This window comes from Tachyglossus aculeatus, chromosome 23 (assembly GCF_015852505.1).
Source record: "Tachyglossus aculeatus isolate mTacAcu1 chromosome 23, mTacAcu1.pri, whole genome shotgun sequence".
NCBI classification, from domain to species: Eukaryota; Metazoa; Chordata; class Mammalia; order Monotremata; family Tachyglossidae; genus Tachyglossus; species Tachyglossus aculeatus.
This window is the reverse complement of record NC_052088.1, coordinates 36,716,870-37,293,585: the sequence shown is the minus strand read 5'-3', so window position 1 is coordinate 37,293,585 and position 576,716 is coordinate 36,716,870. Positions and strand designations below refer to the sequence as shown.

At 48.1% G+C, this 576,716-nt stretch overlaps 3 protein-coding genes and 1 non-coding gene across 17 annotated transcripts; 3 read left to right on the top strand and 1 right to left on the bottom strand.

Moving 5' to 3' along the window:
- Nucleotides 1-90,694: 90,694 nt before the first annotated feature.
- On the bottom strand, nucleotides 90,695-302,046 carry BRF1 (BRF1 RNA polymerase III transcription initiation factor subunit). Of its 2 annotated transcripts, XR_005455932.1 has the most exons (19): nucleotides 301,710-302,046; nucleotides 267,515-267,595; nucleotides 260,315-260,488; nucleotides 237,082-237,113; nucleotides 226,429-226,501; nucleotides 197,746-197,895; nucleotides 193,946-194,039; nucleotides 175,846-175,972; nucleotides 173,492-173,540; nucleotides 173,306-173,398; nucleotides 169,856-170,128; nucleotides 154,708-154,769; nucleotides 151,795-151,876; nucleotides 151,629-151,684; nucleotides 146,867-147,126; nucleotides 97,587-97,638; nucleotides 93,254-93,422; nucleotides 91,620-91,707; nucleotides 90,695-91,304 (listed from the first exon to the last, which is right to left on the bottom strand). XR_005455932.1 is itself a non-coding variant. In XM_038765692.1 (18 exons), exons 1-18 carry the CDS (start codon nucleotides 301,921-301,923, stop codon nucleotides 91,673-91,675), a joined length of 2,076 nt encoding a protein of 691 aa, XP_038621620.1. In that variant the 5' UTR covers nucleotides 301,924-302,046; the 3' UTR covers nucleotides 90,695-91,672. The 2 variants fall into 2 exon arrangements, 1 of the variants encoding a protein (XP_038621620.1); XM_038765692.1 differs by having other exon boundaries at nucleotides 90,695-91,707.
- BTBD6 (BTB domain containing 6) lies at nucleotides 214,304-220,716 on the top strand. Its single transcript, XM_038765693.1, has 4 exons — nucleotides 214,304-214,512; nucleotides 218,125-218,215; nucleotides 218,932-219,050; nucleotides 219,461-220,716. The coding sequence occupies exons 1-4, from the start codon at nucleotides 214,304-214,306 to the stop codon at nucleotides 220,491-220,493; spliced, it is 1,452 nt and encodes a 483-aa protein (XP_038621621.1). The 3' UTR covers nucleotides 220,494-220,716.
- Nucleotides 302,047-325,129: 23,083 nt separating the features above from the next.
- On the top strand, nucleotides 325,130-563,228 carry PACS2 (phosphofurin acidic cluster sorting protein 2). 13 transcript variants are annotated; one of them, XM_038765667.1, is made up of 26 exons: nucleotides 325,130-325,263; nucleotides 422,441-422,528; nucleotides 443,464-443,553; nucleotides 453,342-453,467; nucleotides 463,259-463,421; nucleotides 467,651-467,724; nucleotides 470,954-471,010; nucleotides 483,560-483,619; nucleotides 491,070-491,227; nucleotides 493,178-493,268; nucleotides 495,750-495,824; nucleotides 495,919-496,040; nucleotides 501,906-502,041; nucleotides 502,151-502,333; nucleotides 502,592-502,696; nucleotides 505,751-505,857; nucleotides 511,061-511,215; nucleotides 514,861-514,971; nucleotides 516,816-516,924; nucleotides 518,961-518,993; nucleotides 533,755-533,797; nucleotides 537,050-537,092; nucleotides 543,175-543,310; nucleotides 549,884-550,110; nucleotides 558,578-558,691; nucleotides 559,788-563,228. In XM_038765667.1, exons 1-26 carry the CDS (start codon nucleotides 325,142-325,144, stop codon nucleotides 559,904-559,906), a joined length of 2,847 nt encoding a protein of 948 aa, XP_038621595.1. In that variant the 5' UTR covers nucleotides 325,130-325,141; the 3' UTR covers nucleotides 559,907-563,228. The 13 variants fall into 13 exon arrangements, with proteins under 13 accessions (XP_038621595.1, XP_038621594.1, XP_038621601.1 ...); XM_038765666.1 differs by having other exon boundaries at nucleotides 495,747-495,824; XM_038765673.1 differs by having other exon boundaries at nucleotides 470,954-471,034; nucleotides 501,909-502,041.
- On the top strand, nucleotides 544,133-544,205 carry TRNAT-UGU. The gene has a single exon. It is a non-coding gene; the product is annotated as a tRNA-Thr (tRNA).
- Nucleotides 563,229-576,716: the final 13,488 nt, after the last annotated feature.

The following is a 576,716-nucleotide window of genomic DNA, read 5'->3' as shown; positions in this document are numbered from 1 at the left end:
CAGAGCGCGCACGATTAGGCAGGATTGTATGAGGAGCACACATCCCTCCGCCGCCATGGCTGCGTCTGGGAAGAGAGGAGGGCTGAGGGCACAGGAGGGAGGGCCAGAGGTTAGGAGAGGAGCCGGTCAGCCACGGCCCGGCAGAGCTGGGTCTGGCTGGGGTTTGAAAGGGCAGTAGAGAGCGGGGCCAAGGGACAGGACCAGACATCTTCTCCCTGCTCTGCAGCCCTTGACTGTCCCCATCCCCCTGCTCAGAAATCAGAGGTGCAGGGAGGGAAGAGGTTCTTGGGTTCCTCATCCGATGGGAGGGGAGTGAATAATATTAATAGTAATAATGCTAATAATAATAATGATGGTATTTGTTAAGGGTTTACTATGTGCCAGACTCTGTGTTAAACGCTGGAGTAGATTACAAGCAAATCAGGTTGGACTTCTCTGTGCCTCAGTTACCTCACTGGTAAAATAAGAATTGAGAATGTGAACCCCAGTGAGACAGGGACTGTGTTGCCAACTTGTACTTCCCAAGCGCTTAGTACAGTGCTCTGCACGCAGTAAGCACTAAATAAATACGACTGACTGACTGAATGAATGAACATGATTTGCTTGTATTTATTCATTAATTCGTTCAATCGTATTTACTGAGCGCTTACTGTGTACAGAGCACCGTACTAAGCACTTGGGAAGTACAAGTTGGCAACATATAGAGACGGTCCCTACCCAACAACGGTATCCACCCCAATGCTTAGTACATTGCGTGGCACATAGTAAACCCCTAACCAATACCATTATTATTATTATTATTATTATTATTATTAGTTATTATTTTATAGGACAGGGGCTGTGTCCAACCTGATTAGCATGCATCTATCACGGTGCCAAGTACAGTGCCTGTCATATAGTAAGTGTCTAACAAATGCCATAAAAAAATAGAAAAGCGAGCCTGACATAATAATAATAATAGTTGCTATTATAATTACGGTACTTGTTAAGCATTTACCATGTGCCAAGCACAGTTCTAAGCATTGGCATAGATACACGTTAATCAGGTTGGACACAGTCCCTGTCCCACATAGGGCTCACACTCATCCCCATTTTACAGGTGTGGTAACTGAGGCACAGAGCAGTGAAGTGGCTTGCCCAAGAGTCCCACAGCAGACAAGTGGTGGAGCCAGGATTAGAACCCAGGTCCTTCTGACTCCCAGGCTCTATCCACTAAGCCACGCTGCTTCTTCAAAGGAACAGTTGGTTTCCCGTGACTAATAATGTGACATACCTAACTGGAGTAGTAGGGGGAATATTAAGCTACCCCGATGTGGAAGCATGGAGAGCACCTTCCTCTCCCCCTCCTTCCCCTCCCCATCCCCTCCGCCTTACCTCCTTCCCCTCCCCACAACACCTGTATATATGTTTGTACGTATTTATTACTCTATTTATTTACTTTATTTATACATATTTATTCTATTTCTTTTATTTTGTTAATATGTTTTGTTTTGTTCTCTGTCTCCCCCTTCTAGACTGTGAGCCCGCTGTTGGTTAGGGACCGTCTCTATATGTTGCCAACTTGTACTTCCCAAGTGCTTAGTCCAGTGCTCTGCACACAGTAAGCGCTCAATAAATACGATTGAATGAATGAATGAATGAATGAATGAATGAATGAATGAAAGTGACCCAGAAGTGATGGCCAGTAGCCTCCAGGGAAGGACTGTTTATTTTATTTTGTTAATATGTTTTGTTTTGTCATCTGTCTCCCCCTTCTAGACTGTGAGCCCACTGTTGGGTAGGGACCGTCTCTATGTGTCGCCGACTTGTACTTCCCAAGTGCTTAGTACAGTGTTCTGCACACAGTAAGTGCTCAATAAATACGACTGAAAGAATGAATGACTCTACAACTGCCCAGACCTGGAGAGACAGCCCCCCACTTGTTTTGCCCTGCGAGAGTTGGGATGCCGAGTATCATTCCCCACTTGCACTCTGCTCAGGACACCAAACAATTCCCCTTCCCTTCTTTTCTCTGCCCACTCTGTCAGCGGCTAAAGGAAGGTTTCTAAAGCCCCTCAAAACCTATTGGGTAAAGCTGTCCAAGAGAAGCGGTGTGATCCGATGGAAAGAGCACAGGCTTGGGAGTCAGAAGAACCTGGGTTTTAATCCCTGCTCTGCCCCCTTTCATTCATTTCATTCATTCATTCATCCATTCAATCGTATTTATTGAGCACTTACTGTGTGCAGAGCACTGTACTAAGCGCGGGGCTTGGGAGTCAGAGGTCATGGGTTCTAATCCCGGCTCCGCCACTTGTCAGTTGGGTGACTTGGGGCAAGTTGCTTAAATTCTCTGTGCTCCAGTTCCCTCAAGAATGACAGGCAAATTCGTGAAGCGTTCCATATTTTCACCTCCTCCATGAGGCCTTCCCAGACTGAGCCCCCTCCTTCCTCTCCCCCTCCTCCCCTTCCCCATCCCCCCTGCCTTACCTCCTTCCCCTCCCCACAGCACCTGTATATATGTATATATATTTGTACATATTTATTACTCTATTTATTTTACTTGTACATATTTATTCTATTTATTTTATCTTCTTAATATGTTTTGTTTTGTTGTCTGTCTCCCCCTTCTAGACTGTGAGCCCACTGTTGGGTAGGGACCGTCTCTATATGTTGCCTACTTGTACTTCCCAAGCGCTTAGTACAGTGCTCTGCACACAGTAAGCACTCAATAACTACGATTGAATGAATGAATGAAATACAAGTTGGCAACATATAGAGACGGTCTCTACCCAACAATGGGCTCAAAGTCTAGAAGGAGGAGACAGACAACAAAACAAAACATGTGGACAGGTGTCAAGTCATCAGAACAAATAGAATTAAAGCTAAATGCACATCATTAACAAAATAAATAGAAAAGTAAATATGTACAAGTAAAATACTTGTACTTGCCTGCTGTATGACCCTGGGCAAGTCACTTCACTTCTCTGTGTCTCAGTTACCTCATCTGTAAAGTGGGGATGAAGATTCTAAGCCCCATGTGGGAAATAAAAATAATAATAATAATAATGCCAAGCACTGTTCTAAGCTCTGGGGTGGATACAGGATAATCAGGTTGTCCCACGTGGGGGTCACTCTTTTAATCCCCATTTTCCAGATGAGGTAACTGAGACACAGAGAAGTAAAGCGGCTTGCCCAAGGTCACACAGCAGACAAGTGACAGAGCCAGGATTAGAACCCACATCCTCTGACTCCCAGCCTGGGCTCTTGCCACTAAGCCACGCTGCTTCTCTAAGCATGTAAAGCCACTGTATCTAATCTGACAAGCTTGTATCTACTCAGCTCTTATTATTATAGTACCTGGCATATTGTAAGCGCTTTAATACGGCGTTCTGTACACAGTAAGTGCTCAATAAATACGATTGAATGAAAATACCACACAAAAAAAGAAGCAGTGTGGCTTAATGGAAAGAGCGTGGGCTTAGAACAGTGCTTTGCACATAGTAAGCACTTAACAAATGCCATTATTATTATTATTATTATTATTATCATTATTATTGGGAGTAAGAGGACATGGGTCCTCTAATCCCGACTCCGGCACTTGTTCATTCATTTATTCATTCAATCGTATTTATTGAGCGCCTACCGTGTGCAGAGCACTGTTCTAAGCACTTGGAAAGTACAATTCAGCAACAGAGACGATCCCTACCCAACAACGGGCTCAGAGTCTAGAAGGGAGGAGACAGACAACAAAACAAAACAAGTAAACAGGCATCAGTAACATCAATATAAATAAATAGAATTATAGATATATACATATCATTAATAAAATAGACTAATAAATATGTACATATATATACACAATTACTGTGGGGCGGGGAGGGAGGTAGAGCAGAGGGAGAGAATCGGGGTGATGGGGAGGAGTAGTGTGACCTTGGGCAAGCCACTTAACTTCTCTGTGCCTCAGTTACCTTATCAGTAAAATGGGGGTTAAAATTGTGAGCCCCACATGGGACAACCTGATTACCTTGCATTTACCCCAGCACTTAACAAGTAATAATAATAATAATAAAAAGATTTGATCCTAGCTTCCAGCAGGCTGTCAGGAGAGCTCACTCTTGTCTATTCCTTCTCCTAAGGCTTCTCCTAAGGCAACTGCAGTGGAAATCCACCACCTAGTTCCAGGGGTTGGAGAGAGACCTCCTGGGGGGGTGGGGGGAGAGTGGATTTGCTGAGATGGACAGGAATCTGGCTCAATGCTGCACTGTTTTCCTAGATCCAGCCTACACCAGGAAAACACTGAGAGGAACAACAATAAGCAAGATATTTTCCCCTCTGGAGGAAAGAATAGTCTTTATTATTGTGGCCATTTCCTGCATTTGTGATCTTCGGTTGGGGGAGACCCGGCCCCCGGGGGACGGCCCGGCTCGGTTGGCCTGCAAGTTCTCCCCGGTGACCGGAGGGAATGTTGTTCTTCACGACACGCTGAGCAGTGCCGTGGTCTGCTGGGCAGAGCCCAGTCCTGGGAATCACAGGGCCTGGGTTCTCATCTCCGCTCCCCCACTTGCCTGCTGTGTGACTTTGAGCAAGTGACTTCATTTCTCTGGAACTCCACGATGCCACAAGTATGATAATAATAATAATAATGGTATTTGTTAAGCGCTTACTATGTGCAGAGCACTGTACTAAGCGCTTGGGAAGTACAAGTTGGTAACATATAGAGACGGTCCCTACCCAATAGCGGGCTCACAGTCTAGAAGGGGGAGACAGACAACAAAACAACACATATTAACAAAATAAAATAAATAGAATAGTAAATATGTACAACTTACTGTGTGCAGAGCACTGGACTAAGTGCTTGTGAAGTCCAAGTTGGCAACATATTCATTCATTCATTCATTCATTCAATGGTATTTATTGAGTGCTTGCTGTGTGCAGAGCACTGTACTAAGTGCTTGGGAAGTACAAGTTGGCAACATCTAGAGACGGTCCCTACCCAACAGCAGGCTCACAGTCTAGAAGGGGGAGACAGACAACAAAACAAAACATATTAACAAAATAAAATAAGTAGAATAAATATGTACAAGTTAAATAGAGTAATAAATACGTACAAACATATATACATATACACAGGTTAAGATTGTGAGCCCCACGTGGGGCAACCTGATTGCCTTGTATCCCCCCAGCGCTTAGAACAGTGCTTTGCACATAGTAAGCGCTTAACAGAGAAGCAGCATGGCTCAGTGGAAAGAGCCCGGGCTTTGGAGTCAGAGGTCACGGGTTCAAATCCCAGCTCCGCCAATTGTCAGCTGTGTGACTTTGGGCAAGTCACTTCACTTCTCTGGGCCTCAGTTCCCTCGTCTGTAAAATGGGGATGAAGACTGTTAGCCCCACATGGGACAACCTGATCGCCTTGTATCCCCACCAGCGCTTAGAACAGTGCTTTGCACATAGTAAGCGCTTAACAAATACCATTATTATTATTATTAACAGATACCAGACAAGGGTCTAGGGCAGTATTGGAAGCCAGGCCGTGGGGCTCCAGGACCTGCCTCACTTGGGTGTCAAAACTGACCTTCCATCCATCCATGGTATTTATTGAACACTTGCTGTTTGCTGAGCATCATCAATCGTCATCATCAATCGTATTTATTGAACGCTTACTGTGTGCAGAGCACTGTACTAAGTGCTTGGGAAGTACAAGTTGGCAACATATAGAGACAGTCCCTACCCAACAGTGGGCTCACAGTCTAAAAGGGGGAGACAGAGAACAAAACCAAACATACTAACAAAATAAAATAAATAGAATAGGTATGGACAAGTAAAAGAAATAAATAAATAGATAAATAGAGTAACGAATATGTACAAACATATATACATATACACAGGTGCAATGGGAAAAGGAAGGAGGTAAGATGTGGGGAATGGAGAGGGGGGCGAGGGGGAGAGGAAGGAAGGGGCTCAGTCTGGGAAGGCCTCCTGGAGTAGGTGAGCTCTCAGTAGGGCCTTGAAGGGAGGAAGAGAGCTAGCTTGGCGGATGGGCAGAGGGAGGGCATTCCAGGCCCGGGGGATGACGTGGGCCGGGGGTCGATGGCGGGACAGGCGAGAACGAGGCCTAACGGTGAGGAGATTAGTGGAGGAGGAGCAGAGGGTGCAGAGTGGGCTGGAGAAGGAGAGAAGGGAGGTGAGGTAGGAGGGGGTGAGGGGATGGACAGCCTTGAAGCCCAGGGTGAGGAGTTTCTGCCTGATGCGCAGATTGATTGGTAGCCACTGGAGATTTTTGAGCACCATACTAAGCGCTTGGGAGAGCACAATCCACTGGAGTTGGCAGACAAATCCCTGCCCACAAGGAGCTACCAGTCTCGAGGGGCACAGGAGAAAAGAATCAGGGCATCCAAAAGAGAGGGTGTTTCTGGGGCATCTCAGTTCTCCACCACATTCAGTCTTCTCAGGGTTATTTGCCAAGGTGGGCAACTGTCAATCAGCCCCTCTTAGAGTCCAAGGACCACTGTCAGAGACACACTTGTCTGCCATGCGACCTAGGGCAAGTCACTTAACTTCTCTGTGCCTCAGTTACATCATCTGTAAAATGGGGAGTAAGACTGTGAACCCCATGTGGGACAGGGACTGTGTCCAACCTGATAACTTTGTATGCCCCCCATTCATTCATTCATTGTCGCATTATTGACGGCTTACTGTATGCAGAGCACTGTACTAAGCACTTGGAAAGTACAGTCCACCAATAAAGAGCAACAGCAGTATTTAGAGCAGGGCTTGGCACACAGTAAGCGCTTAACAAATACCATAATTATCATTATTACAGGGTTGAGCCAGCAATGACAATGCACGGTTTTTCTGCCCTTCTGTTATTAAGGTTGGGATTTGTTCCTTGCTGGGTGACGGGAGGAAGAGTCGGAGATGGAGGGAGAGAGTTGGGGTGTTGGGTGATCCCTGCTGGGTCACTGGAGGGAGAGCTTGGGGTGGAGCTTCTCCTCTCCCTCCTCCTCCCCCTCTCCATCCCCCCCACCTTACCTCCTTCCCTTCTCCACAGCACCTGTATATATGTATATATGTTTGTACATGTTTATTATTCTATTTATTTATTTATTTTACTCGTACATATTTATTCTATTTATTTTATTCTGTTAATATGTTTTGTTGTGTTCTCTGTCTCCCCCTTCTAGACTGTGAGCCCACTGTTGGGTAGGGACTGTCTCTATATGTTGCCAACTTGTACTTCCCAAGCACTTAGTACAGTGCTCTGCACACAGTAAGCGTTCAATAAATATGAATGAATGAATGAATGAATGAATGAATGAATGAATGAAAGGGGTCAAATGGTCCATGCTGGGTCCCTGGAGAGGAGAGACAGGAATGCAGAGGGGAAAGTCACGGGTGTTGGGTGGTCCATCCCTAACTGTGAGGGTGGGTACTCTCAGATAGTTCCTCTGAGCACCTTTTTGCCACCCTTTGAGACAGAGTCCTGGGCAGGATGGGCTGTAGGATGGCACTGATGATGTCATATTCTTAGAATAAATAAGTAAAGGGTCTACTGGGGAGTCAACCCTTGTGGATGTTCAGAAGCCTTGTGGCCTAGTGGGAAGAGCCCAGGCCCAGCAGTCATACAAGACTGCTCTGTGACCTTGAGCAAGTCACTTACCTCCTCTGTGCCTCAGTTTCCTCCTCTGTAAAATGGAAATTAAAAACCTGTTCTCCCTCCTACTGTAATCCCCATGTGGGACAGGGGACTATATCTGGCCTGATTATCTTGAATCTGCCCAAACACTTGGTACAGTGCCCGGCACATAGTAAGTGCTTAACAGATATAACTATTATCATTATTATTATGCAGTGTGCCCTTTCACACCCCATCTGACCTTGAAAATGAGGACTACAGAGAGTTACCAGGAATAATTTACTTAGACTGTGAGCCCCGCGTGGGATGGGGACAAGGACTGTATCCAGCCTGATTAACTTGTATCCATTCCAGCTCTAGGAACAGTGCCTGACATACAGTAAGCTCTTAACTAATCCACAAAATTAAAAAAAGTCCATTTTCCCAACTACCTGCAGTGCTGACTGCCTCACCCCCACCTCCCAGCCAAGTCACTGGGAAAACTCCCAGGGAAATTGCCCTTGGGAAGAAAGAGATTCCCTTGAGCAATGGGCTGCCCCTATCTCTAATTCCCCCAGATCAATCAATCAATCAATGATATTTATTGAACACTTACCACGTGCAGAGCACTGAACTAAGGGTTTGGGAGAGTACAGTAAAACAGAGTTGGTAAATAGGGCAGCGCACAAGGAGCTTACAGATTAAATGGGGAGAAAGATGTTAGAGTAAATTACAGCTCAATAGGTACATAAGTCCCTCCCCATCACCCCGACTTGCTCCCTTTGCTCTACCCTTATCCCCCCCACAGCACTTGTGTGTACATGTACACATTTGTAATTCTATTTATTCATATTGATAATGTATATATATATATATATATATATATATATATATATATATATACTGTGAGCCCGTTGTTGGGTAACAATAATAATAATAATAATGGCATTTGTTAAGTGCTTACCATGTGCAAAGCACGGCTCTAAGTGCTGGGGAGGTTACAAAGTGATCATGTTGTCCCATGGGGTTCTCACAGTCTTAATCCCCATTTTACAGATGAGGTAACTGTGGCACAGAGAAGTTAAGTGACTTGCCCAAAGTCAAACAGCTGACAATTGGAGGAGCAGGGATTTGAACCCATGACCTCTGACTCCAAAGCCCATGCTCTTTCCATTGAGCCACTTCCAGGTAGGAATTGTCTATCTGTTGCAGAAATGTACTTTCCAAGCACTTAGACAGTGCTCTGCACACAGTAAGTGCTCAATAAATACAATTGAATGAATTAATAATAATAATGATGGTATTTGTTAAGCACTTACTACATGTGAAGCACTGTTCTAAGCTCTGGGGGGGATACAAGGTGATCAGGTTGTCCCATGTGAAGCTCACAATCCTAACCCCCATTTTACAGATGAGGTAACTGAGGCAAAGAGAAGTTAAGTGACTTGCCCAAGGTCACACAACTGACAAGTGGTAGAGTTGGGATTAGAACCCATGATCTCTGACTCCCAAGCCCGTGCTCTTTCCACTGAGCCACATATTTATTGAGGCTTACTGTGTGCAGAGCACTGTACTAAGCTCTTGGGAGAGCACAATAGAACAACAAATGGACACATTCCCTGCCCACAGCGAGCTCACTGTCTAGAGGAGGAGACAGACATCAATGTAAATAAATGAATAAGAAATAAATAAATTAAGAAATAAGTAAATTACAGATATATACAAATATATACCCCTCTCAGGGTCACATCTGGAGAGTTCCCAGTACTTTACCAGTCACGACTACAATGTAAATAAATGAATAAGAAATAAATAAATTAAGAAATAAATAAATTACAGATATATACGAATATATACCCCTCTCAGGGTCACATCTGGAGAGTTTCCAGTACTTTACCAGTCACGACTACAGGAGAGAGAGTCAAGCAGAGGCAGACCCATTCCATCCTAGCTTGGGCAGTGGCTAGTGAGAGGAAGGACATCTGTTACAAGTCAAAACTCACCTGTACTGGACAGCAGCAGCATGGGAGAGTCTGAGGGCAGAGACTCAGTTATTGTGCGGAAGGAGGCAATAATAATAATAATAATAATAATAGCATTTATTAAGCACTTACTATGTGAAAGGCACTATTCTAAGCGCTAGGGAGGTTACAAGGTGATCAGGTTGTCCCACGGGGGGGCTCACAGTCTTCATCCCCATTTTACAGTTGGGGCAATGGTAAACCACCTCCATATTTTTACCAAGAAAGCTCTATAATAATAATGTTGGTATTTGTTAAGTGCTTACTATATGCCAAGCACTGTTCTAAGAGCTGGACGCAGGGATACAAGGTAATCAAGGTTGTCCCACCTGGGGCTCACAGTCTTCATCCCCATTTTCCAGATGAGGGAACTGAGGCCCAGAGAAGTTAAGTGACTTGCCCAAAGTCACACAGCTGACAAGTGGCAGAGCCAGGATTAGAACCCACAACCTCTGACTCCCAAACCCGGGCTCTTTCCACTGAGCCACGCTGCTTCGCTATGGATCCACTACCAGAACGATTGCAGATGGAAGTGGGACATTCTGGGAGAGCTGTGTCTATGGTGTCGCTATGGGTTGGACGCGACTCAACAGCATAAGACAACAACAAACAGCGCTGGGGTAGAGAAAAGTTAATCAGGTTGGACACAGTTCCTGTCCCACATGGGGCTCACACACTGAATCCCCATTTTTACAGCTGCGGGAATTGAACCCCAGAGAAGGAAATGACTTGCCCAAGGTCACACAGCAGGCATGTGGGGGAGCGGGAATTAGAACCTGGGTCCTTTAGAGAAGCAGCATGGCTCAATGTAAAGAGCACGGGCTTTGGAGTCAGAGGTCATGGGTTCAAATCCCGGCTCCACCAACTGTCAGCTGTGTGACTTTGGGCAAGTCACTTAACTTCTCTGGGCCTCAGTTACCTCATCTGTAAAATGGGGATTAAGACTGTGAGCCCCCTTGGGACAATCTGTTCACCTTGGAACCTCCCCAGTGCTTAGAACAGTGCTTTGCACATAGTAAGCGCTTAATAAATGCCATTATTATTATTATTTTGACTCCCAGGTCTGAGGCAGCAGAAGAGGCTTTTTGTGACTGTGAGCCAGCGGGAGATTCCCAGTCAACAGGGTGGCAGACACCTCTAGACGCCGCCAAGCTCTTCTTGGAAACTGAGGAAAGCCATGCCGGGTGACCTCATCCAGAGGCACGGCCCCTTCCCCAGGGGTGGGAATTGCCTTCCCTGGGGTCCACCTCTGCTCGTTTGCCATGTCCAGCCGGAAAGCCGTTAACTTCCGAGGGAGGGGGGATCCCTCCTGCTGCCATTTTCTGCAGGCCACCTCCCAAGTGCCCCCGTGTATCAGGAATGGGAAATTTCCCCCTCTCCTAATCGTAGCAGAGGAAGCATTGAACCCTCCCAGGTGCTTAATACAGTGCTCTGCCCACCAAAAGTGCTTAGTAAATACCACTGATTGATCTAGGGACTGGAATCAGCTGGTGGAAGGGCAGAGCTGAGGAGCCATTAGAATCCGTCAGACCGTCGTCCCTGGCAAAGTTTCCCTTCAGCCAGGCCTCATGGCATATCCCACCCAGGAGTCCGTCTCCAACAGCGGCACCAGGAAGCCTGGAAGGACTGAGCGTTTGATTGCCTTCCCGGATGTTCACCCTTATATGCTTAACTATTCCCTCCAAGAATTCGGCTCCAGGCCCATAATCTTGAGAAGAAAAACACAGCTCCTGGAGCCGCCTCATCTATTGAAAGAGTAGTGCTGAGAGCCAAGTGGATGGCGCACTTAGGGAATAAATGCACGCCAACCTGATTTCGGCCTCTGTTTAGATTGGGAGGGTGGAGGCTGAGGTGTGAGCAGACTGGATCCAGAAATCCCTCTCCCTTCTGCGTCCCCCTTGCCCTTGAATTCTCACCTTTTATTCATCCCATCCTCAGTCCCACGGCACTTATGTCCATATGCTTAATTTATTTTAATGTTTAATGGGGCTCACAGTCTTAATCCCTATTTTACAGATGAGGTAACTGAGTCCCAGAGAATAATAATAGCAATTATAATAATCATGGCATTTGATAAATAAATAATAAATAATGATGGCATTTATTAAGTGCTTACTATGTGCAAAGCACTGGGGAGGTTACAGGGTGATCAGTTTGTCCCACGGAGGGCTCACAGTCTTAATAATCCCCATTTTACAGATGAGGGATCTGAGGTCCAGAGAAGTGAAGTGACTTGCCCAAAGTCACACAGCTGACAAGTGGCGGAGTCGGAATTTGAACCCATGACCTCTGACTCCGAAGCCCGGGCTCTTTTCCACTGAACCATGCTGCTTCTCTCAGCCATGCTGCTTCTCTCTATTTATTATGCTTCTCTATTTATTACTCTATTTATTTATTTATTTTACTTGTACATATCTATTCTATTTATTTTATTTTGTTAGTGTGTTTGGTTTTGTTCTCTGTCTCCCCCTTTCAGACTGTGAGCCCACTGTTGGGTAGGGACTGTCTCTATATGTTGCCAACTTGTACTTCCCAAGCACTTAGTACAGTGTTCTGCACACAGTAAGTGCTCAATAAATACAATTGATTGATTGACTGATTCTCTCAAGCACTAAGCACTAAACGCTTACTATATGTCAGGCACTGTACTAAGCGCTGGGGTGGTTACAAGCAAATTGGGTTGGACACAGTCCCCGTCCCACGTGGGGCTCACAGTCTCAATCCCCATTTTACAGACTAGGGAACTGAGGCACAGGGAAGTGAAGTGACTTGCCCAAGGTCACAGAGCAGACAAGCGGCAGAGCCGGGATTAGAACCCATGACCTTCTGCCCCCAGGCCCGTGATCACGCAGTAGACAAGGGACACTGTGAGCCCACTGTTGGGCAGGGACTGTCTCTATATGTTGCCAACCTGTACGTCCCAAGCACTTAGTACAGTGCTCTGCACACAGTAAGCGCTCAATAAATATGATTGATTGATTGATTGACAGAGCCAGGACTAGAACCTAGGTCCTTCTGACTCCAAAGCCCGTGCTCTATCCACTAGGCTATGCTACTTCTCCCTGTTGTGCAGTGCTCTGCGCAGAGTAAATACTCAATAAATACCACTGATTGATTGAGTGATTGGTTGAGGGCCAAGACTTTCCTGAAGGAGTCGGTCGAAACCGGGCCACGAGAGGAATGCATCTGTGAGGGGAAGGCCGCTTAGCCCCACTGTGACTGAAGGGGCCGGGCGGACAGCTAGCTCTCTTCCTCCCTTCAAGGCCCTACTGAGAGCTCACCTCCTCCAGGAGGCCTTCCCAGACTGAGCCCCTTCCTTCCTCTCCCCCTCGTCCCCCTCTCCACCCACCCATCGTACCCTTCCCCACAGCACCTGTATATATGTATATATGTTTGTACATATTTGTTACTCTATTTATTTATTTATTTATTTTACTTGTACATATCTATTCTATTTATTTTATTTTGTTACTATGCTTGGTTTTGTTCTCTGTCTCCCCCTTTTAGACTGTGAGCCCACTGTTGGGTACAGACTGTCTCTACATGTTGCCAACTTGTACTTCCCAAGCGCTTAGTGCAGTGCTCTGCACACAGTAAGCACTCAATAAATACGATTGATGACAGTGGAGTGAGCCAGGCAGGGATTTAGTCGCAGGCGAGAAAGGATAAACATCAGAAGCTGTGGCCTCTCAGTAGAGGCGTCGTGCCCTCCAAACGGCCTCCACTGAGCTGAGAGGAAGGGGAAGGGCAGGGAGGGGAGAGCCGGAGAGGAAAGGGGAAGGGTGGGCTCGGAGAGGTGCCCACTACGCTTTGGCTACCCTTGGAGGGGGCACAGGGAAGTTTGTGTCGCCATCCTAGTGCCTCATGAGTCGGGGGCCCCCCGTCACCCAGGGCCAGGGGGAAGAGCGCCCGGCCAGAGCCTATCTCCGCGCTTCAGTCTAGTCCAGGCGACTTCCTGTCAGCGTCCACCATTATGTATCGGCAGGAAATTACACTTTTATGAGTGATTTACTTCTAAATAAACACCCCTACACAAACAATATGTTATTGAATTTGGTGGTTAGCTTTTTAAGGATTTCAGTGAAAGATTGTAACAGCTGCCTAGGCTGATAACTGCCCCGGGCTAAGGATGTTGATGGAGTTATTAGCCAATTGTTCCACAGACTCAAACAGCATCTTTTCAATTTTCGTTCTTTCTTCCTTTTTCCTTCTTTTTTTTTAAATGGTATTTGTCAAGCACTTTCTGTTGGCCCAGCACTGTACTAAGCCTTGGGATAAATGTAAGCTGATCAGGTTGGATGCAGTCCTTGTCCCACATGGGGCCTCACAGTCTTAATTGCCATTTTACAGTCTTCTAGACTGTGAGCCCACTGTTGGGTAGGGACCGTCTCTATATGTTGCCAACTTGTACTTCCCAAGCACTTAGTACAGTGCTCTGCACACAGTAAGCACTCAATAAATACGATCGAATGAATGAATGAATACAGATGAGGTAACTGAGGCACAGAGAAGTTAAATCACTCGCCCAAGGTAACACAGCAAACAAATGGTGAAGTCCTTCGGACTCCCAGCCCCATGCTTTAACCACTAGGCCCTGCTGTTTCCCTTTCGCCAGGACCAGAATCATCATCATTATTATTATTATTATTATATTTGTTTGCTTATTACTGTATATCAAGCACTGTTCTAAGCTCTGGGGTAGACACAAGTTAATCAGGTCAGACGCAGTCTCTGTCCCACATGTGACTCACAGTCTAAGAGGTAGTGGGATTCAGTCCCCATTTTACAGATGAGAAAATGGGAGCACAGAGAAGTTAAGTGACTTGCCCAAAGTCACACAGTAGGTAAATGGTGGAGGCAGGATTAGAACTCAAGTCCTTTGCCTGCCAGACCCAATCTTTTTCTATTAATAATAATAATAATAATGGCATTTATTAAGCGCTTACTACTTGCAAAGCACTGTTCTAAGCACTGAGGAGGTTACAAGGTGAGCAGGTTGTCCCACGGGGGGCTCACAGTCTTAACCCCCATTTTACACATGAGGGAACTGAGGCACAGAGAAGTTAAATGACCTGCCCAAAGTCACACAGCTGACAAGTGGCGGAGCCAGGATTTGAACCCATGACCTCTGACTCCAAAGCCCATGCTCTTTGCACTGAGCCATGCTGCTTCTCTGGGCCACGCTGCTCCTCAGAATCCCTCACCAGCCCTCCTGGAGGTTCACCTGCTAGGCCTGAGAGCCTCCAATTCATTCATTCATTCAATCATATTTATTGAGCGCTTACTGTGTGCAGAGCACTGTACTAAGCGCTCAGGAAGTACAAGTTGGCAACATATAGAGACGGTCCCTACCCAGCAGCGGGCTCACAGTCTAGAATCTGCCCCAGAATCTGCAAACCTGCTCCCAAAGCTCCGGCCTGAAAGTCAGAAGACCTATGTTCTAACCCTGGCTCCACCACTTACCTGCTGTGTGACCTTGGGCAAGCCACTTCACTTTTCTGGGCCTCAGTCCCCTCATCTGCAAAGTGGGGATTTAATACCTGTCCTCCCTTCTTCTTAGACTGTGAACCACATGTGGGACCTGAATACCTAGTTACTATCCCAGTGCTAAGTATAGTACTGCGCAAATGATAAATGCCTAACAAATATTATTATTATTTTTATTATTAATTTGTACCTCCCACCAGCTGCGTCTGCCAGAGCCAGGGCTTGAGGGTCTTGTCCCAACTGGCAGGATGGAGCACGGGACTCCTCTGGATGAAAGAAGCCTCCAGAGGAGCTGCTCTTTGGCAGCGTTAGAAAAAATTAAATCACCACTGGCAGCAGCTGCCGACGTGATTTTTAGGAGCCCCAGTTCTGAGCATTCCTCCGCCCCCTCTTTTTCTCCTGCTCCCCACCTCCCCACCCACCCTTGGAATTTGGATTTTCTTGAGCCTGTGCTCGGAGGAGGCCCGACTGGTTGGGACCGGGCCCGCCTGGTACCTTCGGTGCCCTCCGCGGGCTTCTGGGAGCCATCCGTTGGCACCTCGCATGTCTCAAGAGGCAGAACGGTGTGTACATCTATTGTCTGGGCTCTTACATCTCGGTTTCGTTCTACGCCTCTGTCATTTGTCACAGTCGGCGTCCGGCCCAGCCTGTATCAAGCACCTACTGTTGGGTGAGACGGGACAGACACAGATGCACAACCAAATGGTTCAAGCAGAAGGGTGCAGCGTGGCTCAGTAGAAAGAGCCCGGGCTTTGGAGTCAGAGGTCATGGGTTCAAATCCCGGCTCTGCCTATTGTCAGCTGTGCGACTTTGGGCAAGTCACTTAACTTCTCTGTGCCTCAGTTACCTCATCTGTAAAATGGAGATTAAGACTGTGAGCTCCCCGTGGGACAACCTGATCACCTTGGAACCTACCCAGTGCTTAGAACAGTGCTTTGCACATAGTAAGCGCTTAATAAATGCCATCATTATTATTATTAAGGGTGAGCGGGGGGCAGACCTCAGGGCTAAACGTCGCCTTCCCCTTGGACATCGTCTTCGCCACTTGGCTAACTTTCCTGGGTGCATAGGGCTGAGTTTGGCGGGGGGTCTCCCAGCAGCAGGAAAACGATACCTTTAGATTCTCTTATTCAAAACCTTCCTGAATTTCAGGATTTTTGGGGGTCTGGGGCCATGGAGGGGTTGGAGGAGAGCTATTTAATAATAATAATAATAATTAGGGTATTTGTTAAGTACTTACTATGTGCCAAGCACTGTTCTAAGCACTGGGGAGGATACAAGGTGATCAGGTTGTCCCAGGTAAGGCTCACGGTCTTAATCCTCATTTTAAAGATGAGGTAACTGAGGCACAGAGAAGTTAAGTGGCCGCCCAAGGTCACAAAGCAGAAAGGTAGCAAGTATTTAGTCTCCCCCAACTCCTTGCCCTTGGCCACTTGGGTGACTGTCCTTTGCCAGCCGGGGGACTGTCAGGATTAGGGGCCCAGGGTCAGAGTCACACCACCCTTGATCTTGCTAGGGATCTGTTGCCATTTCCTTCTCCTCCCAGGAGAGTGGTGGGAGGGAGTGGAAGCTGGGAGGAAAGGTTCTCCCCGCTTGCCCCTCCCTGCAGACCAGAACCTCCAATCAACCAGAGGAAGGGACATTGAGGGCTGGGGGGGCGGGGGGAAGGACCCCGCCAGATCCTCGACCGGTCGAGGAAGCCGGGCTCAGAGGAGCCTGACTCTTCCCGCCTCACGCCCCGCTGTACAGTCAGAGCTGGAGCCGTGCCCCGCTGGCACAACTTCAAAACGCGTTGAATTCCAGGCGTTTTCCCCAGCAGCAAGACAGAAATTTCAAGTGGGTCAGCTGGGGGTAAATAGGTCACCTATTTGGTAACCCAAACCAGCCCCCAGAATTTTGGGGGACAACCTAGGGCTGGGAAGAGTCACACACACACCTCCCCAACACACACACACACCTTGGATCCTGGGAGTAAATCAGGCGAGGACTGTGGAAGGCAGGATAGAATTCCTGGAACTGCAACTCTTCAGGACCGACCCAGGTTAATCGGAACACGCAGTCACTGGGGAGCATAATAGCTCCTTCTGGGCCTCGGTTTCCCCTTCCTCTTCTGTGTCTCCATTGGTCTCCTGGCTTTTCCTTCAAAGAACTAGTCCCAGGCTCCATTTCTGAGGTTCCAAAAAAAAAAGGGGGTTGGTTGGCTTTTCTCATTATTCCAACAATCTGGGGGTGTTTTGCAAAATATTCAACGCAAACCTATAATTAAGTCACTCTGACAGGATCCAATTAAATCTCTTTTGACTCCCGATGAGCTGCTCGGCCATGAGAAGTCCCCGTGGATAAAGGCGCTTCAGGAAGAGGGTACCCGCAGCTCCAAGAAGCCCTGCTGGCTGAGCATGTAGCTGGAAAAGCAACAGGAAAACAGGACTCTTGAGGGCGGCTGGGGGCCCAGGGCTGGTGCCTTTTTCCGTTTGACTGTTCACAAATCTCTCCCTCTCCTCCTCTCCCCCTCCTGCCATTTTGTTCACGCATATAATCATTGGTACTGTGCCGGAACAGGAATTTGGTAAGGTGAACAGGGAGGGTTGTGGATGAGAAATTCCCAATCAGAAATTTAACAGTAATACTGCACCATCAAATCTCTATTTGCTTTGTTATGATAGGTGTTCTTCGGGCCTACTAGTCTCATGTCAAGCTGGCCAAGTACACAGTGCCTTTCCAATACTTCCAGTGTGATCAATCAACCAATCAGTGGTATTTATCGAGCGCTGTGGGCAGAGCACTGTATTAACCGCTTGGGAGAGTAGAGTATAGTCATAGAGAGTTGGTAGATATGTTCCCTGGCCTCAAGGAGCTGAGAGTCTAGAGGTATGGCTCCTTTGTTCACTTTGTGAGGGTTCATTCCCACCGTTTGACTCCTGGGTGCAGCAGCCTGGGGGTGAAGTGGGGTTTTGGCCCCTCAGACCCTCTGAGCATAAACAACTGTACAACAGCCCCAGGGAGGTCTTTTTTTTCGTGGTATTTGTCAAGTGCTTACCATGTGCCAGGCACTGTACTAAGCACTGGCGTAGATACAAGCTAATCAGGTTGGACACAGTCCCTGGCCCACATGGTGCTCACAATCTTAATCCCCATTATACAGATGAGGTAACTGAGGCATAGAGAAGTTAAGTGACTTGCCCAAGGCCACATAGCAGGCTGGGATGGTTCCTCTGGCTCCCATGCCCATGCTCTATCCACTAGGCCATATGGCTTCTCTCGTTTCGGAACTAAGGCCGGGGGCCAGAAGGGGTCGGAGAAGAAGATCTGCCAAGCTCTTCAGACTTCCTCCTGCCCCAGTGTGTTGCTGAATATTCATTCATTCATTCGTTCATTCAGTCGTATTTATTGAGCGCTTACCGTGTGCAAAGCACTGTACCAAGCGCTTGGGAGAGTACAACAGACACATTTCCTGCCCACAACCAGCTCACAGTCTGGAGGAGGAGACGGAAACGAATGTACGTACATAAATGAATAATGAACACATTGTCGAAGGGACAGTGAGAAGCACTTAGTACAGTGCTCTGCGCACAGAAAGCACTCAGTAAATACGACTGAATGAATGGACAGAGATCGGCCTCACTTTCTATCGCTCGCTCTTCCTCCTCCTCCCTTTCTCTCCCTCCCTCTCTCACTCCCCCTGTTTCACTCACTGCACTCAGAATATCTCTAAGGCTTTGGACAGGGAAAATGAGTTTTCTCTTCCCATCCCAGTTGCTGTGAAATGACTGGCGCCGTTAAGCTAAGAGTTAATTATTGATTGGCTTAATGACAATAGACAAAACCATTCCTGTTATAAAGCAACTGGCATTTTCTTCTTTTTTCTTTTTCAACCCCCCTCTCCGGCCCTCCTTCACTTGTTGTGTTTGTCTGCAATTCCACTTCATGCAAAGGGGAGTTGCTAACAACATCGCATTTCACGTTCTAACGCACCACAACCGTCGGGCGATCTCATTATCCGTGAAGCACGGGCCTGCTAATTCCATCTCCGAAGTGGGGTTTTTTTCTCCTTTGTTTCATTAAAATGCTTCGGCCATCCCTGCATTGTCACAGCCGGCACTAGCCGTGTTCTCCACCCTGGGCTGTCTGTCTTGATACGAGGTTGATGATTATCTAAAATGCGCTGAGCATGAAACGCCGTTTTATGGCTGATGAAAGTCTCCAAGTTCATTCTCCAGAGCCTCTCCCCTCCCCAGGGGTAGGAGCTCCTGAGCATCGACATGCGGATGGTGGCTTTGGAGGATCAAGTTAGTTTCACCTTGGAGTCTCCGGGCAATGAGAGCCAGAGGCCAAAGGATTCTTTGTGGCCAGATCTGCTGGAACATTCCCAGAAAGAACTGGGGTCTGAGCGGGGGTCAGAACATCCATAGGCAGGGATCCGTCCCTCTAGCCCAGAAGACCCTGGAGGGTGGAAAAGACAAGGCCAGGGTGAAAGGATGCTTTGGAGAATGATTTGCACGTAGGAAAGGGCCCTGTGTGCTTTGGAGGGTCAACATTTGGACGAGGCAACATTTATTAAGTGCATACCAAGCGCTTTGCACACAGTAAGCGCTCAGTAAGTACAACTGAATGAATGAATGAAAAGTGTCAAACCCTGGAGTGGATACAATAATAATAATAATAATGGTATTTGTTAAGCGCTTACTACGTGCAAAGCGCTGTTCTAAGTGCTGGAGAGGTTGCAAGGTGATCAGGTTGTCCCACGGGGGGCTCAGTTTTAATCCTCATTTTACAGATGAGGCAACTGAGGCCCAGAGAAGTGAAGTGACTTGCCCAAAGTCACACAGCTGACAGTTGGCAGAGCTGGGATACAAGCCGTTCAGGTTGGACAGAAACCATGATCCCTATGTGGGACAGAGAGAGGGGAATAGGAATTTCACCCCCAGTTAACAGATGAGGAAACAGAAGCACAGAGAAGTGAAGTGACTTGTCCAAGTTTCCCATAGCAGGCCAGGGATGGAACTGGGGTTGGAATCCAGGTCTCCTGACTCCCCAGGCCTGGGCTTTCTGTTTCCCTTTCTAGCTCCTGGGTTTTCTACTCTCCAACTAAAGAGAGAGGGAGGGAGAGAGAGAGAGAGAGAGAGAGAGCACCAGCAAGACAGAGTGAAGGAAGAAGAAAGACATGAAGGTAGAAGGACTAGATTGTAGCCAAGGTCATCCAGACTTGGTGCAGAGATAGGAAATTCTGATTCATTTGATCCTCATCCTCATCACCACTGTCTTCATTTCCATCATCCCTCTCCTCTCCTTCCTCCCCATTACTCAGTTTATGGACATGGTCTAAATTGAGCAACTGTATCACCCAGAAACATCCAGAGGAAAAATGCAGGACAGAGTGTCCCTCCTCTCACGGAGTTCCAATACAAGGGGGAAGATAAACATCAAAACCGTGAGGCCTTCGATATGATTGTAAATTCATATTTCAGCCCCTAAACAAATAGAAGCAGCAGGTGTGCCCGCACGCAAGGGTTTATGGCCTTCTCCCATTTCCTTCAGCCTTTGCTCCCGCCCAGCCTGGTCCTGGCAGAGGGGAAGCAGGAGGAAGCGAGGTCGAGGTATCAGAGCCCTCCGGGCATCTCTGTCCCCCGTAGCAGCTCAGACCGGACCCCCAACAGTCCCCTCGCTCCTCTCCCTTCTGATGCCAGTGGGCGATGCCCACCCAGATCCTGGGTTCTTTCCCACCACGGCTCATTTTCTGAGAGCAAACTTCACCTCGGTGAAAAAACGTCTCCCTCATTCATAAAGACATGCCTCTTCCCGCTGAATCACTGTTGACACGTGCAATCACTGGATTGCACCAAGATGGAAGGAAGAGCTCAGAGGCGGGCACCGCCTGGACCCGAATTCCAGGCCAGAGGGGTGCCCAGGGTGGGGAGCTTCGTTCTCAGTGAGTCTCTGCCACCGGGCGGAGAAGGCGTCCAGGGCCCAGAGAACGGGACCGAAGGGCTGGATGGGAGAATGGGTGTTTTTCAAGAACATGGGTGGATCAAATATTTGTTTCTCTGGCACGGCACGGGCGCTTCACCTCACTGGGGGTGACATCATTCCGGGAAGGACTTTCCGTGCCTGAAGGCAGCATTTCCGTGCGGCATCTTGTCGGCCTGGCTCACTCCTGGAGTGGTATTTTCCCGGCAGGGATTCGATTGGGGAGAGTGACCCGTACCAGACAACCTCAGGGGAATCGGATCCCACAACAGTGAATGAAACTATCCTGAGAACACGGAGAGGGAGACAGAACCCGGTTGGAGAATGAGGGAGGCTCCCAACTCTCCCCCATCCCCATCCCGAGTCCATCGCCCCGAGGAAAGAATAAGCCCCAAACCGACAGGAGCTGATACACTCTGGATACCCAAGACTTCACCATCCATGGAATCCGCCCCCACAAAATGTCACGGAGCAGGAAACACCAGCAGACCTTGGGGGGGTTTGGATGGATCCATGGATATGACGCCCAACCTGGATCACAGGAGGGAAAGTTAGGTTGGAGAGGGGAGCATCACAGGTGTGGCATGGGCCATCCCCCAGGTGCGCTTAGTACAGTGCTATTCAATCAGTTGTATTTATTGGGAGCTTACTATGTGCAGAGCACTGTAGAGAGTGCTTGGGAAGTACAATTCAGCAACAGAGACAATCCCTGCCCACAACAGGCTCACAGTCTTGTACACAGTAAGTGCTCAGTAAATACGACTGAATAATAATAATGACTATGCTATACGTTAAGCACTTATTATGTGCCAAGTGCAACTCTAGCATTGGAGTAGATACAAGTCAATTAGGTTGAACACAGCCCCTCTCCCACATGGGGCTCACAGTCTTAATCCCCATTTTACCGATGAGATAACTGAGGCACAGAGAAGTGGAGTGACTTGCCCAAGGTCACACAGTGGACATGTGGCAGAGCCGGGATTAGAATTCAGGTCCTCTAATTCCCAGGCCTGTGCTCTTTCCACTTGGCCATGCAAATGAATGAATTAATTAATGAATGAATTAATGAATCCCTAACCATGAGGCCAGTTGTCCAGGAGGACAAAGGGCACGCCATCACTCCAAGCATCCTGGCTCCTCATCATGGCAAAGTCCTGTGCTGGAGGGACTCTGAGTCCAGTGCCACATCCCCCTCCCACCGACCGCCCATTCACGCTCCCCGGAGTCCCCACTCCGAATCAGCAGAGACCTCTTCCCTTGATCAGTCGCCCGGACCTCTCCTGCCCCAGGCTTGTTTCTCTGCTCTCCCAGCCAACATGAAAGGAGTTCTCTGGTTTTCTCCCAAGGTGTCTGGGGGCTGGAGGTCCCGGGGTACCCAGGGTGGGCGACGGCGGGCATTACCTCCCCCGGAGCTGTGTTTCACCTCATTCCTTGAAATCAGGATGACCTAGCAGCTTAGCATTCACGTTCAGAGAGTAAACAACCACGGCAGCAGGATTTTACATGCTGACATTATGCAAGAAAAATCCCTGAAGAAAAAATTCCCCTGGACCAGCCTCCCCTATGAGCCCAGGGCCCACACCAGTGTTGTCTGTCCTATGCGGCAGCAACACCTGCTGGAGGCGTGGGCTAGTGGACTTTCCCTCCTCCTCCTCCTTCTCCTCCTGTCCTTCCTCCTCCTCCTCCTCCTCCTCTGTGACTTTATCAGGGGCCACTCTCGCCACCGCCGGGCCAAGCAGGCTCTTGACCCGCTTGCTTTCCCACTGATACTTTTGAAAGGTGAATTATCACCAGGTTTCTGGCCCTGTTGCTCTCTAACCTGCCTGCATGCAAGATGCCTGTGAGCCCCCTGGGGCCCCGGGACTGAATCCAAATCGATTTTCGGGGATTCTCCCCTGAACACAGGATAGGCCTATGCACATACGGTAACCATCAACATCATCGTCATCGAAGATATGTACTGAGCGCTTACTATGTGCAGAGCACTGTACTAAGCCCTTGGGAGAGTAAAATACCACAGAGTCGGCAGACAAGTTCCCTGTCCATTCACGCTTACCGCTTTGCAAAGGCTAGTAACGATAAGGACAATAACAGGGTAATGGAGCTGGATGGAGAGGACACCGAACAAACATTTATGGGCCGATGGGTTTATTTTTATATTCAATTTTTGTTTATGCTACCATTTCTATCTATGCCTGTCCTCTTTTTCCTATTGGATGTATATGATTCAGGTCTCCCCATCTCCTCTTGTCAACTGCAGGCTTTTTAAGGCTCAACAAATAGCACAGCTATTCAGGTCAGGGATCATAAATTTTACTGTTTTTGTGCGGTTCTAGGCACCTAGCACAATGTTCTGTTATAATTTTCATTCATTCATTCATTCAATCGTATTTATTGAGTGCTTACTGTGTGCAGAACACTGTACTAAGCGCTTGGGAAGTACAGGTTGGCAACATATGGAGACGATCCCTACCCAACAGTGGGCTCAGTAGTAGTGATAGTTCTAGTCGCCATAATAGTTAGTAGCAGCAGCTGCTGCAGTAGCAGTAGTAGCAGTAATAATAACGATGACATTTGTTAAGCGCTTACTATGTGCAAAACACTGTTCTAAGCACTGGGGAGGATACAAGGTTATCAGGTTGTCCCATGTGGGGTTCACAATCCTAATCCCCATTTTACAGATGAGGTAACTGAAACACAGAGAAGTTAAGTGACTTGCCCAAAGTCACACAGCTGACAAGCGACGGAGCCGGGATTTGAAGATTTGAACCCGTGACCTCTGACTCCCAAGTCCTTGCCCTTTCCGCTAAGCCACACTGCTTCTCAAGAAGTGGAAGCAGAGTGTCATAGTGGCTAGCGCACAGGCCTGGAACTCAGATGGATTCTAATCCCAGCTCCACCACTTGTCTGTTGCGTGACCTCGGGTAAGTCACTTCACTTCTCTGGGCCTCAGCCACCTCATCTGTAAAATGGGGATTGAAATTGTGAGCCCCACAGGCGACAGGGACTGTGTCCAACTCGATTTGCTTGTATCCACCCCAGCGCTTAGGACAGTGCCTGGCACTTAATAAGCACTTATCAAATACCATCATTATTAGTAGTCGTAATAGCAGTGGTAGTACTGTTCAGTAGTAGCAGTAACAGCAGTTCATTCATTCATTCAATGGTATTTATTGAGCACTTACTGTGTGCAGAGCACTGTACTAAGCACTTGGGGAGTACAATTCAGCAACAAATACAATCCCTTCCCACTATGGGCTCACAGTTATACCATCATCATCATCAATCGTATTTATTGAGCGCTTACTGTGTGCAGAGCACTGTACTAAGCGCTTGGGAAGTACAAGTTGGCAACGTATAGAGACAGTCCCTACCCAATAGTGGGCTCACAGTCTAAAAGGGATATTAGTTAGTTACTACTATTATAGTAGTAATAGTAGCAGCGGTAGAAGCAACATTTATTGAGCTCTCACTTGAAGAGGTGCACTGTACTAGATGCTTGGAGAGTATAGAATAAAGAAGCGATCCATTCCCTACCTACAAGGAGCTGGTACTCTAATGGGGGAGACAGACATAAAAATATTTACAACTCAAGTGGTTGAAAGAAATGATTGAGTCCACGTCTATACATGAGTGGTAAGGAGGGTGTTGATAAGTTCCCAGGCTGGCTGAAGGGATGGTAGGGCTCAGGGAGCTGAGGAAGTAATTGGGAAAAGCTTGTTGGAGGAGGTGGGATATTAGGAGGTCTTTGAATGTGGAGTGAGCTGGAGTCTGATGAGGGGAGGGAGGCAGTAAGCGCCCATTAGAGTGCCTTGCATACAGTGGGGGCCCAGGACAGTGCTCTGCAAACAGTAAGCACTCAATACAGTGTTCTGTACAGAGTAGGTGCTCAACTGATGACTCCTCCCCAGGAGGAGATGGTTCACTGGGGATCCAGGTTCTTCCTTTGAGGCCTGGGAGTGGGGGGAGGCAACTCAGAGAGCCCCTCCAACCCCGCCTCTCCCCTCCCCGGCTTGAGGACCCGCCTGCCCTGGCGCCCAAGAACCCGACAGCAGGAAGCAGGCCGCGGCAGGGGGCTGCCCCGGCACGTTTTTCCAGCCAGGTTGCAAATAAGCCAGAAATTCCCCGGGAGGCAGGGGCGTGGATCAGGCCCCAGAGGAGCACTTGGAGGTCACCCCGGTGGGTGGACTGGTTGGAGAAGGTTCCTTCGCATCTATAGCACAGGGCAACGTGCCCACGGGGGACCTCGCCTGAACACTCTCTGCTTGTCCTGCAGAGCTGGCGGCAGCCGTGCCCGCTTCTCTCTAGGAGGAAGTGCACCTCATCAGCCCCTGAGGGATGCCATCTTAGCTCACCCCTATGGCCCACCCAGTCCCATACTCTGCTGCCAACAGTCACAACAGGACGCTTGAAGGAACTATGTGTTGACTGCCCTCCTGGATGCCCATCTGTATGGTTAGGGGTGGACCATCCAACACCCCGTCTCTTCCTTTTCCATCCTTGACTCTCCTGCAGTGACCCAGCAAGGACCAGCCAACACCCTTAACTCTCCCCTCTTCCCCTCTTATCATCAGTGGAATTTACTGAGCTCTTAGTAACTGAGGAGACTTCTAGACTGTGAGCCCACTGTTGGGTAGGGACCGCCTCTACATGTTGCCAGCTTGTACTTCCCAAGCGCTTAGTACAGTGCTCTGCACACAGTAAGTGCTCAATAAATACGATTGATTGATTGACTGATTGATGTACAGAGCACTGTACCAAGTGCTTTGGAGGATACAATACAACAGAGCCGGTAGGCATGTTCCCTGTCCACAACGAGCTCACAGTCTCCATCCCTAACTCTCCCCCAGTGACCCAGCACAGACCATCCAATACCCCTGACTCTCCCCTCTCCATCCTTGACCCTCCTCCAGTCACCTAGCTTGGACCATACATCTCTCCTATTCTTCCCCATAAAACAGCCCTTGGTCTCAAACATTTAACCAAGCTGACCGCACAGGCAGCGAAAGTATTTTCCCCTTTGCTCCGGATCCCGAACCCGTTTTAGTATTTACATTCTTAATGGGCAGGGATGAAACACCCTGACTGAGCCGGCCAGAGGGGCCACCGATCCCACCCTTCCAGTGGCCCCACGAGGCCCGGGGCCCAGCTGCCTGGGAATAATGGATTCTCAGGGATGTGTCGATGTTTCCCATGAATTATTAACTGACCCATATCAAGTTCCCAAGTTACTCCTTGTGCCTGTTCCAGGCTGCGTGGGCCTTCTGACCGGCTGGGAGAACATCCCTGGGAAAGCTGTAGGCCAGTCCCGGCTAAAGGTTGGGGAACGGGGAGCGACGAGATGGTGTCGCTGAGAAGCACGGAGTTGCTTGCTCCTGGCTGCTGCTGCTCGCACACCTCCTTTACTGGCTTCAGTTGGCAGGCAGGGAGATGAGCACCCCCAAATTAACGTTCGTCGGCACTATGAGTCCCAGGACATTGACCATGGCCAGAATGAGCACTCTCCAGCCTGGGCCCAGACAAGCTCATTGTGGACAACTCTTGTATCGTGCTCTCCCAAGTGCTTAGTACAGTGCTTTATAAGCACTCAATAAATACCACTGATGAATTACAGTGAGTGAACGAGCAACCGGGGCATGGGGCAGGATAGGCTGAGCAGTCTAGCAGGGACCGTCCCAATTCTGGAATGGATTGTCAATCTGGAACGGATTATCGATCCTTCCAACACGGCCCAGGGTGGCCGAGAGACACCTGTTGGGATATAAGTAGCAACTCGGAATCTCAGGGACTTCGAGGTCACTTGATCCAGCCACTGCCTCCAGGCAGGCCAGCATGGTTCAGTGGAAAGAGCCCGGGTTTTGGAGTCAGAGTTCGTGGGTTCAAATCCTGTCTCCGCCAATTGTCAGCTGTGTGACTTTGGGCAAGTCACTTAACTTCTCTGGGCCTCAGTTACCTCATCTGGAAAATGGGGATTAAGACTGTGAGCCCCCCGTGAGACAACCTGATCACCTTGTAACCTCCCGAGCTCTTAGAACAGTACCTTGCACTTATTAAGCGATTAATAAATGCCATTATTATCATTATTAATAGTCACATCCTAAAAGTTACAGGAGTGCTTTTTTTCCCTTAAGCATGTTCACTTACTTCCCTGACTGTAAACTCCTTACTAACGGTACTCATTAAGGCACTTACTATGTGTCAGGCACTGTGCTGAGCGCTGGGTTAGATACAAGGTAATCAGGTTGAAGAGAGTCTGTGTCTCACATGGGGCTCGCAATCTGAGTAGGAGGGAGTACGATTCCATTCCCACTTTACAGATAAGGAAACTGAGGCAAAGAGAAGTTAAGTGACTTTCTCAAGGTCACCTAGCAGGCCAACTCTGGAGATGGGATTAAGTCCCACATCCTCCCAGGCCTGGTATCTTTCCCCTAGGCCAAGCAATTACCTTGTATCTACTCCAGTGCTTAGAACAGTGCTTGGCCCATGGTAAGCACTTACCAAATACCATCATTATTACTCCTTGGGCACAGGGAATGTGTCTACTAATTCTGTTGTATCGCACTCCCTCAAGTGCTTATTACAATGCTCTACACCCGGTAAGCGCTCAATCAGTACCACTGATTGGATTTGGTTTTACCTCAACCTTCTGATGAAGAGAGAGGCAGGGATCATCCTTCTCATTGTACAAGATAAAGAAACTGAGGCCCAGAGAACTTAAGTGACTAGGCCAAGGTCACCCAGTGGAACCGTGGCACAGCAGAGCCTTGAATCTATGACCCTTGACCCCCTCACTCATCATTCTTTCCACCAGACCTGGATTTCGCTGCCCTAGAAAAGACACTGAAATCCCAGGTATAGGAGGGGCCTCGTGAGGTCAGCTGCTCCAGCCCCCTGCCTCCGAGCAGATGAAAGGGTGACAGTTTGGGTGGAGACACAGGGCCCGGTGGGTGTGAGAGCAGGAAATCCTCAGAAAGCACCAGCTGCTTTCTGAATTTGAATTGGGAGCAGTATAAGCCAATCTCCATCCCTGTGGCACTGGAAATAATAATAATAATAATAACAATAATAATAATAATAATAATAATAATAATAATAATAATAATAATTGGCATTTGTTAAGGGCTTACTATGTGCAAAACACAGTTCTAAGTGCTGGGGAGGATACAGGCTGATCAGGTTGTCCCACGTGGGGCTCACAGTCTTAACCCCCATTTTACAGATGAGGTAACTGAGGCCCAGAGAAGTTCAGTGACTTGCCCAAGATCACACAGCAGACATGTGGCGGAGCCGGGATTCGAACCCATGACCTCTGACTCCAAAGCCCGGGCTCTTTCCACTGAGCCACGCTGCTTCTTAATCGGACGTGCGCTGCCCTGGCAAGTACGGCTCAGCCCCAGTGGTCCAGATATTCTCCGCCCCGTTGTCCTGACCGGTCAGGGTGGTTCCACCCCCAGGGACAGAATCCACGGCCTCTTCCACACTGCTGCTGTAGCACGGTAAAAAAAGGAAAACTCCGGTGGAGGCCTTGAAGCCCACTCTCCCTCAAGTGACCACAGAGGCCGAGGAGAGGCAAGAAGCCCAGCGTGGCCTAGTGGATAGAGCACGGTCCTGGGAGCCAGAAGGACCTGGGTTCTAATCCCGGCTCTACCGCTTGTCTGCTATGTGACCTTGGGCAAGCCACTTCAATTCTCTGGACCCCAGTAACCTCATCTATAAAAATGGGGCTTAAGATTGTGAACCCCTTGTGGGACAAGGACTCTGTCCAGCCTGATTTACTCATATCTAGAGAAGCAGCACGGCTCAGTGAAAAGAGCACGGGCTTGAGAATCAGAGGTCATGGGTTCAAATCCCGACTCTTCCAATTGTCAGCTGTGTGACTTTGGGCAAGTCACTTAACTTCCTCTGTGTCTCAGTTACCTCATCTGCAAAATGAGGATGAGGACTGTGAGCCCCGCATGGGACAATCTGATCACTTTGTATCCTCCCCAGAGCTTAGAACAGTGTTTTGCACATAGTAAGCGCTTGACAAATGCCATCATCATCATATCTACCCCAGAGCTTAGAACAGTGCCTGGCACAGAGGAAGCACTAAATAAATACCATAAAAAAAAGCCCCCAGGAAAACGAGAATGGAAATCCTTCATCTGTAAAATGGGGATTGAAACTGTGAGCCCTGCATGGGGCAGGGACTGTGTCCAACCTGATTACCTTGTATCTACCTCAGCTCTTAGAACAGTGCCTGGCACATAGTAAGCACTTAACAAATACCACTATTGTTATTATTATTATTATTATTATTATTATTATTATTATTATTATTATTATTAAATGGGGTTGTCCTGAGAACAGTGAGGAAATTTTTTGCTGATTTAACTTTTTCCTAAATAGAGGAAAACTCAGGGACTTGCTACCTGGGAATTTGAAAAAGCAAGTAGGCTGCGGGCAGAAAGATAAGCCCATCCAAGAGTCTTCTGCCTAGCAGCCTCTCCTTCAGAGTCCTGCAGCATTAGAAATGGCCCATTTTTCTTGCCCACTAGGAATTGGGACATACCAGAATACTCCCCCACATAAGCTCCCCACAAGACTGTAAGCTTGTTATGGGCATGGAACGTAACCGTTTATTCTGTTGCATGAACTCTCCCGAGCGCTTAGTACAGTGCTCTGCACATAGTAAGCGCTCAATGGCTCAGTGGAAAGATCCTGGGCTTTGGAGTCAGAGGTCATGGGTTCAAGTCCTGGCTCCGCCGCTTGTCAGCTGTGTGACTTTGGGCAAGTCACTTAACTTCTCTGTGCCTCAGTCACCTCATCTGTAAAATGGGGATTAAGATTGTGAGCCCCACGTGGGACAACCTGATCAACTTGTATCCTCCCCAGCGCTTAGAACAGTGCTTTGCACATAATAAGCACTTAGAACAGTGCTTTGCACATAATAAGCACTTAGAACAGTGCTTTGCACATAGTAAGCACTTAACAAATACCAAAATTATTAATAAATACCATCGATTGATTACTTTACCATGGGGGCCTCATGCAAGCAGAAATTATCATCAGGTTTTGCAGGGGTTTGGGTCGATCTATGCATGAATAGCTTATGCTGAGGCACTGAAGAGGAGTCAGAGATGGAGAGCAGGGGATGGAAGGGAGGTCTTCTGCGCTGGGACACTTTGGGGAGAGTCTGGGGGAGAGTGGAGTCACTGGGGGAGAGGCAGAGACAGAGAGGGGAGGGTCTGTTGGGTGGTCCACCCGTAACCATGAGGGCAGGTGTCCAGGAGGGCACCAGAACCCGGTTCCTGCAACCACTCGGATGCCCCTGTCGGATTCAGAGTCTGTCGGATTCAGAGTCCTGGAATGGCTGAGCGTGAAGTTCACCCAGGTGGACTGAAGTGTCCCTCAAGGTCTCGTGACCAGAGAATATGTCTGCTAATTCTGTGGTATCGTGCTCTCCCAAGAGCTTAGTACAGTGTTCTGCACATGGTAAGCACTCAATACATACGATTGAATGAATCTGTTCTAGACTATGCTCTTAGTGGGCTGGGAAAATGTCCACTAACTATTATATTGAACTCTCCCAAGTGCTTTGTACAGGAAGTACTCACCAAATAGCATTGATTTATTGACTTATCGATGGGTAGATGTGTATTTGTTTGATGGGTGTTTGGGTATGTTTGAGAGTGTCAGTGGGAATGGGTGAGTCTGACTGAATGTGTACTGTGTTTGAAGAGTGTGAGTGGGTGTTTGTGTGTATTCTGTACTGTGGAATACAGGAAGTATTCACCAAATAGAATTGATTTATTGACTTATCGATGGGTAGATGTGTATTTGTTTGATGGGTGTTTGGGTCTGTTTGAGAATGTCAGTGGGAATGGGCGAGGTTGACTGAATGTGTACTGTGTTTGAAGAGTGTGAGTGGGTGTTTGTGTGTATTCTGTACTGTGGCCTTGGGCAAGCCACTTCACTTCTCTGTGCCTCAGTTACCTCATCTGTAAAATGCGGATTAAGACCATGAGCCCCGTGTGGGACAGGGACTACATTCAACCTGATTAGCTTATATCTACCCCAGCATTTAGAACAGTGCTAGACACATAGTAATAATAATAATAATAATAATGGCATTTATTAAGTGCTTACTATGTGCAAAGCACTGTTCTCAGTGCTGGGGGGGATACAAGGTGATCAGGTTGTCCCACGTGGGGCTCACAGTCTTCATTCCCATTTTACAGCTGAGGGAACTGAGACACAGAGAAGTGAAGTGATTAAGTGCTTAACAAATACCACCATTATTATTATTCGTCCCAGTGGCAAGAGCCCGAGCTTGGGAGTCAGAGGATGTGGGTTCTAATCCTGGCTCTGCCACGTGTCTGCTGTGTGACCTTGGGCAAGTCACTTAACTTCTCTGTGCCTCAGTTACCTCATCTGTAAAATGGGGATTAAGACTGTGAGCCCCACCTGGGACAGCCTGATGACCTTGTATCTACCCCAGTGCTTAGAACAGAGCTTGACACATAGTAAGAGCTTAACAAATACCATAATTATAATAATAATTAATAATGATAATGAAAGAACGAAGAGAAGGTGAAAAAAACCAGGCTAAATTTTCTTCCTGATTCACCTCAGCAGAGAGCTGTTCAGAAACCCAGGATCCCAATGTCACTAACTGTTATATTGAACTCTTCCAAGTTCTTAATACAGAAAGTACTCACCAAATAGTATTGATTTATTGATTTATTGATGGGTAGACATATATGTGTTTGATGGGTGTTTGGATATGTTTAAGAGTGTCAGTGGGAATGGGTGAGTTTGACTGAATGCCACTATAGAGAATCTGCATGGCTCAGTGAAAAGAACACGGGATTTGGAGTCAGAGGTCATGGGCTCAAATCCCGGCTCTGCCAATCGTCAGCTGTGTGACTTTGGGCAAGTCACTTCACTTCTCTGTGCCTCAGTTCCCTCATCTGTAAAATGGAGATGAAGACTGTGAGCCCCCCCTCATGGGACAACCTGATCACCTTGAGACCTCCCCAGTTCTTAGAACAGTGCTTTGCACATAGTAAGTGTTTAATAAATGCCATCATTATTAAATGCCGGGAAGGGGAGCTCACGTGACCTGGGGGCTGCAGGCAGGAGATCCTGATGGGAATCTTGCCGGGAAGTGCATTTTTTCCCTGCTTTTAATGAAAGATATGTGAGGAATTGTATCCCGCCCAGAGGGGCGGGGGGGGGAGAGGTGGGGAGATTCTTCCTCGCCAAGGTGAGTCAGGGCAGAAGGATGGTTAATGCAGCCTTAGGCCAGGCCCGGGCACGTCCACACACCTGCGTGGGCCGTTCCCAGAGAGATGCCACCTCCCGTCACCCCCCCATCCCCTCCATCCCCCAACCAACCCAACCCTGGCCCCAGCAGCTGAGCCCTTGCCAAACTGGCAAGGGGAGGTCATGGCCCCTCTGTGCAGATGCTGTCTCCTGCCAGGTAACTGGAAAAAGACCACCGGGAGGATGTGTTCTTCTCAGAGATGCCCAGGGGGCTGAACTTCATCTTCCTCATGGAGGGCGGCACCAAAAACAACCCAAGCCAGTCTGATCCCTTTCATTTTTCCATGATCTCCCCCGCAGAAACCGTCCTCACCCTCTCCAGTGGGGGCCACTTATGCATTCCAGAGAAAAGTGACCAAAAGGAGAAGAGGGATGGGAAACGGGTTGAATGGGAGAAGGAAAGGTCTTCCTGGAGAAGAGGAGGCTGCGGGTGGTGACTGAATCACCGTCTTCGGGTCCAGGATGGTTGCTAAGGGGACAGTGCTGCTTGGGTCTGCCATGAGCTCAACAGGAGCAAATGGGTGGGCATAGAGCAGGAAAAAGAAGGGTGGTTGGACTTGAGAAGGAACTTCCTGACTATCAGGGGGACAAGAGCAAGAATGGGCTACTCAGATTGTGGAGTGTCTTACAGACTTAGCTCGTTCTCTGTGAGGAAGTCCCAGAGATGAGAGTAGCTGGCCAAAATGACTTCTCTACACCTCTCCCAACCTAGGAGAAGAAGGATGGCATACTGGATAAAGCATGAACCTGGGAGTCAGAAGGCCCTGGGTTCTAATCCCAGCTCCACCACTTGTCTGTTGTGTGACCTTAGGCAAGTTACTTAGCTTCTCTGCACCTTAGTTATCTCATCTGTCAAAACAGGGATTGAAACTGTGGGCCCCACATGGGACAAGGACTGTGTTCAACCCGATTTGCTTGTACCTATCCCAATGCTTAGTCCAGTGCCTGGCACATAACATGTGCTTAACAAATACCACAAATATTAATTATTATTATCATTAACCTAGGCTTTAAGCCAGTGAGAAATCACCTCTTTGGGGCCATCTTCAATCCCTCCTCTGCCCGCAACTCCTGCCTCAAGATGAGGAATTGTCGGGAGCAAAAAGGGCCTTCTTCCCCTCCCAACAACAGCCCTACAACTGACTTCAGATCATCATCAAAACAATCAGCCACCCCAGGGCACCATGAAGCAGGGGGTTACCATGAAAGCCCTTCTTAAAGATGACACCATCATGGCCAAGTTGGCCCCCACGTGGCTCTTCTCAAAGATGGTCATCAAACGGCTCCTCTAAAAGGAGGCAGCATCGTTGCCCTTCTTCAACATGGCTGTCGCATGGCTCCTCTCAAAGATGGTAGTGGGATGGATGCAACCCATTAGTGGAGTGTAGGTTGAGATCTCAGAGGCGGGTACTCATTCAAAGAGGAACAACATAGGCAATGCAGCCATGGGGAAGGCAAAGGGGAAGCATTCTCCTTCCACAGTAATAAATGTGTCAAATGGAGTTGGACGTAGCGTGGCTCAGAGGCATCATGTGGAGTGTGCCCTATCTCTCGGGCAGACCTTCTGAAGCTGGGCCCGCTAAGACCCCAGCTCCTTGGAGAGCTAAACAGTCAACAAGCCCCCAGTGATATTTATTGAGTGCTTACGGTGAGCAGAGGACTGTATTAAGCACTTGGAGAGTACGATACCACAGAGTTGATAGACACGCTCCCTGCCCACCAGGAACCTATAGTCAAGGTGGGGAGACAGACGTTAAAATAATTACGCATATGTATATAAGTGCTGTGGTGTGAAGGTGTGGTGAAAATCAAGCGCTTAAAGGGGACAGATCCAAGTGCTCAGGCTGTGTAGAAGAGAGAGGGAGAAATGGAAAAGAGAGCTTAGTTAGGGAAGATCTCCTGGAGGAAATGTAATTTTTCTAAGGTAAGGATGAGAAGAGTGGTGGTCTGTTGGATATGAAGTAGGGAGGAGTTCCAAGCCAGAGTAGGATGTGGGAGAGAGGTCGATGGTGACATAGATGAAATGAAGTAAGTAAGTGGGCATTAGAGGAGCAAAGTGTATGGACGGGATTGTGGTGGGAGTTGAGTGAGGTAAGATAGGAGGAAGCAAGCTGGTTGAATGTCTTAAAGCTGATGGTGAGGGGTTTCTATTTGATATGGAGGTGGAGGGCCAACCGCTGGAGGTTCTTGAGTTGGGAGATGTGGACTGAATGTTTTTTTAGAAAAACAATCTGGGCAGCAGAGTGAACTATGAACTGGAGTAACTAGTTACGCGACCCCCCGAGCTCTTCCTCCCTTCAAGGCCCTGCTGAGAGCTCACCTCCTCCAGGAGGCCTTCCCAGACTGAGCCCCTTCCTTCCTCTCCCCCTCGCCCCCCTCTCCATCCCCCCATCTTACCTCCTTCCCTTCCCCACAACACCTGTATATATGTATATATGTTTGTACATATTTATTACTCTATTTATTTATTTATTTATTTTGCTTGTACATATCTATTCTATTTATTTTATTTTGTTAGTATGTTTGGTTTTGTTCTCTGTCTCCCCCTTTTAGACTGTGAGCCCACTGTTGGGTAGGGACTGTCTCTATATGTTGCCAATTTGTACTTCCCAAGCACTTAGTACAGTGCTCTGCACATAGTAAGCGCTCAATAAATACGATTGATGATGATGATGATGATGATGGAGTGGGGAGAGGTAAGAAGCAGGGAGGTCAACGAGGAGGCTGATGTGATAATCGAGATTGGACAGAAGAAGTGCTTGGATCAGTAGGGTGGAGAGAAAGTGCAGATTTTAGTGATGTCGGGAAGGTAGAACCAGCGGGTTTTGGTGACACTGAATATGTGGGTTGAATGAGAGAGATGAGTCAAGGCTAATGCCAGGGTTACAGTCCTATAGACTGTAAGCTCATTCATTCATTCAATCATATTTATTGAGCGCTTACTGTGTGCAGAGCACTGTACTAAGTGCTTGGGAAGTACTAGTTGGCAATATATAGAGACGGTCCCTACCCAACAGTGGGCTCACAGTCTAGATTTGTGAGCAGGGAACGTGTCTGCTCATTATATTGTACTGTATTCTCCCAAGCACTTAGTTCAGTGCTCTGCACCTAGTAAGTGCCCAGTAAATACAATTGATTGATTGGTTGTGGGCTTATGAGACAAGAAAGATAAAGGTGTTGTCTACTGTGATGGGAAAGTCGGCAAAGAACAGGGATTCGATGGGAAGATCAAATGTTCTATTTTGGATGTGTTTGGTTTCAGGTATCGGTGGGACATCCAAGTAGACATGTCCAGATGTCCCTCTAGATCTAGATCTAGCCTAGCAGGCCCACAAATAATAATAATAATAATAATTGTTATGATAACTATGGCATTTGTTAAGCACTATGCGCCAGGCAATGTACTAGGCATTGGGGTGGATTCCAGCAAATCAGGTTAGACATAGTCCTTGTCCCACGTGGGGCTCACAGTCTCAATCTCCATTTTACAGATAACTGAAGCCCAGAGAAGTGAAGTGATTTGCCCAAGGTCGCCCAGCAGACAAGTAGCAGAGATAGGATTAGAACTCATGACCTTTGGCTCCCAGGACCATGTTCTGTCCACTAAACCATGCTGTTTCTCAGTAAGTAGAATTAGTAGTAACTGTCAGCTCACTAGACAGTAAGCTCAAGGAAGATAGAGAACGTGTCTACCAACTCTGTTGTACTGTACTCTCCCAAGTGTGTAATACAGACCTCTGCTCACAGAAAGCACTCGATAAATACCATTAGTTGGTTGATTGATTAATTGCTTAGTACAGTGCTCTGCACACAGTAAGTGCTCAGTAAATGCCATTCCCTGATAGACATGTCCTGAAGGCAGGAGGAAATGCAAAACTACAGAGATGGACAGAGGTCAAAGATTGAGAGGTAGACTTGGGAATCATCTTCATAAAGCCGGTAGTTGAAGCAGTGAGAGACAATAAGGTCTCTAAGGGAGTGGGTGGAGATGGAGAATAGAAGGGGATCCAGAACTGAGCCTTGAAGGACTCTCACGGTTAAGGGGTGGGAGGCAGAGGAAGAGGAGACTGAGAAGGAGCGGCCAGAGACACAGGAGGAGAACCAGGACGGGACGGTGTCAGTAAAGTGGAGGGTGGATAATGTTTCCAGGAGAAGAGGGTGGTCCGCAGTGTCAAAAGCAGATGAGAGGTCGAGGAGGATTAGGATGGAGTAGAGGCCGTTGGATTTGTCAAAAGAGAGATCATTTAGAGACTTTAGAGAGGTGACTTTAGATGACTTTAGAGATTTAGGTGATATTAGAGAGGGCAGTTTCTGTGACATGATGGGGACCGAAGTCATACTGAAGGGGGTCGAGGAGAGAGTTGGAGGAGAAGCAGTGGAGAAGGGCTTAGGTTCTAGTACTTGGTCCTCTCTTCAGCTACAAGATCCTCTCCCAAATTTCCCCACTGGCCTGGAGCGGAGCTCCAAGGAGGGGTCCAGGTTCCCGAAGGGTGTTGGTCCATTCATTCAATTCTATCATATTTATTGAGTGCTTACTGCGTGCAGAGCACTGTACTAAGAGCTTGGGAGAGTACAAGCTCAGAGAAGCAGCGTGGCTCAGTGGAAAGAGCACAGGCTTTGGAGTCAAGGGTCATGGGTTCAAATCCCGGCTCTGCCAGTTGTCAGCTGGGTGACTTTGGGCAAGTCACTTCACTTCTCTGTGCCTCAGTTCCCTCATCTGTAAAATGGGGATAAAGACTGTGAGCCTCATGTGGGACAACCTGATCACCTTGTAACCTCCCCAGCGCTTAGAACAGCGTTTTGCACATAGTAAGCGCTTAATAAATGCCATTATTAATTAATTAATTACAATACAACAATAAACAGTCACGTCCTAAACATCCCTCCTTCCGAGACCATTTGGATGGGCACTGCTTCTTGGGCTGGAGGAATGGGGAACCAAACGATGCAGAAATGTCTACTGGAAAGGGTGCGAGTTTGGGTATCAAGAGACCCTGGTTCTAGTCCCAGCTCTCCCACTGGCCTGCTCTGTGACCTCGGGTGAGCCGACGAACATCTCTGAGCCTCAGTTTCCTCAGCTGTCAAATGGGGAGACTGCCGCCAGCCTTTCCCTCACTCCCAGGGACAGTGTGGGAAGAAAAGTTTGAAGGTGGAGGACTCCAGTCCCTGTGGAAGATAAGAAGCACCAGACAAAGCAGCGTGACTCAATGGAAAGGGCTTGGGAGTCAGAGGTCATGGGTTCAAATCCCGGCTCTGCCACTTGTCAGCTGTGTGACATTGGGCAAGTCACTTAACTTCTCTGTGCCTCAGTTACCTCATCTGTAAAATGGGGATGAAGACTGTGAGCCCCACGTGGGACAACCTGATCACCTTGTATCCTCCCCAGCGCTTCAAACAGTGTTTTGCACATAGTAAGCGCTTAACAAATGCCATCATTATTATTAGTATTATTACAAAGTCCAGGCACCAGGGCCACCAGGCCGATGCCCGTCTCTCCTTGTAAGCCCAGGGACCCCAACACAGGTCCGAGAGGGGAGGCAGCCAGCCCCACGCCCCGGAGAGCGGCTTCAGGCCGCGCACGCCACAGGTTTAACTTGAAGGTCAAAGGAAAATGAGTAATGGCGAGAAGGCTTGTGAACAATGCTGACCGCCGGGGCCGAGGAGAGTTCCTGGGCTGGAATGCGCAGCGGTGACCCCGCTGGTGCCAGCAGAGTTCATCCGTACAATGTAAAGGAAACGTTCTTTCATCTAATATTAACAATCAGAATGGGGGGCGCGGAGGGGGGGACCGGGGGGGGATGGGCCGCTGACCCCAACCGGCACATAATTCCAGTGAGTAATAATTTCCTCCTATTTTGAAACGGCTTTCAATAAATTTATTGTTTGTAGCCTCTGCGGGGCTTGGCTGCTGGCCTGGGAAAATCGGTGTTGGCTTATCACGCTTGCATCGTGGATGCCGTGAGTCTGGGGAAGGCACGGGAGCCGGGGGTTGCCAGTACGGAGGCTGAGCTGACCCTACGTGCCGGGGTGGCTGGACTTTTGGCCCCGCTGCCTGTAGCAGGCTCTGGGGGGGACTGTCAGAGCGACACAGGTGAGGAACAGTCGAATGAGGAGCTGGCGAGGGTCAAGGAAGGGGAAGAGGAGTGTTGGTTGCAACAGGGCTGAGCCCTCTGGGCAGCCAGGTCTCAGACAACAGATCTGGGATACTTTAAGGAATCCTGGACACCCACCTTTCACGGTTGGGGGTAGACCATCCAACACCCCAGACTCTCCCCTCTCCATCCCTAACTCTCCCCCAGTGACCCAACACAGATCATCCAACACCCTTGACTCTCCCCAGTGACCCAGCACAGACCAACCAACACCCCTGACTCTCCATTCACCACTTCTGACTACCCCAGTGACTCAAAACAGACCTTCTGACACCCCTGAAACTCCAGACCATCCAGTACCCCGTCTCTCCCCTCTTCAACCCTGACTTCCCCCCCACCATGACCCAGTATAGACCACCCAGCCCTGTTGACTCTCCTCTTTTCATCCCTGACTCTCCCACAATGACTCTAAATTCATTCATTCAATCGTATTTATTGAGCACTTACTGTGTGCGGAGCACTGTAGTAAGCGCTTGGGAAGTACAAGTCGGCAACATATAGAGACGGTCCCTACCCAACAATGGGCTCACAGTCTAGAAGTGGATAGATAAATCCATGGATCTATCTGAACCCCTCTGGATCCTGCCAGAGTCTCTGGCTGCCCGGTGGAGACAGATTCTATGCACTCACCCTCATCCCTCTCACTGCTGTTGCCTTGACGTGATCTGAACTTGTCCCCTTCCAGCTCCAGTGGGTGCAGATTTGGAGAACACTACCAGCCCACCCCTCTCTCACCTACGTCTATCCAGAGACACAGTGTGGCTTCATGAATAGATCCCAGGCCTGGGAGTCCGAAGGACCTGGGTTCTAATCCCAGCTCTTCCACATGTCTGCTGTGTGACCTTGGGCAAATCGCTTCACTTCTCTGTACTTCAGTGACCTCATCTGTAAAATGGGGATTAAGACTGTGGGCCCCGTGTGGGACAGAGACTGTGTCCAACCTGTTTAACTTGTTTCCACCCCAGCGCTTAGAGCAGTGCTTGGCACATAGTAGGAGCTTCACAAGTACCATAATTATTATTATTATTAGACTGAGAGTGTGAAAACTCACAGAGGAGAAGGACATAGTGCCCAGAGGACACCCAGGGGAATACTGAGGGGCAGGAGGATGGACATTTTCAGGGCTCCAGTAGTTTGGGGGGGTCTCCCCTGGGTCTCTTCTCCTGTCCACTCTACTAAGCGCCTCTGAAGACCCCATTTGTATCAAAGAGGCTTTAAGGAAGGAGCATAGAGGAGACTGTCACCGGGCTGGAGTAGATGATGGGTCAGCCAGAGAGCATTATTAATCAATCAATCAATCCATGGTATTTATTGAGTGCTTATTTTTTTATGGTGTTTGTTAAGCGCTTACTACATGTCAACCAATGCTCTAACCACTGGCTTAGATACAAGTTACGTAGATTGGACACAGTCCCTGTCCCACATGGGGCTAACATGGGGCTCACATGGGGCTCACATGGGGCTCTAGTAAGAGGTTTTTGACCCCCATTTTGCAGTTGAGGAAACTGAGGCACTGAGAACTTAAATGACTTGCCCAGGGTCACACAGCAAGAATTGGCAGAGTCAGGATTAGAACCCAGGTCCTCTGACCCTCAGGCCCGTGTTCCTTCCGCTAGGCCACGCTGCGTCTGGTACCGTGAAGGGTGCAGAGCTTGGGAGGGTAGAATATAACAGAGCCGGTAGACCGATTCCGTGCCCACAACGAGCTGGCGTGATCCTCGGCTCCGGCTCCAATAGGCGGGCTCCATGGGAAATTCTCCCACCACCTTCCGGAGCCGGAGCCGATCCCCACGGGGCCTCCAGCTACAAAGAACAAAGAAACTGGAAGAATTGCCCTCTTCACCTCTCCTCCCATCTGCACGCCAAACACCCAGGACAACACTCTGCACACAGTGGACGCTCTAAGCGCTTAATACGGTGCTCTGCACACAGTAAGCGCTCAATAAATACGATTGAATGAATGAATGAATAGTGCCCTGCACACAGTAGGCATCCAGTCCAGTGCTCTACACACAGTAGGTGCTCAGTCAGTGCCCTATATCTAATGGGTACCCATTAATAATCAATCAATCAATCGTATTTATTGAGCGCTTACTGTGTACAGAGCACTGGACTAAGCACTTGGGAAGTACAAGTTGGCAACATATACAGACGGTCCCTACCCAACAGTGGGCTCACAGTCTAGAAGGGGGAGACAGAGAACAAAACAAAACATATTAACAAAATAAAATAAATAGAATAGGTATGTACAAGTAAAATAAATAGAGTAATAAATATGTACAAACATATATCCATATATACAGGTGCTGTGGGGAAGGGAAGGAGGTAAGATGGGGGGATGGAGTAATAATAATAATAATGATGGCATTTACTAAGCGCTTACTATGTGCAAAGCACTGTTCTAAGCGCTGGAGAGGTTACAAGGTGATCAAGTTGTCCCACGTGGGGCTCACAGTCTTCATCCCCATTTTACAGATGAGGTAACTGAGGTACAGAGAAGTTAAGTGACTTGCCCAAAGTCACACAGCTGACAAGTGGCGGAGGCAGGTTTTGAACCCGTGACCTCTGACTCCAAAGCCTGGGCTCTTTCCACTGAGCCACGCTGCCCTGCATGCAGTAGGCACCCAAAACAGTACTCCGCATGCAGAAGGCATCCAGTCCAGTGCTCTACACACAGTAGGTGCTCAGTCAGTGCCCTATATCTAATGGGTACCCAGTAATAATCAATCAATCAATCGTATTTATTGAGCGCTTACTGTGTGCAGAGCACTGGACTAAGCGCTTGGGAAGTACAAGTTAGCAACATATAGAGACAGTCCCTACCCAACTGTGGGCTCACAGTCTAAAAGGGGGAGACAGAGAACAAAACCAAACATACTAACAAAATAAAATAAATAGAATAGATATGTACAAGTAATATAAATAAATAGAGTAATAAATATGTACAAACATATATACATATATACGGGTGCTGTGGGGAAGGGAAGGAGGTAAGATAGGGGGATGGAGTAATAATAATAATGATGATGGCAATTACTCAGCGCTTACTACGTGCAAAGCACTGTTCTAAGCACTGGAGAGGTTACAAGGTGATCAAGTTGTCCCACGTGGGGCTCACAGTCTTCATCCCCATTTTACAGATGAGGTAACTGAGGCACAGAGAAGTGAAGTGACTTGCCCAAAGTCACACAGCTGACAAGTGGCGGAGGCAGGTTTTGAACCCGTGACCTCTGACTCCAAAGCCCGGGCTCTTTCCACTGAGCCACGCTGCCCTGCACACAGTAGGCACCCAAAACAGTACTCCGCATGCAGAAGGCATCCAGTCCAGTGCTCTACACACAGTAGATGCTCAGTCAGTGCCCTATATCTAATGGGTACCCAGTAAAGTGGTCTGCACAGAGTTAGTACTCAGTAGAGTGCTCTGCACACAGTAGACATCCAGTATAAGTCAATCAATCAATCATCAGTATTTATTGAGCACTTACTGCGTGCAGAGCACTCTGCTAAGCACTTGGAAGAGTACAATAAAATTGGTAGATTTGATTTCTGCCCTCTAGGAGCTAGAGGGAGAGACAGTGTTGGCCTAGTAGATAATATAATAATAATATAGCGCTTAGTACAGTGCTTTGCACACAGTAAGCGCTCAATAAATACAATTGATTGATTGATTGATTGAATAATAATTAGTATTTATTAAGCTCTCACTATGTACCAAGCACTGTTCAAAGAACTAGGGTAGATACAAGGTAATCAGGTTGGAAACAGTCTCTGTCCCATATGGAGTTCGCCGTCTTAATCCCCATTTTACTGCTGAGGGAACTGAGACACAGAGAAGTTAAGTGACTTGTCCAACGTCACACAGCAGACACTTGGCAGAGCCGAAATTAGAACTCATGTCCTCTGATTCCCAGGCCCGCGCTGTTTCCACCAGACTTGGTCTGGGAGCCAGAGGACCTGGGTTCTAATCCCAGCTCCGCCACTTGCCTGCTGTGAGACCTTGGGGAAATCACTTAACTTCTCTTTTTAGACTGTGAGCCCACTGTTGGGTAGGGACTGTCTCTATGTGATGCCAATTTGTACTTCCCAAGCGCTTAGTACAGTGCTCTGCACATAGTAAGCGCTCAATAAATACGATTGATTGATTGATTGATTCTCTGTGCCTCAGTTTCCTCAACTACAAAATGGAGATTCGACACCTGTTCTCTTCCTGCTTAGACTATGAGCCCCGTGTGGGACAGAGACCGTCTCCAGCCTGATTAACTTGGATCTACTCCAGTGCTTAGAACAGTGCTTCTCACCTAGTAAATACTTCACAAATACCATAAAAATGAGTGCCCAGCACATAGTAAGCAGTCAAATCAGGCTGTGCACACAGTAGGCACAGGTACACCCTGAGGACACTGCCCAGGGTGGAGACAGAAAAGAGAACATCTCCTCTCTCCACTGGCTGTCATTTCTCCTGGAATAATAATAAATAATTATAGTATTTGTTAAGCGCTTACAATGTGCCAAGCACTGTTCTGAGCACTGGGGCAATAATAATAATAATAATAATAACAGCATTTATTAAGCGCTTACTATGTGCAAAGCACTGTACTAAACCCTGGGGAGGTTACAAGGTGATCAGGTTGTCCCATGAGGGGCTCACAGTTTTCATCCCCATTTTACAGATGAGGTCACTGAGGCACAGAGAAGTTAAGTGACTGGCCCAAAGTCACACAGCTGACAACTGGCGGAGCCGGGATTTGAACCCATGACCTCTGACTCCAAAGCCCGGGCTCTTTCCATTAAGCCACACTGCTTCTCAGTGTAGATATAAGGTAATCAGGTTGTCCCACATGGGGCCTACAGTCTTATGGAGACATTTTACAGATCATCACCATCATCATCATCAATCGTATTTATTGAGTGCTTACTGTGTGCAGAGCACTGTACTAAGCGCTTGGGAAGTACAAGTTGGCAACATAGAGAGACAGTCCCTACCCAACAGTGGGCTCACAGTCTAAAAGGGGGAGACAGAGAACAAAACCAAACATACTAACAAAATAAAATAAATAGAATAGATATGTACAAGTAAAATAAATAAATAAATAAATAGAGTAAAAAATATGTACAAACATATATACCTATATACAGGTGCTGTGGGGAAGGGAAGGAGGTAAGATGGGGGGGATGGAGAGGGGGACGAGGGGGAGAGGAAGGAAGGGGCTCAGTCTGGGAAGGCCTCCTGGAGGAGGTGAGCTCTCATCATCATCATCATCATCAATCGTATTTATTGAGCGCTTACTGTGTGCAGAGCACTGTACTAAGCGCTTGGGAAGTACAAGTTGGCAACATAGAGAGACAGTCCCTACCCAGCAGTGGGCTCACAGTCTAAAAGGGGGGTGAGATCAATACAGATGAGGGAGCTGAGGCACTGAGAAGTGAAGAGGCTTGCCTCAGGTCACGCAGCAGACAAGTGGTGGAGCAGAATTAGAACCCACGTCCTCTGACTCCCAAGCCCATGTTCTTGCTGCTAGGCCATCCGGGTGAGAACCCAATTACCCGTGCCCAGATGAGAGCTCATGGCCAGAGGAGCCAGTCTAGGGGGGATGCCCGGATTCTTCAGCTGATTGGGAAGATAAAAGCTTCTCCTTTCAGAGGGTTACGGACAGTGCCGAGCAAAGTGGCTGCTCAGAGGAGCAGAGAGGCAGCACGGCCCAGTGGTTAGAACACAGGCCTGGGGGTCTGGAGGACCTGGGTTCTAACCCCGGCTCAGCCAGTTACATGCTGTGTGACCTTGGGCAAGTTACTTCACTTCTCAGTGCCTCAGTTACTTCATCTGTAAAATGGGGATTCAGACTGTGAGCCCATGTGGGCTAGGGACTGTGCCCAACCTGATTAGCTTGTATCGACCCGCAGCGCTCAGTACAGTGCCTGGCATACTAGTAAAGGCTTAAAAATGTCTTGCCTTATGCCGTCGATTCATCTCCGACCCATAGCGACGCCATGGACAAATCTCTCCCAGAACGCCCCACCTCCACCTGTAATCGTTCTGGTAGTGGATCCATCATCATCATCATCAATCGTATTTATTGAGCACTTACTGTGTGCAGAGCCCTGTACTAAGTGCTTGGGAAGTACAAGTTGGCAACATATAGAGACAGTCCCTACCCAGCAGTGGGCTCACAGTCTAAAAGGGGGAGACAGAGAACGAAACCAAACATACTAACAAAATAAAATAAATAGAATAGATATGGACAAGAAAAATAAATAAATAAATAAATAGAGTGATAAATATGTACAAACATATATACATATATACAGGTGCTGTGGGGAAGGGAAGGAGGTAAAATGGGGGGGATGGAGGGGGGCGAGGGGGAGAGGAAGGAAGGGGCTCAGTCTGGGAAGGCCTCCTGGAGGAGGTGAGGATCCACAGAGTTTTCTTGGTAAAATCCAGAAGTGGTTGACCATCACTGCTTTCCGTGCAGTGAACTGAAGCCTCCGCCCTCAATTCCCTCCCGGGCCACTGCTGCCCAGCACAGGTGTGTTTAAACTTTTATCAGATGGCCTTCCACTCACTAGCCACCGGCCAAGCTGGGGATAGAAAGGGTAGGTCTCTGCTTGACTCTCCCTCCCGTAGTCGTGACTGGTAGAGGACTGGAAACTCTCCAGGTGCGACCCTGAGAGGATCTTAAAAATGCCATAAAAAAATTAAAACACCCCATTCTCCATCCCTCACAGATAGTGAGCCCCAGGTGGACAAGGTCTGTGCCCAATCTGATTATCCTGTGAGCCCTCCGTGGGACAACCTGATCACCTTGTAACCTCCCCAGCGCTTAGAACAGTGCTTTGCACATAGTAAGCGCTTAATAAATGCCATTATCATTATTATTATTATTACTCCAGTACTCAGCACAAAGTAAGGACTTAACATTATCATTATGATTATTGTCCAACAGGGCTGCACTGAGCAGACCCTCGTATCATCATCATCATCATCATCAGTATTTATGACTCCCCCTGCCCCTGGCCCTGACCCTCCTGTTCAGATTTGTTTCTGAAATGAAGCAGAGTTGGGCACTGAGTTTATCTCTGGGAGAGAAACCATCCAACTTGTCATCGATGTCGTCATGATCAGTGTCACCTGAAGGTAGAGAAAAGCTCATGAGGGATTTGGATAGATCTGTGGATAAAGACAATGGAGGAGACTCAGGGGTGCAAGGGAAAGAGTCAGGGGTGTTGGGTGGTCCGGGCTGGATCAACGGATGGAGAGTCAGGAATGGAGAAAGGAGTAAGGGGTCTTGGGTGGCCCTTGTTCATTCATCCATTCATTCAATCATTTATTGTTGCAAACTTGTACTTCCCAAGAGCTTAGTACAGTGCTCTGCACACAGTAAGCGCTCAATAAATACGATTGAATGAATGAATGAATGAATTTATTTGGTGCTTACTGTGTACTAAGTGCTTGGAAAGTACAATTCAGCCACAAATAGAGGTAATCCCTGTCCAACAACGGGTTCACGTTGGATCACTGCGGGAGAGTCAGGGATCATCATCAATTGTATTTATTGAGCGCTTACTGTGTGCAGAGCACTGTACTAAGCGCTTGGGAAGTACAAGTTGTCAACACATAGAGACAGTCCCTACCCAACAGTGGGCTCACAGTCTAAAAGGGATGGAGAGTCAGTTGTATTTATTGAGCACTTACTGTGTGCAGACCACTGTACTAACTACTGGGGAGAGTACAATATAACGATGTAACTGACACATTCCCTGTCCACAAGGAGCTTACAGTCTAGAGGGGGAGGTAGGCGGTAGTATAAATAAGTAAAATTACAAATATGTACATAAGTACTGTGGGATTGGGTGGGGGGATGAATAAAGAAAGCAAATGAGGGTGACGCAGAAGGGGATGGGAGAAGCGGAAATGATGGTGTAATCAGGGAAGGACTCCTGGAGGAGATGTGTCTTCAATAAGGCTTTGAAGGTAAGGAGAGTAATTGTCTTTAGGATATCAATCAATCAATCGTATTTATTGAGCGCTTACTGTGTGCAGAGCACTGTACTAAGTGCTTGGGAAGTCCAAGTTGGCAACATATAGAGACGGTCCCTACCCAACAGTGGGCTCACAGTCTAGAAGGGGGAGACAGAGAACAAAACAAAACATATTGACAATTAAAATAAATTGAATAGATATGTACAAGTAAAATAAATAAATAAATAGAGTAATAAATCCATACAAACATATATACATATATACAGGTGCTGTGGGGAAGGGAAGGAGGTAAGATGAGGGGGGGATGGAGGGGGGAAGGGGGAGAGGAAGGAGGGGGCTCAGTCTGGGAAGGCCCCAGGATATGAGGAGGGAGGGCGTTCCTTGGCCAGAGACAGAATGTGAACAAGTCAGGGACAAGATAGAGAAGACTGAGGTACAGCGAGAAGGGTGGCATTAGAGGAGTGAAGTGTGTGGTAGGAGGTGAGGTGAGGTAAGAAGGGGCAAGGTGACTGAACACTTTAAAACCCATGCTAAGGAGTTTCTGTTTGATTCAGTACTGGACGGCAACCACTGGAGGTTATTGAGGAGTGGGGAAACATGAACTGAACATGGCCTGGGGAGGGAAGAGTCGGGGGTGTTGGGTGATCAATGCTGGGTCACTGGGGGAAGAGTCAGAGATGGAGAGGGGAGAGTCAGGAGTGTTCAGTGGTCCATTTGTAACCTCAAAGGTGGGTGGACATCCAGGAGGGCAACCAGCACGATTCCTCCTCGTGTGTCAGTACTGTCGTTGAAGACGCAGTCCTGGGCTGGGGGAACCACCAAACTGAGCCCCCTTTTTCCTCTCCTCCTCCCCATCCCCCCGGCCATACCTCGTTCCCCTCCCCACAGCACCTGTGTATATGTTTGTACAGATTTATTACTCTATTTATTTTACTTGTACATATTTACTATTCTATTTATTTTGTTGATGATGTGCATCTAGCTTTATTTCTATTTATTCTGATGATTTGACCCCTGTCCACGTGCTTTGTTTTGGTGTCTGTCTCCCCCTTCTAGACTGTGAGCCCGTTGTTAGGTAGAGACCATCTCTAGATTCATTCATTCATTCATTCAATCGTATTTATTGAGCACTTACTGTGTGCAGAGCACTGTATTAAGCGCTTGGGAAGTACAAGTTGGCAACATATAGAGATGGTCCCTACCCAACAGCGGGCTCACAGTCTAGGAGGGGGAGACAGAGAACAAAACATATCAACAAAATAAAATAAATAGAATAAATATGTACAAATAAAATAAATAGAGTAACAAATACATACAAACATACATACTATATACAGGTGCTGCGGGGAGGGGAAGGAGGCAAGGCGAGAGGGATGGAGAGGGAGAGGAGGGGGAGAGGAAGGAAGGGGCTCAGTCTGTTATGTCTAGATGTCAGCCTAGATGTCTCCCACTTGTACTTCCCAAGCGCTTAGTACAGTGCTCTGCACACAGTAATCGCTCAATAAATACGATTGAATGAATGAATGAATCTGACCCAGGGGCGTGGAGTGCGGCTGCCATCCAAGGGAGTCGGACAGTTTATGAGGATTCCCAGCTGGGGAGGCAATCAGGGAACGGGGCTGTTTCCAGGAAGATCAGAAGGGCCAAGGAGACGGCAAAAGTTGGAAGTGAAGTGGGAATCCCAGAATTGGGGGTTCTGTCTTCCCTTCATCCCCTCCTGGACGGTGGTGTGCCAAGCCATACTATCTCCCAGCTCCCAGCTGAGATGCAGGACCCCCATTCTTGTGTCTTGAAAGCATTTCCTCCCTCCCCCTGGTTTTAACTCACCATAAAGTGCAGTTTGTCCACCATACTGCTGTCGTCCATCCTCCTCCCGTGCCCGCCCGGTGGAGCTGGGTTAAAGTGAGAAGCAGTGTGGCCTAGCGGATAGAGCACGGCCCTGGGAGTCAGAAGGACCTGGAGTCTAATCCCGCCTCCTCCACCTGTTGGCTGTGTGACCTTGAGCAAGTCGCTTCATTTCTCTGTGCCTCAGTTCTGTCATCTGTAAAATGGGGATTGAGATTGTGAGCCCCTTGTGGGACAGGGAAGGTGCCCAACCTGATTAGCTTGAATTCATTCATTCAATCGTATTTACTGAGCGCTTACTGTGAGCAGAGCACTGTACTAAGCGCTTGGGAAGTACAAGTCAGCAACATATAGAGATGGTCCCTGGGACAGAGAAGGTGCCCAACCTGATTAGCTTGAATTCATTCATTCAATTGCATTTATTGAGCGCTTATTATGAGCAGAGCACTGTACTAAGCGCTTGGGAAGTACAAGTCGGCAACATATAGAGATGATCCCTGGGACGGAGAAGGTGCCCAACCTGATTAGCTTGAATTCATTCATTCAATCGTATTTATTGAGCACTTACTGTGAGCAGAGCACTGTACTAAGTGCTTGGGAAGTACAAGTCGACAACATATAGAAATGGTCCCTGGGACAGAGAAGGTGCCCAACCTGATTAGCTTGAATTCATTCATTCAATCGTATTTATTGAGCGCCTACTGTGAGCAGAGCACTGTACTAAGCGCTTGGGAAGTACAAGTCGGCAACATATAGAGATGGTTCCTACCCAACAATGGGCTCACCGTCTAGGAGGGGGAGACAGACAACAAAACAAAACATGTAAACAGGTGAATCTACCCTGGCACATAGAACCCAGAGTAAGTGCTTAATAAATGCCATCACCATCAGTGCGGTGGCTTCAGTGCCAGGAGGCTGTCCGCTGGACACCACTGTCTGCCGTCCTGCCTTGCCCCTGGGCCTTAAGGCCTGCTCAGGGAACCAGATGGTGGAGGTGAGGGAGGTGGGGTGGGGGTCAGATCTCAGGGGGCAGGGCTGGCTCTGGCCAGAGGGGATGCCCTCTCTGAGCCCACTATTAGACTGTGAGCCCACTATTGGGTAGGGACTGTCTCTATATGTTGCCAACTTGTACTTCCCAAGCGCTTAGTACAGTGCTCTGCACACAGTAAGCGCTCAATAAATACGATTGATGATGATGGTGATGATGCCCCTCTGCCAGTGGGGTCTCCTGGCAGGGAGGATGTGGCAGTGGAATGGTCCAGTAGAGCAGATCCATTCCCAAGATGACCCAAGTGCCCTGAGACCCAGGCAACATCCCCGGGACAGAGACGCAGCATGGCCTAGTGGAAAGGGCATGGACCTGGGACTCAGAAGACGTGGGTTCTAATCCCAGCTCTGCCACCTGTCTGCTGTGTGACCTTGAGCAAGTCACTTTACTTCTCTGGACCTCAGTTCCCTCATCTATAAAATGGGGATTGAGACTGTGAGCCCCCCGTGAGACAATCTGATCACCTTGCAACCTCCCCAGTGCCTAGAACACTGCTTTGCACATAGTAAGCGTTTAATAAATGCCATCCTCATCATCAACACGATTTACTTATATCTACCCCAGCGCTTAGTACAATTAACTGCACATAGTAAGCACTTAACAAATGCCATAATAATTATTATTATTGTTATGTAACTTCCCTATGCCTCAGTCACCTCATCTGTAAAACTGGGATTAAGACTGTGTGAGCCCCATTTGGGACAAGGACTGTGCCCAATCTGATAATCTTGTATCTACCCCAGCGCTTAGAACAGTGCTTGGCACAAAGTGAGCGCTTCACAAATACAATTATTATTGTTATTATCATTATTATTAATGATTATTAGGTTTCCGGGGGGACGTCCTCTGTGTACTCCTACAGCGCCACCTAGTGCCCCCCCGTGGCCAGCACACGCTCTGCTTCCGCAGGGAAGCTAGTAGGAATTGGGCAATCAATCAATCGATAGTATTGAACATTTATTGTGTGCAGAGCACTGTACTAATTGCTTGGGAGAGTACAATAGAACAATACAGCGTACATACTCCCTGCCCACCACAGGCTTACAGTCTAGAGGGCGAGACAGACATGAATTGAGTGCCTACTGTGTGCAATGCAAGGTGGTGGGAAATGTTGTTATCATCAATCGTATTTATTGAGCGCTTACTATGTGCAGAGCACTGTACTAAGCGCTTGGGAAGTACAAATTGGCAACATATAGAGACAGTCCCTACCCAACAGTGGGCTCACAGTCTAAAAGGGGGAGACAGAGAACAAAACCAAACAAACAAAATAAAATAAATAGAATAGATATGTACAAGTAAAATAAATAAATAGAATAATAAATACGTACAAACATATATACATATATACAGGTGCTGTGGGGAAGGGAAGGAGGTAAGATGGGGGGATGGAGAGGGGGACGAGGGGGAGAGGAAGGAAGGGGCTCAGTCTGGGAAGGCCTCCTGGAGGAGGGGGAAGGCCTCTTTGATGAATAGATAATTTGTATGTAAAAGAATAGATTTAGGAGGGCTGTAATGGCTAGAATAGTTGCTATTATGATGTTATTGTGTATAATTAATTCTTGAACTACTAGTCATTTTGGGACAAAGCCGGTAAGTGGAGGGAGGCCTCCGAGGGATAGGAGTACAAGAATAATAGCCTGGGCTTGGGAGTCAGAGGTCATGGGTTCTAATCCCAGCTCCACCACTTAGCTATGTGACTCTGGGCAAGTCCCTTAACTTCTCTGTGCCTCAGTTACCTCATCATTTTATTTTGTTGGTATGTTTGGTTCTGTTCTCTGTCTCCCCCTTTTAGACTGTGAGCCCACTGTTGGGTAGGGACTGTCTCTATGTGTTGCCAATTTGTACTTCCCAAGCGCTTAGTACAGTGCTCTGCACATAGTAAGCGCTCAATAAATACGATTGATTGATTGATTGATTGATCTGTAAAATGGAGATTAAGACTGTGAGCCCCCCGTGGGACAACCTGATCACCTTGTATCTCCCCAAGTGCTTAGAACAGTGCTTTGCACATAGTAAGTGCTTAACAAATACCACTATTATTATTATTATTACAGTAGAGTACGGTTGAGTTGGGAGACATAACCCCTGCCTTCGAGGAGCTTACCTCCCCAGCCCACAGCAGTGCTCACTCAAAACCCTGGTGCCCCTGAATTTCTCAAACTTCACCCCCTCAAGCTCTGCACCCACTGGGCTGGTAAACGTGGAAGAGAACCGCGTTCTCCTGGGCAGGGGAAGGATCCAGGGCATTTTAACAGAGGGCAGGGCCATGGCCCGGACCTGCCCCACTCCTCCCAGACACCCAGAGCATTTCCACGGAGCCCCCTCAGCGCCGCTAGCCTGAGTCAATCCATCAATCATATTTATTGAGTGCTTACTGTGTGCAGAGCACTGCACTAAGTGCTTGGGAATGTACAGTGTAAGAGGGTCGGTAGACATGTTCCTTGTCCACAGCGATCTGACAGTCTAGAGGGGGAAACATTAATACGAATAGATAAATTCCAGCTATGTACCCAATTATAATAATACTAATACTAATACTAATAATAATAATAATAATAATAATGGTGGTATTTGTTTAGCACTTACTATGTGCAAAGCACTGTTCTAAGTGCTGGGGGATACAAGGTGATCAGAAGCAGCGTGGCTCAGTAGGAAAGAGCACGGGCTTTGGAGTCAGAGGCCATGGGTTCAAATTCCGGCTCCTCCAATTGTCAGCTGTGTGACTTTGGGCAAGTCGTTTAACTTCTCTATGCCTCAGTTACCCCATCTGTAAAATGGGGATGAAGACTGTGAGCCCCACGAGGGGCAACCTGATCACCTTGTAACCTCCCCAGCACTTAGAACAGTGCTTTGCACATCGTAAGTGCTTAATAAATGCCATCATTATTATCAGGTTGTCCCACTTAGGCCTCACAGTCTTAATCCCCATTTTATAGATGAGGGAACTGAGGCACAGAGAAGTGAAGTGGCTTGCCCAAGGTCACACAGCTGACAAGTGGTGGAGCTGGGATCCGAACCCATGACCAAAGTGCTGTGGGGCTGAGGGAGGGGTGAATAAAGGGTGCAAATCCAAGGGTAAGGGTGACACGGAAGGGAGAGGGAGAAGAGGAAAGGAGGGCCTCGTCAGGGAAGACCTTGAGATATACCTTCAATAAGGTTTTGAAGGTGGGGAGAGTGATAGTCGGTCAAATATGAAGAGGGAGGATGTTCCTGGCCAGAGGCAGGACGTGGGTTATGGGGTCGGCAGCAACCAGATAGATGAGATCGAGGAACAATGAGAAAGTTGGCATTAGAGGAATAAAGTATGCAGCCCGAGTTATAATAGGAGAGCCACAGGGTGGGGCAGGAGGGGGCAAGATGATTGAGGGCTTTAAAGCCGATGGAGGAGTTTCTGTTTGATGCAACAGTGGATGTGCAATCGCTAGAGGTTCTTGAGGAGCGGGGGAAACATAGAGCAAGTGTTTTTGTAGAAAAATGATCCGGGCAGTAAAGTGAAGTATGGACTGGTGTGGGGAGAAACAGGAAACTGGGAGGTCAGTAAGGAAGCTGATGCAATAATCAAGGTGGGACAGGATGAGCGGTTGGATTCAACCACTCACTCTCCAACGGCTTCTACCCCACTGCCTTCAAACATGCCCACGTCTCTCCCATCCTAAAAAAAAACCTGCCTTGACCCCACTGCTCCCTCCAGTTATGGCCCCATCTCCCTCCTACCCTTCCTCTCCAAAATCCATGAGTCGTTTCCACTTGCTGCCTCCAATTCCTCTCCTCCAACTCTCTCCTGGACCTCCCGCAATCTGGCTTTGGTCCCCTCCACTCCACTGAAGCCACCCTCTCAGAGGTCACTGATGATCTCCTTCTTGCCAAATCCGACAACTCCTACTCCATCCTAATCCTCCTCGACCTCTCAGCTGCCTTTGAAACTGTAGGCCATCCCCTTCTCCTTGACACATTACCCAACCTTGGCTTCAGTGACTCTGTCCTCTCCTGGTTCACCTCTCATTTCTCTGGACACTCATTCTCCTCCTCCTCCTTCCATCCCCTAACTGTGGGGGTCCCTCAAGGTTCAGTTCTGGGTCCCTTTCTATTCTCCATCTACATTCACTCCCTTGGAGAACTCAATCGCTCCCACAGCTTCAACTATCATCTCTATGCAGATGACACCCAAATCTATATCTTCTCCCATATTCTCTCTCCCTCCCTCCAGGCTCGCATTTCCTCCTGCCTTCAGGACATCTCTATTTGGCTGTCCTCCCACCACCTCAAACTCAACATGTCCAAGACAGAGCTCCTTATCTTCCCTCCCAAATCCTGCCCTCTCCCGGACTTTCCCATCACTGTAGATGGCACAACCATCCTTCAATCAATCAATCAATCAATCAATCAATCAATCAATTGTATTTATTGAGCGCTTACTGTGTGCAGAGCACTGTACTAAGCGCTTGGGAAGTACAAGTTGGCAACATATAGAAACAGTCCCTATCCAACAGTGGGCACACAGTCTAAAAGAAGTGACTTGCCCGAGGTCACACAGCAGACAAGTGGCGGAGCACGGGATTAGAACCCATGGCCTCAAATTATGTTTCCAAGTGTTTTCTTGGTGTCAAATTATTGGGCTGGAGGCACTGGCCTGACTCTTTTCGAACAGAATTTAAGGTGTAAAAAAATTGAAGGTGGCCAGAGTACAGTATTTGAAAGCACGAACTAGAGAATCCAAAACTAAAAGCCTCTAGGAACACGTGCTAATAGATACATTGGATATTTTTTAAGTGGACATGCACTAGACCAGTCGGGAAAGCTTTTCATTTCACGCCACTGCCTTGTTGGGCAAAAGACATCGCAGGTCAAATCCCTGAAGCAAAGTAATAAAAAAATATATATTATCCTTCCCGTCTCACAAGCCTGTAACTTTGGTGTCATCCTTGACTCCGCTCCCTCATTCACCCCAAACATCCAAATCCTGGCAGTCTCACCTTCACAACATCGCCAAGGTCTGCCCTTTCCTCTCCATCCAAACCGCTACCAAGTCAGTACAATCTGTCTCCCCCTTCTAGACTGTCTCTATATGTTGCCAACTTGGACTTCCCAAGCGCTTAATACAGTGCTCTGCACACAGTAAGCGCTTAATAACTATGATTGAATGAATGAATTTATTTATTTTATTTGTACATATTTATTCTATTTTATTTTGTTAATATGTTTTGCTTTGTTATCCGTCTCCCCCTTCTATACTGTCTCTATATGTTGCCAACTTGTACTTCCCAAGCGCTTAGTACAGTGCTCTGCACACAGTAAGTGCTCAATAAATAAGATTGAATGAATGAATGAATGAATCTCTCATTCTATCCTGACTGGATTACTGCATCGGCCTTTCTGACCTCCCACCCTCCTGCTTCTCCCCACTCCAGTCCATACTTCACTTCGCTGCCCGGATTATCTTTCTACAGAAACGTTCTGGGGATGTCACCCCCCTCCTCAAAAATCTCCAGTGATTTCCTATCCACCTCCGTATCATCCCCCCCTAGACTGTGAGCTCGCGATGAGCAGGGAATGTGGACTAACTCTGTTGTATTATACTCTACCAAGTGCTTAGTACAATGCTCTGCACATAGTAAGTGCTCAATATATATAATAATAATAATAATAATAATAATAATAACAGCATTTGTTAAGCGCTTACAATGTGCAAAGCACTGTTCTAAGCGCTGGGGGGATACAAGGTGATCAGGTTGTCCCACGGGGGGCTCACAGTCTTAATCCCCATTTTGCAGATGAGGGAACTGAGGCCCAGAGAAGTGAAGTGACTTGCCCAAGGTCACACAGAAGACATGTGGAGGATGCGGGATTTGAACCCATGACCTCTGACTCCAAAGCCCAGGCTCTTTCCACTAAGCCATGCTGCTTCTCTCTATATATGATTGATCGTGAGATATGATATGATATGATATGATATATGACATGATATGATATGATATATGATATGATATGATATACATTATATGATATGATATGATATGATATATATGATTGATTATCTTCTGTGTGACCTTGGGCAAGTTACTTCACTTCTCTGGGCCTCAGTTACCTCATCTGTAAAATGGGTGTTGAGACGGGGAGCCCCAAGTGGGACAGAGACTGCGTGCAACCTGATTTGCTCATACCCACTCCAGTGCTTAGTAAAGTGCCTGGCACATAGTAAGCGCTTAACGAATACCATAATTATTATTATTGATTGATTGCCTCATCCATCCGGCTTTCGGAAGTTTCCTCTGCCCTGGGACAGACCACCCACATCCGGGCGACCGTGCAGGGGGCGGCCTGGCCCCAGTCTCTCCCGCGGCTTCCAAACCCTGGGCCCCGCTTCCTGGTCCGGGCACTGGCCCTGGGGGCAAAGAGGCTGCACCCCACGGCTGGGGACGGGGACCCAGCCCCCCAAAAGCCCCAGTGGGAGTGGGGAGAGAGGTGTAGCTCTCCAGGCTCGTGCATTCGGAAGCTGAGAGCGATGCACCTGCGAGGAGAGACCTGGTCTGTGCAACCCCTACAGTGCATGTGTGCTTTGACGTCTGCCTCCCCCCCGCCACGCTAGACTGTAAGCCCACTGAAGGCACGGATTGTCTCTCTTTATTGCTGTACTGTACTTTCCAAGCACCTAGTACAGTGCGCTGCACATAGTAAGTGCTCAATAAATACGACTGAAAGGGCAGGGATTGTCTCTCCTTATTGCTGTGTTGTACTTTCCAAGCACCTAGTATAGTGCGCTGCACATAGTAAGCGCTCAATAAATACGACTGAATGCATCTGTGGAGGAGGGAGCTGATTTTATCGCCGCCTTGCTCTCAGTCCAATCCATGGCCGGGGGCCGGCAGGGCAGAAGAAGAAAGCCAAACCCTGTGGGCCTGCTGCCTGACTTTCTCTCCCCTCCCCTGACCTCTCCTCCCATGATCTTGCACCCCGTGGTCATTCATTCATTCACTCAATCATATTTTTTGAGTGCTTACCTTGTGCAGAGCACAAAGCGCTTGGGAGAGTACAATAAGCAATCAATCCATCGTATTTATTGAGCGCTTACTGTGTGCAGAGCACTGTACTAAGCGCTTGGGAAGTCCAAGTTGGCAACGTATAGAGACGGTCCCAACCCAACAGTGGGCTCACAGCCGGCCCCAGGGCAGAAGAAACTTCCGAAAGCCGGATGGATGAGGCAATCAATAATAATAATGATGGCATTTATTAAGCACTTACTATACAATAAAGCAATAAGTGTGGCTTAGTGGAAAGAGTACGGGATTGGGAGTCAAAGGACGTGGGTTCTAATTCCAGCTCTGCCACTTGTCTGCTGTGGGACTTTGGGCAAGCAGCATAATAATAATAATAATAATAATGGCATTTGTTAAGCGCTTACTATGTGCAAAGCACTGTTCTAAGCGCTGGGGGGGATACAGTGTGATCAAGTTGTCCCATGTGGGGCTCACAGTCTTAATCCCCATTTTTACAGATGAGGTAACTGAGGCTCAGAGAAGTTAAGTGACTTGCCCAAGGTCACACAGCAGACTTGTGGTGGAGCCGGGATTCGAACCCATGACCTCTGACTCCAAAGCCCGGGCTCTTTCCACTGAGCCACGCTGCTTCTCTAACTTCTCTGTGCCTCAGTTACCTCATCTGTAAAATGGGGATTAAAACTGTGAGCCCCGCGTGGGACAACCTGATTACCTTGCATCTACCCCGGTGATCAGAACAGTGCTCAGAACATAGTAAGCGCTTAACAAATACCATATAATAATAATAAACAGTCACATTCCCTGCTCACAACGGGTTTGCAGTCTAGAAGGGGGGGAGGCAGACATCAATATAAATATATAAAATAACAGCTACGTCCATAAAGCGCTATGGGGCTGGGAGGGGGGAAGAGCAAAGGGAGAAAGTTTGAGGGGACGCTGAAGGGAGAGGTCAGCAGCTAGGAGGTGTAAAGAATCAGGAAATAATAGCTGTATCTGCAGGTTGGACACCCACTGGATGACTGTAACTCTAGTATGCTTGTACGTAGCCTCCTTCATGATTAAAAGATAGCATTACTGATTCTGAGTGTTAGAGTGCAAAGGACAAGACAGTGTGGAACAGACATTAATAATAATAATGATAATGGCATTTATTAAGCACTTACTATGTGCAAAGCACCGTTCTAAGTGCTGGGGAGGTTACAAGGTGACCAGGTTGTCCCACGGGGGGCTCACAGTCTTCATCCCCATTTTCCAGACGAGGTAACTGAGGCCCAGAGAAGTCAAGTGACTTGCCCAAAGTCACACAGCTGACAAGGGGCGGAGCCGGGATTTGAACCCATGACCTCCGACTCCAAAGCCCGGGCTCTTTTCCACCGAGCCACGTAGCCATACATCTATCTCATTCTGGTGTCTCTGACCATTCCTTGTTCACACTGTTGCTTTCATCATCATCATCATCATTATCAATCGTATTTATTGAGCGCTTACTATGTGCAGAGCACTGTACTAAGTGCTTGGGAAGTACAAATTGGAAACATATAGAGACAGTCCCTACCCAACAGTGGGCTCACAGTCTAAAAGGGGGAGACAGAGAACAAAACCAAACATACTAACAAAATAAAATAAATAGAATAGATATGTACAAATAAAATAAATAGAGTAATAAATATGTACAAACAAATATACATATATACAGGTGCTGTGGGGAAGGGAAGGAGGTAAGATGGGGGGATGGAGAGGGGGACGAGGGGGAGAGGAATGAAGGGGCTCAGTGTGGGAAGGCCTCCTGGAGGAGGTGAGCTCTCAGCAGGGCCTTTCTTATTGTTTTGGTTAGCTTATGCCTTCTAGTCTGTGAGCCCACTGTTGGGTAGGGACTGTCTCTAGATGTTGCCAACTTGTACTTCCCAAGCGCTTAGTACAGTGCTCTGCGTGCAGTAAGCGCTCAATAAATACGATTGATTGATTATGCAGTTATCAGGCCTGACCTCCTGACCTGACCTCTCCTGACCTCCTGACTTAGCTCCTCTTCCTAGCCTGAGGGGTTGAGAAGCAGTGTGGCCTAGTGGCTACAGCTCGGGCTTGGGAGTCCGAAGGTCACGGGTTCTAATTCCGCTCCACCACGTGTGACCTTGGCCAAACCCCTTCACTTCTTCGTTTCTCAGCCCCCTCATCTGTTAAATGGGGATTGAGACTGTGAGCCCCCCGTGGGACAGGGACTGCGTCCAACCCGATTTGCTTGTGTCCACCCCAGCGCTTAGTACAGTGCCTGGCACATATTCATTCGTTCATTCACTCAATCGTATTTATTGAGTGCTTACTGTGTGCAGAGCACTGTACTAAGCACTTGGGAAGTCCAAGTTGCAACATATAGAGACGGTCCCTACCCAACAGTGGGCTCACAGTCTAGAAGAGGGAGACTAGATTAGAAGGGGGCACTGGTAAGCGCTTAACGATTACCGTAATTATTATTATATCATATATGATGATAATAACGATGGCATTTATTAAGCACTTACTATGTGTAAAGCACTGTTCTAAGCACTGGGAAGGTTACAAGGTGATCAGGTTGTCCCACGTGGGGCTCACAATCTTAATCCCCATTTTACAGATGAGGTAACTGAGGCACAGAGAAGTGAAGTGATTTGCCCAAAGTCACACAGCTGACAATTGGAGGAGCCAGTATTTGAACCCATGACCTCTGACTCCAAAGCCCGGGCTCTTAATAATAATAAATAAATAATAAATGCCATTATTATTATTGGTAGTAGTAGTAGTAGTAGCGTGGTTCAGTGGAAAGAGTCTGGGCTTTGGAGTCAGAGGTCATGGGTTCAAATCCCTACTCGGCCAATTGTCAGCTGTGTGACTTTGGGCAAGTTACTTCACTTCTCTGGGCCTCAGTTCCCTCATCTGTAAAATGGGGATTAAGACTGTGAGCCCCCCGTGGGACAACCTGATCACCTTGTATGCCCCCCCAGCGCTTAGAACAGTGCTTTGCACATAGTAAGTGCTTAATAAATGCCATTATTATTATTGGTGGTAGTAGTAGTAGTAGTAGTAGTAGTAGTAGTAGTAGTAGTAGTAGTAGCGTGGCCCAGTGGAAAGAGTCCGGGCTTTGGAGTCAGAGGTCATGGGTTCAAATCCCTGCTCCGCCAATTGTCAGCTGTGTGACTTTGGGCAAGTTACTTCACTTCTCTGTGCCTCAGTTCCCTCATCTGTAAAAGGGGGATTAAGTCTGTGAGCCCCCCGTGGGACAACCTGATCACCTTGTATCCCCCCCCAGCGTTTAGAACAGTGCTTTGCACATAGTAAGCGCTTAACAAATACCATCATTAGTAGTAGTAGTAGTAGTAGTAGTAGTAGTAGTAGTAGTAGTGGCTCTTAGTACAAAGCGCTTAGTACAGTGCTCTGCACACAGTAAGCGCTCAATAAATACGATTGATTGATAGTATATAATAAATATTGTGGGGGTGGGCCTGGAGGCCCGCGGAGAGTTGGCCAGCAGGGGGCGCGCTGGGCTCGCGGTTGGGGGCGGCCCCCGGCGGCCACGCGGGGGCGCTCCGGAGCCAGGCGGGGCAGAGCGGGTCGCGCATTCATTCATTCAATCGTATTTATTGAGCGCTTACTGTGTGCAGAGCACTGTACTAAGCGCTTGGGAAGTACAAATTGGCAACACATAGAGACGGCCCCTACCCAACAGTGGGTTCACAGTCTAGAAGGGGGAGACAGACAACAAAACAAAACATATTAACAAAATAAAATAAATAGAATAAATATGCACAAATAAAATAGAGTAATAAATTCATACAAACATATATACATATATACAGGTGCTGTGGGGAGGGGAAGGAGGTAAGGCGGAGGGGATGGGGCGGGGGAAGAGGGGGAAAGGAAGGAGGGGGCTGAGTGTGGGAAGGCCTCCTGGAGGAGGTGAGCTCTCAGTAGGGCCTTGAAGGGAGGAAGAGAGCTAGCTTGGAGCAGCACACTTTCAGCCGCCTTAATTGCATGTTTTGCAGGTTCAGGTATTTTTACAAGAGAACACGCCTGTGCGGGAGCGCCGGCGGATTAATGCTCCCTGTGGCTGCTGGCTGGTGAACGAGAGAGCTCCCTCTCATTCCACATGTTATTATTACTGTTATTATTATTAATAATGGCATTTGTTAAGCGCTTACTATGTGCAAAGCACTGTTCTAAGAGCTGGGGAGGTTACCAGGTGATCTGGTTGTCCCACGGGGGGCTCACAGTTTTAATCCCCATTTTACAGATGAGGGAACTGAGGCACAGAGACGTTAAGTGACTTTGTTATCATCATTCATTCATTCATTCAATCGTATTTATTGAGTGCTTACTGTTTGCAGAGTACTGTACTGAGCGCTTGGGAAGTACAAGTTGGCAATATGTAGAGACGGTCCCTACCCAACAGTGGGCTCACAGTCTAGAAGGGGGAGACAGAGAACAAAACAAAACATATTAACAAAATAAAATAAATATGTACAAATAAAATAAATAAATAAATAGAGTAATAAATGCGTACAAATATATATACATATATACAGGTGCTGTGGGGAGGGAAAGGAGGTAAGGCGGGGGGTGGAGGGGGGAAGGGGGAGAGGAAGGAGGGGGCTCAGTCTGGGAAGGCCTCCAATGATATCATCATTATCATTGTTATTATTATTAATAATGACCATCATCATCACCATAAAGGTGTTTGTTGAGCGCTTACTATGTGCCAGGCACTGTACTAAGCACTGGAATGGAATGGATACAAGCAAATTGGGTTGGACACATTCCCTGATGAGAAGCAGCGTGGCTTAGTGGCAAGACCCCGGGCTTGGGAGTCAGAGGACGGGGGTTCTAATCCCGGCTCCGCCACATGTCTGCTGTGTGACCTTGGGAAAGTCACTTCACTTCTCTGGGCCTCCCAAGCGCTTAGTACAGTGCTCTGCACACAGTAAGCACTCAATAAATACGATTGATTGATTGATTGATTGAACTCACCTGGAAAATGGGGATTAAAACTGTGAGCCCCACACGGGACAACCTGATTACCTTGTATCTACCCCAGCGCTTGGAACAGTGTTCAGCACATAGTAAGTGCTTAACAAATGCCGTCATCATCATCATTATTATTATTATTATTAGCTCACAATCTCAATCCCCATTTTACAGATGAGGGAACTGAGGCCCAGAGAAGTGAAGTGACTTTCTCCAGGTCACACAGCGGACAAGTGGAGGAGCCGGGATTTGAACCCATGACCTTCTGACTCCCAGGCACGGGCTCTATCCACTATGTCATGTTGCTCATATTTATTGAGTGCTCACTGTGTGCGAATAATAATAATAATAATGGCATTTGTTAAGTGCTTACTATGTGCAAAGCACTGTTCTAAGAGCTGGGGAGGATACAAGGTAAGCGGGTTGTCCCACATGGGGCTCACAGTCTTCATCTCCCCCTCATCCCCCTCTCCATCCCCCCCGCCTTACCTCCTTCCCTTCCCCACAGCACCTGTATATATGTATATACGTTTGCACGCACTTATTACTCTATTTATTTATTTATTTTACTTGTACATATCTATTCTATTTATTTTATTTTGTTAATATGTTTGGCTTTGTTCTCTGTCTCCCCCTTCAAGACTGTGCGCCCGCTGTTGGGTAGGGACCATCTCTATATGTTGCCAACTTGGACTTCCCAAGCGCTTAGTCCAGTGCTCTGCACACAGTAAGCGCTCGATAAATACGATTGATTGATTGATTCATCCCCATCTTACAGATGAGGTAACTGAGGCCCAGAGGAGTGAAGTGACTTGCCCAAGGTCACCCAGCTGACAAGTGGCGAAGCCGGGATTAGAACCCATGCCCTCTGACTCCCAAGACCGTACTCTTTCCACTGAGCCACGCTACTGTACTAACACCTGGGAGAATACAGTAGAACATCGGAGAAGCAGCGTGGCTCAGTGGAAAGAGCCCGGGCTTTGGAGTCAGAGGGCATGGGTTCAAATCCCGGCTCCGCCAGTTGTCAGCTGTGTGACTTTGGGCAAGTCACTTCACTTCTCTGGGCCTCAGTTCCCTCATCTGCAAAATGGGGATTAATACTGTGAGCCCCACGTGGGACAACCTGATCACCTTGTAACCTCCCCAGTTCTTTGAATGGGGATTAAAACTGTGAGCCCCCGGTGGGACAACCTGATCACCTTGTAGCCTCCCCAGCGCTTAGAACAGTGCTTTGCACATAGTAAGCGCTTAACAAATGCCATCATCATCATCATCATCAGACTTATTCCTGGCCCACAGGTGGGCCCACAGGCCGGATGAGGGAGAGACGACATATGGGGGGGCCTGCCAGGGGCGACCCTCCAAGCGGGGCGGAGTGTGGGATCCTGAACCCCAAGGCCGCAACGATCTCTGTGGGTCTGTCAAGAGCTGTGACCTCCCCTCCCTTCCCGCCCCCCAACAGCACACAGACACACATTTTATTTATTTATGTATTTATGTATGTATGTATGTATTTATTTATTTATTTTACTTCTACATATTTATTCTATTTATTTTATTTTGTTGATATGTTTTGTTCTGTTCTCTGTCTCCCCCTTCTAGACTGTGAGCCCACTGTTGGGTAGGGGCCGTCTCTATATAATAATAATAATGATGGCATTTGTTAAGCGCTTACTATGTGCAAAGCACTGTTCTAAGCGCTGGGGAGGTTACAAGGTGATCAGGTTGTCCCACGGGGGGCTCACAGTCTTAACCCCCGATTTTACAGATGAGGGAAATGAGGCCCAGAGAAGTGAAGTGACTCGCCCAAAGTCACACGGCTGACAGTTGGCAGAGCCGGGATTTGAACCCATGAACTCTGACTCCAAAGCCTGGGCTCTTTCCATTGAGCCATATGTTGCCAACTTGGACTTCCCAAGCACTTAGTACAGTGCTCTGCATATAGTAAGCGCTCAGTAAATTCGATTGAATGAATGAATGAATGAACAGACACAACATTTTATTTATTTATTTATTTTCCTTGTACCTATTTATTCTATTTATTTTATTTTGTTGATATGTTTGGTTCTGTTCTCCGTCTCCCCCTTCTAGACTGTGAGCCCACTGTTGGGTAGGGGCCGTCTCTAGATGTTGCCAACTTGGACTTCCCAAGCACTTAGCGCAGTGCTCTGCATATAGTAAGCACTCAGTAAATACGATTGAATGAATGAATGAATGAACAGACACAACATTTTATTTATTTATTTATTTATTTATTTTTTATTTTTCTTGTACCTATTTATTCTAATTATTTTATTTTGTTAATATGTTTGGTTTTGTTCTCTGTCTCCCCCTTCTAGACTGTGAGCCCGCTGTTGGGTAGGGGCCGTCTCTAGATGTTGCCAACTTGGACTTCCCAAGCACTTAGTACAGTGCTCTGCATATAGTAAGTGCTCAGTAAATACGATTGAAGGAATGAATGAATGAACAGACACAACATTTTATTTATTTATTTATTTATTTATTTATTTATTTATTTATTTATTTATTTATTTATTTATTTTTCTTGTACCTATTTATTCTATTTATTTTATTTTGTTGATATGTTTGGTTCTGTTCTCCGTCTCCCCCTTCTAGACTGTGACCCCACTGTTGGGTAGGGGCCATCTCTAGATGTTGCCAACTTGGACTTCCCAAGCACTTAGTACAGTGCTCTGCATATAGTAAGTGCTCACTAAATACGATTGAATGAATGAATGAATGAACAGACACAACATTTTATTTATTTATTTATTTATTTATTTATTTATTTTACTTGTACCTATTTATTCTAATTATTTTATTTTGTTGATATGTTTGGTTTTGTTCTCTGTCTCCCCCTTCTAGACTGTGAGCCCGCTGTTGGGTAGGGGCCGTCTCTCTATGTTGCCAACTTGGACTTCCCCAAGCGCATAGTACAGTGCTCGGCACACAGTAAGCGCTGAGTAAATAGGATTGAATGAATGAATGAATGAACACAGACACACACAGACACAGACACACACACACACATACTCTCTCTGCCTCTCTCTGTCTCTCTCTGTCTCTCTGTCTCTGTCTCTCTCTCTCTCTCTCTCTCTCTCTCCCCTTCACCCCTTCAGGTCATGCAGTAGAATAAGGGCAGAGGGACTCAGACTGAATATTTATTTTCCTTCAGTCCAGGAAATGGTCAAGAGCCACGACATTTTTGGCTCGTTCCTTCATTCAGTCGTGTTTATTGAGCACTTACTGTGTGCCAGTCGCTGTACTAAGCGCTTGGGAGAGGACAATATAACAACAGACACAGTCAATCAATCAATCGTATTTATTGAGCGCTTACTGTGTGCAGAGCACTGTACTAAGCGCTTGGGAAGTACAAGTTGGCACCATATAGAGACAGTCCCTACCCAACAGTGGGCTCACAGTCTCACAGTCCTGACCACAGCAAGCTCACAGTCTTATTTATGTATGTATAAATAAAGAGATCAATCAATCAATCAATCAATCTTATTTATTGAGCGCTTACTGTGTGCAGAGCACTGTACTAAGCGCTTGGGAAGTCCAAGTTGGCAACATATAGAGACAGTCCCTACCCAACAGTGGGCTCACAGTCTAAAAGGGGGAGAAAGAGATGAATAAATAAATGACAGATTCATTCATTCATTCAATCAATCGTATTTATTGAGCACTTACTGTGTGCAGAGCACTGTACTGAGCGCTTGGGAAGTACAAATCGGCAACATAATTGAGACGGTCCCTACCCAACGACTGGCCCACAGTCTAGAAGATATATACATACGTGCCGTGGGGCTGGGAGGGAGGATGAATGAAAGGAGCAAGTCAGGGCGATGCAGAAGGGAGTGGGAGAAGAGGAGAGGAGGGCTTAGCAGGGAAGGCTTCCTGGAGGAGACGGGCCTTCAGTAAGGCTTTGAAGTGGGGGAGAGCAGTTAGCCTTTTAGACTGTGAGCCCACTGTTGGGCAGGGACTGTCTCTATATGTTGCCAATTTGTACTTCCCAAGCGCTTAGTACAGTGCTCTGCACACAGTAAGCGCTCAATAAATACGATTGATGATGATTGATGATGATGATATGAGGAGGGAGGGTGTTACAGGCCAGAGGTAGGATGTAGGGGAGAGGTGGACAGGGATCGAAGTACAGTGAGAAGGTTGGCATTTCCCCCCTGCCTTACCTCCTTCCCCTCCCCACAGAGCCTGTTTATATGTATATATGTTTGTACGTATTTATTACTCTATTTATTTATTTTATTTGTACATATTTATTTTACTTATTTTATTTTGTTAATATGTTTTGTTGTCTGTCTCCCCCTTCTAGACTGTGAGCCCGCTGTTGGGTAGGGACCGCTTCTATATGTTGCCAACTTGGACTTCCCAAGCGCTTAGTACAGTGCTCTGCACACAGTAAGTGCTCAATAAATACGATTGAATGAATGATGATGATGATGATGGCATTTATTAATCAATCAATCAATCAATCAATCAATCGTATTTATTGAGCGCTTACTATGTGCAGAGCACTGTACTAAGCGCTTGGGAAGTACAAATTGGCATCACATAGAGACAGTCCCTACCCAACAGTGGGCTCACAGTCTAAAAGGGGGAGACAGAGAACAGAACCAAACATACCAACAAAATAAAATAAGTAGGATAGAAATGTATAAGTAAAATAAATAAATAAATAAATAGAGTAATAAATATGTACAACCATATATACATATATACAGGTGCTGTGGGGAAGGGAAGGAGGTAAGACGGGGGGATGGAGAGGGGGACGAGGGGTTAAGGGCTTACTATGTGCAAAGCACTGTTCTAAACGCTGGGGAGGTTACAAGGTGATCAGGTTGTCCCACGGGGGGCTCCCAGTCTTCATCCCCAGAAGCAGAAGCAGCATGGCTCAGTGGAAAGAGCGCGGGCTTGGGAGTCAGAGGTCATGGGTTCGAATCCCGCCTCCCCCACATGTCTGCTGTGTGACTTTGGGCAAGTCACTACACTTCTCTGTGCCTGAGTTCCCTCATCTGTAAAATGGGGATTAGGACTGTGAGCCCCACATGGGACAACCTCATCTCCTTGTGTTCTCCCCAGCGCTTAAAACAGTGCTTTGCACATAGTAAGCGCTTAACAAATACTAACATTATTATTATTATTAAATACGATTGAATGAATGAATGAATTGAATTAGAGGAACTAAGTGGGCGGGTTGGGTTGTAGTCGGAGAGTCGCAAGGTGAGGTAGGAGGGGGCGAGGGGATTACATGCTTTAAAACCAACCGTGAGGAGTTTTTCTTTGATGTGGAGGTGGAAGGGCAACCACTGGAGTGTCTTGAGGAGTGGGGAAACATGGTCTGAACGTTTTTGAAGGAAAATGATTCGGGCAGCAGAATGGAGTAGGGACTGGAGTGGGGAGAGACGGGAGGCAGGGAGGTCAGCGAGGAGGCTGATACCGTAATCAAGGCAGGAGAGGAGAAGCGCTTGCTCCACCTGTGGGGACAGCAAAGGGGGTGGGGGGTGAGAAGGGGAATGGGGAGGACCCCGTGCCCCTCACCTCCAACACTGAGGTTGTCCCAGGGCATCCACGGAGAAGGAGCGTGGCCCAGTGGAAAGAGCACGGGCTCGGGAGTCAGAGGTCATGGGTTCTAATCCCAGCTCTGCCAATTGTCAGCTGTGTGACTTTGGGCAAGTCACTTCACTTCTCTGGGCCTCAGTTCCCTCATCTATAAAATGGGGGTGAAGACTGTGAGCCCCACGTGGGACAACCTGATCACCTTGTAAGCTCCCCAGGGCTTAGAACAGTGCTTTGCGCATAGTAAGTGCTTAATAAATGCCATCATCATCATCATCATCATCATCATCATCATCCACCAGGCCCGGCCCGGCCCACCCACACCAGCCTGATGGTACTGAGAGCTCACCTCCTCCAGGAGGCCTTCCCAGACTGAGCCCCCTTTTTCCTCTCCTCGTCCCCATCCCTCCCACCCTACCTCCTTCCCCTCCACACAGCACCTGTATATGTGTTTGTACAGATTTATTACTCTACTTATTTTACTTGGACATATTTCCTATTCTATTTATTTTGTTAACGATGTTCATCAAGCTTTATTTCTATTTATTCTGATGACTTGACACCTGTCCACATGTTTTGTTTTGTTGTCTATCTCCCCCTTCTAGACTGTGAGCCCATTGTTGGGTAGGGACCGTCCCTATGTGTTGCCGACTTGTACTTCCCAAGCGCTTAGTACAGTGCTCTGCACACAGTAAGTGCTCAATAAATACGACTGATTGAATGAATGAATGAATGGTGGGCGATCACTGAAGTACCAGTGGCTGGGTGGGAGGAAAGGGATTTCAGGCTGGACACGGTGGATGACACCTGGAAGCCACTGCAGGACCACGGTCCTCTAAGCTGGGGGAAAAATAATTCAGTGCTTACTTTTGTGCCAAAGCGGGAAGCAGCATGGCCTAGTGCACCTGGGAGTCGGAAGGATCTGGGTTCTAATCCCAGCTCCATCTCTTGTCTGCTGTGACACCTACGGCAAGTCACTTCGCTTCTCTGGGCTTCAGTTACCTCATCCGTAAAATGGGGATTAATCATCATCATCATCATCATCATCATCAATCGTATTTATTGAGCGCTTACTATGTGCAGAGCACTGTACTAAGCGCTTGGGAAGTACAAATTGGCAACATGTGGAGACAGTCCCTACCCAACAGTGGGCTCACAGTCTTAAAGGGGGAGACAGAGAACAAAACCAAACATACTAACAAAATAAAATAAATAGAATAGATATGTACAAGTAAAATAAATAAACAAATAGAGTAATAAATATGTACAAACATATATCCATATATACAGGTGCTGTGGGGAAGGGAAGGAGGTAAGATGGGGGGGGTGGAGAGGGGGACGAGGGGGAGAGGAAGGAAGGGGCTCAGTCTGGGAAGGCCTCCTGGAGGAGGCGAGCTCTCAGCAGGGCCTTGAAGGGAAGCAGGGCCTTGAAGGGATTAAGACTGGGAGTTCCAGGTGGGACAGGGACTGCATCCAACCTGATTAGTTTGTATCTACCCCCGCGCTTAGTACAGTGCCTGACATGTAGCAAGTGCTTTGGCTTAGTGGAAAGAGCACGGGCTTGGGAGTCGGAGGTCGCGGGTTCTAACCCCGGCTCTGCCGCTTGCCAACTGTATGACCTTGGGTGAGTCACTTAACTTCTCTGTGCCTCAGTTACCTCATCTGTAAAATGGGGATGAAGACTGTGAGCCCCACTTGGGACAAACCTGATTACCTTATATCTACCCCAGCGCTTAGAACAGTGCCTGACACATAGTAAGCGCTTACCAAATACCAACATTATTATTATTATTAATAAATACCATTAAAACAAAACAGTGGGGTAGATAATAATAGAATTGGAGTGGACATAGTCCCTGACTCTCCAGGATCCCAGAGGGTAAGAGGGGGACATTGAGGCCTAGAGAAAAGAGGCTTTCCTGGACTCACCCTCCTGGCCCTGCCCTAATATACCACCGGCTCTTGAGCCGCTGAGCCTAAGATAAATGCATAGGCGCGGGGCGAGGCGAGGGCGAGGGCCTGCTGCCCCCTCCTCCAGGCTGACATCACTGCTGCCTCGCCGTCTGCAGCACTAAGTTGATGCGCCTGGTCTCAGCCTAATTGCTTTTAAAAGACTTCCAGAGCCCCGGGCCCCTGGAGATGGCATTTTCCGCCACAGCCGAGCTCCTAATAGCATCATCTTCTCCCGACCTGTTCAATAATGCAGAGTCCCAGCGCCATTAGGGCCCCGCCGCTCACTTACGCCCTGAAATCTGCCGACTCCTCCGTCAGGCCTCTGGAGGCCCATGCCATCTCGCGAAGGAGCGCGGGGCCAAGCCTCTTCCAGGAGATGGACCCTATTGGGCGGGGAGGGGGCTGTCCAGGAGGCTCCCGCACATAGTCCATCCGTCAGGAGGAAGGGGTCCGGCCCACTTTCCCACCTTGGGCCAGACGCTTGATGCAACAAGAAGCAGAATAAATCAATACATCAATCGTATTCATTGAACGCTTACTGTGTGCACAGCACTGAGTGCTTGGGGAAGCAGCATGGCATAGTGGACACAGCCTGGGATGATGATGATCATGGTATTTGTTAAGCGCTTACTGTGTGCCAAGCACTGTTCAAACACTGGGGGGGATACAAGGTAATCAGGTGGTCCCACTTGGGGCTCACAGTCTTAATCCCCATTTTACAGATGAGGGAACTGAGACACAGAGAAGTGAAGTGACTTGCCCAAAGTCACACAGCTGACAAGTGGCGGAGCCGGGATTAGAGCCCATGACCTCTAGCTCCCAAGCCCATGCTCTTTCCACTGAGCCACTTTGAGCTAGCTTAACAAATACCATCATTGTTATTATTAAAATAATATTATTCCTCAATTATTATTATTATTTTGAGGAATTATATTATTCCTCAAAAACCTCCAGTGGCTGCCTGTCAACCTACAAATCAAGCAAAAACTCCGCATTCTAGGCTTCAAGGCTGTCCATCCATCACCTCACCCCCTCCTACCTCACCTCCCTTCTCTCCTTCTCCCGCCCAGCCCGCACCCTCCGCTCCTCTGCCACTGTTCACCTTCTCACTGGGCCTCATTCTCGCCTGTCCCGCCATCATCCCCCTTCCCACGTCCTCCCCCTGGCCCGGAATGCCCTCCCTCCGCACCTCCGCCAAGCTCGCTCTCTTCCTCCCTTCAATGCCCTACTGAGAGCTCACCTCCTCCAGGAGGCCTTCCCACACTGAGCCCCCTCCACCCTCTCCTCCTCCCCATCCCCCCTACCCTACCTCCTTCCCCTCCCCACAGTACTTGCATATATATTTGTTCAGATTTATTACTCTATTTATTTTACTTGTACATATTTACTATTCCATTTATTTCACTAATGATGTGCATATAGCTATAATTCTATTTGTTCTGACAATTTTGACACCTGTCTACATGTTTTGTTTTGTTGACTGTCTCCACCTTCTAATAACAATAATAATAATAATGGCATTTATTAAGCACTTACTATGTGCAAAGCACTGTTCTAAGTGCTGGGAAGGCTACAAGGTGATCAGATTGTGCCACGGTGGGGGGGGGGGGGGGGGCTCACAGTCTTAATCCCCATTTTGCAGATGAGGTAACTGAGGCCCAGAGAAGTGAAGTGACTTGCCCAAAGTCACACAGCTGACAATTGGCAGGGCTGGGATTTGAACCCATGACCTCTGACTCCAAAGCCCGGCCTCTTTCCAGTGAGCCACGCTGCTTCTCATAGAAGCAGAATTAGAACCCATGACCTCTGGCTCCCAAGCCCGTGATCTTGGCATCTTCCCAAAGTCCTAGCCCGGTCGCTTCGAGGGACATGTTACTCCCCTCCTCAAAAATCTCCAGTGGCTACCAATCAATCTGCGCATCAGGCAGAAACTCCTCACCCTGGGCTTCCAGGCTGTCCATCCATCCCCTCGCCCCCTCCTACCTCACCTCCCTTCTCTCCTTCTCCAGCCCAGCCCGCACCCTCCGCTCCTCCACCGCTAATCTCCTCACCGTTAGGCCTCGTTCTCGCCTGTCCCGCCATCGACCCCTGGGCCTGGAATGCCCTCCCTCTGCCCATCCGCCAAGCTAGCTCTCTTCCTCCCTTCAAGCCCCTACTGAGAGCTCACCTCCTCCAGGAGGCCTTCCCACACTGAGACCCTTCCTTCCTCTCCCCCTCGTCTCCCTCTCCATCCCCCCCCATCTTACCTCCTTCCCTTCCACACAGCACCTGTATATATGTATATATGTTTGTACATATTTGTTACTCTATTTATTTATTTTACTTGTACATATCTATTCTATTTATTTTATTTTGTTAGTATGTTTGGTTTTGTTCTCTGTCTCCCCCTTTTAGACTGTGAGCCCACTGTTGGGTAGGAACTGTCTCTATATGTTGCCAACTTGTACTTCCCAAGCGCTTAGTACAGTGCTCTGCACACAGTAAGCACTCAATAAATATGATTGATGATGATTGATGAAGACATGAAGAGCCAGTTCTCAGCCAAGCCCTTTCCCCTCAGGCCCTGGGCTGTTCCAGTGTTCTCGCTGGGGTCCATCAGGATGGACCAACCCTGGTTCCGGGACCCCACCAGGCCCGGCTGGCGATACCCGGCTACAGCGGGGGCCGGAGATGGGTCCGGGCGAGGAGAGGGGGAACGGTGCCTTCTGGACTCCCGGCCTCTCCTCCGGCAAACGCTTGCCCCCTCCCACAGAGAAAAATGCCACCCAAAAAGATTACATCAGGACTTTCTAGACTGTGAGCCCACTGTTGGATAGGGACCGTCTCTATATGTTGCCAACTTGGACTTCCCAAGTGCTTAGTACAGTGCTCTGTACACAGTAAGCGCTCAATAAATACGATTGATTAATTGATTGATTGACTTTGGACAAGCCAGCAGCAATTGGATCTGCTGCTCGGTTCCTGTGGCTGCGGTCCATTTGGCCTGGAAGCTGGAGGCTGGTCATGGGCATAGCCGGGGGCACCCCGAGGTCTCACCGACCTGAGCTGTACTGGTGGTCGAGCCTCTGTGCCGCCCAATGCCAGCATCCCAGGAGATTAGCTCCCGGCTCCACTGAATCCCACCTCTCCTGGGATGGGGGGTTCTCGTGGTTGTCAGGCCGGGCTCCCCAAGGAGGCCCAACCGGGTGTCAGGATGCAGTCTGGACCAGTGTCTGAGGCGAGGGGGGTTTCAGTCCTCCGGTGGGAGGAGGAGCAGGTGGAGAATAATAATAATAATGGTCTTTGTTAAGCGCTTACAATGTGCAAAGCACTGTTCTAAGCGCTGGGGAGGTTACAAGGTGATCAGGTTGTCCCACAGGGGGGCTCACAGTTTTAATCCCCATTTTACAGATGAGGTAACTGAGGCACAGATACGTGTCTTGCCCAAAGTCACACAGCTGACAGTTGGCAGAGCCGGGATTTGAACCCATGACCTCTGACTCCAAAGCCCGGGCTCTTTCCACGGAGCCACGCTGCTTCTCAAGAAGATTACCGCCCCCTCCTCAGCCATTTCCCTTCTCCCCCATGGCAGAGTCAAACTGGGGGTGGGAGGGCCGCCCCCCGCAGAGGTTAGTCTGTGGTTTGAGGGCCGCTACCCGTGATCCTCTCCTCTCTGGTTAAACCATTCCAGATTAAGCCGCTCTAACAGGATGGGGGAGGGGGGGGGGGCCCGGGCCGCCCCCCCTTCTCCTCTCACTCCAGGAATATCCTTGTCTATGGGGTAATAGTAATAATAATAATAATAATTGTGGCATTTGTTAATCACTTACTATGTGTCAAGCACTGTACTAAGCGCAGGGGAAGATATAAGTTATTGGGTTGGACACTGTCCCTGCCCCACTTGGGACTCACAGTCTCAATCCTCATTTTACAGATGAGGTAACTGTAATAATTGTGGCATTTGTTAATCACTTACTATGTGTCAAGCACTGAACTAAGCGCAGGGGTAGATATAAGTTATTGGGTTGGACACTGTCCCTGCCCCACTTGGGACTCACAGTCTCAATCCTCATTTTACAGATGTGGTAACTGAGGCACAGCGAAGTGAACTGACTTGCCCAAGGTCACACTCCATCCCCCAGGGTCAGGGCTCGTTGAGATGGAGCAGTAATAATAATAATGATGATGATGGCATTTATTAAGCGCTTATTATGTGCAAAGCACTGCTCTAAGCGCTGGGGAAGTTGCAAGGTGATCAGGTTGTCCCACGGGGGGGCTCACAGTCTTCATCCCCATTTTACAGATGAGGTAACTGAGGCACAGAGAAGTTAAGTGACTTACCCAAAGTCACACAGCTGACAATTGGAGGAGCCGGGATTTGAACCCATGACCTCTGACTCCAAAGCTCATGCTCTTTCCACTGAGCCACGCTGCTTCTCACATGCTCAATCAATCAATCAATCAATCGTATTTATTGAGCGCTTACTATGTGCAGAGCACTGTACTAAGCGCTTGGGAAGTACAAATTGGCATCACATAGAGACAGTCCCTACCCGATAGTGGGCTCACAGTCTAAAAGGGGGAGACAGAGAACAGAACCAAACATACCAACAAAATAAAATAAGTAGGATAGAAATGTACAAGTAAAATAAATAAATAAATAAATAAACAGAGTAATAAATATGTACAACCATATATACATATATACAGGTGCTGTGGGGAGGGGAAGGCGGTAAGGCGGGGGGATGGAGAGGGGGACGAGGGGGAGAGGAAAGAAGGGGCTCAATCTGGGAAGGCCTCCTGGAGGAGGTGAGCTCTCAGGAGGGCCTTGAAGGGAGGAAGAGAGCTAGCTTGGCGGATGGGCAGAGGGAGGGCATTCCAGGCCCGGGGGATGACGTGGGCCGGGGGTCGATGGCGGGACAGGCGAGAGCGAGGTACAGTGAGGAGATTAGTGGTGGAGGAGCGGAGGGTGCGGGCTGGGCAGTAGAAGGAGAGAAGGGAGGTGAGGTAGGAGGGGGCGAGGTGATGGAGAGCCTTGAAGCCCAGGGTGAGGAGTTTCTGCCTGATGCGCAGATTGATCGGTAGCCATTGGAGGTTTTTGAGGAGGGGAGTGATATGTCCAGAGCGTTTCTGGACAAAGATAATCCGGGCAGCAGCATGAAGTATGGATTGAAGTGGAGAGAGACACGAGGATGGGAGATCAGAGAGAAGGCTCACACTCACGCTGTGTGTGGCATCCACAGCCACACAGTCACGCACACACATACACAGTGTCACATACAAAGCCACAGCCACGTGTGCATACACACGCAAACTCACCGCCACACACAAACCCACAACCCCACGTGACTCAGTACAGTAGTACTGTGCTAAGCGCTTAATACAGTGCTCTGCACACATAGAGTTCTCAATAAGCTCGTCTCTAGTCTGTAAGTTCATTGTGGACAGGGAATGTCACAGTTTGTTGATGCATCGTACTTGTGTGGCTCAGTGGAAAGAGCCCGGGCTTTGGAGCTAGAGGTCACGGGTTCAAATTCCGGCTCCGCCAACTGTCAGCTGTGTGACTTTGGGCAAGTCACTTCACTTCTCTGGGCCTCAGTTACCTCACCCGTAAAATGGGGATTAAAACTGTGAGCCCCCCGTGGGACAACCAGATCACCTTGCAACATCCCCAGCGCTTAGAACAGTGCTTTGCACATAGTAAGCGCTTAACAAATACCATCATTATTATTATTATTATTATTTCCCAAGCGTTTAATATAGTGCTCTGTACACGGTCAGCCCTCAGTAAATGCAGCCAAATGAATAAATGCAATTGAATGAATGAATCACACACACACACACACACACACACACACACACACACACACACACAAACACACAGCCACACAGCACGTACACAAGTGCACTTTTCCCCCCCCCTCCCCTGCAATGCCTGCCCAGTCTCATTCCCAGGAACAAGGGGATGCGAAGCAGAATAGCACAGCGGATAGAGCCTGGGACAAGTCGCTTCACTTCTCTGTGCCTCAGTTCCCCCATCTGTAAAATGGGGATTGAGACTGTGAGCCCCACGCGGGACAGGGACTGTGTCCAACCCGATTTGCTTGAATCCACCCCAGCGGTTAGTACGGTGCCTGGCACATAGTAAGAGCTTAACTAACGCCGTAATTATTATCATCATCATCATCATCATCAATCATATTTATTGAGTGCTTACTGTGTGCAGAGCACTGTACTAAGCACTTGGGAAGTACAAATTGGAATTTGTACTTATTATGATCATTAATAATTATCTATTATATTATATTATCATAATTATATTATACATTTATATATAAATATATATTCATATATTATATAAATATATTATATTATTATGTAATATATAACATAGAATATATTATATTAAATGTTATATTAATATTATATTATTAATAATTATAATTATATTATAGTTATAATTAATAATTAATAATATGATTAATCATCCATTATTATTATTGAGAAGCAGCGTGGCTCAATGGAAAGAGCACGGGCTTTGGAGTCGGAGGTCATGGGTTCGAACCCCGGCTCCACCACGTGTCTGCTGCGTGACCTTGGGCAAGTCACTTAACTTCTCGGAGCCTCAGTTACCTCATCTGTAAAATGGGGATGAAGCCTGAGAGCCCCATGCGGGACAACCTGATCAGCTTGTATCTATCCCCCCCCAGTGCTTAGAACAGTGCTTTGCACATAGTAAGCACTTAACAAATACCATCATCATTATTATTATTATTATTAAAGATGGCTCTGGGCATCCCAAGTAGGGGATTGAAGAAGATGCCCAGGCCCAGCAGGACCCCTGCAGCACCGGGCAGGACCTGCTTGAGGTGGGGATGGGGTCTGGGCTGGGAGCAGTGGCAGTTTAGGGGACCGGGACGGGGAGACTGGGGGCTGGGGTGGCAGGGTTGATCTCAGCAGCCTGAGGGTCTGAAGTGCGGGGAAATCCACCTCTGCCTGGCAATGGGCCCAGAACAGTTCCCAACTCACCACATGTCCAACTCAGGATGTTCTCCAAATAGAATCTGGGTGGGGCGACTTCGGCCTTGGGTTTTGTTTGTTTTTTTTTTTCTGAAGAGCATAAACAGAGCCTGGATTCTCCCATTTGCGGTGAGAGGCTCCTCGCCTTCAACGGATCCGGACTTAAATCTGAGGCAGAGGGAGGGATGGGTGATGTGTGAGGGGGGAAAGAAACAGACACACCCACACATACACACAGAGAAGCAGACACAAAGATACAGAGACACAGAGAGAGCACTTTCACAGCCTCCCACCACCACCTTCATTGCCATCCACAGCACCGCACTCAGTCAATCAATCAATCGATCGTATTTATTGAGTGCTTACTGTGTGCAGAGCACTGTACTAAGCGCTTGGGAAGTACAAGTTGGCAACATATAGAGACAGTCCCTACCCAACAGTGCGCTCACGGTCTAGAAGGGGGAGACAGAGAACAAAACAAAACATATTAACAAAATAAAATAAATAGAACAGATATAGCCCCTTCCTTCCTCTCCCCCTCGTCCCCCTCTCCATCCCCCCCATCTTACCTCCTTCCCTTCCCCACAGCACCTGTATATATGTATATATGTTTGTACATATTTATTACTCTATTTATTTATTTATTTATTTTATTTGTACATATCTATTCTATTTATTTTATTTTGTTAGTATGTTTGGTTTTGTTCTCTGTCTCCCCCTTTTAGACTGTGAGCCCACTGTTGGGTAGGGACTGTCTCTATATGTTGCCAATTTGCACTTCCCAAGTGCTTAGTAAAGTGCTCTGCACATAGTAAGCGCTCAATAAATACGATTGATGATGATGATGATGATATGTACAAGTAAAATAAATAGAGTAATAAATATGTACAAACATATATACATATATACAGGTGCTGTGGGGAGGGGAAGGAGGTAAGGTCGGTGGGATGGAGAGCGGGAGAAGGGGGAGTCCTCAAATTAGATTTCAAGCTCTTTAGCTGATCCGAACCACGGGGTTGTAATTTGCAAACGAGGCTGGTTCATTCATTCATTCATTCAATCGTATTTATTGAACTCTTCCCATGTGCAGAGCACTGTACTAAGCGCTTGGAAAGTACAGTATAGCAATAAAGAGAGACAATCCCTGCCCACAGCAAGCTCCCAGTCTAGAGAGGGGGAGACAGACATCAATACAAGCGAACAGGCATCAATATAAACAAATGAAATTATAGATAGATACACCAGTGCCGTGGGGTGGGGAGGGGTGGGGAGAGCAGACCGAGCAAGTCAGGGTGATGTGGAAGGGAGTGGGAGATGAGGAAAAGTGGGGCGTAGTCTGGGAGGAGTGCGTCTTTAGTCGGGATTTGAAGGTGGGGAGAGTCATTGTCTGGCAGATTTGAGGAGGGAGGGAGTTCCAGGGAAGAGGTAGGATGGGGGCCAGGGGTCAGTGGCGAGACAAGGGAAATGGAGGCCCAGTGAGAAGGTTGGCACCAGCGGAGCAAAGTGTGTGGGCTGGAGACAAGCGAGGTGAGGTAGAAGTGGGAAAGGGGATGGATTACTTTAAAGCGAATGGTGTGGAGTTTTTGTTTGATACAGAGGTGGAATTGGGGGGCGGGGGTAGACCTCAGGACCAGATCCCTACCACTCCATGCGGCAACCACTCCAGAGTGGGAACAGACCGGGCTTGGGAGTCAGAGGACGTGGGTTCTAATCCTAACTTCGCCACTTGTCTGCTCTGTGACCTTGGGCAAGTCACTTCACTTCTCTGTGCCTCAGTTACCTCATTTGTAAAATGGGGATTAAGAACTGTGAGCCCCATGTGGGACAATCTGATTACCTTGTATCTACCCCAGCATTTTAGAACAGTGCTTGGCACATTCTTATCATTATTATTCCCAAATTTCTACTGCAGCCTGAGACCCAGGGATTGGGCTTTCAGTGCACAAGGAGAGGAAATGGGGGGCACCGGGTGAGATCTAGAATCTTGTCCTTCTCCTGGCTTTCTTTTTTTTTTTTTTGATGGCATTTGTTAAGCGCTTACTATGTGCAGAGCACTGTTCTAAGTGCTGGGCGGATACATGGTGATCATATTGTCCCATGTGGGGCTCACAGTCTTAATCCCCATTTTACAGATGAGGTAACTGAGGCTCGGAGAAGTTAAGTGACTTGCCCAAGGCCACCCAGCAGACATGTGGCAGAGTCGAAATTCGAACCCATGACCTCTGACTCCAAAGCCCGTGCTCCTTCCATGGAGCCACGCTGCTTGGAGTCTTCTGCACATAGAAACCTGCCGATGAAGACAACCATAGCCCCCCTCCCTCCCCTGAGTTGCAAAGATCCTCCTAACTAGCCATCTGGCTGGCCCCATCACCTCTGAGAAGATGCCAATATCCCCGAGGATTCTGAGAAATGTAGTTTTTAGGAGAGGTTTGCAGAAATACGTTTCTTCCTCACCTCCCTCCATTATAGTTCCATTTCCAATAGAGCCCCGCATGTTTCTATAGCAACAGAACCAGGCTTTGCAATAACCTCCCCATTGGTGCACAGCATTGGCAGGTGATCAGCTGCTGTGGGCAGAGCCAGTTTTCCCAGAATGAAGCCGGTCACTTTTCCAGGCCTTGGCAATATCCCCTTTTCCACTTTCAGTCCCTTTTTTTGATATTTTTCAAGAGCTTAGACACTGTACTAAGCACTGGGATAGATACAAGCTAGTCAGGCTGCACAGAGTCCCTGCCCACATAGGGCTCATAGTCTTAATTCCCATTTAAGAGATGAGGAAACTGAGACACAGCGAAGTTAAGTGATTTGCCCAAGGTCATAAAGCAGACAAGTGGCAGAGCTGGGATTAGAACCCAGATCCTTCCGATTCCCAGGCCGGACTGCTTCCCCATCAGTCCTTCTGTTCCCGCTCTGGCTTCAGAGGTCCTCAGTCTTCGGAGTGAGCCATGCCTTGACCCCGCTTCCACCCCCCTCCAGCCGCAGGAGACACCAAGAGTTTGGCCTGTTCAGTATGTTACTGTAATCCCCAAATCAGGGAGGGAGATGGTCCCCAGACACCAATCAATCAATCAATCATATTTATTGAGCGCTTACTGTGTGCAGAACACTGTACTAAGCGCTTGGGAAGTACAAGTCGGCAGCATATAGAGAGACGGTCCCTACCCAACAGTGGGCTCACAGTCTAGAATGGACAGTTCTATCCACGTGTCTGCTACGTGACCTTGGACAAGCCACTTCACTTCTCTGGGCCTCAAGTTACCTCATCTGTAAATTGGGAATTGAGACTGTGAGCCTCCCCCGCCACCTCCCTACCCTACCTCCTTCCCCTCCCCACAGCACCTGTATATATGTTCGTACAGATTTATTACTCTATTTTACTTGTACATATTTACTATTCTATTTATTTTATTTTGTTACTATGTGTTGTTTTGTTGTCTGTCTCCCCCTTCTAGACTGTGGGCCCGTTATTGGGTAGGGGCCGTCTCTCTATATTACCAACTTGTACTTCCCAAGTGCTTAGTACTTAAGAGAAGCAGTGTGGCTCAGTAGAAAGAGCCCGGGCTTTGGAGTCAGAGGCCATGGGTTCGAATCCCGACTCCACCAATTGTCAGCTGTGTGACTTTGGGCAGGTCACTTCACTTCTCTGGGCCTCAATTACCTCATCTGAAAAATGGGAATGAAGACTGTGAGCCCCACGTGGGACAACCTGATCACCTTGTAACCTCCCCAGCGCTTAGAACAGTGCTTTGCACATAGTAAGCGCTTAATAAATGCCATTATTATTAGTAGTAGTAGTAGTAGTACAGTGCTCTGCACACAGTAAGCACTCAATAAATATGATTGAATGAATGAATGAACGAACCCCAAGTGGGACAGGGACCGTGTCCAGTTCAATTTGCTTGTATCCACCCAGAGCTTAATAATAATAATAATGATGATGGTATTTGCTAAGCATTTACTATGTGCCAAGCACTGTTCTAATCGCTAGGGCAGATACAAGGTAATCAGGTTGTCCCACATGGGGCTCACAGTCTTAATTCCCATTTTACAGATGAGGTCACTGAGGCACAGAGAAGTTAAGTGGCTTGCCCAAGGTCACACAGCAGACAAACGGCAGAGCCGGGATTAGAACCCATGTCCTCTGACTCCCAAGCCCACGCTCTTGCCACTAAGCCACGCGGCTTCTCCATAATTATGGCATTTGTTAAACACTTACTATGTCCCAGGCACTGTTCTAAGCGCTGGGGTGGATACGAGCAAATCAAGTTGGACACGGTCCCCGTCCCACATGGGGTTCACAGTCTCAATCCTCATTTTCCAGATGAGGTAACTGAGGCCTAGAGAAGTGAAGTGACTTACCCAAGGTCACCCAGCAGGCAAGTGGCAGAGCTGGGATCCACCACCGGTTAGCAACCCCCCGCCGTGGATCAGGAGTTTGCTCTGACTATTGTGTGGCTCTGGGTTTGGAGCCATCCTGCAGATTCAGCTAGATGGTTTTGCTTCTAGACTGTGAGCCCACTGTTGGGTGGGGACCGTCTCTATATGTTCCCAACTTGTACTTCCCAAGCGCTTAGTACAGTGCTCTGCACACAGTAAGCGCTCAATAAATACGATTGAATGAATGAATTAATTAACCTGATGACCTTGTATCTATCCAATGTTTAGAACAGCGCCTGGTACACAGTAAGCGCTTAACAAACACCATCACTATAATAATAACAATGGCATTTTATTAAGCGCTTACTATGTGCAAAGCAGTGTTCTAAGCGCTGGGAGGTTATCAGGTTGTCCCACAGGGGGGTTACAGTCTTAGTCCTCATTTTATAATTGAGGGAACTGAGGCCCAGAGAAGTGAAGTGACTTGCCCAAAGTCACACAGCGGACAATTGGCGGAGCCGGGATTTGAACCCATGACCTCTGACTCCAAAGCCCGGGCTCTTTCCACTGAGCCACGCGACTTCCTCTTGGCCCTGTGTCCCGCCCGCCCACCCACCCACCCTTGTGCAGACAGGCCCCCGCCTCCCGTAGTGCCCCTAGACTATCCCACTCGCTCCCACTGTCACTTTTAGCCGAGAATCCCAGCCCCACCCAGGGCAGGGAAGATGGTCTGTTTCCTCCAGCTCATCCCCACCGCCCGTGCCGCCCTCGACGGGCCCATCCCGACCGACAACCCAGCCGGGCCCTGATTAGCGCTTCCTGGAACTGCTGGTTTCTGGAGCAAAAACCTGTTTGGGCGGCAGCCAGGAGAAGCGATTTCCAATCTGAGCATGTCCTTTGGGGGCCGGGGTGGGGATCGGGGCTCCGGGCCAGAGCAAGCGCCCGCCTCTCGTTTTCGAGCCAAGGCCCGGGCCCAGGGGAGCTCGCAGCATCTGGGACGAGCAATCCCACCAGGTTTACAAGATGGACACGGGACCAGGGAGAGATTGAGAGATGGTGGCTTGCGGGGGCAGGCGGGGCATCACCTCTGTATGGGCCGAGGGCCATAGGGAGGGAAACCGAGGGCAAAGAACCTGCTGGAGTCCCAGGGCAGCTGAGCTTGTTGCTGCTCAACCTGTAAACAGGCACTAATAATAATAATAAATCAAAATTATGGTATTTGTTAAGCACTTAGTACGTGTCAAGCACTGTACTCAGTGCTGGGTTAGATACAAGCAAATAGGGTTGGACACAGTCCCTGTCCCAGGTGGGGCTCGCCGTCTCAATCCCCATTTGACAGAAGAGGGAACCGAGGCCCAGAGAAGTGAAGCGACTTGCCCAGGGTCACACAGCAGACAAGTGGCGGAGCTGGAATTAGAACCCCCGACCTTCCAACTCCCAGACCCATGCTCTAGATACTACATCAACCTCCCAGGCCTGGATAGGGGTCACACTGAAGCTCCCCTGGCACACAGCCCTCCCCTGCAGGAACGCGCTGGGGAGACGACGCCCGGGATCGTGGGAATCCAGAGACGGTCTGTCCCGGGCGAGCCTGGCCCAGACAGCCCAGCTGGCCGGCGGCTGGATGCGACTCCCAGACGGGCCCCCCGGGAGTCCCGGCGTGAGGTCAGTCCCGGCCACCGCTCCCCGGGGACGGAATAGCAAAGCTGGCGAGCAGGAGAGTCCCTGGCACTGCCCGGGCGTTCGGGGGCCGGGAGCCATGGAGACACAGCTGGCGTTTCCCAGGGATTCGCTCTGTAAAATGAGGATTGACTGTGAGCCCCCCATGGGACAACCTGATCACCTTGTATCCCCCCCAGTGCTTAGAACAGTGCTCACCAGCCCCAGCTGGAGTAGGCCAAACACCATTTCTCAGCAGCTTTGGTGGACATAGGTCCTGTTGGACAATCAGAGAGCTCTTCCTCACCCCCAGGACCACAAGCAAGCACACACTGACACACACAGACACACACACTTCAACACTTCTTTTCCCCCCTCACCCCAGTAACGCCCAAACCCACGGGCAGACGCACAAACACACGCGCCGAGCCACACAAAAGTTGACCAAAGCTTTGTGGGACTGCCGAGCTTTGGCATCAGGCTGGGGAAATCCCTCCAGCTGGGGCAGTGCCCACCTTGGGAGCCGGGGACTGGCATGGCTTAGTCGACTGGAGGACTTGGCCCCCCGTGCCCCACGGCCCTGCTGCTCGACCCAGCCGTGCCTTAGGCTCTCCGTGTTGGCGTCTATAATTAATAATTCTGATAGTTGTTAAGTGCTTACTAAATGCCAAGCACTGTAGTAACAGCTGGGGTAGATACAAGATAATCATTTTGGGCAGAGTCCCTGTCCCACATTGGATTCACAGTCCAAGAAGGAGAAAGACCAAGTATTAAATTCCCATTTTACAGATAATAATAATAATAATAATGACATTTGTTAAGAGCTTACTATGTGCAAAGCACTGTTCTAAGCACTGGGGGGGATACAAGGTGATCAGGCTGTCCCACGGGGGGCTCACAGTCAATTTATTTTACTTGTACATATTCTTTTTATTTTATTTTGTTAATACGTTTTGTTTTGTTGTCTGTCTCCCCCTTCTAGACTGTGAGCCCACTGTTGGGTAGGGACTGTCTCTATATGTTGCCAACTTGTACTTCCCAAGCGCTTAGAACAGTGCTCTGCACACAGTAAGTGCTCAATAAATACGATTGAATGAATGAATGAACGAATCCTCATTTTACAGATGAGGTAACTGAGGCTCAGAGAAGTTAAGTGACTTGCCCAAGGTCACACAGCAGACATGCGGTGGAGCCGGGATTAGAACCCATGACCTCTGACGCCCAAGCCCGTGCTCTTTCCACTGAGCTACACTGCTTCTGTAGCCACGCTGCGGCAACTGAGGCCCAAATAAGTCACGACTTGTCCAAGTTCACACGGCAGACAAGTGGCCGGGATTAGAACCCAGGACTCTGATTCCCAGGCCCCCGCTCTTTCCACTAAGTCCACACTGCTTCTCTAATGCTCCCTCCTGGCACGACTGTGGCGCAGCCCCAGACCTGGGCACAAGCCCTGGCAAGCAGGGAGCTTGGGGCGGGGCAGGGCCGCCTCTGCGCTGGCACGTCGCTGGCAAACCTGTCCCGCCGGGCAAACAGGCTGTGGGAGTGGAAAATGAGGGAGACCGGCTGGGGAGGGTCCCCGGGGAACCAACCCACGGCAGGGGCAGGCCCCGCTGCCCAGAGGCGGGGAATCGGACCAGATGACCCGACCGGGACCCCGGGTTGTTTGTACCAGGAGAAGGCCTTTCCCCCTTTCACTGGCCCTTGGAGGAGGCGACTGCTCACCCAAACTCACCCCTTCCGCCGGGAGCCACGGCAATGCCGAGACGATTGACCTTGGCGGCAGGGGCGGAGGGTGTGGGCCCATACCCGCTTGGTGACCTGCCAGATCAGCCCGGGGCGCTGGGCACAGTGACGGGGGTGGGACAACCTGACCCTCATCGGGAGGGTGAGGGCCAGAGAGGGCCACTAGCACACGGTTCCTTCAAGCATCCTGGTGGAGCCTCAGAGGCCTGGGCTGACCTAGAGGAGACATGCTCCTCCTTGCCTGTCCCTACCTTCCCCTGCTCCAGCCCAGGGTCCACTCATCCGGACCACTTATGGTCCACTCATCATCATCATCATCATCAATCGTATTTATTGAGCGCTTACTATGTGCAGAGCACTGTACTAAGCGCTTGGGAAGTACAAACTGGCAACACATAGAGACAGTCCCTACCCAACAGTGGGCTCACAGTCTAAAAGGGGGAGACAAAGAACAAAACCAAACATACCAACAAAATAAAATAAATAGGATAGATATGTACAAGTAAAATAGAGTAATAAATATGTACAACCATATATACATATACACAGGTGCTGTGGGGAAGGGAAGGAGGTAAGATGGGGGGGATGGAGAGGGGGACGAGGGGGAGAGGAAGGAAGAGGCTCAGTCTGGGAAGGCCTCCTGGAGGAGGTGAGCTCTCAGCAGGGCCATGAAGGGAGGAAGAGAGCTAGCTTGGCGGATGGGCAGAGGGAGGGCATTCCAGGCCCAGGGGATGACGTGGGCCGGGGGTCGATGGCGGGACAGGCGAGAGCGAGGTACGGTGAGGAGATTAGCGGTGGAGGAGCGGAGGGTGCGGGCTGGGCAGTAGAAGGAGAGAAGGGAGGTATCACTCATCACTCATCAACTCATCCTGTATATATGTATATATGTTTGTACATATTTATTACTCTATTTATTTATAATAATGATGGCATTTATTAAGCGCTTACTATGTGCAAAGCACTGTTCTAAGCGCTAGGGAGATTACAAGGTGATCAGGTTGTCCCTCGGTGGGCTCACAGTCTTAATCTCCATTTTCCAGATGAGGTAACTGAGGCCCAGAGAAGTGAAGTGACTTGCCCGAAGTCACACAGCTGACAATTGGCGGAGCCGGGATTTGAACCCATGACCTCTGACTCCAAAGCCCGGGCTCTTTTCCACTGAGCCACGCTGCTTGTACATATCTATTCTATTTATTTTATTTTGTTAGTATGTTTGGTTTTGTTCTCCGTCTCCCCCTTTTAGACGGTGAGCCCACTGTTGGGTAGGGACTGTCTCTATATGTTGCCAACTTGTACTTCCCAAGCGCTTAGTACAGTGCTCTGCACACAGTAAGCGCTCAATAAATACGATTGATTGATTGATTGATCTGGCGGTCACTACCCCTTCTACCCAGGCAGGTGACTCCCAATCTCCCTCTCCACCCTACCTCCGATCGATCCTTCATTTCCTCTGGGCGCTGGGACAGATCAGGGTGGGTGTCCCGCAGACATCTCTCAACTCGATGCGTCTCAAACTGATCTCATCTTCCCTTCTAAGACCCTTCCTTTCTTCATTCATTCAGTGGTATTTACTGAGCGCTTAGGGTGTGCAGAGCACTGTACTAAGCACTTGGGAGAGTACAACAATAAACTGACACATTTCCTGCCCACAAGGAGCTTATAGTCCAGAGGGGGAGACAGACATTAACAACCTGCTTCTCCCTTCCCATCTGGTTGATACAGCCACCCTCCTCCCTGGCCAGAAATCCACAACCTATTCGTCATCCTCAACTCCTTCCTGTCTTCCAAACCTCACATTTGGGTCAACGGCTCTCCCGGCTTCAGTCTATATACTTCACTCTGCTGCCCGGATTATCTTTCTACAGAAACGCTCTGGGCCCATGCTCTTTCCCCTAAGCCACGCTGCTTCTCGGCAATACCATAAAAAAAAACAAACTCCAAGTTCTCAAGTAAAATTAGCGTGACCTATGGCCATGAAGTTCAGGGCCTGACCACATGGAACCCCAAATAGATGGATATTTAGGTTAACAGATGAACATTCACTCCCTGGAATGAGAAGCCTGCACTGCAGAGAAGGCATATCAACCGTTCTAGAAGCCCTAAATTTCTAAACTGTGAGCCCGTTGTTGGGTAGGGACTGTCACTATATGTTGCCAAATTGAACTTTCCAACGGCTTAGTCCAGTGCTCTGCACACAGTAAGCACAATTGAATGAATGAATGAATGAATGAATGAATGAATGAATAAATGTTACTCCCCTCTTCAAAAATCTCCAGTGGTTGCCTATCAACCTTCGCATGAAGCAAAAACTCCTCACTCTCGGCTTCAAAGCTGTCCATCCCCTCGCCCCCTCCTACCTCACCTCCCTTCTGTCCTTCTCCAGTCCAGCCCGCCCACTCTGCTCCTCTGCCACCGCTAACCTCTTCACTGGGCCTCGTTCTTGCCCGTCCCACCGTCGACCCCCGACCCACATCCTCCCCCTGGCCCGGAATGCCCTCCCTCCACACATCTGCCAAGCTAGCTCTCTTCCTCCCTTCAAAGCCCTACTGAGAGCTCACCTCCTCCAGGAGGCCTTCCCACACTGAACCCCCTTTTCCTTTCCTCCTTCTCCCCTTCCCATCACCCCCCCACCCTACTCCCTTCCGCTCCCTACAGCACTTGTGTATATTTGTACATATTTATTACTCTATTTTATTGATCGTCAATCGTATTGATTGAGCGCTTACTGTGTGCACAGCACTGGACTAAGCGCTTGTGAAGTACAAGTTGGCAACATATAGAGACAGTCCCTACCCAACAGTGGGCTCACAGTCTATGATGTGTACATAGCTATAATTCTATTTATTCTGGTGGTATTGACACCCGTCTACTTGCTTTGTTTTGTTGTCCGTCTCCCCCTTCTAGACTGTGAGCCCGTTGTTGGGTAGAGACAGTCTCTGTATGTTCCTGATTTGTTCTTCCCAAGTGCTTAGTACAGTGCTCTGCACACAGTAAGCGCTCAATAAATACAATTTATTTGTATAGCCAAGCACAGTAATAATGATAATTGTGGTATTTGTTAAGCATTTACTACGTGCTATGCACTACTAAGCACTGGGGTTGGGATTGTCTCTATTTGTTGCCGAATTGTACTTTCCAAGCGCTTAGTACAGTGCTCTGCACACAGTAAGCGCTCAATAAATACAATTTATTTGTATAGCCAAGCACAGTAATAATGATAATTGTGGTATTTGTTAAGCATTTACTACGTGCTATGTACTACTAAGCGCTGGGGTCGGGATTGTCTCTATTTGTTGCCGAATTGTACTTTCCAAGCGCTTAGTACAGTGCTCTGCACACAGTAAGCGCTCAATAAATACAATTGAATGAATGAATGAATGAATGAATGGCTAAATCGTGCTGATTCTTCCTCCAGAACATTTCCCAGATCTGCCCCTTCCTCTCCACTCCAACAGTCTCCCATGCCCGCCTGTCCTCACCCCCATCATGGTTCAAGCATTTGCTTGCTGGGAGACTTTGGGCAAGTGACGACTTCTCCGTGCCTCAGTTCCCTCAAAAGGAAAATGGGGATACAATCCCCGTTCTCTCCCACCCTTAGACTGTGAGCTCCACATGGGCCTGGGGTTGTGCCTGACTTGATTATCTTGTATCTACCTCAGCGCTTGGTCTAGTGGTTACAGCTCGGGTCTGTTAGTCAGTAGGACCTGGGTTCTAATCCTGACTCTGCCACTTTTCTGCTGTGTGACCTTGGGTAAGTTACTTCACTTCTCTGGGTCTCAGTTCCCTCATCTGTAAAACAGGATTAAGACTGTGAGCCCCATGTTGGCTAGGGACCGTCTTTGTACGTTGTCGACTTGTACTTCCCAAGCGCTTAGTACAGTGTTCTGCACACAGGAAGTGCTCAATAAATACGATTGAATGAATGAATGAATGAATGAATGAGGGATAGGGACTGTGTTCAACCCGATTAAGTTGTATTCATTCATTGATTCAATTGTATTTATTGAGCACTTACTGTGTGCAGAGCACTGTACTAAGCGCTTGGAAAGTACAATTCGGCAACAGAGACAATCCCGACCCCAGCGCTTAGTAGTGCGGAGCACATAGTAAATGCTTAACAAATACCACAATTATTATTACTGTGCTTGGCCAATGTAAGCACTTGACTAATACCACAATTATAACTATTATTGACAAATAGCACAATTATCATTACTATTACTGTTGTTCTGGCTAGACTCCTCGCCTCCAGTCCACGCTCAGATATTGCTGCTGGGCTCGTCTTGCAGCTTTGCCAGCCTTCGTCTCTCTGTTCCTCCAAAGCCTCCGACAACCACCCCGCCGGCCTCTCCACAGCAAGCAGACACCCCTTACCTCCGGCTTCAAGGCTCTCAGCCAGCTCACTCCTTCTGGTCAGCCCTCTTCACTCACTCCTCACCCACCTCGTCCCAAATCCGCGCTCTAACTGAACCTCCCTCTAGACGCTCCCGCCTCCCACCCCTCACTGAGACTGCTCCCCTGATCTGCCGGGCCACAGCTCTCCTTACCATCCAAGTCCTCCTAAAAGCCCCACCTCCTCCAGGAAGCCCCCCTTGATGAGTTCACCACACCGCGGCGTTTCAACCCGACGCCCACCCTTAGTACTTGGGGGTATTTTCCTTCTCAGCAGAGATGGTGTTTATCTGCCCCCATTCAGTGACCGGTTTGTACCGCTTCCTGCTTCCCATCCGTTCTTCCGCTTTCCCTAACCGTAAATCATTTTTGCCCGTCTTGCCCCATAGAGTGTTAGTATCTGGAGGATGGGGACCATGTGTGTCGCAGCTTTTGGACTGTGCCACATGCTCAGTATGGAGTCGGGCACTTAGGGGACAGCTCGGTGACTGATTGGAAGCCCCCAAGTCCCCACTGGTGAGGTGGAGATGAGGAACGGCGAGCTTTCGCTGGGGCTGCAGCGGACCCCTCATCCTGAGCCTGTCTGGCTCTCCTCCACCTGCCTCATCCATGGGCCTGGAGGAGGAGGTCACCGGGCCAGGGGAAAAACCTGCTCGTGCCTCGCTTGGTCCCGAAGCCGGACCCGGAGCCACGTCCGGCTGCTCCACGGGGCCTGACGTTACGAATCACCTCTCATCTTCCAAAGAGCTTCCCACAGCAGCCCTGCCTCCCAATGCCTCAGGTGGCTCAACTCCGCGGCCCAGTTGCAGCCCAGCTCCGGCTTCTGCTCCCCCCGGATGCTGCCAGGAATCCTTCCAGGGGAACGACTCCCAGTGTGAAGGGAGATTTCGCCTTGGTTGCTGCCCGAGAGCCTTGCTCGGCAGAGGGCAAAGTCACCCCCCATCCTCCAGCCTGTGGTATCTCCGTGTCTGTGGCTTGGTCAGGTGGCCGGGAGTCAGACCCTCGGGGCTGCACCGTGCAGAGGCTCTCGATGGGTCGGCGTGGGCTCCCCTGGCCTCCCCTCAGCAGCAGGGAGGCCCCACGGGGGTGCTGGGAGGCACTCTGTTCCTCTCTGTCTTCCCTGGGTCCGGCCTCTGGCTGAGCCGAGACCGAGCTGCCCCTATCCAAGCTGCCTCCCCTGAAGGCCCAGGCCGAGGGCCCTCATGGTACTGTGCTGGGCTGTGTGGGGTTTAGTAGGCTCAGAGAGATGATAATAATGATAATAATAATGACGGTATCTGTTAAGTGCTTACTATGTGCCAAGCACTGTTCTAATAATAATGTTGGTATTTGTTAAGCGCTTACTATGTGCCAAGCACTGTTCTAAGCTCTGGGGGGGCTACAAGGTAATCCAGGTTGTCCCACGTGGGGCTCACAGTCTTAATCCCCATTTTACAGACGAGGAAACTGAGGCACAGAGAAGTTAAGTGACTTGCCCAAAGTCACACAGCTGACAAGTGGTGGAGCCGGGACTAGAACCCATGGCCTCTGGCTCCCAAGCCCGGGCTCTTTCCACTGAGCCACGCTGTAAGCGCTGGGGGAAATACAGGGTAATCAGGTTGTCCCACATGGGGTTCACAGTCTTAATCCAAATTTTACAGATGAGGTTACGGAGGCACAGAGAAGTTAAGTGGCTTGTCCAAAGTCACACAGCTAAGTAGAGGGATTAGAACCCACGACCTGACTCCCAAGCCTGTGCTCTTTCCACTAAGCCACACTGCTTCTCATGCTAAGACAGGTTGCTTCTCTTGATTCCGCCCCTTTCGGAAAGGGGACAGTTCAAATTTTGAGTGGTGGCAGGGGTGGCGGCAGCAGAGCACTGACAGCAAGCAGCCCTCTGCTGCCGCTTCTCCTCCTCTTTCTCCTCTTCCTAGGAGGAGGCAAGAGCTGCCCACACAGATCCTTATCAACACCCTTGCCCGCTGAGGCCCAGCCTAAATTCCTGGGAATGCTGGAGCGACCTTCCTGCCTTTTGCTAGGAATTTCTCTAATTACAAATTGGCCGGGGGAAAAATGGCTAAGATTCTCCAGGCCCAGTCAGATCCAGAAACAATGACTGTTACGTGGCGCCCGTTTTCCCCACCAATAAATCGGAGGCTGGCCAGGACGTATCTCTCTCTTTCTCTCTCCCCACAACCCCACAATGCTTCCGATTTACTGTTCCGCCACCCCAGCCGGGAGGTGAGCTAGGCACCACGAGCTGCTGCTGCTAACCCAGAGGTGGCTACATGTCACTTCCCCACGAGTGTTGGCTTGTTTGAAACCCTGGGAGATCAACGCGGGACAGGACAGCAGAAGTCTCTACTCCCCCTGGGCTTCCTCCTCCTACAGGAACCAGTCCATCCCCACTCCCTACCTCCTTTCCTCACTGTCTGGAACACACCGGAGACCTCCAAAATCTGAGGGGGCCGACGTCCCGGGGCCTGGCTCCCACCACATCCCCAGCCCCAGTCTGTGGGGAAAACCAGCCCGATGAGTAAGGCGGGGGACGGACGGTGAGGCTGGACCCCGACGGCGCCGAGGGGGGAGAGAATTGGTCTTCGAGTGTCCAGTTCCCGACTGCCCCGTGTTTCAGTCATTACTGCATTTATTAAGCACCTGCTAAGGGACAAAACACTAGTGAGACAAGATTCAGAAGGGAGGGGGTGGTGGGAGGGAGAGGGCAGGGCCTGGACGGGGAGACGAGCCGAGTCTTGCTCGCCATCCGTGTTTCCTGTCGATCTGGAGCCCCCAGGATGAAGCCCGAGTGAGCGAGCACAGGGGTAAGGGTTTCAGTTGGCTCGCCACTCGGGCTGCGGATGAGGATGACCAACACTCTGTCAAACAGGCCTGTTCCAGCTTCTGCCCCTCCGACAGTGCTCGGTCCCCCGGGTACTGCGGGGCGGAGAAGGGGGTCCGGTGTCTTTGCACCGGTACCCCCACTCTCTCCCCGGCCCGATGGTGGCCAAGAGAGGCCCGGAGAGTGGGGCCCAGCCTGGCCCCGTGCCGGGAAGTCCGGGCTCGGGGTTCTTTGAGGTTTAGAGAAGAGTAGAGAGGTGCGCTCACTTTGGCCTTACAAGACCCTGCGTTTTGTACAGGCCGGAGACCGCATGGGAAGTCTACCTTCCTTCCGTGCCAGCCGGTGGGGCAGAGCTGCTCAGTCCAGTGGCAGCGAGATGCCGGTCCAGGGGGGACCTATGAACCATCTTCTCCATCAGAGGGAAACACACACGGAGAGAAAGAGAGAGAGAGAGAGAGAGAGAGAGAGAGAGAGAGAGAGAGAGAGAGAGAGAGAGAGACCGCCCTCTCTGCTTTAGAAATAATCAGTTGCGTTTCTCCAAACGTGATCCCAAAATCCAAGGTCCCCCCAAGAACCTGACCATGGTCCCAGGGGTGTGGGTGGTAGGGCCAGTGTAGATGGGACAGGTCATGGTACAGCCTCGGGAGCCCATCCTAAGGGTCAGGATTGCTCACACCGACCAGGAGGCCGGAGGGGGCCCCCGAGGGTCTCTCCGACGCACCCGCTGACTCAGATCCCAGGGTTGGTCCAACAGCCAGGTCGTAGCAGGGCCCTTCAGAAATCGTCGTCGTCTACCTCGCAGCCGTAATCTGAAAATCCCAGAGGGAACGGTCAAAAAACAGCACCCGGGGACATCGGGACGCCACATCAAGCCCGGGGTCACACCAAGTTGAGGGACGGAACCCCGAACCTCGTCACTGCCTGGCCCACGTGTGTGAGGAGTCATTTGTATGACGGGGTGCGCACGTGAGGGGGCACATGTGTGAAAGGACAAGTGTGTGAGAGGACATGCCTGTGACGGCATGTGCAACGACTAGGTGAGTCCCTTCCACCAAAGGAGGGAATGGGATCTGCTGTCACTGCTCTCTCTTGAGCAAGGTAGCCTGATAATAATAATATCAATAATAATAATTGTTATGGTATTTGTTAAGTGCTTACTATGTGCTGTTCTAAGCACTGGGGTAGATACAAGGTAATCAGGTTGTCCCACGTGGGCTCACTGTCTTAATCCCTATTTTACAGATGAGAGAACTGAGGCCCAGAGAAATGAAGTGGCTTGCCCAAGGTCACCAGCAGACAAGTGGTGGAGCCGGGGTTAGAACCCATGTTCTCTGACTCCCAAGCCCGTACTCTTGGCACTAGGCCTTGCTGCTTCTGTAACTTTTGGGTGAGTTGTTTTTCAAACCCAGGTAGGCCAGAGCCCCAGGGAGGGGAGAGGGACAGACAGACACACAAAAACACACAGACACACACACACAGAGACACAGACACACCCCTCCTCCCCCGCCTCCCTCCCCACAGGTAGGGCTGGGAACAAAACTGCTACCTGCCGGGCCACCACTAGTGACACTTTGCGATCTATGTTTTTTCATGCACGTTCATCTACCTCATGTTGAAAAGCTGCTGAAACTCTGGCTCTGAAGGCAGCACTGATATACCAGAACTCCCGAGCCGGGGGCTCTCCCGCCATCTGACACCTGACTCTCCCCCACTGACCCAAGCTGGACCACCCAGCACCCCAACTCTCCCCCAGCGTCCCAGCACGGATCAACCAATACCCCTGACTCTCCCTTCCCCATCCCCGACTCTCCCTCCGGGATTCCGGCATGGGCTGTTCCAGCCCGGATCCGCCCGATGCCCTTTGGGTCCCGCTGGGCTCGCCGGCTGGACGGCTTCCTGGAGGGCATTTCCAACCAATCCCTGGCTGGGCCGGAGAGACACACCTTGAAAAGGCTGCCTACGAATCCCCACTGAGAATCCCTCTGGGCTGTTATGATTTGAAGCTGGGTTTTCAGAGTGCTTGGCGCAATCGGCTGTGGGTGGCACTGGCTTAATTAGGAATGCTCTTAGAGTGAGTGAGGACCTTTTTCAGAGGGAACACTAAATGGCCTGAAACTCTCCAGCCACAAGGAACAGCAATGCCAGTGGAAGATGCCGGCCGATTAACGTTTCGCTTGAGCTCTGTTAGATGGGCATGGAGTCCTCCCCACCCCGCAAACCCCCTCCCAGGTCCGGGCAGTTTCCCATCTCTCGCCGGCCTCCGGAAGGCACGGGGCGGGGTGGGGTGGGGGAGCTTGTTAACCAACGCCCCGCTTCCTTCAATTCCGGCTCTGCGATCCGTGATCCGCGACCTACCATTTCCTCCCATTAACTGCAGGGCGCTCACGCAGTGATCGTCGTCCTCCTCAGCCTCCTCCTCCTCCACCGCGTCGTCTTCGTGATTATAGGCCACGGGCCCGCTCTCCACCACGACGCTGGCTGGCTTGGGCTCGGGGACTGCTCCCTGCGAACCCGGGGCAGGTGCCTGGAGAGAAGACAGGAGGAAGAAGGGGAGGATTGATCTTGGGCCTCTCACAGCCCAGTGACAGCTGATGGGTCTGCTTTCCAGCCCTGGGCTCGGAGCCCGAAAAGCCTGACTGACTGGGATGGGGAGGGGGCTGAGGAGGGAGAGGGAAAGACAAGAAACAAGGGATTCGGAAGGGACTGGGTAGAGAGAAAGACGGGAGAAGCATTCAAACGGACAGGGAAATGACTGGGACTGAAACTCTGAGCTGAATAGTCAGAGGAGGAGGCATGGTCTAATAGAAAGATCCCAGGCCTGGAAATCAGGAGACCTGGGTCCTAGTCCTGGCTCTGCTACTTGCCTGCTGAGAGACCCTGGGGAAGTCATTTCACTCCTCTATTTAAATGGAGGTGAAGCACCTGTTCTTTTTCCCCTTTAGCCTGCGCTTTGACAGATTGTGCCTGAGCTGATTATCTTGTATCCACCTGGATGCTTAGCTTGGTGCTTGGCACCTAGTAAGCGACTAATAAACACCACCATTTTTCTAGTCATTAGGTAGCCTGGGGCCAGACAATCAAACTCAGAGTAGAGTCCACCGGGAACGGTTCCACTTTACCGGATCCTCTCCGGTTGGGCCGGACGTGGCCACGTGCCGACTGGACATTTTCTCCAGAGTCACAATTCCCCAGGCCACTGCCGTTTTCACAGACACTGCTCTGGTGCATTTTAGAATAAGGCACCCACCAAGAGCCTGGACCCCGCAGGGTGGCGGCCAGAGAAGGTGTTGTTTTTTTTCTTTAAAAACGTGGTCCCTTTAGCGAACCTCTCTTCACAAAGGACGGACAGCCACGCACAGGCCGTGGCCATTCGGCCAAGAAGTTTATCTCTGACCAAACCTAAAGAGGCGTTGGGAGGTGGAGAGGACAAGAAGGAAGGCAAAGTCATCTGAGGCATCAAACGTTAAATACCTGGGACCCGCAGGCAACCTGGTAATAACTGTAGTATTTGTTAAGTGCTTACTATGTGCCAGGCACTGTACTAAGCGCTGGGGTAGATACAAGGTAATTGGGTTGGACACAGTCCCTGTCCCACATAAGGCTCACCATCTTAATGCCCATTTTACAGATGAGGTAATGGAGGCACAGGGAAGTGAAGTGACTTGCCTAAGGTCACACAGCAAGTCAAGTGGCAGAACCTGCACAGAAGCAGCATGGCTCAGTGGAAAAAGCATGGGCTTTGGAGTCAGAGTTCATGGGTTCAAATCCCGGCTCTGCCAACTGTCAGCTGTGTGACTTTGGGCAAGTCACTTCACTTCTCTGGGCTTCAGTTACCTCATCTGTAAAATGGGGGTTAAGACTGTGAGCCCTACGTGGGACAACCTGATCACCTTGTAACCTCCCCAGCGCTTAGAACAGTGCTTTGCACATAGTAAGCGCTTAATAAATACCATTAAAAAAACACAAAACCGGGATTAATAATAATAGTAATAAGGTTGGCATTTGTTAAGCGCTTATTATGTGCCAAGCACTGTTCTAAGCGCTGGGTAGATACAAGGTAATAATGAGGTTGTCCCACGTGGGGCTCACAGTCTTCATCCCCATTTTACAGATGAGGGAACTGAGGCCAGAGAAGTTAAGTGAATTGCCCAAGGCCACAAAGGAGCTGAGTGGCGGAGCTGGGATTAGAACCCATGACCTTTGACTCCCAGGAGCATGCTCTATCCTCTGTGCCATGCCAATACCAATAATTATGGTATTTGTTAAGCACTTTCTATGTGCCAGGCACTGTACTAAGCACTGGGGTGGATGCAAGCAAGGGTTGGACACAGTTCCTGCCCCACGTGGGGCTCACAGTCTTGATTCCCATTTTCCAGATGAGGTAACTGGGGCGCAGAGAAGTGAAGTGACGTGCCCAAGGTCACACAGCAAGACAAGTGGCAGAGCCAGGATTAGAACACAGATTGACTAATTCTGATTCCCTAGCCTAGACTGCGAGCCCACTGTTGGGTAGGGACCGTCTCTATATGTTGCAAACTTGTACTTCCCAAGCGCTTTGTACAGTGCTCTGCACACAGTAAGCGCTCAATAAATACGATTGAATGAATGAATGAATGAATTCCCTAGCCTGTGCTCGAACCACTTGGCCACGCCGCTGGTACTGAATCCAGATTGCCGGGAGAAAGCCGAGAGACTCACTCTTCATGAGACAGGTGGGCAACGCAGGGGGCATGGGAGGTGGGAGGAGAAAATGATCATTTCAAGATAAAGTGTACAGTCATTTTTTAGCTTATCCTGAAGCTTAATACTAACAGTGGTATTTCTTAAGTGCTTACTAAGTGCTAAACAGGGTACTAAGTGCTGAGGTAAATACAAGACAATCCAGGCCAGGGACACGGTCCGTGCCCAACATGGGGCACACACTCTAAGAGGGAGGGAGAACAGGTATTTTATCCCCATTTTGCAGATGAGGAAACTGAGGCCAGAGAAGTGACTTGCCCAAGGTTACAGAGCAGGCATTAAAACTCAGGTTTCCCAACTTCCAGGACTCTGCTCTTTCTACGAGCAACACCGTTCCTCACTATTCACTGTAGGGCAGCGAATGGGCCTCAGGACTTTCTAAAAGTCCCCACCCTAATCAACGTGTCCCCCTTCCCTAATGGACAAACCATTTCCAGGTTTCCTCGGCCCTAAAAATGAGTAGATATTTCTACTGGGCATGCAGAAAATTGGTTAGCTTATTTCCCCAGGGATAATATGCCACACTGCTCAGAATTATGGGCAAAAAAATAATAATAAATCTTAAAAAAAGACTGTCAAAAGTATATTTAAAATCCTTTCCTCACTCTGTTGTAGATAACAAACGAACCTGCTGCCCGTCTTTTAATGTGAGCACAAGTTTAGCCTGGAGCCAAAGACCTGTGGGGCCCAGAGCCCAATGAACTGGTGTCAAAGGACACGACTTCATTTTTTTTTGTAATCAGGAGGAGATGACTCTCTAGTTAGGAGGACTAATAAAAGGACCCCAAGTCTCCTGGCGCTGTTAAGTGCTGCTGCTGCAGAGTGGAAAAGAATCCACTTCCGGAGTCGGGGATGGACCAGTTCCCCACCGGACCCGCACCGCCCCGGGGGGGGAGGGGAAGGTGGGAAGGAGGGGAGGGGTTCCCGGAGAATCCAGAACCCCTTCTGGGAGTTCCTGGAAGGCAGGAATGGGCCTTCCGGTCACCCCAGCGGCCCCAGGCAGCAGAATTAGGCTTGCTGAGCCACGTCACCGTGGCCGAGCACACGGCTCTAACCGGCAGGACAACCTTGCCGAGGGGTCAGGAGTTGGGAGTCGGGTGGGGCACCCTAGTGGAGATGGGTTTTCCCAGATTTCTTCATGCGGAGTCCAGCATGACTCTCGAATCCCCTTTTCTTACCATTAAGTCTTCCCTCCCTGACAACAAGACCCACGGCCGATTTCCTGGTCAAAGGAGGGAACTAGAAAGCACGATGGGGGCGGTGGATTTGCACATCCCCTTCTCAGTCCCCCAGGTCGCCTCTGAGTCACCCAGAGAGAAAGCCTCCTCCGCCTCCATCTCCCAATGCAGGGGGGAGTCCCCAGCCAGCCCACCCACCCATGAGGGGTCTCTCAGGTGGGGCGGGATCACAGCAGGGGCCTGCCCTCGAGGGGCTTGGAGGGTGAGCCTGTCCCTGGAGAGGAGTTTGGGGGTAGGGGTTGGTTTCGGGGTAGGAATGACCTCAAACGTCCTGGTCTGGCTTTGGACTTGCTTCCCAATTGTGGGACCCCCTCCCTACTGACTGCAGCCTGGTGTCCCAGGGTGTAGACAGACCCACCAGCGCCCACCCATCCCGGAGTCCCTGACAGCCGACCCGTTTCACCGAAAGCCTCTGTGCCCCACGGCGGGCACTCCTGGGGAGATGGGGGTACCTGGGGACACCCCAGGAAGACAGGGCTTAGGATATTAAAGAGTTCTGTGCCACGCTAGGGTAAGCTGCAGGCTGATGGACACTGACAGGGCGGGCAGGCAGCGAGGGGTCTGGGAAGGAGCGCCGTGGGGCCCCAGAAAGGGGAGGGGGTGCCCAGGGTGGACAGCAATTTACAGTCCTCGGGAGGCCATGCTGGCTGGCAGGGGGGAGGGCGAGGCCACGTCCCTCTGAAGACGATCGAAACCGAACTCTAACGAACCTCTCCAGTGGCCACCTTCTTAGCCGGTTGTGTCGACAGGAAAGGCCTCAACCTGCAAAGGAGAAACAGACAGCCATTAGCCCAGGAACGGCGAGGGGCGAGCATAAGCCAATGGCCAACCCGCTCCCAGTGGGGTCTTCCTTAGACTCGAAGTTCTAAACCCGGGGCCTCGAGAGCCATGGCATATCTCTGGGCGGAAGCGGGTTTGAGCTGGAGCCCAGGGTGAGCGCCAGGCAATCAATCAATCAATCAATCGTATTTATCGAGCGCTTACTATGTGCAGAGCACTGTACTAAGCGCTTGGGGAGTACAAATTGGCAACACATAGAGACAGTCCCTACCCAACAGTGGGCTCACAGTCTAAAAGGGGGAGGCAGACTCCACGAGACCGCCTGGGCCATCATCTCCACAACAGGGTGGACGGCCCAGTGTTCCTAACTCTGTGTCCAGCCCCCTGGCATCGTCCCAAACTCGCTCTGTTCTGCAATTCTCCACTCTCTGCTCTGGTTCCTGCCTCTGGCCGCCCAGCCTCCTGTTGGCACAAGAAGCCCGATGCTAGCCCCGTTTCAGTCCCGGTGACCCTTTTGGGGGCCCAGCAAGGGAGTGGGAGTGGTTTCCTGGGGGTACCACGGCCCCGCTCCCTCCTCCCCGGAGCCCGGGTCGGCCAGTCTGGGCAGCCAGAGACCTGCTCTCTTCCGCAAGTGTCCGTTCGAGTGGGGACCAGTGGGAGCAGCTGATAGTGGAGGATCCCCAAGTCCTGCCGGGGGACGGGGGGGACAGGACACAGGGGGCACACGGTAGGAATCCGCGATGTTCTTGGGGTTCCTGGTGCAGCGGCACCCCAGATCTCACTGTTCCAGGGCCCGGCTGGCTTTGAGCGCCGCTGGCTCAGGCAGCCGGCATGAATAGGGGGCTTCTCCTCCCCAGCCGCTACAAACGCTCATTCACCTAATCTGCACGTGATTTACTGGCACCACGAGAGGCAAAGGAGTCCCAGAGGAGAGCGCTGAAACAGAAACAGTCCTGTGCTTGGGGAAGACTTCCCAACAGCCCCCCGCCAACGTGTCTCTAGCTCTGACAGATTGCGTTGTTTCGGCTCCCAGGGGAGAGGTGGGCGGAGGGAGGCGAGGAGGGGGAGGGAGAGGGATGGGGGGAGACCTTCTGCTTTGCCTCTGTTCCACTCTTGCGGGCTGCAGGACATCAAAGCCCCATTTGGACATCCTGAGGTGAAGCTTGGCTAGAAACCGCACTGCTCTGAGCAGGACAAAACGCTCCTTGTTGGCTGGCATAGTGGGGGCCGGGGCCGGGGAACCGCCCAGAGACCCCTGGCAGGCAAATACAGCCCAAGCTAGCCTGTTTCCGAGGTGATGGGCCACCAGCTGAACCCCCGGACCGGCAGCAACGGCTACTACTACCGATAGCGAGGGTGATATTGATTCAGCACCTACCATGTGCCAAGCACTGTACTAAGTGCTGGGGTAGAGGGTAGAAGGGAAGGGCAATAATAATAATAATAATAGTAACGATGGTATTCGTTAAGCACTACTACGTGCCAAGCACTGTTCTAAACACTGGGTGCAGATAAGATAAGCAGGACGGACACAGTCCCTGTCCCTGTCGAGACTCATAGGCTAGAGAAGCAGTGTGGCTTAGTGGAAAGAGCCCGGGCTGAGGAGTCAGAGGTCATGGGTTCTAATCCTGACTCTGCCAATTCTCTGCTGTGTGACCTTGGGCAAGTCACTTCACTTCTCTGTGCCTCAGTTACCTCATCTGGAAAGTGGGGATGACGACTACGAACCCCACGTGGGACAACCTGATGACCTTGTATCTACCCCAGCTGTTAGAACAGTGCTTGGCACATAGTAAGCACTTAACAAATACCAACATTCATTATTATTATTACAGGCTTAAGGGGACAGATAACAGACACTGAATCCCCACTGTGACAGATGCATGCTACCCACTCTATGTTACTGAACAACCCCAAATGCTTAGCACAGCGCTCTGCATACAATGAGCGTTCAAAACATTCCACTGATTGATGAGGAAACTGAGGCACAGAGAAGTGAGGGGACTTGCCCAAGGCCACACAGCAGGCAAATGTCCCGGGTCCTCTGACACCCAGCCCTGGGCTCTTTCCACTAGGCCACTTCATCCACCATGACGAGCTTTATCAAGGATGGAGCCAAGCTCTGTTTTCCATATTTAGACCAGGGGACATCGAGAGCTTGGTCGGGGGGAGGCTCCCGGTCGTATGACGACTAGATGGGGCCTTCATCATCGTCATCGTCAGTGTAATCAACAGCACCTTCCGACAGGAGCAGAGCCTGTCAAGGGGAGGGATAGCAGCAGTGGCCAACCACGTGCTGGCTTCCAACCGTCCTGGCTTTGTGCCGTGGGCCAGTGGCCACAGGGCCTTCCTCGGCCCTCGGCTCTGCCTCCGGCCCAGTGATGCCAATGGCTATGCCGCGTGCCAGGCCCCAGGGATGGAGACGAGGCAAACTTCTCTAAAGTCAAGACCACTCGCCGTTCCTGACTTCCCAAGCGCTTAGTCCAGTGCTCTGCACACAGTAAGCACTCAATAAATACGATTGATTGATTGATTGATATTCTTCCAGAGAAGCAGCATGGCCCAGTGGACAGAGCACGGGCTTCGGAGTCAGAGGTCATGGGTTTGAATCCCGGCTCAGCCAGTGATGCCAATGGCTATGCCGCGTGCCAGGCCCCAGGGATGGAGACGAGGCAAACTTCTCTAAAGTCAAGACCACTCGCCGTTCCTGACTTCCCAAGCGCTTAGTCCAGTGCTCTGCACACAGTAAGCGCTCAATAAATACGATTGATTGATTGATTGATATTCTTCCAGAGAAGCAGCATGGCCCAGTGGACAGAGCACGGGCTTCGGAGTCAGAGGTCATGGGTTTGAATCCCGGCTCAGCCAACTGTCAGCTGTGTGACTTTGGGCAAGTCACTTCACTTCTCTGTGCCTCAGTTACCTCATCTGTAAAATGGGGATTAGGACTGTGAGCCCTCGTGGGACAACCTTATATCCTCCCCAGCGCTTAGAACAGTGCTTTGCACATAGTAAGCGCTTAATAAATGCCATTATTATTATTATTCCTTCTTGTGGGTACTACTGCGTCTCACCCCACTCCTTACTAGAGAAGCAGTGTGGCTCAGGGGAAAGAGCCCGGGCTTTGGAGTCAGTGGTCATGGGTTCAAATCCCGGCTCCACCAATTGTCAGTTGTGTGACTTTGGGCAAGTCACTTCACTTCTCTGTTCCTCAGTTACCTCATCTGTAAAATGGGGATTAAGACTGTGAGCCCCCATGGGACAACCTGATCACCTTGTAGCCTCCCCAGCGCTTAGAACAGTGCTTTGCACATAGTAAGTGCTTAACAAATGCCATTATTATTATTGTTATTACTGCACTCTGCTGCCCGAATCATTTTTCTAAAAAACCATTCAGTTCCTGACTCCCCACTTTTCAGGAATCTCTGGGGGTTGCCCATCCACCTCCATATAAAACGGAAACTCCTCACCATCAGCTTTAAGGCTCTCAATCGGCTTGTCCCCCACGCCTACCTCACTTCACTGCTTTCCTACTCCATAGTAAGTGCTTAATAAATGCCATTATTATTATTATTGTTGTTATTATTAACCCAGCCCGCACACTTGGCTCAAATCCCGGATCCGCCGCTTGTCAGCTGTGTGACTTTGGGCATGTCACTTAACTTCTCTGTGCCTCAGTTACCTCACCTGTAAAATGGGGATTAAAACTGAGAGCACCCCGTGGGACAACCTGATCACCTTGTAACCTTCCCAGCACTTAGAACAGTGCTTTGCACATAGTAAGCGCTTAACAAATACCATCATTATTATTATTATTTGCATGTAGTAAGCGCTTAAAAATGCCATTATTATTATTATTATTATTATTCTGCTGGATGATGACTGGGGCCGTAGACGTGTCTCCCCAGCCACCTGGGGACAGGAAGTCAGAGGGCCTCGGGACCTGCGAAACGCAGGGCACAGGACTGAACAAGCCTCCGTTTCCGGACCAGTCAGGGAAGATGAGCGGGTTTTTCCAAGGAGCTGCAGCTGATCCGAATGCGGACGTGAGGAAGTTGTCACCGGCCAGGCCCCGACACGAGCCGAAATGCCGGGGACGTTCTGGGAATGGGAGATAGGGCTGACGGTCAACACCTGCCCTCGACTCCAGCTACTTCCCACTCCTGAGATGAATGCTCAAATCCCAGTTAGCCTCCCCGTTGAATAACCGGAGAAAGATCCCGTGAAGTCGAGTCTGGCAGGCGTGGAGGGCATGGACTCTGCTCTGCAAAACCTCTCTCGATATCTTTTCAAAGCCTGTTGCTGACACTTTCACTCGATCAATCAACCAGTGGTATCTATTGGGCACTTACTGTGTGAAGAGCTCTGTACTAAGCACTTAGAAAAGTACAATATAAGTTGTACCCCCAATTCCAGAGCCCGTGACTTGGCTGTGCGGCCCTGTGCTGAGTCGGGGCAGGGGTCCAGGAGGTCACGGCTTTTGTTTTTCCTCCTCTGGACCTGCGGAACTGAGAAGGAGCTGGCTTAGTGGAAAAAGCCCGGGAGTCCTGGCTCTGCCACTTGCCTGCTGGGTGACCCTGGGCAAATCGCTTCACTTTTCTGTCAGTTTCCTCACCTGTTAAATGGGAATTCAGTGGGAGTGCTTTCCTCCCATTTAGACTGTGAGCCCAGTGTGGGACAGAGATGTTGTCTGACCTGATTATCTCACATCTCACCCACTGCTTCCAAGAATGGTCTGCATAGCAAGTGCTTAGCAAATACAAACAAACAAAAACAGCTCAGCCCAACCCTGATACGGGAGCAGGATCCCGTATTGCCTCACTACCCTGAATCAGAAATCGGAACTGAGTTTAACTGCCCCCAGGTCAGAAACCTGGGCTCAACCCGGCCTGCCAGCTGGGAGCCTCCTTAGTCACCAGCCTGGGTGGGCATGTGGGCAGACTGACCACTGACCCTGAGTCGGTCACCCTCAGAGAACCAGCGGATTGGCTAGTGCGGCAGCGGCAACTGGCCCACTTTGGGGGAAAGAGGCTTCCATATAAAATAGCGACAGGAGCCAAAGTCCTGTTTCTGCAGAACAGGTCAAGTGCCTAGGTCTCAAAGATAATAATGATGGCATTTATTAAGCACTTACTATGTGCAAAGCACTGTTCTAAGCGCTGGGGAGGTTACAAAGTGTTCTGGTTGTCCCCCGGGGGGCTCCCTGTCTTCATCCCCATTTTCCAGGTGAGGGAACTGAGGCACAGAGAAGTGAAGTGACTTGCCCAAAGTCACACAGCTGACAATTGACGGACCCGGGATTTGAACCCATGACCCCTGACTCCAAAGCACGGGCTCTTTCCACTGAGCCACGGCCTGACAAACAGGGCTGACGGGAAGGAAGGGAAACTAGAACGATGCTGAAGGCTGAAAATGAAACAAGCCCCTGCCCCGACTGACTCCCTTCTAGCCGCCCTCCTCTTCCTCCTCCTCTTTCCCTTTTTCCCAATGCCTGGATCTGGAAGGGAAGCTGCAGGAATATGTGGAGGAAGGCAAGGAGGATGCTGAGTCAAAAGGCCTGGCCAACTGGTAGCTCTAACACTGTGGCAGGGCCTCAGCAGGTGCCCCGTCAGTCAGGGTCATTGGGGGCAACGATCCCCGAGAGGCGGGGAGGGGTGAGGAAAGGGTGGGCTGGCTGGTGTGCCGCTGCCCGCATAACATTCCCCGAGCCTGAATGAGTCCGGCTCACAGAGCGCTCCGATCCCGATCGGCTGGAGTGGTGATGAGCCGCCAACGCTCTCGGCTCAGGCCTTCATCGCACTCGCAGGACCAGCGGGCTGGATAATAATAATAATAATAATAATAATAATGATGGCATTTGTTAAGCGCTTACTATGTGCAAAGCACTGTTCTAAGCGCAGGGGGGATACAATGGGATCAAGTTGCCCCACGTGGGGCTCACAGTCTTAATCCTCATTTTGCAGATGAGGTAACCGAGGCTCAGAGAACTTAAGTGACTTGCCCAAGGTCACGCAGCAGATATGTGGCGGAGCCGGGATTCGAACCCATGACCTCTGACTCCAAAGCCTGGGCTCTTTCCACCGAGCCACGGTGCTTCTAGGCTAGGGAGGCAGGACATCGTTTGGACGGAACCACTGGATGCCAGCGTGGCTCCGGACCCCACGGTCAGACAGGCAGTCAATCATGTTTATTGAGCACTTACTGTGCGCAGAGCACTGGACTAAGCGCTTGGAAGAGTAAGCTAGAACAATGTAACAGATACATTCCCTGTACAAAACGAACTTACGGTCCAGAGTCTACAGTCAAAACTTGCCCAAGACCAACCCTCCAACCCAGAAGATGAAGTGAATCAAATCGGGTCACCACACCTCCCCCCAGCCCTTCCATCTCCCCCCAGCCCATCCCCGGCCTCACCCAATCCATTCATTCATTCATTCAATCGTATTTATTGAGCACTTACTGTGTGCAGAGCACTGTACTAAGAGCTTGGGAAGTACAAGTTGGCAACATATAGAGACGGTCCCTACCCAACAGTGGGCTCACAGTCGAGAAGAGTGGGCTCACAGTCCACTCACTGGCACATAATAATAATGATGATGGCATTTGTTAAGCGCTTACTATGTGCAAAGCACTGTTCTAAGCACTGGGGAGGTTCCAAGGTGATCAGGTTGTCCCACGGGGGGCTCACAGTTTTAATCCCCATTTTCCAGATGAGAGAACTGAGGCCCAGAGAAGTGAAGTAGCTTGCCCAAAGTCACACAGCTGACAAGTAGCGGAGCCGGGATTTGAACCCATGACCTCTGACTCCAAAGCCCAGGCTCTTTCCATTGAGCCACGCTGCTTCTCTACTGGGGGCAGGACATCAGTCCTACTGGGGGCAGAAGGGAATGATGCAGCAGAAAATCACTAGGGAAAACCACCCACCATATCCTGTCAGATCTCTGCAGAATACTCACATTTTGGGGGTGTTTGTTAAGCTATTATCATTATTATTATCATTGAATTTGTTAAGTGCTTACTATGTGTCAAGCATTGTTCTAAGGACTGGGATAGATACCAGGTTATCAGGTTGTCCCACGTGGGGCTCACAGTCTTAATCCTCATTTTACAGAGGAGGTAACTGAGGCCCAGAGAAGTGAAGTGACTCGCCCAAAGTCACACAGCCGACAAGTGGAAGAGCCAGGATTAGAACCCACAACCTCTGACTCCCAAGCCCGGGCTTTTTCCACTAAGTCACGCTGCTTCCCCTGTTAATCAAGTTGGACACGGGCCCTGTCCCACCTATGGCTCATAGTCTAAGCAGAGGGAAAACAGGTATTTAATCCCCATTAGACAGATGAAGAATCTGAGGCCCAGAGAAATGAAATAATAATGATAATGATGATAATGATAATAATGATGGTACTTGTTAAGTGCTTACTACGTGCCAGGCATTGTCCTAAGCTTTGGGGTGGATACGAGGAAATCGGGTTGGACGCAGTTCCTGTCCCACATGGGGCTCAGGGTCTCAATCCCCATTTTGCAGATGAGGTAACTGAGGCCCAGAGCAGTGAAGTGACTTGCCCAAGGTCACGCAGCGGACAAGTGGCAGAGCTGGGATTAGAACCCATGACCTTCTGACTCCGAGGCCTGGGCTCTAGCCACTAGGCCATGCTGCTTCCCAAAGTCACACAGCGGGCAGGGGGAAGAGATGGAAGAAGAACTCAGGTCTCTAGGCTCCCAGGACAGTGCTCTTTCAACCAGGCCACGCCGCTTCCCTTGCATAGCGATGCCTGTGCCTGCCGATGGTACCGAGTGCGGGTGTCCCGCTCTTTAGAAACAGCTCCCTTTCCCCGGCCTCAATCAATCAATCAATCAATCGTATTTATTGAGCGCTTACTATGTGCAGAGCACTGTACTAAGCGCTTGGGAAGTACAAGTTGGCAACACATAGAGACAATCCCTACCCAACAGTGGGCTCACAGTCTAAAAGGGGGAGACAGAGAACAGATGTTCAGACAGTCACCATTCATTATAACAATAATAATAATAATTTTGGTATTTGTTAAGCACTTACTATATGCCAAGCACTGTTCTAAGCACTGGGGAGGATACAAGGTGATCAGGTTGTCCCATGTGGGGCTCACAATCAATCCCCATTTTACAGATGAGGTAACTGAGGCCCAGAGAAGTGAAGTGACTTGCCCAAAGTCACACAGCTGACAAGCGGCAGAGCCGGGATTTGAACCCATGACCTCTGACTCCAAAGCCCGGGCTCTTTCCACGGAGCCACGCTGCTTCCCCATTCATTCATTCATCCATTCATTCAGTCATTCAGTTGTATTTATTGAGCGCTTACTGTGTGCACAGCACTGTACTAAGCGCTTGGGAAGTACAAGTTGGCAACATATAGAGACGGTCCCTATCCAACGACGGGCTCACAGTCTAGAAGGGGGAGACAGACAACAAAACCAGACATATGGACGGGTGTCAAGTCACCAGAGTAAAGCTAGATGCACATCATTAACAAAATAAATAGAATAGTAAATATGTCCAAGTAAAATAAATAGAGTCATAAATCTGTACAAACATATCTACAGGTGCTGTGGGGAGGGGAAGGAGGTAGGGCGGGGGGGATGGGGAGAGGAAAGAGGGGGCTCAGACTGGGAAGGCCTCCTGGACCAGCCTAGAGGAGGTTAAAATCCCCCCACCAAACCAAAAGTCTCTCATAACCACCTCTGGGTTTTTATTCCACCAGGGACTCAGGTTTCCCCTGACCCAGCCGGGCCCATGACGGCAACAGCAGCATCTCTTCAAGGACCCGGACTCCCTAGTCCCAGGCTCTGCCCCCGGAGGCACCCGGGAATCCCCCCGGAATCTCCCCGGCTCCCGCGCCGGCCGGGCCCACCGCTTCCCCCACCTCTGAGCAGATTCTCCAGTTTCTCGTTACTTCAGTTCTGGCCTTGCTAGACCTCAGCCAGCCCTAGCGGACCCCGCATCCCACACACGCTACCCCCAACCGACACCCCGGGTCCCTTTTACGTGACCACAGGGACCATCCATCCACCAAGGACAAAACTGGGCTTAGGCATGTCCCGGCCCTGCTGTTACCAAGACAACAACATGCTTATTCATGTTTATTTGAAGGATGCCTTCCAGGGACTCCATGCCCGAAGGAATACAACCCCGGGTGCCCAAATCAGATACAACCCTACAAGCCACCCCGCCCTATCTTCCCCGGGGCTAACACATTATCCATCAAAGAGCCATTTCAATGGCTACCATCTGGAAACCAAGGTCTTCCAGCCTTTGACTCAGAATTACACACATTTGCTCCGAAGCTCGCTTCCAATTACGTGCAATAAATTATTTCTCCTCGCTTGCAAATTTATCACAGCCAATTACGGCAAGTCTCTTATTTAAATGGCAAATAGACTTTAAAATTGTCCCCCATTTCACGGTCCACCCTGAGAATCCCTCAGTGAACAACCGGATGGGGGAACGGTAAAACACTGCAGTGACAAGCCGATAAACTAGCATACTCCGGTGCTCCGCGCTCCCTTCTCATGCCTTCACTGTGTTCCAGGGTGGTTAGTACAGTGCTCTGCACACAGTAAGCGCTCAATAAATACGATTGAATGAATGAATGAATGAATGGTAACAGTCGGCCCCTGCTCACCCCCTGGCAAGCAGCAGCCAAGCACTCAGCAGGAGTCAGTTACTTCCTGGCAACACAGAGAAAGGGGAAAGTGGGCAAGGATGGAGTTGGAAATGAGCGAGGATGAAGAGGGAAGCGGGCGAGGATGGAGGGGGAAGCGGGCAAGGATGGAGGGGGAAATGGGCAAGGAAGGAGGGGGAAGAGGGTGAGGATGAAGGGGGCGAGGATGGAGCGGGAAGCGGGCGAGGATGGAGGAAGTGGGTGAGGACGGAGGAAGTGGGCAAGGATGGTGGGGGAATTGTGTGAGGACAGAGGGGGAAGCAGGCCAAGAGGAAAGAGAAAGTGGGCCAAGGGGAAGGAGAAAGTAGGCCAAAGGGAAATGGGGGCAGGAAATGTGAACAAAGGGGAAGATAGCTCTCTTCCTTCCCTGACCGCCACTGTAACAGATGAGGACGGGAGAGGGGACCAGCCCGGGTAGCGTACGAGTGGGAGGGAGGCCAGAGCACCATGGATGGCAGGGTTCCTGTTCCTCTTGGATACTCTGGAAAAATCCCTAAGGAGGCAGGGGAAAGGCAGCCCACTGTTATCCCCCCTGGGTCTCACCCGGGACCCCGAGAGAGGTCTCTGGGCAGGCTACCCACCACCCACCTCCTGAGAGAGTCCTAATGGCCCCTTCAGCCCGGATTCTCCAGACTGGACCACCGTGTTGGCTTGCAGGCCCTGGAAGGGGTCTGCTTTCCTTGGGGCTGAGCCACTGCGGCCGGCACAGCCGACGAACAGCGTGGCTACTGAAGAATAGGGGTCCAGGCTGGAGGTGGAATTCCAACACTGCCACAAGTTTCCTGGAGGAGATCAGAGACTTCCAGGGCCCCACCACTTCCTGACCCATGGTGGGTGTTAGAATTTAGCAGACCCGACCCTTAAGGACTACTGACTCCGTGCAGGAAAGGCGCTGGATTTACTCAAGTCAGGCAGGGCAGGGGGAAGTGCTACAGATGCTAACCAACGCCCTCCTCCTTTCCCCCCATCCAACAAGTTCACTTGACAAAGCAAAACAAACATCAAAGGTTTAAAGGGATCCCTCATGCGTGTGACTGGTGTGATTTGCAAAGGAGCTTGGTAAACTGCCCTGGGCCCGGGACTGGAACAGGGAGGGAGAGTGTCCAGAGAGATTGAGACCTTGGGGAGAAGGGGCAGAACCAACAACAATAATAACAATAATAATAATAATAATGATAATTGTGATATACATTGAGCTCTCATTATATGATGATGATGGTATTTGTTAAGCGCTTACTATGTGCCAAGCACTGTTCTAAGTGCTGGGGTAATAATAATAATAATGATGGCATTTATTAAGCGATTACTATGTGCAAAGCACTGTTCTAAGCGCTGGGGAGGTTACAAGGTGATCAGGTTGTCCCACGGGGGGCTCACAGTCCCCATTTTACAGACGAGGTAACTGAGGCACAGAGAAGCTAAGTGACTTGCCCAAAGTCACACAGCTGACAATTGGCAGAGCCGGGATTTGAACCCATGACCTCTGACTCCAAAGCCCGTGCTTTTTCCACTGAGCCACACTGCTTCTCACTAAGCCACAGTGCTTCTTAAGCGCTGGGGTAGAGACAAGATCATCAGATCCCACAGGGTGCTCATCGTCTAAGCAGGAGGGAAAATAGGTATTGGGTCCTCCTTTGGCAGATGAGGGAAGGGAGGCCTGAAGAAGTGAAGTGACCTCTTGTAATAATAATAATGATGGTATTTGTTAAGCACTTACTATGTGCAAAGCACTGTTCTAAGCACTGGGGAGGTTACAAGGTGGTCAGGTTGTCCCACGGGGGCTCACAGTCCCCATTTTCCAGATGAGGTAACTGAGGCCCAGAAAAGTTAAGTGACTTGCCCAAAGTCACACAGCTGACAGCTGGCAGAGCCGGGATTTGAACCCATGACTTCTGAATCCAAAGACCGTGCTCTTTCCACTGAGCCATGCATCTTCTCTGCACATACACACACACCATTATACGAGAAGCAGAAAGAAGGGCCGAGATGCTGGTTTTTGGCTGATGTCTGCTGACAGGGCTCCAAGTGAAAGGACGCCATGGGATGTCTCCACTGTGGGGCCGGTTTATCGAATGACAGTAAGAAAAATCTAAAAAGTTGCCCTTTGGGGGTGGGCAGTCGATCGTCAAGAACAGACAGTTGGAGAGAGAGGACTCAGGGTGGAGTCTCCAAGCGGGGAAACTGTGCAACCAGCCTCCTCCCCTTCCTCGCCCTGGGGCATTGTCCTGCTCTTTACAGAGTTGGGGTTAGCCCCACGTGGGACAGGGACTCTGTTCAATCAATCAATCAATCAATCAATCGTATTTATTGAGCGCTTACTGTGTGCAGAGCACCGTACTAAGCGCTTGGGAAGTACAAGTCGGCAACACATAGAGACAGTCCCTACCCAACAGCGGGCTCACAGTCTAGAAGGGGGAGACAGAGAACAAAACCAAACATACTAACAAAATAAAATAAATAGAATAGATATGTACAAGATAAATAGAGTAATAAATATGTACAAACATATATACAGGTGCTGTGGGGAAGGGAAGGAGGTAAGATGAGGGGGATGGAGAGGGGGACGAGGGGGAGAGGAAGGAAGGGGCTCAGTGTGGGAAGGCCTCCTGGAGGAGGTGAGCTCTCAGTAGGGCCTTGAAGGGAGGAAGAGAGCGAGCTTGGCGGATGGGCAGAGGGATTGGGGGCATTCCAGGCCCGGGGGATGACGTGGGCCGGGGGTCGATGGCGGGACAGGCGAGAACGAGGTACCGGTGAGGAGATAGCGGCGGAGGAACGGAGGGTGCGGGCTGGGCTGGAGAAGGAGAGAAGGGAGGTGAGGTAGGAGGGGGCGGGGTGATGGACAGCCTTGAAGCCCAGGGTGAGGAGTGTTCGACCTGATGATCTTGCCCTTACCCCAGCGCTCAGTACAGACCTCAACAAATACCACAATCATTTCGTTGAGAAACAACTGGACGAGTGGAAAGAGCTTGGTTCTGGGAGTCAGGGGACCTGGGTTCTAATTCCGGCTCTGCCATGTATTCTGCTGTGTGACCTTGGGCAAGTCGCTCCACTTTTCTGCACCTTAGTTACCTCATCTGTAATAATAATAATGATGATGATGGCATTTGTTAAGCGCTTACTATGTGCAAAGCACTGTTCTAAGCGCTGGGGGGGATACAAGGTGATTAAGTTGTCCCACGTGGACTACTACTAATAATAATGACGGCATTTGTTAAGCGCTTACTATGTGCAAAGCACTGTTCTAAGCGCTGGGGGGGATACAAGGTGATTAAGTTGTCCCACGTGGACTACTACTAATAATAATGACGGCATTTGTTAAGCGCTTACTCTGTGCAAAGCACTGTTCTAAGCGCTGGGGGGATACAAGGTGATTAAGTTGTCCCACGTGGGGCTCACAGTCTTAATCCCCATTTTACAGATGAGGTAACTGAGGCTCAGAGAAGTGAAGTGACTTACCCAAGGTCACACAGCAGACATGTGGCGGAGCCGGGATTCGAACCCATGACCCCTAACTTCAAAGCCCGGGCTCTTTCCACTGAGCCACGCTGCTTCTCTGTAAAATGGGGACTAAGACTGTGAGCCCCACATGGAACCTGACTGCCTTGTATCTACCCCAGTGCTTAGAACAGTGCTTGGCACATAGTAAATGCTTAACAAATATTATTGTTGTTACCTGCTATGTGACCTTGGGCAAATCAGTTCACTTTTTTGTGCCTCAGTTTCCTCAACTGTAAAATGGGAATGGATTTCCTGATCTCCCTCCCCATTAAGACCATATGTGGGACAGGGACTTGGGTAATCATCTACTAATAATGATGGCATTTATTAAGCGCTTACTATGTGAAAAAGCACTGTTCTAAGCGCCGGGGAGGTCACAAGGTGATCAGGTTGTCCCACGGGGGGCTCACAGTCTTAATCCCCATTTTACAGATGAGGTAACTGAGGCACAGAGAAGTGAAGTGACTTGCCCAAAGTCACACAGCTGACAAGTGGCGGAGCTGGGATTTGAACCCATGACCTCTGACTCCAAAGCCCGGGCTCTTTCCACTGAGCCACGCTGCTTCTCTACTCTACTTACTTCGGCGCTTGGTCCAGTGCTTGGCACATAGTAAACACTAACAGATACCACAGCAATAAGAGAATACAAATACGCTCTACAGGGAAATACCATGGCCGGAGGTTCTGGGTGGGAGCCGCTGTGATGGACCGGTGAATTAATTTCCCCATCCCTGGCCTTTCTTACCGCCTCAGGGGCAAGTGGGGACAAGGTGCATTTTCTGAGGATCTCCTCCCTGAGTCCGCCGAGGCAGGGAAATCCGGGCAGAAAGGAATCGAGGCCCCCGTGCCCGGCTTCTCCTTGCTTGCCTAAGCCGTTGGCCGGCAGTGAACCACAGCCAGGGTACACAGTGAGAAGCAGCGTGGCTCAGTGGAAAGCGCCCGGGCTTTGGAGTCAGAGGTCATGGGTTCAAATCCCCGCTCTGCCGATTGCCAGCTGTGTGACTTTGGGCAAGTCACTTCACTTCTCTGGGCCTCAGTTCCCTCATCTGTAAAATGGGGATTAAGGCTGTGAGCCCCCTGAGGGACAACCTGATCACCTTGTAACTTCCCCAGCGCTTAGAACAGTGCTTTGCACGTAGTAAGCGCTTAATAAAAAATGCCATTATTATTACACGGATCCCAGCCGTCCTTGGGAGGCGGTTCAGGAAAAAGTGGGACCCACGTTAACAGGCAATCCCCCTGGCAAGGAGCTCTCGCTTCTCTCCCTGCCACCCTCACCTTCCAAGGCATAGGGCAGCCCCAGCCAGGGGCAGGAGGCTGAGGGAACTGAGTTGGAGGGGGGACGGAGGCCCTTCCCTCCCAGGGTAATCTCTCCCTCAGACAAGAGCCAGCCTGTTGGACGAAGCCTGTTGGACTGGTGCCTTTAGGGCTGGGGCTGGGGTGATTACCAAAGCTCAGCCTCCAGCCAAATGCAGCAGGGGGTTGGAACAAGACAGGATTGGTCGCTTGATTTACTCCAGTCAGGCAGGAAAGTGCTACAAATGCCAACCGGCCCCCCCTCCTCCCCTTCCCACCCCCAACCCCAAATCCACTTGACAAAACAAAACAAACATCAAAGGTTTAAAGGGATCACTCATGTGTGTGCCTAGTAGGATTTGCAAAGGAGCCTGGCAAACCACCCTGGGCCTAGGATTGGAACCGGGAGGGAGGATGTGGAGGAGCCTGAGGCCACTGGGAGAGAGCAGAATTAATAATGATAATAATAATAATCGTATTTGCTGAGTGCTTAGTATGTGTCAAGCACTGTACTGAGAACTGGGGTAGATATCAGATCGTTAGGTCCCACCTTGGAGCTCGGTCCGGTCCCCCAGCCCCCAGCCCCGCTCCCCACAATCAATCAGTCGTATTTATTGAGTGCTTACTGTGTGCAGAGCACTGTACTAAGCGCTTGGGAAGTACAAGTTGGCAACATATAGAGACAGTCCCTACCCAACAGTGGGCTCACAGTCTAGAAGGGGGAGACAGAGAACAAAACCAAACATATTAACAAAATAAAATAAATACAAATAGATATGTGCAAGTAAAATAAATAGAGTAATAAAACACACACAGATGGCTCCCCACAACAGAGCCGTCCCCCAAGACGGGCTGCAGATTGAAGTCAGGAGGAGTCAGGGCCCTCCGAGCCCCAAGTGAGACAGGGACTGTATCCAATCTGATTTACCTGTATCCACTCCAGCGCTTAGTACAGTGCCTGGGACACAGTAAGCACTTAGTACCATAATTATTATAAATTATTATTACTAATAATAACAATCCTGGCTATGCCAATTGCTAGCTTTGTGACCTTAAGCAAGACACTAACTTTTCTGTGCCGCAGTTTCCTCAACTGTAAAAGGGGGACTCCATACCTGTTCTCCTTCTCACTTAATACTGTGAGCTCCATGCGGGACAGGAAACTTGTCCGACCTACCCCAGGGCTTCGAATAGTATTTGACACATAGTATGCGCTTAACAAGTACTATCAAACATAAAGCCCTCCCTCTGCCCATCCGCCAAGCTAGCTCTCTTCCTCCCTTCAAGGCCCTACTGAGAGCTCACCTCCTCCAGGAGGCCTTCCCAGCCCCTTCCTCTCCCCCTCGTCCATCTCCCCCATCTTACCTCCTTCCCTTCCCCACAGCACCTGTATATATGTATATATGTTTGTACATATTTATTACTCTATTTTACTTGTACATATCTATTCTGTTTATTTTATTTTGTTAGTATGTTTGGTTTTGTTCTCTGTCTCCCCCTTTTAGACTGTGAGCCCACTGTTGGGTAGGGACGGTCTCTATATGTTGCCAACTTGTACTTCCCAAGCGCTTAGTACAGTGCTCTGCACACAGTAAGCGCTCAATAAATACGATGGATGATGATGATGATATCAAACAAGGGGCTGTCCTACCCCTGGAGAGATGGATTTCAGGGAAGCAAGGGATCAGAGATGGACCGCCCGCCCCACCCGACACCCCCAACTCTCCTCCCGAGCTCATCTGGGAATCCCTCCTCTCCGGTATTACTGCCTGAGGTAGACGAAATGGGGGCTGGGATCTCCAATCGACCTTTTACAAAGTCCCTCGCTGAAATTTCAAGGAAGAATTTCCTTCCTTGGAAACCTAAGGGGATATCAGCCGAAGAGATGAACAGCCCACTTCCTGAAAGGCCCCCTCCCACTCCCATCTTACTCTGACCACATTCCCTGAGGGTAACAGAATCGTCCAGTAGGAAACCCAACACCCGAGCCTTGCCTGTTAAATGCTGAGAGCCCTTATTTAAGAAGCTGAGGTCTCCGGGGTGAAATGTAAGCGACTTCAATGTTATCACATTAAAGAGGAGAACCTGGAACTGTGTTCAGTTTTTGGAAGATTTAAAACAGAACCCTGGAATCCCGAAACGGATCAAAACCACAAAAATGGCCAATCCGCTCACTGTTTCTCGTGGTTTTTCCGGTCAAAGGGTACCGACTGGATGTTTCCACCATCTCCATTTGCTTTAATTCAGGTTAATCAATCCTAGGATTCCGCCATATACCTCCCTCCTCTCCTTTCCGCCCACTGATTCTAAGACAAAACATAAAATCTGCCCTCGCTTAGTCCTCTGAGTCTGAAACTTGCCAATTTCATATCGGCAGCTGTGCCCTCTTTGGATTTGCCCGGGAGAATGCTAATGTCGCCGGGACATTCCGGCCCTGGAGTCCAGCCTATCTTAAACTGGAGGGCAGACTAGTAGGCAGAGAATGGCAACGACTTGCGATTCCAGGCATGCAGGGTCCGTCGGGGCGGTCGGGATGGACGAAACAGGAAAGTGGAGCTGTGACTAAGCCAGATGACGAGGCGCTCTGCTCCGGGAAGTCACGGAGGCTCCCACTTGGCCTCTTTCAGGACATTTGTGGCAGCCGGGAAATATTAGCCATATTCCCAGGGAAGGAGGGAGGGAGGGAACGTCTGGGGCACACAGCCCTAAGCCACGGGCCCTGAGAGACCCTCCAACCCCTGCCTGCACCATTTCAGTTCCACCACGCTCTCACGGCCTTGGGGGATCAGCCCCTACCCTCCAAGGGACAAGGGACAGAGACACCATTCATTCATTCATTCATTCATTCATTCATTCATATTTATCAAGCACTTACTGTGTGCAAAGCACCATACTAAATGCTGGGAAGAGTACAACAGAACAATAAACACGCATTTCCTGCCCACAACGAGTTTACAGTCTAGAGGGGGAGACACTTCTCCCCACAAACACGGCAAATAGGGAATGAGGAAGGAGGCAAAGGCATGAAGAATAGGAAAGAGCACGCAAGAAAGGAATAATAATAATAATAATAATAACGATGGCATTTGTTAAGCGCTTACTATGTGCAAAGCACTTTTCTAAGCGCTGGGGGGATACAAGGTGATCAGGTTGTCCCACGTGGAGCTCACAATCTTAACCCCCATTTTACAGACGAGGTAACTGAGGCACAGAGAAGTTAAGTGACTTGCCCAAAGTCACACAGCTGACAATTGGTGGAGCCGGGATTTGAACCCATGACCTCCTGAAGCTCTTTCCACTGAGCCACGCTGCTTCTCAGGAAGCAGGAAGGAAGCACCTAGTAAGTGCTTAATAAATGCCATTTAAAAAACAAAAAACAGGAGCTGGGTAACTGTGGGGCTCAGGAGCTTGGGCACCAAACCAGGACCGACACACTGAGTCTGAAGAGAACCATTTCCCAGAAGGAATCTCCGGGTCACGGACAGCCCGACAGAATTTTCCCATCCTTCCCCAGCTTCCAGAGAAGAGAGTCTGCACTCCATCCTCAACTCTGCCCCGACCCAGACTCTGACCCGACCCTGACACATTTGAGGCATATGTGCATGTAGTTCGGATACAAGCAAATCCAGCTGATGATGATGATGGCATTTATTAAGCATTTACTATGTGCAAAGCACTGCTCTAAGCACTGGGGAGGTTACAAGGTGATCAGGTTGTCCCACCGGGGGCTCACAGTCTTAATCCCCATTTTACAGATGAGGTAACTGAGGCCCAGAGAAGTGAAGTGACTTGCCCAAAGTCACACAGCGGACAATTGGCGGAGCCGGGGTTTGAACCCACGACCTCTGACTCCAAAGCCCGGGCTCTTTCCACTGAGCCACGCTGCTTCTCGATTCTTTCCTCCTCCTCCTCATCATCATCAATCATATTTATTGAGCGCTTACTGTGTGCAGAACACTGTACTAAGTGCTTGGGAAGTACAAATTGACAACATATAGAGACAGTCCCTACCCAACAGTGGGCTCACAGTCTAAAAGGGGGAGACAGAACAGAACCAAACATACTAACAAAATAAAATAAATAGAATGGATAAGTACAAGTAAAATAAATAGAGTAATAAATATGGACAAACATATATACATATATACAGGTGCTGTGGGGAAGGGAAGGAGGTAAGATGGGGGGGATGGAGAGGGGGACGAGGGGGAGAGGAAGGAAGGGGCTCAGTCTGGGAAGGCCTCCTGGAAGAGGTGAGCTCTCAGTAGGGCCTTCTCCCTGCCTGGCTGTCTCCTTTCCTTTCTCTGACATCCGAGACCTTTTCATTATTTCATCTCTGAAGTTGCCTTGGGATCATCATTACCTAACACTGGATTCAGCTTTTAAGAGGAGGAAGCCAGAAGCCTCTTCCCCTTGTCCTCACTCTGAATTCCGGGTCAAGGGAAAGCAGCTATTCCAGGAACTTCCAAGTAGGGTGGCCTTTCTGGTTGGGGGTGGGAGGAGCAAAGAGGAGCGGAGAGACAGACAGACATAGACAAGTCCATTCATACCAGCCCTCTCGACCATAAACCCTTGAGGGCAGGGAACACGTTTTCCAACTCTGTTGAACTATACGCTCCCAACTCTTGTTACAGTGCTCAGCACACAGTAAGTGGTCAACAAGTACCACTTGAGAAGCAGCATGGCTGAGTGGAAGCAGCACGGGCTTTGGAGTAGTCAGAGGTCATGGGTTCAAATCCTGGCTCCGCCAATTGTCAGCTGGGTGACTTTGGGCAAGTCACTTCATCATCAATCGTATTTATTGAGCGCTTACTATGTGCAGAGCACTGTACTAAGCGCTTAGTACACTTCTCTGGGCCTCAGTTCCCTCATCTGTAAAATGGGGTTGAAGACTGGGAGCCTCCGGTGGGACAACCTGATTACCTTGTAACCTTCCCAGCGCTTAGAACAGTGCTTTGCACATAGTAAGCACTTAATAAATGCCATTATTATTATTATTAACAAATACCACTGACTAATTGATAGGCTCAAAGGCAAGACCCCAGGCACCTCCCAGGTCAGGAAATGAATAAGTGGCAGACAGAATGGGAATTTACTAGTTGGGGCCATTGAAAATAATGGTACTTGTTAAGCGCTTACTATGGGCCAAGCACTGTTCAAAGCACTGGGGTAGATACAAGGTCATCAGGTTGCCCCACGTGGGGCTTCCAGTATTAATCCCCATTTTGCAGACGAGATAACTGAGGCACAGAGAAGCGAAGTGGCTTGCCCAAGGTCACACAGCTGACAAGAGGCGTAGCTGGGATTAGAACCCACGACCTCTGACTCCCGAGCCCACGCTCTTTCCACTAAGCCACGTTGCTTCTCTCGCACTCATGAGGAGAAAGGAACTGTCCCTCTTAATAATAATAATGATTATAATTGTGAGATTTGATGCGCTTACTATGTGTTGAACACTAAACTAAGCACTAGGTAGAGACAAGATCATCAAGTAGGGCATAACCACACAGGACTTCCAGGAGAATGGGGAGCGAGAACAGGTAATGAATTCCCATTTTCCAGTTGACGCGGAGAGTAGTGAAGTGACTTACCCAAGGTCACACGGCAAGCAAGTAGAGAAGCCGGGATTAGAACCCAGGACCTGTCTCCCAGGCAAGTGCTCTTTCCACTAGGCCACCTAGCCAAGCCCCTTAGCAGCCCAGCCGGAATGAAGAAAGTGCTCTGAGGCAGCCCAGTTCCAATAGAGATGCATACAAAAATAATAATAATAATGGCTTTGTTAAGCGCTTACTATGTGCAAAGCACTGTTCTAAACGCTGGGGTATACAAGGTGATCACGTTGTCCCACGTGGCGCTCACAGTCTTAATCCCCATTTTACAGATGATGTAACTGAGGCTCAGAGAAGTTAAATGACTTGCCCAAGGTCACACAGCAGACATGTGGGGGAGCTGGGATTAGAACCCATGACCTCGGACTCCTAAACTTGGGGTCTTTCCACTGAGCCACGCGGCATATCCGCAAATGGCAAATTACACAGAGAAAGGAAGGTTTGTGGAAGGGCGACAACGAACCCATCAGCCGACTGCCCTGCCTGAACCTCAGACGTTGTTGTTAATAATAATAATAATGGTATTTGTTAAGTGCTTATATGTGCCAGGCACTGTACTAAGCGCTGGGGTGGATACAAGCAAATCAGGTTAGACACAGTCCCTGTCCCACGTGGGGCTCACAGTCTCAATCCCCATTTTACAGATGAGGGAACTGAGGCCCAGCAAAGTGACTTGCCCAAGGTAACACAGCAGACAAGTGGCAGAGCTGGAATTAGAACCCATGACCTTCTAACTCCCAGGCCTGTGCTCTAGCCACTCACTAGGCCATGCTGTTTCGAAGAGGAGCTGAGCGGATCTGAGAATCCTACCCTGGTATAATGAAAACGCTCTTGTCATAGTCCCGCCAGGATTACACGGGCTTTCTCAATTTTTTTTTAATGGCACTTGTTAAGCACTTACTATGTGCCAGGCACTGTACTAACTGCTGGGGTAGATACAAGGTAATCGGTTTGGACGCAGTCCACTTCCCACATGGGGCTCACGGTCTTAATCCCCATTCGACAGATGAGGGAACTGAAGCCCGGAGAAGTGACGTGACTTGCTCAAGGCCACAGAGCAGACAAGAGCTCTGCACACAGTGAGCGCTCAATAAATACGACTGAATGAAAGTGGTGGGGTCGGGTTTAGAACCCAGGTCCTTCTGACTTCCACGCCCGTGCTATTTCCTCCCTCCAAATACAACGGCCACCTCGTGTCCACAAGAAGAGGCTTCTCCCTCATTAATATTTATGGATAGCCCGGGCTTGGGCTGGGCCAGGGGATGCCAGGTCTCAGCATGCCACTGAGCAGAGTGGCTCAGTGGAAAGAGCCCGGGCTTTGGAGTCAGAGGTCATGGGTTCAAATCCCCGCTCCGCCAATTGTCAGCTGTGTGACTTTGGACACGTCACTTCACTTCTCTGGGCCTCAGTTACCTCATCTGTAAAATAGGGATTAAGACTGTGAGCCCCCCCTTGGGACAACCTGATCACCTTGTAACCTCCCCAGCGCTTAGAATGGTGTTTTGCACATAGTAAGCGCTTAATAAATGCCATTATTATTATTATTACTACACTGGCTGCAGGACAATTACACAGCCACTGCCCTGGGAACAAGCCTTCCTTCTAGCTGAGGGTGAGGCTGGAAGAGAGAGCCTGTTCTAAGCACTGGGGTAGGTACAAATTAATTAGGTCGGACACGGTCCCTGTTCCACATGGGGCTCCCAGCCTAAACAGGAGGGAGGACACATATCTTCATTTTACAGTTGCCCCCGTGGGACAACCTGATCACCTTGTAACCTCCCCAGTGCTTAGAACAGTGCTTTGCACATAATAAATGCTTAATAAATGCCATTATTATTATTATTACTGACAGCCTCAGCCGCCACTGCCTCCTCCTCCTCCTCCTCCTCCTGTTTGCCAGCCTCCCGTGGCCCGCACAGAAGCAGCCCTGGGCTGTCAGCTGGTGGGCTGGGGGATTGGCAGCTGGAGAATTTGGCCCCACTGAGCTTGGTGGGCACAGACCCAAAGGACACCAGTGGGCAGACCGGGGAGGAAGGCCAAGCGCAGGGCCACCTAGAAGCCAAAGAATCAGACGCCCGGCACTGACGCGGGTGTGTGGGAGAGAATTTCCTGAGCAGCCGAGCTGCACCAATCACTGCCCTACCCACGTTTCTCTTGACGCCTTCCCGGGTCCTCCAGGCAGCGCCCAGCCAGGAAGGCCTCCAGGTTTAGAAGAACTTACTCTTGGGCTGGGGACGGGAGTGCCGGGGGAGGAGGTGGGCAGCCTCGTTGTGTGGAAATTGCATTTTGTCCCTGTGACCCGCGCACACAGGCAGATGCGCAACACACACGGGGTGGTTGGTCAGGGCCTCTCCAGGCAAGGCCCTCCTCCCCGGACCCCTGCCCCGGTGCGGGCCCGAGGGCGCGGATGGCAGATGGCTGCGTGAACCTGTCCTGGTCCTGGTGTTCACCCCTCCACTCTGGATGGGGTGGGGTGGGGCACTCTGGTTTCCCCAACACACTTTTAGACTGTGAGCCCACTGTTGGGTAGGGACCGTCTCTATATGTTGCCAACTTGTACTTCCCAAGCGCTTAGTACAGTGCTCTGCATACAGTAAGTGCTCAATAAATACAATTGAATGAATGAATGAATGAATGAACACGCGCCCCTATCACTCCTCTTTCTCCTCAACATCCTGCGAGGCAGGGAGAAGCAAGCGCTTGTATCGTCCTGGTTTCACAGATGAGGAAACTGGGACACGGAAAGGTGACGTGACTTGCCTTAGGCCATCCAGCAGGCCAAGGGCAAAGCCAAGGCTGCAACCTGTTTAGAACGGTGCTTGGCACATAGTAAGCGCTTAACAAATACCAATATTATTATTATTATTATTAACCCCGGACTCCTGGCTCCCACATGTCCCCTCTCCACATGTAAGCACGGCGGCGGCTTGGTTTCATTCTGGGGGATCGGACTCCAGCCCGGTCCAGGAAGATTCCAGACCTTCTGCAGAGTAAGAGAGAAGGGGGGCTCCCTGAGGAAGGCCCCTCTTCCAAAAACACCCCCCTCACCCAGACTCCAGAACGTCATAGACTCAAAACCGTGGGGCCGGGCCAAAGGGAGAAGCAGCATGGCTCAGTAGAAAAGAGCACGGGCTTTGGAGTCAGAGGTCATGGGTTCAAATCCCAGCTCTGCCAATTGTCAGCTGTGTGACTTTGGGCAAGTCACTTAACTTCTCTGTGCCTCAGTGACCTCATCTGTAAAATAGGGATTAAGACTGTGAGCCCCCCGTGGGACATCCTGATCACCTTGTAACCTCCCCAGTGCTTAGAACAGTGCTTTGCACAGAGTAAGTGCTTAATAAATGCCATCATTATTATTATTATTATTATTATCTTCCGGAGACCAGCACTCCCTGGCCCTGAGAGGACCCCTTCTGGCCTGGGCCCAAGGCCCGAGCCAGGTCCTGAAGCCTGCGGAAGGCAAGGGGCGCATCCCAAACCAACCACATGTCCCGGCGGACAGAAGCCCGGACAGCTTCATGATGGGAAAATGTCACAGCTGATGACTTGTAAAAGGAAAAGACCAAGGCCAAGATGAGAGAGGCCCATGGGTGGATGTAGAAAGATGAGCAGACTGGGCGCTTAGTTCAGTGCTCTGCACTTAGTGATCGCTCAGTAAAACTACTGATTGATTGAGCAAGATGAGCACATGAAGGCTGCCCAGATGGGGCTGACTAGATGGAGGTCTTGGGGTGGCCTGGTGGGCCTGAGGTAGCCAGAAGGCCCGAATGGAGAGGCCCAGCAGGGTGGTCTCAGTGCGAACCAGGTTTCTCCCTGGTGGGTTTCTGGCAGGGTTTTCCAAGCCCCAGACCAGAATCAGGCTCTTTTCCCCACCTGAGCCTGGAGTCAGAGGATGTGGGTTCTAATCCCAGCAGATTCCAGGGCAAGTCACTTCACTTCTCTGTGCCTCATTTACCTCATCCGTAAAATGAGGATTGAGACGGTGAGCGCTACGTGGGACAGGGACTGTGTCTAACCTGATTTGCTTTGTATCCACCCCAGCGCTTAGTACAGTGCCTGGCACATATTAAGCACTTAACAAATACCTTTATTATTACTATTGCATAATAATAATCCCAACTCCGCCACTTGTCTGCTGGATGACTCTGGGCAGGTCACTTCACTTCTCTGTGCCTCAGTTCCCTCATCTATAAAATGGGGGTTAAGACAGCATGGACTGTGTCCAACCTGATCAGCTTGTACCTACCCCAGGACATAGAACGGTGCCTGGCACATAGTAAGACTTTTAGACTGTGAGCCCACTGTTGGGTAGGGACTGTCTCTATATGTTGCCAATTTGTACTTCCCAAGTGCTTAGTACAGTGCTCTGCACACAGTAAGCGCTCAATAAATACGATTGATGATGATGATGATGATGATAAGAGCCTAACAAATGCCATTTTAAAAAAAACAAAATCATTTGTGGCCATGCAGCATGCTAGAAAGTTGGTGCAGTGATCAAAGCAGAGAGCGGCTCCCTAAACAGTGCCTCGTTCGATTGGGGAGGACGAGTCCAAGACGGTTAAGAAGGGTTTTACTTCCATCGTCCTGGAGCTTTTAAGGCAATGACGAGAAACGACTTCCCAGATCCCGAAGGGGATCGTTTGGGGAGGGGCCCGTGTGCCACTTTAGGAGTCCGTCCTCTTCCTGGATCTGTCTCTCTGCGCTGCGAGCGCCAATCGCCGGGACCAACCAACAGGAGAGGAGTCGGGGACCCCCGTGCTTTTCGGCCCCTAGGATGGCTGTTTCTCTGGGGATTCAGAGGTTTTCACTGGGTCTTTGAGGTTCCGGAGACTGGACGCCCAAACATCTGGACTTGGGCCGGAGAATGCTGGATGAGCAGAAAGGGCCCTTCGGGGGTGACCTCTGGGGCAATGGAGTCTGGGAGTCCCTGGGCCAGCCCAAAGTAGGTCTGGGGCTTTGTGCGGCCACGCTGAGCCCTTGGGCGAGCCATCGTGGGCACAACTGGCTGCAGCCCTGACTCTCCGGGCCACTGGTTACTTTGGCCCTGGCTCTCTGTGTGGGCTACCAGGCTCTTGATGGTTTGCAAGATTAGGCTCTTTCCCAGGAAAACTCCCAGGGACAGGCGGTTCGCGGAACCGCTCATCCCACGAGGCATCCACACCGGCTATCCGCAGTATGAAGCCAGCCCCCAACCAGAGTCTAATTCCCAACCGTGTGTCTTTTTTTCCCTGGGTTTAGTACAGTGCACTGCACACGGTAAGTACTTAATAAATACTAATAAATACAAAACCAGTTGGCATAGCAACAACACAATGTCCCATCAAGAGGCCCGCAAAACCACTCCACACCACATCTCCTCCGGGGCTGACTCGGATGTCGGCTTTGGCCTATATTCGTGAGAAGCCGCGGGGCCTACTGGAAAAAAAAGCCCGGGTCTGAGAGTCAGGGGACCTGGGTTCTAATCCCAGTTCTGTCACTGGCCTGTGGTGTGACCTTGGACAAGTCACTGCCCTTCTCTCTGTCTCATTTTCCTCATCTGTCAAATGGGGATTAAATACCTGTTCTCCCTCCTCTTTAGATGGTGAGCCTCCTGTGGGACAGGGATGATAACTGATCTGACTATCTTCTAACTACTCCAGTGCTTGGTACAGAGCGAGGCATAAAGTAAACACTTAAATACCACAGCTGTTATTATTCACAAACCACTATTTTTACTTAATGGTATTTGATAAATGCTTACTATATGCTAAGTACTGTACTAAGTACTGGAGTAGATTTAAGCTAGTTGGGTTGGACCCAATCCATGTCCCACGTGGGGCTCACAGTCTTCATCCCCATTTTACAGATGTGGTCACTGGGGCACAGAAGAAGTTAAGTGACTTGCCCAAAGTCACACATCAGACAAGTGGTGGAGCCAGGATTACCACTATTATCATGAGAAGCAGCATGGCCTAGTGGATAGAGCCCGGGCCTGGGAGTTAGAAGGACCTGGGTTCTAATCCCGACTCCACAACTTGTCGGCTGTGACCTTGGGCAAGTCACTTCACTCCTCTGTACTTAAGAGACCTGGGGACAACAGTCACCCCAAGGCCACCATGGGATCCTCAGGGCCTGGAGGACCAGTTGTGACCAGGCAAGGGCTACCCCCAAGGCCAGGTGGTACCCACCCTCTGTCCACGGCAAACACCCACCGGGAGAGGATCACCGACCCTCCATGCCGAGCCCCTCAATGTCTCCTTTGACACGGGTCAGGTCCACAAAGAACTAAGGGAAGACAGATTTTTCTTCCCCAACTGTATTTTAAAGCAAGTCAAAAATGCAAAGCCTTCCAACAGGACGGAGATGTAAAGTGATCCTTCTTTTCACCTCATTGACATGCTGAGCCTCAGAGTTCTGTGACTGACATTGCCCTTTTTCCTGATGGTTTGCAAGATTAGGCTCTTTCCCAGGACAACTCCCAGGGACAGGAGGTTTGCGGAACCGCTCATCCCACGAAGCGTCCGCACCGGCTATGCGCAGTACGAAGCCAGCCCCCAATCCGAGTCTAATTCCCAACTGTGTGTCTTTTTTTCCCTGGGTTTAGTACAGTGCACTGCACACGATAAGTACTTAATAAATACTAATAAATACAAAACCAGTTGGCATAGCAACAACAAAATGCCCCAAGGCTGTCACTCATCACTGTATCTCTCTCTCTCTCTAGCTCTCCTTCTCTCCCTCTCCCTCCCTGGCCAACCATAGTTTCTAATATGACACTCTTCTATTCTACATCATACAAGTCCAACAGAAGGGCATGCAATTAAGCTATTATTATTACCGTTGTTATTAATTGTTATGGTACTTGTTAACTGCTTATTATGTTCCAAGCATTACTCTGAGCCCTGGCGAAGGTACAAGTTCATCGGGCTGGACACAGGGGGCTTAAACTCTTAATTCCCATTTTTTTACAGATGAGGTCACTTAGGCACAAAGAAGTGAAATGACTTACCCAAGGTCACACAGCAGACATGTGGCAGAGCCAGGATTAGAACCCAAGTCCTTCCGACTCTCAGGCCTGTGCTCTAGCCCCTAAGCCACGCCACGCTGCTTCTCCACACTGCTGTGCCTCCTGGGAGGAAAGCCGAGGAGAGTGGCAGAGGAGAAGCTGGATTATTTATTCATTCAGTCGTATTTATTGAGCGCTTACTGTGTGCAGAGCACTGTACTAGTACTTATTTATTCATATATTCATTGACTTTATTTATTTATTTAATTTATTATTTATTCATATTCATGCCTGCCTCCCTCTCTACACTGTAAACTCATTCTGGGTGGGAACCTTTCTGCTAATTCTAATGTACCGTACTCTCCCAAGCACTTAGTACAGTGCTCTGCACATAGTAGGCGCTCAACAAATACTATTGATTGACTGACTGAAGTCGGAGGGAGACAGAGGCGGGGAGAGGTCTTCAGTGGCTCCATTCGGTGAGAGGCTGCCAGCATTACCATCAATGCTGTCGTTGCCACCTCCACGGTCATTCATTCATTCATACAACTGTACTTATTGAACACTTATTGTCCCCCCTCGCCCCCCTCTCCACTCCCCCATCTTACCTCCTTCCCTTCCCCACAGCACCTATATATATGTATATATGTTTGTACATATTTGTTACTCTATTTATTTATGTATTTTACTTGTACATATCTATTCTATTTATTTTATTTTGTTAGTATGTTTGGTTTTGTTCTCTGTCTCCCCCTTTTAGACTGTGAGCCCAATGTTGGGTAGGGACTGTCTCTCTATGTTGCCAACTTGTACTTCCCAAGCGCTTAGTACAGTGCTCTGCACACAGTAAGCGCTCAATAAATACGATTGATGATGATACAGAGCACTGCGCTAAGCGTTTGGGTGAGTACAACCTAACAATAACACCCAGGCCACCCTGACTGGCCTTTTCTGCCCCCCTTCTTGGAGAAGTGAGAGGAGATAGCAGCCTGTGCCTGCCCCCTTCTCCTCACCCTCTTGTCCCCCCCAACCCCCGGGTCCCAACTTGTACTTCCCAAGCGCTTAGTACAGTGCTCTGCACACAGTAAGCGCTCAATAAATACGATTGAATGAATGAATGAATGAATTCGGGATCTGGCCAAGTGTTCCCCTCCTGCCCGGGGCAGGAATAACAATATTCCTGCCAAACCAAACATACTAACAAAATAAAATAAATAGAATAGATATGTACAAGTAGAATAAATAGAGTAATAAATATGTACAAACATATATACATATATACAGGTACTGTGGGGAAGGGAAGGAGGTAAGATGTTGGGGGCAACATATGTTGCAACATATGTTAGCAACATATAGAGACAGTCTCTGTTTAGCGCTTACTTTGTTCCAGGGACCGTACTATGCGCTGGGGTGGATACAAGCAAATCGGGTTGGACACAGTCCCCTGTCCCACGTGGGGCTCACCGTCTCAATCCCCATTTTACAGATGAGGGCACTGAGGCCCAGAGAAGTGAAGCGACTTGCCCAAGGTCGCACGGCAGACAAGCGGCAGAGCCGGGATTATTCATTCAATCGTATTTATTAGGTTATGGGATTAGAACCCATGACCTTCTGACTCTCAGGCCTGCACTGTATCCGCTATGCCCAGCTGCTTCCCTGTCAGCCAGCAGGACAACGGGCAGGCGGGGGGCGGCCGGCAGGTCCGGGGGACGGGGTCCCGCCGGACTGAGCTGCAAGGAGGCCGTCGGGGACTTCGGAGAATGTGAAACTCCTGTGTTGTCGTCCCTCCTGTTGGCAGCGCCCAGACCTGTTTACTCTTTTTCCGCCTTGTGTGCCGTTCTTTACGAAGCTTGAAGCCCCTTTCATCATCATCATCATCATCAATCGTCTTTATTGAGTGCTTACTGTGTGCAGAGAACTGTATTAAGCGCTTGGGAAGTCCAAGTTGGCAACATATACAGTCCCTACCCAACAGTGGGCTCGCAGTCTAAAAGGGGGAGACAGAGAACAAAACCAAACATACTAACAAAATAAAATAAATCGAATAGATACGTACAAGTAAAATAAATAAATAAATAGTGTAATAAATATGTACAAACATATATCCATATATACAGGTGCTGTGGGGAAGGGAAGGAGGTAAGATGGGGGGATGGAGAGGGGGACGAGGGGGAGAGGAAGGAAGGGGCTCAGTCTGGGAAGGCCTCCTGGAGGAGGTGAGCTCACAGTAGGGCCTTGAAGGGAGGAAGAGAGCTAGCTTGGCGGATGGGCAGTGGGCAGTTTCCTGACTGCAGTTATGCCACGCTGGTCTGTCCTGAGCAATTGGCTCCTAGTTGCCACCTGGTATGCAGCATATTTTCTGAGATTTGTCCTTCTACTTTTTTTTAAATAATAATAATAATAATGGCATTTGTTAAACACTTACCATGTGCAAAGCACTGTTCTAAGCACTGGGGAGGTTACAAGGTGTTCAGTTTGGCCCACGGGGGGCTCACAGTCTTAATCCCCATTTTACAGATGAGGTAACTGAGGCACAGAGAAGTTAAGTGACTTGCCCAAAGTCACACAGCTGACAATTGGCAAGGCCAGGATTTGAACCCATGATCTCTGACTCCAAAGCCCATGCTCTTTGCACTGAGCCACGCTGCTTCCCCAGTTTAATGGTATTTGTTAAGCACTACGTGTCCATCACTTTTCTAATCTCTGGGGAAGATAAGTTAATCAAGTCGGACACAGTCCCTGTTCCACATGGGGCTCGCGGTCTAAGTAGAAGGGAGACCAGGAATTGGATCCCCTTAATACTGCCGAGGACACTGAGGCACAGGAATTTAAGTGACTTGCCCAAGGCCACACAGCAGGCATTAGAAACCAGGTCCTCTGACTCCCCGGGCTCTTTCCTCTTGGCTGGGACCGAAGGAGTTCTTGCACATAAGGAAGTCTCAGGGGAGGGAGAAAGACGCTTGAGAGGAGGGGCCGGAGGGAGGAGAGAGATGATGTTAGCACGGAAGAATGATGCCCGGTCAACAAGGGGCCATGGGAAAGGAGTTCACAGGGAGACAAGGACTGAGCGATTCTTGGATGGCCGGCCCCCGGGACCTGGCCGCAACCAGGCCCACGTAAGAGTGACCAGACCAACCCCAGTTAGCCTGTTTCTGGCCAAATTGGGTCTCTCTATGCTGCCCGGGAGGCCTGCATTTTAAATGACATGCTAGCACAGCCCCCAAATCGGATTTCCTCGACCTCGGCCAGATGGTCGATGGCAGTGTTAATGGAGGGAGTTGAAGCTGAAACAAATCTGTCACTTTTAATCAATCACAAGCAACTGGGTCGTCAATAAGCGGCTCACGCTATGACAAACTACCTTTGCTTAGCAACCAGCGGAGTTAATAAAATGCCAGGAGGGGTCCTGCAATAACCGGTGCCAACGCGACCCACACTCCATAATCTCCCTTGCTCTTCTCCAGCCCCTGCCTTCTCTTGCCTCTTTGACAACTCTCCCACCTTTCCCAGCAGCATCCCAAGAAGAGATGTTTCACCTCCTCTCAAAATCCACCCCCTCCGAACCCATCTCTTCAAATTATTTCAAAACACCTGCCCCTTCCCTTTCCCGACTCCCATCTTCACCTTTTCGCTCCCCAGTGGCTTCTTCCCCCACTGCTTTCAAACCCGCTCACATCTCCCTTGTTCAAAAATAAAACCCTCCCGACAACTTGGCTCCCTCCAGTTATCGTTCCATCTTCCTCCTACAATTCCTCTACGATTCCTCGAGTGAGTTGTCTACTCACTCTGTCCCTAATTCCCCTCTTCCAGTTCTCTCCTTGACCTCCTCCAATCGGGCATCCATCCCCTTCACTCCACAGAACTGCCTTCTCTAAGATCACCGATGACCTCTTTCTTGCCAAATCCAACGGCTTCTACTCCATCCTCATCCTTTTCGACCAACGTCGACACTGTCACTCCCTCCTCCTGGAAACATTATCCAACCTTGGGTTCACTGGCATTGTCCTCTCCTGGTTCTTCTCCTAGTTCACTGACCTCTCCCTCTCAGCTACTTTCACAGGCTCCTCCTTTACCTCCCACCCCCTAACTGTGGGATTCCCTCAGGGCTCAATTCTGGGTCCATTTCCAGTCTCCATCCTACATCCACTTCCTTGGAGAACTCATTCTCTCCCACTTCAACGACCATCTCTCCTGACCACAAGGAGCTTACAGGTTACAGAAGACAGACTGATTTGATCGATACTCTGAAATTCTGTGTAGACCAAGCAGGTGTTTAATTTCTAGAATCCTCCAGGTTACATCCACACCGATCTCTCAATAGCACCCGTGTGTTAGGTGAATGAAACTTCTCTCACTAATTTTACTGCACAAGACAACCAAAATTAGCTCGGGGTGAAGATGTTCACATTCACAGTGTGGAGAGTGCTAGGTTTTCAAATCACACACTGCCCAAGGCTAGGAAGGACCCTGTTTTAGCCAGCAAGCTTGAATGCACCTTCAGAAATCCAGGGGCTAAACAGGAAAAACTTTGTATCACTAAAGCACCCGAGTGAAAGGGTTGTCACAAAAAATTCTGAAAGGCCTAACTACAGATATTTCTTGTCCCAACAATAATTTGCAACCAGTAAAACTTTCATTCATTCATTCATTCACTCATTCAATCATATTTATTGAGTTCTTACTGTGTGCAGAGCACTGTACTAAGCTCTTGGGAAGTACAAGTTGGCAACATATAGAGACGGTCCCTAATCAAAAGCGGGCTCACAGTCTAGAAGGGGGAGACAGACAACAAAACATATTAACAAAATAAATAGAATAAATATGTACAAGTAAAATAAAGTAATAAATATGTACAACACATATACATATATATATATATATATATATACAGGTGCTGTGGGGAGGGAAAGGAGGTAAGGGGGAGGGGAAGGAGGTAAGGCGGGAGGAGGGGGACAGGAAGGAGTGGGCTCAGTCTGGGAAGGCCTCATTCATTCATTCATTCAATCGTATTTATTGAGTGCTCACACCCCTACATTAATTTAAAATGAAAATTCAGACATGATCAAAATTGCCAATTAAAAATCAAAATCATTGTGCAATTGGTCAGAAGTTATCAGTCAGTGACCTTTGTGTGCCATAAGCACGTATGTTTTCCAAACACACAGATCACTCATAAGGAAAAAGAATATTCTTAAACATTATAGATGAGAAGGAACCATTTAATTTATTGGAGGTTCTTACCTTATCACCTTGATTTATACTTTTTCTTTAACAGAAGGTGTCTACTTTGGGTAAATGTGAGGAGTGTCACATTTTTTCCTCCACCTGGGGTAAAAGCCACCTTGGGTTTTCTCTGTTGAAATTTCAACGCCACATAAACATACTTTTCTGGAGTTTGAGGGCCAATTTGAAAAATATCTTTCTGAAGGGGGATGGATTGGGCGCGGGGGAATAAAGGGTGGGGGAAGGGGGAAGAAATAGCTGTGGCTTTGGGGCTCTGGTAGTTGTTGGTGGGAAGAAGCAGAGGGGAAGGGAGGGACCCAAGAGCTGGAGAGGGAGACAGACATCAGTCTAAATAAATAAATTACAGATATCTCCGTAAGTGCTGTGGGGCTGGAAGAGTACAGGGAGCAAGTCGGGGAGATGCAGAAGAGAGTGGGAGATGAGGAAAAGGGAGGGGGGTGCTCGTCTGGAAAGGCCTCTTGGAAAAGTGCCTTTGATAAGGCTTTGAAACGAGGGAGAGTAATTGTCTGTCGGGAAACGGGAGAGAATAATTGTCCGTTGGATTAAAGGAGGGAGAGCATTCCAGGCCGGAGGCAGGATGTGGGCCAGGGCTCGGAGGCAAGATAGAGGAGACCGAAGCACAATCAATCAATCAATCAATCGTATTTATTGAGCGCTGTGTGCAGAGCACTGTACTAAGCGCTTGGGAAGTCCAAGTTGGCAACATATAGAGACGGTCCCTACCCAACAGTGGGCTCACAGTCTAAGAGGGGGAGACAGAGAACAAAACCAAACATACTAACAAAATAAAATAAATAGAATAGATATGTACAAGTAAAACCCAACCAGTCTAAGTTTTGCAAGCCTGAATAAATAAATAATAAATAATAATGGCATTTATTAAGCGCTTACTATGGGCAAAGCACTGTTCTAAGCGCTGGGGAGGTTACAAGGCGATCAGGTTGTCCCACGGGGGGTTCGCAGTCTTAATCCCCATTTTACAGATGAGGGAATTGAGGCACAGAGAAGTGAAGTGACTTGCCCAAGGTCACACAGCACAGTGAAAAGGTTAGCACGAGGAGCAGCAGGGAATGGGTCTGTTTATTGTTGTATATTGTCCTCTGCCAAGCACTTAGTGCAGTATTCTGCACATAGTAAGTGCTCAATATTCATTCATTCATTCAATCGTATTCATTGAGCGCCTACTGTGTGCACAGCACTGTACTAAGCGCTTGGGAAGTACAGGTTGGCAACGTATAGAGACGGTTCCTACCCAACAGTGGGCTCACAGTCTAGAAATCAATCAATAAATCAGTCAATAAATATGACTGAATGAATGAATGATTGAACTACCGGCCCAGGGGAGGAAGGCCTGGTCCAGCGCTTGGGCCTGCGAGTCAGGAGGTCATGGGTTCTAATCCCAGCTCTGCCACTTGTCTACTGTGTGACTTTGGGCAAGCCACTTCACTTCTCTCTGCCTCAGTCACCTCATCTGTAAAATGGGAATAAAGACTGTGAGCCCCACGTGAGGCAGGGATTATGTCCAACCCGGTTAACTTGTATCTACTCCAGCGCTTAGTACAGTACCCGGAAAGCAGTAAGCGCTTTACAATTCCATCATTAGAGAAGCAGCGTGGCTCAGTGGAAAGAGCCCGGGCTTTGGAGTCAGAGGTCGTGGGTTCAAATAATAATAATAATAATGATGGCATTTATTAAGCGCTTACTATGTGCAAAGCACTGTTCTAAGCTCGCGACTCTGCCAACTGCCAGCTGTGTGACTTTGGGCAAGTCACTTAACTTCTCTGGGCCTCAGCTACCTCATCTGTAAAATGAAGATAAAAACTGTGAGCCCCCAGTGGGACAACCTGATCACTTTGTAACCTCCCCAGCGCTTAGAACAGTGCTTTGCACATTGTAAGCACTTAACAAATGCCATCAATAATAATAATCATAATAATAATCATTATTATCCCCACCGTGGTCACTCCTCTCCCTGGCCCGGAGACAGTTGGGGGGTCACTGGTTGTTCCGATCGAGAGTTTTGACAGTTGGGTTTCCCTGAGGGATGGTTACATCCCCAGGAGAGGCTGGAAATACCTTGAGGGTTGAGGGTCTGAGTGACTGCTGTTTTTACTGAATTCATTCCATGCCTAGGACAGAGTTGTCTGCGCAACGAAATCGCAATTGATAGGAGGAGGAGGAAAGAAGGAAGAAAGTGAGACGGTGACAGTGAGCCTCCCATTGATCAATGGTACTCACTGAGCACTTACTGTGTGCAGAGCACTGTACTGTTTACTTGTACTGATATCTGCCTCCCATCTCCTCTGGGCTGTGAGCCCGTTGTAGGGATTGTCTCTCTCTATTGCTGCATTGTACTTCCCAAGTGCTTAGTACAGTGCTCTGCACACAGGAAGCTCTCAATAAATAAATTGAATGAATGAATGAATGAAATACAACTGAATGAAGAAATGAATGAGTGAATACTAAATGCTTGAGGAATAATAATAATAATAATGATGGCATTTGTTAAGCACTTACTATGTGTGAAGCACTGTTCTAAGCCCTGGGGGAGATATGGACGGACTGACAACCTCCTCACCAGCCCCAAGAGGGGACCCGGGAACGGACCGGCACCTGGTCAGGGGCACCCGCGCCGCCCCTGCTCCCCCGCCCCACCCCTGCCTCAGTGGCTTCTATCCCCCCGCGTTCCTGCAGTTATTATTATTAACTATTACCGTTATTTGCCGATGGAAATTCCATTTGTTCCTGCCCATGCCTAGATAACGTGTCCCCAGGCGTCCGGCCACGGTTTCTCGAGAAGAAGCGTGGCTTAGTGGAAAGCGCACAGGCTTGGGAGTCAGAGGTTGTGGGTTCTAATTCCGGCTCCACAACTTGTCAGCTGTCACTTGTCCCCTCCTCCCCCTCTCCACCGCCCCGCCTTACCTCCTTCCCTTCCCCACAGCACCTGTATATATGTATATATGTTTGCACGCACTTATTACTCTATTTATTTATTTTACTTGTACATATCTATTCTATTTATTTTATTTTGTTAATATGTTTTGTTTTGTTCTCTGTCTCCCCCTTCTAGACTGTGAGCCCACTGTTGGGTAGTGACCGTCTCTATATGTTGCCAACTTGTACTTCCCGAGTGCTTAGTACAGTGCTCTGCACACAGTAAGCGCTCAATAAATATGATTGATTTATTGATTGATTGATTGTGACTCTGGGCAAGTCACTTCGCTTCTCTGTGTCTCAGTTACCTCATCTGGAAAATGGGGATTAAGACTGTGAGCCCCATGTGGGACAACCTGATTACCTTTTATCTACCCCAGTGCTTAGAACAGTGCTTGGCACACAGTAGTGCTTCACAAATACCGTCATCATCATTATTATTGCTATTAATATTATTGTATTGCAATTATATACTATATATTATAGTTGTATTATTGTACATATTATTAATATTATAATAATAAATGGCAGAGGGCCCTTAGGTCCTATCTGTGTCCGTTAAATGATCACTTTTCCACCAAACACACTGCAGGAAGCAGAAAAAAATGCTTCTTCCTCAGCATCTTCTAGGTGCTTGCCTCTTGAAATAATCATCATGGTATTTGTAAAGCACTTACTATGTACCCGGCACTGGAGAAGGGCAGGCTGCTCCTAAGCATTTTGTGATGATTTGGGGGCTGCAGGAGCCTCACCCCCAGGGCCCGAGGGTCTCAGCCCCCAATCTGGGGGCTGCTTGGAGGTGTCTTCGGATGAAACATTCAGGGACCTGTCAGATAAGGGCAGTGGGTTTCTGAACTAGCGATTTTCTGCTGGATTAGAAGCACATTTTGCGCCTTCCTGAGACGGAGGGGCCATCTTTGTGCTCGGCTTCAGTTCCCGAAATCGGTGTGTCGGCAGTGGGCGTTCCCCACCTGACCCCGGGTTGTGGCAGCTGCTGCTTTCCCCTCGCCGTTGTTTGGATTTTTCGGGCCGGGAGGGCTCAAGTCAATGTCCCGCTCCCTCCTCAGACAAGGCTGACACACTACAAAGGGGATGCAGGGGGACGCCAAATGCTGGGCTCAAGAAGGGCAGGGAAAAAAAAAATCCTCGAAAAGAGGGGGACCAGCTGGTGAGACAGCCAGCCCAAGAGGAGGGACTCCCACTTTGTCCCCCCGACTCGGGTGGACCAGATGATCCCAGGGTGCGGGCCTGAGGAAATGGAAGGCAAACAGTTGGGCATCCCGGTTCCATCCTGTCGGCCCGTGTGGTTCCCTGACATGTGGGCCATGGCCATTTTCCGAGCATCACAAAAGGGGGTCCCAAAGGAGAAAATCCCCCTGCCAGAATCTCATCCGGATCATGGTTCTGCCACCACACACCTATCTGGTGTGGGATGCCCCTCGGGGCTCATTTCACAAAAATGTGGCTTCCTGCTCCTTCTGAAGGAGAAAAGCCAGAGTCCTTGAGACCCTAACACCCTCTGCTCTCTTCCGCAGGTGCTTTAAAAGCCCGAAGGACGAGCCGAGGGATGGCCCCCTCCTCGCTGGGTCCTGGAAAAATCCTTGGAAACGGTGTTTGGAAATTCGGCACTCAGGTAACTCTCGGGCCAAAGCAGTGACACTCCGGCCTTTTCAGAAGCTAGGCTATAAGTTGCCGCTTGTCTCCCTGGGAGACTCCAGGCCGAACAGCGGGCCTACAGCAAGATGGAGACGATGAATTGTTAGTGTTTAACGAGAGGGGCTCCCGAGGGGGCAGGCTGACACGTCCTGATAAATCACTCCCGATACAACGCTATTCCGAGAAAGGAAAAACCGTCTACGGTGCTATTTGATGGGGGAGACTAATCTCCCAAATCAGACAGACAGAGGCAGGCAGGGTCACCAAAGATCGGTGGGGGTGTTTGTTTTTAAACAAATAGGGCCTTTCCAGGGGATCCCTAAAAGCCCAAGGTGCCATTTGATATTCACTTTTTCTCAGGATAACACTGCATCATGCAAACTGAGGAATGTATTACAGCCCCATCACCCCTCCAGCCTACTAATGGGATTATTTTTGAATCATTTGGGGAGGAAAAAACCAAAAATAGCCAAGCATCTTTCATGTGAACGAGATCAGAGAACCAACCATCTAGAGTCACAGGGGTCGCTTCTACAGAAAGGCAAGGGGCTTCTTTCCCAAACATACAGTTTGGTGCAATCACTGAAATCCCGCATGTACTGGAGAACAGAGGGGACACAGTTCCACAGGGTTCCTCTTCAAAGGAGAAATAAGATTACTCATTGCACCAAAAGGTTTCCTTCAGAATATGACAAGCAGCAGGAAGATTGAGTTTGGGGGTCCTAAGGAAACCCCCACTAAATTCCCATTGTTTTACAAGAGACTTAAAGTCCCATTGTTTAAAATTAAAAGGCCAAAGGAGTAAATGTCATGCGGGCCTTTGAGACCCACAGACACACAATGGATCTACAATCTCCCTGCCCCTCCACACACAAACACATACACACCCCCTCCCCCCATGCCTTGTGGCCCAGATGTCCCAGCAAAGTTAGAGTTAGGCTCTTTCTGGGTTGGAGTTTTTAAATCAGAGAAAATCTTCACTGGCTCCTTCATCTGGATTCCCTTTGATGCTGAATCTGCTGTCATTCCGATTCAAACCAATCGATCGCATTTATTGAGTGCTCGCTGTTCATTCATTCGTTCATTCGTATTTATCGAGCCCTTACTGTGTGCAGAGCACTGTACTGAGGGCGTGGGAGAGGACGAAATAACAGAACCGGTGGCCGTGTTCCCTGTCCACAACAAGCTGACAGTCTAGACGTGGTTGGGAAGACCTGGTGGGATTTAGCAGTTGACAATGTGAAAGCTGAAAGACGGGGTGGAGTTGAGGATGGCCCCAGCGCTGTGGGTGGCACAGGGCAGACGTCACCCTGGCATGTGTGAGAGAGAAAGAGGGGATCTGGGTTGGCTTTTTGGGGTGTCACTGTTTGTTGAGTCTGCTGTTCCCGAACCTTGGCTTCCTCCTGGATGAAAAATGAACCTTACTTGAGGCCTGTCTATGACGCTCCTGGGATAGAGAGTCAATATCAAATTACTGAGTTCCCCGCTCCAGGCTTCTGGGCCACCCCTCTCCCCCACTCCAGCTCTTGCTGAATTTGGGGGGGTGGCAGGGAGAGGGGGAAAGTCCCATCCTCCACGGAAGCCACTATCCAGGAAGACGGTCCCTCTAGATTGTAAGCTTGTTACGGGCAGGGAACGTGCCTACCAATTCTGTCTTACTGTACTCAGTAAGTACAGTAGAGAAGCAGCGTGGCTCAGTGGAAAGAGCCCGGGCTTTGGAGTCAGAGGTCGTGGGTTCGAATCCCGGCTCCACCACATGTCTGCTGTGTGATTTTGGGCAAATCACTTCACTTCTCTGGGCCTCAGTGACCTCATCTGTAAAATGGGGATGAAGGCTGGGAGCCCCACCTGGGACAACTTGATCACCTTGTATCCCCCCCAGCGCTTAGAACAGTGCTCTGCACATAGTACGCGCTTAACAAATGCCATCATTATTATTATTATTACTCTCCCAGGCGTTTAGTACAGTGTTCTGCACACATGAGTGCTCAACAAATACCATTGATTGATTTACTGATTCTTCTGCAGGTCTCTCAAATGTCCAGTTCAGTGCTCTGCTTCACAGTCACAGGCAGTATTCACTATTGCTACTGGCGCATGAATACCAAAACAACTTTCTTCGCAATAACTACCTTAGGGAGGGAACTTCCTTTTCTGCCACGTTTATGCCCTTGAGATTTCAACAAGCTAACAACCAGTAAGAACTAATTTGTTAGGATTTGACAGGTAGCTGGCCTTGAGCTCTAGAATATCATTTACTGATATAAGCAACAATCTAGCTCTACTCTGAGACTTACATCCAGATGTAAAGTAATAGAATACTTTTCTAGCATCTGACAGCCCCAATAATAAGAGTGCTTAGAAACAAAAAGAGATCTGGAAGAAGATCAACAATCCACAATTCTTGGGCCAAGCAATGTGCAACTTTCGGGTTTTGGCCAATTTTTCGTCCGTGGCCTGGAGACTGAGATCTGAACACACTGTAGCCATAACTGCTGCAAGCACGAAATGCTGAGTGCAACATGCCTAAACAACAATAATGATAAACGATGATAATTACGGGATGTGACAAGCATTTTCTGTATGCCAAGCACCGTACTAAGTGCTGGAGCAGATACAAGATAATCAGGTCCCACATGGGCCTCACAGAGTAAGTACGAGGGAGAACGAGATTGTCTCTCTACTGCTGTATTGTACTTTCCAAGCCTTAGTACAGTGCTCTGCACACATTAAGCATTCAAAAAATATTCATTCACTCATTCAATCGTATTTATTGAGCGCTTACTGTGTGCAGAGCACTGTACTAAGCGCTTGGGAAGTACAAGTTGGCAACACATAGAGACAGTCCCTACTCTATAGTGGGCTCACAGTCTAGAAGGGGGAGACAGAGAACAAAACAAAACATATTAACAAAATAAAATGAACACAATAAATATGTACAAATAAAATAGAGTAATCAATATGTACAAACATATATACATATATACAGGTGCTGTGGGGAGGGGAAGGAGGTAAGGCGGGGGGGATAGAGAGGGGGAGGAGGAGGAGAGGAAGGAGGGGGCTCAGTCTGGGAAGGCCTCCTGGAGGAGGTGAGCTCTCAGTAGGGTCTTGAAGGGAGGAAGAGAGCGAGCTTGGCGGATGGGCAGAGGGAGGGCATTCCGGGCCTGGGGGATGACGTGGGCCGGGGGTAGATGGCGGGACAGGCGAGAACGAGGTACGGTGAGGAGAATAGCGGCGGAGGAGCGGAGGGTGCGGGCTGGGCTGGAGAAGGAGAGAAGGGAGGTGAGGTAGGAGGGGGCGAGGGGATGGACAGCCTTGAAGCCCAGGGTGAGGAGTTTCTGCCTGATGCGCAGATTGATCGGTAGCCACTGGAGAATTTTGAGGAGCGGAGTAACATGCCCAGAGCATTTCTGGACAAAGACAATCCGGGCAGCAGCATGAAGTATGGACTGAAGTGGGGAAAGACAGGAAGATGGGAGATCAGAGAGGAGGCTGATACAGTAGTCCAGACGGGACAGGATGAGAGCTTGAACGAGCAGGGTAGCGATCTGGATGGAGAGGAAAGGGCAGATCGTGGCAATGTTGCGGAGCTGAGACCGGCAGGTTTTGGTGACGGCTTGGATGTGAGGGGTGAATGAGAGAGCGGAGTCGAAGATGACACCAAGGTTGCGGGCTTGTGAGACGGGAAGGATGGTAGTGCCGTCAACAGAGATGGGAAAGTCAGGGAAAGGGCAGGGTTTGGGAGGGAAGACAAGGAGTTCAGCCTTGGACATGTTGAGTTTTAGGTGGCGGGCAGACATCCAGATGGAGATATCCTGAAGGCAGGAGGAGATGCGAGCCTGGAGGGAGGGAGAGAGAGCAGGGACTGACTGACTGACTGAATGAATGCCCATTTTGCAGATGAGGGAACTGAGGCCCAGAGAAGTTAAGTGACTTGCTCAGTATCACGCAGCAAGTGAGTAGAAGAGTTGGGTTTAGAATCCAGGGCCTCTGACTCCCAAGCCCGGGCTCTATCCCCTAGGCCACTCTGTTTCCCATTAAAACAGCACAACTTTTCTTCAGAAACGAAATAACCCTGCTGTTGGTTCAGTGGAATCAGGAAGCCCCAGTCAATCAGTCAATCGTATTTATTGAGTGCTTACTGTGTGCAGAGCACTGTGCTAAGCCCTTAGAAAGTATAATTCAGCAATAAAAATTATTGTGTGTAATTACTGTGTGCTTCTGTGTGCAGAGCACTTTACTAAGCCCATGGGAGATTACGATATAATAATAAACAGACACATTCCCTGCCCACAATGAGCTCACAGACTGGACGGGGAGACAGACATTAATATAAGGCTCAGGGGCTTGCTGCTCCTGATGAGAGACTTCATCGATTGTAATAATAATAATGGTATTTATTAAGCACTATGTGCCAAGCACTGTTATAGCCACTCCAGCACTTAGTATAGTTAACAAATACCACAATAATGATTATTATTAATATATGTAATTATTCAGATTTCCTACAAGACCCCCTGAGCCCGTGGCGGGAGGGAGGAGAATTTCCCAGAGCACACAAATTATGTGCCTCTGCACTGGGCGGTGAATTTTGGACATTTCTGGGTTTAAATCCTTCTACTTTTTTTCTTTACAAAGGAGATAGTAACTGTGTGGATTTTGTTATCCCCAGGGAGGTGGAAGACTTATGGGGGTTCAATAAAGAGTTAGAAGACAGGTCCAGAATCCGCTATTAGAGGGAAAATCTTGGGAGTCGGAAGGCTCAAGAGAGGTTTCAGGACATTCCCGGATGAAAGGCTGATGAAGGCTTATGAGAAAGGAAAATCGGGGAATGCTAGACGGTTCCGGAAAGGTTCAGCTACATTCACAGGGCTGGGGAAGGTTGGGAAAGGTAAAGTGAAGGCTGTTGGAAGAAGCATCACTGCCCAAGGGGATGGTTGGATGGACAGATGGACTATATCCAAGAGGGCATTCAGTCATCAACCATCACTCAGTGTTCCTCTAAACGTACTGCGGTCACTGCTGGAGACAGAGGCTTGGGCTAGGCCAACGAGCCCACCCAAAATAGGCCTTCAGGATTTTTCTGAGGAGAAAAGCCATTTTCCGAAACAAAATAACCCTGCTGCTATCAATATCGATACTGGTAACCTTGATAATATCGGAATATCAAGGAGACTTTAAATGCTCTTATAAAATATGGCAATTTTTGCAGAAACAAAATCAACAAGTCATCTTTGGACCATTTTCACCTTCTAACGTAGGGACAGTGTTCTACGGTAGGCCTGTGATGAATACCACTGACGAGGATGAAAAAATGGAACCAGAGTAGATCCATTCATTCGACTGTATTTATTAAGCGCTTACTGTGCATGCAGCACTGTACTAAGCGGTTGGCACTGTATTATAACTGCCTGATGACTCCTCTCAGAGAGTCTTCCATGGGGTCATTCTAACCCAAGTCTTTAGTACAAAGAGAAGCAGCGTGGTTCAGTGGAAAGAGCACGGGCTTTGGAGTCAGAGGTCATGGGTTCAAGTCCCAGCTCCGCCAATTGTCAGCTGTGTGACTTTGGGCTAGTCACTTCACTTCTCTGTGCCTCAGTTACCTCATCTGTAAAATGGGGATTAAGACTGTGAGCCCCCCGTGGGACAATCTGATCACCTTGTAACCTCCCCAGCGCTCAGAACAGTGCTTTGCACAGAGTAAGCGCTTAATAAATGCTATCATTATTATTGCAATGCTTTGCACACAGTAAGTGCTCAATAAATATAACTGAATGAATGATTTCAACAACAACAACAATAATAATAATAATTAGTATTTGGTAACCTCTAAGTGCCAAACACTGTATTAAGAGGTGGGATAGATCAAACATCATTAGGTCCCACATGGGGCTCACAGTCTAAGAAGGAGGGAGAACGGGTATATTCCATTTTTCAGATGAGGGAACTGAGACCCAGGGAATTGATGTGACTTGCCAAGGTCGCTCAGCAGGTAAGTGGCGGAGTTAGGATTAGAACCCAGGTCTTCTCACTCCCAGTCCCATGTTCTTTCCACTAGGCCACAATGCTTTCTGATCCTGGAATCAACCTGCCTTATTTAGTGCTCTTAGAGGAGATAAACAGCAATAGGCTGATACAATGCCTACGTTCAGTCGCCTCCGTAGTGTCAAGGGTAGAGTGCAGTGTGGTGTCCCCCTAAATTCACTTTTATGCTTGCGAGGAAGAAGGAAAATTTCCCAGGGTAGCTACACAGAGAAGCAGCGTGGCTCAGTGGAAAGAGCCCGGGCTTTGGAGTCAGAGGTCATGGGTTCCAATCCCGGCTCTGCCAACTGTCAGCTGGGTGACTTTGGGCACATCATTTAACTTCTCTGGGCCTCAGTTACCTCATCTGTAAAATATGGATTAAGACTGTGAGCCCCCCGTGGGACAACCTGATTACCTTGTAACCTCCCCAGCGCTTAGAACAGTGCTTTGCACGTAGTAAGCGCTTAATAAATGCCATTATTATTATTATTATTACACAGGCTGCAGGACAATTACACAGCCACTGCCCTGGGAACAAGCCTTCCTTCTAGCTGAGGGTGAGGCTGGAACAGAGAGCCTGTTCTAAGCACTGGGGTCGGTACAAATTAATTAGGTCGGACACGGTCCCTGTTCCACATAGGGCTCCCAGCCTAAACAGGAGGGAGGACACATATCCTCATTTTACAGTTGAAACTGAGGCACAGAAGAGTTAAGTGACTTGCTCAAAGTCACAGGGACAGCAGAGCCGGGATTAGAACCCAGGTCCTTCTAATTCCCAGGCCCGGGCTCTCTCGGCTAGGCCCGCTGCTTCTCAGTTCATTTCTGGTCTGGATTATCTATAGATCCGATGGGAAATTTTCCACCTTTTTGGGAGCAGATGAGCATCTGTGAGTTGCACCAAAAAGCAATTCACTAATCAGGATTAGGGGCAGCGCGGGGCAGGACAGGGAGAGAATTGAGAAGATTTGGCCCTATAACAGCCTGGATTGGGAGGAGAGCAGGGTGGGGATCTGGCTCTGATCCATCCGGGCCTGGGAGGAGATGGGGGTGTGGATTTGCTCATCATCAATCGTATTTATTGAGCGCTTACTATGCTCCAAACCCAATCTGGATTGGGAAGGGATAGGATTAGGATCAAGTCTTACCCCCACCACCACCCGCCCCTGTCTGGATTGAGAGGAGACTGGGGTGTGTAGATTTCATCTTAATCCAATCTGGATTGGAAAGTGATGGGGGGTGGAGACCTGGTATTAAACCAGTCTGGGCTGAGAGGGAGAAAGGGGCATAGATTTGCCATTAAAGGAATGCCAAAATTTCAGTGACATAGCTCAGCGGTAGAGCGTACGCTTTGTATCTGTGAAGCCCCAGGTTCAATCCCTGGCATCTCCACTTTTGAGAAGCAGCACAGTGGATAGAGCAGAGGGCTGGGAGTCAAAAGGGCATGGTTCTAATCCCACCTCTGCCACATAATAATAATAATAATAATCACAATCATAATCATCATAATAATAGCATTTATTAAGTGTTTACTATGTGCAAAACACTGTTCCAAGACTGGCTCCTAGCTAATAGTGTGGCTCAGTGGAAAGAGCAGGGGCTTTGGAGTTGGAGGTCATGGGTTCAAACCCCGGCTCCGCCAACTGTCAGCTGTGTGACTTTGGGCAAGTCACTTCACTTCTCTGGGCCTCAGTTACCTCATCTGTAAAATGGGGATGAAGACTTTGAGCCCCCCGTGGGACAACCTGATCACCTTGTAACCTCCCCGGCGCTTAGAACAGTGCTTTGCACATAGTAAGCGCTTAATAAATGCCATTATTATTATTATTATTATTATTACTGGGGTGGTTATAAGGTGATCAGGTTGTCCCACAGGTTGCCACATGATTGCTGTGTGACCTTGGCAAGTAATAATAATAATGGCATTTATAAAGCGCTTACTATATGCAAAGCACTGTTCTAACCCCTGAGGAGGTTACAAGGTGATCAGGTTGTCCCACGGGGGGCTCACAGTCTTAATCCCCATTTGGCAGATGAGGTAACTGAGGCCCAGAGAAGTGAAGTGACTTGCCCAAAGTCACCCAGCTGACAGTTGGCGGAGCCGGGGTTTGAACCCATGACCTCCAACTCCAAAGCCCCTGCTCTTTCCACTGAGCCACGCTGTTTCACTTCTCTGTGTCTCAGTTACCTCATCTGTAAAATGGGGATGGAGCCACCCAATTTGCTTGTATCCACCCAAGTGCTTAATATAGTGCCTGGCACATAGTAAGTACTTAAATACCGCAATCATTATCACTTCTACTCCAGTGCTTAGTGCAATCCTTGGCACGTAGCAAGCACTTAAATAGTTCCATTAATATTATTATTAGTGTCCTGAGAGGAGAGTCTGCTAATAATAATAATAATGATAGCATTTATTAAGCGCTTACCATGTGCAAAGCACTGTTCTAAGCGCTCGGGAGGTTACAAGGTGATCAGGTTGTCCCACAGGGGGCTCACAGTCTTAATCCCCATTTTACAGATGAGGGAGCTGAGGCCCAGAGAAGTGAAGTGACTTGCCCAAAGTCACACAGCTGACAGTTGGCGGAACCGGGATTTGAACCCATGACCTCTGACTCCAAAGCCCAGGCTCTTTCCACTGAGCCATGCTGCTTCTCTGGGTCCGTCCCAGGCCCCAGTTTCTATCTGCCCTCTCCAACCCCCACAGCTGCCCAATCAATGTTATTTATCAAGTGCTTAATTAACCAATCAATCCATGGTATTTGAGCACTTTACTGTGTGCGGAGCACAGTATTAGGAGCTTGGGGGAGTGCAATTCAACAGTCGGCAGACGTGCTCCCTGCCCGCAACGAGTTTTCATTCTAGATGGGGACTATAATAAGAATAATTGTGACCCTGCCCCACAGGGCGCTTACAGTCTATGTAGGAGGGAGAACCGGTATTCAGCCCCCATTTTACAGATGACGAAACTGAGACGGAGAGACTCAGAGAAGTAACTCATCCAGCAGCACCGGCCCGACCAAGGGCGGAGCCGGGATTAGAACCCAGGTCCTCTGGCTCCCAGGCCCGAGATCTCTCCACTAGGCCTTGCTGCTGCTCATTAAACTTCCCCACAGATGTCGGAAAGAGTATATTACGTCAAGTTGAACAAAATGAGAAGTTGCTGTCCCTAAAAAATTACATGGGTTTCTCTTTAGTCTTCACCTTACACATAAAAATCTCCTTTGCTATCTAAGTACTAAAGATAAGACCGAAAAACTTTCTTTTTAAGGAGGCACTGGGTCGATGGGGATGGGGTGCGGAGAATCAGGAAAGCCTTCCTGGAGGAGGTGGGATTGAATGGAGCTGGGCTACTTGATGGGCGCTTAATCAATCAATCAATCGTATTTATTGAGCGCTTACTGTGTGCAGAGCACTGTACTAAGCACTTGGGAAGTCCAAGTTGGCAACATATAGAGACAGTCCCTACCCAACAGTGGGCTCACAGTCTCCCCACTGCCGGAAACACCCCAACATGGTGATTTCGCTGAAAGCCTGTGATCTTCTCATTGAATCTGTGTTGCCTGGAGTATCTTGAAGTACAAGTTGCCTAGGTTGCCAACTTGTCCTTCCCAAGCGCTTAGTACAGTGCTCTGCACACAGTAAAGGTCATGGGCTCGAATTCCGCTCCGCTACTAGTCAGCTGTGTGAACATGGGCAAGCCACTTAACCTCTCTGTGTCTCAGTTCCCTCATCTGTAAAATGGGGATTAAGACTGTGAGCCCCAAGTGGGACAACCTGATCACCTTGTATCCCCCCCAGCACTTAGAACAGTGCTTTGCACATAGTAAGCGCTTAACAAATACCACCATACACTAAGTGCTCAATAAATATGATTGAAGGAATGAATGGAGGGTCTCCCCGGGGTGAGGTCAGTGGAGAAGGGTCTACGTTCTCTGAATAGGCCAAGAAATCTTCCTAGCCTACAGTGAGCCGTCCAGATCGCACAGGACCCAACATGGCCTTCAGGCCCTAAATGATCGACGGCCGTCCTCTGGAGTAACTTCACTTTGGACGTGCTGCAATGTCGTCCCCCACTCGACCCCACTGGCTTCAGTGAGCCGTGCTCAGGCCCAAACGCAACCCCTCCACTCTTTCCTTTGAATACCTGACTTCAGGTTCGGGCCTCACTAAAGACTTGTTCCACCTAATTCCCCAGGGCAGGGGGAATACGTGTGAAATACCCTAAATTAATCCCCGATACTTCTTAACACTTCAGCTTATGTCAAAACCATTTCATCTAGGTTATTAAGACTTCTCCCTTACCAACGGCTAAAGCGACAGATCAAAAGTATTCCGGCCAGAGGAGAAAATGAATAGGAAGACTGTATTTCAGAATAACTTTGGGAAACAAGGCCAAGGCAGGGGGTTTTTCAAGAAGAAGCTCCTAGATCGGCTAAGACTCTGGAGGGGCAGACATGTTTCTCTATCAGAGCTGGTCTGAAATTCAGGATCAAGGAAAAAGCACTGCAATATGCTAAGCTACCCGTACAGAAATAATTACGTGCAACTGTAATTCATCTTCTCACCAAACCTTTTCATTAACTACAATTCCAGGGCTCTACCTGGAGAGGCCAGGTCCCCATTTCCCCCAGGAGTTTCGATGTTCACCTTCTCACCAAGCCCACATCTTCCTGAAGGCAACAATCATTTGTTACAGTCACGGATAGCAGTTCACAGTGGATTCTCTACTTTCCCTACAAGCAGCAGCGAGAAGCAGCATGGCCTAGCAAAAACAGGACAGACCTGGGAATTAGAGGATCTCTGGGTCCACCACTTGTCTGCTTTGTACTTCCCAAGCGCTTAGTACAGTGCTCTGCACACAGTAAGCGCTCAATAAATACGATTTATCATGATGGGTAACCTTGAGCGAGTCACTTCTCTGTGCCCCAGTTCCCTCAAACGTAAAGTGGGGATTAAATCCTACTCCCTCCCACTTAGACCGTGAGCCCCACGTGGGACAGGGATTGTGTCCGATCTTATTATTTTGCATCTCTGCCAGTGCAGGAACAGTACCTGGCACACAGTAAGCGCTCAACAAGTACCACAGTCCAGAAGTACAAAAACTCTCAGCCTCCTGGAAAATGCCACAAGACATGCTTCCAACCAGGCACAAACATTATGAAGCAAGAGATGGGTTTTTCCATCCCGTTTCATTGCTTCAACACCACAGGCTGGTGGCCTTCCCCACGCGTGAACTCTTCCAGAGAAAAAGCCGCCCGCACTCGACGGGCTTTGTTGCATCTGCTCCCTCGCAATGGGAGAATCTGTGCCGGGTCCGGGGACACCAAGTCCCGGGCGGAGTCGGCCTGGGCCGCTGGGGCAGGACATCTTTCGGTCGAAGGAGGCTCCTCTTTCGCAGAAGGTCTGGCACTCTCAGGAGAGGTGCTCCAAAGCCCAACAACCGTGAAGAGCACACAACACCCGTCGGGACCCTCCTGACCGAAGCCCCCGCCCCGGGGGATCGGTTCCGACCCAGCTAGATCACCGGGTTTCCACACCCATGTCTGGAAGGTCCCTTTGGCAAGCCCCGGGTAGAGGGGACTCTAGGAAATCCCGCTGGGAACGACTTCTCCTCCCCGAAACGGGATCGTTCAGCTCAAGCCGGGCTGATCGTTTTCCGCTCGGTGGTGCAATTTGATTTCGCGTCCTCTAACGGGGTTCTCGAGACCGACCCGGCTCATTTCACCATGTCTCCTCTCTGTCATTTCAGGCAGTCAGTCCCCTCAGGTGTCCCTCCCACCGCCTGACCCTGGTCAGAAAAGCCTCAATTGCCCTAAGGACAGGGCAGGCCCTCCTGATCCTGGGCGCACAGCGAAGGAGAATTACTAATAACAAACCACATGTTATCAATCAAGACCGGCGGCACCCCGGCCGGGCCGCCAGGCCCAAGAGCTGCCGTTGGGACAGATTCGGTGACTTTGGCCGGGAGCGGAGAATGACGGCACAGGCCCTCGAGGGTCGGAAACCACCAGAGGCATCCGGGGAGAAGGTGCTTCCCGGGCCTCGCCCCGATATTACTTGGCACCCGGGAACGCGGTCCTACGACGTCCGGTGAGAAGCCCGTTCCGTGGCGGGAAGGGCGGCGCACGCCAAACGGAAAACGTCACCTCCGATGGGGCGTGGTCCAGACTCTCAAATTCCCCGACCGTAGCCAGCTTCCCACCAGAGAGACGGGGTCCGCCCAACCCTAACGCCACCCCCAGACAGAAGCCGGAGGAAGTCGGGTACCTTTTTCCCAGGCTGCTCAGAGGCTCGGCCGCTGTCCTGCTGGGGATGGCTTTTCTCCTCGCCAACCTCTTGGTGCTGCCGCTGTCCTCTTCGGGGCCCTCGACCTCTCGCTTGGGCGTGCTGCTCCCTTTGCTGTTCAGGTCCTTGAGCACGTTGTAATTAATCTTACTCGAGATCTTCTTCTGTTCCAGCATCTTTTCGATCGCCTCTCCGGCCGTGCTGGCCTGAATCGGCTCCCGTTTTTTGGAAGACTTCTTGGGCTTAATTAAAACACAGAATTACTGACTAAGACCGAATAGAGAGGAACGCGGGCGGTCGAGTTGATTGTTTTCCCCGGGCCCATCTGGGGGGTGGCTGGACCCTAAAGGGAATATCCCATTGCTGAGCGGATAGACTGGGTTCGGAGTTAGTTGGCTGGGATCGGTGATAAATAATAACAACAACAACAGTACTTGCTAAGGGCTTACTAAGTGCCAAGTACTGTACTAAGCAGCGTGGCTTAGTGGAAGGAACACGGGCTTGGGAGTCTGAGGTCAGGGGTTCGAATCCCGGCTCCACATCTTGTCAGCGGTGTGACCTTGGGCAAGTCACTTAACTTCTCTGTGCCTCAGTTACCTCATCTGACAAATGGGGATGAAGACTGTGAGCCCCACGTGGGACAACCTGATTACCTTGTATCTACCCCAGCGCTTAGAACAGTGCTTGGCACGTAGTAAGCACTTAACAAATACAACATTGTTATTATTATTATTATTATTATTATTATTATTATTATTATTCACTGGGGTAGTTACAGGACAATAAGGTTGGAAACAGTCCCTGTCCCACATGAGACTCCCAGTCTAAGCAGGATGGAATAGGATGAAACTAGGACAGGAGAACGTTGATAGTCAGTGCAGCTAGTTGACTCTAGAATGACTCCACGTGGGAAGCAGTGTGGCCTAATGGAAGGCCCTGGGCTTGGGAGTCAGAGGTCATGGGTTCTAATCCTGGCTCCACCACTTTTCTGCTGTGTGACCATGGGCAAGGCACTTCGCTTCTCTGGCCTCAGTTACCTCGTCTTTAAAATGGGGGTTAAGACTGCGAGCCTCATGTGGGACAGGGACTGTGTCCAACCTGATTACCTTGTATCTACCCCCGCACTTAGAACAGTGCTTGGCCCATAGTAAGCGCTTAACAAATGCCCTTATTATTAATTATTATTGTTATAGGATTTAATCAGCATTTTACAGAACGTGAGGCAGAGAAGTGAAGTGACTTGCTCAAAGTCACACAGCGAAAAAGTGGTAGAGCCAGGATTAGAACCCAGGCCCTGTGACTCCCAAGCCCGGGGCCTTCCATTAGGCCACACTGCTTCCCATGTGGAGTTATTCAAGAGTCAACCAGCTGCACTGACTATCAGCATTCTCTTGTCCTAGTTGTCTTCCCATCGGGCACTGGAGTTCTAAGCCATCTCCTCCTTTCATCTCTAATACGGCTGTCTTCTAGAAAAGCAGCATGGCTCCATGGAAAGAGCATGGGTTTGGGAGTCCGAGGTCATGGGTTCTAATCCCAGCTCTGCCACTTGTCCGCTGTGTGACTTTGGGCAAGTCACTTCACTTCCCTGAGCCTCAGTTACCTCATCTGTAAAATGGGGATTAAGACTGTGAGCCCCACGTGGGACAACCTGATCACCTTGTATTCTCCTCCAGCGCTTAGAATAGTGCTTTGCACATAGCAAGCGCCTAACAAATGCCATTATTATTATTATTATTATTACAGATGAGGTAACTGAGGCACAGAGAAGTTAAACGACTTGCCCCAAATCACCCAGCTGACAGTTGGCGGAGCTGGGGTTTGAACCCATGACCTCTGATTCCAAAGCCCGGGCTCTTTCCACTGAACCATGCTGCTCAGAATCAATCAATCAATCAATCAATCGTATTTATTGAGCGCTTACTATGTGCAGAGCACTGTACTAAGTGCTTGGGAAGTACAAATTGGCAACACATAGAGACAGTCCCTACCCAACAGTGGGCTCACAGTCTAAAAGGGGGAGACAGAGAACAGAACCAAACATACCAACAAAATAAAATAAATAGGATAGAAATGTACAAGTAAAATAAATAAATAAATAAATAAATAAATAAATAAATAAATAAATAAATAAATAGAGTAATGAGTATGTAATAAATAAATAAATATGTCAGAAGACACGGCACCGGCCCGACCCGGCTCCTCCTCCTGAGATAGGCCTGCCCGTCCCCAGTCAAGAGACGGGCGGGTCCGGCGTACCCATTTGGGGGCAGGTGGTGCTGCCCACGTTCACCCGGGGAGACCCCCGCCTCTTGAATCATTAGGCTGAGCATCTACCCCCAGTCTGGAGCAGCCAGGGACTTTGTCCCAGAGGCAGCTCACTCCGGTGACAGTGGTTGCAGAGCCCGGAGCGCCCAGAAAAGCAGCTCCACCTGAACTGATCCAGGGCACTCCCTTAGTGCTCCCAAAGGTTACCAGTGGCCCCAGAGGAACGACCAAGATGCCCCCAACCAGTGCAGAGAGGGCAGGAGGAGCCAGGACGGAGTGGAGAGTGGAAAGGTGCCATCGGGAAGCCCACGGAGGGCTAGCAGCTAGGTCTGGTCCTGAGGGAGACCACGGGCCTCCTCTCCTCATTCATTCATTCGTATTAATTGAGCGCTTACTGTGTGCAGAGCACTGTACTAAGCACTTGGGAAGTACAAGCTGGCAACATATAGAGACGGTCCCTACCCAACAGCGGGCTCACAGTCTAGAAGACTCGTCTCCCCAGGGTCATTAAAGCCGGAACCAAGACCCCTAAGCACGCCACCTGACTGGGCTAGTGAAAGTTGGGCCTGGATGAGGCCCACCACGAGTGGGCACTTAACTGGGCCCGGGCAGGCTCATCTCCAGCCTACTGTGACCATGAATCCTAGCAGTGTACAGAAACGCCCACCATCCCTCAACACTAAGGTTGGGAACACTGGGGCCAACATTTATGGGGGCCACGGGGGGCCCCGGCAGTGCTGGGAGCCGGACCGTCCTCATCCCCACCGGCCTCACTCATCCTAGGTCTCTGATAAGACTGGAGTTTTTTCCATCAGGGCTACAGAGGCCAAAATGGTGGCTTTCCGACCCTCCCAGCTCCCGTCCCACCGATACCTGGGCCCCCCGCCACTTTCCAGCCCCCATGCTCAAAATGAAAAGTTGGCATCTGTGGGCAGGACTGTGGCGGTCTGAGCAAGGCAGGGCTTTACGTGCTGGGCCCAGGACTCACAGTGGCCCGCCAGGAAGGGTCGCCCTGGGGGCCGCTTGAGTGGGCGGACACAGAGTTGGCTGAAACGGACACCAGTCCCTCCCCCTGGCTAGGAGGCTTCTCTCAATGCCCGTGACCTCCCAGCCTGGCTCTCTAACAACACAATGGCAGGTGGGCCCAGGAGGAAAAGGGCGGGCGTACCTAGGAAGCAGGCAGCCTGACCTCTGAACTTTACCTTCCTCTCAATCTTCACTTCCCCCTCCAGCTCCTCCCAGCTGGCCGGGGGCCCCTCCATCCTTTGCTCTGACCTCCTGGGGGACCCTGTATCCTCTCCAACTGGCGCCAGCTCCTCCCCACATCCCCAGCAGCCTAGTCTCCCTCCTTTCTGTACCCCTGCACCCCCCAATCCTCCTCTGACATTTTCGGAACAAGGGCATCCCCCTCGACCCCCAAACCTGTCCAATCTCCCCATGGGGGGCGAGGGCAGTAACGTGGGCACGACTACCTGCTTCCACCCTGGGAGGGTCTGGGCAATAGCCCCGGGAACGCTGCCCGCTGGATCGTTCGCTCCCAGAGGGGTCATTCCCCGGTCCCTGCCCCATATGGGAATGCGAAACCCAAAAGTCAGGACTCAGGGAGGGGAACGCGGCTCTGGCTTCGGCCCAGTACTGAAAGGACGACCATGAATAAAAACCCCAAATGATGGGAAACTGCCAGTTTGATGGGTTTGCATGACATCAGAGGGACACACTCTAAGCCGTGTTCTTCCACGTTGTCTTACTGTTCATTATTATCAAACCCAAACAGGAAAAAAAAAATTCCTCTAATGAATGAGGCAATTTAAATTCATGCATATTTCAGTTGCACGTGATCATTTCACCCAGACCGCCTTTCCTCTGGTTCAATTACACGGAATATCAATGCCCTAGAGTGTCACTTATGTGGCCAGAAAGTTAAAACTGAAAGATGAAAAGACACAATAAACCGCTAGAAAACACAAGTGACAGTTTAGGAAAAGCATAACAATGGCATTTCTTCAAATCAATGTAACAAAGACGCCTTCGGTTCTTACTTCAGGGGCTCATTTTAACCTGCCTCGTCCTGAAGCTTTCCCTTCCACTGGAAGCATATAAAGCATGTTGGGATTTTGTTTCATTTAGGCTGAGAAAAACGTTTCGAGGAAGCTAAGACGGATAAAGCAGCATTTCACTGCAGAGGGGATGAAAGTGGAGTATTCTGGATGAAGACACCCATCTTTTTGTGCCTTGCATTCTGGCTAAGCCTTTCAGACTGTGGAGCAAATGCTGTATTCGGCCTGAAAAATGGCTACTGCCATAGCTTCTACTCCAGGAAAATACTGAGCTAGGACAGAAACAAATCAGTCTGAGGAACCCCCACCCCTGCAAGAACCGACGCACAGTGAAATTCAACGGGGAACATTTCTTTTCCAGTAAACACGGAGATTTACTGGAAAACGGATTCTCTTTCGAAACAAATCAGAATGTGTTCTACCTTGTGCTCCTTATAAATTCCAAGCTCCTTCTCTTTTGCTATCCTCGCTTCTTTTTCTAAAAGATGAAAAAAGCAGCTGCGTGAATGTCGACATTGGACGGCATTTCGTGGCATCCGTGGTAGGGCTGAAGACGGCTGGGCGCGGGGCGGGCATGGGACGGCTTACCCTTTTGCTCCTTCAGATACTCAGCGTTTTCCTTCATCCACAGCTCCGCTTTGATCCGGGCTTCGTTGTCGTTGAGGATGTACTGGACACGAAACAGAGTGAGCTGGATTACTTCCGTGAAAATCCCGGGGGAACTCCCCCCGCCCCGTGCATTAAGTTTTGCGAAACCACAAGGGATAATTTTCACCCGAGGATCTATGATGATGGCAAGGAGCAAAATGGGATCATCATCATCAATCGTATTTATTGAGCGCTTACTATGTGCAGAGCACTGTACTAAGCGCTTGGGAAGTACAAATTGGCAACATATAGAGACAGTCCCTACCCAACAGTGGGCTCACAGTCTAAAAGATGAAGTTGGATGAAGGGATGAAGTTGGGAGGACAGAGGGGGGCTGTGTCCATTTTCGTCCACGGCGAATGTGCGTGTGTGGTGAGGAGGATTGTGGCGGCGACCAGCTAAGGGGGCAGAGATTTCCCATATCCCAAATTGGCATCTGCTTTTGGAGGCTGAAAGTCCAGCACATGTCCATTTTGGAGACCCCTGCCACCCACCCATCAGTGTCCTAATCGCTCGAGGCCAGGTGACCGGCAGTGAGGGGAAAGGGAGGAGAGCACGGAACCATCAACAAGCCCAGGGGCCGTTCTCAATATGGCCAATGGGTTATCTGAATGTTCCAGACAGTCTGGTCAGTTTGAGTGACTCCTGGGGCAATGTACTCTCCTAAGCACTTTGCACACAGTAAGTGCTCAATAAATACAATTGAATGAATGCATGAAGGAATGAACGAAAGGGGATGGAGGGGATTGGTGGGGGAAAATACTGCACCCTGCTCTGGGCTTGCCCCCGGCATTTAGGTCACTCCACGATAAGCACAGTGGGGTTTTCTAGGTGAAAAATTGAGCCTCTGGGAGGGCAAGAAGTAGAATCAGCTCCTGCCACTGTCACCGCCCCACTGATTGCAGCCAAACACAACCCACCCAAGGAGCCTCTGCCATGGGTTGTGGACAGTCCACAGTGAACGATGCCCGCTCCTCGTGGAGAAGCAGCATGGCCTGGTTGGGTACAGCCCGGGCCCGGGAGGCAGAAGGACCGGGGTTCTAATTCTGGCTCTGCCATTTGTCTGCTGTGTGACCTTGGGCAAGTCGCTTCACTTCTCTAGGCCTCCGTTACCTCATCTGTAAAATGAGGATTAAGGCTGTGAGTCCCAAGGGGTACACGGACTGTGTCTATCCTGATGAGCTTGTATCTATCACGGCACTTAGTACAGTGCCTGGCACATAGTAAGTGTGTCATGAGAAGCAGCGTGGCTCAGTGGAAAGAGCCCGGGCTTTGCAGTCAGAGGTCATGGGTTCAAATCCCGGCTCTGCCGATTGCCAGCTGTGTGACTTTGGGCAAGTCACTTCACTTCTCGGTGTCTCAGTTACCTCATCTGTAAAATGAGGATTAAGACTGTTAGCCCCCCGTGGGCCAACCTGATCACCTTGTAACCATCCCAGTGCTTAGAACAGTGCTTTGCACATAGTAAGCGCTTAATAGATGCCATTATTATTATTATTATTATTAAGTGCATAACAAATACCATAAAAAGGTGCCCCCTAGCTAGGCTAATTCCCACTCTGGGGACTCATGAATGCATTGCCCAAACATCACAAACAGAGGGATACGGGATAGATGACAACTACCTGCTTAAAAAGAATTTGAGCAACTCATCAAACCTTTACTTCCTTTTTTAATAAGGGAGCTCACTGCAATATTTCCATTTTCAACGGCAGTGAGCAAGAAATTGAAACACTCCCAATAACGATAGTATTTCTTAAGTGCTTATTCTGTGCAGAACACTGTGCTAAGCCCCCTGAGGGACAGGGATCGTGTCTAAATCCCACCTGGCTATTCACTCCTAGGGCTTGGTATAGTGTGCCACACAGGGTAGGTGATTTATAAATTACAACTACTACTAGACTGTAAAGCCGCTGTTGACAGGGAACATGTCAACCAACTCTGCTATACTGGTCTCTCCCAAGTGCTTCATACAGTGCTCTGCACGTAGTAAGCACTCAATAAGTAGCACTGATTGATTGACTGATTACTACTATAACCATTAAGTGCTTCATAAGTAGAAGCTGCTACTACTACTAGTGTCCCTTCCCACTTTTACGCTCGATCTTCACGTCTGATCGTATTTTCAGACAATTTCTTCGGATGTGTGTTTTCACGGAGTATATTCTCTCCTCCTGTCAGCCTCTCTCTCTCTACCGGCTTGCCCCTCTCTGCCAGCCCAAGTCCACGGCTATTTCGGCTTGACCCTGCGGGGCAACTGTGAGGCTTGGCCTCGTGCCCAATCAGTCAATCAATCGCATTTATTGAGCGCTTACTGTGTGCAGAGCACTGTACTAGGAGCTTGGGAAGTACAAGTTGGCAACATAACAGGCCCAGGCCCCGTTGAGAATTCTGCCGGCTGGTAGGGAAGCACACCAGCTCTGCTGATGCTCTGAGGCGTGAATGGTCCGGGCGGGGGAACTTGTGCCTAAAACTTATTTCCAGACAAACCAGGAGACAGCTGGGTCGGGAAACGATTGTGACCAAGTGGATAACCGCTGGGCTGACTGGCTATGGGGAGATGGCGGTACATCCCAACATTCAGCGCTCTCGAAACAGCCTTGGGTTGCAAGAAAAGTCGTGGAAAAAAAACACCATACCGGTTTCAGATCGGGATTCCTGAAAGACATGGGCCGTTTGGGGGACAGAGCGTTGGGGGCACGGCGGCTCCCAACCCACACCAACGCAGGAGCTGAGTCATTCCCGGGCACGATCCGAATGATCCCTACGGCCTGGGCTGCCAGAGCCTTGGGGACCAAGTTTTCTTAGCCGGCATCTAGTACGAGGAAGAGAGGAAAGACACAAACGGCTTACCCTGTCTATTTCACTGTCGTCGATTCCGCTGAGATCTAACTCACCGTCTCCCGAATTTTCATCTGAATGAAAGCGATAACGATCAGTTTTAATTAGGGCATGGAAGTTGTTTTAAACAGAACCCAAACAATCGCACTTATGAGGGTAGCTGAGGATCGAGGGGCTGCTCGCTGGTGTAACAGCCCCATTATCTTTCCAAGTTCACACTTCCTCTTAACCAAAACAGAAGTTGGAGGCACTTTTTTTATCCTGTAAACTGTATATGTCTGAGCTGTCAGCCCAAGTAGTGATTCAGAGTAAAATCACCGATAAGGCACTTGGGACAAATACGGCTTCAGGGAAGAGGACTAAAATACCATGTAGAGATATCCAGCAGAGCCTCTTTTCCCTTGTGGCGGCAACAGATGTTCCCTATTAAGTCGGTGAGATCACCGTAGCAAGATGATTCGATTTTTCTCTTATCATTATGGGAGGTCTGCTAGTCCGGCAAACGTTACATGAATCCATTAAGTGTTAGGTTAAAGGATATTTTAGGGCTGGGGTACTGCCCACCAGCTGATTATTGGGGGGAGGGGGCGGTGAAGAAACCCTGCTGCAAGCACTTCATGGTCATTCCACCCTTAGCCCCACAGCATATCATTAATAATAATAATAATAATAATAACGATGTGGTATTACTCTGTGACAGGTACCATACTAAACGCTGCAGTAGAGACAAGCTAATTCATTTATTCAAGCGTATTTTTTGAGTGCTTACTTGGTGCAAAGCACTGTACTAAGTGCTTGGGGGAGTACGGTATAACAATAAATTGACACATTCCTTGCCCACAATGAGCTTACGGTCTAGAGGCGTTAATATAAATACATTACAGATACGTACACAATCAGGTTGGACCTAGTCCTTGTCCCACATGTGGAAAAGTAGACTGCTTCTGCTCCCTGGGTCGTTCCTGAGGGTTTCCCGGCCTACGGAGGTGGGATTTGGTTGAAGTTGGGAGACTGGTCACAGCAGGACTCTGCCACAATGTATTTTTTTTTTTAATGGTATTTACTCTATCCACTAGACCATGCTGCTTCTCAAAACACTGCGGAACATCCGTCATTTCAGTCCTTCGGGACTACACCGGCCCCAGCAAGGGAACAAGGAAAACCAGAACTATACGCCATGCCCACATCACCGCATTTTTTTAATTAGAAGAAGCGTGGCTTAGTGGAAAGAGCGCAGGCTTGGGAGTCGGAGGTTGTGGGTTCTAATCCAGCTCCGCCACTTACAGCTGTGTGACTTTGGTCAAATCACTTCACCTCTCTGGGCCTCAGTTACCTCACCTGTAAAAGGGGGATTAAGACTGTGAGCCCCACGTGGGACCTTGTATCTACCCCAGGGCTTAAAACAGTGCTTGGCACATAGTAAGCACTTAACAAATACCATCATCATTATTATTATTATCATTATTATTATTTTAATCTCTTATTATGTGCCAAGCGCAGCACTAAGCTCTGGAGCAGATACAAGCTAATCAGTTTGGACACGGTCCTGGTCCCACAGGGGGCTCACAGTCCTAAACCCCATTTTACAGATGAGGGAACTGAAGCACCGAGAAGGTAAGTCACTTGTCTGAGGTCATCCAGCAGGCAATTGGCATAGCCAGGATTAGAACCCAGGTCCTTCTGATTCCCACGTGCGTGTTCATTCATTCAATCGTATTTATTGAGCGCTTACTGTGTGCAGAGCACTGGACTAAGCGCTAGGGAAGTACAAGTTGGCAACATATAGAGACGGTCCCTACCCAACAGTGGGCTCACAGCATAGAAGACTGTGTTCTATCCACTAAGCCATGCTGCGTCTCAATTTCCAGTCCTGGGGACCAAACTGGTGGGCCCAGGTTGGAGGAGCTTGGCAAACAATCAGGAGAATTTACTGAATGTTGTCTCTACGCAGGACACTGTATTAAGCACTTGCAAAAAAAACCCAATAATAATAATAATAATGATAATAAAAAAGGCAGAGCAGGACTCTTCCCATCTTCAAAGCCTTCTTAAAATCACGTCTCCAAGAGATCTTGTTCAACTAAGCCTTCATATTCCCCACTCTTTCTCCCTTCTGTTGCCTTTGCATTTGGATTTGTACACTTTATTCATTCATTCGTTCAATCGTATTTATTGAGCACTTACTGTGTGCAGAGCACTGTATTAAGCACTTGGGAAGTACAAATTGGCAACATACAGAGACGGTCCCTACCCAACAACAGGCTCACATTTGATTTCACCCCACTCTCTTGGGTACCACATCCAGATTTTATTTTAAAGTCTGGGTCCACCTCTGGACTATAAGCTCCTGGTGGGCAGGCAACGGTGTACACCAACTCGGTTCGACTGTACTCTACCAAGTGCTTAGTACAGTGCTCTGCACACAGTGAGCCCTCAATATATACCACTGATTAACTGATTGGTTGATTGAGAGAAGACAATACGAGTTCTTGGACATTATCTCTACCTTCACGGATTTTACTCTCTGTCGGGTGATGGCTCACCTGATCCTCCAACTGATGGAGGCGGCTCCCCAAAGACCCTGGCATTCGGAAACTGGTCCGAGGCGGTGAATCAAGTCCCACCACCCCGCCTGAAAGACTGTGAGCTAGATTGTAATTTTTTTACGGTACTTGTTAAGCACTTACTATATGCCAGGCACTGCTCAAAGCACTGGGGAAGACTCAAGCTAATCAGGTTGGACTCAGTCCCTGTCCCACGTGGGGCTCGCAGTCTTAATCCCCATTTTTATAGATGAGGTAACTGAAGCACAGAGAAGTGACTTGTCCAAGGTCATACAGCAGACAAGTGGCAGGGCTGGGATTAGAACCCACGTCCTTCTGACTCTCAAGCCCATGTTCTCTCCACTAGACCACGCTGCTTCTCATCATTTCCCCTAGATAGTAAAGCTCCTTGAGGGCAGGGATTGCGAACACTCAGTCCACAGCTGGAAACTCCCTGAGAGCAGGGATAGCATCTACCCACTCCCAAGAGCTTAGTACACTGCTTTGCACTCGATAAATGCTCAATAACGTCCTTTGGTTGCCTGACCGATTGGGAGCCCATTGCAATAGAGACAGGCTGCAAATTAAATCATCAAATCGAGTGACCGAGCTTGCTTGGGATCCCCGACAGCTGCCGCTTCTTCGGGAAGGAAAATAATTTGGTAACGGCAGAGAGGCCAGGGACGTCAGCCCCTTCTTCTTCCCGCAAGTGCCCCATTACGAACCACTTTGCTCAGCGGAAGCTCTTGAGAGTGATGAGTCTGAATTTTCCTCTCCAGGGGCTAATAACTCCAGGAAGGCGGTAGATTTTGCCAGAGTCCCTCTCTCAGTGATCTTTTGAGGCAGGATTCGGTTGAGTGTAACCAATTGAGGATACTTTCCCAAGTCTCTACAGGAGGAAACACCATCTCTGAGAACCATTAAAAAAAGAAGCAAGTTGGCTTCGCCCAGTTTCAAACGGGCAGCTTTGGTTTGTAACCATGATGCGTGAACGGGCCCTGTTACTTGGCCGAGAAGAGGGAGCAGCAGAGTTGAGCTGCTAGAAGGGGCTGGGTTGGCAGCAAGTGGGTGGAATTGGGGAGTTTTCAGTCATCCCTCGTACCCTGTACCCCAAGTGAATCCCCCAACAGGCATCGGTGCCGCCCCTCTCCATCCTGGTGGGGAATGGGGAAGCTGTTTCAATCAATCAATCAATCGTATTTATTGAGCGCTTACTTTGTGCACAGCACTGTACTAAGCCCTTGGGAAGTACAAGCCGGCAACATATAGAGACAGTCCCTACCCAACAGCGGGCTCACAGTCTAGAAGGGGGAGACAGAGAACAAAACCAAACATACTAACAAAATAAAATAAATAGAATAGATACGTACAAGTAAAATAAATAAATAAATAAATAAATAAATAAATAAATAAATAGAGTAATAAAAATGTACAAACATATATACATCTATACAGGTGCTGTGGGGAAGGGAAGGAGGTAAGATGGGGGGGATGGAGAGAGGGACGAGGGGGAGAGGAAGGAAGGGGCTCAGTCTGAGAAGGCCTCCTGGAGGAGGTGAGCTCTCAGTAGGGCCTTGAAGGGAGGAAGAGAGCTAGCTTGGCGGATGGGCAGAGGGAGGGCATTCCAGGCCTGGGGGAAAAAGTGGACCGGGGGTCGATGGCGGGACAGGCGAGAACGAGGTATGGTGAGGAGATTAGCGGCAGAGGAGCAGAGGGTGCGGGCTGGGCTGGAGAAGGACAGAAGGGAGGTGAGGAAGGAGGGGGCGAGGGGATGAAGAGCCAAGGTTGACGATTCTCCTAACCTGTCCCGACCAAGCCCTCATTTCCTCCTCTCCCGCTCCCTTCCACATCATCCTTGCACTTGGATTTGCATCCTTTGTCCACCCCCTCCCTCAGCCCCACAGCACTGACGTCCATATCCATCATTTATTTATTTCTATTAATGTCAGTGCCCCCCTACTCTAGACTGTGAGCTCGTTGTCGGCATGGAACGTGTCTCCCAACTCTTACGTGGCACTCTCCCAAGTGCTTAGGAAGGTGCTCGGCACACAGTAAACGCTCAATAAGTACCATTGATTAGTTGGATAGATGGAACCATCATCATCATCATCATCAATCGTATTTATTGAGCGCTTACTGTGTGCAGAGCACTGTACTAAGCGCTTGGGAAGTACAAGTTGGCAACATATAGAGACGGTCCCTACCCAACAGTGGGCTCACAGTCTAAAAGACAGTCTAAAAAACCACTGACTGAGAAAGGGGACCTGCAAGGGAAAAGCCTTAACAGCTGCCAAACCAGCTTTGCCATGATTAGTATATTAATAATGATATTAATGATGATGATAATAATAATTGTGGTATTTGTTAAGTGCTCACTATGTCGAAATACTGTACGCCTTACCAGATGCTGAACCAGCTTTGCTGTGATTATTATATTAATAATGATAAAGACAACGATAATAATAATAATGTTTGTTAAGCGCTTAGTATGTCCAAGCACTGAACTTCCTAAGCGCTGGAGTAGATACAAGATAAAGAGGTTGGATACGACCCCTTTCATTCATTCATTCATTCAATCGTATTTGAGTGCTTACCGTGTGCAGAGCACTGTACTAAGCGCTTGGAAAGTACAATTCAGCAACAGAGACAATCTTTTCATGACGCACAGTACTGGACCACGACAACCAAACATCTCCCAAGCCTCTGTCCCCCAAGGGGCTCACAGTCTAAGGGGGAACAGATAATGAATTCTCATTTTTACAGATGAGGAAACTGAGGTCCAGTGAAGTGACTTGTCCGAGGTCACACGACAGGAACGTGGTGGCGCCGAAATTAGAACCCAGGTCCTCCAACTCCCAGATCGGGGCACCACCTGTTCGATCAATGGTATTTACTGAGTGCTTACTGTGTGCAGAGCACTGGACTAAGCGCTTGGGAAAGTTCAATACAACCGACTCACGACAACCTTGCAGTCTAGAGGGGGAGACCCGTAGGCCGCGCCGATTAAATGCTTGCACACCACACACCAACCCCGCCTCTCAGCCCCTCCAGAAACCCCGAATGCCGGTTTGTCCGCCTTACGAAGGGAGGGTGATGGACCAGCTGACCCATCAGCTGAGAGAAGCAGCGTGGCTCAGTGGAAAGAGCACGGGCTTCGGAGTCAGAGGTCATGGCTTCAAATCCCGACTCCGCCAACTGTCAGCTGTGTGACTTTGGGAAAGTCATTTAACTTCTCTGTACCTGAGTTCCCTCATCTGTAAAATAGGGATTACAACTGTGAGCTCCCCGTGGGACAACCTGATCTCCCTATAACCTCCCCAGCACTTAGAACAGTGCTTTGCACATAGTAAGCGCTTAATAATAATAATAATGATAATAATGATGGTATTTAACAAATACCATCATTATTAATATTGTTATCGGGAGGCGAGAGAGGGGAAGCCAGAGCCCTGGGCGATCCCACCTGTTTGGCTCCAACTAGCACCTAGAACCAGTTGCCATGGCTCACCCGTCCCCCTCCGTGGACTCGAGCGAGCTCCACAACTTGCAGGTTGTGGGCATACCGCGGTTTTCTAAAGTAGCAGGATGCCCTTCTCCCACGCTGAAATGTCGTTCTCCACACCTGGGCCTAAAAATAAAGTAACCTGTGTGTATTTGGGTGGGGGGAGCCCCGCACTGCCGCCCGGATCTGTGAATCAACACTCAATCACACCCATCTCATTTATACAGCTCAGAAGGAGACTTGAAAATATTCTTTAAATAGTCCCTTCCGCTGATCATGCCAGCAAAACTGGAGTGGCGACTCCACTTCTTCGGCATAATCGGTCCTCTAGATTGGAACCTCCTTCATTCAATCGTATTTATTGAGCGCTTACTGTGTGCAGAGCACTGTACTAAGCGCTTGGAAAGTACAAATTGGCAACATATAGGGACAGTCCCTACCCAACAACGGGCTCACAGTCTAGAAGCAGTCCTTGAGGCTGGGGACTGCGTCTACCAATTCTATTGCATTGTACTCTCCCAAATGCCTAGCACAGAGCTCTGCACTTAGTAGAGAATAATAATGATGACATTTGTTAAGCGCTTACTATGTGCAAAGCACTGTACTAAGCACTTGGAAAGTACAAATTGGCAACATATAGGGACAGTCCCTACCCAACAACGGGCTCACAGTCTAGAAGCAGTCCTTGAGGGTGGGGACTGCTTCTACCAATTCTCTTGCATTGTACTCTCCCAAATGCCTAGCACAGAGCTCTGCACTTAGTAGAGAATAATAATGATGACATTTGTTAAGCGCTTACTATGTGCAAAGCACTGTTCTAAGCGCTGGAGGGGGAGACAAGGCCGGGTGTGAGAATCAGAGGGGCCTGGGTTCTTATCCCGGCTCTGCCGCTTGTCTGCTGGCTGAACTTGGGCAAGTCACATCACTTCTGTGAGCTTTAGTCACCTCACCTCAGTCAGAATAATAATAATAATAATAATGATGGCATTTGTTAAGCGCTTACTATGTGCAAAGCACTGTTCTAAGCACTGGGGGGGATACAAGGTGATCAGGTTGTCCCACGTGGGGCTCACAGTCTTCATCCCCATTTTACAGATGAGGGAACTGAGGCTCCGAGAAGTTAAGTGACTTGCCCAAGGTCACACAGCAGACATGTGGCGGAGCCGGGATTCAAACCCATGACCTCTGACTCCAAAGCCTGTGCTCTTTCCACTCAGCAGCACGGCTCAGTGGAAAGAGCTCAATAAATACTATTAACTGATATTCTTTTGCTCCATGTGATTGTCTTCCCCAGCTTACAGATGGCGAGTTCCCTGTGGGCCAAGGGATGAATCTGAATAATTGATTTGATAAACATGACCTGACCCTTTTTTTTTTTAACGGTATTTGTTAAGCACTCACTATGTGCCCTCTAGACTATTAACTCATTGTGGGCAGGGAATATGCCTGTTATGTTGCTGTACTGTATTCATTCATTCATTCAATTGTATTAATTGAGCGCTTACTGTGTGCAGAGCACTGTACTAAGCGCTTGGGAAGCACAAGTTGGCAACATATAGAGACAGTCCCTACCCAACAGTGGGCTCACAGTCTAGAAGACTGTACTCTCCCAAGCGCTTAGTATAGTGCTCCCTCCCAGTTAGATCACGTTGATCCCCTTCCCGCCTCCCTCCCTCTCATCTAGCGCTTAGAACAGTGCTTTGCACATAGTAAGCGCTTAATAAATGCCATCATTATTATTATTATTATTATTATCCTCCGTCCAGGCCCCGCTGGTGGAAGGCAAGCTAACGTTTGCAGGATTTAGAGAAGCAGCACGGCTTAGTGGAAACAGCCCGGGCTTGGGAGTCGGAGGGCGTGGGTTCGAATCCCGGCTCCGCCACTTGTCAGCTGTTCGGGCAAGTCGCTTCACTTCTCTGTGCCCCAGTTCCCCATCTGTAAAATGGGGACTATGACTGCGAGCCCCAGGTGGGGCAACCTGATTACCTTGTATCTCCCCCAGTGCTTAGAACAGTGCTTGGCACATAGTAAGCGTTTAACAAATATTATTATTATTTGGGGATTTCTGAACATGCACAAACACACACCCCACCCTGCCATAGCTCCCCTGGTCAGGGCTCCTTGGAGACAACCTTCCTCGCACGCTGAGAAGGGGCAGGGGGAGGCGCGCGTGGGGGTAAACTCCACGGGCCCAAATCCGAAGCTGGTAGCTCCGGTTCCCGCCCGGAACCGAGCTCTCCATCATCATCATCATCACCATCATCATCAGTCGTATTTATTGAGCGCTTACTGTGTGCAGAGCACTGTACTGAGCGCTTGGGAAGTACAAGTTGGCAACATATAGAGACAGTCCCTACCCAACAGCGGGCTCACAGCACGGCTTAGTGGAAACAGCCCGGGCTTTGGAGTCAGAGGTCACGGGTTCAAATCCCGGCTCCGCCACTTGTCAGCTGTGTGACTTGGGGCAAGTCACTTCACTTCTCTGGGCCTCAGTTCCCTCATCTGTAAAATGGGGATGAAGATTGTGAGCCCCACGTGGGACAACCTCATGACCTTGTATCCCCCCAGCGCTTAGAACAGTGCTTTGCACATAGTAAGCGCTTAATAAATGCCATTATTATTATTATTATTATTAAAAGGGGGAGACGGAGAACAAAACCAAACATACTAACAAAATAAAATAAATAGAATCGATATGTACAAGTAAAATAAATAAATAAATAGAGTAACAAATATGAACAAACATATATACATATATACAGGTGCAGTGGGGAAGGGAAGGAGGTAAGATGGGGGGGATGGAGAGAGGGACGAGGGGGAGAGGAAGGAAGGGGCTCAGTCTGGGAAGGCCTCCTGGAGGAGGTGAGCTCCCCATCAGGCGTGGCAGCCCGTCCCTCCACCGTCCCCTCAACGAGCTCCCCCGGGGCTTCCGTGCAGGCCTGCTTCTGCATGTGTGCACAGCCCGGCCTCTCCCCTTGCCGGGAGCCGCCGCCGTGCCGGTGGCAGGATTGAGCCGATGCCCTTTCCATAATCTTCCATTTCCTCCCAGAGACGGGGGCTGAAAGCCGGGATTAGCCTTGCCAACCTGAGATTACCGGCTTCTCCTTGAGATCGGTTTATGGGCGTGCTCTCAGGGGGTACAGCTGTGGGTGGAATTGCTTTTAATAATAATAATAGTAGTAACAATTATGGCATTTGTTAAGCGCTTACTATGTGCCAAGCACTGTTCTATGCACTGGTAATTGGGTTGTCCCACGTGGGGCTCGCAGTCTTAATCCCCATTTTACAGATGAGGATTTTGTCACAGCTGTGTGACTTTGGGCAAGTCCCTTCACTTCTCTGTGCCTGTTATGTTGTTGTATTGTACTCTCCCAAGCACTTAGTGCTTCTTCCCACTTAGATCACATTCAAAATACTCTTTAAATAGTCCCTTCCACTGATCATGCCAGCAAAACTGGAGTGTCAACCCCCTTTCTTCGGCATAACCAGTCCTCGAGACTGGAAGCTCCTTTCATTCAATCGTATTTATTGAGCGCTTACTGTTAGCGCTTCCAGATGAGGGAACTGAGGCCCAGAAGTTAAGTGACTTGCCCAAGGTCACACGACAAGCAGCAGAACCGGGATTAGAACCCACGTCCTCTGACTCCCAAGCCCGGGTTCTTGCCACTGATAAGAATAATAATAATGATGGCATTTGTCAAGCGCTTACTATGTGCAAAGCGCTGTTCTAAGTGCTGGGGAGGTTACAAGGTGATCAGGTTGTCCCCCGGGGGGCTCACAGTCTTCATCCCCTTTTTACAGACGAGGTAACTGAGGCTCAGAGAAGTGAAGTGACTTGCCCAAAGTCACCCAGCTGACAAGTGGCGGAGCCGGGATTCGAACCCATGACCTCTGACTCCACAGCCTGTGCTCTTTCCACTGAGCCACGCTACTTTTGTGGGGGGAAAGAAAATCCCCAAACTTCTGGCCGCACGCCTGTCCCGGTGACGGTACGGCCTTTTAGACCTTTCAAGTACCGCACAATTTCTCTACTATTTCCCCTATCCGGACCCTCTTTTAATGAGAGCCTGCACACAGTAAGCACTCAATAAATACGATTGATTGATTGATTGATTCCCCATAGACTGTAAGCTCTGTCTCGGCAGACATCACGAATAATAACGACATCTGTCAAAAGCTTCTACTACGTGCAAAGCACTGTTCTAAGCGCTGCCTGCCCTACTGAGAGCTCACCTCCTCCAGGAGGCCTTCCCACACTGAGCCCCCGCCTTACCTCCTTCCCCTTCCCACAGCACCTGTATATATGTATATATGTTTGTACGGATTTATTACTCTATTTTATTTGTACATATTTATTCTATTTATTTTATTTGGTTATTTATGTTTTGTTTTGTTGTCTGTCTCCTCCTTCTAGACTGTGAGCCCGCTGTTGGGTAGGGACCGTCTCTATGTGTTGCCAACTTGTACTTCCCAAGCGCTTAGTCCAGTGCTCTGCACACAGTAAGCGCTCAATAAATACGATTGATTGATTGATTGATTCCTCTCCCCCTCCTCCCGCTCTCCATCTCCCCTACCTTACCTCCTTCCCTTCCCCACAGCACCTGTATATATGTATACATGTTTGTACGTATTTATTACTTTATTTATTTTACTTGTACATATTTATCCTATTTATTTTATTTTGTTAATATGTTTTGTTTTGTTCTCTGTCTCCCCCTTCTAGACTGTGAGCCCACTGTTGGGTGGGGACCGTCTCTATATGTTGCCAACTTGGACTTCCCAAGTGCTTAGTACAGTGCTCTGCACACAGTAAGCGCTCAATAAATACGATTGAATGAATGAATGAATGAATGAATGACGTACTTCCCAAGCGCTTACTACAGTGCTCTGCACACAGTAAGAGCTCAATAAATACGACTGTATATATGTATATGTCTCCCAACTCTCGTTGTACTGGGCCATCCTAGGTGCTCCGCACGCTGCTCGGCACGCAGTCGGCACTCAATAAATTCATTCAATCGTATTTATTGAGCGCTTACTGTGTGCAGAGCACTGTACTAAGCTCTTGCACTGTACTAAGCCCTTTACCACTGATGGATTGATTGATGGGATGACTGATTACCGCCTGGGCTTTACTACAGATTCTCTAGCGACGTCTGAGAACTAGGGGCTTTGTAAGAGCCTCGGCAACCTTTCCACCCTAATTACCCGACGCTCTCTTCTTGTATTTATATTAATTTCGGTCTCCCCCTCTAGACTGCATTTTCACAGGGCCCATAGTTACGCAGTCGGTCAGTCTGCAAGCCAGCACCTGCAGAATTCTCTTTCTTTTGGAGAAAAATGAAAAGAGTAAAAATAATTTACAGAAGTCTCCCAAGACTGCAAGCTCGCTATGGGCGGGGAATGTGTCTGCCAATTCTGTTGTATCATACTCTCCCAATACGATGCTCTGCACATAGCAAACACTCAATAAATAGTATAGTGCTTGGCACACACAGTTAGCGCTCAATAAATATGGTTGCCTGATTGATTGCTGTGGGAGTTAGGGCAGAATTTCTCAAAGAAAGCACATACTCTCAGACTCACTCTCCTGCAGGAATTTCATATCACCCAGAGCTATCAGTTTTGCATTCATTTCAGGGTGGCTGTAACCCAACTTCACCCCAACATCATGAAGGGGCCAAATTCAAATTTGTGAGCAGGGAACCGTGTCCACCAATTCTGTTCTACTGAATTCTCCCAAGTGCTTAGTACAATGCTCTGCATACAGCAAATCCTCAACAAATACGATTGACTAATTGATTTATACAGCTCATCTTACGCTTAGTACAGTGCAGTACGCTTAGTACATCTAAGCGCTTAGTACAGTGCTCTGCACATAGTAAGTGCTCAATAAATACGATTGATTGATCTTACGGGGAACAAGAAAACAAGCGCTTCATTTCATGTGAGCCCGTTGTTGGGTAGGGAATGTCTCTATCTGTTGCCGAACTGTACTTTCCAAGCACTTAGTACAGTGCTCTGCACACAGTAAGCGCTCAATAAATATGACAGAATGAATGAATCAATCAATCAACTGTATTTACTGAGCATGTACTGTGTCCAACCAAATCAACCTGTACCTAACCCAGCACTTGGAACAGTGCTAGACTCTTCGTAAGTGCTTAACAAATAATAATAATGATAGCATTTATTAAGCGCTTACTACGTGCAAAGCACTGTTGCAAGCGCTGAGCACTGTTCTAAATAAATACTATCAAACAACTGAGGGCTTACTGTGTGAACAGCACTGTACTAAGCACTTGGGAGAGCACAATAAAACAGGGTTGGAAGACACGTTCTCTGCCCACAAGGAACTTACAGTCTAGAGGACAGACAGTCACAACTGACTGATGGACTGACAAGAATAATCAAGTTAGGGATTACCTCCTCCTACCTCTCTGCTCAACTTTCAGCTCCATATTACCAACTACTAGTTGACTAAATCACCATCAATTGTATTTATTGAGCGCTATGTGCAGAGCACTGTACTAAGCGCTTAAATGCCAACTGAACACCCGTTCTCTCTCATGCCAAAATCACTGCCCACCCAGTGTAAAACAAATTCATCTGGAGGTGCCACCTCTTCAAGCTCGGGCACTGGCCATTGGGTTAGAATATTTTTATTAGTCCGGTAACTTTCAACAACCCCCATCCCCCTCCAAAACAGATTCCTCGAATCCTTAGCAAATACCACGATCGTTATTATTATTATTATTATTTCCCTTGTAGCCACTGGACTCAGCAACTCCGGGAGTTGGCTCTCCGGGCCAACAAGCTTTACAAGGGAGAATGGACGAGTCCATTTGGGATATAGAGTATTGATTCCCATGTTTCTTGAAGAGCAATCAATCAGTAATTTCCCATTCATTATTTAGAGAGAACTGAAGATTTGGGGGGCGGAGGGGGAAGTGGGGGAGGGAAAAAGGCTGCATCTGATTAAATAAAAATGCTCTCCACGTAGAAAGGGTTCCCTGTGACTGGACAATCCAGGCTAGGGCCAGTGAAGCAAGAGGAGAAATCACGGAAGCCTGGTTGAGAGTATCTTATTACAAAATTACCCAGGGCTAAATAATGATAATAATAATGATAATGGCGGCATTTGTTAACAAAATTTATCTGGGTAATTTTTGTTAACAACTGCCACCATTATCACTATTATTATCGTTATTTAGCCCTGGGTAATTTTGTACTAAACATATTATTTGTTAACGAATATGGTATTTGTTAACTAATACCACTATCAATATTATTGTTATTCATTCATTCATTCAATGGTATTTATTGAGCGCTTACTGTGTGCAGAGCACTGTACTAAGCGCTTGGAAAGTCCAAGTTGGCATAATATAGAGGCGGTCCCTACCCAACCGCGGGCTCACAGTCTAGAAGGGGGAGACAGACAACAAAACAAAACATATTAACAAAATGAAATAAATAGAATAGTAAATATGTACAAGTAAAATAGAGTAATAAATCGGTACAAATACTAAGGGAATGATTCTCCAGGCACACATTCCTGCCCACTTATTGCTATTAGACTCAAGGAGCCTCGCCTCTTGAAAATCTATAGAAACTTTCCCCCAAAGACTGAACAAGTTGCTGGGAAAATTAACATATATACTTCATTCTATATTACCTAACGTCTATAAGACACATACTAATGCTCTTGCCTGCATTTTGCCAACCCGCTTTTGCTGAACAGCTAGTTAGAAAGCTTTAGCCAACAATTCCCACACAAAGAAGCGCAACCTGGAAGAAAAATCACAGGCCTGACAGTCAGGAGATCTGGATTCTTATCCTGGATCTACCACTTGCCCGCTGCGAGGCCTTGGGTGAGTCACTTCTCTGGGCCTCAGTTTCCTCATCCATAGAATGGGGATTAAATACCTGTTCTCACTCCTACTTAGTCGCTGAGCCTCATGTGGGGCAGGAACTGCGTTCCACCTGATAACCTTGCATCTCAGTATAACCTTGCACATAGTATACGCTTGATAAATATGACTGACTGAACGAATCTCCCCAGTGCTTAGCAGATAGCAAGCGCTTTACAAATAGCATTATTATTCCCGTAACACCTATGAGTCACACCTTCCTGGGCACAATCAATCAATCAATCGTATTTATTGAGCGCTTACTATGTGCAGAGCACTGTACTAAGTGCTTGGGAAGTACAAATTGGCAACATATAGAGACAGTCCCTACCCAACAGTGGGCTCACAGTCTAAAAGGCAAAGCAAACGTAACTGGTGAAAAACGAAAACATAATAATTATGGTACTTGTTAAGTGCTTACCATATACTGAGCACTACTCTAAACGCTTGCATAGAAAAAGATCATCTGGTTGGACCCAGTCCCTGTCCTACACAGCACTCACAGTCTTAATCCCCTACTGACAAATGAGGGAGCTGAGGCCCAGAAGTGAAATGACTTGCCCAAGATCACACAACAGACAAGTGGCGGAGCTGGGATTAGAACCCAGGTCCTTCCAACTCCCAGGCCCGTGCGCTACCCGCTAAGCCACACCGTTTCTACCTGCTGCTACTTGGTATAAAAAAATACAAGTTGATGTTGAATCTCTGCATTGTTGCGGCGCTCAGACCATGGACCAGTTCAGAAAACTGCGGCAGTGCCAGAACGGGTTCATTCGTCGGGGGATCCAAAAGACTTAGGATCCAGGACTCTGAAACTAACAAGTTCTACACGCTAATCTTAGACTTTACTTCTTTACACGGAGCCAAGGCAAAGGGAGAGGAGGGGGGAATCACTTTGCCAGGGTGGTTCTTGCCCGTAAAGACGTAAACTGCCTCTCCGGGTCACCAAGTCCCCTGGGGGACACTAGCTGGCCAGCCAGCGATAGCTATCCTTGTGCCGATTTTGGGAATGAAATCACAAAGCCAAGTGAACGGATGCCAACGGCGAAACATTTATGCTCCCGAAACATTTTTCCCACAGACGTCCTGAGCTTGGTGTGGAGCGGTTTCACCCAATCTGGAGAGGAGTCGGGGACTTGTCTGGCCAGTCAAGTTGACCCCGCAGCCCTCCCAGTTATCTCCAGGCTACAGACCAGTGCACTTACTGGGGTCGCGCTCCTTGGCAGAGATGCATTCTTTTATGGACTCGGTGATGCCCAGGCTGGCGGCGGTGGGGAGGGGGCCCAGCAGACACTCCAAGGCCGGAGGCCGCACCGGCTCGGCCGGCCCGGGCTCTGGATCCTCTTCGTTGTCCAGTCTGTCTCGGTCGAGGAGCTCGCTATAAAAGTCCTTATTCAGGTGGTTGGCGGCCGCTTCCAGCTCTTCGTCCTCGGCCTCCTCCTCGCCGAAGATGATGGCGGCGTTATCGTCGACGGAATCTAAGATAAACGGGAAACCGTTGGGCTGTCAGGTGTTTCCGAAACTGAAACGGCCAGAGCGGGCAGGCTCTGGCCGAATGTCGGGACGGCTCAGGTATTCCTAGGGACGGTCTCTGGCCGAACGCGAGTCTTCACCAGACGCTCGGCAGAGACATTTCTTAGTGACTTACGTTTTGTAAGGAAAGGGTGCTTGCCTTTTTTTTTTTTTTGGAATGCGTCCCTCATGCTGGGTCAGCCAGCCACTACTCTTTCCGGGGGAACTGTTTAGCTCATGGACACTTGGGCGTGAATTTACAGACCCTGGGATGAATGCAGATTGACCCCGAGAATCACCCCCTTTAGCCTTTAGCCTCTAGACTGTAAACTAGTTGTGGGTAATACATAAATAATGCAAGTACAAGTACAAGTACAAGTACAACAAGTACAATGGCACTTGTTCATTCATTTATTCATTCAATCGTATTTATTGAGCACTTACTGAGGCCCTACTGAGAGCTCACCTCCTCTAGGAGGCCTTCCCAGACTGAGCCCCCTCCTTCCTCTCCCCCTCCTCCCTCTCTCCATCCCCCTCGCCTTACCTCCTTCCCTTCCCCACAGAACCTGTACATATGTATATGTTTGTACATATTTATTACTCTATTTATTTATTTATTTTACTTGTACATATCTATTCTATTTATTTTATTTTGTTAATATGTTTGGTTTTGTTCTCTGTCTCCCACTTCTAGACTGTGAGCCCACTGTTGGGTAGGGACTGTCTCTATATGTTGCCAACTTGTACTTCCCAAGCGCTTAGTACAGTGCTCTGCACACAGTAAGCGCTCAATAAATATGATTGATGATGATGATGATGTTGCCAACTTGTACTTCCCAAGCGCTTAGTACAGTGCTCTGCACACAGTAAGTGCTCAATAAATACGATTGATTGATTACTGTGTGCAAAAGCACTGTACTAAGCTTTTGGGAGAGTACAACACAACCACAGACAATCCCTGCCCATAACGAGCTCACATTAAGCGCTTACTATGTACTAAGCACTGTTCCAAGCACGGAGGTAGATGCAAGTTAATCAGGTTGGACACAGTCCTCATCCACACAAGGCTCACACTCTTTCCCCCAGTTTACAAGTGAGGTACTTATTCATTCATTTATTCATTCAATCGTATTTATTGAGCACTTACTGTGTGCGAAAGCACTGTACTAAGCGTTTGGGAGAGTACAACACAACAACAGACAATCCCTGCCCGTAACGAGCTCACATAAAGCGCTTACTATGAGCTAAGCACTGTTCTAAGCACTGGGGTAGTTGCAGGTTAATCAGGTTGGACACAGTCCTCATCCACACAGGGCTCACACTCTTTCCCCCAGTTTACAGGTGAGGAAACTGAGGCCCAGGGAAGTGGAAGTGACTTGCCCAAGGTCCTCTATCTAGGAACGTGTCCACCAGCTCTGTTATGTTATACTCTCTCAGTGCTTAGTCCAGTGCTGGGCACCCAGCAAGTGCTCAATAAATACCACTGATCGACTCAGTCCCAGTTTGGGAGTGGCACTTTGGGCATTTGCTCTGAAGACAGTGAAGGCGGCTGTTCCCTAATCTACTATTGCGGCTATCGATAGATCGATCAATGGTATTTATTGAGCGCTTAAGGTGAAGCAGTGCGGCCTAATGGATAGAGCCCGGACCTGGGTGTTAGAAGGAACCGGGTTCTAATCCCAGCTCTGCCACTTGTCTGCTGCGGGGCCTTGGGCAAGTCGCTTCGCTTCTCTGGACCTCAGTTTCCTCATCTATAAAATGGAGGTTAAGACTGTGAGCCTCATGTGGGACAGGGATTGGGTCCACCCCGAGTGGCCTGGCTCAGTGGAAATAATAATAATGGCATTTATTAAGCGCTTACTATGTGCAAGGCACTCTTCTAAGCGCTGGGGGTATACAAGGTGATCAGGTTGTCCCACAGGGGGCTCACAGTCTTCATCCCCATTTTACAGATGAGGTAACTGAGGCCCAGAGAAGTTAAGTGACTTGCCCAAAGTCACACAGCTGACAAGTGGCAGATCCAGGATTCGAACCCATGACCCCTGACTCCAAAGTCCCTGCTCTTTCCACTGAGCCACGCTGCTTCTCAAAGTGGAAAGAGTCCGGACTTTGGAGTCAGGGGTCATGGGTTCGAATCCCGGCTCCGCCACTTGTCAGCGGTGTGACTTTGGGCAAGTCACTTAACTTCTCTGGGCCTCAGTTTCCTCATCTGTAAAATGGGGATTATAATTGTAAGCCCCGCCATGGGACAACCTGATCTCCTTGTAACCTCCCAAGCGCTTAGAACAGTGCTTTGCACATAGTAAGCGCTTAATAAATGCCATTATTATTATTATTAGTGGCTAGAGCACAGACCTGGAAGTCAGAAGGTCACGAGTTCTAATCCCCGCTCCGCCATTTGTCGGCTGTGTGGCCTTGGGCAAGTCACTTAACTTCTCTGTGCCTCAGTTACTTCATCTGTAAAAACGGGGATTAAGACTGTGAGCCCCAGGTGGGACTGGATAGAACAGATAGAATAGATATGTACAGGTAAAATAAATAAATAAATAGAGTAAGAAATATGTAATAAATATGTAATGGAGTAATAAATGCCATTAAAAAAAAATTCAAAGGCCAAGTGATTTCGCCGGTCTCTTGGCGAAATCATGCCATTTGGATGATATTTCTCCCCTCTCGGCCCTCGCCTTCTCTCTCTGAGCGGGACGTCAGCCGACTAAGCTTTTCTTTTCGGGGGCTAGCCTGGGGAACGGCAGAACTGGTGCTACTTTATAGGACCTTTCTCCAGACTCACGGGGACTTCCATTAAGGCCCAGGAACAAGGAATGCTAATCACCGGTTGACATCAATTTGACTAATGCTGATGACTAGCGTCCTCAACTTGATCCTGACTAATCGCCAAATCCTGCTTACCCATCCGCAACCTACTTCTGAGTTTTCCGGCAACTCCAGTCGCTGCAACTTGGCCCATGCATGTGCTAGGATTACGAAAGAACTTCCGAGGAAGACAGATTTTTCCTTTGATAAGTTTTAGAAGCTCACTTAACCCGCGGCACAATTTAAATCGTTCTACAGATACTCCAGCTAACTGACCATCATTTTGGACCAGGCCCCAGTTCTTGCCCCAAAAGTACGGACAGACTTACTGTCTTTGGTGTAATTGGCAAGGGCTCCCTTCACCTTCGGCCTGCTGTTCTCTAATTCGATCTCGATCTCGTCCTGGTAGCTCGAAATTTCACCTTTCCGAAAGGAAACAGCAAAAACACGTCTCAAGCGGACGTCCGTCCCCAGCCGAGACACAAACGATGGATCTCATAGGGAGGGGCTACTACCTTCGACGTCCTCGACGTCCTCGAGTTTTTTTGACAGGGCCTGCTCGAGCTGAAACAGAAGACGAAGGGGACACATTTGAAATAAAAAGTTGCTGCCTCCGTTTCGGGGCTGATGATAATTCCCGGGCATTTTGGTTTGGCTCAGCCTTGCCTGCATCGACCTTGTTTACTGAGGCAAGAGCCAGTTGGTCCCTAAGTCCCAAAGGGTCTTTGAGAGGCAGCGTGGCCTAATGGATAGAGCACAGGCTTGGGAGTCTGGGGAACCTGGGTTCGAATCCCGGCTCTGCCATTTGTCTGCTGTGTAACCTTGAGCGAGTCACCTTACTTCTCCAGTCCTCGGTTACATCATCTGAAAAAAGGCAATTAAGACTGTGAGCTTCATGTGGGACATGGACTGTGCCCAACCTGATTAGCTTGTATCATAATGATAATAATATTAATAATATTAATAATAATGATATCAGCCCCTTGTTGGGTAGGGACCGTCTCTTTATGTTGCCGACTTGTACTTCTCAAGTGCTCAGTACAGTGCTCTGCACACAATAAGCACTCAATAAATACTACTGAATGAATGAATGTTAAGCGCTTACTATGTGCCGAGCATTGTTCTAAGCGCTGGGGGCGATACAAGGTTATCAGATTGTCCCAGGTGGGGCTCACAGTCTCAATCCCCATTTTACAGATGAGGTAACTGAGGCACAGAGAAGTGAAGTGCCTTGCCCGAAGTCACACAGCTGACAAGTGGCAGAGCTGGGATTAGAACCCACGACCTCTAACTCCCAAGCCCGGGCTCTTTCCACTAAGCCACACTGCTTCTCACGGTTAACAAATACCACTAAAAATGGGCGTGGAGGTCCAGGTGTTTAGATAAGGGCTCCAGAACAGTTGCAACCCTGGCTTTTTTTAGTTTTATTCTTCTTTCAGGCCCGGGGCCACAGACCTGTGCCAAGTGATGGGGAGGCGGGGGGTGAGAGGGGGAGAGGGAGGTAGGAGGGAGCAGAGGAAGGTATCCGGGAAGTTTTAAAAGAATCAATCATCAATCAATCGTATTTACTGAGCGCTTACTGTGTGCAGAGCACTGTACTAAGTGCTAAGAATCACAGAGCTCCAAGAGTTTGGCTTTCCCCGCCCTGCACGTCTCTTCGCGAGTCAGTCAGTTGTATTTATTGAACACTTCCACGTACAGAGCGCTGGACTAAGCGCTTGGGAGACAGACATGTTCCCTGCCTACAAGGAGCTTCCAGTCTAGAGGGGGCTGGCTCTCCCGAAGCCCTCTCCCAGCTATACTGGGCCGTCTGTAGACAGGCCTGGAATGCCCTCCCTCTGCCCATCCGCCAAGCTGGCTCTCTTCCTCCCTTCAAGGCCCTGCTGAGAGCTCACCTCCTCCAGGAGGCCTTCCCAGACTGAGCCCCTTCCTTCCTCTCCCCCTCGTCCCCCTCTCCATCCCCCCATCTTACCTCCTTCCCTTCCCCACAGCACCTGTATATATGTATATATGGTTGTACATATTTATTACTCTATTTATTTATTTATTTTACTTGTACATATCTATCCTATTTATTTTATTTTGTTGGTATGTTTGGTTTTGTTCTCTGTCTCCCCCTTTTAGACTGTGAGCCCACTGTTGGGTAGGGACTGTCTCTATGTGTTGCCAACTTGTACTTCCCAAGCGCTTAGTACAGTGCTCTGCACATAGTAAGCGCTCAATAAATACGATTGATGATGATGATGACAAGGTCCTAGTGTCAGTGGAACCGTCCCCTCGTTCACTGCCGGGGAGGGTGGGTTTCCCTGAAGACCATGAAGTGAAACTCCGTGATCCTTCCTGAAATTTTGGCCTGAAAGCTTTGCCCCTGGGTGGTGGCGGTTTCTGAGAACTTGGGAAATAGGGAGGAGGCTGCAGACACTGCTGCTTCCTTGGGCAAACAGACTGTCATCTGAATATTTTTGAAATAAGTGTTTTTTTCCCCTACAGCGTTAAGCTCTAAAAACCGTTCTCAAAACTGTGATGATTTAGAAACCAGAGAATTTTAAAAGACTGGGCAGGGAATGTGTCTACCAACTACTCTGCTGTATTCTCCCAAGCACTCTGCTTACGATAAGCTCTCAGTAAATACGACTGTGATTCTCTCACTGTCAGTTTGGCCATCACAGTTGTCCCCTGGAAGGACATTCCCAATTGTCCACCGGGTCTCCTCTCATCCCATCAATTTTCCCGGTGCATTTGAATACAGATGGAGGCTGGAGTGCTCATCACCTGGTGCCATTAACCTAATTTACCTGAACGACGAAAGAACAGATGGCCTTCTTCTTCCTTGGCAAAAAGCCCCTCAAATCCCCGCCAAAGAAGTTACCTGTTTAATCTTTAACTTTCGTTGTCCCGCCGTAAAGGAAGGGGGATCGCACTCCCCTTCCAAATCAATTTTCATAAACTCATCGATGGTCAGCTGGCTGGTGGGAGTGTCTTCGAACTCGGTAAGCCTGAGAACACACAGTCGAAAGGAAAACGGTTGCCCGCAGAAACCATTAAAGGGTTATCCCGGAGCTTTCCAATTGGGTCGGCTAAATGGCCACTTTCCCCCCGGCCCGCTGCTTCGCTGGCTGAGATTCCAGTCATTAGGACCATCTGGTTTGGCTGGACGCTTTCCTGAGACAACCAACACTGCCGGCATCTATTCCCGGGCAATCCACAGATATCACCGGGGAGAGGGCAGCCAAAAGCCCACCCTCGCCAAAGGCTAAACATTCGGAAAGAAGGATGGGGAGAATGCAGAGGACATACTGCTGATTCTGTTCTATTTTACTCTCCCAAGTGCTTAGTACATTGCTCTGCACAGAGTGAGTGCTCAATAAATACAATTAATTGATAAGAAGGAGATAAACCCATGTTAAGGGCTTTTAGGATGTGGCTCCTCTGGGGATCTAAGGGTCGCCTGTTGCCAACTTGTACTTCCCAAGCGCTTAGTACAGTGCTCTGCACACAGTAAGCGCTCAATAAATACGATTGATGATGATGATTCATTCATTCATTCATTCATTCATTCATTCAATTAATCCATTCATTCAATTGTATTTACTGAACACTTACTGCATGCAGAGCACTGTACTAAGCACTTGTGGGAGTACAATATAACAATACACGGACACATTCCCTGCCCACAACAAGCTTACAGTCTAGAGGGAGAGACAGACATTAATATAAATAAATGACAGATAAGGACCTAAGCACTGTGGGTCTAAGCGCTTAGTACAGTGCTCTGCACACAGTAAGTGCTCAATAAATATGATTGATTGATTGATTGGGGAGGGGAGGGATGAATTCATCCATTCATTCAATCCTATTTATTGAGTGCTCAGTGTGCGCAGAGCACTGTACTAAGTGCTTCGGGGAGCAAGTCAGGGCGGCGCAGAAGGAAGTGGGAGAAGAGGAAAGGAGTCGGTCTAAACTGTAAGCTCACTGTGGGCAGGGAATGTGTCTGTTTATTGTTGTATTGTACTCTCCCAAGCACTTAGTACAGTGCTCTGCACACAATAATCAATCAATCAATCATATTTATTGAGCGCTTACTGTGTGCAGAGCACTGTACTAAGTGCTTGGGAAGTACAAGTTGGCAACATATAGAGACAGTCCCTACCCAACAGTGGGCTCACAGTCTAATAGGGGGAGACAGAGAACAAAACCAAACAAACAAAATAAATAAAATGGATATGTACAAGCAAAATAAATAAATAGAGTAATAAATATGTACAAACATATATCCATATATACAGGTGCTGTGGGGAAGGGAAGGAGGTAAGATGAGGGGGATGGAGAGGGGGACGAGGGGGAGAGGAAGGAAGGGGCTCAATCTGGGAAGGCCTCCTGGAGGAGGTGAGCTCTCAGCAGGGCCTTGAAGGGAGGAAGAGAGCTAGCTTGGCGGATGTGGGGAGGGAGGGCATTCCGGGCCAGGGGGGAGGACGTGGGCCGGGGGTCGATGGCAGGACAGGTAAGAACGAGGCCCGGTGAGGAGACTAGCAGCAGTGTGTGTTCAATAAATACAATAAGTGTTCAATAAATACGATTGAATGAAAAAGTGGAAGGCCTCTTGGAGGAGCTGTGCATCTGAAGCAGACAGTCCCGTGAGGGGCCCAGGCCGGAGCGGACACACTGCCCCCCACCCCCTTCCACCCCCATCCCACCCAGACCCTCCTGGAGCCCCATCTTGAGAAGCACAGATGAAACAGCCTCTCACGATCCATGTTTACCACAGAATTATTCCATGATCCCAGTTTAAAACAAAACATGATGAACGGTGACAGGAACTCTGACGAAGCAATGTGGAAAGCCTAGATTCCATTTTCATTTCTGGATTTTCCCATCTGGTTTACTTCTTGTGGGTTTATATTTGGTTCTTAGTGGGCTACGAGGATTCAGAAGCAGCGTGGGTCAGTGGAAAGAGCCCGGGCTTTGGAGTCAGAGGTCATGGGTTCAAATCCCAGCTCCGCCACTGGTCAGCTGTGTGACTTTGGGCAAGTCACTTCACTTCTCTGGGCCTCAGTTACCTCATCTGTAAAGTGGGGATGAAGTCTGTGAGCCCCCCGTGGGACAATCTGATCACCTTGTAACCTCCCCAGTGCTTGGAACAGTGCTTTGCACATAGTAAGCGCTTAATAAATGCCATTATAATTATTATTATTATTATTATTTAGTGCACAAGCACCCAAGGCCCATGGCCATGCAGCCTAATAGTAAGGAAAAAGTCCATGTCATTTTTTCCCAAGATAGAAATTTTCTGGTTTCTTATTAACTCAGAACTGGGGGTGAATGAGATCCTGTCACTAGCCCATAACTCGGGTCTTGACCTAATCATGAATCCCTATGAGGAAAACAAAGAAAAAGAAAAAAAGAGAAGGACCCATTGAGAAAGCAACTTCTATTTCGCTTCTGATAGCATTGGTAGAAATCCCACGTCTTTAGGCAGTTTGACTTTAATGCAGTAATAATCTCAACTTCTACTATATAACAAAGGTTTTCTCTGACTGGACCACATCTCTGCATGTTTATGAAGTCCTACTGTGGGAAAATAAGATATATCTTCTGTTACTGCCAGAAGGATGTATTCTGACTTCTCCATAAAACAATGTAAAGCCTCTGTGTTTGAAAACCATAGATTTCACACTGCAAGGGTAAATTAAATTCATTCATTCATTCATTCAATCGTATTTACTGAGCGCTTACTGCGTGCAGAGCACTGTACTAAGCGCTTGGAAAGTACAAGTCGGCAACATATAGAGACGGTCCCTACCCAACAACGGGCTCACCGTTTAGAAGGGGGAGACAGACAACAAAACAAAACATGTGGACAGGTGTCCATACCACCAGAATAAATAGAATTAAAGCTAAACGCACAGCATTAACAAAATTAATAGAATAGCAAATATGCACAAGTAAAATAGAGTAATAAATCTGGACAAAATGCCGTTTTGAAGAAAAACAACAAAATCTGACAAACTCAAACGGGTTTTTGTTTTTTGGTTGGGGGGGGGCGGTGATGGTTTATATAGGGGATAAATTTATAAATCAATCGTATTTATTGAGCGCTTACTGTGTGCAGAGCACTGTACTAAGCGCTTGGGAAGTCCAAGTTGGCAACATATAGAGACGGTCGCTACCCAACAGTGGGCTCACAGTCTAGAAGGGGGAGAAGCGGGTTGAACACAGTCCCTGTCCCACACTGGGCTCACAGTCTTAATCCCTGTATTACAGATGAGGTAACTGAGGCCCACAGAAATGAAGTGACTCGCCCAAGGTCACACAGCAGACAAGTGGCAGAGCCGGGATTAGAACCTATGACCTTCTGATTCCCAGGCCTGGGCTCTATCCATTAGGCTGTGCCGCTTCTCAGGTGCCTTCTGGGGGGCACAGCGCTGTACTGAGCACTCTCCGTCAGCTCCGCTTCCTGTCCCTTCCAACTACGGCACTCATCGTCCCACCCCCGGGGTCCTCCTGGCCTCTTGGGATGGGATCTCTCCCTTAATAATCATAGTAATGGCATTTGTTAAGCGCTTACTATGTGCAAAGCACTGTTCTAAGCGCTGGGGAGGTTACAAGGTGATCAGGTTGTCCCACGGGGGGGCTCACAGTTTTAATCCCTATTTTACAGATGAGGGAACTGAGGCACAGAGAAGTGAGGTGACTTGCCCAAAGTCACGCAGCTGACAGTTGGTGGAGCCGGCATTTGAACCCATGACCCCTGTCTCCAAAGCCCGGGCTCTTGCCACGGAGCCGCGCTGCTTCTCCTTACCTCGGTTCTGCGAGGTTTTGCGTTTAAAGTCGGATTCATCCTGTAAATCTTCCAGGATCTGGATATCTTGCTCTATGTCCATCACTTTGTCAATCAATCAATCAATCAATCAATCAATCGTATTTATTGAGCGCTTACTATGTGCAGAGCACTGTACTAAGCGCTTGGGAAGTACAAATTGGCTTTATTTATTTATTTGCCATCTCTGTATTTATACAGTGCTTGCCCCCGGAGCTGGGCATGCAGAATACAGAGGGATGTGCTGGTCCTTGGCTACCAAAGATGTACCTGCGGCTAGCCCCAGGTCCCCAGATCCATTTTTGATCAAGAGCTGGCCCCTCTGCCTATTCCTTGAAGGTATCAATCAATCAATCAATCAATCGTATTTATTGAGCGCTTACTATGTGCAGAGCACTGTACTAAGCGCTTGGGAAGTACAAATTGGCATCACATAGAGACAGTCCCTACCCAACAGTGGGCTCACAGTCTAAAAGTATCACAGTATCACTAGGTCCCGGGCTTCACGGGGTACAACAAAGCTGGGAAGAGTTGAACGCCATGCAGCACGAGAAGCCGCGGGGCCTAGCGGAAGGACCACAGGCTCGAGAGTCAGAGGAACTGGGTTCTAATCCAGCCTCTGCCATCCGCTTGCTGTGTGACCTCGGGTAGGTCGCTTCACTTCTCTGTGCCCCAGTTCTCTTTCATTCATTCATTCATTCAATTGTATTTATTGAGCGCTTACTGGGTGCACAGCACTGCACTAGGCGCTTGGGAAGTCCAAGTTGGCAACATATAGAGACGGTCCCTACCCAACAACGGGCTCACAGTCTAGAAGGGGGAGACAGACAACGAAACAAAACATGTGGGCAGGTGTCAAGACATCAGAATAAATCGAAGTAAAGCTAGATGCACATCATTTGTACTTCCCAAGCGCTTAGTACAGTGCTCTGCACATAGTAAGCGCTCAATAAATACGATTGATGATCATTAACAGGATAAATAGAATAGTAAATATGTCCAAGGAAAATAAATAGAGTAATAAATCTGTACAAACACATATACAGGTGCTGTGGGGAGGGGAAGGAGGTAGGGGGAAGAGGAAGGAGGGGGCTCAGTCTAGGATAATGATGGCATTTGTTAAGCGCTTACTATGTGCGAAGGACTGTTCTAAGCACTGGGGTGATACAAGGTGATCAGGTTGCCCCACCTGGGGCTCACAGTCTTAATCCCCATTTTACAGATGAGGTAACTGAGGCACAGAGAAGTTAAGTGGCTTGCCCAAGGTCACACAGCTAACAAGTGGCGGGGTCAGGATTCGAACCCACGACCTCTGACTCCCAAGCCCGCACTGTTTCCACTGAGCCACTCTTCTTCTCCCTCCTATTCACACTGCTAGCTCCATGTGGGACAGGGACTGTGTGAAACCTAATTAACTTGTATCCACCCCAGCGCTTTTAGAACAGTATCTGCCAGTAAACGCTTAACAAATACCATAAAAAAAAAAGAAAAAGGAAAGGGGGAGGATGGCTGACACCCAGTGAGCGCTTAACAAATGATTATTATGGAAAGCAACATGGCCTAGTGGAGAAAGCATGGGACTGGGAGTCAGACGACTTGGGTTCTCATAATAAAAATAATGATGGCATTTATTAAGCGCTTACTATGTGCAAAGCACTGTTCTAAGCACTGGGGAGGTTACAAGGTGATCAGGCTGTCCCACAGGGGACTCACAATCTTAATCCCCATTTAACAGATGAGGGAACTGAGGCACAGACAAGTGAAGTGACTTGCCCAAAGTCACACAGCTGACAAGTGGCAGGGCCAGGATTTGAACCCATGACCTCTGACTCCCAAGCCCGGGCTCTTTCCACTGAGCCACGCTGCTTCTCATCCCAGTTCTGCCACTTAGCAACTGGGTGAACTTGGGCAAGTCGCTTAACTTCTATTTATTTATTTTACTTGTACATATCTATTCTATTTATTTTATTTTGTTAATATGCTTTGTTTTGTTGTCTGTCTCCCCCTTCTAGACTGTGAGCCCACTGTTGGGTAGGGACTGTCTCTAGATGTTGCCAACTTGGACTTCCCAAGCGCTTAGTACACTGCTCTGCACACAGTAAGTGCTCAATAAATATGATTGATTGATTGATTGATTCCCTCATCTGCAACACGGGGATTCGATACCTGTTCGCCCTCCTATTTAGATTGTGAACCCCACGTGGGACCTGATGATCTTGTAATTATCCCAGCGCTTAGTACAGCGCTTGGCACAAAATAAGCACTTCAAAACCCCCACAATTATTATTAGACGGGGAAGATGTCCAGGCCAGGCCACACGGCCAACTCGGAGAGCGAGGGCAAAGGAAGCTCCATTTTTCTGACTTTTCCTCCCAAAAGGCCACATGGTATCCAAAATAATAATAATAAAAATAATTATAATGGCATTTATTAAGTGCTTACTATGTGCCAAGCACTGTTCTAAGCACTAGGGAGGTTACAAGGTGCTCAAGCTGTCCCTCTGGGGGCTCACATTAATCCCCATTTTCCAGATGAGGAAACTGAGGCCCAGAGAAGGAAGTGACTTGCCCAAAGTCACACAGCTGACAAGTGGCGGAGCCGGGATTTGAACCCATGACCTCTGACTCCAAAGCCCGCGCTCTTTCCACTGAGCCACACTGCTCCAAAATGGCTTATGAAGGGTGAAGCGGGCTCCGGCAGAATCGGTCCCGAGCTTTCTCCTTCACGCAGTAAACTAAGGCTATGTATTTATACACTCACGGGTCTGTATCTACAAATATCTCTATCCTGTAAAAAAAAAAAATCCATTCTGTGTGGGTTTTCAAAATCCCAACTGTAGAAATGGGGCTTTTAGGATAAACAACCATCACCTCACCAGAAGAGAGTGGGTCACATATGGGAGCACAACGGTGTTTTATACAGGGTCATCATCATCATCACCAATTGTATTTATTAAGTGCTTACTATGTGCAGAGCACTGTACTAAGCGCTTGGGAAGTACAAATTGGCAACATATAGAGACAGTCCCTACCCACCAGTGGCTCACAGTCTAAAAGGGGGAGACAGAGAACTAAACCAAACATACCAACAAAATAAAATAAATAGAATAGATATGTACAAGTAAAATAAATAAATAAATAGATAGATAGAGTAATGAATATGTACAAACATATATACATATATACAGGTGCTGTGGGGAAGGGAAGGAGTTAAGATGGGGGGATGGAAAGGGGGACGAGGGGGAGAGGAAGGAAGGGGCTCAGTCTGGGAAGCCCTCCTGGAGGAGGTGAGCTCTCAGTAGGGCCTTGAAGGGAGGAAGAGAGCGAGCTTGGCGGAGGTGCGGAGCGGAGGGAGGGCATTCCGGGCCAGGGGGATGACGTGGGCCAGGGAATTATTGGGTCACCAATTAAGCGGAATCCTGCTCTACGACTTCTGTCTGATCCATCTCCACAAGCTTTATGGGATGGAAAAGCCCGCGTCCTTCTCTGAGGCGCACGGATTCCATCCTTAGGTTTCTTGGCTGGAGCGGGTCCCAAAGAGCCAGAGCCCGAGGCTTTGGTCAATCAATCAATCAATCAATCAATTGTATTTATTGAGCGCTTACTGTGTGCAGAGCACTGTACTGAGCGCTTGGGAAGTACAAGTTGGCAACATATAGAGACGGGTCGCAGGTGATGCTTGGATGAGCCCTATCCAGACTGGCTGGATCGAATCGGCTCCCACCACAATGAGTAGTGCCACCCTGAGACCCCGTCTCCGACCAATCAATCAATCAATCGTATTTATTGAGCGCTTACTGTGTGCAGAGCACTGTACTGAGCGCTTGGGAAGTACAAGTTGGCAACATATAGAGACGGGTCGCAGGTGATGCTTGGATGAGCCCTATCCAGACTGGCTGGATCGAACCGGCTCCCACCACAATGAGTAGTGCCACCCTGAGAGCCCGTCTCTGACCAATCAATCAATCGTATTTATTGAGCGCTTACTGTGTGCAGAGCACTGTACTAAGCGCTTGGGAAGTACAAGTTGGCAACACATAGAGGCAGGTCGCAGGTGATGCTTGGACGAGCCCTGTCCAGACACTGGCTGGATCGAACCGGCTCCCATCACAATGAGTAGTGCCACCCTGAGACCCTGTCTCTGACCAATCAATCAATCAATCAATCCTATTTATTGAGCGCTTACTGTGTGCAGAGCACTGTAGTAAGCGCTTGGGAAGTCCAAGTTGGCAACATATAGAGACAGTCCCTACCCAACAGTGGGCTCACAATCTAAAAGGGGGAGACAGAGAACAAAACCAAACATACTAACAAAATAAAATAAATAGAATAGATATGTAAAAGTAAAATAAATAAATAAGCAGGCCCCTTGGGGGAACGGTGTAATGGCTGTCCTCAACCAACAACCACGCGGACGAAGACAGGCCATCATCATCATCATCAATCGTATTTATTGAGCGCTTACTATGTGCAGAGCACTGTACTAAGCGCTTGGGAAGTACAAATTGGCAACATATAGAAACAGTCCCTACCCAACAGTGGGCTCACATCATCATCCCCTCTCCCAATTCACCGCTGACCGCAAGTCTGGAAACCAGCTGGAAACCAGCTGCTGCTATCGCTCTAAATCCTTTTCGCCGCCGACCTCTCACCCAAGTCCTGCCTCTGGACTGGAATGACTCTCCCCACCTTCAAAACCTTATGCTATATGTTGCCAATTTGTGCTTCCCAAGTGCTTAGTACAGTGCTCTGCACACAGTAAGCGCTCAATAAATACGATTGATTGATTGATTGATTACTGAAGGTCCATCTCCTCCAAGAGGGCTTCCCTAAGCCCTCCTTTCCTCTTTTCCCACTCATTTGTCACCCTTGCACTTGTTCCCTTTATTTATTCCTCCCTTAGCCCCACAGCACTAATGGACATAATCCGGAACTTATTTGTTCACATTAATGTCTGTCCTCCCCTCTAACCTGTACGCCCGTTGTGGACAGGAATGTGTCTTTTATATTATACTCTCCCAAGTGCTTAGTACAGTGCTCTGCACACAATAAATGCTCAATAAATATGACTGACTGGTCAGTGCTCCACTGGTGAAAGAAGGCTTCATTTTGTTTGTTTTGAGTCTGCCACGGTAAAGCTTCAATGGGTGATTTCTTCTCCAGGCCCTTACACCGTCCCCAACCTCACCCAGTATTTCATTCATTCAGTCGTATTTATTGAGCGCTTACTGTGAGCAGAGCACTGTACTAAGCGCTTGGGAAGTACAAGTCAGCAGCCTATAGAGACGGTCCCTACCCAACAACGGGCTCACAGTCTAGAAGGGGGAGACAGACGACAAAACAGAACATGTAGACAGGTGCCAAAATCATCAGAACAAATAGAATTAAAGCTATATTACTCTATTTATTTATTTATTTTATTTGTACATATTTACTCTATTTATTTTATTTTGTTAATATGTTTTGTTTTGTTGTCTGTCTCCCCCTTCTAGACTGTGAGCCCGCTGTAGGGTAGGGATCGTCTCTATATGTTGCCAACTTGGACTTCCCAAGCGCTTAGTACAGTGCTCTGCACACAGTAAGCACTCAATGAATACGACTGAATGAATGAATGAATGAATATGCACATCATTAACAAAATAAATATTTCCTATTTCACTGTCATATTTCCCTCTCGAGGCTGTGAGCTCATTATGGGCAGGAAACTTGTCTGCTAATTGTTGTATTGGGCTCTCCCAAGCTCTTGGTACAGCACTCTGCACTTAGTAAGTGCTCCATAAATATGATTGATTGATTGATATTGCCTGTCTTTAACGATGCACAAACTCTCCAGTTCGTTCCCCTGGGGACCCTCAAATATTGAGGCTTGCGGGGAACAGTTTATCACCGCCACGTGGGAAGGCCAGTACTTTGACCGAGAAAATGGTCTCAGGGATGAACTGACAGGTGTGCAAACGGAGAAAAAATCCGCCCTGTTGTTTCAAGACAAGGTATCGCTTTTCTCCCTTAAGAATTTTCCCGCCACGGGATGCTTTCTTTAAAGCACTGCGTGAGTTCCCCGCTCATGGATGTCACAGAGGGTCCTGATCTAATGAACCTGTCCATCGTCTTCCGTGTTAGGCGCTGTCTAGACTGTAAGCTTGTTGTGGGCAGGGAATGCATCTTCCAACTCTGTTATATTGCTATACTGTGCTCTCCCAGGTGTTTCGTGCAGTGCTCTGCACACAGCACGTGCTCAATAAATACCACGGATTGATTGAACGAAGAAATCTGACCCAGGTTACACTGAGCGCTGCTCCTAAGAGAGAAAGGCCGGCGAGGCGGAGCTTCAGCTGGGGTGGCAGTCTGGAGATGGCTTCGTCGTTCTTTCTGCGACTAGCCTCATGGTCAACCTGTCCGGCCTTAATAATAATAATAATAATAATAACGATGGTATTTGTTAAGCGCTTACTATGTGCAAAGCACTGTTCTAAGCGCTGGGGGAAGATACAAGCTTATCAGTTGCCCCACGTGGGGCTCACAGTCTTAGTCCCCATTTTACAGAGGAGGGAACTGAGGCCCAGAGAAGCGAAGTGACTTGCCCAAAGTCACACAGCTGACAAGTGGCGGAGCTGGGATTCGAACCCATAACCTCTGACTCCAAAGCCCGGGCTCTTTTCACTGAGCCACGCTGGCCTTATTCACGTCCACTCTCTCCTACTCTCCCTCCCTCTCGCTCGCTCCCACTTTCTTTAGAAATCCCACTACCATTTCAATGGGTCGCATCAGCCAGACTCATTTTTGCTAGCTTCTGCTCGTTAACCCTTTTAGACTGTGAGCCCACTGTTGGGTAGGGACTGTCTCTATATGTTGCCAATTTGTACTTCCCAAGCGCTTAGTACAGTGCTCTGCACATAGTAAGCGCTCAATAAATACGATTGATTGATTGATTAACCCCAAATTGCGGAGGCTGACACAGTGAACCAAAATCGCCGAAGTCGGAGAATGATACCCTCTTCTTCCTCCTCCTCCTCCTCCTCCTCATCTCAAAGCTCCCACCTGCTTGGGCACAGTTCAAAAAAACTGGGCAGGGATGACCGATAATCCATGCCCTCTGACAGTTTACGGTCTACAGGCCCAGGAGTCGGAAGGACCCGAGTTCTAACCCTGGCTCCGCCGCTTGTCTGCTCTGTGACCTCGGGCCAGTCGCTTTACTTCTGTGCCTCGGTTACCTCATCTGTAAAATGGGAGTTAAGACTGGGAGCCCCTCGTGGGACACAGACAGTGTCCAACCTGATTAGTCATCCCCCTGGCCTGGAATGCCCTCCCTCTGCCCATCCGCCAAGCTAGCTCTCTTCCTCCCTTCAAGGCCCTGCTGAGAGCTCACCTCCTCCAGGAGGCCTTCCCAGACTGAGCCCCTTCCTTCCTCTCCCCCTCGTCCCCCTCTCCATCCCCTCCATCTTACCTCCTTCCCTTCCCCACAGCACCTGTATATACGTTTGTACATATTTATTACTCTATATATTTATTTACTTATTTTACTTGTACATATCTATTCTATTTATTTTATTTTGTTAGTATGTTTGGTTTTGTTCTCTGTCTCCCCCTTCTAGACTGTGAGCCCACTGTTGGGTAGGGACCGTCTCTATAGGTTGCCAATTTGTACTTCCCAAGTGCTTAGTACAGTGCTCTGCACATAGTAAGCGCTCAATACGATTGATGATGATGATTAGCTTGCATCTACCCCAGCGCTTAGTACACTGCCCGGCACATAGTAAGCGCTTAGTAAATACCGTTAAAAACAGAAAACAACCAAAACGGGCAGGGTCGATGGAAGTAGATCATCCGTAGAGAAGAAGGGACAACCACCCAGATGGAGGGAATGACGTTTCAAGAGTACGAAAGGAACCCAGGGCCTTAAATACAAGCTTCTACAGGCCTGACCTTAAGTGGGAGGGGAGCACAGTAAATAATTTCAGGCCTGACACCACCTCTGATGATTCCCACACCCTGTTCCTCCCAACAACACGCACTTCCTGGAGGCACAAGGGGAATTACTGGTAGCCGAGAACATCTCGTTACAAAGTGAAAGGTCTTTAGAACAAGTGAGTTCTGGCAATCATCATCACCATCATCATCAATCGTATTTATTGAGCGCTTACTTTGTGCAGAGCACTGTACTTAGCGCTTGGGAAGTCCAAGTTGGCAACATCTAGAGACAGTCCCTACCCAACAGTGGGCTCACAGTCTAAAAGGGGGAGACAGAGAACAAAACCAAACATATTAACAAAACAAAATAAATAGAATAGATATGTACAAGTAAAATAAATAGAGTAATAAATATGTACAAACATATATACATAGATACAGGCAATGCCTTCCTTTTTCAGAGAAAGTTTCAAAAATTCTAATTCCGGAAAGAAAGGGAAGGAGATCTCGGGTAGGGAAACGGCAGAACCCAAAATATTACTTTTCACTGGCCGTGGCGAACTGCCGTTCCGCGTCGTGGTGGTTGAAAAATATCAATCAAGTTTTAAAGATTCACAATGCACAGAGTCGTAATTATAGTGCTGTGAGCGGTTCAACTGTCACGTTTACCGTGTCAGAGTAAATGAAGCTGTCATTTTAGCTGAAATGCGAGCGACTTGGGCAAACATTTCAATTCAAGGCATGACTCTCGAAAGAAACCTTCCCTCAGGCAACAGCTCGGATGAAATGAACTTATTTGGGGCTGTGAAATGAACCCTCTGCCTCTAATCCAGAGGTGGCTTCCCCCATTCGGCACCAGTGTCCTTGGTCACGAGAGTCCCGGCTCCGCCACTTGTCAGCTGTGTGACTTTGGGCAAGTCACTTAACTTCTCTGTGCCTCAGTTACCTCATCTGGAAAACGGGGATTAAGTCTGTGAGCCCCACGTGGGACAACTTGATTACCCTGTATCTACCCCAGCGCTTAGAACAGTGCTTTGCACATAGTAAGCGCTTAATAAATGCCATCATCATTATTATTATTATTATCTAGCTTTATTTCTATTTATTCTGACCACCTGACACCTGTCCACATGTTCTGTTTTGTTGTCTGTCTCCCCCTTCTAGACTGTGAGCCCGTCATTGGGTCGGGATCATCTCTATATGTTGCCGACTTGGACTTCCCAAGTGCTTAGTACAGTGCTCTGCACACAGTAAGCGCTCAATAAATACGACAATGAATGAATCTAGCTTTACTTCTATTTATTCTGATGACTTGGCAACTGTCCACATGTTTTGTTGTCCGTCTCCCCCGTCTAGACTGTGAGCCCGTCGTTGGGTAGGGACCGTCTCTAGATGTTGCCAACTTGGACTTCCCAAGTGCTTAGTACAGTGCTCCGCACACAGTAAGCGCTCAATAAATACGACTGATTGATTGATTGATTGGTACAGTGCTCTGCACACAGTAAGCGCTCAATAAATATGACAGTGAATGAATCTAGCTTTACTTCTATTTATTCTGATGACTCGACACCTGTCCACATGTTTTGTTGTCCATCTCCCCTGTCTAGACTGTGAGCCCGTCGTTGGGTAGGGACCGTCTCTAGATGTTGCCGACTTGGACTTCCCAAGTGCTTAGTACAGTGCTCTGCACACAGTAAGCGCTCAATACATATGATTGATTGATTGATTAGTACAGTGCTCTGCACACAGTAAGCGCTCAATAAATCATCATCATCATCATCATCAATCGTATTTATTGAGTGCTTACTGTGTGCAGAGCACTGTACTAAGCGCTTGGGAAGTACAAATTGGCAACATATAGAGACAGTCCCTACCCAACAGTGGGCTTACAGTCTAAAAGGGGGAGACAGAGAACAAAACCAAATATACTAACAAAATAAAATAAACAGAATAGCTATGTGCAAGTAAAATAAATAAATAAATAAATAAATAGAGTAGTAAATACGTACAAGCATATATACATATATACAGGTGCTGTGGGGAAGGGAAGGAGGTAAGGCAGGGGGGAGGGGGAGGAGAGGGAGAGGAAGGAGGGGGCTCAGTCTGGGAAGGCCTCCTGGAGGAGGTGAGCTCTCAGTAGGGCCTTGAAGGGAGGAAGAGAGCGAGCTTGGCGGATGGGCAGAGGGATTGGGGGCATTCCAGGCCCGGGGGAGGACGTGGGCCGGGGGTCGATGGCGGGACAGGCGAGAATGAGGTACGGTGAGGAGAACGAGGTACGGTGAATATGAATATGAATGAATGAATGAATGAATGAATGAATGAGAGCAGTCCCTTTCCCCCACCTCTCCCCAGCCTCCCACCCCCCTCATCCCGCCCAATGGCCGCATCAATCACCAGCTCAGGGGAGCTGAACTCCAGTCTCTGCCCTTGGAAGGATTCCGCTTAAGGAGACAAGAACGGGCAGAGAGGAAACACCAGAAGGAAATGACCTATTTGGCAGGGAAGTGCAGCTGGCCGGGTGGCCGGGGGCGCCCGGATTGGGTGGAAAGCCCCCCGACACCCCTTTTTTCTGGAGGAGCTGAGTTTGGATGAAGAGGAGGAAGGCTACATCCCTCTGCGGGCTACATCTGGTGAGCTTCCTTCCTCCTTTCCTTCCAAGTGGGCAGTGGGAAGCGCCTCGGGGATCCCCACGGTTGAGGAGAGATTAGCCTGGGTGAGGGGAGGGAGCTGGGGGTGGAGCCATCGATGGGACTTACTGATTGATGGCTTAATAACTGTGGTATTTATTAATAATAATAATAATAATAATGATGGCACTTGTTAAGCGCTTACTATGTGCAAAGCACCGTTCTAAGCGCTGGAAAGCGCTTACTATGTGCCAGGCACTGTCCGAAGTACTGGGGTTGGACCCAGTCCCTGTCCCAAGTGGGCCTCGCAGTCTCAATCCCCATTTTACAGATCAATCAATCAATCGTATTTATTGAGCGCTTACTGTGTGCACAGCACTGCACTAAGCGCTTGGGAAGTCCAAGTTGGCAACATAGAGAGACGGTCCCTACCCAACAGTGGGCTCACAGTCTAGAAGGGGGAGACAGAGAACAAAACAAAACATACTAACAAAATAAAATAAATAGAATAGATAAATAGATAATAGTAATAATAATAATGGCAGGGGCTCACAGTCTCGATCCCCATTTTCTAGATCAATCAATCAATCAATCCATCGTATTTATTGAGCGCTTACTGTGTGCAGAGCACTGGACTAAGCGCTTGGGAAGTCCAAGTTGGCAACATAGACAGTCCCTACCCAACAGTGGGCTCACAGTCTAGAAGGGGGAGACAGAGAACAAAACATATTAACAAAATAAAATAAATGGAATAGATAAATAGATAATAATAATAATAATAATGGCAGGGGCTCACAGTCTCAATCCCCATTTTACAGATAATAATAATAATAATAATAATGGCAGGGGCTCGCAGTCTCAATCCCCATTTTACAGATAATAATAATAATAATGGCAGGGGCTCACAGTCTCAATCAACATTTTACAGATAATAATAATAATAATGGCAGGGCCATGCAGTCTCAATCCCCATTTTACAGATAATAATAATAATAATAATGGCATTTATTAAGCACTTACTATGTGCAAAGCACTGTTCTAAGCATTCATTCATTCAATCGCATTTATTGAGTGCTTACTGGGTAAAGAGCACTGTACTAAGCGCTTGGGAAATACAAGTTGGCAACATATTGAGACTGAGCCCCTTCCTTCCTCTCCCCCTCGTCCCCATCTCCATCCCCCTCATCTTACCTCCTTCCCTTCCCCACAGCACCTGTATATATGTATATATGTTTGTACATATTTATTACTCTATTTATTTATTTACCTATTTTACTTGTACATATCTATTCTATTTATTTTACTTTGCTAGTATGTTTGGTTTTGTTCTCTGTCTCCCCCTTTTAGACTGTGAGCCCACTGTTGGGTAGGGACTGTCTCTATATGTTGCCAACCTGTACTTCCCAAGCGCTTAGCACAGTGCTCTGCACACAGTAAGTGCTCAATAAATATGATTGATTGATTGATTGATTGATTGATTTTGAGACGGTCCCTGGGGAGGTGACAAGGTGATCAGGTTGTCCCATGGGGGGCTCACAGTCCTAATCCCCATTTTACAGACGAGGTAACTGAGGCCCAGAGAAGTGAAATGACTTGCCCAAGGCCCGACGGCAGACAAGTGGCAGAGTCGAGATTAGAACCCATGACCTTCTGACTCTCAAGCCTGTGCCTGTACGAAGCGCTGGGCCGAGAGGAGCTCCCAGAGTCCTTTCAAAGCAAGAAGAGGCTGCTTGGCTTGGACCCGAGTGCGAAGTTGAACGCTGCAGGATAATGTCAGGAGGTGGTTGTGATCGTGACCTTCTCAGGGGGTCGGGTTGGGGGATTGGGGGCAGACTAAGCGCAAAAAAGTTATAGGTTTGGGAGCCAACATTTCACTGCTAGGGATAGAGAAAAGGGGCAGATCCAGGAGATCTTATCAGAGCCGTCCTTAAGGCAGCCCTGGCTGTGTGCGGTGACTCCGCTTGAAAAAACATTTAATTTATCTCTGGCTACAAGCCCAGAGTCTGGAATGACCCTGCAGCAAATAATAATGATAACAACAATAATAATAATAATAATAGTATTTGTTAAGCACTTAATATACACCAAGCACTGTTCTAAGTTCTGGGCTAGACACAAGGTTATCAGTTTGGACACAGTCCCTGTCCCGCATGGGGCCCACAGTCTAGGAAGGAGAGAGTAGGGTTTAATCCCCATTTTTAGAGATGAGGAAACGGAGGCACAGAAAGTAATAATAATAATGATGGCATTTGTTAAGCGCTTACTCTGTGCAAAGCACTGTTCTAAGCGCTGGGTGGGGGGGATACAAGGTGATCAGATTGTCCCATGTGGGGCTCACAGTCTTAATCCCCATTTTACAGATGAAGGAACTGAGGCACGGGGAAGTGAAGTGACTTGTCCAAAGTCACACAGCTGACAAGTGGCGGAGCCGGGATTAGAACCCTCGACCTCTGACTCACAAGCCCGGGCTCTTTCCACTGAGCCACGCTGCTTCTCATTGAGCCACCCTGCTAACAATAATAATATGTGCCAGGCACTTTACTAAGCAATCAATCAATCAATCAATCATATTTATTGAGCGCTTACTATGTGCAGAGCACATAGTACGTAAGCACTGGGGTAGATACCAGAAAATCGGGTTGGACACAGGCTCTGTCCATCATGGGGCTCACAGTCTTAATCCTCGTTTTACAGATGAGGTAACTGAGGCATGGAGAAGTTGAGTGACTTGCCCATGGCCACACAGCAGACAAGCGAGGGAGCTGCAATTAGAAAACAGGTCCTCTGACTCCCAGCCTATGCTCTTTCCATTAGACCATGCCGCTTCTCTGAGATAATAACAATTATTAAGCGCTTACTATGTGCAAAGCACTGTTCTAAGCGCTGGGGAGGTTACAAGGTGATCAGGTTGTCCCGCGAGGGAGCTGCAATTCGAAAACAGGTCCTCTGACTCCCAGCCTATGCTCTTTCCATTAGACCACGCCGCTTCTCTGAGATAATAACATTTATTAAGCGCTTACTATGTGCAAAGCACTGTTCTAAGCGCCGGGGAGGTTACAAGGTGATCAGGTTGTCCCACGGGGGGCTCACAGTCTTAATCCCCACTTTACAGATGAGGGAACTGAGGCCCAGAGAAGTGAAGTGACTTGCCCAAAGTCACAAAGCTAACAGTTGGCAGAGCCGGGATTTGAACCCATGACCTCTGACTCCAAAGCCCGTGCTCCTTCCAATGAGCCACACTGCTTCTGATGCAATCTTTCTTACCAAGGACCCGACCTCTCCCTGAACACGGCTGGAAGATGGGTGCAGCCCCCCAATCCACTTCCCCTCCCTGCCAATAAAAGAACATATATTCTCCCCCTTTTAGACTGTGAGCCCACTGTTGGGTAAGGACTGTCTCTATACGTTGCCAACTTGTACTTCCCAAGCGCTTAGTACAGTGCTCTGCACACAGTAAGCGCTCAATAAATACGACTGATGATGATGATATACGATGAGAGTCCTTGTCAGTCTTCCCCTGAGCGGGGAGCTAAAATTATCCTGCGCTATGCTGAATGATTGAGCGACATCGGTAAGACAACAACAGCCAAACACACCGGCCCTTGGGCCCTTACATACCTTTTCCGTAGCGTGGATTCGCACACTTTAACCACTCTGATGACCTCTTTCACGGTTCGGCGAAAATCGTGCATTCTAGCGGCAACCAGAAGTGCTAGAAAACAAACGGGGATAATCAGGGTAAGACGCTTCTACAGTTAGGAAGCCGGGAGTTAAAGCAAAAACAACAGCACACTGAGTCACGCCAGTGGGCGTTAAGGAAAACTGAGATGCTTCTCTTCGCTTGGAGCCGGCACGCATCCGTACGAGCTTCTGTGCGGTCTTTGCAGAACACAGCAGGTTGGTGATATGCCCTCAACTTAAACCAATGGGATTTCTCAAAACCCATGACACTCGCACTCTGGTCCTGCAGATCTCTGGTTTCCTCAGCTCCCCTGGCCGTCTGCCCCTAAAGCCGACCGCATTAGAGTGGCTGATTCCTTCCGCGGCTTGCTGAGGGCCAGCCACCGTGCTGGCTGCTCTAAGGGCGTCTAGAATGTCCCTTTTAGACTGTAAGCCCAATGTTCGGTAGGGACCGTCTCTATATGTTGCCAATTTGTACTTCCCAAGCGCTTAGTACAGTGCTCTGCACACAGTAAGCGCTCAATAAATACGATTGATGATGTCTGGAGGCATTCTATTTATTTTATTTTGTTAGTATGTTTGGTTTGGTTCTCTGTCTCCCCCTTTTAGACTGTGAGCCCACTGTTGGGTAGGGACCGTCTCTATATGGTGCCAACTTGGACTTCCCAAGCGCTTAGTACAGTGCTCTGCACACAGTAAGCGCTCAATAAATACGATTGATGATTGATGATGATCCGCCCAATTTTATTTGGGCCAGAGTCACGGTCACCATCGCTGCGGGGCTGGGAATCTGTGGGGGCGAGAGGGCAGCCTCAGACAGGATGGGCCCAGGGCGGGTGTCTGGAGGCAGCAATCTGCAAACAACCCCCACCTACAATAATAATAATAATGATGAAGTTATTTGTTAAGCGCTTACTATGTGCCCAGCACTGTTCTAAGCACTGGGGTAGATTCCTTCCACAGCCTGCTGAGGCCACCCCCCCCCCCGCTTTTAGACCCCCTTTTAGACTGTGAGCTCACTGTTGGGTAGGGACTGTCTCTATATGTTGCCAACTTGTACTTCCCAAGCACTTAGTACAGTGCTCTGCACACAGTAAGCGCTCAATAAATACGATTGATTGATTGACTGATTGCAGGGCAGGCCCTCAATAAATGATGACAAAGGTAACGGGCAGAAATGGGAGAGATGGAGAATAGAGAGGCAGGCGTATGAGGAAACGGAAAAAGAAGCAAGTAGAGGGTCCAATAACCAGAGAGAACATACAGGCAGACCAATAAAAGAGCTGAGGGACAGGGGAAGAGAGGCGGGGTGACTGGGAGATATTTTCAGGAAGAAAGGAAGGGAAATGAGAGAGAGACAGAGAGAGAAAAAGGGAGGAAAGTTAGTGTCAACCTGACCCGATCACAGCTTGGCCAATCTGCTAGCGGGCGTGTAAATTCCAAACTAGATCACCGTCCTCTGCGGATTGTGTTTGGAAATCAGCTTTATGTAAATCTCATGAAGCGTTTATGGTCACGCTTGTTGAAGTTCAGGGCTGATCGCTGGCATTCTCTGTGCTATTTCCAGCTGATGAGGAACGTTTGAGCCCTTTGGGACAAGCTCTGGTCCCAGCCAAGGCCACAAGGAATCGCTCACAGATGGGGCTCCAGTGGCTAGCCTGGGCATAGTACCACCTGATAATAACATCCTAATAATTAGGGTATTTGTTAACACTCTAAGAGCTCAATAAAGATGATGGACTGATAAATACGATTGTTTGTTAAGTCCTTACTTTGTGCCAAGCACTGTTCTAAGTGCTGGGGTAAGTACAAGATGATCAGGTTGGAAAACTTACCCAATCTTACCTACTTCCCTTCCCCACAGCACCTGTATATATGTATATATGTTTGTACATATTTATTACTCTATTTATTTATTTATTTTACTTGTACATATCTATTCTATTTATTTTATTTTGTTAGTATGTTTGGTTTTGTTCTCTGTCTCCCCCTTCTAGACTGTGAGCCCACTGTTGGGTAGGGACCATCTCTATATGTTGCCAACTTGTACTTCCCAAGCGCTTAGTACAGTGCTCTGCACACAGTAAGCGCTCAATAAATACGATTGATTGATTGACAACGTCCCTGTCCCACTGGGGGCTCACAATCTACGTAGGCGGGAGTAGGACTTTAACCCCCATTTTACAGATGAAGTGAGGCACAGAGAAGGGAAGTGATCTGCCCAAGGTCACCCAGAAGGTAAGTGAGGCACAGAGAAGGGAAGTGATCTGCCCAAGGTCACCCAGAAGGTAAGCTTCCAAAGGGGAAAGGGGTGGTGGAGGAGAGGGGAAAGGGAAGAGGGGAGAGGAAAGGGAATGGGAGGAAAGGGGGAGGCAGAGGAGGGAGCCAGGAGGATAATAAAAATTATTATGGCACTTGTTAAGTGCTTAGAATGGTAGATAAAAGGTAATCAGGTTGGACAAGTTCCCTGCCCCTGTTAATAATAATGATGATGGTATTTGCTAAGTGCTTACTATGTGCCCAGCACTGTTCTAAGCACTGGCAAGGTAAGCAGGTTGTTCCACGTGGGGCTCACAGTCTTAATCCCCATTTTACACATAATAATAATAATAATGGCATTTGTTAAGCGCTTACTATGTGCAGAGCACTGTTCTAAGCGCTGAGGGGGATACAAGGTGATCAAGTTGTCCCACGTGGGGCTCACAGTCTTAATCCCCATTTTACAGATGAGGAAACTGAGGCTCAGTGAAGTGACTTGCCCAAGGTCGCACAGCAGACACGTGGTGGAGTTGGGATTCGAACCCATGACCTCTGACTCCAAAGCCCGGGCTCTTTCCACTGAGCCACGCTCGGGTAACTGAGGCCCAGAGAAATGAAGCGACTTGCCGAAGGTCACACAGAGGGCAAGTGGCGGAGCCGAGATTCGAACCCACATCCTCTGACTCCCAAGCCCGGGCTCTTGCTGCAGTGCTTCGAGGCTCTTGCAAGTCAGCCGAGAGCAAGCTACATTCATTCATTCATTCAATCATATTTATTGAGCGCTTACTGTGTGCAGAGCACTGTACCAAGCGCTTGGGAAGTACAAATCGGCAATATACAGAGACGGTCCCTACCCAACAGTGGGCTCACAGCCTAGAAGGGGGACACAGACAACAAAACGAAACAAGCAGACAGGTGAATTACAGTGCCTGACACAGAGTTAGCACTTAAACACTACAATTATTATTATTATTGTTGCTACAAGGAATGAAGAAAAGAAAAGGCAGAGGGGGTGAATGATGTCGGGAGGAGCCAGAGGATGTACGAAAGGTAGCTTGCCTCCTTCTCCACCGCTTACTACGTACAAAGCCCTGTTCTAAGCGCTGGGGAGGCTACAAGGTGATCAGGTTGTCCCACGGGGGGCTCAGAGTCTTAATTCCCATTTTACAGATGAGGGAACTGAGGCACAGAAGTGCCCGGACAATCAATCAAACAATCAGTGGGACGTATTGAGGGCTTCCTGTGCGCGGAGCACTTTCCTAAGCTCCTGGGAGCGTGCAGCGAGACGGAACGAGCAGACGCTTTCCCCGCCCGTAAATTCCCGGGGAAGAAGAGGTTCGTCCCGGATGAACGGGACTCGCTGCCTTCCCTCCTGCCTGGAAAGGAGATGCCCAGTGAGTTGGGGGTGGGGTCCTCCCATCCCGGATCCCCCGCGGGCCGAGGGTCAACGGGCCGCCCGCCCCACGCCCCCGAAGTACCTGCTCCGCAGAGCCCCGAGGGCCGCCGACCCGTGTGCATCCAGTCTCTCTTCATCCGCTGCAGCAGCCTCAGTGCCGTCATCGACACTTCGTGGTTCTTGTCTCCGAACTCCAGCATGTGAGCGAACCGGGGAATGTACAAGCACGGGTCTGGAACCGACAGGGGCATCAACGACCGGTTTATTTCCAGCCCCAGGCTGCCTCCCTTTCATTCATTCGCTCAATAAATACGATTGATGATGATGATGATGATTCATTCATTCAATCGTATTTATTGAGCGCTTACTGTGTGCGGAGCACTGGACTAAGCGCTTGGGAAGTACAAGTCGGCGACACACAGAGACGGTCCCTACCCAACAGTGGGCTCACAGTCTAGAACGGGGAGACAGAGAACAAAACCAAACATATTAACAATATAAAATAAATAGCCCCTTCGTTCCTCTCCCCCTCATCCCCCTCTCCATCCCCCCCATCTTACCTCCTTCCCTTCCCCACAGCACCTGTATATATGTATATATGTTTGTACGTATTTATTACTCTATTTATTTATTTATTTATTTATTTTACTTGTACATATCTATTCTATTTATTTTATTTTGTTAGTATGTTTGGTTTTGATCTCTGTCTCCCCCTTTTAGACTGTGAGCCCACTGTTGGGTAGGGACTGTCTCTATATGTTGCCAATTTGTACTTCCCAAGCGCTTAGTAGAGTGCTCTGCACATAGTAAGCGCTGAATAAATACAATTGATGATGATGATGATGAAATAAAATAAATAGAGTAATAAATACATGCAAACATATAAACATATATACAGGTCCCTCACTGGGATGCTCACACGCATGCTCTCTCTCTCTCTCACCTCTGCGCAGTCAGAGGTGGACAAATTGACACTGAATGAGTCCGTTTCCTGAGACCAGACCTAAAGTCTTACCCTTTCTTCACACCTAAGGGTTTTTTTAGGGCCACACGGTTGAATTGTCAACGGCAAAAATTAAAAAAAAAGTAGAAACATGAAAAAGAAAATACCCTTTAATCAGTCGGGTTTATTGAGCACTTGCTGTGTGCAGAGCACTTTACTAAGTGCTTGGGAGAGTACGCTATAAAGGCGTAACAGAGTTGGTAGACACCTTTAAATTACCAACAATCCATCAATAGAATCTACTGCATATGGGGAGCAGCGTGGCTCGGTGGAAAGAGCCCGGGCTTTGGAGTCAGAGGTCATGGGTTCAAATCCCGGCTCCGCCGCTTGTCAGCTGTGTGACTTTGGGAGAGTCACTTAACTTCTCTGGGCCTCAGTTCCCTCATCTGTAAAATGGGGATGAAGGCTGTGAGCCCCACATGGGACAACATGATCACCTTGTATCTACCCCAGTGCTTAGAACAGTGCTTGGCACATAGTAAGCGCTTAACAAATACCAACATTATTATTATTATTACTATTAATAATCAATCAATCAATCAATCGTATTTATTGAGCGCTTACTGTGTGCAGAGCACTGTACTAAGCGCTTGGGAAGTACAAGTTGGCAACATCTAAAGACTGTCCCTACCCAACAGTGGGCTCACAGTCTAAAAGGGGGAGACAGAGAACAAAACCAAACATACTAACAAAATAAAATAAATAGAATAGATATGTACAAGTAAAATAAACAAATAAATAGAGCAATAAATATGTACAAACATATATCCATATATACAGGTGCTGTGGGGAAGGGAAAGAGGTAAGATGGGGGGGATGGAGAGGGGGACGAGGGGGAGAGGAAGAGAGGAGAGGGGGAGAGTATTATTACTGTACTAAGGACTTGGGAGCTGACCAATTCATTCATTCATTCATTCATTCAATTGTATTTATTGAGCGATTACTGAGTGCAGAGCACTGTACTAAGCGCTTGGAAAGTACAATCCGGCAACTGACAGAAACAACCCCTACCCAACAACGGGCTCACAGTCTAGAAGGGGGAGACAGACAACAAAACCAAACCAGTAGACAGGCATCAATAGCATCAAAATGAAACTGCGGAAACAATTTTCTTCCAAATGAACTGAATAAAAATCTACTCAATCAATGGTATTTATTGAGCACTTGCTTTGTGCAGAACGCTGTACTAAGTGTTTGGGAAAGTAAACTACAACAGAGTTGACAGACAGGATCCCTGTCACAAGGAGCTTAGGGTCTCCAGGGAAAGAGAGACATTCAAAACACAGTCCCTCTAGATCATCATCATCATCATCATCAATCGTATTTGAGCGCTTACTATATGCAGAGCACTGTACTAAGCGCTTGGGAAGTACAAATTGGCAACATATAGAGACAGTCCCTACCCAACAGTGGGCTCACAGTCTAAAAGGGGGAGACAGAGAACAAAACAAACCATACTAACAAAATAAAATAAATAGAATAGATATGTACAAATAAAATAAATAGAGTAATAAATATGTACAAACATATATACATAGCTCGTAAGCTTGTTGTGGGCAAGGGGTGGGTTTACCCACTCTGTTACGCTGTACTTTCCCAAGTGCTTAGCACAGTGCTGCGCACAAAGAAAGCACTCACTAAACACCACTGATTGATTAGTGATTGGGGAAATACAGCACTCAATCAGTGGTATTTATTGAGCGCTTACTGTGTGCTCTGCAAAGCGCTCAATACAAAGCGCTTGAGAAGGAAAATTCAACAGAGCTGGCAGACGTGATCCCTCCTCGCGGTGTACGAGGCAAGACGGCCCTTGAAATACATTACGAATTTGGGAAATACAGTACTCCGATTTGTAACTTACAACGCCGCTGTCATCATTGTCATCATCAATCATATTTATTGAGCGCTTACTATGTGCACAGCACTGTACTAAGCGCTTGGGAAGTACAAATTGGCAACATATAGAGACAGTCCCTACCCAACAGTGGGCTCACAGTCTAAAAGGGGGAGACAGAGAACAAAACCAAACATACTAACAAAATAAAATCAATAGAATAGATATGTACAAATAAAATAAAATAAATAAATAAATAGAGTAAAAAAATATGTACAAACATATATACATATATACAGGTGCTGTGGGGAAGGGAAGGAGGTAAGATGGGGGGGATGGAGAGGGGGACGAGGGGGAGAGGAAGGAAGGGGCTCTGTGTGGGAAGGCCTCCTGGAGGAGGTGAGCTGTCAGTAGGGCCTTGAAGGGAGGAAGAGAGCGAGCTTGGCGGATGTGCGGAGGGAGGCCATTCCAGGCCAGGGGGAGGACGGGGGCCGGGGGTCGATGGCGGGACAGGCGAGAGCGAGGTACACTGAGGAGATCAGCGGTGGAGGAGCGGAGGGTGCGGGCTGGGCTGGAGAAGGAGAGCCCTGCTACTTTTGAAATCAGAGTTCCCCGCTTGGGACTGCGACAATACAGTTAGCGGGCGATCAGATTCCAGGGCCCAATTTCAGAGTGTGCCCTACCTGGAGGGCTGCTTTGACCCAAAATAGTTTTAATTCAAAATGTCTTCCTCAAGATTCAGCCTGATAAACAGCCCTTTCCTTCCTCCCTGTTATCCACCGCTCATTTCCTGCCAAGTCCCTTATCGCTTGACCTGAAATTTAAGACTAGGGATTTGTCAACCCCCAGACTCTCCCTAATTTCCTTAGAAGATCCCGCTTATTCTGTTCGCCGGAACGATTCTGAGCTAACACTAATAATGGCATTTATAAAGTGCTTACTATGTGCAAAGCACTGTTCTAAGTGCCGGGGAAGTTACAAGGTGATCAGGTTGTCCCACAGGGGGCTCACAGTCTTAATCCCCATTTTACAGATGAGGGAACTGAGGCACAGAGAAGTTAAGTGATTTGCCCGAAGTCACACAGCCGACAATTGGCAGAGCCGGGATTTGAACCCCTGACCTGTGACTCCAAAGCCCGGGCTCTTTCCACTGAGCCACGCTGCTTCTCAAGCTAAGTCTGAGGTAAGATTGAACCATCTAAACATCCCTGCAAATTTGCTTTTAACCTGACCGGTTCCCTGGACTAGTTGGGATAGCGAACGGCTAATGATAATGATGGCATTTATTAAGCGCTTACTATGTGCAAAGCAAAGCCAAGCCCCTTTGCTTCCTGGGAAATGTAGTTTTTCCCTGATTTAGCCCTCTTTTCCCCAACTCCCTTTCCCTTCTGCATCATCTATTAACTTGGACCTGTAATAATAATAATGATGATGGCATTTATTATGTGCTTACTATGTGCAAAGCACTGTTCTAAGTGCTGGGGAGGTTACAAGGTGATCAGGTTGTCCCACGGGGGGCTCACAGTCTTAATCCCCATTTTACAGATGAGGTAACTGAGGCCCAGAGAAGTGAAGTGACTTGCCCAAAGTCACAAAACTGACAGTTGGCGGAGCTGGGATTTGAACCCATGACCTCTTTGTCCAAAGCCCGTGCTCTTTCTACTGAGCCACGCTGCTTCTACGTGGCGAGTCACCACCCTCATCTTCTGAACTCCTCTGGGTCAAGGCCGGATTCTCAAGGACAATTCATTCAATTGTATTTATTAAGCGCTTACTGTGTGCAAAGCACTGTACTAAACTGCTCAGCGAAGCCAACCTGGAGTTCCAACGGCCACTGTCCCACAGTTGCTTCCAACTGTGGCCTAGAAGTAGAGTGTGTTGGGATCTTCTCGCGTCCACCCAGATAATAATAATAATAATAATGGTGGTATTTGTAAGCGCTTACTATGTGCAAAGCACTGTTCTAAGCGCTGGGAGGATACAAGGTGATCAGGTTGTCCCACTTGGGGCTCACAGTCTTCATCCCCGTTTTACAGATGAGGGAACTGAGGCACAGAGAAGTGAAGTGACTTGCCCAAGGTCACACAGCCGACGTGTGGCAGAGCCAGGATTCAAACCCACAACCCCGGACTCCAAAGCCCGGGCTCTCTCCGCTGAGCCACGCTGCTTCTCCTGTTCTTCTCACTTATTCATGTCATTCAATCGTATTTATTGAGTTCTTACTGTGTGCAGAGCACTGTACTAAGCGCTTGGGAAGTACAAGTTGGCAACATAGAGAGATCCGGTTTGCTCTCAGTGCCGGTGTGAAAACTGGTACTGCACTCGGAAGCGAATGGCTCAAACCACCCGAAAATAGTAATTGGGTTGCCTTCCTCTTGACTCGAAATCTGTCTAACTAAAGGGCTCTGGTGAAAGGATTCTGAATCACTCTGGGTGTGACCCCGCTGACCATGAGACCCCTCCCTGCCTCCTGTCTCTCCCCACTCCAGTCCATACTTCCGCTAATCTCCTCACCGTACCTCGCTCTCGCCTGTCCCGCCATCGACCCCCGGCCCACGTCATCCCCCGGGCCTGGAATGCCCCCAATCCCTCTGCCCATCCGCCAAACTGGCTCTCTTCCTCCCTTCAAGGCCCTGCTGAGAGCTCACCTCCTCCAGGAGGCCTTCCCAGACTGAGCCCCTTCCTTTCTCTCCCCCTCGTCCCCCTCTCCATCCCCCCATCTTACCTCCTTCCCTTCCCCATAGCACCTGTATATATGTATATATGGTTGTACACATTTATTACTCTATTTATTTATTTATTTATTTTACTTGTACATATCTATTCTATTTTATTTTGTTGGTATGTTTGGTTCTGTTCTCTGTCTCCCCCTTTTAGACTGTGAGCCCACTGTTGGGTAGGGACTGTCTCTATGTGTTGCCAATTTGTACTTCCCAAGCACTTAGTACAGTGCTCTGCACATAGTAAGCACTCAATAAATATGATTGATTGATTGATTGATTCCTCTCCCCCTCGTCCCCCTCTCCATCCCCCCGATCTTACCTCCTTCCCTTCCCCACAGCCCCTGTATATATGTATATATGTTTGTACAGATTTATTACTCTATTTATTTATTTATTTATTTTATTTGTACGTATCTATTCTATTTATTTTATTTTGTTAGTATGTTTGGTTTGGTTCTCCGTCTCCCCCTTTTAGAGTGTGAGCCCACTGTTGGGTAGGGACTGTCTCTAGATGTTGCCAATTTGTACTTCCCAAGCGCTTAGTACAGTGCTCTGCACATAGTAAGCACTCAATAAATACGACTGATGATGATGATGATGATGCTTCACTCTGCTGTCCGGATCATTTTTCTACAAAAACGTTCTGGCCACGTCACCCCGCTCCTCGAGAGACTCCAGAGGTGGCCCATCCGCCTCCGTACCACACAAAAACCCTCTCCATTGGCTTTCAAGCTGTCCATCTCCTTGCCCCCTCCTACCTCATCTCACTTCTCTCCTTCTACATCCCAGCCCGCACACCTCGCTCCTCCTCCTCATCATCATCAATCGTATTTATTTAGCCTCTAGCGCTAACCGTCCCACCGGGCCTCCATCTAACCCGTCTCGCCCCGAACCCTAGCCCACATCCTGCCTCTGGCCTGGAATTCATTCATTCATTCAATCATATTTATTTTAGACTGTGAGCCCACTGTTGGGTAGGGACTGTCTCTATATGTTGCCAATTTGTACTTCCCAAGCGCTTAGTCCAGTTCTCTGCACACAGTAAGCGCTCAATAAATACGATTGATGATGATTGAGCGCTTACTGTGTGCAGAGTACTGGACTACGCGCTTGGGAAGTACAAGTTGGCAACATATAGAGAAGGTCCCTACCAACAGTGGGCTCACAGTCTAGACAGTGCTCTTCACCATAGTGAGCAAGTAACAGATGCCATCATCATCATCGTCATCATCCGAACACAGACCCGGACGGGGACTGATTATTTATTCAACCATATTTATTGAGCACTTAATACGGTGCACTTACTGTGTGCAGAGCACTGGACTAAGCGATTGGGAAGTACAAGTTGGCAACATATAGAGACGGTCCCTATCCAACAACGGGAATGCCCTCCCTCCTCTAATCTGACAGACAACCACAATTCAAAGCCTTATTGAAGGCCCATCTCCTCCAAGAAGCCTTCCCAGACTAAGGCCCATTTTTTCTCATCTTCCCCTCCCTCGTGCGTCATGTTTTTTCCCTTTCCTCTTCCCCACTCCCAGCTCCAAAGCACTTATGTACGTATCTGTATCCCTCCTCCCAGACCTAAAGCACTTATATCCATATCTGTAATTTTATTTATTTGTACTGGGATCTGTCTCCCCCAACTCCAGACTGTGAGCTCATTGTGGGCAGGGAATGGCACTGTTTACTGTTGTATTGTACTTTCCCAAGCGCTTAGTATAGTGCCTGCACACAGTAACTGCTCAATAAGTACGACTGAATGAATGAGAGAAGGGTCCACCAATCAATCAATTGTGCGTACAGCACTGTACTAAGCCCTTGGGAGACTAATAATAATAATGACAATGGCATTTATTAGGCGCTTACTATGGGCAAAGCACTGTTCTAAGCGCTGGGGAGGTTACGAGGTAATTAGGTTGTCTCATGGGGGGCTCACAGTCTTAACCATCTTACCTCCTTCCCTTCCCCACAGCACCTGTATATATGTATGTACATATTTATTACTCCATTTATTTATTTATTTATTTTACTTGTACACATCTATTCTATTTATTTTATTTTGTTAGTATGTTTGGTTTTGTTTTCTGTCTCCCCCTTTTAGACCGTGAGCCCACTGTTGGGTAGGGACTGTCTCTATATGCTGCCAACTTGTACTTCCCAAGCGCTTAGTGCAGTGCTCTGCACACAGTAAGCGCTCGATAAATATGATTGATTGATTGATTGATTAATCCCCATTTTACAGACGAGGGAACTGAGGCACAGAGAAGTGAAGTGAATTGCCCAAAGTCACACAGCTGACAATTGGCGGAGCTAGGATTTGAACCCATGACCTCTGACTCCAAAGCTTCAGCTCTTTCCACTGAGCCATGCTGCTTCTCATAAAAGAGTTGGTAGGGAAGTTCCCTGCCCACAAGGAGCTTATAATCTAGAGGAAATAACAGAATGCCCAAGAGAGGCCCTGGGCCTCACCGGATACAGGGTGGGCAGAGAGCTTGTGGCACACGTCCGAGCTCCAGGGTGCTAAGTCTCCCTGGCATTCATTCATTCAATCGTATTTATTGAGCGCTTACTGTGTGCAGAGCACTGTACTAAGCGCTTGGGAAGTACAAGTTGGCAACATCTAGAGATGGTCCCTACCCAACAACGGGCTCACAGTCTAGAAGGGGGAGGCTGGACAACAAAACATGTGGACAGGTGTCAAGTCATCAGAATAAACAGAAGTAAAGCTAGATGCGCATCATTAACAAAATAAATAGAACAGTAAATATGTCCAAGTAAAATAAATAGAGTAATAAATCTGTACAAACATATATACAGGTGCTGTGGGGAGGGGAAAGAGGTAGGGTTGGGGGAGGATTTACAATCTCCTGGGAGTAAATGTGTGGAGCACTAAGCATCCACGCTCGGCTAAGAAAGTCTTGGCAGGGGTTCGTTTTTCTGAGCACCGGTCTCTCCCCGAATCCCAGACGGTTCACGAGGATAACAATCAATAATAATGATTATGGTATTTGTTAAGCGCTTACTATGTGCCAAGCACTGTTCTAAGCTCTGGGGTAGATACAAGATAAGCAGGTTGTCCCACGTGGGGCTCACAGTCTTCACCCCATTTTACAAATGAGGTCACTGAGCCACAGAAGTGAGGTGACTTGCCCAAGGTCACACAGCAGACAAGCGGCGGAGCCGGGATTAGAACCCACGTCCTCTGATTCCCAAGCCCGGGCTCTTGCCAGTAAGCCACGCTGCTTCTCACAGCTCGTTTACGGAGCCCTCTATAATAATAATAATGACGGTATTTGTTAAGCGCTTAACTCTGTGCCAGGCACAGCACTAAGCGCTGGGGTGGAGACAAGCAAATCGGGTGGGACACAGTCCCTGCCTCGTGTGGAGCTCACAGTCTCCATCCCCATTTGACAGATGAGGTAACTGAGGCCTGGAGAAGTGAAGTGACTTGCCCAAGGTCACACAACAGACAGGCGGCGGATTAGAACCCATGCCCTTCTGACTCCAGGCCCGTGCTCTATCCATTAGGCCATACAGCTTCTCTTTTTTTATGGCATTTATTAAGCGCTTACTATGTGCAAAGCACTGTTCTAAGCGCTGGGGAGGTTACACGGTGATCAGGTTGTCCCAAGCAGGGCTCACAGTCTTCATCCCCATTTTACAGATGAGGCAACTGAGGCCCAGAGAAGTGAAGAGACTTGCCCAAAGCCACACAGCTGACAGCTGGCGGAGCCGAGATTTGAACCCGTGACCCCCGACTCCGAAGCCTGCGCTCTTTCCACTGAGCCACGCTGCTTCTCTTTAATAATGGTATTTATTAAGCGCTTACTATGTGCACAGCATCATCATCATCAATCGTATTTATTGAGCGCTTACTATGTGCAGAGCACTGTACTAAGCGCTTGGGAAGTACAAATTGGCAACATCTAGAGACGGTCCCTACCCGACAGTGGGCTCACACTCTAAAAGGGGGAGGCAGAGAACAAAACCAAAGACAGAGAACAAAACCAAACAAAACCACAGCACTGTTCTAAGCGCTGGGGAGGATACAAGGCAATCAGGTTGTCCCACGGGGGGCTCACAATCTTCATCCCCATTTTCCAGATGAGGGAACTGAGGCGCAGAGGAGTGAAGTGACTTGCCCAAAGTCACACAGCCGACAAGTGGCAGAGCCGGGATTTGAACCCATGACCTCTGACTCCAAAGCCCGAGCTCTTTCCACTGGGCCACGCTGCTTCTCTTTAGCTGGACAGGCTCGAGCCCCGATTCCGAGTCAAGAGTATGGCAACCCGATTGCTATTTTCGGGTGATCCGCTTCACCATTTTACCTGATGGAGCGTGCGACAGATTCCCGGGACCGGAATTCCGGTGACTTTTTCTATCGCGGGTCATTTGCTGCGTTCCGTCATCTGTTTTCTCAGACCTTAAACAAACGGCGCAATTATCATCTGCCAACTGGCCCCTTCCTTCCTCTCCCCCTCGTCCCCCTCTCCATCCCCCCTTCTTACCTCCTTCCCTTCCCCACAGCACCTGGATATATGTATATATGGTTGTACATATTTATTACTCTATTTATTTTACTTGTACATATCTATTCTATTTATTTTATTTTGTTAGTATGTTTGGTTTTGTTCTCTGTCTCCCCCTTTTAGACTGTGAGCCCACTACTGGGTAGGGACTGTCTCTATATGTTGCCAATTTGTACCTCCCAAGCGCTTAGTACAGTGCTCTGCACATAGTAAGCGCTCAATAAATACGATTGATGATGATGATGATGATGATGATTACTCTATTTATTTATTTTACTTGTACATATCTATTCTATTTATTTTATTTTGTTAGTATGTTTGGTTTTGTTCTCTGTCTCCCCCTTTAAGACTGTGAGCCCACTGTTGGGTAGGGACTGTCTCTAGATGTTGCCAATTTGTACCTCCCAAGCGCTTAGTACAGTGCTCTGCACATAGTAAGCGCTCAATAAATACGATTGATGATGATGATGATGATGATGATTACTCTATTTATTTATTTTACTTGTACATATCTATCCTATTTATTTTATTTTGTTAGTATGTTTGGTTTTGTTCTCTGTCACCCCCTTTTAGACCGTGAGCCCGCTGTTGGGTAGGGACTGTCTCTAGATGTTGCCAATTTGTACTTCCCAAGCGCTTAGTACAGTGCTCTGCACATAGTAAGCGCTCAATAAATACGATTGATGATGATGATGATGATGATGATTACTCTATTTATTTATTTTACTTGTACATATCTATCCTATTTATTTTATTTTGTTAGTATGTTTGGTTTTGTTCTCTGTCACCCCCTTTTAGACCGTGAGCCCGCTGTTGGGTAGGGACTGTCTCTAGATGTTGCCAATTTGTACTTCCCAAGTGCTTAGTACAGTGCTCTGCACATAGTAAGCGCTCAATAAATACGATTGATGATGATGATGATGATGATGATGGTCCCGTCGGAACTGCCCCCCTCTTCCCCGCCTTGCCGGGCGGTGCGGCTTTGGGAACGCTGCAGCCGTCCCAAAAAGCACACTCGGTCCCCATTAAAACCTCGGCCTTTTTACTACTTGGCTGTGCCAACCGGGCTGTTTTTCAAATGGGTCACTCCACGATATATCCAGTTTTGGCTTCTCATTCTGCGGCACAGATTCGAGGCGATTGAAGAAAATGAAAGCTTGTTTAACGTGCCGCAGTCTGTAACGGGAAGAAAGTTCTCTACAGCTGGTATTCAATCCTCCCACCCACATCCCTTGTGCTTCCCAAGCGCTTAGTACAGTGCTCTGCACACAGTAAGCCCTCAATAAGGACGACTGAATCGTCTGACTCAATCGTCTTTATTGAGCGCTTACTGTGTGCAGAGCACTGTATTAAGCGCTTGGGAAGTCCAAGCTGGCAACATCATCATCGATCGTACTTATTGGGCGCTTACTGTGTGCGGAGCACTGTACTAAGCGCTTGGGAAGTCCAAGCTGGCAACTTATAGAGACGGTCCCTACCCAACGGCGGGCTCACAGTCTAGAAGGGGGAGACAGAGAACAAAACGTATTAACAAAATAAATAGAATAAATATGTACAAATAAAATAAATAGAGTAATAAATACGTACAAACAGATATACAGGTGATAATCCTAATGATGGCATTTGTTGGGTCTGGACCCTTGAAGCATTTTGATCCCCTCCACAAACCTGCTCTGCATCACCCCCTAAGCCCTCCGATATCCACGCCGGACCGGCCCCACGGTACTGCATCAATCGTATTTATTGAGCGCTTACTGTGTGCAGAGCACCGTACTAAGCGCTTACTTATGAATTCTACTTATTTTAATTTTAATGTCTATCTTCCCGAGTAGCCTGTACACTCCTTCCGGGCAGGAATCGTGCCTACCAACTCTGCACTGCGCTCTCTACCCATTGTGAGCCCGTTGTTGGGTAGGGACCGTCTCTAAATGTTGCCAACTTTACGTCCCAAGCGCTTAGTACAGTGCTCTGCATACAGTAAGCGCTCAATAAATACGACTGAATGAATGAATGAATGCTCTGTACATAATAAGAGTTCAGTCAACACCACTGATGGACTTTGGTACCTGCTTATTAAAGTCTCCTCAAAGGAGTGAAGGACCAAGTCTCTAAGAAGCAGCATGGCCAAGTGGATAGAGCGTTTGCCTTGGAGTCACAAGGCCCTGGGTTCTAATCCTGACTCGGCCACTAGTCTGCTGTACATCCTTAGGCAAGTCGCTTCACTTCTCTGTGCCTCAGTTCCCTCAACTGCCAAATGACGATTAAGACAATGAGCCCCATTCATTCATTCATTCATTCACTCACTCGTACTTATTGAGCGCTTACTGTGTGCAGAGCACTGTACTAAGCGCTTGGGAAGTACAAGTTGCTTGGGAAGTACACGTGGGCCAGGGATTGTGTCCCAACTGATTTGCTTGTATATACCCTGGTGCTTAGCACAGTGCTTGGCACACAGCAAGTGCTTAACAAATGTCACAATTATTATCGCTATTATCATTATTATAATGATAATAAAAGCAGCAGCAGCGTGGCTTAGTGGCGAGAGCCCGGGCTTGGGAGTCAGAGGTCGTGGGTTCTAATTCCGGCTCCGCCACTTGATAATAATAATAATGATGATGGCATTTATTAAGCGCTTACTATGTGCAAGGCACTGTTCTAAGCGCTGGGGAGGTTACAAGGTGATCAGTTTGTCCCACGTGGGGCTCACAGTCTTCATCCCCATTTGACAGATGAGGTCACTGAGGCACAGAGAAGTCAAGCGACTTGCCCAAAGTCACACAGCTGACAATTGGCAGAGCCGGGATTTGAACCCCTGACCTCTGACTCTTTCCACTGAGCCACGCTGCTTCAGCTGTGTGACTTTGGGCAAGTCATTTCTCCCCCTTCTAGACTGTGAGCCCGCTGTTGGGTAGGGACCATCTCTGTATGTTGCCAACTTGTACTTCCCAAGCGCTTAGTACAGTGCTCTGCACACAGTAAGTGCTCAATAAATACGATTGATTGATTGATTCTCTGGGCCTCAGTTCCCTTGTCTGTAAAATGGGGATGAAGACTGTGAGCCCCACGTGGGACAATCTGATAACCCTGTATCTAACCCAGCGCTTAGAACAGTGCTCGGCACATAGTAAGCGTTTAACAAAAACCATCACTATTATGATGACCACCCAGCCAGTCCGCAGCTGCCAGCAAGTATCTTCATCCACGGTCATTACTGATTCGCGCATAAGCCTGAAATCAAAAGGAATTATGCTCCGACTCGGAAGGAAGTAAGGTTGGATGAACAAAATCCAAGGAAAATGAACTGCAGCCTGGAATGATAGTATTAAAAAGTCCTTGTAGACCGTATGCTCCTTGTGGGCAAGGGATGTGTCTACCAGCTCGGCCGTATTGAGCTCTCCTAAGCTCTTAGCCTGGTGGTCCGCACGCAGTAAGTGCTCAATAACTACAATTGATTGCCTGATTGCAGCTCTAAGGGCTAGGCAGATGGAGCTTGCACACATGCTGCAGTTGAGTGTTCTCTCCTTCTGTCCTTCTCCAGCCCAGCCCGCACCCTCCGCTCCTCTGCCGCTAACCTCCTCACCGTTAGGCCTCGTTCTCACCCGTCCCGCCGTCGACCCCCGGCCCACGTCCTCCCCCGGGCCTGGAATGCCCCCAATCCCTCTGCCCATCCGCCAAGCTAGCTCTCTTCCTCCCTTCAAGGCCCTACTGAAAGCTCACCTCCTCCAGGAGGCCTTCCCAGTCTGAGCCCCTTCCTTCCTCTCCCCCTCGTCCCCCTCTCCATCCCCCCCATCTTACCTCCTTCCCTTCCCCACAGCACCTGTATATATGTTTGTACATATTTATTACTCTATTTATTTATCTCATTAGTACATATCTATTCTATTTATTTTGTTAGTATGTTTGGTTTTGTTCTCTGTCTCCCCCTTTTAGACTGTGAGCCCACTGTTGGGTAGGGACTGTATCTATATGTTGCCAATTGGTACTTCCCAAGCGCTTTAGTACAGTGCTCTGCACACAGTAAGCGCTCAATAAATACGATTGATGATGATGATGATGATGACATGGGACCTAATCACGCTCTGCCACTTCTCTGCTATGTGACCTTGGGAAGATTACTTAACTTCTCCTGCCCCTGATCCTAGTCCTGACCCTCCTCCTCATTCTGGTCCTGGCCTTCCTACTCCAAACCCTGGTCTTCTCCCTCTGCCTGGCCCTGGCTCTCCTCGTCCGCCTGCTCCTGGCCATAACCCATCTGCCTTGTTCTGACCAACACCCCGCCCCCGCCCCCACCAATCATCCTGTTCTTTCCTACTCCACCTGGTTCATTCATTCATTCAATCGTATTTGTTGAGCGCTTACTGTGTGCAGAGCACTGGACTAAGTGCTTGGGAAGTACAAGTTGGCAACATATAGAGACGGTCCCTACCCAACAGTGGGCTCACAGTCTAAAAGGGGGAGACAGAGAACGAAACCAAACATACTAACAAAACAAAATAAATAGAATAGATATGTGCAAGTAAAATAAATAAATAAATAGAGTAATAAATGCGCACAAACATATATACATATATACAGGTGCTGTGGGGAAGGGAAGGAGGTAAGGCGGGGGGAGGGGGACGAGGGGGAGAGGAAGGAGGGGGCTCAGTCTGGGAAGGCCTCCTGGAGGAGGTGAGCTCTCAGCAGGGCCTTGAAGGGAGGAAGAGAGCGAGCTTGGCGGATGTGCGGAGGGAGGACATTCCAGACCAGGGGGAGGACGTGGGCCGGGGGTCAACGGCGGGACAGGTGAGAAGCTGTGTGACTTTGGACAAGTCACTTCACTTCTCTGTGCCTCGGTTCCATCACCTGGAAAATGGGGATTATGTGGGACAACCTGATCACCCTGTATCTCCCCAGCGCTTAGAACAGTGCTTTGCACATAGTAAGCACTTAATAATAATAACGGTGGCATTTACAAATGTCATTATTATTATTATTATTATTATTATTATTACTAAGGCCATCGGCGCTCCCCATTGGCGCAGGCGGCACGAGGGGGCGTGGCTAAGGCCATTGGCGCAGGCGGCACGAGGGGCGGGGCAGCACGAAGGGGCGTGGCTAAAGCCATCGGCGCTCCCCATTGGCGTAAGCGGCACAGAGGGGCGTGGCAGTGCAAAGGGGCGTGGCTAAAGCCATCGGCGCACCCCCTTGGCGCAGGCGGCACAAGTGGGCGGGCGTGGGGGGGGGGGGGGGGCAGCACGAAGGGGCGTGGCTAAATCCATCGGCGCGCCCCATTGGCGCAGACAGCACGAGGGGCGTGGCTAAAGCCATTGGCGCGCCCCATTGGCACAGGCGGCACGAGGGGGCGGGGGCAGCACGTAGGGGCGTGGCTAAGACCATCGACGCTCCCCATTGGCGCAGGCAGCACGAGTGGGCATGGCAGCACGGTGGGGCGTGGCTAAACCATCGGCGCTCCCCATTGGGGCAGGCGGCACAAGGGGGCGTGGCTACAGCAATCGGCGCTCCCCATTGGCGCAGGCGGCACGAGGGGCGGGGCAGTTCGAAGGGGCGTGGCTAAGGACATCAGCGCACCCCATTGGCGCAGACGGCACGAGTGGGCGGGGCAGCACGGGGGCGTGGCTAAAGCATTCGGCGCGCCCCACTGGCGTAGGCGGCAAGAGGGGGCGTGGCTAAGGCCATCGGCGCAGGCGGCACAAGGGGGCGTGGCTAAAGCCATCGGCGCGCCCCCTTGGCGCAGGCGGCACGAGTGGGGGGGGAAGGAACACGAAGGGGCGTGGCTACGGCCATCGGCGCAGGCGGCACGAGGGGGCGGGGCAGCACGGGGGCGTGGCTAAAGCACTCGGCGCGCTCCACTGGCGTAGGCGGCAAGAGGGGGCGTGGCTAAGGCCACCGGCGCAGGCGGCACGAGTGGGCGGGGCAGCACGAAGGGGCGTGGCTAAAGCCATCGGCGCGCCACCTCGGCGCAGGCGGCACGAGTGGGGGGGAAGGAACACGAAGGGGCGTGGCTACGGCCATCGGCGCTCCCCATTGGCGCAGGCGGCACGAGGGGGCGGGGCAGCACGGGGGCGTGGCTAAAGCATTCGGCGCGCCCCACTGGCGTAGGCGTCAAGAGGGGGCGTGACTAAGGCCATCGGCGCAGGCGGCACGAGTGGGCGGGGCAGCACGAAGGGGCGTGGCTAAAGCCATCGGCGCGCCCCCTCGGCGCAGGCGGCACGAGGGGGCGGGGCAGCACGAAGGGGCGTGGCTAAAGCCATCGGCGCTCCCCATTGGCGCAGGCGGCACGAGGGGGCGGGGCAGTTCGAAGGGGCGTGGCTAAAGACCTCGGCGCACCCCATTGGCGCAGGCGGCACGAGGGGGCGTGGCCAAGGGCCCGGGCGCGCCCCATTGGCCCGGGCCGTGCTGACGCGCCGGCGGCGGCTCGTATTAGAGGGGTCGGAGGGGAGGGGAGCGCAGTCGGTCGGGGGCTTCGGAGCCGGCCGGTCGGGAGGCCGGGGGAGCCCGACGCCGCCGCCGCCATGAAGGCGGGCCTTCCCGCCCGCTGAAGGGGGAAGATGGCAGCGGAGCTGTACCCCGCCGGCCCCAACGCTGCCGCAGCCGCCGCCGCTTCCTCCTCCTCCTCCTCGTCCTCCTCGTCGCCCCCCGCCAAGAGGCCGGGCCCCCCGCCAACGCCCCCGCCCCCGCCCACGCTCCGCAACCTCAACAACAACAACCACGTGGAGCCGGGGCACTGGCAGGCCTTCCACCCCACCCTGCGCGAGAGGTGAGCCCCCCCCCCCCCCACGGACTTCCCCAGCGCTTAGTACAGTGCTCTGCACGCAGGAGGCGCTCAGTAAATACGATGGAAAAATAATAATAATAACGTTGGTATTTAAGCGCTTACTATGTGCAAAGCGCTGGGGAGGTCACAAGGCGATCAGGTTGTCCCACGGGGGGCTCACAGTCTTTTTTTTTTTTTAAACGGCATTAAGCGCTTACTATGTGCACAGCGCTGTTCAGGGGAATTTACAAGGCGATCGGGTTGTCCCATGGAGGGCTCACAGTCTTCATCCCCATTTCACAGATGAGGGAACTGAGGCCCAGAGAAGCACGCAGGAAGCGCTCAATAAATACGATAGAATAATAATAACGTTGGTGTATTTGTTAAGCGCTTACTATGTGCAAAGCGCTGGGGAGGTCACAAGGCGATCAGGTTGTCCCACGGGGGGCTCACAGTTTTTTTTTTTAAAAAAAAAACGGCATTAAGCGCTTACTATGTGCAGAGCGCTGTTCTAAGCGCTGGGGAATTTACAAGGCGATCAGGTTGTCCCACGGGGGGCTCACAGTCTTCATCCCCATTTTACAGATGAGGGAACTGAGGACCAGAGAAGCCCGCAGGAAGCGCTCAATAAATACGATAGAATAATAATAATAACGTTGGTATTTGTTAGGCGCTTACTATGTGCAAAGCGCTGGGGAGGTCACAAGGCGATCAGGTTGTCCCACGGGGGGCTCACAGTTTTTTTAAAAAAAAAAAAAACGGCATTAAGCGCTTACTATGTGCAGAGCGCTGTTCTAAGCGCTGGGGAATTTACAAGGCGATCGGGTTGTCCCACGTGGGGCTCACAGTCTTCATCCCCATTTTACAGATGAGGGAACTGAGGCCCAGAGAAGCACGCAGGAAGCGCTCAATAAATACGATAGAATAATAATAATAACGTTGGTATTTATTAGGCGCTTACTATGTGCAAAGCGCTGGGGAGGTCACAAGGCGATCAGGTTGTCCCACAGGGGGCTCACAGTCTTTTTTTTTTTTAACGGCATTAAGCGCTTACTATGTGCAGAGCACTGTTCTAAGCGCTGGGGAATTTACAAGGCGACCAGGTTGTCCCACGTGGGGCTCACAGTCTTCACCCCCATTTTACAAATGAGGGAACTGAGGCCCAGAGAAGCGAAGTGACCTGCCCAAAGTCACACGGCTGACAGTTGGCGGTGGCGGGATTTGAACCCATGACCTCTGCCTCCAAAGCTCGGGCTCTTTCCACGGAGCCACGCCGCTTCTCTGAATGAATGGATGTTTTACTTTGAAGGGCAGCAGCGTGGCTCCGTGGAAAAAGCCCGGGCTTTGGAGTCAATCAATCAATCAATCGTATTCATTGAGCGCTTACTGTGTGCACAGCACTGTACTAAGCGCTTGGGAAGTACAAGTTGGCAACATATAGAGACGGTCCCTACCCAACAGTGGGCTCACAGTCTAGAAGGGGGAGACAGACAACAAAACATATTAATAAAATAAAACAGGGTTCAAAATCCCGGCGCCGCCAACTGTCAGCTGGGTGACTTTGGGTAAGTCGCTTCGCTTCTCTGGGCCTCAGTTCCCTCATCGGGAAAATGGGGATGAAGAGTATGAGCCCCATGTGGGACAGGGATTGTGTCCAACCTGATTAACTTGTACCTACCCCGGAGCTTAGAAGCAGCGTGGCTCAGTGGAAAGAGCCCGGGCTTTGGAGTCAGGTTATGGGTTCAAATCCCGGCTCCGCCAACTGTCAGCTGGGGGACTTTGGGCAAGTCGCTTCGCTTCTCTGGGCCTCAGTTCCCTCATCGGGAAAAGGGGGATTCATTCATTCGATCGTATTGATTGAGCGCTTACTGTGTGCAGAGCACTGTACTAAGCGCTTGGGAAGTCCAGGTTGGCAACATGTAGAGACGGTCCCTACCCAACAGGGGGCTCACGGTCTAGAAGGGGGAGACAGGCACAAAACATATTAACAAAATAAATATGTGCAAATAAAATAGAGTAATAAATACGTACAACCGAATATACAGGTGCTGTGGGGAGGGGAAGGAGGTAAGGCTGGGGGAGAGGAAGGAGGGGACTCAGTTTGGGAAGGCCTCCTGGAGGAGGAAAACTGAGCCCCACGTGGGACAACCTGATCACCTTGTAACCTTCCCAGCTCTTAGAACAGTGCTTTGCACATAGTAAGCGCTTAACAAATGCCATTATTATTATTATTTTGTTGTCTGTCTCCTTCTAGACTGTGAGCCCGTTGTTGGGTAGGGACCGTCTCTATGTGTTGCCAACTTGGACTTCCCAAGCGCTTAGTCCAGTGCTCTGCACACAGTAAGCGCTCAATAAATACGATTGAATGAATGAATGAATGAATGAAGGAACCCGGGCGGCCGCCGGCTGGGTGAGGGCCCGCGGCGCCCCCTCGTGGACACGGCTGGCACGGCCGCGCCTTGGCACCCTTAATCATCATCATCATCATCATCATAATAATGGCATTTGTTAAGCGCTTACTATGTGCAAAGCACTGTTCTAAGCGCTGGGGAGAGCACAAGGTGATCAGGTTGCCCCACGGGGGGCTCACAGTCTTAACCCCCATTTTACAGATGAGGGGAACTGAGGCACAGAGAACCTAAGTGACTTGCCCAAAGTCACACGGCTGACAATTGGCGGAGCCAGGATTTGAACCCATGACCTCTGACTCCAAAGCCCGGGCTCTTTCCATTGAGCCACGAATAATAACAACAATAATAATAATGGTGTTTGCTAAGCGCTTCCTATGTGCCAAGCACTGTTCTAAGCACTGGAGAAGATACAAGGTTGTCCCACGGTGGGGGCTCACAGTCAATCCCCATTTTTCAGCTGTGTGATTTGGGGCAAGTCACTTAACTTCTCTGGGCCTCAGTTCCCTCATCTGGAAAATGGGAATGAAGGCTGTGAGCCTCAAGTGGGACAACCTGCTTACCTCGTATCCCCCCCCCCACCACCACCACCAGTGCTTAGAACAGTGCTCGGCACATAGTAAGCGCTTAACAAATACCATCATTATTATTGTTACTATTATTAGAGATGAGGGAACTGAGGCACAGAGAAGTTAAGTGACTTGCCCAAAGTCACACAGCTAATAAGAATAATAATAATGATGAGGGCATTTAAGTGCTTATTACATGCCAAGCACTGTTCTAAGTGCTGGGATAGATACAAGGTAATCAGGTTGTCCCACAGGGGTGCTCACAGTCTTCATCCCCATTTTACAGATGAGGGAACTGAGGCCCAGAGAAGTGACCTGCCCAAAGTCACACAGCAAATAACAATAATAATGATGGCATTTGTTAAGCGCTTGCTATGTGCCAAGCACTGTTCTAAGCACTTGGGGAGATACGAGGTGATCAAGTTGTCCCATGTGGGGGCTCACAGTCTTCACCCCCATTTTACAGATGGGGTAACTAAGGCCCAGAGAAGTGAAGTGACTTGCCCAAGGTCACACAGCTGACAGGTGGCAGAGCCGGGATTACAGCCCATGACCTCCGACTCCCAAGCCCGGGCTCTTCCCTCTGAGCTGCGCGGCCTCCCCTCAGCCGCCCCCTCTTCTCTCCTTGCGTCTTCCAGGAACGCGCTCATGTTCAATAACGAGCTCATGGCCGACGTTCACTTCGTCGTCGGCCCCGTGGGGGCGTCCAAGACAGTCCCTGCTCACAAGGTTGGTACAGCTGCCCCATTCCCTCAGAGCCACTCCTTCATTCCCTCGTGGACACGGCTGGCACGGCCGCGCCTTGGCACCCTTAATAATAATAGTCATAATAATAATGATGGTATTTGTTAAGCGCTTACTATGTGCAAAGCACTGTTCTAAGCACTGGGGGGGAGACAAGGTGAGCAGGTTGTCCCACTGGGGGCTCAGAGTCTTCATCCCCGTTTTACAGATGGGGTGACTGAGGCACAGAGAACCTATGTGACTTGCCCAAAGTCACACGGCTGACAGTTGGTGGAGCGGGGAGTTGAACCCATGACCTCTGACTCCCAAGCCCGTGCTCTTTCCATTGAGCCACGAATAATAATAATAATAATGGTATCTACTAAGCGCTCACTGTGTGCAGAGCACTGGCCTAAGCGCTTGGGAAGTACAAATCGGCAACAGATAGAGACGGTCCCTGCCCAACGACGGGCTCACACTCGACCGGAAAGGCCACTTTGGGAATTAGGGAATTCCCGGCCATCTCGGTTTGGGCTCTGCGCCTCCTCGTTCCCAGCGCTCAGTGCAGTGTTCTGCATACAGTAAGCACTCAATAAGCACCATTCAATGAAATAATAATAATAATAACGCCCGGGCTGAATGGCTTCTGCTTGTTGGGGGTCGACGGGCCCGGAGCGGGGGGCACGATGCCACCGTTGATTGGAAACTCTCCTCCTTCCCAGTACGTCTTGGCGGTTGGGAGCTCCGTCTTCTACGCCATGTTCTACGGGGACCTCGCCGAGGTCAAGTCGGAAATCCACATCCCCGACGTGGAACCGGCGGCCTTCCTCATCTTGCTGAAGTGAGTGGTCTCTTCCCTTGGGAGAAAGGGGGTGGGGAGGATTTGGGGGGGGCAGCGCCTGCGGGGTGGGGAGAGCGCGCTCCCTTGGGAGTCTCTTCCTCCAAGCCCTTAGCACAGTGCTCTGCGCACCGATAAATCCCCTTGACGACAGAGGGTATTTAGCCCCACCGTGGAGGACGGTGGGGCCAGCGGGGTTTGGCCGTTCGGTTCCAGGCCAAAGTGAGGGCTTGGGGGGGCTCCGTCCGCTGTTTGCAGGAGCTCCTCCGTGGCAGGACCGTGTCTAGCGACTCTCCCGCTGTCCTCCCCGGAGCGTTTTGCACGGCGTTCTGCGCCCGGTAAGAGGTCGGGCACGAACGGCGAGTTCGGCCACATCCGCGTCATCAGCGGTGGGGGGCCCTCCGTCTGCCCAGGTACATGTACAGCGACGAGATCGAGCTGGAGGCCGACACGGTGCTGGCCACGCTGTACGCGGCCAAGAAGTACATCGTCCCCGCCCTGGCCAAGGCCTGCGTCAACTTCCTGGAGACGAGCCTGGAGGCCAAGAACGCCTGCGTCCTCCTCTCCCAGAGCCGCCTGTTCGAGGAGCCGGAGCTGACCCAGCGCTGCTGGGAGGTGATCGACGCCCAGGCGGAGGTGGCCCTCGCGTCCGAGGGCTTCCGCGAGATCGACCGGCAGACGCTGGAGATCATCGTCACGCGGGAGGCGCTCAACGCCAAGGAGGCGGTCGTGTTCGAGGCCGTCCTCGGCTGGGCGGGGGCCGAGTGCCGGAGGCGGGGGCTGGCCGTCAGCCCCGGGAACCAGAGGAAGGTGCTGGGGAAGGCCCTCTACCTGGTCCGCATCCCCACCATGACCCTGGAGGAGTTCGCCAACGGGGCGGCCCAGTCGGACGTGCTCACGCTGGAGGAGACCCGCAGCATCTTCCTGTGGTACACGGCCGCCAACAAGCCCCAGCTGGCCTTCCCGCTGACCAAGCGGAAGGGGCTGGCCCCGCAGAGGTGCCACCGCTTCCAGTCGTCGGCCTACCGCAGCAATCAGTGGAGGTACCGCGGCCGCTGCGACAGCATCCAGTTCGCCGTCGACCGGAGGATATTTATCGCCGGGCTGGGCCTGTACGGCTCCAGCTCCGGCAAAGCCGAGTACGGCGTCAGAATCGAACTCAAGCGGCTCGGCGTCCTGCTGGCCCAAAACCTGACCAAGTTCGTCTCCGACGGGTCCAGCAGCACCTTCGCCGTCTGGTTCGAGCACCCCGTCCAGGTGGAGCAGGACACCTTTTACAACGTCAGCGCCGTGCTGGACGGCAACGAGCTCAGCTACTTCGGGCAGGAGGGCATGACGGAGGTGCAGTGCGGAAAGGTGACCTTCCAGTTCCAGTGTTCCTCGGACAGCACCAACGGCACGGGCGTCCAAGGAGGACAGATTCCAGAACTCATTTTCTACGCGTGAGGCGGCGGGCGGGGGGGGAAGGCCATCCCACCGCTGCTGCCGGGGCGAGGGGACGGAATCTCTCCTTGGAAGACGGCGGCCGCCGTGGGAGGGGTCCGCGCCTGACGGCCCGGGGCGGCGGGCTCTCCTCGGCCAATGCGAAGGAGTGCTGTTGGGTCTAATCTTATTTTATTTATTCATAAGCTATCTGACTCATTAAAAATGGCACCGGGCGGCAAGCATTGATACAGTGCGGCACCTTACGTGCGTCTATTTTGTGTATAGCAGACTCCGAAAGGGTGTTCTAAAACGGAGCGGTTAAAAAATAAACCACCACCCTGGAAGTTATAAAGCCTTTTACCTTGCCCCTCAGGACGTGTAATTCATTCAGTCGTACTGATTGAGCGCTTACGGGGTGTAGAGCGGGGCTCGGACGATGGAGCCCGGGCTTGGGAGTCAGAGGTCCTGGGTTCTAATTCCGGCTCTGCCAGCTGTGTGACTCTGGGCAAGTCACTTCTCTGTGCCTCAGTTCCCTCATCTGGAAAATGGGGATTAAGACTGTGAGCCCCATGTGGGACAACCTGGTTACCTTGTATCCCCCCAGTGCTTAGAACAGTGCCTGGCACATAGTAAGCGCTTAATAAATACCATTATTATTATTATTGTTATTACTAAGCATTTGGAAAGTACAATCAAGGGTAACTGATCCCCCTTGCTGTAGGGGGTGGTGGGGAAGGAGGGTGTTGATGCCCCATGTGGGACAACCTGGTTACCTTGTATCCCCCCAGCGCTTAGAACAGTGCCTGGCACATAGTAAGCGCTTAATAAATACCATCATCATTATTATTATTATTATTACTAAGCATGTGGAAAGTACAATCAAATGTAAGTGATCACCCTTGCTGTAGGGGGTGGTGGGGAAGGAGGGTGTTGATGCCCCATGTGGGACAACCTGATTACCTTGTATCCCCCCAGCGCTCAGAACAGTGCCTGGCACATAGTAAGCGCTTAATAAATACCATCATCATTATTATTATTATTACTAAGCATGTGGAAAGTACAATCAAATGTAAGTGATCACCCTTGCTGTAGGGGGTGGTGGGGAAGGACGGTGTTGATGCCCCTGCCTTTGTTGGGCACCGGGGAAACACTTGAATTTAAGGCACCGAGTCCACCGGCCAACCGGATACCGTGCGCCACAAAGGAGAGCCAACTTTTCTTTCCAAAACAACCCGTGCCTGGTCGGCTCCATCCCAGCTGGCTTACGCCCGCGCTCACGTTAACTGAACCTATATGTTGCCAATTTGTACTTCCCAAGCGCTTAGTACAGTGCTCTGCACCTAGTAAGCGCTCAATAAATACGATTGATGATGATGATGAACCGGAGCATCCCCCCCCTACGAGCCGCCCGGCTCGTCCTCAGGTGGGGCTGGATGAATGTTAAGTTTCACCAATGACTCCCCCAGCCCCCTCAAGCCGTCTGCTGCTTAGGAGAAGCAGCGTGGCTCAGTGGAAAGAGCCCGGGCTTTGGAGTCAGAGGTCGTGGGTTCAAATCCCGGCTATGCCACTTGTCAGCTGTGCGACTCTGGGCAAGTCACTTAACTTCTCTGCGCCTCAGTTCCCTCATCTGTGAAATGGGGATGATGAAGACTGAGTCCCATGTGGGACAACCTGATTACCTTGTATCTACCCCAGCGCTTAGAACAGTGCCTTGCACATAGTAAGCGCTTAACAAATACCAACATTATTATCATTATTATCTTCCCCCGCTCCCTGGCTCTTGTTCTCGGAGAGCGGTAAAACCAGGACTTGCTTTCTAATATAGGCGGTGCCGTTCCTGCAGGCCCCTCTAATCATTAGCCAATTTTAGGGGCCATACCAGTCTCAAGTCAGGGGGCGAGTTTAAAAAAAGCCCAAATTAAAAAGGCTGAGGAAGACGGCACTCTCCCCACCGCTCCCAAACCAGCTCACGGTTTGAGAGTCGGTTGCTAGAAAAAAGGAAAGGAGGAGAGGCCAACAAGAGCCTGGAGGTGGTTAAACCAGATCTCCGGGCCAGCCTGACGGCACCCTCCCTAACTCCGGCAGCAGCAGCGGAAGACGCTTGCGGGTGACCGGTGGCTCCTCCATCCCTGCAACGGAGCACATCGGACTCCGCTTAGGCCTCCATTTCACTCATTCAATCATTTACTGAGCGCTTACTGTGTGCAGAGCACTGTACTAAGCGTTTGGGAAGTACAATTCAGCAACAGAGACGGTCCCTACCCAACAACCGGCGCTCAGTCTAGAAGGGAGAGACGGACGACGAAACAAAGCACGTCACTGGCACTTAGCTGGACTCAATTCTCCCCCAAATCTGAAGGGTGATTAAAAAAAAAAGTTTGTACAGAGCCAAGATACACGAACGGTCACGAAAGTAATCGTTACCGCAAACAAACTGAACTTGAAGGTTGTCACGGGGCTTGAAATTTATAGCTACTACAGGCATTTGAGACGGGGAGATTCCGTGACTAGATTTAGAAAGGCCTCAGAGGGAACTAAAATGGTTTCTCACCGGAGAACCGAGCCGCCACGCTTCCCATCCCGTTCCCAACACCGCTCCTCACGTGGTTTTTCTGCCCCTCTGAGCAAATGGAAACGGAAGCCAGTGAACTGCCCCTCCGGAAACACGCTACGCAAGGGGCCCGGAGCTTCCCGCACCGCTGGAGGGTGACAGCGCGGCATAATAATAATAATGATGGCATTTATTAAGCGCTTACTATGTGCAAAGCACCGTTCTACGTGCTGGGGAAGTACAATTCGGCAACAGAGAGAGACAGTCCCTACCCGACAACCGGCGCTCAGTCTAGAAGGGAGAGACGGACGATGAAACAAACCATGTCATTGGCACTTAACTGGACTCAATTCTCCCCCAAATCTGAAGGGTGATTAAAAAAAAAAAGTTTGTACAGAGCCAAGATACACGAACGCTCACGAAAGTAATCGTTACCGCAAACAAACTGAACTTGAAGGTTGTCACGGGGCTTGAAATTTATAGCTACTACAGGCATTTGAGACGGGGAGATTCCGTGACTAGATTTAGAAAGGCCTCAGAGGAAACTAAAATGGTTTCTCACCGGAGAACCGAGCTGCCAAGCTTTCCATCCCGCTTCCAACACTGCTCCTCACGTGGTTTTTCTGCCCCTCTGAGCAAATGGAAACGGAAGCCAGTGGACTGCCCCTCCGGAAACACGCTACGCAAGGGGCCCGGAGCTTCCCGCACAGCTGGAGGGTGACAGCGCGGGATAATAATAATAATAATGGCATTTATTAAGCGCTTACTATGTGCAAAGCACCGTTCTACGCGCTGGGGAGGTTACAAGGTGATCAGGTTGTCCCACGGGGGGCTCACAGTCTTCATCCCCATTTTCCAGACGAGGTAACTGAGGCCCAGAGAAGTTAAGTGACTTGCCCACGGTCACACAGCTGACAACTGGCGGAGCCGGGATTTGAACCCATGACCTCTGGCTCCAAAGCCCGGGCTCTTTCCACTGAGCCACGCTGCTTCTCTATTTCTGAATAGAGGGATATTTCTGAAAGGGATCCCTGCTGCTTGCTGACTACTGGAGAGAGAGACGGCAACTGAGGCTAGAAGAGTACAGTGCTCTCCACACAGTAAGCGCTCAATAAATCAGACTTTCCCCACAACACCCGTCTCCCACACCCCAAAATCCGCTACCGCAACTAATTCCAAGAACCTGTAATCCTGAGGCCCAGATAATGTTGCATTTCCCCGTTAGCTGGCCTCTCCTTTGCCCCTCTGGGGCCCAGAGAAATCAAAGATCGGGCTGCTGAAATACACAGCCCTCCTAACTGCCCCACACGGCGCGGAGCTGGTCACCCTGCCTTATCCTAAAATGATCAGCGGCTTAAATGTCGCTTCTCTAGAAAATCAATCGATCGTATTTATTTAGAAAACACCGGGTGTTTAGAAAACACCAGGGAGAAGCAGCGGGGCCCAGCGGATAGAGCCTGGAGTCCGGGGTCCTGGGTTCTAATCCCCGCTCCACCGCTTGTCCGCTGGGTGACCCTGGGCAAGTCACTTCTCCGTGCCTCAGTTACCTCATCTGTAAAAAGGGGGTTAAGACTGTGAGCCCTATGTGGGACAGACACGGTGTTCAAAGCAATCACCTTGTATCCACTCTAGCACTTAGTACGGTAGCTGGCACGTTAGTAGACGCTTAACACCATTTTTTAAAAATCATATTCTATAGGAATCAGCAAGCCCAGAGACTCAGGCGACAGACAGAGATCAGACTAGACTGTAAGGTCGCTGGGGGCAGGGAACGTGTCTACCAGCTCTGTCGGACTGTACACTCCCAAGCACGCTGCGCGGCAACCAATCAATCAATCATTTATTGAGCGCTTACTGTGTGCAGAGCACTGTACTAAGCGCTTGGGAAGTACAAGTTGGCAACAGACAGAGACAGTCCCTACCCAACAGTGGAAAGTACAATTCGGCAACAAACAGCACCCAAATGTTGAGGACTGAAATGTGTGTGGACAGGGAACAGGCTGACCAACTCCCGTGCGTTGTACTCTCCCAAGTACTTAGTACAGTGCTCTGCACATGGGAAGCGCTCAGTACCACTTAAAAAAATAAGAAAAACCAAAAAAAAAAATCCAGAGAACCGTACTGCCCAACTCCTACTGTAATTTTCCACAGTAAGAGAGAGTCATATAAGGCATTTTCCAGAAATGTGATTTTAGCAATAGTAAAGCAAGGACTACAGCCTCAGTCCCACGGCACTTAAGTCCACAACCATAATTTATTTTTATTCCTGTCTGTCTCTCTCAAGACTGTAAGCTCCTTGGGGGCAGGGAACACGTCCCCCAACCCCACTGTATTGTACACTCCCAAGTGTTTAGTACAGTGCACTGCACACAGTAAGTGCTCAATAAGCAACACTGATTGATGGATAGGCAATCAATCGTATTTATTGAGTGCTTACTGGGTGCAGAGCACTGTACTAAGCGCTTGGGAAGTACAAGTTGGCAACATCTAGAGACGGTCCCTACCCAACAGTGGGCTCACAGTCTAAAAGGGGGAGACAAAGAACGAAACCAAACATGCTAACAAAATAAAATAAAATAAAATAAAATAAAATAAAATAAAATAAAATAAAAATAAATAAAATAAAATAAATAGTCTAGAAGTCTAGTCTAGACTTGGCCCCACCTGGCCTCTCTTCTCACTGACTGCCCGGGTGAGATTGGTTTCCCCAAGAAAGCCAAGTTGCCAGCTGCTCTGTGAACGGCTGAAGACAAGGTCCTCAGACACCCACCCTGGCTTACCGCAAACGACTGTACTACCCTGTGAAAATGGTGAGTTTGGAAAACGAGAAAGCCGTCCCGAATGAAAGAAACCATACGTGTTAGCCAGTTCGCCGTACCACTTGACGCGGGCACTGTTCACGGGCCCAAGCTAAAGAGAATCCATAAAATGTCCGGAAAGCATCCAAAGGGACTAAATGATGAAAATGACAACTGGAGTTTGTTGTACGAAAGAAATCGTTGCATTCGGTTAGAACAGATTTCCCTTTAAGAGGCTTACGCTCCGAAAGTTAAATAGACAAATGCCTAAGAGGGAAGAATTGCAGGAATGAATTTCAGCTACATTCTACAACTTTTCAAATGCTTCACCCACAGCCAACCCTCCCACCCCTATTCAAGCCCACCCAGAGAAAACACGCAACGAACGAAATATGCCTGAAAATGGAAATACAGGCAGCCCACATTTCTGGTTTCTACACAAGGAGACCCCTCTCCCCCCCCCCCAACTGTTTCCAGTTATTTCCTCTCATCTTGGGACATTCCTGGACTTCCAAGTCCTTTCCCTACTCTCTAAAAATGTTCCATCTCATCTTCGGACTCCGAGCACATCGTATCTCCCGGGTTGGACGCAAACCCCAAGACTTACCTATAGCTGGGGCGTTGATGCAGAGTTCTCGGGCCAGTAGGAGAAAGGTTTTCCCCAACACATAGACATTAACCTACCAAAAAAAGAAAAAAAAGACATTCGCATTTTTAGATTTTAATGTCAAGCTTCAAAAAGAAAAGAGCTTCTATTATACCACTTTTAAAGAACCCCCCACACATCAGCATTCTGAAAAATGTTTCCAGATGTGCTGGATTCAGTTGCTCCATGTGCTCGAAAGGGAAAATTTCCGCTCAAGCCATGAGAAGAGTGGATTAAAAAAAAAAAACCCAGGCTTTGATGGTGTCAGTAGGATTTTTTTTTTAATGGTATTTGTTCAGTGCTTATTACTACTACTATTACTACTAATAATAATAGTACTTGTTAAGCACTTATTATGAGTCAGGTGCTGTTCTAAGTGCTGGGGTAGATACAAGGTAATCAAGTTGGATACAGTCCCTGTAATAATAATAATGCTGGTCTTTGTTCTAGTAGGTGCGAAGCACTGTTCTAAGCGCTGGGGGGAATACAAGGTGATCAGGTTGTCCCACGGGGGGCTCACAGTCTTAATCCCCATTTTACAGATGAGGTATCTGAGGCACAGGGAAGTTAAGTGACTTGCCCAAGGTCAAACAGCTAACAAGTGGTGGAGCCAGGATTTGAACCCATGACCTCTTACTCCCAAACCCGTGCTCCTTCCACTAAGCCACGCTGCTTTTGAGCCCACACAGGGCTCAAAATCTAAGTTCTGTTTTGTCGCCTGTCTCCCCCTTCTAGACTGTGAGCCCGTTGTTGGGTAGGACCGTCTCTATACGATGCCGATTTGTACATCCCAAGCGCTTAGTCGCAATAAGCGCTCAATAAACACAATTGAATGAATGAATAAGTAGGATTAACCCGCATTTTACAGAGGAGGAAACTGAGGCACAGAAGTTGAGTGACTTGCCCAAGGTCACACAGCAGACACGTGGCAGAACTGGGATTAGAACCCACACCCTCTGACTATCCCCAGCCCGAGTGCTTTCCACAAGGTCACGTTGCTTCTCTAGTACTAGGTGCCAGGAACTGTACTAAGCGCTAGGGTAGATGCACGCTCATTAGTATGTTTGTTTTGTTCTCTGTCTCCCCCTTTTAGACTGTGAGCCCACTGTTGGGTAGGGACTGTCTCTATATGTTGCCAATTTGGACTTCCCAAGCGCTTAGTACAGTGCTCTGCACATAGTAAGCGCTCAATAAATACAATTGATGATGATGATGATGATGACACGGTCCCCATTCCACATGGGGCTCACAATCTCAGTCCCCAATTTACATATGAGGTACATGAGAAGACCAGTGACTTGCCCAGGACACGTAGCAGACAAGTGGGCGGTCTGGGATTAGAACTCAGGTCCTTGTAACTCCCAAGCCCGTACTCTATCCAATGGACCCCAATGCTTCTGAGAAGCAGCGTGGCTCAGTGGAAAGAGCACGGGCTCTGGAGTCAGAGGTCATGGGTTCCAATCCCGGCTCCACCACTTGTCAGCCGCGTGACTTTGGGCAAGTCGCTTCACTTCTCTGTGCCTCAGTTACCTCATCTGTCAAATGGGGATTAAGACCGTGAGCCCCCCGTGGGACAACCTGATCACCTTGTAACCTCCCCCGCGCCTAGAACAGTGCTTTGCACACAGTAAGTGCTTCAGCGTGGCTCACTGGAAAGAGCCCGGGCTTTGGAGTTGGAGGTCATGGGTTCGAATCCCAGCTCTGCCAACTATCAGCTGTGTGACTTGGGGCAAGTCACTTCTCTGCGCCTCAGTTCCCTCATCTGTAAAATGGGGATTAAGACTGTGAGCCCCCCCGTGGGACAACCTGATCACCTTGTAACCTCCCCGGTGCTTAGAACAGTGCTTTGCACATAGTAAGCGCTTAATAAATGCCATTATTATTATTATTATTATTATTATAAATGACATTATTAAGGTGATGTAGACATTGACAACTGCTAAACGTTAAAGAGGGTGGTTGGGCCTGGGAGTTCAGGTCTGACAACTGAGCTGCAGGGATTCACTACCCCCCTCTTCCAACTGGAAATTCCCAAGCCCTCCCCTGCTCTCCTCTGCTGAATCCCTGCTGTCCCATCCTCCCGGAGCGCGGGAAGGCCGGGCCCAGGCCGGCCAATCCGGCCACACATCCAGCTGCCGCTCCCACCTCTAAGGCCGGCGTACGGCAGGAACCGGACACCCGCAGAACGGGAAGGCCGCCAACCTGGGATAAGATTTGGTGCGTTTCGAAACAGAGGGACTCGGCGGCAATTTTTTTTGCCCCTTTTCCCCGTGAGGCACTCGCTGAAGGACGTAGTTTCGTCTTAGTCCTTGGAGAGGGACCAAATTTCATTATGCCCAGATTAGACTGCCTTCCCAAGGGGCTTTCACTTTGTATTTTTCCTTCCTAGTTCCCGGTCTTTTGAAGGCTTCTCGACCAACTGTACAGTCCAACCGACCTAGGAGAGGCCTGACCGTCGCCCTCCATTTGCCCCCTTTTAGACTGTGAGCCCACTGTTGGGTAGGGACTGTCTCTATATGTTGCCAACTTGGACTTCCCAAGCGCTTAGTACAGTGCTGCACACAGTAAGCACTCAATAAATACGATTGATTGATTGATTGAACAATGGATCCCCAGGTCTACCGTCCTTGTGGGACCACAGCGAATGGGATCTTTCCTCCTCCAGCCTCGGGAGCCCCACCTAGTTTTTGTGTTTCGTCTGGGGCAAAAAACACGGCTTGGCAGCTGTCGCTGCTCATGTTTTCCATTTGTATTTTCCCTTCTTGGCAAGAGGCGCAACATGCTTTGCCTTCCCCCTCTGTGTCTGGACGGCAAGATGGCTAGCTCTCGCTCACTCTCTCTCCCCACTCCGGCTCCTCAGCAAACACCCTCAGAGGCGCATTGGAATCAAAAAGGTTTCCAAGATGAAACCGGTCAACAGTAAGCGCTCAATAAATACGATTGAATGAATAGCTGTTCTATTTCCATCCGTTTACCTAGCTGGGGCACCACTTCCTCTCCTCTTACAGTGCTTCCCTGAGACCTATTTAAATTTCAGGCTAGTCTAAGTTGCCTTTGTCCTCTCATATTTTCTATGTTTGTGTGTGTGTGTACATACGTGAAGATAAAGGTTTGGACTTGAAAATACTTGGCTGGGGGGTGGGGGGGGTCTCTCTCTCTCTCTTCCCTCCCTCCCCGCAAAGCATTTTCAAGTCCAGAAACCTTCTTTAAAAAACACAGCCCGGGGCAGGGGGATTTGATTCTAGATGACCCTAAGACAAGGGGGCTTTGAGCTTCTGAAATTCTAAAGCATCTTTCAATCAGGCCCCGGTTACTCATCTCGGTGAGAACTGCTTACATCATCTGAATGCCAAGTAGGCAAGACCCAAGCCCTTACCGTGGCAGGAGTTTCCCTAAGCGTCTTGGATGTCTTTTGGCACTTTTGGGGGGTGGTCACAGAGGAAACCTACAAGAGAGTTGGGTCTTGATCCCCTGTGGCTCATCAGCTCCATTTGTAGTGCCGATTTTGTACCCTCTTTGCCCGATCCTCCCTCCTGGCATTACCGGGCATCTTTTGCCCCGAGTTGCTTCAGGGGACCACTTAGCGTGGCTCAGTGGAAAAGAGCCCGGGCTTTGGAGTCAGAGGTCATGGGTTCAAATCCCGGCTCTGCCGATTGTCAGCTGTGTGACTTTGGGCAAGTCACTTCACTTCTCTGGGCCTCAGTTCCCTCATCTGTAAAATGGGGATTAAGACTGTGAGCCCCCCCATGGGACAACCTGATCACCTTGTAACCTCCCCAGCGCTTAGAACAGTGCTTTGCACATAGTAAGCACTTAATAAATGCCATTATTATTATTATTATTATTAATTATTATTCAGGGCAATCCTCTGACACCCCCCCGACCCTCCTCTTAGGTAAAAGGGGATTCCCCTTGCATCCCTCCCCTCAGCCCTCTCAGTTCCCTGTTCACTCACTGCCAAGGTGAGAAAACCGCTTTTTGACACGCTCAAGGCCTCGCCTCGGTGCCAACAATGTTAATTGGGGCGAGCGATGATGCGTGAAGAGCCGAAATGAAAAGCTGCCCGGTTTTAGAATGGAAATGCGCAGTTCTAGCGGCTGAGGAACTTCATTCATTCGTTCATTCAATCGTATTGATTGAGCGCTTACTGTGTGCAGAGCACTGGACTAAGCGCTTGGGAAGTACAAGTTGGCAACAAATAGAGACGGTCCCTACCCAACAGTGGGCTCACAGTCTAGTCAGGCCCTTGGAGAGGTGGGTGCCATGTGAGGTTCGAATTGGGTACCCCTCTTTTCGGTTCCCTTGCGGGGTCTGTAAATGCCGGGGGGAACGTAGGTTTTGGGATGTGGCTCTGGGAAAACTTTGGGGGGAGAAAGGCATTCATTCATTCAGTCGTATTTATTTAGTGCTTACTGTGTGCCGAGGACTGTACTAAGCACCTGGGAGAGTACAATACAACAATCAGCAGGGACATTCCCTGCCCACAACGAGCTTAGAGTCTAGAGAGGGGTGACGGACATCAAGACAAATAAATAAAATTACAGATATGTTCATAAGTGCTGTGGGGCTGGGAGAAGGGAAGAACAAAGTGGAGGCTGACGTAAGCTCCTAAGAGGCAAAACCAGCATTCATTCATTCAATCATATTTATTGAGCGCTTCGTGTGTGCAGAGCACTGTACTAAGCGCTTGGGAAGTACAAGTTGGCAACATACAGAGACAGTCCCTACCCAACAGTGGGCTCACAGTCTAGAAGGGGGAGACAGACAACAAAACAAACCATACTAGCAAAATACACAGAATAGTAAATATGTACAAGTAAAATGAACAGAGTAACAAATATGTACAAACATATATACAGGTGCTGTGGGGAGGGGAAGGAGGTAAGGCGGGGAGGATGGGGAGGGGAGTCAGAGGACGTGGGTTCTAATTCTGGCTCTGCCACCTGTCTGCTGTGTGACCTTGGGCAAGCCAATTAACTTCCCTGTGCCTCGGTTACTTGGGCAAGTAAGCAGCGTGGCTCAGTGGAAAGAGCATGGGCTTGAGAGTTAATCCTGACTGATGATTCTGATGAATTGACACCTGTCCACATGTTTTGCTTTGTTGTCTGTCTCCCCCTTCTAGACTGTGAGCCTATTGTTGGGTAGGGACCATCTCTATATGTTGCCAACTTGTACTTCCCAAGTGCCTAGTACAGTGCTCTGCACACAGTAAGTGCTCAATAAATACGATTGAATGAATTGAATTGAATGAATGAATGAATGACTCCACCACTTGTCAGTTGTGTGACTTTGGGCAAGTCATTTAATTTCTCTTTGCCTCAGTTACCTCATCTGTAAAATGGGGGTTAAGACTGTGAGCCCCCCGTGGGACAACCTGATCACCTTGTATTCCTCCCCAACACTTAGAACAGTGCTTTGCACATAGTAAGCGCTTAACAAATATCATTATTATTATTATTCTCTGCACCTCAGTTTCCTCAACTCCAAAAAGGGTGTTCGATACCTGTTCTCCCTCCTCAGACTTTGGGCTCCATGTGGGGCAGGGACTGTATCTGGCCTGATTAACTTGTATCTACCCCAGCACTTCGAACTGTGCTTGACACACAGTGACCACTGAAAAAATACCATAAAAACAACCTGACAGATCACCACTCTCCCCATCTTCAAAGCCCTACTACAATCACGCCACTTCTAAAGAACGCTTAATGTCTGTCACCCTTGCTAAACTGTGGGCAGAGAACCTGTCTATGAACTCAACTGTATTATTGTTCCCTCACAAATGCAAAAAACAGTATTCGGCATCCAGTAAGTTCTCTCTCCCTCCCTCCAGGCTCGCATCTCCACCTGGATCAATCAATCAATCAATCGTATTTATTGAGCGCTTACTGTGTGCAGAGCACTGGACTAAGCGCTTGGGAAGTCATATAGATGTCCTCCTGCCACCTAAAACGCAACATGTCCAAGACTGAACTCCTTATCTTCCCTCTCAAACCCTCTCCTCTCCCTGCCTTTCCCCGGCGGGATTTGGTGACGGATTGTATATGTGGGGTGATTGAGAGAGCGGAGTCAAGGATGACACCAAGGTTGTGGGCTTGTGAGCCCGTTGTTGCGTAGGGACCGTCTCTATATGTTGCCGATTTGTACTTCCCAAGCGCTTAGTACAGTGCTCTGCACACAGTAAGCACTCAATCAATGCAACTGAATGAATGAACTGTCATTCATTCATTCACTCATTCGATCTCTATTGCTCAATACAATTGAATGAATGAATAGATGTATATATGTTTGTGCGTATTTATCATTCTATTTTATTTGTACATATTTTTCCTATTTATTTTATTTTGTTAATCTGTTTTGTTTTGTTGTCTGTCTCTCCCTTCTAGACTGTGAGCCCGCTGTCGGGTAGGGACCGTCTCTATATGCTGCCAACTTGGACTTCCCAAGCGCTTAGTACAGTGCTCTGCACACAGTAAGTGCTCAATAAATACGATTGAATGAATGAATGAATTGTACTTTCCAAGCGCTTAGTACTGTGCTCTGCATACAGTAAGCGCTCAATAAATACAACTGAATGAATACATGCCATTGATTGATAAGGGAATAATAATAAGCAGCAGCACTTATTAGGGGTCAAGCCCTGAATTAAGCACTGGGATACATATTCTATTTATTATATTTTGTTAGTATGTTTAGTTTTGTTCTCTGTCTCCCCCTTTTAGACTGTGAGCCCACTGTTGGGTAGGGACTGTCTCTATACGTTGCCAACTTGTACTTCCCAAGCACTTAGTACAGTGCTCTGCACACAGTAAGCGCTCAATAAATACGATTGATTGATTGATATAAGGCAATTATGGCCCACATAATAATAATAATAATAATAATAATAATAATGATGGCATTTGTTAAGCGCTTACTATGTGCAAAGCACTGTTCTAAGCGCTGGCGGAGATACCAGGTAATCAGTCGTCCCACGTGGGGCTCCCAGTCTTCATCCCCATTTTAAAGATGAGGTAACTGAGGCACAGAGGAGTTAAGTGACTTGCCTCACAGTCTGAATAGGAAGGGGCACCGGTACTGAATTCCCATTTTGCAAATGAGGGAACTGACGCACAGAGAAGTCAGTGTGGTACTGAATTCCCATTTTGCAAATGAGGGAACTGACGCACAGAGAAGGCACAGAGAAGTCGTGTGATTTGCCCGAGGTCATACAGCCAACAAGTCGAGGAGCTGGGATTGGAACCCAGGTCTTCTGACTCCCAAACCCGTGCTCTTTCCACTAGGCCACTCTGAGGTGCCAAGTCTGAAAAAAACCCAAGTAACGCATCAGCCTTTACCAGGGAAACTATATCCACAACCAAAGCTCTCCACTGGCATCCCAGAGTGAATGAAACCATGGAATTCCACTACCTAAGCAGCAACTCAATCAATCGTATTTATTGAGCGCTTACTGTGTGCAGAGCACTGTACTAAGCGCTTGGGAAGTACAAGTTGGCAACATATAGAGACGGTCCCTACCCAACAGCGGGCTCACAGTCTAAAAGAAAATATCCAAGTTTGGATCATCATCATCAATCGTATTTACTGAGTGCTTACTATGTGCAGAGCACTGTACTAAGCGCATGGGAAGTACAAATTGGCAACACATAGAGACGGTCCCTACCCAACAGTGGGCTCGCAGTCTAAAAGGGGGAGACAGAGAACAAAACCAAACATACTAACAAAATAAAATAAATAGAATAGCTATTGGATAGCAAACTATCCAAAAATGCAACCACAGACGAGGAAGAAGAAATTCAGGCTAAGAAGGCTGGCGGTATTTCGGGACTGGGGTGTGTTTGGGGGTGGGGGGGTGGCAAGTAGGTAACAAACCACACTGCCATCAGCCTTCAAACCAAGCTGTAGGTCAACCAAATGGTTTTGGCACCCAAATCGTTGTGAAAGCCAAAGCACCTTGGGCTCCTTGGGACATTTCCTCAATTTAGGAGCCACATCAAGTGTCCGAACGGGAGCACAGACAACCAAGCCGGGCTGTGAGTCGATCGGCTGACGACTGAGCTCTTCTCATCATCATCATCATCATCAATTGTATTTATTGAGTGCTTACTATGTGCAGAGCACTGTACTAAGCGCTTGGGAAGTACAAATTAGCAACATATAGAGACAGTCCCTACCCAACAGTGGGCTCACAGTCTAAAAGGGGAAGACAGAGAACAAAACCAAACATGCTAACAAAATAAAATAAATAGAATAGATATGTACAAGTAAAATAAATAGACTAATAAATATGTACAAACATATATACATATATACAGGTGCTGCGGAGAAGGGAAGGAGGTAAGAAGGGGGGATGGAGGGGGGCGAGGGGGAGAGGAAGGAAGGGGCTCAGTCTGGGAAGGCCTCCTGGAGGAGGTGAGCTCTCAGCAGGGCCTTGAAGGGAGGAAGAGAGCGAGCTTGGCAGATGGGCAGAGGGATTGGGGGCATTCCAGGCCCGGGGGAGGACGTGGGCCAGGGGTCGATGGCGGGACAGGCGAGAGCGAGGTACAGTGAGGAGATTAGCGGTGGAGGAGCGGTGGGTGCGGAGGAGCGGAGGGTGCGGGCTGGGCTGGAGAAGGACAGAAGGGAGGGGAGGTAGGAGGGGGCCAGGGGATGGATGGACAGCCTTGAAGCCCAGGGTGAGGAGTTTCTGCCTGATGCGCAGATTGATTGGTAGCCATTGGAGATTTTTGAGGAGGGGAGTGATATGCCCAGAGCGTTTCTGGACAAAAATAATCCGGGCAGCAGCATGAAGTACGGATTGAAGTGGAGAGAGGCACGAGGATGGGAGATCAGAGAGAAGGCTGATGCAGTAAGCGCTCAATAAATACGATTGAATGAATGATGATAACAAAGTCACTTAACGTCTCCATGCCTCAGTTCCCTCATCTGTAAAATGGGGATCAAAACTGTGAGCCCCCCGTGGGACCACCAGGTCACCTGGTAACCTCCCCAGCACTTAGAACGGTGCTTTGCACATAGTAAGCGCTTAACAAATACCATTATTAATAATAATAAATACGAATGAATGAACGAATGAATGAACACAGAAGTTAAATGACTTGCCCAAAGTCACCCAGCTGACAGTTGGCAGAGCCGGGATTCGAACCCATGACCTCTGACTCCAAAGCCCGGGCTCTTTCCACTGAGCCACAATGCTTCTCTAAGTGTGATGGATAACTTTAGAGAAGAGGGAAAGAAGTGGATGCAAGGGAGGAGCTTTCCCCAAAAAGGTTGAGAAAACTCAGCTCTGGATATCAGAGCCCTCTCCATAAATCCCCCGGGGCTTCCCAACAAGAGGGGGAGGCTGAAAATTTGGCCCCCGTATTCGTTGGATGCCTTTGAACCTGGGGTGGATCACTCAATCCACATTTCCTCAGGCTTCGGGAGACAGCTGGGACGAATTATCACTAGGGAATTATCACTATTTAAAAACCCCTTTTTCTTTGAAATTAAATGGGCAGGGCATGCGATCCCCGCTTGGCTGCATGTATCGCAGATAGCGCCGGGGGGGGAAGTTCTTTGAAGGGGCAAAGATAAGTTAGATAGTTTCAATTCCACCACTTATTCTTAGCATGACCACATCTATTTTGGCAATCTCCTTCAGAAGGATATCATGTAAAGAGACAGCTGCGAAGACAGAAATAGCCACACCATCTGATTGGTACAATTTGGTATCGGAGAGAGAGAGTGAGTGACAGAGAGACGGAGTCGTGTGTGTATGTGTGTGCATATAGACTCCTACACTCAAACTATGGGGTTGAATAAACATTAAACCAGGGAAAACTGTTAATATCTCACATTTACACAACATACAGCCACTTATAAACAGCAGCTCGGAGCTACGGTGTTTGTTTTTTTTTTAAACTTTGTTGCTCCAGTGAAAGTTCTCTGCCTAGGATACGCGTTAAGTGCATATTTATGTCATTTTCATATTTTTTTCATCTATACGCCCATCGGGAAGTCAACTTCTGCAAGGTTCCCAATTTGTCAGCAAACGGTCCCCCCCCCAAAAAAGCTGGCCACTTCATTTTAAAAAGACGGCCACCCCTAGCCCCCCGGCCCTTCAGCGGCCCGCCGGTCACCAGTGGGCCAGGAACCGAGCCCACTGGTGAAGAGAAGCAGCGTGGCTCAGTGGAAAGAGCCCGGGCTTTGGCGTCAGAGGTCATGGGTTCAAATCCCGGCTCTGCCACATATCCGCTGCGTGACCTTGAGCAAGTCACTTCTCTGCGCCCCAGTTACCTCATCTGTAAAATGGGGATTAAGACTGTGAGCCCCACGTGGGGCAGCTTGATCACCTTGTATCCCCCCCCAGCGCTTAGAACAGTGCTCTGCACATAGTAAGCACTTAATAAATGCCATCATTATTATTATTATTATCCGAGGCACACCCTGGCCGACCTCGCGGGAGAGGCCAGATGGCCGAATGAAGGATCCTCCCCACCCATGGCAGCCCCTGCCTCGGCTTTCAGAATTCCAGCCCTGCCTTTCGCGAAGATTTCCGAACCCTGGAACACGAGGCCCTGAGAAGCGCTCAGCTTCTACCGACGTTTGCAAAAGAGACGGAAACTGGTCCGGTACCTGGAGAAGGTCGCTGAGGTCAAGCAGCATATCTGAGGAGAGGTCAAGGAAAAGCTCCTGTCCCAGTTGGATGTGCTTTCATTTACTTGCTCGATAACGGAAGGAAAAAAAAAAGAAATCAAGTGAACCAATGAAAACAACCAACATCGGGGGGGGGGCAGGAATTTCTAGTGAGTTGGATCTGAATTTTACAGTAGCTCAAAATGTGAGCCGCCGGTGAGAGAAGGAACATGAACCGGGCTGCTTTCCAGCCAACTGGGATCAACTTCAGCTTTCGAGAAACTGTCTTTTTAGAGAAGCAGGCAGTGTGGCTCGGTGGAAAGAGCGTGTGCTTGAGAGTCAGAGCTCGTGAGTTCTAATACCGGCTCTGTAACTTGTCTGCTGTGTGACCTCGGGCAAGTCACTTCCCTTCTCTGTGCCTCAGTGACCTCATCTGTAAAATGGGGATGAAGACTGCGAGCCCCACGTGGGACAACCTGATTACCTTGTATCTCCCCCAGCGCTTAGAACGGTGCTTGGCACATAGGAAGCGCTTAAATAGCATCATCATCATCATTATTATTATTATTCTTGCCCAAATGATCAAATGAGACCCCAAAAGAGAAAGGAGGAGCAGGTGGGAGACTAACGGAAAAGCTGGTTCATTATGGGGCTGGGATGCAAAAAGGCTCCATTTTCATCCCTCTGATTAAATACTTAAGTTTCTAATGTTCACATTGGTGGACTTGGGGCCCCTAGACTGTAAACTCCTTGTGGGCAGGGAATAATAATAATAATAATGATGGCATTTGTTAAGTGCTTACTATGTGCAGAGCACGGTTCTAAGCGCTGGGGGGGAGATACAAGGTGATCAAGTTGTCCCACGTTGGGCTCACAGTCGTAATCCCCATTTTACAGATGAGGTAACTGAGGCTCAGAGAAGTTAAGTGACTTGCCCAAGGTCACACAGCAGACATGTGGTGGAGCTGGGATTCGAACCCATGATGACCTCTGGCTCCAAAGCCCGGGCTCTTTCCACTGAGCCACACTGTACCAGTTCTGTTATACTGGACTCCCCCGAGCGCTTAGGACGCTGCTCCGCACAAAGTGCTCAATAAATACGACTGAATGAATGAATAAATAAAGACAACCGACTGATTTACAATTGCAGCGTGTCCAGGTTGGAAGATGAAATACTAGACTTGATATAAATGAAGCCTGAATTTGGAGCAAATACTCCAACTAGTCCTGTTGGCTTGGCCACCAGGAATGGGAAAGAGTGAGACCAAAGAACAAATATCATTCACTGCTATTCCCTCTAGACTGTATGCTCACTGTGGGCAGGGAACAACACCTGTCTGCTGTGTGACCTTCGGGCAAGTTGCTTCCCTTCTCTGTTCCTGAGTTACCTCATTTGGAAAAGGGGGATGAAAACTGTGAGCCCCTGTGGGACACAGGCCGTGTCCAACCTAACTGGATCCTACCCATGGGCTTAATACAGTTCCTGACACACAGCCAACACAACAAATACCATTAAAAAAAAATTTTTTTAAATGTCTCTACCTATTCTGGTATTGTACTCTCCCAAGCGCTTAGTACAGTGTGCTGCACACAGTAAGCACTCAGTAAATATCATCTTGTAACCTCCCCAGCGCTTAGAACAGTGCTTTGCACATAGTAAGTGCTTAATAAAATGCCATCATTATTATTATAGTTCATATGTCATAGGATGCTTTGTCTACTGGCAAAAATGGCACTATAGTAGTAATATCATCATCATCATCATCATCAATCGTATTTATTGAGCGCTTACTATGTGCAGAGCACTGTACTAAGTGCTTGGGAAGTACAAATTGGCAACATATAGAGACAGTCCCTACCCAACAGTGGGCTCACAGTCTAAAAGGGGGAGACAGAGAACAAAACCAAACATACTAACAAAATAAAATAAATAGAATAGATATGTACAAGTAAAATAAATAAATAGAGTAATAAATATGTACAAACATATATACATATATACAGGTGCTGTGGGGAAGGGTAGGAGGTAAGATGGGGGTATAATAATAATAATAATAATGGCATTTGTTAAGCGCTTACTATGTGCCAAGCACTGTTCTAAGCACTGGAGGGGGATACAATGTGATCAGGTTGTCCCACGTGGGGCTCACAGTCTTCATCCCCATTTTACAGATGAGGTAACCGAGGCACAGAGAAGTTAAGTGACGTGCCCAAGGTCACACAGCTGGCAATTGGTGGAGCCGGGATTTGAACCCATGACCTCTGACTCCCAAGCCCGGGCTCTTTCCATTGAGCCACGCTGCTTCTCTAATGATGATAGTAATGACAATTGTGGTATTTGTTACGCACTTACTAAGTGCCAGGCACTGAACTCCCCCTCGTCCCCCTCTCCATCCCCCACATCTTACCTCCTTCCCTTCCCCACAGCACCTGTATATATGTATATATGTTTGTACATATCTATTACTCTATTTATTCATTTATTTATTTTACTTGCACATATCTATTCTATTTATTTTATTTTGTTAGTATGTTTGGTTTTGTTCTCTGTCTCCCCCTTTTAGACTGTGAGCCCACTGTTGGGTAGGGGACTGTCTCTGTATGTTGCCAATTTGTACTTCCCAAGCGCTTAGTACAGTGCTCTGCACATAGTAAGCGCTCAATAAATACGATTGATGATGATGATGATAGGGACCGTCTCTATATGTTGCCAGCTTGTACTTCCCAAGCGCTTAGGACAGTGCTCTGCACACAGTAAGCGCTCAATAAATACGATTGAATGAATGAATGAATGCTGGGGTGGACACAGGCGGATAAATTGGACACAGTCCCTGTCCCACGTGGGGCTTACGGTCTCAACCCCCATTTTAAAGATGAAATAATTGAGGTCCAGAGAAGTAAAGTGACTTCATCATCATCATCATCAATCGTATTTACTGAGCGCTTACTATGTGCAGAGCACTGTACTAAGCGCTTGGGAAGTCCAAATTGGCAACATATAGAGACAGTCCCTACCCAACAGCGGGCTCACAGTCTAAAAGGGGGAGACAGAGAACAAAACCAAGCATAGTAACAAAATAAAATAAATAGAATAGATATGTACAAGTAAAATAAATAGAGTAATAAATATGTACAAACATATATACATATATACAGGGACTTGCCCAAGGTCACACAGCAGACAGCTGCAAGTACTGCTCGCTGGTGGGGAGAGCGGAAGGATCCTGATGCAACAGTCTGGCCAAAATATCCCTGACTGACCCAGCTGGGAGCTGCTTCGGGGGGGAGAAGGGCTTAGCCGAGAGATATTCCGAGGGAAGAACGCGAGGGATTTGGCAGTAGATTCGACGTTGAGAATTTAAAGACAGCAAAGACTCTGGGAAAACACGGAAGCTGTGGGTTTCTGGAAAAGGGAGGACAGTGGCAATACAACAGAGTCGGGAGAGTTAGGAGGAGGAGTGGATTGGAGAGGGTGGAGGGGGTATATGGATGAGTCTTTCCATTTTAGGCATAACTGCAAGAGAACTGCCAAACACCACTTCCTCCCAAATAAAATTGTAAAAAAAAAAAAAAAAATGGTCAGTGTTCAATTCTAGAAAGTTTACAATTTACAAGCCCCTTTTCGTTCATTCTCTTTTCCCCTAAATCTAATGCAAAAACGCTTTAAGCTTTTGTTGAAATACAGTGACGAATGCCAAAAATAACGCCCCCCACCCAAAAAAAAAAAACCACAACACAAAATTCTTCTTTGGAAGTTTAAATACAAATCAATCAACCAATGGTATAGACTGAGTGCTTATTGTGTGTGTGCCAAGCAGGGTCCTGAGCGCTTGGGAGAGTACAAAACAACAGAGTTGGTGGACACGTTCCCTGCCCTCCTCCCCCTCTCCATCCCCTCCCCACAGCACCTGTATATATGTATATAGGTTTGTATGTATTTATTACTCTATTTATTTTATTTGTACATATTTATTCTATTTGTTTTATTTTGTTAATATGTTTTGTTTTGTTCTCTGTCTCCCCCTTCTAGACTGTGAGCCCGCTGTTGGGTAGGGGCCGTCTCTATATGTTGCCAACTTGGACTTTCCAAGCGCTCAGTACAGTGCTCTGCACACAGTAAGCGCTCAATAAATACGACTGAATGAATGAACTAGCTTACACTTACGATTTCTGGGCTTCAGTCAAATAGCAATTATCCAGGGCTGTGTACACAGCACTGTAATAATTATAAAAGCAAAACTGCAACATGCTTACTGTGTGCTGAGCACTAGGCTATGTGTTGGAATAGACCCAAGATAGATCGGGCAGTTCCTGTCCCTCATAATAATAATGATAGTACTTGTTAAGCGCTTACTATGTGCCAGGCACTGTACTAAGCGCTGGAGTGGATTCAAGCAAATTCATTCATTCAGTCGTACTTATTGAGCGCTTACTGTGTGCAGAGTACACTTAAGCGCTTGGGAAGTACAGGTCGGCAACAAATAGAGACAGTCCCTACCCAACAGCGGGCTCACAGTCTAGAAGGGGGAGACAGACAACAGAACAAAACATATTAACAAAATAAAATAAATATAATAAATATGTACAAGTAAAATAAATAGAATAATAAATATGTACAAACATACATACATATATACAGGTGCTGTGGGGAGGGGAAGGAGGTAAGGCAGGAGGGAGGAGGAGGGGGAGAGGAAGGAGGGGGCTCAGTCTGGAAAGGCCTCCTGGAGGAGGTGAGCTCTCAGTAGGGCTTTGAAGGGAGGAAGAGAGACGGGGTTGGAAGGAGATTGGAGGAAGTAAATGGGGTTGGACACAGTCACGGGCCCACGTGGGGCTCACAGTCTTATTCCCCGTTTTACTGATGAGGCAACTGAGGCCCAGAGAAGTGAAGTGACTTCCCTAAGGTCACACAGCAGATAAGTGGTGGGGCCGGGATGAGAACCCACCCACGACTCCCAAGGCCGTGCTCTATCCACTACAGCACGCTGCCTCCCTCGTGGGGAATCACAGCTTAAAGGAGAGGATACTAATAATAATAACGATGGCATTTGTTAAGCACTTACTATGTGCAAAGCACTGTTCTAAGCGCTGGGGGGGGTATAACGTTGTCCCACGGGGGGCTCACAGTCAATCCCCTTTTTACAGATGAGGGAACGGAGGCTCAGAGAAGTTAAGTGACTTGCCCAGAGACAAAAGACAGCACCCATACTAGAGACAAAATCAATCAATCGTATTTATTGAGCGCTTACTGTGTGCAGAGCACTGTACTAAGCGCTTGGGAAGTACAAGTCGGCAACACATAGAGACAGTCCCTACCCAACAGTGGGCTCACAGTCTAAAAGGGGGAGACAAAGAACAAAACCAGACATACTAACAAAATAAAATAAATAGAATAGATATGTACATGTAAGATAAATAGAGTAATAAATATGTACAAACATACATATATACATATATACAAAAAGACAGCACCCCGACCTATAAGGAGCTTGGGTAGGGGGAGGCCGTCTCAATATTATTTACAGGGAGAAAGAAAAAGAGAATGGAAAGATGGATAAGGGGGAAAATAGGAGCAGGCAGAGTAGAGTATGGAAATGGCTAGGTGCAAATGTCTTCTAGACTGTGAGCCCGTTGTTGGGTAGGGACCGTCTCTATATGTTGCCGATTTGTACTTTCCAAGCGCTTAGTACGGTGCTCTGCACACAGTAAGCGCTCAATAAATACGATTCAATGAAAAGTGACACTGGGAGTGTCCCAAGGTGGCAGTTGGGAGGACGTGACCCGCGGAAGAGAAAATTAAGTGAGAAACGGCAGCACGGGGAGGAAGGACAAGGAATTTGCTAATCCTGCTGTACGGTATGCTCCCAAGCGCTTAGTACATAGTAAGCACTCGATAAATATGACCAATCGGTTGATTCAGGAGGGCTTTGCACAGGGGGAGGGCTATGATCTGGCCACTTTGAAGGGGGAGAGTGCTCCATGCAGAAAGGAAGCCGTGAGCAAAGACTTGGAACGGGACAGGTAAGAGCGAGAGACAGTGAGGAGGTGTTCATTCGATCGTATTTCCTGAGCGCTTTCTGTGTGCAAAGCACTGTACTAAGCGCTTGGGATAGTACAAAATCACAACAGACACATTCCTGCCCACAGCCAGCTCACAGTGTAGGGGAAATGCACGGAGCCCGGGGAGGAGGAGGAGGAGCCGGTGAAGATAGGTGAAGAGAACCGGTCAGGTGCCCTGGAGTCAAGGGGCAGAAGTGTTGGCTTGATGCCGTGGGGAAGCGATTAGGTGCTCGAGGTTTCCGAAGAGGAGAGAGACAGGAGCAGGGCGGATTTCGATTAGAACAGTGCTCCAGCGCTTAGAACAGTGCTTTGCACATAGTAAGCGCTTAACAAATACCATCATTATTATTATTATTATTATTATTTGGGCTGCGCAGGCTTTGGATGGCCACTTTGAAGAGGGAGAGTGCTCCACGCAGAAAGGAAGCCGTGAGCAAAGAGTTGGAATGGGACAGGTAAGAGCGAGAGACAGTGGGGAGGTGTTCATTCCATCGTATTTCCTGAGCGCTTTCTGTGTGCAAAGCACTGTACTAAGCGCTTGGGATAGTACAAAATCACAACAGACACATTCCTGCCCACAGCCAGCTCACAGTGTAGGGGAAATGCATGGAGCCCGGGGAGGAGGAGGAGGAGGAGCTGATGAAGATAGGCGAAGAGAACCCGATCAAGTGCCCTGGAGTCAACGGGCAGAAGTGTTGGCTTGATGCCGTGGGGAAGCGATTAGGTGCTCGAGGTTTCCGAAGAGGGGAAAGACAGGAGCAGAGTGGATTTGGGCTGCGGAGGCTGTGGACGGAACAGGGCAGAGGCGGAAGGTGGGGAGACAGTGAGGAGGCTAATTCCTTTTACTGGCGTTCATTTTCACACCTGTCTCTCCCCACTAGATTGCAAGCTCCTTGCAAGCGGGGATCACGTTTTACCAGCTCCACTGTATTGTACTCTCCGTACAGTGCTCGGCACAAAGTAACCGCTCAGCAAATACCACTGATTGATAATTCAATAACCCAACTGGGAGATGATGGAGAGCTTATTGTTATTGTTAACAATAATAATGATGACGATATTATCTGTTAAGCGCTATGTGCCAGGCACTGTTCTAAGAACTAAAGTAAATGGAGGATAATCAGGTTGGACATAATCCATGTCTCACCTGAGGCTCACAGTTGAAATAGGGGGGAGCAAGATTTGTGGGCAGGGACTGTGTTGCTGAATTGTACTTTCCAAGCGCTTAAGCCAGTGATCTGCACACAGTAAGCGCTCAAAAAATTCACCCCTCATATCCAGTCCATCACCAAAACCTGCCAGCCTCACCTCCGCAACATTGCCAAGATCCACCCTTTCCTCTCCATCCAAACTGCTACCTTTCATTCATTCATTCAATCGTATTTGAGCGCTTACTGTGTGCAGAGCACTGTACTAAGCGCTTGGGAAGTACAAGTTAGCAACATATAGAGACAGTCCCTACCCAACAGTGGGCTCACAGTCCTTGATGGTTCAATCTCTCATCCTATCTGGATTACTGCATCAACCTCCTCTCTGATCTCCCATCCTCCTGTCTCTCCCCACTTCAGACTATACTTCACGCTGCTGCCCGGATCATTTTTGCAGAAACGCTCTGGGCGTGTTACCCCCACCCCCTCACCCCCCCAAAAATCTCCAGTGGCTCCCACTCAACCTACGCATCGAGCAAAAACTCCTCACTTTCAGCTTCAAGGTTCCCATCCCCTCCCGTCCCTTCTGTCCTTCTCCAGCCCAGCCCTCACCCTCCGCTCCTCTGCTGCCGCTCACCTCCTCACTGGGCCTCGTTCTCGCCTGTCCCGCCGTCGACCCCCGGCCCACATCCTCCCCCTGGCCCGGAATGCCCTCCCTCCACCCATCTGCCAAGCTAGCTCTCTGCCTCCCTTCCAGGCCCTACTGAGAGCTCACCTCCTCCAGGAGGCCTTCCCAGACTGAGCCCCTTCCTTCCTCTTCCCCTCGTCCCCCTCTCCATCCCCCCCATCTTACCTCCTTCCCTTCCCCACAGCACCTGTATATATGTATGTACATATTTATTACTCTATTTATTTATTTATTTTACTTGTACATATCTATTCTATTTATTTTGTTAATATGTTTGGTTTTGTTCTCCGTCTCCCCCTTCTGGACTGTGAGCCCGTTGTTGGGTAGGGACCGTCTCTCTATGTTGCCAACTTGGACTTCCCAAGCGCTTAGTACGGTGCTCTGCACACAGTAAGCGCTCAATAAATACAATTGATGATGATGATGAAAACTGTACTGGAGGCCCAGGTCCACCGCAGAGCCAGAAGAGGCTCATCTGCAGCGCGGGCCGGAAATCTACGTTTGCAGCCAGCCGCCAAACGGAAAGGCTGAATCCAATGAGCCCTAACCACGCTGCTCCTCCATCGTCCGACAATGACTCTCTCCCCCTTCAAGGCCTTACTGGAGGCCCGTCTCCTCCAAGAGGCCTTCCCTGATTGAGCCCTCCTTTCCTCTTCTTCCACTCCCTTCTGCGTCCCCCTGACTTGCTCCCTTTATTCAGAGTTCACCTCCTCCAGGAAGCCTTCCCAGACTGAGCCCCTTCCTTCCTCTTCCCCGGGTCCCCCTCGCCATCCCCCCATCTTACCTCCTTCCCTTCCCCACAGCACCTGTATATATGTATATATGTTTGTACATATTTATTACTCTATGTACTTATTTATTTTATTTGTACATATCTATTCTATTTATTTTATTTTGTTAGTATGTTTGGTTTTGTTCTCTGTCTCCCCCTTTTAAAGACTGTGAGCCCATTGTTGGGTAGGGAACGTCTCTAGGTGTTGCCAACTTGTACTTCCCAAGCGCTTAGTACAGTGCTCTGCACACAGTAAGCACTCAATAAATACGATTGATGATCCCCGCCCCTCCCAGCCCCACAGCGCTTATGTCCACATCTGTCATTTATTTCCATTCCTGTCTGCATCCCCTTCTAGACTGTAGGCTTCTCATGGGCAGGGAATGTGTCTGTTGCCGTACTGTAGTCTCCCAAGCGCTTAGCAGAGCGCTCTGCACATGGCAAGCACTCAATAAGAGCAATTATTCAATTAATTCCCTTCCCCACAGCACCTGTATATATGTATATGTGTTTGTACATATTTATTACTCTATTTATTTATTTTGCTTGTACATATCTATTCTATTTATTTTGTTAGTATGTTTGGTTTTGTTCTCTGTCTCCCCCTTTTAGACTGTGAGCCCACTGCTGGATAGGGACTGTCTCTATATGTTGCCAACTTGTACTTCCCAAGCGCTTAGTACAGTGCTCTGCACACAGTAAGCACTCAATAAATACGATTGATTGATTAATCAAATAATTCAATTAATCAATGAGAAGCAGCACGGCTCAGTGTGAAGGGCATGGGCTTGGGAGTCAGAGGTCATGGGTTCAAATCCCAGCTCCGCCAACTGTCAGCTGTGTGACTTTGGGCAAGTCACTTCACTTCCCTGGGCCTCAATGACCTCATCGGGAAAATGGGGATTAAGACTGTGAGCCCCACGTGGGACAACCTGATCACCTTGTAACCTCACCAGCGCTTAGAACAGTGCTTTGCACATAGTAAGCGCTTAATAAATTCCATCATTATTATTATTATGGTAAGTGCTCAATAAGAGCAATTATTCAATTAATCAAATAATTCAATTCAATCGATGAGAAGCAGCATGGCTCAGTGTGAAGGGCACAGGCTTGGGAGTCAGAGGTCATGGGTTCAAATCCCACCTCCTCCAACTGTCAGCTGTGTGACTTTGGGCAAGTCACTTCACTTCTCTGGGCCTCAGTGGCCTCATCGGGAAAATGGGGAATAAAACTGTGAGCCCCCCGTGGGACAACCTGATCACCCTGTATGCTCCCCAGCGCTTAGAACAGTGCTCTGCACATAGTAAGCGCTTGACAAATACCATCATCATTATTATTATTATTATTAATAAATACGAACAAATGAAGGAAAGCGGGTATTCGAATCCTTTCCTGGATCTCATCTGCATGGGCCGTGATCTTTCATTCATTCATTCAATCGTATTTATTGAGCGCTTTCGAGGGATTAGGTGGGAGCAAGCCAAAGCCAAGGGGGGAGCAGGGAGGAAGGAAGCTTGAATCATTCTGTACCGACTGGCTGGTTTAGTCATACCGACTGGGAGAGCAATTCCTGACAGGAAGTAGTTGGGAAAACAAGGAGTCCCTTTTTGGAAGTGGAGAAGTTCAGGGGGGTTGAAATGAGTTGGAACAACACAGAGCAGATGGTGGGAGGAGACAACTACATTAAATCCTCATGGGGAAGGGTTTAGCAAAGAAGCAAGGTAGCCTTCCCAGCGCTTAGAACAGTGCTTCGCACATAGTAAGCGCTTAATAAATGCCATCATTATCATTTAGGGGAAGCAGCGTGGCTCAGAGGAAAGAGCCCAGGCTTTGGAGTCAGAGGTAATGGGTTCATCATCATCATCATCAATCGTATTTATTGAGCGCTTACTGTGGGCAGAGCACTGCACTAAGCGCTTGGGAAGTCCAAGTTGGCAACACATAGAGACGGTCCCTACCCAACAGTGGGCTCACAGTCTAGAAGGGGGAGACAGAGAACAAAACCAAACATACTAACAAAATAAAATAAATATAGATATGTACAAGTAAAATAAATAAATAAATAAATAAATAGAGTAGCAAATATGTACATACATCTATACAGGTGCAGTGGGGAAGGGAAGGAGGTAAGATGGGGGGGATGGAGAGGGGGGCGAGGGGGAGAGGAAGGAAGGGGCTCAGTCTGGGAAGGCCTCCTGGAGGAGGTGAGCTCTCAGTAGGGCCTTGAAGGGAGGAAGAGAGCTCTACCATTTGTCTGCTGTGTGACCTAGGGCCAGTCACTTAACTTCTCTGTGCCTCAGTTACCTCATCTGGAAAATGGGGATGAAAACTGTGAGCCCCCCATGGGACAACCTGATCACCTTGTAACCTCCCCGGCGCTTAGAACAGTGCTTGGCACATAATTTAATGATGGTATTTGTTAAGCGCTTACTGTGTGCAAAACACTGTTCTAAGCGCTGGAGAGAATACAAGATGATGAGGTTGTCCCACAGGGGGCTCACAGTCTTAATCCCCATTTTACAGATGAGGGCACTGAGGCACAGAGAAGTGAAGTGACTTGCCCAAAGTCATCATCATCATCATCATCATCAATCGTATTTATTGAGCGCTTACTATGTGCAGAGCACTGTACTAAGCGCTTGGGAAGTACAAATTGGCAACATATAGAGACAGTCCCTACCCAAGTGGGCTCACAGTGTAAAAGGGGGAGACACAGAACAAAACCAAACATACTAACAAAATAAAATAAATAGAATAGATATGGACAAGTAAAATAAATAAATAAATAGAGTGGAGGAACCGGGATTAGAACCCATGGCCTTTGACTCCAAAGCCCGGGCTCTTTCCACTGAGCCATGCTGCTTCTCAATGGATATAAAATGGATATATAATACCTGTTCTCCCTCCCACTAAGACTGTGAGCCCCATGTGGGACAGGGACTGCATCCGACCTAATGAACTTGTACCTACCCTGGCGCTTAGAACAGTGTTGGACACACAGTAAGCGCTTAACAAATGCCATTAAAAGAGAGGCATGACGATGTGACATCACCCCGTTCATTCGAACATCCTTTAGGACCCGTCAGTCGATCGGCTTTATTGCGTACTTACTGCGTGGACTGTACCAAGTGCGCGGGGGAGTATACAATATAATAATAATAATAATAATAATGATGGCATTTGTTAAGCGCTTACTATGTGCAAAGCACTGTTCTAAGCGCTGGGGGGGATACAACGTGATCAGGCTGTCCCACGTGGGGCTCACAGTCAATTCCCATTTTGCAGATGAGGTAACTGAGACTCAGAGAAGTTAAGTGACTTGCCCAAGGTCACACGGTAGACACGTGGCGGAGCTGGGATTCGAACCCAAGACCTCTGACTCCAAAGCCCGGGCTTTTTCCACTGAGCCACGCTGATAACAACATAACTGACACGGTCCCCACCCACAACGACCGCTGTCTGAGACAGAAGTCCGGGCAGGCTAGATCTTCGAAGCAGCGTGGCTCAGTGGAAAGAGCCCCGGTTTGGGAGCCAGAGGTCAAGGGTTCGAATCCCGGCTCCGCCACTTGTCAGCTGGGTGACCTTGGGTAAGTCACTTAACTTCTCTGAGCCTCAGTTCCCTCATCTGTAAAATGGGGATGAAGACTGTGAGCCCCACGGGGGACAACCTGATCACCTTGTATTCCCAGTGCTTAGAACAGTGCTTTGCACATAGTAAGCGCTTAACAAATGCCACCATTATTATTACTATGTGTCACTGAGAAGCAGCATGGCTCAGTGGAAAGAGCCCGGGCTTGGGAGTCAGAGGTCATGGGTTCTAATCCCAGCTCTGCCGCATGTCAGCTGTGTGATTTTGGGCAAGTCACTTAACTTCTCTGTGCCTCAGTTACCTCATCTGTAAAATGAGGATTAAGCCTGTGAGCCACACGTGGGACAACCTGATCACCTTGTACCCCCCCACAGCGCTTAGACCAGTGCTTTGCACATAGTAAGTGCTTAATAAATGCCATTATTATTATTATTATGTCTGCTGTGTGACCTTGGGCAAGTCACAACTTCTCTAAGCCTCAGTTCACTCATCTGCAAAATGGGGATTAAGACTGTGAGCCCCACGTGGGACAGCCTGATCACCTTGAATCCTCCCGAGCGCTTAGAACAGTGCTTCGCACATAGCAAGCACTTAACAAATACCATCATTATTATTTACGTTCTTTGGAGGTCAAAATAATTGCATCAATGGGGGACAGTCACGGATTATTCCCATGCATCAACAGTATGGAAGCAGAGTGAGTCACTGTTAAGATTAATGTCATTCTCGGCATCGAAAAACCCCACGGTTTGGCTAGGGATGATACCGGAAACCTTGGCTTAAAATGCAAAACAAACCAGCACTTGTCCGTTCGAATGATGCAGCATAATATCTAATAATCATGATATTTGTTAATAATAATAATAATAATAATAATAATGGCATTTATTAAGCGCTTACTATGTGCAAAGCACTGCTCTAAGCTCTGGGGAGGTTACAAAGTGATCATGTTGTCCCACAGGGGGCTCACAGTCTTAATCCCCATTTTACAGATGAGGTAACTGTGGCACAGAGAAGTTAAGTGACTTGCCCAAAGTCACACAGCTGACGCTTGGCAGAGCCGGCATTTGAACCCATGACCTCTGACTCCAAAGCCCGGCCTCTTTCCACAGAGCCACGCTGCTTCCCTATTTTCCAGATGAGGTAACTGAGGCCCAGAGAAGGGAAGTGACTTCCCCAAGGTCACACAGCGGACCCGGAGCGGAGCTGGGATTAGAACCCGGGTCCTCCGATTGCCAGGCCTGGGCTCTAGCCACCATCATCATCATCAATCGTATTTATTGAGCGCTTACTATGTGCAGAGCACTGTACTAAGCGCTTGGGAAAGCCACCAGGACACGCCGCTTCTCTACGGGTAAACTCTGAAATAGCCCTATACCGCCCTTTGGTTCATTCATTCATTCAGTCGTATTTATTGAGCACTTACTGCGTGCAGGGCACTGTACTGAGCGCTTGGGAAGTCCAAGTTGGCAACATGGTTCTCGACGGTATCTTCCACCGGGCAAGAGGAATGCCATTTGACAAAGTTATTTACGGGGAGGCGCTTGAGAAGGATCGCTCGGATCTATTTTAAGCGAGAACTAACCACGAAGCTCTACGGAGGATTAAAAATAAAACCGTGTGGCTCCGCTTAAACTTCCAGAAAGCTGGAGAGTCTCACAGCTCCGGGCTGTTGTACCTCTGTGCCGCGGCACATATGGTCCGGAACGCGTTCTCCGGCACCGGGGAACTGCCAGTTTCCAACATCGGTGAACGGTGGGGGCCGGAGCCGCTTCGGATTTTATCCCTTGTGGAAGTCAAAGATTTAATTGTAGTCATTTTGTGCCTGAAATGCAGTTGGGCCTTGCGGAAAGAGCACGGGTGAGGGAGTGGGAGAACCTGGGTTCAATCAATCAGTCGTATTTGGGTGGGGAATGTGTGTTTTTTGTGACACTGTACTCTCCCAAACGCTTAGTACAGTGCTCTGCACACAGTAGGTGCTCAATAAATTCCACTGACTAGATGAATGAATGAATGAACTGAGTGCTTACTGTGTGCAGCGTGCCTGAAATGCAGTTCGGCCTTGCGGAAAGAGCACGGGTGAGGGAGTGGGAGAACCTGGGTTCGTTCAATCAACCATATTTGGGTGGGGAACGTGTCTCTTTTTTTGTTACACTGTACTCTCCCAAACGCTTAGTACAGTGCTCTGCACACAGTAGGTGCTCAATAAATCCCACTGACTGGATGAATGAATGAAAGAATGAACTGAGTGCTTACTGTGTGCAGCGTGCCTGAAATGCAGTTGGGCCTTGCGGAAAGAACACGGTTGAGGGAGTGGGAGAACCTGGGTTCAATCAATCGTATTTGGGTGGGGAATGTGTCTGCTTTTTGTTACACTGTACTCTCCCAAACGCTTAGTACAGTGCTCTGCACACAGCAGGTGCTCAATAAATCCCACTGACTGGATGAATGAATGAATGAATGAACTGAGTGCTTACTGTGTGCAGCATGCCTGAAATGCAGCTCGGCCTTGCGGAAAGAGCACGGGTGAGGGAGTGGGAGAATCTGGGTTCAATCAATCAATCGTATTTGGGTGGGGAATGTGTCTGTTTTTTGTTACACTGTTCTCTCCCAAACGCTCAGTACAGTGCTCTGCACACAGTAGGTGCTCAATAAATCCCACTGACTGGATGAATGAATGAATGAATGAACTGAGTGCTTACCGTGTGCAGCGTGCCTGAAATGCAGTTCGGCCTTGCGGAAAGAGCACGGTTGAGGGAGTGGGAGAACCTGGGTTCAATCAATCAATCAATCAATCAATCGTATTTGGGTGGGGAATGTGTCTGTTTTTTGTTACACTGTACTCTCCCAAATGCTTAATACAGTGCTCTGCACACAGAAGGTGCTCAATAAATCCCACTGACTGGATGAATGAATGAACGAATGAACTGAGTGCTTACTGTGTGCAGCGTGCCTGAAATGCAGTTCGGCCTTGCGGAAACAGCATGGGTGAGGGAGTGGGAGAACCTGGGTTCAATCAATCAATCGTATTTGGGTGGGGAATGTGTCTGTTTTTTGTTACACTGTACTCTCCCAAACGCTTAGTACAGTGCTCTGCACACAGGAGGTGCTCAATAAATCCCACTGACTGGATGAATGAATGAATGAACTGAGTGCTTACTGTGTGCAGCGTGCCTGAAATGCAGTTCGGCCTTGCGGAAAGAGCACGGTTGAGGGAGTGGGAGAACCTGGGTTCAATCAATCAGTCGTATTTGGGTGGGGAATGTGTCTGTTTTTTGTTACACTGTACTCTCCCAAACGCTTAGTACAGTGCTCTGCACACAGTAGGTGCTCAATAAATCCCACTGACTGGATGAATGAATGAATGAATGAACTGAGTGCTTACTGTGTGCAGCGTGCCTGAAATGCAGTTCGACCTTGTGGAAAGAGCACGGGTGAGGGAGTGGGAGAACCTGGGTTCAATCAATCAGTCATATTTGGGTGGGGAATGTGTCTGGTTTTTGTTACACTGTACTCTCCCAAACGCTTAGTACAGTGCTCTGCACACAGTAGGTGCTCAATAAATCCCACTGACTGGATGAATGAATGAATGAATGAATGAACTGAGTGCTTACTGTGTGCAGCGTGCCTGAAATGCAGTTCGGCCTTGCGGAAAGAGCACGGTTGAGGGAGTGGGAGAACCTGGGTTCAATCAATCAATCAATCAATCGTATTTGGGTGGGGAATGTGTCTGTTTTTTGTGACACTGTACTCTCCCAAACGCTTAGTACAGTGCTCTGCACACAGTAGGTGCTCAATAAATCCCACTGACTGGATGAATGAATGAAAGAATGAATGAATGAATGAATGAACTGAGTGCTTACTGTGTGCAGCGTGCCTGAAATGCAGTTCGGCCTTGCGGAAAGAGCACGAGTGAGGGAGTGGGGGAACCTGGGTTCAATCAATCAGTTGTATTTGGGTGGGGAATGTGTCTGTTTTTTGTTACACTGTACTCTCCCAAACGCTTAGTACAGTGCTCTGCACACAGTAGGTGTTCAATAAATCCCACTGACTGGATGAATGAATGAATGAATTAATGAACTGAGTGCTTACTGTGTGCAGCGTGCCTGAAATGCAGTTCGGCCTTGCGGAAAGAGCACAGGTGAGGGAGTGGGAGAACCTGGGTTCAATCAATTGGTCGTATTTGGGTGGGGAATGTGTCTGTTTTTTGTTACACTCCTAAACGCTTAGTACAGAGCTCTACACACAGTAGGTGCTCAATAAATCCCACTGACTGGATGAATGAATGAATGAATGAACTGAGTGCTTACTGTGTGCAGGGCACTGTACTAAGCTCTTGGGTGAGCACAATAGAACAGAGTTGCCAATAATAAGAATGATAATGATGGCATTTATTAAGTGCTTACTATCAATCAATCAATCGTATTTATTGAGCGCTGACTGTGTGCAGAGCACTGTACTAAGCGCTTGGGAAGTACAAGCTGGCAACAGACAGAGACAGTACCTTACTACGTGCAAAGCACACGTTCCCGGCTCACCAACGAGCTCAGTCTAGCCTGGCTCTGCCACTGCTCGACTGTGTGACCCAGGGCAAGTCGCTTCCCTTCTCTGGGCCTCAGTTTCCTCATCTGTAAAATGGAGACTCAATCTTAGTCCTACTTGCTAAGACTGTGAGCTTCGTGTGGAACCGTAACCACCCCAGCGCTTAACATCCTGCTCAACACGTAGTTTCCCCTCCTCTCCTGCCTGGCCAAAGGAGGGCCCGGTTAAGTAATAATATTAAACCACTGAGGCATCTGTTAAGCACTTACTACGTGCCAGGCACTGTACTAAGAGCCGAAGTGGCTACAAGCAAATCGGGTTGGACACAGCCCCCGTCCCACGTGGGGCTCCCGGTCTCAATCCCCACTGTACAGATGAGGGAACAGGCACAGAAGTGAAGTGACTTGCCCAGGGTCACACAGCAGACAAGCCAGGAGCCAAGATCTTAAGCGCTTAGTACAGTGCTCTGCACACAGTAAGCGCTCAATAAATACGATTGATGATCAACAGATAAACAGATCGGACACGGTCCCTGTCCTACATGGGACTCTCCCCCTCGTCCCCCTCTCCATCCCCCCCATCTTACCTCCTTCCCTTCCCCACAGCACCTGTATATATGTTTGTACATATTTATTACTCTATTTATTTATTCTACTTGTACGTATCTATTCTATTTATTTTATTTTGTTAGTATGTTTGGTTTCGTTCTCTGTCTCCCCCTTTTAGACTGTGAGCCCACTGTTGGGTAGGGACTGTCTCTATATGTTGCCAATTTGTACTTCCCAAGCGCTTAGTACAGTGCTCTGCACATAGTAAGCGCTCAATAAATACGATTGATTGATTGATTGACTCAGCCTTGGGGTCTCAGTCAGAGCCAGTTTTGTAAAAGTGGGCGCCCCATGTAAAGAGGTATTGTTGCCCAGTGGATAGAGCACGGGCCTGGGGACCGGAGGACCTGGGTTCTAATTCCCTCTCCGCCACCTGTCTGCTGTGTGATCTTGAGCAAGTCACTTAACTTCTTTGTGCCTCAGTCACCTCATCTGTAAAATGGGGATTAAGACCGTGAGCCCCATATTAGACAGGGCTGTGCCCAACCTGATTCCCGGTACCTACCAGAGTGCTTACATATCTATTCTATTTATTTTATTAATATGTTTGGTTTTGTTCTCTGTCTCTCCCTTCCAGACTGTGAGCCCGCTGTTGGGTAGGGACCGTTTCTATATGTTGCCGACTTGTACTTCCCAAGCGCTTAGTACAGTGCTCTGCACACAGTAAGCGCTCAATAAATGTGATTGATTGATTGATCAAAACTCACAACCTTCAGAATCCCAGCCCCGTGCTCTACCATTCATTCATTCAATCGCATTTATTGAGCGCTTACTGTGTGCAGGGCACTGTACTAAGCGCTTGGGAAGTACAAGTCGGCAACGTATAGAAACTACACCGTGGTGGAAGAGCCCTAATCAGTGATGGACATAGTAAGCGGTGGAGAAGGAGGCAAGCTACCTTTCATACATCCTCTGGCTCCTCCCGACATCATTCACCCCCTCTGCCTTTTCTTTTCTTCATTCCTTGTAACAACAATAATAATAATAATTGTAGTGTATAAGTGCTAACTCCGTGTCAGGCACTGTAATTCACCTGTCTACTTGTTTCGTTTTGTTGTCTGTCTCCCCCTTCTAGGCTGTGAGCCCACTGTTGGGTAGGGACCGTCTCTGTATATTGCCGATTTGTGCTTCCCAAGCGCTTAGTACAGTGCTCTGCACACAGTAAGCGCTCAATAAATATGATTGAATGAATGAATGAATGAAAGCGCTCAATAAATACGATTGAATGAATGAATGATGGGCCGAACACCCGCAGAGCGTCAGCCTGCCTCCACCGAACAGTTGGGCAAATCCTTGGGGGGGCCAGGAATGCGGGCAGAGCTTCCACGGTGGGACCCGTGTTGGCCGGCCCTTTCATTCGTTCATTCAATCATATTTATTGAGCGCTTACTGTGTGCAGAGCACTGTACTAAGCGCTTGGGAAGTACAAATTGGCAACATATAGAGACAGTCCCTACCCAACAGTGGGCTCACAGTCTAAAAGGGGGATACAGAGAACAAAACCAAACATCCTAACAAAATAAAATAAATAGAATAGATATGTACAAGTAAAATAAATAAATAAATAGAGTAATAAACATGTACAAACATATATCCATATATACAGGTGCTGTGGGGAAGGGAAGGAGGTAAGATGGGGGGGGAATGGAGAGGGGGAGAGGAACTGCGGTAACAGAGGAACTCTGTCCCTTGGTTACCTTATCTGGAAAATGGGGATTAAGAGTGTGAGCCCCATGTGAGACACGGCTCACCTCCTCCAGGAGGCCTTCCCACACTGAGCCCCCTCCTTCCCCTCCCCACAGCACCTGTATATATGTTTGTACGTATTTATTACTCTATTTTATTTGGACATATTTACTCTATTTTATTTTGTTAATATGTTTTGTTTTGTTGTCTGTCTCCCCCTTCTAGACTGTGAGCCCGCTGTTGGGTAGGGACCGTCTCTATGTGTTGCCAACTTGGACTTCCCAAGCGCTTAGTACAGTGCTCTGCACACAGTAAGCGCTCAATAAATACGATTGAATGTTACTCCCGCTGTCACCCAGCAGTCTTGGGGGCTGCCTTTATTGGGTCTTTAAAAGATTTCTTCGGCATTCCCTCCTCTTTGACTCACCACAGAGCAGTAGCTGTTCTCCAACTGGGCTCTCAGGAATGAAAAGTGGGGTTGCTTTTGGGTAGGGACTGTCTTTATATGTTGCCAATTTGTACTTCCCAAGCGCTTAGTACAGTGCTCTGCACATAATAAGTGCTCAATAAATACGATTGATTGATTGATTGATTGGGCTGGGAAGCAGCGTGGCTCAGTGGAAAGAGCCCGGGCTCTGGAGTCAGAGGTCATGGGTTCCAATCCCGGCTCCGCCAATTGTCAGCTGTGTGACTTTAGGCAAGTCACTTCACTTCTCTGGGCCTCAGTTACCTCAACTGTAAAATGGGGATTAAGACTGTGAGCCCCACATAGGACAACCTGATCACCCTGTAACCTCCCCAGGGCTTAGAAAAGTGCTTTGCACATAGTAAACACTTAATAAATGCCATGATTATTATTATTATTGTAGATCTGTCAAACCATCCGCAGCAGGAGACTAGAAAATGGCTGATGAGGCAAAAAACCACAGTTACTGCAAAAATGATTCGGCTTTTTACTTCTATTTTTAAACGAGGCCATTGTCTAGACCTGGCCCAGCACAATACCCAAGCTGCAGAATACAGCTGGGTACCATGGAGAAGCCCAGTCCTTTCTTAAGACAAAAGAACCAGATCTTCCCCAAGGCCCCGGGGGGCTGCTTGGGGGCTGCTTGGTTGCAAACTCGACATTAACTCTTTCGGGTCCTCCGCAGGATTCGGAGGCAGCATTCCCAGAATTCCGGACTCTCCCAAGGACAGCCCCTTCTGGCTCTGGGAGAATCCCGCAGATTGACTCTCTCAGACGGATGGGGAGTTTCAGAATCCGTGAAAAGTGGACATAAGGGATCGAATTTCTGGCCCTGGGCACTGGGCTACTACTATTTTTATTTTACAGTATTTGTTTAGTGCTTACTATGTACCAGGCACTGTTCTAAGCACTGGGGTAGATACAAACTAATCAGGTTGGACAGCAACCCTGTCCCTCACGGGACTCACAGTCTTAATCCCCATTTTAGACTTTAGACTTTTAGACTGTGAGCCCACTGTTGGGTAGGGACTGTATATGTTGCCAACTTGTACTTCCCAAGCGCTTAGTACAGTGCTCTGCACACAGTAAGCGTTCAATAAATATGATTGATTGATTGATTTTACAGATGAGATAACTGAGGCCCAAACAAGTGAAGGTGGCGGGGCTGGGACTATCAATCAATCAATCAATCGTATTTATTGAGCGCTTACTGTGTGCAGAGCACTGTACTAAGCCCTTGGGAAGTACAAGATGGCAACATATAGAGACAGTCCCTACCCAACAGTGGGCTCACAGTCTAAAAGCGGGACTAGAACCCAGATCCTTCTGACTGATAGAGCCTCAGCTCTATCCACCAAGCCATGCTATTTCTCCCTCTCCTACTCCCCCCATCCTTCTTGGACCGTGAACCCAACGTGAGACAAGAACTGTGTTCAACCTGATCATCTTATATCAACCCGAGCGCTTACTACAGCGCTTGGCACATAAGTCGCGCTTAACAAGTACCATTTCAAAAAAACAAAACAAAACTGGCACCACTCACTAAAATGGTCCGCCATCAGAACCCAAACTAGATGCCCATATCTAGGACTGGGACTGTCTCTGTATGTTGCCCATTTGTACTTCCCAAGCGCTTAGTCCAGTGCTCTGCACATAGTAAGCGCTCAATAAATACGACTGATGATGATGATTGAGGTACTCTTCCTATTCAATTCTGAACCTCAGTTACAATCAATGGAATTTATTGAGCGCTTTCTGTATGCAAAGCACTGCGGTAAGCACTTGGGAGACAACAACAGAACAGAGTTGGCAGGCACATTAAAAACACAGCCAAGTTTGCAAGCAGAAGAGGCGCGGTAATAATAATAATAATGGCATTTATTAAGCGCTTACTATGGGCAAAGCACTGTTCTAAGCGCTGGGGAGGTTACAAGGTGATCAGGTTGTCCCACGGGGGGCTCACAGTCTTAATCCCCATTTGACAGATGAGGGAACTGAGGCACAGAGAAGTGAAGTGACTTGCCCAAAGTCACACAGCTGACAGTTGGTGGAGCCGGGATTGGAACCCATGACCTCTGACTCCAAAACCCGGGCTCTTTCCACTAAGCCTCGCCACTTCTCTGCTTACCCAGAATGGTCGAGGAAAATGGGAGCTGGGGACTGTCTGGTTCCTAGACGCTGCCCCCCAAATCACCCCCGCCAGTTTCCCTGACCAAGGGAAGTCAGTAGTAAATTAAAAGAAAAAAAGATGGTATTTATTAAGCGCTTACTATGTGCCAAGCACTGTTCAAATGCCAAATCAACTTAAAGAGAGTCCAACTGAGCCACAGAACATAATCCCTGGCCTACCATCTCCGTAGCGTCAATTCCTGGCTTTCATTCCGCGTGGTCTAGTGGAAAGAACCCGGCTTGGGAGTCGGAGGTTGTGGGTTCCAATCCCGGCTCCGCCATCTGTCAGCTGTGTGACTTTGGACAAGCTACTTACCTTCTCTGTGCCAATTCCAAGAGGAAGAGGATGAGCGCTTGGGAAGTACAGGTTGGTAACATACCCAGCAAAGCATGGCTTGGTGGATAGGGCACAGGCCTGGGAGTGAGAAGGTCATGGGTTCTAATCCTGGCTCGGCCACTTGTCTGCTGTCTGACCATGGTCAAGTGACTTCCCTTCTCTGTGCCTCAGTTCCCTCACCTGTAAAACGGGGATTGGGACTGTGAGCCCCACACTGGAAAGGGACCGTGTCCAACGCGATTTGCTTGTATCCATCCCCAGCGCCTAGTACAGTGCCTGGCACATAGTAAGTGCTTACTTACTATGTAAGTGCTTACTTTTAGACTGTTAGAATATTTTGTACATATCTGCTCTATTTATTTTATTTTGTTAATATGTTTTGTTTTGTTCTCCGTCTCCCCCTTTTAGACTGTGAGCCCACTGTTGGGTAGGGACTGTCTCTAGATGTTGCCAACTTGTACTTCCCAAGCACTTAGTACAGTGCTCTGCACATAGGAAGCGCTCAATAAATATGATTGATTAAGTGCTTAACAAATACCATAATGATTATTATGTGCTTAACAAATACCACAATTATTACTCTTTGTAATAATAACAAATACCGTTAAATGGTTGCAGGGTAATAACAGCAACAATAAATGCCATAAAAAAGTTGCAGAGTCCGGACTTCTCGGACTCTCAGGCCCGTGCTCTGTCTAGAGCAGCAGCGCGGCTCGGGGGAAAAGAGCCCGGGCTTTGGAGTCAGAGGTCGTGGGTTCGAATCCCGGCTCTGCCACATGTCTGCTTAGGCAAGTCACTTCACTTCTCTGAGCCTCAGTTATCTCATCTGGAAAATGGGGATGAAGACTGTGAGCCCCACGTGGGACGACTTAATCACCTTGTATCCCCCCCGCCAGCGATTAGAACAGTGCTCTGCACATAGTAAGCGCTTAACCAATGCCATTATTATTATTATTATCATTATTATTATTATTATTATTATTACTTACCGCTTCAGAGTGCGTCTCCACCCTGGGGCTGAATGCAATTGAAAGGCAAAGGGAAAGCAACGATCAACCCACAGACTTTTTCGTTTCATAGCGAACAGGCGGTAATTTTTCGACTCCGGCCGGAACGTTTACGGCGGCGGGTGAGGGCCTCCCAGCTGGGCGCCGCTGGGGTGCAAGGATACGGGGCGTCCCTTCCGTGCGGCAGACCAGGTAGAGGCAGGCGGCGATGACGTGGGTCATTTTCCTCCCGCGGGTGAGGTGCTTGCTCACGGCCATCTTGAAGAAATTGAAGGCCGTGTCCAGGCAGTGCTGATTCAGTTGCAGCTGGTTTCCCAAGTGGTGGATCTGACGTTTCCCTAGAATAACAACAATAATAATAATAATTGGCATTTATTAAGCGCTTACTATGTGCAAAGCACTGTTCTAAGCGCTGGGGAGGATACAGGGTGATCAGGTTGTCCCACGCGGGGCTCACAGTCTTAATCCCCATTTGACAGATGAGGGAACTGAGGCCCAGAGAAGTTAAGTGACTTGCCCAAGATCACACAGACGCCGTCAGTGCGCCGGGACGGAACAGCCACCTCCTTTCCGAAGAGGCGTTCATTCAGTCGTATTTATTTTTTTTTTCAATCGTATTTATTCAGCGCTTACTGTGTGCAGAGCACTGTACTGAGCGCTTGATTTATTGAGCGCTTTTGTTAGTATGTTTGGTCTTGTTCTCCGTCTCCCCCTTCTAGACTGTGAGCCCGCCGTTGGGTAGGGACCGTCTCTAGATGTTGCCAACGTGGACTTCCCAAGCGCTTAGTACAGTGCTCTGCACACAGTAGGCGCTCAATACGATTGATTGATTGATTCAAGGCCCTACTGAGAGCTCACCTCATCACCATCATCAATCGTATTTATTGAGCGCTTACTATGTGCAGAGCACTGTACTAAGCGCTTGGGAAGTACAAGTTGGCAACATATAGAGACAGTCCCTACCCAACAGTGGGCTCACAATCTAAAAGGGGGAGACAGAGACAGACCTCCTCCAGGAGGCCTTCCCAGTCTGAGCCCCCTCCTTCCTCTCCCCCTCATCCCCCTCTCCATCCCCCCGTCTTACCTCCTTCCCTTCCCCACAGCACCTGTATATATATGTATATATGTTTGTACATATTTATTACTCTATTTATAGATTTTACTTGTACATATCTATTCTATTTATTTTATTTTGTTAGTATGCTTGGTTTCGTTCTCTGTCTCCCCCTTCTAGACTGTGAGCCCACTGTTGGGTAGGGACTGTCTCTAGATGTTGCCAACTTGGACTTCCCAAGCGCTAAGTACAGTGCTCTGCACACAGTAAGCGCTCAATAAATACGATTGATTGATTCAAGGCCCTACTGAGAGCTCACCTCCTCCAGGAGGCCTTCCCACTCAGAGCCCCCTCCTTCCTCTCCCCCTCGTCCCCCTCTCCATCACCCCGTCTTACCTCCTTCCCTTCCCCACAGCACCTGTATATATGTATATATGTTTGTACATATTTATTACTCTATTTATTGATTTTACTTATACATATCTACTCTACTTATTTTATTTTGTTAGTATGTTTGGTTTTGTTCTCTGTCTCCCCCTTCTAGACTGTGAGCCCACTGTTGGGTAGGGACCGTCTCTATATGTTGCCAACTTGTACTTCCCAAGCGCTTAGTACAGTGCTCTGCACACAGTAAGCACTCAATAAATACGATTGATTGATTGATTATCGTGTGCAAAGCACGGTACCTAAGCACTTGGAAATCAATCAATCAATCGTATTTATTGAGCGCTTATCGTGTGCAGAGCACGGTACCTAAGCGCTTGGGAATCAATCAATCAATCATATTTATTGAGCGCTTACTGTGTGCAGAGCGCTTACTGTGGGAAGTACAAGTTGGCAACATACAGAGATGGTCCCTGCCCAACAGCGGGCTCACAGTCTAGAAGGGGGAGATGGAGAACAAAACCAAACGTATTAACAAAATAAAATAAATAGAATCGATATGTACAAGTAAAATAAATAAATACAGTAATAAATACGTACAAACATATATACAGGTGCTGTGGGGAAGGGAAGGAGGTGTACAATAGAGTAATAAATCTGTACAAACATATATACATATATACAGGTGCTGTGGGGAAGGGAAGTGTTAATCAATCAATCAATCATATTTATTGAGCGCTTACTGTGTGCAGAGCACTGTACTAAGCGCTTGGGAAGTACAAGTTGGCAACAGACAGAGACAGTCCCTACCCAACAGTGGAAAGTACAATTCGGCAACAAACAGCACCCAAGTGTTGAGGACTGAGATGAGACGTGTGCGGACAGGGAACGGGCCGACCAACTCTCTTGCGTTGTACTCTCCCAAGTACTTAGTACAGTGCTCTGCACATGGGAAGCGCTCAATAAATACCACTTAAAAAAATAAGAAAAACCAAAAAAAAAAAAATCCAGAGAACCGTACTGCCCAACTCCTACTGTAATTTTCCACAGTAAGAGAGCGTCATATAAGGCATTTTCCAGAAATGTGATTTTAGCAATTGTAAAGCAAGCACCCTATCCCGTCTGGATGACTGCATCAGCCTTCTCTCTGATCTCCCATCCTCCTGTCTCTCCCCACTTCAGTATATACTTCACGCTGCTGCCCAGATTGTTTTTGTCCAGAAACGCTCTGGGCATATCACTCCCCTCCTCAAAAATCTCCAGTGGCTACCAATCAACCTGCGCATCAGGCAGAAACTCCTCACCCTGGGCTTCAAGGCTGTCCATCACCTCGCCCCCTCCTACCTCCCGTCCCTTCTGTCCTTCTCCAGCCCAGCCCGCACCCTCCACTCCTCCGCACCCTCCGCTCCTCCGCCGCTAATCTCCTCACCGTACCTCGCTCTCGCCTGTCCCGCCATCGACCCCCGGCCCACGTCATCCCCCGGGCCTGGAATGCCCCCATTCCCTCTGCCCATCCGCCAAGCTCGCTCTCTTCCTCCCTTCAAGGCCCTGCTGAGAGCTCACCTCCTCCAGGAGGCCTTCCCACACTGAGCCCCCTTTTTCCTCTCCCCATCCCCATCCCCCCACCCCACCTCCTTCCCCTCCCCACATCCCTTGTATATATTTGTACAGATTTACTGCTCTATTTTACTTGTACATATTCACTATTCTATTTATTTTGTTAATGATGTGCACACAGCTTTAATTCTATTTGTTCTGACGACTTTGACACCTGGCTACATGTTTTGTTTTGTCGTCTGTCTCCCCCTTCTAGACTGCGAGCCCGTTGTTGGGTAGGGACCGTCTCTATATGTTGCCAACTTGTCCTTCCCAAGCGCTTAGTACAGTGCTCTGCACACAGTAAGCGCTCAATAAATACGATTGAATGAATGAATTATCAACAAAAGCACATAGTAAGCGCTTAACAAATGCCATTATTATTATTATTCTCTGTGCCTCAATTACCTCATCTGTAAAATGGGGTTTGAGACTGTGAGCCCCATGTGGGACAACCTGATCACCTTCTATCCACCCCAGCACTTAGAACAGTGCTTGGCACATAGTAAGTGCTTAACAAATACTATCCCCAGGAGGCCTTCGCAGACTGAGCCCCTTCCTTCCTCTCCCCCTCGCCCCCCCCCTCCATCCCCCCCATCTTACCTCCTTCCCTTCCCCACAGCACCTGTATATATGTATATATGTTTGTACAGATTTATTACTCTATTTATTTTACTTGTACATATCTATTCTCTTTATTTTATTTTGTTAGTATGTTTGGTTTTGTTCTCTGTCTCCCCCTTTTAGACTGTGAGCCCACTGTTGGGTAGGGACCGTCTCTAGATGTTGCCGACTTGTACTTCCCAAGTGCTTAGTACAGTGCTCTGCACACAGTAAGCGCTCAATAAATATGATTGATTGATTGATTGATTATTATTATTATAAAAAAACCACACAAATGAGCAAGTGAGCTGCCTGCTGGTAACTGGGTGGAGTTTCCACCGTTTCTCTTTTGTTTGTTTCTTGCGTTTTTTTTTTTTTTACTGGCATTTGTTAAGCACTCACTGTGTGCCAGGCAGTGGGGTAGATGCAACCTCACCAGGTTGGACACAGTCCATGACCCGCACGGGGTTCTCAGGTGTCATCCCCATTTTACAGATGAGCTCACTGAGGCCCAAAGAAGTGAAGTGATTTGCCCAAGGTCACACAGCGCATGAGTGGCGGAGCTGGGATTTGAACCCAGGTCTTTCTGATTCCCAGATCTGTAATCCACCCACTACGCCGCTTTCCATTTTGAGTCTGCTCCGTGGCAAATCAGATTTTGAGTGCCGCTGAAGGCCATGACTTATTCAGCTGACTAAACGCCCCCCCCCCCCCCCCACCCCCTGCCTTTTTTTAAAATGTATTTGTTAAGAGAAGCAGCGTGGCTCAGTGGGAAGAGTCCGGGCTTTGGAGTCAGAGGTCATGGGTTCGAATCCTGGCTCCGCCACTTGTCAGCTGTGTGATTTTGGGGCAAGTCACTTCACTTCTCTGGGCCTCAGTTCCCTCATCTGGAAAATGGGGATTAAGTCTGTGAGCCCCACATGGGACACCTTGATTACCTTGTATCTACCCCAGCGCTTAGAACAGTGCTTTGCACATAGTAAGTGCTTAATAAATGCCATCATTATTATTATTATTATATTTATAAGTTCTTACTATTAGCTGGGCACTGTTCTAAGCACTGGGGTAGATCCAAGCTAATCAGGCTGGATCCAGTTCCCCCTGTCCCACATGGGGCTCACAGTTTTAATCCCCATTTTACAGACATTTTACTGAAGCGGCGTGGCTCAGTGGAAAGAGCCCGGGCTTTGGAGTCAGAGGTCATGGGTTCAAATCCCGACTCCTCCACTTGCCAGCTGTGTGACTTTGGGCGAGTCACTTCACTTCTCTGGGCCTCATCTGTAAAATGGGGGTGAAGACTGTGAGCCCCCAGTGGGACAACCTGATCACCTTGTCACCTCCCCAGCGCTTAGAACAGTGCTTTGCACGGAGTAAGCGCTTAATAAATGCCATCACTATTATTATTGTTTTACAGTTGAGATAACCGGGGCTCAGAGAAGTGAAGTGAGTTGCCCGGGGCCACACAGCAGAGAGGTGGCGGGGCCGGGACCCACTAGGCCACGCTGGTCCAGTTCACCGTGAACTTACCGTACTCACGATGGTTGTGCCGGGGGGCGAGAGGGGTGGTCCCCGGACCACCTTACTGCTGGCCAGGTTTGCCAGCCTCACAGATCATCATCATCAATCGTATTTATTGAGCGCTTACTGTGTGCAGAGCACTGTACTAAGCGCTTGGGACAGCCACCCCGGGCCACCGGCGAAGTTGGGGTGGAGGCGGGGCTCTTCTCTAGACTGTAAGCTCACTATGGTCAGGGACTCAATCCATCCATGGCACTGAGCGCTTAGTGCTTGAGCGCTAAGTGTGACTTAGAGGAAAGAGCCCGGGCTCCATTCATTCACTCATTCAATCGTATTTATTGAGCGCTTACTGTGTGCACAGCACTGGACTGAGCGCTTGGGAAGTCCAAGTTGGCGACAGATAGAGACGGTCCCTACCCAACAGCGGGCTCACAGTCTAGAAGGGGGAGACAGAGAACAGAACAAAACATATTAACAAAATAAAAGAAATAGAATAAATATGTAAATGTAAATATGTACATATGTAAATTGGCTCCTCCACGTATCAGCTGTGTGACTTTGGGCAAGTCACTTCACTTCTCTGGGCCTCAGTTTCCTCATCTATAAAATGGCGATTAAGTCTGTGAGTCCCCACGTGGGACAATCTGATTACCTTGTATCTACCCCGGCGCTTAAAACAATACTTGGCACACAGTAAGCGCTTAACAAATACCACCATCATTATTATTATACGCAGAGCACTATACTAAGCGCTTGGGAGAGGACAATACAACAGAGCGAGCAGACACATTCCCTGCCCAAAGCGAGTTGTCAGTGTCCAACCTAAAATACAATTGAATGAATGAATGAATGATATGATTGTTATTACTACATTATGCCAGAGAAGACATGTTCTCTACTGGAGGCAGAGGGATGACCCTAAATCAATCAGTGGTAATTACTGAGAGCTTACTGTAGACAGAACACTGTACTAAGCGCTTGGGAGAGTATAAGACAACAGAGTTGGTAGACACGTTCCAATGAATCATATTTACAGAGCGCTCACTGTGGGCAGAGCACTGTAATAAGCGCATGGGAGAGCACAATACAACAGTGTTGGTAGCTGTGTTCCCTAACCATAGAAAAGCAGTGTGGCTTAGTGGAAAGAGCCTGGGCTTGGGAGTCAGAGGACATGGGTTCTAATCCTACCTCGGCCACTCGTCTGCTGTGTGACCTTGGGCAAGCCACTTAACTTCTCTGTGCCTCAGTTACCTCATCCGTAAAATGGGGATTAAGACTGTGAGCCTCACGTGGGACAACCTGATTATTCTCTATCTACTCCAGCGCTTAGAACAGTGATTTGCACATAGTAAGCGCTTAAAAACCGTAATTATTGTTATTATAGTCTTTTAGACTGTGAGCCCACTGTTGGGTAGGGACTGTCTCTATATGTTGCCAATTTGTACTTCCCAAGCGCTTAGTACAGTGCTCTGCACATAGTAGGTGCTCAATAAATACGATTGATGATGATGATTATAATGAGTTTCGGGGGGGGGGGGAGGAACGACACTAACCTTAATATCAATCAATGGTATTTACTGAGCGTTTACCGTGTATAGGGCACCGTACTAAGTGCTTGGGAGAGTATAAGACAACAGAGATGGTAGACATGTTCCAATCAATCATATTTATTGAGCGCTTACGGTGTGTGGAGCCCTGACATTAATAGAAATCACTGTGTCGATTATATTGTAGTATATTCATTCAATCATTATTTATTGAGTGCTAACTGTGTGCAGAGCACTGTACTAAGCGCTTGGAAAGTACAGTTATATGTATATATGTTTGTACATATTTATTACTCTATTTATTTATTTTACTTGTACACACCTATTCTATTTATTTTATTTTGTTAGTATGTTTGGTTTTGTTCTCTGTCTCCCCCTTTTAGACTGTGAGCCCACTGTTGGGCAGGGACTGTCTCTATACGTTGCCAATTTGGACTTCCCAAGCGCTTAGTACAGCGGTCTGCACACAGTAAGCGCTCAATAAATACGATTGATGATGATGATGATGATACAGTTTGGCAGCAAACAGAGACCTACCCCAGAGCTCAGTAAGCGTTCCCCAAATACCACTGCAAAAATAGCAAACCGTTTACGTTTTTCAAAAAGCTGGACAGCAGAACCGCAGACAGACGAGCGGAAGAGTCCGAACGGGTGTGACCTACCATTTTGTAGTGTCTGTGCTCGTGATTCCTTTCCCAGGTTCACATGGAAGCCTCCTCCGAGGGACGGTGTTTTGCCCGCACCTGGAGACAAAGAAGGAAGATGAGGTTGTTTCGGCCCTTTAATCGTGTCCTTCATCACAAATACCAGGTGGCAACCCCACAAGATCTCTTGAAGCAAAAACCGGTTCCTCAGCTCCCCTCTGTGCGGGCGATTCGGGGGGATGAAGATGGACAGAAAACTTGGCCAAAGTCAGGACTTCCCCGATTTCCGAGACTGGAAGCGGACGGGTGTGCGATGGAGAAGAGGACTTTGAACCAACGTGGTTGCATTGTGAGTTCACACTGTGAGCCTCCTGTTGGGTAGGGACCGTCTCTATATGTTGCCAACTTGTCCTTCCCAAGCGCTTAGTACAGTGCTCTGCACACGGTAAGCGCTCAATAAATACGACTGAATGAATGAATGATTTAGAGTTGCTGTTTTGGGTCTTTATGAATATGCGTTGAGGGGGCCCCTGGACACTACTGATTCATTCAGTCATCATCAATCGTATTTATTGAGCGCTTACTATGTGCAGAGCACTGTGCTAGGCGCTTGGGAAGTACAAACTGGCAACACATAGAGACAGTCCCTACCCAACAGTGGGCTCACAGTCTAAAAGGGGGAGACAGAGAACAAAACCAAACATACTAACAAAATAAAATAGAATAGATATGTACAAGTAAAATAGAGTAATAAATATGTACAAACATATATACAGGTATTCAATCGTATTTATTGAGCACTTACTGTGTGTATTTTTAGGCTGTGAGCCCACTGTTGGGTAGGGACTGTCTCTGTATGTTGCCAACTTGTACTTCCCAAGTGCTTAGTACAGTGCTCTGCACACAGTAAGCGCTCAATAAATACGATCGATTGATTGATTAAGTGCTTGGGAGAGGACGTATGAAATAACAGATACATTCCCTGCCCACAGCAAGCTCACAGTCTAAAGGAGGAGACAGGCATTAACATAAATAAATTACAACTATATACAGATCTATCCGTATGTGCTGTGGGGATGAGAAGGAGGATGAAAGGAGGAGCAAGTAAGAGCGGCGCAGAAGGGAGTGGGAGAAGAGGAGGGGAGGGCTTAGTCAGGGAAGGCTTCTAAATTATGAGTTTCGGAGTGGGGGGACACAGTGTGGCTCAGTGGAAAGAGCCCGGGCTTTGGAGTCAGAGGTCATGGGTTCAAATCCTGGTTCCGCCACTTGCCAGCTGTGTGACTTTGGGCAAGTCACTTCACTTCTCTGAGCCTCAGTCACCTCAACTGTAAAATGGGGATGAAGACTGTGAGCCCCCCGGGGGACAACCTGATCACCTTGTAACCTCCCCAGTGCTTAGAACAGTGCTTTGCACATAGTACTTCCCAAGCGCTTAGTACAGTGCTCTGCACACAGTAAGCACTCAATAAATACGATTGAATGAATGAATGAATAGTAAGCACTTAAATGCCATCATTATTATTACTATGAATATCAATCAATGGTATTTACTGAGCATTTACTGTGTATGGAGCACTATACTAAGTGCTTGGGAGAGTATAAGAGAAGAGAGTTGGTACACGTGTTCCAATCAATCACATTTACTGAGAGCTTGCGGTGTGCGGAGCCCTGACATTAATATAAATCACTGTGCCGGTTATATTGTTGTAGTATATTCATTCATTCAATCGTATTTATTGAGTGCTTATTGTACAGCACACAAGTGGTGGAGCCGGAATTACAGCCCAGGCCCTAACCTAACGATTTTGGCCCCTTCCTCACCTTCCTTCTCTCCTTCTCCATGCCCACTCTGATCCTCGGAGACTTCAATATCCACACAGCTATCCCTGGTGATTCCTCTGCCGCCCGCCTTCTATCTCTCCTTGACGCTGCCAACCTCCTGCTCCACCCCACCTCGCCCACTCACCAACTTGGTCACACCCTCGACCTCATCATCTCCTACTGCTGCACTGTCCACCCTCACCAACTCTGAAATCCCTCTCTCCGATCATAACCTTCTCACCTGCCTCCTCACTCACACTCCTCACCCCTGTAAATCCATATTACTCCCTCACAGAGACCTCCGTTCTCTCGACCCCATCCATCTTTCTGAGCACCTCACACCCCACCTCACCTCCCTTTCCTCTCTACCCAATCTTGATGATCAGATTACTGCTCTCAACTCTACCCTCTCTACTCAGCTGGACTCGCTCGCTCCCCTTTCCCTTCGCCGCTCTCGCACCACTAACCCACAGCCCTGGATCACTGCCACTGTCCGCCTCCTTCGCTCTTATGCTCGAGCCGCCGAACGCTGCTGGCGAAAGTCTAAACACCAAGCCAACCTCGTTCACTTCAAGTTTATCCTTTCCTGCCTTAACTCTGCCCTCTCCTCTGCCAGACAAAACTATTTCTCCTCCCTTATTGACACCCATGCCCATCACCCCCGCCAGCTCTTCCGTACATTCAACTCCTTTCTCAGGCCCCCGGTTCCTCCCCCTCCTCCTTCCCTCACCCCCAACGATCTGGCCTCCTACTTCATTAGTAAAATTAACTCCATCAGGTCTGAGCTCCCCAAAGTCACTCCTCCCCCTTCTCCAACCCCCCGGCTCTCAATCCTCTCCGCTAGTCTCCCATCCTTCCCAGCAGTATCCTCAGAGGAGCTCTCCTCCCTCCTCTCAAGTGCTACTCCGGCCACCTGTGCTTCTGACCCCATTCCCTCTCATCTTATGAAATCTCTCGCCCCTTCCCTCCTCCCCTCCTTAAATTCCATCTTCAACCGCTCACTCTCCACTGGTTCCTTCCCCTCTGCCTTCAAACATGCCCACGTCTCCCCCATCCTAAAAAAACCCTCTCTTGACCCCACCTCCCCTTCTAATGATGGCCCTATCTCCCTCCTAGCATTCCTTTCCAAACTCCTCGAACGAGTCATCTACACTCGCTGCCTTGAATTCCTCAACGCCAACTCTCTCCTCGACCCCCTCCGATCTGGCTTCCGTCCCCTACACTCCACCAAAACTGCCCTCTCAAAGGTCACCAGTGACCTCCTGTTTGCCAAATCCAACGGCTCCTATTCTATCCTCATCCTCCTCGACCGCTCAGCTGCCTTCGACACTGTGGACCACCCACTTCTCCTCAACACGCTGTCCAACCTTGGCTTCACAGACTCCGTCCTCTCCTGGTTCTCCTATCTCTCCAGCTGTTCATTCTCAGTCCCCTTTGTGGACTCCTCCTCCCCCTCCCATCCCCTTACTGTAGGGGCTCCTCAAAGGTCAGTTCTTGGTCCCCTTCTGTTCTTTATCTATACTCACTCCCTTGGTGTGGGAACTCTTTGCTCCCATGGCTTCAACTACCATCTCTACGCTGATGACACCCAAATCTCCATCTCTGCCCCTGCTCTCTCTCCCTCCCTTCAGGCTCATGTCTCCTCCTGCCTTCAAGACATCTCCATCTGGATGTCTGCCCGCCATCTAAAACTCAATATGTCCAAGACCGAACTCCTTATCTTCCCTCCCGAACCCTGCCCTTTCCCTGACTTTCCCATCACTGTTGAAGGCACTACCACCCTCCCCCTCTCACAAGCCCGCAACCTCAGTGTCATCCTCGACTCCGCTCTCTCCTTCACCCCTCACATCCGATCTGTCACCAAAACCTGCCGGTCTCACCGACGCAACATCGCCAAGATCCGCCCTTTCCTCTCCATTCAAACTGCTACTTTGCTGGTTCAATCTCTCATCCTCTCCCGACTGGATGACTGCATCAGCCTCCTCTCCGATCTCCCATCCTCCTGTCTCTCCCCAGTTTAGTCTATACTTCATGCTGCTGCCCGGATCATCTTTGTGCAGAAACGCTCTGGGCTTGCTACTCCCCTCCTCAAAAATCTCCAGTGGCTACCAATCAATCTGCGCATCAGGCAGAAACTCCTCACCCTGGGCTTCAAGGCTGTCCATCCCCTGGCCCCCTCCTACCTCCCGTCCCTTCTGTCCTTCTCCAGCCCAGCCCGCACCCTCCACTCCTCTGCCACTAACCTCCTCACCGTACCTCGTTCTCACCTGTCCCGCCGTCGACCCCTGGCCCGCGTCCTTCCCCTGGCCTGAAATGCCCTCCTTCCACACAGCTGCCAAGCTAACTCTCTTCCCCCTTCAAACCCCTACTGAGAGCTCACCTCCTCCAGGAGGCCTTCCCACACTGAGCCCCCTTTTTCCTCTCCTCCTCCCCATCCCCCCGCCCTACCTCCTTCCCCTCCCCACAGCACCTGTATATGTTTGTACAGATTTATTACTCTATTTTATTTGTACATACTTACTACTCTATTTATTTTGTTAATGATGTGCATCCAGCTTTATTTCTATTTATTCTGCTGACCTGACACCTGTCCACATGTTTTGTTTTGTTCTCTGTCTCCCCCCTTCTAGACTGTGAGCCCGTTTTTTTGGGTAGGGACCGTCTCTACATGTTGCCAACTTGTACTTCCCAAGCGTTTAGTACAGTGCTCTGCGCACAGTAAGCGCTCAATAAATACAACTGAATGAGCCCCACTTGGGACAACCTGATCACCTTGTATCCCCCCAGCGCTTAGAACAGTGCTTTGCACATAGTAAGCGCTTAACAAATTCCATCATCATCATTCAACCCACATATTTAATCTGTCACTAAATCCTGTTGGTGCTACCTTCACTGATATCACTAAACTCTACCCTTTCCTCAAATCTACCCTTTTCTCTCCCTCCAAACTGCTACCTCGATAAGCCAAGAACTTATCCCGTCCTGCCTTGATTACTGCATCAGCCTCCTCGCTGAGCTCCCAGCCTCCCGTCTCTCCCGACTCCAGTCCATATTTCACTCTGCTGCCCGGATCGTTTGTTTTACGAAAACATTCGGTCGATATTTCCCCACTCCTCAAAAACCTCGGGGGGGTTGCCCATTCACCTCCACAGCAGAAACTCCTTAGAATCGGCTTTAAAACACTCAGTCGACTCGGCCCCTCCTCCTCACCTCCCTGATTTTCTACTACGACCCGGCCCTCTCATGGCAAGCTGTATCTTGAGCTCTCCTGTCTACGTGCTCGGTAATCACAAAAAGATGTGGGCTGCAAATAAAAACCAATGTGTTCCACTAAGTGATTCCCAAAAGCCATCGGACCAAATTTCGGTGTACTCTGTCCATCTTCCTTCCATAATAAGGACTCCAAAATGCCAAACTGAAGTGAACTCAAAGTCAAAATGGTTTCCTGTTATTTAGCTTCCTTGACCTATTGGCACCCTTCCACCAATCAATCAATCAATCGCATTTATTGAGCGCTTACTGTGTGCTGAGCACTGTACTAAGCGCTTGGGAAGTCCAAGTTGGCAACATATAGAGACAGTCCCTACCCAACAGTGGGCTCACAGTCTAAAAGGGGGAGACAGAGAACAAAACCAAACATACTATGGCAACATATAGAGACGGTCCCTACCCAGCAGCGGGCTCACAGTCTAAAAGGGGGAGACAGAGAACAAAACCAAACATACTAACAAAATCAAATAAATAGAATAGATATGTACAATTAAAATAAATAAATAGAGTAATAAATATGTACAAACATATATACAGGGTTCTACATCAGAGTCCATTAAATTTGGCACGATGCACAGATGAGACGTGGGCACTTTGGGTCACAGGTTCTCATTACTCGCCATCTTCCCTGCCGATTGAATCATCATCATCATCATCATCATCAATCGTATTTATTGAGCGCTTACTGTGTGCAGAGCACTGTACTAAGCGCTTGGGAAGTACAAGCTGGCAACATATAGAGACAGTCCCTACCCAACAGTGGGCTCACAGTCTAAAAGGGGGAGACAAAAATTGAATCCTTTTACACTTAAGACTAAATCACCGGAATGATTGTGACTGGAAGCCCCTTGTAGACAGGGAACTCGTCTACCAACTCTGTTGTATTGTTGTATTCAACACTGTGAACAGTGCTCTGCATGCAGTTAAGAAGCAGCATGGCCGAGAGGAGAGAGCACGGTCATGGGTTCTAATCCCGGATCCGCCACTTGTCTGCTGTGTGACCCAGAGGAAGTCACTTTACTTCTCTGTACCTCAATTCCTTCATCTGTAAAACGGGGATGGAGATTGTGAGCCCCACGTGGGACAGGGACTGTGTCCAACCCGATTTGCTGGTATCCACCCCAGCGCTTAGTACAGTGCCTGGCACATAGTAAGCATTTAATAAATGCCACAATAATAATAATAATACAAAACACTTAAGTACCACTGATTGAACTGCTTTATGTCAACGCTCCCACCTAAATGCAATGCAGACTACAGATTTTTTTTTTTGCATTTTTTTAAGCATTTACCACGTGCCAAGCACTGAACCGAGACCCGAGGTAGATACGGACCATGTCCCGCATGGGGCTCTCAATCCTAATCCCCATTTTCCAAGGGTAACTGAGGCCCAGAGAGGTTAAGTGACTTGCCCAAAGCCACAGAGCAGACAAGTGGCAGCGCTGAGATTAGAACCCAGGTCCGTGCTCTATCCACTAGTCCATGCTGCTTCTTGGGGAATTCTTCCAGAACCCACCAGAGATAAGAAATGGCCTTTAAAAAGTGGTCAGCAGGAGCCGGCCTTTCTTCAACCAGCACTTGGCACATAGTAAGCGCTTGTCTTGTCTGCCTGAGAAGCAGCGTGGCTCAGTGGAAGAAGTGGGGGCTTTGGAGTCAGAGGTAAGCACTTAGTACAGTGCTCTGCACACAGTAAGCGCTCAATAAATACGCTTGATGATGAAGGTCATGGGTTCAAATCCCGGCTCTGCCAATTGTCAGCTGTGACACTCCGGGCAAGTCACTTCACTTCTCTGTGCCTCAGTTACCTCATCTGTAAAATGGGGATTAAGACTGTGAGCCCCCTGTGGGACAACCTGATCACTCTGTAACCTCCCCAGCACTTAGAGCAGTACTTAACACATAGTAAGTGCTTAATAAATGCCATCATTATTATTATTATTATTATTATTGTCCCACATGGGGCTCACAGTCTTAATCCCCATTCTACAGATGAGGTCACTGAGGGATAGAGAGTCTCCCCCTTCTAGACTGTGAGTCCACTGTTGGGTAGGGACCGTCTCTATATGTTGCCAACTTGTACTTCCCAAGCGCTTAGTACAGTGCTCTGCACACAGTAAGCGCTCAATAAAATAAAGCGCTCAATAAAAACGATTGAATGAAAGTGACTTGCCCAAAGCACAGTAAGCGCTCAATAAAACCGACTGAATGAATGAATGAAAGTGACTTGCCCAAAGCTGACAAGTGGTGGAGCCAGGATTAGAACCCATGACCTCTGATTCCCAAACCTGGGCTCTTTCCACTGAGCCACGCTTAGAACAGTGCTTTGTACATAGTAAGCGCTTAACAAATACCATAATAATAATAATAATAATAATATAATTATTATAATATAATATAATATAATATAATTATAATTATTATTATTATTATTATTCAACAAAACATTGGAGGCAGCTGATTGATTGCCTGATTGCTAATGTGGGTAGGGACCATCTCTATATGTTGCCAACGTGGACTTCCCAAGCGCTTAGTACAGTGCTCTGCACACAGTAAGCGCTCAATAAATACGACTGAATGAATGAATGAATGACAGCAGACTCAGAAAGGAGCTCAAGGAAGCAGCTCATCTCCGGGGTACTGAGGCACGACTGCCCCCTAGTGGAACTCAAAAGACATGATAATAATATAATAATAATAATAATAATAATAATTGTTAAGTGCTTTCTATGTGCAAAGCACTGTTCATTCATTTATTCATTCAATCATATTTACTGAGCGCTTACTGTGTGCAGAGCACTGTACTAAGCACTTGGGAAGTCCAAGTTCATTTATTCATTCAATCGTATTTATTGAGCACTTACTGTTCATTCATTCAATCGTATTTATTGAGCGCTTACTGTGTGCAGAGCACTGCACTAAGCACTTGGGAAGTCCAAGTTCATTCATTCATTCAATCGTATTTATTGAGCACTTACTGTTCATTCATTCAGTCGTATTTATTGAGCGCTTACTGTGTGCAGAGCACTGCACTAAGCACTTGGGAAGTCCAAGTTCATTCATTCATTCAATCGTATTTACTGAACACTTACTGTTCATTCATTCAATCGTATTTATTGAGTGCTTACTGTGTGCAGAGCACTGGACTAAGCACTTGGGAAGTCCAAGTTCATTCATTCATTCAATCGTATTTATTGAGCACTTACTGTTCATTCATTCAGTCGTATTTATTGAGCGCTTACTGTGTGCAGAGCACTGGACTAAGCACTTGGGAAGTCCAAGTTCATTCATTCATTCAATCGTATTTATTGAGCACTTACTGTTCATTCATTCAATCGTATTTATTGAGCGCTTACTGTGTGCAGAGCACTGTACTAAGCACTTGGGAAGTCCAAGTTCATTCATTCATTCAATCGTATTTACTGAGCACTTACTGTTCATTCATTCAGTCGCATTTATTGAGCGCTTACTGCGTGCAGAGCACTGTACTAAGCACTTGGGAAGTCCAAGTTCATTCATTCATTCATTCAATCGTATTTATTGAGCACTTACTGCTGGCAACATATAGAGACGGTCCCTACCCAACAGCGGGCTCGCAGTCTGGAAGACCGTTCTAAGCAATGGTAAATAAAGTCCTGAATCAATCAAAAGAATAATAATCTCAACCGCATGGACGGTGCCTCAGAGAAGCGGCGTGGCTCAGTGGAAAGAGCCCGGGCTTGGGAGTCAGAAGTCATGGGTTCCAATCCCGGCTCCACCACTTGTCAGCTGTGTGACTTTGGGCGAGACACTTCACTTCTCTGGGCCTCAGCCACCTCATCTGGAAAATGGGGATGAAGACTGTGAGCCCCACGTGGGACAACCTGATCACCTTGTATCCCCCCTCAGCGCTTAGAACAGTGCTTTGCACATAGTAAGCGCTTAACAAATGCCACCATTATTATTATTATTAATATTATTAGAAACTACATGGCTTAGTGGAAAGAGCCCAGGCTTGGGAGTCAGAGGACATGGGTCCTAATCCTCACTCTGCTACTTGTCTACTGTGTGACCTTGGACAACCCACTTCCCTTCTCTGGGCCTCGGTTCCCTCATCTGTAAAACTGGGGATGAAGCCTGTGAGCCCTATGTGGGACAGCCTGATTTCCTTGGATCTACCCCAGCGCTTAGAACAGTGCTTTGCACATAGTAAGTGCTTAACAAATGCCATCGTTATTACTATTCTCTGTATCTGTTACCTCATCTGTAAAATGAGAATTAAGAGTCTGAGCCCCAGGTGGGACAACCTGATAACCCTGTATCTACCCCAGCTCTTAGAACAGTGCTTGGCACATAGGAAGCACTTAAATACCATAATAATAACAATAATAATGATAATAACCAGCTCCTTCCCCTTTTTTCTCTTCTCCCCCCCCTTCCTTCCTTCACAGAGAAGAGAAGCAGCGTGGCTCAGTGGAAAGAGCCCGGGCTTTGGAGTCAGAGGTCATGGGTTCAAATCCCGACTCCGCCAGTTGCCAGCTGTGTGACTTTGGGCAAGTCACTTCACTTCTCTGGGCCTCGGTTCCCTCATCTGTAAAATGGGATTAACACTGTGAGCCCCCCGTGGGACAACCTGATCGCCTTGTAACCTCCCCAGCGCTTAGAACAGTGCTTTGCACAGAGTAAGCGCTTAATAAATGCCATTATAATTATTATTATTCACAGCTACACGGGTCTTGAGAGGGGGCTTGCAGCGTTGACAAGATGAGGAGTCAGAGGACCTGGGTTCTAAGACTGTCGGCTCGTTGTGGGCAGGAAATGAGTCAGTTTCTTCTTACCCTGTCCTCTCCCAAGCACTTAGTACAGTGCTTTGCACATAGTAAGCGCTTAACCAATGCCATCATTATTACTATTCTCTGTATCTGTTACCTCATCTGTAAAATGAGAATTAAGAGTCCGAGCCCCGAGCGGGACAACCTGATAACCCTGTATCTACCCCAGCTCTTAGAACATAGCACATAGGAAGTACTTAAATACCATAATAATGACAATAATAATAATAATAATAATAATTAATAATAATAATAATAACCAGCTCCTTCCCCTTTTTTCTCTCCTCCCCACCCTTCCTTCACAGCTACACGGGTCTTGAGAGGGGGCTTGCAGCGTTGACAAGATGAGGAGTCAGATGACCTGGGTTCTAAGACTGTCGGCTCGTTGTGGGCAGGAAATGAGTCAGTTTCTTCTTACCCTGTCCTCTCCCAAGCACTTAGTACAGTGCTTTGCACATAGTAAGCGCTTAACCAATGCCATCATTATTCTTATTCTCCGTATCTGTTACCTCATCTGTAAAATGAGAATTAAGGGTCCGAGCCCCAAGTGGGACAACCTGATAACCCTGTATCTACCCCAGCTCTTAGAACATAGCACACAGGAATTACTTAAATACCATAATAATAACAATAATAATAATAATAATAATAATGATAATAACCAGCTCCTTCCCCTTTTTTCTCCCCTCCCCACCTTTCCTTCCATCACAGCTACACGGGTCTTGAGAGGGGGCTTGCAGCATTGACAAGATGAGGAGTCAGAGGACCTGGGTTCTAAGACTGTTGGCTCGTTGCGGGCAGGAAATGAGTCAGTTTCTTCTTACCCTGTCCTCTCCCAAGCACTTAGTACAGTGCTTTGCACATAGTAAGCGCTTAACCAATGCCATCATTATTACTATTCTCTGTATCTGTTACCTCATCTGTAAAATGAGAATTAAGAGTCCGAGCCCCAAGCGGGACAACCTGATAACCCTGTATCTACCCCAGCTCTTAGAACATAGCACATAGGAAGTACTTAAATACCATAATAATGACAATAATAATAATAATAATAATAATAATTAATAATAATAATAATAACCAGCTCCTTCCCCTTTTCTCTCTCCTCCCCACCCTTCCTTCCTTCACAGCTACACTGGTCTTGAGAGGGGGCTTGCAGCGTTGACAAGATGAGGAGTCAGAGGACCTGGGATCTAAGACTGTCGGCTCGTTGTGGGCAGGAAATGAGTCAGTTTCTTCTTACCCTGTCCTCTCCCAAGCACTTAGTACAGTGTTTTGCACATAGTAAGCGCTTAACCAATGCCATCATTATTCTTATTCTCTGTATCTGTTACCTCATCTGTAAAATGAGAATTAAGAGTCTGAGCCCCAGGTGGGACAACCTGATAACCCTGTATCTCCCCCAGCTCTTAGAACAGTGCTTGGCACATAAGAAGCACTTAAATACCATAATAATAACAATAATAATAATGATAATAACCAGCTCCTTCCCCTTTTTTCTCTCCTCCCCCCCCTTCCCTTCTTCACAGCTACACTGGTCTTGAGAGGGGGCTTGCAGCGTTGACAAGAAGAGGAGTCAGAGGACCTGGGTTCTAAGACTGTCGGCTCGTTGCGGGCAGGAAATGAGTCAGTTTCTTCTTACCCTGTCCTCTCCCAAGCACTTAGTACAGTGCTTTGCACATAGTAAGCGCTTAACCAATGCCATCATTATTCTTATTCTCCGTATCTGTTACCTCATCTGTAAAATGAGAATTAAGGGTCCGAGCCCCAAGTGGGACAACCTGATAACCCTGTATCTACCCCAGCTCTTAGAACATAGCACATAGGAAGTACTTAAATACCATAATAATGACAATAATAATAATAATAATAATAATTAATAATAATAATAATAACCAGCTCCTTCCCCTTTTTTCTCTCCTCCCCACCCTTCCTTCACAGCTACACGGGTCTTGAGAGGGGGCTTGCAGTGTTGACAAGATGAGGAGTCAGATGACCTGGGTTCTAAGACTGTCGGCTCGTTGTGGGCAGGAAATGAGTCAGTTTCTTCTTACCCTGTCCTCTCCCAAGCACTTAGTACAGTGTTTTGCACATAGTAAGCACTTAACCAATGCCATCATTATTCTTATTCTCTGTATCTGTTACCCCATCTGTAAAATGAGAATTAAGAGTCTGAGCCCCAAGTGGGACAACCTGATAACTCTGTATCTACCCCAGCTCTTAGACCAGGGCTTGGCACATAAGAAGCACTTAAATACCATAATAATAACAAGAATAATAATGATAATAACCAGCTCCTTCCCCATTTTTCTCCCCTCCCCACCCTTCCCTCCTTCACAACTACACTGGTCTTGAGAGGGGGCTTGCAGGGTTGACAAGATGAGGAGTCAGAGGACCTGGGTTCTAAGACTGTCGGCTCATTGCGGGCAGGAAATGAGTCAGTTTCTTCTTACCCTGTCCTCTCCCAAGCACTTAGTACAGTGCTTTGCACATAGTAAATGCTCAATAAATACAACTGAATGAATGAATGAATCCCACCTCTGCTCCCCCATCTGCTGGGAGGCAGGTCACCGAAGTTCTCGGGGCCTCAGTTTGCTCATCTGCAAATCATCATCATCATCAATCGCATTTATGGGGGATTGAATCCCTGTTAATAATAATAATAATAATAATGGCATTTATTAAGTGCTTTCTATGTGAAAAGCACTGGTCTAAGCACTGGGGAGGTAACAAGGTGATCAGGTTGTTCACGGAGGTCTCACAGTCTTAATCAGCGTGGTTCAGTGGAAAGAGCCCGGGCTTTGGAGTCAGAGGTCATGGGTTCAAATCCCGGCTCCGCCAATTGTCAGCTGTGTGACTTTGGGCAAGTCATTTCACTTCTCTGAGCCTGTTACCTCATCTGTAAAATGGGGATTAAGACTGTGAGCCCCCCCCATGGGACAACCTGATCACCTTGTAACCTCCCCAGTGCTTAGAACAGTGCTTTGCACATTGTAAGCACTTAATAAATGCCATTATTATTATTATCATTATTATTAATCCCCATTTTACAGATAACTGAGGCCCAGAGAAGTGAAGTGACTTGCTCAAAGTCACACAGCTGACAATTGGTGGAGCCGGGATTTGAACCCATGACCGCTGACTCCAAAGCCCGGGCTCTTTCCACAGGGCCGCGCTGCTTCTCCCAAGTGAAGTGGCTTGCCCAAGGTCATGCAGCAGACAAGTGGCAGACCCAGGATAGATATGTACCAAAGTACTGTGGATACACACGGGATAAGCAAATCATCATCATCATCAATCGTATTTATTGAGCGCTTACTGTATGCAGAGCACTGTACTAAGCGCTTGGGAAGTCCAAGTTGGCAACATCTAGAGACAGTCCCTACCCAACAGTCGGCTCACAGTCTAAAAGGGGGAGACAGAGAACAAAACCAAACATACTAACAAAATAATCGGACACAGTCCCTGCCCCACATGGGATGTACAGCCCGAGACAGGGGGAGAACAGCTATTTTATCCCCATTTTACAGATGAGGAAACTGGGGCACAAAGAAGTTACAGGACTTGTCCAAAGTCACACATCAGGCAGGTGACCCAGCTGGGATTAGAACTCAGGTTCTCGGACTCTCAGAACTGGGCTCTTTCCACTGCGCTATACACTGCTCTCTCCAAATAATAATAATAATAATAATAATAATAATGGTGGCATTTGTTAAGCGCTTACTATGTGCCAAGTACTGTTCTAAGCGCTGGGGGGGATACAAGGTAATCAGGTTGCCCCACATGGGGCTCACAGTCTTAATCCCCCTTTTCCAGATGAGGTCACTGAGGCCCAGAGAAGTAAAGCGACTTGCCCAAAGTCACCCAGCAGACAAGTGGTGGAGTCGGGATTAGAACCCATGACCTTGACCCCCCAAGCCCGGGCTCTCTACCTCGCGTCAGAAACTGCAGCTACCAATAGGAAGGGCTACCTTGATGCAGCCAAGTCAAAGAAAGGTCACCACCGAGGGGAAAAGTTGGAAGGGGAGATGGCTTTAATTGTGGCACTTGCTGAGCGCTTACTATGTATCAAGCATTGCTCTAAGCTCTCGGAGAGACACTAAGTATTCAGGTCTTAGTCCAGTGCTCTGCACGCAGTAAGCGCTCAATAAATACGATTGAATGAAAGGTCAGATGTTCTCCCTGTCTCATCCTGGCTTCACATTTTAAGTACAAGGGGCCACTGGAACCGAAAACTCCACGAGAAGCAGCGTGGCTCAGTGGAAAGAGCATGTATATATGCATATATGTATATACATATATATGTATATGTATATATATATATGTTTCTCCCTTCAAGGCCCTACTGAGAGCTCACCTCCTCCAGGAGGCCTTCCCAGACTGAGCCCCTTCCTTCCTGTCCCCCTCATCCCCCTCTCCATCCCCCCCATCTTACCTCCTCCCCTTCCCCACAGCACCTGTATATATGTATATATGTTTGTACATATTTATAACTCTATTTATTTATTTATTTTACTTGTACATATCTATTCTATTTATTTTATTTTGTTAGTATGTTTGGTTTTGTTCTCTGTCTCCCCCTTTCTAGACTGTGAGCCCACTGTTGGGTAGGGACTGTCTCTCTATGTTGCCAACCTGGACTTCCCAAGCGCTTAGTACAGTGCTCTGCACACAGTAAGCGCTCAATAAATACGACTGAATGAATGAATGAATAAATGGGCTTTGGAGTCGGAGGTCATGGGTTCAAATCCCGGCTCCGCCAATTGTCAGCTGTGTGACTTTGGGCAAGTCACTTCACTTCTCTGGGCCTCAGTGACCTCATCTGTAAAATGGGGATTAAGACTGTGAGCCCCCCGTGGGACAACCTGATCTCCTTGTAACCTCCCCAGCGCTTAGAACAGTGCTTTGCACATAGTAACCACTTAATAAATGTCATCATTATTATTATTATTTTACAGAATAGGAAACAGGGGCACACAAGACTTACGTGACTTGCCCAAGGTCACCCGGCAGACAAGTGGTGGAGGTGGGGTTAGAACCCAGGTCCTCTGTTTCCCAGGCCCGGGCTCTAGCCACTAGGCCACACTGCTTCTTGTCTAGAGGGGCACGGAAGGCAAGCGGAACTCGCTCTGAATTAGCAGCCACGCCATATTACCAGGCTAGACAAAAGACTTCTAAAATGCTTCTTTTTAACTCCCGATTTGTTTACTATGGGAAGGTGAAAACCAAGAAAGTGATGTCTTAAATCATACATGCAGGATGTCCTCCTGCCTTCAGGACAACTACATCTAGATGTCTGCCCGCCAACTAAAACTCAACATGTCCAAGACTGAACTCCATATCTTCCCTCCCAAACCCTGCCCTCTCCCTGAATTTCCCGTCACTGTAGACGGCACTACCATCCTTCCCGTCTCACAAGCCGCAACCTTGGTGTCATCCTCGACTCCACTCTCTCGTTCTCCCCTCACATCCAAGCCGTCACCAAAACCTGCCGGTCTCAGCTCCGCAACATTGCCAAGACCCGCCCTTTCCTCTCCATCCCAACCGCTCCCCTGCTCGTTCAAGCTCTCATCCTATCCCGTCTGGACTACTGCACCAGCCTTCTCTCTGATCTCCCATCCTCGTGTCTCTCTCCACTTCAATCCATACTTCATGCTGCTGCCCGGATTATCTTTGTCCAGAAACGCTCTGGGCATGTCACTCCCCTCCTCAAAAATCTCCAGTGGCTACCAATCAATCTGCGCATCAGGCAGAAACTCCTCACCCTGGGCTTCAAGGCTGTCCATCCATCACCTCGCCCCCTCCTACCTCACCTCCCTTCTCTCCTTCTACTGCCCAGGCGGCACCCTCCGCTCCTCCGCCGCTAATCTCCTCACCGTACCTCGCTCTCGCCTGTCCCGCCATCGACCCCCGGCCCACGTCATCCCCCGGGCCTGGAATGCCCCCAATCCCTCTGCCCACCCGCCAAGCTAGCTCTCTTCCTCCCTTCAGAGCCCTACTGAGAGCCCACCTCCTCCAAGAGGCCTTCCCATACTGAGCCCCCTTTTCCCACTCCTCCTCCCCATCCCCCCGCCCTACCTCCTTCCCCTCCCCACAGCCCTTGTATATATTTGTACAGATTTATTGCTCTATTTTACTTGTACATATTCACTATTCTATTTATTTTGTTAATGATGTGCACACAGCTTTAATTCTATTTGTTCTGACGATTTTGACACCTGGCTACATGTTTTGTTTTGTCGTCTGTCTCCCCCTTCTAGACTGTGAGCCCGTTGTTGGGTAGGGACCGTCTCTAAATGTTGCCAACTTGGACTTCCCAAGCGCTTAGTGCAGTGCTCTGCACACAGTAAGCGCTCAATAAATACGATTGAATAAATGAATGAATACAGATTTTGAAAATACAGTCTGGACTTGCTATCTCTGTGAAGAGCTATGTTGTTGACACTACTGATTGATAGTAATATCGTCTCTATATGTTGCCAACTTGTACTTCCCAAGCACTTAGTACAGGGCTCTGCACACAGTAAGCGCTCAATAAATACGACTGAATGAATGAATAATAATAATAATTTAAAAATTGAGCACAGTGTACTATCAACAGCTCAGAACACAAAAATAGCAGGGTCACGTTATAATACATTAGCTGGGGCTCTGTGCATAGTAAGTACTCAATAAATACCACTGATTGATTGGGGCCAGAATCAATTTGAGGAAAGAAAGCCAACTAATACATCTCCATAGGTTAAGCAGAAAAGCAGCGTGGCTCAGTGGAAAGCGCCCGGGCTTGGGAGTCAGAGGTTGTGGGTTCTAATCCCGGCTCCGCCACTTGTCGGCTGTGTGACCTTGAGCAAGCCGCTTCACTTCTCTGTGTCTCAGTTACCTCATCTGGAAAATGGGGATTAAAAGAGTGACCCCCCACGTAGGACAACCTGATTACATTGTATTGACCCCAGCGCTTAGAACGGTGCTTGGCACACAGTGACGTTTAACAGATACCATAATTATTATTATCACTGTCCACATTCTCATCAAATTAAGTTCTAGAATGGCTAGACTATTCTGCCCAAATAAGGAAATCATAATCTCTTTCCATAATATAATGATAATAATAATGGTATTTGTTAAGCGTTTTCTGTGTGCCAAGCACAGTACTAAAGCAGTGTGGCTCAGTGGAAAAGAGCCCGGGCTTTGGAGTCAGAGGTCATGGGTTCAAATCCCGGCTCCGCCAATTTAGCTGTGTGACTTTGGGCAAGTCACTTAACTTCTCTGGGCCTCAGTTACCTCATCTGTAAAATGGGGATTAAGACTGTGAGCCCCCCATGGGACAACCTGATCACTCTGTAACCTCCCCAGCGCTTAGAACAGTGCTTTACACACAGTAAGCGCTTAATAAATGCCATCATTATTATTATTATTATTAAAGGCTGAGGAAGAAGCAGCCTGGCTGCGTGGCTACAGCTCAGGCCTGGAGATCAGAAAGACCTGAGTTCTAATCCCACCTCTTCCACTTGTCTGCTGCCTGACCTTGGGCACATAAATCACTCAGAGGAGCAGCGTGTTTCAGTGGAAAGAGCGTGGGCTTTGGAGTCAGAGGTCGTGGGTTCGAATCCCGGCTCCGCCACATGTCTGCTGTGTGACCTTGGGCAAGTCACTTAACTTCTCGGAGCCTCAGTTACCTCATCTGTAAAATGGGGGTGATGACTGCGAGCCCCACGCGGGACAACCTCATCACCTTGTATCCCCTCAGCGCTTAGAACAGTGCTTTGCACATAGTAAGCACTTAACAAATGCCATTATTATTATTATTATTCCCTTCTCTGTGCCTCAGTTCCCTCACCTGTAAAATGGGGGATCAAGACTGCGAGCCCCATGTGGGACGGACTGTAGCTACCCCAGCGCTCAGCACAGCGCCTGGCACGTATTAAGCTCTTTAACAAATAACTCACAGTCTTCAATCCCCATCTGACAGATGAGGAAACTGAGGCTGAGAGAGGAGAAGTGACTTGCCTAAGGTCACTCAGCAGGTAGGCGGAAGAGACGGGATGAAATCCCGGGTCCCCCGAACTCTCAAGCCCGAGCTCTCTCCACTAGGCCGGGCTGCTTCCAATATTTCCAGAAGTCTTCGCTGGTCACCCCCCTTCTATCTTGAGAACCATCAAAGAAGGTCTCGGCGGTTCCTTACTCTAAACCCGTTTCATCCTCTTGATTTCAACCCTTTCCTACGTCTGTTTTCCAACCCCTTCTTTTCTACTTTAAAGTGAAAGCCCCAGAGAACAGGCAGGGTAGATAATAATAATAATAATAATACTGGTATTTGTTAAGCGCTGTTCTAAGCGCTGGGGTAGATGCAAGGCAATTAGGTTGTCCCACAGGGGGTTCACAGTCTTAATCTCCATTTTCCAGATGAGGGAACTGAGGCCCAGAGAAGTGAAGTGACTTGCCCAAAGTCACACGGCTGACAAGTGGCGGAGCTGGAATTAGAACCCACGACCTCTGACTCCCAAGCCCCGAGCTCTTTCCACTGAGCCACGCTGCCTCTCCACAAGCCCCATTTGGGGCTGCCAATTACCTCCCAATTATCAATTGGGAGGTAATTGGCAATTATCACCCAATTATCAATTGGGAGGTAATTGACAATTACCAATTACCTAAGCCAAAAGCGTGGGCCAGGTACGGAGAGCGGGAAGCCTAACATGTTAACCACAAAGAATTCAGCAGCCTCCTTCCTCGCCCAACAATCCAGCCTCAAATTCCTCTCCTCGACCCCCTCCGATCTGGGTGGGGGGGTCAAAAAGAAATAGAAAAACAAAGTCCTGAATCAATCAATCAATCGTATTTATTGAGCGCTTACTATGTGCAGAGCACTGTACTAAGCGCTTGGGAAGTACAAGTCGGCAACATATAGAGACGGTCCCTACGCAACAGCGGGCTCACAGTCTAGAAGGGTGGGACAGAGAACAAAACCAAACATACTAACAAAATAAAATAAATAGAATAGATATGTACAAGATAAATAAATAGGGTAATAAATATGTACAATCAATCAATCAATCAATCGTATTTATTGAGCGCTTACTATGTGCAGAGCACTGTACTAAGTGCTTGGGAAGTACAAATTGGCAACACATAGAGACAGTCCCTACCCAACAGTGGGCTCACAGTCTAAAAGGGGGAGACAGAGAACAGAACCAAACATACCAACAAAATAAAATAAATAGGATAGAAATGTACAAGTGAAATAAATAAATAAATAGAGTAATAAATATGTACAAACATATATACATATGTACAGGTGCTGTGGGGAAGGGAAGGAGGTAAGATGGGGGATGGAGAGGGGGACGAGGGGGAGAGGAAGGAAGGGGCTCAGTGTGGGAAGGCCTCCTGGAGGAGGTGAGCTCTCAGTAGGGCCTTGAAGGGAGGCAGAGAGCCAGCTTGGCGGATATGCTCAACCACACAAACACTGCTAAAGAAACTAACCTCTCTCCCCAACTAGCCCCTTCCCCTCTTCTCCCTTGGAGAACTCACCCGCTCCCATGGCTTCAACTCAGTGCTCAGCACTTACTAAGCGCTTAACAAACACTACAATTATTATTAATAAAAATAATAATAATGTTGGTATTTGTTAAGCGCTTAAAATGTGCAAAGCACTGGGGTAGATACAAGGTAATCAGGCTGTCCCACGTGGGGCTCACAGTCTTCATCCCCATTTTACAAGATGAGGGAACTGAGGCCCAGAGAATAATAATAATAATAATGGCATTTATTAGGCGCTTACTATGTGCGAAGCACTGTTCTAAGAGAAGTGAAGTGACTTGCCCAAAGTCACCCAGCTGACAAGCGGCGGAGCCGGGATTTGAACTCACGACCTCTGACTCCAAAGCCCGGGCTCTTTCCACTGAGCCACGCTGCTTCTCTATTAACTACCACCTCTATGTGGACGATGCCCAAATCTATATCTCCAGCCCTGATCTCTCTCTCTCTCTCTCTCTGCAGTTTTGCATTTCCTCCCGCCTTCGAGACATCTCCGCTCGGATGTCCTCCCGTCACTTAATAATAATAATAATAATGGCATTTATTAAGCGCTTACTATGTGCAAAGCACTGTTCTAAGCGCTGGGGAGGTTACAAGGTGATCAGGTTGTCCCACGGGGGGGCTCACGGTCTTAATCCCCATTTTACAAATGATGTAACTGAGGCCCAGAGAAGTTAAGTGACTTGCCCAAAGTCACACAGCTGACAATTGGCGGAGCCGGGATTTGAACCCCTGACCTCTGACTCCAAAGCCCGGGCTCTTTCCACTGAGCCACGCTGCTTCTCACTTCACACTTAATATGTCTAAAACAGAACTTCCTAGCCTCCCACTGACTTTCCCACCACTGTAGCCATCACCACCACCCTTCCTGTCTCACCAGCCTCGGTGTCATCCTTGACTCCTCTCTCTCCTTCAACCCGCGCATTCAATCCACCGCTAAATCCTGCCGCCTTAGCAACGCCGCTAAAATCCACCCTCTCCTCTCCATCCAAACCGCTACCATGTTAATCTGATCATTTATGCTGCAGTGTGGCCTTGGGCAAGTCACTCCGCTTCTCTGGGCCTCAGTTCCCTCATCTGGAAAAGCGGGAATGGAGACTGTGAGCAACGCGTGGGACAGGGACCCAAGGTAACCCTTCCTTCCTCTCCCCCTCGTTCCCCTCTCCATCCCCCCCATCTTACCTCCTTCCCTTCCCCACTGCACCTGTACATATGTATATATGTTTGTACATATTTGTTACTCTATTTATTTTACTTGTCCATATCTATTCTATTTATTTTATTTTGTTAGTATGTTTGGTTTTGTTCTCTGTCTCCCCCTTTTAGACTGTAAGCCCACTGTTGGGTAGGGACCGTCTCTAGATGTTGCCAACTTGTACTTACCAAGTGCTTAGTACAGTGTTCTGCACACAGTAAGTGCTCAATAAATACGATTGATGATGATGATGATGACTGCGTCCAACCTGATTTGCTTATATCCACCTCAGCACTTAGTACGGTGCCTGGAACAGAGTAAGAGCTTAACAAATACCATCATTAGCCCCGTGGGACAACCTGATCACCTTGTAACCTCCCCAGCACTTAGAACAGTGCTTTGCACATAGTAAGCGGGCTCTTTCCACTGAGCCACGCTGCTTCCCCTGTGGCTTCCACTAATGGCACCAAGTGGACAGACAATCGGCCAAAACCCTATGTACTGAGCACTTACTGCGTGCAGAGCACTGTGTCAATCAATCCATGGCATTTACTGAGCGCTTACTATGGGCAGCGCAAAGAGCACGAGCTTTGGAGGCAGAGGTCATGGGTTCCAATCCCAGCTCCGCCGCTTGTCAGCTGTGTGACTTTGGGCAAGTCACTTCACTTCTCCGGGCCTCAGTTCCCTCACCTGGAAAATGGGGATGAAGACTGTGAGCCCCCCATGGGACAACCTGATCAGCTTGTAACCTCCCCAGCGCTTAGAACAGTGCTTTGCACATAGTAAGCGCTTAATAAATGCCATCATTATTATTATTATTACTTTGCGCTTGGGAGAGGGCAATACAACAGAATGAGCAGACGCGTTCCCTGCCCATAACGAGCTGACAGTGAGGATGATGACGATGGAATTTGTTAAGCGCTTACTACGTGCCAAGCACCGTTCTGAGCGCTCAGTGAGATACAAGATTATCAGTTTGTCCTCCGTGGGGCTCACAGACTCAATCCCCATTTTCCAGATGAGGGAACTGAGGCCCAGAGAAGTGAAGTGACTTGCCCAAGGTCACACAGCAGACAAGTGGCGGAGCCAGGGTTAGAACCCATGACCTCCAACTCCCAAGCGCAGGCTCTTTCCACTGAGCCACAACTTGATATAATACTACTACTACTAATAATAATAATAATTATGGCATTTGTTAAGCGCTTACTACGTGCCAAGCACCGTTCTAAGCGCTCAGTGAGATACAAGATTATCAGTTTGTCCCACGTGGGGCTCACAGACTCAATCCCCATTTTCCAGATGAGGGAACTGAGGCCCAGAGAAGTGAAGTGACTGGCCCAAGGTCACACAGCAGACAAGCGGCGGAGCCGGGGTTAGAACCCATGACCTCTGACTCCCAAGCCCAGGCTCTTTCCACTGAGCCACAACTTGATATAATACTACTACTACTACTAATAATAATAATGGCATTTATTAAGCGCTTACTACATGCCAAGCACCGTTCTGAGTGCTCAGTGAGATGCAAGATTATCAGTATGTCCCACGTGGGGCTCCCAGACTCAATCCCCATTTTCCAGATGAGGGAACTGAGGCCCAGAGAAGTGAAGTGACTGGACCAAGGTCACACAGCAGACAAATGGCAGAGCCGGGGTTAGAACCCATGACCTCCGACTCCCAAGCCCAGGCTCTTTCCACTGAGCCACAACTTGATATAATACTACTACTACTAATAATAATAATAATAATGGCATTTATTAAGCGCTTACTACGTGCCAAGCACCGTTCTAAGCGCTCAGTGAGATACAAGATTATCAGTTTGTCCCACGTGGGGCTCACAGACTCAATCCCCATTTTCCAGACGAGGGAACTGAGGCCCAGAGAAGTGAAGTGACTGGACCAAGGTCACACAGCAGACAAGTGTCGGAGCTGGGGTTAGAACCCATGACCTCCGACTCCCAAGCCCAGGCTCTTTCCACTGAGCCACAACTTGATATAATACTACTACTACTACTAATAATAATAATACTGGCATTTATTAAGCGCTTACTACGTGCCAAGCACTGTTCTAAGCACTCAGTGAGATACAAGATTCTCAGTTTGTCCCACGTGGGGCTCACAGACTCAATTCCCATTTTCCAGATGAGGGAACTGAGGCCCAGAGAAGTGAAGTGACTGGCCCAAGGTCACACAGCAGACAAGCAGAGGAGCCAGAATTAGAACCCATGACCTCCGACTCCCAAGCCCAGGCTCTTTCCACTGAGCCACAACTTGATATACTACTACTACTACTACTACTAATAATAATAATAATTATGGCATTTGTTTAGCGCTTACTACGTGCCAAGCACCGTTCTAAGCACTCAGTGAGATACAAGATTATCAGTTTGTCCCACGTGGGGCTCACAGACTCAATCCCCATTTTCCAGATAAGGGAACTGAGGCCCAGAGAAGTGAAGTGACTGGCCCAAGGTCACACAGCAGACAAGCAGAGGAGCCGGAATTAGAACCCATGACCTCCAACTCCCAAGCCCAGGCTCTTTCCACTGAGCCACAACTTGATATAATACTACTACTACTACTACTACTACTACTACTAATAATAATAATAATAATAATGGCATTTGTTAAGTGCTGACTATGTGCCAAGCACCGTTCTAAGCACTCAGTGAGATACAAGATTATCAGTTTGTCCCACGTGGGGCTCACAGACTCAATCCCCATTTTCCAGATGAGGGAACTGAGGCCCAGAGAAGTGAAGTGACTGGACCAAGGTCACACAGCAGACAAGTGGTGGAGCCGGGGTTAGAACCCATGACCTCCGACTCCCAAGCCCGGGCTCTTTCCTCTGAGCCACAACTTGATATAATACTACTACTACTACTACTACTACTACTAATAATAATAATGGCATTTGTTAAGCGCTTACTACGTGCCAAGCACCGTTCTGAGTGCTCAGTGAGATAGAAGATTATCAGTTTGTCCCACGTGGGGCTCTCAGACTCAATCCCCATTTTCCAGATGAGGGAACTGAGGCCCAGAGAAGTGAAGTGACTGGCCCAAGGTCACACAGCAGACAAGCGGCGGAGCCGGGGTTAGAACCCATGATCTCCGACTCCCAAGCCCAGGCTCTTTCCACTGAGCCACAACTTGATATAATACTACTACCACCACTACTACTAATAATAATAATGGCATTTATTAAGCGCTTACTATGTGCCAAGCACCGTTCTAAGCGCTCAGTGAGATACAAGATTATCAGTTTGTCCCACGTGGGGCTCCCAGACTCAATCCCCATTTTCCAGATGAGGGAACTGAGGCCCAGAGAAGTGAAGTGACTGGCCCAAGGTCACACAGCAGACAAGCGGCAGAGCCGGGGTTAGAACCCATGACCTCCGACTCCCAAGCCCAGGCTCTTTCCACTGAGCCACAACTTGATATAATACTACTACTACTACTACTAATAATAATAATGGCATTTATTAAGCGCTTACTACATGCCAAGCACCGTTCTGAGTGCTCAGTGAGATGCAAGATTATCAGTTTGTCCCACGTGGGGCTCACAGACTCAATCCCCATTTTCCAGATGAGGGAACTGAGGCCCAGAGAAGTGAAGTGACTGGACCAAGGTCACACAGCAGACAAGCGGCGGAGCCGGGGTTAGAACCCATGACCTCCGACTCCCAAGCCCAGGCTCTTTCCACTGAGCCACAACTTGATACACTACTACTACTACTAATAATAATAATGGCATTTGTTAAGAGCTTACTACGTGCCAAGCACCGTTCTAAGCGCTCAGTGAGATACAAGATTATCAGTTTGTCCCACATGGGGCTCACAGACTCAATCCCCATTTTCCAGATGAGGGAACTGAGGCCCAGAGAAGTGAAGTGACTGGACCAAGGTCACACAGCAGACAAGTGGTGGAGCCGGGGTTAGAACCCATGACCTCCGACTCCCAAGCCCGGGCTCTTTCCACTGAGCCACAACTTGATATAATACTATCAATCAATCAATCAATCGTATTTATTGAGCGCTTACTATGTGCAGAGCACTGTACTAAGCGCTTGGGAAGTACAAATTGGCATCACATAGAGACAGTCCCTACCCAACAGTGGGCTCACAGTCTAAAAGGGGGAGACAGAGAACAGAACCAAACATACCAACAAAATAAAATAAGTAGGATAGAAATGTACAAGCAAAATAAATAAATAGAGTAATAAATATGTACAACCATATATACATATATACAGGTGCTGTGGGGAAGGGAAGGAGGTAAGACGGGGGGATGGAGAGGGGGACGAGGGGGAGAGGAAAGAAGGGGCTCAGTCTGGGAAGGCCTCCTGGAGGAGGTGAGCTCTCAGCAGGGCCTTGAAGGGAGGAAGAGAGTTAGCTTGGCGGATGGGCAGAGGGAGGGCATTCCAGGCCCGGGGGATGACATGGGCCGGGGGTCGAAGGCGGGACAGGCGAGAACGAGGTACAGTGAGGAGATTAGTGGTGGAGGAGCGGAGGGTGCGGGCTGGGCTGGAGAAGGAGAGAAGGGAGGTGAGGTAGGAGGGGGCGAGGGGATGGACAGCCTGGAAGCCCAGGGTGAGGAGTTTCTGCCTGATGCACAGATTGATCGGTAGCCATTGGAGGTTTTTGAGGAGGGGAGTGATATGTCCAGAGCGTTTCTGGACAAAGATAATCCGGGCAGCAGCATGAAGTATGGATTGAAGTGGAGAGAGACACGAGGATGGGAGATCAGAGAGAAGGCTAGTGCAGTAGTCCAGATGGGATAGGATGAGAGCTTGAATTAGCAGGGTAGCGGTTTGGATGGAGAGGAAAGGGCGGAGCTTGGCAATGTTGCGGAGCTGAGACCGGCAGGTTTTGGTGACGGCTTGGATGTGAGGGGTGAATGAGAGAGCGGAGTCGAGGATGACACCAAGGTTGCGGGCTTGTGAGACGGGAAGGATGGTAGTGCCGTCAACAGAGATGGGAAAGTCAGGGAGAGGACAAGGTTTGGGAGGGAAGACAAGGAGCTCAGTCTTCGACATGTTGAGCTTTAGGTGGCGGGTGGACATCCAGATGGAGATGTCCTGAAGGCAGGAGGAGATGCGAGCCTGGAGGGAGGGGGAGAGAGCAGGGGCAGAGATGGAGATCTGGGTGTCATCAGCGTAGAGATGATAGTTGAAGCCGTGGGAGCGAATGAGGTCACCAAGGGAGTGAGTGTATATTGAGAACAGAAGGGGACCAAGCACTGAACCTTGGGGAACCCCCACAGTAAGAGGATGGGAGGGGGAGGAGGAGCCTGCAAAAGAGACTGAGAAAGAACGACCGGAGAGATAAGAGGAGAACCAGGAGAGGACGGAGTCTGTGAAGCCAAGGTCAGATAACGTGTGGAGGAGAAGGGGGTGGTCCACAGTGTCAAAGGCAGCTGAGAGGTCGAGGAGGATTAGGACAGAGTATGAGCCGTTGGATTTGGCAAGCAGGAGGTCATTGGTGACCTTTGAGAGCGCAGTTTCCGTGGAATGAAGGGGACGGAAGCCAGACTGGAGGGGGTCGAGGAGAGAGTTGTTGTTGAGGAATTCTAGGCAGCGCGTGTAGACAACTCGTTCAAGGAGTTTGGAAAGGAATGGTAGGAGGGATATGGGACGATAACTAGAAGGTGAGGTGGGGTCAAGAGAGGGTTTTTTTAGGATGGGAGAGACATGGGCATGTTTGAAGGCAGAGGGGAAGGAACCAGTGGAGAGTGAGCGGTTGAAGATGGAAGTTAAGGAGGGGAGAAGGGATGGAGCGAGAGATTTCATAAGATGAGAGGGAATGGGGTCAGAAGCACAGGTGGCCGGAGTAGCACTTGAGAGGAGGGAGGAGAGTTCCTCTGAGGATACCGCTGGGAAGGATGGGAGAGTAGCAGAGAGTTTTGAGAGCCGGGGGGTTGGAGAAAGGGGGGAAGAGACTTTGGGGAGGTCGGACCTGATGGATTGAATTTTGTTAATGAAGTAGGAGGCCAGATCGTTGGGGGTGAGGGAAGGAGGAGGGGGAGGAACCGGGGGCCTGAGAAGGGAGTTGAATGTACGGAAGAGCTGGCGGGGGTGATGGGCATGGGTGTCAATAAGGGAGGAGAAATAGTTTTGTCTGGCAGAAGAGAGGGCTGAGTTAAGGCAGGAAAGGATAAACTTGAAGTGAACGAGGTTGGCATGGTGTTGTTTAGACTTTCGCCAGCAGCGTTCGGCAGCTCGAGCATAAGAGCGAAGGAGGCGGACAGTGGCAGTGATCCAGGGCTGTGGGTTAGTGGTGCGAGAGCGGCGAAGGGAAAGGGGAGCGAGCGAGTCTAGCTGAGTAGAAAGGGTAGAGTTGAGAGCAGTAATCTGATCATCAAGACTGGGTAGAGAGGAGAGGGCGGCGAGGTGGGGTGTGAGGCGCTCCGAAAGATGGGTGGGGTCCAGAGAGCGGAGATACTACTACTACTACTACTAATAATAATAATGGCATTTGTTAAGCGCTTACTACGTGCCAAGCACCATTCTAAGCGCTCAGTGAGATACAAGAGTCTCAGTTTGTCCCACATGGGGCTCACAGACTCAATCCCCATTTTCCAGATGAGGGAACTGAGACCCAGAGAAGTGAAGTGACTGGCCCAAGGTCACACAGCGGACAAGTGGCAGAGCCGGGGTTAGAACCCATGACCTCCGACTCCCAAGCCCAGGCTCTTTCCACTGAGCCACAACCTGATATACTACTACTACTACTACTAATAATAATAATAATGGCATTTATTAAGCGCTTACTACGTGCCAAGCACCGTTCTAAGCGCTCAGTGAGATACAAGATTATCAGTTTGTCCCACGTGGGGCTCACAGACTCAATCCCCATTTTCCAGATGAGGGAACTGAGGCCCAGAGAAGTGAAGTGACTGGACCAAGGTCACACAGCAGACAAGCGGCGGAATCGGGGTTAGAACCCATGACCTCCGATTCTCAAGCCCAGGCTCTTTCCACTGAGCCACAACTTGATATACTACTACTACTACTACTACTACTAATAATAATAATGGCATTTATTAAGCGCTTACTACGTGCCAAGCACCGTTCTAAGCGCTCAGTGAGATACAAGATTATCAGTTTGTCCCACGTGGGGCTCACAGACTCAATCCCCATTTTCCAGATGAGGGAACTGAGGCCCAGAGAAGTGAAGTGACCGGCCCAAGGTCACACAGCTGACAAGCGGAGGAGCCGGGATTAGAACCCACAACCTCCGACTCCCAAGCCCGGGCTCTTTCCACTGAGCCACAACTTGATATAATATTACTACTTCTAATAATAATAATAATAATTATGGCATTTGTTAAGCGCTTACTACGTGCCAAGCACCGTTCTAAGCGCTCAGTGAGATACAAGATTATCAGCTTGTCCCACGTGGGGCTTACAGACTCAATCCCCATTTTCCAGATGAGGGAACTGAGGCCCAGAGAAGTGAAGTGACTGGCCCAAGGTCACACAGCTGGCAAGCGGAGGAGCTGGGATTAGAACCCACGACCTCCGACTCCCAAGCCCGGGCTCTTTCCACTGAGCCACGCTGCTTCTCTAGGATATGATTATTATATTATGCCGGAAAGTTGGCATATCAACAGGTATTAATATACCAATACTATAGAGAAGCAGCGTGACTCAGTGGAAAGAGTCCGGGCTTTGGAGTCAGAGGTCATGGGTTCGAATCCCGGCTCCGCCACTTGTCAGCTGTGGGACTTTGTGCAAGTCACTTCACTTCTCTGGGCCTCAGTTCCCTCATCTGTAGAATGGGGATTAAAACGGTGAGCCCCCCGTGGGACAACCCGATCACCTTGGAACCTCCCCAGCGCTTAGAACAGTGCTTTGCACATAGTAAGCGCCTAATAAATGCCATTATTAGTAGTAGTAGTAGTAGTAGTAGTAAGCGCTTAACAAATATCATCATTATTATTATACCAATAGGGACACGGTTCGTTCCCTGTGCACAATGAACTTGAGGGCGGGGGTCACGAGCACTGCTATAAATCAATCAATCAACTGTATATTTACTGAGCAATTTACTACGTATATTCAGTCAATCGTATTTATTGAGCGCTTACTGTGTGCAGAGCACTGTACTGAGCGCTTAGCACTGTACTCAGAGCACTGTACTAAGCACTTGGGACACTATAAGACAACAGTGTGGGTAGACACACTCCAATCAATCACATTTATCAAGCGCTTGAGGCGGGTAGAGCCCTGACGTTAACACAAATCAATCAATTTGTGTTACTATGTTACTACACAAATCAGTTTGTGTACTACTTACTGAACGCTTACTATGCATAGAGCACTGAACTAAGCGCTTGGGCGAGTATACGACTACCAAGTTGGTAAGCACGTTCCAACTAATGGTACTTACTATGTACTAAGCACTTGGGGAGCACGATAATAACAGTGGTACTTATTAAGCGCTCACTACGTACTCCGCACTGTACTAAGCGCTGGGGTGGCCGCAAGCAAATCAGCTTGGACACGGCCCCTGTCCCACACGGGGCTCACGGTCTCAATCCCCATTTTACAGCTGAGGGAACTGAGGCCCGGAGAAGTGAAGCGACTTGCCCAAGGCCTCCCAGCAGATGCGTGGCGGAGCGGGATTAGAACCCAGGACCTTCAGACGCCCAGGCCCCGGCTGGGGCCACTTGGCCACGCTGACAGAAGGTGCCACTTACAGAGAAACCTGCCAAGAGGAGAAGCAGCGTGGCTCAGCGCAAAGAGCCCGGGCTTTGGAGTCAGAGGTCATGGGTTCGAATCCCGGCTCCGCCAACGGTCAGCTGCGGGGCTCTGGGCAAGTCACTTCACTCCTCCGCGCCTCAGTGGCCTCATCTGGAAAATGGGGATGAAGACTGCGAGCGCTGCCGTGGAACAACCTCCCCAGCGCTTGGAGCAGTGCTTTGCACATAGTAAGCGCTTAATAAATGCCACCATTATCATTATTATGTGATAATAATGTGAGTCCACTGTTGGGTAGGGACCGTCTCTATATGTTGCCAACTTGGACTTCCCAAGCGTTTAGTACAGTGCTCTGCACACAGTAAGCGCTCAATAAATACGATTGATTGATTGATTATTATTATTACTAATGGGGGCAGTTGTAACCACAAAGGCCAGTGCAGGACTGACATTCATTCACTCACGTCATTTGGTCCTATTTATTGAGCGCCCACTGTGCGCAGAGCACTGGACTAAGCGCTGGGGAGGGCACACCTGCTCCCTGCCCACAACCACCGGCGGCGGGAGGAGAGGAACTCAGTACACAGCCCGACATATACAGACACCACCAAAATAATAACAATTAATAACGAGTTATTAAAACAATTAAAACGAGTTAGGAGTGGAGCGCCCAGCTCCGTCCATGGGGGAGGAGGCGGGGAGGCCAGAAACTGGGGGCGTCTGGGCAAGGGGCTGGGCTGGACTCCCCCCAAATGCACACACACACACACACACACTCAGAGACACACTGAGAGACACAGAGTCCCTCAGACACACACAGAGACACAGAGACACATTCAGAGAGACGCACAGGGACATAAGCACTGAATAAACACTATTATTATTATTATTTATTATTATTATTATTACTATACACGCGCACACGGAGAGGCACAAACACAGACACACATATTTGGACCCACAGACGCGCACCCACACACTCCGTCACTCAGAGAGACACACGGACACTCACACAGAAACACTCACACACAGGGACGCGGGTGCAGGGAGAGACACACGCTCAGGCACAGATACACACACTCAGCCACGCAGAGACACAGACACACACACACACACACACACAGAGTCACGCAGAGACACATGCACACGCAGAGACACACACACACACAAAGACAAACACACGGAGACGGAGACACACACGACACACACAGAGACACAGGCACAGGCGGAGACACATAAAGACACAGAGAGACACGGTCAGAGACACAGACACAGGCGGAGGCACATAGAGAGACACAGACACACACACACACACACACACTCAGAGACACAGAGTCCCTCAGACACACACAGAGACACATTCAGAGAGACGCACAGAGACACAAGCACTGAACAAGCACTATTATTATTATTATTATCATTATTATTAATGACTATACACGCGCACACGGAGAGGCCCAGACTCAGACACAGACACACATATTTAGACCCACAGACCCGCACCCACACACTCCATCACTCAGAGAGACACACGGACACGGAGACTCACACAGAAACACTCACACACAGGGACGCGGGTGCACGGAGAGACACACGCTCAGGCACAGATCCACACACTCAGTCACGCAGAGACACAAAGAGACGCACACACACAGAGTCACGCAGAGACACGTGCACACGCAGAGACACACACACACAAAGACAAACACACGGAGACGGGGACACGCCACGACACACACAGAGACACAGACACAGGCGGAGACACACAAAGACACAGAGAGACAAGGTCAGAGACACAGACACAGGCGGAGGCTAATAGAGAGACACAGACACACACACACACACACACACACACATACACAGCCAGTGACACGGACACGCAGACAGGCAGAGACAGAGACACACCCCCCTCAGTCCCGCAGAGACACACAGAGACGCAGTCAGGGACACACACACACACACACGTGCACACTCAGTCACGCAGAGACGCACGGAGAGAAACACAAAGACACAGGGAGACAAACAAATACAGAGACGTAGAGAGACACACACAAAGAGTCAGAGACACAGGCCACACAGACACACACACACAGACACACACACTGTCATAGACGCACACACACACACACACACCGAGTCGGACACACGGACGCTCAGTGACGCTGGGACAGAGGAACACGGAGGGACACATAAAGACAGACCAGCACACAGAGACACACACGACACAGAGACACAGTCACAGACTGACACACACACACGTGCACACTCAGTCACGCGGAGACGCACAGAGAAACACACAGAGACACAGGGAGACCAACACGTGCAGAGACGCGGAGAGACACACACAGAGAGAGACACAAGACACACACACACACACACACACAGACACACACACCGAGTCGGACACACGGACGCTCAGTCACGCAGGGACAGAGGGACACGGGGGGACACACAAAGACAGACCACCACACAGAGACACACCGAGAGGCAGAGAAACACACGACACAGAGACACACACACACTCAGAGACGCAAGGAGGGACACACACACACACACACACACACCTACAGAGACACACCGAGTCAGACACACAGGCGCTCAGTGACGCAGAGACAGAGGAACACGGGGGGGGGGGGGGGAGACACACAAAGACAGACAAGCACACAGACACACACACGACACACACACACTCAGAGACGCACGGACACACACACACACACCCCTACAGAGACACAGAGAGACACACACCGAGTCAGACACACACGGACGCTCAGTCACGCAGGGACAGAGGAACGCGGGGGGACACACAAAGGCAGACAACCACACAGACACACACACACACAGAGACACACACCGAGTCGGACACACACGGACGCTCGGTCACGCAGAGACAGAGGAACGCGGGGGGACACACAAAGACAGACCACCACACAGAGACACACACCACACAGAGACACAGACACACACACTCAGAGACGCACGGAGAGACACACACAGAGACACACACGGACGCTCAGTGACGCAGGGAAAGAGTAACGCGGGGGGACACACAAAGACAGACAACCACACAGAGACACACACCACACAGAGACAGACACACACACACACACACACCGAGTGAGACACACAAACGTTCAGTCACGCAGAGACAGAGGAACACAAAGGGACACACAAAGACAGACAACCACACAGAGACACACACGACACAGAGACAGACACACACACTCAGAGGCGCACACACACACACACAGACACACACCGAGTCAGACACACAAACGTTCAGTCACGCAGAGACAGAGGAACACGGGGGGACACACAAAGACAGGCCACCACACAGACACACACACGACACAGAGACACACACACTCAGAGACGCACACACACACAGACACACACCGAGTCAGACACACAAACGTTCAGTCACGCAGAGACAGAGGAACGCGGGGGGGACACACAAAGACAGACAACCACACAGAGACACACACCACACAGAGACAGACAGACACACACACACACACACACACCGAGTGAGACACACAAACGTTCAGTCACGCAGAGACAGAGGAACACAAAGGGACACACAAAGACAGACAACCACACAGAGACACACACCACACAGAGACAGACACACACACTCAGAGGCGCACACACACACACACACACAGACACACACCGAGTCAGACACACAAACGTTCAGTCACGCAGAGACAGAGGAACACAAAGGGACACACAAAGACAGACCGGCACACAGAGACACACACGACACAGAGACACACACACTCAGAGACACGCACACACAGACACACACCGAGTCGGACACACAAACGTTCAGTCACGCAGAGACAGAGGAACGCGGGGGGGACACACAAAGACAGACAACCACACAGAGACACACACCACACAGAGACAGACAGACACACACACACACACACCGAGTGAGACACACAAACGTTCAGTCACGCAGACAGAGGAACACAAAGGGACACACAAAGACAGACAACCACACAGAGACACACACCACACAGAGACAGACACACACACTCAGAGGCGCACACACACACAGACACACACCGAGTGAGACACACAAACGTTCAGTCACGCAGAGACAGAGGAACACAAAGGGACACACAAAGACAGACCAGCACACAGAGACACACACGACACAGAGACACACACACTCAGAGACACGCATACACAGACACACACCGAGTCGGACACACAAACGTTCAGTCACGCAGAGACAGAGGAACGCGGGGGGGACACACAAAGACAGACAACCACACAGAGACACACACCACACAGAGACAGACACACACACACACACACACACCGAGTGAGACACACAAACGTTCAGTCACGCAGAGACAGAGGAACACAAAGGGACACACAAAGACAGACCACCACACAGAGACACACACCACACAGAGACAGACACACACACTCAGAGACGCGCACACACACACAGACACACACACCGAGTCGGACACACAAACGTTCAGTCACGCAGAGACAGAGGAACACAAAGGGACACACAAAGACAGACAACCACACAGAGAGACACACACACTCAGAGACGCGCACACACACAGACACACACACACCGAGTCGGACACACAAACGTTCAGTCACGCAGAGACAGAGGAACACAAAGGGACACACAAAGACAGGCAACCACACAGACACACACACACCACACAGCGCCGGACACACACACACTCAGAGACGCACGGACACACACACACACACACACTGAGAGACACACACGGACGCTCAGTGACGCAGACACAGAGGAACGCGGAGGGACACACAAAGACAGACAACCACACACACACACACGCGCGCGCGCGCGCGCCCTCCCGCGCAGGCGCAGAGAGTGGCCCGGCACTGACCGTCGAGGGAGACGAACTGCCCGAGGGCGGCGGCGGCGCCCCCGGCGCCCTCGACGAACTGGAGGTCGGAGACGATGATGCGGTCCTCCAGCACCGAGCCGCAGGCCGTGCACACCGCGTCCCCCCGCGAAGGGTCCACCTCGATGTCCACGCCCCCGCAGCTGCGGCACCGGCGGGACCCCGACGGGCCCGACGACGACGACGCCGCCGCCATGGCCGCCGACCCGTCGGCCGGCGACCCCGACGGCCGGAGCCCTCCTCTTCTCGCGAGATCGACGGGGCCACGCCCACGGGCGGTGCAAACCGACGGGCCCGGACGGGGGGATGCGCCGCGCCTGCGCGGCAGGAGGACTGGAAGGGAACCCAGGGGGACGCGCCGCGCCTGCGCGGGAGGGGAGAGCGCCGGGGACCCGCCCCCGGACGGCACCAAAACCGCCGGGGGGAACCCGGGAGGAGGTGCCGCGCGTGCGCAAGAGGACGACGGAGCGGGGGCTGGCACCAAACCAACGGGGGGGGAACCCGGGGAGAGGAGCCGCGCGTGCGCGGGAGGGGAGAGCGCCGGGGACCCGCCCCCGGACGGCAGGGGAGAGGCCAGGGGGAGCCACCGCGCATGCGCGGGGGGGAAGAGCGCCGGGGCACCGCCCCCGGACGGCAGGGGGGAGGCCAGAGGGAGCCGCCGCGCGTGCGCGGGAGGGGAGAGCGCCGGGGCCCCGCCCCCGGGCGGCAGCGGGGAGGCCAGAGGGAGGCACCGCGCGTGCGCAGGAGGGGAGCGTGCCGGGGCCCCGCCCCCGGACGGCAGGGGGGAGGCCTGAGGGAGCCGCCGCGCGTGCGCGGGAGGGGAGAGCGCCGGGGCCCCGCCCACGGACGGCACCAAACCCTTCTAGACTGTGAGCCCACGATTGGGTAGGGACTGTCTCTAGATGTTGCCAACTTGGACTTCCCAGGCGCTTAGTACAGTGCTTTGCACCCAGTAAGCGCTCAATAAATACGATTGATTGACGGCATCAAACCAACGGAGGGAGCCCGGTGGGAGGCGCCGCGCGTGCGCAAGAGGACGGAACGGGGAGGGGCGAAGAGCAGCCGGGGCGGACCAAACCAACGGGGGGAGCCCGGTGGGAGGCGCCGCGCGTGCGCAAGAGGACCCCCAAACGGTCGGGCCCAAGAGGACGGAACGGGGAGGGGCGAAGAGCAACGGGGCACCGCCCCCGGACGGCACCAAAGCGCCGGGGGGAGCCTAGGGGGAGGTGCTGCGCGTGCGCGAGAGGATGGCAGGGGGCGGGGGAGAGAGACCGCCGGGGCCCCGCCCCTGCTCCCTTCGCCGGCCAATCCGCGGCGCCGCCCCCGGACGGTACCAAACCGCCAGGGGGAGCCCAGGGGGAGGTGCCGCGCGTGCGCGGGGGACAGCGTGCGGGGAGGGGTCGCCCCCCGCGCAGCCGCAGTGGTGCGCTCGCCCCTGAGGGGGGGCGGGGCCACCGCCCTTTTGCTCCTAATAATAATAATAACGGAATTTATTAAGCGCTTACTACGTGCAAAGCACTGTTCTAAGCGCTGAGCACTGTTAATAATAATAATAGCAATGATGGCATTTATTAAGCGCTTACTACGTGCAAAGCACTGTTCTAAGCGCTGAGCACTGTTAATAATAGTAACAATGATGGAATGTATTAAGCGCTTACGACGTGCAAAGCACTGTTCTAAGCGTTGAGCACTGTTAGTAATAATAATAACAATGATGGCATGTATTAAGCGCTTACTACGTGCAAAGCACTGTTCTAAGCGCTGAGCACTTAATAATAATAATGATGGCATTTATTAAGCGCTTACTACGTGCAAAGCACTGTTCTAAGCGCTGAGCGCTGTTAGTAATAATAATAATAGCAATGATGGCATTTATTAAGCGCTTACGACGTGCAAAGCACTGTTCTAAGCGTTGAGCACTGTTAGTAATAATAATAACAACAATGATGGCATGTATTAAGCGCTTACTACGTGCAAAGCACTGTTCTAAGCGCTGAGCACTGTTAGTAATAATAATAACAATGATGGCATTTATTAAGCGCTTACGACGTGCAAAGCACTGTTCTAAGCGCTGAGCACTGTTAGTAATAATAATAATAACAATGATGGCATTTATTAAGCGCTTACTACGTGCAAAGCACTGTTCTAAGCGCTGAGCACTGTTAATAATAATAATAGCAATGATGGCATTTATTAAGCGCTTACGACGTGCAAAGCACTGTTCTAAGCCCTGAGCACTTAGTAATAATGATAACAATGATGGCATGTATTAAGCGCTTACTACGTGCAAAGCACTGTTCTAAGCGCTGAGCACTGTTAGTAATAATAATAACAATGATGGCATTTATTAAGCGCTTACGACGTGCAAAGCACTGTTCTAAGCGCTGAGCACTGTTAGTAATAATAATAACAATGATGGCATTTATTAAGCGCTTACGACGTGCAAAGCACTGTTCTAAGCGCTGAGCACTGTTAGTAATAGTAATAACAATGATGGCATTTATTAAGCGCTTACGACGTGCAAAGCACTTTCTAAGCGCTGAGCACTGTTAGTAATAATAATAACAATGATGGCATTTATTAAGCGCTTACTACGTGCAAAGCACTGTTCTAAGCGCTGAGCACTGTTAATAATAATAATAGCAATGATGGCATTTATTAAGCGCTTACGACGTGCAAAGCACTGTTCTAAGCCCTGAGCACTTAGTAATAATGATAACAATGATGGCATGTATTAAGCGCTTACTATGTGCAAAGCACTGTTCTAAGCGCTGAGCACTGTTAATAATAATAATAGCAATGATGGCATTTATTAAGCGCTTACGACGTGCAAAGCACTGTTCTAAGCGCTGAGCACTGTTAGTAATAATAATAACAATGATGGCATTTATTAAGCGCTTACGACGTGCAAAGCACTGTTCTAAGCGCTGAGCACTGTTAGTAATAATAATAACAACAATGATGGCATGTATTAAGCGCTTATGATGTGCAAAGCACTGTTCTAAGCGCTGAGCACTGTTAGTAATAATAATAACAATGATGGCATGTATTAAACGCTTACGATGTGCAAAGCACTGTTCTAAGCGCTGCGCACTGTTAATAATGCCAACTTGGACTTCCCAAGCGCTTAGTACAGTGCTCTGCACACAGTAAGCGCTCAATAAATACGATTGAATGAATGAATGAATAATAATGATAACAATGATGGCATGTATTAAGCGCTTACTATGTGCAAAGCACTGTTCTAAGCGCTGAGCACTGTTAGTAATAATAACAATGATGGCATTTATTAAGCGCTTACTGTGTGCAAAGCACTGTTCTAAGCGCTGAGCACTGTTAGTAATAATAATAACAATGATGGCATTTATTAAGCGCTTACTATGTGCAAAGCACTGTTCTAACCGCTGAGCACTGTTAGCAGTAATAATAACAATGATGGCATTTATTTAGCTTTTACTGTATGCAAAGCACTGTTCTAAGCGCTGAGCCCTGTTAATAATAATAAGGATGGCATTTATTAAGCACTTACTATGTGCAAAGCGCTGTTCTAAGTGCTGAGCCCTCTTAGTAATAATAATAACAATGATGGCATTTATTAAGCACTTACCATGTGCAAAGCACTGTTCTAAGCGCTGAACACTTTAATAATAATAATGGCATTTATTAAGTGCTTACTAAGTGCAAAGCACTGTTCTAAGCACTGAGCACTGTTAATAATAATAATAATGATGGCATTTATTAAGTGCTTACTTAGTGCAAAGCACTGTTCTAAGCACTGAGCACTGTTAATAATAATAGTAATAATGGCATTTATTAAGCGCTTACTATGTTCAAAGCACTGTTCTAAGCTCTGAGCCCTGTTATTATTATTAATAATTAATAATAATGGCATTTGTTAAGCACTCACTATGGGCCAAGCACCGTTCTAAGCGCTGAACACTATAAATACGATTGAATTGAATTGAATTGTTAATACTAATAATAATGATGGCATTCGTTAAGCGCTTACTCTGTGCAAAGCACTGTTCTAAGTGCTGGGGGAATACAATAATAATAATAATAATGGCATTTGTTAAGCACTTACTATGTGCAAAGCACTGTTCTAAGCGCTGGGGAGTCTACAAGGGCCTCCGTTCCCTCATCTGGAATAAGAGGATGAAAGCCTGTGAGCTCCACGTGGGACAACCTTGATCAATCAATCAATCAATTGTATTTATTGAGCGCTTACTGTGTGCAGAGCACTGTACTAAGCGCTTGGGAAGTACAAGTTGGCAACATATGATATGTAATATTATTATTATTATTCTATTTATTTATTTTACTTGTACATATCTATTCTATTTATTTTATTTTGTTAGTATGTTTGGTTTTGTTCTCTGTCTCCCCCTTCTAGACTTGTGAGCCCACGGTTGGGTAGGGACTGTCTCTATATGTTGCCGACTTGTACTTCCCAAGCGCTTAGTCCAGTGCTCTGCACACAGTAAGCACTCAATAAATATGATTGATTGATTGATTATTGAGAAGCAGTGTGGCTCAGTGGAAAGAGCCCGGGCTTGGGCGTCAGAGGTCATGGGTTCTAATTCCGGCTCCACCATTTGTCAGGAGGATGACTTTGGGCAAGTCACTTCGCTTCTCTGGGCCTCAGTTCCCTCATCTGGAAAATGGGGATGAGGACTGTGAGCCCCACGTGGGGCAATCCCATCACCTTGCGTCTCCCACAGCGCTAGAACAGGGCTTGGCTCATAGTAAGCACTTAACAAATGCCAACTTTATTATTATTATTATTATTATCATCAATCAATCAATCAATCATATTTATTGAGCGCTTACTGTGTGCAGAGCACTGGACTAAGCACTTGGGAAGTACAAGTTGGCAACATATAGTACAAGTTGGCAACATATGATATGTAATATTATTACTATTATTATTATTCTATTTATTTATTTTACTTGTACATATCTATTCTATTTATTTTATTTTGTTAGTATGTTTGGTTTTGTTCTCTGTCTCCCCCCTTTAGACTGTGAGCCCACTGTTGGGTTGGGAATGTCTCTATATGTTGCCAACTTGGACTTCCCAAGCGCTTAGTACAGTGCTCTGCTCACAGTAAGCACTCAATAAATACGATTGATTGATTAATTATTGAGAAGTAGCGTGGCTCAGTGGGAAGAGCCCGGGCTTGGGAGTCAGAGGTCAGGGGTTCTAATCCCGGCTCCACCGTTTGTCAGGAGGTCGACTTTGGGCAAGTCACTTCACTTCTCTGGGCCTCAGTTCCCTGATCTGGAAAATGGGGATGAAGACTGTGAGCCCCACATGGGGCAACCCCATCACCTTGCGTCTCCCACAGCGCTAGAACAAGGCTTGGCTCATAGTAAGCACTTAACAAATGCCAACTTTATTATTATTATTATTATTATCATCAATCAATCAATCAATCATATTTATTGAGCGCTTACTGTGTGCAGAGCACTGGACTAAGCACTTGGGAAGTACAAGGTGGCAACATATAGTACAAGTTGGCAACATATGATATGTAATATTATTACTATTATTATTATTCTATTTATTTTACTTGTACATATCTATTCTATTTATTTTATTTTGTTAGTATGTTTGGTTTTGTTCTCTGTCTCCCCCCTTTAGACTGTGAGCCCACTGTTGGGTTGGGACTGTCTCTATATGTTGCCAACTTGGACTTCCCAAGCGCTTAGTACAGTGCTCTGCACACAGTAAGTGCTCAATAAATACGATTGATTGATTGATTGATTATTGAGAAGTAGCGTGGCTCAGTAGAAAGAGCCCGGGCTTGGGAGTCAGAGGTCATGGGTTCTAATTCTGGCTCCACCATTTGTCAGGAGGATGACTTTGGGCAAGTCACTTCACTTCTCTGGGCCTCAGTTCCCTCATCGGTAAAATGGGGATGAAGACTGTGAGCCCCACATGGGGCAACCCCATCACCTTGCGTCTCCCGCAGCGCTTAGAACAGGGCTTGGCTCATAGTAAGCACTTAACAAATGCCAACTTTATTATTATAATTATTATCAATCAATCAGTTAATCATATTTATTGAGCGCTTACTGTGTGCAGAGCACTGGACTAAGCGCTTGGGAAGTACAAGTTGGCAACATATGATATGTAATAATATTATTATTATTATTCTATTTATTTATTTATTTTACTTGTACATATCTATTCTATTTTATTTTGTTAGTATGTTTGGTTTTGTTCTCTGTCTCCCCCCTTCAGACTGTGAGCCCACTGTTGGGTTGGGACCGTTTCTATATGTTGCCAACTTGTACTTCCCAAGCGCTTAGTACAGTGCTCTGCACACAGTAAGCGCTCAATAAATACAATTGATTGATTATTGAGAAGCAGCGTGGCTCAGTGGAAAGAGCCCGGGCTTGGGCGTCAGAGGTCATGGGTTCTAATTCCGGCTCCACCATTTGTCAGGAGGATGACTTTGGGCAAGTCACTTCGCTTCTCTGGGCCTCAGTTCCCTCATCTGTAAAATGGGGATGAAGACTGTGAGCCCCACATGGGGCAACCCCATCACCTTGCGTCTCCCACAGTGCTTAGAACAGGGCTGAGCTCATAGTAAGCACTTAACAAATGCCAACTTTGTTATTATTACCATTATTATCTATCAATCAATCAATCGTATTTATTGAGCGCTTACTGTGTGCAGAGCACTGTACTAAGCGCTTGGGAAGTACAAGTTGGCAACATATAGAGACGGTCCCTACCCAACCGTGGGCTCACTGGCCAGCGGAGCACCTCTCTACCATTTCCTCTGCTTCTGGCATTCTGGTTTGCCGTCTCGCTCACCCTCGCTCTCTCCGTGTCCGATCTTCTTCCATCATGATAATCAATCAATCGTATTTATTGAGCGCTTACTGTATGCAGAGCACTGTGCTAAGCGCTCAATGATAAAGTCCTGTATTGTTGGCAGGCCTTGTTTCTGCCCGGGGCATCCCCCTTTTAGACTGTGAGCCCACTGTTGGGTAGGGACTGTCTCTATATGTTGCCAATTTGTTCTTCCCAAGCGCTTAGTACAGTGCTCTGCACGCAGTAAGCGCTCAATAAATGCGATTGATGATGATCATCATCATCATCAATCGCATTTATTGAGCGCTTACTGCGTGCAGAGCACTGTATTAAGCGCTTAGCAGCGGGACGCCAGCTCAGCTCCGCTGTCCTGCGTTTCCTCCAGAAATAGCTTTTAATAGAGTTGTCCTTGGATTCGAAGTTGACACTTCCAAGAGAGGATTGCTTGGAATAAAGGTACGGCTCACTTTCTCCAATTATTCCAGTCCAGGGAAGCCGAATAAAAACATAGAGAAAAGCTCCCTCCCATAGCTCCTTGGGGTCAGTGTTAGGATACGGTAAAAATTTATTGGTAGCAAACAGCTTCTACTCAAAGAAATGGGTTATTTTGTCTGCGGGTGGGTGTGTAAGCAGAAAAAAATGGAATTAACAGGAAAAAAACTCTACTTCTCTACTTTTCCCTCTAGACTCTAAGCTCGTCCCTCTAGACTGTAAACTCGTATGGGCAGGGAATGTGTCTGCTAATTCCGCTGTATTGTACTCTCCCAAGCGCTTGGTACAGTGCTCTGCACATAGTAAGTGCTCGATAAATACCTTTGATTGATTGATTGATTGCTTTTGGATAAAAAAAGAGCTTTTGGGCGAGCTATCTTCTAGTGCCAGATAGTAATGATAATAATAATAAAAAGAGCATTTTTAAGTAGGGAACATGTCTACCAACTCTGTTATATTGTACTGAGAATCAGCATGGCTCAATGGAAAGAGCCCGGGCTTTGGAGTCAGAGGTCGTGGGTTCAAATCGCGGCTCCGCCAATTGTCAGCTGTGTGACTTTGGGCAAGTCACTTCACTTCTCTGTTCCCCAGTTACCTCATCTGTAAAATGGGGATTAAAATTGTGAGCCACCAGTGGGACAACCTGATCACCTTGTAACCTCCCCAGCGCTTAGAACAGTGCTTTGCACATATTAAGTGCTTAACAAATGCCATCATCATTATTATTATTATTACTCTCCCGAGTGCTTAGTGCAATGCTCTGCACACAGTAAGTGCTCCATAAATATGACTGATTGATTGATTGAGGCTGATTTTCTTAAAAGCCCCCATCCCTTCACTTAGTTTTTTCTCGCTTAGGTGTTTACTTGTGAAGCAGTGTGGCGTAGTGGAAAGAACCTGGGCTTGGGAGTCAGAGGTTGTGGGTTCTGATCCTGGCTCTGCCACTTGTCTGCTGTGTGACTTTGGGAAAGTCACTTCACTTCTCTGTGCCTCAGTTATCTCATCTGTAAAATGGGGATTAAGACTGTGAGCCTCATGTGGGGCAACCTGATTACCTTGCATACCCCCAGTGCTTAGAACAGTGCTTGGCACATAGTAAGTGCTTAATATGATTATTATTATTACTTTCCTCCTGAGCCTGTTAATACGTATTCTCTGGAAGTTTCTACTGGAAGCTTTTCACTTCCCCCTCTTTTTTTACAGTATATATTAAGCACTTACCATGTACCAAGCACTAGGGTAATAGTAATGATGGCATTTATTAAGCGCTTACTATGTGCAAAGCACTGTGCTAAGTGCCGGGGAGGTTACAAGGTGATCAGGCTGTCCCACGGGGGGCTCGCAGTCTTCATCCCCATTTTACAGATGAGGGAACTGAGGCCCAGAGAAGTTAAGTGACTTGCCCAAAGTCACACAGCTAAGTGGCAGAGGCAGGACTAGAACCCATGACCTCTGATTCTGAAACCCGGGCTCTTTCCGCTGAGCCACACTGCTTCGTAGATACAAGTGATTCAGTTTGGACACAGTCCCTGTCCCTCATGGGGCTTACAGTCTCAAAAGGAGTAAGTAGTGTACATAGCAGCCCCATTTTACAGATGAGGTCACTGAGACACAGAAAAGTGAAGTGACTTGCCCAAGATCACACAGTCAACAAGTGGCAGAACCCAGGTCCTCTGATTCCCAGGCCCGCCCGTGCACTTTCCACTAGGCCCTGCTGTTTCCCTTTCCAAAAGGATTTAGTAGAACTATTTCCTTGAGATCTATCAGGAGCAAAGCCCCAGGGAAAAAAAAACAGTTCTCAGACATATATTGGGTAGGGACTGTCTCTATATGTTTCCAATTTGTACTTCCCAAGCGCTTAGTACAGTGCTCTGCACATAGTAAGCGCTCAATAGATACGATTGATGATGATGATGATGATATATAGTGACTGTCTTTTCATGATTGTGTCAGTGATGGTGAATTTTACTCATTTGGGTCAGAGGTGTTATAGAATCGGCACAATTAATAGCGCCAAATTATTATAAGGATTCCAAATAATAATAATAGGCATTTGCTAAGCGCTTACTATGTGCAAAGCACTGTTCTAAGTGCTGGGGAGGATACAAGGTGATCAGGTTGTCTCACGGGGGGCTCACAGTCTTAATCCCCATTTTACAGATGAGGTAACTGAGGCACAGAGGAGTCAAGTGACTTGCCCAAAGTCACACAGCTGACAATTGGCGGAGTTGGGATTTGAACCCGAGACCTCTGACTCCAAAGCCCGGGCTCTTTCCACTGAGTCACGCTGCTTCTCTATGGGCAGATGGGCACTGATTGCTAATTTGTCAATTATCTAAGATTATGCACATCGGAGGTGGAAATTAAGAATCGGAAAGCATGTTCCAGGTAACCTAGTTTATTCCTCTACACATTGCCTAAAGATTCTCCTCATAAAAAAATGAAAATCTTAGCCTCAACAGTTGTCAGTGTTTCAAGAAATAGGGCTTCCGCTCTAGTGATGAGACAATACTTTCAATTAGGGTATTTTGTGTTGCCCTTTTCATCAACTCACTAATACAGGCTCTAAAATTTATATCTCTCTGCCATCCATTTTCATATGGCAGGATCAATATCAAGCCAGTTATAGCTAATTTTGCACTCAAGAATTCCAGAGATTCTAACAAATCATCATCAATCATATTTATTGATCGCTTACTGTGTGCAGAGCACTGTACTAAGCGCTTGGGAAATACAAGTTGGCAACATATAGAGACGGTGCCTACCCAACAGCAACAGTGGGCTCACAGTCTAGAAGGGGGAGACAGAGAACAAAACGAAACATACTAACAAAATAAAATAAATAGAATAGATAGACTAATAAATATGTACAAACATATATACATATATACAAAGCACTGTTCTAATATTTATCAGATGGCCAATTCTCACTATTTACTGCCACCTTGTTTTAGTTTTATAATTCCGTTGAATAAAACCGTCAAACTGGAATTGCCAAAAGAGATTTCTGGTGGCTATACTGCTCAGAAAACACATTTAAAAAGCCATTCATTTAATATGAAAATGAAGCCTGTCAATGATTTTTTAGGCTTATTCTTCCCTTTTTCAGGATGGACTGGCACCCATTTGCTTTTTTTCACTGACTAAATCTTAATCAGAAGACGCATTTTGTGAGTGCCTAGAACAATATTCCAAGTTTGTAGAACAATGTTAAAACTATTTTTCAAAACATATTGGCTGCTTAACATGGAAATACTGGATAATTCTGGTGGAGATAATCTTTTTTGGGAAAAACTACCTAGTTCTCATCTGCAATAGTCTCATTCAACACTATTCGCCATCCTATGTCCTCAGCTATTTCAGTCGCTTAGTACAGTGCTTTGCACACAATAAGCGCTCAATAAATATGATGGATTGTGTCCTGATTTTCCAGAGAACAAGTCTCACAAATCATATTTCTTCTGAATTGGTTTCTTTGCTGCCTAGTTCTCCTTGTATTAGCTTAATGACACAATGATATATTCATATTTTTATAGGTGAAATTTAATATTACCTAGTAATTTCAATTAATTCCTCATAATGCTTTGCATTTGAACGAGCCAATCTTTCACAGGAACTGAGCATCCAAGTGTCATTATCAAGTATTTGGGAGAGTCTAAGAGTAAGACACCCTTTTCCTGTCGTCAAGGAGCTTAAATTTAAAAAGAGAGAGGCAGACAAAAACGATTAACAGATAGAGAAGCGGCGTGGCTCTGTGGAAAGAGCCCGGGCTTGGGAGTCAGAGGTCATGGGTTCTAATCCCGGCTCTGCCGCTTGTCAGCTGTGTGACTTTGGGCAAGTCACTTAACTTCTCTGGGCCTCAGTCACCTCATCTGTAAAATGGGGATTAGGACTGTGAGCCCCACGTGGGATAAACTGATAACCTTGTATCTACAGCAGCGCTTAGATCTCACAAATGACTCCTAAACTGTAGGTTTGTTGCAGACAGGGAATGTGTCTGTTTATTGTTCTGTTGTCCTCTCCCAAGCACTTAGTACAGTGCTTTCCATACAGTATACTTCCCAATCGCTTAGTACAGTGCTCTGCACACAGTAAGTGCTCAATAAATACGATTGATGATGATGATTGATGGTGATGTGCTCAATATATACAATAAAATGAACAATGAATGACTCCTTGTCCACGTCCTGTCCCCTATCCTGGAACTCCCTCCTGCTTCAAAAATTGGGAAGCAGCGTCGCTCAGTGGAAAGATCCCGGGCTTAGGAGTCAGAGGCCATGGGTTCAAATCCCGTCTCTGCCAATTGTCAGCTGTGTGGCTTTGGTCAAGTCACTTCACTTCTCTGTGCCTCAGTTACCTCATCTGTAAAATGGGGATTAAGACTGTGAGCCCCCCCCCCGTGGGACAACCCGATCACCTTGTAACCTCCCCAGCACTTAGAACAGTGCTTTGCACATAGGAAGCACTTAATAAATGCCAGTATTATGAGTATTATTCTTATGTTCCAGGGAGAGTTCAAACAGTCACTTACTCTAGTTGTTGGGTAGAAACCGTCTCTATATGTTGCCGGCTTGTACTTCCCAAGCGCTTAGTACAGTGCTCTGCACACAATAAGCGCTCAATAAATGCGATTGAATTTATGTATATATGTTTGTACATATTTATTACTCTATTTATTTTACTTGTACATATCTATTCTATTTATTTGATTTTGTTAGTATGTTTGGTTTTGTTCTCTATCCCCCCTTTTAGACTGTGAGCCCACTGTTGGGTAGGGACTGTCTCTATATGTTGCCAACTTGTACTTCCCAAGTGCTTAGTACAGTTCTCTGCACGCAGTAAGTGCTCAATAAACATGATTGATTGATTGATTGATTGATTGAATGAATGAATGGTGGCATTTCTTGCTGCAACTTCTGAGAGAATCTGCATGTGATAGAGTATGAAAAACTGGTCATTCATTCATTCATTCATTCATTCAATGGATGAACAGTTCTTGGCATGTAGTAAGTGCCTAACAAACACCATGATTATTATTATAGTGAACGTCAGAGGAAGAACAAGGATATACCACAAACACCTCAGGATGTGTGGCCTAATGGAAAGAGCCCGAACCTGGGAATCAGAGGACTTGGGTCCTAATCCAGGCTCTGCCAATCGTCTGCTGGGTGACCTTGGGCAAGTCTCCTAACTTTTCTGTGCCTCAATTACCTCATTTGTAAAACAGGGATAAAGACTGTGAGTCCCAGCTTGGGAAAAGGACTGTGTCCAACCTGATTAACTTCTATCTACCCCAGCTTCATTCATTCATTCGTTCATTCAATTGTATTTTTTGAGCGCTTACTGGATGCAAGGCACTGTACTACGCGCTTGGGAGAATATTATATAACAACAGACACATTCCAGCCCACAGTGAGCTCACAGTCTAGAGGGGGAGGCAGACATTAATATAAATAAATAGATCCATAAATCAATTACAGCTACACACAGATATATACATATGTGCTGCGGGGGTGGGAGGGAGGATGAATAATAATACCGATGGCACTTATTAAGCGCTTACTATGTGCAAATCACTGTTCTAAGCACTGGATGAAGTGTTTAGTACAGTGCTCTGCACACAGTAACCGCTCAATAAATACGACTGAAGGAATGAATGAAGGAGCAAGTTCAAGTGAATGAAGGAGCGAGTCAGAGCGGCACAGAAGGGAGTGGGAGAAGAAGTGTACCCAGCTCCAAGAACGGCACAGTTACAACATATAAATAAAACTAAAAGTACACGAATACTGAGAAATCAAAATTTACAACCGCTAAAGATTCATGTTGTGGTGATGTAATGAGGGTGTTGTGAATGAACTGGGGGACTTTTCCTGGATGAAGTGAGATTATTACGAGGGCGCTGACAGGGAGGAAATCTGTGGTCTGGCAGATGTGGGGAGGAGGGAGTTCTAGGATGGGGAGGAATAATGCGACTGAGGGGGGGGATCATAGGGGAGAGAGGAAGCTGCAAATAAAAGATGGTAGCATTAAAAATGATACTTATTGAGCGCCCAGGGGATACAGTGCGGAGTACTAAGTGCTTGGGAAAGTGCTCTCACTAAGCGCTCACTAAGATTAATAAAGAGATTCATTTCCTGTCCACAAGGAGCTTGCACTCTAGTGAGGGAGCAAATTGGAGGCTTCCGAGGAGTGATGCGAGCCACACGCCGTTGCAAGAAGATGATCTGTGCAGCCGCACGGCCTAGAGACGGTCCCTGCCCGGCAACGGGCTCACAGTCTAGAGCGGGGAGACAGACCACAAAACAAAACATGGAGACGGGTGTCAAAATCTTCAGAACGAATAGAATTAAAGCTAGATGCGCATCATTAACAAAATCAATAGGATAGTAAATATGTACAAGTAAAATAAATAGCCCCATGTGGGACTGGATGATCCATCACAGTTCTTAGCACATAGTAAGTGCTTAAGAAGTAACATTATCATTCATCATCATCATCAATCGTATTTATTGAGCACTTACTATGTGCAGAGCACTGTACTAAGCGCTTGGGAAGTACAAATTGGCAACATATAGAGACAGTCCCTACCCAGCAGTGGGCTCACAGTCTAAAAGGGGGAGACAGAGAACAAAACCAAACATACTAACAAAATAAAATAAATAGAATAGATATGTACAAGTAAAATAAATAGAGTAATAAATATGTACAAACATATATACATATATACAGGTGCTGTGGGGAAGGGAAGGAGGTAAGATGGGGGGATGGAGAGGGGGACGAGGGGGAGAGGAAGGAAGGGGCTCAGTCTGGGAAGGCCTCCTGGAGGAGATGAGCTCTCAGCAGGGCCTTGAAGGGAGGAAGAGAGCTAGCTTGGCGGATGGGCAGAGGGATCGGGGGCATTCCAGGCCCGGGGGATGACGTGGGCCGGGGGTCGATGGCGGGACAGGCGAGAGCGAGGTACAGTGAGGAGATTAGCGGTGGAGGAGCGGAGGGTGCGGGCTGGGCTGGAGAAGGAGAGAAGGGACGGGAGGTAGGAGGGGGCGAGGGGATGGACAGCCTGGAAGCCCAGGGTGAGGAGTTTCTGCCTGATGCGCAGATTGATTGGTAGCCATTGGAGGTTTTTGAGGAGGGGAGTGATATGCCCAGAGCGTTTCTGGACAAAGATAATCCGGGCAGCAGCATGAAGTATGGATTGAAGTGGAGAGAGACACGAGGATGGGAGATCAGAGAGAAGGCTAGTGCAGTAGTCCAGACGGGATAGGATGAGAGCTTGAATGAGCAGGGTAGCAGTTTGGATGGAAAGGAAAGGGCGGATCTTGGCAATGTTGCGGAGCTGAGACCGGCAGGTTTTGGTGACGGCTTGGATGTGAGGGGTGAATGAGAGAGCGGAGTCGAGGATGACACCAAGGTTGCGGGCTTGTGAGACGGGAAGGATGGTAGTGCCGTCAACAGAGATGGGAAAGTCAGGGAGAGGACAAGGTTTGGGAGGGAAGACAAGGAGCTCAGTCTTCGACATGTTGAGCTTTAGGTGGCGGGCGGACATCCAGATGGAGATGTCCTGAAGGCAGGAGGAGATGCGAGCCTGGAGAGAGGGGGAGAGAGCAGGGGCAGAGATGGAGATCTGGGTGTCGGATGGGGGTGAAACCCTACAGAGAGCTCACCTCCTCCAGGAGGCCTTCCCAGACTGAGCCCCCTCCTTCCTCTCCCCTTCCTCCCCCTCCCCAAACTCCCCGCCTTACCTCCTTCCCCTCCTCACAGCACCTGTATATATGTTTGTACAGATTTATTACTCTATTTTACTTGTACATATTTACTATTCTATTGATTTTATTTGGTTAATATGTTTTGTTTTGTTGTCTGTCTCCCCCTTCTAGACTGTGAGCCCGCTGTTGGGTAGGGACCGTCTCTAGATGTTGCCAACTTGGACTTCCCAAGCGCTTAGTACGGTGCTCTGCACACAGTAAGCGCTCAATAAATACGATTGAATTAGTGAATGAATGTGGACTGAAGGAGTGAGAGGTTGGAGTTAGGAAGACCAGTGAGAAGGCTGATCCCGTAGTCTAACCAAGGTATAAGCGAGAGTTTGGACAAAGATGAGAGCCGTTTCACTGAAGAGGAAGGGGCAGAACTGGGACGTGTTATGGCGGAAAAAGATTTAGCAAAAATGAGACAGATTTTCCAAATTGGATTTACACCTACATAGGCTACAGAGAAGCAGTGTGGCTCAGTGGAAATTTATTTTATTTTGTTAGTATGTTTGGTTTTGTTCTCCGTCTCCCCCTTTTAGACTGTGAGCCCACTGTTGGGTAGGGACTGTCTCTAGATGTTGCCAACTTGTACTTCCCAAGCGCTTAGTACAGTGCTCTGCACACAGTAAGTGCTCAATAAATACAATTGATGATGATGATGATGGAAAAAGCCCAGGCTTGGGAGTCAGAGGTCGTGGGTTCTAACCCCGGCTCCGCCACTTGTCAGCTGTGTGACTTTGGGCAAGTCACTTAACTTCTCTTTACCTCAGTTATCTCATCTGCAAAATGGGGTTTAAGGCAGTGAGCCCCACGTGGGACAACCTGATAACCTTGCATCTCCCTCCCAGCACTTAGAACAGTGCTTGACACATAGTAAGTGCTTTCCTTCCCTTCCCCACTGCACCTGTATATATGTATATATGTTTGTACATATTTATTACTCTATGTATTTATCTTGTACCTATCTATTCCATTTATTTTATTTTGTTAGTATGTTTGGTTTTGTCCTCTGTCTCCCCCTTCTAGACTGTGAGCCCACTGTTGGGTAGGGACTGTCTCTATATGTTGCCAACTTGGACTTCCCAGGCGCTTAGTACAGTGCTCTGCACACAGTAAGCACTCAATAAATATGATTGATTGATTGGTTAACAAATACTATTATTATTTTTCCTATCATATACTGGCCAGTTCACTTCGGAGGGAGACTTTGTTGCGGGTGAGTGTGAAGCCATCTTTCTCAGTTCCTTTAAAAGGACGTCACACGGGTTAGATTTTTTGTGATATCTGGGTGCTTATTACCCAGTCTGCTACCTGGGAAGCAGCGTGGCTCAGTGGAAAGAGCCCGGGCTTTGGAGTCGGAGGTCATGGGTTCAAATCCCAGCTCCGCCAACTGTCAGCTGTGTGACTTTGGGCAAGTCACTTAACTTCTCTGTGCTTCAGTTACCTCATCTGTCAAACGGGGATTAAAACTGTGAGCCCCCCATGGGACAACCTGATTACCTTGTAACCTCCCCAGCGCTTAGAGCAGTGCTTTGTACATAGTAAGCGCTTAACAAAGACCATCATTATTATTATTATTACCTAAAAACACGTTCCTAATCCGTGGAGTGGGAAGAGGCACTCTCCACATCCTCAATTGTACCACCCAAAAGGAAGCCACAACAGTGGGGAAACACAAGAGTTCCTTTTTCATTGGAAAGTGCCATCTGGGCTTTAACCGGTTGCAGCTGTTTGCAGTTCCAGAGAAAAGAATTACAGATGGGAATCTAACATTAAAAAAAAAATAGCAAGTGTACATGGGGGTATTAGGAAGCGAAAGAATAGAAGGGGGGAAGATGATGATCAGCTTTAAAGTGCAGGGGATAAAGTCTGTTTAGCTCGGCTCAGCTCATTTCAATGACATCTCTTTTAACCCCCAGGGCAGGGAAAGAGGGGCTGAGGAAATACGGGGGAGGGCTCAGGAAACTCCACAGTAGTAATTTTTAATTTGAGTCATAGGAAAAGATTTGAGGAAAACCTCCATTTTCTTAGATTCCAGACGGCATCTGGCCCGTGCCTTTTTCCAAACGACCCACAAAGGCCACGAGAGGAGGAAGAGACGGTCCTTTGGGAATCAAGATGACCTACTTTATACAAGGCCCGATTACTGTTCAGTGAGGCCTGAGGTAATTATTTCAAGATATCCAAATTTGCAAAAGTAGGATGTGGATATCTAACCTAGATTTTCCAACTGAGGCCTGTCTGGCCTGTCAAGATTTTCCAACTGAGGCCTGTCAAGCGCTTAGTACAGTGCTCTGCACATAGTAAGCGCTCAATAAATACGATTGATGATTGATGATGATGTTTGCCCCCCGCAACCTGGGTTTTCTACGGTTTCGGGCCGTAGCCAGGGGCCAAGCTTTAGTCTGAGGGGGCTTCCCGGGCCCAGGGTACGTTAGGGGCCCATCTCTCTCCATTGGCAAACCCAGCGAGGGACCCCCAAAAACCTCCCCGCACCCCTCGCCACACTCCCTGTGCCATCGAGGCCCGAAAGGTGGGTGAGAATCACGGGCAGCGATGGTAACGACCTACGTTCCCCGAAGATGGAGAAACCGCATCTAACGCTTTCCGTTTGCCCTTTTCCAAAGCGCTTCCCGGCCTCTCCACCGAGGTCCAGGACACAGCCATTCCCGGGGGCCGAGGGCATGCCCTCCGGGGAAAGAAAAGCAGCGTGGCTCAGTGGAAAGAGCCTGGGCTTTGGAGTCAAAGGCCATGGGTTCGAACCCCGGCTCCACCAATTGTCAGCTGGGTGTCTTTGGGCAAGTCACTTCACTTCTCTGGGCCTCAGCTACCTCATCTGTAAAATGGGGATGAAGACTGTGAGCCCCCCGGGGGACAACCTGATCACCTCATAACCTCCCCAGCGCTTAGAACAGTGCTTTGCATATAGTAAGCGCTTAATAAATGCCATTATTATTATTATTATTGTTAAAGAAAAGGGAGGCCGGGAAAGAGGAGGTTCGGTCAGTTCAGGGGCTTGAGAGAAGGCTTGGTGGCAGGAAGGGGAAAAGGGAAGAAAACCCCCTCTTGACCCCGCTGCCATGCGGCCTTCTATGAACAGTTTGGGTGGGCAAGGGCCTATAAGGGGTGGTTTGGGGGCTTTTTTAGCTGAAGGGGAGGGCAAGGGCAGCTGGACTGAGGGAACGGGGAGCTGAGAATCTGTCGGGCATCTTCCTCGGGACTGTAATATAGCTATAATTCTTTTCATTTTGATGGTATTGACACCTATCTACTTGTCTTGTTGTCTGTCTCCCCCTTCTAGACGGTGAGCCCGTTGTTGGGTAGGGACCGTCTCTCTATGTTGCCGATTTGTACTTCCCAAGCGCTTAGTCCACTGCTCTGCACACAGTAAGCGCTCAATAAATATGATTGAGTGAATGAATGAATGAATGGAGGGATGTAATGACGATGGTATTTGTTAAAGGCTTACTATGGGCCAAGCACTGTTCTAAGCGCTGGACTGACTTCCAAGCCCATGCTTGAGAAGCAGAGGGGCTTAGTGGAAAGAGCCCTGGCTTGGGAGTCAGAGGTCGTGGGTTCTAATCTCGACTCCACAACTTGTCTGAGCCCCCTCTTTCCTCTCCCCCTCCCCATCCCCCTTTTAGACTGTGAGCCCACTGTTGGGAAGGGACTGCCTCTATATGTTGCCAATTTGTACTTCCCAAGCGCTTAGTACAGTGCTCTGCACATAGTAAGCACTCAATAAATACGATTGATGATGATGATGATGATCCCCCCCACCCTACCTCCTTCCCCTCCCTACAGCACCTGTATATATGTTTGTAGAGATTTATTACTCTATTTATTTTACTTGTACATATTTACTATTCTATTTATTTTGTTAATGATGTTCATCTAGCTTCACCTCTATTTTTTCTGATGACTTGACACCTGTCCACATGTTTTGTTTTGTTGTCTGTCTCCCCCTTCTACACTCTGAGCCCATTGTTGGGTAGGGACCGGCTCTATATGTTGCCAACTTGTATTTCCCAAGTGCTTAGTCCAGTGCTCTGCGCACAGTAAGCGCTCAATAAATACAATTGAATGAGTGAATTAATTCTATTTATTTTGTTAATGATGTGCATCTAGCTTCACTTCTATTTATTCTGATGACTTGACACCTGTCCACATGTTTTGTTTTGTTGTCTGTCTCCCCCTTCTAGGACCGTCTCTATATGTTGCCGACTTGTACTTCCCAAGCACTTAGTCCAGTGCTCTGCACACAGTAAGTGCTCAATAAATACGATTGAAGGAATGAATGAATGAATTCTATTTATTTTGTTAATAATGATGTGCATCTAGCTTCACTTCTATTTATTCTGATGACACCTGTCCACATGTTTTGTTCTGTCGTCTGTCTCCCCCTTCTAGACGTGAGCCCATTGTTGGGTAGGGACCAGCTCTATATGTTGCCGACTTGTACTTCCCAAGCACTTAGTCCAGTGCTCTGCACACAGTAAGCGCTCAATAAATACAATTGAATGAATGAATGAATTCTATTTATTTTGTTAATGATGCGCAGCTAGCTTCACTTCTATTTATTCTGATGACTTGACACCTGTCCACGTTTTGTTTTGTTGTCTGTCTCCCCCTTCTAGGACCATCTCTATATGTTGCCGACTTGTACTTCCCAAGTGCTTAGTCCAGTGCTCTGCGCACAGTAGGCGCTCAATAAATACGATTAAATGGGTGAATGAATTCTATTTATTTTGTTAACGATGTGCATCTAGCTTCACTTCTATTTATTCTGATGACACCTGTCCACATGTTTTGTTTCGTCGTCTGTTTCCCCCTTCTAGACTGTGAGCCCGTTGTTGGGTAGGGGCCGTCTCTATATGTTCCCGACTTGGACTTCCCAAGCGCTTAGTCCAGTGCTCTGCGCAAGTAAGCACTCAATAAATACGATTGAATGAATGAATAAATTCTATTTATTTTATTAATGATGTGCATCTAGCTTCACTTCTATTTATTCTGATGATTTGACACCGGTCTACACGTTTTGTCGTCTGTCTCCCCCTTCTAGACTGTGAACCCGTTGTTGGGTAGGGACCGTCTCTATATGTTGCGGACTTGTACTTCCCAAGCGCTTAGTCCAGTGCTCTGCGCACAGTAAGTGCTCAATAAATACGATTGAATGAATGAATAAATTCTATTTATTTTATTAATGATGTGCATCTAGCTTCACTTCTATTTATTCTGATGACTTGACACCTGTCCACATGTTTTGTTTTGTCGTCTGTCTCCCTCTTCTAGACTGTGAGCCCATTGTTGGGTAGGGACCATCTCTATATGTTGCCAACTTGTACTTCCCAAGCACTTAGTCCAGTGCTCTGCACACAGTAAGCGCTCAATAAATACGATTGAATGAATGAATGAATTCTATTTATTTTGTTAATGATGCGCATCTAGCTTCACTTCTATTTATTCTGATGACTTGACACCTGTCCACATGTTTTGTTTTGTCGTCCGTCTCCCCCTTCAAGGACCGTCTCTATATGTTGCCAACTTGTACTTCCCAAGCGCTTAGTCCAGTGCTCTGCGCACAGTAAGCGCTCAATAAATACGATTGAATGAGTGAATGAATTCTATTTGTTTTGTTAATGATGTGCATCTAGCTTCACTTCTATTTATTCCGATGACTTGACACCTGTCCACATGTTTTGTTTTGTCATGTCTCCCCCTTCTAGACCGCGAGCCCGCTGTCGGGTAGGGACTGTCTCTATATGTTGCCAACTTGTACTTCCCAAGCACTTAGTCTAGTGCTCTGCACACAGTAAGTGCTCAATAAATACAGTTGAATGAATGAATGAATTCTATTTTTGTTAATGATGTGCATCTACCTTCACTTCTATTTATTCTGATCACTTGACATCTGTCCACATGTTTTGTTTTGTCGTCTGTCTCCCCCTTCTAGACTGTGAGCCCGTTGTTGGGTAGGGACCCTCTCTCTATGTTGCCGACTTGTATTTCCCAAGCACTTAGTCCAGTGCTCTGCGCACTGTAAGCGCTCAATAAATTGAATGAATGAATTCTATTTATTTTGTTAATGATGTGCATCTAGCTTCACTTCAATTTATTCTGATGACTTGACACCTGTCCACGTGTTTTGTCTTGTCGTCCGTCTCCCCGTACAGGGACCATCTCTATATGTTGCCAGAAGCAGCGTGGCTCAGTGGAAAGAGCCCGGGCTTTGGAGTCGGAGGTCATGGGTTCGAATCCCGCTCCACCACATGTCTGCTGTGTGACCTTCTCTGAGCCTCAGTTCCCTCATCTGTAAAATGGGGGTTAAGACTGTGAGCCCCACGTGGGACCACCTGATCACTTTGTATCCCCCCAGCGCTTAGAACAGTGCTTTGCACATAGTAAGCGCTTAACAAATGCCAACATTTTTTTCTTTTTTTTAAGCGCTTAGTACAGTGCTCTGCACATAGTAAGCGCTCAATAAATACGATTGATGATGATGTTGCCAACTTGGACTTCCCAAGCGCTTAGTCCAGTGCTCTGCACACAGGAGGCGCTCAATCAATACGATTGAATGAATGAATGAATGAGCCCCCCGTGGGACAACCTGATGACCCTGTATCTCCCCCAGCGCTTAGTACATAGTAAGAGCTCAACAAATGTCATTTTTAATATTTTTTCCCAATGCGGCTGCCGGGGACAAGCGGAAGGGGGCGCCCCAGGGTGGCTTCCCACAGCGCTGCGAGGCCGCCTCAGACCGCGCAAAGCGAGGGAGGGAGGAGCGGCCCCGCCCGCCCCGGCACCTCGGGGGAGGGGCGTCACTTCCGGTGGGCGGCCCGGCCGCTCGTGATTGGCCGCTGTCCGGACGCCTCGGGGGCCGGCCGGCCAATCCGCAGGTGCCGAGGGAGTTGGGCGTGGCTGGAGGGGCGGGGGACGGCGGTGGGTCTTTGGTACTTGTGTGTGTGCGTGTGTGTGTGTGTGTTGGGGAAGGGCGGGGGTCTCTTGCGCGCCGTCTTTCCCCTCCCCTCGGATTGGGGCGCGCTTGCGCTGTGGAGGCGTGGGGGGGGGGGGGGGCGAGGCGGCCCCACTCCCGCGACACCCCCCCGCCCTCCCTCTTCCCTAGTGCCCCGCCCCCTCGAGGGAGGCCGGCGGGGGGCGCGCGTGCGCGCGCGCGGGGAGAGAGAGAGAGGCGCGCGCAGAGAGGCCCCAGAGGAGGGCGGGGGCGCGTGCGCGCAGAGAGGGGGGGGGGCCGGGGCGGGGATGCGCGCAGCGAGAGGTCCCTGAGACGGGCGCGCGCGGAAAGGGGGGGGCCTGAGGCGAGCGGGGGGCGCGCGCAGAGAGGTGCCTGTCGCGGGCGGGGGCGCGCGCCTAGAGGGGGACCTGAGGGGGCCGGCGCACGTGCGGGGGGGGTGGGGGGGGGGGGAGCACGCCCGGAGAGGGGTTCCTGACGGGGCGCCCAGAGAGGGGCGGGGGGCGCGCGCGCCCGGAGAGGTCGCTGAAGGGGCGCGCGCGCGCATAGAGGGGGGACTGAGGGGGCCGGGGAGCGCGCGCCCGGAGAGAGGTTGCTGAGGGGGCGCGCGCGGGGGGGGGGGGGCTGAGGAGGCCGGGGCGCGCGCGCCCGGAGAGAGGTTCCTGAGGGGGCGCGCGCAGGGAGAGGCGGCTGAGGCGCGCGCCCGGAGAGAGGGTCCTGAGGGGGCGCGCGCAGAGAGGGGGGGGCTGAGGAGGCCGGGGCGCGCGCGCCCGGGGAGAGGTTCCTGAGGGGGCGCGCGCAGGGGGGGGGCTGAGGAGACCGGGGCGCGCGCGCCCGGGGAGAGGTTGCTGAGGGGGCGCGCGCAGAGGGGGGGGCTGAGGAGGCCGGGGGGCGCGCGCCCGGGGAGAGGCGGCTGAGGGGGCGCGCGCAGGGGGGGGTGAGGAGGCCGGGGAGCGCGCGCCCGGGGAGAGGTTGCTGAGGGGGGCGCGCGCAGGGGGGGGGCTGAGGAGGCCGGGGGGCGCGCGCCCGGGGAGAGGTTGCTGAGGGGGCGCGCGCAGACGGGGGGGTCCGCCTGAGGAGGCCGGGGGGGCGCGCGCCCGGAGAGAGAGAGGTTGCTAAGGGGGCGCGCGCAGAGAGAGGCGGCCGAGGCGGGCGGGGGCGCGCACGCCGTCCGGGGCCCGCCCCGCCCCTCCCGGGTCATGTGACCCGCCCCGCCCCCCCGTCCCTCCGTCCGTCCCGTCCCCTCCCCCCATCGCCTCAGCTGCTCGCTCGGGCCACCCCGGAGCGGGGCCCGCTCGCCCCGAGGAGGAGGAGGAGGAAGGAGGAAGGAGGAGGAGGAGGAGCGGGACCAGGCGTCGTGGTGGTGGTGGTGGGCGCCATGGCGGCGGAGCGGGTCCGCCTCAGTTTCCCCGGCGGGGCGGGCGCCCTGAACACGCCGGTGCCCATGAACCTGTTCGCCACCTGGGAGATCGACGGCTCCAGCCCCAACTGCGTGCCCAGGTAAGGGCCCAGCGGGGGGAGGGCAGGGACGGGGGGAGGGAGGCGCGCACTCTGCGCTAGGCGCTGCGCACAGCGCTCCGACCAGGGGGAGCCAGGCCCGACCCCCTTTTTTAGACTGTGAGCCCACTGTTGGGTAGGGACCGTCGCTATCTGTTGCCAATTTGTGCTTCCCAAGCGCTCAGTACAGTGCTCTGCACATAGTAAGCGGTCAATAAATACGATTGATGATGATGAGCCGCCCGACCCCCCCCCTTTGGTGCCCTCCGTGCCCATTTTCTCCCCCCCTCCCAGGGGCAGCAGCCCGTAATCGATCGGTAATAATAATAATAATAGTGAGGGTATTTGTTAAGCGCTTACTATGTGCCAAGCACCGTTCTAAGCGCTGGGGAGGTTACGAGGTGATCAGGTTGGCCCTCGGGGGGGCTCACAGTCTTCATCCCCATTTTATTCATTCATTCAATCGTATTTATAAATACTCAATAAATGGTCAATAAATACGATTGATTGACTGACTGAGCGCTCACTGTGTGCAGAGCACTGGACTAAGCGCTTGCAAAGTACAAGTTGGCAACATCTAGACACGGTCCCTACCCAACAGCGGGCTTCATTCATTCATTCATTCATTCAATCGTATTTATTGAGCGCTCACTGTGTGCAGAGCACTGTACTAAGCGCTTGGGAAGTCCAAGTCGGCAACATCTAGAGACGGTCCCTACCCAACAGCGGGCTTCATTCATTCATTCAATCGTATTTGAGCGCTCACTGTGTGCAGAGCACTGGACTAAGCGCTTACGAGCAGCGTGGCTCAGTGGGAAGAGCCCGGGTTTTGGAGTCAGAGGTCGTGGGTTCAGATCCCGGCTCCGCCAATTGTCAGCCGTGTGACTTTGGGCAAGTCACTTCACTTCTCTGGGCTTCAGTTACCTCATCTGTAAAATGGGCGTGAAGACTGTGAGCCTCCCGTGGAACAACCTGATCACCTTGTAACCTCGCTTAGAACAGTGCTTTGCACATAGTGAGCGCTTAATAAATGCCATTATTATTATCATTACAAAGTACAACTTGGCAACATCTAGAGATGGTCCCTACCCAACAGCAGGCTTCATTCATTCAATCGTATTTATTGAGCGCTCACTGTGTGTTGAGCACTGGACTAAGCGCTTGCGAAGTACAAGTTGGCAACATCTAGAGACGGTCCCTACCCAACAGCAGGCTTCATTCAGTCAGTCATATTTAGTGAGCACTCACTGTGTGCAGAGCACTGGACTAAGCGCTTGGGAAGTACAAGTTGGCAACATAGAGAGACGGTCCCTACCCAACATCGGGCTCATCATTTTACAGATGAGGGAACTGAGGCCCAGAGAAGTGAAGTGACTGGTCCAAAGTCACACAGCCGACAAGTGGCAGAGTCAGGATTGGAACCTGCGACCTCTGACTCCAAATCCCGGGCTCTTTCCACTGAGCCACGGTGCTTCTCCAATAATAATGGCATTTATTAAGCGCTTACTATGTGCAGAGCACTGTTCTAAGCGCAGAGTAGGTTACACGGTAATCAGGTTGTCCCACGGGGGGGCTCACAGTTTAATCCCCATTTTCCAGATGAGGGAACTGAGGCCCAGTGAAGTGACACACCCAAAGACACACAGCTGAAAATTGGCGGAATGGGATTTGAACCCGCAACCTCTGACTCCAAAGCCCAGGCTCTTTCCACTGAGCCACACTGCTTCTCCAGTAATAATGGTATTTGTTAAGCACTTACTATGTGTCGAGCACTGTTATAAGCGCTGGGATGGATACAGGGTGATCAGGTTGTCCCATGTGGGGCTCGCAGTCTTAATTCCCATTTTACAGATGAGGGAACTGAGGCACAGAGAAGTGAAGCGACTTGCCCAAAGTCACACAGCTGACAAGTGGCAGAGCCGGGATTTGAACCCATGACCTCTGACTCCAAAGCCCGGGCTCTTTCCACTGAGCCACCATGCTGCTGATTACCCCGGAGGGTAATCAATTGGGGGAAACGTCCTCCCTCACTTTGTGGGCAGGTATGGGCTCTATTTGGTCGGGCTCCCAAGCGCTTAGTACAGCGCCTGGCATAGAGTAAGCGCTTAAATCAATGGCTTTGATGGGGGCAGAGGCGGAAGACCTGGGGGGCTGGGGGTTACGGTGCCTCCAAGGCTTTCACGGTTGAGAGCTAAAGTTTGCCCTGGCAGGGCTGGGGACTGGGACCCTCTGGTGCCCTGGCAGGGCTGGGGTGTTGGGGTGAATCCTCTGGTGCCCTGGCAGGGTTGGGGAGTGGAGACTTCTGGTGCCCTGGCAGGGCTGGGGACTGGGATCCTCTGGTGCCCTGGCAGGGCTGGGGACTGGGATCCTCTGGTGCCCTGGCAGGGCTGGGGACCGGGATCCTCTGGTGCCCTGGCAGGGCTGGGGACCGGGACCCTCTGGTGCCCTGGCAGGGCTGGGGACCGGGACCCTCTGGTGCCCTGGCAGGGCTGGGGACCGGGACCCTCTGGTGCCCTGGCAGGGCTGGGGACCGGGACCCTCTGGTGCCCTGGCAGGGCTGGGGACCGGGATCCTCTGGTGCCCTGGCAGGGCTGGGGACCGGGACCCTCTGGTGCCCTGGCAGGGCTGGGGACCGGGACCCTCTGGTGCCCTGGCAGGGCTGGGGACCGGGACCCTCTGGTGCCCTGGCAGGGCTGGGGACCGGGACCCTCTGGTGCCCTGGCAGGGCTGGGGACCGGGACCCTCTGGTGCCCCTGGCAGGGCTGGGGACCGGGACCCTCTGGTGCCCTGGCAGGGCTGGGGACCGGGACCCTCTGGTGTCCTGGCAGGGCTGGGGACCGGGACCCTCTGGTGCCCTGGCAGGGCTGGGGACTGGGACCCTCTGGTGCCCTGGCAGGGCTGGGGACTGGGACCCTCTGGTGCCCTGGCAGGGCTGGGGACTGGGATCCTCTGGTGCCCTGGCAGGGCTGGGGACTGGGATTCTTTGGTGCCCTGGCAGGGCTGGGGACTGGGATTCTTTGGTGCCCTGACAGGGCTGGGATCCTCTGGTGCCCTGGCAGGGCTGGGGACTGGGATCCTCTGGTGCCCTGGCAGAACTGGGGAGTTCTGAGAGATCCTCTGGTGCCCTGGCAGGACTGGGGTGTTGGGGGGAATCCTCTGGTGCCCTGGCAGGGTTGGGGAGTGGGGACTTCTGATGTCCTGGCAGGGTTGGGGAGTGGGGACTTCTGGTGTCCTGGCAGGGCTGGGTAATAGGATCCTCTGGTGCCCTGGCAGGACTGGGGAGTGGGATCCTCTGCTGCCCTGGGAGGGCTGGGGTGTTGAGGTGGGGGGGCAATGATCCTCTGGTACCCTGGGCAGGGCTGGGTAGTGGGGGGGGATCCGCTGCTGTCCTGGCAGAACTGGGGAGTGGGGGGGATCCTCTGCCGCCCTGGCAGGGCTGGGTAATAGGACCGTCTGGTGCCCTGGCAGGACTGGGATCCACAGGTGTCCTGACAGGACAGGGGAGTGGGATCCTTTGGTGCCCTGGCAGGGCTGGGGAGTGGGGAGGGGGGAATCCCCTGCCTCCCTGGGCAAGATTGGGGAGTCTGATCCTCTGCTGCCCTGGGCAAGATTGGGGAGCCCGACCCTCTGCTGCCCTGGCAGGACTGGGGAATGGGACCCTCTGTTGCCCTGGGCAGGGCTGGGGAGTCCGACCTTCTGCTGCCCTGGCAGGGCTGGCGAGTGGGATCCTCTGGTGCCCTGGGCAGGGCTGGGGAGTCCGACCTTCTGCTGCCCTGGCAGGGCTGGCGAGTGGGATCCTCTGGTGCCCTGGGCAGGGCTGGGTAACCCTCCCCTGCTGCAGTTGCCCGCTTGGAGGTGGCGGCGATGCTTGCCCGTTCCCTGCGGTGGCTCCGGGGGGTTGTAGGAGGGAGGAGGAGACTCGGGGGTCGTGCCCTCCTTCACCGTTTTCAGAACGAAGCGACCACCGAGCCCCACCCCTTTCCTAGAAGCAGGTGAACCGGGGCTTGGAAAAGCAACAGATTAAACGGGCTCAGGGCCGGGCCGCCCTTAATTACCAGGACGATTTGCAGCTGAAAAGGCTAGGAAACAAAACCGGTAAAGGTAAATCACCTGGCGTGGGGAGCACTTCAGTCTTTTAGACTGTGAGCCCACTGTTGGGTAGGGACTGTCTCTATATGTTGCCAATTTGTACTTCCCAAGCGCTTAGTACAGTGCTGTGCACATAGTAAGCGCTCAATAAATACGATTGATCGCCCAGAGGGAAGCGAACGCATGCCTGTTATCCTCACTGGTCCAGGGAGGACAGAAAGGGAAGTTTTACTCTCGACTTCCTTGACCCAATTAAAGTAGTTCTTCTCCCCCTTCCCCCCGCCGCTTCCCACTTCCACGTTTGTTTTTAGATAAATGTTTATATATTTTTTTTAACCACATCCACGTTCAGAGATTCTTCAGTTGTAACAACCACTTGGCTGTCTTACTACACCTCTATCTTGTTAGCGCCTCCAAACAGATGTTGCTTGAAAAAGGTCTCTTATTTTAAATGGTGTACCGTGTGCCAGGCACTGTACAAAGCACTGGGTTAGATTCAAGTTAATCGGTTGGATCCGGTCCCTGTCCCACGTAGGACTCATAGTCTGAACCCCCATTTTACAGAGGGGGTAACTGAGGCCCAGAGAAGTGAAGTGACTGGCCCAAGGACAACCAGCAGGGATTAGAACCCAGGCCCTTCTGACGCCTAGACCCCGGGCTCTGTCCCTCAGGCCACGATTCTTCGGACAACCAGCTGTCGGGCATCCCAAGACTGGGCGTCTGTTTCTGGAGGGATTTGGAACATCTCCAAAATGGAGAGTCTTTGTCAAGGGTCTTCATGTAGTAAGCCCTCGCCCACCCTCCCTTCCAGCTGGCTAGGACCACCATGTGGCTGGCTGCCGTCGCCCCTTGATTTAATGCAACCGCATTCCTTTAGGGGATTTTAGAAATACCTGGAACTAAGCTTTCAGGGTAGGACCTCGCAAAATTGGTCGTAGATACAAAATATTACGACTGCTGATCAGCGGCACAAACATAAACTTGAATCCAGGAACCCTAACACCTGAAATTGGGAATTACTACCTTTGATTTATTGTTGCTAATAGTGCAGCTTAATATCAAGTAGAGAGACTCCTTGGGGGTCTTTGGAAAATGCTAGAAATGATGCCTATCACACTGGCAGCAGAGCTATCAATTTGTGCAGGTTTGGAATTTGAGACTTTTAGGACAGTGTAATAATAATAATAATGGCATTTATTAAGCACTTACTGTGTGCAAAGTACTGTTCTAAGAGCTGGGGAGGTTACAAGGTGATCGGGTTGTCCCAAGGGGGCTCACAGTCTTAATCCCCATTTTACAGATGAGGTAACTGAGGCCCAGAGAAGTGAAGTGACTTGCCCAAAGTCACACAGCTGACAAGTGGCGGAGCTGGGATTTGAACCCATGACCTCTGACTCCAAAGCCCGGGCTCTTTCCATTGAGTCACGCTGTAGTGTTCTTTAATTCATTTGTCCTAACTTTTGTTTGTGTGAAATACAAATATCATCCTTTAGGATATATAAAGTATGTAAAGTACAAATAGTAAAAGTATGCCATTTAGAAAATTTTAATATCTTTAGAATATCATTTTAGCATTTTTAAAAAATGGTATTTAAGCGCTTACTGTGTGCCAGGCAGTGTTCTCTGTGCTGAGGTAGATGCAAGGTAATCAGGTGGGACGCAGCCCCTGTCCCGCACTGGGCTCATGGTCTTAATCCCCATTTTACAGATGAGGGAACTGAGGCACAGAAAAGTCTTGACTTGCCCAAGGTTGCACAGCAGACAAGTGGCGGAGCTGGGACTAGAACCCAGGTCCTTCCGACTCTCAGGCCCGGGCTCTTTCCCCAAGGCCATGTTGGATTTCCTTTGGATTTTGCATGCAGAGCCTATAGTTCCGTCAGAAACATTTTTACCGGGTTTTTGCGACAGACTGTTTTGTTGTAGGTGGCTTTTCTGTGGACCAACTCAGCCGCTTGAAGGAAAGCAAAAGTATGAAATAGACCGGCTCTTCGTGAGGCAGCCCTGCCTTAGATGTTTTGATGGAGCACACCGAAAAGTGAGAAGGAAGGAAAGAACAATCCAGAGGCGAAGAATTTATAGTGTTTGTCTGATCCGAACATAAGCCAGCCTAAATGCCCAGGCAGGGAAGGGTTGGAAGCAGCCTGGTCACTCGGAGGAGACAAGTTACAGGGCAGGAAAGCACTGGAGAAAGGGAGCCAGTTGAGGAGAGACAGGGAGGAATGGATGGCTGTTGAGCTTCCCAAAGCTTGGGCAGGCTGGCCAACCTCCCCGGAGCTCAGTGAGGTGGCATTACAAGCCAGGATAGCTCTCCCCAATCAATCAATCAATCAATCAATCAATCGTATTTATTGAGCGCTTACTGTGTGCAGAGCACTGTACTAAGCGCTTGGGAAATAGAAGTTGGCAACATATAGAGACAGTCCCTACCCAACAGTGGGCTCACAGTCTAAAAGGGGGAGACAGAGAACAAAACCAAACATACTAACAAAATAAAATAAACAGAATAGATATGTACAAGTGAAATAAATAAATACATAGAGTAATAAATATGTACAAACAGCTCTTGAGTTTCCTCCTCTTCTCACCACTTTCCTCCTCCTCCTCCTCTCATCCCTCTCTCCACTTCTCTCTTCCTCTCTCCTCCTCCTCCTCATCTCTCTCCTCCTGTTCCTCCTACCTCTCGCCTCCTTTCACTTCTTTCCTCACCTCTCTCCTCCTGCCGCCTCTCAATCAATCAATCAATCAGTCAATCAATCGTATTTATTGAGCGCTTACTATGTGCAGAGCACTGTGCTAAGCGCTTGGGAAGTACAGCTTGGCAACATATAGAGACAGTCCCTACCCAACAGTAGGCTCTCACTTCTCGCCTTCCCTTCCGCCGCCTCCTCCTCTGGCCTCTGCCTCCTCCTGCCTCTGTCCTCCTCCTCTTCCTCTGTTCTGAGTGCTTAGGTCAATATAACTTAATCAGGCAAAATGTAGTCTCTGTCCCACGTGGGCCTCGCAGTCTAAGTAGGAGGGAGAACAGGTATTGACTCCCCATTTTGCAGGAAACGGAGGCACAGAGAAGTGAAATGACTTGCCCAAGGTCACCCAGCAGGCAAATGGATAGAAGCAGTGTCGCCTAGTGGATAGAGCAGGGGCCCGGGAGTTGGAAGGACCTGGATTCTAATCCCTGCTGTATTCATTCATTCATTCAATCGTATTTATTGAGCGCTTACTGTGTGCAGAGCACTGTGCTAAGCGCTTGGGAAGTAGAAGTTGGCAGCATATAGAGACGGTCCCTACCCAACAGTGGGCTCACAGTCTAGAAGGGGGAGACAGAGAACAAAACCAAACACATTAACAAAATAAAATAAATAGAATAAATATGTACAAATAAAATAAATAGAGTAATAAATACATACAAACATATATACATATATACAGGTGCTGTCGGGAGGGGAAGGAGGTAAGGCAAGGGGATGGAGAGGGGGAGGAGGGGGAGAGGAAGGAGGGGGCTTAGTCTGGGAAGGCCTCCTGGAGGAGGTGAGCTCTCAGTAGGGCTTTGAAGGGAGGAAGAGAGCTCTACCATTTGTCTGCTGTGTGGCCTAGGGCCAGTCACTTAACTTCTCTGTGCCTCAGTTACCTCATCTGTCAAATGGGGATTAAGACTGTGAGCCCCATGTGGGACAGGGACTGGGTGCAACCAGGGTGTCTATCCTGGAGCTTCGAACAGTGCTTGACACATGGTAAACGCTTAACAAATACTATTAATGTCTGTCTCCCCACCTCTAGACTGTAAGCCCATTGTGGGTAGAGAATGTCTGTTGTATTGTTCTCTCCCAAGCGCTTAGTACAGTCCTCTACACTCAGTAATTGTGAATGAACAAATGAATCATTTGTGGCTGAGGCAGGATTAGAACTCGGGTCCGCTGGCTCATGCTTTAACCCACCAGGCCATGCTGCTTCCAGTCGTTACCCGGTTCCCTCTACGTCCAAAAGCGAAGTTCCTGGCCATTGGCTTTGAGGCTGGCCACCATTCATTCATTCAGTTGTATTTATTGAGCGCTTACTGTGTGCAGAGGATTGTATTGAGCGCTTGGGAAGTACAAGTCGGCAACAGATGGGGACAGTCCCTACCCAACAACGGGCTCCCGGTCTAGAAGGGGGACTGAGCCCCCTCCTTCCTCTCTCCCTCCTCTCCATACCCCCGCCTTACCTCCTTCCCTTCCCCACAGCACCTGTATATATGGATATATGTTTGTACAGATTTATTACTCTATTTTACTTGTACATATCTATTCCATTTTATTTTGTTAATATGTTATGTTTTGTTCTCTGTCTCCCCCTTCTAGGCTGTGAGCCCACTGTTGGGTAGGGACCGTCTCTATGTGTTGCCAACTTGGACTTCCCAAGCGCTTAGTACAGTGCTCTGCACACAGTAAGCGCTCAATAAATACGATTGATGATGATGAGACGGACAACAAAACAAAACATGTAGACAGGTGTCAAAATCTTCAGAACAAATAGAATTATATCTCTCACCCTGTTACCTACCAGCTGTCTTCTGCTGCTACACTGCAGGTCGCCCTTCACTCATTTGCAGGATAGAACACAGGCCAGGAGTCAGAAGGTTGTGGGTTCTAATCCCGGCTCCGCCACTTGTCTGCTGGGTGACCAGTCCCTTCACTTCTCAGGGCCTCAGTTACCTCATCTGTAAAATGGGGCTTAAGACTGTGAGCCCTACGTGGGCCAGGGACCATGTTCAAACCAATTATCATGTATTTACCCAGCGCTTAGGGCACTGCCTGGCACATAATAATAATGATGGCATTTATTAAGCGCTTACTATGTGCACAGCACTGTTCTAAGCGTTGGGAAGGTTACAAGGTGATCGGGTTGTCCCATGGGTTGTTCACAGTCTTAATCCCCATTTTACAGATGAGGGAACTGAGGCACAGAGAAGTGAAGTGACTTGCCCAAATCAATCAATCAATCATATTTATTGAGCGCTTACTGTGTGCAGAGCACTGTACTAAGCGCTTGGGAAGTACAAGTTGGCAACATATGGAGACAGTCCCTACCCAACAGTGGGCTCACAGTCTAAAAGGGGGAGACAGAGAACAAAACCAAACATACTAACAAAATAAAATAAATAGAATAGATATGTACAAGTAAAATAAATAGAGTAATAAATATGTACAAACATCATATATACAGGTGCTGTGGGGAAGGGAAGGAGGTAAGATGGGCGGGGATGGAGGGGGGGTGAGGGGGAGAGGAAAGTCACACAGCTGACAATTGGCGGAGCCGGGATTTGAACCCATGACCTCTGACTCCAAAGCCCGGGCTTTTTCCACAGAGCCACGCTGCTTCTCTATAGTAAGCGCTTAACAAATACGGTAATTATTATTATTCTTCTTCACTGTGCCCGAGCTAACCTTCTTGCTGTTCCTCCCGCTTGGCTCACCGTCTTCAAACTTTTGTGCACTTCCTTTCCCCTTTCTGGAATTCCCGCCCTTCAAATCCACGGAGCCTCACCCTTTCTCTTCAAAGCCACCCTGAAACCTCCTTGAGGAAATATTCCCCAACAAATCTACACCACCCTCAATTGTCATCCCAACGGCCGCTCTCAGATAAACGTATATCTGTAGCTGTAGATATAAATCAGTGTTGGTTTATTGATATCTATAGCTATAGATATAAATCACTGTTGCTTTATTGAGCCTTCACTCTGGGCAGAGCTCTGGTACTCAGCACTTGAGAGAAGAATAGAGTAAGTAAACATGATCCCTGCTCTGAGACCTATCCTCCCTATATCAGAAGCTTGTAATTTTGACCTAGTCCTCCATTTGAGCCCCTACCCTGTCATTCATTCATTCATTCAGTCGTATTTATTGAGTGCTTACTGTGTGCAGAGCATTCATTCATTCAATCGTATTTATTGAGCGCTTACTGTGTGCAGAGCACTGTACTAAGCACTTGGGAAGTACAAGTTGGCAACATATAGAGACGGTCCCTTCCCAACAGCAGGCTCACAGTCTAGAAGGGGGAGAAAGACAGCAAAACGGAACAAGTAGATAGGTATCAATACCATCAAAATAAATAGAATTATAGATATATACACATCATTAATTAAATTAAGTGTAATAAATATGCACAAGTACACACAAGTGCTGTGGGGCAGGGAAGGGGGTAGGGCAGAGGGAGGGAGTGGGGGTGATGGGGAGGAGGAGGAGAGGATAAGGGGGGGGTTCAGTGTGGGAAGGCCTCCTGGAGGAGGTGAGCTCTCAGTAGGGCTTTGAAGATGGGAATCAATCAATCAATCGTATTTATTGAGTGCTTACTGTGTGCAGAGCACTGTACTAAGCGCTTGGGAAGTACAAGTTGGCAACATATAGAGACAGTCCCTACCCAACAGTGGGCTCACAGTCTAAAAGGGGGAGACAGACAACAAAACCAAACATACTGGAGAAGGAGAGAAGGGAGCTGAGGTGATGGACAGCTTTGAGGCCAATAGTGAGGAGTTTTTGCTCGGTTTGAAGGTTGTTAGGCAACCACTGGAGATTTTTGAGGAGGGGAGTGACATGCCCACAGCGTTTCTGCACAGAGATGATCTGGGCAGCAGAGTGAAGAAGTATAGACTGAAGCGGGGAGAGACAGGAGGATGGGAGATCAGAGAGGAGGCCGATGCAGTAATCCAGTCAGGATAGGATGAGAGATTGAACCAGCAAGGTAGTGGTTTGGATGGAGAGGAAAGGGCGGATCTTGGCGATGTTGTGGAGGTCAGACCGGCAGGTTTTGGTGACAGTTTGGATGTGTGGGGTGAATGAGAGAGCGGAGTCGAGGATGTCCCGCCTTGACTGCTGCCTCTGCCTCCTCACTGACCTCCCAGCCTCCTGTCTCTCCCCTCTCCGGTCTACACTTCACGCTGCTACCTTGATCATTTTTCTAAAAAAAAGTTCCGCCAGTGTCTTCCCACTCCTCAGGAACCTCCAGTGGTTGCCCATCCTCCTCCACATCAAATAGAAACTCCTTACCATCCGCTTTAAAGCACTCAATCAGCTTGCCCCCTCCTAACTCGCCTTGCCGATTTCCTTCTGCAGCCCAACATGCAGCTTGCTTACTGCGCCCCAGTCTTGTCTGTCTCGCCGCTGACCTCCCTTTTCCGTTTTCCTTCTGGCCTGGAACTCCCTCCCACTCCATATATGCCACTCTCCCCACCTTCCAAAGCTTTATTAAGGTGACATCTCCTACAAGAGGTCTTTCCTGATTACACCCTCTCTTCCCCAGCTCCCTCTCCCACCTGCATCACCTATGCACTTGGCTGTGAACTCTTTGGGCATTTTGGTATTCACCCCACTCTCAACCCCACAGCCCTCATGTACACCTCTATAAATTATTCATTTATATTAATGTTTGTCTCCCCTTCTAGACTGTAAGCTCGTTGTGGGCAGGGAATGTGTCTACCAACTCTGATGTATTAGAGTAATAATAATGATAATTATGGTATTTGTTAAGCGCCTACTAAGGCACTGTTCTAAGTGCTGGGGTGGATACAACCCAATCGGGGTGGACACAGTCCCTGTCCCACGTTGGGCTCACAGTCACAATCCCCATTTTACAGATGAGGTAACTGAGGCACAGAGAATTGAAGTGACTTGCCCAAGGTCACACAGCAGACAGGTGGCTCTCCCAGACTCTTAGTACAGTGCCGTGTACACAGTAAACCCTCAATAAATGCGGTTGATTGATAGGCGGGTACATTGTTTTACATAATCCATTTTTTCTGTACTCTTGCTGTTGCTCTTTTATTTATGTATATTTATGTCTACCTTCCTTTCTAGACTGTGAGTTAGTTGTGGGTAGGGAATGTGTCTGTTCGTTGTTGTATTGTACTCTCCCAAGCACTTGGTACAGTGCTTTGCACACAGTGCTCAATAAATACGATTGAATGCTCAATGTATTTACTTTTCCTCCTGCTTCCACTGTAAGTGTACAATTTATGTTCACTTGCCAGTCATTCAGTCAGTGGTATTTATTGAGCACTTTCAGTGTGCGGAGAACTGGACTAAGCGCTTTGAAGAGTTCAGTATAGCAGAAAATGGTAATAATAATTGTGGTATTTAATAATGTTGGTATTTTTTAAGTGCTTACTATGTGCCAAGCTCTGTTCTAAGCATTGGGGAGGTTACAAGGTGATCAGGTTGTCCCACGTGGGGCTCACAGTCTTCATCCCCATTTTACAGATGAGGGAACTGAGGCCCGGAGAAGTGAAGTGACCTGCCCAAAGTCACACAGCTGACATGTGGCGGAGCTGGGATTAGAACCCATGACCTCTGACTCCCAAGCCCGGGCTCTTTCCACTAAGCCACGCTGCTTCTCAATTTGTTAAGCGGCATTTGGTATTTGTTAAGCGCTTACTATGTACCAGGGCACTGCACTAAGCACTAGGGTGGATCCATGCAAGTTGGGTTGGACACTGTCCCTGTCCCGCGTGGGGCTCACGGTCGTAATCCCCATTTTACAGATGAGGGAACTGAGGCCCAGAGAAGTGAAGTGACGTGTCCAGGGCCACAGAGCAGGCGAGTGGTGGGGCTGGGATTAGAACCCACGACCTTCTGATTCCCAAGCCTGGGCTCTGTCCACTAGGCCATGGTTGATATGTTCCCTGCCACAAGCAGCTGATCGCTTACGGGGGCAGACAAGACTTTTAAATATAAACAAGTTACGAATACGTGCTTAAGTGCTGTGGGGCATAGGGTGGGGTGAATATTAAATTTCCAAAGGGGAGCAGGTGTCTCCTGTATCTACTGTAAGTTCCTTAAGGGCAAGGGCCATGTTTATTATTGTACTGTCTTCATGGCCCAAGTTTCTGCCCACAGATGATGATAATTGTGGTCAGTAAAGCACTATTGCAAAATGAATGAATTTCTATACTATATAAATTTCTATACTCCTAAACCAGTAGTCTCAGTGAGGGGGTGTTTCTTAACTATTCTATCTTTGTAGGTGTCTGGTTTTTGCTTTTTTTTCTCCCCCCTCTTAATTTCCAGAAACAGATGCTACTAAATTGGCCACCGTCCAGGTGCTATCTAAACATTTCTTTGCTCACACATTAGAGCTGTTCTGTGTTTTTTTTCTTTTCCTCCAAGGCACCAGTGTTTCTTTCATTCACTCAGTTGTATTAAGCACCTAACGTGTGCAGAGCCCTGTACTAAATGCTTGGGAAAGTACATTACAACAATAAACAGTGTCATTCCCTGCCTGCAGTGGGCTCACAGTCTAGAGGCACTGTTTAATAAAATAAAACCAAATATTAATTAGCGGTGGCCAGGTAAATCCACAAATGACCCAAAATTGATCTTAGGAATGTTATAATAATAATAATGGCATTTATTAAGCACTTACTATGTGCAAAGCACTGTTCAAGGTGCTGGGGAGGTTACAAGGTCATCAGGTTGCCCCATGAGGGAACTGAGGCACAGAGAAGTTAAGTGACTTGCCCAAAGTCACACAGCTGACAATTGGCGGAGCCGGAATTTGAATCCATGACCTCTGACTCCAAAGCCTGTACTCTTTCCACTGAGCCATGCTGCTTCTCTATATAGCACAAATCTCTCTTAATAGCACAAATCTACTAAGACTGTAAGTCAGTTGTGGGCAGGGATTGTATCTTTTTACTGCTGAACTGTTCTTTACAGGTACTTAGCACAGTGCTCTGCACACGGTAAGCACTCAATAAATAATAGTAATAATAATGATGGCATTTATTAAGTGCTTACTATGTGCAAAGCTCTGTTCTAAGCGCTGGGGAGGTTACAGTGTAATCAGGTTGTCCCTCAGGGGGCTCACAGTCTTAATCCCCATTTTACAGATGAAGGAACTGAGGCCCAGAGAAGCTGTGACTTGCCCGAAGTCACACAGCTGACAGTTGGCAGAGCGGAATTCGAACCCATGACCTCTGACTCCAAAGCCCATGCTCTTTCCACTTCGCCATGCTGCTTCTCTCACATTCAGTAAACACAGTTGAATGAATGAGTTATAGTATCCTGATTTTTTTTTTTTTTTTTTTTTGCCTTTGAATAGGCCTGTGAATGACTTAAAGAAAGCAGATGCTCCTTACTTTGTGTGTCTGGGAAGTCACCTGTAAAATCTACTTACAGATTGGCTCACAGATTTACAGATTACAGCATGGCTCAGTGGAAAGAGTGCGGGCTTTGGAGTCAGAGGTAGTGGGTTCGAATCCCGCCTCCCCCACATGTCTGCTGTGTGACCTTGGGCAAGTCACTTCACTTCTCTGTGCCTCAGTTCCCTCATCTGTAAAATGGGGATTAAGACTGTGAGCCCCACATGGGACAACCTCATCTCCTTGTGTTCCCCCCAGCGCTTAGAACAGTGCTTTGCACATAGTAAGCGCTTAACAAATACCAACATTATTATTATTATTATTATTATTATTATTATTACTTAGTACAGGCTGACAAACTCTGCCACACAGGCACTTGTGCAGTAGAATAATGATGTTTGAATAGTATCACTGTGAGTGTAGAGGGCTACTGAAGCACGTGGCTCAGTGGAAAGAGCCCGGGCTTTGGAGTCAGAGGGCATGGGTTCAAATCCCTGTTCCGCCAACTGTCAGCTGTGTGACTTTGGGCAAGTCACTTAACTTCTCTGTGCCTCAGTTACCTCATCTGTAAAATGGGGATTAAAACTGTGAGCCCCCCGTGGGATAACCTGATCACCTTGTATCTTGTAACCTCCCCAGGGCTTAGAACAGTGCTTTGCACATAGTAATCACTTAATAAATGCCATTATTATTATTATTATTATTATTATTACTGGGGAAGTAGGGCATGCTGGAAACATTTAGCACGACCTAACAAGGGACAACTTTTTGTGCGCCCAGTGTGACCGAGGCTATAGATTCCACATTGGCCGATTCACCCACAAGGCCAGTCGTAAGTGAACTTCATCACTTCAAGTACAAATGACAACCCTTGGTTGGGGTTTTTGGATTTTTTTTTTTTTAATGGTATTTGTTAAGCGCTTACTGTATGTCAGGCACTGTTCTAAGTGCTGGGGTAGATACAAGCTAGTCAGATTGGGTACAGTCCCTGTCCACCATAAGGCTCACAGTCTTAATCCCCATTTTGCAGATGAGGTAACTGAGGACAAGAGGAGAGAAGCAGCGTGGCTTAGTGGAAAGAGTACGGGCTTGGGGGTCAGAGGGTGCGGGTTCTAATCCTGCCTCTGCCACTTGTCAGCTGTGTGACCTTGGGCGAGTCACTTAACTTCTCTGTGCCGCAGTTACCTCATCTGTAAAATGGGGATGAAGACTGTGAGCCCCACGTGGAACAACCTGATTACCCTGTATTTACCCCAGCGCTTAAAACAGTACTTTGCACACAGTAAGCTCTTAACAAATACCATCATTATTATTATTATTATTATTATTATTAAGTGACTTGCTCAAGGTCACCCGGCAGACCTTGAGTGGCAGAGCTGGGATTAGAACCCAGGTCCTTCTGAATCCCAGACCGGGGCTCTATCCACTAGGCCTTTTTAGTTCAGGTAGCACGTGGCCCCTGGGGTAGTAATATAATAATAATGATGGTACTTGATAAGCGCTTATTATGTGCAAAGCACTGTTCTAAGCGCTGGGGGGATACAAGGTGATCAGGTTATCCCACGTGGGGCTCACAGTCTTAATCCCCATTTTACAGATGAGGCACAGAGAAGTTAAGTGGCTTGCCCCAAGTCACACAGCTGACAATTGGTGGAGCCGGGATTTGAACCCATGACCTCTGACTCCAAAGTACACAACATGTCAGAAAAAACAGTTGTGCACGTGTCAGCTTTAATCAAGGTACGTAATCATGAGATTTTTTTTCTCGTGGGACTCACCAAGAACAAAAGCCCCAGGTCACAGAAGGTCTGATTACTGTACAACCATTTGTGAAATCATTAGAGAAGAAAGATAATTATCAGAGTTAACTAGGAGGGAGACAAGTCAGCTACTTGAAAAGTTGGCTTCCTTGGACATATAGGCAGCCAATTTTGTCTGGGTATCTTAAACTTTTGTAGATTATCTGATCTAATCTGTTTGGCTAACCACTGTTCACATAATAGCTTTTCACTGTAATTGTAGAGCGGGGTTAAATTTGTAATTCTGCTAGGTAATTGGCAACACCACACCTTGATAAAGTACCTTTATGCTCCCTTTTTTGGTTAAATTTGACATTTAAAATTTCCAATCCGGTAATATCATCATCAGTGTAAACTGAGACTGTGCACATGGGAATAAGCAGCAGAGAAGCAGCGTGGCTCAGTGGAAAGAGCCCGGGCTTTGGAGTCAGAGGTCGTGGGTTCAAATCCCGGCTCCGCCACTTGTCAGCTGTGTGACTTTGGGCAAGTCACTTCACTTCTCTGGGCCTCAGTTACCTCATCTGTAAAATGGGGATGAAGACTGTGAGGCCCACAGTGGGACAACCTGATTACCTTGTATCTACCCCAGCGCTTAGAACAGTGCTTTGCACATAGTAAGCGCTTAACAAATACCAACATTATTATTATTATTATAATAAACAGAAATCCTAAGAAGCTTGGATGGATATACCCTGGAAAGGTGGAGCATTGTCAAGGAACTTCTCTGTGCCTCAATTCCCTCAACTGTAAAATGGGGATTAAAACTGTGAGCCCCATGTGGGACATGGACTGTGTCCAACCTGATTAGCATGTATAATAATAACAATAATTATGGTTTTTGTTAAGCACTTATGTGCCAAGCACTGTTCTAAGCGCTGGACTAGATAGAAGGTAATCAGGTTGTCCCACGTGGGGCTCACAGTCTTAATTCCCATTTTACAGATGAGGTAACTGAGGCCCAGAGAAGTGAAGTGACTTGCCCAAAGTCACACAGCTAAGTGGCGGAACCGTCATTGGAACCCACAACTTCTGACTCCCAAGCCCGTGCTCTTTCCACTAAACCACGCTGCTTCTCATATATCTATATCCTGTATATATGTATATCTGTTTGTATGTATTTATTGCCCTATTTTATTTGTACATATTTATTCTATTTATTTTATTTTGTTAATGTGTTTTGATTTGTTCTCTGTCTCCCCCTTCTAGACTGTGAGCCCACTGTTGGGTAGGGACCGTCTCAATATGTTGCCAACTTGGACTTCCCAATCGCTTAGTCCAGTGCTCTGCACACAGTAAGCGCTCAATAAATACGATTGAATGAATGAATGAATGAATCTACCCCCGTGCTTAGTATAGTGCCTGGCATATAGTAAGCGCTTAACAAATACCCTAAAAAAGGAGTGCCTTCTGGAGGAGATGGGTGTTTAGCAGGGCTTTTGGAGGTGGGGAGAGTTGTTGGAGGCTGGAAGGGAGTTCCAGTGGAAAGTATAAGAATCAATCAATCAATCATATTTATTGAGCACTTACTGTGTGCAGAGCACTGTACTGAGCGCTTGGGAAGTACAAGTTGGCAACATATAGAGACAGTCCCTACCCAACAGTGGGCTCCCAGTCTAAGAATGAGGGCCCAGTGAAAGATTTGAGAGGAAGATTGTGAACTGGGGTGTAGTGAAAGGAGAACACCAGTGGAATCATCATCATCATCATCATCAATCGTATTTATTGAGCGCTTACTATGTGCAGAGCACTGTACTAAGCGCTTGGGAAGTACAAATTGGCAATGCATAGAGACAGTCCCTACCCGACAGTGGGCTCACAGTCTAAAAGGGGGAGACAGAGAACAAAACCAAACATACCAACAAAATAAAATAAATAGGATAGATATGTACAAGTAAAATAAATAAATAAATAGAGTAATAAACATGTACAACCATATATACATATAATGGAATGGAATGCCTGGAAACCATTTGTCAGGAGCATCTGCCGGCTGCGGAGAGGAACGGGTAACCATTGGAGATTTTTAAAGAGCGGAGAGAGACATTTGCTAGATTTCATTTTAGAAATATGATCCAGGCGGCAGAGTGAAGTTTGTAAGGGAGAGGGGAGAGGCTGGGGACTGGTTAATCAATGGGGAGGAAGAGGACTCATCAGGGTATTTAGTCCTCAACTGCTGTAAGGTCGCCCTGGGCAGGGAACGAGTCTAGCAACTCTGTTGTATTGTACTCTCCCAAGGGTTTAGTACAGTGCACTGCACATCTCAGTGATCAGAGTCTCTCTGGCAGTGGGATCTCTCCGATCGGGGTCTCTCGGGGATCTCTCCGGGGTCATTCATTCATTCAATCATATTTATTGAGTGCTTATTCATTCATTCAGTCGTATTTATTGAGTGCTTACTGTGTGCAGAGCACTGTACTAAGCGCTTAACGGGGGCCTGGGATCCGTGGCTGTCCGGGGTTGGGGCTTTTCTTCCCCTTCCCTTCCCCACAGCACCTGTATATATGTATGTATGTTTGTACATATTTATTACTCTATTTATTTATCTCGTACATATCTATTCTATTTATTTTATTTTGTTCGTTTTGTTTTGTTGTCTGTCTCCCCCTTCTAGACTGTGAGCCCACTGTTGGGTAGGGGCTGTCTCTATATGTTGCCAATTTGTACTTGCCAAGCGCTTAGTACAGTGCTCTGCACACAGTAAGCGCTCAATAAATACGATTGATGATGATGATGATGATGCACATAGTAGGTGCAGAGAAGCAGCGTGGCTCAGTGGAAAAGAGCCCGGGCTTTGGAGTCATCATCGTCATCATCACCAATCGTATTTATTGAGCGCTTACTGTGTGCAGAGCACTGTACTAAGAGCTTGGGAAGTACAAGTTGGCTGTAAGGTCGCCCTGGGCAGGGAACGTGTCTAGCAACTCTGTTGTATTGTACTCTCCCAAGGGTTTAGTGCAGTGCTCAGCACATAGTAGGTGCAGAGAAGCAGCGTGGCTCAGTGGAAAAGAGCCCGGGCTTTGGAGTCATCGGTCATCATCATCATCAATTGTATTTATTGAGCGCTTACTGTGTGCAGAGCACTGGACTAAGCGCTTGGGAAGTACAAGTTGGCAACATATAGAGACAGTCCCTACCCAGCAGTGGGCTCACAGTCTAAAAGGGGGGGGAGTCAGAGGTCATGGGTTCAAATCCCGGCTCCACCAATTAATAATAATAATAATGATGGCATTTGTTAAGTGCTTACTATGTGCAGAGCACTGTTCTAAGCGCCGCAGGGGATGCCAGGTGATCAAGTTGCCCCACGTGGGGCTCACAATCTTAATCCCCATTTTACAGATGAGGGAACTGAGGCTCAGAGACGTTAAGTGACTTGCCCAGGGTCACACAGCAGTCATGTGGTGGAGTCGGGATTCAAACCCATGACTATTTTATTTTGTTAGTATGTTTGGTTTTGTTCTCTGTCTCCCCCTTTTAGACTGTGAGCCACTGATGGGTAGGGATTGTCTCTATATGTTGCCAACTTGTACTTCCCAAGCGCTTAGTACAGTGCTCTGCACATAGTAGGTGCAGAGAAGCAGCGTGGCTCAGTGGAAAAGAGCCCGGGCTTTGGAGTCAGAGGTCATGGGTTCAAATCCCGGCTCCACCAATTAATAATAATAATGATGGTATTTGTTAAGCGCTTACTATGTGCAGAGCACTGTTCTAAGCGCCGCAGGGGATGCAAGGTGATCAAGTTGCCCCACATGGGGCTCACAATCTTAATCCCCATTCTACAGATGAGGGAACTGAGGCTCAGAGAAGTTAAGTGACTTGCCCAAGGTCACACAGCAGTCATGTGGTGGAGTCGGGATTCAAACCCATGACTATTTTATTTTGTTAGTATGTTTGGTTTTGTTCTCTGTCTCCCCCTTTTAGACTGTGAGCCCACTGTTGAGTAGGGACTGTCTCTATATGTTGCCAACTTGGACTTCCCAAGCGCTTAGTACAGTGCTCTGCACACAGTAAGCGCTTAATAAATACGATTGATTGATTGATTGACCTCTGACTCCAAAGCCCGTGCTCTTTCCACTGAGCCATGCCGCTTCTCAATTGTCAGTTGTGTGACTTTGGGCAAGTCACTTCACTTCTCTGGGCCTCAGTTCCCTCATCTGTCAAATGGGGATGAAGACTGTGAGCCCCCCGTGGGACAACCTGATCACCTTGTAACCTCCCCAGTGCTTAGAACAGTGCATTGCACATAGTAAGCGCTTAATAAATGCCATCATTATCACATAGTAGGTGCTCAAATACCACTGATTGACCTAAGGAACCCACTGTTTTGCAAGCGCATACAACAGATGCGCAAGATTCTTTCCCTGTCCGTAAATTTAGCCTTCTAATGGGGGGGAAAAAAGACCCAAAAATATTTCCGAACAGTGAAGTCAGAATTATTTCTGTCTCACCTCTGTCCTCCTGCTCAAGCTGTTCCCCCTAACCTTAATTCCCTCCCCCACGGGCTCTGTCAGACCAGAGTTCTCCGCATCGAGAAGCAGCGTGGCTCAGTGGAAAGAGCCCGGGCTTTGGAGTCAGAGGTCATGGGTTCGAATGCCGACTCCACCACATGTCTGCTGTGTGATCTTGGGCAAGTCACTTCACTTTTCTGGGCCTCAGTTACCTCATCTGTCAAATGGGGATTAAGACTGTGAGTCCCACATGGGACAACCTGATCACCCTGCATCCTCCCCAGCGCTTAGAACAGTGCTTTGCACATAGTAAGCGCTTAACAAATGCCAATTATTATTATTATTATCTTCAGAGCATGGGTTTAGTGGATATAGCATGGCCTAGTGGACAGAGCCCGGGCCCCGGAGTCAGAAGGACCTGGGTTCTAATCCCGGCTCCATCACTTGTCTGCTGTGTGATCTTGGGCAAGTCATGTCTGCTGTGTGATCTTGGGCAAGTCATTTCATTTCTCCGGGCCTCGTTACCTCATCTGGAAAATGGGGATTGAGACTGCGAGCCCCATGTGGGACAGGGACTGTGTCCAACCTGATTAGCTAGTATCTACCCTGGCGCTTATAATAGTGCTTGATACATAGTAAGCGCTAAACAAAAAAGAAGGGCTCCACCTGAAAATATTGTGAAGAAGTCTCTCCCCCTCTTACCCAGCAGCAGACCAGCACTCTCCCTAACTTCAAGGCCCTTCTTCTGATATCACATCTTGCCCAGGAGGCCTTCCCTGATTCATCTTTTATCTCCCCACCGTATTTCCTCAAATGCGACTTTAATAATAATACTACTACTAATAATAATGGCATTTAAGTGCTTACTATGTGCAAAGCACTGTTCTGAGCCCTGGGGGGGGAATACAAGGTGATCAAATTGTCCCACATGGGGCTCACAGTCATCATCATCATCATCATCAATTGTATTTATTGAGCGCTTACTGTGTGCAGAGCACTGTACTAAGCGCTTGGGAAGTACAAGTTGGCAACATGTAGAGACAGTCCCTACCCAGCAGTGGGCTCACAGTGTAAAAGGGGGAGACAGAGAACAAAACCAAACATACTAACAAAATAAAATAAATAGAATAGATATGTACAAGTAAAATAAATAGAGTAACAAATATGTACAAACATATATACATATATACAGGTGCAGTGGGGAAGGGAAGGAGGTAAGATGGGGGGATTAAGAGGGGGACGAAGGGGAGAGGAAGGAAGGGGCTCAGTCTGGGAAGGCCTCCTGGAGTAGGTGAGCTCTCAGTAGGGCCTGAGTCTTCATCCCCATTTTACAGATGAAGTAACTGAGGCTCAGAGAAGTTCAGTGACTTGCCCAAGGTCACACAGCAGACATGTGGCGGAGGCGGGATTCGAACCCATGACCTCTGACTCCAGAGCTCTTTCCACTGAGCCATGCTGCTTCTCTTTAGCACTTTAGCACTTGGATTTCCCCTAAGGAACTCCACCTTACCCTTGTGTGCATATCTTTACATTTTATTGCTTCCTCCTACTGATATTTTTTTTTTAGTGTGTGTGTCCCTTGTGAGATTAGGAAATCTGCCAAGTCTTGTGTACTAAACCTGTTGTATGCCCCCAAGTCCGTAGAACAATGATCTGTACCCATTTGGCTCTCAAATGCTGTGAATTAACAGCCACAGGAAGGCAGGCTTTTAACTAAAGAAAGGTGTGTTTAATCTACATTACAAAGCCTCAGTTAAAATCAAAACGCGGGAATTAGGTGGAGGCATCGGAGGTAGTTGGAAGCGGTCAGTACAGGATCAAAGGAATGCTAAGCCTATATTTAGCAAAAACACCCCCCAGTCAATCAGAGGAATTTACTGAGCACTTCCTGATGATGATGATGCATTAAGCACTTGGGAGAGAGCAACACAGAAGAGTTCCCAGCCCACATGGAGCTTAAATCAATCAATCAATCAATCGTATTTATTGAGCGCTTACTGTGTGCAGAGCACTGTACTAAGCGCTTGGGAAGTACAAGTTGGCAACATATAGAGACAGTCCCTACCCAACAGTGGGCTCAGGTAACTGAGGCAAAGAGAAGTTAAGTGACTTGCCCAGTCACACAGTTGACAAGTGGCGGAGCTGGGATTTGAACCCATGACCCTGACTCCAAAGCCCGGGCTCTTTCCACTGAGCCACGCTGCTTCTCTATGTTATATAAATTATAGATCAGGGAAGCATCAGAGTATACGGGTGTGTTCTTAAGTTCTGTGGGGTGGGGTGACAATCTGAGTGCTCCAGGGGTACAGACCCAAGGGCTTAGGTGGCACAGAAGGTACCTAGATGGCCCCACAGCACTACTTCATTCATCCAATCGTATTTATTGAGCGCTTACTACGTGCTCAATAAATACTGTACGAAGCACTTGGGAGAGTACAATATAACAATAGACACATTCCCGGCCCACAGCGAGCTTACATATATATCTGTAATATCGGTCTCCCCCTCTAGACTGTAAGGTCAATATGGGCAGGGAATGTGTCCGTTTTATTGTTATATTGTTCTCTCCAAAATGCTTAGTACAGTGCTCTGCACACCATAAGTGGTCAATCAAAAAACTCCAGTGGTTGCCTCCTCACTCTCAGCTTCAAGGCTGTCCATCCCCTGGCCCCCTCCTACCTCCCGTCCCTTCTGTCCTTCTCCAGCCCAGCCCGCACCCTCCGCTCCTCTGCTGCCGCTCACCTCTTCACTGGGTCCCATCTTGGGTCTCTCCATCCCCCCCATCTTACCTCCTTCCCTTCCCCACAGCACCTGTATATATTATATATGTTTGTACATATTTATTACTCTATTTATCTATCTATCTATCTATCTATTTATTTATTTATTTTACTTGTACATATCTATTCTATTTATTTTTTGCTTGTACATATCTATTCTATTTATTTTATTTTGTTAGTATGTTTGGTTTTGTTCTCTGTCTCCCCCTTTTAGACTGTGAGCCCACTGTTGGGTAGGGACCGTCTCTATATGTTGCCAATTTGTACTTCCCAAGCGCTTAGTACAGTGCTCTGCACACAGTAAGCGCTCAGTAAATACGATTGATGATGATGATGATGATGGGTCTCGTTCTCACCTGTCCCACCGTCAACCCCAGGCCTGGAATGCCCTCCTTCCACACAGCTGCCAAGCTAACTCTCTTCCTCCCTTCAAAGCCCTACTGAGAGCTCACCTCCTCCAGGAGGCCTTCCCACACTGAGCCCCCTTTTTCCTCTCCTCCTCCCCATCCCCCCCGCCCTACCTCCTTCCCCTCCCCACAGCACCTGTATTATATGTTTGTACAGATTTATTACTCTATTTTACTTGCACATATTTACTACTCTGTTTATTTTGTTAATGATGTGCATCTAGCTTTAATTCTATTTGTTCTGATGATTTTGACACCTGTGTACATGTTTTGTTTTGCTGTCTGTCTCCCCCTTCTAGACTGTGAGCCCATTGTTGGGTAGGGACCGGCTCTATCTGTTGCCGACTTGTACTTCCCAAGCGCGTAGTACAGTGCTCTGCTCACAGTAAGCGCTCAATAAATGCGATTGAACGAATGAATGAATAAATACGATTGACTGACAGAAGGGAGGGAATATAGAGTGGGAAAAAGAGGCTTGTGGCTTAAAGTTGGCAGTTCAGATTGGGTGAAAAAGATACAGCCCCGATCTTCTTGAGGAAAGACAAAGAGAAATTTACCAGTGTGGAAATTTCTAATGTCTCTCAGGAGCGAGGGAAAACGAAACGAGAAAGTTTTCCACAATGTCCAAATGTAGCTACTTGAAGTGAGCCAGATTTCTTTCCCCCCACCCACAGTCACCCAGAGCCAGTTTGTACATATCGATTTATCTACTGCATTATTTAAACATCTATTTATTCACTATCCATTATGTCTTTTCTCCTATTGGTAATTGAATTTGTGTCTGTTTTCCCAGTTAGATTGTAATTCTGTGTAGGCGGGATCATGTCTTTTTCCTCTGTTGTGCTCTCCCAAGTGCTTAGGGCAGTGCTCTGCACCCAGTGGGTTCTCACTAAGCATAATTGTGAGATTTCTGAAGCGTTTACTGTGTGCCAGGCACTGAATTAAGCACTGGAGTGGATCCAAGCAAATCAGGTTGGACATATCCGGTCTGTCACCGGATCCTGTCAGTTCTGCCTTCACAATATTGCTAAAATTCACCTTTCCTCTCCATCCAAAGTGCTACCACACTGATCTATGCACTTAAACTATCTCACCTTAACTACTGTATTTGCCTTCCTCGCTAACCTCCCTTCCTTCTGTCTCTTCCCAGTCTAGTCCGTACTTCACTCTACTACACCGATCACGTTTCTAAAAACATGTTCAGTCCACGTCTCCCCACTCCTCAAGAGCCTCCAATGGTTGCCCATCCACCGCCACGTCAAACAGGACATTGGTTTTAAAACACTCAGTAAGCTCTCCCTTCCTACCTTACCTCACTAATGTCCAGCCTGCACACTTCACTCCTCTCCTGCCAGCTTACTCACTGTGCCCTGATCCCACCTATCTCGCCACCATCCCCTTTCCCACGTCATCCCCATAGTCTGGACTGTGAGCCCACTGTTGGGTAGGGACTGTCTCGATATGTTGCCAACTTGTACTTCCCAAGCGCTTAGTACAGTGCTCTGCACACAGTAAGCGCTCAATAAATACGATTGATTGATTGATTGGAATACCCTCTCCCTCCACAGATGCCAGACTACCACCCTCCCCACCTTCAAGACCTTGTTGGGTTCACGTCTTCTCCAAGAGGCCTTCCCTCTGTTTCCCAGCTCTCTCTCCCTTCTCTGTCATTGATTCTGACGGTTTTGCCACCTGTCTACCTGTTTTGGCTTGTCTGTCTCCCCCTTCTAGACTGTGAGCGCGTTGTTGGGTAGGGACCATCTCTATATGTTGCCGACTGGTACTTCCCAAGCGCTTAGTACAGCGCTCAATAAATACGATTGAATGGATGAATGAATAAGCACTATTAATTGAGTGATTAGAAAGAGAGATCCGGGTCCCTGGAAGTCCTTGAGGTGTGTGTGTTTGGAGGGGCATGCTTCTTCTCTGCCTTCCCACTCCAAATAGTCACTGTGGGCTTTGGGCGCTTACTATGTGCCAAGCGCTGTACTAAGTCAACGGGGGACCTGATGAGCCTGTATCTACCTCAGCAGAGCTCTCCAGTTCTCAGTAGAAGGGAGAACAGGTAATTGAATCCCGGTTTTGCCCTTGAGGGAACTGAGACCCAGAGAAGTGAAGTGACTCGTCCAAGGTCACACACAGCAGGTAAGTGGCAGAGCCGGGATGGGAATCCAGGTTTCCCGACTGCCAGGCCGGTGCTCTTTCCCTTAGGCCAGGCTGCTTCTCAACTGTGTGCCTTTTTTCTGTAACTCACCTGAGGATGACACGTCAAGAAAACATCCCTGACTGGTGGTTTTGAACACCTAGCCAAGCCTGAAGTGCTCCATTCTATTCGATAGTGTTTATTGAGCACTTCTTGTGTGCAGAGCACTGTACTAAGCTCTGGGCTTTACAGCTGAGAAGGAAGGAACAGTGTAAGAAAAGGTTATTCTCAACTCAAAATGGGTATGTCGGGTATTATTCTAAGGCCGAATTGGAAAGACATTGTACCCACACTTCAATAATCTAATTGCTGCTGACATAGACTCTGTCTCTGTCCCTTTGTGTCTATCCTATATGTCTGTCCTTCTATCAATCAATCAATCAATCGTATTTATTGAGCGCTTACTATGTGCAGAGCACTGTACTAAGCACTTGGGAAGTACAAATTGACAACATATAGAGACAGTCCCTACCCAACAGTGGGCTCACAGTCTAAAAGGGGGAGACAGAGAACAAAACCAAACATACTAACAAAATAAAATAAATAGAATAGATCTGTACAAATAAAATAAATAAATAAATAAATAGAGTAATAAATATGTACAAACATATATACATATATACAGGTGCTGTGGGGAAGGGAAGGAGGTAAGATGGGGGGGATGGAGAGGGGGACGAGGGGGAGAGGAAGGAAGGGGAATAGACTGTGAGCCCGTTGTTGGGTAGGTACCTTCTCTATATGTTGACGATTTGTACTTCCCGAGCGCTTAGTACGTGCTCTGCATGCAGTAAGTGCTCAGTAAATACGATTGAATGAGTGAATGAATAGTATATGCTATTTAAGTGCTCTTAGCGCTTAGCTCTTAAGCGCTTAGTACAGTGCTCTGCATGCAGTAAGTGCTCAGTAAATACGATTGAATGAGTGAATGAATAATAATAATATGTGCTATTTAAGTGCTCACCAAGTCAAGGCACTGAACTAAGATCTGGGATGGATACAAGGTAATCGGGTCACTTGGCTTTTCTGTGCCTCAGTTTCCTCATCTGTGAAAGGGGGATTAAGACTACAAGCCCCATGTGGGACATGGACTGTGTCCAACCTGATTACTGTGTACCTACCCCAGCGCTTAGTACAGTGCCTGGCACCTTAGTAAGTGCTTAACGAATACCATAAAAAAGTCAAATGTAATTCAAAGAGGAAAATGTGGGTGGGGCCCTTGTAAAAATTTCCCAGCCCCTGGCAAGTAGCCCATCATATAATGGAGGGTGTTGGATTGGGAATCTTGGAGTCGGAGGTGGCCAAAACTGGAGGGAACAGGCTGACGGAGGGGGAGGGGAGAAGGGATAGAGGAACCATGGTGTGGACAGGGGGGAGAGTGACATGAGTCAGAGCAGGGGAGAAAGCTGAGAGGACATAGTGTGTAGGTGTGATATAGGGATGGAGAATCATAATAATAATGATGGTATTTGTTAAGCGCTTACCTTGTGCCATGCAGCGCTTACCTTGTGCCATGCACCATACTGAGGTCTGGAGTGTAAGCTCCTTATGGGCAGCGAACAGGTCTGCCAGTTCTGTTGTATTGTACTCTCCCAAGTGCTTAGTACAGTGCTCTGCACATATTATTAATTGCCAAGTCATTTCTGATTCACAGCGACTCTGATATATTTTCTCCAGAACAACCTGTCTTCTGCCATAATCTGTAACTTGCTAAGGGTTCTTCTCATTCAGTCGTATTTATTGAGAGCTTACTGTGTGCCCAGCACTGTACTAAGCACTTGGGAAGTACAAGTTGGCAACATATAGAGCCGGTCCCTTCTGTTATCATTGTCATGGTTTCTATCCATCTGGCTGCTGGTCTGCCTCTTCCACGTTTTCCCTGGACTTTTCCTAATATTAGTATCCTCTCCAGAGGATCAGTCCTCCTGATTATGTGTCCAAAGTATGCTAATCTAAGTCGAGTCATGTGGCCTTCCAAAGACCATTTTGGCTTAATTTGCTCCAATATCCATCTGTTTGTTTTTTGGGCAATCCATGATATTCGTAAAAGCCTTCTCCAACACCACATTTCCAAAGAATTGATGCTCTTTCTATCCTGTTTATTCAACTGCCCAGCTTTCGGATCCATACATTGTCACTCGGAAACCCCATGGAATTGACAATTTGTATTTTTGTGGCAATCGTTACATCAGCTCTGCACATAGTAAGTGCTCAATAAATATGATTGATTGAGGGCTGATTGGTTCACTGCATTGCCAGCTTGTTCTCAGCTCACTGCCCACTTTATTTCCAGGTTGAAAGCAACCCGTCTCTCTCCCGTTTGGTATAAAGATTAATAATTGGGAATCAGCAAGGCCTGGAGGAAAGGACACGGGCCTAGGAATCATGGGACCTGGGTTCTGATCACGGATCCACCACTTGTCTGCTGTGTCATCTTGGACAAGTCACTTACCTTCTCTGTGCCTCCAGGACAGTAATAATAATAATAATAATTATAATGATGGTATTTGTTAAGCACTTACTACATGCAAAGCACTGTTCTAAGCGCTGGGGGGATACAAGGTGATCAGGTTGTCCCACGTGGGGCTCACAGTCTTAATCCCCATTTTACAGATGAGGTAACGGAGGCCCAGAGAAGTGAAGTGACTTGCCCAAAGTCACACAGCGGACGGTTGGCGGAGCTGGGATTTGAACCCACGACCTCCGACTCCAAAGCCCGTGCTCTTTCCGCTGATCCCTGCTGCTTCTCTAGCCGTGCTGCTTCTCTAATACAGTACAGTATAGCAATCAATCAGTCGTATTTATTTAGCACTTACTGTGTGCAGAGCACTGTACTAAGTGCTTGGGAAGTACAAATTGGCAACATATAGAGACAGTCCCTACCCAACAGTGGGCTCAGTCTAGAAGGGGGAGACAGAGAACAAAACCAAACATATTGACAAAATAAAATAAATAGAATAGATATGTACAAGTAAAATAAATAAATAAAGTAATAAATATGTACAAACATTTAGCAGAGTTGGTAGACATGTTCCCTGCCCACAGTGAGCTTCCTGGCTAGGGGATGTTGCATAAAAGCAATCGATCAATCAACAGCATTTATTGAGCACTTACTATGAGTGGAGCATTGTACTAAGCGCTTGGGAGAGTACAGTGCAACAGAGTTAGCAGATATGTTCCCTGCCCATCATGAGTTTAGAGTCTAGAGAATAATAATAATGATGGCATTTATTAAGCGCTTACTATGTGCAAAGCACTGTTCTAAGCGCTGGGAAGATTACAAGGTGATCAGGTTGTCCCACAGGGGGCTCACAGTCTTAATCCCCATTTTACAGATGAGGGAACTGAGGCACAGAGGAGTGAAGTGACCTGCCCAAAGTCACAAAGCTGACAAGTGGCAGAGCTGGGATTTGAACCCATGACCTCTGACTCCAAAGCCCGGGCTCTTTCCACTGAGCCACGCTGCTTCTCTGGATGACTTTGGGTGCTGGGAAATTAACCAGGGAGAAATTGTTGCAGGAGGTGGTGATCCTAATCATCATCATCATAATAGTTATATAATTACAACACAACTTTGGGTGCTGGGAAATTAACCAGAGAGAAATTGTTACAGGCGGTGGTGGTCCTAATCATCATCATCATAATAATAGTTATATAATTACAACACAACTAAACCATACAGATTCACATATTTAATGATATGTATTATAACTATAAAATAATAGTTATTATTATGGGTCTTGTTAAGTGCTTACCGTGTGCCAGACACTTTACTAAATGCCGGGGTGGATCCATCATCAAGTTGGACACAGTCCCTGTCCCACGTGGAGCTCACAGTCTGAGGGAGTAGGATTTAATTCCCATTTTACAGGTTAGGAAACAGAGGCACAGATAAGTGAAGTAGTTTGCCCAAGGTCACACAGCAGAAGCGCTTAGTACAGTGCTCTGCACACAGTAAGCGCTCAATAAATGCGATTGGTGATGATGATACGTCCCCCAGGAAGATTGCCTGTTTCTCTCTTCTACTACACCACAGCTTGTGCTCTTCACCCATCCCAAGGTGCCAGTACAGTGCTCGGCACACAGTAAGCGCTCAATAAATACGACTGAATGACAGAACTGTCCCCTGCTCCCAGCAGCCGTGATAGGAGCCGTAGCGCCGGCATTGGGAAAAGTGGCTAGAGGGAAGGTGTCTCTCGGAGAGCTTGATGGAAAAAGGCAGGAAGCCCAGTGAGAGGAAGAGCCACCCTCTTCCTGCCCCTGGGAACCATTTCCTGTAGTCAAATTATTCATTCAATCGTATTTATTGAGTGCCTCCCCAGCGCTTAGAGCAGTGCCCTGCACATAGTAAGCGCTTAACAATTGCCATTATTATTAATATTATTATTATTATTATTCTCTGTGCCTCAGTTACCTCATCTGTAAATTGGAGTTTAGGACTGTGAACCCCCTGTGGGATGAGCCCCCGTGGGACAACCAGATCACCTTGTAACCTCCCCAGCGCTTAGAACAGTGCTTTGCACGTAGTAAGCGCTTAATAAATGCCATTAGTATTATTATTATTGTCTGCAGGGCACTGTACGGAGCGCTTACTCCAGCTTTCTCACCTTAGGCAAGGATGGCAAGTTGCAGCTTGGTCAGTACACGGGGGGTTCTGATACCAACGGTGGAAATAGATAGAGAAGCAGCGTGGCTCAGTGGAAAGAGCCCGGGCTTTGGAGTCAGAGGTCATGGGTTCAAATCCCAGCTCTGCCAATTGTCAGCTGGGTGACTTTGGGCAAGTCACTTAAATTCTCTGCGCCTCAGTTCTCATCTGTAAAATGGGGATTAAGACGGTGAGCCCCCTGTGGGACAACCTGATCACCTTGTAACCTTATTTATTTATTTTACTTGTACATATCATCATCAATCGTATTTATTGAGCGCTTACTATGTGCAGAGCACTGCACATATCTATTCTACTTGTTTTATTTTGTTAATATGTTTCGTTTTGTTCTCTGTCTCCCCCTTGTAGACTGTGAGCCCACTGTTGGGTAGGGACCGTCTCTATGTGTTGCCAACTTGGACTTGCCAAGCGCTTAGTACAGTGCTCTGCACAAAGTAAGCGCTCAATAAATACGATTGATTGATTGTACTTCCCAAGTGCTTAGTACAGTGCTCTGCACACAGTAAGCGCTCAATACATATGATTGATTAGAACAGTGCTCTGCACATAGTAAGCGCTTAATAAATGCCATCATTATTATTATTATTATTATAGACATTTGGTCACTCTATAAGTAACTGCTGCGTATAATTCCTGGTAACCAGTACGTATTTGCAAATTCATTCATTCAATCAGTCGTATTTATTGAGCGCTTACTGTGTGCAGAGCACTGTACTAAGCGCTTGGATAGAGACAATCCCTACCCAGCAGCAGGCTCACAGTCTAGAACGGGGAGACAGACAACAAAACAAGTAGACTGGCGTCAGTACCATCGAAATAGATAAACAGAATTATAGATATATACACAGCATTAGTAAAATAGAGTAATAAGTATGTACAAGTATACACAAGTGCTGTGGGGTGGGAAAGGGGGTAGAGCAGAGGGAGGGAGTGGGGGCGACAGGGAGGGGAGGAGGAGCAGAGGAAAAGGGGGGGGGCTCAGTCTAGGAAGGCCTCCTGGAGGAGGTGAGCTCTCAGTAGGGCAAATCACAGGTGTTGGAGTGAGTAACCTCTGAATGTGAGCTGGGTAATTTCAAATCAGTCAGTTGTATTCATTAAGCCTTTACCGGGTTCTAATCCCAGCTCCACCCTTTGTCTGCGGTGTGACCTTGGGCAAGTCAGTAGGAGCTCACCTCCTCCAGGAGGCCTTCCCACACTGAGCCCCCTCCTTCCTCTCCCCCTCCTCCCCCTCTCCATCCCTCCCGCCTTACCTCCTTCCCTTCCCCACAGCACCTGTATATATGTATATATGTTTGTACGTATTTATTACTCTATTTTACTTGTACATATTCTATTTATTTTATTTTGTTAATATGTTTCGTTTAGTTCTCTGTCTCCCCCTTCTAGACTGTGAGCCCACTGTTGGGTAGGGACCGTCTCTATTTGTTGCCAACTTGTACTTCACAAGCGCTTAGTACAGTGCTCTGCATACAGTAAGCGCTCAATAAATGCAATTGATTGATTGATTGATTCCCAGATTGAGCCCCCTCCTTCCTCTCCCTCTCCTCCCCCTCTCCATCCCTCCCTCCTTACCTCCTTCCCTTCCCCACAGCACCTGTATATATGTATATATGTTTGTACGTATTTATTACTCTATTTTACTTGTACATATTCTATTTATTTTATTTTGTTAATATGTTTTGTTTTGTTCTCTGTCTCCCCCTTCTAGACTGTGAGCCCACTGTTGGGTAGGGACCGTCTCTATATGTTGCCAACTTGGACTTCCCAGGCGCTTAGTACAGTGCTCTGCACACAGTAAGCGCTCAATAAATACGATTGAATGAATGAATTTAACTTCTCTCGGCCTGTTACCTCATCTGTAAAATGGAGAGTAAGACTATGAGCCCTATGGGGGTCAGGTACCGTGTCCAACCCGATTAGCTTTTATTTACCCCAGAGCTTAGTACAGTGTAAGCACATAGTAAGTGCTTAACAAATACCGCAGTTATTATTATTATTGTTATTACTGTGTACAGAGCCGTGTACTAAGTGCTTGGGGGAGTACAGAATAACAGCTGGCAGACGCGTCCCCCATCCGCAAAGAAGCTTACAGTGTAAAGGGGGAGACAGACATTAATTTAGGTAAATGAATTACAGCTATGTAAAAAAATGCCGTGGGGCTGAGGGGTGAATAAAGGGTGCACAGCTGAGTGAATACTTCTGAAAAACTACAAGAAGGATGTCAAGAAAATTTACGCAACAATTTCCCGCTGTGGATATTAAAAATAAAAACCTCAAATCTGCCAACACACAGTTACCCAACAGTCTGGGGTTTCATTGGGAATTTCAGTCTAGAGTTATGTCTTTGATTATCTTACTGTGGCACAGAGTCCGAATTTTTATTTTCCAAAAAGAGAAAATGCTATTTAAAAGTGCCTTAATAGTGTTTACTCACTCTGATTTTGTATAGTGTGTGTTCTTGGGAAATAACACCACAATTTTTCATATTTCAACACTTCCATAGCTAGCTTTGGGAAATTGGGAAATTGCAGGCAATTTTTATCCATTTCTAAAATTTTGCTCCCAATAAAATGATCTACATTGTTCCCCACTTAAGTGACCAAATATTCTCAGGTGAACTTGGGACTTGATGCAGGCCTGAATTATGAGTTGTGCTGATTCTAGTCTTTCCTGAACTTGTGGCCGGGGGCCAAGTAGATTCCTAGTCATGTGTGATTTTCCTTCTTCCTTCCCTCCTTCATCTTTCTAATCCCGAAATCTGGAAAATAATGAAGTTCCTTGGCTACTTTTCAAAATTTTCAAGGTGTATCGATCTTTGTGCGGCACTGTGAGATCTTGGGTGGAAGTTCTATAGGAATACCATGTTGTTACTATCAATCGGAGCTATTTATTGAGCACTTACTATATGCAGCGCACTGTTCTAAGCACTTGTGAGAGTACAGTACATGAGAATTAGCAGATAAGTTCCCTGCCCACAATGAGCTTACGGTATCGACCTCGATCAAGAATACATCCTCAAACTTTCTTCCCTGGACTCTGGACAGTATTTCCACTATCTTAATCTTAGATGGAGGTTTTTTAATGTAGGAAACTAGTGAAACTGTCCCTTTCTCATGTGAGTTATTTTAAAAACTGTCAGACACTTGGTTAGCCAGGGAAGCAGAAGGGGTCTAGCAGAAGGAGCCCAGGCTTGGAAATCAGAAGACCTGGGCTCTAATCCTGGCTTCTCCTCTTAATGAATGATGGCATTTATTAAGCTCTTACTATGTGCAAAGCACTGTTCTAAGCGCTGGGGAGGTTACAAGGTGATCAGGTTGTCCCGCGGGGGGCTCACAGTCTTAATCCCCATTTTACAGATGAGGTCACTGAGGCTCAGAGAAGTGAAGTGACTTGCCCAAGGTGCCTCAGTGACCTCATCTGTAAAACTGTAGGCTGTAAGCTTGTTGTGGGCAGGGCACATGTCTGTTATTGTTAAATTGTACTCTCCCAAATGCTTAGTACAGTGCTCTGCACACAGTAAGCGCTCAATAAGTATGGTTGAATGAATGAATAAAGCAGGGATGAAGACCATGAGCTCTATGTGGGACAGGGACTGTGTCTAACCGATTGTCTTGCATCCAACCCAGCGTTTAGTTCAGTGTCTGGCACATAGTGTCTCCCCCTCGTCCCCCTCTCCATCCCCCCATCTTACCTCCTTCCCTTCCCCACAGCACCTGTATATATGTATATATGGTTGTACATATTTATTACTCTATTTATTTATTTATTTATTTTACTTGTTTATTTCTATCCTATTTATTTTATTTTGTTGGTATGTTTGGTTCTGTTCTCTGTCTCCCCCTTTTAGACTGTGAGCCCACTGTTGGGTAGGGACTGTCTCTATGTGTTGCCAATTTGTATTTCCCAAGCGCTTAGTACAGTGCTCTGCACATAGTAAGCGCTCAATAAATACGATTGATTGATTGATTGATTGACGTAGAAAGCGCTTAACAAATACCATCATAAAATATATGGCCTTTTTAAAAAGAATTGTTTCCAGTTGATACAGTGGCACATTGACTTGTCTATACAAGTGTGCATTGAAAATATATGGCCTTTTTAAAAAGAATTGTTTCCAGTTGATACAGTGGCACATTGACTTTCCGATACAATTATGCATTGAATCAGAACCCACTTCGGGTACGAGGCGTTGAACAATTGGCTCTTTTCTGTATTTCTAAGGGAAAATGCTCCTGCCTACTGAGTGTTGTTTCCGTGTGTCTGTGTAGGAGCCGTCCACAGAGAAAAATCAGGAGGGGTGCAAGCAAGAGGCAGCACAGCACATCCAATTATTTGGCTTCAGTTGACCCGTTCCTAATCCAAACCGCCTCTGTTGCCTACAGTAGCCTGTCATATTTCTGGCTGGTGGTGGCCAAATTGCTGATAGCTCATATTTTCCCTGAAAAAATGTCCCTTGTTGGGATCTTGGTATGTTTGCCCACAGTCAAAAAATGTTGAGTAGGTTGATTTTTTTTTTTTAAATCACGTTTCCAGAAAATCCGTACCAGTTTCTTGAAGCTCTTTGTGTATTGGTTATTCTTCTCACTGCTCCCCCACCTCATTCTTTCGCCATGGGATTTAGGAGGTATAACTGAAATCTTGCAACGGGGAAGAAAATATGTACAGTGGAATATCGTTCTAATATGGTTGCTGTGTTATATCACTGCTGGTTTTGGATGAACTTTCAAAATTTTGTTAAGAGGAGTATGTAGGAAGAGTTCGAAAATTCAGCTGGGAATCTTTTTTTCCTTTCATTCTAGGTGTAAGCGGAGGAGCTTGTTATTGGGAAAATGGTGTCAAATACCCATTTCATCCCTTTTCAAAACTCATCTTAAGAGTTTTGACCAAGAAAGGAACAGATGCAGTCTTTTATCTATTAAATCCTTTCTCAGAGTTTGGCGATTTATTCTGGGTCAATCAAATTTCCTTTTTGCTCTTGCACTTATTCGTGAATCTTTTCCCTTATTTGATGTCGCACTCTAACCGGATGGAAACTTTCTCATCTCCTACTGGACTATTCCCATCTAGCTGAGATTGTTCTTTGTATTTTTAACCATCTATTTTTAAGTCCTTTAAAGTTTCATTCAAATTAATCTCTAGGCTCAAGTCTTCAGTTTTTGCATTCACGTATTTTGGGAATTTTGCCGAAGGAACCATATTTTGTCGGGCTCATCAGTTTAGGCTGAAAGCATGCTTTTCCGGAAGTTAAAATTTTTTAGGGGCTAGTTTCTCTGTTTACATACTCAGCTCCTTAAAAATAAGAGCAGGTACTACAGAATTTGAGGAAAAGTCTCTTTGATCTTTCTTCAGTTCTTACAATCGTAAATATGCCATTCTTAGAGGTCATTCAGCCCAAGATTCTACCTTTTTTTAGGGACAGGTAAGTGCTTGGAGGAATCTTGTGTCTCCTGCATATCCATCCTTATAGTTAAGGATGGTCCATTATAATCATTATGGTATTTGTTAAGTGCTTAACTATATGTTAAACAATATTGTAAGCACTAGGGTAGATACAAGTCGATCATGTTGGACACCCTCCGTGTCCCCATAGGGCTCACAGTCTACAGGCGCACTACAGGAAGCAGTGTGGCTCAGTGGAAAGAGCACGGTCTTGGGAGTCAGAAGTCATGGGTTCTAATCCCGGCTCCACCACTTGTCAGCTGTGTGACTTTGGTCAAGACACTTCACTTCTCTGGGCCTCAGCCACCTCATCTGTAAAATGGGGATGAAGACTGTGAGCCCCACGTGGGACAACCTGATGACCTTGTATCCTCCCCAGCTCTTAGAACAGTGCTTGGCACATAGTAAGCACTTAACAAATGCCATTATTATTATTTTTATTACATAGGAGGGCGCAGGATTTAATCCCCATTTTGCCATTAGGGAAACCAAGGCACAGAGAAGTGAGGTGACTTGACCAAGGTCACACAGCAAGCACTGGGCAAAGCCGGGATTGGAACCCAGGCCCGTGCTCTTTCCAGGGCTTCACGGTCCATTCAGCCTTGCTCTTTCTTCCACTTAGGAACGTTACTCCTCTTTCTTTCCCCAATGGTCTTTAAGTGCAGCGTGGCTCAGTGGAAAGAGCACGGGCTTTGGAGTCAGGGGTCATGGGTTCAAATCCCGGCTCCGCCGATTGTCAGCGGGGTGACTTTGGGCAAGTCACTTCACTTCTCTGGTCTGCAGTTACCTCATCTTTAAAATGGGGATTAAGACTGTGAACCCCCCTGGGACAACCTGATCACCTTGTAACCTCCCCAGTGCTTTGAACTGTGCTTTGCACATAGTAAGCGCTTAATAAATGTCATTATTATTATTATTATTATTATTAGTCAAGCTCTTTTCTGAGTGCTGGGGTATGTACAAATTGATCAAGATTGGACACAGTCCCTGTCCCACATGGGGCTCACAGTCCAATGACTGTCATTGACCCTCCTCCACTCCATGCCAGTCACACCCTCCTGAATCTCTCTCTGCCCTCTTCCCCCCCGATGACCTCTCCCATTATGAGGTTGATGAAAATTGAAACCATTTAGGCCTGAATTTAGTCAATCTGGTTTACACCTCCCCAGTCTAATCTCCTCTCACCCCTGTTTCTCAAGACCTCTCCCCAGTGCTGTCAGAATCTCTTCATTCATTCATTCATTCATTCAATCAATCGTATTTATTGAGCGCTTACTGTGTGCAGAGCGCTGTACTAAGCGCTTGGGAAGTACAAGTTGGCAACATATAGAGACGGTCCCTACCCAACAGCGGGCTCACAGTCTAGAAGGGGGAGACAAAAAACAAAACAAAACATGTGAACAGGTGTCAAATCATCAGAATAAACAGAAGCAAAGCTAGCTGCACATCATTAACAAAGTAAATAGAATAGTAAATATGTACAAGTAAAAAAAAGTAATAAATCTGCACAAACATATATACAGGTGCTGTGGGGAGGGGAAGGAGGTAGGGTGGGGGGGATGGGGAGGAGGAGAGGAAAAAAGGGGCTCAGTCTGGGCCCCCTTCACATCTCCTTGTGTCTCTGGCACCTTCTAAAAACATTTGCACCTGGCCTTCTTCCCTCTCCACCCACCGTTTTTGACTGCTCATCCTCTGATGGCTTCTTGCCCTATGCCTTCGAACATAAATCTGTTAATCAGTGGTAATAATAATAATAATGATGATACTTGTTAAGTGCTAACTATGTGCAAAGCACTGTTCTAAGCGCTGGGGGCGGGTACAGGATGATCAGGTTGTCCCACTTGGGGTTCACAGTCTTAATCCCCATTTTACAAATGAGGGAACTGAGGCACAGAGAAGTTAAGTGACTTGCCCACAGTCACATAGCTGATAAGTGGCGAAGCAGGGATTTGAACCCATGACCTCTGACTCTAAAGCCCGGGCTCTTTCCACTGAGCCGCGCTGCTTCTCTGTGGTAGTTATTGAGTGCTGACTGTGTGCAGAGCACTAGAGCCCAGGCCTGGGAGACAGTAGGTCCTAGGTTCTAGTCCCGGCTCTGCCACCTGTCTGCTGTGTGACCTTGGGCAAGTCATTTAACTTCTCCGTGCCTCACTTATCTTATCTGTGAAATGGGAATTAAGACTGTGAGCCTGGTGTGGGACAGGGACTGTGTCCAACCTGAGTAGCTTGTACCTCCCACAGCGCTTAGAACAGTGCCTGCCGCATAGTAAGTGCTTAACCTGTATATATGTTTGTATATATTTATTACTTTATTTATTTTACTTGTACATATCTATTCTATTTATTTTATTTTATTAGTATGTTTGGTTTTGTTCTCTGTCTCCCCCTTTTAGACTGTGAGCCCACTGTTGGGTAGGGACTGTCTCTATATGTTGCCCACTTGGACTTCCCAAGCGCTTAGTACAGTGCTCTGCATACAGTAAGCGCTCAATAAATACGATTGATTGATTGATTAACAAATGCCACAATTATTATTATTGTGCCAAGTGCTTGGGAAAGTAGAATATAATAGGCGTCGTTAGACTCGATCCCTGACCACAAGGAATTTACAGTCTCCGTGTTCAGACCCGGCCCCCCCATGCTGCAGTGCATATGCAAGTCAAGTGACTTGCCCAAGGTCACCCAGCGGACAAGTGGCGCAGCCGGGATTAGAACCCAGGTCCTCCCGACAAGCAGGCCCGGGCTCTTTCCGTTAGGCCACGCGGATCATCTGTCAGCAGGATCAGATGTTGGACTGCCTGGCAAACCGTCTGCAAATTCTTGTGGGCAGCTGCATTCTTGCACACCCCACTCACTGCCCGGAGCAGGAATGGCCATTTTCTTCATTTTACTCTTTCTCTAGACCCGTGGCTTTCTGATTCTGCTCTCTTAAATGAAAAAAAAAAAAATCTTTTAGGTATCTTCTCTTTCACACTTGGAGAAATTACGGGATCTTCAGATTGCACCCAATTTCTGTCCCATGTGGAACTCCCAGCCTCAGTTCATTCATTCAGTTTGTATTTATCAAGCACTTACTGCGTGCAAAACACTATTCTAAGCACTTGGGAGAGTACAATATAACAATAAACAGAAACATTCCCAACCCATAATGAGCTTGCAGTCTAGAGGGGGAGACAGACATTACCGCTGTGGGCTGGGAATGTCACTGTTTATTGTTTTATTGTACTTTCCCAAGCGCTTAGTACAGTGCTCTGCACAGAGTAAGCACTTAATAAATACAATTGAATGAATAAATATAAATAAATTACAGATATAAACATAGGTGCTGTGGCTAAGGACTCCATACTGCCACTTCAGCACTTTTGTGTCACCTAAGCATGTGGGCATGTGGTTCGTTCTCTCTCTCTCTCTCTCTCTCTCTCTCTCTCTCTCTCTCTTCTTTCTTTTTCTTTCTTTCTTTCTTTCTTTCTTTCTCTTTCTTTCTTTCTCTTCTTTCTTTCTTTCTTTCTCTCTTTCTTTCTTTCTTTTTTTCTCTTTCTCACCCTTCCTTCCTTCCTTCCTTCCTTCCTTCCTTCCTTCCTTCCTTCCTTCCTTCCTTCCTTCCTTCCTTCCTTCCTTCCTTCCTTCCTTTCTTTCTTTCTTCCTTTCTTTCTTTCTTTCTTTCTTTCTTTCTTTCTTTCTCTTTTTTCTCTTCTCCCTCCCTTTCTCTCTCCCTTTCTCTCTCCCTTTCTCCCTTTCTCTCTCCCTTTCTCTCTCTCTCTCTCTCTTTTCCCCTTCCCCCAGTAACCCCATAACACGTGTGTCCATATCTTTGAGCTCTGTCACTTCCTCTGATAATTTATTTTAGCGCCTGCCTCCCCAGCTAGATTGTAAACTCTTTGAGGGGAGGGATGAGGTCTACTACTACTGTTGTACTCTCCCATGAGCTTAGGGCCCTGCACAGAGCAAGCTCTCAATGAATACTATCGACTGATTGGATTGCACCCCATTTCCATATTCTTTCATTCATGGTTCAGCTATACGCTGGCAGAGCGCACTATCAAGTCTCAGAAAGAAAATGTTGTGGAATATAGCACTTGAGCATAATAAGCACTCGATAAATGCCGTAATTTTTATCGTAAACAGGAGGAGTATACCATGTCCTGTCTGGCTCTCTCTGGAGACACACATACAGATTAATGGAGCATTTCATTTTGTTAAGCACTTATGTGCCAAGCACTGCTCTAAGCGCTGGACTAGATACAAGGTGATCAGGTTGTCCCACGTGGGGCTCACAGGCTTAATTCCCATTTTACAGATGAGGTAACTGAGGCCCAGAGAGGTGAAGTGACTTGCCCAAAGTCACACAGCTGATAAGTGGCGGAACCGGTATTGGAACCCGCGACTTCTGACTCCCAAGCCCGGGCTCTTTCCACTAAACCACGCTGCTTCTCATATCTGTATCCTGTATATATGTTTGTACATATTTATTACCCTATTTTATTTGTACATATTTGTTCTATTTATTTTATTAGTATGTTTTGTTTTGTTCTCTGTCTCCCCCTTCTAGACTGTGAGCCCACTGTTGGGTAGGGACCGTCTCTATATGTTGCCAACTTGGACTTCCCAAGCGCTTAGTACAGTGCTCTGCACACAGTAAGCGCTCAATAAATACGATTGAATGAATGAATGAACAACCCCAACTCTTGTTAATAATAATAATGGCACTAATTAAGCACTTACTATATGCAAAGCACTGTTCTAAGTGCTGGGGAGGTTACAAGATGATCAGGTTGTCCCACAGGGGGGCTCACAGTCTTAATCCCCATTTTACAGATGAGGGAACTGAGGCCCAGAGAAGTGAAGTGACTTGCCCAAAGTCACACAGCAGACAAGTGGCGGAGCCGGGATTTGAACCCATGACCTCTGACACCAAAGCCCACGCTCTTTTCCACTGAGCCACGCTGCTTCTCTGTTGGATGTATTAGTTGCAAACAAACCCGTGCCAAGTTCAGTCGACAGTGTGGGCTAAAGAGCTGTGTGACCTTGGGCAAGTCGTTTCACTTCTCGACGCCCGGTTCCCTCATCTGCAAATTGGGGATTAAGTCTGTGAGCCCCATGTGGGACATGGATTGGGTCCAACCTGATTAGCTTGGATCTGCCCCAGTGCTTAGTACAGTGTCTGGTAAATTTTAAGTGCTTAGAAATACCATAAAAAAAAGAGGGCTGGAGAATACGTCTTTTCCAGATTTGCTCTTCACTCTAACAGTCCCCAAAAGCCTCTTCATAGTCATTTTCCATCTCTGAAGTAAAAAGGATTCGACTCATCTGTAATTGAAACTGGTACCTTCACGTACACATTTTTATTGATGGCCAGGGTGATTTTTATCTCTTGGGGGGCTTCTGGTGGGTTTCTGTTCTCCTTTGGCTTCTAGCAGAAGAGAGAACTTGAACAAACAGCTCAGTTCCTACTCTGCTGCTTGTCGGCTGTGTGTGACCTTGGGGCAAGTCTCTTCACTTCTCCATGCCTCAGTTCCCTCATCTGTAAAATGGGGATTAAGATGGTGATCCCCATGTAGGGCAGGGACTGTGTCCAACCGGATTAGCTTGGATCTACTCCGGTGCTTAGTACAGTGCCTGGCACATCGTAAGCACTTAACAAATACCATTATTATTATTGTTATTATCCTGCTTTTTAAACCTCTTGACCGAGATTTTTTACTCTATTTATTTATTTTATTTGTACATATCTATTCTATTTTATTTCATTTTGTTAGTATGTTTGGTTTTGTTCTCTGTCTCCCCCTTTTAGACTGTGAGCCCACTGTTGGGTAGGGACTGTCTCTATATGTTGCCAATTTGTACTTCCCAAGCGCTTAGTACAGTGCTCTGCACCTAGTAAGCGCTCAATAAATACGATTGATGATGATGAGATCAGCACCACAGTCTGTGTTTTTGGTTTGTTCATTTTTGGATGGTATTTGTTACATGCTTACGATGTGCCAAGCACTGTTCTAAACACTGGGGTAGATACATGGTAAATCAGGTGGTCCCAAATGGGGCTCACAGACTTAATCCCCATTTTACAGATGAGGGAGCTGAGGCACAGAGAAGTGAAGTGATTTGCCGAAAGTCACACAGCTGATGAGTGGCAGAGCAGGATTAGAACCCACGACCTCTGACTCCCAAGCCCGGGTTCTTTCCGTTAAACCACGCTGCTTTTCATGGGTTTGGGCTGCGACAGATGATCAGGCTCCATCCACTTGAGAGGTGAGTTCCCTTAGGTCTGGGTCGGCCCGTGAGTGACCAGCTGGGACTGCAAGCTCGTTGTGGGCAGGGAATGTGCCTGTTACATGGTACTCTCCCCAGCGCTTTGTACAGTGCTGTGCACACGATGGAATGACTGACTGCTTGTTCACGGCCTACTCTTCCTTTGCAGTGAAATTAGGCTGCGTTCCAGCCTCGGGGCTCTGTTCAGTCTGGCCATCCAAGGACTCTAGTCAGAAAAGCTACTGATTCTCCTTCCAAATATCGACTTCTTCGGCTCGAGGTGAACCTGATTCCCAGTCAGGAGCCTTATCTCGAGATGTGAATTAGTGCTTTATTCATTCAGTTGTATTTATTAAGAGCTTACTGTGTGCAGAGCACTGCACGACTGTACGACTGTGAGCCCCACATGGGACAACCTCATCTCCTTGTATTCCCCCCAGTGCTTAGAACAGTGCTTTGTACATAGTAAGTGCTTAACAAATACCAACATTATTACTATTATTATTATTATTATTATTACTGAGCGCTTGGGAAAGTACAGTACAACAATAAACAGTGACATTCCCTGTCCACAACGAGCTCGCAGTCCGGAGCTGGGAAGACAGACATCAATGCAAATAAATAAAATGACAGATAGGGACATAAGTGCCTTGGGGCTTGAGGGGCAGGGAAAGAGCAAAGGGAGGAATTCAGGGCGACACAGAAGGGAGTGGGAGATGAGGAAAAGTGGGGCTTAGTCTGGGAAGGCCTCTTGGAGGAGAGGTGCCCTTCAATAAGGCTTTGAAGGCAGGGAGAAGGATTGTCTGTCGGATTAGAGGAGGGAGGGCATTCCAGGCCAGGGGCAAGACATTGTCCAGGGGTCAGCGGTCCGACAGGAGAGATGGAGGCCCAGGGAGAAAGTTGGGACTAGAGGACCAAAGTGTGAAGAACGGGTTGTAGATGGAGAGAAGTGAGGTAGGAGGGGCAAGGGGGTGGACTGCTTTAAAGCCAGTGGTGAGGAGTTTTTGTTTCATGTGGAGATGGATAGGCAACCACTGGAGATTTTTGAGGAGGGAGTTGATGTGTCCTGAACGTTTATGCCTATCTGTAGAGAGGAAAGCTCTGTAGGTGGGAAAGCTCCTTGAACTCCTTTGTATTGTACCCTCCCAACCACTTTGTTCAGTGCTTTGTTCCGCCCGCCCGCCCGCCATCACACCGCGTGGCCCCCGTTGCTCCAGGAATGATCCTCTCCTCCGAGCGCTGCCAAAGACGCCCCCTGCTTCCAACCCCCCCCCCCCCCCCTTAGGCGACCTTCCTTACAGTGCCCCCCAAACCCCCTTCCCGGTCCGGTCCTGACTGACTCCCCCCCCCCACCCCCCAATCCCAGGAAAAAGGCCCTTGTTATCACCAAGTTACATTAACGATAACCTCATTCGCACCTACTCAGCCCTCCTGTCCCACCATCGACCCCCGCCCACGTCCTCCCCCGGGCCTGGAATGCCCTTCCTCTGCCCATCCGCCAAGCTAGCTCTCTTCCTCCCTTCAAGGCCCTGCTGAGAGCTCACCTCCTCCAGGAGGCCTTCCCAGACTGAGCCCCTTCCTTCCTCTCTCCCTCGTCCCCCTCTCCATCCCCCCCATCTTACCTCCTTCCCTTCCCCACAGCACCTGTATATATGGATATATGTTTGTACATGTTTATTACTCTATTTATTTATAATAATGTTGGCATTTGTTAAGCGCTTACTATGTGCAGAGCACTGTTCTAAGCGCTGGGGGGGATACAAGCTGTTCAAATTGTCCCATGTGGGGCTCACAGTCTTAATTCCCATTTTACAGATGAGGGAACTGAGGCGCAGAGAAGTGAAGTGACTTGCCCAAGGTCACACAGCAGACAGGTGGCGGACCCGGGATTCGAACCCACGACCTCTGACTCCAAAGCCCGGGCTCTTTCCACTGAGCCACGCTGCTTCTCAATTTTACTTTATCTATTCTATTTATTTTATTTTGTTAGTATGTTTGGTTTTGTTCTCTGTCTCCCCCTTCTAGACTGTGAGCCCACTGTTGGGTAGGGACCGTCTCTATATGTTGCCAGTTTGTACTTCCCAAGCGCTTAGTACAGTTCTCTGCACACAGTAAGCACTCAATAAATGCGATTGATTGATTGATTGCTTGGCACGCAGTAAGTGTTCAGTTACCATTGGTCGCTGTAGAGTGTGATTTTCCTTTTTACTCAAACGCCGGCTTGACAAGATTGACAAGGCATTGTGTGGGTTTGTTTTTCACTACTTAATATTTTCTGAGTAGACAAAATATCTGCATTTGGCTTCCACGAAGCGAAGTCCGGGTGTTCGAGCCGTCGTATCCCCGCCTCCTTCCCACGTGCTCCTCGGCACGGATTTTTGGCTTTGAAGTCAAAAGAGACCGATGTGGGTAGAAAGTGCCCAGAACTGCCAGTTAGAGAGAGCTCATAAATGTTTGGTGTCTTCATAATAGGTAGTCAGGAGAGAGGTTGGACACAGGGTCTATTAATCATCCTATAACTACCAGCCCTTGTAAAGGAAATCAAGGGGGTAGGGTGAAATGGTCTTTTATTTCAGCCTGGCCTGTGTGTTCCGAAAGAAATGCTGGGTTGGGGATGTAAGCTACTTAAACTACAACAAAGTGTGCTTAAACTCTGTGTCTTAATGAAAAGGTTTTTTTGGTAAAGCCAAACAGCAGCTGACGTGAGAATGGACTTGCTTTATAACAAATGTTTTTTCTATTCGAAGCACGGTTCCCATTCTTCAACACTGAGGAACAGCGTGGCCTAGTAGAAAGAGCACTAGGGAATGGAAATTGGAAGATCTGGTTCTCGTCCTAGCTCAGCCACGTGTCTGCTGTGTGACCTTGGGCAAGTCACTTAACTTCTCCGAGCCTCAGTTCCCTCATCTGTAAAATGGGGATTAAGACTGGGAGCCCTATGTGGGACAGGGACCGTGTCCAATTTTGGGGCAAGTCATTTAACTTCTCCGAGCCTCAGTTCCCTCATCTGTAAAATGGGGATTAAGACCGGGAGCCCTATGTAGGACAGGGACTGTGTCCAACTTTGTATCTACCCCAGCACTTAGTACAGTGCCTGGCACATAGTAAGCGCTTGACAAATACCACAATTATTATTACTGTTATTATTATCTGGGTTCTCGTCTTGGCTCCGCCACATGTCTGCTGTGTGACCCTGGGCAAGTCACTTAACTTCTCTGAGCCTCAGTTACCTCATCTGTAAAATGGGGATTAAGACTGTGAGCCCCACGTGGGACAACATGATCACTTTGTATCCCCCCCAAGCGCTTAGAGCAGTGCTTTGCACATAGGAAGCGCTTAACAAATGCCAACATTAGTATTATTATTATTATTAACTTCTCTGGGCCTCCGTTGCCTCATTTGTAATTAACAAATGGGACATGCACTATATACAATCCGATTAACTTGTCTCTTTCCCAGCACTTAGTTCGGTGTCTGGCACATAGTAAGCCCTTAAGTGCCATTAAAACAGAAAGCACACTGAAATTTTCAGGGAACATTAGTACAAGTGGATAGCCGGTAATGGCACCTTTTTCATTCGTATTCTGAAGAGGAATTTTAAAAAGCGCTTGAAGCGTGAAGTTGGAACTAAAATCCGCTGCTTTACGACCGTCCTTCCCAGCTGGCGGTTCCAGGTGCGGTTTACGTAAAATTCAGGTTCAGGTGGCTCGGCGACCAACAGTCCCTCGTGGCTGATCTGTAATGTGCCGAAGTCGGGGTGGAAGCCCAGGGGTCCTGGAGTTGATTCCAGTTAGGAGTTAGGATTCCAGTTAGGAGGGGGCTGGTTCTGGAGCGAAGAAGATCAGCAGGGTGGACACAGCTAGAGTCAGTCGGCTTCCTGGGTGCAGAGCACTGTACTAAGTGCCGGGGAGAGGACAGTATAGACTCTCACACTTTTAGACTGTGAGCCCACTGTCGGGTAGGGACTGTCTCTATATGTTGCCAATTTGTACTTCCCAAGCGCTTAGTAGAGTGCTCTGCACATAGTAAGCGCTCAATAAATATGATTGATTGATTGACAGTATAGCACAAGCACAGACACATTCCCTGCCCATGAGCTTACAGTCTAGAGGACGAGTTTCCAGTCTCTAGCGGATCTTCCCTTCGCAGATTCCGGGAAGCCCAGCGCCAGTCGTTCCCCCGTGGTTCATCCTGTTGTCCAGGACCGGTGATCTCTCTGGCTCGTCCTCATTTTTCCGTTGGTAGTGGTTGGCACCACGCCACTCATTCCTTCTGGTCCTGGCCTGGTCTGGTCCCCCTCTCCATCCCCCCATCTTACCTCCTTCCCTTCCCCACAGCACCTGCATATATGTGTATCATCATCATCAATCGTATTTATTGAGCGCTTACTATGTGCAGAGCACTGTACTAAGCGCTTGGGAAGTACAAATTGGCAACATATAGAGACAGTCCCTACCCAACAGTGGGCTCACAGTCTAATGAATATGTTTGTACATATTCATTACTCTATTTTACTTGTACATTTCTATTTATTTTATTTTGTTAGTATGTTTCGTTTTGTTCTCTGTCTCCCCCTTTTAGACTGTGAGCCCACTGTTGGGTAGGGACTGTCTCTATATGTTGCCAGTTTGTACTTCCCAAGCGCTTAGTACAGTGCTCTGCACACAGTAAGCGCTCAATTAATACGATTGATTGGTTGATTGATTGGCCGATTCTCTCCACGGAAGAATACCGCAGGCCACAAGCAGGTAGCCGGGAGCCCTGAGAAGTGCTCCTCATAATTATGGTATTTGTTAAGCGCTTACTGTGTGCCGGGCACTGTACTAAGTGCTGGGGTGGGTACAAGCAAAGCGGGTTGGACACAGTCCCTGTCCTACATGGAACTCACAGTCTCAATCCCCATTCTTCAGATGAGGTAACTGAGGCCCAGAGAAGTGAAGGGACTTGCCCAGGGTCACACGGCAAACAAGTGGCCGAGCTGAGATCAGAACCCGTGTCCTCCTGACTCCCTAGTTGCTCTAGCCACTGTGCCATGCTGCTTCTCCATGGTTTTTAATAATAATGATGGCATTTATTAAGTGCTTACTATGTGCAAAGCACTGTTCTAAGCACTGGGGAGATTACAAGGTGATCGGGTTGTCCCACGGGTGGCTCACCGTCTTAATCCCCATTTTTACAGGTGAGATAACTGAGGCACAGAGAAGCTAAGTGACTTACTCAAAGTCACACAGCTGACAACTGGCAGAGCCGGGATTTGAACCCATGACCTCTGACTCCAAAGCCCGGGCTCTTTCCACTTAGCCAAGATGCGAGATAATGAGTTTGGACATAGCTCCCACAGTTCCCCCATAGGGCTTAAAAGTTTTCGTCCCCGTTGAGGTAACTGAGGTCCAGAAAAGTCATGACTTGCCTAACATACAAGGCAGATAGAGAAGCAGCACGGCTCAGTGGAAAGAGCCCGGGCTTTGGAGTCGGAGGTCATGGGTTCAAATCCCGGCTCCGCCAATTGTCAGCTGTGTGACTTTGGGCAAGTCACTTAGCTTCTCTTAGCTTCTCTCACAAGTGCTAAGTGCTTAGTACAGTGCTCTGCACACAGTAAGCGCTCAATAAATACGATTGATTGATTGAGTCTCTGTGCCTCAGTTACCTCATCTGTAAAATGGGGATTAAGACTTTGAGCCCCCCGTGGGACAACCTGACCACCTTGTAAGCTCCCCAGTGCTTAGAACAGTGCTATGCACATAGTAAGCACTTAATAAATGCCATTATTATTATTATTATTATTACTGTACCTCGTTCTCACCTGTCCCGCCATTGACCCCCGGCCCACGTCATCCCCCCGGGCCTGGAATGCCCTCCCTCTGCCCACCCGCCAAGCTAGCTCTCTTCCTCCCTTCAAGGCCCTACTGAGAGCTCACCTCCTCCAGGAGGCCTTCCCACACTCAGCCCCTTCCTTCCTCTCCCCCTCGCCCCCCCATCCTCCCCATCTTACCTCCTTCCCTTCCCCACAGCACCTGGATATATGTATATACGTTTGTACATATTTATTACTCTATTTTACTTGTACATATCTATTCTATTTATTTTATTTTGTTAGTATGTTTGGTGTTGTTCTCCGTCTCCCCCTTTTAGACTGTGAGCCCACTGTTGGGTAGGGACCGTCTCTATATGTTACCAACTTGTACTTTCCAAGCGCTTAGTACAGTGCTCTGCACACAGTAAGCGCTAAATAAACACGATTGATGATGATGATGATATTATTATTATTATAGACAAGTGATGGAGCCGGGACTAGAGCCCAGGACATCCAGCTTCTAGGCCCGGCTCTTTCCACTAGGGCAGGCTGCTTTCCCGGTCAGTCGCACGTGTGCGTCTAGAGTGTTATTTGGCCTCATCCATATTGAGTTGAACACCTTTGAGGTGGGAGACCAGTGGGTGAGGCCAACTGGAAAAAAGAGCGTGGTCCTAGGAGCCACTGGGCTCTTATCTTGGCTTTGTCACTTGCCCACTCTGTGACCCTGAGCAGGCCTCTTAACTGCTCCACGCCCGTCCCCGCACCGGTAAAATGGGGATTCAGATTATGAGCCCGATGTGGGACGGGGACTCTGTCCATTCTGATTCATTCATTCATTCATTCAGTCGTATTTATGGAGCGCTTACTGTGGGCAGAGCACTGTACTAAGCGCTTGGGAAGTCCAAGTTGGCAACATCTAGAGACGGTCCCTACCCAACAGTGGGCTCACAGTCTAGAAGGGGGAGACAGAGAACAGAACAAAACATATTAACAAAATAAAATAAGTAGAGCAAATGTGTACAAATAAAATAGGGTGATAAATACGTACAAACATATATACATATGTACAGGATATAGATATGAGATATGAGAAGCAGCGTGGTTTAGTGGAAAGAGCCCGGGCTTGGGAGTCAGAAATCGTGGGTTCCAATGCCGGTTCCGCCACTTATCAGCTGTGTGACTTTGGACAAGTCACGTCACCTCTCTGGGCCTCAGTTACCTCCTCTGTAAAATGGGAATTAAGCCTGTGAGCCCCACGTGGGACAACCTGATCACCTTGTATCTAGTCCAGCGCTTAGAACAGTGCTTGGCACATAAGTGCTTAACAAAATGAAATGCTCCATTAATCTGTATGTGTGTCTCCGAGAGAGACAGACAGGACATGGTATACTCCTCCTGTTTACGATAAAAATTATGGCATTTATCGAAGTAGCTTATATGTGCACCAGTGCTTAGTACTGTGCCCGACACATAATAAGTGCTTAATGAATGCCATGAGAAAGAAAAACATGAGATTAATACTTAAGCCCGTAAGAAATGCTCTATTGGCTCAGGTCAGTGGTCTATTAGGCAAGAAGAGGAGGACGAGAAGACAGGAGAAAAAGAAGGACTATGGGAGGAGTCAGATGGGAATGAGAGATGGTGAGCGACAGCCAAAGAGGACATGACGGGAAGACAAACCAGGGGGAACAAACCAAAATGCCATGAATGGTTCCCTGGTCTCAGCTGGGACGTATTTTTCGGGCCACGTGTTTGTGTGAGGACTGCCAACGAGAGGAAAATTGTCGTTTCCCCGCTTCGAAATTCTCACTGATCATTCAAAGAGGACGGCCTAACTGTAGATTGTCACAGTGGTCTATTGAGTTGGGGAAGAGCAGGCTTATTGTGAATCTGCTTGGAAGCCCTTTCATTGGCACAAGGAGCACAACAAGATCATCATCATCTCTTGTCTTCTGTTTTGCTTATTTTTTGAGCAACAGCTTGAAATGATCTCATATATACATAAATATATCATCATCATCATCATCAATCGTATTTATTGAGCGCTTACTATGTGCAGAGCACTGTACTAAGCGCTTGGGAAGTACAAATTGGCAACACATAGAGACAGTCCCTACCCAACAGTGGGCTCACAGTCTAAAAATATATATAATATTTATTTTCAATTGTGTCTATCCTGTGCATTTACTTTCAATTTCCCTCCCCCTCCATTCTTTGTTCCCTTTCAACTTTACCTTTTTTTTATTAGACGCTTCTCCCGGTTCAGCTAAATGTTCCTTTCACAGGAAAATCAAGTCTTAAAGAAGTTTCCGGTCAGTTTGGCACTGAGTATTCATTTTGACCCCTGCTTCCACAGGAACGGTGAAGTGAGAGACTACCTTGAGTAAAATTCAGATCAGTTTTGAGGAAAAAGCATTTGGCGAGAACACTTTAAACGACCCCCAAGGCCCCGAAATATTGGCATCGGGCCAATGTCTTTATTTTAATGTCTGTCTCTAGACTGTGAGCCCACTGTTGGGTAGGGACTGTCTCTATATGTTGCCAACTTGTACTTCCCAAGCGCTTAGTACAGTGCTCTGCTCACAGTAAGCACTCAATAAATACGATTGATTGATTGATTGATTGCTTGTCTCCCCTCTAGCCTGAAAGCTCCTTGTGAGCAGGGAACGTGTCTACCAACTCTTTCGCATTGTATTCTCTCAAGCGCTTAATACAGTGCTCTGGATACAGTAAGTGCTCAGTAAATACCATTGATTGGGTGATAGCATACACATCACAGTGCCACTGGATTAATGTGGGGTGTTGGGGAGAGCAGAGAGGTCGGCTGACCCAGGACTCCCAAAATAATCTGCCTGGGTTTTAATTTTTTTTCTACTGGTATTCGCTAAGCGCTCACTACATGCCAGGCACCATTCATTCATTCATTCAGTCGTAGTGAGCGCTTACTGTGTGCAGAGCACTGTACTAAGCGCTTGGGAAGTCCAGCACCATAGTACGCTCTGGGGCAGATACATGATATTTTACTTGTACATATCTATTCTATTTATTTTATTTTGTTAGTATGTTTGGTTTTGTTCTCTGTCTCCCCTTTTTAGACTGTGAGCCCACTTTTGGGTAGGGACTGTCTCTGTGTGTTGCCTATTTGTCCTTCCCAAGCGCTTAGTACAGTGCTCTGCACATAGTAAGCGCTCAATAAATACGATTGATGATGATCATCATCATCATCAGGTTGGACACGGTCCACGTCCCTCCTGGGGCTCACAGGCTTCATCCCCATTTTACAGACGAGGGAACTGAAGCCCAGAGAAGTGACTTGTCCCCGACTTGCGGAGTCGGGATTAGAACCCAGGTCCTTCCGCCACCCGGGCCCGTGGGAGGCTAGACCGCGCTGCTTCTCCGCGTCGTGTAGTGTGATCTTCCGACGTAGTCCGCCCGAGTCAAACTACCACCGGTGAGTGTCCGTGTAAGCGTTTTTTTCGCCGAGGCCCTTTGCTGCCCTAGAGAGACCGTGGCCAAGGAGTTTCTAGGGGAGCTGCAGTTGCTGCTCAGGGAATGAAAGGTTTGGACCCAGCTGTCAAGGAGGGGTGGCCGTTTGGCACGCTTCTAGGGATCATGGGGAAAGGAAAAACCCAGCAGGCGAGTTTCTGGAGCCTCATTCGCCCGACGGATGCGCAGGAGCGGAGCAGTTGCCAGCCCTGACGTAGATCTGCTGCCGTGGGAACGCTGGCAACCGAGTCAGATTCGCTGCCGCCTTGGGAGAGGTTGGGTTTCCACCGGGCCGAAGGAGCCCAGGGGTGGGGCGGGGACGTGGAGAAGGAATGGGGTCGGACGGCGGGGCAAAATGAGCCGCCCGTTTCCATTTCTGAGCTCATCGCGTTGGTTTCGGAGTAGAAACCTGGAGTCGTTCCCCAGCTCCCTCCAGAAGTGGGGGGAGAGCCTGTCCTGTCATTTGCAGTCCGAGCGCTGCGCTGAGGAAACTTCGTGGTCCCTGTGACTTTGCTTCCCAACTCCCAGGCCAGGAATTGCTTCCCAACTCCCCTCTGTCAAAGGTCCATTTGACAGACCGCCCCCCCCCCCCCCCCCCCCCCCCCCCCGCCAGTTAGCCCCGGCAGCTGTTGGCAGGAGTGGGGGCTTGTAAAATGTTTTGCTCCGATGAAGTCCTGGCTTCCTCTCCTTCGGTCCCCAGTGTGGTGCATGTGTTGAGATTTTATTTTAGTACAGGTTTGGCAGCGGAGTGTTGGAGGGAAAGCGCATTCCAGAAATGGCGGAGAGTTGCTGGCAGCGGGGAAGGAGGCTGCATGGGAAGCGTTATCCACTTGGACGCTGAGTTGTTTTGGAAAAAAGAAAGCATTAAATGTGCGGGAAGAAATACCCCAGCCCAACACGGAATCGCCCCACCCCTGGTAGGCAAGCCAAAGTAGCCGGGGCCCGCACTCGTGATCGAACTATTTAATGGTCGATTAAAATTAGGAACCGGAGGAAACCGTCCCGTCTGTCGGCCGCTGACGGTCTCGGAAGTAAATGCCGTCCTGCTGCTGGTTTGCGTGAATAAATATTTAGGAAGAATCAACAGCGCATAGGAGATTATGCACACAGAATCGGGTGTGCTTCCCGATGGTCTCCTATCGTGGAATGAAATGAGGGAGTGGAAATTGGCGGGGATGGTGGTGAAGGGTTCCAGTGTACCCCATTCCCTCTTCGGAAAGCTTTGTACCTCTCCCCCATAAAGTGAAGGGTTTATTTGAAATGTTTCCCACAGGCAGGCCATGGTCATTCATTCAATCGTATTTGATAATAATAATAATGATGGCATTTGTTAAGCGCTTACTATGTGCCAAGCACTGTTCTAGCACTGGGGTAGATAGGTTGTCCCCTGTGGGGCTCACAGTCTTAATCCCCATTTTACAGGTGAGGTCACTGAGGCTCAGAGAAGTTAAGTGACTTGCCCAAGGTCACACAGCAGACGTGGCGGAGCTGGGATTCGAACCCATGACCTCTGACTCCCAAGCCTGTGCTCTTTCCACTGAGCCACGTCGCGTCTCGCTTACTTAGGGCAGAGCACTGTACCAAGCGCTAGGGAGAGTACGGGTAATAATAATAATATAGTATTTGTTAAGCGCTTACTATGTGCCAAGCACTGTTCTAAGCGCTGGGGTAGATACAAGGTAATCAGTTTGTCCCCCATGGGGCTCACAGTCTTAATCCTCATTTTACAGATGAGGGAACTGAGGCACAGGGAAGGGAAAGGACTTGCCCAAAGTCACACAGCTGACAAGCAGCGGAGCCGGGATTAGAACCCATGACCTCTGACTCCCAAGCCCGGGCTCTCAGTTGTGGATTCCATTAGTAGATTCCCAGTTGTGCATTTACAACGCCTGTTGCAGTTTCATGAGGTACCGTCCTTCGTACTGACTAACTTCATGTCGATCGAGGCTGAGGGGTAGGCAGACGGACACACAGTAAGGTCAGTTAGAGCTGCAAGGAGGTAATACGCTTTGCACATAGTAAGTGCTTAATAAATGCCATTATTATTATTATTATTAATGAGGTGAAACATAAAGATGTGTACCTACGTGCTGGAGTAAGTGTGATGTCAGTCTTCTAAATTACTGAAAGGTCTAATATTGTGGATTTCATTTTGAGGAGGAGTATTGAACATAACCCACTGTTGGGTAGGGACCGTCTCTATATGTTGCCAACTTGTACTTCCCAAGCGCTTAGTACAGTGCTCTGCACACAGTAAGCGCTCAAGAAATATGATTGAATGAATGAGGGGGCGTGTACTCAAATGTGGAAAGGCCCCAGACTGAGCCCCCTTTTTTCTCCTCATCTCCCTGGCCCTACCTCCTTCCCCTCTCCACAGCACCTGTATATAGTTGTAGAGATTTATTACTCTATTTTACTTGTGCATATTTACTACTCTATTTATTTTGTTAATGATATGCATATAGCTGTAATTTTATTTATTCTGACGGTTTTGACACCTGTCCACATGTTTTGCTTTGTTCTCTATCTCCCCCTTCTAGACTGTGAGCCCGTTGTTGGGTAGGGACCGTCTCTATACATCGCCGACTTGTACTTCCCAAGCGCTTAGTACAGTGCTCTGCATACAATAAGTGCTCAGTAAATACGAATGAATGAATGAATGTCCGTCTCCCCCCCCCCAGACCGTAAGCTCGTTGTGGGCGGGGAATGTGTCTGTTTATTGTTGTATAGTATTCTCCCAAGCGCTTAGAACAGTGTGCTGCACTCAGTAAATGCTCAATAAATGCGAACGATTGAGTGAATAGCAGTTGGGGAGAATAGAGACGGAGATGATGCGATTTCAGGGGGGCCCCGAAGATGGAGAGAGCAGGGGTCTGCCAGCTGTGAACATGAAGATGAAGTCTTCTAGACTGTGAGCCCGTTGTTGGGCAGGGAGCGTCTCTATACGTTGCCGACCTGTACTTCCCAAGCGCTTAGTACAGCGCTGTGCACACGGTAAGCGCTCAATAAATATGATTGAATGAATAAATTAATGGAGGGAGCTTCAGGAAGGTGGGAGAGCGTGAGCAGGAGGTCAGTGGCGGCATAGATGATGAGGCAAAGGGAGTAGGTTAGTAAAGGAATGAAGCGACACAGAGTGGAACAAAGGGGAATCATCATCAATCGTATTTATTGAGCGCTTACTGTGTGCAGAGCACTGTACTAAGTGCTTGGGAAGTACAAGTTGGTAACATATAGAGACAGTCCTTACCCAGCAGTGGGCTCACAGTCTAAAAGGGGAATGAAGTTTGCCAGCTGGAGTGAAGTGGGAGAAGAGGTGAATGTTCCCCTGGCAGGCCCAGTGATCTCTAAAACTGAACTCCTCATATTCCCTCCCTTTCTCTCCCTCACCCAGCCTTCCCATCCCATCTTCCCCTTCTTCCAAGCCCGTAACCTTGGTGTTATCCTTGAGCGCTCTCTCTCTCTCTCTCTCTCTCTCTCTCTCTCTCTCTCTCTCTCTCTCTCTCTCTCTCGTCTGTCATTAAGTCCTGGACTTGACACCTGTCCACATGTTTTGTTTTGTCGTCTGTCTCCCGCTTCTAGACTGTGAGCCCGTTGTCAGGTAGGGACCGTCTCTATATGTTGCTGACTTGTACTTCCCAAGCGCTTAATACAGCGCTGTGCACACGGTAAGTGCTCAATAAATATGATTGAATGAATAAATTAATGAAGGGAGCTTCAGGAAGGTGGGAGAGCGTGAGCAGGGGGTCAGTGGCGGCATAGATGATGAGGCAAAGTGAGTAGGTTAGTAAAGGAATGAAGGGACACAGAGTGGAACAAAGGGGAATGAAGTGTGCCAGCTGGAGTGAAGTGGGAGAAGAGGTGAATGTGCCCCTGGCAGGCCCAGTGATCTCTAAAACTGAACTCCTCATATTCCCTCCCTTTCTCTCCCTCACCCATCCTTCCCATCCTATCTTCCCCGTCTTCCAAACCCGTAACCTTGGTGTTATCCTTTAGCGCGCGCGCGCGCTCTCTCTCTCTCTCGCTCTCATCTGTCATTAAGTCCTGGACTTGACACCTGTCCACATGTTTGTTTTGTTTTGTCGTCTGTCTCCCCCTTCTAGACTGTGAGCCCGTTGTCGGGTAGGGACCGTCTCTATATGTCTCTGACTTGTACTTCCCAAGCGCTTAGTACAGTGCTCTGCACATGGTAAGGGCTCAATAAATACGATTGAATGAATGAATCATTTCCAGGATCTTCCCTTTCTGGCCCATTCAAACATCCGCTAAGCCAGTCCAGGCGCTTGTAATATCCCGGCTTGACTCCTGGATCATCCTGGGTTCAATCCCGGCTCTGCCACTTGTCAGCTGTGTGACCTTAGGCGAGTCACTTAACTTCTCTGGGCCTCAGTTCCCTCATCTGTAAAATGGGGATGAAGACTGTGAGCCCCCCGTGGGACAACCTGATCACCTTGTAACCTCCCCAGCGCTTAGAACGGTGCTTTGCACATAGTAAGCGCTTAATAAATGCCATCATCATTATTATTATTATTACCCATTCTAGACTGTGAGCCCATTGTTGGGTAGGGACCGTCTCTATAGGTCGCCAACTTGTACTTGCCAAGCGCCTTCTTCTGTGCCTTCCCTGACTCAGCCCTCCTTTCCTTTCATTCAGTTGTATTTATTGAGCACTTACTGTGTGCAGAGCACTGTACTAAGCGCTTTGGAAGTACAAGTTGGCAACATGTAGAGACGGTCCCTACCCAACAGCGGGCTCACAGTCTTTCCTCTTCTCCCTCTCCTTTGTCACCTTGACGTTTATTTATCCCCCCTCCCAGCCCCACAACACTTAATTACATATCTGTAATTTTATTTGTTTATATTAGTGTCTGTCTCCCCCTCTAGACTGTAACCTTTTCGTGGGCAGGGGATATTTCTGTTTTTATTGTTATATTGTACTCTCCCAAATGCTTAGTACAGTGCTCTGTACACAGTAAGCCCTCAATAAATATGATTGACTGACTAAGCAATCAAGTCCTCACGCACAATGTATCACGCGTGATGTACATATCCCCTTTTCCGTCTTCCTCCTATTAATATTTATTTTAGTGTCGGTCTCCCCCCGCTATATCAGAGAAGCAGCGTGGCCCTAGGGAAAGACTGTGAGCCCCCCTTGGGACAACCTGATCACCTTGTAACCTCCCCAGCGCTTAGAACAGTGCTTGGCACATCGTAAGCGCTTAATAAATACCATCGTCATTATTATTATTAAGTGACTTGCCCAAAGTCACACAGCTGACAATTGGTGGCACCGGGATTTGAACCCCTGACCTCTGACTCCAAAGCCCGGGATCCAAGAGAAGCAGCGTGGCTCAGTGGGAAAGATGATGGCCCTGGGAATCAGAGTACCTGGGTTCTAATCCCGGCTCCGCCGCTTATCTGCCGGGTGACCTGGGGCTCGTCGCTTCACTTCCCCGGGCCTCAGTTCTCTCATCCGTAAAATGGGAATTAAGACTGTGAGTCCCAGGTGGGACAGGGACTGTGTCCAAACCGATTAGCTCGGGTCTACCGCAGCACTTAGTAAAGCGCCTGGCACTTAGCAAGCGCTGTGAGCCCACTGTTGGGTAGGGACTGTCTCTATGTGTTGCCAATTTGTACTTCCCAAGCGCTTAGTACAGTGCTCTGCACATAGTAAGCGCTCAATAAATACGATTGATTGATTGATTAGCAAATAGCATAAAGAAAAAAAGCGCGTTGACTACCAGTCAGCTTGCCTTTCTCGTAATGCCTTCAGCTAAACTGGCATTTTCTGTCTCCTCATCCACCCCCCTCCCACGTCTCCGCGGCATTTTTCCTTCTTCCCCTCGTCATGCGGATGGATCATCACCATCATCAATCGTATTTATTGAGCGCTTATTGTGTGCAGAGCACTGTACTAAGCGCTTGGGAAGTACAAATTGGAAGGCTGCCGAAAACGGCGGGTATGCCCATGGCCCTTGGTCATACAGAAGCTTTTGGCCACCTTGGTTCTCATTTGACGTTGAGGAAACCTCCAGGCCTTTCTTGTCCTCTTTCAGCTTCTTCCCTTTCATCATCCCAGCCCCACAGCACTTGCGTGCATATCTGTAGTTTTATTTATTTATATTATTGTCTGTCTCCCCCCCCCAGACTGTAAACTCTGTACGGGCAGGGAATAGTTCTGTTTTATTGTCATATTGTACTCTCACAAGCGCTTAGTACGGTGCCTTTTAGACTGTGAGCCCGCTGTTGGGTAGGGACTGTCTCTATATGTTGCCAGTTTGTACTTCCCAAGCGCTTAGTACAGTGCTCTGCACATAGTAAGCGCTCAATAAATACGATTGACGATGATGATGCTGTTGGATTACTGCATCAGCCTCCTCTCTGCTCTCCCATCCTCCTGTCTCTCCCCTCTTCACTCTGCGGCCCGGATTATCTTTGTACAGAAACGCTCTGGGCAAGTCACTCCCTTCCTCAAAAATCTTAACAAATTGATTAATTTAATCAGTTAATTAAATTGATTAAATTAACATCTGCCAAGCTAGCTCCCTTCCTCCCTTCAAAGTCCTACTGAGAGCTCACCTCCTCCAAGAAGCCTTCCCAGACTGAGGCCCCCCTTTTTCTTCATCATCATCATCATCAGTCGTATTTATTGAGCGCTTACTGTGTGCAGAGCACTGTACTAAGCGCTTGGGAAGTACAAGTTGGCAACATATAGAGACAGTCGCTGCCCAACAGTGGGCTCCTCTCCTCCTTCCCATCCCCCCCGTGCCCTCCCCCCTTCCCCTCCCCACAGCACTTGTATATATTTGTATAGATTTATTACTCTATTTATTTTACTTGTACATATTTAGTACTCTATTTATTTTGTTAATGATATGCATATAGCTGTAATTTTATTTCTTCTGACGGTTTTGACACCTGTCTACATGTTTTGTTGTCCGTCTCCCCCTTCTAGACTGTGAGCCCGTTCTTGGGTAGGGACCGTCTCTCTATGTTGCCCACTTGTACTTCTCAAACGCTTAATATAGTGCTCTGCACACAGGAAGCGCTCAATAAATACGATTAAATGAATGAATGAATGCAGTGCACAATAAGCACTCAATAAATACGATTGAATGAATGAATTTATTACTCTATTTGTACATATTTATTCTATTTATTTTATTTTGTTAATATGTTTTGTTGCCTGTCTCCCCCTTCTAGACTGTGAGCCCGCTGTTGGGTAGGGACCGTCTCTATACGTTGCCGACTTGGACTTTCCAAGCGCTTAGTCCGGTGCTCTGCACACAGTAAGCGCTCAATAAATGCGATTGAATGAATGAATGACTAAGCAATCAAGTACTCACAACCTCCTATAGCACCTTCAATCAATCAGTCGTATTTATTGAGCGCTTACTGTGTGCAGAGCACTGTACTAAGCGCCTGGGAAGTACAAGCTGGCAACATATAGAGACGGTCCCTACCCAACGGTGGGCTCAGTGTCTGGTGGGATAGGAACTGAGTTTGAGGGAAATTCCTTGCTTGAACTTCCTCCTCTTCTGCCGCTGCTAAACTCATCCCTCTCCGTCCACGGGATTGCCAGGAAGTTTCCCGGGGCTGGCACTGCCCATCCTCTCCGGGATGATCGGAGATTAATCACCCTGCCGCGGCTCCTTCCCACTTTCCTTCCGGGTTTTTGTCCGCATTCAAAACTCGTCTACCGTGGCATCATTTTGGGCCGGATCGAGTCATTTGAAGGAAGCCCATGCTCCCGAGAGAGATGGAAAAAACCAGCACCGTCGTCGTGGGCAGGGAACGTGGCAACCCGCTCTGTAGTGCATCGATCAGTCTTATTTATTGAGCGCTTAGTGGGTGCAGAGTCATTTGAAGGAAGCCCATGCTCCCAGGAGAGATGGAAAAAACCAGTACCGTCGTCGTGGGCAGGGAACGTGGCAACTGCTCTGTAGTGTATCGATCAGTCCTATTTATTGAGCGCTTACCGGGTGCAGAGTCATTTGAAGGAAGCCCGTGCTCCCGGGAGAGATGGAAAAAACCAGTACCGTCGTCGTGGGCAGGGAACGTGGCAACCTGCTCTGTAGTGCATCGATCAGTCCTATTTATTGAGCGCTTATCGGGTGCAGAGTCATTTGAAGGAAGCCCATGCTCCCGGGAGAGATGGAAAAAACCAGTACCGTCGTCGTGGGCAGGGAACGTGGCAACTGCTCTGTAGTGTATCGATCAGTCCTATTTATTGAGCGCTTACCGGGTGCAGAGTCATTTGAAGGAAGCCCACGCTCCCGGGAGAGATGGAAAAAACCAGTACCGTCGTCGTGGGCAGGGAACGTGGCAACCTGCTCTGTAGTGCATCGATCAGTCCTATTTATTGAGCGCTTATCGGGTGCAGAGTCATTTGAAGGAAGCCCATGCTCCCGGGAGAGATGGAAAAAACCAGTACTGTCGTCGTGGGCAGAGAACGTGGCAACTGCTGTGTAGTGTATCGATCAGTCCTATTTATTGAGCGCTTACCGGGTGCAGAGTCATTTGAAGGAAGCCCATGCTCCCGGGAGAGATGGAAAAAACCAGTACCGTCGTCGTGGGCAGGGAACGTGGCAACCTGCTCTGTAGTGCATCGATCAGTCCTATTTATTGAGCGCTTACCGGGTGCAGAGTCATTTGAAGGAAGCCCATGCTTCCGGGAGCGATGGAAAAAACCAGTACCGTCGTCGTGGGCAGGGAACGTGGCAACCTGCTCTGTAGTGCATCGATCAGTCATCATCAATCGTATTTATTGAGCGCTTACTATGTGCAGAGCACTGTACTAAGCGCTTGGGAAGTACAAATTGGCAACATATAGAGACAGTCCCTACCCAACAGTGGGCTCACAGTCTGAAAGACTGGTGCATCGATCAGTCCTATTTATTGAGCGCTTATTGGGTGCAGAGTCATTTGAAGGAAGCCCATGCTCCCGGGAGAGATGAAAAAAACCAGTACCGTCGTCGTGGGCAGGGAACGTGGCAACCTGCTCTGTAGTGCGTCGATCAGTCCTATTTATTGAGCGCTTACACTTGGTGCAGAGTCATTTGAAGGAAGCCCATGCTCCCGGGAGCGATGGAAAAAACCAGTACCGTCGTTGTGGGCAGGGAACGTGGCAACCTGCTCTGTAGTGCATCGATCAGTCCTATTTATTGAGCGCTTATCGGGTGCAGAGTCATTTGAAGGAAGCCCATGCTCCCGGGAGAGATGGAAAAAACCAGTACTGTCGTCGTGGGCAGAGAACGTGGCAACTGCTCTGTAGTGTATCGATCAGTCCTATTTATTGAGCGCTTACCGGGTGCAGAGTCATTTGAAGGAAGCCCACGCTCCCGGGAGAGATGGAAAAAACCAGTACTGTCGTCGTGGGCAGGGAACGTGGCAACCTGCTCTGTAGTGCATCGATCAGTCCTATTTATTGAGCGCTTACTGGGTGCAGAGTCATTTGAAGGAAGCCCATGCTCCCGAGAGAGATGGAAAAAACCAGTACCGTCGTCGTGGGCAGGGAACGTGGCAACCTGCTCTGTAGTGCATCGATCAGTCCTATTTATTGAGCGCTTACCGGGTGCAGAGTCATTTGAAGGAAGCCCATGCTTCCGGGAGTGATGGAAAAAACCAGTACCGTCGTCATGGGCAGGGAACGTGGCAACCTGCTCTGTAGTGCGTCGATCAGTCCTATTTATTGAGCGCTTACTGGCTGCAGAGCACTTACTGAGCTCTTGGGTGAGTACAATACAACCCAGATCGCTCCCAAGCGCTTAGTACTCAATTGCGGGTATTTATTGAGTGCTTACTGAGTGCAGAGCGCACTGTACTAAGCGCTTGGGAGAGTAATAATAATAATGATGGCATTTAAGTGCTTACTATGTGCGAAGCACTGTTCTTTTAGACTGTGAGCCCACTGTTGGGTAGGGACTGTCTCTATATGTTGCCAGTTTGTACTTCCCAAGCGCTTAGTCCAGTGCTCTGCACATAGTAAGCGCTCAATAAATATGATTGATGATGTTCTAAGCGCTGAGGGGGGATACAGTGTGATCAGGTTGTCCCACGTGGGGCTCACAGTCTTCATCCCCATTTTAGAGATGAGGGAACCGAGGCCCAGAGAAGGGAAGTGAGTTGCCCAAAGTCACACAGCTGACAAGTAGCGGAGCCGGGATTAGAACCTGTGACCTTTGGCTCCCAAGCCCGGGCTCTTGCCACTGAGCCGCGTAGAGTACAGTACAACAGAGTTGGTAGACATATTCCCTGCCCACAGTGGACTTTCAGTCTAAAGTAGAAGCAAATGGAGTGCTTTCTAACCAGTGGTCAGGAGCTTCTGCTTGACGTGGAGAGGAATGGGCAATCAGTCAATCAATCAATCGTATTTATTGAGCGCTTACTGTGTGCAGAGCACTGTACTAAGCGCTTGGGAAGTCCAAGTTGGCAACATATAGAGATGGTCCCTACCCAACAGTGGGCTCACAGTCTTGAAGGGGAAACTATTGGAGATTTTTGAGAAGCAGCGTGGCTCAGTGGAAAGAGCCCGGGCTTTGGAGTCAGAGGTCATGGGTTCGAATCCCCGCTCTGCCACTTGTCAGCTGGGTGGCTTTGGGCAAGGCACTTCACTTCTCTGTGCCTCAGTTCCCTCATCAGGAAAATGGGGATGAAGACTGTGAGCCCCCTGTGGGATAACCTGATCAGTTTTTTAGAGAAGCAGCGTGGCTCAGTGGAAAGAGCCCGGGCTTTGGAGTCAGAGGTCATGGGTTCAAATCCCAACTCCGCCAATTGTCAGCCGGGTGACTTTGGGCAAGTCACTTAACTTCTCTGTACCTGTTACCTCATCTGTAAAATGGGGATGAAGACTGTGAGCTCCCCTGGGACAACCTGATCACCTTGTAACCACCCCAGCGCTTAGAACAGCTTTGCACATAGTAAGTGCTAAATAAATGCTATTATTATTATTATTATTATTATTATTATTATTATTATTATTTTGAGGCCTGGAGGGACATGGACCAAATAATGTTTTAGAAAACCGAGCTGACAGCGGAATGAAGCATGGGTTTGAAAGGGGAGAGGCTGGAGATAGGGAGGTCAGTGAGGAAGAGGATGCAGGCATCAAGCTGCTAAAGAAGCAGCATGGCTCAGTGGAAAGAACCCAGGCTTTGGAGTCAGAGGTCATGGGTTCAAATCCCCGCTCTGCTAATTGTCAGCAGTGTGACTTTGGGCAAGTCACTTCACTTCTCTGGGCCTCAGTTACCTCATCTGTAAAATGGGGATTAAGACTGTGAGCCCCCCATGGGACAACCTGGTCACTTTGTAGCCTCCCCAGTGCTTAGAACAGAGCTTTGCACATAGTAAGCGCTTAATAAATGCCATTAAAAAAAAAGCTGGACTACATGGCAAGTGCCCAGTGACCGTTTTGATGAAGAAGGGGGGCAGACTTTAGAAATGGTGCGGAGGAAGAACTAACGGGATTTGAAGACAGCGAGAATTTGGAGGTTGAAAGAGAGGGAGGAGTCTTTGCTAGTGAGTGTGCCCTTTTTACAGGCTTGAGAGACAGTGAGGATGACTCACTGAGCGTGGCTCAGTAGAAAGAGCCCGGGCTTTGGAGTCAGAGGTCATGGGTTCAAATCCCGGCTCTGCCACTTGTCAGCTGTGTGACCTTGAGCAAGTCATTTAATTTCTTTGTGTTATCTCAATGGGGATAAAGATTGTGCGCTCCATGTGGGATATGGATTGGGTCCAACCTGTTTAGCTTTCACCCACACCAGTGCTTAGAACAGTGCTGGGACATAGTAAGCACTTAGTAATTGCCATAAAAAACCCCCCAAAACCCCCACCACAGCTCTTTTTCTCTCCTCCTCCTCCTTATCTTCCTCACTTCAAACTCTGTCTCCTTTGGTTGTGATTTGAAACAGTCGAAACTACCCCCAAGGACTTTCTGAAAGCACCCAGGAGGGTGTGATATCCTGCCCTGGGAAAGAGGAAGAGAAAATTCAGGAGGTACACTCAGGATTTTTTGTAATGTAATTTTTTAAGCACGTACGATGTGCCAGGCCCTGTATTAATCACTGGATAGATCCAAGCGAATCAAGTTGGACACAGTCCATGTCCCACGTGAGGCTCACAGTCTTAATCCCCATTTTACAGATGAGATAACTAAAGCACAGAGAAGGGAAGTGACTTGCCCAAGCTCACACAGCAGACAAGGGTCAGAGCTGGGATTAGAACTCAGGTCCTTCTGACTCTTAGGCCCTAGTTGTCTCTAGAGAAGCAGCGGGGCTCAATGGAAAGAGCCCGGGCTTTGGAGTCAGAGGTCATGGGTTCAAAGCCCATGATCGAACTGATCACCTTATATCCTCCCCAGCGCTTAGTACAGTGCTTTGCACCTAGTAAGCACTTAACAAATGCCATTATTATTATTATTAAAGCCCGGCTCCGCCAATTGTCAGCTCTGTGACTTTGGGCAAGTCACTTCACTTCTCTGGGCCTCAGTTACCTCATCTGCAAAATGGGATTAAGACTGTGAGCCCCCAGAGGGACAACCTGATCACCTTGTAACCTCCCCAGTGCTTAGAACAGCGCTTTGCGCATAGTAAGCGCTTAATAAATGCCATTATTATTATTCTTATTACTAGGCCATGCCCTTTCTCGATTGATGCATGTAATTGATTGATAGAGAAGGTGGCCAGGTTGTGGGCGACCTGGTGACTGTGAGACCATCCAGAGGGCCATCGGCCAGAGACATCTAGCTCTCTTTGCTCTCTAGCAGAAGCAGAAAATCAATTGTGTTTATTGAGCGCTTTCTGTGTGCAGAGCACTGTACTAAATGCTTGGGAGAGGACAGTAGAACAATATAACAGACGCATTCCCTGCCCACAGCATTACTGTTGCCTAGTGATAATGATGGCATTTATTAAGCGCTTACTACGTGCAATGCACTGTTCTGAGCACTGGGGAGGTTACAAGGTAGTGTGTTCTTCAATTTTTCCCCCCCCTTTCCTCTGCTCTTCCTCCCGTCCCCATCGCCCTGATTTCCTTCCTCTGCTCTACCCATCTCCCCGCCCCACGGAACTTGTGTGTATATATGTACATATTTATTATTCTATTTATTTTCTTAATGATAATAACGATGGTATTTGTTAAGCGCTATGTGCAAAGCACTGTTCTAAGCGCTGGGAGGATCCAAGGTGATCAGATTGTCCCACGTGGGGCTCACAGTCCTCATCCCCATTTTCCAGATGAGGTAACTGAGGCCCAGAGAAGTTAAGCGACTTGCCCGAAGTCACACAGCTGGCAGTTGGCGGAGCCGGGATTTGAACCCATGGCGCCTGGGCTCTTTCCACTGAGCCACACTGCTTCTCTGATAGGTATATATCTATAATTCTGTCTATTTTGATGCTACTGATGCCTGTCTACTTGTTTTGATGTGTGTCTCCCCCTTCTAGACCGTGAGCCCGTTGTTGGGTAGGGATTTTCTCTCTTTATTGTTGAATTGTATTTTCCAAGTGCTTAGAACAGTGCCCCGCACACAGTAAGCGCTCAATAAATACGATCGAATGAATGAATGAGCTTCCAGTCAAGAGGGGATTGGGGCAGTCCTGGAAGAAGCAACGCGGCCGAGGAGAAGCAGCACAGGACTGGACGTCAAAAAGCTTCGCCATTTGCCAGCCGTCTGATCTTTGGCAGGTGCAACTTCTCAGTTTCCCCATCTGTAAAGTGGGGATTCAAGAATACAGATGGGGTGACGAAGGCACCCCAGCTCTTTAAAAGACCTTAAAACCCAGGTCTTTCTGACTCAAAGGCTCTATCCACTAGGCCACACTGATTCTCCGCAACAGACGCAAGGGACGTAGACAACTATTTCAAGGAGGTTAGAGTAATAAGCCCATCTCAGGATGGCTCCTGGAGAGTTTCCAGTCCTCTACCCATTTCGGCTACGGGCGGGAGGGTCAAGTAGAGGCCTACCCATTCCATTCCATGCCACTGAGCCGAGAAGCAGCGTGGCTCAGTGGGAAAGAGCCCGGGCTTTGGAGTCAGAGGTCGTGGGTTCAAATCCCGGCTCCACCACTTGTCAGCTGGGTGACTCTGGGCAAGTCACTTTACTTGTCTGGGCCTCAGTTACCTCATCTGTAAAATGGGGGTTAAGACTGTGAGCCCCCTGTGGGACAACTTGTTCACCTTGTAACCTCCCCAGCACTTAGAACAGTGCTTTGCACATAGTAAGTGCTTAATAAAATGCCATCATTATTATTATTATTATTATTATTCTTCCTAGCTTGGCCGGTGGCTAGTGAGTGGAAGGCCATCGGCTACAAAGCAAAACTCACCTGTGTTGGGCGGCAGTGGCAGGAGAGAGAGTCGAGGGCGGAGATTCAAGTTTACTGTTTGGAAGAAGGCAGTATAAACCACTTCCATGTTTTACGGAGAAAACTCTTTGAATACACTGCCACAACTATGGGGTAAATACAAGGTAATCAGATAGTAGAGTCACCCGGGAGGGCTGACATTTCTCTTCCAATAAAGGAAAAGTTGGCTACCCTATTGAACAACTCCCCCTCCTCCCCCTCCCTCCCCGCCTTACCTCCTTCCCCTCCCCACAGCACCTGTATATATGTTTGTACATATTTATTACTCTATTTATCTCTATTTTATTTGTACATATTTATTCTATTTATTTTATTTTGTTAATATGGTTTGTTTTGTTCTCTGTCTCCCCCTTCTAGACTGTGAGCCCACTGTTGGGTAGGGACCGTCTCTATATGTTGCCAACTTGGACTTCCCAAGCGCTTAGTACAGTGCTCTGCACACAGTAAGCACTCAATAAATACGATTGATGATGATGATGATTACTCTATCTCTATTTTATTTGTACGTATTTATTCTATTTATTTTATTTCGTTAATATGTTTGGTTTTGTTGTCTGTCTCCCCCTTCTAGACTGTGAGCCCACTGTTGGGTAGGGACTGTCTCTATATGTTGCCAACTTGGACTTCCCAAGCGCTTAGTACAGTGCTCTGCACACAGTAAGCGCTCAATAAATACGATTGATGATGATGATGATTACTCTATCTCTATTTTATTTGTACGTATTTATTCTATTTATTTTATTTCGTTAATATGTTTGGTTTTGTTGTCTGTCTCCCCCTTCTAGACTGTGAGCCCACTATTGGGTAGGGACTGTCTCTATATGTTGCCAACTTGGACTTCCCAAGCGCTTAGTACAGTGCTCTGCACACAGTAAGCGCTCAATAAATACGATTGATGATGATGATGATTACTCTATCTCTATTTTATTTGTATGTATTTATTTTATTTTGTTAATATGTTTTGTTTTATTCTCTGTCTCCCCCTTCTAGACTGTGAGCCCACTGTTGGGTAGGGACCGTCTCTAGATGTTGCCAACTTGGACTTCCCAAGCGCTTAGTACAGTGCCCTGCACACAGTAAGCGCTCCATAAATACGATTGAATGAATAAATGAATAACGATCCCATTGCCATCTCCTCTAGACTGTAAGCCCGTTGTGGGCAGAGATTGTCTCTTTCTGCTGCTGTATTGTAGTACAGTAAGCGCTCAATAAATGTGATTAACTGAGTGAATGAGTGGGACTGCGTCTGATCTGATTGTCCGGAATCAACCCCGGTATTTGTATGGTGCTTGGCCCGTAGTAAGCACTTGACAGATATCACAATTATCATTCTTATTACTCTCATTATTATTACTGCTAATAATAAAGATAAAAGTTACTGTAATCATCAAGAGCGAACATGTTAGCACTGTTCTTGGAGCTATTGAAAGGTATTTGTGATCATTCTACACTCGTAGTTACCAGTCTTTTTTTGACAATCTGATTACCTTGTAACCCCCCCCAGCGCTTAGAACAGCGCTTTGCACATAGTAAGTGCTTAACAAATACCAACATCATCATTATTATTATTATTATTATTATTATTATTAACTGACTGAATGACTGGGACTGTGTCTGATCTGACTGTCCGGAATCAACCCCAGTGTTTGTACGGTGTTTGGCCCGTAGTAAGCACTTGACAGATATCACAATTATCATTATTATTACTCTCATTATTATTACTGCTAATAATAAAGATAAAAGTTACTGTAATCATCAAGAGCGAACATGTTACCACTGTTCTTGGAGCTATTGAAAGGTATTTGTGATCATTCTACACTCGTAGTTACCAGTCTTTTTTTGACAATCTGATTACCTTGTATCTACCCCAGCGCTTAGAACAGGGCTTTGCACATAGTAAGCGCGTAACAAATGCCAACATCATCATTATTATTGTTATTATTATTATTATTAACTGAGTGAATGAGTGGGACTGCATCTGATCTGACTGTGCGGAATCAACCCCGGTATTTGTACGGTGCTTGGCCCGTAGTAAGCACTTGACAGATATCACAATTATCATTATTATTACTCTCATTATTATTACTGTTAATAATAAAGATAAAAGTTACTATAATCATCAAGAGCAAACATGTTAGCACTGTTCTCGGAGCTATTGAAAGGTATTTGTGATCATTCTACACTCGTAGTTACCAGTCTTTTTTTGACAATCTGATTACCTTGTATCTACCCCAGAGCTTAGAGCAGGGCTTTGCACATAGTAAGCGCGTAACAAATGCCAACATCATCATTATTATTGTTATTATTATTATTATTAACTGAGTGAATGAGTGGGACTGCGCAGAATCAACCCCGGTATTTGTACGGTGCTTGGCCCGTAGTAAGCACTTGACAGATATCACAATTATCATTATTATTACTCTCATTATTATTACTGTTAATAATAAAGATAGAAGTTACTATAATCATCAAGAGCAAACATGTTAGCACTGTTCTCGGAGCTATTGAAAGGTATTTGTGATCATTCTACACTCGTAGTTACCAGTCCTTTTTTGACAATCTGATTACCTTGTATCTACCCCAGCGCTTAGAACAGTGGTTTGGACATAGTAAGCGCATAACAAATACCAACATTATTATTATTATTATTATTATTATTGTTAACTGAGTGAATGAGTGGGACTATGTCTGATCTGACTGTCCGGAATCAACCCCGGTATTTGTACGGTGCTTGGCCCGTAGTAAGCACTTGACAGTTATCACAATTATCATTATTATTACTCTCATTATTATTACTGTTAATAATAAAGATTAAAGTTGCTGTAATCATCAAGAGCAAACATGTTAGCACTGTTCTTGGAGCTATTGAAAGGTATTTGTGATCATTCTACACTTGTAGTTACCAGTCTTTTTTTGACAATCTGATTACCTTGTATCTACCCCAGTGCTTAGAACAGTGCTTTGCACATAGTTAGCACTTAAACAAATGCCAACAATATTATTATTATTACTTGCACTTTCATATGTTAGGTTTTTCATGCCATATAACTGGGTAGCTTATAAACCCACTTTTTCCAGTGTTTTTTAAATTGCCATCCATTTTAAAACTTGAAGACATGCTGTAATAATTACAGGAGTCAATGAAAATCTACCTGACTGTTTTTGTTAGTCTTGGAAAAAAAACCTGAGGATTTTGCAAACCATGTGCCTTTCTTATCCAGATATTTTTATAATCTTCCCTTTGAGTTGGGGCGGAATCAGTCAATCAGTGGTATATATTGAGCGCTTACCATGTGCCCAGCACTGTACTAAGCCCTTGGGAGAATATAACACAACAGAGTCAGCAGACACGGCCCCTGTCCGTGAGAGAGTGGTTAAGTTAGTACGTAGCTGTTGAAGAATTGTTTAGTTCAATGGTTAGGAGTTGTGCAGGGAGAGAGAAATGGAGGTTTATGAGGATGAGAGGGATATGTTCTCAAGAGATATGTTCTCCCCCCGCCTAACTTCCAGACCGTGAGCTGGATAGGGATTGTCTCTATCTGTTGCTGAATTGTACTTTATTATTATTATTATTATTTATTAATGGTATTTATTAAGCACTTACTATGTGCAAAGCACTTGTTCTAAGTGCTGGGGAGGTTACAAGGTGATCAGGTTGTCCCATGGGGGGCTCACAGTCTTAATCCTCATTTTCCAGATGAGGAAACTGAGGCCCAGTGAAGTGACTTGCCCAAAGTCACACAGCTGACAAGTGGCAGAGCCGGGACTTGAACCCATGACCTCTGACTCCGAAGCCCATGCTCTTTCCACTGAGCCACACTGCTTCTCAAGCGCTTTCCAAGCGCTTAGTACAGTGCTCTGCACACAGTAAGCTCAATAAATACGATTGAATAAATGATTGAATGAAAGAGGGCTTAATCGGGGAAGGCCTCTTGGAGAGATGTGACCTGAATAATGCCTCCGTAAAGAAAACACCCCTCTCAGGGCGGCACTTGGAGAGTTTCCAGTCCTCTACCAGTCTCGGCTAAGGGAGGTAGAGTCAAGCAAAGGCTACCCATTCCATTCCTAGCTTGGCCAGTGGCTAGCGAGTGGAAGGCCATCGGCTGCAAGTCAAAACTCGCCCGTACTGGGCAGCAGCGGCCCGGGAGAGAGTCGAGGGCGGAGACTCAAGTTTACCGTGTGGACGGCTCAATGGGAAACCGCTTCCAGATCTTTAACCAGGAAAACTCTACGGATCCACTACCAGAACGATTGCAGATGGAGAGTGGGGCTTTCTGGATAATGATGGCATTTTATACAGCGCTTACTATGTGTAAAGCACTGTTCTAAGCGCTGGGGCGGTTACAAGGTGACCAGGTTGTCCCACGGGGGGCTCACAGCCTTAATCCCCATTTTACAGATGAGGAAACTGAGGCCCAGAGAAGTGAAGTGACTTGCCCAAAGTCACCCAGCTGACAGTTGGCAGAGTCAGGATTTGAACCCCTGACCTCTGACTCCAAAGCCCGGGCTCTTTCCACCGAGCCACGCTGCTTCTCATGCGTCCGTGGTGTCGCTATGAGTCGGAAACGACTCGACGGCACAAGATAAGACAAAGACGACGCTCCCTCACCGGGGCAGTTTTTAAAGGACCAAGGGAAACTGAGGCAGAATATAATAATATTTTTGTGGCTATTGGCATCCAGTAAGCATGCAACTGTGCAAAAATAATTTAGCTGGGACCATCAGAGGATCGTGCTGAAGAGAATAAAACTTATGCACATTCTTGAGCCCTAATAAAGGAAACTTTGCTCCTAGTGCATGGGGTAGATTCCCCTACCTTTGGGGAACTACTGTAGTAGATTATCAAAACTTTTGCTTTTGTGGAAACCGAAGCAATTTCATTTTACTTTCCTTCTCTCTGTGTCTGTCTCCTTCCTTCCTCTCCAGCCAAAAAAAGCTCCCAACTTCCCACGCGATTTGTAGCTTCAAAAGACATACCCACCACACATTTTTTTTTTTAAATTCCCCCTACAATCTGTCCTTCCCTACAACAGTAAACCAGTAGTATAATGTGTAACAGCATTCTTCTCCAGAAGCCTGGCACAGCCTGCTGCCTGCCTTGGGCCTGAGGGTGTTTTTCTAGCAGTGTGAGAAATTGTATTCTCATTTCATATGATTTCACATTCATAAGGACCCTGTCTGAGCGGCACACGGAAAATCGGTGGTCGTTGATTATACAGTTACTGTTGCTATTTGTAGGATCGGGTTTATTTTGGACTCCCCTGAATAAAGCGTCATTGATGTCGGGGCGAGAGCTCACCTGTTTGGATTTTTTCATTTTAGTTTTTAGAATGGAAGTTGGGAGGATTTGGATCTGATGATGATTAGGTGGGAATAATAATAATAATAATGGCATTTGTTAAGCGCTTACTGTGTGCTGATCTAAGCGCTGGGAGGGATACAAGGTGATCAGGTTGTCCCACGTGGAGCTCACAGTCTTAATCCCCGTTTTCCAGATGAGGGAACTGAGGTACAGAGAAGTGAAGTGACTCGCCCCAGGTCATACAGCAGATAAGTGGCAGAGCCGGAATTAGAACCCAGGTCTCTCCGACGCCCGGGCTCTAGCCACGGGGCCCTGTGCATGCACGTGGTATTATGGTGGTGCTTCTTTCAGTCTTAGAGCACTGTACCTTTCAGCGTCTCGTTTCTTTTATATTTTTGCCACTTCATAACAGGCTGTTATACGGTAAAATACGAGAGCGTGGCAAAGGCGATGCTAGTGGTGGTCGTGATCTAAGAATTTGTAACAAATTTCCCTTTTATAGGTACCTTTGAACCACCTTCCTCCCGACCCATCAACTTCCATTAAGGCAATCCTTACTTGAAGCTCTTCAGGATCGTAACATCTGCCCCGAGGGAGAACTAGGTGTGCTCTATCTGGAAATTTATAAGGGTTAAGATTATTCTGACCCTATCAGAGTCATGTAAAGTTCTCCCTCGCTCTTCACTCACCCCCGTCTTCCAGTTTGCAAAACTAAGACATTTTCTGTCAAGTAAAACGTTGGTGCAATTGCATTGTTCCTTTTTGAGAAACCAAACTTTGATTCATTGTGTAAAAGAGGTGTCATTTATGGGCTTTTTTCCCTCCACCTGAGCCTCCTGGGAAAATGAATAATGAATTGGCACATTAATCAACAATTTGCTAACCTTTTTTTTTCTGAAACTGATCACGAGGTGTTACATATCTTGACTGTGGGAAGGTTATGGCACTGCTTGATAATTATCCTTTTAGAGCCAAGTGTCTGGTGGGGGTCCAGGGCATTTCATTAGAACACGGGTTTATCTTTGATTCAGCGTGTGGAGTGGAATAATAATGTTGGTATTTGTTAAGCGCTTACTATGTGCCAAGCACTGTGCTAAGCGCTGGGGTAGATACAAGGTAATCAGGTTATCCCACTTGGGGCTCACAGTCTTAGTCCCCATTTTACAGATGAGGAAACGGAGGCACAGAGAAGTTAAACGACTTACCAAAGATCAACGGAGGCACAGAGAAGTTAAACGACCTGCCAAAGATCACACAGCAGACAAGTGGCGGAGCAGGGATTAGAACCCATGACCTCTGACTCCAAAGCCCGTGCTCTTTCCATTGAGCCATGCTGCTTCTCTGTGTGATTGATTGAATGAATATTGGTGAGGAGGAGGAGGGCAGGGACCATGTCTAATTCCCGTGTGGATATTTTTGCCAGTCTGTAGTCCAGTGCTCCCTGCGCACACAGTAAGGGCCGGGAGGAGGAGAAGGAGGAGTGCAGAACAGTCTGGAACCGCGTACCAGGAAAATAATAATAATGTTGGTATTTGTTAAGCGCTTACTACATGCTAAGCACTGTAGATGCAAGATAATCAGGTTGTCCCACATGGGGCTCACAGTCTTCATCCCCATTTTACAGCTGAGAGAACTGAGGCTCAGAGAATCAGTCAATCAATCAATCGTATTTATTGAGCGCTTACTGTGTGCAGAGCACTGTACTAAGCGCTTGGGAAGTACAAGTTGGCAAAATATAGAGACGGTCCCTACCGAACAGGGGCCTCACAGTCTAGAAGGGGGAGGCAGAGAACAAAACCAAACATATTAACAAAATAAAATAAGTAGAATAGATATGTACAAGTAAAATAAATAGAGTAATAAATATGTACAAACATATATCCACATATACAGGTGCTGTGGGGAAGGGAAGGAGGTAAGGTGGGGGGGGATAGAGAGGGGGAAGGAGGAGAGAAGTGAAGTGACTTGCCCACACACAGCTGACAAGTGGCAGAACTGGGATTAGAACCCATGACCTCTGGCTCCCCAGCCCGTGCTCGTTCCCTTGAGCCACGCTGCTTCTCCTGTATATATGTATATATGTTTGTACATATTTATTACTCTATTTATGTATTTATTTATTTTACTTGTACATATCTATTCTATTTATTTTATTTTGTTAGTATGGTTTTGTTCTCTGTCTCCCCCTTTTAGACTGTGAGCCCACTGTTGGGTAGGGACTGTCTCTATGTGTTGCCAACTTGTACTTCCCAAGCGCTTAGTACAGTGCTCTGCACACAGTAAGCGCTCAATAAATACAATTGATTGATTGTTTCTCCGAAAGAATTAGCGGGAGTGCCCCCGATCTGGCTTGATGCTATTTTTTTTTTTCTTATGGCTTCACGGTGACCGTCGCTTTCCTCGTTGCCTTTCTGGTGCTGCCGTAGCCTCCTGCTGGTCTTGGATCCCTGGGGCAAGGGAAGCAGCGTGGGCGGCCCAGTGGCTAGAGCACCGGCCTGGGAATCAGAGGGCCTGGATCCTAATTCCAGCTCCGCCATTCGTCTTTCGGGTGATCCTGGACAAGTCTCTTCACTTTGCTGGGCCTCAGTTCCCTCGTCTGTAAAATGGGGATTAGGACCTTGAGCCCCATGTGGGACATGGACTGTGTCCAGCCTGGTGAGCTTGAATAATAATAATAATATGGCATTTAAGCTTGTGCCAAGCACTGTTCTAAGCACGGGGGGGGATGCAGGGTAATCAGGCTGTCCCACGTGGGGCTCACAGTCTTCATCTCCATTTTCCAGATGAGGGAACTGAAGCCCAGAGAAGTGAAGTGACTTGCCCAAAGTCACGCAGCTGGGATTAGAACCCATGACCTCCGACTCCCGAGCCCGGGCTCTTTCCATTGAGCCATGCTGCTTCTCTGTCCCAGTGCTATCCCCCTGTGTCTATCCCAGTGCTTAGTACTGTACTTTACAAACACTACCAAAAAAAGCCATAGACTCAGCGTGGGTCCCGGGAGCAAGCCAGCCTGGAAGAGGCCGACCATCCTGCTGAGTTCTTCCGAGCTATTCTGGAAGCTCAGGACCTCCAGGAGCATCAGGAGGAAGCAGAGGAAAACTCTTTCTCCACTTTGGAAACTTGCACTGGGGCTCCAGGTGTTGCCTTGGGGGTATCTGTCCCTAGGAAGCGGAGAAAGCAGAGAGCGAGCAGATGGGAGCCATAAAAATACTAATGATCATATTTTTTCAAGCGTTCTTGTGTGCCAAGCACTGGGATTAATAATATAAGTAGATGGCTCATGGTTTCTGTCCCACATGGGGCTTAAAGCCTGAGTGAGGAGGGAGAACTGCCCACAACCTGCCTCTGGCTTGGAACACCCTCCCTCTTCAAATCCCAGACGATTGTACATAGTTACTATTCATGCCCTCCCTCTGCCCATCCGCCAAGCTAGCTCTCTTCCTCCCTTCAAGGCCCTACAGGGAGCTCACCTCCTCCAGGAGGCCTTCCCAGACTGAGCCCCTTCCTTCCTCTCCCCCTCGCCCCCCTCTCCATCCCCCCCATCTTACCTTCTTCCCTTCCCCAGAGCACCTGTATATATGTCTGTACATATTTATTACTCTATTTTTCTTGTACATATCTTTTCTATTTATTTTATTTTGTTAGTGTGTTTGGTTTCGTTCTCTGTCTCCCCCTTTTAGACTGTGAGCCCACTGTTGGGTAGGGACTGTCTCTATATGTTGCCATCTTGTACTTCCCAAGCGCTTAGTACAGAGCTCTGCGCACAGTAAGCACTCAATAAATGCGATTGATTGATTGATTGATTGATTTGTTACTGATGTGCATCTAGCTTTACTTGTATTTATTCTGATGACTTGACACCCGTCCACATGCTTTGTTTTGTTGTGTGTCTCCCCCTTGTAGACTGGGAGCCCGTTGTTGGGTAGGGACCGTCTCTATATGTTGCCATCTTGTACTTCCCAAGCGCTTAGTACAGTGCTCCGCACACAGTAAGTGCTCAATAAATACGATTGATTGATTGATTGATTGATTTGTTACTGATGTGCATCTAGCTTTACTTGTATTTATTCTGATGACTTGACACCCGTCCACATGCTTTGTTTTGTTGTGTGTCTCCCCCTTGTAGACTGGGAGCCCATTGTTGGGTAGGGACTGTCTCTATATGTTGCCAACTTGGACTTCCCAAGCGCTTAGTACAGTGCTCTGCACACAGTAAGCGCTCCATAAACACGATTGAATGAATGAATGATTGCTCTCCCCAACTTCAAAGCCATATTGAATAATAATAATAATAATATTGATGGCATTTATTAAGCACTTACTATGTGCAAAGCACTGTTCTAAGCCCTGGGGAGGTTACAAGGTGATCAGGGGGCTCACAGTCTTAACCCCCGATTTTCCAGATGAGGGAACTGAGGCCCAGAGAAGTGAAGTGACTTGCCCAAAGTCACACAGCTGACACTTGGCGGAGCTGGGATTCGAACCCCTGACCTCTGACTCCAAAGCCCGGGCTCTTTCCACTGAGCCACGCTGCTTGAAGGCCCATCTCCTCCAAAAGTCCTTCACCAATTTAGCCCTCCTTTCCTCTTCTCCCACACCTTTCTGCATCTCCCTGACTTGCTCTCTTTGTTCATCTCCTCCTTCCCCCTCTCCATCCCCCCGCCTTACCTCCTTCCCTCCCCCACAGCACCTGTATATATGTATATATGTTTGTACATATTTATTACTCTATTTATTTATTTTACTTGTACATATCTATTCTATTTATTTTATTTTGTTAATATGTTTGGTTTTGTTCTCTGTCTCCCCCTTCTAGACTGTGAGCCCACTGTTGGGTAGGGACTGTCTCTCTATGTTGCCAACTTGTGCTTCCCAAGCGCTTAGTACAGTGCTCTGCACACAGTAAGCACTCAATAAATATGATTGAATGAATGAATGAATGAATCTCCTCCCTGCCTCAGCCCCACGGCACTTATGTACTGTGAGCCCACTGTTGGGTAGGGACTTTCCCTATGTGTTGCCAACATGTACTTCCCAAGCGCTTAGTACAGTGCTCTGCACACAGTAAGCGCTCAGTAAATACGATTGATGATGTACATATATGTCATTTTATATATTTATATTAATGTCTGTGTCCCCCTCTAGACTGTAAGCTCACTGGGGACAGGGAATATCGCTGTTATATTGTTATTTTGTACTCTCCCAAGTGCTTCGTACTGCCTTCGTTCGTTCATTCGTATTTATTGAGAGCTTACTGTGTGCAGAGCACTGTACTAAGCGCTTGGGAAGTACAAGTTGGCAATATGTCAAGACGGTCCCTACCCAACAACGGGCTGAGTAATTACTCAATAAATCCAACTGACTGACTGGTAGTGAATCCCCATTTTACAGGTGAGGAAACATGGACCCAGAGAAGTGCAATGACTTGCCTGAGGTCACACAGCAAGCTCGTTGCAGAGCTGGAATTAGAATCCGGCTCCTCTGACTCCGAGGCCCGAGCTATTCATTCAGTCGTATTTATTGAGCACTTACTGTGTGCAGAGCACTGTACTAAGCGCTTGGGAAGTACTAGCCATTAGTACAGTGCTCCGCACACAGTAAGCGCTCAATAAATACGATTGAATGAAATTTCCTCTAGACCCACTGGGCACCAAAGCACACAGGCGTGCCCAGTGTTAGGGAAATACTAAAAGATTTTACAACACGGCAAACTCGTGGCTCAGTGGAAAGAGCCCGGGCTTGGGAGACAGAGGTGATGGGTTCTAATCCTGGCTCCCCCACGTGTCTGCTGTGTGACCTTGGGCAACTCACTTCACTTCTCTGAGCCTCACTAACCTCATCTGGAAAATGGGGATTAAGACTTTGAGCCCTATGTGGGACAACCTGATTCATTCATTCAATCGTACTTATTGAGCGCTTACTGTGTGCAGAGCACTGTACTAAGCGCTTGGGAAGTACAAGTTGGCAACACATAGAGACGGTCCCTACCCAACAGCAGGCTCACAGTCTAGAAGGGGGAGACAGACAACACAGCAAAACATATTAACAAAACAAAATAAATAGAATATGTAATAATAATAATGATGATGATGGCATTTGTTAAGTGCTTACTATGTGCAAAGCACCGTTCTAAGCGCTGGGGAAGGATGCAAGGTGATCAGGTTGTCCCATGTGGGGCTCACAGTCTTCATCCCCATTTTCCAGATGAGGTAACTGAGGCCCAGAGAAGTGAAGTGACTTGCTCAAAGTCACCCAGCTGACAAGTGGCGGAGCCGGGATTTGAACCCATGACCTCTGACGCCAAAGCCGGGGCTCTTTCCACTGAGCCACCTGATCACTTTGTATCCTCCGCAGCACTTAGAACAGTGCTCCACACATAGTAAGCGCTTAATAAATGCCATTATTATTATTATTATTATTATTTAAGTCCCACCAAGACACTGCCAGGGCATATTCACAAGATCATCTGCGTCAGCGTGTAGCCTGTAAATTCATTAGGGGCAGGGAATGCAGCCACTAATTCTGTTGTACTGTATCTTCCCAAGCGCTTAGTACGATGCTCTGCTCACAGTAAGCTCTCCATTCTTTCATTCAGTGGTATTTATTGAGCACTTACTATGTGCAGAGCACTGTGCTAAGCCCTTGGAAAGCACAGTTCAGCAACTAATAGGGACAACCCCTGCCCCACAGTGGGCTCAAGGCTCTGGTGTCATCAGAACAAATAATAGAAATAAAGCTAGAGGCACATCATTAACAAAATAAATAGAATAGTATCTGGTTACAGGGTTGTACCTTCGGTCTTACCCAACTCCACCCTATCCTTGCCATGGATAACTCTCTTCCTCAGTACTGTCTTTATATGTTGCCAACTTGTACTTCCCAAGCGCTTAGTACAGTGCTGTGCACACAGTAAGTGCTCAATAAGTACGATTGATGATGATGTTTTTGACCCACAGGCCTTCAAAGTCAAGTTTTTTTTGCAGCCGAATCCTCTAAAGGCGATGTAAACAAATGCCTTTGTTTCCACTTGAAACACGCAAACTCCTGTAAATATTTCCTTGACATGCCTCTAAGGCCCTTAGACAAACTTCATTTTGATTCCCTGGTTTTAACCTTCTTGATTGATGTATTTTCCCTTCTGACATTTTGTGTAGCCCGTGCGGGGCATCATGCTGTGTGTGTGAAAAGTTGGGGCAAACCCTCACTTTCATCTACGCGAGTGAAAGCAATCCCCAAAGTGATTTAGAAATAGTTGGAAATTGGCTTGCATAAAGATTCCTTGAAGGCAGATTTCTAGACTGTGAGCCCGTCGTTGGGTAGGGACCGTCTCTGTATGTTGCCGGTTTGTACTTCCCAAGCGCTTAGTACAGTGCTCTGCCCACAGTAAGCGCTCAATAAATACGATTGAATGAATGAATGAAATGTAAAAAATGGAAATTTCTTTGTGAGCTCATTGCTTAATTCTCCCTTGGCTTGCTGTCTAAGAGAATTTTCATGTCCAGAGGTTAAAATACTGAAATCAAAAGCAAGGGGAAAGTGGCATTTGCATGTGGTGGATAAAATTATACGTAAGTTGACTTACATATCTATTTCCATAACTCCAGTTTCATGCCCACACTGTCATTATGGAGAAAATGATTGGGCTCTGCCATAGGGTAAGACATTCTTAAAGGGTAATTTCAGCATTTTCCTTTTCAGCGGCTAGTTAGTTCCATTTCTTGAATTTTCAAATTGCCTTGTTTGCCTTTGATTTCTAGTTATTTTGCGCCAAACAGATGTGTCCCGTTGCTGTGTCAGGGCTTGGAGGCCAGAGGGTTAAATGGTCAACTCAGGCTGGGTTGCCGGCGTGTACTTCCCAAGCGCTTAGTGCAGTGCTCTGCACACAGTAAGCGCTCACTAAATACGACTGAATGAATGAATTACTCTATTTATTTTACTTGTACATATCTATTCTATTTATTTTATTTTGTCAGTATGTTTGGTTTTGTTCTCTGTCTCCCCCTTTTAGACTGTGAGCCCACTGTTGGGTAGGGACTGTCTCTAGATGTTGCCAACTTGTACTTCCCAAGCGCTTAGTACAGTGCTCTGCACACAGTAAGAGCTCAATAAATACGACTGAATGAATGAATGAATGAAAATAATAGGAAAACTGATGAAGCGAATGATGAATGAGATTTTTACATCGCAGCAGTTCCCCTCGAACATTCCTCCGTCCTTTCTGCCCTGTAATAAACGCATTCCATTGTCGAGTGTGTGAAGTGTCTTTTTGTACCAGTGGATAGCAGATGGACCCTGACTTGAAATTTTTTGTCTGAAAAAAGACTATTGTCTTCCCGAACTATAAAAAGGCCTTCTAGAGCAGTAATGCAATTACACTGGTCGTGGCCAAAGCCTATAAATGATGCATTGAGAGCATGTTGGAAGGGGAACAAATTCTCCCCCTTGTTGTCCTGTTCTGGACATTTTTAGAAAACACAATGGTTCGTATAGATACCTTTCCCTTCCTTGAGCGTGGCGTGATAGCGCTTTGGACGACGGACAAAAAGGCTTTGTCTTTCTCGCTGTCAATAGAGATAATAGCGTAGTTTGTGTACTTCTGCCTCTGCGCATCCCTTGGCAAGTCTTTGACAGTCTTTGACATCCCTTGACAATCTTTTAGATTGTGAGCCCACCGTTGGGTAGGGTCCGTCTCTATATTTTGCCAAGTTGTACTTCCCAAGCGCTTGGTACAGTCTGCACACAGTAAGCACTCAATAAATACGATTGATGATGATGACTGTCTCTATATTTTGCCAACTTGTACTTCCCAAGCGCTCAGGACAGTGCTCTGCACACAGTAAGCGCTCAATAAATACGATGGATTGATTGACCAAAAACATTTTGTGGATTTCAGCAGAAGCGACGCCCCTCAGGTTTTTAACGGCGCACGGCACAGGCGGTAGATATTCCAACTACCTTCTCCGCTATCACCTCGTTTGCTCATCACTCATGGGATTTATTGAGTGCTTAAAGGTGTGCAGGGCACTGTACTAAGCGCTTGGGAAGATACACAATCATAGAGTTGACACACAATCATAGAGTTGATAGATGTGATCCCTGCCCAGAAAGGGTTCACAGCTTCTGTGCCTTGAATATAGTCCCCGTAATAATAATTATAATTATGGTATTTGTTAATCAATCAATCAATCAATCAGTCATATTTATTGAGAGCTTACTATGTGCAGAGCACTGTACTAAGCGCTTGGGAAGTACAAATTGGCAACATATAGAGACGGTCCCTACCCAACAGTGGGCTCACAGTCTAAAACGGGGAGACAGAGAATAAAACCAAACATACTAACAAAATAAAATAAATAGGATAGATATGTACAAGTAAAATAAATAAATAAGTAGAGTAATAAATATGTACAAGCATATATACATGTATACAGGTGCTGTGGGGAAGGGAAGGAGGTAAGATGGGGGGATGGAGAGGGGGACGAGGGGGAGAGGAAGGAAGGGGCTCAGCCTGGGAAGGCCTCCTGGAGGAGGTGAGCTCTCAGCAGGGCCTTGAAGGGAGGAAGAGAGCGAGCTTGGCGGATGGGCAGAGGGATTGGGGGCATTCCAGGCCCGGGGGAGGACGTGGGCCGGGGGTCGATGGCGGGACGGGCGAGAACGAGGTACGGTGAGGAGATTAGCGGCGGAGGAGCGGAGGGTGCGGGCTGGGCTGGAGAAGGAGAGAAGGGAGGGGAGGTAGGAGGGGGCGAGGCGCTCACCATGTGCCAAGCACTGTTCTAAGCGCTGGGGTAGATACAAGGTCATCAGGTTGGACACAGCCCCCGTCCCACATGGTGCTGACTGTCTTAATCAGCAGCATGGGGAAGCAGCGTGGCTCAGTGGAAAGAGCCCGGGCTTGGGAGTCAGAGGTCATGAGTTCTAATCCCGGCTCCGCCACATGTCTCCGACTCCGACACTTACTGGCTGTGTGACTCTGGGCAAGTCACCTAACTTCTCTGGGCCTCAGTTCCCTTATCTGTAAAATGGGGATTAAGACTGTGAGCCCCCTGTGGGACAACCTGATCACCTTGTATCCCCCCCAGGTGCTTAGAACAGTGCTTTGCACATAGTAAGCACTTAACAAATACCGTCATTATTATTATTATTATCATCATCATCAATCGTATTTATTGAGCGCTTACTGTGTGCAGAGCACTGTACTAAGCGCTTGGGAAGTACAAATTGGCAACATATAGAGACAGTCCCTACCCAACAGTGGGTTCACAGGCTCACAGTTTATTATGTCTGCTGTGTGACTTTGGGCAAGTCGCTTAACTTCTCTGGGCCTCAGTTCCCTCATCTGTAAAATGGGGATTAAGACTGTGAGCCCCACGTGGGACAAACTGATTACCTTGTATCCCCCCCCTCCAGCGCTTAGAACAGTGCTTGGCACATAATAAGCGCTTAACAAAAAGCCATCATCATTATTCTTATTAATCCCCATTTTACAGATGAGGAAACTGATGCCCAGAGAAGTGAAGTGACTCGCCCAAGGTCACACAACGGACAAGTGAATTTAGGTGTTGATGCTGGGAAGCAAAGGGTCATTTATAGCTCTGCATTTATGTGCTCTGTCTAACCTTTGATGGGCACGTAATGATTTTCATTTTTGTTACTTTATGGACCATTGAAAGGATGGTTAACAGGCCAGGCTGTCCCCAAAGGGATAGGGCTTAAGGGAGATTGTCTTTTAGACTGTGAGCCCACTGTTGGGTAGGGACTATCTCTATATGTTGCCAACTTGTACTTCCCAGGCGCTTAGTACAGTGCTCTGCACACAGTAAGCGCTCAATAAATACGATTGATTGAGATTGGATTCCTTGGTCTTGTCCCTTTTTCAAAAATCAAGCAAGCAGAAGTTAATTGAGGTCCTTTGATGTGCGTGATTCAGCTTCTTGTGTGGAACAGAATCAACCAGAATATTTCATCCTTGTCCTCAGAGCAGTTTACACTCTCAAATGAGACTATAGACAGTAAGCCCCTTGTGGGAAGGGAACGTGTCTGCCAATTATGTTGTTCTCTCCCGAGTGCTCAGTACAGTGCTCCGCACATAGTAAGCACTCAAGAAATGCCATTGATGGTGAAGACAGCACGGAGTGGGCCGGCTTTACAGGGAAAAAATACCCTCCTTTTCACTCTTTCCTTCTTTCCCCCTTCTGCTGAAAGAAAAAAAACGTGTGTGTACCTTTTTGAGTGTATTTACTGAACTAGAGTGAGGCAATGCTCCGCACGTAGTAAACACTCAAGAAATGCCATTGATGGTGAAGACAGCACGGAATGGGCCGCCCTTACAGGGAAAAAAATACCCTCCTCTTCACTCCTTCTTTCTTTCCCCCTTCTGCTGAAAGAAAAAAAACGTGTGTGTACCTTTTTGTGTGTATTTACTGAACTAGAGTGAGGCAGTGCTCCGCACATAGTAAGCACTCAATAAATGCCATTGATGATGAAGACAGCACGGAATGGGCCGCCCTTACAGGGAAAAAATACCCTCCTCTTCACTCCTTCTTTCTTTCCCCCTTCTGCTGAAAGAAAAAAACGTGTGTGTACCTTTTTGTGTGTATTTACTGAACTAGAGTGAGGCAATGCTCCGCACGTAGTAAGCACTCAAGAAATGCCATTGACGGTGAAGACAGCACGGAGTGGGCCGCCCTTACAGGGAAAAAATACCCTCCTCTTCACTCTTTCCTTCTTTCCCCCTAATTCCCATTTTACAGATGAGGTAACTGAGGCACAGAGAAGTGAAGTGACTTGTCCAAGGTCACACAGCTAAGTGGCGGAACCGGCATTGGAACCCACGACTTCTGACTCCCAAACCCGTGCTCTTTTCATTAAACCACGCTGCTTCTCATATGTCATATCTATATCCTGTATATATGCATATATGTTTGTACGTAGTTATTACTCTATTTGTACATATTTATTCTATTTATTTTATTTTGTTAATATGTTTTGTTCTCTGTCTCCCCCTTCTAGACTGTGAGCCCGCTGTTGGGTAGGGACCATCTCTATATGTTGCCAACTTGGACTTCCCAAGCGCTTAGTACAGTGCTCTGCGCACAGTAAGCGCTCAATAAATACGATTGAATGAATGAATGAATGCTGAAAGAAAAAAACTTGTGTACCTTTTTGTGTGTATTTACTGAACTAGAGTGAGGCAATGCTCCGCACATAGGAAGCACTCAAGAAATGCCATTGATGGTGAAGACAGCACGGAGTGGGCCGCCCTTACAGGGAAAAAATACCCTCCTCTTCACTCTTTCCTTCTTTCCCCCTAATTCCCATTTTACAGATGAGGTAACTGAGGCACAGAGAAGTGAAGTGACTTGTCCAAAGTCACACAGCTAAGTGGCGGAACCGGCATTGGAACCCACGACTTCTGACTCCCAAACCCGTGCTCTTTTCACTAAACCACGCCGCTTCGCATATCTCATATCTATATCCTGTATATATGCATATATGTTTGTACGTATTTATTACTCTATTTGTACATATTTATTCTATTTATTTTATTTTGTTAATTTGTTTTGTTGTCTGTCTCCCCCTTCTAGACTGTGAGCCCACTGTTGGGTAGGGACCGTCTCTATATGTTGCCAACTTGGACTTCCCAAACGCTTAGTCTAGTGCTCTGCACACAGTAAGCGCTCAATAAATACGATTGAATGAATGAATGAATGCTGAAAGAAAAAAACGTGTGTGTACCTTTTTGTGTGTATTTACTGAACTAGAGTGAGGCAATGCTCCGCACATAGGAAGCACTCAAGAAATGCCATTGATGGTGAAGACAGCACGGAGTGGGCCGCCCTTACAGGGAAAAAATACCCTCCTCTTCACTCTTTCCTTCTTTCCCCCTTCTGCTGAAAGAAAAAAACTTGTGTGTACCTTTTTGTGTGTATTTACTGAACTAGAGTGAGGCAGTGCTCCGCACATAGTAAGCACTCAAGAAATGCCATTGACGGTGAAGACAGCACGGAGTGGGCCGCCCTTACAGGGAAAAAATACCCTCCTCTTCACTCTTTCCTTCTTTCCCCCTAATTCCCATTTTACAGATGAGGTAACTGAGGCACAGAGAAGTGAAGTGACTTGTCCAAGGTCACACAGCTAAGTGGCGGAACCGGCATTGGAACCCACGACTTCTGACTCCCAAACCCGTGCTCTTTTCACTAAATCACGCTGCTTCTCATATGTCATATCTATATCCTGTATATATGCATATATGTTTGTACGTATTTATTACTCTATTTGTACATATTTATTCTATTTATTTTATTTTGTTAATTTGTTTTGTTCTCTGTCTCCCCCTTCTAGACTGTGAGCCCACCGTTGGGTAGGGACCGTCTCTATATGTTGCCAACTTGGACTTCCCAAACGCTTAGTCCAGTGCTCTGCACACAGTAAGTGCTCAATAAATACGATTGAATGAATGAATGAATGCTGAAAGAAAAAAAAACTTGTGTGTACCTTTTTGTGTGTATTTACTGAACTAGAGTGAGGCAATGCTCCGCACATAGTAAGCACTAAATAAATGCCATTGATGGTGAAGATAACGCGGAGTGGGCCGCCCTTACAGGGAAAAAATACCCTCCTCTTCACTCTTTCCTTCTTTCCCCCTTCTGCTGAAAGAAAAAAACTTGTGTGTACCTTTTTGTGTGTATTTACTGAATTAGAGTGAGGCAGTGCTCCGCACATAGGAAGCACTCAAGAAATGCCATTGATGGTGAAGACAGCACGGAGTGGGCCGCCCTTACAGGGAAAAAATACCCTCCTCTTCACTCTTTCCCTCTTTCCCCCTAATTCCCATTTTACAGATGAGGTAACTGAGGCACAGAGAAGTGAAGTGACTTGTCCAGAGTCACACAGCTAAGTGGCAGAATCGGCATTGGAACCCACGACTTCTGACTCCCAAACCCGTGCTCTTTTCATTAAACCACGCTGCTTCTCATATGTCATATCTATATCCTGTATATATGCATATATGTTTGTACGTAGTTATTACTCTATTTGTACATATTTATTCTATTTATTTTATTTTGTTAATATGTTTTGTTGTCTGTCTCCCCCTTCTAGACTGTGAGCCCACTGTTGGGTAGGGACCATCTCTATATGTTGCCAACTTGGACTTCCCAAGCGCTTAGTACAGTGCTCTGCGCACAGTAAGCGCTCAATAAATACGATTGAATGAATGAATGAATGCTGAAAGAAAAAAACTTGTGTACCTTTTTGTGTGTATTTACTGAACTAGAGTGAGGCAATGCTCCGCACATAGGAAGCACTCAAGAAATGCCATTGATGGTGAAGACAGCACGGAGTGGGCCGCCCTTACAGGGAAAAAATACCCTCCTCTTCACTCTTTCCTTCTTTCCCCCTTCTGCTGAAAGAAAAAAACTTGTGTGTACCTTTTTGTGTGTATTTACTGAACTAGAGTGAGGCAATGCTCCGCACATAGTAAGCACTCAAGAAATGCCATTGACGGTGAAGACAGCACGGAGTGGGCCGCCCTTACAGGGAAAAAATACCCTCCTCTTCACTCTTTCCTTCTTTCCCCCTAATTCCCATTTTACAGATGAGGTAACTGAGGCACAGAGAAGTGAAGTGACTTGTCCAAGGTCACACAGCTAAGTGGCGGAACCGGCATTGGAACCCACGACTTCTGACTCCCAAACCCGTGCTCTTTTCACTAAACCACGCTGCTTCTCATATCTCATATCTATATCCTGTATATATGTATATATGTTTGTACGTATTTATTACTCTATTTGTACATATCTATTCTATTTATTTTATTTTGTTAATTTGTTTTGTTGTCTGTCTCCCCCTTCTAGACTGTGAGCCCACCGTTGGGTAGGGACCGTCTCTATATGTTGCCAACTTGGACTTCCCAAGCGCTTAGTCCAGTGCTCTGCACACAGTAAGTGCTCAATAAATACGATTGAATGAATGAATGAATGCTGAAAGAAAAAAAACTTGTGTGTACCTTTTTGCGTGTATTTACTGAACTAGAGTGAGGCAATGCTCCGCACATAGGAAGCACTCAAGAAATGCCATTGACGGTGAAGACAGCACGGAGTGGGCCGCCCTTACAGGGAAAAAATACCCTCCTCTTCACTCTTTCCTTCTTTCCCCCTAATTCCCATTTTACAGATGAGGTAACTGAGGCACAGAGAAGTGAAGTGACTTGTCCAAGGTCACACAGCTAAGTGGCGGAACCGGCATTGGAACCCACGACTTCTGACTCCCAAACCCGTGCTCTTTTCACTAAATCACGCTGCTTCTCATATGTCATATCTATATCCTGTATATATGCATATATGTTTGTACGTATTTATTACTCTATTTGTACATATTTATTCTATTTATTTTATTTTGTTAATTTGTTTTGTTGTCTGTCTCCCCCTTCTAGACTGTGAGCCCGCTGTTGGGTAGGGACCGTCTCTATATGTTGCCAACTTGGACTTCCCAAGCGCTTAGTCCAGTGCTCTGCACACAGTAAGTGCTCAATAAATACGATTGAATGAATGAATGAATGCTGAAAGAAAAAAAAACTTGTGTGTACCTTTTTGTGTGTATTTACTGAACTAGAGTGAGGCAATGCTCCGCACATAGTAAGCACTAAATAAATGCCATTGATGGTGAAGATAACGCGGAGTGGGCCGCCCTTACAGGGAAAAAATACCCTCCTCTTCACTCTGTCCTTCTTTCCCCCTTCTGCTGAAAGAAAAAAACTTGTGTGTACCTTTTTGTGTATATTTACTGAATTAGAGTGAGGCAATGCTCCGCACGTAGTAAGCACTCAAGAAATGCCATTGATGGTGAAGACAGCACGGAGTGGGCCGCCCTTACAGGGAAAAAATACCCTCCTCTTCACTCTTTCCCTCTTTCCCCCTAATTCCCATTTTACAGATGAGGTAACTGAGGCACAGAGAAGTGAAGTGACTTGTCCAGAGTCACACAGCTAAGTGGCAGAATCGGCATTGGAACCCACGACTTCTGACTCCCAAACCCGTGCTCTTTTCACTAAACCACGCTGCTTCTCATATATCTATATCCTGTATATATGTATATATGTACGTATTTATTACTCTATTTGTACATATCTATTCTATTTATTTTATTTTGTTAATTTGTTTTGTTGTCTGTCTCCCCCTTCTAGACTGTGAGCCCACTGTTGGGTAGGGACCGTCTCTATATGTTGCCAACTTGGACTTCCCAAGCGCTTAGTACAGTGCTCTGCACACAGTAAGCGCTCAATAAATACGATTGAATGAATGAATGCTGAAAGAAGAAAACTTGTGTGTACCTTTTTGTGTGTATTTACTGAACTAGAGAGAGGCAATGCTCCGCACATAGTAAGCACTCAATAAATGCCATTGATGGTGAAGACAGCACGGAGTGGGCCGCCCTTACAGGGAAAAAATACCCTCCTCTTCACTCTTTCCTTCTTTCCCCCTTCTGCTGAAAGAAAAAAACTTGCGTGTACCATTTTTTTGTGTATTTACTGAACTAGAGTGAAGCAATCCTAAAGGCCAGAGAAGAGGTACCAATCTCTAGCACTCATGAATTCACTGATTCAGTCATTTTTATTCATCATCAGCACCATCATCAATCGTATTTATTGAGCGCTTACTGTGTGCAGAGCGCTGTACTAAGCGCTTGGGAAGTACAAATTGGCAACATATAGAGACGGCCCCTACCCAACAGTGGGCTCACAGTCTAAAAGGGGGAGACAGAGAACAAAACCAAACATACTAACAAAATAAAATAAATAGATATGTACAAGTTAAATAAATAGAGTAATAAATATGTACAAACATATATACGCTTATTGAGCGCTTACTGTGTGCAAAGCACTGTACTAAGTACTTGGGAGAGGTCAGTATAACAACAGACACATTCCCTGCCCTCAACGAACTCACAGTCTAGAGGGGGAGGCAGGCCTGAATATAAATAAATAAATAGATAAATAAATGACAGATATATACCTATATATCTATCATCATCAAAAAAGGACAGTTTTGCTTATTTGGGAAAACAGCGCTAGCGTGTGAGCAGATTCCAGCCGCAAACCCGATGGATAATCCAGCCGCGACTCGGATAAAAGGCGTCAGCAAGATTTTTGTCTGGAAGAGGCAGTCGGAACGGTGCCTTTGAACAGTTGTTCCCCTAACAGCCAGTTGTCCACTAATAACGACAATTGTGATGGTAGGGAAGTAGTGTGGCCTAGTGGGTAGAGCCTGGGCCTCGGAGTCAGCAGGTCATGGCCTCTAACCCTAACTCTGCCACTTGCCTGCTGTGCGATCGTGGGCAAGTCACTTAACTTCTCTGTGCCTGCCTTTTTGTTTTGTCGTCTGTCTCCCCCTTCTAACCTGTGAGCCCGTTGTTGGGTAGGGACCGTCCCTATATGGTGCCGACTTGGACTTCCCAAGCGCTTAGTACGGTGCTCTGCACACAGTGAGCGCTCAATAAATATTACTGAATGAACAAATGAATGAATGAATGAATACAAGCAAATTAGGTTGGACACAGTCCCTGTCCCACACGGGGCTCGCAGGCTCAATCCCCATTTTACAGACTTGCCCAAGATCACACAGCAGGCAAGTAAGTAAGTAAGCGCTTAATAAATGCCATCATTATTATTATTATTATTATGATTGTAACCTCCCCAGCGCTTAGAACAGTGCTTTGCACATAGTAAGCGCTTAAGAAATACCATTATTATTATTATTGTCGGAACGGTGCCTTTGAACAGTTGTTACCCTAACAGCCAGTTGTCCACTAATAACGACAATTGTGATGGTAGGGAAGTAGTGTGGGCTAGTGGGTAGAGCCTGGGCCTCGGAGTCAGAAGGTCATGGCCTCTAACCCTGACTCTGCCACTTGCCTGCTGTGTGATCTTGGGCAAGTCACTTAACTTCTCTGTGCCTGCCTTTTTGTTTTGTCGTCTGTCTCCCCCTTCTAGCCTGTGAGCCCGTTGTTGGGTAGGGACCGTCTCTATATATTGCCGACTTGGACTTCCCAAGCGCTTAGTACAGTGCTCTGCACACAGTGAGCGCTCAATAAATATTACTGAATGAATGAATGAATGAATACAAGCAAATTAGGTTGGACACAGTCCCTGTCCCACACGGGGCTCGCAGGCTCAATCCCCATTTTACAGACTTGCCCAAGATCACACAGCAGGCAAGTAAGTAAGTAAGCGCTTAATAAATGCCATCATTATTATTATTATTGTAACCTCCCCAGCGCTTAGAACAGTGCTTTGCACATAGTAAGCGCTTAAGAAATACCATTATTATTATTATTGTCGGAACGGTGCCTTTGAACAGTTGTTACCCTAACAGCCAGTTGTCCACTAATAACGACAATTGTGATGGTAGGGAAGTAGTGTGGGCTAGTGGGTAGAGCCTGGGCCTCGGAGTCAGAAGGTCATGGCCTCTAACCCTGACTCTGCCACTTGCCTGCTGTGCGATCTTGGGCAAGTCACCTAACTTCTCTGTGCCTGCCTACTTGTTTTGTCGTCTGTCTCCCCCTTCTAGCCTGTGAGCCCGTTGTTGGGTAGGGACCGTCCCTATATGGTGCCGACTTGGACTTCCCAAGCGCTTAGTACAGTGCTCTGCACACAGTGAGCGCTCAATAAATATTACTGAATGAATGAATGAATACAAGCAAATTAGGTTGGACACGGTCCCTGTCCCACACGGGGCTCGCAGGCTCAATCCCCATTTTACAGACTTGCCCAAGATCACACAGCAGGCAAGTAAGTAAGTAAGCGCTTAATAAATGCCATTATCATTATTATTATTATTATTGTAACCTCCCCAGCGCTTAGAACAGTCCTTTGCACATAGTAAGCGCTTAAGAAATACCATCATTATTATTGTTATTATTGGAGCAGGATCCCCAACGTGAGACCTCTGAGGGTTAATATAGAAGGAAAACGCCGAAGGAAATTGGAGTAAGAGAAATCTGAAAAGCTAGATTATTGATCTAAGGAACATCTCGTTGGAAGGGGAATTGCTTGGCAGAACATAACCTGGGTAACTTTTCCTGCTGAGCCAGCTCTCTGGGATCCATTTGGAATTGCCCTTGCAGTGGCCCAGGTCGGAAAGGATTCAGCGTGGGAATCCTAGGGGAAGCAGCGTGGCTCAGTGGAAAGAGCCCGGGATTTGGAGTCAGAGGTCATGGGTTCAAATCCCGGCTCCGCCACTTGTCAGCTGGGTGACTATGGGCAAGTCACTCCACTTCTCTGGGCCTCAGTTCCCTCATCTGGAAAATGGGGATTAAGACTGTGAGCCCCCCGTGGGACAACCTGATCACCTTGTAAACTCCCCAGCGCTTAGAACAGTGGTTCACACATAGTAAGCGCTTAATAAATGCCGTCATTATTATTATTGTTATTATTCATGGGATGAAGTTGCGGGTGTGAGTGTAGGGGAGCTTTGGAGAATCCATCCTAAATCCGCTGGAACGGGAATGAAGAAGTATTATGCTACTAACAATGGTGGTATTTGCTGAGCGCTTACTATATCAAATGACTTCAGTCATTTGCTGTGTGACCTTGGGCAAGCCACTTAACGTCTCTGGGCCTCAGTGACCTCGTCTGTAAAGTGGGGATTGAGAAGGTCACGTCGCCTCACCTCTTGGTGCCTCGGTTCCGTCATCTGTAAAATGGGGATTAAGAAGGTCACGTCGCCTCACCTCTTGGTGCCTCGGTTCCATCATCTGTAAAATGGGGATTGAGAAGGTCACGTCGCCTCACCTCTTGGTGCCTCGGTTCCGTCATCTGTAAAATGGGGATTAAGGAGGTCACGTCGCTTCACCTCTTGGTGCCTCAGTTCCACCATCTGTAAAATGGGGATTGAGAGTGTGAACCCCACGTGGGACGGGAGTGTGTCCAACCTGCATAACTCGTACCTACCCCAGCGCTTAGAACAGCGCTTGGCGCATAGTAAGCGCATAATAAGTGCTGTAATTATTAAAGCGGCCCAGCCGGCCGATTGAACAGTGATTTTTAAGGCCATTAAAATTCAAACTGCGCTTCTAGACTGTGAGCCCACTGTTGGGTAGGGACTGTCTCTATGTGTTGCCAACTTGTACTTCCCAAGCGCTCAGTACAGTGCTCTGCACACAGTAAGCGCTCAATAAATACGATTGATTTAAATTCAACAGTACCCCGCCTCCAGTTTTTCCCCGTATTTCCATTCAATATCGTAACTGCACGAAATGCCTCCTAAATTATGCTGGCTTCATAAATAAGTCAGGCCGGGCTGGCTCGCCCCTCTGGTACTCATTTTCGGGAGGAAGACTCTCCTTGAGTTCCCAGAATGGAAAGAGGTGCAAAATAGATGTTCCCTGGCTTCTGGGAGACTCCATCATTCTCCATCCCCGTACAATTAGATTCAAAGGAACGCTCTAGGGAGCCAGAGAGTAAATGCGAGCAGTGTGAGTGACAACTTTATCATCATCATCATCATCATCAATCGTATTTACTGAGCGCTTACTATGTGCAGAGCACTGTACTAAGCGCTTGGGAAGTACAAATTGGCAACATATAGAGCCAGTCCCTACCCAACACTGGGCTCACAGTCTAAAAGGGGTGTGACAGAGAACAAAACCAAACATACTAACAAAATAAAATGAATAGAATAGATATGCACAAATAAAATAAATAGAGTAATAAGACATTATAAAGTAAATATTTGCTTATTTATTACTTATTTACTTATTTAATATTTATTTATAGAGTAAATAAAACTTTATAAAACAGAAGAGTCAGGATGGGATTCCTGTGCCGAGCTTGCTAAGTAAATGACAAAAATGTGAGCCTGGAGGAAGAAGGGAGGCTGAACAAATGAATCAGTGGTGATTTTCAGCGCCGACTGTGTGCAGAGCACTCTTCTAAACGCTCGGGAAAGCAATACAAATTAAGTTGGGACGTGATTACTACTACTAATAATGATGGCCTTTCGTTAAGCGCCTACACTGCGCGAAGCACTGTTTTAAGCACTGAGGGGGATCCAAGGTGATGGAGTTGTCCCACATGCGACTCACAGTCTTTTACAGATGAGGTCACTGAGGCCCAGAGAAGTTAAGCGACTTGCCCAAAGTCACACAGCCGACAAGCGGCGGAGCCGGGATTCGAACCCATGACCTCTGACTCCCAAGCCTGGGCTCTTTCCACTGAGCCACGTTGCTTCTCTAATGTGGATTGCTACCCACAAGGAGCTGACATCTTTCTTCAGCTACGGCTCTGTTTTAAAAAAAATCCAAGAAGTCTGCTAAAGTCTGCTAGAGAAGCAGCGTGGCTCAATGGAAATCAATCAATCAGTCCATCAATCAATCAGTCAATCAATCAGTCGTATTTATTGAGCACTTACTATGTGCAGAGCACTGTACTAAGCGCTTGGGAAGTACAAATTGGCAACACATAGAGACAGTCCCTACCCAACAGTGGGCTCACAGTCTAAAAGGGGGAGACAGAGAACAAAACCAAACATACCAACAAAATAAAATAAATAGGATAGAAATGTACAAGTAAAATAAATAAATAAATAAATAAATAGAGTAATAAATATGTACAACCATATATACATATATACAGGTGCTGTGGGGAAGGGAAGGAGGTAAGATGGGGGGATGGAGAGGGGGACGAGGGGGAGAGGAAATCAATCAGTCAATTGATCAATCAGATCAATCAATCAGTCAATCAATCAATCAATCGTATTTATTGAGTGCCTACTGTGTGCAGAGCACTGTACTAAGCGCTTGGGAAGTCCAAGTTGGCAACATATAGAGACGGTCCCTACCCAACAGTGGGCTCACAGTCTAGAAGGGGGAGACAGAGAACAAAACCAAACATACTAACAAAATAAAATAAATAGAATAGATATGTACAGGTAAAATAAATAAATAAATAAATAGAGTAATAAATATGTACAAACATATATACATATATACAGGTGTTGTGGGGAAGGGAAGGAGGTAAGATGTGGGGGATGGAGAGGGGGACGAGGAAAGAGCCTGGGCTTGGGAGTCGGAGGCCATGGGTTCAAATCCCAGCTCTGCCAATTGTCAGCTGTGGGACCTTGGGCAAGTCACTTCACTTCTCTGTGCCTCAGTTCCCTCATCTGGAAAATGGGGATGAAGACTGTGAGCCCCACATGGGACAACCTGATCACCTTGTATCCTCCCCAGCGCTTAAAACAGTGCTTTACACATAGTAAGCGCTTAACACATGCCATTATTATTATTATTATTATTAATTTGAGGGCCAATTTGCTCTTCTCATAAGAGAAGGCAGCTTATAAGAGAAGGCAGAGCGGCCTAGTGGTTGGACCATGGGCCTGAGAGTCAGAAGGACCTGGGTTCTAATCCCACATCAAGACTGTAAGCTCGTCGTGAGTGGGGAGTGTATCTGTTAATCAATCAATCAATCAATCATATTTATTGAGCACTTACTGTGTGCAGAGCACTGTACTAAGCGCTTGGGAAGTCCAAGTTGGCAACATATAGAGACGGTCCCTACCCAACAGTGGGCTCACAGTCTAAAAGGGGGAGGCAGAGAACAAAACCAAACATATAAATAGAATAGATACGTAGAAGTAAAATAAATAAATAGAGTAATAAATATGTACAAACATATATACATATATACAGGTGCTGTGGGGAAGGGAAGGAGGTAAGATGGGGGGGATGGAGAGGGGGACGAGGAAAGAGCCCGGGCTTGGGAGTCGGAGGTCATGGGTTCAAATCCCGGCTCCGCCAATTGTCAGCTGTGGGACCTTGGGCAAGTTACTTCACTTCTTTGTGCCTCAGTTCCCTCATCTGGAAAATGGGGATGAAGACTGTGAGCCCCACATGGGACAACCTGATCACCTTGTATCCTCCCCAGCGCTTAAAACAGTGCTTTACACATAGTAAGCGCTTAACAAATGCCATCATTATTATTATTATTATTATTAATTTGAGGGCCAGTTTGCTCTTCTCATAAGAGAAGGCAGCTCATAAGAGAAGGCAGAGCGGCCTAGTGGTTGGACCATGGGCCTGAGAGTCAGAAGGACCTGAGTTCTAATCCCACATCAAGACTGTAAACTTGTCGTGAGCGGGGAGTGTATCTGTCATATCGTACTCTCCCAAACACTTTACTGCCGTGCTCTGCACACAGGAAGCGCTCAATAAATACGATTTGCCTCCATCACTTGTCTACTGTGTGACCTAGGGCAAGTCACTTCACTCTGCCTCAGTTACCTCAGCTGTGAAATGGGGGTTAAGGCCATGAGCCCCACATGGGCCATGGGCTGTGTTCCACCTGATTACCTTTGTATCTTCCCCAGAGCTTAGTACAGAGCCTGGCACGTAGAGCTCAACACTGAAGGTATTTGTTAAGCACTTACTATGTGCCAGGCACTGTTCTAAGTGCTGAATAATAATAGTGATAGTATTTGTTTAAGCGCTTACTAGGTGCCAAGTACTGTTCTAAGCGCTGAGCTAGATCAATCAATCAATCAATCGTATTTATTGAGCGCTTATGGTGTGCAGAGCACTGTACTAAGCGCTTGGGAAGTACTAGTTGGCAACATATAGAGACAGTCCCTACCCAACAACGGGCTCACAGTCTAGAAGGGGGAGACAGACAACAAAACATCAATCAATCAATCATTTATTGAGCGCTTACTGTGTGCAGAGCACTGTACTAAGCGCTTGGGAAGTACAAGTTGGCAACATATAGAGACGGTCCCTACCCAACACTGGGCTCACAGTCTAAAAGAGACGAGAAGCAGCGTGGCTCAGTGGAAAGAGCCCGGGCTTGGGAGTCAGAGGTCATGGATTCTAATCCCGGCTCTGCCATTGTCAGCTGTGTGACTTTGGTCAAGTCCCTTGCTTAACTTCTCTGTGCCTCAGATCCCTCATCTGTAAAATCCATCCCCCCATTTACCTCCTTCCCTTCCCCACAGCACCTGTATATATGTATATATGTTTGTACATATTTATTACTCTATTTATTTATTTTATTTGTACATATCTATTCTATTTATTTTATTTTGTTAGTATGTTTGGTTTTGTTCTCTGTCTCCCCCTTTTAGACTGTGAGCCCACTGTTGGGTAGGGACTGTCTCTATATGTTGCCAATTTGTACTTCCCAAGCGCTTAGTACAGTGCTCTGCACATAGTAAGCACTCAATAAATACGATTGATGATGATGATGATGATGATGATGATGATGTTGATGACTGTGAGCCCCATGTGGGACAACCTGATTACCTTGTGTCCCCCCCAGTGCTTAGAACAGTCTTGGCACATAGTAAGCACTTAACAAGTACCGTCATCATTATTATTATTCATTCATTCATTCAGTCGTATTTATTGAGCGCTTACTGTGTGCTGAGCACTGTACTAAGCGCTTGAGAAGTACAAGTTGGTAACATGTAGAGACGGTCCCTACCCAACAGCGGGCTCACAGTCTAGAAGGGGGAGACAGACAACAAACCAAAACATATTAACAAAATCAAATAAATTATGCTAAGTGCTTAGAACAGTGCTTGGCACATAGTAAGCGCTTAACAAGTACCAACGTTATTATTATATTTATTATTATACAAGGTGATCAGGTTGTCCCACGAGGGGCTCACATTCTTAGTCCCCATTTTACAGATGAGGTAGCTGAGGCCCAGAGAAGTTAAACGACTTGCCCAAAGTCACACAGCTGACAAGTGACTCCCAAGCCCATGCTCTTTCCCCTAAGCCACGCTGCTTCTCGGCAATACCATTAAAAAAACAAAAATTTCCAAGTTTCCAAGTAAAATTAGGGAGACCTGTGGCCATGAAGTTCAGGGCCCGACTACATGGAACCCCAAATACATGGATATTTAGGGGAACGGATGAACAGTCACTCCCTTCTAGACTGTGAATCAATCAATCAATCAATTGTATTTGTTGAGCGCTCACTGTGTGCAGAGCACTGTACTAAGCGCTTGGGAAGTCCAAGTTGGCAACATATAGAGACGGTCCCTACCCAACAGTGGGCTCACAGTCTAGAAGGGGGAGACAGAGAACCCACTGTTGGGTAGGGACTGTCTCTATATGTTGCCAACTTGGACTTCCCAAGCGCTTAGTCCAGTGCTCTGCACACAGTAAGCACTCAATAAATGCGATTGATGATGAATAAATACGACTGAATGAATGAAAACCATACAGTACAGTGCTCTGCACACAGTAAGCACTTAATAAATACAATGGAATCAATTTATTGAGCGCTTACTGTGTGCACAGTGGGGGGCCTTCCCAGACTGAGCCCCCTCCTTCCTCTCCCCATCCCCCCTGCCTTTCCTCCTTCCCCTCACTCCTGTATATATGGATATATGTTTGTACGGATTTATTACTCTATTTATTTTACTTGTACATATTTATTCTATTTATTTTATTTTGTTAGTGTGTTTGGTTTTGTTCTCTGTCTCCCCCTTCTAGACTGTGAGCCCACTGTTGGGTAGGGACCGTCTCTATATGTTGCCACCTTGGACTTCCCAAGTGCTTAGTCCAGTGCTCTGCACACAGTAAGCGCTCAATAAATACGATTGATTGAATGAATGAATTATTATTATTATTCTCTGTCCTTCGTGGGCTGGGAGCGTCCCCGGGCGGGCAACCCGTGGCTCCCACGTGGGCAAACGCGAGCCGCACGGTCTCTTCTCTTGAGAAGCAGCGTGGCTCGGTGGATAGAGCCCGGGCTTGGGAGCCAGAGGTCATGGGTTCTAATCCTGGCTTCGCCACATATCTGCTGTGTGACCTTGGGCGAGTCACTTCACTTCTCTGAGCCTCAGTTCCCTCTTCTGTAAAATGGGGATGAAGACTGTGAGCCCCACGGGGGACAACCTCATCCCCTTGTGTCCCCCCCCAGCGCTTAAAAGAGTGCTTCATACATAGCAAGCGCTTAACAAATGCCATCATTATTATCATTATTATTATTATTATTATTATTCTGCTTTTCCGGAACTAGCGCTAACGGGCACCGTTCCCTCGTTCTCGCCTGCAGGTTGTGCAGCCTGACCCTGAAGAAGCTGGTGGTCTTCAAAGAACTGGATAAAGAGCTGATCTCTCTGGTGATCGCGGTCAAAATGCAGGTAATTTTGCGGCGCCCCGACTTCGGACAGCTAGCCCTTCCCCTCCGAAAGGGGTTGCGCGGCGTGAGAAACAGTCGAGCGCCCCGTTTTCCCCTTTTCTGGGGACGATGAGGGAGAACTGTGGGCAGTGGGGAGGGGCTGAATTCATTCATTCATTCAATCGTATTTATTGAGCGCTTACTATGTGCAGAGCACTGGACTAAGCGCTTGGGAAGTACAAGTCGGCAACATATAGAGACGGTCCCTACCCAACAGCGGGCTCACAGTCTAGAAGGTGGGGGGGGGAAGAGACAACAAAACAAATTAACAAAATAAAATAAATGAATAAGTAGAATAGTAAATAACTTGTAGCTATCCCAGTGCTTAATACAATGTTTGGCACATAGTAAGCACTTAATGGGTACCATTAGGATTGTTATGAGAAGCAGCGTGGCTCAGTGGAATTAGGATGGTTCGGCATTCTTCGCTCTCGGGTTTGTGTCTGGCCTGTGCCTCTCCCGGGATTTGGGGATCAATCAATCAATCAATCAATTGTATTTATTGAGCGCTTTCTGTGTGCAGAGCACTGTATTAAGCGCTTGGGAAGTACAAGCTGGCAACATATAGAGACAGTCCCTACCCAACAGCGGGCCCACAGTCTAGAAGGGGGAGACAGAGAACAAAACCAAACATACTAACAAAATAAAATAAATAGAATAGATAGGTACAAGTAAAATAAATAAATAGGTTGTCCTGGAAACCCTTTTACCCAATCCCGGTCTCGCCATAGTCGGTGAAGTCGGCCGAGGCCGGGCCAGTGGAGGGATTTGCGGTAGTCATTCATTCAGTCGTATTTCTTGAGCGCTTCCTGTGTACTAAGCGCTGGGGAAGTCCAAGTTGGCAACATCTAGAGACGGTCCCTACCCAACAATGGGCTCACAGTAGAAGTAGCCTAAGAAGTAGCGCGGCCGAGGAGGGAGAGCCTGGGCCCGGGAGGTGAGAGGACGTGGGTTCTAATTCCGGCTCGTCCGATTGCTTGCTGTGTGACCTTGGGCAAGTCACCCAACTTGTCCGTGCCTAAGCTTCCTCAACTGTAATGTTTTCCCTCCTATGAGAAGCAGCGTGGCCTAGTGGAAGGAGCACAGGCTTGAGAGTCAGAGGACGTGGGTTCTAATTCCGGCTCTTCCGATTGCTTGCTGTGTGACCTTGGGCAAGTCACCCAACTGGTCCGTGCCTAAGCTTCCTCAGCGGTAATGTTTTCCCTCCTATGAGAAGCAGCGGGGCTTAGTGGAAGGAGCACAGGCTTGGGAGTCAGAGGACATGGGTTCTAATTCCAGCTCTTCCGACTGCTTGCTGTGTGACCTTGGGCAAGTCACCTAACTTGTCCTTGCCTAAGCTTCCTCAACGGTAATGTTTTCCCTCCTATGAGAAGCAGCGGGGCTTAGTGGAAAGAGCACAGGCTTGGGAGTCAGAGGACGTGGGTTCTAATTCCGGCTCTTCCGATTGCTTGCTGTGTGACCTTGGGCAAGTCACCCGACTTGTCTGTGCCTAAGCTTCCTCAGCGGTAATGTTTTCCCTCCTATGAGAAGCAGCGGGGCTTAGTGGAAAGAGTACAGGCTTGGGAGTCAGAGGACGTGGGTTCTAATTCCGGCTCTTCCGACTGCTTGCTGTGTGACCGTGGGCAAGTCACCCAACTTGTCCGTGCCTAAGCTTCCTCAACGGTAATGTTTTCCCTCCTATGAGAAGCAGCATGGTTTAGTGGAAAGAGCACAGCAGAGGACGTGGGTTCTAATCCCGGCTCTGCCACCTGTCAGCTGCGTGACTTTGGGCAGGTCATTTAACTTCTCTGTGCCTCAGTTACCTCATCTGTAAAATGGGGATTAAGACTGAGCCCCCCGTGGGACAGCTTGATGACCTTGTATCCACAGCACTTAGAACAGTGCTTTGCACATAGTAAGCACTTAAAAAATGCCATTATTATTATTGCCCCAGCGCTTAGAACAGTGCTTGGCACAAAGTAAGCGCTTAACAAATGCCATCATTTATTTTTTTTAAATTTCACTCAGACTGTGAACCCTAGGTGGGACAGGGACTATGTGCAACTTAATTTGTATTCATTCATTCAGTCGTATTTATTGAGCACTTACTGTGTGCAGAGCACTGTACTAAGCATAATTCAGCTACAAATAGAGACAGTCCCTGCCCACAACGGGCCCTAACCCATCACGAAGACTGCTCGGCACATAGTAAGCGCTTAACAAATACCATAAAAAAGTAGTATTGACTCCCATTTCTGTTCCCCTTGCCCCAGGGCTTTGGCAGTGACTCCAAGACTTCCGATTAGAAGTAATCGATTCTTGGGCTGCTGGTAGTTTTGTAATAATAATAATAATGCTAATAATTGTGGTATTTAAGTGCTTACTGTGTGCCAAGTCCCTGCCCACAATGGGCTCTCACCCATCACGAACAGTGCTTGGCGCATAGTAAGCGCTTAACAAATACCATAAAAAAGTAGTATTCAATCATTCGTATTTCTTGAGCGCTTACTGTGTGCAGAGCACTGTACTAAGCGCTTGATTAGTATTGACTTCCATTTCTGTTCCCGTTGCCCCAGGGCTTTGGCAGTGACTCCAAGACTTCCGACTAGAAGTAATAGATTCTTGGGCTGCTGGTAGTTTTGTAATAATAATAATAATGCTAATAATTGTGGTATTTAAGGGCTTACTGTGTGCCAAGTCCCTGCCCACAGTGGGCTCTCACCCATCACGAACAGTGCTCGGCACATAATAAGCGCTTAACAAATACCATAAAAAAGTAGTATTGCCTCCCATTTCTGTGTCCCTTGCCCCAGGGCTTTGGCAGTGACTCCAAGACTTCCGACTAGAAGTAATAGATTCTTGGGCTGCTGGTAGTTCTGTAATAGTAATAATAATGCTAATAATTATGGTATTTTAAGTGCTTACTGCGTGCCAAACATCTTATTAAGCACTGATAAGCCCATCAGAAACAGTCACTGTCCCACATGGGGGCTCCCAGTTGAGGGTATTTAATCCTCATTTTATAAATGAGGAAACTAATAATAATAATATTTGCTAAGCGCTTACTATGTGCCAGGCACTGTTTTAAGCACTGGGGGGGATAGAAGGTGATCAGGTTGTCCCAAGTGGGGCTCATGGCCTCAATCCCCATTTTACAGATGAGGCAGCTGAGGCCCAGAGAAGTTCTTTTAGACTGTGAGCCTTTTCGACTGTGAGCCCACTGTTGGGTAGGGGCCGTCTCTATACGTTGCCAACTTGGACTTCCCAGGCGCTTAGTACAGTGCTGTGCACACAGTAAGTGCTCAATAAATACGATTGATTGATTGATTTAGTGACTTCTGTCACCAGTGGCAGTCAGCTGGTCAGAATCCACGACCTGTGACTCCCAAACCCGGGCTCTTCATCATCAATTGTATTTATTGAGCACTTACTATTGAGCTCTTTCCACTTAAGCCACGCTGCTTGTCACCGACAGCATCGCCGAGATGCCACCTCGGCTGATTCTCACCCCGCAGATCAGCCTGGCAGCAAATATTTATTGAGCGCCCACGGCGGGCAAAGAACGGTTCCAGGTACCCGCAGGCCCGCGGAATACATCGGCTCCGACACTTGACAACACTAGTGATGATATTTGTGCAGAGCACTAATGATTACAGTGCTCTGCACATAGTAAGCGCTCAATAAATACGATTGATTGATTTGTCCTGATGATATTTGACTTCTTGGTTGGTCAGCCCCGGGCCAAGACTGCTCTAAGCACTGGGGGAGATACAAGCGAATCAGGTCGGACACGGTCCCCGTCCCACTTGGGGATCAAATCAACTTGGACCCACTCCCCGTCCCACTTGGGGATCACACTGTTTATCCCCATTTTCCGGATGAGGTAACCGAGGCCCAGAGAAGCGAGGGGACTTGCCCACGGTCACCCAGCAGAAAAGCGGCCGAGTCAGGATTAGAACCCAGCGCCTTTTGACTCCCGGATGCGGGCTCTTTCCACTAGGGAAGCGCTTAGAACAGTGCCTTGCACATAGTAAGCGCTTAATAAATGCCATTATTATTATTATTATATTATTATTACTCTATTATTATTAGAGAAGCAGCGTGGCTCGGTGGAAAGAGCCCGGGCTTTGGAGTCAGAGGTCATGGGTTCAAATGCCGGCTCCGCCACTTGTCAGCTGGGTGACTTTGGGCAAGTCACTTCACTTCTCTGGGCCTCAGTTCCCTCATCTGGAAAATGAGGATTAAAAATGAGGTTGTCCTGTGGGACAACCTGATCATCTTGTAACCTCCCCAGCGCTTAGAACAGTGCTTTGCACATAGTAAGCGCTTAATAAATACTATCATTATTATTATTATTCTCAGCCTAGCGGATGTGTTCTCTGTCCTCCTCTGGACCGTGAGCTCGTTGTGGGCGGGGAATGCATCTGTTTATTGTTCTGTTGTACTCTCCCAAGCGCTTAGTACAGCGCTTTGCACACAGTAGGCGCTCAATATATGTATATATGTTTGTACATATTTGTTACTCTATTTATTTATTTTGCTTGTACATATCTATTCTATTTTATTTTGTTAGTATGTTTGGTTTTGTTCTCTGTCTCCCCCTTTTAGACTGTGAGCCCACTGTTGGGCAGGGACTGTCTCGATATGTTGCCAACTTGGACTTCCCAAGCGCTTAGTACAGCGCTCTGCACACAGTAAGCGCTCAATAAATACGATTGATGATGATGATGAATAAATACAATTGAATATACGAAGGAATGAATGCCGGCGGTTGGGCCTTCTTTTCCCCCCTTAACTAGTGGTGAAGGGGCCGGGCTCACCTGAAGGGCAGGCGTGAAAGCAGCTGTGTCCTGCTTGGCTCTCCTGGAATTTCAAAAGAAGTTGGGTTTCCTGCTCAAAGACACCTCAAAGAGATTTCGCCTCAAAGACACCCTCAATCAGTTGTTCATTCGTCATCATCAATCGTATTTATTGAGCGCTTACTGTGTGCAGAGCACTGTACTAAGCACTTGGGAAGTACAAGTTGGCAACATATAGAGACAGTCCTTACCCAACAGTGGGCTCACAGTCTAAAAGGGGGAGACAGAGAACAAAACCAACCATTCAGTCGTATTTTTGTTCATTCAATCAATCAATCAATCAGATTTGTTGAGCACTGTACTAAGCGCTTGGAAAGTCAAATTCCGCAACAGATAGAGACGATTCCTACCCAACGACGGGCTCCGTTGAGCACTTACTGTGTCTAGGCTCTGCTAAGTGCTTAGTACAGTCACCTCACTTCTCTGGGCCTCAGTTCCCTCATCTCTAAAATGGGGATGAAGACTGTGAGCCCCCCGTGGGACAACCTGATCACCTTATAACCTCCCCAGTGCTTAGAACAGTGCTTTGCACATAGTAAGCACTTAATAAATGCCATTATTATTATTATTACTGTGTGCAAAGCACTGTACTAAGAGTTTGTGAGAGTACCCTATGACAGCAGACACATTCCCTGCCTGCAGTGATCAATCAATCAATCAATCATTTATTGAGCACTTACTGTGTGCAGAGCACTGTACTAAGCACTTGGGAAGTACAAGTTGACAACACATAGAGACGGTCCCTACCCAACAGTGGGCTCACAGTCTAGAGATCATCATCATCAATCGTATTTATTGAGCGCTTACTGTGTGCAGATCACTGTACTAAGCACTTGGGAAGTACAAGTTGGCAACACATAGAGACGGTCCCTACCCAACAGTGGGCTCACAGTCTAGAGATGAAAGGTCTTTCATCCAGGAGCGTCATTTTCAGCGCTTAGAACAGTGCTTTGCACATAGTAAGCGCTTATCAAATGCCATTATTATTATGATTACTGTGTGCAGAGCACTGTACTAAGTGCTTGGAAAGTACAGTTCAGTTTGCTTTGAACTTAGGCATAGTCATCCAGGTTTGCATTGCACCGTCCCTTCAAACTTCAGCGTGAAGCAGCGTGGCTTAGTGGCTAGAGCCCGGGCCTGAGAGTCAGAAGGACCTGGGTTCTAATCCCAGCCCTGCCCCGTCTCTGCTGGGTGTCCTTGGGCAAGTCACTTCACTTCTCTGGGCCTCAGTTCCCTCATCAGTAAAATGGGGATGGAGACTGCGGGCCCCACGTGGGACAGGGCCTGTGTCCATCCTGCTTAACTTGTCTCTATCTCAGTGCTTCAAAAGTGCTTAAAAAGTACTATAATAATAATAATAATAATGATAATAATAATGGCATTTATTAAGCACTTACTATGTGCAAAGCACTGTTCTAAGCGCTGGGGGGATACAAGGTGATCAAGTTGTCCCGCGTAGGGCTCACGGTCATCAGCCCCATTTTGTAGATGAGGTCACTGAGGCTCCAAGAAGTTAAGTGACTTGCCCAAGGTCACACAGCAGACGTGTGGCGGAGCCGGGATACGAACCCATGACCCACGACTCCAAAGCCCGGGCTCTTTTCCACTGAGCCACGCTGCTTATGATTATTGTTTTGGGAGTCTGATGGAATGTATAAATCCAAATCCTGGGGCTCTTTGGAATGGTTGCGGGCTCCCAATTTCGCAGTTATTTCACATCCTCTCTGGTGGCACGGAAAACCTTATTTTGTTGGCCACGCTCAGCAGACTTGTTTTTCTCAGTTGACCGTGAAGAGAAACCACCTTCCCCCGAACGGCTCTCCTCTCTGTATGATGTGGTACTTCGAACGGCACCGGTTGGCAATCTTAAGGGCTTTTTTCCCCCCGGAACGGAAATTTGGGAGAGGATAAACCCCGTGCATTTCCCCCCCGGAACGGAAATTTGGGAGAGGATAAACCCCGTGGCATTTAATGTGGCTGCTTGTCCCCTGTAATGCTACGCGGGCCCATTTGGGAATTGACTCGCCCTTTTGAAGTCAATCAATCAATCGTATTTATTGAGCGCCTACTATGTGCAGAGCACTGTACCAAGCGCTCGGGAAGTACAAATTGGCAACATCTAGAGACAGTCCCTACCCAGCAGTGGGCTCACAGTCTAAAAGGGGGAGACAGAGAACAAAACCAAACATACCAACAAAATAAAATAAATAGGATAGATATGTACAAGCAAAATAAATAAATAAATAAATAGAGTAATAAATATGGACAACCATATATACATATATACAGGTGAAGTCAGCGGCAGAAAATCCGTTGCTGTGCCCTGGAACTCCACCATTGGGTCTTTTTGCTAAAGGAATTGCTGTTCGTTCATTCATTCATTCATTCATTCGTATTTGTTGGGCGCTTTCTGTGTGCAGAGCACTGTACTAAGCACTTGTTGCATTTCTCTTCTCCGAGGCCTTCCTTTGAGGCCTTCCCCAACTAAGTCCTCATTTCCTCTTCTCGCGTCCCCGTTTCTCTTCTCCGAGGCCTTCCCCAACTAAGTCCTCATTTCCTCTTCTCGCGTCCCCCTTCCGCTTGGGTTTTCACCCTTTATTGATCCCTCCCTCACCCCACAGCATTTTTGTACAGATCCACAGGTTTTTTTTTATTTATATTAACGTCTGTCTCCCCCTCTAGACTGTAAACTCATTATGGGCAGGGAATGTATCCGCTAATTCCGTTGGAGTGTACTCTCCCAAGCTCTTACTACAGTGCTCCGCGCACAGAAAGCGCTCAGTAAATCAATCAATCAATCAATTGTATTTATTGAGCGCTTACTGTGTGCTGAGCACTGTACTAAGCGCTTGGGAAGTCCAAGTTGGCAGCATATAGAGACAGTCCCTACCCAACAGTGGGCTCACAGTAAATATGTCTGATTGATTCTCAAACTGTTCCCTTTCTGGAGCCTGAGAACGTCCTTACCACCAATTCAAACCTTCTGGATCCTCGAACGCTGGCGAACTGAAGTGACACCTCTGGAAAGTCATTCATTCATTCATTCAATCCTATTTATTGAGCACAGAGCACTGTACTAAGCGCTTGGGAAGTACAAGTTGGCAACATACCGAGAAGCAGCGTGGCTCAGTGGAAAGAGCCCGGGCTTTGGAGTCAGAGGTCGTGGGTTCAAATCCGGACTCCACCAATTGTCAGCTGTGTGACTTTAGGCAAGTCACTTCACTTCTCTGTGCTTCAGTTACCTCATCTGGAAAATGGGGATTAAGACTGTGAGTCCCCCGTGGGGGGACTGTTTATTTTGTTAATATGTTTTGTTGTCTGTCTCCCCCTTCTAGACTGTGAGCCCGCTGTTGGGTGGGGACCGTCTCTATATGTTGCCAACTTGGACTTCCCAAGCATTCAGTACAGTGCTCTGCACACAGTAAGGGCTCAATAAATACGATTGATTGATTAATTGATGGATTGATTGGGAGAATACAATGCAACAATAAACAGACACATTCCCTGCCCATAATGAGGTTCCAACCCAGAGAGGTGTCGATGAGAGGAAAAATAGGGAAGATATGCCAGCCCGATATCAGTGGCAATCTTTGGGTGTGCATTTGCCAATTTGTGCTCTGCACACAGTAAGCGCTCAGTAAATACCATGGACTGATCAATTAATTGATGTGGTGGTGACACTTGTGTAGGTCTCCCACCCGGGAGGAAAAAATAAAAGCTGCAGATCATCAGGCCCCCTTCTGTATATATGTATATATGTTTGTAGGTATTTATTACTCTATTTTATTTGTACATATTTATTCTCTTTATCTTATTTTGTTAATCTGCTTTGTTTTGTTCTGTCTCCCCCTTCTGTATATAGGTGTATATGTTTGTATGTATTTATTACTCTATTTTATTTGTACATATTTATTCTTTTTATCTTATTTTGTTAATCTGCTTTGTTTTATTCTGTCTCCCCCTTCTGTATATAGGTATATATGTTTGTATGTATTTATTACTCTATTTTATTTGTACATATTTATTCTCTTTATCTTATTTTGTTAATCTGCTTTGTTTTGTTCTGTCTCCCCCTTCTGTATATAGGTATATATGTTTGTATGTATTTATTTCTCTATTTTATTTGTACATATTTATTCTCTTTATCTTATTTTGTTAATCTGCTTTGTTTTGTTCTGTCTCCCCCTTCTGTATATAGGTATATATGTTTGTATGTATTTATTTCTCTATTTTATTTGTACATATTTATTCTCTTTATCTTATTTTGTTAATCTGCTTTGTTTTGTTCTGTCTCCCCCTTCTGTATATAGGTATATATGTTTGTATGTATTTATTACTCTATTTTATTTGTACATATTTATTCTTTTTATCTTATTTTGTTAATCTGCTTTGTTTTGTTCTGTCTCCCCTTCTGTATATAGGTATATATGTTTGTATGTATTTATTACTCTATTTTATTTGTACATATTTATTCTCTTTATCTTATTTTGTTAATCTGCTTTGTTTTGTTCTGTCTCCCCCTTCTGTATATAGGTATATATGTTTGTATGTATTTATTTCTCTATTTTATTTGTACATATTTATTCTCTTTATCTTATTTTGTTAATCTGCTTTGTTTTGTTCTGTCTCCCCCTTCTGTATATATGTTTGTATGTATTTATTACTCTATTTTATTTGTACATATTTATTCTCTTTATCTTATTTTGTTAATCTGCTTTGTTTTGTTCTGTCTCCCCCTTCTGTATATAGGTATATATGTTTGTATGTATTTATTTCTCTATTTTATTTGTACATATTTATTCTCTTTATCTTATTTTGTTAATCTGCTTTGTTTTGTTCTGTCTCCCCCTTCTGTATATAGGTATATATGTTTGTATGTATTTATTACTCTATTTTATTTGTACATATTTATTCTTTTTATCTTATTTTGTTAATCTGCTTTGTTTTGTTCTGTCTCCCCTTCTGTATATAGGTATATATGTTTGTATGTATTTATTACTCTATTTTATTTGTACATATTTATTCTCTTTATCTTATTTTGTTAATCTGCTTTGTTTTGTTCTGTCTCCCCCTTCTGTATATATGTATATATGTTTGTATGTATTTATTACTCTATTTTATTTGTACATATTTATTCTCTTTATCTTATTTTGTTAATCTGCTTTGTTTTGTTCTGTCTCCCCCTTCTGTATATAGGTATATATGTTTGTATGTATTTGTTACTCTATTTTATTTGTACATATTTATTCTCATTATCTTATTTTGTTAATATGCTTTGTTTTGTTCTGTCTCCCCCTTCTGTATATATGTATATATGTTTATATGTATTTATTACTCTATTTTATTTGTACATAGTTATTCTCTTTATCTTATTTTGTTAATATGCTTTGTTTTGTTCTGTCTCCCCCTTCTGTATATAGGTATATATGTTTGTATGTATTTATTTCTCTATTTTATTTGTACATATTTATTCTCTTTATCTTATTTTGTTAATCTGCTTTGTTTTGTTCTGTCTCCCCCTTCTGTATATATGTATATATGTTTATATGTATTTAGTACTCTATTTTATTTGTACATATTTATTCTCTTTATCTTATTTTGTTAATACTTTGTTTTGTTCTGTCTCCCCCTTCTGTATATATGTACATATGTTTGTATGTATGTATTACTCTATTTTATTTGTACATATTTATTCTCTTTATCTTATTTTGTTAATATGCTTTGTTTTGTTCTGTCTCCCCCTTCTATATATATGTATATCATCATCAATCATCAATCGTATTTATTGAGCGCTTACTGTGTGCAGAGCACTGTACTAAGCGCTTGGGAAGTACAAGTTGGCAACATCTAGAGACAGTCCCTACCCAACAGTGGGCTCACAGTATATATGTTTGTATGTATTTATTACTCTATTTTATTTGTACATAGTTATTCTCTTTATCTTATTTTGTTAATATGCTTTGTTTTGTACTTCCCAAGCGCTTAGTACAGTGCTCTGCACACAGTAAGCACTCAATAAGTACGATTGATTGATGGATTGATTGATCAGGGAGAGACCCGTCTGTGTTTAGAGCCAACTGCGGGAGGAGGTAGTTCATTTCCTTTGTAGCTCCAGATTTTTGTGTCATTCATTTATCCAGTCGTATTTATTGAGCGCTTACTGGGTGCAGAGCGCCTTAGGACAGGCTGAAGAATGGTCCTTTAAATTTGGGGTATTCTACTAGAGAAGCAGCGTGGCTCGGTGGAAAGAGCCCGGGCTTTGGAGTCAGTGGTCATGGGTTCAAATCCCGGCTCCGCCAATTGTCAGCTGTGTGACTGTGGGCAAGTCACTTCACTTCTCTGGGCCTCAGTTCCCTCATCTGTAAAATGGGGATTGACAGTGAGCCCCCCGAGAGACAACCTGATCACCTTGTAACCTCCCCAGCGCTTAGAACGGTGCTTTGCACATAGTTAGCACTTAATAAATGCCATTATTATTATTATTACTTTCTGCACTCTTCCATCAGTACTTTTTGTCCACACCTATTTCAAGAGTAGAACTCCTGTTAACGCAGGAAATAAGCTAGGTTTTTTTAAATATTGTGTTTTAGTGGCTCAGTGGAACAAGCCCGGGCTTTGGAGTCAAAGGCCATGGGTTCAAATCCCGGCTCCACCAATTGTCAGCTGGGTGACTTTGGGCAAGTCACAACTTCTCTGTGCCTCAGCTCCCTCATCTGTAAATTGGGGATTAAAGACTGTGAGCCCCCCATGGGACAACCTGATCGCCCTGTAACTTCCCCAGCGCTCAGAACAGTGCTTTGCACATAGTAAGCGCTTAATAAATGCCATTATTATTATTATTATTATTATTTTGATGCTGTGCAAACTCAATCAATTGTAGTTAGTGAGCGCTCGCTATGTGTGGAGCACTGGATTAAGTAGAATAGTACAGAATTAGCAGACGTGTTCCTTGCCCGCAGTGAGTTTACAGAGAGGAAGTCCTGTAACACAAGGGGAAGACAGCGTGGCTCAGTGGAAAGAGCCCGGGCTTTGGAGTCAAAGGTCATGGGTTCAAATCCCGGCTCTGCCATTCGTCTGCTGTGTGACCTTGGGCAAGTCGCTTACCTCTCTGTGCCTCAGTTCCCTCATCTGTAAAATGGGGATTAAGACTGTGAGCCCCACGTGAGACAGGTATATATGTATATATGTTTGTACATATTTATTACTCTATTTATTTTACTTTTACATATCTGTTCTATTTATTTTATTTTGGTAGTATGTTTGGTTTTGTTCTCTGTCTCCCCCTTATAGACTGTGAGCCCACTGTTGGGTAGGGACCGTCTCTATATGTTGCCAACTTGTACTTCCGAAGCGCTTAGTCCAGTGCTCTGCACACAGTAAGCGCTCAATAAATATGATTGAATGATTGATTGATTGACATGTATTGTGTTCAGCCTGATTACCTTGCATCTACCCCAGTGCTTAGAACAGTGCTTGGCACATAGTAAACGCTTAACAAATGCCATCATTATTATTTTTGTTATGATGTGAGATACACTAAGTCTTTCAAAATGGCGTTTTATTTTAATGCTGTACTAAATCAATTGATAAATCAGTGGTATTACTATGGGCAGCATTTCTTATTCGGCACGTGGAGAAGTACTGTAGTACAACAGAGTAGGCAGATACTTTCCCTGCCCCTAAAATCTTACAGCTTAGAAGGGGAGTTGGACGTTAATGCACATAATTGAATAATTTATAGTATATAATTTAAAGATGCGGACATAAGTGCTCTGGGGCTTGGGACGGGTTAAATATTAAATGCTCAGAGGTCACAGATCGCAATGTAAAAATGATGCAGAAGGGAGAGTGAGCTGGGGAAAAGAGGGCTTCACCGGGGAAGGCCTCCGGAGATTAAATCCTTTGTGAGCTTTTTTCCTTTTCTCGCTAGTGCCCTTCGTCATGGCTGTAGCCTAGGCTGTCCAAAACATTTCTCGAGAGAGGAAGGTAGGCATCTAACGCCTTACCTGTGCCTCCTCCTTGAGATTTTGAGGGTGCGCGCCTCACGATTACTCTCTGTGTGCCGGTCGACATAAGCGAGCGGCATCACCTTGGCCGGGTTTCAAGGCCTCATAATGGTAATTGTGGTTTTTGATAAGCGCTTATTATGGGCCAGGCACTGTTTTAAGCGCCGGGGTCGATACAGCAAATGGGGTTGGACACAGCCCATGTCCCACCTGGGGCTCACAGTCGCCATCCCCATTTCCCACAGTCAATCAATCAATCAATCAATCGTATTTATTAAGCGCTTACTGTGTGCAGAGCACTGTACTAAGCGCTTGGGAAGTCCAAGTTGGCAACATATAGAGACAGTCCCTACCCAACAGTGGGCTCACAGTCTAAAAGAGGCAACGGAGGCCCAGAGAAGTGAAGTGACTTACTGAATACTATTGAATGAATGAATCTAGCTTTATTTCCATTTGTTCTGATGACTTGACACCTGTCCACATGATTTATTTTGTTGTCCGCCTCCCACTTCTAGACTGTGAGCCCGCTGTTGGGTAGGGGCCGTCTCTATATGTCGCCGACTTGTATTTCCGAAGCGCTTAGAACAGTGCTCTGCGCACAGTAAGCGCTCAGTAAATATGAATGAATGAATGAATCTAGCTTTAGTTCCATTTGTTCTGATGACTTGACACCTGTCCACATGATTTATTTAGTTGTCTGTCTCCCCCTTCTAGACTGTGAGCCCGTTGTTGGGGAGGGGCCGTCGCTATATGTCGCCGACTTGTATTTCCGAAGCGCTTAGAGCAGTGCTCTGCGCACAGTAAGCGCTCAATAAATACGAATGAATGAATGAATCTAGCTTTAATTCCATTTGTTCAGACAACTTGACACCCGTCCACATGTTTTGTTCTGTTCTCTGTCTCCCCCTTCTAGACTGTGAGCCCGTTGTTGGGTAGGGGCCGTCGCTATATGTCGCCGACTTGTATTTCCGAAGCGCTTAGAGCAGTGCTCTGCGCACAGTAAGCGCTCAATAAATACGAATGAATGAATGAATCTAGCTTTAATTCCATTTGTTCTGACAGCTTGACACCCGTCCACATGTTTTGTTCTGTTGTCTGTCTCCCCCTTCTAGACTGTGAGCCCGTTGTTGGGTAGGGGCCGTCGCTATATGTCGCCGACTTGTATTTCCGAAGCGCTTAGAACAGTGCTCTGCGCACAGTAAGCGCTCAATAAATACGAATGAATGAATGAATCTAGCTTTAATTCCATTTGTTCTGACAGCTTGACACCCGTCCACATGTTTTGTTCTGTTGTCTGTCTCCCCCTTCTAGACTGTGAGCCCGTTGTTGGGTAGGGGCCGTCGCTATATGTCGCCGACTTGTATTTCCGAAGCGCTTAGAACAGTGCTCTGCGCACAGTAAGCGCTCAATAAATACGAATGAATGAATGAATCTAGCTTTAATTCCATTTGTTCTGACAACTTGACACCTGTCCACATGTTTTGTTCTGTCGTCTGTCTCCCCCCTTCTAGACTGTGAGCCTGTTGTTGGGTAGGGGCCGTCGCTATATGTCGCCGACTTGTATTTCCGAAGCGCTTAGAACAGTGCTCTGCGCACAGTAAGCGCTCAATAAATACGAATGAATGAATGAATCTAGCTTTAATTCCATTTGTTCTGACAACTTGACACCCGTCCACATGTTTTGTTCTGTTGTCTGTCTCCCCCTTCTAGACTGTGAGCCCGTTGTTGGGTAGGGGCCGTCACTATATGTCGCCGACTTGTATTTCCGAAGCGCTTAGAACAGTGCTCTGCGCACAGTAAGCGCTCAATAAGTACGAATGAATGACTGAATCTAGCTTTAATTCCATTTGTTCTGACAGCTTAACACCTGTCCACATGTTTTGTTCTCTTGTCCGCCTCCCCCTTCTAGACTGTGAGCCTGTTGTTGGGTAGGGGCCGTCTCTATATGTCGCCGATTTGTATTTCCAAAGCGCTTAGAACAGTGCTCTGCGCACAGTAAGCGCTCAATAAATACGAATGAATGAATGAATCTAGCTTTAATTCCATTTGTTCTGACAACTTGACACCTGTCCACATGTTTTGTTCTGTCGTCTGTCTCCCCCCTTCTAGACTGTGAGCCTGTTGTTGGGTAGGGACCAGCTCTATATGTCACCAACTTGTATTTCCCAAGCGCTTAGTACAGTGCTCTGCGCACAGTAAGCGCTCAATAAATACAATTGAATGAATGAGTGAATGAAAGTTGCGGAGCCGGGATTAGAACCCAGGATCTTCTGGCTTCCAGACCTGTGCTGCTTCTCTATCCTGGGGGAAAGCTAGTGGAACACTGAGCTCCTCCTGGGATTCGCTTTCAGGGTGTCTTGGGAATTACTGTGGCTCAGGAATCTGTAGCCCTCATATAATAATAAAATAATAGTAATAATGATGGCATTTGTTAAGCGCTTACTATGTGCAAAGCCCTGTTCTAAGCACTGGGGGGGATACAAGGTGATCAGGTTGTCCCACGGGGGGCTCACAGTCTTAATCCCCATTTTACAGATGAGGGAACTGAGGCTCAGAGAAGTTAAGTGACTTGCCCAAGGTCACACTGCAGACATGTGGCGGAGCCAGGATTTGAACCCATGACCTCTGACTCCAAAGCCCGGGCTCTTTCCACTGAACCAAGCTGCTCCTCCTAATCAATCAATCAATCGTATTTATTGAGCGCTTACTGTGTGCAGAGCACTATACTAAGCGCTTGGGAAGTACAAGTTGGCAACGTATAGAGACAGTCCGTACCCAACAGCGGGCTCACAGTCTAGAAGGGGGAGACAGAGAACAAAACCAAACATATTAACAAAATAAAATAAATAGAATAGATATGTACAAGTAAAATAAATAGAGTAGTAAATATGTACAAACATATATACATATATATAGGTGCTGTGGGGAAGGGAACGAGGGGGAGAGGAAGGGAGAGAGGGAGAGGGAGGGATATAATAATTATGATTATTATAATGATAATAATGATAAGACTTAGCCCCCTCCTTCCTCCTCCCCTCCTCCCCTTCCCCATCCCCCCTGCCTTACCTGCTTCCCCTCCCCACAGCACCTGTATATATGTTTGTCCGGATTTATTACTCTATTTATTTTACTTGGACATATTTACTATTCTATTTATTTTATTTTGTTAATCTGTTTTGTTTTGTTGTCTGTCTCCCCCTTCTAGACTGTGAGCCCGCTGTCGGGTAGGGACCGTCTCTAGATGTTGCCAACTTGGGCTTCCCAAGCGCTTAGTCCAGCGCTCTGCGCTCAGTAAATACAATTGAATGGAATGAAGGACTATTTGTTAAGCGCTTACTATGCGCCAAGCACTGTTCTAAGCGCTGGGGTAGATGCAAAGGTCATCAGGTTGTCCCATGGGGCCCACGGTCTTAATCCCCCTTTTACAGATGAGGTCACTGAGGCACAGGGAAGCGAAGGCACACAGCTACTAAGTGGCGGAGGCGAAATTAGAACCCAAGACCTCTGGCTCCCATGCCCGGGGTCTTTCCACTGAGCCACGCTGCTTCTCTAATGCGCATCGTGTGTCTCTGAACAGATGATTTCTGTTGCCATGATGACGCGGTCGCGCTTTACCAATTACTGGCGCTCGGCTCCCGAAGCCAGGCTTGCTCTGTTGCTGGTCTCCGCGGAGGTTTGTGTCCCACGGGACTCATCTCCACCCGCCGCGAAACCAGTTTCCTGCGACTCTAGAAAAACATACTGATCAATCAATCAATCGTATTTATTGAGCGCTTACTGTGTGCAGAGCACTGGACTAAGCGCTTGATGTTCGCCAACCCTCCCTCCCACCCCCTTGCCTGTTTATCAGCCTTTTTTTTTTTTTAATGGTATTTTTTAAGTTCTTACAATGTGCCAAACACTCTAGTGAGCGCCGGGTTAGATTCACTAATTCATTCATTCAATCGTATTTATTGAGCACTTACTGGGTGCAGAGCGCTGTGCTAAGCGCTTGGGAAGTCCAAGTTGGCAACATGTAGAGACGGTCCCTACCCGACTGCGGGCTCACAGTCTAGAAGGGGGAGACAGATGACCAATCAAAACATATTAACAAAACAAAATAAATAGAATAAATATTCATTCATTCAGTCCTATTTATTGAGCGCTCACTGGGTGCAGAGCGCTGTGCTAAGCACTTGGGAAGAACAAGTTGGCAACTTGTAGAGACGGTCCCTACCCGACAGCGGGCTCACAGTCTAGAAGAGGGAGACAGATGACCAATCAAAACATATTAACAAAACAAAATAAATAGAATAAATATTCATTCATTGTCGTATTTATTGAGCGCTTACTGGGTGCAGAGCGCTGTGCTAAGCGCTTGGGAAGTCCAAGTTGGCAACATGTAGAGACGGTCCCTACCCAACAGCGGGCTCACAGGCTAGAAGGGGGAGACAGACGACAAATCAAAACATATTAACAAAACAACATAAATAGAATAAATATTCATTCATTCAGTTGTATTCATTGAGCACTTACTGGGTGCAGAGCGCTGTGCTAAGCGCTTGGGAAGTACAAGTCGGCGACATATAAAGACAGTCCCTACCCAACAATGGGCTCACAGTCTAGAAGGGGGAGACAGACAACCAATCAAAACATATAAACCAAATAAAATAAATAGAATAAATATGTACAAGTAAAATAAATAGAGTAATAAATATGTACAAACATATATACAGGGAATGGAAGGGCTACAACTGCTCTGAAACCTAATGAAGTCGGGCAGCAAATTAAATAGAGCGCCGTGCACACGGTAAGCTCTCACTCTCTACCACCGATTGAATTATCTTTGTCGATCACCTCCAACGCCTAACTCTTCCAGACCTCAGTTTCTCCCCCCCAAAAGGCAAATTCCTCAGCCCTTCTCAGGGCAGGGAGAAAGTACATTCCGTTTTGGGGAGTTTGGTCGCTGAGGAACCCCAAGTTAAGGCAAGCTCACGCTTTACACCGCTTGGCTTCGCACGATGTGGGCGTGGGAACAAGTTGAGCCCACTGTTGGGTAGGGACCGTCTCTAGAGGTTGCCAACTTGGACTTCCCAAGCGCTTAGTCCAGTGCTCTGCACACAGTAAGCGCTCAATAAATGCGATTGATTGATTGATTAATGAACAGGGCAAGAGAATGCCTCCCCCCCCCACCCTGTTCAAAGGCCCATCTCCTCCTGGAGGCCTTCCCAAACTAGGCCCCGGCTTTTCCTTATTTCCCACTCCCTTCTGCATCGCCCCGATTTGCTCCCATTCCCCTTCCCCGCCTCCCCGTCTCCCATCACTTATGTCCAGATCTGTCATTTTATTCATTTCTATTCATGTCTTTTAGACTGTGAGCCCGCTGTTGGGTAGGGACCGTCTCTCTATGTTGCCAACTTGTCCTTCCCAAGCGCTTAGTACAGTGCTGTGCACACAGTAAGCGCTCAATAAATACGACTGATTGATTGATTAATCAACAAGGCAAGACAATGGCTCTCCCCCCCCGCCCCGCCCCATTCAAAGGCCCACCTCCTCCTAGAGGCCTTCCCAAACTAAGCCCGGCTTTTCCTTATTTCCCACTCCCCTCTGCATCGCCCCGATTTGCTCCCATTCCCCTTCCCCACCTCCCCGTCTCCCAGCACTTATGTCCAGATCTGTCATTTTATTCATTTCTATTCATGTCTTTTAGACTGTGAGCCCACTGTTGGGTAGGGACCGTCTCTACATGTTGCCAACTTGGACTTCCCAAGTGCTTAGTACAGTGCTGTGCACACAGTAAGCGCTCAATAAATACAATTGATTGATTGATTAATGAACAAGGCAAGACAATGGCTCCCCCCCCCACCCCGTTCAAAGGCCCACCTCCTCCTAGAGGCCTTCCCAAACTAAGCCCGGCTTTTCCTTATTTCCCACTCCCTTCTGCATCGCCCCGATTTGCTCCCATTCCCCTTCCCCGCCTCCCCGTCTCCCATCACTTATGTCCAGATCTGTCATTTTATTCATTTCTACTCATGTCTTTTAGACTGTGAGCCCGCTGTTGGGTAGGGACCGTCCCTACATGTTGCCAACTTGTCCTTCCCAAGCGCTTAGTACAGTGCTCTGCACACCGCAAGTGCTCAATAAATACAATTGAATGAATGTCTGCCTCCCCACCTCTAGACTGTAAGCTCCTTGTGGGCGGGAATGTCACTGTTTATTGCTGTATCGTACTTTCCCAAGCGCTCAGTACAGTGCTGTGCACACCGGAAGCGCTCAATACGTACAATAATAATAATAATGACATTTATTAAGCGCTTACTATGTGCAAAGCACTGTTCTAAGCCCTGGGGACGTTACAAGGTGATCAGGTTGTCCCATGTGGGGCTCACAATCTTAATCCCCATTTTGAAGATGAGGTAACCGAGGCACAGAGAAGTTAAGTGACTTGCCCAGAGTCACACAGCTAACAGTTGGTGGAGCTGGGATTTGAACCCATGACCTCCGACTCCAGAGCCCATGCTCTTTCCACTGAGCCATGCTGCTTCAACTGAATGAATGAATGAATGAATGAATATCCCAATCTACAGACATTGTTCAGGAGAAAGTTCCCTTATTCCCCTTAAGGTGTTCTCTCCAAAGTACATAGCAAAAACACATGCGGTGTAAGAAATTATAATAATAATAATAATAATAATAATGATGATGGCATTTATTAAGTGCTATGTGCCAAGCTCTGTTCTAAGCGCTGGGGAGGATACAAGGTGATCAGTTGTCCCTCATGGGGCTCGCAGTCTTCATCCCCATTTTACAGATGAGGGAACTGAGGCCCAGAGAAGTGAAGTGACTTGCCCAAAGTCACACAGCTGACAGTTGGCGGAGCCGGGATTTGAACCCGTGACCTCTGACTCCAAAGCCCGGGCTCTTTCCACTGAGCCACGCTGCTTCTTAACTAATCCCAGCTCTGCCACTTGTCCCCCTGGTAACTTTGGGCAAGGCATATCGCTTCTGTATGCCTCAGTTTCCTCATCTGTACAATGGGGGCTCAATCTCACTCCCTCTGCTTCGACTGCGAGCCCAAATTCTCCTTCAGAAATTGTGACAAATAATAACTGCTGTGTTGGTTAACCTCTTACTATGTGCCAGGAACTGTTCTAAACACCCGGGTAGATCCAAACTAATCAGTTTGGACACAGTCCCCGTCCCCCATGGAGTTCACGGTCTTAATCCCCATTTTAAGTGTGAGGGAACTGAGGCCCAGAGAGGTTAAATGACTTGCCCGAGGTCACACAGCAGACAATCAATCAATCAATCAATCGTATTTATTGAGCGCTTACTGTGCAGAGCACTGTACTAAGCGCTTGGGAAGTACAAGTTGGCAGCATATAGAGACGGTCCCTACCCAGCAGTGGGCTCGCAGTAGACAAGTGAGAAGCAGCGTGGCTCAGTGGAAAGAGCCCAGGCTTTGGAGTCAGAGGTCATGGGTTCAAATCCCGGCTCCGCCAGTTGTCAGCTGTGTGACTTTGGGCCAGTCACTTCAGTTCTCTGTGCCTCAGTTACCTCATCTGGAAAATGGGGATTAAGATTGTGAGCCCCCCGTGGGACAACCTGATCACCTTGTAACCTCCCCAGCGCTTAGAACAGTGCTTTGCCCATAGTAAGCGCTTAATAAATGCCATTATTATTAAGTTGCAGAGCTGGGAGTCTGAACTAGACTTCTTCTACTTCTTCTTCTTCTTCTAGACTGTGAGCCCACTGTTGGGTAGGGACCGTCTCTATATGTTGCCAACCTGTACTTCCCAAGCGCTTAGTACAGTGCTCTGCACACAGTAAGCGCTCAATAAATACGATTGATGATGATGATGATGATTCATTCTGGGGTAGAAGGTTAAAACTAGACTGTGAGCCCACTGTTGGGTAGGGACCGTCTCTATGTGTTGCCAACTTGTACTTCCCAAGCGCTTAGTCCAGTGCTGTGCACACAGTAAGCGCTGAATAAATACGATTGATTGATTGATTGATTGATTAAACCATGAGTTCCCCCCCTCCCTCCCCCCCCCCCCTTTTGTTTTCCCAGGGCTCCAAACGAATCCTGAGATCTCATGAGATTGTACTGCCCCCCAGTGGACAAGTCGAAACGGACCTCGCGCTAACATTCTCCTTACAGGTAATAATACTAATAATACTACTAATAATACTAATAATAACAACAACAATAATAATAATAGCAATAATAATAGTAATAGTATTTGTTCAGAAATCTCCAGTGGCTACCAATCAACCTACGCATCAGGCAGAAACTCCTCACCCTGGGCTTCCAGGGTGTCCATCCCCTCGCCCCCTCCTCCCTCCCGTCCCTTCTGTCCTTCTCCAGCCCAGCCGGCACCCTCCGCTCCTCCACCGCTGATCTCCTCACCGTACCTCGCTCTCGCCTGTCCCGCCATCGACCCCCGGCCCACATCATCCCCCGGGCCTGGAATGCCCCCAATCCCTCTGCCCATCCGCCAAGCTCGCTCTCTTCCTCCCTTCAAGGCCCTGCTGAGAGCTCACCTCCTCCAGGAGGCCTTCCCACAATGAGCCCCCTCCTTCCTCTCCCCCTCCTCCCCGTCTCCATCCCCTCCGCCTTACCTCCTTCCCTTCCCCACAGCACCTGTATATATGGATATATGTTTGTACGTATTTATTACTCTATTTATTTATTTTACTTGTACATATTCTATTTATTTTATTTTGTTAATATCAATCAATCAATCAATCAATCGTATTTATTGAGCGCTTACTATGTGCAGAGCACTGTACTAAGCGCTTGGGAAGTACAAATTGGCATCACATAGAGACAGTCCCTACCCGATAGTGGGCTCACAGTCTAAAAGGGGGAGACAGAGAACAGAACCAAACATACCAACAAAATAAAATAAGTAGGATAGAAATGTACAAGTAAAATAAATAAATAAATAAATAAACAGAGTAATAAATATGTACAACCATATATACATATATACAGGTGGTGTGGGGAGGGGAAGGCGGTAAGGCGGGGGGGATGGAGAGGGGGACGAGGGGGAGAGGAAAGAAGGGGCTCAATCTGGGAAGGCCTCCTGGAGGAGGTGAGCTCTCAGCAGGGCCTTGAAGGGAGGAAGAGAGCTAGCTTGGCGGATGGGCAGAGGGAGGGCATTCCAGGCCCGGGGGATGACGTGGGCCGGGGGTCGATGGCGGGACAGGCGAGAGCGAGGTACAGTGAGGAGATTAGTGGTGGAGGAGCGGAGGGTGCGGGCTGGGCAGTAGAAGGAGAGAAGGGAGGTGAGGTAGGAGGGGGCGAGGTGATGGACAGCCTTGAAGCCCAGGGTGAGGAGTTTCTGCCTGATGCGCAGATTGATCGGTAGCCATTGGAGGTTTTTGAGGAGGGGAGTGATATGTCCAGAGCGTTTCTGGACAAAGATAATCCGGGCAGCAGCATGAAGTATGGATTGAAGTGGAGAGAGACACGAGGATGGGAAATCAGAGAGAAGGCTAGTGCAGTAGTCCAGACGGGATAGGATGAGAGCTTGAATTAGCAGGGTCGCGGTTTGGATGGAGAGGAAAGGGCGGATCTTGGCAATGTTGCGGAGCTGAGACCGGCAGGTTTTGGTGACGGCTTGGATGTGAGGGGTGAATGAGAGAGCGGAGTCGAGGATGACACCAAGGTTGCGGGCTTGTGAGACGGGAAGGATGGTAGTGCTGTCAACAGAGATGGGAAAGTCAGGGAGAGGACAAGGTTTGGGAGGGAAGACAAGGAGCTCAGTCTTCGACATGTTGAGCTTTAGGTGGCGGGCGGACATCCAGATGGAGATGTCCTGAAGGCAGGAGGAGATGCGAGCCTGGAGGGAGGGGGAGAGAGCGGGGGCAGAGATGTAGATCTGGGTGTCATCAGCGTAGAGGTGATAGTTGAAGCCGTGGGAGCGAATGAGGTCACCAAGGGAGTGAGTGTAGATTGAGAACAGAAGGGGACCAAGCACTGAACCTTGGGGAACCCCCACAGTAAGAGGATGGGAGGGGGAGGAGGAGCCTGCAAAAGAGACTGAGAAAGAACGACCGGAGAGATAAGAGGAGAACCAGGAGAGGACGGAGTCTGTGAAGCCAAGGTCAGATAACGTGTTGAGGAGAAGGGGGTGGTCCACAGTGTCAAAGGCAGCTGAGAGGTCGAGGAGGATTAGGACAGAGTATGAGCCGTTGGATTTGGGTTTGGTTTTGTTCTCTGTCTCCCCCTTCTAGACTGTGAGCCCACTGTTGGGTAGGGACCGTCTCTATTTGTTGCCAACTTGGACTTCCCAAGCACTTAGTCCAGTGCTCTGCACATAGTAAGTGCTCAATAAATATGATTAAATGAGTGAATGAAAGTTAAGCGCTCCCTCCCCCCCCCCACACCCTTTCCATAAGGTGGGGTGTGGGACAGGGAGCGTTGGGGCAGGGGCAGTCCCCCGGCTCCCTGCCAAGCTAGCTGTCTTCCTCCCTTCAAAGCCCTACTGAGAGCTCACCTCCTCCAGGAGGCCTTCCCAGACCGAGCCCCCTCCTTCCTCTCATTCATTACTTGTACACATTTACTATTCTATTTATTTTATTTTGTTAATATGTTTTGTTTTGTTGTCTGTCTCCCCCTTCTAGACTGTGAGCCCACTGTTGGGTAGGGACCGTCTCTAGATGTTGCCAACTTGTACTTCCCAAGCGCTTAGTACAGTGCTCTGCACACAGTAAGCACTCAATAAATACAATTGAATGAATGAATGAATACTATGTGCCAAGCAGTGTCCTAAGCGCTGGTGGGTTACGAGGTCATGAGGTTGTCCCACTTGGTGCTCACAGTCTTAATCCCCATTATACAGATGAGGGAACTGAGGCCCAGAGAAGTTAGGTGACTTGCCCAAAGTCACACAGCTGACAAGTGGCGGAGCCGGGATTAGAACCCGTGACCTCTGACTCCCAAGCCCCGAGCTCTTTCCACTGGCCGTCGGAAGTTAAGATAATGATGGTATTTGTTAAGCGCTTGCAGTGTGCCAAGCACTGGGGTAGATGCAAGGTAATCAAATCATCCCACATGAGGCTCACAGTCTTAATCCCCATTTTACAGATGAGGTAACTGAGGCACAGAGAAGCGAAGTGACTTGTCCGAGGTCACACAGCAGACCAGTGACGGAGTTGGGATTAGAACCCACGGCCTTTGACTCCCAAGCCTGGGCTCTTTCCACTGACCGTTGGAAGTTAAAAGATAATGATGGTATTTGTTAAACGCTTACTATGTGCCAAGCACTGTTCCAAGCGCTGGGGTAGATGCAAGGTAATCAGGTTGTCCCACATGAGGCTCACAGTCTTAATCCCCATTTTACAGATGAGGTAGCAGAGGCACAGAGAAGTGAAGTGACTTTTCCAAGGTCACACAGCAGACTAGTGATGGAGTCAGGATTAGAACCCACGGCCTCTGACTCCCAAGCCCGGGCTCTTTCTACTGACCGTCGCTAGTTAAGATAATGATGGTATTTGTTAAACGCTTACTGTGTGCCAAGCACTGTTCCAAGCGCTGGGGTAGATGCAAGGTAATCAGGTTGTCCCACATGAGGCTCACAGTCTTAATCCCCATTTTACAGATGAGGTAGCAGAGGCACAGAGAAGTGAAGTGACTTTTCCAAGGTCAAACAGCAGACCAGTGATGGAGTCGGGATTAGAACCCACGTCCTCTGACTCTCAAGCCCGGGCTCTTTGCCACTAGGCCATGCTGCTCCTCTTTAATGTGGACGTCTAATTGTCGCATTCCACACCAAAAGCGGAGTTTTTCGCGTAGTCTGAAAAATTCCTTTATCCTTGCAGCTTTCCCCATTTCTCACAGCTTTGCTTCGTACGAGTAGAATGAAATTATTGTTTTTCTCCTCCACCTACGTGGAACTGAATGTGTACTAGATGGCTGAGGAAAATGTACTGTTTTAATTAAGCACAATTAATGTGGGCAGTCACGTGAAGAAAATACAGAGCTGCAAATTCGAGGGAATTTTAAGGGATTTGGGAATATGAATATATATATAGTCTGGGGGTTGGGTGGAGAGGATAGATAGCCAGCCACATATGTGACACGTATCATCATCAATCATATTTATTGAGCGCTTACTATGTGCAGAGCACTGTACTAAGCGCCTGGGAAGTACAAATTGGCAACATATAGAGACAGTCCCTACCCAACAGTGGGCTCAGTCTAAAAGGGGGAGACAGAGAACAAAACCAAACATACTAACAAAATAAAATAAATAGAATAGATATGCACAAATAAAATAAATAAATAAATAAATAGAGTAAAAAAATATGTACAAACATATATACATATATACAGGTGCTGTGGGGAAGGGAAGGAGGTAAGATGGGGGGGATGGAGAGGTATGTTTATGTTTGTAAACAAGTGTATTCTGGTGTGTCAGTTCCCATGCGGAGATAGAAACAGCGTGGCTCAGTGGAAAGAGCCCGGGCTTTGGAGTCAGAGGTCATGGGTTCAAATCCCGGCTCTGCCAACTGTCAGCTGTGTGACTTTGGGCAAGTCACTTCACTTCTCTGGGCCTCAGTTCCCTCATCTGTAAAATGGGGGTTAAAACTGTGAGCCCCCCCAGGGACAACCTGATCACCTTGTCGCCTCCCCAGTGCTTAGAACAGTGCTTTGCACATAGTAAGTGCTTAATAAATGCCGTTATTATTATTAGCCTAGGCAAATTAGCTGAAGACTGGAAATTCAGCTTGGCCTCAAGAACGTCAAACCCCGGCCAAGGAAGAGATTTTTGAAAATTGCCAGAATAACCCGTTGACTCGGCCCTTTATTTCTTCAGACTTCAGGTGTTCACTGCGGCATCCATTCCAGTCACCTCCACGAAGTGGAGAAGGGTGGGATGAGCTGGTTTCCACCAACTTCCAGGATGGATTTATTCTCTGCTTAGTACGATTACTTCTTGGGGCATATTTAGCCGCCACTCTGTTTCCCTCCCTCACAAATAATAAGAATAATAATAATGATGGCATTTGTGAAGCGCTTACTATGTGCAACACACTGGGGTGGATACAAGGTGATCAGGTTGTCCCACGTGGGGCTCACGATCTTAATCCCCATTTTCCAGGTGAGGGAACTGAGGCCCAGAGAAGTGAAGTGACTTGCCCAAAGTCACCCAGCTGACAAGTGGCGGAGCCGGGATTAGAACCCACGACCTCGGACTCCCAAGCCCGGGCTCTTTCCACTGAGCCCCGCTGCTTCTCTGTGGAAACGTGGCCCGGATTAAATGCAAAGGGGACCCCCAAAGTTCAGAACTGAAGTGTCTTTTTACTGCATATTAAACCATCAGGGCCTGAGAAGCAGCGTGGCTCAGTGGGAAAGAGCCCGGGCTTTGGAGTCAGAGGTCATGGGTTCAAATCCCAGCTCCGACACTTGTCAGCTGTGTGACTTTGGGCAAGTCACTTAACTTCTCTGTGCCTCAGGTCCCTCATCTGTAAAATGGGGATGAAGACTGTGAGCCCCATGTGGGACAACCTCATCACCATGTATCCCCCCAGCGCTTAGAACAGTGCTTTGCACATAGTAAGCACTTAATAAATGCCATCATTATTATTATTATTATTATAGAAAGGACCTTCATTTCAAGTTATTGGTCATGAGCCAAAAAACAACTATGTAATGAGGTTTTTTTTATGGCATTTATTAAGCGCTTACTATGTGCAAAGCACTGTTCTAAGCGCTGGGGAGGTGACAAGGTGATCAGGTTGTCCCACGGGGGGCTCACAGTCTTTAGCCCCATTTTTCAGATGAGGGAACTGAGGCGCAGAGAAGTGAAGTGACACACAGCTGACAAGTGGCGGGGCCGGGATTCGAACCCCTGACCCCTGACTCCAAAGCCCGGGCTCTTTCCACTGAGCCACGCTGCCTCTCAGAGTTATGAGGAAAGTGACTAGATTTCACTTCTAGATGAAGCACGGTTGCAGTTCTGTGGTTCCTTTCCCTTCATTTCTTCAGTCTTCACAGGTGTTTTAAAAAGCCTGCGCTCGGGTTTTGTGCAATGCGTGAAAATATCCTTCTTTTTAATAGTAGTAGATGTACCCGTTTAGGATAATTTGCAGATCAACCCTGATCCGTTTTAAAACCCTTAAATGGATATTTTCCCCTGTAGAGTCTGGAGTCACCCTACCCATAGACGACAGGCAGCAGGATCTAATAATAATAATCGATAAATGGGGTATTTGGTGCTTTCTATGTGCCAAGCACTGTTCTAAGTGCTGATGTAAATCATCATCATCAATCGTATTTATTGAGCGCTTACTATGTGCAGAGCACTGTACTAAGCGCTTGGGAAGTACAAATTGGCAACGTATAGAGACAGTCCCTACCCAACAGTGGGCTCACAGTCTAAAATAATGGGGTTGGGCACAGTGTCTGTCCCACATTGAGCTCCCAGGCTTAATCCCCATTGGACAGATAAGGTAACTGAGGCCCAGGGAGGTGAAGTGACTTGCCCAATGTCTCACAGCAGACATGAGCTGAGATTAGAACTCAGATCCTCCGACTCCCAGTCCCCGGCTCTTTCTACTGGGCCACGCTGCTTCAGTGGCATCTTGTGAGTGTCCTGTCCAGGCCAGGACTCTCCCTCTAAGCATAGTGTTAAGAGGCCGGGCCTGGGTTCTAATCCTGGCCCTGCCCCATATCTGCTGTGTGGCCTTGGGCAAATCACTTCAGTTCTCTGGGCCTCAATTACCTCATCTGTAAAATGGGGAGCAAGACCGTGAGCCCCATTTGGGCAGAGACTGCTTCCAACCCAATTTGCTTCTGCCCACCCTGGCACACAGTAAATGCTTAGCAAATACCATAGTTATTACTCTGAAGCATTTTGAGATTTTTCCTGCTCGCACAACTTACTGGGGTAAAAAAAAAAACCCACAAAAAAATCCATCTTCTTAAAATCCTTTCTCCCTGACTGATTTGCTGCAAACCTTACCTCCGTCGAACCTCAATGGGTGTCCCGTTGTTCATTCAAAATTCGGCCGGTTTCTTTCCACTTCCCGTATTCATTCATTCAATCGTATTTAGTGAGCGCTTACTGTGTGCAGAGCACTGTACAAAGTGCTTGGGAAGTACAAGTCGGCACATATTCATTCATTCATTCAATCGTATTTATTGAGCGCTTACTGTGTGCAGAGCACTGTACTAAGCGCTTGGGAAGTACAAGTCGGCACATATTCATTCATTCATTCATTCAGTTGTATTTATTGAGCGCTTACTGTGTGCAGAGCACTGTACTAAGCTCTTGGGAAGTACAAGTTGGAACATATTCATTCATTCATTCAATCATATTTATTGAGTGCTTACTGTGTGCAGAGCACTGTACTAAGCGCTTGGGAAGTACAAGTCGGCACATATTCATTCATTCATATTTATTGAGCACTTACTGTGTGCAGAGCACTGTACTAAGCGCTTGGGAAGTACAAGTCGGCACATATTCATTCATTCATTCATTCAGTCGTATTTATTGAGCGCTTACTGTGTGCAGGGCACTGTACTAAGCGCTTGGGAAGTACAAGTAGGCACATATTCATTCATTCATTCATTCGATTGTATTTATTGAGCACTTACTGTGTGCAGAGCACTGTACTAAGCGCTTGGGAAGTCCAAGTCGGCAACATATAGAGACGGTCCCTACCCAACAACGGGCTCCCAGTCTAGAAGGGGGATGTTTGTATATCTTAGCCGACATCGGGCACTTTTCCTTCCCGTAGGCCGTCTCTCTTTTTACCTTCTCTCTCTGATAGCGCTACTCTCACCGCCCTTCCCAGACTGAGCCCTTTCCTTCCTCTCCCCCTCATCCCCCTCTCCATCCCCCACATCTTACCTCCTTCCCTTCCCCACAGCACCTGTATATATGTTTGTACATATTTATTACTCTATTTATTTATTTATTTTACTTGTACATCTCTATCCTATTTATTTTATTTTGTTAGCATGTTTGGTTGGGTTCTCTGTCTCCCCCTTCTAGACTGTGAGCCCACTGGTGGGTAGGGATTGTCTCTCTATGTTGCCAACTTGTACTTCCCAAGCGCTTAGTACAGTGCTCTGCACCCAGTAAGCGCTCAATAAATACGATTGATTGATGGATTGCCCTCACATGAAGCCACTGCCTAACTCCTAAAATTGGTATGACTGACGGTTTCCAGCGATTGCAGCCCGAGGACAAAGGGCTCAGCCGAGCACACGGAAAGAAATAATCCCCCTCTGGGTTATCATCCTCATCATCATCAATCGTATTTATTGAGCGCTTGCTATGTGCAGAGCACTGTACTAAGCGCTTGGGAAGTACAAATTGGCAACATATACAGTCCCTACCCAACAGTGGGTTACGCGGTGGTTCGGTTTCCTCTCAGTTTGGTAACCCCCTCTGAAAATCTCGCTTCATTTCCGTTTGCCAACTCCGGGAAGCCGATTTTAGGCTACCGCTTCCACTCGCCTATACAGACTAAAAATAAACAAGCGTCCAAATCTAGGCCTTTCTAACCCACAAGTGAAAATCGCCAACGCCTGGGTGATAATGAAGAGAAATCGAGGTCCTCTGATGAATAGGAACACCAGCAGCCCGCATTTGAGGCGTTGAAAAAAGCCCGTTTCCATTGAGCCCCAGCCAGGGTGACACGGTGGAGTGATTACTAAAATGATGGGGTCGAATGTAATGAATATGCTAATGGCCATTATTGATCACCGTAAATGAATCGCCCAACACATTTTTGACCTGCTTTTACGGATGTGCCAATTATACTTGCCATAGAAACCCATTCACGGCAAGCCCAAAATAGCTGCCCGTGGAGGAGATGGGATTTTAAACGATTGGCCCCAAATTAAGCCCGAAATTAAGGGATGGTTGTTTGTTCCCGGTGTCGAGGGGCCGGCGGAAAGGGCGGGAGAACGCGGCTGCTGGAATTCCAGAGCCGCTTCTTGAAATATCCGTCGGCCTCCGGGTGGAAAAGATCCAAAGTCCGGATCGCTCCGGGTGATTGCCCCAGCTGGAAAGGCCTCACCACTTTAACTATTCAGTATTCGTCACCATCAATCGTATTTATTGAGCACTTACTGTGTGCAGAGCACTGTACTAGGCGCTTGGGAAGTACAAGTTGGCAACATATAGAGGCGGTCCCTACCCAACAGTGGGCTCACAGTCTAAAAGGGGGAGACAGAGAACAAAACCAAACATACTAACAAAATAAAATAAATAGAATAGATATGTACAAGTAAATAAATAAATAAATAGAGTAATAAATATGTACATACATATATACAGGTGCTGTGGGGAAGGGAAGGAGGTAAGATGAGGGGGATGGAGAGGGGGACGAGGGGGAGAGGAAGGAAGGGGCTCAGTCTGGGAAGGCCTCCTGGAGGCCATTATTATTATTATTAGTATTATTAGTATTATTAGTATTATTATTATTTGCACACATTGTGTCTGACTCGGATTATCAGAATCAACGGGCATCCAGTCCTGTTCTCCAGTGCTGACATCCTCACTCGTTAACTTGATTCTGGGTATTAGAGCTACCATGGGATAATTGGTAATGATGAGTTCAAGCTCAGATAATAATAATAATTGTGGTATTTGTTAAGCGCTTACTGTGTGCCAGGCACTGTACTATGCGCTGGGATGGATACAAGAGCTTAGAACAGCGCCTGGTACAGAGTAAGCACTAACAAATACCAACATTATTATTATTATTATTATTGACAATTGCCGTAATTATTGTAAGCAAATCGCGTCGGGCACAGACCCCGTCCCACAGGGGGCTTTCAGTCTCAATCCCCGTTTTACGGACGAGGGAACCGAGGCACAGAGAAGTGAAGCGACTTGCCCAGGGTCACCCAGCGGCTGCTAAATGTGGTCTTCCTCCAGTATCGGGAGTTGTTATAACTTTTCGATCGTATCCCAATCACAGTACCCTCACTTCTTGAAAAGAGAAGGCAACAAACTCCAGATCATGCTGCAGAGGAGGAAGCGATACAAGAACCGAACAATTCTCGGCTACAAAACGCTGGCGGTGGGCTCCATCAACATGGCAGAGGTAAGAGCTCGAGGCGCAAAAGCCGAGAGAGAGATGGATGAGTCAGTCGCCGGCACGTACTGCTCCTCTTTAGAGCAGGCGGCATCCATTCAAGTCTCCCGTTCGCTCCTCAAAGACATTTTTCCCACCCCGACTTCCTCGCTTTCACTATTTGTTGAGAGCCCCTTGGGTGTTCTCGGCCGGAATGGAAGCCCGCATTCCCCGAAACCATTCATTTCTGCGTAAGAACGGTTTGTTTGAGTAGGGACTGTCTCTATATGTTGCCAATTTGTACTTCCCAAGCGCTTAGTACAGTGCTCTGCACATAGTAAGCGCTCAATAAATGCGATTGATGATGATGATGATGATGATTCCCTGCCCAGAATGAGCTGTGAATCAATAGGAGCGGATGTCTACTCCATAATGTGGGTTGGGCATTGTACTAAGAGCCGTGGGGACTTAAAGAGGAAAGGTCTTTGCCTTCAAGGAGCTCCCAATCTGATGATAATAATAATAATAATGGCATTTATTAAGCGCTTACTATGTGCACAGCACTGTTCTAAGCGCTGAGCAGTTGAAACAGGTTACAAGTAAAGCAGAGATGAAAAATGAAGAGCAGATGACACAGAACTGGGAGTCAGGAAGTCTCACGTCCTCCCCCTGGCCTGGAATGCCCTCCCTCCGCACATTTTATTTTGTTAACCTGTTTTGTTTTGTTGTCTGTCTCCCCCTTCTAGACTGTGAGCCCGCTGTTGGGTAGGGACCGTCTCTATATGTTGCCAACCTGTACTTCCCAAGCGCTTAGTACAGTGCTCTGCACACAGTAAGTGCTCCATAAATACGATTGAATGAATGAATGAATGGGGAAGTTACAAGGTAATCAGGGTGTCCCAAGGGGGGCTCACAGTCTTAATCCCCATTTTACAGATGAGGTAACTGAGGCACAGAGAAGTTGTGACTTGCCCGAAATCACACAGCTGACAATTGGTGGAGCCGGGATTTGAACCCATGACCTCTGACTCCAAAGCCCGGGCTCTTTCCACTGAGCCACGCTGCTTCTCTGATAGGAGACACAGATTGACGCAGTGGCTTAAACAAACTTAAAATGCAGGAGACTGAAGCCTGTTTTTACATTTAAAGCTTTAATAAGCTCACCATTTCCCGGTTGGCGGGAAAAGGCAGCAAACTGGGAAAGGGCAGACCCTCATGGAAAATTCACGGGCCTGGAAGTGAGAGGACGTGGGTTCTAATCCCAGCTCTGCCACTTGTCTTGCTCCGTGACCCGGGCAACTCATTTAACTTCCCTGTGCCTCAGTTGTCTCATTCATTCATTCAGTCGTGTTTATTGAGCACTTACTGTGTGCAGAGCACTGTACTAAGCGCTTGGGAAGTACAAGTCGGCGACATATAGAGACGGTCCCTACCCAACAACGGCCTCACAGTCTAGAAGGGGGAGACAGACAACAAAACAAAACATGCAGACAGGTGACAAAACAGGTAGAAAGTGGGGGATTAAATCCTCTTCCCTCCAACTGGGAGTCCCATGTGGGACAGGGATTCATTCATTCATTAAATTGTATTTATTGAGCGCTTACTGTGCGCAGAGCACTGTACTAAGCGCTTGGAAAGTACAAATCAGCAACATATAGAGACGGTCCCTACCCAACAACGGGATCACAGTCTAGAAGGGGGAAACAGACAACAAAACAAAACATGGAAACCTTTTAGACTGTGAGCCCACTGTTGGGTAGCGACTGTCTCTATATGTTGCCAATTTGTACTTCCCAAGCGCTTAGTACAGTGCTCTGCACATAGTAAGCACTCAATAAATACGATTGATGATGATGGAAACAGGTGACAAAACATGTAGACAGGTGACAAAACATGTAGAAAGTGGGGGATTAAATCCTCTTCCCTCCAACTGGGAGTCCCATGTGGGACAGGGATTCATTCATTCATTAAATTGTATTTATTGAGCGCTTACTGTGCGCAGAGCACTGTACTAAGCGCTTGGAAAGTACAAATCGGCAACATATAGAGACGGTCCCTACCCGACAACGGGCTCACCGCCTAGAAGGGGGAGACAGACAACAAAACAAAACATGTGGACGGGTGACAAAACATGTAGAAAGTGGGGGATTAAATCCTCTTCCCTCCAACTGGGAGTCCCATGTGGGACAGGGATTCATTCATTCATTAAATTGTATTTATTGAGCGCTTACTGTGCGCAGAGCACTGTACTAAGAGCTTGGAAAGTACAAATCAGCAACATATAGAGACGGTCCCTACCCAGCAACGGGCTCACAGTCTAGGAGGGGGAGACAGACAACAAAACAAAACATGTGGACGGGTGACAAAACATGTAGAGTGGGGGATTAAATCCTCTTCCCTCCAACTGGGAGTCCCATGTAGGACAGGGATTCATTCATTCATTAAATTGTATTTATTGAGCGCTTACTGTGCGCAGAGCAGTGTACTGAGAGCTTGGAAAGTACAAATCGGCAACATATAGAGACGATCCCTATCTAGATAGAGACTGATGGTGTCAATACCATCAGACAGGGATGGTGTCCAAACTGATTATCTCAAATCTGCCCCAGCGCTTAGTACAGTGCCTGCCACATAATAATAGTAATAATAATAATAATTATAATGACATTTGTTAAAGCGCTTACTATGTGCCAAGCATTGTTCTAAGCGCTAGGGTAGATACAAGGTTATCAAGTTGTCCCCTGTGGGACTCACAGTCTTCATCTTGTGCCTCAGTTACCTCACCTGTAAAATGGGGATTAAGACTGTGAGCCCTATGTGGGACAACCTAATTGCCAACACTTAGAACAGTGCTTGGCACATAGTAAGTGCTTAAAAAATACCATCATCATTATTATTACTGTTTATAGTCTCTAGAATGCAGTTTCCTGGAAGGATTAGGCTCAGTGGGTCTAGGCTTCAGGGGGAAGGTGGGTTTTTCCGGGTGCTTAGATGGAGGAGAGGGATACACCTCTATGTCATCCTGTCCCAAGTGCTTAGCACACAGTACACGCTCAATCAATACCGTTGTTTGATTGAACTATGGGGCTTACTGGAGAGGAAAGAGGGAAAAGGGGGAAAGGCTCACTCCTAAACTAATAATAATAATATTAGTGATGGTATTTGTTAAGCACTTACTATGTGCAAAGCACTGTTCTAAGCGCTGGGGAGGTTACAAGGTGATCAGGTTGTCCCAAGGGGGGCTTACATTCTTCACCCCCATTTTCCGGATGAGGGAACTGAGGCCCAGAGAAGTGAAGTGACTTGCTCAAAAAGTCACACTGCTGACAGTTGGCGGAGCTGGGATTCGAACCCATGACCCCCGACTCGCAAGCCTGTGCTCTTTCCACTGAGCCACATCGCTTCTCAGGGATTTGTAAATGATAACTTTCAAAGTGGAAACTCTCCCCGAGTTCCTTCCCAGTAGTATAGCAGAAATCCACCACCCTGTCGCATCTGCTCTAATCACCGGGAGGTTTAGTGGGAAATCGACAGCGTTAATCCCGACTTGGCGGTCCCTCTCAGTACTTGTGGACTTTGGATTATCTGTTCACATCCTTCCTTTATATTGCTTTTCTTCTCCTACCAAGCCACTGCGATGGTTTTTTTTTTCCCCTCTTTTGTGTCAGGCTGGGTGTAATCCTGATTTGAGCCTTCAGAATCCAAGGTCTCCGCGTGGGGAGGCAGTAGGGATTCCCGGGAATTTCTCGTAATTACGGAGCTTTACCCCGGTGTCCGTTAGCCAGCTTCCTGGGGCTTAGCCGGGAACCTTTGTCCAACTGAAAGTCGGCTTATCTTTACGGGGCCTTGGGCCTCACATAAAAACTTTAATTATCTGGGTCCGTTTCAAGGAGTGTTCCTGTCCTACATTATTTTCTGTTGGGTTGATGATCGTCTGTAATGGAGGCGAGAAGTGATGCAGGTGATTACCGTGCTCTGCACACAGTAAGCGCTCAATAAATACGATTGATTGATTGATTAAAAAAAAAAAATCATGCCCAAAATCTTCCACAGGACAGTATTTCACAACTTCTTGATGGGGCGGGATGGGGAAATTTGGCTGGAGACTAGTGTTGGGTGACCCAGATGAAGAACTTCCCCAACCCAAACTGAAGTCAGCGCCGCAGAAGAACCCTGGGGTTTTAAATTCATCGATGATGATGGCATTTATTAAGCGCTTACCATGTGCAAAGCACTGTTCTAAGCGCTGGGGAGGTTACGGTGCAGTCAGGTTGTCCCACGGGGGGCTCACAGTCTTCATCCCCGTTTGACAGGCGAGGAAACTGAGGCCCAGAGAAGTAAAGTGACTTGTCCAAAGTCACGCAGCTGGCAATTGGCGGGGCTGGGATTTGAACCCATGACCTCTGACTCCAAATCAATCAATCAATCAATCAATCGTATTTATTGAGCACTTACTATGTGCAGAGCACTGTACTAAGCGCTTGGGAAGTACAAATTGGCAACATCTAGAGACAGTCCCTACCCAACAGTGGGCTCACAGTCTAAAAGGGGAGACAGAGAACAAAACCAAACATACTAACAAAATAAAATAAATAGAATAGATATGAATAAAATAATTAAAATAGATATGAATAAATAGAATAGATATGAACTCTTTCCACTGAGCCACACTGCTTCAATTCATTCACTCATTCATTCAGCCTTATTTATTGAGCGCATACTGTGTGCAAAGCACTGCACTAAGCACTTGGTAGAGTGCGGTAGAACAATGAACAGATACATTCCCTGCCCACTATGAGCTTACAGTCTACAGGGGTAGGAATTCATCACAGTTCCTGTCCCTTGGGGAGCTCGCAGTCTAAGAGAAACTCACAATCACAGAGAAGCAGCGTGGTGCACATTGGATAGAGGCCAGGCCTGGGAGCCTCACTTGGATAGAGCCTCACTCCCTTGGTGACCTCATTCGCTCCCACGACTTCAACTGTCACCTCTACGCTGATGACACCCAAATCTCCATCTTTGCCCCCGCTCTCTCTCCCTCCCTTCAGGCTCAGGTCTCCTCCTGCCTTCAAGACATCTCCATCTGGATGTCTGCCCGCCATCTAAAACTCAATTTGTCCAAGACCGAACTCCTTGTCTTCCCTCCCAAACCCTGCCCTCTCCCTGATTTTCCCATCACTGTTGAAGGCACTCCCATCCTTCCCGTCTCACAAGCCCGCAACCTTGGGTGTCATCTTCGACTCCGCTCTCTCGTTCACCCCTCACATCCAGTCCGTCACCAAAAACTGCCACTCTCACCTCTGCAACATCGCCAAGATCTGCTGTTTCCTCTCCATCCAAACCGCTACCCTACTGGTTCAGTCTCTCATCCTGTCCTGACTGGATGACTGCATCAGCCTCCTCTCTGATCCCCCATCCTCCTGTCTCTCCCCACTTCAGTCTATACTTCACTCTGCTGCCCGGATCATCTTTGTGCAGAAACACTCTGGGCATGTTACTCCGCTCCTCAAAAATCTCCAGTGGCTACCAATCAACCTACGCATCAGGCAAAAACTCCTCACTTTCGGCTTCAAGGCTGTCCATCCATCCCCTGGCCCCCTCCTACCTCCCGTCCCTTCTGTCCTTCTCCAGCCCAGCCCGCACCCTCCGCTCCTCTGCCACCACTAACCTCCTCACCGTACCTCGTTCTCGCCTGTCCCGCCGTTGACCCCCGGCCCACATCCTCCCCCGGGCCTGGAATGCCCCCAATCCCTCTGCCCATCCGCCAAGCTCGCTCTCTTCCTCCCTTCAAGGCCCTACTGAGAGCTCACCTCCTCCAGGAGGCCTTCCCACACCGAGCCCCCTTTTTCCTCTCCTCCTCCCCTTCCCGCCCGCCCTACCTCCTTCCCCTCCCCACAGCACCTGTATATATGTTTGTACAGATTTATTACTCTAATTATTTTACTTGTACATATTTACTATTCTATTTATTTTATTTTGTTAATATGTTTTGTTTTGTCGTCTGTCTCCCCCTTCTAGACTGTTGAGCCCGCTGTTGGGTAGGGACCGTCTCTAGATGTTGCCAACTTGGACATCCCAAGCTCTTAATACAGTGCTCTGCACACAGTAAGCGCTCAATAAATACGATTGAATGAATGGGAGTCAGAAGGTCATGGGTTCTAGTCCTGGCTGTGCCACTTGTCTGCTGGGTGACTTTGGGCAAGTCACTTCTCTGTGCCTCAGTTGCCTCATCTGTAAAATGGGGATTGAGACTAGCCCCATGTGGGACAGAGACGGTGTCCAACCCAATTTGCTTGCATCCACCCCAGCACTTAGGACAGTGCCTGGCACTTAGCACTTAACAAATACCATAATTATTATATTGTATTCTCCCAAGCGCTTAGTATAGTGCTCTGCACACCGTAAGCACTCAGTAAATATGACTGAATGAATGAATGGTTATATTGGACTCTCCCATATGCTTAGTACAATGCTCTGCACACAGTAAGTGCTCAATAAATACATGTCTGTGATTTATTTATAGTAAGGTCTGTCTCCCCTCCCAGACTGTTAGCTCATCGTGGACAGGGAATGTGTCTGTTTATTGTTGTATCGTACCCTCCAAGCGCTTAGTACAGTGTTCCGCACCCAGTAAGCGCTCAATAAATACGATTGAATGACCGAGGATGCCAGCAGAACGATCCAAGACGGGACGGGCAGCATCTTAGATCCACGTGGGCAGCCCGCGGTGCCCAGGATGATTTAGAGACTGTGACCATTTTCTATTTTTAATCCCTCACTGTTTGTTTTGGAGAGGAGCGTGCACAAGTTTGGCTGGAGAATTTTTGGAATAGGCCCGGCGTGCCTTTTTTCCTCCCTTCACTGAAAATGGTTTTCAGAAAATCTCCAGAGCGTTTTCTTTTTCCTTTTTTTTTTAAAATTGTAACTGAGTGGAGGCAGTATCAGGTTACCAACGTTATTCTGTTTTATTTAATTCAGCTCTAAGTTTTTAGTAAGTGTTCAAGCAATGAGAGCGCATCACCGAAGGAATTGTAACGATGCATTAATGTCTAGGTTACTATTGATTCGGCCCCCTGGCTCTTAGTGGCATTAGCAGTACGGAGAGCGGTTTTCAAACGCGCTCAGGGTCTCCGAGGACTTTCGGTAATAGCTTAATGTGATTTTTTTTTTTCAATAAATAATCTCTTCCCCTTGTGCGGATTGTTCAAATCCTTTCGTTCGGTTCGGTGCGCTTCTGTTGTGCCCATCTGGAGCCGCCTCCGTTCACAATTTACGGGTGCGTGCCGAGCTCTCCTGGGAAATAAAGACACGCAGAGACGAAGTCGGGCAAGGCTAGGGTTTTCTTAGATCTGAGGCTGTCCAGATCTCTCGCTTGTCTGCAAACTGGTCATTTCTTGTCGTCCATCTCCCTCCTGGGCCCTGGTAGTGGATGTCGCCATGGGAGGCCTTCCCAGACTGAGCCCCTTCCTTCCTCTCCCCCTCGTCCCCCTCTCCATCCCCCCCATCTTACCTCCTTCCCTTCCTCACAGCACCTGTATATATGGATATATGTTTGTACATATTTATTACTCTATTTATTTACTTATTTATTTTACTTGTACATATCTATTCTATTTATTTTATTTTGTTAGTATGTTTGGTTTTGTTCTCTGTCTCCCCCTTTTAGACTGTGAGCCCACTATTGGGTGGGGACCGTCTCTATATGTTGCCAACTTGTACTTCCCAAGCACTTAGTACAGTGCTCTGCACACAGTAAGCGCTCAATAAATACGATTGATGATGATGATGATGATCCCCCCACCGGCCCTCCCTCCTTCCCCTCCCCACAGCACCTGTGTATATATTTGTACAGATTTATTACTCTATTTTACTCACACATATTTAGCATTCTATTTATTTTGTTAATGATGTGCATCTAGCTTTACTTCTGTTTATTCTGATGACTTGACACCTGTCTACATGTTTTGTTTCATCGTCCGTCTCCCCCTTCTAGACTGTGAGCCCGTTGTTGGGTAGGGACCGTCTCTATATGTTGCCGACTTGTAAATACTAATAAATAAAATAATAATGGCATTTATTAAGCGCTTACTATGTGCAAAGCACTGTTCTAAGCGCTGGAGAGGTTACAAGGTGATCAGGTTGTCCCACGTGGGGCTCACAGTCTTCATCCCCATTTCACAGATGAGGTCACTGAGGCACAGAGAAGTGAAGTGACTTACCCAAAGTCACATAGCCAGCAATTGGCATAGACGGGATATGAACTCATGACCTCGGACTCCAAAGCCCGTTCTCTTTCCACTGAGCCACACTGCTTCTCTAGCCTTCCCAAGTGCTTAGTCCAGTGCTCTGCACATAGTAAGCGCTCAAGAAGTACGATTGAAGGAATGAATGAATGTCAGCTCTGCATGGCTCAGTGGAAAGAGCCCGGGCTTTGGAGTCAGAGGTCTTGGGTTCGAATTCCGACTCCACCACATGTCTGCTGTGTGACCTTGGGCAAGTCACTTAACTTCTCTGAGCCTCAGTTACCTCATCTGTAAAATGGGGATTGACTCTGAGCCCCACGTGGGACAACCTGATCATGTTGTATCCCCCCCAGCGCTTAGAACAGTGCTTTGCACATAGTAAGCGCTTCACAAATGCCATCATTATTATTATTATTATTATTATTTGTTCTGCCTCGTTGCTGAGAGAGGCTCTTCTAGTGACATTGTCACTTGGTAATCGACAGCAGTGTCCTGCCCTGGACAGTAAACCTCTGCAGTCAGGGTACAGAGTCCTACTAGAATCAATCAATCAATCAATCGTATTTATTGAGCACTTACTGTGTGCAGAACACTGTACTAAGCACTTGAGAAGTACAAGTTGGCAACAGCGTGGCCTAGTGGCAAGGACCCGGGCTTGGGAGTCGGAGATCATGGGTTCAAATCCCGGCTCCGCCAATTGTCAGCTGTGTGACTTTGGGCAAGTCACTTCACTTCTCTGGGCCTCAGTTACCTCATCTGTAAAATGGGGATGAAGACTGTGAGCCCCCCGTGGGACAACCTGGTTACCTTGTAACCTCCTCAGCGCTTAGAACAGTGCTTTGTACATAGTAAGCGCTTAATAAATCCCATTATTATTATTATTATTATTAACATATAGAGACGGTCCCTACCCAACAGTGGGCTCACAGTCTAGAAGCAGCCTGACTCATTGGAAAGAGCCCGGACTTGGGAGTCAGAGGTCATGGGTTCAAATTCCGGCTCCGCTGACTGTCAGCTGGGTGACTTTGGGCCAGTCACTTCACTTCTCTGGGCCTCAGTTCCCTCATCTGTCAAATGGGCATGAAGACTGTGAGCCCTCCGTGGGACAACCTGATCACCTTGTATCCTCCCCAGCGCTTAGAACAGTGCTTTGCATGTAGTAAGTGCTTAATAAATGCCATTATTATTATTATTATTGCTAGCATGGGGCATACATCCGTTACTTAATACCAAAATCTGTTTTGCTACAGGTGAAATATCACCAGCCTGCAACTGTCGACTGTGTCTGTTTATTGTTAATAATAATAATGATGGCTCAATAAATACGATGGAAGGAATGAATGAATGAAATCAGTTGCGCGAATCTTTGTGTGCGCCGGCCTGCTTCAGCTGTGTCCCGGCATTCCTTCGCCCGCTCTGCTTCCCATTTCAAAGCTAGGGGATCAAGAAAAGAATGCTAGGAAGATATGAAAAGAAAATACCGGGCGGGGGACGGGAATGGTCGTGTGTGATTTTATTTTTTTCAAGCGTTTTGTCCGAGTTTAAAAGTAACCAGCTCTCGGGAATTCCCCCAAACAGGTGATGCAGCACCCCACTGAAGGAGGCCAAGTTCTGAGCCTCTGTAGCGACGTCAAGGAAGTCACTGCCAAAGTTGCCGAGATCTGGATCTTCTCACTGTCCAGCCAGCCAATAGATCACGAAGAGAGCACGATGCAGGCCAGCCAGAAGAGCAAATCCACCGGTGATTTTTCATTCATTCCATCGTATTTATTGTGCACTTTCTGTGTGAGATTTATTACTCCATTTTACTTGTCCATATTTGCTATTCTATTTATTTTGTTAAGGACGTGCAGGTAGCCATAATTCTATTTATAATAATGGCATTTATTAAGCGCTTACTATGTGCGGAGCACTGTTCTAAGCTCTGGGGAATTTACAAGGTGATCAGGTTGTCCCACGTGGGGCCCACAGTCTTCATCCCCGTTTTACAGATGAGGGAACTGAGGCCCAGAGAAGTGAAGTGACTTGCCCAAAGTCACACAGTTGACAAGTGGTGGAGCCGGGATTTGAACCCATGACCTCTGACTCCAAAGCCCGGGCTCTTTCCACTGAGCCACGCTGCTTCTCCTTATTTGTTCTGACGATTTTGACACTTGTCTCCAGGTTTGGTTTTGTTGTCTGTCTCCCCCTTCTATCAATCAATCAATCAATCGCATTTATTGAGCGCTTACTGTTGCAGAGCACTGTACTAAGCGCTTGGGAAGTCCAAGTTGGCAACATATAGAGACGGTCCCTACCCAACAGTGGGCTCACGGTCTAAAAGGGGGAGACAGAGAACAAAACCAAACATACTAACAAAATAAAATAAATAGAATAGATATGTACAACATACGTTCTAGGCTGTGAGCCCGCTGTTGGGTAAGGACCGTCTCTATATGTTACCGACTTGTACTTCCCAAGCGTTTAGTACAGTGCTCTGCACACAGTAAGCGCTCAATAAATATGATTGAATGAGTGAATGCAGAGCACCGTACTAAGCGCTGGGAAAGTCCAATTCGGCAGCAGATAGAGACAATCCCTACCCAACAACAGGCTCGCATTCATTCATTCGATCGTATTTATTGAGCGCTTACTGTGTGCAGAGCACTGTACTAAGCGCTCGGGAAGTACAAGTTGGCAACATATAGAGACGGTCCCTACCCAACAGCGGGCTCACAGTCTAGAAGGGGGAGACAGACAACAAAACAAAACAAGTAGACAGGCAAAACAGGTAGACAGAAGACAGCAGCTTTTTCCTCTGCTAGCTAGTCGTAGTCATCGTAGTGCTTAGTACAGTGCTCTGCACACAGTAAGCGCTCAGTAAATACGATTGAATGAATGAATTATAGTAGTACTCCTAACGCACGATGTTTTCCTTTTTTTCATGGTACTTGTCAAGTGCTTACTATGTGCTAGGCACTGAGGTGGAAACAAGGTAATCAGGTTGGACACAGTCCACACCCCACGTGGGGTTTGTTCATTCATTCATTCGGTTGTATTTATTGAGCACTTACTGTGTGCAAAGCACTGTATTAAGCGCTTGGGCGGGTACAGTATAACAGACACATTCCCTGCCCACAGCGAGTTTAGAGGGGGAGACAGACATTAATATAAATAAATAAATAAATTGCAGATTTATACCTGTGTGCCGTGGGGATGGGAGGGAGGATGAATGAAGGAGCAAGTCAGGGTGACGGAGAAGGGAGGGGGAGAAGAGGAGAGGAGGGCTGAGTCAGGGAAGGCTTCTTGGAGGAGATGGGCCTTCAATAAGGCTTTGAAGTGGGGGCGAGCAATTATCTGTCCGATATGAGGAGGGAGGGCATTCCAGGCCAGAGGTAGGATGTCCCCCTCCCTCCAGGCTCACATCTCCTCCTGCTTTCAGGACATCTCCATCTGGATGTCCGCCCGCCACCTGAAACTCAACATGTCCAAGGCTGAACTCCTTGTCTTCCCTCCCAAACCCTGCCCTCTCCCTGGCTTTCCCATTACTGTTGACGGCACTACCATCTTTCCCGTCTCACAAGCCCGCAACCTTGGTGTCATCCTCGACTCCGCTCTCTCATTCACCCCTCACATCCAAGCCGTCACCAAAACCTGCCGGTCTCAGCTCCGCAACATTGCCAAGATCCGCCCTTTCCTCTCCATCCAAACCGCTACCCTGCCCGTTCATACTCTCACCCTATCCCGTCTGGACTACTGCATCAGCCTTCTCTCTGATCTCCCATCCTCGTGTCTCTCTCCACTTCAATCCATACTTCATGCTGCTGCCCGGATTGTCTTTGTCCAGAAACGCTCTGGGCATGTCACTCCCCTCCTCAAAAACCTCCAATGGCTACCAATCAATCTGCGCATCAGGCAGAAACTCCTCACCCTGGGCTTCAAGGCTGTCCATCCATCCCCTCGCCCCCTCCTACCTCACCTCCCTTCTGTCCTTCTCCAGCCCAGCCCGCACCCTCCGTTCCTCTGCTGCCGCTAACTCCTCACTGGGCCTTGTTCTCGCCTGTCCCGCCATCGACCCCCGGCCCACGTCATCCCCCGGGCCTGGAATGCCCCCAATCCCTCTGCCCATCCGCCAAGCTCGCTCTCTTCCTCTCTTCAAGGCCCTGCTGAGAGCTCACCTCCTCCAGGAGGCCTTCCCACACTGAGCCCCCTCCTTCCTCTCACCCTCATCCCCCTCTCCATTCCCCCATCTTACCTCCTTCCCTTCCCCACAGCACCTGTATATATGTATATCTGTTTGTACCTATTTATTACTCTATTTGTTTATTTTACTTGTACATATCTATTCTACTTATTTTATTTTCTTAATATGTTTGGTTTTGTTCTCTGTCTCCCCCTTCTAGACTGTTGGGTAGGGACTGTCTCTATATGTTGCCAACTTGTACTTCCCAAGTGCTTAGTACAGTGCTCTGCACACAGTAAGCACTCAATAAATACAATTGATTGATTGTTTGACGTCAGCAAGAAGTTAGTGGCGAGAAAGACAAGATGGAGGGACAGTGAGAAGGTTAGATTTAGAGGAACGAAGTGTACGGGCTGGGTCGTAATAGAAGGACAGTAGGCTTCACAGTCTTCATCCCCATTTTACAGATGAAGTTCGGAGGCACAGGGAATTTAAGTGACTATTTTATGGTGTTTGTTGAGGGCTTACTAGGTGCCAGGCACTGTACTAAGCAGTGGGGTCATTCCAAGGTAATCAGGTTGGACACAGTCCCTGTCCTACAGGGACTCCCAGTCTTCATCTCCATTTTGCAGTTGAGGTTACAGAGAAGTTAAGTGACTTGCCCCGGGCCACACAGCGGACAAGTGGCAGAGCCGGGATTAGAACCCAGGTCCTTCCGACTCCTGGGCCCTTGGTCTATCCATCAGGCCACTCTGCTGTCTCTTAGTTGGACTAAACACCGGGGCAGGTCCAGGCCGTTTTTGGCTTTGGAGCTCGTTGTTCTTTTTCCCATGGAAAGAGCTCAGGGAATTAGGAATTATGTTAAATAAATAAAATAGCAATTAACCAGTAAAGTGTTTCCAGGGAGGCATATACATTGGGGAGGGGAAGGAGGGCGTGTTGGATACTGATACTGTTTTACCAGCAAAAGCATCAATCGATCAGTCAGTGGTATTTATTGAGCACTTAGTGTGTGCAAAACACTGTACGAAGCACTCAGGAGAGTTCAGTGCAAGAGAGTTGGTAAATACATTCCCTGTCCACAAAGAGCTTACAGGGTATAATTCATTCACTCATTCAGTTGTATTTATTGAGCACTTACTGTGTGCTGAGCACTGTTCTAAGTGCTTGGGAGATAATATAACAATAAATAGAAGCATTCCCTGCCCACAAGGAGCATACATTTTAGAGCGGGAGGGATAAATTACAGATATGTACATAAGTGCCGTGGGGCTGACAGTGGGGTGAATATCAAGCGCCGAAAGAGGATAGATACAATTACCAACATTGTACATGCATTTATTCATTCAGTCATATTAAGCGCTTTCTGTGTGCAGAACACCGTACTAAGCACTTGGGAAAGCGCAGTGCAAAAATCAACATAGACATTCCCTGCCCACAGTGAGCTATTCATTCATTTATTCATTCAGTCGTATTTATGGAGCGCTTACTATGTGCAGAGCACTGTACTAAGTGCTTGGGAAGTTCAAGTTGGCAACATATAGAGACGGTCCCTTCCCAACAGCGGGCTCACGTCTAGAAGATATATAGATAAGTTTTATATATATATATAAGATACATAAATAAGAGCTATATCACACCCCTCTAGGACCTGACGTGTCCATTTTTTTGAGAGCTTTGTCCTTCCCTGATATCAAATTTATGCCTAATAGAAAAAGTCGTCCTTGTTATAGACACCAATGGCTAACCGTTCCATGTCGGCGAGCAGGACTCTGAGCCAAGCTTTGTTCTGTGTTTCGATTTCACAGATAACTATTCCGAGGAAGAATACGAAAGCTTTTCTTCTGAACAGGAAGCTAGCGACGATGCCGTCCAGGGGCAGGTACTTCCCAGCGAGCGGCTGCCGGGAACCGTGGAGCTGGGTGACTAACTCCAGGCCAAAATAAAGAGTCGGGAGAAGTTGGGGAGGGAGGGCTACAGCCCAGCGCGGGCTCTGGGGCAGACCCCTCTCACCACCGTGTGGGATTTGCCTTGCGAAAGGCAGTCGGGTTTCTCATCGACTTGGCCTCGTGGCTCCCAAATCCTGATGATCAGGACGGGGCTCTGGGATTTGCCTTGCAAAAGACAGTCGGATTTCTCATCGAATTGTTCTCGTGGCTCCAAAATTCCTGATGAGCAGGGCAGGGCTCCCCTTCCGCCTTCGCAACTGCCCTGTCTCTCCGACAGGACCCCGGGATTTCAGAGCAGCGCCGCTTCCCAAGTCCCGTCGGGGCCCGGAGAGATGGTGGAGGTCAGAGGCTGGAGGGGAGAAAGTGGGAATGGGAAGATTGAACGGGTGAATGCTAGGGAACCAACAGTGTCTCCGTCTGTGCTCTGCAAGTGACTTTTTAGACTGTGAGCCCACTGTTGGGTAGGGGCTGTCTCTATATGTTGCCAACTTGGACTTCCCAAGCGCTTAGTACAGTGCTCTGCACACAGTAAGCGCTCAATAAATACGATTGATGATGATGATGACTTTTTAGGGTATTTGTTAAGCTCTTACTGTGTGCCAGGCACTGCACTAGGTGCTGGGGAAGATAGGAATAATAATGGTATTTGTTAAGTGCTTTCTATGTGCCAGGCACTGTACTAATCCCTGGGCTGGATCCAAGCAAATCGAATTGGACTCGGTCTCTGTCCAACGTGGGGCTCACCGATTCTCAATCCCCATTTTCCAGATGAGGTAACTGAGGCACAGAGAGTGACTTGCCCAGGGTCCCACAGCAGACACGTAGCGGAGTTGGCATTAGTACCCATGACCTTCTGACTCCGAGGCCCTTGCTATATGCGCTGGGCCAAAGCAGGTTGGACATAATCCGTGGCCCCCCGAGGGGCTCACAGTCTTAATCCCCATTTTCCAGATGAGGCAGCCGAGGCCCAGAGACGTTAAGTGACTTGCCCAAGACTTGTTGAAGAACCCTAGGGAATTATTTTACTCCCACGGCTATGTAATAATAATAATAATGATGGCTTTTATAAAGCGCTTACTATGTGCAAAGCACTGTTCTAAGAGCTGGGGAGGTTACAAGGGGATCAGGTGGTCCCACAGGTGGCTCACAGTCTTAATCCCCATTTTCCAGATGAGGGAACTGAGGCCCAGAGAAGTGAAGTGACTTGCCCAAAGTCACCCAGCTGACAGTTGGCAGAGCCGGGATTTGAACCACTGACCTCTGACTCCAAAGCCCGGGCTCTTTCCACTGAGCAGTCTCGCCAGCTCACTAGTTATGATATTTATTAGACTGTGAGCCCACTGTTGGGTAGGGACCGTCTCTATATGTTGCCAACTTGTACTTCCCAAGCGCTTAGCACAGTGCTCTGCACACAGTAAGCGCTCAATAAATACGATTGATTGATTGATTGATTGATTGATTATTAAGCACGTTCTACATACCAAGCACCGGGCTAAGCTGCGGGGTGGATATAAAGCAAGCCGATGCGACCCAGTCCCCGTCCCACAGGACTCCCCATCCCACCGTACCTCGTTCTCCTCACCGTACCTCGTTCTCGCCCGTCCCGCCATCGACCCCCGGCCCACGTCATCCCCCGGGCCTGGAATGCCCCCAATCCCTCTGCCCATCCTCCAAGCTAGCTCTCTTCCTCCCTTCAAGGCCCTACTGAGAGCTCACCTCCTCCAGGAGGCCTTCCCAGCCTGAGCGCCTTCCTTCCTCTCCCCCTCGCCCCCTCTCCATCCCCCCCATCTTACCTCCTTCCCTTCCCCACAGCACCTGTATATATGGATATATGTTTGTACCTATTTATTGCTCTATTTATTTATTTATTTATTTTACTTGTCCATATCTATTCTATTTATTTTATTTTGTTAGTATGTTTGGTTTTGTTCTCTGTCTCCCCCTTTTAGACTGTGAGCCCACTGTTGGATAGGGACTGTCTCTGTATGTTGCCAATTTGTACTTCCCAAGCGCTTAGTCCAGTGCTCTGCACATGGTAAGCGCTCAATAAATACGATTGATGATGATGATGATGATGACTCACGGTCTAAGAAGTAAGCAGAATCCCCAATTTAACCCCAGTTTCCAAGCGAGGAAGTTAAGCGACTTGCCCGGAGTCACGTGTGGGGCCAGTAGGACTCGAGCCCAGTTCCCTGCCGTTCGTTCCACGAGGTAGGTCGCTCCCTTTTGGGATTCCAGAGGGAATCGGAGTCCCCGTCCCAAGCTTCTGGGCGGGTGGCTGCCTAGGGAAGAGTCCTGGAGCCCTGTCCGACGGGTCCAGGGTCCACTGTCCCCCCCGGTAGTGCTTTCCAAAGAAGATTCACTGCTCTCCACAGTCATTCATTCAGTCAGTCGTATTTATTGAGCGCTTACTGTGTGCAGAGCACTGGACTAAGCGCTTGGGAAGTCCAAGTTGGCAACATACAGAGACGGTCCCTACCCAACAGTGGGCTCACAGTCTAGAAGGGGGAGACAGAGAACAAAACAAAACGTATTAACAAAATAAAATAAATAGAATAAATATGTACAAATAAAAGAGTAATAAATATGTACAAACGTATATACAGGTGCTGTGGGGAGGGGAAGGAGGTAAGGCGGAGGGGATGGGGGGGGAGAGAGTTCAAATCCCGGCTCCGCCAATTGTCAGCTGTGTGACTTTGGGCAAGTCAGTTCACTTCTCTGGGCCTCAGTTCCCTCATCTGTAAAATGGAGATGAAGACTGTGAGCTCCACGTGGGACAACCTGATCAACCTGTAACCTCCCCAGCGCTTAGAACACAGCTTTGCACATAGTAAGCGCTTAATAAATACCATTATTATTATTATTATAAATAAGTAAATTACGGCCAGCTGCGACACCTCCCATGTTGCCCCTCAGAAAAAGTGGGGCTACTTAATTGGCCACCAGGCAATTAAGTAGGGCCGGCGGGGTTGTCCCCCTGGCTAGTGGAAGCAAGTGGAAGCTAATTTCCTCGGCAGCTTTTGTCTGGATTCCTTGTGCTGTCCACAGAGCAGGGCGAATCACAGTCCTCACGGATATTGCTTTGGTTGGTTGTCACTTTGAGTGAAATTCAGGTTTTTACATTCTTTTTCCCTCTCTCCGTCTCTCTCTCTTTCCGTCTAGGACTTGGATGATGATGAATATGATGTCGGGAAGCCAAAGAAGCAGCGGAGATCGATAGTAAGAACGACGTCCATAACCAGGGTCGGTGGAAATTAGTTTTACTAACACTGTGTGCGAGGGGTTTGGGCCAGGCCCGTGCATGAGGCTGATGAGGTTTTTCGAGAACGACGGTGAAAGATCAGCCACCATTTGGGAGAGAAAGGAGGTCGTATCCAGGTGGAAGATTGTGAATGGATCCGGGGGCGATCCAGGGATTAAAGGACACAGGGAAACCTGCCTTTTAGCTTTTGGTTTTTGTTAAAGTGAAATCTGGAAGGGGATGAATGGTCAACCCCGAGTTGGGCCCTAAGAAGCTTCCTGGGAAAAGCCAGAAGCCCACCTCTGGGAGACTGGTTTTACTCATGGGGAAAACTCCAGTCTGGAAGGCAGGAAACAAAAGTTGAGGGGCTGTCTGATCCTGGGCCACTTTGCGACTTAGCTGGGAAAATCAGTTTAGTCCCCTCTTCCTCATTTTGTCATTGGTAACAAAATCGTTAGCATCGTTAGCCTGCACCACACCTGTCTTGGAAGGGGGTTGTTAAAGAGTGTGTGAAAAGACCTTTGAGAGTTTCAGATATCTGTAAAAATCTCGCCCTGTTGCCCTGCTCCCTTCCCGCTCTCTTCTTCTTCCGAGTATTTCTCCCCCCACCCAGGGCCCAGCCTCCCGATTCCTCCTTGCAATCAGTCAATCAATCAATCAATTGTATTTATTGAGCGCTTACTGTGTGCAGAGCAGTGTACTAAGCACTTGGCAAGTACAAGTTGGCAACATATAGAGACAGTCCCTACCCAACAGTGGGCTCACAGTCTGTCATCAGTCGTATTTATTGAGCGCTTACTATGTGCAGAGCACTGTACTAAGCGCTTGGGAAGTCCAAATTGGCAACATATAGAGACAGTCCCTACCCAACAGTGGGCTCACAGTCTAGAAGGGGGAGACAGAGAACAAAACCAAACATATTAACAAAATAAAATAAAACCAGCGGGATTTTCTTTTTCTCAGGGACATGTGGAACACTACAACCTGTGTGAGTCTTTGATAGCCACTGCCAGCTGTGGCCTTGCCATCGTTCCCCTTCCCTTTCGTAGTCCCGCTTTCTCTGGGGAGAGACCCAAACTGGACCAGGAGGGAGGCAGGAGCTGTAGCCGTGAGCACCGTTTCCCCCCAGCTCGCAGCCCCCCGCCTCATCTCCGCTCGCGGGTAACAAGCTGAGAGAAGGAAGGGAGAGCAGCTTGGGGTGGCGGCCACCCATCACCGACTCACTCATTTAAAAACAGAAAGGTTTGGAGCGTTTGAGCAGGAGATGAGAATCAGTCAATCAATCAATCGTATTTATTGAGCACTTACTGTGTGCAGAGCACTGTACTCAGCGCTTGGGAAGTACAAGTTGGCAACATATCATCATCAGTCGTATTTATTGAGCGCTTACTGTGTGCAGAGCACTGTACTAAGCGCTTGGGAAGTACAAGTTGGCAACATAGAGAGACAGTCCATACCGAACAGTGGGCTCACAGTCTAAAACATATAGAGGCAGTCCCTACCCAACAGGAGAGTCCAGGTTTGCAATGAGAAGCAGCGTGGCCCAGTGGAAAGAGCCCGGGCTTTGGAGTCTGAGGTCGTGGGTTCAGATCCCGGCTTCGCCAGCTGTCAGCTGTGTGACTTTGGGCAAGTCACTTCACTTCTCTGGGCCTCCGTTACCTTATCTGTAAAATGAGGATTAAAACTCTGAGCCCCCCCGTGGGACAACCTGATCGCCTTGTAACCTCCCCAGCGCTTAGAACAGTGCTTTGCACATAGTAGGCGCTTAACAAATAGCATCATTATTATTAATGGAAAACTCTGAGCAGGGGAGAGGGGGCAGTGAGAGAAAGGAGGAAGGGACAGGAGGGGATTTGATTTACTTGCAGTGATTGTAGGTCAAACGAAGCAAAAAGGATTTCAGCCTCGAGGCTGGGGAAGTCAGGGGGTGGAAGGTGAGGCAGTTTTGTAGTACGGAGAGGCAGGAAAGTCATTAGGGATAGGAAAGTCATTAGGGATACGGGAGAGGGAGGGATGAGGGGGATTGGGAACTCGAGGGGGATTTATAGCGACATTTTTGCGTACCGGTAAGGCGTGGTCATCTTTGTGGCTGGTTCTTGAACGGATTCTAATAGCATGTAATGCCGTGGGAAAAGTTACCTCAGTATTCCTAAGTATAGTGAAGTTACCTCAGTATAGAGAAGCAGCGTGGCTCAGTGGAAAGAGCCCGGGCTTTGGAGTCAGAGGTCATGGGTTCAAATCCCAGCTCCGCCAACTGTCAGCTGTGTGACTTCGGGCAAGTCACTTCACTTCTCTGGGCCTCAGTATACCTCAGTATAGAGAAGTTACCTCAGTATAGAGAAGCAGCGTGGCTCAGTGGAAAGATCCCGGGCTTTGGAGTCAGAGGTCATGGGTTCAAATCCCAGCTCCGCCAACTGTCAGCTGTGTGACTTCAGGCAAGTCACTTCACTTCTCTGGGCCTCAGTTCCCTCATCTGTAAAATGGGGATTAAAACTGTGAGCCCCCCGTGGGACAACCTGATCACCTTGTAACCCCCCCCACCCCAGCGCTTAGAACAGTGCTTTGCATATAGTGAGCACCTAACAAATACCATCATTATTATACACCAGGCACCTAACCCAACCGTACTGTGGGGTGTGCCATTCTGCGTGGCGTTCTTCATGCTGGCAAGTGGCACCGCGGTGGAGAAGTTCACCTCTGGGCAAGTTTGTGCCCAAGAAGGCCAGTGCAGCGTGGCCTACTGGAAAGAGCCCGGACCTGGGTTCTAATCCTCACTCCATCAGCTGTCTGCCCTGTGACCTTGGGCAGTCACTTAAGTTCTCTGGGCCTCAGTTCCCTCTGCAGAATGGGGATTCAGTACCTTTTTTTTCCTCCTGCTTAGACTGTGAACCCCATGAGCGTGGATCAGTGGAAAGAGCCCGGGCTTTGGAGTCAGAGGTCATGGGTTCAAATCCTGCCTCCGCCACCTGTCAGCTGTGTGACTTTGGGCAAGTCACTTAACTTCTCTGTACCTCAGTTACCTCATTTGTAAAAATGGAGATTAAGACTGTGAGCCCCCTGTGGGCCATCCTGATCACCTTGTAACCTCCACAGCGCTTAGAACAGTGCTTTGCACATAGTAAGCGCTTAATAAATGCCATTATTATTATTATTATTATTATTATTATGAGGGACATGACTGTCTTGTGCTTATCCCATGCTTAGTACAGTGCTTGGCACATAGTAAATGCTTACCCAAAACCACAGTTATTATTATTATTATTATTATTCCGCGGGCCTCAGACCGGGCACTCTTAACAGACTTCGTTGGGCTTTGGTATATGGGAAGCAGCGTGGCTCAGTGGAAAGAGCCCGGGCTTTGGAGTCAGAGGTCATGGGTTCAAATCCCGGCTCCGCCACTAGTCGGCTGTGTGACTTTGGGCAAGTCACTTGACTTCTCTGGGCCTCAGTTCCCTCATCAGTAAAATGGGGATTAAGACTGTGAGCCCCGCGTGGGACAACCTGATCACCTTGTAAACTCCCCAGCGCTTAGAACAGTGCTTTGCCCATAGTAAGCGCTTAATAAATGTCATTATTATTATATGCTGGTTTCACTTTGACCTTCTTAAACCCCGACCCTTTAGGAACCTCTGCCCCCAGAGAGCTGTGAATTTCCGAACTGCCACGTGCCGAGCTTGTCTATCCGCTACAGTTCTCGGCTGAGGCGCCGCACGGTCTGAGGCGGTGCTTTGTTGCAGCCTTAAAACAGCCCCCCTTGTCCCTCTTGCTTTTTTATTGGCCACTCTCAGCTCCCCACGCAGCTCCTGCCGTCCGTTCTCTTCTCGTCCCTCCAGCGAAGCTCCATTGAGGTGAGCGTTGTTGCAGAGCCGAAGGGGGTCATACAGACCCGGGACGATGGTGCCAGGGGTGAAAGCCCGCGCTTGTGAACTTCAGGGCGATGGGCCAGATGGGTTCACGCACAGGTTTCTCAGCACGCCCGAGGTCCGCGAACCCTGCTCCGGAGGCTCCGATCTCTCCCGGGAAGTCCTCGTAGTCATTCATTCATTCATTCAATCGTATTTATTGAGCGCTTACTGTGTGCAGAGCACATACCCCTCAAGCGGCCACCTGCTCTCTCTCCCCTCCAACTCCCACCTTCCTTTTCCCTTAGCCCTCGGAGTCTTTCTTTCATTCAGTCGTATTCACTGAGCACTCACTGTGGGCAGAGCACGTTAAGCCTTTGGGAAAGTACAGTACAATTTTAAACAGAAGCTGGCAGAAGCAGTGTGGCTCAGTGGAAAGAGCCCGGGTTTGGGAGTCAGAGGTCGTGGGTTCAAATGCCGGCTCCGCCACTTAATAATAATAATAATAATAATGTTGGTATTTGTTAAGCGCTTACTATGTGCAAAGCACTGTTCTAAGCGCTGGGGTAGATACAAGGTGATCATGTTGTCCCACGTGGGGCTCACAGCCTTCATCTCCATTTTACAGATGAAGGAACTGAGGCCCAGAGAAGTGAAGTGATTTAAGTCAAGGAAGTTGGGGTTGAAGGGAGGGCGATGTGGGGAGAGGGATGTGAGGAGAGGTGATAGCAAGGGGAGGGGGAACGCCTGGAGCATTCTGATTGGACAAGCCCCCCAATCAATCAATCAGTCAATCGTATTTATTGAGCGCTTACTGTGTGCAGAGCACTGTACTAAGCGCCTGGGAAGTACAAGTTGGCAACATATAGAGACGGTCCCTACCGAACAGCGGGCTCACAGTCGTGGTTGTTGGGGTCAGGTAGTGAAGTCATGGTATTTATTGAGTGTCTGTTGAGTACAGTAATAACAGTAATTGTGGTATTTGTTAAGCACTTACTGTGTGCCAGGCACTGTTCTAAGCGCTGGGGGAAATACAAGGTAATTGGGTTGGACACAGTCCCTGTCCCACACGGGGCTCAGTCCTAATCCCCATTTTACAGATGAGGTAACGGAGGCACAGAGAATTGAAGTGACTTGCCCAGGGTCACACAGCAGACAAGTGTTGGAACCAGGATTAGAACCAAGGTCCTTCTATTCAGTCATTCATTCGATTGTATTTATTGAGTGCTTTCTGTGTGCGGAACACTGGACTAAGCACTTGGAAAGTACAGTTGGGCAACAGAGACAATCCCTACCCAACAATCCTGTCTCTAGAAGGGAGAGACAGACAACAAAACTAAACAAGTAGACAGGCATCATCATCATCATCAATTGTATTTATTGAGCGCTTACGATGTGCAGAGCACTGTACTAAGCACTTGGGAAGTACAAGTTGGCAACATATAGAGACAGTCCCTACCCAACAGTGGGCTCACAGTCTAAAAGGGGGAGACAGAGAACAAAGCCAAACGTACTAAAACAAAATAAAATAAATAGAATAGCTATGTGCAAGTAAAATAAATAAATAGAGTACTAAATATGTACAAACGTATATACATATATACAGGTGCTGTGGGGAAGGGAAGGAGGTAAGATGGGGGGATGGAGAGGGGGACGAGGGGGAGAGGAAGGAAGGGGCTCAGTGTGGGAAGGCCTCCTGGAGGAGGTGAGCTCTCAGCAGGGCCTTGAAGGGAGGAAGAGAGCTAGCTTGGCGGATGGGCAGAAGGAGGCATCAATAGCATCAAAATAGATCAATACAATTATAGCTATATACAAGTCATTAATCAAATAAATAGAATAATAAATATGTACAAATATACACCAGTTCTGTGGGGTGGGGATGGGGGTAGAGCAGAGGGAGGGAGTGGGGGCGATGGGGAGGGGAGGAGGAGAAGAAAAGGGGGGCTGAGTGTGGGAAGGCCTCCTGGAGGAGGTGAGCTCTCAGTAGGGCCTTGAAGGGAGGAAGAGAGCGAGCTTGGCGGATGGGCAGAGGGAGGGCATTCCAGGCCCGGGGGATGACGTGGGCCAGGGGTCGAAGGCGGGACAGGCGAGAACGAGGCCTAACGGTGAGGAGATTCGCGGCAGAGGAGCGGAGGGTGCGGGCTGGGCTGGAGAAAGACAGAAGGGATTAAGACTGTGAGCCCCACGTGGGGCAGGGACTGTGTCCAACTTGATTTGCTTGTATCCGCCCCAGTGCTTAGAACAGTGCCTGGCACATAATAAGTGTTTAACAAGTACCAAAGTTATTACTGTTCAGGCAGTCAGTTAACTTCCCTGTCCCTCAGTTCCCTCATCTGGAAAATGGGGATTGCGACCGTGAGCCCCATGTGGGAAAGGGACTGTGTCCAGCCTGATGAACTTGTATCTACCCCAGTGCTTAGAATAGTGCCTGGCACATAATAAGCGCTTAACTACCATAGTTAGTATTATAATTGTTGTTATTATTTGGGCAAGTCAGCTTCTCTGGGCCTCAGTTCCCTCATCTGGAAAATGGGGATTAAGACTGTGAGCCCCATGTGGGGCAGAGACTGTGTCCAACTCGATTTGCCTGGATCCGCCTCAGTGCTTAGTACAGTGCCTGGTACAAAGTAAGAGCTTAATAAATACCACAATTATTATTATTTGGGCAAGTCAACAAAACGAAACTCAGAACAAAACAAAACATATTAACAATAAAATAAATAGAATAAATAGGTGATAAATAGAATAGATATGTATAGGGATGCAGAAGAGAGTGGGAGAAGAGGAGACTGTGAGCCCACTGTTGGGTAGGGACTGTCTCTATGTGTTGCCAATTTGTACTTCCCAAGCGCTTAGTACAGTGCTCTGCACATAGTAAGCGCTCAATAAATACGATTGATTGATTGATTGATTGAGAGGAGGCTTAGTCAGGGAAGGCTTCTTGGAGGAGATAATAATAATACTAATAATGATGGTATTTGTTAAGCGCTTACTATGTGCCAAGCACTGTTCTAAGCACCGGGGGAACTACAAGGTAATCAGGTTGTCCCACATGGGGCTCTCAGTCTTACTCCCCATTTTACAGATGAGGTAACTGAGGCCCAGAGAAGTGAAGTGACTTGCCCAAAGTCACACAGCTGACAAGCGGCAGAGCTGGAATTAGAACCCACGACCTCTGACTCCCAAACCCTGGCTCTTTTCACTCATTGAAGGAGATGGGCCTTCAATAAGACTTCGAGGTTGGGGAGAGCAATTATTTGTCCGATACGAGGAGGGACAGCGTTCCAGGCCGGATTCAGGATGCGATCGAGAGGTCGGCAGCGAAATAGACAAGATTAAGGTACAGGGAGAAGGTTTGTTGTACTGAATCCGCACATAGTCCAGTGCTCTGCACACAGTAAGCGCTCAATAAATACGATTGATTGATTGATTGATTGATTTCCCCTGTCCTCCTTGCTTCTGGTTTCTCGGTTTCAGCTCGCCACCCAACAGCTGTTTGGGCGGCTGCCTAATAAATACCCTTACTACTTTAACGACCTGTCCCCTTCCTGAAGAAGTGTTCATTCCTCCAGAAACGATTTTTCGACTGTGAGCCCACTGTTGGGTAGGGACCGTCTCTATATGTTGCCAACTTGGACTTCCCAAGCGCTTAGTACAGTGCTCTGCACACAGTAAGCGCTCAATAAATACGATTGATTGATTGACTCTGGGCCTCAAAAAAGGAAATGTCACGCCCTCTGAACCTCTTCTTGCCCCAGAGTTATTGCTGTGCAGAGTGTGGGAGTTTGCCTGGCCCACCCTGGGCTTTTTGGTTGCATACATGTACCGTTTGGTGGATTTCACCATCAGAAGGATCTTCTAGGAGTGTAAAAGACGACTATTTACGTATTTGTTGAGTGCCTACCCAGCGGCAGGTACCCTCAGGGTGGCGAGGGGTTCCTGAAGCTGAGTTTAGGTTAAAGACTTTAAGGTCTTGTATCTACCCTTGCACTTAGTACAGTGCCTGGCACATAGTAAGTGCTTAACAGATACCATAATAATAATTAATAATAATACTACTAATAATAATTGTTATTTCTTTGTAAACTGAGTCCCATGTGGGACCTTGTTAGTACAGTGTTTGGCACATAGTAAGTGCTTAACAAATACCCCAAATGCTACATTATTGTAATTAGAGATATTGGAATAAAACCTGTACCAAACTGAAATTTTGAGTCCAGGAAGAATTTTCAACAGTGTCCTTTGGCGAGGAAGAAAGTTCATCCTACAAAGTGCCACCATTAGACATTAAATCTTTTCTACAAAACCTGTACCAAACTGAAATTTTGAGTCCAGGAAGAATTTTCAACAGTGTCCTTTGGCAAGGAAGTTCATCCTACAAAGTGCCACCATTGGACATTAAATCTTTTCTGTTAAATTTACGCTGATATTTTTTAATTGCTAAATACCCCAACCTGGGGAAAGCTCACCAATTTATTCAGCCTAAAAAATCCTTCAGGATGGCCCAGCCCGTGGAGCGGAAAGAGCTACAGTGACGATCCTTGTTTAGTTGTCTCCTCTGAAGTGGCCAGAGAGACGGGCCTTTCAGATGAGACTAGACTGTGAACCGTCTCTATATGTTGCCAACTTGTACTTCCCAAGCGCTCAGTACAGTGCTCTGCACACAGTAGGCGCTCAATAAATACGATAGAATGAATGAATGAATGAATGAGACGGAGGGTATTTAGATGTTTCACATGGCAAGTCAAAATACGACGTGATCCTTATTCCCTGCCGTTTCCCCCATTTGTATTTATTTCCATGTCTGCCTCCCCCTCTAGACTATTAGCTCCCTGTGGGCATGGATTTTGCCTCACAGCTGTAGTGTGTCGTACGGTCCCAAGCGCTTAGTATAGTGCTCTGCACACAGTAAGCGCTCAATAAATACGATTGATTGATTGATTGATTGCTCTGCACCCAATAAATGCTCGACAAACGCCACTGATGAATGGATGGGTTGATGGTCTTGTGTCTAGACTATCAGCTCCCTGTGGGCACGGATTATGCCTCTCAGCTGTAGTGTATCGTACGGTCCCAAGCGCTTAGTATAGTGCTCTGCACCCAATAAATGCTCGACAAACGCCACTGATGAATCGATGGGTTGATGGCCTTGGGTCTAGACTATCAGCTCCCTGTGGGCACGGATTTTGCCTCTCAGCTGTAGTGTATCGTACGGTCCCAAGCGCTTAGTATAGTGTTCTGCACCCAATAAATGCTCGACAAATGCCACTGATGAATCGATGGGTTGATGGCCGTGTGTCTAGACTATCAGCTCCCTGTGGGCACGGATTTTGCCTCTCAGCTGTAGTGTGTCATACGGTCCCAAGCGCTTAGTATAGTGCTCTGCACCCAACAAATGCTCGACAAATGCCACTGATGAATGGATGGGTTGATGGCCTCGTGTCTAGACTATCAGCTCCCTGTGGGCACGGATTTTGCCTCTCAGCTGTAGTGTGTCGTACGGTCCCAAGCGCTTAGTATAGTGCTCTGCACCCAATAAACGCTCGACAAATGCCACTGATGAATGGATGGGTTGATAGCCTTGTGTCTAGACTATCAGCTCCCTGTGGGCACGGATTTTGCCTCTCAGCTGTAGTGTATCGTATGGTCCCAAGCGCTTAGTATAGTGCTCTGCACCCAATAAATGCTCGACAAATGCCACTGATGAATTGATGGGTTGACGGCTTTGTGTCTCCCCCGCTGTTGGGTAAGGATAATAATAATAAGGATGGTATTTATGGCTCTCCCCCTCGTCCCCCTCTCCATCCCCCCCTTCTTACCTCCTTCCCTTCCCCACAGCACCTGTATATATGGATATATGTTTGTACATATTTATTACTCTATTTATTTATTTATTGTACTTGTACATATCTATTCTATTTATTTTATTTTGTTAGTATGTTTGGTTTTGTTCTCTGTCTCCCCCTTTTAGACTGTGAGCCCACTGTTGTGTCGGGACTGTCTCTATATGTTGCCAATTTGTACTTCCCAAGTGCTTAGTACAGTGCTCTGGGCATAGTAAGCGCTCAATAAATACGATTGATTGATTGATTGATATGTTTGTACATATTTATTACTCTATTTTACTTGTACATATCTATTCTATTTATTTTATTTTGTTAGTATGTTTGGTTTTGTTCTCTGTCTCCCCCTTTTAGACTGTGAGCCCACTGTTGGGTCGGGACCGTCTCTATATGTTGCCAACTTGTACTTCCCAAGCGCTTAGTACAGTGCTCTGCGCATAGTAAGCGCTCAATAAATACGATTGATGGTGATGATGATGATTTAAGCGCTTACTATGTGCAGAGCACTCTTCTAAGCCAAGGTTGTCCCCCGTGGGGCTCACAGTCTTCATCCCCCTTTTCCAGATGAGGGAACTGAGGCCCAGAGAAGTGAAGCGACCCTCCCAAAGCCACACAGCTGACAAGCAGCGTCGCCGGGATTGGAACCCAGGACCGCTGACTCCAAAGCCTGGGCCCTTTCCACTGAGCCACGCTGCTTCACTCAGTCATATTTCTTGAGCGCTTCCTGTGTGCAGAGCACCGTACTAAGTACTAAGTACGGTGCTCTGCACACAGGAAGCGCTCAATAAATACGATTGAATGAATGAATACTAAGCACTCGGGAAGTCCAAGTCGGCAACACGTAGAGTCAATCAATCAATCGCATTTATTGAGTGCTTACTGTGTGCAGAGCACTGTACTAAGCGCGTGGGAAGTCCAAGTTGGCAACGTATAGAGACGGTCCCTACCCAACAGCGGGCCCGCAGTCTAGAAGGAGGAGACAGACAACAAAACAAAACATAGTAACAAAATCAAATGAATAGAATAAAAATGTACAAATAAAATCGAGTAATATTTATATATATATCATTCATTCAGTCGGTCGTGTTTATTGAGCGTTTACTGTGTGCAGAGCACTGGACCAAGCGCTTCTCACCCGGCAGGGAGTGGGAAGGAGAGGAAGCCGGGAGACCCCAGAAGCCTGGAAAGCTGCGACCACCTCTCCCCCCGCGTAGCTTTATCCCCTGCTCCCCACATTCCCACCCTTCTTCCCTGCACAGTGGGGGAGACGCCGGCCTCAAAACGGCCCGGTGCCTGTGTGGAGCTGGAAGTATATCATCAATCGTATTTATTGAGCAGTTACTGTGTGCAGAGCACTGGACTAAGCGCTTGGGAAGTCCAAATTGGCAACATATAGAGACAGTCCCTACCCAACAGTGGGATCACAGTCTAAAAGGGGCAGACAGAGAACAAAACCAAACATACTAACAAAATAAAATAAATAGAATCGATATGGACAAGTAAAATAAATAAATAAATAAAGTATATGTATATATGTTTGTACGGATTTATTACTCTTACTTGTACATATCTATTCTATTCATTTTATTTTGTTAATATTGTCATCATCATCATCAATCGTATTTATTGAGTGCTTACTATGTGCAGAGCACTGTACTAAGTGCTTGGGAAGTACAAGTTGGCAACATCTAGAGGCAGTCCCTACCCAACAGCGGGCTCACAGTCTAAAAGGGAGAGACAGAGAACAAAACCAAACATACTAACAAAATAAAATAAATAGAATCGATATGTACAAGTAAAATAAATAAATAAATAAAGTATATGTATATATGTTTGTACGGATTTATTACTCTATTTATTTTACTTGTACATATCTATTCTATTCATTTTATTTTGTTAATATCATCATCATCATCATCAATCGTATTTATTGAGCGCTTACTATGTGCAGAGCACTGGACTAAGCGCTTGGGAAGTCCAAGTCGGCAACATATAGAGACAGTCCCCACCCAACAGTGGGCTCACAGTCTGGAAGGGGGAGACAGAGAACAAAACCAAACATACTAACAAAATAAAATAAATAGAATAGATATGTACAAGTAAAATGAATAAATAAATAAAGTATATGTATATATGTTTGTTCGGATTTATCACTCTATTTATTTTACTTGTACATATCTATTCTATTCATTTTATTTTGTTAGTATGTTTGGTTTTGTTCTCTGTCTCCCCCTTCTAGACCGTGAGCCCGCTGTTGGGTAGGGACCATCTCTATGTGTTGCCAACTTGTACTTCCCAAGCGCTTAGTCCAGTGCTCTGCACACAGTAAGCGCTCAATAAATACGATTGAATGAATGAATGAATCTCTCTTACTTGCTCCTTCATTTTTCCTCCCTCCCATCCCCACAGCACAAATGCTGTTAATTATAATATTAATAATAATAATCATTATTATCTCCTCCAAGAAGCCTTCCCTGACTAAGCCTCCTCTCCTGTTCTCCCACTCCCTTCTGCATCTCTATACATATCTATTCTATGTATCACATAGCTATTCTATTTATTTTATTTTGTTAGTATGTTTGGTTTTGTTCTCTGTCTCCCCCTTCTAGACTGTGAGCCCGCTGTTGGGTAGGGACCGTCTCTATGTGTTGCCAACTTGGACTTCCCAAGCGCTTAGTCCAGTGCTCTGCACGCAGTAAGCGCTCAATAAATACGATTGATTGATTGATCGGAAGCGGAGGCCGCTGGCCTTCCCGCCTCAGCGCAGCTGGGCCTGTTGCTCACATGGCGCACCTCCCTACCCCTGTCGTTCACGGCCGTCTTCCCTTTTTTTGTCTTACAGCAACAGAACTTCAAGCAAAAAGTGGTCGCGCTCCTGCGGAGGTTCAAAGTGTCCGACGAGGTAAGGCCCGCCGACCTCCAGTCCCTCCCCGCCTGCTTGGGGTTCATCCCGCCGACGATCCGTGAGCTCCTTGCGGCCCGGGAAGGCACCCGCCAGGGCCGTCGTGTTGTAGTCCCCCAGTACGGTGCCCTGCCCGCAGTAAGCGCTCAGTAAACAGTACCGATCGATCGATTCATTCATTCAGCCGTATTTACTGGGGCGCTCAATGTGTACAAAGCACTGTACTAAGCGCTTGATTGATTTGAACTCCTTTCCCCAGCCTCCTTTTCTCTGTGCTGGGGCTGTATTCGTCTGTCACTTTCGGGTGGAGCCAAGCGTTTAGTACAGTGCTCTGCACACAGTAAGCGCTCAATAAATACTATTGAATAAATGAATGAATGAATGAATGAGTCTTTCACCACTACCCTTCCTCCAGGAAGCCTTCCCTGACTGCGCCCTCCTCGCCTCTTCTCCCACTCCCTTCCGTGCCCCTCTTACTTGCTCCTCCATTCATCCTCCCTCCCATCCTCACAGCACATAGGCATCTATCTGTATATATTTATAATTATTTTTATATTTTAATTGATTTACTCATTAGTTACATTAATTAATTAACCTGTAAGTAATCCTTAAGTAATTAATTACTTAATTAATCACTTGTGCTTAATTAAGTACAAGTTGCCAACTTGTACTTCCCAAGTGCTTAGTACAGTGCTCTGCACACAGTAAGCGCTCAATAAATACAATTGAATGAATGAATGAATGAGTCTTTCACCACTACCCTTCCTCCAGGAAGCCTTCCCTGACTGCGCCCTCCTCCCCTCTTCTCCCACTCCCTTCTGTGCCCCTCTTACTTGCTCCTCCATTCATCCTCCCTCCCATCCTCACAGCACATAGGTATCTATCTGTATATATTTATAATTATTTATATATTTATAATTGATTTACTCATTAATTACATTAATTAATTAATCAGTAAGTAATTACTTAATTAATTGTGCTTAATTAAGTGCAAGTTGCCAACTTGTACTTCCCAAGCGCTTAGTACAGTGCTCTGCACACAGTAAGCGCTCAATAAATACGATTGAATAATTTCTCTATATTTATTAATATCTGACTCCTACCCTAGGCTGTGAGCTTGTTATGGGCAGGAACGTATCTTGTTTGTTATTGTATTGTATTCTCCCAAGCGCTTAGTATAGTGCTGTGCACACCGTAAGCGCTCCGTAAGTATGATCGACTGAACGAAGACCCTGTCAACTTGGCCCAGTAGCCTAAAGCCTCGTCTGAGGTGAGCTGGGCAGCCGTTACATGCCTTTCTCTCTTGGGAGCTTCCAGACTGGAATCTCATTTTGGGCAGGAATTCCTGTAACATGCCTTTCTCTCTTGGGAGCTTCCGGACTGGAATCTCATTTTGGGCAGGAATCCTGTCTACCAACTCTGTTCTGTTGTCTCATCCTATCCTGTCTGGACTACTGCATCAGCCTCCTCTCCGATCTCCCATCCTCTTGTCTCTCCCCACTTCAATCCATACTTCACGCTGCTGCCCGGATTGTCTTTGTCCAGAAATGCTCTGGGCATGTTAGTTCCCTCCTCAAAAATCTCCAGTGGCTGCCAATCAATCTGCGCATCAGGCAGAAACTCCTCACTTTCGGCTTCAAGGCTGTCCGTCCATCCCCTCGCCCCCTCCTCCCTCCCGTCCCTTCTCTCCTTCTCCAGCCCAGCCCGCACCCTCCGCTCCTCCGCCGCTAATCTCCTCACCGTACCTCGCTCTCGCCTGTCCCTCCATCGACCCCCGGCCCACGTCCTCCCCCGGGCCTGGAATGCCCCCAATCCCTCTGCCCCTCCGCCAAGCTCGCTCTCTTCCTCCCTTCAAGGCCCTACTGAGAGCTCACCTCCTCCAGGAGGCCTTCCCAGACTGAGCCCCCTCCTTCCTCTCCCCCTCGTCCCCCTCTCCATCCCCCCCATCTTACCTCCTTCCCTTCCCCACAGCACCTGTATATATGTATGTTTGTACATATTTATTACTCTATTTATTTTACTTGTACATATCTATTCTATTTATTTTATTGTGTTAGTATGTTTGGTTTTGTTCTCTGTCTCCCCCTTTTAGACTGTGAGCCCACTGTTGGGTAGGGACTGTCTCTGTATGTTGCCAACTTGTACTTCCCAAGCACTTACTACAGTACTCTGCACACAGTAAGAGCTCAATAAATATGATTGATTGATTGATTAACTTCTCTGTGCCTCAGTTACCTCATCTGTAAAATGGGGATTAAGATTGTGAGCCCCAGATTCAAAGCCCTACTGGGAGCTCACCTCCTCCAGGAGGCCTTCCCTTACTGAGCCCCCTTTTTCCTCTCCTCCTCCCCATCCCCCCCCGCCCTACCTCCTTCCCCTCCCCACAGCACCTGTAGATATATTTGTACGGATTGATTACTCTTTATTTTACTTGTACATATTTAGTATTTATTTTGTTAATGATGTGCATGTAGCTTTAATTCTATTTGTTCTGATTATTTTGACACCCATCTACATGTTTTGTTTTGTTACCCGTCTTCCCCTTCTAGACTTTGAGCCCGTTGTTGAGTAGGGACCGTCTCTATATGTTGCCGACTTGTACTTCCTAAGCACTTAGTACAGTGCTCTGCACACAGTAAGCGCTCAATAAATACCATTGAATGAATGGATGAAAGGTGGGACAACCTGATCACCTTGTATCCCCCCAGTGCTTAGAACAGTGCTTTGTACATAGTAAGCGCTTAACAAATACCATCATTATTGTTATTATTATTATTATTATTATTTGTTGGGGAGGGGGCATGGGCTCTAACCAGTTGTCACTGGTTGAAGCCGTGACAGAAGGAGAGCGTGCCTTGGACGCTCATTCATTAAATCGTATTTATTGAGCACTTACTATGTGTGGAGCACTGTACTGAGCGTTTGGGAAAGTACAACACAACAATAAAAGGTGACATTCCCTGCCTACAGTGAGCTTACAGTCCAGAGCGGGGGAGACAGACATCATTCATTCACTCGTGCAGTCGTATTTACTGAGCGCTTACTGTGTGCAGAGCACTGTAGTAAGCGCTTGGGAAGTACAAGTTAGCAACATATAGAGACGGTCCCTACCCAACAGCGGGTTCACAGTCTGGAAGAGCGGGCTCACAGTCAATGCAGGTAAATAAAATGACACGTACGGACATTCAATCAATCAATCAATCAATCAGTCGTATTTATTGAGCGCTTACTGTGTGCAGAGCACTGTACTAAGCGCGCTGGAAGTACAAGTTGGCAACATATAGAGACAGTCCCTACCCAACAGTGGGCTCGCAGTCTAAAAGGGGGAGGCAGAGAACAAAACCAAACATACTAACAAAATAAAATAAATAGAATAGATATGTACAAGTAAAATCAATAAATAAATAGAGTAATAAATATGTACAAACATATAGACATATATACAGGTGCTGTGGGGAAGGGAAGGAGGTAAGGCGGGGGGATGGAGAGGGGGACGGGGGGAGAGGACATTCCACGTGCCGCGTGCTGATCGGTGGGCTTGGCGTGTTCTCCCTCCGTGTAGTTGCCGAGGAGCGAACCTCTCCCGCGAGTTACGCCCCCAGGCAGGGGAATTCTCAGAATGAAGCTCTGTTATTTATTAATTTTTTTAATGATATTTGTTAAGCGTTTACTATGTACTAAGCACTGGAATAGATACAAGATCATCAGGCGGGACAAGGTCCCTGTCCCCCATGGAGCTCACGGTCTTCATCCCATTTTGACAGATGAGGGGACTGAGGCTCAGAGAAGCGGAAGACTGTGAGCCCACTGTTGGGTAGGGACCGTCTCTATATGTTGCCAACTTGGACTTCCCAAGCGCTTAGTCCAGTGCTCTGCACACAGTAAGCGCTCAATAAATACGATTGATTGATTGATTGAAGTGACTTGCCCAAGGTCACGCAGCGGACGAGTGGCGGAGCCGGGATTAGAAATTTTATTTTGTTAATATGTTACGTTTTGTTGCCTGTCTCCCCCTTCTAGACTGTGAGCCCGCTGGTGGGTAGGGACCGTCTCTAGATGTCGCCGACTTGGACTTCCCAAGCGCTTAGTACAGTGCTCTGCACACAGTAAGCGCTCAGTAAATGCGATCGAATGAAAGGGCTGTGGGGTTTGGGAGGGGGATGAATAAAGGAAGGAAGTGAGGGTGACGCAGAAGGGAGTGGGAGAAGAGGGTAAGTGGGGCTTAGGGAAGGCCTCTTGGAGGAGAAGGGCCTTCAATAATCAATCAATCAATCAATCAATCGTATTTATTGAGCGCTTACTGCGTGCAGAGCACTGTACTAAGCGCTCGGGAAGTCCAAGTTGGCAACACACAGAGACAGTCCCTACCCAACTTTGAAGGAGGGGAGCCCGGGCTTTGGAGTCAGAGGTCAGGGGTTCGAATCCCGGCTCCGCCACATGTCTGCTGCGTGACCTTGGGCAAGTCACTTAACTTCTCTGGGCCTAAAATGGGGATTAAGACCGGGAGCCCCCCGTGGGACAACCTGATCCCCTTGTAACCTCCCCAGCGCTTAGAACAGTGCTTTGCACGTAGTAAGCGCGTAATAAATGCCATCATTATTATTATTGTCAGGGATCCACACAACCACAGACGCACAGACACACATTTTTCTCTTTCTGCTTCTCTCTCCCTCTCTCTCTCCTTAGCCCAGTCCTAGCTCAGAACTCCTTTCTGGACTAATTAAATAGAATTAAGTGGGTCTATTTACAGCGACCCCCCGCCTCCCCGTCGCCTTGGAGACGAGCCGATTGTCTGGAGGGAGGATGGGCTCCTTCGTACCCCTTCATTTTGCCCCAACCCGGCTGTCCTTGTAGGGGTCTCTTTATCAGTACCGATCTTTCACCGTTTTCTCCCAACCGTCGCGTGAGCATGCTAATTAACGAGCGCTTTGTTTTAACCAACTACGGCGTGTATTGAAAATCAGAAAAGGATGGCTGGAGGTGGCCGTGTCCCTTTTCGACCACGCGGCATCCTGGTGGTTTCTGAATAAGATCTTCCTGAGGATGCTTTTTCATCACGAGTACAAAGACCTGGTATAAAGGAGTTTTAGAAATAGCCTCTTCACACCTCCCCTCTGAGGCGCTCTGCTTTTCAAGTGTTTTCGGAGTTGGAAGGCCGAGCTAATAAAGCGTGGACTCCGCAAAAGATTCAGCTTCGCCGATGAAGCCGAGAGCAGGACCGTCCCTTGCCCTGGGCTCCGTGGCCTGGTAGAAAGAGCGCGGTCTTGGGAGCCTGGAGGCTTGGATTCTTCATCCAGCTCCTCCACCTTCCTGCTGTGTGACCTTAGGCAAGTCCCGTCACTTCTCTGGGCGTCAGTTTCCTCATCTGTCAAAATGGGGATTAAATACTCATTCTCCCTCCCCTTTAATAGTAATAATAATAATAATGGCATGTGTTAAGCGCTTACCATGTGCAAAGCACTGTTCTTTAATCAATCAATCAATCGTATTTATTGAGCGCTTACTGTGTGCAGAGCACTGTACTAAGCGCTTGGGAAGTCCCAAGTTGGCAACATAGAGAGACGGTCCCTACCCAACAGTGGGCTCACAGTCTAGAAGGGGGAGACAGAGAACAAAACCAAACATGCTAACAAAATAAAATAAATAGAATAGATATGTACAAGTAAAATAAATTAGTAAATAGAGTAATCAATATGTACAAACATATATACGTATACACAGGTGCTGTGGGGAAGGGAAGAAGGTAAGATGGGGGATGGAGAGGGAGACGAAGGGGAGAGGAAGGAAGGGGCTCAGTCTGGGAAGGCCTCCTGGAGGAGGTGAGCTCTCAGTAGGGCCTTGAAGGGAGGAAGAGAGATGTTCTACTCCAGGCTCTGCCAGTTGCCTGCTGTGTGATCGGGGGCAAGTCACTTCTCTGGGCCTCAGTTTTCTCATCGGTAAAATGGGGATTCAGTTAGCCTATTAGCAATCAATCGTATTTATTGAGCACTTATTGTGTGCAGAGCACTATTCTGCTTCCTACTTAGACTGGGAGCCCCACATGGGAAAGGGACTCTGTCTGACGGATCTCGTATTTACCCCAGAATCAATCAATCAATCAATCAGTCGTATTTATTGAGCGCTTACTGTGTGCAGAGCACTGTACTAAGCGCTTGGGAAGTACAGAACCTTATTCTATTCATTCATTCATTCAGTCGTATTTATTGAGCGCTTACTATGTGCTCAGCACTGTACTAAGCGCTTGGGAAGAACAAGTCGGCGACATCTAGAGACGGTCCCTACCCAACAACGGGCTCACAGTCTAGAAGGGGGAGGCAGACAACAAAACAAAACATGTGGACAGCTTTCAAATCAACAGCGTAGCATTTACTATTCTATTTATTTTGTTAATAATGTGCATTATGTCTATAATTCTATTTGTTCTGACGATTTTGACACCTGTCTACAGGTTCTGTATTGTTGCCTGTTTCCCCCTTCTAGACTGTGAGGCCGTTGTTGGGTAGGGACCGTCTCTATATGATGCCGATTTGTACTTCCCAAGCGCTTAGTACAGTGCTCTGCACACAGTAAGCGCTCAATAAATACGATTGAATGAATGAATGAATCAGAACAAGTAGAATGAAAGCTAAATGCACATCATTAACAAAATAAATAGAATAGTAAATATGTACAAGTAAAATAAATAGATATTTATGCATATTAACATCTGTCTCCCTCTCTAGACTGTGAACTCCTTTTGGGCAGGGAATGTGTCTATTGTTGTATCGGCCTCTCCCAAGCACTTAATGTGGTGCTTAGCAGGTAGTAAGCGCTCAATAAATATGATTGAATGAATGACACAAAGTGTTTAACAAACATAAGAGTAATAATGATAAAGTTCTAATTGTGATATTAGAAACGGTTCATTTAATCATATTGACACCTGCCTCCCCTCTAGCCTCCCCTCTTGTTACGGGCAGGGAATGTGTCTGCTAATTCTACCGCGTTGTACTCTCGCAAGCACTTAGTGCAGTGCTCTGCACACAGTAAGCGTTCAGTAAATACCACTGATTGATTGATTGATGGTAGAGGAAAGATATAATAATTATAATAATGGCATTTATTAAGTGATTATTATGTGCAAAGCACTGTTCTATGTGCTGGGGAGGTTACAGGGTGATCAGTTGTCCTACGGGGGGCTCACAGTCTTAATCCCCATTTTACAGATGAGGGAACTGAGGCCGAGAGAAGTGAAGTGACTTGCCCAAAGTCACACAGCTGACAAGTGGCAGAGCCGGGATTTGAACCCTTGACCTCTGACTCCAAAGCCCGGGCTCTCTCCACTGAGCCACGTTGAGATGCCACATTGCTAAGCTTCCTTAGCCCGCCCTTGAGTCTCTATCCCACAGCGCTCTGCCCCCCCAGCAGACACCCAGTCAGTCCGACTGATGGATGGCTGTCTTGGACGTAGGTGCTGGATTCGGAACAGGACCCGGCCGAGCACGTCCCAGAAGCGGAGGAAGACTTGGACCTTCTGTACGACACCTTGGATATTGAGAACCCCAGCGACAGCGGGCCCGAGATGGAAGACGACGACAGCGTCCTCAGCACTCCCAAACCAAAGTTAAAGTAAGGAAGGGCTCGCCACCCCTCCCCACGCCCCGCTGTGCTGGGGGCAGGAGTTCTCCCATCCTCCTGTCTCTCCCCACTTCAGTCCATACTTCATGCTGCTGCCTGGATTGTCTTTGTCCAGAAACGCTCTGGGCATATTACTCCCCTCCTCAAAAATCTCCAGTGGCTACCAATCAATCTGCGCATCAGGCAGAAACTCCTCACCCTGGGCTTCCAGGCTGTCCATCCCCTCGCCCCCTCCTACCTCACCTCCCTTCTCTCCTTCTCCAGCCCAGCCGGCACCCTCCGCTCCTCTGCCGCTAATCTCCTCACCGTGCCTCGTTCTCGCCTGTCCCGCCATCGACCCCCGGCCCACATCCTCCCCCGGGCCTGGAATCCCCTCCCTCCGCCCATCCGCCAAGCTAGCTCTCTTCCTCCCTTCAAAGCCCTACTGAGAGCTCACCTCCTCCAGGAGGCCTTCCCACACTGAGCCCTCTTTTTCCTCTCCTCCTTCCCATCCCCCCCACCCTACCTCCTTCCCCTCCCCACAGCACTTGTATGTATATTTGTGCAGATTTATTACTCTATTTATTTTACTTGTACATATTTACTATTCTATTTATTTTGTTAATGATGTTCAAATAGCTGTAATTCTATTTATTCTGACGGTTCTGACACCCGTCTACATGTTTTGTTTTGTCGTCTGACTCCCCCTTCTAGACTGAGAGCCCGCTGTTGGGTAGGGACCGTCTCTAGATGTTGCCAACTTGTACTTCCCAAGTGCTTAGTACAGTGCTCTGCACACAGTAAGCGCTCAATAAATGCGATTGATTGACTGATTGATTACAAGTCAGCAACATCTAGAGATGATCCCTACCCAACAACGGCCTCACAGTCTAGAAGGGGGAGACAGACGACACAACAAAACACGTAGACAGGTGTCAAAACGGTCAGAATAAATGGAACTATAGCTGTAGGCACATCATTAATAAAATAAATGGAGTAGTAAATATGAACAAGTAAAATAGAGTAATAAATGTGTACAAATATATACAAGTGCCATGGGGAGGGGAAGGGGGTAAGGCAAAGTGAGGGGGGGGCGAGGGGAGGAGGAGAGGAAGGAGGGGGATCAGTGTGGGAAGGCCTCCTGGAGGAGGTGAGCTCTCAGTAGGGCTCTGAAGGGAGGAAGAGAGCTAGCTTGGCGGATGCGCAGAGGGATTGGGGGCATTCGTGGGCCGGGGGTCGACAGCGGGACAGGCGAGAACGAGGCATGGTGAGGAGGTGAGCGGCAGAGGAGCGGAGGGTGCGGGCTGGGCTGGAGAAGGACAGAAGGGACGGGAGGTAGGAGGAGGCGAGGGGATGGACAGCCTTGAAGCCGAGAGTGACACGTGACAGCAGGCAAGTGGCTGAGCTAGGATAAGAAACCATGACCTTCTGACTCTATCCACTGTACCAAGCTGCTTCTCTACGCAGCACTTAATAAGCACTTAGTAAATGCCATTTTAAAAGAAGTACAACTCTGGGGTTTCACTAGCTATCCCAGCACCTTGTCTTTTCCCCCACCACTGCTCCGCATTGCCCCTTCTGCGGGTCCCCCTCTGCTCTTCCTCTCTCTCTCTCCTGTCTTTCAGCAGAATCAGGGAGAGATTTTTTTCAGAGAGCAGTAGCCGCGCCATGTTGGTCTTCGAGGCGGGGAGAAGAGACAATGCCCCGCCTGGCATTCCCCGTCTTCCCCTCACCTCCCCGTCGACCCCGGCCCTCCTCTTTAGAACAGACAGGGCTTCTCTCCCCAAGCCTCCGAAGAGGAGAGATGCGCGGGACGCCCAGAAAAAATCCCAGGGACCCCTCCCTCCGCGACCACCCAGGAGACGGCCCCGTCCTCCTCGTGCAAGGGAGGCGTGCGTGGGGATCTCGGGGAGAGGTGCGGAGGCGATAAAGCCGCGACCTTCCATTTTGTTCACCTTCTAGACCTTATTTTGAAGGCTTATCACACTCCAGCTCTCAGACGGAAATCGGAAGCATCCACAGCGTCCGGAGTCAAAAGGAGCCCCCGAGTCCGGTGAGTAATCGTCTGCGAGGGAGTGTGGTTGGCTGGCGTTTCCTCTGGCTGCGCGCCCAACCTGTCCTTTCTCTAGCTCAGGTCTGCCTAGGCACTGCTTATGAGCACCGCTACTTCATATTATCGATACCTTGTGGCCTCTTTCATCTCACCTCACTGCAGCAGTCTCCCTGACCCCAGGCACTGAGGATAGCGGTCTCGCTTTTTAATCACCTCTGTGTAGAGCAGGTTCATTATGATGACGATGATTAATAATGATGATATTAATAATCGTCTTTATAAGAGTGTTTCCTGGTTGCAGAGCACCGAATTCTGGTAGTTTGACCCCAGGACTCTTCACACTGGCTCTACAGACTCATCATCATCAATTGTATTTATTGAGCGCTTACTATGTGCAGAGCACTGTACTAAGCGCTTGGGAAGTACAAATTGGCAACATATAGAGACAGTCCCTACCCAACAGTGGGCTCACAGTCTAAAAGGGGGAGACAGAGAACAAAACCAAACATACTAACAAAATAAAATAAATAGAATAGATATTTACAAATAAATTAAATAAATAAATAAATAGAGTAAAAAAATATGTACAAACATATATACATATATACAGGTGCTGTGGGACTGGCTCTTAGGGACTGGCTTCCCCGCTGCTTTCATTGAGCCGGCAAATCCTCCGCCCTTTCCGTCCGCCTCCAGGCACTCTGCTGCCTTAGGCCTGTCCTGATCAGAGCCAGGCAACCAACAGCCTGGAAGCAGTGTGGCCTAGTGGCTAGAGCCCGGGCCTGGGCGTCAGAAGGACCTGGGTTCTAATCCCGGCTCTGCCACTTGTCTGCTGGGTGGCCTGAGGCCAGTCACGTCCCTTCTCTGGGCCTCAGTTCCATCAGCCCTAAAATGGGGATTCAGATCGTGAGCCCCACACGAGACATGGACTGTGTCCAACCCGATTTGCTTGTATGCACCCCAGGGCTTAGAACAGTGCCTGGCATTTCCCAAATGCCACAGTAGTAATACTAATTCCCAAAGCCACCCAACCCATTCTCTCTTCCTGAATATGCCCTCCCTCTGCCCATCCGCCAAGCTAGCTCTCTTCCTCCCTTCAAGGCCCTGCTGAGAGCTCACCTCCTCCAGGAGGCCTTCCCAGACTGAGCCCCTTCCTTCCTCTCTCCCTCGTCCCCCTCTCCATCCCCCCATCTTACCTCCTTCCCTTCCCCACAACACCTGTATATATGTATATATGTTTGTACATATTTATTCCTCTATTTATTTATTTATTTATTTTACTTGTACATATCTATTCTATTTATTTTATTTTGTTAGTATGTTTGGTTTTGTTCTCTGTCTCCCCCTTTTAGACTGTGAGCCCACTGTTGGGTAGGGACCATCTCTATATGTTTCCAATTTGTACTTCCCAAGCACTTAGTACAGTGCTGTGCACATAGTAAGCGCTCAATAAATACGATTGATGATGATGATGATGATGAATAGGCTGAGGCCAAGAACTTCCTGAAGCCTTTAGCCAGAGCGGGACTGCGTCCTAAACACCAGCATGAAATCACACACGGCTGGGCATGGTGGGGATCTGGCAAAAAAAAAAGGACCTAGGGCCTCCGAAGCTGTCAAGTTGATACTCCCTGGACAGTGCGTAGACTACTCATGTAGTGTCATGAGTTCGATTCAGATGCCGTTCAGAAATTCATTCCCAAGAAAAATAAGTAGTGGTTTGGGATTCTCTGCCACGTGATCTTTCCCTCACAGTTATTGCAGCTAATCAGGAGTTGGATTTTAGTCCACCAAGAAAGTAGTCAGGTAGATTCCCAGACTGAGCCCCTTCCTTCCTCTCCCCCTTGTCCCCCTCTCCATCCCCCCATCTTACCTCCTTTTCTTCCCCACAGCACCTGTATATATGGATATATGTTTGTACATATTTATTACTCTATTTATTTATTTTACTTGTACATATCTATTCTATTTATTTTATTTTGTTAGTATGTTTTGGTTTTGTTCTCTGTCTCCCCCTTTTTAGACTGTGAGCCCACTGTTGGGTAGGGACTGTCTCTATATGTTGCCAACTTGTACTTCCCAAGCACTTAGTACAGTGCTCTGCACACAGTAAACGCTTAATAAATGCGATTGATTGATTGATTGATTGATTGATTGATTCAGCGGGCTGGCGTGGGTGTCACCTAATTCAACTGGCTTCTTGAGAGTCTAGCGAGCCCAGGACTCAGGGAGACCGGGAAGAGGTGGAAGTGGGGGGCCGGCCTTACTCCCGAATCTCCTCAGTTGCCGTGTAGCCTTCTCTTTCTTCTTCGTCTTTCTCTCTCTCTCTTTGTCTCTCACACTCTCTCTCTTCATTCCTTTGGGTTCCTCTGGCTACCATTCCAAGCGCCCCGTCTACCTGCTTTGGAAAGGCACAAACACACTCTCGGTATCGTGTTTCAGTTCTGGCTTCCCTTTTGACTTCTGTCTCATCTGAAGCAGATGGAAGTGCCTGAAAAGACAAGAAGCCTGGGGATCAAACATCCGGGCGAAAGTGTCCCTGACACAGTGTCTTATGTAAGTCCTCCTGTTCTCAGTTGCTTCTGCAGCCGTGGACGATGGTGGTATTTCTGCAGTGCTTTCCCTCCTGACGCACAGTTTGCCTCCCCAGGAGCCCAGCCAGCAAGAAGACAGCCAGGAAGCCGAGCTCTCCACGCTGGATGTGTTCATTGAGAAACTTCCACCGAGCGGGAAGATCACCAAGACGGAGTCCTTAATTATCCCTTCCACCAGGTAAGTTGCATCAGACCCAACAGTTGCATTGCCCACCTCTCCCTATGGTAGCCCGGGTCTGATTGGGGTCGTGGGTATGCGGTCACTCATTCATTCATTCATTCAATCATATTTATTGAGCACTTACGGTGTGCACAGCACTATAGTAAGCGCTTGGGAAGTCCAAGTTGGCAACATATAGAGACGGTCCCTACCCACCAGCGGGCTTACAGTCTAGAAGGGGGAGTCAGACAACAAAACAAAATATATTAACTAAATAAAATAAATAGAATAAATATGTACAAGTAAAATAAATAAATCATCATCATCATCAGTCGTATTTATTGAGCGCCTATTGTGTGCAGAGCACTGTACTAAGCGCTTGGGAAGTCCAAGTTGGCAACATATTGAGACGGTCCCTACCCAACAGTGGGCTCACAGTCTAAAAGGGGGAGACAGAGAACAAAACCAAACATACTAATAAAATAAATAGAATAGACATGTACAAGTAAAATAGAGTAATAAATATGTACAAACATATATACATTTATACAGGTACTGTGGAGAGTGGAAGGAGGTAAGGCGGGGGGATGGGGTCATGCCAAGGTCGGTTGAGTTCCCCACCCCATGTTGGTATTATGGGGATTTTTCTGTTCGTGGTATTTGTTAAGCGCTTACTATGTGTCAGGGACTGTACTAATTGCTGGAGTAGATACAAACCAGCCAGGTTCGACACAGTCCCTGTCCCACATGGGGCTCACTGTCTGAAGCCCCGTTTTATGGACGAGGTAACTGAGTCTCAGAGAAGTGAAATGACTTGCCCAAGGTCACACAGCAGACTTCTTCCAGCGCTTAGAACAGTGCTTTGCACATAGTAACCTTTTAGACTGTGAGCCCACTGTTGGGTAGGGACTGTCTCTATATGTTGCCAATTTGTACTTCCCAAGCGCTTAGTACAGTGCTCTGCACATAGTAAGCGCTCAATAAATGCGACTGATGATGATAGTAAGCGCTTAACAAATAACATCAGTATTAAGTGCCGGAGCCCGGATTAGATCCCAGTTTCCCTGGCTCCCAGGCCACGCTGCTTTTCATCTGGGAGAAGCATGGCATAGTGGATGGACGATGGGCCGGCTCTTCCACTTATCTGCTGTGTGACCTCGGGCAAGTCATTTCACTCCTCTCTGCCACAGTTACCTCATCCGTAAAATGGGGATTGAGACTGTGAGGCCCATATGGGACAGGGATGGTGTCCAACTTGATCTGCTTGTTTAGTAATGTTGGTAGTTGTTAAGCACTTACTATGTGCCCAGCACTGTTCTGAGCACTGGGGTAGATACAAGGTCATCAGGTTGTCCCACTTGGAGGTAACTGAGGCACAGAGAAGTTAAGTGACTTGCCCAAAGTCACACAGCTGACAAGGGGCGGAGCAAGGATTAGAACCCATGACCTCTTACTCCCCAGCCCATGCTCTTTCCACTAAGCCACGCCGTTTCCACTTCTGCGCTTAGTATTGTGCCTGCCACATAACAAATACTCAATCAATCAATCAATCAGTCGTATTTATTGAGCGTTTACTGTGTGCAGAGCACTGTACTAAGCGCTTGGGAAGTACAAGTTGGCAACATATAGAGACAGTCCCTACCCAACAGTGGGCTCACAGTCTAAAAGGGGGAGACAGAGAACAAAACCATACTAACAAAATAAAATAAATACTCCCCTCCTCCCTCTCTCCATCCCCCCTGCCTTACCTCCTTCCCTTCCCCACAGCACCTGTATATATGTTTGTACATATTTATTACTCTATTTATTTTACTTGTACATATCTATTCTATTTATTTTATTTTGTTAATACGTTTGGTTTTATTCTCTGTCTCCCCCTTCTAGACTGTGAGCCCACTGTTGGGTAGGGACCATCTCTTTATGTTGCCACCTTGTACTTCTCAAGCGCTTAGGACAGTGCTCTGCACACAGTAAGCGCTCAAAAAATACGATTGATTGATTGATTGATTATTATTATTATTATCTTGGCCACAGGCTCAGATAGTTGTCAGTTTGGTCTGAGGGCTTTCTGCAAGCGGGACCATGGGCCCTGAAGCAGGAGATAAGAAGAGGCTTATGGGGCCTCTGGTTAGGTGATAGTAATGATAATAATAATAATGGCATTTATTAAGTGCTTACTGTGTGCTCTGCACACAGTAAGCACTCAATAAATACGATTGATTGATTGATGATTATTATTATTATCTTGGCCACAGGTTCAGATAGTTGTCAGTTTGGTCTGAGGGCTTTCTGCAAGCGGGACCGTGGGCCCTGAAGCGGGAGATAAGAACAGGCTTATGGGGCCTCTGGTTAGGTGATAGTAATGATGATAATAATAATGGCATTTATTAAGTGCTTACTATGTGCTCTGCACACAGTAAGCACTCAATAAATACGATTGATTGATTGATTATTATTATTATTATCTTGGCCACAGGCTCAGATAGTTGTCGGTTTGGTCTGAGGGCTTTCTGCAAGCGGGACCGTGGGCCCTGAAGCGGGAGATAAGAAGAGGCTTATGGGGCCTCTGGTTAGATGATAATAATGATAATAATAATAATGGCACTTATTAAGTGCTTACTATGTGCTCTGCACACAGTAAGCACTCAATAAATACGATTGATTGATTGATTATTATTATTATTATCTTGACCACAGACTCAGATAGTCGTCGGTTTGGTCTGAGGGCTTTCTGCAAGCGGGACCATGGGCCCTGAAGCAGGAGATTAGAAGAGGCTTATGGGGCCTCTGGTTAGGTGATAATAATGATAATAATAATAATAATGGCATTTATTAAGTGCTTACTATGTGCCCAGCACAGTACTAACCACTGGGGTGGATACAAGCAAATTGGGTTGATGCAGTCTCTGTCCCACATGAGGCTCGCAGTCTCAATCCCCATTTTACAGATGGGGTAACTGAAGCACTGAGAAGTGAAATGACTAGCCCAAGGTCACACAGCACGCAAGTGGCAGAGCCGGGACTAGAACCCATGACCTTCTGATTCTTAGGCCCTAGTGCCGTATTCACTACGCCATGCGGCTTCTCGCAGTTTATCACCACAAAAGATAGTGGTCACGAGGAGCTGCAACACTTGGGGATGGGATGTATTCCCTTTTATTCATTCATTCATTCATTCAGTCGTATTTATTGAGCGCTTACTGTGTGCAGAGCACTGTACTAAGCGCTTGGGAAGTATAATTCAGCTTTTACCTGGGAGCTCAGCGGCTGGGGGCTAGAGAAGAAAAATATGGGAAACCCCAGAGGGCTGGAGGAGAAAAAATATCACATTTCTGTCCTGCTCTGTGTCTGGGGCCACTTGTGTGAGGAACTTTCAGGAACATATCCCTGGGAAAGCTTTTTAGGAACCATCCTAATCAGTTCTTCATGAATTGCCTTTTCATTGATTCTGGGGATTTTTACTGACCCGAGAAAACTGAAATTTGAAGGAGACTCTGGTTCCCCGAAACCCTCCCAAAACTCTAGGGAGAATCCATCAGCGTCAGTTACTGGATTACCAACAGATTGGATTCAATTTTAACCTAGAAGAAATGAGTGAAACGCTTCTTCAGAGCCGATATTCGGCGAAACTCATTTTACCGAGACCGTCCCGTAGGGATTAAGATATGAGTAAGCTTTCCAATAAACTTTCCGAGGCTCCGTTCTTCCGTCTCCCAGTCCGGTCTTCTGGGAAATCGATCTCAGAGAGGGACAAGTTGAGGAGCCGACGGGGGCAGGGAAGGAGAACGGTAGTTTTCTCTGTCAACGGGAGCTTTGTGAGAGCTTGTTTCAAGCCTTGCCTTTTAGTAATTTATAGTGATAGAAATAGGATTTATTAAGCGCTTACTGTGTGCTTAACAATGTACTAAGCTGTGGGATAGATACATGTGTTGCCACCTTGTACTTCCCGAGCGCTTAATATAGTGCTCTGCACACAGTAAGCGCTCAATTAATTGCGATTGAATGAATGAATGAATGAAAAGTGGAATCAGGTCAGGCATAGTCCCTGTCCCACGTGGCACCCACTCTCTAAACTGGAGGGAGAACAGATGGGGAATCTCTTCCATGTCATCTTCCACACCCTCCTCACCGAATGCGTTTGTCAAAATCTGATGGGCCTGCTCATCTTCCCCCTCTAAACTGTAAGCTCCTTGTTACTTCTGCCAACTCTGTTGCATTAAACTCTCCCCAGGACTTGTTAGAGTGCTGTGCACCCTGTAAGGCGCTCAGGTGCTACTCTTCCACTCCAACCCAGCCCTCACGCTTCGCTCCTCTAATAATAATGATGGTGTTTCTATGTTCAAAGCACCGTTCTAAGCGCTGGGGAGGTTACAGGGTGATCAGGTTGTCCCGGGGGGGGCTCACAGTCTTCATCCCCATTTTCCAGATGAGGTCACGGAGGCCCAGAGAAGTGAAGTGACTTGCCCGAAGTCACACAGCTGACAGTTGGCAGAGCCGGAATACGAACCCATGACCTCTGACTCGAAAGCCCGGGCTCTTTCCACTGAGCCACGCTGCTTCGCTAATGCCAACCTTCTCACTGTACCTCGTTCTCGTCAATCTCGCCGCCCACCTCTCGCCCTCCCGCCTCATATCCGACACAGACTCTCTCCCCCATTCAAAGCCTTATGGAAGGGGCATCTCCTCCAAGAGGCCTTCCCTGACTAAGCCCTCTTTTCCTCTTCTCCCACTCCCTTCTGCGTCTCTCTGACATACTCCCTCTATTCACCCCCTGCCCCAACCCCACCTCGCTTATGGACATATCTGTCATTTATTTATTTCTACTAATGTCCGTCTCTCCCGCTCTAGACCGTATCCCCGTTGTGGCTAGGGAATGTGTCTGTTCATTGTTATAGTGTACTCTCCCAAGTGCTTAGTACAGTGCTGTACACAAAGCAAGCGCTCAGTAAATGCGATTGACGGCCTGAAGTACCATCGATGGATCTTCCGGTCCTGGGAACAGCATTCATTCATTCATTCATTCAGTCGTATTTATTGAGCGCTTGCTGTGTGCAGAGCACTGTACTAAGCGTTTGGGAAGTACAAGTCGGCAACATATATAGAGAGCATCCTCAAACTCACCTCCTCCAAGAGGCCTTCCCAGACTGAGCCCCCATTTTCCTCTCCTCCTCCCCATCCCCCCCGCCCTACCTCCTTCCCCTCCCCACAGCACCTGTATATAATAATAATAATGATGACATTTATTAAGCGCTTACTATGTGCAAAGCACTGTTCTAAGCGCTGGGGAGGTTACAAGGTGATCAGGTTGTCCCGCGGGGGGCTCACAGTCATCATCCCCATTTTACAGATGAGGGAACTGAGGCACAGAGAAGTTAAGTGACTTGCCCAAAGTCACACAGCTGACAAGTGGCGGAGCCGGGATTTGAACCCACGACCTCTGACTCCAAAGCCCGTGCTCTTTTCCACTGAGCCATGCTGCTTCCCCCAATATATATGTTTGTACAGATTTATTACTCTATTTATTTTACTGGTACGTAGCTACTATTCTATTTATTTTGTTAATGATGCACATCTAGCTTTAATTCTATTTGTTCTGTCGACTTGACACCTGGCCACGTGGTTTGTTTTGTTGTCTGTCTCCCCCTTCTAGACTGTGAGCCCGTTGTTGGATAGGGACCGTCTCTAGATGTTGCCGACTTGTGCTTCCCAAGCTCTTAGTACAGTGCTGTGCGCACAATAAGCGCTCAATAAATACGAATGAATGAATGAATGAATGAATCCCGGCCGCGCTCAATAAATGCGATTGAATAAATGAATGAATGAATCCCGGCCGCTTCCTGGGGCTGGCGGGTTTGCCCTCGGTTCAGGCCTCCGTTGGTTTAGCAGGTCAGAGGGGAAGCAGACTGGCCGGCGGGGACGGAGCACCTCGCTGAAGGAAAGGCAGCCAGTGAGGCCCCAGAACGAAAGAGCCAACAGTCTAGACAACGAACGCTCTCCGGACACCAGGAATCACTTGCAGGTAAAGTGGGGAGGTCGTCGCCCGGCCCCTTCCTCCCACCCTCCCTGAGGAATCCACCGTCACCATCCCTTCCCACCCACCCCCTTCCGCTGTTCGCATCCTCAACCAGGGAAAGGAGGCGGGAAGGCGGGAAAGAAGAGCAGGGAACCGCTGTCACTGTCGCCACCAAAGATGTGACTGGACTCCGTTCTCAGTTCTCCAGCTGCCCAAGACCACCCACCCAAAAGCCCCCAACGCGGTCTCCCGGGCCGGAGAGGCCCCGATCCCGGCCCACAGGAGGACTTGGAAGAGGGTAGACTGAAGCATCCGAAGGCACACGCCCTAACCTTTCCCGCCTCGCCGACTAACCCGTGGCGGGAGGCGGGAAGAACCTCCGTGGACCTCACGCGGAGCGTCTTGAAGGAGGCCCCGATCCCTCCCCCGATCCTCCCCCCACCGCTTGCGGCTGGAATGCTTACCGGAGTTTCAGTGTGGGAGCTGTGGCGGACTCCCTTGGGCTGGAAAAGCGGACCCCTCCAGCGTTCGTCTTGTGGTGTGGTCTTTCCTCCAGATTCCCAGGAAAACCGTGTACGATCAGTTGAATCACATCTTAATCTCCGACGACCAGCTACCCGAGAATATTATCCTGGTCAACACTTCCGACTGGCAAGGCCAGGTAAGAAGCGGACCCGCGGTGCGCTCTTCCTCATTGAGGAAGTTGAGAACTTCCTCACACAGGAAGAACACAGTCTTCTGGACTGTGAGCCCACTGTTGGGTAGGGACCGTCTCTATATTGTAGTCTTGTATGTTGTACAACTTGTAATCAATCAATCAATCAATCATATTTATTGAGCGCTTACTGTGTATTGTAATCAATCAATCAATGGTATCTATTGAGCGCATACTGTGTGCAGAGCACTGTACTAAGCGCTTGGGAAGTACAAGTTGGCAACATCTAGAGACGGTCCCTACCCAACAGTGGGCTCACGGTCTAGAAGGGGGAGACAGAGAACAAAACAAAACATATTAACAAAATAAAATAAATAGAATAGATATGTACAAGTAAAATAAATGGAATAATAAATATGTCCAAACATATATACATATATACAGGTGCTGTGGGGAAGGGAAGGAGGTAAGGCTGGGGGGGGCGGGGGGTGGAGAGGGGGAGGTGGGGGAGAGGAAGGGTGGGGGCTTGTACTTCCCAAGCGCTTAGTACAGTGCTCTGCACACAGTAAGCGCTCAATAAATAACGATTGAATGAATGAATGAACTCATTCGTGGTGGGCAGGTCCAGGGAACAAGCGCTTAATGCAGTGCTCTGCACACAGTAAGCACTCGGTAAATACGACTGAATGAGTGAATGAATGAACGAACATGTCTTTTTATTGCTATATCATACTCTCCCAAGAGCACGAATAAACATGTGTTTTTATTGCTATATTGTACTCTCCCAAGCGCATGAATGAACATGTATTTTTATTGCTATACTGTACTCTCCCAAGCGCTTAGTACAGTGCCTTGGGTACAGTGAGCGCTCAATAAATACTACTGATTGAATGGCCGGGTCCCAGCGTAGGCATGAGCAGCCTCTGCCCTTTAGCTTTTTACCAGTCGTCTTGATTTCAGGGCCGTTACAGGAATGTCCAGTCAACAGAGGCCGTAGAAATCGCAATTTATCGATTTATGTTGGTGTCTCTCTCGCCCTCTATATCGTCAGCTCCTAAGGGGCTGGGAACATATCTTCCAACTCCTTTTTTTTAATGGTACGTCTGTTAAGCATTTGCTATGTGTCAAACATTATTTTAAGCCCGTGGGATAAGCAGCAGGTTGGATTCAATGCCACACAGGGCTCCCATTCTCAGTCAGGGAGGAGGATTTTAACCCGAACTCTCCCAAGCGCGTAGTACAGTGCTTTGCACACAGTAAGCCTGTCTACATGTTTTGCTTTGTTATCTGTCTCCTCCTTCTAGACCGTGAGCCCGTTGTTGGATAGGGACCGTCTCTATATGTTGCCGACTTGTACTTCCCAAGCGCTTAGTAGTAATAATAATAATAATAATAATAATAATAATGATGGCATTTGTTAAGCGCTTACTATGTGCAAAGCACTGTTCTAAGCGCTGGGGAGGATACAAGGTGATCAGGTTGTCCCACGGGGGGCTCACAGTCTTAGTCCCCATTTTACAGATGAGGGAACTGAAGTGAAGTGACTTGCCCAAAGTCACACAGCTGACAAGTGAACTGAGGCTCAGAGAAGTGAAGTGACTTGCCCAAAGTCACACAGTTGACAAGTGGCGGAGCCGGGATTTGAACCCATGACCTCTGACTCCAAAGCCCGGGCTCTTTCCACTGAGCCACGCTGTGCTCTGCACACAGGAAGCGCTCAATAAATACGATTGAATGAATGAATGAATGAATGAATGAGTAAGCGCTCAATACATATCATTGATTGATGGATGGATTGATTCATTCATTCCGTTGTATTTATCGAGCGCTTGCTGTGTGCAGAGCACTCTACTGAGTGTTTGGGAGAGAACAATTTAACAGTAAAAACAGACATTTCCAGACCGCAAAGAGCTTAATTAGAGAAGCAGCGTGGCTCAGTGGAAAGAGCCTGGGCTTGGGAGTCAGAGGTTGTGGGTTCTAATCCCGCCCCTGCCACTTGACAGCTGTGTGACTTTGGGCAAGTCACTTCACTTCTCTGAGCCTCAGTTCCCTCATCTGTAAAGTGGGGACTGAGACTGTGAGCCCCACGTGGGACGACCTAATCAATCAATCAATCAATCAATCGTATTTATTGAGCACTTACTTTGTGCAGAGCACTGTACTAAGCACAAGTTGGCAACATATAGAGACAGGCCCTACCCAACAGTGGGCTCACAGTCCAAAAGACAGTCTAATCACCTTGTATCCTCCCCAGCGCTTAGAACAGTGCTTTGCACATAGTAAGCGCTTAACAAATGCCATCATTATTATTATTATTATTATTATTATTAATTGATTGATTAGTCAACCACGACCAAATCTGCTAGATTGACAGCCCAAGCTGGGAATACAGAAGGTGTCCCTTGCCCCCGTGCCAATCAAATTAGGTATGGGTGCGGGGGGGCGGGGGGGGGCAGAGATTGGATAGACTGAGGCCTGAAGCTGTATATATGTATATGCACCTGTATATATGTATATATGTTTGTACATATTTATTACTCTATTTATTTTACTTGTACATATCTATTCTATTTATTTTATTTTGTTAGTATGTTTGGTTTTGTTCTCTGTCTTCCCCTTTTAGACTGTGAGCCCACTGTTGGGTAGGGACTGTCTCTATATGTTGCCAATTTGTACTTCCCAAGCGCTTAGTACAGTGCTCTGCACATAGTAAGCGCTCAATAAATACGATTGATGATGATGATGATGATGATTGGGAAAGTTTGGTGGCAGATTTGACCAAGTCCTTGGTAAAACCCTTTGCAGGGTTTGTGGTGAGATTGTGGTGAGATTTGCCCCTGTCTTTTGGTGGAGGTGGTGGGGGGTGTTGGGGGCGAGGGTGGGGGGTTTCCTCTTTGCACATTAAGAATCAGAGCTGCAGTAACGTCTGTGGGGAAAAGACCTTTTCGAGCTGACTTGAATCCAGTCCCTGAGGGTAGTGGAGGAGGAGGCGGGGAAAGCGCTCCAGTGAAAAGTCTTTCGTAGCCAAATGGTTCACGCTCGTCATTCTGCCTAATTTAGTTTCTTTCAGACATCTTGCAAAAACACACCCTCCCCGTGGTCTGCACCTGCTCTTCGGCCGATATTCAGGCGGCGTTCAGTACCATTGTCTCGCGGATACAGAGATAGTAAGTCCTCGAACGGCTCTACTTGGGTCAGTCCCCGCAAATGATGATGACGGTATTTGTTTAGCGCTTACTAGGTGTCAGCCACTGTACCAAGCCCTGGGGAAGATAAGAGCCCGTTTTTGGATAGGGACCAACTCTATATGTTGCCGACTTGTACTTCCCAAGCGCTTAGTACAGTGCTGTGCACACAGTAAGCGCTCAATAAATACGATTGAATAAGTGAATACGAGCTCATCGTGTTGGACAAAGTCCCTGTTCCATGTGAGGCCCACAGTCTCAATCTCCATTTGCCAGATGAGGTAACTGAGGCACAGAGAAGTGAAATGACTTGGCCAAGGTCACACAGCAGACAAGTGGCGATGGGATTAGAATCCATGACCTTCTGACTCCCAGGCTTGCGCTCTATCTGCTCTGCCACGCTGCGTTTCGTGAAACCTGAATGGCTGGGTAGAAGGGCAATTCATTTAATGTAGACTGTCGGCTCGGTTCTCAGATCAGGTCCTCTTCCCCCCACTTCCCAGATTCCTTGTTTCAATCAAAGGTCTTTCTGGAGAAGCATAATGAAGACATTCCAGCGTGACTCAGTGGAAAGAGCCCGGGCTTTGGAGTCAGAGGTCATGGGTTCTAATTCCGACTCCGCCACTTGTCAGCTGGGTGACTTTGGGCAAGTCACTTCATTTCTCTGTGTCTCAGTTTCCTCAACTGTAAAATGGGGATTAAGACTGTGACCCCAAGTGGGACAACCTGATTTCCTTAATAACAATAATGGCATTTGTTAAGTGCTTACTATGTGCAAAGCACTGTTCTAAGCACTGGGGTGGGGGGAATACAAGGTGATCAGGTTGTCCCACGTGGGGCTCACAGTCTTAACCCCCATTTTACAGATGAGGTAACTGAGGCTCAGAGAGGCTAAGTGACTTGCCCAAGGTCACACAGCAGACGTGTGGCGGAGCCGGGATTAGAACCCATGACCTCTGACTCCCAATCAATCAATCAATCAATCGTATTTATTGAGTGCTTACTATGTGCAGAGCACTGTACTAAGCGCTTGGGAAGTACAAATTGGCATCACATAGAGACAGTCCCTACCAAACAGTGGGCTCACAGTCTAAAAGGGGGAGACAGAGAACAGAACCAAACATACCAACAAAATAAAATAAGTAGGATAGAAATGTACAAGTAAAATAAATAAATAAATAGATAAATAGAGTAATAAATATGTACAACCATATATACATATATACAGGTGCTGTGGGGAAGGGAAGGAGGTAAGACGGGAGGATGGAGAGGGGGACGAGGGGGAGAGGAAAGAAGGGGCTCAGTCTGGGAAGGCCTCCTGGAGGAGGTGAGCTCTCAGCAGGGCCTTGAAGGGAGGAAGAGAGCTAGCTTGGCGGATGGGCAGAGGGAGGGCATTCCAGGCCCGGGGGATGACGTGGGCCGGGGGTCGATGGCGGGACAGGCGAGAACGAGGTACGGTGAGGAGATTAGCGGCAGAGGAGCGGAGGGTGCGGGCTGGGCTGGAGAAGGAGAGAAGGGAGGTGAGGTAGGAGGGGGCGAGGTGATGGAGAGCCTTGAAGCCCAGGGTGAGGAGTTTCTGCTTGATGCGCAGATTGATCGGTAGCCATTGGAGGTTTTTGAGGAGGGGAGTAATATGTCCAGAGCGTTTCTGGACAAAGATAATCCGGGCAGCAGCATGAAGTATGGATTGAAGTGGAGAGAGACACGAGGATGGGAGATCAGAGAGAAGGCTAGTGCAGTAGTCCAGACGGGATAGGATGAGAGCTTGAATTAGCAGGGTAGCGGTTTGGATGGAGAGGAAAGGGCGGATCTTGGCAATGTTGCGGAGCTGAGACCGGCAGGTTTTGGTGACGGCTTGGATGTGAGGGGTGAATGAGAGAGCGGAGTCGAGGATGACACCAAGGTTGCGGGCTTGTGAGACGGGAAGGATGGTAGTGCCGTCAACAGAGATGGGAAAGTCAGGGAGAGGACAAGGTTTGGGAGGGAAGACAAGGAGCTCAGTCTTTGACATGTTGAGCTTTAGGTGGCGGGCGGACATCCAGATGGAGATGTTCTGAAGGCAGGAGGAGATGCGAGCCTGGAGGGAGGGGGAGAGAGCAGGGGCAGAGATGTAGATCTGGGTGTCATCAGCGTAGAGATGATAGTTGAAGCCGTGGGAGCGAATGAGGTCACCAAGGGAGTGAGTGTAGATTGAGAACAGAAGGGGACCAAGCACTGAACCTTGGGGAACCCCCACAGTAAGAGGATGGGAGGGGGAGGAGGAGCCTGCAAAAGAGACTGAGAAAGAACGACCGGAGAGATAAGAGGAGAACCAGGAGAGGACGGAGTCTGTGAAGCCAAGGTCAGATAACGTGTTGAGGAGAAGGGGGTGGTCCACAGTGTCAAAGGCAGCTGAGAGGTCGAGGAGGATTAGGACAGAGTATGAGCCGTTGGATTTGGCAAGCAGGAGGTCATTGGTGACCTTTGAGAGCGCAGTTTCCGTGGAATGAAGGGGACGGAAGCCAGACTGGAGGGGGTCGAGGAGAGAGTTGTTGTTGAGGAATTCTAGGCAGCGCGTGTAGACAACTCGTTCAAGGAGTTTGGAAAGGAATGGTAGGAGGGATATGGGACGATAACTAGAAGGTGAGGTGGGGTCAAGAGAGGGTTTTTTTAGGATGGGAGAGACATGGGCATGTTTGAAGGCAGAGGGGAAGGAACCAGTGGAGAGTGAGCGGTTGAAGATGGAAGTTAAGGAGGGGAGAAGGGATGGAGCGAGAGATTTCATAAGATAAGAGGGAATGGGGTCAGAAGCACAGGTGGCCGGAGTAGCACTTGAGAGGAGGGAGGAGAGTTCCTCTGAGGATACCGCTGGGAAGGATGGGAGAGTAGCAGAGAGTGTTGAGAGCCGGGGGGTTGGAGAAAGGGGGGAAGAGACTTTGTGGAGGTCGGACCTGATGGATTTAATTTTGTTAATGAAGTAGGAGGCCAGATCGTTGGGGATGAGGGAAGGAGGAGGGGGAGGAACCGGGGGCCTGAGAAGGGAGTTGAATGTACGGAAGAGCTGGCGGGGGTGATGGGCATGGGTGTCAATAAGGGAGGAGAAATAGTTTTGTCTGGCAGAAGAGAGGGCTGAGTTAAGGCAGGAAAGGATAAACTTGAAGTGAACGAGGTTGGCATGGTGTTTAGACTTTCGCCAGCAGCGTTCAGCAGCTCGAGCATAAGAGCAAAGGAGGCGGACAGTGGCAGTGATCCAGGGCTGTGGGTTAGTGGTGCGAGAGCGGCGAAGGGAAAGGGGAGCGAGCGAGTCTAGCTGAGTAGAAAGGGTAGAGTTGAGAGCAGTAATCTGATCATCAAGACTGGGTAGAGAGGAGAGGGCGGCGAGGTGGGGTGTGAGGCGCTCCGAAAGATGGGTGGGGTCCAGAGAGCGGAGATCTCTGTGAGGGAGTAATACGGATTTACAGGGGAAAGGAGTGTGAGTGAGGAGGCAGGTGAGAAGATTATGATCAGAGAGAGGGATCACAGAGTTGGTGAGGGTGGACACAGTGCAGCGGTAGGAGATGATGAGGTCGAGGGTATGACCAAGTTGGTGAGTGGGTGAGGTGGGGTGGAGGAAGAGGTTGGCAGCGTCAAGGAGAGATAGAAGGCGGGCGGCAGAGGAGTCGTTAGGGATATCCATGTGGATATTGAAGTCTCCGAGGATCAGAGTGGGCATGGAGAAGGAGAGAAGGAATGTGAGGAAGGGGTCAAAGTCGTTAAAGAAGTTGGAAGTGGGGCCCGGAGGGCGGTAGATGACGGCTACAAGAATCTGGAGGGGGTGGTAAAGGCGAATAATGTGGGCTTCAAAGGAAGGGAAGGAAAGGGAAGGGGGAGGAGGGATAGTGCGAAAGCGACATTGGGGGGCGAGAAGGAAACCGACACCTCCTCCTTTTCCGGTGAGTCTGGGGGAGTGGGAGAAGAAGAGGCCTGCACTGCAGAGAGCAGCAGAAGAGACCGTGTCGTCCGGCGACAGCCATGTTTCAGTTAGGGCGAGGAGGAATAGAGAACTGGAAAGGAAAAGGTCCAGGATGAAAGGGATCTTACTTAAAACGGAGCGGGGGTTCCAGAGGCCACACTTGGCATCAGCTGTCGAGGGTGGGGAGGGAGGGGGAAGGGTGCGAGGGGTGGGGAGGGTTTGGATTGGGATGAGTTGGCGGGGGCCTGGGCGGGGAGAGTGGGAAGGGGGGGTGGCGATGGGAAAGGAGAACTGGGATGGGGTGGGGACGGGGAGAAGGGGAGGAGGGGGGGCTGGGAGGGAGAAGCGGAGGACCTGCGCTGGTACAGAGGAATCCTTGGTAGGGGTTGAGGGGGAGCGGTCTTGGTGGGTGAGAGGGAGGGAAACAGCTGGGTGGGAGAGGGGAAGGGGAAGGTGAGGAATGGGAATGGCAGTTGGGAGCAAGGGAACTGAAAGTTCATAGTGAGGTCAGCAGGGCGAGTGACAGTACCGCGGGGGGTTAACAATTGAGATGCAGAAGCAATAAAACAGTAGCAATGATAAAAGTAGGCGATGGCATCACAGGGTGTAGTTGAGCAATCAATATGCTATGGCAATAATAGTATTGGCAAACAATGATGCCACAGAGAGCAGATACAAACTATTAAGAGCTGGAGTAGGGTGGGCCAGTTAAGGGGGGTCAGGGAGCAGAGATACCTGGGGAGGGGAGCGAACAGTCAACTAGCATGGGAGGGCTCCCAAGCCCGGGCTCCTTCCACTGAGCCATGCTGCTTCTCATAACAATAATAATGGTACCCATTAAGTGCTTACTATGTGCCAAGCATTGTATTAAGCACTGGGATAGCTATTTATTTTATTTTGTTAATATGTTTTGTTGTCTCTTCCCCCGCCTCCTTCTAGACTGTGAGCCCGCTGTCGGGTAGGGACCGTCTGTATATGTTGCCGAGCGCTTAGTACAGTGCTCTGCACATAGTAAGCGCTCAATAAACACGATTGAATGAATGAATGAAGATCATCCGGATGGACACAGTCCCTGCCCTACATAGGGCTCACGGTCTAAGCGGGAGGGAGAACAGGCATTGATTCTCCATCTTACAGATGATGAAACTGAGGCCCTGAGATGTGAAGTGACTTGCCCAAGGCCGAAAGGCAGGCAAGTGGCAGAGCCAGGACTAGAACCCGGGCCCTCCCTTCCCTTTTCTTTGTGTGTTGCAGCTGTAATTGCAATTCTCAACCTCCAAATCCGGTGAAGATCGCGGTGGCGGGAGCTCAGAACTATCTCAGTGCCGTCCTCAGGCTCTTTGTGGATCAGCTGTCTCACAGGACACCGGACTGGCTCGGCTACATGAGGTTTCTGATCATCCCATTAGGTAACAGAGAAACCAGACTCCGACAGCGGGGGCATGTTCAGGGGTGCGTGGAAGTCGGTGATTTGGAGGGGAAAACAGATTTGCCTTTGGGATTTCTAAAAATCTTCCAGCCCATAAAATGCGTTCCCTTAGCATTTCCTCCCTGATGAGAGAGATGACCGGAATAAAATGAATAAAAACAACATTCTTTCTCACCTGCCAAGTCAGAAATCAGTCAGTCACTCAAGCTAATTTACCGGGTGCCTTCCGTGGGCACAGCACTGTACTAAACGCCCGGGAGAGTACGATATAACAGATTTAGGTAGACGTGTTCCCTGTCCGAAGGAGCTTACAGTCTTGAGGGAGCTTACAGTCCAGAGGGAAACCACATTGACACCGGTCCAGTCTTGAGAAACCAAACACAATCCGTAAGCTCTGTTGGATGGTACGAATTCTAAGGGTAGGGTTAAGATCCAGAAATGTTCCATGAGCAAGTTTCTAGGCTCCTGAGATGGGGAATCTCTACTGGAAGTGGAAATATTTCTGTGCCCTGATAACTTCCGGAATACCAGGCTAGGATGGTGTGAAGTGGCATCCCTCCCCCTCCGTATCTGACAGGTGACATCTTCAAAGCCCTTCTGAGATCACACGTCCTCCAGGGAAGCCTTCAGTCAAACAGTCAGTCAGTCAGTGACATTTATTAAGCACTTACTGTGTGCATAGCACTGTACTAAGCACTTGGGAGAGTGAACTACAATAAAGTTGGTAGATATGCTCTCCTCCCACAAGGAGCTTACAGTCTTGGTACGAATTCTAAGGGTAGGGTTAAGATCCAGAAATGTTCCATTAGCAAGTTTCTAGGCTCCTGAGATGGGGAATCTCTACTGGAAGTGGAAATATTTCTGTGCCCTGATAACTTCCGGGATACCAGGCTAGGATGGTGTGAAGTGGCATCCCTCCCCCTCCGTATCTGACAGGTGGCATCTTCAAAGCCCTTCTGAGATCACACGTCCTCCAGGGAAGCCTTCAGTCAAACAATCAGTAAATCAATGACATTCATTAAGCACTTACTGTGTGCATAGCACTGTACTAAGCACTTGGGAGAGTTAACTACAATAAAGTTGGTAGATATGCTCTCCTCCCACAAGGAGCTTACAGTCTAGAGAGGGAGGCAGACATTAAAATAAATTACAGATAGGGGAAATGGCAGAATATAGAATAAGGCTTACAGAAACGCCTTTCCGTCGGCTTTAAAGCACTCAATCACTTTGCCCCCTCCTACCTACCTCGCTAATTTCGTACTATAACCCAACCCAGACATTTCACTCCTCTAATGGAGGCCTCCTCACTATACATCGGTCTCGTCTGTTTAGCCCCCGACTTCTCTTCCCCTCCTGCCTCTGGCCTGGAATGCCCTCCCTTTTGGTGCCTGACAGGCGATCACTCTCCCCGCCTTCAGTCAATCAATCAATCAGTCAATCGTATTTATTGAGCGCTGACTGTGTGCAGAGCACTGTACTAAGCACTTGGGAAGTACAAGTTGGCAACATATAGAGACAGTCCCTTCCCAACAGTGGGCTCACAGTCTAAAATGGGCTCACAGTCTAAACTTATTCCAAACTTATTAAAAGCCCATCTCCTCCAGGAGGCCTTCCCTGACTAAGCCCTCCCTTCCCCTTCTCCCACTCCCTTCTGCATCACCCCTGCACTTGGATTTGTACCCTTTATTCACCCCTCCCTCAGCCCCACAGCGTTTATGTCCATAGCCACCATTTATTTATTTATATTAATGTCTGTCTCCCCCTCTAGACCATAAGCTCCTTATGGGCAGGGAGCGTGTCTCCCAACTCTGTTATATTGCACTCTCCCAAGTGCTTCGTACAGTGCTCAGCATACATTCATTCATTCAATCATATTTATTGAGCACTTACTGTGTGCAGAGCACTGTAGTAAGTGCTTGGGAAGTACAAGTTGGCAACATATAGAGACGGTCCTTACCCAACAACGGGCTCACAGTCTAGAAGGGGGAGATAAACACTCAATAAAGTAATACAGTAAACACTCAAGAAATATGATTGATCAATATGTACATAATTTCTGTGGGCCTGGGGGGGTGGGGTGAGAATCAAACTGCTTAAGGGGTACAGACCCAAGTGCGTAAGTAACACAGAAAGGAGGGTGGGTAGCGGGTGGGGGGGGGATTGAGGGATTAGTCAGGGAAGGCCTCTTGGAGGAGGTGTGATTTTTAGGAGGGCTTTGAAGATGAGGGGTATGAAGAGGGTGGGAATTCCAGGCCAGAGGCAGAACGTGGGACAGGGGGTCATCACCGAGGTAGATGAGATGGAGGTACAGTGAGTAGGTTGGCATTAGAAGCAGAGTGTGTGGGCTGGGTTGTAGTAGATGACCAGCAAAGTGAAGTAGGAGGGGGAGAATAAATGACAAAATAAATAGTGCTATTGATGGATTGATCGATTAGAAAGGGCGATCTCTTTAGCCAAGCTATTGTAGCTCATTCCTACGGCCAGAGCCAGGATGACTTGATTTCAACCTCCCATCCCTTATTCCTCTACTTCCCATTCGCCGCTCATTATTGCCATAAATTCTCCTCCCTCCATCTCTGCCAGTCAGTCCGTTGTATTTATTGGATGCTTACTGTGTCCAGAGCACTGTACTAAGCTCTTGGGAGAGGACGGCAGAACAATAAACAGACACATTCCCTGCCCGCAATGAGCTTACCGTCTAGGGGACTGCTGCCTGGGGCAGAGGACGGAGGCGGGGCCGTGCAGCTGACAACAGTGGAGGAGGCTCCTTCTCTCCCTTCAGCAAGATAATAGTAGTAATAATAATAATAATTGTTGGTATTTGTTAAGCGCTTACTAAGTGCCAAGTACTGTTCTGAGCACTGGGGTAGATTCAAGGTAATCAAGTTGTCCCACGTGGGGCTCACAGGCTTAATCCCCATTTTCTAGATGAGATAACTGAGGCCCAGAGAAGTGAAGTGACTTGCCCAGAGTCACACAGCTGACAAGAGGTGGAGCCGGGGTTAGAACCCACGACCACTGACTCCCAAGCCCGTGCTCTTTCCACTAAGCCACGCTGCTTTGGAGGCCACATTTTGTTGCACAAAGTGTTTGTCGGCAACTATAGTTTGGACGAAAATCTAGTCCTGGCAACATTTTTGTGCGTAGTCATCAAAAGTGTGGTTTATCCCCCCTTTTCTCCAGCATTCCCCTCTAGACTGTAAGCTCCCCTCTAGATTGTAAGCTCACTATCTCGGTTATATTGTACTATCACTTAGTACAGTGATCTGCACACAGTAAGTGCTCAATAAATACCATTGATCGGTTGACTGATTGGCGGGGCTGCAAACCTCCTCCCACAAAATGCTGAAAGGAACGCCCGGGTAGCTGGAAGACTTAATGGACTTTGAGAGTTCAGGAGCCTTTGGCTCCCGTGCTTCCTAAAACTCACCTGGAGGTGACATAGCATGAACTTCGACTTCAGAAAGCCCCCCGACTACCTAAAATGACTTGGTGGTAATTGCCTAAAGAAGAATACCGTCTAGAATTGGAATTGTGATGGCAGTTTGCTTTTTCAACCATCTGCAAGAGCAGTTTGATTTTGCATTTGTTAACTAGCCGGGGCCTCACTCTCTTTCTTTCCTAGGTTCTCATCCAGTGGCCAAATACCTGGGCTCTGTTGATTATAGGTACAATAATTTCTTTCAAGACCTAGCCTGGCGAGATCTCTTCAACAAACTTGAAGCACAGACCACTGGTAAGAAGAGATTTCCATGTCTTAAGATATTTGAACCAAAGATTTGAATGCCTTAAATTTGGTGGACTAGAAAGGAACAAGAAATTTGATTTTTAAAATGCTGGCTTAGTTTTGTGACTCTTCAAAGCTGTCTCACTTTTGCTTCGGGGTCCCCTGTACAGAAACCCCTGTAACGGCTTTAACACTTTACTTCCTCTAGGTTTTAATTTCTTATTCCTGCATTTATTTTTCCAACATCTCACCTCCTCTCTATTGTCCACTCTTCATTAGGAGAAATTGGCATTCCCAACTCAAAATTTCCCCCACTGATAAGCACCTGGACAGTGATATTACTGAGATTGATAATAATGATGATACCTAAGCGCTTACTCTGTGCCCAACACTATGCTAAACACTTGCTACAAGATTATCAGATCAGACACAGGCCCCGCCCCGCCTAAGTAGAAAGGAGAACAGGTATTGAGTCTGTGTTTTACAGATGAGGAAACTGAGGCCCAGGGAAGTTGAATGACTTGCCCCAGGATACGCAACAGGCAAGTGGCGAGCCAATGTTAGAAGCCAGGTCCTGGGACTCCCAGGCGTGTGGTCTTTCCACTAGGATACACTGCTTTTCTGAAAATCCACCTGAAAATCTCCTCTGTTGTGTTTGGAAGCTAAGTTGACTTTAAACTTTACTCAGGTTCCTACTGTCGTCTTCCTCTAATAAAAATAATAATGATAGTATTTGCTAAGCGCTTATTCTGTGCAAAGCACTGTTCTAAGCGCTGGGGGGATACAGGGTGATCAGGTTGTCCCACATGGGGCTCACAATCTTAATCCCGTTTTCCAGATGAGGTAACCGAGGCCCAGAGAGGTGAAGTGACTTGCCCAGAGTCACACAGCTGACAGTTGGCGGAGATGGGATTTGAACCCATGACCTCTGACTCCAAAGCCCGGGCTCTTTCCACTGAGCCATGCTGCTTCTCTAGTGGTGTTTATAATGCTTGTTAAGCATTTACTGTGTGCCAAGCACTGTACTAAGCACTGGGGTACATACAAGATAAATAGGTTGGACAGTGACCCGTAATTAGCTCACAGTCTGAGTGGGAGGGAAAACAGGTATTGAACCCCTATTTTACAGACGGAGAGACTGAGGCAAAGTCCAAAGTCCGAGATTAGAACCCTGATCCTCTGACTCCCAGCCCTGTGCTCTTTTCACCTTTTTTTACGGTATCTGTTAAGCGCTTACTCTATGCCAGGCAGTGTTCTAAGCGCTGGGGTAGATACAAAGTAATCAGGTTGGACAAAGTCCGTGTCCCACATGGGGCTCACAGTCTTAATCCCCATTTTACAGATGAGGTAACTGAGACCCAGAGAAGAGAAGTGACTTACCCAAGGTCACACAGACAAGCGGTGGAACCGGAATTAGAACTCACCTCAAGGCGAAGGATGCCTCAGAGGGCTCCAGAGGTCCCAGGAGCAAGAAGAGCTAGCGAACAAAGCCCCTCGCTAAACTAAAGCTAAACAAAGACCTCGCTAAACTTTCTTCACGCACTGCCCCTGCCCCTCTCTGGCCTCTTCCTCGTCTCCTCTTCCTCCCACCCTACCAGTTCCCATTGGAAAGGTAGCCCTCATAATGCGGCTCCCCTTTGGATTAATCGACTACTCACTGCTGGAGTATGACATTAAACTTTCTCAAGTTTAGGAATTTCATCTGCAGGTCCGGCTGGGCTGGCATCCCACATTCCGTGCTATTCCTGTTATTTATCTTATTGACTCACTGATCAGAAATACCCTTTCATGGTCCTTTTCTACTGAGGAAAGATCCTCATTCTGCTCCCCTGTTTGTTTTCTTTCCCACGCAGTACAAGAAAGTCCAGATATTGTGTCCAGAATAACACAGTATATACAGGGGGCCAACTTTGCCCACCAGCTCCCGATCGCAGAAGCCATGCTGACCTACAAGCAGAAGAGGTAAAAGATGTGGTTTCGTTACCTCCGACTCGAGAAACAGGGCTTGGGGTAAAACGCGACGAGCGGGGCCAATGCCACGTTGTCTTAAAACGCACAAACCGGCTTGAGTCCTGCGAACACTTAACTGACCGCCTAAGGTTGGCAGGGCCAACCCCATAGCTCCTCCGAAGGAATGTGCCCTGGGTTTGGCTGCCTCTCCGATGAGGATGAAAATCCTTGGCATTAATCAAGACAGCAGTCGTATTCCCTGCTCCCTGATTTCTGTCCTTAGGATAGCCACGAATCCCTCACAGAGTCATGTGTGGGCCCGTGCTAACAAAGGCCGAGATGAAGGGGGTTTTTTAGTGGCTGGGGAAAGTCCTGTAATTTTCTGCAGGACCCTTCTAGCTCTGGGTGAATGGCGGAAAATAATCCTCCGCTAACCATTCCCTCTTCTCATGATAGGTCATTTCTGGGAGCAAGCGAACCTCCTTTCTTGAATAGTTAGTTCTTCCCCGGATCGCTGGACACAGGCACATCCCAGAGTTTAGGCTGTTTTCTCTTCCCAAGTTGTGGAGAAAGGAGTTTTAGAGCAGTTCATTCAGTCAGTCATATTTATTAGGCGCTCTCGGTGTGCAGAGCACTGTACTAAGTGCTTGGGAGCGTATGATACAGTATAGAGCTGTTAGTCTTGGAGGGCATGTCCCCCAGGGTGACCCAGCCCTTAGCAGACAGGGCACGTCAGAACACCTTTTTTTTTTTTAATGGCATTTATTAAGTGCTTACTATGTGCAAAGCACTTCCCACTGCCTCCCCTCCAAGGAGAACCAAAGAGCTCCCGAGGAGGATTTGATGCCGAATCCCAGTGCAGCTGTAGGTTTTCCCCCCCTACCCAATCCCTCCTGAACTCCTCGAGGCCTCATTTGTTGGGTCTTCCCTTACGTTGCCGATCAGCTCTGCTTTGGCAGCGCTAGGAGTGGCTCAAGGGTGGCACAAGGGCAGCTCTGCACCCTGCTTTCCTTTAGGAAGTGGCACCATCCCTTGGGAATACCAGCTGGATGGATGGATGGATGAACGGACAGACGGACAGACAGAGCTCTCGGGCCCATCCCGGGCCCTAGAGCCCCAGCAGTCAGTCAGTGTGTGTGTGCAGAGCACTGTACTAAGCGCTTGGGAGAGTAGACTCTAACAATAAACAGACATATTCCCTGCCCACAACGAGCCAACAGTCACTTGGTCGACCGGACCGGTTCATTGTTTGTTCCTCGAATTTTGGTACGAATCCCTTAGCTTTAGAAAACAGAATTCGCACCAACCCCATCCCCGCCACATCTTTTTTGCTTAGATAACCTGGAAAGTCCCTGGTTGGGATGACCGCCCCATGCCCTGAAGTGCCCTGCATTGCACTTAGTTTCCAATTGCCCCGATTTGCAATGCTTGGGGGGCGAGACGGGGAGAATCTGAATCCCCGAGAAAGGGGGAAAAACCCCAACACATCTTAATTCCATTTTTGTTTATTGGAGGGTTAACTAGCAGACAGACTCCGTCCAGTTTTCTGCTCTCAGTGCCTCTCTCTTTTTCTCTCATTTGCATTTGGGGAGAAAGGTGGCTTCACCCTAGCTCCCTCTACGCCCCCCACCCCACTTCCTAAATATTCTGAGGCCAGGGTAGTGTGTGGGGGTGGGTGGGTGGGTGGGAAGAAAGAGAGTCCCCTGCCCCTCCTCTTTTCTCCTCTACACCACCTCCAAACTCCCTGGTCAAGAATTCTCATATTTCTCTCTAAAAATATGTTGCTTTTGGTCTCTAGAAACATTACCTTCAGACATGTATCGACTGCTGATTGTAGATAAGATCAGGGGAAATACCTTATCCCCGAGAATGCTGTCAGGTGCCCCTCCCCGCCCAATTTAACATCCCTGGAGGATCCTGCTACTCGGGGAGTGGGGGCAAGGACACCAGAAAGCCGGGCCTTTTTAATGTGTCCTAATCGAATGAGTCACTCTCTTTCAAGTGTAATAACGTGCGTGTATTTTTTCTCTTGGTGGCTTTCTGAAAAGGAAAAAGAGCTTTCATTTTGATTTTACTTTAAGGTATCAGTCTCTCTAGGTTTCCGTTTCCCTCCCCACCCCCCCGCCGTTCCTCGGTTTGTTTCCCCGGCTGGTCTTTTACGTCTTGTTTAACAGTTGGGGCAGGGCTGGGCTGCCTGAATTGTGCTCCAAATTCCATCTCTTCCTTGCTGCTTCTGACCTTCTGGTCCCAGGCAGCTCCGTATTTTACCTGGCATTTTAGATTGCCGCTAACTGGGCACCCTGTGGTCTACTAAAGTAAGGCCCCCAATTCAGCTTTATTTAAAGAAAATAAAATACTACCTGCAAATCCTCTGAAAGGTTAATAGGAATTCGGAAGAGCGGTTTTGTGGACAGTAGAACCTTTAGAGTGTGAAAAATGGAAAAAGAAGTGACTCAGTGAGGGCACCATCCCGGCCGTTGGAACTGGGAAGGGGAAGGTGTCTGTTCACCTGAGTCCCGCGCCTGTAACTCCAAGACCCGTTGGGAGTTGGAAATCGGATTTCCATTCAAGGCGTTTCCTATCTTTTCTCCTCTGAACCACCTGGGAGGGCAAAACTTTCGTCCTCTCCATATCCCCCCCTCCTCTACATGAGCCCGTAGAGACTGTGGTTTTGAGCCGCAGGGTTGGATTCCAGGAGCCAGAGGCTCAGGGGTAAAGTCAAAGAGCCCCACTTTGAGGGTTGGTTCAGTCAAGAAGGGACGCTGCTAAAGGTGGGCCCCGAAAAAGGCTTAAATTTAAACCGAATTTAGGGATCTTAGATGACTCCAGTTCCTCCACCCCTTTTCTAGTTTGGGTGCAAAGCGAACAGACCCAGAGATAAATAAAGTAAAATAAGTAATGGTATGGGTTAAGCGCTTACTATGTGCCAAGCACTGTTGTAAGCACTGGGGTAGATACAAGGTTATCAAGTTGGCCCATGTCGGGCTCACAGTCTTAATCCCCATTTTACAGATGAGGTAACTGAAGCATGGGGAAATTAATCAATCAGTCGTATTTATTGAGCGCTTACTGTGTGCAGAGCACTGTACTAAGCGCTTGGGAAGTACAAGTTGGCAACATATAGAGACAGTCCCTACCCAACAGTGGGCTCACAGTCTAGATGGGGGAGACAGAGAACAAAACCAAACATATTAACAAAATAAAATAAATAGAATAGATATGTACAAGTAAAATAAATAGAGTGACTTAAATAAATTAAGTGACTTGCCCAAAGTCACACAGCTGACAAGTGGCGGAGCCGGGATTAGAACCCACGACCTCTGACTCCAAGCCCAGGCTCTTTCCACTGAGCCACGCTGATTTGTCCAGCCTGACAGGGGAGGAGCCGTAACAGAGGGCCAGACCTTCAGAAAATAAACACATGAAATTTTGACAAATAAGAACCAAATCTCCATTTATAACGTGCAAGCAAAACAGAAGGTGCTAAGAAAATCCAGATCTGGACAATGACCCCCTGAGGCAATTTTATTGGTTGATGCCTCTCTCGCACCAGAAAATCAGAAAGACTCGAGTTCATCAACCCCTTGAGCTCATCAAGCCCTTTGTTGGGCAGGGATTGTCTCTGTCTGTTGCCAAATTGTACTTTCCAAGCGCTTAGTACAGTGCTCTGCACACAGTAAGCGCTCAATAAATACGATTGAATGAATGAAGGTATATTCTAAGACAAGCCACTCCCGATCCCATTTTGGGCTCCCACAATCTCCTATCTCCTCTGTGCCAGCCCGTCAGGCTTCCTTCTGGCGACCTCGGAGAAATAATCCAATTTTAGATTGGATTGGAAATGCCCTTCAAATTCATTGTTTTGGAGACTGACCCCCTTGCTCCAATTCCCGAGTCCACGCACCTGGGGACGGTTGTACCTAATTTGAGTGGTCTGTCTGCTGCATTACTGTCCTCTGACTTATAAATGCTGATGATTAAAATTGTCCCCCAACACGTCAAAATTAAGTTTTTTCAGTTCCATCCTGTGGACGTGTATTTTTACTTTTGTCCTCTGAGAGAAGGGGATGTGGGATTTGCCAACCTGAGGATAGGTATTTTTGCTTTTGTCCTCCGGGAGAAGGGGAAGTGGGATTTGCCCTCATCCAAGGCTGACTTCACGGGACAGCTCAGTTCTCTTCCTTTCACTTTCCATGGTGGTCCTCGAGGACGCTAGCAAATTCGTCTCCAGATGGAAATCCCACTCCCAGAATGCCGCCCCAGGAGTTCAGATTTGACCGTTTTTTTTTTAAACTGGGAGTTGCACTGATTATCATTTTGTATTCTTATTACGATAATTTGTTAAGTGCTTACCGTGTGCCAAGCACTGTGCTGAGCACTGTGTTAGATTCAAGCTAATCAAGTTGGGCCCAGTCCCACATGGGCCTCACAGTCGAAACGATTTTCATGTTTGCTAAAATGTTCTTCCCTTTTTGCCTTGTCCCTAAAAGCATCATCCCAGAAGAAGCTGAAAATCTTCCCGTCCCCAAGCGACCGGCTCTCTTGTTTCCAAATCCTCTTAGGTCATTCCCCACACTGACCTCTCTGGGTCCCCTAGTGAAGAATCAGTCAATCAGTGGTATTTAATCGAGCGCTTACTGTGTGGCAGAGCACTGTACCAAGTGCTGCTGCACTGTTGTACAGTGAAACGGAGTTGGTAGCCCTGCCCCTAAGGAGCATACAGTCTAGAGCGGGAGACAGACGTTAAAATAAATGACAAAGATCCACTTCCAAGAGCTTCTCTTCCATTCTCTCAGTTTGGAGCTTTTTCAAGGAGACAAAGCCTCAGACATCCCCGCATCGCTCTGCTAAACAAGCCTTAGTGACTTCGAGGAAAAGACCAGTTGAGGGGTGCTCTTACCTCTGTGGTGGTTTTGGTTTTTTTTGGTGTTTTCTTTGTTTTTTTCAATCCCTCTGGAATTTTATGCTGACAAGAACCATGTGTGATGAGCTGCTTCCCCATCTGTCCCCTTTCGGTGGTTCCCTCTGCCCAGTTGAAGGCTGATACCCCCCTCAATCAGATCCCTGTCCCTCTTTGCTCCCCGTTTCTCGTTCCGTTTGTTATGACGACCGCCTGACGCATGTACTGCCTGCCAACATGCCATGGAACGTGTGACAGCTTTTCTCTGTTTCTCTCCTAGCACTTGCTAAATTTTCTTAATAAGCATTGCAGTGGGGAGAGGATTGGGCCTGAGGAAGAAAGCAAAGTGTGGTATTTTTCCCTCCCCCACCTGTGTTTCTCTTGTTTTACATTGGGTGACACGCTGGATTCAGTCAAGGCTTCCAAAGGGGCTGGGCTTATTTGATTCTCTTAATCCTGGCCTGCTGAGCCACTTAGGGAATGGAGGAGTCCAAATCCACAGAAAGCCTCATTCGTTTGCTGTAAAGGGTTAGGCTCTTGTAAGTCCAAATAGCTAGAGGTGCCTGCTTGCTCTGCCTGCCATCATTCTCATAATTCTGCCGCCCATTCTCTAGCACAGCCAAGCCTTCAGGGGAGAGTCCCTGCAGGAGAAAATAGACCCATTCTAGAAGCTTCCTTCAAAGATATGGGAGCGGGAAGGACAGCAAATAACACCCCCATCTCAAAGTATCAGTGGGAGAGCGACAAGAAACCCTGGTTTGGGGGAGCGAGGAGAGGGTGGTTGTCCTCTGAGGCCCTACGCCTCAGCCAGCCTTTCCCTTTCCCGTTCAAACCCTGGGATAACAACTGTGGTATTTGTTAAGCGCTTACTAGGTGTCAAGCACTGTACTAAGCCCTGGGGTAGATGCGAGATCATCAGGTACAATACAGAACTCACGGTCTAAGTAGGAGGGAGAACAGGTATTGAAACCTCATTTGACCGATGAGGGAACGGTGGCTCAGAGAAGTGAAGTGACATGCCCGCGGCCACACAACAGGAAAGTGGCGGAGCCGGGATTAGAACCCAGGTCTCCCGACTCTCAGGCTCGGGCTCTTTCCGCTGTGCCACACTGCTTCTCAAAATCAAAATCAACAACACATCGGGGATTCTGTTTCCACCTGTGTCCCCAGGGCCCTCGGAGGAAGTGCGTGAGGGTTTGCCCTCTTGGCCAACCCCCCACCCTAATTTGGGGATGAAGAAATCAGGCAGGAGTAACAGCTATGACAGTCCACATCATTTTGGGGATGGGAAGCCCCGTTGCTAACCCCGGGATCCCACATCCAAGGTAGTGTGCAGCCAAGGTAGGGATTCTCCTGGGGCTCCATAATGGAATATCCTGGGATCACCCTCACCTTCCTCTGCCTTAAATGCGGTTTCCTCTGGGGCGCATGGGAAGCATCTCAAGTTCACCTGTGTGGTCAATCCTGCACCCTAAGGGCCGGTTTCTGAGGTTGGGCAGGAAATGCCAAATTCCCATCCTTCCCTGGCATGGCAGGCCCTTCAAATTTGCAGGTACCCCACACATAGACTACTCAGGCACTCTCTTTGGTTACAAACAAATAACCGAGATTTAACTTGGTGAAAAGTTTTAACAGCCACAGGAGTTGGACAAACAATTCTTAACCGAATCAAGGTATAAGTAACAATCCCAGGTCTGCGATCTGGTAATGACGACGGATAATCAATCAATCAATCAATCAGTCGTATTTATTGAGCGCTTACTGTGTGCAGAGCACTGTACTAAGCGCTTGGGAAGTCCAAGTTGGCAACATATAGAGACAGTCCCTACCCAACAGTGGGCTCACGGTCTAAAAGGGGGAGACAGAGAACAAAACCAAACATACTAACAAAATAAAATAAATAGAATAGATATGTACAAGTAAAATAAATAAATAAATAAATAGAGTAATAAATATGTACAAACATATATACGTATATACAGGTAAGCAGGTAGGATAAGCATTTATTCGCATCAGTCAAGCAATGGTATTTATTGAGCGCTTACTCTGTGCAGATCACTGTGCTAAGCATGTGGGAGAGTACAACATCACAGAGTTGATAGACGCATTCCCTTCCCACAAGGCGCTTACAGTTCAGAGGGGGAGACCGACATTAATATTAAAAAAACAAATTGCAGAGATGTACATGAGTGTCATGGGGTGAATAGTGGGTGCAAATCCAAGGCCCACCAAATCACTGCTGCACTTAGCAGCTCTTCTGTAAATCATAATCCGCAGGTCCTTCCTGGAGATTTCGGCTTTCCTGGCCAATCCCAGATACACACTTCCTTCCCTCCTGGAAGTCTGGCGGGGACTGTCTCTCTCCCCTTGCTCTGGGGTTTTCCCGACTTTCCTACCTCACCTCCTTGGCCCGTTGCTTAGAGAAGCAGCGTGGCTCAGTGGAAAGAGCTCGGGCTTGGGAGTCAGAGGTCATGGGTTCTAATCCCGGCTCCGCCACTTATCAGCTGTGTGACTTTGGGCAAGTCACTTTACTTCTCTGGGCCTCAGTTACCTCATCTGGAAAATGGGGATTAAGACTGTGAGCCCCTTGTGGGACAACCTGATCAACTTGTATCCTCCCCAGTGCTTAGAACAGTGCTTTGCACAGAGTAAGCGCTTAATAAATGCCAGTATTATTATTATTATTATATCTCCCCCAGTGCTTAGAACAGTGCTTGGCACAGAGTAAGCGCTTAACAAATACCAAAGTTATTATTTTTATTATTATTATTATTTCCTCCCCCTGCAGAGGTCTCCAGGTGAGGGACTGACATCCCCTGAAAAAAGCCTTCCCTCCGGCTGAATGAGCAGATGCCCTAAACGAGAATAATAATAATAATAATGATGGCATTTATTAAGCGCTTACTATGTGCAAAGCACTGTTCTAAATGCTGGGGAGGTTACAAGGTGATCAGGTTGCCCCACGGAGGGCTCACAGTCTTCATCCCCATTTTACAGATGAGGTAACGGAGGCACAGAGAAGTGAAGTGACTTGCCCAAAGTCACACAGCTGACTTTGTGCCGGAGCCGGGATTTGAACCCATGACCTCTGCCTCCAAAGCCCGGGCTCTTTCCATTGAGCCACGCTGCTTCTCAAAGGCCCAGAGAAGTGTCTGGGCCTTTCCCTCTTAGCTAAGTGTGGAATTATTCTCCCCCTTTTAGACTGTGAGCCCACTGTTGGGTAGGGACCGTCTCTATATGTTGCCAACTTGTACTTCCCAAGCGCTTAGTACAGTGCTCTGCACACAGTAAGCGCTCAATAAATACGATTGATTGATTGATTGAATTAGCATGCTGGACTGTCACAGCCTCAACCTTGACTTCTCCCTCCGAACCACTCAGTGATCCTTCCCTGACCCCCAGAAACGTTTAAGGATACGTTCCTCCTCTTCCAGATTCCAGGTTCTAAAGTTTCACAAAGTGAAAAAAGTCCTTTATAGACTAAAGTTGTTCACTGTTACTGGTCCGGCAGGGGATTCCATAAAGAATAGAGATGAAAGAAATACCTAGCCCTGGCTAATCCCAGAGATTATTCATTAATTCATTTTGTTGCCCACTTGTACTTCCCAAGCGCTTAGTACAGTGCTCTGCACACAGTAAGTGCTCAATAAATGCGATTGATTGATTGATTGATTGATTAATAGATCCCCGCGCCCTGAAAGCAGCAAGTGGACTATAGCAAAGGCCCATGAGACCTCACCTTTCATCTTTTTGCGTATCCCTCTAAAAGTGCAAATAGAGACCATGGCAAATCATGTCATTTTCATCACCCTTTCCTGTCACATAAAGCCCCAACAGCTCTGCACATAAAAATCATCATGTGTAGGAACACAGCCCTGCAGACGCTCCCTAAACTGGAATCGCTCATATTTATTGAACGCTTACTGTTACAGAGATCTGTACTAAGCGCTTGGGAGAGTACCTTATGACAGAGTTAGTAGACATGTTCCCTGCCCACAGTGAGCTAACATTCTAGATGGGGAGGCAGACATTAATATAAATAAATAAGTCAGTTAACGGCTATGTCCATCAGTACTTTAGAGCTGAGGGAGAGGTGAATAAAGGGAACAAATCCAAGTGCGAGGGTGACACAGAAGGGAGTGGGAGAAGAGGAAATGACGGCTTAGTCAGGGAAGGCCTCTTGGGAGTGGTATTTCAGTAATCCATTCATCCTCCCGCTGAAGAAAGGCCATATTGGAGGACAAGAAGAAAGCAATGCATGAACTGAGAACCCGTGTCTCGACTTGACCACTAACTCTTGCCTTATTTCGTATAATAATAATAATAACTGCATTTATTAAGCACTTACTATGTGCAAAGCACTGTTCTAAGCGCCGGGGAGGTTACAAGGTGATCAGGTTGTCCCACGGGGGGCTCACAGTCTTCATCCCCATTTTACAGATGAGGGAACTGAGGCCCAGAGAAGCTAAGTGACTTGCCCAGAGTCACACAGCTGACAGTTGGCGGAGCCTGGATTTGAACCCATGACCTCTGACTCCAAAGCCCCTGCTCTTTTCCACTGAGCCATTTCGTTTTCCTCAGGCTGCTTTGCCCCACAGGCCCCCCGCTTCCCCAAAAAGTGTCTTCAGTAAGTGAGGGAAAGGCCCAGTGTCCAGAGTCAGAGTTTGTCACTTCCAATAATTTTTCCTGCTTAGAAATACAACATCCAGGCAGCCGTGTTGGGCATAGCCCATCCGGATCACCGCGGGTGGGCCCCGGGCAGCTGCAGGTTTTCTGAAACCAAACCAGTGTCACCCACTGTAATTCAGGGTCTGTACTGCAGCTTCTGGGTGGTGTTTGCATGAACCTGGAGGTGCCGCCTGGCTTTTGAGACTCAAGCGCCATCCCTCGTATTGTGGCATTCGCTCCGTTTTATAGTTTGTCCTCGACACCAAAACGTGCCGGTCCTCAGCCGCCTTCCATACCCGCCTCAAAAGGAAAGTATCGCAGAGAAAACGGGACGGTTTCACAAGCTTCGGGACTGTAATTCAGCACCACGCACGGGAAGGGGAGAAGGGGTGGAAGGGTGGGGGAATGGGGCTTTCTGAAAGAGCTGCCCTTTTCAGATTTAGCTTCCCGAAAAGGCTTTGGGCCCCCCGAAACAGGGAGATGGGGGGCCTGCCATCCAGCCCAGGGAGTTTCTGGAAAGGGCCGGTGGCATCGGTCTGACTTTTCTAAAGCACAGCAGATGTCAAGGTGGAAAAAAGGAATCTCGCTCAGCTCTGGATCCCGGAATGCTGTTGGGATCAGCAAGTATCTGAAGCTGAATGAAAGTGGGAACAGAGCGACCTGGGCGATTTTCTGTGCCACAGAGAAAAGCTCTTCTGCGGGAGAGATGGTCCCAAACAAACACTGACATGATGAGAGGGGGACAGTCAAAGCCATCTCAGGGCGTTCTGTCAAAGTATTTACAATCGTGTCTGTGATTGAGTTGTTAGTAGGGGTTGCAGATCAGTTTTATTTATTGAGCGCTTGGAAGAGCACAGTATAAAAGAGTTGGTAGATACTTCCCCTGCCCATAAGAAGCGTCTGGTCAGTCAGTTGTATTTATTGAGCGCTTACTTTGTGCAGAGCACCGTATTAAGAACTTGGGAGAGTACAGTATAACAATATAACAGGCACATTCCCTGCCCACAATGAGCGTACATTCGAGAGGGGGAGACAGACATTACTGTAAATTACGGATGTTTTCGTAAGTGTTGTGGGGCTGAGGATGGGGTGAATAAAGACTCTGAACCCGAGTGCAAGGGTGACACAAAAGGGAGAGGGAGTAAGGGAAATGAGGGCTTAGACAGGAAAGGTCTCTTGGAGGAGATGTGATTTTCATAAGATATTGAAGGTGGGGAATGTGATCGTCTGTTGGATATAAAGAGGAAGGGCGGTTCAGGCCAGAGGCAGGATACAGGTGAGAGGTCGGTGGAGAGAGAGACGAAATCAAGGTGGAGAGAGAGACGAAATCAATCAATCAATCAATCGTATTTATTGAGTGCTTACTGTGTGCAGAGCACTGTACTAAGCGCTTGGGAAGTACAAGTTGACGACATGTAGAGACAGTTCCTACCCAACAGTGGGCTCACAGTCTAAAAGATCAAGGTGGAGAGAGAGACGAAATCAAGGTACAGTGAGTAGGTTGTTGTGAGGAACAAAGTGAGCGTGCTGGGCTGCAGTAGAAAATCAGCGAGGTGATAACAAATGGATCGCCGCCCCGATTCCAGGCATTGCTTGCCTTGCTCAGTCCTGTGACAACTTCTCGAGATTATTCAAGTGTCATCCCTCTTCTGGCGCTGTTACCGGGGTGGCTTTTGGCGCAGTCGTTAGGGGCTCCAATTCCCAGGCATCGCATCAAAAATGACCCCTCTTAAGAATGCTCATGAGTCTGATTCCTTTCACCTACTGTGATTGGTGGGAAGTTATTTCCGGGAACACCTTCCTGACGGTGATATTCTTGCACCTCAGTGGGGACTTGAAAAACAAAGCGAAATAAAAAACCTGCTTTATGATGGGTTCAACATCTTTAGACTGTCAGATCCCGAACTTCGGATCCACCTGGTGGGTATTGTAGCTCTAGCGTTTTCCACTTTGTTCTCATTCCCTGCAGGGAGGAGATGAGGAGGAGAAATGTAAAGGCAGAGCCAAGGATGGCACTGCGGGTCCGAAAACCAAGGCTCGGGAGGGGAGCAGGCGTCGATCAGTCGTAGGCCTTGTAGAATCACCGGCAGGTTGCCTAGTGGGTGAGGAGAAGGGGCGGCACCACCTTCAGACCCAAAAAACCTCCCCGAAGCCTCCTTAGGGAAAAGTTTCTTCAGGCCGACTTCCGATTCTGGCTTTCGGCCGTGTTCCGCCCGAAAACCTGCATCGTCGGAGCCAGGTGTTGAGGCCATCAGGGTCGTTTAGCCTGGGCCCGGGTGGTGAGCCTTAGGTGGGGGTCTTTGTGTCCAGCTCGCTGGTCACTCGGTCCTGAGGAACAGGTGACCCGGATCCCGCCTCGCCTCCTGAATTCTCTGCCACCAAGAGTCCCCAGTGGGTGAACCCTGGATAAGGCAGGGCACACAATTTGTCCCTCAAAACATGGGTACTTTCCTGCTTTTTCTCTTGACCTTACCATCTCCCAAATGACAGAGCAGAACTCTAACCTCCCAGTCCCGGTCGACTATCCTGCCTCCTGCTTCATTGATCTTGCCTCTTCTTCAGCCCTCGGGTAGACATCAGAAGACAAGGAATATTTTCAAAAGCCACACCGTACTCTTTCCACCACGCCAGCGGTTTAAACAAAGGCTGCGAGACCACGGAGGGAAAAGGACATTGGATTTCTTGAAACGGCTTTCAGCAAAGTAGAAAGAAAGCGTCTCTCAATCCACAGAAAGCCATCCTTTCATCAAGTAGATCGTGTTGCCTTTGTGTTCGAAAAGACAGGCGGAGGTGCTCTCCCTTGCTAGGAGTTCAGTCCTAGACTGGAGCATTTTGTTCCTGTCGCTCTGCAGGCTCTTCAGAAGTTGTTCCCGAGCCACTTCTCAAACCCACATCACCTCACTGTAATCAGGCAATCCGTGAATGGTATTTGTGGAGGGCTGATTGTGTGCAGAGCGCTGTACTGAGTGGGAGGATAAATTACGGAAGAGTTGATAGACACGTTCCCTGCCCACAAGGAGCTTATGGCTTAGAAAGTCATATAGTGTTGTATAGTCTGGTTCTGCAGTTGGTTTCCCACAGTGCCAAGCAAGGAGCCCCAAAGCCAATTCATTCAATCGTATTTCTTGAGCGCTTACTGTGTGCTGAGCACTGTACTAAGCGCTTGGAAAGTACAATTCGGCAACAGATAGAGACAATCCCTACCCAACGACGGGCTCACAGTCTAGAAGGGGAAGACAGACAACAAAAGAGGTCCAGGCAATCTGGAGTCTTGGAGACATCCCGACTCTGCCGCTTGCATGCTGTCTGACCTTGGACAAACCACTTCGCTTCCCTTTGCCTCAGTCTCCTGCTCTTCAGAATGGGGATTGAATACCTGCCCCGTGCCCCCTAAGACTGAGAGTCCCATGTGGAACGGTCCAATCTGATTATCCCGTAATAATAATGATGATGATGATGATGGTATTTGCTAAGCGCTCACTCTGTGCAAAGCACTGTTCTAAGCGCTAGGGGGATACAAGGTGATCAGGTTGTCCCACATGGGGCACGCAGTCTTAATCCCCATTTTACAGATGAGGGAACTGAGGCACAGAGAAGTGAAGTGGTTTGTCCAAGGTCACACAGCTGACATGTCAACCCCAGTGCTTGGCCCAATGCTTGGCCCGTAGGGAGCGCTTAACAAACGTCACTTGCAGTAAGCCGGCGGAGCTGCCAAGTCCCGGTGCCCTTGACCGACCCTCTCTGCTGCTCCTGCCCCATCTCTGCCAATCCTGAGCCCTGCCAGCCCATGTTGGAAGAGAAGAGCCCTGCCCGGTTGGGTTGCCAGCAGAAGGGACTCCTCCGGAACCGGGGAAGCAGGAGTTGGAAAACCCATCCAAAGCGTCCTTCCTACAGTCTCCTGAAAGAGGAATAACCCTCACATCCTGGTGACACGGAAACCTTATGTGGGGCTCATTCTTTTCTCTCTGGCCTGACTCCCAGAGACATCCCTCTTCCCCCATTTTGCTGAGGGCCAGACAGCTTTATCTCAGGGGTGAAACAGTCCCATCAGGGAATAGCTATTCAGATGACTTCACTAACCCACTAAGGAAAGGATGACGGTATTTCTTCAGCCATCTTTTGGCTTATCACTAGGCAGAAGCCGTAAGGACAGGACAGCTAAGTTCCTTTGCTTCCCGTTAAGGATTCCAGAAAACCAGCAGTGACTATTTTTTTTTTTGGTGTTCATTAAACGCTTATTCTGTGTCGGCACTTTACTGAGAGCTGGGGGTAGATACAAGCTAATAATAATAATAATAATGATGGCATTTGTTAAGCGCTTACTATGTGCAAAGCACTGTTCTAAGCGCTGACGGGGATGCAAGGTGATAAGGTTGTCCCACGTGGGGCTCACAGTCTTAATCCCCATTTTACAGATGAGGTAACTGAGGCGCAGAGAAGTTAAGTGACTTGCCCAAGGTCACCCAGCAGACACATGGAGGAGCTGGGATTCGAACCCATGACCTCTGACTCCAAAGCCCGGGCTCTTTCCACTGAGCCACGCTGCTTCTTTTCTGTATCCAACCTGGAAGCTAACCAGGTTGGACACAGTCACGTCTTACGTGGGGCTCACGGTCTTCATCCCCATTTTACAGATGAGGGAACTGAGGCACAAAGAAGTGAACTCACTTGCCCAAGGCCACCCAGCAGACAGGTGGAAGAGCCAGGATTCGAACCCAGGCCCTTGCCCTCTCCACTAGGCCATGCTGCTTCCCTAACTAAGTTAGTATTTAGGCCTTCAAATTTTGCACCTGTCAAATGATCCTAGCTATGAGGAATCATCATTCATGGGACAGAGTTCACTGGACCAGCCAGCCGGTCTTGAAATTTTACAATTAATTGTTCAAAGAGATCACCATTGAAGTTTTCTTCTTAAATTTCTAAATGATGTCCTCAAGGTAGTGTATTTTTTTTTTGTTGGGGGTTTTTTCCCAGCCTGTGCTGTGTTCATTATTATTATTATTATCAAGTGCCAAGTTGTTTCCAGTTCACAGTGACTCTATGAATATATTTTCTCCAGAACATCCTGTCTTCTGCCATAATCTGTAACCTTTCATTCATTCATTCAATCATATTTATTGAGCGCTTACAGGGTGCAGAGCACTGTACTAAGCGCTTGGAAAGTACAATTCAGCAACAGAGACAATCCCTACCCAACTGCGGGCTCACAGTCCAGAAGGGGGGAGACAGACAACAAAACAAAGCAAGTAGACAGGCATCAATAGCATCAAAATAAATAAATGGGATTATAGATATATACACATCATTAATAAAATAAATAGAATAATAAATGCATATATATACAAATGCTGTGTGGCAGGAAGGGGGTAGAGCAGAGGGAGGGAGTGGGGGCGATGGGGAGGGGAGGAGGAGGAGAGGAAAAGGGGGCTCAGTCTGGGAAGGCCTCCTGGAGGAGGTGAGCTTTCAACCTTGCTAATTGTTCACCCTTTATCTTTGTTACGGTACATAAGGGGAAAGCAGAGAAGCAGCAGAGTACAGTGGATAGAGCACGGGCCTGAAAAACGGGTCAGTGGGTCATGCGTTCTAATCCTGGCTACACCACTCGTCTGCTGTGTGACCTTGGTCCAGTCACTTCACTTCTCTGTGCCTCATCAGTTGCCTCATCATCATCATCATCATCAATCGTATTTATTGAGCGCTTACTGTGTGCAGAGCACTGTACTAAGCGCTTGGGAAGTACAAGTTGGCAACGTATAGAGACGGTCCCTACCCAACAGTGGGCTCACAGTCTAAAAGGGGGATTTTAGTCATCTGTAAAATGGGGATTGAGAATGTGAGCCCCATGTGGGACAAAGACTGTGTCGAACCCATTTGCTCGTATCCACCCCAGCGCTTAATACAGTGCCTGGCACATAGTGAGCTCTTAACAAATACCACAGTTACTACTATTAATTATTAGATGGAAGCTTTTTTTTCCCCCTGAGCAATGAGGAATTGGTCTTCCCCTTTCTCTTCCTTGAGACATGAACCTCCTGAGAGCATCCAGAGTGTGGATGACAGGTCGGCAGTTTCCCCAGCTGCCCTATGGGCCAGGTCGTTGCCCAAACTGTCCCTGGCTTTAATTTCTCCCAGTTGTGGGAGCCAAGATCCCACCCTCTGTATCTTCTTCTCCAGAAGTCCAGAAGCATATGGGAGCCTTTCAAACTGGAGACTGGAAGAGGAGTAGGAAGTCTTCCCTGCCTTCAAAGGGGCAGAACGGAGGGGTTTTCTGTTTTCGGTCTCTTCGCCTTTGGAAAGAACTCGTGGCTTCCAGGCAGGACCATCTGGCTCGCGTTAGCATCCTCGTTTGTTGTTTAAGTCGCTCCCCGCCGCTGATTGCTGTGGGACGGAGGCAGACAAATCTCTGAAAGGGATTTTGGTTGTTGAGACTGATGCTCTGAGAAGCCCTGTGTGGGGTGGAAGCGGGAATGCCTCCCATTTTCTTGTCTCTTAAGGCAGGGATCTGGGGTGGTGGCTGGGGGGAGTCGCTTTACAGCAGAAGAAAGTTAGATTCCTTTCACTAGATTTTGAAAAGAGTTCTGTATCGTCACCCAGACCCCCACCCTCCCTCTCAAGCCACTTCTACTCTCCTCCTCCCCCTTTTGAAGGAGTCAGAATTTTAGCCAGGATGTGGGAGACCCGAAATCTCCCACATCATAGCTCAGAGATGTTGTACTTCCCAAGCGCTTAGTACAGTGCTCTGCACACAGTAAGCGCTCAATAAATACGATTGATGATGATGATGGTGAGCCGTGTCGGAGTGTTGGTATTGCTCTTTGCAGCAAAGAGGTCTCAAGTGCTTGTGTCTCCTCTGTTCAGGGACGGCATCTAAATCGCTTTGGGAAAAGAGCTGGCTCCCTGGGGCGCGTAGGTTCCGTTCGGGGTCTGCTAGTTATTGCTCCAAGGTTGACATCTAGAGAGTCAGGGAGTCAGAATGGGGCTGATGACATTTCCGTGCAGTAAGTCAAGCCAGCGCCTGGATAATTTGGAAGAGGTTTTCACCCCGCCCCGCGGGAAAGGCAGGAAACCTCTTCAATTAAAAAAAAGAAAAAAATTGGCGACCGTTAGATACTTTCCGGCTTTGTGACTCTGCCGCCGATTGCCGACAAGTCAGCGCTGAAAAAAGACAGAAGTCAATGCTTGCAAATTTTTAGTTCTGCTGCATGCCTTGTAGGTTATTTTTGCACCCGTACTTGTGAAGAAGTGTTAACTCTCTGTGTTTTCCTGTCTCTTAGCCCTGATGAAGAATCCTCCCAAAAGTTCATTCCCTTTGTTGGGGTGAGTATTTGCTCTGACCCGTAAGTTCAAGTTTGATCCTTTTTCTGACATTTCCCCCCCACCCCGCTCCCACCTCCCCTCGATCCCCCGGTCTGCTATCTTGCTGTCGCTTCAGGCAGCTGGGTCTTAAATCGGGATTTCATCTTCAATCGGGCCTTTCTTTACTTGAATCCTATGAATGTACTTTAGAAACTTCTTGAGATCAAGCTGAGGTATTAGCGACTAAGAAAGCCCAGCCCCGTTTTGACTGTTTTGGCAAATGGCTCGCTCTAGCTGCTCTCAACCCCTTCCTCAGTTTCGCTTCGAGGAGCTACACCACCAAACAGGCGCAGATGTCAGCCCTGGTATTTTCAAATTAAAACCCCAAGTCAAAAATTCGGGTCTCAGGGGGAAGAACCGACTGCTCTCGGCAAAGTGGTGACTTCACCTGGGTGGAGGGTCCCCGGGGACGAAAGCTTGGCTCGGACGTCCGCAGAACTTCCCAGGAGGGGAACATAACCCTGCCTTTGTGGGTTTCTTCCTGCATTCCAACGCTCATCCCTATTGCCTTTTTTCCAGAGCCGGGAATGAGCAGGGAGAACTGTGGGAAATTCTAGTAGCATCACTACTGGTTCCTCAGGGGGACGCCTAATTGAAAATTCAACTCTAGGTTAGGGTGGAGGTGGAAGGGAACGATATCGGTCAGATTAGCCGATTGTGGAGATTTAGCGAGTGTGGATTTTTAGAACCTCTAGCTTCTTCAGCCATTTTCAAGCCCTTTCTCCTCCAGAATTCACTAGTGTGCTGGGTCCGATTGTGGATTGTTACCTGAAAATGAGGGTTTTTCAAGCAACTGTAAGGCAGAGGGAGGATACAATGGTCATGGGAGGTCTTTGGCTCTGTGGCAGTGAAGTGCTGTCCTCGTCAACAAGAAGAAGAGGTTTAACACTCCCACGATGGGGCGGCTCGGTAGTGGGCTTACTGGACATGCGAGATGATGCTTCCCTGTGCCCACAGAGGGTTGGATTTAGCTTCTTCATAAAGTGATTTAAGTCATTCCTACCCCATTTACTCAGGAGCAGCATGGCCTCGTTGATAGAGCACTGACTTGGAAGTCAGAAGGATCTGGGGTCTAATCCCAGCTCTGCCACATAATAATAATAATGGCATTTATTAAGCGCTTACTATGTGCAAAGCACTGTTCTAAGCACTGGGGAGGTTACAAGGTGATCAGGTGGTCCCACGGGGGGCTCACAGTCTTCATCCCCATTTTCCAGATGAGGGAACTGAGGCCCAACAAAGTGAAGTGACTTGCCCCAAGTCACACAGCTGACAAGTGGCAGAGCCGGGATTTGAACCCATGCCGTCTGACTCCAAAGCCCGGGCTCTTCCCACTGAGCCATGCTGCTTCCCATGTCGGCTCTGTGACACGGGGCAAGTCGCTGCACTTTTCTGTGCCTCAGTTCCCTCACCTGTAAAATGGGGATTAAGATTGTGAGCTCCATGTGGGACAGGGACAGTGTCCAACCCGATTTCCTTGTATCTGCCCTTGCACTTAGAACAGTGCCTGGCACATCGTAAGTAAGCGGGGGCCGGGGTGGGGGTGGGGGTCACTGTCCAGAGGTGCTCACCAGTGAGGCTGGGAGATGTGATGGACCCCTCTGAAGCACAGCGGAAGTCAGTGTCCAGCCACAGGCCCGCTCCGTCCCATGTCCCCCTGACCAGGATATACTAAGCACCAGAACAGTGCTTGGCAAACAGTAAGCGCTTAACAAAAACCATCATCATCATCATCATTATTGTTACTCTCCCAAGCATCATCATCATCATCAATCGTATTTATTGAGCGCTTACTATGTGCAGAGCACTGTACTAAGCGCTTGGGAAGTACAAATTGGCAACATATAGAGACAGTCCCTACCCAACAGTGGGCTCACAGTCTAAAAGGGGGAGGCAGAGACCAAACATACTAACAAAATAAAATAAATAAATAGAATAGATATGTACAAATAAATTAAATAAATAAATAAATAGAGTAAAAAAAGCACTTAGTCCAGTGTTCTGCACTATGCACACAGTAAGCGCTCAGTAAATGCGATTGAATGACCAGGAAGAGCTCAGTAAATACCATTGATTGATCGATATTAACAAACAGGAACATATTAAATGGAATTTGTATATGGCATTTGTTAAGTTAAGAAGCAGCGTGCCTCAGTGGAAAGAGCCCGGGCTTTGGAGTCAGAGGTCATGGGTTCAAATCCCGGCTCCACCAATTGTCAGCTGTGTGACTTTGGGCAAGTCACTTAGCTTCTCTGGGCCTCAGTCGCCTCATCTGTAAAATGGGGTTAAAACTGTGAGCCCCACGTGGGACAACCTGATCACCTTGTAACCTCCCCAGCGCTTAGAACAGTGCTTTGCACATAGTAAGCGCTTAACAAATACTATTATTATTATTACTATGGGCGGTCGGAAACATAGTCTGGGAATACTAGGTGCCAGTAGCTATGGATCCTTTGTCCGATCAGCTCCTTCACACCCCCACAACTGCCTTGAGGACCGGGAGAGTCATCACCATCATCATCATCAATCGTATTTATTGAGCGCTTACTGTGTGCAGAGCACTGTACTAAGCGCTTGGGAGAGTCCCCAAAGTCAGGTCCCCCGGCCCAAGGGGAGTCACCTGGGGTGGCTCTCTGGGGGCCAAAGAGAAGCAGCGTGGCTCAGTGGAAAGAGCCCGGGCTTTGGAGTCAGAGGCCATGGGTTCAAATCCCGGCTCCGCTGATTGTCAGCTGTGTGACTTGGGGCAAGTCACTTCACTTCTCTGGGCCTCAGTTCCCTCATCTGTAAAATGGGAATTAAGACTGTGAGCCCCCCGTGGGGCAACCTGATTACCTTGTGACCTCCCCAGCGCTTAGAACAGTGCTTTGCACATAGTAAGCGCTTAATAAATGCCATCATTATTATTATTAGTATTATTATCATGGCCCAGGGGGTGTCGGGAGAGTCTCTTCCACTACTCCCTCATGCCCTTCGGGACTGTGGCAGCCAGTCGGCTGCTCAGCCGTGGGCTCGCCGCCGCTGATGTGACCACTTCAAGCCTCTCGGGCCGACGCTTAAACTCTGCGGGGGGAATAAGGGAGACGCGCGTGTAACCGGGGAGGCCCGGGGCTTTCAGGGCTGCAGACGTCTTCACCACCGGCCCGGCGCTTCCCCTGGAGAGACTCGAGATGATCACGAATGAGAAAACTCACGCGTCATTTCATTGCCTTCTAGGTGGTGAAAGTTGGAATAGTAGAGCAGTCCTGCGCGACGTCAGGTAAAGCGACGCCCTGTTATCAGTCAGTCCGCTCATTCATTCAGTTGTACTTATTGAGCGCTTACTGCGTGCGGAGCACTGTACTAAGCGCTTGGGAAGTACAGATCGGCAACATAGCCAACAGCGGGCTCTCAGTCTAGAAGGGGGACTAGCCCTGCTGAGAGCTCACCTCCTCCAGGAGGCCTTCCCAGACTGAGCCCCTTCCTTCCTCTCCCCCTCGTCCCCCTCTCCATCCGCCCATCTTACCTCCCTCCCTTCCCCACAGCACCTGTATATGTGTATATATGTTTGTACATATTTTTTTACTCTATTTATTTATTTAATTTATTTCTACATATCTATTCTATTTTATTTTGTTAGTATGTTTGGTTTTGTTCTCTGTCTCCCCCTTTTAGACTGTGAGCCCACTGTTGGGTAGGGACTGTCTCTATATGTTGCCAATTTGTACTTCCCAAGCGCTTAGTACAGTGCTCTGCACATAGTAAGCACTCAATAAATACGATTGATGATGATGATGATGATGATGATGAAGGGGGAGACAGACAACAAAACACTTATTGAGCGCTTACCGTACTAAGCACTTCTGCCCTAGTTCCCATCCCCTCCTTTCCCCAGGGGTGAAAGCGGTGTGCCCTAGTGGAAGGAGCTCAGGGCTGTGCTAAGCGCTTAGTACAGTGCTCTGCACACAGTAAGCGCTCAATAAATACAATTGATTGATTGATTGATTGGAAGTCAGGAGACTGGCGTTCTCATCCCAGTTCTGCCACATGCCTGCTGTAGGACTTCGGGTGAGTCACTTTGCTCGTCCGGCCTCGGTTTCCTCTTCTGTAAAAGAGGGATTCAGTACCTAATGATGATGGCATTTATTAAGCGCTTACTATGGGCAAAGCACCGTTCTAAGCGCTGGGGAGGTTACAAGGAGATCAGGTGGTCCCTCGGGGGGCTCGCAGTCTTCATCCCCATTTTCCAGATGAGGTAACTGAGGCACAGAGAAGTGAAGTGACTTGCCCAAAGTCACACAGCTGATAATTGGGGGAACTGGAAATACGTGTTTGCCTTCCCCTTTGGTCTGTGAGCCCCATATGGCTCAGGGACCAGGACCAATCTGATTGTATTATACCTACCCAGCGGTTAGCCAGAGCACGGCACATAATAAATGCTCACTATATCCGACAATTATTATTAATATTTGGTGCTTAATATAGCCAGGATTTATATAAGAAAAAGCATGGTCCCGGGAGTCATAAGGACTGGGTTCGAATCCTAATTCCTCCACTTGTCTGCAGCGTGACCTTAGGCAAGTCACTTCACAGCCCTGGGCCTCAGTTACCTCATCTGTAAAATGGGGATTAAGACTTTGAGGTCCGTGTGGGACAGAGACTATGTCCAGCCTGATGAGCTCGAATCTACTCCAGAAGTTAGAACAGTTCCTGGAACATAGTAAGCACTTAACAAAGCCATTTGTAGATATATACAAATTCCATGTTTGTTAATCATCATCGATCGTATTTATTGAGCGCTTACTATGTGCAGAGCACTGTACTAAGCGCTTGGGAAGTCCAAATTGGCAACATATAGAGGCAGTCCCTACCCAACAGTGGGCTCACAGTCTAAAAGGGGGAGACAGAGAACAAAACCAAACATACTAACAAAATAAAATAAATAGAATAGATATGTTAATGTCAATCAGTGGTGTTTATTGAGCTCTTCCTGTTCATTCAGTCGTATTTATTGAGCGCTTACTGTGTGCATAGTGCAGAGCACTTTACTAAGTGCTTGGGAGAGTAATAATACTAAGGATGATGATGGTTTTTGTTAAGCGCTTACTATTTGCCAAGCACTGTCCTAAGCGCCGGGGTAGATACGAGCTAATCAGGTTGTCCCACGGGGGGCTCACAGTCTTCATCCCCATTTTCCAGATGAGGTCACTGAGGCCCAGAGAAGTGAAATGACTCGCCCAAAGTCACACAGCAGACAAGAGGCGGAGCCGGGATTAGAACCCAAGACCTCTGACTCCCAAGCCCGGGCTCTTTCCACTGAACCACACTGCTCCTGGTAATACAGTGCAACAGAATTAGCAGACATGTTCTCTGCCCATAACAAGCTTACAGTCTTGAGCCGGAGACAGATATTAATATAAACAGTTGATCGTGTATAGTTTAAAGAGATGTACATAAGCGCTAAGCACAGTGCTCTGCACGTAGTAAGTGCTCAGTAAATACGATTGAATGAGTGAATCAAACGCCCAAGGGTCACACAGCTCCAAGTGAGAGGGAGCCGGGGAAAATCGGGGAAGGCCTCTTGGAAGAGATGTGACCTTAAATATAATATGACATCCTAATAATCACATTATACAATAATGTATAATGTATGTATATGTATTATTATACAATAATGTATAATATATATTATAATGTATTATATATATTATGCATTATAATATATATTATATGTATGTATTATACATTATGCATTATAATATATATTATATATGTATTATATATATTATACATTATATTATATTATACATTATACATATATACATTATATATAATGTATATATATTATAATATATTATACATTATTGTATAATAATATATATACATACATTATACATTATACATTATTGTATATCTATACATTATTGTATATATACATTATTGTATATATGCATTGTTGTATATATATATATATATATATATATATATATATATATATATATATATACGGTTAATGGAGCAGTGCAAAGGCCTGAGGCCTGAGACCTATTCAGTCTGCACTTGGAAAAATAGACCCCATTTGTCGTTACTTTGGTCTGTCAAGAGGATTTTCGATTCCTCTCGCGTTAACAGTCGCAACCCATTTTGCCCCTCCCAGGGAAGGATTTTTTTTTTGTATCACGCAGACCCTTCGGGACCAATTTCTCGGCCAGTTTCTCCCCAAACCCCCTTGGGGTCAGCAGCCGGCAGCCTCTCTTTCCAGAGGGGCTCTGAGACTAGTAGTCGGGATCCAATTCCAAGCCCAGGTCTGCCCCGTCCAAGGAAAAGCGAAGAAATGGAGTTTTCCCTGCACCTCCGCCGGTCTGGCTAGTGGTCGTTGGCCTGCCCCGTCCCCCTAGGTTTCTGGGACCAATTCCCCTCCCCATCCCTCAGCTGTTGGGGCGAGGATCATCATCAATCGTATTTATTGAGCGCTTACTGTGTGCAGAGCACTGTACTAAGCACTTGGGAAGTACAAGTTGGTAACATATAGAGACGGTCCCTACCCAGCAGTGGGCTCACAGTCTAAAAGGGGGAGACAGAGAACAAAACCAAACATACTAACAAAATAAAATAAATAGAATAGATATGGACAAGTAAAATAAATCAATAAATAGAGTAATAAATATGTAGAAACACATGCAGCTGCAGAGGATATAACATATGAGGATGCAGCTTCAGAGCGCTCCTCACCACGAGAAGCAGCACGATCTAATGGATAGAGCACGGGCCTGGAACTCAGAAGACCCGAGTTCTAATCCAAGCTCCTCCACTTGTCCCCCCCTTTTCGACTGTGAGCCCACTGTTGGGTAGGGACTGTCTCTATATGTTGCCAATTTGTACTTCCCAAGCGTTTAGTACAGTGCTCTGCACATAGTAAGCGCTCAATAAATGCGATTGATGATGATGATGATGATGCTGTGGCACCTTGGGTAAGTCCCTTCAAGCAAGGCGTAGTAGCTAGAGCACAGGTCTGGGACTCAGAAGGTCATAATAATAATAATAATAATAATGATGGCATTTATTAAGCGCTTACTATGTGCAAAGCACTGTTCTAAGCGCTGGGGAGGTTACAAGGTGATCAGGTTGTCCCACGGGGGGCTCACAGTCTTCATCCCCATTTTCCAGATGAGGTCACTGAGGCACAGAGAAGTTTAGTGACTTGCCCAAAGTCACACAGGTGACAGGTGGCGGAGCCGGGATTTGAACCCGTGACCTCTGACTCCAAAGCCCGGGCTCTTCCCACTGAGCCACGCTGCTTCTCTGGGTTCTCGTGGGTTCTACTCCCGGCTCTGCCACTTGTTTACTGCGTGAAGTCACTTCACTTCTCTGGGCCTCAGTTCCCTCGTCTGGAAAATGGGGATTGAGACTGTGAGCCTCATGTGGGACAGGGACTGCGTCCAACCCGTTTTGCTTGTATCTTCCCCGGCGCTTAGTACAGTGCTTGGCACATAGTAAGCGCTTAACAAATACCACAGTTATTATCTTCTAGACCGTGAGCCCCTTGTCGGGTAGCGATTGTCTCTGTTGCCGTATTGTACTTTCCAAACGCTTGGTACAGTGCTCTGCGCACAGTAAGCGCTCAATAAGTACGATTGAATGAATGAATTCCCTCATTTGCAAAATGGGGGTTCAATACCTGTTCTCCCTCCTACTTCGACTGTGAACCCCCTCTGGGGCCTGATGATATTGTATCCCCTCCAGCACTTAGTAGAGTGCTTGGCACATAGTAAGCACTTAACAAATACCCCAATTAGTATGATGATTATGATATGATTATATATATATATATATACACATATATTTATGCATATACATTATTATATATATGATATGATTAAGATATTAGAAGCAGCGTGGCTCAGTGGAAAGAGCCCGGGCTTAGGAGTCAGAGGTCATGGCTTGGCACATAGTAAGCACTTAACAAATACCCCAATTAGTATGATGATTATGATATGATTATATATATATATATACACATATATTTATACATATACATTATTATATATGTGATATGATTAAGATATTAGAAGCAGCGTGGCTCAGTGGAAAGAGCCCGGGCTTTGGAGTCAGAGGTCATGGCTTGGCACATAGTAAGCACTTAACAAATACCCCAATTAGTATGATGATTATGATATGATTATATATATATATATACATATATTTATACATATACATTATTATATATATGATATGATTAAGATATTAGAAGCAGCATGGCTCAGTGGAAAGAGCCCGGGCTTTGGAGTCAGAGGTCATGGCTTGGCACATAGTAAGCACTTAACAAATACCCCAATTAGTATGATGATTATGATATGATTATATATATATATATATATATATATATATATATATATACACACACATACATTTATACATATACATTATTATATATATGATATGATTAAGATATTAGAAGCAGCATGTCTCAGTGGAAAGAGCCCGGGCTTTGGAGTCAGAGGTCATGGCTTGGCACATAGTAAGCACTTAACAAATACCCCAATTAGTATGATGATTATGATATGATTATATATATACATATATTTATGCATATACATTATTATATATATGATATGATTATGATATTAGAAGCAGCGTGGCTCAGTGGACAGAGCCCGGGCTTTGGAGTAAGAGGTCATGGGTTTGAGTCCCGGCTCCGCCACGTGTCTGCTGTGTGACCTTGGGCAAGTCACTTAACTTCTCGGAGCCTCAGTGACCTCACCTGTAAAAGGGGGATGATGACTGGAAGCCCCACGTGGGCCAACCTGATCACCTTGTATCCCCCCCAGCGCTTAGAACAGTGCTTTGCACATAGTAAGCGCTTAACAAATGCCACCATTATTATTATTATTATATGAGAAGCAGCGTGGCTCAGTGGAAAGAGTCCGGGCTTTGGAGTCAGTGGTCATGGGATCAAATCCCGGCTCCGCCAGTTGTCAGCTGTGTGGCTTTGGGCAAGTCACTTCACTTTTCTGTGCCTCAGTGACCTCCTAGGTAAAATGGGGAGGAAGACTGGGAGCCCTCCGTGGGACAACCTGATCACCTTGTAACCTCCCCAGCGTTTAAAACGGTGCTTTTGCATATAGTAAGCGTTTAATAAATGCCATCATCATCATCATCATCATCAATCGTATTTATTGAGCGCTTACTGTGTGCAGAGCACTGTACTAGGCGCTTGGGAAGTACAAATTGGCAACATATAGAGACAGTCCCTACCCAACAGTGGGCTCACAGCCTAAAAAATGCCATCATTATTATTATTAACAAGTAGCCCAATTATTACGATGATGATTATTATCGGTGACTTGGCTCTTTCCGTCCAGGTGATTCGGATGATGCGGCACCCTCCAGCTCCACCGTTCTTTCCTCCACGCCCCCTTCGATGTCTCCTGCTGGAAAGGAAGCTTCTCCCACCCCACCCTCCTCTCCATCCGTGACCGGCAGCTTTTCTTCGCCCAGGTAAATCCTCTTCCGTCTCCGGCTCCTGTCGTCCAAATCAGAACTGTGGCGCGGGTCCCTGGCTCTTCTTCCCAACTCCCAGTAACGAGCCCATGAGCTTCAGTCAAGCAGCGGTATTTATCGAGCGCTCGCTGGGCGCAGAGCACGGTACTGTCAATCAATCAATCAATCCTATTTATTGAGCGCTTACTGAGTGCAGAGCACTGGACTAAGCGCTTGGGAAGTACAAATTGGCAACAGATAGAGACAGTCCCTACCCAACAGTGGGCTCACAGTCTGTACTAAGCGCTTGGGAGAGTACGCGACAACAGAATTAGCGGACACGTGCTCTGCCCGTACGTGCTGACAGTCTGCGGGGGAGGCAGACAGTAACGTGAATAACTGATTAATTTAAAATGCATAATTTAAAGGTAATAAGTTACCTCATCGGTAACACGGGGATTGAGACTGTGAGCCCCACGTGGGACAGGGACTGTGTCCAACCCAGTTTGCTTGTATCCACCCCAGCGCTTAGTAATAATAATAATAATGATGGTATTTGTGAAGCGCTTACTGTGTGCCAAGCACCGTTCTAAGCGCCGGGGTAGATACCAGGTCATCAGGTTGTCCCACGCGGGGCTCACCGTCTTAATCCCCATTTTACAGATGACGTAACTGAGGCCCAGAGAAGTGAAGTGACTTGCCCAAAGTCATGCAGCTGATGAGTGGCGGAGCCAGGATAAGAACCCATGTCCTCTGCCACCCAAGCCCATGCTCTTTCCTCGAAGCCACGCTGCTTCTCATAATTATGGTATTTGTTAAGTGCTTTAAAAAAAAAAAAGTGGCCCTATAGCTCAGGGGTTAGAGCACTGGTCTTGTAAACCAGGGGTCATGAGTTCAAATCTCACTAGGGCCTTCTATACTACTTTTTTCTTCTCGACTGTGAGCCCGTTGCTGGGTAGGGACCATCTCTATATGTTGCCAACTTGTACTTCCCAAGCGCTTAGTACAGTGCTCTGCGCACAGTAAGAACTCCATAAATACGATCGAATGAATGAATGAATGTTGGACACAGTCCCTTGTCCCACGTGGGGCTCACAGACTCAATCCCCGTTTTACAGACGAGGTAACTGAGCCCCAGAGAAGTGAAGTGACATACTCAAGATCACACAGCAGACAAGTGACAGAGCCGGGATTAGAACCCATGACCTCCTGACTCGCAGGCCTGTGCTTTCTCCACTACACCACGTAGTACAGCACCTGGCACATAGTAAGCACTTAACAAATACCAGTTATTAAGTGCTATGGGGTCGGGCGTGGGGAGAAGATTAAAGGTTTAAGGTCACAGATCGAAGTGCAGTTCAATGTCCCTAGTGCCCTTCTCAGCCAGACTGAGCCGGCCGTGGGCAGGGCCCCGGTCATGTAATAATAATAATAATAATAATAATGGCATTTATTAAGCACTTACTGTGTGCAAACCACTGTTCTAAGCGCTGGGGAGGTTACAAGGTGATCAGGTTGTCCCACGTGGGGCTCACAGTCTTCATCCTCATTTGACAGATGAGGGAACTGAGGCCCAGAGAAGTGAAGTGACTTGCCCAAAGTCACACAGCTGACAATTGGGGAGCCAGGATTCGAACCCATGACCTCTGACTCCAAAGCCCGGGCTCTTTCCACTGAGCCACGCTGGGTAGCTCCTGGGCAGACCGTCAGACCCACAGAAATAATGATAATAATGGCATTTATTAAGCACTTACTATGTGCAAAGCACTGTTCTAAGCACTGGGGAGGTTACAAAGTGATCAGGTTGTCCCCCGAGGGGCTCCCAGTCTTAATCCCCATTTTACAAATGAGGTAACTGAGGCCCAGAGAAGTGAAGTGACTTGCCCAAAGTCACACAGCTGATAGTTGGTGGAGTCAGGATTCAAACCCATGACCTCTGACTCCAAAGTCCGGGCTCTTTCCACTGAGCCACGCTGGGTAGCTCCTGGGCAGACCGTCAGACCCACAGAAATAATGATAATAATGGCATTTATTAAGCACTTACTATGTGCAAAGCACTGTTCTAAGCGCTGGGGAGGTTACAAGGTGATCAGGTTGTCCCACGGGGGGCTCACAGTCTTCATCCCCATTTGACAGATGAGGGAACTGAGGCCCAGAGAAGTGAAGTGACTTGCCCAAAGTCACACAGCTGACAATTGGGGAGCCAGGATTTGAACCCTTGACCTCTGACTCCAAAGCCCGGGATCTTTCCACTGAGCCACAGTGGGTAGCTCCTGGGCAGACCGTCAGACCCACAGAAATGATAATAATAATAATAATAATAATAATAGTATAATAGTAATAATAATGGCATTTATTAAGCACTTACTATGTGCAAAGCACTGTTCTAAGCACTGGGGAGGTTACAGAGTGATCAGGTTGTCCCCCGAGGGGCTCACAGTCTTCATCCCCATTTTACAAATGAGGTAACTGAGGCACAGGGAAGTGAAGTGACTTGCCCAGAGTCACCCAGCTGACAGTTGGCGGAGCCGGCATTCGAACCCATGACCTCTGACTCCAAAGCCCGGGGATCTTTCCACTGAGCCACGCCGCAAATCTCTGCAACCATCAGCTTTCGTCTCCTGTTCAAAAGTCTTGGCCAAAGCGTTTGGACGGTGGAGACTGCAGGTTGAAATAAATAATCAAGCAGCGAGAACCTGGGTGGCCTGGAGGAAACAGCACGGGCATTTGGGAGTCGCGGGATCTGGGTTTTCATTCCGGCTCTGCCCCGTCTATTGTTTTACCCTGGGCAAGTCATTTAATCTCCTTCCCTTCCCCTCAGCACCTGTATATATGTATATATGTTTGTACATATTTATTACTCTATTTATTTATTTATTTATTTTGCTTGTACATATCTATTCTATTTATTTTATTTCGTTAGTATGTTTGGTTTTGTTCTCTGTCTCCCCCTTTTAGACTGTGAGCCCACTGTTGGGTAGGGACTGTCTCTATATGTTGCCAATTTGGACTTCCCAAGCGCTTAGTACAGTGCTCTGCACATAGTAAGCGCTCAATAAATGCGATTGATGATGATGATGATGATTTAACTGCTGTGTGAAAGCTGCGTGGCTTTAGGGATAATGATGATGATGGCATTTATTAAGCGCTTACTACGCGCAAAGCACCGTTCTAAGCGCTGGGGAGGTTACAAGGTGATCAGGTTGCCCCACGGGGGGCTCACAGGCTTCATCCCCATTTGACAGATGAGGGAACTGAGGACCAGAGAGGTGAAGTGACTTGCCCAAAGTCACACAGCTGACAAGTGGAAGCAGCAGCATGGCTCGGTGGAAAGAGCCCGGGCTTTGGAGTCAGAGGTCATGGGTTCGAATCCCGGCTCTGCCAATTGTCAGCTGTGTGACTTTGGGCAAGTCACTTCACTTCTCTAGGCCTCCGTTACCTCATCGGTAAACTGGGGATGAAGATTGTGAGCCCCGCTGTGGGACAACCTGATCACCTTGTCACCTCCCCAGCGCTTAGAACAGTGCTTTGCACATAGTAAGCGCTTAATAAATGCCATCATCATCTTCATCAAGTGGTGGAGCTGGGATTTGAACCCCCGACCTCTGACTCCAAAGCCCGTGCTCTTTCCACTGAGCCACACTGCTTCTCTGGTGGCTAGAAGCAGCGTGGCTCAGTGGAAAGAGCCCGGGCTTTGGAGTCAGAGGTCATGGGTTCAAATCCCAGCTCTGCCACCTGTCAGCTGTGTGACTGTGGGCAAGTCACTTCACTTCTCTGTGCCTCAGTTACCTCATCTGTAAAATGAGGATTAAAACTGTGAGCCCCCTGTGAGACAACCTGATCACCTTGTAACCTCCCCAGCGCTTAGAACAGTGCTTTGCACATAATAAGCGCTTAACAAATACCATTATTATTATTATTATTATAGAGCATGGGCCTTAGGAGTCAGAAGGAACTGGATTCTAACCCCGGCCCTACCACTTGTCTGCTGTGTGACCTTGGGGAAGTCATTTCACTTCTCTAAGCCTCAGTTCCCTCATCTGTAAAATGGGGATTAAGAGGATGTGGGACAGAAACTGTGCCCAACCTGATTAACTTGTATCTACTGTAGTGCTTAGAACAGTGCTTGGCACATAGTAAGCACCCATCAAGTGCCATTATTTGTGAAGTGGTGATCCACTACCTGTTTTTCCATCTGCTTAGACTGTGAGCCCCGTGTGGGTCAGGGACTGTGTCAATCAATCAATCAATCAATCAATCGTATTTATTGAGTGCTTACTATGTGCAGAACACTGTACTAAGCGCTTGGGAAGTACAAATTGCCAACACATAGAGTTGGCAACACAATTGGCAAACACAAATTGGCAACACATGTCCAACCTGACTCACTTGTATCTACCCAGCACTGAGAATAATGCTTAACACACAGTAAGTGCTTAATAAATGCCATTATCATCATCATCAATCGTATTTATTGAGCGCTTACTGTGTGCAGAGCACTGTACTAAGCGCTTGGGAAGTACAAATTGGCAACATATAGAGACAGTCCCTACCCAACAGTGGGCATTATTGTTATTGTTTGTACTTATCGAGTGCTTACTGTGTGCAGAGTACTGTAGTAGTCGCTTGATATATCCAGTTGATACAGTCCCTGCTCCCGAGGAATTTACGGTCTAGCGGGAGAGAAAGATATTAAAATAAATTACAGATAAGAGGAGAGGGACTTCCTGTATTCCCTGCTAGAGGATTTTTTTCACGGTATTTGATTCACTTGTATCTACCCAGCACTTAGAACAAATGCTTAACACACAGTAAGTGCTTAATAAATGCCATTATTGTTATTGTTTGTACTTATCGAGTGCTTACTGTGTGCAGAGTACTGTAGTAGTCGCGTGATATATCCAGTTGATACAGTCCCTGCTCCCGAGGAATTTACGGTCTAGCGGGAGAGAAAGATATTAAAATAAATTACAGATAAGAGGAGAGGGACTTCCTGTATTCCCTGCTAGAGGATTTTTTTCATGGCATTTGATTCACTTGTATCTACCCAGCACTTAGAAGAAATGCTTAACACACAGTAAGTGCTTAATAAATGCCATTATTGTTATTGCTTGTACTTACCGAGTGCTTACTGTGTGTAGTAGTAGCTTGATATATCCAGTTGATACAGTCCCTGCTCCCGAGGAATGTACCGTCTAGCAGGAGAGAAAGATATTAAAATAAATTACAGATAAGAGGAGAGGGACTTCCTGTATTCCCTGCTAGAGGATTTTTTTCATGGGATTTGTTTCATGGTATTTATTGGTATTTGCATCAGGCACTGTACTAAGCGCAGGGGTAGAGAAAAGCTCAGATTGGACATAATCCAAGTCCCACGTGGGGCTTACAGTCTTAGTCCCCATTTTACCGATGAGGTAACTGAGGCCCAGAGAAATGAAGTGACTTGCCCAACTTCATCATCATCATCATCATCATCAATTGTATTTATTGAGCGCTTACTATGTGCAGAGCACTGTACTAAGCGCTTGGGAAGTACAAATTGGCAACATATAGAGACAGTCCCTACCCAACAGTGGGCTCACAGTCTAAAAGACACACAGCAGGACTTCACAACTTCACAAAGACACAACTTCACACAGCAGAAAAGTGGCGGAGCCGGGATTAGGACTCAGATCCTCTGACCTATCCGTCAGTCAGTCGGTCGAATTTATTGAGCGCTTAATGTGTGCAGAGCACTGTATTAAGTGCTTGGGAGAGGATGGTTTTATAACAATATCACAGATACATTCCTTGCCCACGAGGAGCTTACCATCTAGATGGGGGAGACAGGCATTAATGTAAATAAATTACATTATAAAGACTGTGAGCCCACTGTTGGGTAGGGACTGTCCCTATATGTTGCCAACTTGTACTTCCCAAACGCTTAGTACAGTGCTCTGCACACAGTAAGCGCTCAATAAATACAATTGATTGATTGATTGATTAAATAAATGAATTACAGATATGGGGCTTCAGCCTCATGCCCTTTCCACTGGAGGCCACACTGATTTGGGGCAAGCCGCAACGGCAGACACTTAAGTTTTTACTGCGCGGAAGAAGGCAATGGTAAACCAGCATGGCTTAGTGGAAAGAGGTTGGGCTTGGGAGTTGGGGGTCGTGAGTTCTAATCCTGGCTCGGCCACTTGTCTGCTGTGTGACGTTAGGCAAATCACTTGACTTCTCTGTGCCTCAGTTACCTCATCTGTAAAATGAAGATTTAGGCTGCGATCCTCTTGTGGGACAGCCTGCTTACCTCGTATCTACCACGGCGCTTAGAACAGTGCTTGGCACAAAGTAAGCGCTTAACAACTACCGTAATTATTATTATTATTATTAAACTACTTCTGTGTTTTTTACCAAGAAAATCCCATGGATGAAAATCCATAAAAGTCACTACGAATCGGAAACACCTTGACGGCATTTGATGATAATGATGTGTATGTGTGTGTGTGTGTTTTGAGGCAGGTGGTGGGGGTGGCCTTAGCAGTCAGGCGAGAGAAAAGAAAATAATGGAAAGTGAATTGACCCTTTTCCCCCTGTTCTCCCTTCCAGCCAAAGTGCTGGTGCTGAATTGATGGGCCTGCAGGTCGATTATTGGATCGCAGCGCAGCCCATGGAAAAGAAGAAAGACCCAGAGAAGAAAGATCTTCCCACTGCCAAAAACACACTGAAATGCACTTTCCGGTCTCTCCAGGTCAGCAGGCTGCCCTGTAGCGGGGAGGCAGCAGCCACTCCAACCATGTCCATGACGGTCGTCACAAAGGAAAAGAACAAAAAAGGTAAGGAGGGGAGAACTCGCCCAGGGAACGGCCGTGCGACTTGGGCCAGGAGTTGAGCAGGATCGGGGGTACGGTGGAATCGGGCAGGAGCCGGGATCCACGGAAGCAGTGTGGCCTAGTAGATAGAGCCCGGGCCTGGGCGTCGGAGGACCGAGGTTCTAATCACGGCTTTGCCACTTGCCCGCCGTTGTGACCTCAGGCAAGGCCCATCACTTCTCTGCCTCAGTTCCCTTCTCTTCAGAATGGGGATTCAGTATGTTGTTCTCCCTCCTACTTACCCTGTGAGCCCCACGTGGCACAGGGACTGCGTCCAACATGATTATCTTGAATAATAATAATAATGATGGCATTTATTAAGCGCTTATTATGTGCAAAGCACGGTTCTAAGCGCTGGGGAGGTTACAAGATGATCAGGTTGTCCCACAGGGGGCTCACAATCTTCATCCCCGTTTTACAGATGAGGGAACTGAGGCCCAGAGAAGTGAAGTGACTTGGCCAAAGTCACACAGCTGACAGGTGGCAGAGCCGGGATTTGAACCCATAACCTCTGACTCCAAAGCTTGTGCCCTTTCCACTGAGCCACGCTGCTTGAATCTTCCCCAGGGCTTAGAACAGTGCTTAGCAAATATCATTATTATTTTTATTATTATCATTATTACTACTTGGATGCTGGTAGACTGACTGGGTTCTCGGAGCCGCATTGTGCAACTAGATTGAGAAGCACAGAAAGAGCATGGGCCTGGAAATCAGAGGACCTGGGTTCTAGACTATTTGTTGCCGAATGGTACTGTTTATTGCCGAATTTTACTTTCCAAGCGCTTAGTACAGTGCTTACACACAGTAAGAGCTCAATAAATACGATTGAATGAATAATCCCAGCCCCGCTGCTTGTCTGCGGTGTGACCTTGGGCAAGTCGCCTCACGTCTCTGGACCTCAGTTCCCTCATCTGCAAATTGGGAGATTAAGACTATGATCCTATGTGGGACAGGGGCCGCGTTTGACCCAATTATCTCGTGTCTGCCTGCCTTCGGTCATTCCTCAACTCCACTGACCTTCTGCTCCACCCCTCCTCACCCACTCACCAACTGGGACACACGCACAATCTGTCCCTCATCCCTGGACCCCAATGACCTGGCCACTAGTACATCAACAAAATCACCAGTATCAGGCGAGATCTCCCGAAAATCTCCCCAGCCCCTCTCCAGTCCCTCCCCTCTCCTGCCCCTCCTTCAACTCTCCCATCTTTCCCAGCGGTATCGCTAGAGGAAATCCCCTGCCTTCTCTCAAAATCCACTCCTTCCTCCTGTGCATCCAACCTCATTCCTTTTTACTGCATCAGAATACTTGCACCCTCCCTTACTGCCATCTTCAACTGTTCACTCGCCAATGGCTTCTTCCCCACTGCTTTTAAACATGCCCAAATCTCCCCATCCAAAAAAAAAAAAAAACCAACCCCTTGACCCGTTGACCCCACAGCTCCCTCCAGTTATCGCCCCATCTCCCTCCTACCATTCCTTTCCAAACTCTCTGAACAAGCTGTCTACACCCACTGACTCCATTTCCTCTCCTCCAATTCTCTCCTTGACCCCCTCCAGTCTGGCTTCTATCCCCTTCACTCCATAAAATCCACCCTCTGAAAGGTCACTGATGATCTCCATCTTGCCAAATCCAACGGCCTCTACCCCATCCTAATCCTCATCGACCTCTCTGCTGTCTTTGACGCCGTCAACCACTCCCTTCTGGAAATGTTATCCAACCTTGACTTCTCTGACTCTGTCCTCTCCTTGTTCTCCTCCTATCTCTCTGGCCACTCATTTTCAGCCTCTTTCGCAGGCTCCTTCCCTCCCTCCCATCCCCTAACCGTGAGTGTCCCTCAAGGTTCAGTTCTGGGACCCCTTCATTTCTCCATCTACACCCACTCCCTTGGAAGACTCATTCTCTCGCAAGGCTTCAACTATCACCTCTGTGCTGATGACACCCAAATCTCCATCTCCAGCCCTGATCTCTCTCCCTCTCTGCAGTCTCACATTTCCTCCTGCCTGCAAGGCATCTCTACTTAGAAGCAGCGTGGCTCAATGGAAAGAGCCCGGGCTTTGGAGTCAGAGGTCTTGGGTTCGAATTCCGGCTCCGCCACATGTCTGCTGTGTGACCTTGGGCAAGTCTCTTAACTTCTCTGAGCCTCAGTTACCTCATTTGTAAATTGGGGATTGACTGTGAGCCCCACGTGGGACAACCTGATCACGTTGTATCCCCCCAGCACTTAGGACAGTGCTTTGCACATAGTAAGCGCTTAAAAAATGCCATTATTATTATTATTCATTATTATTATTACTTGGATGTCCTCCCATCACCTCAAACTTAGCACGGCTAAAACAGAACTTCGTATCTGCCCACCCGAACCCTGTCCTCCCGCTCATTTTCCCATCCCTGTTGACGGCACCACCATCCTTCCTGTATCACAAGCCCGTAACCTTGGCATTATCCTTGACTCCTCTCTCGTTCAACCCACACATTCAACTCATCACTAAATTCTGTCAGTTCTACCTTCACAACATCGCTAAAATCCACCCCATCCTCTCCATACAAACTGCTGCCACATTAATACAAGCCCTTATCCTACCCCGTCTTGATTATTGTATCAGCGTCCTTGTTGACCTCTCCGCCTCCTGTCTCTCCCCACCCCAGTCCCTACTCCATTCTGCGGCCCGGATCGTTTTCCTTCAACAATGTTCAGACCGTTTTTCTCCGCTCGTCAAGAGACTCCAGTGGTTGCCCATCCACCTCTGCATCAAACAAAACCCCCTCAGCATTGGCTTTAAAGCAGTCAATCACCTCACTACTCTATTAGTGCAACCCACCCCAAACACTTTGTTCCTCTAATCCTTACCTTCTCCCTGGGCCTCCATCTCGCCTGTCTCGCTGCCGACCGCTCGCCCACACCCTCCCTCTTGCCCGGGATGCCCTTCCTCTTCATTTCAGACTAATAATTGTTCTCCCCAACTTCAAAGTCTTATTGAAGGCCCATCTCCTCCAAGAAGCCTTCCCTGACTAAGCCCTCCTCTCCCCTTCTGCATCACCCTGTCTTGCTCCCCTCATTTATCCTCCCTCCCATCCCCAAAGCACTTATGTATATGTCTGTAATTTATTTATTTTTGTGTACTAATGTCTGTCTCCCTTTCTAGACTGTGAGCTCATTGCGGGCAGGGAATGTTTCCGTTTGTTGTTAATATTGTACCCTCCCAAGCGCATAGTACAGTGCTTTGCACACAATCAAGTGCTCAATAAATACGATTGAATGAATCTACCCCAGGGCTAATGATGATGCTTGGCACACAGTAAGCACTTAATAAATACCACAGTGATTATTACCATTATTATCGGATTAGCTGGATCCTACCTGCTGGTTCATTCATTCAATCGTATTTATTGAGTGCTTACTGTGTGCAGAGCACTGTGCTAAGCATTTATACCCTGGTTATACCCTGACTTTAAGGCCTCCAAAATACTGTAACTTGTCCTAGAAACTTCATCTCCCCTCCCAACCCCACAGCACTTATGTACATATCTGTCATTTATTTATTTATATTAATGTCTTTCTCCCCCTCTAGACTGTGAGCTCGTTTTGGGCGGGGAATATGTCTGTTTGTTGTTATATTTTACTCTCCCAATCACTGTGCTCTGCACACAGTAAGTGCTCAATAAATACGATTGACTGACTGACAGTTGGGAATTGCTGCCACAATCACTTGCCTAATAATAATAATAATGATGGTATTTGTTAAGCGCTAACTATGTGCAAAGCGCTGTTCTAAGCGCTGGGGAGGTTACAAGGTGATCAGGTTGTCCCACGGGGGGCTCACAGTTTTAATCCCCATTTTACAGATAAGGTAACTGAGGCACAGAGAAGTGAAGTGACTTGCCCAAGGTCACCCAGCTGACAGTTGGCAGAGCCGGGATTTGAACCCCTGACCTCAGACTGCAAAGCCCATGCTCTTTCCATTGAGCCACACTGCTTCTCAAATAATCTTGGTATTTGTTAAGCACCTACTATGTGCAAATCACTCTTCTAAGCGCTGGGGAGGATACAAGGTGGGGCTCACAGTCTTCATCCCCATTTTACAGATGAGGGAACTGAGGCACAGAGAAGTGACTTGCCCAAAGTCACACAGCTGAAGCGGCGGAGCCGGGATTTGAACCCATGACCTCTGACTCCGAAACCCGGAGCCATGTGTGACCTTGGGCAGGCCACCTCATTTCTCTTTGCCTCAGCCTCCTTGTCGGTAAAAATGGGGATTCAGAACCTGTTCTCTCTCGTTCGTGGACCATGAGTCCCACGTGGAACAGAGACTGTGTCTGAGATGATTGTATTGTATCTACCGCAGCACGTAGCACAGTGCTTGGCACATAGTAAGTGCTTAACAAATACCACAATTAATTCTTCTTATTCCATAGCGCCCCATCTCCTGGGAAAGCAGGGGTCAGTGGTAGTGGGATTCTTAGGCCACCACCTTTCGGCCAGAAACTAATGGATCAATCAATCAATCTATGGCATTTATTGAGCACTTACTACTACTAGTAATAATTGTGTTATTTGTTAAGTATTTGCTATGTGCCAAGCACTTTTCTAAGCACTGGGGTAAATACAAGGTAATCAATCAGTCAATCAATCGTATTTATTGAGCGCTTACTGTGTGCAGAGCACTGTACTAAGCGCTTGGGAAGTACAAGTTGGCAACATATAGAGACAGTCCCTACCCAACAGTGGGCTCACAGGTAATCAGGTGGGACACAGTCCCTGTCCCACCCGGGGCTCACAGTCTCAATCCCCATTTTCCAGATGAGGTAACTGAGGCCAAGAGCAGTGCTCCGCACTTCGAACAGTGCTTAGCACATAGTAAGCGCTTAACAAATACCGTAATTACTGTTAGGTGCCAGACATGTACTAAGCGCTGGAATATATACAAGCAAATCGGGTTGGACACAGTCCTTGTCCCACGCGGGGCTCACAGTCTCAATCCCCATTTTACAGATGAGGGAACCGAGGCCCAGCAAAGTGAAGTGACTTGCCCACGGTCCCACAGCAGACACGTGGCAGTGCCCGGATTAGAAGCCCGGTCCTTCTGACTCCCAGGCTAGGTCTTGGGTGACCTGGACTCTGAGAAGCAGCGTGACTCCGTGGCTCCATGGCTCTGGGTTCAAATTCCGGCTCTGCCACTTGTCTGCTGTGTTGCTTTGGGCAAGCCACTTTAACTTCTCTCTGCCTCAGTGACCTCATCTGGAAAATGGGGATGAAGACTGTGAGCCCCACATGGGACAACCTGATCATCTTATATCCCCCCCAGCGCTTAGAACAGTGCTTTGCGCATAGTAAGCGCTTAACAAATACCATCATCATTATTATTATTATTCGGGGGTCTGTCGTTTCAGCTGGGGTGGGGGGGCCTCCTGGACAGTCTATCATCAATCATCATCAACCGTATTTATTGAGCGCTTACTGTGTGCAGAGAAGTGTACTAAGTGCTTGGGAAGTACAAGTTGCCAACATATAGAGACAGTCCCTACCCAACAGTGGGCTCACAGTCTAAAAGGGGGAGACAGAGAACAAAACCAAACATACTAACAAAATAAAATAAATAGAATAGATATGTACAAGTAAAATAAATAAATAAATAAATAGAGTAACAAATATGTACAAACATATATACATATATACAGGTGCAGTGGGGAAGGGAAGGAGGTAAGATGGGGGGGATGGAGAGGGGGACGAGGGGGAGAGGAAGGAAGGGGCTCAGTCTGGGAAGGCCTCCTGGAGGAGGTGAGCTCTCAGCAGGGCCTTGAAGGGAGGAAGAGAGCGAGCTTGGCGGATGGGCAGAGGGATTGGGGGCATTCCAGGCCCGGGGGATGACGTGGGCCGGGGGTCGATGGTGGGACAGGCGAGAGCGAGGTACGGTGAGGAAATTAGCGGCGGGGGAGCGGAGGGGGCGGGCTGGGCTGGAGAAGGAGAGAAGGGAGGTGAGGTAGGAGGGGGCGAGGGGATGGGCAGCCTGGAAGCCCAGGGTGAGGAGTTTCTGCCTGATGCGCAAGTTGATTGGTAGCCACTGGAGATTTTTGAGGAGGGGAGTAACTTGCCCAGAGCGTTTCTGGACAAAGACAATCCGGGCAGCAGCATGAAGTATGGATTGAAGTGGGGAGAGACACGAGGATGGGAGATCAGAGAGAAGGCTGATGCAGTAGTCCAGACGGGATAGGATGAGAGTATGAACGGGCAGGGTAGCGGTTGGGATGGAGAGGAAAGGGCGGATCTTGGCAATGTTGCGGAGCTGAGACCGGCAGGTTTTGGTGACGGCTTGGATGTGAGGGGTGAATGAGAGAGCGGAGTCGAGGATGACACCAAGGTTGCGGGCTTGTGAGACGGGAAGGATGGTAGTGCCGTCAACAGAGATGGGAAAGTCAGGGAGAGGACAAGGTTTGGGAGGGAAGACAAGGAGCTCAGTCTTCGACATGTTGAGCTTTAGGTGGCGAGCGGACATCCAGATGGAGATGTCCTGAAGGCAGGAGGAGATGCGAGCTTGGAGAGAGGGGGAGAGATCAGGGGCAGAGATGTAGATCTGGGTGTCATCAGCGTAGAGATGATAGTTGAAGCTGTGGGAGCGAATGAGGTCTCACCAAGGGAGTGCGTGTAGATTGAGAACAGAAGGGGACCAAGCACTGAACCTTGGGGAACCCCCACAGTAAGGGGATGGGAGGGGGAGGAGGAGCCTGCAAAAGAGACTGAGAAAGAACGACTGGAGAGGTAAGAGGAGAACCAGGAGAGGACGGAGTCTGTGAAGCCAAGGTCGGATAGCGTGTTGAGGAGAAGGGGGTGGTCCACAGTGTCGAAGGCAACTGAGAGGTCAAGGAGGATTAGGACAGAGTATGAGCCGTTGGATTTGGCAAGCAGGAGGTCATTGGTGACCTTTGAGAGGGCAGTTTCTGTGGAATGTAGGGGACGGAAGCCAGACTGGAGGGGGACGAGGAGAGAGTTGGTGTTGAGGAATTCGAGGCAGCGCGTGTAGACAACTCGTTCAAGGAGTTTGGAAAGGAATGGTAGGAGGGATATGGGGCGATAACTAGAAGGTGAGGTGGGGTCAAGAGAGGGTTTTTTTAGGATGGGAGAGACATGGGCATGTTTGAAGGCAGAGGGGAAGGAACCAGTGGAGAGTGAGCGGTTGAAGATGGAAGTTAAGGAGGGGAGAAGGGATGGAGCGAGAGATTTCAAGAGATGAGAGGGAATGGGGTCAGAAGCACAGGTGGCCGGAGTAGCACTTGAGAGGAGGGAGGAGAGCTCCTCTGAGGATACTGCTGGGAAGGATGGGAGAGTAGCAGAGAGTGTTGAGAGCCGGGGGGCTGGAGAAGGGGGGGAAAGTGACTTTGTGGAGGTCGGACCTGATGGATTTAATCTAGAACTGTGGCAGCTGAAAGTGTGAAAATCTTTCTAAAGGCAAGCCAGAGGTCATGGTGGGGGAGGGGAAGCCACCCAGCTCTAAACCTCCAGGCGGAGTCAGAGAAAAGAGGTGGAACTGCCACCACTGGTATATTCGTCAAAAATGATTTCTAAGCACCCACGGGCTGATGGCTTTGGACTTGCCTCCCTCTGACATGGCTTTTGGTGGGAGCAAAAACACAGCAGAACAAACACAGCTCTTCAGGCTGTTTTATACCGTATGGCGTAGTCCCTATTGTGTACCAAGTCCTATGCTAAGCGGTGGGGTTAAAAACAAGATAATCAGGTCCTTGTGTCACTTATACCACCTTCCTCAACAAGAAACACTCTCCCAGCTGTCTGGAATGCGCTCTTTCCCCAAAGTCAATCAATCAGTCGTATTTATTGAACGCTTACTGTGTGCAGAGCACCGTACTAAGCGCTTGGGAGAGTCCAATGCAACAGAGTTGGTAGACACTTTCCCTGAACACAAGGAGCTCACAGTCTAGAGGAGGAGACAGAATATCCCTGCCTCTCTTTTCTTTGCACACGCAAGTTTCAAAGCTGGAAGTCACCCGGATTCCCTGTTCGGTTGAGCTGTATACTGGCGGCCCCGATTTCATTTTCTAATGATGGAAAGAAGGGGAGCAGCGTGGCTCAGTGAAAAGAGCACGGGCTTTGGAGTCAGAGGTCACGGGTTCAAATCCCAGCTCCGCCACTTGTCAGCTGTGTGACTTTGGGCAAGGCACTTCACTTCTCTGGGCCTCAGTGACCTCATCTGCAAAATGGGGATGAAGACTGTGAGCCCCCCACGGGACAACCTGATCACCTTGTAACCTCCCCAGTGCTTAGAACAGTGCTTTGCACATAGTAAGCACATAATAAATGCCATCATTATTATTACTATTATCCCCTCTCCCCCTTGTTAGTTTGCCTAGAAGGCTTTAATCCCGGAATTCAATCCTCCATGGGTACAAAAGATGAATGATCTTTGTTTCTCCTAGTGATGTTTTTGCCTAAAAAAACCAAGGACAAGGAATACGAGTCCAAGAGCCAATGCATTGAAGGAATTAGTCGATTGATTTGCACTGCTAAGCATCAGCAGAACATGCTACGGGGTAAGTGCCGAATCCTGGGTCCCCTCTGTGGCGTGACTGGTCCATTGGCTCACGCAGAAAGGGAAACTGCCCGAGAGCTACAGCTCTCTACTGGGAGCCTAAATTTCCCCACGACACGTTGCTTTCTACCTTGACTCTTCCTGATTTTCCACTGCCGCCCCACTCAAGTTAGAAAATCAGCAGAGCCCAGGGGAAAGAGCACGGGCCTGGGGATCAGAGGACCTGAGCTGAGCACTTGTCTTCTGGGTGACCCTGGTCAAGTCATTTCACTCCTCTGGACCTCAGTTACCCCATCTGTAAAATGGACAACCTGACGATCGCGCATCTCCCCCTACATCACTCCCTTTCCCCCGCCTGTGTCTTGCGCTCAATCGGTGGTATGTGTTGAATACATATCTATTCTATTTATTACATATCTATTCTATTTACTACATATCTATTCTATTTACTACATATCTATTCTATTTACTACATATCTATTCTATTTATTTACATATCTATTCTATTTATTTACATATCTACTCTATTTATTACATATCTATTCTATTTATTTTATTTACATATCTGTTCTATTTATTTATTTTATTTTGTTAGTACGTTTGGTTTTGTTCTCTGTCTCCCCCTTTTAGACTGTGAGCCCACTGTTGGGTAGGGACTGTCTCTGTATGTTGCCAATTTGTACTTCCCAAGCGCTTAGTACAGTGCTCTGCACATAGTAAGCGCTCAATAAATACGATTGATGATGATGATGATGTTGAGCGCCTGCCGCAGGCAGAGCACTGTACTGAGCGCTTGGGAGAGTGCAGAACAGTCGGTAGACACGATCCCTACCCTCCGGAAACGTACAGAGAGGAAAACAAAGCGGGTGAGACGCTCAGGACTTTAAGTAATAAAGTGAATTTCCTCAAGGCCCAAGGCGTATTTTCCCTCAAGGAGCCAACCCGAGTCTCCTTCCCGTTAGCCGTGTCGGAACCAAAACTGCCGCATCTGCGAGTTCGTTGTCATGGGAATCCAGCGAGGCAGAGGACTTAGTGGTGTGCACGTGCGCGCGTGCTCACGTACACTGACCCGTGGCCGTCTTGTTTCCTCCTCCCAGTTCTGATCGACGGAGTCGAGTGGAACGACGTCAAGTTTTTTCAGCTGGCGGCACAGTGGTCTTCCCACGTCAAACACTTCCCCATCTGCATCTTCGGACACTCCAAATCTACCTTCTAGGTTTCCGAGCAGACGGAGGGAAGGAGGGAGGGAGGGAGGGAAGGAGCCGGCGAGCCCCTGACGAGTCCTTGGCTTCCCCGGAGCTTGCCAAGTCTCTTGCTGACCGAAGCCACTCTGCTTTCTGTCCCGCAGATCCTTTGCAGCTGGGCTCGGATGATTTCTGAGTTACTTTTCTATTCATGGTTAAGTTTACTTTGGGGGCGGGGGAGGCGAACCCCAAAACCCACACGGGAAAAGCAGTCTTAAGCGTAAGCTGGCCGATTACCCCCCAAACCACCGAGGAACAGTTCCCAGCCTGGAGAGCGGAGTAGCTTCACTGCATACTAATCTGGGACGCTTCCCGAGAGGAGCGGGGAGGGGGGCGGGGGGGGCGGCTGAATTGAACTTCGAGGATCTCACTTGGGATTTGATTTGGTGGGAGGAGGAGGACTGAGAAACGTTCTCCGACTGGCGGTTTCCAAACGGTTCATCCCCAGAAACTTGACAAGCGGACGGGCGAGGCGGTCCACTCCTTCCTTGGCGAAAACCAGGGCCTGGGTTCGTTCAGGAGCGAGGTCCGCCTCGCCTCGGTCGGCCTGCCCGACCGCCCGTCCGGGCCGCGGGGACGAAGGCGAGCGAGTTTCCGAACGACCGGAGATCGGCGCCCGGAATTCCCCGGGGGGGAACGCGGGAGGACGCAGGGTGGGATCGGGACATCCGAGTCGGATTCCCGTTTTGGAAGAAAACGTAGGCCGACAGCACCCCAGAACCCATACCGTCCTCTGGCCCCCCCGCCCCGCTGCCAGGAGCTTCCTGCTGGCATCCCGCCGGCTGGCACCCCACGGGGGTGCTTGCTGCTATCTCTTAGGTTTTCCATCAGGTCACGTTTTTCGGTCAGACCTCCAGCCTCATAAAGAAACTGGCATTTTGCAGTAGCGAGTTTTTTTTTTTTTTTTAATGCTTTTAAATATAACTCTATTCTAATTTAGCTGCCAAAAAGAGAGGTTGCCGTTTTGTTGTCAAGTCTCAGCATTACCCTGGTGGCTAGTAACTGAGCCAGCTGGACTCTGTCGTGCTTTACCCTTCTGCACCACCAGCGATGGAGTCCGAGCTCCGCCCACGTCCGTACGTGTCACCCTCTTCCGTCCGAGACCCGGTCTCCCACAAACCTCGCCCCTCCCCGACTGGTGGGTAAGCACGCTTTTCACTTTCGTGTGGGTTTTGTCAAGCCTCCCGGCACACGGGCGTACTCACGGATACCTCCTCTGGGAACCCGCTACCCTCAGAGGCCCGTTCCCCCCGCGCCCCCCGCCCCTCGGCCTACGTACCAGACCGCTTCGTCTCCGCCCGCCGACCAACAGATCCGGTCACGGGGCCAGCTGGAGGCAAGAGGTGACCTGCAGAAGGTGTGCACTAAGGCGGATAGGACATCCAAGGTTGGCTTAACTTGAATACCTCTCAGCCTAGCCTGTGGATTTCACTTGGAGGGATTGTGGAACTCACGGACATCCTAGCCAGCACAGGCCCAAGTGGCTCTTAGGGCCCCTCGTCCACCATCCGAACCAAACTGCCAGTTCACTTAAGAGTCTGGCCGCGCCTTCACCCTGATTCCTAAGGGATGCGGCCTCGTTTGGGGGTGGAACTGCCGGGCGCCAATGACGTGGAGTTGAAGGTTGTCCCGAAGGAGCCGGTGTTTTCCCAGCCTTACCAAAATCACTGTGACGTGGCGTCCACTTCCCGTGGCTCAGTGACGAGTAGGACCACCCGACTCTTACGCCTTCGGAAGCGTGTCGTTGCGGTCTACCTCCCTGTGGGTTCTGATCGGTGACGTGTCTAAGCTTTCGGCTCCAACGAAGTGTTCTCTAAGCTGGAAGGGCCGCTAACACCCCCCCGTCTGAATTCCCGCAGGGATCTGTTTGTTCCAGAAGCTAACCAGGTGGGGCTGTGCATAGCCTAGACCTTGAGAATTGAATCCTGGAAACCCTAATTGGCAGAGGTCTGATGCAGGAGTCTTGGGTTTATCCGGCACGTTGATTTTTTCTTTTTTGGTTGGTTTGTTTGCCCAAAACTCTCCACCCTTCTCACCTCGTCCCCAGCACAAATACAGCCAACCTGTCCAGGGAAGTGACTCTTGGTAGAGCTGGTGAGGCCAGGGAGCAGAGACTGGAGGCAGGGAGGCCATGATCTCCCCGGGGGAGCTCAGTGATTGACCGCACCTTCTTGGTCAGCTAAGACGGCACAGAGGTGACTTTTCATCTCTCCGCTCCCCCTTGACCCTCTGTCTCCCTCTGCAAACCTCCCCCCCAAACCCCACCCCATCATCATCTGGCTCACCTGGGTGGAGTTGGGAAATTGTGGGACAGCAGAAGGAAAATCAGAAAGTGGGCCGTGGGGTCTGGATCCTGAGTGGTAAGAGATGGCTCTAAATTCCCCTCACCCCGTCCTTTGGGAATCTCAGCCAAGCGGGAATCCCGGCGGCATTCCCCAGAAAGGTGGAAAGCAGCGTGCCGGGCCCACGGGTATCTGGGATCGCGTCTCTCCACGGGGAGGAACTGCACGTGGCGGGTGGAATTTAGCAGGTCGGAAATCCCGGCCGAGGCAGGACGGCAGCCAGGCTGCACGGCCGGAGAATGGGCTTCTGGAAGTTAGCAGACCGATTGAGGCGTCGCCGGTGCCTTCTCCGTTCCTCGGCTGGGAGGCGAGAGGGCCCGGCCGAGTGGGGAGAGCCGGGCTAAGCAATAACATTTCCGCCCTTCCTCCGTTTTCCTGTCCGGCCCCAGTCCAAAAGTTTCCCTCACGGGTTTGGGAAGTGAGGACGCCTGCGTGTACGTCTCCGAACGGACATCTCGAGGGCCATCTGGCTGGCTGAGGAGGGGGCGGGACGGTTTTCCCCTCTACTTTGGTTCAGGGCGGAGATCCCTCCTCTCAGAGGCCAGGGACCGAATCCCACCGTGGCTTTGGGGCCCGCCCTCCCTCAGGAAGCAGGAGAAAGGCGTCCCGCGTCTGGAAACTCTGGGGCGTTTTGTATTTATTTCTGTTAATTACAGTTAAAATGTTTACTTAGCACAGCCGCGGAGTGGGCACGTGTTTCCCCTTTTGTTAAGAGTTTGTACAGGAAGAAAGAAAAATTATATAATTTTTTTTAATATAAAAAGTTTCTATTCATTGCTCTTTTCAGAGGCATTTTGCACAGTCGCTGTGGGACAGAGTGGGCAAGGTTAGGAAGGCCCAGAGGAGTACACGGATCACTTCCATTCAGTCGGTCGATGGATGGTATTTATCGAGCGCTTACTGTGTGCAGAGCACTGTACTGTACGCTGGAGAGAGTACAGTAGAACGGAGTTGGTAGACACGTTCCCCGCCCTCAACGAGCTTACAGGCTAGAGGGGGAGATGGACATTAATATAAATAAATTAATTGGACCTGGGCATCTCTTTTTAGTGAAAGACTCAGTGCTTCCTCCTTCCCCCTCTTCTCCTCCCCACCTCTTTCAGTCAGTGAGTCAATTTTATTTATTGAGCACTTATTAATAATAATAATAATAATGATGGCATTTGTTAAGCGCTTACTATGTGCAAAGCACTGTTCTAAGCACCGGGGAGATACAAGGCGATCAGGTTGTCCCACGTGAGGCTCACAGTCTTAATCCCCATTGTACAGATGAGGGAACTGAGGCCCAGAGAAGTGAAGTGACTTGCCCAAAGTCACACAGCTGACAAGTGGAGGAGCCGGGATTTGAACCCATGGCCTCTGACTCCAAAGCCTGGGCTCTTTCCACTGAGCCACTCCGCTTCTCTCTGATTCTCTCTCACTTCTTGTGTGCCGAGCATTGTACTAAGCACTTGGGAGAGTACAGTAGAACAATAAACGGACACTTTCCCTGCCCACAGTGAGCTTACAGACTTTCACCTCCCCGTCCTCCTGTTTGGAATGAGCATTGCCCGGTATTGAACTTCCAGTTTTGGGCAGCTCCCAGGGTCCGTACAGCACGGCCTAGTGGATAGAGCCCGGGCCTGGGATTCTAATCCCGACTCCACCGCTTGCCTGCCATGTGAGCTTGGACAAGTCACTTCACTGCTCTGGGCCTCAGTTATCTGTAAAATGGGGATGAAGACTGTGAGTCCCATGTGGGACAGGGGACTGTGTCCAACCTGCTTAGCTTGGCATCTACCCCAACACTTAGAACCATGCTTGACACAGAGTAAGCACTCAAGTACCATAATTATTATTATTTTCATTATTATTATTCCTCTTGGGAGACAGACAGTGCCGGATCTGCTGCTGCTGCTGCTGGTAGCATCCTTTGGGAATCTGGTGGGATAAGTGCTCAGGACAGTGCTCTGCACACAGTAAGCGCTCATAAATACGATTGATTGAATAAATACGATTGAATGAATGAATGTGCCATCAGTGCTGTCTTCCCTGCTAGTCCGCCCTTGGAATGGGGAAGACGAGCAGAACCTTTCCCTCTCCGGGACCGGTCCTGGCGTTAGTCCACTCTTCGGTCGATCAGTCAGTCAGTCGTAATTATTGAGCGCTTTCTGTGTGCAGAGCACTGTACTAAGCGCTTGGGAGAGTACAGCAGAACAATAGCCAGACGCATTCCCTGCCCACAACAAGCTTACAGCCTAGAGGTCCCGGGAAGCCGAGCATTTCGACTGGCGGGATCCGACTCCAGTACCTAAAGCGCGTTAGCCGAACGCCTCTGCTGTGCCTTCTCATCAGGGTGCCCGATTTCATTCAGAATCCGTGGAGAGAATCCCCAAAGGGAAAAACTGGAATCTGCCAAGAAGGGTCCGTCCGAATTACGATTGAAATTAGGGCTTTGTTTTACGTTTTGTTTAAAAACAGTCTCAATTCCCCAGGGAAACTTTCAGGACGCTTGGTATCCAAGAGCCTACTTACAATCTTACACCAATCAGCGTTTCAGCCGCGGACCGCAGACGGTTCTCTGGGCGGTGGCTGTCCGGGGTGGCCGTGTTAAAGCCGTGTCCGGGACTAGTCTGTCATTTTGCCGGGCGGGGGACGGTCTGAGGCCCTGGGCCTGCGGGTGCATCTGCGGGGGTCCAGGAAGTTGGGCTGGGAGGGCTGGTCTAAGCACTCTGCTCCTCCTCTCCTCCTCCCACTGATGTTGCCATATCACACTCACGGCCTCGGGGCACAGGCGGAAGATTTCAACTGCCTGCGCCCGGACCGGGTGCCCCGTGAGCGGTCCGAAATCTGGGCCCCGGGCCCTGCCCCACCCAGCCTTGGGAGAGGGGCACCCAAAGCTGCCACCTCCAACTCCTCTGCCCGAGATGTCCAGAACCGGGGAGGTTCCGCCTCACAGGTCTGGTTTCAGAGTTTCCGGGGAGTCTATTTTCTCCGGGATACGGTGGGTGGCAGAGTTTCTGGGCTGGACCCAGAGCCCAACCTTGTCCACTTTGCTCTCTAAATTCAGATCCATCTCTGTGGGGACGGATATGCCGTTGGCGGGGGTGAGTGCAGAGCAGGGCCCGCCTGGGATACCCACCCCACCGGGAGTCACCTCTTGGCTGACTTGGGCTAGATCGGTTCGGGTGTTTCCGTCAGTAACCCAATAACGAACGCCCTTCGGCCGAGGGCACAAATTGGCTGGTCTTGAAATGCTTCTTCCTACCCTTTCCCTTTCTCAGTTCCCCATTTCCCCCGACGATTAGTCTCCCCATCCGCTCCCGGCTACCCTTTCTGCTTCCGTACAACGGGCGTCGATTTTTCTAGAGTTATAGTGTGAGCGGGGTAGGGCGTACCAAGCCGTCCATCCTGGACAGGCGTATGGGGACGGAGCAGAAAGTGGTGAACTCTAGATACCTTCCCTGTGGGCTGTCCGGACTTTAGTGTCCCATTGAGGGGGGCAAGGTGAGGTTGGTCCTCTGAACCTCAGTTACCTCATCTGTAAAATGGGGATTGAGACTGTGATCCCCATATTGGATGGGGACTGTGTCCAACCCAGTTTGCTTGTATCCACCCCAGTGCTTAGTACTGTGCCTGGCACATCGTAAGTGCTCAACAAATGCCGCAATTATTATTATTATTATTAATAACCAAAATGGACTGATGGCACAAAGCTCTTGGCTCCTGACACTCCCCTGCCACTGAGCTCATTCATTCATCCATTTCATCCTATTTATTAAGCGCTTACTTTATGCAGAGCTCTGTACTAAGCGCTTGAGAAAGCACAATACAACAATAAAGCAGTGACATTCCCTGCCCACAGCGAGCTCACAGTCTAGAGTCGTGTCCCCCTCGTCCCGGGAGAACGATCCTGGGAACGCAGTGGAAATGATCGCATTAGCCTGACAGGGGCACCGGGCAACTCCCCGTTCCAGAAAAGGGTCAACACCGCCCTGGGAGTGGAGGAGGAACTAGAGCTAAAGAGACCGCCGAACGCCTCTTCTCATTTCAGCCTGGCCTTGGGTGACTTCCTTCCTTTCAGGGAGGCAGAGGGCCCCGCGTGGCTGGGGTGGCTAGAGAGGCAGCAAACCTCGGCCCCGCAGCCCGCCCGCGGCCCAAGGGGTAGCAAATCAGGAGAGCCTGGATGCCCTTCTGAGCCCATTCCTGTGGTTTCCCCTCGTTAAATCCACTTTCTGCGGTTTCCAGCCAATCCCCGGCCAGCACCGCCGAGGAGATGGGTGGGACCAAAGGTTGGGCCCCAGATTTCCAGGCATCCCTCGGCCCTCTCTCACCCCTGGAGTTTTAGGCTCCCCATGAACCCTTCCTGGGAAGGCCTGGACCCCAACAGGACTCGCTGGGCAGAGGGGCAGAGGTTGCAGTGCATTTGGCTTTGGCTCGGGAGCCTTTCAAGGAAGAACCTCTTAGGCCTCGCTCCCTGCCACATAACTAAAAAATGGCCCGGGCAGGGTGGGAGCAAAAAGGGCTTTAGGGCAGAGCCACCGAGTGAGGGAGAGAGCACCGTTGGTTCCAGGCAACTTTGAGCCACACGGCTCCCCTCACTGCAGATCCCAGGTGGTCTGGATTCAGCGATGGCTCTGGGGCGGAGCCCGCTTCTCTCCCTGAAAGGCCTCCTTCCCTCTCAGGGAATTCCCGACGAACAACTCCCGACTCTCCCTCCCCTCCTCCCATTCACTTCAGCCACCCCTCCCTGCGCCTGGCCCCTCAATATCGAAATCACCCTCTCTCTAACTCTCCTGGGCCTACTTCCACCCTGAAGGGCCCTCCTCGAGGTTGGTGGAGGTGATAGCCAGTCAGGAGGTGAATGGGCAGAAAGGCTCCGGCTTTCGTTTTAATAGAGGCTCTCCGGCTCCGGAAGGAGAAGAGGGACCAGCCAGGGCCGCGGGAATGCAGGATCAGCCAAACCTACCCAGCTCTTTGCCCCTGACTCGGCCAGCAGCCGGAGGAACACCAGCCTGGTCGGTTACTGGGGTATTTCGGTATTCTGGTTCCAACACCCCAGAGCCTCTGAAGGTTTAGCCTCTGGAGCACAGAGGAAAGGAGTGAACCGAAATAGCATAGTCTCGTGGATGGAGCACGGGCCTGGGAATCAGAGGCCCTGAGTTCTAATTCTCAACTCTGCTGCTTGTCTGCTGGGTGACCGTGGGCACGTCCCTTCACTTCTCTGGGCCTCAGTTGCCTCAACCGTAAAATGGGGATAAGATACCTGTTCTCCCTCACCCCGTAGACTGTGAGCCTCATATGGGACAGGGACTCTGTCCAAACTGATTATCTTGCATCTACCCCAACAGTTACTACAATGCTTTGGCACCGTGGTCAACACTTAACAAATACCGCAATTATTAACCTTCCTTACGCGGGCTAGTGTGGATAGGGACTCCCGGCCTTCCGTGTGGGGTCCCCCCAAACTCTGACTGGCTCCTTGGCAGGTAATCCATCTTGGGGAGGAAGCCTTCTTCTAAGCCCTGGGCAGGGTCAGTCGGGCTTTTCCACGACATCCCCCTCCACACGGAGAGCCCTGGGCTTCGGCGATTTCTCCCCAACATCCTCAGCTCTGGAAGAGGAGCCGGCCTCTGACCTGGAGCCTCCCAAACTCTGGAATCTCCTTTCCCCGGATGCTTCCCCTCCTCTTGGAGCTGTAAGGACTTCCCGAGAACCTGGCATCTCCGGATAACGGGGCAAGGAGCCGAGGAGTTCTTCTTTCCCCAGTTTCCGCCTCTGCGGGATGGTTTTGCGCGGGGAGAGTAACCAGGGTCGGCAACCCAGGGCTCCAACCCTGGCAATGAAGGGTTGTTACCACTCCATCTATTTGTAGGTTGTTTTTCATCTGTTTCGTTATCGAATTGTTTTGGTTTCTAGGGGTTTTTTTATGAAAACAGGCTCAATGTAAATAGCCCTTTTTTGGAACAGACCCTAATCTGCAATGTGCACAACCATGTCAACTATTTTACGGTACTAATGCAACACTAATAAACTGGAAATGCAACCCACCAGGAGCCCCGGGTCTCCGTCCCTCCCCACCCCAGCCCGCGTGGCTCGGTCTGTCGACGAAAGGGTCCCCCCGAGCAACCTGGTCCTTCGGGCCTCCTCATTCCAGATCCTAGAAGAGAGAAGGTCTTGTCCCTTACCCTCACCTCCCTCCCCTCTCCTGTGCTTTCTCCCTCATCCCTTACCCACCATCTCCCCTTTCCTGTGCTTTCTCCCTCAGTCACTTGCCTTTTGGGCTCTACAAATCCCCAGCCCCCAACAAAGCAGCCCCCATCTTGTGTGAAACTGGTGAGCCTAGCAAACTTGTGTGCACACAGGCACACACACACACAATCACAAAGCATCACAGCTTTGGACACAGTCCTGTGAAATAGCCAACTCTGTTTTGTCCTGGATTAAGCCATCTAGATCTACCCCGTTTTGTTTTGTTGTCTGTCTCCCCCTTCTAGACTGTGAGCCCGTTATTGGGTAGGGACCAGCTCTAGAAGTTGCCGACTTGTACTTCCCAAGCGCTTAGTACAGTGCTCTGCATGCACACAGTAAGCACTCAATAAATACAGCTGAATGAATGAATGTAAACTCATGGGCCGGGAATGGGACAGCCAACTCTGTTGTACCATACTCTCTCAACTGCTTAGTACAGTGCCCTGCACATAATAAGCACTCAATAAATACCACTGATGATGACGATAGCCATCCCTCCTCACCCCAGTTTATCCACTTCCCCCAAGGGCCCAGCTCAGGGCAGGAAAGGGCCGTGGGGAATGGTCTTGGCAGGCAGGAGGCCCCAGCTGGGAAATATCCTGGCTCGTCTCTCTATGGATCAAAAAGTCTCAGGAACTGGAGTGTAGCAGTGAAAGTGGATACGCCCCCAAAGTTCATTTATTCGTTCATTCAGTCGTATTTATTGAGCGCTTACAGTGCTTGGGAAAGTACAATACAGCAATAGAGACAATCCCTACTCTCAACCAGCTCTCAGTCTGGGGGCGGAGGGAGGGAGACATCAATACAAATCAACAGACATCAGTGTAAATAAATAAAATTACAGATGTATAAAGGGCTGTAGACCGGGGATAATTCCTTGGGAAGTACAAGTTGGACGTATAAAGTGCTGTAGAAGGGGGATAATTCAAGGCATCCCTGGTCAGCTTGGGTTTCAGAACAGGAGCTGAGTGTTGGAGGCAGGAGGCAGCCTGCTTTTTGGGCCCAACGTGGACGGTTTCTACCCCTTCCTGCTGGCTAGCCACACGCCGGCCGTGTCGCAAGCGTCCGCACACACGTGAGAGTCCCTAAGAGTCACCCGTTTTAAGGTCAGTGGGGCACGTTTTGTTTGTCTTGTTTTATGTTGTCGAGTCGTCTCCGACCCATAGCGGACGCATCTACGGACACATCTCTCCCAGAACGCCCCACCTCCATCTGCAGTCGTTCTGGTAGCGGATCCGCAGGGTTTTCTTTATAAAATCCGGAAGCGGTTGACCATCGCGTCCTTCCGTGCGGTCAACTTGACTCTCCGCCCTCGACTCCCTCCCGAGCCGCTGCTGCCCATCACGGGTGAGTTTTGACTTGTAGCAGATTGCCTGCCACTCGCTAGCCGCTGCCCGAGTTAGGAATGGAACGGATAGGCCTCCGCTTGACTCTCCCTCCTGTAGTCGAGACTGGTGCAGGATAATAAAAATAATAATCATTACGGTATTTATTAAGCGCTTTCTACGTGCCAGACACTGTAGTAAGCACTGGATGTGTGGCAGTGACTTTCTAGGAAAGGTTTAATGTCATGGGAGCTGAAATTCTCATCTTAATCACCAGCAAGTGTTGCCGGATGCTGAACTCGGCACTTAAGGAAGGCACCGACTCTGCCCTCAAAGAGCTTCTGGTCTCACGGCAGACACGAAACTCGTCTCCCTTCTTCAGCTGCTCTTCAGCAAATGGGCCGGGCTCCTGAATGGGAAGAGCAGGACAATTTGAGGGGATGAACCTGGGGGCCGATCAAATGACTACTATCATCATCATCATCATCATCAGTCATATTTATTGAGCGCTTACTGTGTGCAGAGCACTGTACTAGGCGCTTGGGAAGTCCAAGTTGGCAACATATAGAGACAGTCCCTACCCAACAGTCTAAAAGGGGGAGACAGAGAACAAAACCAAACATACTAACAAAATAAAATAAATAGAATAGATATGTACAAATAAATAAATAAAAAATAGAGTAATAAATATGTACAAACATATATCCATATATACAGGTGCTGTGGGGAAGGGAAGGAGGTAAGATGGGGGCGATGGAGAGGGGGACGAGGGGGAGAGGAAGGAAGGGTGAGCCCACTGTTGGGTAGGGACCGTCTCTATATGTTGCCAACTTGGACTTCCCAAGCGCTTAGTACAGTGCTGTGCACACAGGAAGCGCTCAATAAAAACGATTGATTGAGTCCCTGAGGCTGCCCACGTCTTATCACGCTTTGCCAGAGAACGAGGGCAATAGCATCCTGGGTCAGCTCCTTCGGAATCTGTCCATTCAGCTCAGGTGTCTGACTCTCAGCGGACCACCGAGACAGTTGGCTAGGAACCAGTGCGGCCTAGTGGAAAGAGCCCGGGCCCGGGAGTCAGAGGACCTGGGTTCTAATCTCAGTTTCTCAGTTCCACCTAGTGTGTGTTGTGTGACCTTGGGTCCACTTAACTTCTCTGTGCCTCAGTGTCCTCAACTGTAAAACGGGGATAAAAACTGAGCCCCACGTGGGACAACCTGATTACCTCGTATCTACCCCAGCGCTTAGAACAGTGCTTAGCACATAGTAAGTGCTTCACAAATTCCTCAAAGCCCTACTGAGAGCTCGCCTCCTCCAGGAGGCCTTCCCAGACTGAGCCCCCTCCTTCCTCTCCCCCATCCCCAACCCCCCTCCCCACAGCACATATGTTAGTATGGATTTATTACTCTATTTTACTTGTACATATTTATTCTATTTATTTTATTTTGTTAATATGTTTTGTTTTGTTGTCTGTCTCCCCCTTCTAGACTGTGAGCCTGCTGTTGGCAGGCTCCTCCAGGAGGCCTTCCCAGACTGAGCCCCTTCCTTCCTCTCCCCCTCGTCCCCCTCTCCATCCCCCCATCTTATCTCCTTCCCTTCCCCACAGCACCTGTATATATGCATATATGTTTGTACATATTTTTTTTTACTCTGTTTATTTATTTAATTTATTTGTATATATCTATTCTATTTATTTTATTTTGTTAGTATGTTTGGTTTTGTTCTCTGTCTCCCCCTTTTAGACTGTGAGCCCACTGTTGGGTAGGGACTGCCTCTATATGTTGCCAATTTGTACTTCCCAAGCGCTTAGTACAGTGCTCTGCACATAGTAAGCACTCAATAAATACGATTGATGATGATGATGATGATGTTGGGTAGGGACCATCTCTAGATGTTGCCAACTTGTACTTCCCAAGCGCTTAGTATGGTGCTCTGCGCACAGTAAGCGCTCAATAAATACAATTGAATGAATGAATGAATAAAGACGAATGAATGAAATACCATCATTATTGTTATTATTATTATTACTATTCCCTTTACTGGCGCCAATGGTGTCTGGAATTTGGTTGGCCTTTTTGGCCGATGCTGTCGCTGCCCTCCAGACTGGGTCATCGATCTAAAAGTCAGCAGCGACTCTGACATCCCTCTCCTGAGTTGCGACCATCTCCAGGAACTATGTGACCTTGGGCAAGTCACTTAATTTCTCGGGGTCTCAGTTCCCTCATCTGTAAAATGGGTATTAAGGCTGTGAGCCCCATGTGGGACAGGGACTGTGTCCAACCCGATTTGCTTGTATCCATTCAGTGCTTAGTAAAGTGCTTGGCACAGAGTAAGTCCTTAACTACCACTATTATTATTATTATATTAATATATCAATTATATAATAATATATTAATAAAATAATATGTTAATGTTATATATGTTATATATTATTATATAATATGATAATAATAATAATAACTGGGAATGATTTTATCCAGCTTTCTTATCTCTTCCTGCAATTTATCCCCCAACTCCATGGCATCTCACCACTTGGAAGTGTTTCATGATCCCAGCCCTAGTGCCTCCAGTCTGTAAACTCAATGTGGGCAGAAAATATATCTGTTATTGTATTATACTCTTCCAAGCACTTAGTACAGTAGTCTCAGAGAAGCAGCGTGGCTCAGTGGAAAAGAGCATGGGCTTTGGAGTCAGAGGTCATGGGTTCAAATCCCGGCTCCATCAATTGTCAGCTGTGTTACTTTAAGCATGTCACTTCACTTCTCTATGCCTCAGTGACCTCATCTGTAAAATGGGGATGAAGACTGTGAGCCCCACATGGGACAACCTGATCACCTCGTAACCTCCCCAGCGCTCTGCACACAGTAAGCGCTCAATAAATAGCGTGGCTCAGTGGAAAGGGCCTGGGATTTGGAGTCAGAGGTCATAGGTTCAAATCCCGGCTCTGCCAATTGTCAGCTGTGTGACTTTGGGCAAGTCACTTCACTTCTCTGTGCCTCAGTTCCCTCATCTGTAAAATGGGGATGAAGACTGTGAGCTCACCGTGGGACAACCTGATCACCTTGTAACTTCCCCAGTGCTTAGAACAGTCCTTTGCACATAGTAAGCGCTTAATAAATGCCATCATCATCAATAAGTATGATTGAATGAATTAATGAATAAATGCCATCATTATTATTATTATTACTCCGCACACAGTAAGCCCGCAATAAATATGATTGAGTGATAGGGGTTTTCTCTCTGGAGCCAACCCAGTCCCCACAGGGGATAGAGCATTCATTTTTAGACTGTGAGCCCACTGTTGGGTAGGGACTGTCTCTATGTGTTGCCAATTTGTACTTCCCAAGCGCTTAGTACAGTGCTCTGCACATAATAAGCGCTCAATAAATACGATTGATGATGATGATGATGATTCACGTTAAACTTTTCTGAGTCTGCTTCCCTCCCGCCTCCCAGTTCTTTCCCTCTCCCCTTCCCCACCCCTCATGGCGCACAGATCTTCTCCCTGGCCCTTCTACCCCAGGGGCCTTGACCACCCTCTGTAAAATGGGAATGACGACTGTGAGCCCCACGTGGGACAACCTGATCACCTTGTATCCCCCCCATTGCTTAGAACAGTGCTTCGCACGTAGTAAACGCTTAACAAATGCCGTCATTCTTATTATTATTATTCCTTCAATCATATTTATTGAGCACTTTCTGTGTGCAAATAATAATAATAATAATAATAATAATGGCATGTATTAAGCGCTTACTATGTGCAAAGCACTGTTCTAAGCGCTGGGGAGGTTACAAGGTGATCAGGTTGTTCCATGTGGGGCTCACAGTCTTATTCCTCATTTTACAGATGAGGTCACTGAAGCACAGAGGAGTGAAGTGACTTGCCCCAAGTCACACAGCTGACAATTGGCAGAGCCGGGATTTGAACCAGTGACCTCAGACTCCAAATCCTGGGCTCCTTCATTCATTCATTCAATCATATTTATTGAGCGCTTCTGTGTGCAGAGCACTGTACTAAGCGCTTGGGAAGTACAAGTTGGCAACATATACCCAACAACGGGCTCACAGTCTAGAGGTAATAATAATAATGATGATGGCATTTATTAAGCGCTTACTATGTGCAAAGCACTGTTCTAAGCGCTGGGGAGGTTACAAGGTGATCAGGTTGTTCCATGTGGGGCTCACAGTCTTAATCCTCATTTTCCAGATGAGGTCACTGAAGCACAGAGGAGTGAAGTGACTTGCCCAAAATCACACAGCTGACAAGTGGCAGAGCTGGGATTAGAACCATTATTATTATTATTTATTATTAATAATAAACACGATTAAATGAATGCTGCTGCTGCCCCCTGCCCTAGGGGAGGCCAAGCAGTGGCTGGTGGGAAGTCCTGGTGGCAGGGGAAACAAGCGTGGCTCAGAGGAATGAGCCCGGGCTTGGGAGTCAGAGGTCACGGGTTCAAATCCCGCCTCTGCCACTTGTCAGCTGTGTGACTTTGGGCAAGTCACTTCACTTCCCTGGGCCTCAGTTCCCCCTTCTGTAAAATGGAGATTAAGACCGTGAGCCCCCCGTGGGACAACCTGATCACCTCGTAACCTTCCCAGCGCTTAGAACAGTGCTTTGCACGTAGTAATCGCTTAATAAATGCCATCATTATTATTATTCATTCATTCATTCATTCAATCGTATTTATTGAGCGCTTACTGTGTGCAGAGCACTGTACTAAGCGCTTGGGAAGTACAAGTTGGCAACATATACAGTCCCTACCCAACAGCGGGCTCACAGTCTAGAAGGGACTAGACTGTGATATAATAATAATAATAATTATTATTACTACAGTGCTTGGCACCCAGGAAGCGCTTAGCAAATACTATTATTATTATTATTATTATTATTATTATTATTATTGTTATTACCCAGTGGCCAGCCCCAGCCCTCGGGGAATGGGTGGCAGGGGCCCCGCTGGTCAGGCTTTCCCGACCTGGACCCTCACGGCGGCCCTCTCCACTGGCCCACGAGTTGTCCTGACCTTTACCCACCCCTCCCCATCAGCCAGTCAGTTGTTATTTATTGAGCGCTTACTCTGGGCACAGCACTGTACTAAGCGCCTGGGTGAGTACAACAGTACAATAGAACACTATAACAGACACATTCCCTGGCCAAAACAAGCTACAGTCTGGCGGGCTGGGGGAGACAGATATTAATATAAATGAATAAATGAAAGACGTAGACGTAAGTGCTGTAGGGCTGGGAGGGGGATGAATAAAGGGAGCAAGTCAGGCTGATGCCCTCCCTCCTCAAATCCAACAGACAACGAGTCTTCCCTCCACTTCAAGCAAGCAGTGTGGCTCAGTGATAAGATCCTGGGCTTGGGAGTCAGGGGTCATGGGTTCTAATCCCGGCTCTGCCACTCGTCTGCTGGGTGACCCTGGGTAAGTCACTTCGCTTCTCTGGGCCTCAGTTTCCTCATCTGTAAAAGGGAGATGAAGACTGTGAGCCCCACGTGGGACAACCCGATTACCTTGTATCCACCCCAGCGCTTAGAACAGGGCTTGGCACAAATGCCATTATTATTATTCAAAGCCTTACTGAAGGCCCACCTCCTCTTAGAGGCCTTCCCAGACCAAGTCCCACTTTTCTTCATCTCCCACTCCCCTCTACATCACCCTGCCTTGCTCCCTCTGTTCGTCCCTCCTCCCAGCCCCACACCACTTGTGGACATATCTGTCATTTATTGATTTGTATTAATGTCTGACTCTCCCCTCTCCCCCCCAAGAATATAAGCTCGTTGTGGGTAGGGAATGTGTCTGTTTCTTGCTGTACTCTCCCAAGCGCTTAGAACAGTGCTCTGCACACAGTAAGAGCTCAATAAATACGATGGAATGAATGAAAGGGAGAAGAGGAAAGGAGGGCTTAATCAGGGAAGGCCTCTTGGACGGGATGTCCCCGCCCATTCATTCATTCATATTCATTGAGTGCTTACTGTGTGCAGAGCACTGTACTAAGCGCTTGGGAAGTACAAGTTGGCAACATATAGAGGCGGTCCCTACCCAACGGTGGGCTCTGCCCCGCCAGCTGCCTGGGCGGGTCTGGGGCAAGAGGAGCCCTGCCAGCTTACTGCTGGCAGGACCCCGATAAATCTTGACTCCATTTGTGTCCCCTCTCAGTTCATTCATTCATTCATTCGTATTTATTGAGTGCTTACTGTATGCAGAGCACTGTACTAAGCGCTTGGGAAGTACAAGTTGGCAACATCTAGAGACGGTCCCTACCCAACAACGGGCTCACAGTCTAGAAGGGGGAGAATCAACTGTATTTATTAAGCACTGACTGTGTGCAGAGCACTGTACTAAGTGCTTGGGAAAGAACAATACAACAAAAAACAGTGATAATCCCTGCCCACAGTGAGCTCGCAGTCTAGAGGTGGGGAGACAGACATAATAATATTAATAATGATGGCATTTATTAAGCGCTTACTATGTGCAAAGCACTGTTCTAAGCGCTGGGGAGGTTACAAGGTGATCAGGTTGTCCCCCGGGGGGCTCACAGTCTTCACCCCCATTTTCCAGATGAGGGCACTGAGGCCCAGAGAAGTGAAGCGACTTGCCCAAAGTCACCCAGCTGACAAGTGGCGGAGCCGGGATTTGAACCCATGACCTCTGTCTCCAAAGTCCCGGCTTTTTCCACTGAGCCACACTGTCAATTGTCGACATCAATACAAATCAATGAATGACAGATCTGGACATAAGTGGTGTGGGGCCGGGAGGTGGGAAGGGGAAAGGGAGCAAGTCAGGGTGACGCAGAAGGGAGTGGGAGATGAGGAAAAGTGGGGCTGAGTCTGGGAAGGCCTCTGGGAGGAGATGGGCCTTCAACAAGGCCCATCTTCTAG

Coding starts and splice junctions, on each gene's coding strand:
- PACS2 (XM_038765663.1), top strand. CDS start 325,142: ATGGCGGCGGAGCGGGTCCGCCTCAGTTTCCCCGGCGGGGCGGGCGCC. Junction 443,554..453,341: donor CGCTAACATTCTCCTTACAG/GTAATAATACTA, acceptor TCCCAATCACAG/TACCCTCACTTCTTGAAAAG. Junction 463,422..467,650: donor CCAGAAGAGCAAATCCACCG/GTGATTTTTCAT, acceptor TCGATTTCACAG/ATAACTATTCCGAGGAAGAA.
- BTBD6 (XM_038765693.1), top strand. CDS start 214,304: ATGGCAGCGGAGCTGTACCCCGCCGGCCCCAACGCTGCCGCAGCCGCC. Junction 218,216..218,931: donor AGACAGTCCCTGCTCACAAG/GTTGGTACAGCT, acceptor CCTCCTTCCCAG/TACGTCTTGGCGGTTGGGAG. Junction 219,051..219,460: donor GCCTTCCTCATCTTGCTGAA/GTGAGTGGTCTC, acceptor CCGTCTGCCCAG/GTACATGTACAGCGACGAGA.
- BRF1 (XM_038765692.1), bottom strand. CDS start 301,923: ATGGCGGCGGCGTCGTCGTCGTCGGGCCCGTCGGGGTCCCGCCGGTGC. Junction 237,114..260,314: donor CCGCACGGAAGGGACGCCCC/GTATCCTTGCAC, acceptor ACCTCTCCTCAG/ATATGCTGCTTGACCTCAGC. Junction 154,770..169,855: donor TGCCAAGGAGCGCGACCCCA/GTAAGTGCACTG, acceptor GCTTTCATTCAG/ATGAAAATTCGGGAGACGGT.